The following is a 576,716-nucleotide window of genomic DNA, read 5'->3' as shown; positions in this document are numbered from 1 at the left end:
CCCCAAAAGACTTGGTCTTCATCATCCTCAGCCTGGGGCTGCTTCTGATCTACCTGCTTTCTTGGTTTCTTCCTCCCGGGCCCCAGCTTTGGCCTCTGTCGAAGGGTCCCAGGATGAGGGAGAGGGGCTGTCATTAGCACCCACTGCTATGAGCTCAGAATAAGGGGGTGCCCATGCTCGCGGTGTAACTTAAAGTTTGAGAAATGAACCCAGACCATCCTAGTGGTAACAGGACCAAAAATATGTTTGAACCCACCAGTAGCCCTTGGGGGGAGTAAGATGTGGCCGTCTGCTGCTTCCGTGCAGACTTAGAGTCTTGGAAGCCAGGTGGCCTACTCTACTCAGTCCCAAGAGAATAGACAACCAGGCAGCCAGTGGGCATCTCTGGGTTTTATTGCATCCTGGTGGCACAAACCATGAAGTCTAAGTTCTTGCATTGGCACTTTGAATCCCCACCACCGCCATCTCCCTTCCCCACCCCCCACAGCAGCTCTGCAGGAGAAACAGGTGGGTTTCCATAAAGACTGTAGCCAAACACCTCCGACAGGGCAGCCCCACTCTGTCCTCTGGGCTCACTTGAGTCGGGAGCCAACATCATGGCAGCGTGAGCAGTGAGCGGAGGGTAGAGACGCAAGGATCACGCCTGACACAGAGGAGAAGATGTTCAACACCTGGGGTGAGTTTAACGGTATTGGCCACCCCTCTGCCTCATAGGTAAAGGAGTGCTGGTGGCACGGTGGGTTAAGCATTGGGCTGCGAAGGGCAAGGATGATGGTTCAGGAGAAAGACAGGCTGTTTGCTCCCATAAGATTTACAGTCTCAGAAACTCCAAGGAGCAGATCTACTCTGTCCTGGAGGGTCACTATGCGCTGGACTGGACTCCAGGGCAGTGGGGTCAGTTTGGGTTTCTGTCACATGTCGGACTTTCATGAAGTGCCAGGCTGTGCTGGTTACATGTCCCAGGGCCCAGCAGAGTGTTCTGGAAAGGGCCAATGAGGAGAGGCTCATATGGTCTCTGTTGCCATTGTAGCATTGAAGCAGCTGTAAGTGAACAGGGCAGTGACCGGGCATGACCGTTTTCCAGGAAAACTCTATTTACAGAAACAGGTGGAAGCTGGCTTTGGCCCTCCAGCAATGTTTATGGGGCCCCTGCATTGATCCTGGCAACGTACAGAGCACTGAGCATGAGACCCAGGTTTGACTCCTGGCCAATGGACAGCATGAGAAGTCAACACCCATCTGTCTGTGGGGGAGTCTATGTTGCCCTGATGCCGAACAGGATTCAGCAGTCTGAGACAGACCAGGAAGAAAGTCCTGGTGATCGACTTCTCAAGGTCAGCCCAGGAAAACCCTGTAGACCACAAGGGTGCTCTTAGCTTGAAAGCCGCCAGCGACAACTGTCCCAGGCACAAGCACGCAGGAGCAGCCCGATCGTGTCTGTTCTATAGCTAAGGAAACTGGCTCAAAGAGGTGAAGTAATTTGTGTGAGGCCAAGCAGCTGGGGGTGAGCTCAATGCAGGCTCTTCTGAGCCCTCCACTTGAGACCAGGTTGACAACACTTGGCTTCATTGTTCTGTAAAGTCTTGTGGGGAGGGAGTCTCACCATCCCAGCTCCTAGGATCCCGGCTGCCTGCCCGGGCCTCCTCCCACCATCACAGGCTCCATGGTCCTCCCAAGAAGGAATTGACCACTGGGAATCAGCTTAGACAGGACCAGTGGGACTGTGAGAGCCTGGCCGGGGCATCAGTTCTCTGGCGCCCAGTTCAACTTTTGACTTTCCGGATTAGAGAAGTTGAAAGTTCTGCCCAGTACTTTTTTTTTTTTTTGGGTAAGGAACATTTTTTTGTTGTTAATTATTTACCCCAAACGGGTATTTCACCCCTGCCCTCTCTCTAAACTCCCTTTCTCCCCCTACTGGAAAAATCTTTCCTTTAGTGTCCCACCACACCCCACCCCCACCTTATCACTGTGTTAAAAGGGGGCAGTGGCTTCTCCCAAACAAAGCGGGGTACAGTGGGTTTAGGACAAGAACTGGGACCTTACAAAAGTTTTTTTCCAGGGAAAGCTGCTTCCGTTTGGCTCAGGCTAGCTACCCTTGCATCTGATGTATAATTCAGTGAGCCATTTCTTCCCACCCAGCCCCGGCTGGTATCCACTCGTAGTTATGGAACCTCTTACCCCAGACGCAGTCTGGGATAAAGACATAGAAGTCGAGCAAGCCAATTGTCAGAGAGGTTAAACATTAAGTTCGACTCCAAGTTTGTCCCAGAGGTGAGTCCTCCTTCCCAGACCTTAAAGTCCCCTAACCGTGAGGTGCTAATGATCAGGTTTACATCTGTGTAAATCCGGGCTGTGGGCACTAATGGGGCCTGGACTGAGTGGCGGTCCAGTCTACTGCCTGGGGCACCTCGAGTCCAGACCCCACAGAGCGGAAATCCAGCTGTTGCTTGAGCAAGATACACACACACACACATGCACACACATGTGCACGCGCGTGCACACACACACACAAAACAGAACCCCAGGTGTAGCACTTGCCACCCGGGTCGATGCAGCAGGGAAAGAGTTAAACAATCTGAGGCGCTCCTTCTCCCTTCAACTCCCCAGATACAGAGGCTTAGCCCCATCATGCATAATTAATAACACCAGCCACAACCTCCCTGCCTCCCCCCACCCCCACCCCACACCTCCAGCTTGGAATCAAAGTGCATATATTCACCCTGTCCCAGGCAAAGGTCAAGGGCAGAGCCTGGAGTCTGGGTGCTTGAGTGCCTTCTCTGTCCTAGGCCACTGTGACAAAGAACCAACCCAGGCTCCTGGTGGAAGAGAGGTGGAGCCAATGGCAGCACAGGGATGTTCCAGTGGGTTTCAAGTCAGTCTGAGTGGAGCTTCCTGAGTCTCCCTCTGTCTCTGTCTCTGAATCTCCCTGTCTCTCTCTCGGCATTCCAGTGCCATGCCATGGAGTTCCCAGTTAGCCCCATCTGTAGCCCCATCTGCAGCCACCTCTCTGGTTGACCTCCTGGGATGGCCTGGGTTGAGTGCTTTGCGATCCTCCGGGTGCTCAGAACGAGTACCCACTTAGTTCCAAACGGGTGAGCCTGGAGGGAGACTACAGTAGGGGAAAGACAAGGAAGGGCCTTGGGAATTTTGAAAGCCTCTCCAGGCGCAGGTCTCTTCAGAGCCCAGGCCCATCATTAACTGTGATTTGGGACATGCCCTTCATCAGCTTGGTCTCTCTGGCCTCAGGCTCCTTATCTGTAGAGTGAGAGGATGGGGGCTACTTGCTTACCATTTGCCCAGTAGGCTTCCAATGAGCCTCGAGGAGGGAAAACAGCGTGAGAGAATTGAGGCTCACAGCCCCGTCACTGATTTGAGGGCTTGCCGAGGACACGGGGGCAGCACGGGTTCGCAGGCATTCTTAAAAATGATAAGACCCACGCTGACTCACGGCGTTCCAATATGCACCCCAGCAGAGCTGTGCACCATGGGATTGTCAAAGACTGCTGGTGTGTTCTTATTTTTCACCAGCAGATTGCCAGCTCTTTCTTGCAAAGTACCGGGGGCGTGGGGGATGGGCGGCATATCTTAAAGATGCAACCTTCCAGTTAGTGGTGAGCAAGTCAGCGTGTGTACTAGCTGCCGTGACGGTTGGGAGCTGCCGGTTCGAAGCAGTGACTCATCGTAGGGAGTGTTCCTATGCTACCTCAGACCAACTCCCTGCCACAGCGAGGATCCCGACTCACAGGCATTCCTTCCCAACAACCCAGTCACAGGTGATGAGATGAACACAAGCAACAAGCTAAATAGTTCACCAGGTCCAAACTCCACCTTCTAGGGCACGCTCAATGCCTCCCCCAGGCCCACCCAGCACGTGTGGACCTCGGCATATCATGGGAAACACATGCTTTTGAACCCACTCATCTGATAAGTCAATGCTACCTGGGGTGTGGGAGGTGAGTGGGGCCTGGTGAGGGGGGGAGGGCGGGTGTGTGTGTAACAAACCACATGCCAAACAAAAGCCAGGACAGAGCTTCCTCCTCTGTGACATTATCTGTTATTCCAGTTCCTTCACTGCGCACCTGGTGACCCCGTGCCTGTCAGTCGGCGCCCAGGGAAATGTTGGCTGATGGGACGAGCGAATGAAGCCTCATGAATGTCGCCCGTTCAACACCCCGGTCCAGAACCCTCAGGCACAGCACCGTAAAGAACTGTCCCTGTCCTCCAGCGCGGGGTGGGGAACTTTTCTTCTGCTGAGGGACTTGTGGCTATTGGTAGCATCATTTGAGGGCCCTACAAAAGTAGCAACTTAAAAGTTAGTCCGCTGTTTGGTCGCACATGTGATGAACTCCCCCGCAACGGAACTGCGTCTCTTTGGGGAGACGTATAACGTTGACTGACATTTGATGGGTTTGAGGGCCTTGTAACGGTCCGTGGGCTGAGCATTCCTACGAAGTAGAGGTGCCCAAACATGTTGGACCCACTGGCCTTTTTTCCTGGAGCCTTTGTGTGGAGTCATGGTTAGGCATTGAGCTGCTATCTGCAAGGTCGCCAGTTTGAAACCACCAGCCATGCGAGGGCTTTTTACTCTTTGAAAGGGTTAAAACCTCAGAAGGTCCCCTGCAGTTCTCCCTCGTCCTGTACAGTCTTTATGAGTTGGCATCGACTCGATGGCAGTTAAGTTTGGTTTGGTTTTTGGCTCCCTTCTCAGGAAAAAAGAGAAAAGACTCAGCACCTCCTGGAAACAAAATACTTTTGTGCTATAGCCTGTCGCCAAGAGAGATGCAGGGATCTGTTTTACAGCCCCCTGGCTTGTTACAGGGTACCTCCCAGGGGCAGTGCCATCCCCTTTGGCAGACACTGTTCTCTGTAAAAAATATGAAGTGGATTCTGACTCGCACCCCTCCTGTAGGGCAGGTACCACTGCCCCCGTGGGTTTCCAAGACTAACCCTCTGGTTGCTTCCCTCAGTGCTCAGCCTCCAGGCTGTGCGAAGCCCAAGGCGCGTGGGGAGGCCAACCGCAATGCTTCAGTGGACACAGTCCCAGCTCAGCCTGACTGTCACCGCATCTCAGCCCAGACGCTGGACCTGCTCAGACAGAGGCAGCCTCGGGGACCCTGGGCCCTGCTGCTCTAGCCCCCCAGTCTATTCTACTTCTACTCTGCGACTTGAGTTCCTGAACATGACGGGACAGAGGCTGGCCAGGTCACCTCCTCCGTGCCTCGGTCCGCACGCTGACCGCAGGCTCTGTGAGCGTAGTCGTCTCGTGGCGGCTTCACAGCGCTGCGTTGGCCACCCTCACATTCGCTACTTTGTGATTGGCAGGAGGACTGGGGTGGGGTTGGGCTGGCCTCTCCTCTTCTCGAAGCTGTAAGCTCCCCGAGGGCAGCATCCTGGGCTGGTTTTATTCATAATGGTACCTTTACCTGGCCAAGACTAGGGTGGGGCCAGCCAGTGATCCAAGGCATTCGCGCTAAGGTCCTCACGCTCCGGCTTTGTCGGGGCGCAGGCTCAGCAGCGGAGACTGAGGGCCTTCTTCAAGGCAGCCCCAAGGTGCCCTCCAGGAACCTTCAGGGACCCTCGGTGGCTCAACAGTGCAGCTGAACTGGAAAGGTTGGTGTTTCAAACCCACCGAGCAGCCCCAAGAGAGTAAGACCTGGCCATTTGCTCCCCGAAAGAGAGCAGCCTGGGAACCTCTATCTCCTATGTCATGGGGGGTGGCCTTGAGTTAGAACAGACTGAATGGGCACCTGGGCAGCACAGCCTCTCTTCTTGTCTCATACTGTGGGGGGCTTTGAACCCTGAGAGCAGCAGAGTGCATGGCCCAGATACAATGCATGAGTGAAACGGTGAGGTAAAGATAGGCGTGCGATTTGAGATCTGATAGGTAGGGGTTGGAACCCTAGGTCACTGCTCATGGACTGTGGAAACGAGCAAGTTCCTTTCTCGGGGCCTGTGGGCAATGATATCTTTTCTCGAGGTATTGTGAATTGAATGCTCTTGTGTGTGGAGCACCCGGGCTGTGTGAGCCACTAGTAAGTGTCACTCCCTTCCCTTCTACCACTGAACCAGTGCAGTGCCGTCAAGGCCACTGTGACCCGTGGTGGCGTGGTTGAGTCACACTGAGCTCCACAGAGTTTTTGAGACCGGGACCTCTCAGAAGCAGGTGGCCAGGGCATCCTTCCAATGCACCTCCGGGTGGGTTTGATCTGCTCCCCTTCTGGGTAGTGGTTGGGTGCATCACCACTAGCCACAGGGAGTCCCTTCCAAGTCATCGAGATCCCAGATCGGGTTTCCGAGGCTGTCAATCTTCGCAGAAGCAGGGTGGTGGTTAGATCGTTTAGGTCAACTTGAAGATGCGTAAGAATTCAGGGGTGGAATCTAAACTGTCAATCAAGTCCCAGCCTGATGCTGTCGGTGCTTGGGGGTGTGGCCTTCTATAAGGAAGATCCTGAGACCCTCCCCCTTCTCCCTGCCAATTTGCCTTTCTGCCTGTTTGGACTCAGTCACTGGCCCTGAGAGCTGCCGGAGGCTTGCCATCTTCCCACCGATCTGGATCCACGTGACTCTGCTCACCAGCCTGTGATCTTCCTGCATGCTGCATCAGTGCCTGGGGCTGTGTGAGTCTGAAGAAGGACTTATGGGCTAGTGGACTTGAGTTGGACGAGGCTGGGCTGCTTTCTTGAGAGAGAGTTACTTCTCGATATAAAGCTCTTGCTTATACACATGTGTCACTGCATTTGTTCCTCTAGTCAAGTCCTAACCTAAGTAGGAGCCTCATGTTTCTCCCTCAGAATAGCTAGTGGGATTGAATTGCAGCTAGAAGTTCCCCTCATAACCTGCAATGTCACCAAGGTCCCTGTTGTGCCACGCAGGGACTCCTCAACCCAGACCAAGCTCACTGCCATCGAGTCAATTCTGACTCCTGGTGACCCTCCCAGGCAGTGTAGAACTGCCCTTGTGGGTTTGCCAGACTGTAACTCTTTACGGAGTAGAAAATGCCATCTTTCTCCCACAAAGTGTCTTGCGGTTTCAAACTGCTGACCTCTTGGTTAGTAGCTGTCCATCATGTAAACAGCTCTGCCACCAGGGCTCCTAAAGCTGGCCACCATTCAATACTAAAACAGAGCCACCCCACCGGAAGCCCTGCTAGTGCGATGCTGCAGGGCCAGGGGGAGTTCTGATTCCCAACGCTCTGATTTTGTTCCAGGAGGAAGCTTAGTTTCCTTTCTGAGCAGAGAAGCAGCGATGTGTTGTCGTTCTAATCACAGGAATTAGAACCCTCTGGGTTTGGGTTAAAATCCTAGCCCTCTACCAGTAACTCATCATGTGATCCCAAGGGCTTAACCAGAGAGCAGTTGCCTCCTTGGTCACATGGGCGTCCAGTACCTCAGTGCTCAGCAGGTGCCCTACCTCCATCCTCTGGGCCTCCTGGGTCACGGCTGGGTCCCCCACATCTGATGGCAGAAAAGAGGGATGCCTTGCATTGGAGGTTTTAAGGGTCTGGCCTGCAAGTAGGGGCCCCAGCGGGGCAGTGATTGAGCTTCTGACTACTAACCCATGCACCACTGTGTGGGGGAACGATGTGGCGGCCTGTCTCCATCATGATTCCAGCCTCGGAAAAACCCCAGGGCGGTTCTATAGTCCTTCTAGGTGCTTGTTGTGAGCTGGTGAGTCGGAACTGGCTAGATAACAATCACCCCCCCCACCCCTTTTTAAAAAAATGCGGCTTCGAAGGTGCCCTCGCCACTTCCTCCCACATTCCATTGGCAGGACTCAGTCACCTGGGTACACCTAACCGCAAAGCAATCTGGGAAATGTGGTCTGGCTTGGTGCCCAGGAGGAAAGGGACAAGGCATAGCCATCTCTCCCACTTCTCATCAGTTATAGGAGGTAAGCCTGAGGGACAACCAACTGGGCTATGGAGAGATTTCAATAAGACACTTTGTACCAAGTGCTTAGCATAGAAGGTGCCCTGGAATAAGTGCTGAATACATGTCAGCTATGAGGAGGATCAGCAGGAGCCCTGGTGGCGTAGTGAGTTGTGTTGGGCTGCTAACCACAAGGTCAGCAGTTCAAGCCCACCAGTTACTCCTCAGGAGAAAGGCAAGGCTTTCTGCTCCCATACAATTCTTGAGATCCAAAGGGGCAGTTCTATTCCATTCTATAAGGTTGCTATGAGTTGGAATCAACTCAGTGGTGCTGGGTCTGAGACAAGAAACTGTCTTCCCGGTGACAGAGTTAGCCATCTGTACTGTCAATGCGCTGGACTGACAGCTCTTTTATACCCATCTCTGTATCAATCGGTTTTTTACTCAACTGCTCCAAATCATAGGTACCCGCAAATCTCAACAATGGACTCCCACGGATGCATCTATTTCTAGCTCATGGCTCTCTCTGTGGGCAAGGCCAGCTCTGCTCCAGACTCTGATTGCAGGCAGTGGGTTAGATCTAAGTTTGCCCCCTGTGTCTTTTACCTTCCTCGGACCTCTTGCTACTTGGGCAGATTGTAGGCATTGCCTAGACCAGAAACCAAAGCAAGGCAAATGTGCAGACAGATGGAGGTCATGCCTATTCGGTGGTAGAGTTCTTGCTTCTCATGTAACTGTGACGCCCTGGTTTCATTGCTGGATTGTGCACCTCACGCGTAGCTGCCTCCTGCCCGTCGGTGGTGAGCTGTGCGTTGCTATGATGCTGAGCATGTTTCAGCAGAGCTTCCCAACTAAGACGGACTAGGGTGGTGTACTTCTGAACATCACCCGGTGAACACCCAGCCACAGAGATCACAACCAGCCACGGGGAAGTCATTGGGCCCCTTATTCACCCACGAGAGTGGAATGGCTAGTAGGACAGAGTAGCAAGGAGGGAGGGAGCCTTGGGAGTGATCATCTCATTGGTTCGACGTGAGAGATTCCATCACCCCACTGTGTCGCTCAGGAGCTGTGAGAATGAAGGAATGAATTGCTCTACACAAGTGGAAAAGTAGTGGGTTCCCTTTATAAGAACAGCTACGAAAAAAAAAAACTAAATCTAAAAGAAAAAAACCCAAAAAAACACCTACATTAGGGGAACTCAGAAACACATGTGCAGAGAGAGGGAGAGAGTTTTTTAAAGGGTATGGCCTCACTCGAGTGAGCGTATCACTACACATAGGGCAAGACTCAGCATTTTGTGCGACGAGACTCTTCCACACAAACTCCACTGAAGAAAAGGAAGCTGTTAACAAACACAGGGACAAAGGAACAACACAGGACCCAAAATGGTAGTGAGGGGGGAGTGGCAGGCCTGGTAGAGAATGATCAAGGGTAAGATTGTGTAGAGAAGAGGTATAGCTGTAACCTAGGTGGGGATGGAGCATGATAGTGTGGCAGGAGGAAAGTCAAGGGAAATAGAGAAAAGAGCTAGGAGACAAAGGGCATTTATAGAGGTCTAGACAAAGACATGTACATGCAAATATATATATATATGAGGATGGGGAAATAGATCTATGTGTCTATATTTATAGGTTTAGTATTAAGGTGGCAGAAGGACCTTGGGCCTCTACTCAAGCACTCCCTCGATGCATGAATACTTTCTTTTATTAAATTGGCACTCTATGATGCTCACCCTCCTGACACAACTGTTGAAGCCAAAGCGGGGAACAAGTAAATGTGGTGAAGAAAGCTGATGGTGCCTGGCTACAAAAAAGAGATAGTGTCTGGGGTCTTAAAGGCTTGAAGATAAACAAGCGGCCATCTAGCTCAGAAGCAACAAAGTCCACATGGAAGAACACACCAGCCTGTGTGATCACATGATTCCGAAGGGATCAGTTATCAGGCATCAAAGAGCAAAAAATCATATCATTGGTTGCACACCTCCATGATACAATCGCTGAAGACAAACGGGTGCATAAGCAAATGTGGTGAAGAAAGTTGATGGTGCCCGGCTATCAAAAGATATAGTGTCTGGGGTCTTAAAGGCTTGAAGATGAGCAAGCGGCCACCTAGCTCAGAAGCAACAAAGCCCACATGGAAGAGGCACACCAGCCTGTGCAATCACGAGGTGCCAAAGGGACCAGGTATAAGGCATCATGCAATATATATACCATAGTGAATGAAGGGGGAAGTGCAGCGTGGAGACCCAAAGCCCATTTGTCGGCCACTGGAGATCCCCTCACAGAGGGGTTTAGGAGAGGAGATGGGTCAGTCAGGGTGCGATGTAGTACCGATGAAGAGCACAGCTTCCCCCCAGATCCTGGATGCTTCCTCACCGCAACTACCATGATCCGAATTCTACCTTGCAGGACTGGATAGGACAGAGGTTGTACACTGGTGCATATGGGGGCTGGAGGCACAGGGAATCCAGGGCGGATGATACCTTCAGGACCAAGGGTGTGAGGGGCGATGCTGGGAGAGTGTAGGGTGAGTGGGTTGGAAAGGGGGAACCAATTACAAGGATCCACATGTGACCTCCTCCCTGGGAGATGGACGGCAGAGAAGGGGGGGAAGGGAGACTCCAGATAGGGCAAGATATGACAAAATAACAATCTATAAATTATCAAGGGCTCATGAGGGAGGGGAAGGGAGGGGGAAAAAAAGAGGACCTGATGCAAAGGGCTTAAGTGGAGAGCAAATGCTTTGAAAATGATTAGGGCAAAGAATGTACGGATGTGCTTTATACAATTGATGTATGTATATGTGTGGATTGTGATAAGAGTTGTATGAGCCCCTCATAAAATAAAAAAATAAAAAAAAGGAAACTGTTTTCCAAGGGAAGGAGGAAGACGCTGGATTTTCAGGAGTCCTGGTGGTGCCATGGTGACAGATGCGGCTGCTGATCAAAGGTTGGCGGCTCCAGTGGGAGCAATGAGCAGGTGATCTGCTGCCCTGAAACGATTGACAGCCTAGAAAATTCTAGGGGGCACTTCTTTTTCTGTCAGACTGGGTCACCACGTTGGAAACAACCAAACAAAGCCACAGCAGATTTGCCAGCATGAACCACTTGAAAGATGCCTTCTGGTATTTTTACAGCGACCTAGAACCCCGTGGAGCTCTTGCTTTCTGATGGGATCAGGGCGGAAGTTGGCAGTGAATCACAAAACGCCAGCCAAAATGACAAATCTTAATGCAAAAATGAAACAGAAATGCCGTGCCCCTTTCCCCTAAGCACATTAATATCTTTGAATCTAGGAAATGCTCATCTTCTGAGCCAATCTTCCAACATAGAGCCAAGGCTTGTTTTTGAGCATGGGCCGGGCGTGTGGCGTCCCAACTACCCCTGCCTACAAAGGACACGAATGCGTCATTGACCATGTTCCGTTGTGGTTGTGTGAAAGTGACACAAGATTTTCAAGACATTTGCCAAACAATCAGAAAGCTCGAGGCCCTGACGATTTGTGCGCTCTGCTCCAATCTGCTCTCGAGTCTCACTAGCACGTGGCTTCTTTCTGATCCGTTTTATCAAGGCATACTTTACACGGGATAAGCTTCATCTACTTAAAGAGCATGATACAGTGAGTTGAACAGTTACCCACGGTTTTTTAAAATACATATTTTACTTTTGCTGAGCATATACATAGCAAAACCTGTGCCAACTCAACAGTTTCCACGTATCCCATTTAGTGACGTTGATTACACCCTGGGGCTGTGCCACCTTCCTTCCCCTCTTTCCCCTCCCTCACTAACATAAATCCACTGCCCATTCAGGCTCCTATCTAATCTTTCTAGTGGTTGTTATCAGCTTGATCCCATTAGGGAGTTCTTAAAATAGAATCATGCTCTCAGCGGGCATTTTTTAAGTTTCTGATTTTTTTAAAAAATCATTTTATTTGGGGCTCGTACAACTCTTATCACAATCCATCCATCCATCCATCCATCCATCCATCCATCCATCCATCCATCCATCCATCCATCTATCCATCTATTGTGTCAAGCACATTGGTACATTTGTTGCCATCATCATTCTCAAAAAGTTTGCTTTCTACTTGAGCCCTTGGTATCAGCTCATATTCCCTCCTCCCTCCCCCACACTCCTTCCCTTATAAACCCTTGATAATTTATAAATTATCATTTTTTCATATCTTACACTGTCCGATGTCTCCCTCCACCCACTTTTCTGTTGTCCATCCACCAGGGAGGGGGGGTGTTATATGTAGATCATTGTGATTGGTTTCCCCTCCCCCCCCACCTTCTCCTTCCCTTCAGGTCTCACTATTCTCATTATTGGTCCTGAGGGGTTTATCTGTCCTGGTTTCCCTGTGTTTCCAGCTCTTATCTGTACCCGTGTACACGCTCTGGTCTAGCTGGATTTGTAAGGTAGAATTGGGATCATGATAGTGGAGAGGGAGGAGGCATTAAAGAGCTAGAAGAAAGTTGTATGTTTCATCGGTGCTACACTGCACCCTGACTGGCTCGTCTCCTCCCTGTGACCCTTCTGTAAGGGGATGTTCAGTTGCCTACAGATGGGCTTTGGGTACCCACTCCACATTCCCCTTCATTCACAATATGATTTTTTGCTCTTTGATGCCTGATACCTGATCCTATTGACATCTCGTGATCACACGGGCTGGTGTACTTCATCCATGTGGGTTTTGTTGCTTCTCAGCTAGATGGTCGCTTGTTTATCTTCAAGCCTTTAAGACCCCAGACACTATAATTTTTGGTAGCCAGGCACCATCAGCTTTCTTCACATTTGCTTATGCACCTGCTTTTGTCTTCACTGATCGTGTCGGGAAAGTGAGCATCATGGAATGCCAGTTTAATAGAACAAAGTGTTCTTGCATTAAGGCAGTACTTGAGTAGAGGCCCAATGTTCATCTGCTACCTTAATACTAAACCTATAAATATATGCACATAGATCTATTTCCCCCTTGTCATATATAAATAGATTTACATATGTACATGTCTGTATTTAGACCTCAATAAATGTGCTTTGCCTCCTGGTTCTTTTTTCTATTTCCTTTTACTTTCCTCTTGTCCCACTATCATGTTCAGACTTCATTTGGGTTTCAGTAATTCCTCTTGGTTACATTGGGGCTTTTTAATTTTTAAAAAACTACTTGTAAAGCAACTTGCCTTTGTTGTTGGAAAGCATTTGATTTCGTTTTCATAGAAACAACAATGATTCCTTTTCTTACTCCTAATTCATTGAGTTCCATACGCTGACATTAAATTAGGTCACTGCAAAGCAGTGGCATATGAAAATTTGGGCCCAAACATGGTAGAATTGTGGTAAGTATTCAATTTAGCCAGGGAGATGGAAGTGTGCAGACACGTTCAAATGCAGCAGTCTATCATCTTGGGCATTCCGAGGCCCTCAGATTTGCAAACCCAGCCAGTCGTGCTTTACAGTGAGAAGGAGGGCAGTTGATGGTAGTTGAGAGTAGTCAACAGGGGAAGGCTGATTAGGGAGTCTTGCCTGCGACTGGCATTTACCACCGTCCAGTTTGCACACTGCACAAGGTGCTGGCCCAGGGACGAGTTCAGAGGTAACATCATGTTTGAACTCCACACTCCAAGTCTTGTGCCCTGTTGCAGTCTTTTGACCCGGTCAAAAAGCAACCTGTTATTGTCGAGTTGCTTCTGACTCATGTGATCCTTAAGATTGGAGCAAACTGACCCATGAAGTGTCCAAGGCTGCACACCGTGGCAGGTGGCCACAGCTTTCTCTCAGGCAGGAGCCGGCGGATTCCAATAACCGAATTTGTGGTTAGCAGCTAAGTGCATCCCCAAGATTCCTACCCAGAGGGGTGATTTCTTTAATCAATTTACCCAAACAGGACATCTTTTTGGAACACGTGCCAGGGGCCCTGTAGAGGCTGGCAGGAGCCCCACTCTATACTATCTGTGAATTTGACCTTATTCACTGATCCCAGGACCTGGCTTGCAAATCAGATGAGATGTCACTCTGTCATTACCGCCATCACCCAGGAACTTCCCACCATCAGTCTGAGGCAACTCAACATCACTCAGTTGTCCTCACAATGACCTATTACAAATTCAAAGCAGTCACCTTTGGGTTGATGACTTCTGCTCGCCCAGGCCAGGACCCTGCTTGCCTGGGAGACTCTATAGGACTCTAACTTACTTCTGATAGGGGCTGAAAGCCCTGTAGCTGAATATTTCAGTCTCCCCAATTAAACGTGACGAATGCTGTCAGATTTGAAATGGGAGTTGGCAGATCCCACCAGGCTCAGCACCAGGTCAAAGCTTCCTCACCATAGCCCCTCTGTCTTGAGCCGATGACACCCTAACTTTTCGGCGGTTCATGCTTATTTTCAACTCCTGAGCCTGGCTCTTGCCCAGTTTTCTTGTCTGCCTCGTGGAAAGGAACAGGAGAAGGGCCAAAATGAATTTCATAATTGCCTGAGCTTCTTCAATTAAGTGATAAAAACCAAATTCATATTGCCTTAAGCAGAAAAGGGAGCTCTAATAGTTGGCTCAGGTACTAGCCATTGAAAACCCTATGGTGCCTAGTTCTTCTCTGACACCTATGGGCTTGCCAGGCATCTGAGGCCATTCCATGTCAACTGGTTGGTTTGTTGACTCAGGTAATTGGTAATCCAAGTGTGAACAGTTGGATCCAGGGCTGTGTTTCCCAAAGGTGGGCTACTGCCCCATGGGGCATTGGAATGATCTAGATGCCTACAATTTATCCTGGATTATGGGTTGCACAAAAGTTTTTAATTGCCAGGAGGCATTGAGTAATCTACAATTTTTTATTTTTTAACCTGAAATGGGTGCTGTAGGCCAAATAAGTTTGGAGGCCTGGGATCTAGGGGGTCGTGTGATGCCAATAGGACCCCACTCTCCGCCTGGCTGTGCCCAGGCTATTGGAGCCCAGAGGCACACCAAAGCTTGGTTAGGCTTTCCCTAGACTTGCAAGCTCTCTCTCTCTCTCTTTTTAGAAAATAAATCATTTTATGGAGGGGGGGGGGCCTCAGGGCTTTACAGCTCTTATAACAATCCATACATCAATTGTACGAAGCACATTTGTACATATGTTGACATCATCATTTTCACAACATTTTCTTTCGACTTGAGCCCTTGCAATCATCTCCTGTTTTTTACCTCCCTCCCTCCCTGTTCCACTCTTGTGAGCCCTTGATAAATTATAAATTATTATTTTCATATCTTACACCATCTGCTGTCTCTTTTCACCCAAGTTTGTGTTGTTCATCCTCCTCGGGGTAGTGGGGTGGTGCTGGTGGTTACACATCAGCCATTGTGATCGGTTCCCACTTTCTCCTCCTTCTCTCCCCATCATCCCCCCCTACCCTCATGGTATTGCTACTCCCATTACTGTCCCGGACTCTGTGTGCTAAGAGCTCTTATTTGTACCAGTGTACGTGCTCTGGTCTACCCAGATTTGTAAGGTAGAACTGGGGTCATGGTAGTAGGGTGGGGGTGGTGTGGGAGGAGGAAGCATTAAAGAAGTAGAAAAAAGTTGTGTGTTTCATTTGTTCTATACTGCACCCTGACTAACTTATTCCTTCCTTGTTACCCTTCTGTGAGGGGATGTCCAATTGTCTACAGATTGTCTACAGTGTCAGTCTCCACTCGGACTCTGCTCATTCACATCAATGTGATCGTTTGTTTTGGGACTTCTGATGCCCGGTACTTGATCCCGTTGACACCTGGGATCACATAGGCTGGTGTGATTCTTCCATGTGGGCTTTGTTGCCTTCCCTGCTAGATGGCTGCTTGCTGAACTTCAAACCTTTATACCCCCAGATATCCTATCTTCTAACAGTCAGGCACCATCAGCTTTCTTCACCACATTTGCTTCTGCACCGATTTTGTCTTCAGCAATCGTGTTGGGAAGGTGAGCATCACAGAGTGCCAGGTTATTAGAACAAATGTTCTTGTGTTGAGGGAAGACTTGAGTAGAGACCCAATGTCCACCTCAGGCAAGCGCTCTTGACCTGACAGCAAAATGACCCCTTGCGGTGGGCAGCTTGAACTCACCCTGCTTATACCCCTGTGGGAAATCCTGCCATCGTTTCCAAGGACACTGGAAAGTACACCGACTGAGAGAAGGACTCTGCTCATCCCCATCCCTGGGACAAGGGCAGGGTCAGCCTCATCTGAACCCATGGACTGGGAGAATTACAGGATCGGGGAAGTGTTGTCTCCAAAGGGATGCTATGGAGAAAAACAATGTCCACTGATGTTTTACTGTCCTTACCATGCACGTGTGCACACACATCGTACTGCACGGAGTGGTTTAAAACTTTTGAAACACACGCACGTGAATTTGGGTTCATAACTGTATTAACTCCAACCAATCATCCTGCTCCATGACTCGGCCCATCAGCAAAGCAGAAAAACAACAACAACAAAAGCTCAGCTCTGCCATTGAAAACATCGAGTTACTATCTTCTCTCAGAAATCAAAAGGCAAGTTACCTTCCCACTTACTAATCATCTCTTTTCTTACATGATGTCACCTCTTGTTTTCCTGCACTTTACAAGGGGAAGGCGCGTTTTTTATGCCGTGCAGAGATCTTGACAGCTAATGGGAGGCTTTGATTTTTAGAAGGAAGAGTGATTTTATGAGTGCCGGGGAGACTCCAATAGGCTGGGGACAGTACCTTGCGGTTCACGCCTCCCACCCCAGCACTGCATCCGAAGGATTGGACGGAAACTTTAAACATTTTGAGCAATACCTAGAATATGTATAATTTATAAGCCACACACCGTTGGCTGTCAAATAGGCGATTGATCTGACTCGGATCTTGTTAATTATCTTCCGCATACATTACGCCTTAACAGATCTTCCGTATACTGTGTATCCATATTAATAAGATTATAAAACACTATTGATAATTAGGAACAGAAAGAGACCAAGCCTTTGATTCCGGCTGTAACAAATGCCCCTACCTCTCTCCAGATTAGACAGCAGCCACTTTCCACTTAATAATACAGATCAGAGCATCCATGTCTTAAAGTGGGTTATCAGGAGGCAGCTGAGAGTTGCACCAGGATTCAAGGGGCTATTTGGGGGGTACGGGGGGTAACAACACCCAAGCGTGGGAGCTTCACTGATGTGCGGAGAAACGTGTGTCTCCTGTCTCCAGGAGAGCTAATGTGGTGGGAGGGGCTTCAGGGAGCTGTGCCTACTTTGATCAGCCAAATTCCTCATTTTCTTTGTCCAGACACATCAGATTGGTTTGGTTTTGCGGGATATTCACCAGGATGGGATTTTATCTTGATTTCTTCAATTGGATGAAAGGGGTTCCATTGGGAAGCCGGAGAAAGAGGTTGGGGTGGGGGGGGGACTGGGGGGCTCCTAGGAGGATTTCCAACCCTGTCCCATTTTGGACTGCTCTTGATTTTTCTCTTCTCCCTGCTTTGGAAGCGCCTTGTCTTTTATGTGTTTGTTGGGTTCACAAACTCATTAAGATCAAACAGGCAGATCTGTCGCTAACTGGGGGAAACAACAAAACAAACCCAAACAACCCCCCCCCAAGTCATTTCGCATATCAATAGAAAGCACTGCTGCATGGGTGCTCTTCCAGGGGGGTCTGCTCACCTGGCTGAGGAGGGAGTGGAGTGGGGGGTTGTCGTGGGGCAGAAGGGATCCCAAGACCCTCCTCCTGATGCATCCTAAGTGACTGAGCATATAGATGAGGGGATCCCAGAGTAGAGGTGATTTTTTTAAAAGCGAGCTCCCTGAGCATTCGCGCTTTCACTCAACTCCCCCAAGTGATTCTGAATGGAATCCAGTTTTGAGTCCATCTACTTTGGTGGTTTCTCATTCCCTGGGCAGCAAATGATAGAAAACTCTACCCAAATGGCTTCCATCAAAATGGGAATTCAATCATCTGGAGGCATCTGCCTCCGGAGGAGCCTGGAGGCCCTGCTCAGATCCTGTTTCCAGTTCTCACCTCCGGTTCTTCTAGTTTAGTCTCCTTCTCAGGGGAACCCCAGGTCAAGTTTGCAAGATGAACACCATGGGGCTCAACCTCGCACCCGCCTGCCCTACAGGGTGGAGGTGAAGGGGGAGTTGAGAAAGCATGTCTTCCATAGACAGCGTGGAAAGGACAAGGTTTCCTCTCTCAGAAAGCCCAGAAACTGGCAGTCTTAATGCCCGCCCATCTCTGAACTGGTCATCAAGGCTGGAGCAGGGGCTAGGCTTCCTGGCGCAAACTCCCTAAGCTGTGGGTAAAACGGCACATTGTACTCACAGGACTGAGCGTTGAAGAAGGAGGGATTCCCAAAAGTTGTCGATACTCTTCTCAGAAAGAAGGAAAAATCAATCCAGGGAAAGACAGCTTATGAGTCTGCAATCGACATCTTCCAAGCAACTCTGGCGTAACCCTGCCATAATGGCCCCTGGGTTTGGGTTTCTAGAAGCCTCTGCTTGGATACCTTCAGACTTAAAGTGTTTACTGCCTTCCCCCGAGCCCCTTTGGTCTTCAGACCATATGCCTGTGTTAGTCCGAGTAGACTTGAGAAGCAAATTCATTGTCACTCATATATGTATAAGTGAGAACTTTACATCAAAGGGCAGTTGTATATTGAGAAAATATCCCAGTCCCGTCCAGATCAATCCATAAGTCCGATATTAGCCCATATGTCTGATACTGGTCCATAAATTCCTCTTTAGACTCACACAGCACATGCAATGATGCAAAATGCAGGAAGATCACAGGCCAGTGGATGGAAACTCTTGTGGTTCCAGTGGCAGTGGAAGCATCTCAATGCTGGCAGGGGTCTCCAAGTGGCTCCTCCAGCTCCAGGGCTCTAGCGTAGCTCCATGTGTCTTGTCAACAGGAATGTCTCACAAGGCGCTCCTTAGTGCCTGCAAATGAGGTCATCAAGCTGTGACCTGATTGATAGGCTAAACTCCACCCCTTCCCTCTTAATAGTCTCGAATTGACCACAGATGGTGTAACTACCCTAATGTGGGAGCAGAAGCTGGGCGAGCTATGAGGACAGCTGATGAATCGTTTCAGGTGTCACTTGTAAAAATGATGATCTGGTACATACACACCCACCTCGTCCATAGCAAAAATTTAAAATATAAATGAGTCCATGGTGACGCCCACGAATCATTGAAGAAGTAAATCAAGACGAGGTCGTAAAGTGCTTCTCCACAGGTGAATGCCAAGAGAGATCAGCACTTTGGTAGCACTCATTGCTTCACGCAAGGCCCTCTGATGGATGCCACGAGTGGGCAAAGTACAAACGAGAAACCAGGGAATTTGTAGTTTTACCGACACGCATTCATGATTGTCGCTGCTAGCTGCTTGTTGAGTCGATTTGACGCATTCGACCCCGCGCGCGAGGCATCCCGCGCTGCCCAGAGCTGCCCCATCCCGGCCATCTTCGGAGGAATCCATAGGATGTTTGCTGGCTGCGTTTGGCCAGTCAGGGAGGAGGCCTTTCTTCCAAGCCTGCCTTAGCCTGAGGGCTCCGCTGCAACACACGCAGCGTCACAGTGACTTATGAGGTCCCACTGCACTGCGAGTGCTGAGTGCGTGGGGAGAGTAGCAGCTAGGAGGCGAACCCAGGGAGAATTCCCCCACTGAACCACCACAAAAAAACAGTACAGCGGAGTCACCAGGGGGACACCGCCTCTATCAAGCGATCAAAGTTGACATTCCCAGTAATGAGATCTATGGACATGGTGTACCTGCCGATCTGATGTACCGGGGGAATAAAAAAGGGCCAGCGTTGCTTTTGTGGTATTCATGCCCAAAAGGCACAACCCAGATCTAATCTTGAGGAACATCAGATCCATTGGAATGGAGGGGGCTTGCTGCAGACGAAATGGCCAGAATGTTTCCAAAGCATGAAGGATGTAAAAGGCAAACGGAAAATGGAGACCCGCCTCAGATCAAAGGAAGAAGAGACATGACAACTAAGCGCAACCTGAGTGTGTGCATTGCAGGCGGGGCCTGGGAACGTATGTCATTGGTATAATTGGTGACATTGGAGCCAGGCCTGTATTTTAGGTAACTCGTGGGCGGTCACGTTAATCTCTTGATTCTGATCATCTTATGGGGCTTGGGAAAGATGGCAACATGTGGGGGGAGAGCTGGGCGATGGATTCTTGGTGCGAATTGAGCAGCTTTTCTCCAAGTCTGAAGCGATTTTCCAATGAAAAGCTGCCGACAGGTAAGTAGAGTTCAGAGCAGACGTTTCTCTCGGTGCTGGGAGGGAGATCAAGGTAGACGGGGCTGCCCTCCACCTCCTGAGCAGGAGGAGCTCTGTCCACCTCTAAGCTTGCTAAGGTTATCGTCTGTGTGGGCAACCTGGTACAGGAGGTGAATTATTCATGGCCGCACCCTCCAGGAGCTAGTGGGGATGACTGGCGGGCATTCAAACAATCAGGGTGTAATTATGAGTGCTAACAGAGGTCAAAACAAAACACTTTAGTTCCCTTTCTTTGGCTCAGCTGGGAAGGCCACACCAGGAAGGCAAAAGAGTATGCCTGCCCCAGGCCTGCCGGCCAGAGCTGCCTGATATTTTACGTCTCGGCTCTACCTTCTCCAGCTAGTCTCTGAACGTGGTTGACGCCAGCATGATGGGACAAGAGACTTCTTTTATGCTGATGAGTCACCATGATGAGAAAAATGGGAGAACAGGGTAGGGGCTCACTTTTAGGTTTCAGGTATTGTCACCACCTGCTGACCTCTGATTCGACTCTCTAGGGGCTGAGCGGGGCAGGTGTCCTAGAACTAGGGCTCACCAACTGGGTAGGATGCTGGGAACAAAGGGATGAGTGAGAGTGGAGCTTATGGAGCTTCAAAACCTGGATTGTTTACCAAGATCAAGGCTGGAGAAATGAGGAGGGGGAACCCAGGAGAGGTGAGCGTGGGGAGAACACGTTTTGACAGGATGAGAAGGCTGGAAAAGCTTCCCTGATCATTCTCAGAAAGCTAGAGGACAAAGCTGAAATTGCAACAGCTTGTTGGAAGATGAGAGAGTGTGGTGGGTTGGGGGTAGGGGTGGAGTGCTTTATTTATTAGAATAAGACCTCAGTTCAGGAGACTTTAATTCATTGGTGTAGAAACAATGTGGAAACTTTGCCAATATCCTATACGATCTGCAAGGTCAGTTTCAAAGAGATTGTTCGTTTTGCTGGTCTCCATTAGATTGGCCCCTGACGTAAAATGCCCCAGAGCACAGTGGGGCTGAACAAATCGCTGCCCTGTTCCACTCCCTCCACAGGCTAATTGCAGATCCAATTGGTGTGCAGTCGTGGGTTTTCATTGACTGCTTTTTTGAGAAGATAAATCGCCAGGCCTTTCTTCCAGTTCATCTGAATCTAGAAACTCCGCCGAAACCGGATTAGCATCCCCGCAACACAGGAGTCCCACCCTGACAGACAGACAGAAACCGAGCAGGAGGTGCATTGACCAGGAATTGAGCACACAGCTCCCACGTGGAAAGTGAGCATGTGACCCTGGAACCACCATTGGACTCACTCACTGACAACATACAGCTCTTGACACGGGAGCACTGGGGCATCATCTTTCCCAGGGAGGGGACTTGCCAGTTCCCGTCCTTCTGCAAAGGGTCTGTGACTCCTTCCTCCCTCTGAAAGAAGAGTAAGAAAGGGTGGAAGGTGAATACGAAGATCAACCACTCAGCCCGTTGGCAGCTCTGATGGAAGCGTCTTGTAGTTTCCTCCATCGCCGCTCGCTCTCTACTTAAACGCACAGGACAGCACGGACACTCCCCCCCCCCCCCCCCGGCCAGGAAGGGTCTGCTGAGGATGTTGGCATGGACTGTGGGGACAATGGGACAGAAAATGACCACCTTAGAAAATCACATCTCTCTGGGAGGTCAGACTCTGAACTTCTCATGGTCTCTCAGAGCACAGTCAAGTGTTCAGGACCCAAGAGAGCTTTTCCTGTGTCGCCCCCCCCACCCCTCGCACCCCTCACCACTGAACGTGATCTCCCCGAGGTCACCAGGGACTTCCCTGCTAAATCCATTTTCTGCCCTTCTCTTGCTTGGCATGTGATGTCATAAGGCACTGTTGTGCCAGCTTCCTGCTTTTTAAAAATGTCCTTGCTTTGTGTATTTGTTAGAATCATTCCGTACAAATAGCCGAAAGCTGAGTTCAGATGAGCTCGACCAACAAAGAAGGCTCATTGGCTCAGGTATCAATCGAAAGACACCTATGGTAAATGGTCGTCAGGTACAGTCTGATCAGGGCTCTGGCTCAGCAATTTCCTTAGCGTTCTCCTCTCTACTGTATTGACTTTGCCCTCCATCTGGTTCCTCTAATGGTTATAAGATGGATGCCAATAGCAGACAGAGCACTTTAGGTCCTGTGGGGTGGGGTGAGGGGGAGGGTGGGTGGCAGCAGAATCTTGATCTTTGCTCTGATTGGACCATCCTTAACCAATCGCTGTAGCCAAGTTGGGGCCATGTGACTTTTGACTTAAGTCTGGGCTGTTCCAAACTGTTCATAGGACACAGGGTCTTAAAGAAAAGGAGGTCCAGAAAGGAGGGGGAATCCTGTCCAAACCATAAAGTGGCTTGCACGAGGGAAGAAGGACGTTAGGGACATGATCAGTTCTCTCCTTAGTTTCTCCTCATTGTTTTCTTCCTGTTTCTCTCTCCGTTCCTTTTCAGTCCTTCAGCTCCCCCCCTTCGCCTCATCTCCCAAACATTTAACCGAGGTTCACCCTCCCGTGATAAGTTCTTCAGTTCCTTGTACTTTCCGTATCACATGACTCACCGTGTTTAATAGCATTTGCGGACTGATAACGCTCTTCCTCCTTAGTCTAAGGTCCATGCGGGAGCAGTGCATGGGTGGACTGCTCACCCTGTCACGCATCAGGACGTCAGCGACGTAGTGGAGGCTTGGGATATCTTTGCTGAATAGCGACACAGCTGTCCGTGGTTCCCTCACTCAAGTTGAGGATACAGTCCCACTGTCAGCATGACGCTCAGGGCAGTCACAGGGCAGAGATGATGTACCAGAGCCCGCATTGCAATCACCGGTCTCTCTCAGAGCCTGGGCTCTTGCTGCCCAGCCCCGGGCGGGACAGGAGAACAAAAGGTCGAAAGTCTGAGAAGAGTGAGGTGTTCTTGTTTGTGGCTGCAGAGTCTTATCTGTTACCTGAAGGTCACCTACTCGTCCCTTCCAGCCTTTTCCTCACGACGCAGCGAGGCCTAACCCCCTACATATGAGGCTACAGAAAAGGCCAGAAGGACTCAGATGGGAAGAAAAGCCCAGTATTAAAAAGAGTAACAATAATAATCACGTGACCCAAGCATGGCTCTGCTACATTTCAGGGCAGCCCAAGAGGGAAGCACTCTTATTGTCCGCACTCGACATTTGAAGAAACTATGTTGGAATAAATAAATACCGTGTCTAGGGCCGGAAAGCTTATAAGCAGCAAAATAGGGAGTTAAAGGCTGACTGGATTTAAAGTTCATGGCATTAAACAAGAAGGGCTGGGGGGCGGGTATGTACCCCCGAGGTTGGAGGCGGCTTCCTCTACCACTCTTAAATTGTTAGGTGAAACCTGACAAAGCATTTTGATCAGTTCAGTTATCGTAACAGAACATTTTCCTTTGATCTGACTGATGTAATCTATTTCCCCCTGACCGACCCCCCCCTATTATCAGCAATAACCACGGGACAACATGTAGATTGCATGGGTTGTCAAGGGACGGGAGACGTGATGCCTGTCCAGGTTGCGAGTGGCTCAGCCCCCAACTTGCGAAGGCACAGGAGGAATCGATAGGTGTTCTTCCCAGAAACACCCAAGGGGAAACTCCTCACAGCTGAAACCGGGGGCTCAAACCCTGTTAGCATCCTCTTGCTGCCCCGTCTCTGATGCTGCCTTCTTTTCTTTCTTCTGATGTGGCTCCACTCCCAGGTGGGCGTCTTCACGTCGTGTCCTTGACAGATCCAGGACTGAACACCTCACCAGGGGACGGTCAGGCACAGATTCCTCTGGGTTCCACGTGCTCTTTTCGATGAGCGTGCTTGGAGGCAGAGGGGAGAGCACGGAACGTTTTTTCCTAGGAGAGCACCAGGCCTGTTACCAGAAGGAGGAGCGTGTAACAACTGGACTGGCTTACGTGGTGTGTGTCCAAAATGACATGCCATTCAACGAGAAGGGGATGGTGGAGGAAATATGTCCTGATGGCAGGTCCTCGTTTGCCCCCCTCTAAAGAGGCAATTGTAGAGTATTCCCACGTAGGGGTCTATGGCTGCTCAGGGAGACACCTAAGGGCCATGTGAACACCCAGAGTCCTGAGAAAAGTAAGGAATTAAGTAGGGAAGAAAGGGACCGAACCATCCAGATACGGGACATGGGAGAGGCAAGGGACTGGGTGTGTTTTGTATGGGAGGGCATGAAACAAAATTGATTCTCACGAGTGGCAAGATCAGAAGTGCAAGGCCAGTGGTCTGGGTGAGCCCTCTTATTTCTGGCGCTGGGAGAGACTCCGGGTCACTCTCCTCTTTTGGAGGGGGTTGGCCCGTTGGCGAAATGAAAGAAAAAGCCAAAAGATGACTAAAAATTCTTACCTGTTTCCAACCCATTCCGTCTTCTAAGGAACCACTTTCAGTCCCCATTGGCACACACAGTCTAGCTCCACCCTGCCGTCCGGTCAATGCCAACTCACAGTGACCTACTAGGACTGGGGAGAGCAGCCCCTGTGGGTTTCCAAGTCTGGAACTCTACGGGAGGAAAAAGTCTCCACTGATGGCATCTGAGTGCCCACCTCGTGGTTAGGAGCCCAACTTGCCCCCTGGATTCCTTGAAGACAGGCAGAAGGTCAACCAAGGACACCACCGCATATCAGAACAACCGCGAGGATAATGCAGGGCCAGGCGCTGCTGTACACACATAGGGTGACCAGGCAACAGAACCAATGAGATGGCCCCCGACAACAAGTGCCAGAAACACAGGCTGGCTGGGATTTTTCACCTGGAAAGCCTATCTCCAGGAATGTGAAAGAATGACCACCCTTGACAGCTCTAAGGTCACGAATTCCCATCGATACAGGAAAGGGTCTGTCTGCTCAAAGGCATTTGTGTGAAGAGAGTGGGACCCTTTTGACTGGAAAGAATTCCCACTGCCCTTTGGCTTGAACAGAGTCAATAAATGAAAATCTGACTGTATGCAGAGACAAATGCAGGGGAATTATGCATTGGGCCCACCCAGTTCTCTGGTTGCCATGCTCTGGTGACTTGTGTCACACCATGATACCGACATGATGCTGGAAGCTATACCATTAGTATTTCAAATACTAGCAGGTCATCCATGGTGGACAGATTTCACCAGAGCTTCCAGACTAAGATGGACTAGGGAGAAAGCTCTGGTAACCAACTGCCACAAATTAGCTCACCCGGGACCATGGTGTAATCCAGTGCTGAAAGCTGTCCCCTAGATTGCAAGGCAGCAACGGACACAAGCGTGCCAGTGAGAATGGGGATGGCACCTGACCAGGAAGCATCGGAGTCTGTTGCACACGGAGTCTCCATAGTCAGAGCCAATTTGATAGCCACCGCCAATCCATTTTCCAAAATAATTCTGTGTCTCTTTACAAAAGAATGTTCTTTCCCTGCAGTATCTCATTCTACAACAATGCCTGCTCAGCACATTTATGCCGTGAGACCATCTTATATAAATAGGGATGATCTCATCACTTTAAGGGACCACGCCTACTGTGGTGACGGAAGGGAATGTTAGGTGGTAAAGGAGTGGGAATGTTCACAGATCAGGAACAGCCCCCCTACCCTCCCAGCTGTTATTAACAAGGACTCTTTGTCCCCCCTCAGAGTGCTCTGCGCTCCAAGCAGTTCTCCGTGTGACCAGCGGAAGTCTCCCGGGACTCCTGGGAGGCGGCTCAGGGACAGGGATGCCATCGTGGACTTCACAAGAAGGGGGGAAACTCTGGCTCTGAGAGGCAGCATGACTCACCCAAGGTCACCAGCAAGTCAAGGGCAGGATGGGTTTAGGGTTCCTCCCTGCTCTGGGGAACCCTGCCCTATCTGTTGTGGTATTTAAAAGTCTAGGGGTGCCTCTCTACAGGAGGTGGGGCTCAGTCCCTCTCACTCCAAGTGTTTCAGTCTGGAGAATAGTAGGAGAAACACAGTAGTGCTCCAAAGGAGAAACCTCTCAAACAATTCCCATCTTACCTGGGTTGAGAGCCCTGGTGGTGTAGTGGTTACACATTGGGCTGTGATCCACATGGCTGGCAGTTTGAAACCACCAGCAGCTCCTCAGGAGAGAGCCTGGGCTTTCTGCTCCCGTCAACAGGTACAGTCTGTTGACCCAGGTACAGTCTTGGAGACCCAGGGATGTCGCTATGGATCAGCTTTGACTCAATGGCTGTGAGTTTGTTTCTGTTTGGTTGTAGCTAGGTTGAAAGTCCAGCTAATTTTAGCCAGCATCGAGACACATGACCATCATATCTCCCCACAAGTGGATGCCATGAGAAGGGACCATCACCTCTGTATGAAGCTCTGACTCACTGTCATTGAGTCAATTCTGACTCACAGAGACCCCATAGGACAGGGTAGAGCTGGCCTATTGGGTTTCTGACTCTTTATGGTAGTAGGCAGCCTCATCTTCCTCCCACGCACATAGTCTTTCCCAAACTCCACAAGCTCAGCTAGATCCACCAACCTGATATTCTACAAACCACATGACCACCATTCTTCAAAGTGGGTCGGAGGAGTGGCCCAGTGGTACATTATGCACCGTCTGTGTAGACGACTGACTGGGGTTTGGATCCCGGTCAACTCACCTCTAGACTGTTTGTCAGCAGAAGCTGGCACGTGGCTAAGCCAAACAACTCTGTGTGGTGCTTGCAGACCCAGACAGACCAGGAAGAAAGGCCTGCATCTCTCCTTCTGAAATCCGCACCTGAAAAGCCCTGTGGATCACAACAGTTCAAATTCCAGCAGGTCCTGATGATGCCCAGGATCGCGGGCTCATTCTGACTCGTTGGCAGCCACACAGCGGTGAATCCCAGGAATTCCACGCGGGTGTGAGAGCTGTGGAGAAGGGAAGACTCACACTGTCAGAGGTTGGAGAGGACTGAGGGGACAAGACAAAGGCAGGGGGTTCTGGAGCCGGACAGGGACATCAGTGGTAAGTAAGCCTGTGGTGATCTGCGTCTCGTCACTCTGAACATATCCTTGCACCAACGGGAACCTTGCATGGATACGTGGGAGGTTTAAAGGGGAGGCTGGAGGAAGGTGAATTCCATTCGATCGCTTTACCTCTTCTGTCAACCTAAAGTTCCTTCCAAAAGAAGTTGTTGTCTTCAATGTTTTTCTCTTGGAGCAGAGAGACAATGGAAAGACGCAGCACGTCCGCTTCTTGGGGGGCAGGGGGACAGGCTCCTGGCTGGGTTGTGCATTTGGTCTGTCTGGGCAGCTTGCGTGCCTTCTGGGGAATGGGCTGCATCACATTCCCCCAGTTCTGCAGGGAGCCCCCGGCCAATCTCGTTTTCCAGACTGAGGCGGCATAGATGTAGGGTCTGTTGCCAAAGGGACTTTCCGATGTAGGGAAACCCATGTGTCAATAATATAGATTTAATGCACTGTAGTCCACAAGCGAATGTATCAATATCGCAAACACGGAATGTTCAAAAGGAGGGGAAAGAGTTCATGGGTCTGGGTGTGTGTGGTATGTGTGGTGTGTGGGTTGTAGGTGATGTGTGTGTATGAGTGCGTGTATGTGTGGTGTAGGTGAGGTGTGTGTGGTGTGTGTGTTTATAGTATAGGTGATGTGTGTGTGGTGGAGGTGGTGTGTGTGTGGTGTGGTGTGTATGTATAAGTGTCTGCGATGTGTGTGCAGTATAGGTGATGTGTGTGTTGTGTGTGATGTAGTGTATATGAGTGTGTGGTGTGTATGTGTAGTGTAGTGTATATGTGTGAGTGTGTGGTATGTGTGTGGTGTGTGATGTGATGTGTATGAGTTTGTGGGTGAGAGTATGAGTGTTTGTGTGTGCGGTGTAGGTGATATGTGTGGTATGTGTGATGTAGTATATATGAGTGTGTGTGTGGTATAGTGTGTATGTGTGAGTGTGTGGTTGTGTGGTGTAGTGTGTGTATGTGGTGTGTGATGTGATGTGTGTGTATGACTTTGTATGTGTGAGTATGAGTGTTTGTGTGTGTGGTATAGGTCATGTGTGTGGTATGTATGCTGTGTGTGTGTGTGTGTGTGGTGTAGGTGATGTATGTGTGTGCTTGGACCATTGGTTGCTGACTGCAAGGGTGATGAGTTCAGACTTACCAGCTCCTCCTCAGGAGAAAGATAAGACTCCGCTCCCATGAAGATTTGCAGTCTCGGAAGCCTGTCCAGGGCTGCCCGGAGTCTGAATCTACTTGATGTCAGTAAGTTGGTAGTTTGATGACCGACTCCAGCACGGCTACCACCAGGTTCCTTTGTCCACCACCTGCGCACTGAGCGGCATATCAAGCAGCCATCACTGGGGAGATTATCTCTCTTCTTGAATCTCGGCAACTTGCTTTCATCAATAGGATGTGGCTGAAGTGGCAGCTCTTTCTAGCCTTTTAAGAGTCTGGTAACTTCTGCTTTCTCTCTTGAAGCCGGCTTTTGTGTGGGAAATCCATGTGCCCACCATGCTGTGAGGAAGCCCAGCTAGCCACGAGGAGGCTGCGTGAGCAAGAGAGTGCCAGCCCCGCTGCCCAGCCTTGAACCTTCCTGCCCAGCTCAGCTGCCCTTGGCATTGAGCTGAGCTTACGGCGAGGGAGCAGAGGGGTCACCCAACTGGCCCCATTCGACCCATAGAATCGTGGGAAAGAAGACATCGCTGCTGTCTTAAACCACGAAGCTTGGGGCTGATCTGTTACGTAGCAAGGGCTCACGGAAACACTCACGATGTCCGATTTCCCTGTGGTTCCACTTTTTATCATCGTCATCCAAAAGTCAACTCAAACAACTAAGCTACGCCTAATTTACACTGAATAGCTGAGAATGCTGCGGACAGATAGTAAGAAAAAAGGAATTGGATGTAAGATTGAAAAACTTTCCTGTGCTTATTCTCCACTGCTTTCCCATCTCTCTCTGAATAAAAGCCGTGCCATCAGCATGACTTGCTAAGACCCCATATCATCTGTCTTCTACCCCTTGCCTGACTAACCCTAACTCCTGCTATTTTCTTCAGACTCCTTGGACAGCAACTTGTGTTGGGATGTGCTCAAGAACTATGGCTTGCTCCGTCACTTCTTTTGAGCCCTTACTCACATGCTGCCTCGTCAATGTGGCCTTCCCTAAGTCTACTTTAAATTGCTGCCCTGCCCTTCCTCAGCCTCTCTATCTCCCAGCATGCTTTCTTTTTCTCCACAGCACTATTTACCATTGAACCTGCTGTGCCCTATTATCCAACTCCCCTCTGAAACTCAGCTCCAAAAAAAAAAGGAGAGAATTTTTGTTTGTAATGTGTACTGCTTACACATTCAGAACTTAAAAGCATGTTCAGCACAAAGTTGGCACTCATTAAATCTTTGTTGAATGTGTGAATTTTGGAAAGCCTAAGAGTTTCGAATCTGGGTGGCTTCAGGATGATGTGTGGCAGACAGCCTCACCTACTGGTAGGATGAGGCATTGCAGTTCAGCTCTATGAGACAATGAGAGTTGACATCTCAAGAGAGGAGTTAGAATGTTTAGTCTATAGGAAAAGGGGTTAGCATAGCATTTCCATAAATGGGTTAGGTGTAAATATGTGATTCCTCTACTGTGGTGAATATCAGAGGTATCCCCCAAAACACCGGATTTTATTTTGTATTTAAACTTTTTTACAAAACAACCGTATCACCTTCAAAGTACTCTCCATTACACTAAATACATTGGTCAAATCTGAGATTCCATTCTTGGAAACATTTCTCAAACTCATCTGTTTGGATGGCTGACAGCACCTTCCGCATTTTATTCTTCACCTCTTCCCTATTGTCAAATCGCTGTCCTTTCAGGTTCCTCTCCACTTGCAGAAACAAAAAGAAGTCACGCGGAGCGAGGTCAGGTGAGTCAGGTGCACGGGGCAAGAGAGGCATGCTGGTTTGTTTGTTTTTTGACCAAACCTGGAGCGCTGAGATGGCTGTGTGACCAGGTGCATTGTCGTGGTGGCAAAGCCAGTCCCGTCTGCCACAAGTCAGGCCTTTTTTGTTGCACACTGTTATGCAAACTTTTCAGAACCTCTAAATAGAAAGCTTGGTTAACAGTCTGACCTGGTGGAATGAACTCCAAATGCACTAGGAGTAGACATTTTCAGGAAGTTCACAGACAGGCATCCAGAATGAGGATTGTCATCAATTGACATTCCACCTTTTCTGAAATGGGAAAGCCACTCATGCACTTGCGTTTTTCCCTTAGTGCTGTCCTTATAAGCTGTGTTCAACATCACAACACTTTCTGCGGCATTTTTCCTTAGCAGGAAACAAAATTTCACAGCCACACACTGTTCTCTTAAACTGGCCACCACAGAAAATGAGGTTCAAGCAAAACTGCTTTTACAAAAAAATTCAGTGTGACCAGAGAGAACCTTCCTAGGTGATGCCACTGGGTGCACTAACTCAGAGTCAGTCGCTGGATGCTTGCCTAGTGGGAAAAATTCTTACCATGAAAGCTCCACTCCCATAAGAGCAATTCCTGCTTCTTTTGGGGTACCCCTCCTATATGTAACAGAACATTTCCCATCAGATTGTAAGTATTTCCGGCTGTGCAGGCTATGTTGCCTTCATTGTAACTACTGGGTTCTGCCAGTACAGTCTGAAAGCAATCAGACAATATGTAAATGAAGGGCAGCGGCTGCATTCCCATAAATCTTTAGGTATAGACAGTGAAATGTGAAGTTTAGGTATTGTGAAATATTATTCCTCTCTTGGTTTTGAGCAAAATGCACACCCATGCTTGGCTTGAGGGCCACATAAAAAGAGTTGTCTGGGCAGATTTGGTCCAGGGACTCTAAACTGTTCCTATTGACAATCTCCAAGTGAGCCAGTGTGTGAAAAAAGGAATTCAATTTCCAAGGAGAATAGACAGAAAATCATTCTACTCAAAAAGGATTATTCATATTATGAATCATGAATCCTCATATCGATTTCTGCATTCCAGGCACTTCAGTAGCCAATGTCCCTGGGTAAGAAAACAGTAAGCAATAGCTAAGTATGAAGAACCAACCTTAAGGCTAGGAATGCCAAATCCACTAGCCTCTTCCTGCTTCCTTCCTTGGAGACAGAAATGACACCATAGAGGAGAGAGCACAGGAGCCCTGGTGGCATAGCGGTTGCATGCTGGGCTGTGAGCCTCAAGGTCAGTAGTTCAAACCTCCAGGTGCTCTGAGCGAGAAAGACGGGGCTTTCTACTCCCATTAATAGTTATAGTATTGGACGTCCACAGGATTTCTATGAGTCGGCATCACCGCAGTGGCAGTGAGTTTGGTGTTTTTGGTTTTGGGGAGGGAGCACTGGCGCCATCTTTGGTAGGCCACCCAGGAGTCAGACTATGAAGATGCGAAGACCAATGCTAAGGAGCCAAAGGTTGTGGGTGTGAGTCCTTTCATGGGCTGATGACCATCCCCCGTCTTCAGCACTCTCACTCTCTCAGTCCTGGGATCCATCTAGTAAGCATCAATCTGTGTTCTGTCTCTATGGATATGCCTATTCTGATGTTTCACAATTAAGCACTCACACAATATAGGACCCTTTGTGTCACATATTCTCTAATACGTTATTATTTCACCTTTCCTTGTTTATTTTTCTCGAGTTATATTTGTTTAAACAAACAAACCTGAGTCATTGTCCTGTGGCAATTTCCACATGTGGATTTTGTTGGTGAATCATGAGTGTGTTGTCTAACAAGCTCTTTTGTCCCCTATCCTTTCTGTAACTTAGTAGTTAGAGCTACAAGCAAGATCAGATTCAGGCTAGATTTGGAGGGGCAAGACTTCTTTAAATAGTCCTAGTTACTGTGGACAGCAACACTTCACACAAGGTATGCTTATTTATTTATTGACTTACTTATAAGATTGATCAGTGGGCTGAAATGTCAGCCTGATCTGTTCACTATGAAGTGCCCACGATCTTTTTGTGGAATGAGCTTATCCGTCATTGCTAAACTTTGCCCAAACCCATTATTTTACTCATGACTGTAAAATGGTAATATTGGGATTCTATAATTTCTTTGCATTTATTAGCCGGCATTTTTTCTATTTAAAAAAAAACTTCCTTTTTTACATCAGCTAGTTGTTTGTTCTGAAGTATGTTGTTGGGAGGGGCCATCGGTCAAGTCCGTTCAGGCTCATAATGACCGTCTGTACAACAGAGAGAGACAACGCTTGGTCCAGCCTCATCCTCACAACCGTTGGTATGTTCGAGCCACTGTGGTCGCCACTGTGCCAATCCATCTTGTCGAGGGTCTTCCTCCTTTTCTCTGCTGTCCTTCTCCAGGGACTGGTCTCTCCTGATCACCTGTCCAAAGAATGTGAGAGGAAATTGTGCCATCCTTGCTTCTAAGGAGCATTCTGGCTGTACTTCTTCCAAGACAGGTTTGTTTGTTCTTTGGACAGTCCTCATTCCTTTCAATATTTTCCACCAGCATCACAACTCAGACGCATCAATTCTGGGCATCCTTACTCATTATCCAACTTTCACATCCATATGAGGTCACTGAAAATGTAGTTCATGGGCCTCCGCTCAAGTACTCCCTCAATCCAAGAATACTTTGTTCTATTAAACTGGCATTCCATGATGCTCACTTTGCGGACATGTGTGAAGACAAAGCAGGTGTATAAGCAAATGTGGTGAAGAAAGCTGATGGTGCCCGGCTATCAAAAGACATAGTGTCTGGGGTCTTACAGGCTTGAAGGTAAACAAGCGACCATCTAGCTCAGAATCAACAAAGTCCACATGGAAGAAGCACACCAGCCTGTGTGATCAAGAGGTGTTGAAGTGATCAGGTATCAGGCATCAAAGAACAAAAAAATCAAATCATTGTGAAGGAGGGGGAGTGCAGATTGGGAACCCAAGACTCATCTGTAGGCAACTGGACATCTCCTTATAGAAGGGTCACGGGCAGGAGATGAGCCAGTCAGGGTGCAGTGTAGCAACGATGAAACATACAACTTTCCTCTAGTTTCTAAACACTTCCTTCCCCCACCACTATTATGATCCCAATTCTACCTTGCAAATCCAGTCAGACCAGAGGATGTACACTGGTACAGATAGGAACTGGAAACACAGGGAATCCAGGACAGAAAATCCCTTTAGGACCAGTGCTGAGAGTGGCGATACCAAGAGGGTGGAGGAAGAGTGGTGTAGAAAGGGGGAACCGATACAAGGATCTACAGATAACCTCCTCCCTGGGGGATGGACAACAGAAAAGTGGGTGAAGGGGGACGTCGGACAGTGTAAGATATGACAAAATAATAATTTATAAATTATCAAGGGCTCATGAAGGAGGGGGAGCAGGGAAGGAGGGGAAAAAATAAAGAACTGATACCAAGGGCTCAAGTAGAAAGCAAATGTTTTGAGAATGATGATGGCAACAAATGTACAAATGTGCTTGACACAATGGATGTATGTCTGGATGTGGTAAGAGTTGTATGAGACCCCAATAAAATGATTACATAAAAAAGAAAAAGAAAATGTAGTTCATGGTAAAAAGGAAGGTAAACACTTGATCTTATCTTATTTACCTGTTTTCAGAGTAAGAGAAACCTCCAAAGTTACTTACTATATGTGAGCTTAAAAAATAGATATATATTATTATGCACTCACGTGTTTGAACCTATCTGTCATGTTTCAATTCAATGCAGTTTTTAGTGCTCCTATTGTTCTGGTGACCCCACATCTGACCACTCCTGGAATGGGGACCAACTTCCAGTTGGTCTTAGGTCCTTTTGAGACAATCATGGGAATTTTTGGAGCTTGTTTGCTTCCTGATCCGACAAATGTTTCACCGTCCTTTTGGACCTTTATGATCTTATCATCTGCAGAAATAGTGACATTGCTATTTGGGAACGGTTTCCTATAGATGTGCGGACATCATACAGAAATGCGTCCACAATGCCAAATGGACATATTTGTGTAATATACAGACAGATCCAGAGAACTTCTAGCCTTTTCCCCCTTTAATTCTGAAGGCTTCTAACCAGAAAAGCTTTAGAATCTTCCAGATTCAAATACGATTTATCTTATTCAGATAGGCAATCACAGGGTCCCGACGTGGATTTAGCACCCACCAACCTGCAAGCACCCTTAAGGGTTCAAGAGAGTCAAGTGACAGACAGTAGCCTTGACCACATTAGACCTGCAGGTTGCAGGCAAAGCCTTTTGAAGTCCCAGTTTCATCCATGAAGGTCATCTCAGGTCAGTCCACCTTCGTGTTTCACATCCAGTGAGACCTGTGACCCTGGAGTTCCAACAGGTGCCTTCCCTCTGGGACCTCCCTTGACTGTGGAGTCGAGAGGCCCGTCTCTCTTCTACAAGAGCGGAACCCTCTGCCCCTTCATGGAAAGAAGAAAGACCCACCATCATTCCCAACAATGGATCTACTTTCCTTCCCTGAACTCATGTCTCATTTCCAATGTTCAGTTTCAAGATTCTTGGAATCCTTATTCAAAATCAGATAGCCCCTTTACTGCTTTGTGTTCATCAAGATGGCCTGACTGCTGCCTTAGGGATGTGGCCCCCTGGATTCATGGGGCTTTTTGGTAGCCTTCAAGAGATGCTTGCTTGTTTCCAAGCGGAATTCAAGGCTGTGCCTTCTTGTGTCTCCAACTCCTTCATAGCCTTCAACGTGTCTTGTCAGCCAGTGGCTGACTCCACTGCTTTTCCATGCCCCGGAAAAAGGAGTTCTGGCAGGAGCTGCTCCTGTGGGATTCTCTTATAGAAAAGGCCCAGCTATCCTGTCAACAGATGCCAGTTATCCCCCTACTTACCCGACTTTGATAAGGACTAATTAAGTCCTGGGATGTCAACCAAAAGGTTGGTGGTTTGAATTCACCAGCCACTCAGTCGGAGAAAGATGGGACTGTCTGCCTCAGTAAGTATTGACGGCCTTGGAGACCCGATGGGGCATGTCTGCTCTGGCCTATAGGCTTGCTCTGCTTCCAGATCAACCGACAACAGTGGGTTTTGTTTCATTTCACCATTTCAGCAACTGTGTTTTCCAAACGCATTCTCACAAGTCCAGAGCTGACACTGTCTGGGAAAAGTGACCAGACTTTGTGAAATAGGCACATATCTGGGGAGATGGAAACCTGTCGGGGTGAATGCGGAGCAAGAAGCCAAGTTTTGGGAAAGCAGGGGGAAGAGCAAACCATTTGGAGAAAATATCAAAAACCATCAAACCAAGCACTTAATCCGAAACAGACTCCCAAGTACAAATAAAAATAAACAGTCTAGTGGGAGTCTGGTCTGGGACAGCTCCGGGTATCCCAAGGGACCATCATCTGTGAGCATAGGTGACCTAGGTGTGCTCTCCTAAGTAAAGTGACAATGACATCACTGAGTATAGATACTAATGGACCAAACTATTTCAGTTATTATCAGTCCATCTGCTTGTTCATCCAAGTAAGCATCCATCCACCCAGTACTCTTCCTTCCTTCCATCCATTCATTCATCCAGTAGGCATATACTGAGCAAAGTACTCCCTGAATGGACTATGATCAGATACCCACCTTCCTCTTTTACGGTTTTTTTGGGGGGGTGGGGTTGAGGTGGGTGGTGAGTTGGAGGAGGCCTGTACATATACAGGTAGCCTCACCAAAATGTGGTAATATACCTGGAATGGATTTTCCCAGAAGTCTGTGAGAGCCCCTTTCCCTATTCCCGCTCCACCTCCCACCTTGTGAACTAGAAATTAAAACACATTCATTAATCCCATTTTAAAATCCCAAACAGCTCCAAGCTTCAAGAGGTAATAAATATTTCATGCCCAATTGTGCTGCGTTCCTGGCTGTGTTTATTAAATGGAGTTTCTCATAATTCCAGTTATTCATTTTCATAGGTCAGGCCTTGGCTGTGATTGAAACAGGCCGCCGAGGAAACAGCCGTGGTTAAACATTGTAACAATATGGATTATTAATTTAATTGGCCGGCTATTACTTGTTTGGACTCTGAGCTAACACATTTAGTTCGGTCTCTGGTGGCCCATAAACCACAAAGGTCATGACTTTCACATTCACAAGAATGGGGAAAAGGAATCAAGGCTGAGATTATGAGGAAAAAAAACCAACAACAACAACAAAACCAACCACCCCCCTTGGAAGCCAGCATGAGGAAGACTGTGTGGAGAAGCAGGCAGGGCAAAAGGGATTCATTTGTCAGCTTCTCATTAGTACTGTTGCAGTTTGCTGGGCAACTGCCAGGGGCCCATACCAAGCTCAGATTGCTGAAAGGGCCCAAGTCTCAGATATGGTCCGAGAGCACCACATGGTGAATCACGCCTCCCCTCCCTTTGGGATGCCTGGGCCTCAGGGAAGTGTTGCTTGCCATGAACTCAATGAGAAGGAGGGGCTATCCATACAGTCCCTTCCTTCCTTAGCAACCCCCAGCTCCCAAGCGCCCCTGCAAGGACACAGTGACCTCCTTCCTTGCAGGAGCACAGATCACTAGGCTCTGATATACATCCACATGAGACTGACCTAGGGATGCCCAAACTGTCACTCAAGTGTCTGCAAATTTCCAGGTGTGCCTTACTTCTTCTGCCCAGGGGCCTGCTTTAATTGAGTCGGTCTAACTTGCAGATAGATTTGCCATCCTTCTGAGTTGACCTAGATAGGAAAGTTGGTTCCATCCTTGACTTCTAATATAAACTCCCGTGTGCTCTCGGCACATGTGCGAGTGAGGGAAATTGGGTGGATGATTTCAGGGGAGAGTGCAGGGCATTGGTAGCCCTGCAGTTCCAGCAGAGGGATGAGAAGGTTTTTGCTCATCAAAGGCCTTTGCATGCATCCCATGCTGAGATGGTTCTGTGCACTGCCCTACATTGGGAATGTTCCAGTTCTGTGCTATCTGGTTGACTTTCATCTCCACTCCTGACCTCCTCCCTCTAGACCAGAGGCTCTCTTAATTTGGGGTCCATGGACTTGCAAGGGGTCCTCTGGGATCTTAAATAGGAAGAAAATGACATTTTTTTTGGCTGCCTCCAACTAAAGTTTAGAATGTCTTTCTTGTGGGAGTGTAGGGAACACATAGTCTGGGCTGTGTCCGTGCTTCTGTCACCATGAGAAAGCCAGATATTTGCATATCACCTTATAATGATCTCACACCTTTGAGATGTCACTTATTCTTGGCTTTGATGCTGTGGTAGCTATCTGACTGTCCCTAGTCACATGACCCCATTCTTTCTCTGTGCCTGGGTGGCGTGAGGGATAGACCACACTTGACTGTGACCCGGAAGTTGGGAGGATGGGTCCACCTAGTGTTTCCTTGAAAGAAAGGCCTGTCTGGCTACTTCTACTAAAGTGGCCATCCATGAAGCCTATGGAGTAGAGTTCTGTTCAGACACCCAGGGATGCTATGAGTCGGAGCTGACTCCATGACAACTGATTGGTTAGGTAGATGGTCAGGAAACCTAGCTTGCCAACTCTGTGCCTAGAAGGTCAATCGACCAATGGTGAACGCATCATTCCCACACTTGGAATGGAATTCCACAAACTTAGAGGGTCCTGGTGAAACAGGGCTTTGAATCAGTTGGATATGGTTCCAACTAGCTGATGGCTTTGAATGTGTGTCAGTTGGTCCCCATCTTTGAGTGGAGGTCCCACTGTGTCCTACTTGGGTTCAGAATCTGATGCGTAAGAGATCTGATTGCTTAGCAATGCCTACACTGTCCATGTTCTGGACAGCCACAAGGGAACTATTTTGAAACCCTGAGTATAAAGCTAGGACGTTGGGAAGCTCTAAGTAGGTTGGCAACAATTCATCTTTGTGAACCAGGATTGTCAACACTTGGCGAATTAAAAAAAACAAAATTGATTGAATGCCTAAGACAGCTGTTCTCAACCTGGGGGTTGTGACCCCTTTGGGGGTTGAATGACTCTTTCACTGGGGTCACCTGATTCATAACAATAGCAAAATTACAGTTATGAATTAGCAATGAAAATAATTTTATGGTTGGAGGTTCACCACAACACGAGGAACTGTGTTAAAGAGTTGTGGCATTAGGAAAGTGTAGAACCACTGGCCTGACACCACATGTGTACTAGGGGGTACGTCCCCACCCCAAAAGACCCCAGCTCCAGTGGGCGAAGCTTTCATAGTACATTTTCCCACTAGGTGAGCATCAAGCAACTTGCTCTGAGTTAGTGCACCCAGTGGCATCACCTGGGAAGGTTCTCTATGGTCACATTGAATTTTTTTGTCAAAGCAGTTTTGTTCAAATCTCGTTTTTGTTGTTGTTGTTTTGTGATGGCCAATTTAAGAGAATAGTATGAGGTTGTGAAATTTTGTTTCCTGCTTGGGAAAAATGCCACAGAAACTGCTGTGATGTTGAACACAGCTTACAAGGACAGCACTGTGGGGATAAGTGGTTTTCTTGTTTCCAAAAAGGTGAACTGTCGATTGATGACAAACTTCATTCTATACATCTGCCAACTTTCCAGATGGATGAAAATGTTGACAAAAATTTGTGCATTCATGTTCGAAGGCCAACGATGGACCATGAGAGAGATGGGAAGTTATCTGGACTACCTTGGAGCTCGATTCAGCTAATTGTAACAGAAGATTTGGGAATGAGAAGGGTCTCTGAAAAGCTTGGGTTCTGGCTGACCAGGAAAAAGAGCATTGGAAATGTGTCAGGCTCTGAAAGAACAGCTCTGAAGAGACCCAGATTTTTTTCCCCAAGGTGACAAGACATGGTGCTATTCTTACGATCCGGAAAGCAAACATCAATCAAGTCAGTGGAAGATGCCATCATCATCTCACCCCAAAAAAGCTCATCACGTGGAATAAAAATCAAGATGATGCTCATTGTTTTGTTGATGCAAGGGAATAGTGCATTTGGAGTTTATTCCACCAGGTCAGACTGTTAATCGAGTTTTCTATTTAGAGGTTCTCCAAAGATTGCTTAACTGCTGACAAAAAAAGGCTAGGTTTGTGGCACACTGTGCACTGATTTGCCATCACAACAACGTACCTGCTTATGCAGCTATCTCAGTTTTTTGGGCAAAAAAACAGCATGCCTCTCTTGCCCCGTGCACCTGACTCACCTGACCTCACTCTGTGTGACTTCTTTTTGTTTCTGCCAATGGAGAGGGACATGAAAGGACAGCGATTTGATGATATAGAAGAGGTGAGGGAAAAAATGAGGAAGGTGCTGTCAGTCATCCAAACAGATGAGTTGGAAAAATGTTTCCAAGAATGGCATTGCAGAGTGGGCCAATGTATAAAGTATAATGGAGAGTACTTTGAAGGTGACAGGTTGTTTTGTAAAAACAATTAAATACATAGCTTTGGAAAAAAATCTTTTTTTTTGTATCCCTTGTACTGTCTTGTCCAAGCATGTGACATTGGCCAAGATCACGCTCAGAGCTGAGAAACAGCAGACTCCACATACATATGTCTTTAAATAATAGAACACGTCTCTAACTTGCCCTAAGAAAGGTCTAGTGATCAACTTTGGAAAATTAGCCACAAAAACGGCAGACCATTGAACAACATAGCGCTGAAGGGCACTACTTAATGGCTGCAAACATGGACCCAATCACACCAAGGATCACAAATATGACAACAGACAGGCAGCATTCGTCCTGTTACACGTAATGTCATTGTGAGTCAGAGCCGACCGAAGACCACAAACAGCAACAGCAACAAATTTTAAATGTGCTTATAGGGAGACACTTACATGACCCTATTACAGAGTCTATTTAAAATATGTCACCATCTAGATTCTAATAGAACTGGCTCCCTTTGTCAAGTTATAGATTTTCTTTTAGATATTTGAAAACGTCCACCTAAGTAGGGGTCTAGGTTTTCCCCAAATGGCCAGTGGTCCCACAAACTCGAGATTCTTCTGTCCTGCAGAATAATTCTGTTTCACGCAGTTCACCTTGACATCATCTTTTCACCAAGCAGACCAGATCTCTGGCTGTGCCAGGCTTCTGCTTCCGACCCCTACCCATTCCCCGCTCCTTGGGTCCTCAAATCCCTACAAGGATCAGTCCCCATGGGCTGCTGAAGGGAGCATTTCACAGTGAGATTGGGTAGTTTTGTTTCTCATGGTCAGAAGCATCATCTAGTAGTAGCAAAACTTCATCATCTTCGAGACATTGAGACCTGGTGTATTACTTTAGAGAAACAAATCCTCAGAAACTCATGTATAAGAGAGAGTTTTATATAAAGGTTAAGTGCACATCAAGAAAACATCCCAACTCAGTGCTGCCCAAGCCTACAAGTCCAACATTAACCCATTAACCCATATGTCCAACACCAATCCACAAAGTCGTCCTCCAGCTCACAAAAAACATACTATGATGCTAACTGCAGGAGGAAAGCCGAGTCAGTGAATATGTAAGCATCTCAGTGCTGGCAGGGGTCTCCACACGGCTGCTCCAGCACCCAAAGCTGCATCGGGGTAGGTCCATGTGGCTTCTCCTTGGGAATGTCTTACAGGAATTCAGCCTTGCCAGCTGAAGCAGGGAACTGCTAAGGCAGCTGCACCCTGGTGCGACCATCACAAAGCAAGAGACCCAAGAACTAGAAAGGCGAGGCTCACTGAGCCATTTATACCTCCACCCTTCAATTAACTCCACATGTGTTTATTGTCCAGGTTGGCACAATCAACTAACTAAATCACCCGGTGATGGAAGAATGGGCCTTGTGTTGGGCTGATAACTGCTGGATCAGCAAGTGGTTGGAAACCACCAGCCACAGCCTGGGAGAGAGATGAAGCTCTTTACTCCTGCAAGAGTTACAGTCTGGGAAACCCAGAGAGGCAGGTCTACCCTGTCCTCTATCTAGAGTCGCTAGGAGTACGAACGAAGGCAGGAAGGAAGGATTTGCGTAAATCACTAAGGGAAGCTTGGCATTGGTTGGTAGTGATATGTCTGTAAGCAGAGTCATCCCTAAGAATCCAAGGGCCTATGTTCATCCCCTCGGGGTGGGGGGAGGGGTGTGTGTGTGTGTGTGTTTATCAACCGGGTGAAAGTGAACACTGCCCATACCCACGAGGGGACAAAGGGCACAGCTGTGATAGACACGATTTCTTTTCATCTCAATAGAAATTCTACAAAGTTCTGAAAGGCATCTTATGCTGATTTGCCCGCCCCCATAGGTACTGTTGGTGGTGCCCTTCCTCCTGGGCTTCTCCAGACTGTTTTCCTCTGAGGGGAAGTAGCAGGTATTGGGCTTTGGTGGAGACAAGAAGTGGGGCAGGTAGAGGCCTCCAGGTCCAAAGAGGGTTGAAGTTGGGGTGGGGAAGGACAGGCAGAATGGAGGAGGGATGGGCTGTGTTGCTCATGGAAAAAGGAGATACAGCCTGAGTTGACCACAGATCCAAAGTCAAGAGCAAATCCCCTGCAGATGTGTGAGATGGTTTCTGCCTCGACTGAAAAAGATGGAGACCCTGCCTTCCTCTCTTTGGGACCCACAAGGCCATTCTGATAAATGCTAGGCTGTTGGTGTGTCTGGGAAAACCAAGCTGGGATGCAGTTTTTCTAAGATTGAGAGAAGGCGTGTTTCCCCCTAGGAATCGTTTTAGAGAGCGCTGAAATCAGTGCTGGTAACAGGAATCGAGTCCCTGCATTTGAAGAGACAGGGCTTCGACGCTGCCTCTTGTAACTAGGATCATCGTAGGGACACATGTGCCCTCCCAGCAATTATGGGTGCTACAAGAACACAAATGGGCAAAGAGTTATTATTGAGCTTCTACCATGCCAGCCTGTGAGGAAGACACAAACACAAATGAGCCATACCCTTTCCAGGCCCGGCAAGGCCCAGGTGAACCAACTAACTGGGCAATTCCAGCCCAATCTCTGCCACCAGGAGGTCTTTCTGTATCCGAGGGCCGCCATCTTCTGTGGCCTTGCTACCTGCTGTCCTCCAGGGCATCTAGTCTCTGGGCAGCCTGCTGGCATGGTCATGCCAGTCCCACCAGCAGTAGGCTTCACAAAGTCTCTGGGTTTGGACATCACCAGGTGTTTATTTGGTTTTCCCTCGTTCTTGGTTTTTAATTGGTTTCAGATGTGAGTACCCAATAGCGGGCCTGAATAAATAAAACAGATCATAAAATATGGCCAAGCAAAATGGGCGTGAGTAATCCCAGAGTGCGGGGAACTGCACTTCCAGAAAGGCTCATAAATAATGAGGTGGAAACAGTAGTCTATTTTCTCTTTAATGGAAAGCCAATTAAGAACCCTCTCTGGACTGGAGGGAAGCCGGCGGATTCCTTTGTTCTGTAATGAGGAGGTGGGGGTGGGTGATGGGGAGCCACAAAAACTTGCCAGAACAGGGTCAAGAAAACACTTTGGCCACTGGGTCTCTGGAAAGTGTAAGAGTAGCGAGTTTGAATCCTGGGCTGCCCATCCCAACCCAAGCTTTTCCAGCGCCTTCCCAGATTGATGGAGGATGACCTCTAAACTCAGGCTAACCAGGATCCCCCGTAATCTCATGAAATCCAGTGGTCATTCCTGTCCGTCCCTCAAGGTGGTCTGTAAGAAGCGTCCTGGCTTAAGACCATGGCTGCCAAGGCTTGCTGATATTGAGGGGCAGAGGGAGCACCTTCTCTCCATCAGTCACCCGTTCAGATCCCAAAATGCCTTTCTCCTCTCCTGGCCTCCATCACCCCTGCCCCTCCACATCTCACCTCTCCTTCTCACTCCAGTCATGTCTTCTCCGAGCTGCTTTCTCTTCAAGTGACTTTGGGGCAGACTTTTGTAGATCTCTTTTGATCCCCGGAGGTGGAGTGTCCCCCAGCTGGCCAGAGGAGAGCATGGAGAAATTGAGGGTCAGGTGACTCTTTCTAGGTCACCTAGAGGCTGTGTGGGAGCATCATGGCTGGGAGTCAGTGCTCTTTACTCGCCATCATCTCCAGGTGCCTGGTGCCCAGCTGCTGGCTCTTAGGGGGGAGGGCCAGTGTTGTGCTTGGTTTCACTCCTCATGGAAAGCACAGTCGTTACGGACACGACTTCGGCGTCAGACAGGCCTGGGTGGACTTCTGGACTCCATCTCTCACTAGCTGTTTGGCCGTAGTCACGTTTCTTAAATGCTCAGAGCCCAAATTTCTGTATTTGTAACACAGGGCTAATGAAGAAATTCATACCTGACTACATAAGGAAGGTCGCCTCTAGTAATTATTATTCCTAGAAGATTTTTGTGACCAGCCAGCCAGCCCTCTGGAACCGTCTGTGGATTCCCGAAGCAGCCACCGTGGGCTTAGGAACGTCACTGGTTAGTCTACAACCTCAGTGAGAGGGTGCTTTCTGCCCAGTGAAACACAAGGATCTGGGGAAGCAGCCCAGCCCGTCGACCATGGAGGGACAGAAGGGAAGCCTGGAGGTCAGGACCCTCGCTGCCTCCTCCAGGAGAGTTGAGGGTCCCCACTGATCACCACTATGGAGTCACTGGAGGATGAGGAGGTCCCCTGAGAGCCGCTCCGGCTCCTGCCTGTGATTCCAGGACAGAGCTGGTGGCAGGGGAAAGGAGAGAGCTACCCACTGAGCAAGCAGCTCTGTTGTGGAGCCAGGCACAGGGCACTGGGCGAAAGGTCATGGTTGGAGAAGTTCCTGGCTCCATTCCTCATGAATGGAGAAACTCTTCCTTCCTCCCCCCCTCCCCTCTACCCCCTAATGAATGGAGGCGCCACTGCCCGTCTTCTGTGAGGTCTCACGGGGTTCCGTCCACTCAGAAAGGTCCGCAGGAAGACCATGAGGTCCCTGGAGACATGCCCATTGATGCCACCTGAGACATGGGGCCGGTTTCCCTCACTTTTTTACAGATCCCAAGTTCAGCAGGGCGGGGAAGGAGGCACCCAGCATTTGTGAGATCCTAACAATGACCATGTACATTACTCCCCCACCCCCACTCCCCATGCCCGGAGGAAAGTCCTAACATCACCAACATAGACATGGAGAACCTGGGACTCAAAAGAACTTCTGTAGCTCACGTAAGCTCAAACTCCACATCAGTTGGAGCAACGGAGATGCTCCAACTGATGGCTGCGAGCAACGGAGCCCCGTTGTTAAAAACCCAAGCACGTCCCTCGAGGCTGGCACGGCAGACACACTAGCTGGCATTTATGGGCGAGGCCAAGTGGCTCTCACTTGTGACCCTACTCAAAATTTACCTTCTTTGGAGAGAGAGTTCCGTGGGTTTGGTCAACATTCTGACGACACCTTGGGCCTTTGAAAGGCAATCCCAAACTGAGAGCAGTGAGGAAGGAGCAGTCCCTGGAGACATACTGGTCCACTGTTACCAAGGAGAAGGGTCCTTGATGGTGCTGTGGTCTGGGTGTTGGGCTACTAACCACAGTGCTGGAGAGTCACACCCCCTAGCTGCTCCATGGGCATGGTAGTTGTTGACAACTTGAGACTATTAAGAGGGAAGGGGCGGAGTCTAGCTTGTCAACGGGGTCGCAGCTTGATGAGCAAATTTGGAGGTGCTCCGGAGAGAAATAGCTCATTGGAGGCGGGACACACACTCGCTGCTTGTCACCACTGTTGACAAGACACATGGAGCTATGCTAGAGCTCTGGAGCTGGAGAAGCCACGTGGAGAACCATGCCAGCGCTGAGGTGCTTCCACTGCCACTGGATCCCCAAGACTTCCCACCCACTGGCCTGTGATCTTCCTGCATTCAGCATCATTGTATGTGTTTTGTGAGTCTGAAGAGGACTTTATAGACTGGTATCACACATATGGGCTAACATCAGACTTATGGACTTGATCTGGACTGGGCCGTGATGTTTTCTTGATGTACAATTACTCTTTGATATGAAGTTCTCGCTTGGACACATCCTAATCTCCCTGGGTTTGTTTCTTTAGTCTACCTGGAGTACACAGTGGGATAAAGATGAGGCTGTCTTGTTCCCATACTGTGAGTTGGAATCAACTAGATGGCAGTGGATTTGTTGTTTGTTTTTAATGACGAGCAAGCAAAGGGGAAGCAATCTTAGCTGGGCAGTGCAACAGAGGCCCATTGGTCACAGCAGCCTGAGGGGCAGAACCAGAATCCCAACCTGGGGTGTGTGACCGACCCAAAGCTCCTGAGGGCTACGATCAATAGCCCCCACCAGCTGGGGCCGGCTGCAGGAGCCCACCCTTCTGTGTCCAGCCTGGCAGCTTCCTCTTCAGCAGAGCCCCGTGATGGTGGCAGTGCATGGGAAGGGTTCATGCCCCTGCAGGAGAGGAAACAGACACAAAGGGCAGTGGAAGGGGAAGCGAAAGAGATACAATGGCAATCTAAGAGTGAGAGAGTGCCATGCAGAAGTGGGGAGGGCCTGTGGCTTTCTCAATGTGGGAAAATGACAAAGGGCTGGGAAGTTTTGTGGGGAAAGGGGAACAAACGGGCCGAACGTGGGTAAAGATTAAAGACCGAGCAACCGTTGAGATTATTGTACAAAGAAGCAAAGGGACCACCTTGTCTGCTCCTCAGAAGGATTGGGGATGTCTGACCAAACACGAGAGAGAGATTGACACAGGACACTAGAGGTTTAAGAGCCACCACCACAAAAATACGGCAGGGGATCGTATCATTAAAAAGCTGTCAGTGGCAAGTTTGAACTTGAGCTTCCTGGTAGCTAAAGCAAAAAGGGAAACAGGATGGGTTATATAATGTTCTTTGTCTCCTAACAGGAAGTGAATCTGCAAGTCAGGAAACATAACATTTCTCGGAGTTATGTGAAGAAAACTAAACCAGTGGGGCACTGATTGGCCAATGAGAGATTCTCCCTCTTATATGACTGAGCAAAAGAAACATTGCGAAGAGTCTTGTGGGCCTCTTTGCCATAGGAACTCGTGTGGAAAGTCAAAAAGGTTACTCTGCAGTACTCCATTCACAACTGGAAAGTTCCCAAAGCCATGTTGGTCAAATGCCCCTTCCTCTCCGCTTTACACCGTTATCCCCTTGCGCAGTCGCAGATTCCTTGCTTGCGGCTCTGGCTCAGTGGGGGCTGACCCCTGCAGGGTGCATCATGTCTGGAAAGTCCACTAACCCCAAGAGTGGGTCCATAATTCACATATGTGGCCTATAAAACTGACCCCTACGTGTCTAATTTCCTTTTCTTCACAGCGTTTTAAGTTCTCGACCACTGGTAAAATGACTGATACTATCAAGAGAATTCTCTTATGCCCCACGGGGATGATTTATAATGTTCTCCAATAACATGATAATGAACCAGAGACATGTATAAACCATAGATATATGAGCGGACTTTGGACTCACTTAATTGTAGCCTTAATATAAGAAGAATCAGATCTTATGAGACAGGCTTACTTCACACTCTTCCTCAAGGAGAGGTCACGGAAGATGCAGGTGCTGTAGCAAACTGTGGTGAATTCCGGGGGTGCCGGACTATCAGAAAGAATGGCACCTGGTGCCTTAACACACTGTCACGAGTCACTTCAGACTCGTAGTGATGACCCCCTGTAGTTTCCAGAACTGTGATTGTTTCTGAGAGTAGAAAGCCCAGTCTTTCTCCTGAGGAGCAGCTGATGGTTTTGAACTGCTGACCAAAATGATCTCAGCCCAACACATAACCTCTGTCCCACCAGGGCTCCAGGGAGTCTTAAAGGCTTGTTTAAAAAAAAACCAAAAACAGGCATCTAGTGAGGCACCACCTAAGTCCACACTGAAGAAGCACACCAGCCTGTCTCAAAATAATAATATGTAATTATAATAAATATTATCAATAATAGTAGACTCCCAGGTTCTGGTGCCGGCTTTAAGCTGGCTTAGGCTGGTGGACAGCACTGGAGGGAGCGCAGTCAATATAAAGATGGGGGGCCAGGCCTGTCTCCCCTCCCATTTTGCCCGGGGGCAGTGGCCTGGCAGCATCTCCTTACCTCTATGGTCCCAGCTTTTCTGGGACAACCCCTGTGGTCCCTCAGGGCCCTGCCTTTCCTCCGTCCCTCCGGTCGGTGCATACTGATAGCTTCATAAGTGGCTTATCACGCCATTGGCTCCCTGCTCCGCCCCCCCCCCCCCCCCGGGTGTCTCTGCACTTCTATCTCCTGCAGAACCGCATCCTGCTTTGTAGCCTCTGGTGCTCGGGGCGAGTCTACCCAGAGGCACGTCAAGAAGCAAGGCTGGCAGTCTATGTCCAACAAAGCAGTCGTTGCAAACCCATCGATGAAATCAATAACATAAGGGGGAACCCCCTTCCTTTCTAAGACACATGGCGGACTCCGTAAGTGTCCAGGTTTCTATGTTCTGGCTAGATGCTGTCTCTTCCGCCCACCAAATGGTTGCCCAGCCTCAGGCCCAACATCGCTAGGAAGGGGGCTTGCTTTCAGTCCAATTCAGGCAGCCTGTTTCCATTGAAAGCAGACCACTCACTGCTGGGGAGAGCAGAAAGGTGCACTGTGGCCGAGGATCATGGGAAAAGTCCCTGGGCGGCATCATCGGCTTGTGCTGGAAGACTGACCGGAAAGCTAGTGGGTCGAACCCACCTTACGGCACCGCTGGTGCCTTGCTTCTGTAGACTGCAGTCAAGAAAGCCTTCTGGAGAAGTCCTGGTCTGTGACGCCGGGGGCCGTGACACAGTAGAAGGAACATGACAGCCATGGGTGTTCTTTGTTTGTTCTGGTTGACATCATAGGGTGTACCGACAGAAAACCTGAGACTCAGGTCCTCCAGGAACCCCCCTGAAAAACTTTTCTCGACTCGTCAGAGGACTTTAGGGTTGGTCCAATGCTTCTCCCTTCAAATCTGCTGTTCCCTTCCAAATCCCCGGATCACCAGTGGATTCTTTGGTCAGCTGTGGTTGTGGTTGGCAAACGCTGGCTCGTTTTCTCGGAGAGCATTCTTTGGCTGGAAAGTAGAGGGGCAGGGGGCGTGTGGGGGAAAGCCTCTGGACCTGGGAGGATGGCTGGTCTCTCCAGGGGAGATTGAGGTGAATTTGAATATATTAACCGTTCTTTGAAAAGTTGGAGGAAGGGGTGGGCCTGAAACCCACCGGGCTAGCTTCCTGGCTGGGTCACCTGTGTAGTCGCAGGGAACCTGGGCTTAGAAGGGCCCTACCCTTGGTTTAATGTTCTTCAATTGCCCTCTTGAAATCCGTCATCCTTTTTGAAAGGGGCCCCGCATTTTCATTTTGTACAAGGTCCCACAAATTATATAGCTGGTCCTGGGACATAATTTGCATGAATCTTATCCTGGGGTTGGGGTGCTCATTAGAACGACAATACAACACGACAAAACCAAAGTAGGGATCAGGCTTTAGAAGGAACAGCTGGGAAGGCTAGGTGCCCAGAAGTAACTCCGATCTTCTTAGTTTCACTGAAAAGGAACCTCATTTGAGAGGTTGGAGTATGGTGATGGTGAACATGGTCTTCAGACTTTGGCTTGGGGGTCATGGGGGCATGGGGTGCCCAGTGGACCCATCTTGGTGCCCTGTCTTCCCCCACCTCTGCTTTAACGAGAAGAACTCTGCTCTAGTCAGAGTTAGTAATTGAGCCTCAGGCTGATTTTCTTTCCCTTTTTTTTTTTTTAAAGGGTCCCGTGACTCACATAGTTTGAAAACCACTCGTTAGACAAACCACATCACACCGGGCTTTTTGTTGCAGGGCATTGTCTTATTTCAGAGGGCCCCAGGTGCCCTGCTGACCTGGGGTGTCTCCAAAGCCAGGTAATAATAGGCCGTCCTCGAATCTAAGGAGACTCTGCTGTATTTGCAGAGAGCTTTGAAATGTTCTGGGAAAAAGGGCTGATCAGATGTGCAAGGTATTATATACTCACAGAGAGAAAACCCTCCCAGCTCTTTATGGAATGGATTAAGCTAGTTTCTAAGGACTGCAGGTTGTGTGATCTTAATCCCACTCCTTAGTCCTGCACCTCCACCTTCCTCCTTTGTTTGGAGGATGGGCACCTTCCTGGGACTAGGGCAGGGACGCCTTCCGGGCAGGCCGTTCCCTCCCCAGCGTTCCCCAGTAGGAGAACGAAGGGACGCCCTCCTCGCCCCCACCCTGGCAGGCCTACCGCCTTCTGTGGGCACATTTCACATTCACGGGCTCTGATCCGATGGAGGGAAACCCGAACAGAATATGATAATTATGTCATTGTGCATGCAGCAATGCAGACTGGAGCAGCAGATGGGAAAAGGTGTGGATCACAACCCATGTGATATTTGACAGAATATTAGTCAAATATAGTTCACCCAGCTCTGTGTTTCTGTCAGTCCCTCTTAGCCGGCGTTCCAGTGACAAGAATGACATTAGTTCTTTGCAAAGGGGTAATACCAACCCCAGGGTTACCTCCTTTAGTGGATACCCAGCCCCAGCCCTGCATGACTGAAAGGCGAGTTTGCTAAGCAGGGCCCAACCAGAGACAAGGCGACCTGGGGTACACTGAAGACCATCACCCTCGTGCTGGATGTCCACTCTGTTGAGGAAGAGATGGAGTGGTACTTACATATCTGTTGTCAATTTGAGACTTACGAGTGAAGAGGTGGGGTTTACCTGTCAATCAGGTCACAGCTTGATGACCTCATTTGGAAGCGTTAAGGAGATAAACAGCTTGGAGGCAGGACACGGGCTCCGTTCCTGCCAGACATCCTCATTGACAAGCCACACAGAGACAGGTTGATGGCAGCCAGAGCATCAGAGCTGAAGAAGCCATGTGGAGACCCTGCCAGCTTAGAGATGTTTACACTGCCACTGGATCCACAAGACTTCCCACCCACTGGCCTGTGATCTTCCTGCATTTGGCATCATTGCATGTGTTTCATGAATCTGAAGAGGACTTTATAGATTGGTATCAGACATATGGGCTAATATCAGACTTATGGACTTGATCTGGATTGGGCCATGATGTTTTCTTAATGTACAATTAGTCTTTATATAAAGCTCTTTCTTATACACATATGCATGTTTAAGAATTTGTTTTTCTAGTCAACGGGTTGCCATGGGCACCAAATTCCCCAAGAGGCCATCTTCACTTGTGGGATCTCAACACTGGTACCTTGCCTCAGTGTTTGGACTGAGTGGTGAGAGATGCCCTTATGTGAAGATCATGTACAAACCTTGGCAGCAGGTGGAAGAGGTCCTGAGCTGCACTGTCCCTACGTGACATCTTATAAGTGGCTGACGAGCAGGTGTGAATGTGCTATTTTTCTATTCATTCTCAATTGGGTCCCCTATACCATGTACAAAGAGTCGTAGAAAATAACCACTTTTGTGACTGGCTGATCCCACCGACACTTGTAACTTGTAAGGTCACTCTGTGCCATGTCCCCAGGGGTTATGTCCATTCTTCAAAACTGAAGATTGTTCTAAGAGTTCACCTACCACCAAACCAATGTGTGCACCATTTAGGAATTGAATGGGGAGACTCGGCTTTCTGGCTCTAACCCTGGTAGACTCACCCTTAAACCATGAGCTGTCAACCACTACACATGCTCCCAGGCCACCTTCTCTTGTAGTCAGTGGATTCCAATTTACCCTGCAAAACCCATCTCTTTGGTCACGTCTTTCTGAGACCCTCCTGAACATCCCCAGAAATGGTCACTCTCTTCTTCTTTGAGCTCTGTATATATACTTCTCTGTGTACTTATCACATGAGGTAATAAATATCACTCTCTGCATTCTGTGATCTCCATGCTGGCAATCAGCAAGCCTTAAAGAAACATGGCTGAACTGAATCATGTTATTATTCATTGGACCAGGGACCAGCCTGGATGATGCTGTGAATAGTAAATGTATCACGCCTGGTCGCTGCCATGACTTGTGATACTAACATGGTCACATCTTGTTTGTTGCACAATAAATTCTCGTGGGATCCCTACCCACTGGAGCTTCTGTGTGAAGTCAGCCCTCTCGCCAGGATTTAAGCGATGCCAGAGACTCAAACTCTCTCCTCATACTGATTTCCTCCAGGTACCTGGTAGCCATTCATTTTATCCAGCACCCTCTCCAAACGTATTAAAGTGGTCCCACAGGGGATGGTCTTCACAAGGGAAGAGCGTAGAGCTGGGGGTCAAGGTCTTCTCTCTCAGGATGCTCTTTGGCTCTGTGTAAATTTGCTTCCTCCCTAGCAGCCTGCTGTGCATGTCAAGAGGTACGTGGGTGGGCAGCCTTTGGAGGACCATGGAAGGTCCAGGCCCCTCGTCCACTGGCAGTGGATGCCTACCGTATATACTCGTGTATAAGCTGAAATGTGCTGAAAAACTGGGGTTCGGCTTATACACAGGTCAGTGGTACCCCAGCGAGGTGTAACATCTCGCTGGGGCCCCCCTGAGGTAACGGGATGAGTGCCCGTTATCTCGCAGGTGATTGCCGTTTCTCCTCTGTTCATTCAAAGCCCCGCTGACACTGCAGGGCTTTGAATGTTTGTTTAGTTACATCTAACCAATCAGAGCCATCCTATAACGTGGACAGCTCCAATTCACAGAAGCACCTGTAGTGATTCACTTATACCAGCAGCTGAACTGGTAAGGATGTGTCCGTGGCTGCGCTCTGTCTCTCCCCTCTGGTCTCTGTGTTAATTCACATCCTGCATCCCCCTGCCCACACGGACTCCCCCCGCCCCCTCCTCTGGGCTAACATGTCGGGAGAGGCGGGAAGGCATTACCATGACAGTTTTTTTTTAAAAACTTGTTTTTTTATCCTATTATAAATGGATCCTCTTGAACCAAAACAAAAACGCCAGTCATATGAGGCTGGTTTCAAAATGAATGTTGTGTCAAGAGTAGAAGAGAGCAATAACAGTATTGCAAGTACAGAATTCTGTGTTGATGAAAAGCAAGTGAGGGAGTGGTGGAAAATGAAGGCTGACATGGAACAGATTCCAAAAGCTACAAAAGCTCGCCGTGGTTTAATGTCTTTTTATGGGGCTCTAGAGAGTGAATTGCATAAACAGGTTATGGAGTGTCGTCAAAATGGTTACTGCGTAACATGCATGGGAATCCACATACGTGCTCTACAAGTGGCTAAGGATGACAAATATAAAGCACCAAGCATTGAAAATTTGCTGCAGGATGGTGTACCAACTTCATGAATAGGTTTGGCCTACTATGTTTGAGACAAAGAACAAAGATTTCCCAGAAATTGCCACAAGACTTTGAAAGAAAAAATTATGTCATTCCAGTCATTTATTATAAAACAAAGAAGAATTTATAATTATGACCTGGCAGATATTGGGAATATGGATGAAACTGTCATGACTTTTGATCTTCCAAGCAACAGAACTGTGGCAAGTTTAGGAGAAAAAAAACCTTTTTCTCAAAACCACAGGAAATGAAAGAAAACACTTTACAGTTGTTCTATTGTGTTTGGCTAATGGAACTAAGCTGCGTCCTGTCATTATTTTTAAAAGAAAGGCCTTGTATAAAAAGATCAATTTCCCACCAAGAATTACTGTGCGTGCACATGTTAAAGGCTGGATGGATGAAGATGGAACAAAAAAAAAATGGCTGGAAGAAATTTGGAACAGACGACCAGGAGCAGCCTTAAAGAAAAAGCCATCGTTACTTGTTTGGGATATGTTCAGAGCCCACCTATCAGATGACATAAAAAAATTGGCAAAATCTAGTAAAGTTACTTTAGCCATTATTCCAGGTGGGCTTACATCTGTACTGCAGCCTCTGGATGTATCTTTGAATAAGCCTTTTAAAGACCGTGTGTGAAGGATATGTCATGAATGGATGTCATCGATCGGTCAAGTCTGACTAATAAAAGGAGGAAATCTCATGAAGCCTGACATAGAGTTAATAGCAAAGTGGGTTTGAGATGCATGGGAAGACATTCCAGAAGACATGGTGTGACATGCCTTCCAGAAATGTAGTATTAGTAATGCTATGGATGACAGTGAAGACTGCGCTTTGTATGAAAATGACAGCAGTGATGGTGATGACGGCGATCTCAGTGAGGACAGCGTCTATGATGACCTCACACCAGCTGAAGCTCTGCATTGGGATATGGATGATGATGAGGAATCCAGTTTTGATGGTTTTTAACTCTTTACATTTTAGCTTGGCTGCTGATTGAGCTCAGGAAATAGTACTCTTAAGGTATCATTGTTGATACCTTACTGTTTTTGTTGAACCTATTTTCCACTTACAGTGCTGGTTTACTAATGTTAAATGACTTGTCCTTTTATTTATGTTTTTATTTTAAATAAATATTTAAATACATTACCCCACTGATGTCTCCATTTTTAGTAACTTTATTTTCATTTGTTTTGATTATTGAAACTCACCAATGGCTTCTGCATTTTCCACCCTAGGCTTATACTCGAGTCAATCCGTTTTTCTGGTTTCCCAGGTAATAATTAGGTACCTCGGCTTATACTCGGGTCAGCTTATATTTGAGTATATACGGTATTTGGTTTACATCAGCTCCTCGGGCGACTCTTTACTGTACTGCAAGTCCTCCTCTAAAAGGAACCGCTGTGCTCATTTGTCAGAGGAGTGACTGGGGACCACTTTACGTCCTTTCACACCATTTATCCAAGATGAATGAGTCTATGCCCTCAAAGAGCTGTCACTCGGATTGGAGAAGGGTTGGGCGGGGGGGGGGTGTCTTGGAATCTGATACAATGGAGGCATTCCTTCTTTCCACTTTCCCCACTGCACCCACACTTTGAGACACCGGGGTCCTCTGTTCTTTGGAGCACTGGTGACAGGACAAGCGTCTGCCGCCTGCAGAATTTGTAGTTGAGGAGAGCTGGCCATGGCCACCATCTCAGCAGAGCAGATCTGGAGACTGACAGCGGGGTGGAGCTCTGGGCCTGGGATGGCCCCCCTAGCTCTTCGTGGCCCCAGTCCCTATGGTGCCTCACCCAGGAGAAGCCTTCTGATCGATGGCATCCCTCGTCTGGGCCTCACGATGGCTAATTCATTAATTACACTTGACCTCACAAAGAACTGGTTGGGCAGGTGCTCACGGTGCTGCTACCAGTAACAGAGATACACGTGGCGGACCCGGAAAGAATTAGGAGCTGGACTAAGAAGCCTGGGAGGACCTGCTAACAGGGAAGGGCAAATCCTCCATTCCCATGTGGGGGCTGTGCTTGAGAATGTTTGCATTTTAGTTCTCTATCGCTGTGTAAGAAACTACCCTCAAACTTCATGGCCTAAACCAAAACTCACTTCTCAGGAGTCATTCACTTGGGTTGGGCTCAGCTGGGTGGCTGTTCTGCCTCACCTTGGCATCTGCTGGCACATCCATGATGGATTCTCTACTCACACGGCCGGTGCCTGGGTGGGAAGGCATCTGTTTCCCAGACATTAGATGGCCTGTCTGGAAGTTTGAGGATACTGGGGAAATATTTCATGATAGCATGAATTCCTATACATAAAAGCCTGTGGTTTATAAGAGGGAGAGAGATAAGTTATTCTATCCAAACGTGGTAGACCCTCGCCTGGTAATGGTGAGTGTGGTGCTGCTGAGGAAGAAATGCTCCCCGAGGACGTCTAGATGGGGCCTGGGGCTTGATCCTCTTTCTTGGAGGCAAGTATGGCTGCCTTCAGAATGCCATCTCTGAGGTCTGCGCAGATGGAAGGGACAGGACCTGGTAGACGGATCTACTTGTCCTAAGCATCCGGGGACTCTCCCTGATCCTGCCTCCTTACTGGAAGCAGGACTTTGATTCTAATTCTTTTTCCATGTTTTAAAAACATAAAATTAACATTTTACTGCAGTTTGGGTGAAAGTGTTCAAACCCATTTCACTTTCAAGAATGGACCCATGTTTTGTTTGATGACATCACTTGCGATTCCCTCCTTGTAACTGCTCTTTCTACTTCCTCCTCGGGTTTTCCGTTCTTTCTTGCCCCTCTCCTGCCTTCTGGATTTGGGGCAAATATCGCCCTTTTGGTTTCATATGGTTGATTGTTCTGAGAAGCACATTCCTCATGTTTTTGACCATTTTATAGGCCTATTGTTTGGCTTTAAGGGGGTTGCCAGAAGTAGGTCCTATCAAGTTGGCTCCAACTCACCAAAACTGTAACAGCACCAAGCACTGCTCAGCCTGGCGATAACACCAAGCACTGCTCAGCCCGGCGACAGAGACTAAGCCTCAACTATGGTTGCAGCCATCCGGTCAATTCATGCCTTTAATCAATTTTGACTCAGCGTCTTTTTGCAAACCTCGAATTACAATCTTGAAGGACTCTACAGGCAAGCTACTGAATGATGAAGGACGCATCAGACGGCAATGGAAGGAATACATAGAATCACTCTACCAAAAAGAACTGGTCAACCTCCAGCCACTTCAAGAGCTAGCATATGATCAAGAACCAATGATACAAAGGAAGAAGTCCCAGCTGCATTGAAGGCACTGGTGAAAAACAAGGCTGTAGAGCGAGTGGTTCTCAACCTTCCTAATGCTACGACCCTTTAATACAGTTCCTGTGGTGACCCTAACCATAAAACTATTCTTGTTGCTACTTCATAACTGTAATTTTGCTACTGTTATGAATTGGACAACCCTGTGAAAGGGTCGTTAGACCCCCCGCCCAAAGGGGTCGCGACCCACAGGCTGAGAAGTACTGTTCTGGAAATCACTAGAACACCATTCAAGATGTTTTGACCAGCTGATGAAGCACTGGAAGCACTTACTAGTCTATTCCAAGACATTTGGAAGACAGCTAAATGGTTAACTGGCTGAAAGACATCCATATTTGTGCCCACTCCAAAGAAAGGGAACCCGACAATAGGAAATCATTGGACTGTCTCATCAATGTCACGTGCAAGTACACTTTTGCTAGTGCATTGAACTATGGCTGCAGCACAGCATTGACAGGGAACTGCCTGAAATTTAAGCTGAATTCTGAAGAGGAAGTGGCACGAAGATATTGTTGCTGACAGCATGAGTTTTATTGATTACTCAAAGGCATTCGACTTTGTGGATCACAACCAATTGTGGACAACAAGGGTGAAAAGCATGACTTTGAGAACACTTCATTGTGCTCATTCAGCACCTGTGCATGGACTGAAGCAAACAAAGGAACATCGCAGGGTTTACAATCAGGGAAGGTGCATGGCAGGTTGCGTCTTTTTACCATGCGTACTCAATCTGTATGCTGAGCACATCATCTGAGAGACTGGACCCTAGGAAGAACAGGGCGCCCGGATTGTAGGAAGGCTTCTTAAGAGGTTACTATGTGCAATGACGCAGCCTTGCTGGCTGAAAGCAGGGAGGACTCGAAGCACTCGCGGATGAAGATCAAAGGCTGCAGTCTTCAGGATGGATTACAACTTGACGTGAAGACAATCAAGCTCTTCACAACATCCGGATAAATGGAGAAAGGAATGAAGTTGTTCAGGATTTTATTTTGCTTGTATTCACAGGGAACATTCATGGAAGTACTGGGCAAATATGTTCCACAAGACGTCTCTAAAATGCTGAAGAGTAAGGATGTCACTTTGAAGACTATGGTGCATTTGCCAACGAAGGAATCAAAACGGACGCAGGTAAATTATAGCATTCGTGAATAATATTAAGAGTAGAGTGGATTGCCCAAAGAACAAATGAGTGTCTGGGAATAAGTACAGCCAAGATGTTCCTTAGAAGGAAGGGTGGCCACACTTCATCTCCCATATTTTGGACACGAGGACAGACCAGTCCTTGGAAAAGGGCATCGTGCTTGGTAAAGTAGAAGAGAAGGTCAGTGAAAGAGAGGGAGACCTTCGAAGAGAATGACTAACGAACGGGCCGCATCAATGGGCTTACACATAAGGACAATCATGAGGATGGCGCAGGACAGGGCACTTGTATGAGTCCCTGGGAGTCAGAACGGACTTGACACCTAATAGCAGCTTGCTCTGAAGGCTGTAGTCTTTGCTCATCAGTAAGTACTTCAAGTCCTCTTCACACTCAGCAAGCAAAGTTGTGTCACCTTCACATTATATCATACACTCCTACAGATGTGGATATATATGCAGCACACATACATATATAGACATATCCTGTGACTAACATGTATATGCTCAGGGGTGTACTCCCATGATTCTTGCTTGTCTGATTGTACTCGCTTGGGTTTTCTACTGTACCTATTGAACTTTCAAAGGATGGAAGGTAAAGATAACAAAGCAACGGGTAAGTCATATAGTAAAGGAGAATTCTGGGGTCTGAAAACAGATCCGGGAATAGGTAGTCTCCTGCAGTAGGCTGGGGTCTCGAGGGAGAAAGGTGGCTGAATTGGGTGATAGCCCACCCTCTGAAAGACCAGAGGAAACAAAGCCTTACCGACCCTGCAGGGGGATTCCACCAGAATAATAAAAACCCACCAGAAGGAAGAGGGACCCCTAAACCAGAGGAAACCATGTAACAGAAGATGAAAAGCAGACCCGGAGGAAATAAGGCGCTGCCATCCATTCCCACAATTCTGTAGATCCTGTGAAGAAGCCCTGGTGGCATAGTGGGTTATTCATTGCTACGGGAACCACAAGGTTGGCCATTGGAATCCATCAGTTGCTCCATGGGGGGGGGGGGGGTAAATGATGGTGTTGGCTTCCCTAAAAGTTAAAAGTCTTGGAAACCCAAAGGAATAATTCTATTCTGTCCTATGGAGTCACCAGGAGTTGGAATGGCAGTGTGTTTGTTTGTTTTTTGGGGGGTGTAGATTCTAGTGACAGTAACAAGCTCCCCTTGGATCAGGAGCTGTATTAGTTTCCATCAGCGGAATGGCTCTGTGACATTCCCGATCACCACCAACTACACAGATCTGGAGATCCAATGGTGTCAGAAAAGCTATGTTTCTTCTGGAGACTTCTGAGGGGAAGCTATTCTCTTGAATATTATTAAGCTTCTAAAGGCGATCTGCATCCCTTGGCTTGTGGTCTCTCCCAAGAAATACTCCAACCTCTTGCCTCCCTGGTCACATCTCCTACTACTGACTCTGGCCCTCCTGACTCCCTCTTTAAGGACCCTGATGGTTACATTTGGCTCCCCCAGGTAATCTGGGATAACCGCCTCATCTGAAAATCCTAAACACAATCAAAGCCTCTTTTACCACATATGGTCACGTAATAACAGGTTTGCATGAAGACTTTGGGGTGCTGGTGTGTGACAGTAGTATAAAAGTAGGATGGCTGTCGCAGCCTTGGGAAAGCCACCAAGGCCACCAGGGAAGGTTGGGAGCAATCTGGGGCCTTGGAAACCAGAGAAGATCAGGACTGAGATGCTATGAAACAGGGACGATGCCAGTTGGGGACTCAGAACAGATATGGTTGTCATCATTACCCACGCATTTCCATGTGTCAAGGACGCGGTGACAGTATGAAGCCCAGTTGAGTCAGAACCTCTTACCGAATCGACCTAGCTCTGTCTGGGCTGTTGGGATGAGGCCGTGAGCCTTGGACAGTCACACCTCCCTTGAGGGCTCAGCTAGTCATAGGACAAGCTGGGGCACTCTTACACAATGTTCGCTCCTTTTAAGAAACACAAAACTCTAATTCTTCCTGAACATTGTAATTTGGAAAACCGGAAGTCACTTTTCTATTTTCAAAGACGTGCTGCCTGGTGAAAATTCCTGAACCAAAGATTGTCTTTGAAAAAAATGTCATATCGATCCATCGATTAAAAAATATAGACAAAGGGTTCTGTGCTCCAGTATCATTGTGGTTGTGTGTTGACTTCCACAACACACAGCTAACTGTCAGGGACTCTTCCCAACTCCATCCTGGACAGAAATGAAAAGGTAAACAGAAACGGCTGCCAAGTTAGCACACTTCTGATGAATACTTGCTAGAAAATGAAGTTTACAATGATATCAGCATCCCTGATGGCTAGATGTCAGAGGCATAAGGGAGGAACACGACCACAAGAAATCTCATACGTCCCTATTAGTTTTATAGAGTTAGTCACTAGAGCAAACTGGTTCTTAAGAAGCTGAATCTTGGGCTCCATTCAACTAGAGAGCCTCACATCATCTTTCTGGGTCTAGTCATTTGCAGAGGGGAGGTGAGCCTGGAACAAGGTTCTTCATACGAATGTCACACCTTCCCAGCCTGTCCAGTTGTTTTTTTTTTTTAAGACCCGTGGAGTGGCGAGCACAGGGCCACGCAGAAAAGAAGGTTCCCAGTGGAGAAGTTCCCATGCCCACGCATCTCCCGTTCCATTTCCCCCAGGGCCCGCGTCGGCGCCAGGTCCCTGTGACAAACCTTCGTGGCTTCAGTGACGTCAGATGTCCCTCCTGGCTCTCCTCGCTGGCTGCCTCCCACCCTGAACCGAAGACTTTCTAGCGTCTCTTCTTCCCTTTGCGATGTCCTCGAATGGCACTTTCCTCTATGGTCGCTGCACAGCCACGTGGCCACTGAAGGAAGACAAGAGGTCAGTTCCTCAGTTGTACTCGCCACATTCCAAGTGCTCAGCTGCCACCCAGCTTTGTCCGGTGCAGGGAACGTTGATTGGGCACTGTGGTGGCAAGGATTAATGGGGGGATTGGTGCCCACCCTCTCCTCTGGCTTGTGCAGGGCACCCATACATCACCTCCCAACTCCCCAGGACCTGAGGTATCTATTTCACTGCGGCCATTTCTGGGAATCCTGCTTCACAAGGGGGGCATCCAACAGAACCCCCCAGCTCTGATAGCAGGAGTCAGGTCCCAGTGCCTGAAGACAGCCCCCCCATCCCTAGCCAAGCAAAGAGAAGCTATCATGGCAGGTAGGTGGGCGGTGCAGGTAGGGTAAACTCTCCTGCAGTGAGGTAAGTTCCTGATAGGCCAGGCCCGCTGCCCTGCCCACCGGTCTACCCAGTGTTCTCCATTGCTGCCCCTGGGGAGAGGCTCTATTCCCCGTGAACCTGGGGAAGGTTCGAAGTGAAAGGTTCTCCCTCCCACTCCTTCCCAGAGGCATCTTATTGGTCCGGGCCATCAGGGTCTTGGGTCTCCACGAGCTCTTAGGTAAGATAGGCCCCACCTCTTCTGCATGCAGATCCCTGACCCCTGTCTTTGAAGGGAGAGGGGAGGAGCTCAGAAGCACAAGTTAATTTTGAAAACATTTCTCTAGGTCCAGGTTGTGGTGATATGTAGAAAATTCTCCGGATGTGGGGAGAATCGGGCAGTCAGATTTCAGGTGATGTGCGAGGCTTTGGAGGGCCACACACCCCACCCACTCATTACCTGTGTCCCCTGGACCCTTCAGTGGGAGAAAGACCCTTCTCCTCTCAGGCTTCAGACAATTAGCAGGCGTTTGCATATGCTCTGTCCCTGCTGAGCTGGGCCTGTTCTTGAAGGGCAGTTTTGAGAATGGCCTGGAAGGACCTCGGTTAGGACTTGGACATGAAGCTTCTGCTAAGCCCACTAATCTTGCTGACTTCCACTGGTGGTAGTGGGGGTCGGCAGGGAGAGGTTCCAGCTATGTCCTCCTCAAACCCAGGCCCATTTCTGAGTAGGACCACACAGAACAGGGGCTGTATGGCAGACTCTCTACACTGAGCCCCAGACACCCCTTCGCCCGCCTGGCAGGCTCTGCCCCTTTCCCGAGGGCAGGGCTCATGAAAAAATGAGCTTATTTTCCTGAGTAGACACATTTCAGAGCTGACGCAGACCCTTCTAGAGCCCAGATTAAGGCGAACGATGTTAAGCTCTGCAGAAAGAAGAGGAACGAAGGACATTTTGAGCAGAAGAACATTTTGAGTGGTTTTTCCGGCCTTTCAAAGGAGCAGTATAAAATCACACCGTCAAAGGGGTGCCGTGGGGGGGGGGGCTGTGATCTGCAGGGTTGGCAGTTTGAAACCACCAGCAGCTCCAAGGGAGGACCAGGCTTTCTACTCCTATAAACAGGCACAGGCTTGGAAACCCACAGGGTCGCTGTGAGTCAGCACTGACTCGATGGCAGTTTGGAGATGGATAGAGATTTTTCTTTTCAAAACTTCACATCCCCGTTTCTCAGAAATGCGTGCTGCTCCGTCTGCTAAGGGGAAGGTGAGGAGCCTTTTGAAGCCAAGCTCTGCATTTTCTGATTCAGGGAGTGTTGTTCAGTTGTCGAAACCCTAATGCAGGCCTTTCGGAGGAGAAAGGAGACGTTACACGCTGGTTTTATTTCCTCATTTCTTCCTCAGGACCTCATAACCTCTCATGATGACAAGGGCTGGGCTTCATCAACTCCACTTCGGGACTTCAGATTGAGACTTGTAACTAACTTTTTGTGGAAGCTGAAAGAAGAGATGGTGGGGGGAGGGCTGGGAGGGGAGGGGAGGGGATGAGAGAGAGAGAGTGAGAGAGAGACAGAGACAGAGAGAGAGAGAGAGATTGCCAGTGTGTTCTGAGGTGGACAAACTTCAAGTCTTGTCATAGAAAAACAGGAAAGGTCTTGTCCAGAGAGTCTTAATTTTATTATTATTATTATTAATGTCATTGGGGGCTCTTCCAGATCTTTTAACAATCTATCACTCAATTGTATAAGCACACTTGTCCATCTCCTAACCTCATCATTTCCAAAACATTTTCTTTCAACTTGAACCCTTGGTATCAGCTCCTCTTTCCCCCCCTCCCATCCCTGTGAATCCTTGATCAATTATACATTATTGTTATTTCAGATTTTACACTTTCCATTGTCTCCCTTCACCCACCTCGGGGTGAGTCTGTGTGTGTGGGGTGATGGTGGTGTTATGTATCCAACCCCGTGGTCTTGTCTTTATTTTTCATTTAAACAGAAATGGACACTATGGCCAAGTGTCAGAAATAGCTACACATGGTGTTCCTCCGCCCAGGAGCCCCCAGAGCCCCCAGGAGCCCCTCCAGCCAGTGAGGAAATGGCAAATAGAATTCAACTCCAAATCTGCTGATGAGAAACCAGGTGCGGAGAGAGGAAGTCATTCACTGGGGAAGAGTTGGAGCATTTGCCCTGGCAGAGAAGCCCCGAGAAAATTGGCAGTGAAGGTAGGTGGGTGGGAGTGAGTGGGTAGGAGAATGGAAGAGCTGACCATGAGATGAGCCCGGGGATGGGACTGAGCTGGTTATGGTGGAGACGTGGTAAGGCAAGGCTAGTGACATCAGAGGCTCTGCCCCACACCAACTGCTCCAAATCTGGGGCCCCTCTGGAACTCTGGAGACGTAATGGGAATAGCTTCTCACATGCATGGCCATCACGGGAAAGAAGGTGGGCATATGCACAGCATGCACTTTCGAGAGCCTGCCAGTGTTCCAGAGTTGTTGCTGGGCACCACTGAGCGAATTCTGACCCATCACGAACACACGTGACAGAGTAGAACTGCCCCGTGGGATTTGGGGGCTATTATCTTTATGGGAGCAGATCACAGGACCATTCTTTCATAGAGCTGGTGGGTAGGTTTGACCCACCAACCTTTCGGGCCACCAAACTAACCCTCACAGCCATTGAGCTGATTCCGACTCATAGCAGTCCTGTAGGACAGGGTAGAAGTACCTCAGTGAGTTGCCGAATTTGTGACCTTATCTTTACAGGAGTAGAAAGGACTCTGGGCCACTAGGAGTACAAAATGTTGCCTTAGAGTCCCCATTCTCTGCCCGTGGCAGACATTATTAATCGATCACAGCACTTTTTTTTTGTCCACCATTGAGCCTGGATACAACCAACGAGTTATTTTCAACATGCATTCCTTGTAACTGTTACTAATCAATCCTCAGCTGGCCCTCCAGCAGAAATCTGTGTTTGCTCTTCCTGGTTTGTAACTATGCGGACTATCTTCAGTGGACACGCTTGCGCCTGGCATTATTGCCACCCCTGCTACCGTCTGCACCTCTGAGAAGTTGAGAACTGCGTTTCTGAGAAGTTGAGAACTGCGTTTCTCCGAGTTACGATCCCGTCTTCCTCCGCGTTAGAGTCTGCCGCTGAGAGGCAGTCCTCTCCGTGAATGGTGGGGGAGGCAGCGAAGCACAGCCAATCTCTGGCAGAAGCTACAGCCAGTGGAAAGGACAAAGGTCAGACCCCCGAGAATAGCATGTGCTGATGTGTCAAGAGGCTGAGGTTGCCAGGGCCTTTGCAGCTTTGGGGTGAGCCCCTGTAAGTCACCTGTCTCTAGCAGCTGCTCCCCTGACCTTTGACAGGTGGGCACCTCTTCCAACAATTGCGTAAGTCCTCAATTCCCTGAATTAGAGCCCTTCCTACTTGAAATACCTAGAGCAGCTTCTAGTTTCCTGCCCAACCTGTGATGGATGTAATAATGCTAACACATACCTGGGATCAGGGAATAGAAATTGGCTATAAGATGGAGAGGTTCCACCTTCCAAAATGGAAAAGGTGGCTTCTCGTTGAGTCGAGCCTTTCTGTTCTCTGTGTGACTTGTGATCCACCCACAGGGAGTGCAGAGAAAGAAACAATAGGAGGGAGATCCTATTGAATCAGAATAATGCTCATAGACTTTGGAGTCAGAAAGTTCTTTGTACATAGAGAAGATGACTCTTTATTTTATGGATGGAGAAACAGAGCCTCTGAGAAGGGAGTTAGGCAGACGGCCTGGCCTGTTGACCTGGTCCAGGTCCTGTCCCTTGGACTGGCTTGACTTGCTTTGAGCAATGGGTTGAATTGTGTCCCTAAAAAAGATGTGATGAAGTCCTAATCCTTGGTACCCGTACCTGGGACCTTGTTTGTAAATAGCATCTTAGTTAACAGGCGATCAGATTGGAGTCAGATGAGCCCTATCCCGGTACGAATCACGTCCTTATGAGCAGAAGGCCACACACAGAAATGGAGAGACACGCTGGGAGAAGGTGGCCATGTGAAGATAGAGGCAAAGAGCGGAGCGAGGTTGCCACAAGTCAAGGAACGCCTGGCACTCCCCAGAGATGGAAGAGATCAGGCAGGATCCCAGAGTCTTCCAAGAGAGCGTGGCCCTGACAACATTCCGAATTCAGACTTTGCATCTGCTTCGTTAAGGCAGCGCTAGACCCAGTAAAGACCCCTGGTCTCAAAGGAAGAGCTTCATGTCAGTTTGCAAGCAAGACACCACCAAGCTGAACTCCATGCATCGCGGTCAGATTAACCTTTGTGTGAGATGGCAAAACCTAGGTAAGAGAAGCCCAGGTGAGTCCAGCAGTGGGAAATGAGCAGCTTGGGCCAGGTGTCTCGGCAGACAGGAATATGGAAATCACACTCTCCCAAGCCTAGCCTACAATGGAAACCTCACCTTTCAGCCTAACAGCAACTCGTATGATGAAATCTTGTTTTTGTAGCCGCTACTTGGAAACCATGATAGGAAATGAACTTCAGCAGAGCCACTTTTGTAGCACCCTCCTCCCCATTCCAGTGGCCCCGGGGCCTGCTTCAGACTGGATGGTCACAAGGCACGGCCACAGAGACTGGCGGATTTAGCAGGGAAGGCTTTTCTTGGGGTGCTATTGTAGAGTGACAGCATTAGCCGAAGGGCAGGACAACTACACTCAGCAGAGATGCCTGCCCGAGGCAGCGGGCACCCAGGGATGCTGCCAGCCCTGGGTGCTGTAAGCACATGGTGGCCCCCTCGCCAGGCCGGTCCCCGCATGCCGCCCACCTCCTGGCACTGTCACCTCGGATATGGACGTGGTGGTTATAAAGGTGATGGACTCTGTTTTGAGATGCCAGCTCCAGACTCACTGACCCCTGGGGAGAAGCCAGATGCCCACGTCCTCTGAGACATCCCTTGACTCTGCCAGTGGACTCTGCTGCTGGGAAGTCCCAGGACCTGTGCCCACTGCAAGGCACCATCTGCGTGCTGGGCTTTCGGGGCTCATCTGCAAGCAAGAAAGCAACCACTGTCTTCACCCCAAGTGCCTGTGCATCCACTCTAGCAGCAGTGCTTGGACTTGGGCCTTTGCCTCCGATTAGAAGGTGCGGCCGAGTCTTTGCGATCTTTTCTCCACAGCGTGAAAGAATGGCAGTCCAGTGATTTTTTTCCAGAATGACAGTCCAGTTCTTGGACCTGAGATGCACAGACAGGTTTGTGTACCACTCCAGGCTCTCTACGCACATCAACAGTGACAGTCTCAGAAACCCACAGCGGGTAGGGGTCGCTAGGAGTCGGCATCGACTCGATGGCAGTGAGAGTGACCTTGTGGTGGGGTCACTTATCCTCCCAGCCTCTGGGAACGTGAACTGTGCTTGGACTGAAGTGAGCCTGGGTGGGCAGATGGCCATCGCTACAAGGCCCAGGTGCTTCAGCTTGTCCTTCCTGTCCCCAGGAAAGCCCCAAGGGGCTCCACGCACCAGGCACCTCCGGGGGGACTTGCCTACGTCTCTTCTGAACCTGCGGTAACTCAGTCAAATGAGTGTAAACGCGTCGTCACAAGCACCAGACGTCAGTCTCCGTCAGTGGCACGTTTCCTGGGCTTTGGACATTCCAAGTTCAAGTTCCAGTCATTAACTGATGTTTGCAGCCTTTTCTTCTAATGTTGAGGTCTGCTCCTTCAGGAGATGAAGATCCCGAAGGCTTTCCACTCCCTGACTTCACTCCGTTCACGTCACCATGGTCAGCTTCACGGTGAGAAGGCAGCTCCTCCTCCGTTGTGGGTCTAGTGCCTTCCGACCTGAGGGGCCCCTCCACTGCCCCCCTCTCTGACAACCTTTGCTTCCATTGATTCCATTCCATTCCATTCCCCCAATCATGTTTTCTGGGGCTGCTTCCTCCAAAGTGGTCAGTCAATTCCTTCTACTCCAGAGCCCGGAAGCTCTGCTGTTCACCCCAACCTGTTCACTTGGGGTGACCCTGCTGGCCTCGGAAATACCAGTGACATAACGTTCAGCATCACAGCAACACACGAGCGACCGTAGGATGACAGTTGGAACCAACTGGATGGACCGTAACAACACTAGGCATCATGCTAAGCAACTAACTCACGAGTTTCTTTCTTCTCTGCTTGGTGTGCAAGGCAGCTGTTATCCAGGGCCACACGACTAGGGTGAGGTTGGGATCAGAACAGAGGCAAAACCTATTGCTACCACACCAGATCCCTCCCCCAGACATGCTCTCTCTCCTCCACACATAACAAAGCAGAAAATGACCATCCGGTTCATTCGCTTTCTGGAGTCCAGATGTCCTGAAAGCCAGCTAAGTCTTGGAGCCACTGGGCCCACGTGACCACTAATGGCTCAGATGCTTGGGAAGGCAGGCAGTGGCAGCTGCTTAGATGGGTCTTTAAGTGGATAGAGAGAGAGAGGGAGACTTCTGCTAAGCACCTATTAAGGGATGGGGAGGCCCTGGGAGTTTTCCATATACCAGCCCTTAATCCCTCCAGGGGCCCATTTTACAGGTGTGAAAACTGAGGGTCTGAGAAGTGACACACCTGAAGTCCTTTGGCTGGACTGGGTAGATGGAGTCAGGTCTACCTGATTGCATATCAAGCTGTCTCTTGTTGCTCTTTAACAAGATGATGAAATCCGAGGGAGCTTCCCAAAGTTCATTGGGAAGTGGCATTAAAAGATAATGGAGTTTTTCCATAAATTTCTGGAAGCCCCCACCATCATGACCTTGTACCCCCAAAGGTAGGGACAGTACGTGTTTCCTTGAGGGAGCACGTGGCCTTAGCTTGTGTCAGGGTGCAGAGACTGGAAAATTGGGAGGAGTTGGGTTTCAGTAATTCCTCTCAGTTACATTGCCCTAGATCACGCCCTACCAGGCCTCTTACGCCCTCTTGGCCACCGATTTTGGATCACTTGTTATTCCCTTGTCCCTGTGTTGTTTAACACCATTTCCTTTCCCCTACCTCCCCATCTCCCATGTCCCCCCGGAACCCTCAGTTCTGTTGTTTTCTCCTCTGGATTTTTTATCCAGCCTATCTTATCTCGACAGACCTGCAGAGATAATAATGTGCACAAGAACAAGACAGAGAAGAACAAAGCAACAAAAGAAAAAAAAACAATGACAAAAAGAAAAGCCTGTGAATCGTTCAAGGTCTGTTTGTTGACCTTTAAGAGTGTTTTCTAGTTGAGTCTGATGGGGTGCCACTCCCTGGCCCCAAAGTCTATTTTTGGTCTTCCCTTGGGACTTCCTTGTTCTGCTCCCCTTGCTGTTCTGTTGTCCGCCCTTAGTGTTTTCCCTTGGTGTGGTGGGGTCAGATTGAGTGCAATTCCCACACTGTCTCTAGTATTGTCCCCTGAAGGGCTATGGATCAGTGAGGGTGGTCGTGTCTCATAATGGGGCTAGCCATATGGTCCTCTCAGTGCATTGGCTGCTGCTCTGAGCAGGGATATCGTCCTCAAGGCTTGTTAGGCCAGGATGGGCTTCTCTCTCTTCCTCCCCCTTCATTTGCTCCCTTGTGCTCTGATCAGACATGTCCCACTCCCCAAGCTGAAGCTTCAGTGCTGTCCTCTGAAGTAAATTCTTCTGGGGGAAGGGGCATAAAGCCTTCTTTCTAGTCATGTTTCCCCTTTCGGATAAAATCCAGCCTCCTCCCAGGGCCCCCAAGCTGACCTCAGCCAGCCTAGCCTGCACTCCATACCTATGCCTCTCAGTGGGTTCACCCGTTGCTCCCACTGCCGCCATCTCTCGGGTCCCTTCTACAACAACAGGCTCCTCCTCCGTTCGGGCCCTGTTCCTTAGCACCTAGAGAGGGACTCAGTGTGAGCAGGGTCCCCCACACCCCCCCAGTTTCAGCAGGAGCGTCCCCAGGCCCTCTGTGAAATGGCTGGGTTTTCCACCGTGGGCAGATTCTCCTGCGGGCCCCTTGCGCTGTGAGTCCCTGAAGCCGAGAACTAGCCTATCTCTCTGCCGCTGGGTCCCTGGGGTCTGACCTGTGGTAGGTGCTCCATGGCCACCCTTCAAACGAGCAGGTGAGTGAGGGCGTCTCAGACTCCTTCCTCCAGGAGCTGTTCCTCATGTAATGCCAAGGTGGCGCTGCGCTGGCCTTCCCCACCCACCGTGACGGAGGGGAAAGGCCCTGGGCAGAACCTGCATTGGCGTGGGCTGTGGCCTACGCTGTGGCCCCTCTCTTTGGGGTGAGCTGGGCGGCACCTCAGCGAGCCTTACTCCTCAGGGAGAACGTGGGTGGTTTCACCTGGGCATCCACTGGGTCCGTGGGTGTTCTCAGCACGTGGTCTGATTCCCAACCTGAAGTCTCCTGCCACCCAACCAAAATTCAACCTGCAGTTCCAACCGAAAGTTGGAGAGGAGAGGGGGGTCCCTGAGTGCGTAGAGTAGCTGGCACAATCAGCTGCTACCTGGAAGTCACTCAGAGGCGCTTGGGTCATCTGCTTCGGAATCGGCCACTAAAACCCCTGTGGATACAATTCTACTCGGACGCACGACGGGGTTACCATGAGTTGAACTTGACCGCTGGGCTGAGTGGAGGAGAGGAAAGCTGATGTGCTATTTTGCCCTGTGAGAGAGGCCGGCACGTGGGGCCTGGGCGGCAGGAAGCTGGCGTTCTATTTTTGGCTCTGCAGTTAGCTTGCTGTGTGTCCCTGGGCAGGTCACTTCCCCTCTCTGAGCCTCAGTTTCCTCATTTTGTAGACCCAGATGGGAGATTCCAAGGTTCCTCTCTTCAGTTGGACAGAGCCCATGATGCTAGCTTGGTCCTTGGCCGAGGGTGAAGAAATCAGACTGGGTTTCAGTTCATGACTTGGGCCCTTCTGCACTTCCCAGTGGGGACTGGGAACAGGCCCAGGCGTTCCTTGACGAAGTGAATCTGGGTTTCGGGGAGGTGGCCAGCGGCCTCACTGTCAGAAACCTCACCCAGGAAGAGGCCAGAGGCCAGGCGAGGACTATGCACAAGCAAGCTGAGCTGTGCCATGCCACGCCTGTGATTGAGGCCCCAGAATCTGATGTTTATTCAGAATGGGGCGCTTGCCTTTGGAGGCTCAAGTGTCATTAGCTGCTGGTTTTGATCAATGAGAACCAGTGAAAGCAACAAATAATAAAGTCCATTTGCTGGCAATTTCAGACGTTTGTGGCATTTCATTAGCATAATTGACCTACGCTGGAACTTGTTCACCTGAATTGAAAAATACATCACTGCCCCCTACCCAATACATCTGAGAAATTTTCTTTCGTTTTTTTTAATGAGGCTTTAACTAAAGCCCAATATCAAAACACCTTATAAGACTTTTATCTCGTTAAAGGCATTTGATGCTTATTAAAATATTATTGCTTTAAGGCTTATTTTGATTTTTGCCCCATTTTTTTGGCCCAAGAGTATGTGCAGAGCCTCACCACTCCGAGAATAACAAAGAAACCTTAAACATGAGAAAGAAAGGGAAAGAAAAAAGCACATGAAAGGTAATATGTCCCCCATTAGTCCCAGTATCATTTCCCCAGGATTACTGCTTTCCAAATATAGCATTAGTTTAAAAATAAAAGGCTGTTTCCAGTAATGGGACACTGGTCGCTTCTTGGGAGCATATGGGCCCTCGATGGGCTTTGCACAAACAGCTTCATTAGGGCTCGGGCTGCGGTGGGGGGGGGGGCGGGGGATGTCTGGCTTAAAACCATCTCAGCATGCCTCCTCACAGCCCCCCAGCAGGGCCACCTACCCTGACCCATGGCCCGGGGGGTAGCATGCCTCTTCACCCCAAGCTCAGAGCTCCTTTCTGTTCAACCCCGAGACGAAGGCATGTGGGATGCTGACTGGTAGTCCCTTGGGCGACACCCGGGAGGAAGGATGGCATTCTGGAACTCTGGATTTGGGCCTCCAGGGTGGGAGGGAGGAAGGCCACCTCTGTGGGAAAGGGGGCCTCTTAGGGTTACAGGGTCTTCAGTTGTGCTGAGGGGCCTAGAGGTAGTAAGCTCCAGGGGGGAAGATTTAAATCACCCAGGACGCCCATGAGTCAAGAGTAAGTGTGGAATATCGGACCCAGAAATGTGGAGCTGTGTGTGTGTGCGTGCGTGTGTGAAAGAGCAAGCTCATCTTGGTCACATGAAGGGCTCGAGGTAAAGGACTGGCAGTCATGTCCCCAGAAGGGCTCTCCCAAGTGCAGAGAGGACATCCACGGGCTGGCCTGTGCTGAGCACCCACCGGAAGCTGCCAGCCTGCTGAGGGCCCCTGAAGAGACTCATGTTGCACATTTGCTATTTTGGTTCAACAATGCAGGCCCTTCCGGTTTCGGGAGCTGGCCCGCCTGGCACGCACCGAGCGCCCAGCTTCGAGAGGCTTCTCAGGGCCAGAGAATGAGCTTCACTCCTGAGCCGAGGGAGAAGCGCTCTTAGTTTTAAATCCCCGGTGAAGTGCCAACCATATCTTCTTGTCAGCAGCAAGGGCAAGATCAAGGGGACGGGATGGAAGAGAATGGAGAGGTGGTAACAAGAGCTAAAATTGATGGCTCTCAAACTCGTGGTCTCTCAGAGGCAGGTGGCACTGCCCACTGGGCAGAAGGAACTGCCTCACTGAGCACTGCCTTTGCCCCAGGGGACTACCTCTTGCACGGAGTCCACTACAAGTTGCTTGGGGGTCGAGGGTGGTGTCTGGACGTCCATCTGGGAGGGTAGTCCTCTGACTGTCGGGCTTGGACTTCCTGGTCTGGCCTCAACCAGTTACTGCTCCTGAGGCTCAAAGGCTCCTTCAGGCCAAGCAATCTTCCTGCACCGGTGCGCTCCTGGCCCAGGGCAGGTACTCCAGTCACTTGTTTGGGGGAGACAACGAGGCCTCTTCTCCATGTGGCAAGTGGCCTCATGAAAAAGGCCAGCGATCTGGAGGTCTGCCCAGTCTGAGGGGAGGGTCTCAGTGCCAACACTGCATCCATGTGCGGGCCACTCAACACTGCGTCCAGGATCAGGGTGAAGGGTGCCCCACTGGCTCCTTCGTTAAACTCTCCACCCCCACCTCAACCATTCCTCTTTCTGGAGAAGGGAGCCTGTGGGTGGCAAGGCTGATGGACTTCTTTGAGTTTACCAAAGCTCGTCACTGGAGCAGCTGGACTTTGCCCCAGGCAGCCTGGCTCCAGTGCCTGGACCTTGGTCATCACGCCTCCCCATCTCCCTTCTCTCTCATTGGCTGTCATCCTGAGCGCCCATGGCCATTCAAAAGCCTGGTGGAGGTGAGACAATGTAGATGATCCCCATGGGAACACGGTTGGAGCCACTGTCTTTGTCTGGGGCTGGTCCCGCCCTGAGGCTCAACCGCAACAAGATGGGGATGAAACCCACAGGTGGTCAGTTGGTCCTGGGTCCGGGCTGACATCAGAGATATTGCAGGCTGGGTCCCAGACCACCGCAGCGAAGCAGATACAGAGGCCAAACGTGTGCGCCTTTCCCCCAGTGGTATCCCAGTGCAGCCGAAGGTGATGAGTGTGTTATACTGGTCGCGAAAACCTTTTCACATCCTGTGAACATTCCAAATGTGACCTATGAAAGGCACCAGGTGAGTGGAGTTACGGCGCCCCCATCCTTGCTCCAGGCAAGGGCGCCACATACCTGTGTGTGTCCAAGGGCTGAATCTGCCGATACTCTGGCGCTTCCACACCCCAAGGAGAAAGACAAGCCTACTTCCCTCAGGATCATGGCCCAGGAGTCCTGCTCACAGGGGCTGAGCAAGGACACAATGATGATGGGTCCTCTCAGGAGATTCGAAGGAGTAGGGTAGTTGGAGAGGAATTTACATCGCAAACTGGAGGAGCTGAGATTTACCCAAGGGGAGTCCTGGTGGCATCGTGGGGATGCACTGGGCTGCGATCCAGAAGGTCAGCAGTTCGAAACCACCAGCAGCTCCTCGAGAGAAAGTTGGGACTTTCGACTCCCGTTAAGAGTCACCCTCTTGGGAACCCACAGGGGCAGTTCTCCCTGGCCTGTGTTCGGTGTCTTTGTTTGGTTAGAGATGGCCTGCACAGCCTAACACCATGAGCTCCCTGTTGTTGGTGGGTGCTGCGGGGGTCGGGGCTCGGGAGGTGGTGGTTGTCTCGGACTCACAGTGACCTCATCACCAGAATAGGCCGGCTCCAGAGGGCTTCTGAAAGCTGTCGTCTCCACAGAGGCAGAGCGCCAGGCCTTGTGTTCTGCAGAGATGCTGCGTGGATTTGAACTCTGGAACCACAGCTGTGCACTGAGCAGGTTTTGCTAATAGGTCAATGATACATCGTTCACAGACTGTTGGGGAAGCGCAGTCATCACAAGAGGAAATGATTTTTCCCTCCAACTGGCCCAGCCACGGGCGAGGGAAACTGGGGCCAGAGTAGAGATGACTGTACTCAGGCTCTAAGCAGCAACAGGGGGATGGGGTGGCAGGGCGTGGCGCTTAGCAGAGCCCTTCAGGAAATAGGTGCTTCACAGGAGAAACCGGGTCCCGGGAGAGAGGGTGGGAGGGTGAGAGGACCCTGGATGTGGAAGTGTAGAATGCTGGCTAGGAACTGCCTGGCAACTCCCAGATCAAATTCACTTGATCAGTAGAGGCTGCAGGGCATGCTGGATGGAAGAGGGTTATGGGGATGAAAGTGAGGCAGGATCAATGATCAATGTCCACCAGGAATTTTACGGGTGTTCCTGGGGGGGTGGCCAATAACTGCAAGGCTGGTGGTTTCAGCTTTACCCCCAAATACCTGGGGATCTCTTCTGAAAGTCAATGTGGTACCCTCTTGGATGCTGCACTACCTGGGGTCGCCATGAGTCAGAATCCACTCCATGGCAGCTGGTGAATCTGGGACAGAGCAGCCCGCTGCCTTCCACACACCTGTCGTCTATCCCCGAGACATGGTGTGTTTAAAAGGGACAGTCAACGCCTCAGCTCTTCTGACCTACTGACCCCACCTGGGGGTGGAAGGGCTGGCTGCTTATTACCTCTCATGGACAATCTCCTGCTCATGCAGACTCACCTGGCGCTGATGTCAGCAGATGTCCCATCTGTTCCAGGGGACCCATCACCTTCACAGGCTCTGCTACCCGCCCCTGAGTCACAGCTGGTTCCGGGCAGAGGGGGCCACAGCACGTCCCAGGTCTATAGAAGAGCCACTGGCTGGCTGCATTTCAAATGCAGGATGAGCATGTGAGTGGTCACTGCCCCGAGATGCCTGATTTCTGCTGAATCAGAGCCTGTCCTGGCCCTGCTCAACCGTAATGAGCAGGACTCTCCCAGGAAACATTTTCCTATCAGACATGGGGGCTTCCCGGGTATGGGCAGAGGTTATGACTTTTGATCTAAGCATTGGCTTTGAAATATTCAAAACTCCCCTGGAACCAATTTTGAGTCTGTACTGTCCTTCAGTCTGAGAAAGAGAAGTAGCCGGCACAAAGGTGCTCTGGGCAGCTTCGTGGGCAGGAAGCAGTGGGATCCTATGGCTAATGTGGTTGGCGTGCAGGTAAGGGGGTGGCCACAAGCCCCTGGCAAAGTCTTAGCTGGGGGTAGAAAATCTTCACGTGTCCGTGGCCCTGTACACATGACACATGCTGCATTGTGCCCCTCCTAGAGAGAGATGTCTGACCTATCAGTGAGGAAGGCTTCAGGGGGGCTGAACTTGCCCAGCATCAAATACACCCTTCCTCCAGTCGAGAGCAACCTCCAGGCCACCCGGCTGCAGGCTCTGCGAGCATTTGGTTGCCTAGAACACATCAAACCGCCCAAGTCTCCCTTGTAAAAGTTTTACACGAAAATTGAAGACCAGCTGAGTTCTCCCTTTCCCTTCTTCTTCCTCCTCCTCCTCCTCCTCCTCTTCCTCCTCTAGTTCCAAACCAGAGCCAATATTCTTGATTCCCACACTCTGCCCTGGACTGGCCAGAGCGCTGTGCTGCAGTGAGCATACAGCGGCGGGAACCTCAGCCCCTGGATCATTAGACTTGCAGGCCACGGCTTGTGGGATCTGGTGATTTGGACATATTTTATTTAACCAGCTTAGTAAAAGGTAATATTCAGCAGCTGTGATCTATAGCAGAATTACAATTTTCAGGGTCAAGGAGGGATTTTGATATTAGGAGGTTGGGCAGAATTGCTATGAAATCTCATGAGCTGTCTTTAAAAATAAATGAGAAAATAGGTTATCCAAGAGTCATTGTAAGGGAAAAATCAATAGGCAGTGTCTATTCACTTGGGCTATCAAAATCCTTGAAATTTGAACAAAAGTTTCACGTTTAGTGTACTGTAGGTTTTGAAATATCAGTGCTGGAGGCTCGGTGGGTACAAATTCATTGCTCTGTGCATCCAAACGAGGAGATGTGAGCAGCTGCCCAGCTCCCTCTGTAGATGGGGGAGCGTTTCGGCAACAAAACTAGGGAGAAAGCGACTCTGGGAGCAAACCCTTCCATCCAGGGTAGGGACCTACCTGTCCACAATCGCTTGAGAGCACCTGCTGTGCTGGGCGCCTCCTACAACGCCGGCTGATGGTGACACCCATCACTGTCCTTCTTCTTGTCCAGGAAGAAGGTGGTTCCCAGTGTGACCCCTCTCCCACAACGCATGGGGCCCCTGCCTTCAAAGAGCAGCAAATAATCACTTTATGGGGAGCTTCTGGCTATAACATCCTGACCTAGCAGGCTCAGTGGAATGATGTAGAGCGCTACCCATTCATCTGATACCTTTGGTCATTCAATAGTAGTGGTTCAGCGCATGGCTGCTAACGGAAAGGTTGGTGGTTCCAAACCATCCAAAGGCTCCTCAGGAGAAAACCTGCCTCCACAAAGCTTACGGCCGTAACATCTTCTTGGGAAGCTCTACCTTGTCCTCTGGGTTGCTATGCATCGAAATGGGACCTAACAATAATCATCTACTGAAGACCTGGATGTGCCAAGCCCGGTGATGAATCCTTGCACAAAACAGAGAAATACTGGAAGGGTGGGCGGGGGGCTAGAAAGGGAGAACCAATCTTGGAGATCTATGTGTAACCTCCTCTCTGGGAGATGGGCAATGGGGAGGTGGGTGAGGGGAGGCTCTGGGCAGTGTAAGATAAGATAAAATAATTATTTATAAACTATCAAGGGACCAGGGGGAAGGGGGGAGCAGGGAGGGAGGGGGAGGAGAATAAAAAAGGAAACCGAGCTGATTCCAGGAACCCAAGTAGAAAGCGAATTTTGAGAATGATGAGTGCAACGAATGTATAAGGATGCTTTGCTCAATTGATGTATGTACAGATTGTGATAAGAGCTTTATGAGCCCCAATAAAAAGATTTATTAAAAAAACCAGAGAAATAAAACAGACCTGTGTTTGCCTTCGAACTTAAGCAATTTACTTATGAATGGTATGAAAAATTAAACACAGAAATACTTACCTGATTATGTATTGTAGGTGTCCTCAATACAGGCAGCCCACCAAGGACATCTATCTGGCTCGCCGGGTGTTTTTTGCCCCATTTGTTTTTTACTTCAAAATAAGGTATGTGCAGTGTGCATAGGAATTTGTTCATAAGTAAAAAAAAACTATAGTCCGGTCCTCCAACAGGTCTGAGGGACAGTGAACTAGCCCCCTGTTTAAAAAGTTTGAGGACCCCTGATGTATTGCGATAAGAAGACAGATAGGTTGACAAAGGTGGACCTTGCTGGGCTTGGTGAAGATCTCTTTGATGATGAGGCGAGACGGAGAGGCAGGAGTGAGCTAGGGAGCAGAGGCAGTGGGTGGAGGACTGTTTCAGGCAGAGGACTTTGGGGTGGGCAATGATTGGAGAATGAGAGAGAGAATTTGTGAAGAATTGAATCGTGGACCCGCAAAGATATACTGAGGTCTTAGGCAAGGGTCTCTAGAGAAGTCAAACCAGTGAAATATCAACATACCAGAGGGCTTCAGAAAGTTTATGGGAAAATGGAAGGAAAGAATAATGTAATTTTCGCATGAACTTTTTGAAGCCCCCACAGTGTGTGTATGTGTGTGTTGGCGGGTGGCGTGGGGGTGGGGGGAGAAAGAGAGTGAGCGAGTGAGAGAGCTTGATCTTAAGAAAATGGCTCATACATGCAGGTAGTTACGGAGGCCAGAAAATCCGAGATCCATGGGTCAGAAGACAGGTTCTTCCTGGTTAGCACAGCGGGGCTGAAGAATGTCCACGTTAGCAGGTAAGATGGCAGGCTGCTGGTTCATGGGGTTACCTAAGTTGCCAAGGCCCAGAATCAGCAGCTCCGATGACCAATTGCCAGCTCAAGTCCCAGGTCATGACAAGCTTGGTGCAATATCCAGAGCTAAGAAAAACAAAACAAAATGCTCTTTTAATTTATTTTCCTCATGAACTTATTTGGAAATGACTTTTAATCAGAGTAAGGGTGCGATAAGCGGAGAGGTGACTTAAGTCTGGGTGTGACCCAAGTCGTGCCCCCTTGTCAGCAGGACTTCAACTCAGTTCATTCTACTTCAACCTTCTGCTGAGAGTTTGCCTTCCCATCCCAGAGACACTGAGTCAGAACCTACATTTTAACAAGATTTCCAGGCGGCTTTAATTTTATAGATTCTAGGGGTGGGTAGAGGTGGGGAAAGCTCTTTTTAAAATATAGATTCTGATCTATTCTATCTGAGGTGGAATGGAAAATTCTCAGCAGAGGGTTGAACCAGAATGAACATATATGAGGTAGCTTTAAAAAGTTCATGGAAAAATGAAATAGAAAGAGAATGGAATTTCTCAACTAACTGTTTGAAGTCTCTTTGTAAAAGAGGTTAGGATATCCAATATGTACAATAAAGGATAATTTCAGAATTTTACAAAATAGGGGATCATTCCTTTGGATCACCAGTGGAGGACCACCACACAACACTGAGCATCATGGCGAAGTTGAGGCATAGCATGAACCATCAAAAGGTCCCAACTCTCTGACAACTGTAAATGTCACCTCATTTAGAAAACAAAAGCCAGTTAACATGAGGTCATCCTGGAGTAAGGTGAGTTCTAATCCAATTCTAGGTGTCCTTATGAACGAGAGGAACAGAGGAGACACACAGAAGGAAGATTGCATGTGAAGATGTATCCATAAGTCAAATAACTCCAAGAAATGCCTGGGGTTCCCAAGACCAGGAAAAACCCAAGGCAGGGGTCGTCTATTAGAGGCTTCCAGGAGAACACAGCTTGGCTGCCATGTGGCTCTGCACTTGTCAGCTTCAGAACGGTGAGACAATTAATTTTTGTTCTTAAAGCCGCCCTGTGTGTGGCATTAGGAAAGTGATACAGGGTTGGCATGGGACAGAGAGGAAGATGGCTAGGGGCAGGCTTGCTTGGTGAACCATGGGAAGGAGTTCTTGTTAGAAAAAGATGGTGTCACATGGAAGAGTTTAGAGCAAGAAAGTTCTATGATGTGATGCTCATTTTCCAACTCATCAATTGGCTATTGGCAGGAGAATAAGTTAGAGGAAGGCACAAGTACAAGTGGAGGGACCAGCCTGAAAGTTAGCACAGTGGCCTGAGTGAGAGATGATAACAGCTTGGGGTAGTTACATAATCTGGTGTCAACTTGAGACGATTAGGAGCGAAGGGGTGGAGTTTAGCGTGTCAATCGGGTCACAGATTGATGACCTCATTTGGAGGCAGGACACTCACTCACTCCCTGTGAGACAATCCTTTTGACAAGCCACATGGAGCTATGCTGATTGAGTCAGAACCCTGGAGCTGGAGGAGCCACGTGGAGACCCACACCAATGCTGAGATGAGCTTCTTCCTCCACCACCACTGGAGCCGCAAGATTTCCCACTCACTCGCCTGTGATCTTCCTGCATTTGGTGTCATTGCATGCATTTCATGAGTCTAAAGAGGACTTTAGTGAGAGATTGGTATTGGACATGTGGGCTAATAGCAGACTTATGGACTTGATTTTTCCTGGGCTGGGATGTTGTCTCAATATGCAATTATTCTTTGATATAAAGTTCATCTCTTATACATCTATGAGTATCTATAAATTTGTTTCTCTAGCCAACCTGGACTAACACACAGCTTGAATTGGGGTGGATGAGAAACATGGAGAGAAATGGACTAAGCTTCATTCGTGCTACTGGGAGAGCAGGGGGAGTCCCCATTACCTCTGCACTTTCCTTTGAATTGATCATGACTTGGAAACACCAGCCCCATTTTTATTCACTGGTAGGCCTTGGTTAAATCTCTGCTGAATCTATTAGTGGCCTTTCCTGGGAGTAGGCTCCTCAAGGCTCCTGCTGCAAGCTCTGGGCCAAAGGTAGGCACTCGGTTTTTGTGGTTCAATGTTGCTTTGCAGATCCCAGGCACCATGTCTGACATTAAGTGCTGAAAAATGAAAATCATCCCCCCAAATGAATTGTTTTATACGAGTGAATAAATGAGGATCTTGCTTCTGTTTACCCTGAGGTATACTTGAGGTATTTCTAAGCCCATACTCACGAGGAATCTCTTACAGAAACCAAAGCCCAAACCCCAACTACCAAGAGCCTGTCCCCTGGAGCAACACTTGTCCTCCGTGAAGGCACAGGCTGATCATGGATGGTTGTGCTTTATGTGTGGTTCTTAATGAAATGGTTACCTCGGTCCTTGGATGAGTGGTACTTCCCCCTATTTTACCGCCAAGAAAAGAGACTCAGAGACTCGTAGGTTGTCCATGCTCTCAGAGACAGGATGAATGAGCCACAGAACCCATAACCAGTGTGAGGATGCTCTGTGACCCATCTCCTGGGACCCACTTGTATTCAAGCATGATCCTTCCCAATGTCTTTATTAAAATGACAAAGCCTCTCTTCACAGTCACCCCCTCCATCCCCACTGTCCCAAAGTGGGGGGCAACAGAGTACAGTACTAGTGATTTAAAACCATCAGAAAGGGAATAGAAGTAGGATACACGGTTTAGATGTGAAAGATGGAAAACTGCACCCTTCGGAATTAGGTCTTTTATTGAAGTCATCAAATCACACAAACGAGGTGAGGAAGCACCAGTCAAGTGCGCTACTTGTACTAACGAATATGTGGAATCAAGGAAGCTCATGAAAATGAAGGCTGAAAATAAGTTCCTTTGTGGGACACAGCGAATAAATAGATTTTCACCAACAATAACTCTGTGATGACAACCAAGGGGGGAGGGGGACGGGAGATGCGTGAATCCTGGAGAAGAGGGCATTGGATCTGGGGAGGGAAGCTGGAGCTTAAAAGGAACGGCTGGAGGAGATGGACGCAGCAAGCAGCACGTTAATGACAATTAGTACCAGGCAGTCAGACACCATCGCCCCTCCTCTCGGTTTAACTGTTTCTCACTCCGGAGACGGGCTCCGAGCCCCGCTCCTGACGCCACAGCCTATGATCCAGATAATGTAATCGCACCACCATTGGGAACCATGAAATCGCAATTCCTCGGAGAGAGAGCGTGCTCGCTGTTACACAGAGAAGAGCGATTAATTAGTAGAGCTCAGTTTAACAGGACTATGTACTACACAGGTTCTAATCCCACCCAGGAGCGGCTCTGGGGTGTCATGAATCATCTGAAGAAGGCGGAGGCGGAGCTAGAAGACATACTCAAAGGGAAATGAAGCGAGGTGAATTCAACAACAACAAATCCTCCACAACTTTAAAACGGCAGGAAGACTCTTCACTGTCCAGGGAGAAGCTGACCACAAAACACACATTGCTGCTGGCGGCCCCTCGCTCAGGGGCAAGCTCCAGCAGAACAGGAGCAAACCGTGCTGGTCCCGCGCCGGGGTCACGAGGGAGGCCCCCGTCCATTGTCGGGGGTAGGAATTAAGTGGCATCACCTAAGTTGTCTTCTCTCCCGACGTCACACCATCGAGTATGCCATTTAATACGTTGACTGCATCGGAGGCAACTCAGTATAGATGGATGTGCAGGTCCCACACGTGTTCTCGCACAGTGGAGATGCGGCTGCAGTCTGTGAGCGCGGCTGCTGTGGACCCGTTCAATCCGTGGGCATCTGTGGCCTGCAGCGCCCGGCAGGCCGTGCAAGGCTGCTCGCGATCCCTCGTGATGGCAGCGCTGGAACCAATTCTGAAATGGCCACGCCAGCCACTGGGAAGTGTAAGTGGACTCAGTCTCTCCATCCCTCCAAGATGATGACACCGCTCAACCCACACCTGCCTGGCACCCACCCTCTGGTGTGCTGGCACCTTTAAAGTACCGGGGAACGAAGCAGATGGCTGCAGACGGTGACCAGGGGCCTTGGCCCACATCCCTCTGGGACTTGCGAAAATGACTGTCATTTCAGTGTGCTTGGATTCCAAATGAAGTCCTTCTGGTGCGTGTCCAGAACCGTGGGAGCGTCTACAACGATTCACAGGTGCTTTTGTGGTGTTGTGGGTTACCCATCCAGGTGTTCACCACAAGGTCAGTGGTTCAAAGTCACCAGGCTCTCCGAGGGGAGAACGATGAGGTTGTCTAGATGTACAGCCTCAGAAACCCAAAGGGGGCAGTTTTACTGTGAGCTGCAGGGTCGCTGGGAGCAGGGATGGACATGATGGCAGTGAGAGGTACTCTGTACCCATGAAGGCTTTAAAGACAGGGCTTTGGCTCCAGAAAGACTACTTGGGTGAGAGCAGGGGTTCATAGTTCTTGATGGGGGGTGGGGCTGAAGTTTCTCTGCTCTTTGCAGAAAGAAAGGTTGGTGGCTCCAGTCCACGGGGCTGGCACCTCCAGCTGGTTTCTAAACCCCGTTCCCGGGTTTTACACAAGGGCATCTTCACAAGTTGCCTGGGAGCATGGGAGGGGCATGCGTGCCGCACACTGCCTGGTTTCCAGATGGGCGAAGGGGCCATCAAGGGGGAACGGGCTGTAGAGACAGTTACTGGATTGAATGGTTTCGAGGGGGTGCCGTGGGGGAAGTCAGAGGGAAACGAGGAACTAGTACAATAAGTACAAGAGAGAGGAAAACGTTCTGAAAGGGATCGTGGTGATGATTGTACAGCTCTGCTTAATAGGACTGAATGATCGAATTGTGTGCTATGTGAATCATATGCCAATACAACTGTGAAAAAATAAAACAAGGGAGCAGGCTTGCATCCTCTCCTCCAAGCAGACTGGCTCCAGGATTTGTGGGATTCACTGCAGAAGGAAACCATGGAGTCCCTCGTTCGAAAGTTAAGAAACCTCCCTGCTCTGCCACACCCTCTCCTACCGGGCTTTTCATCGGCTAGGCAATGTCGTTCCAGACAAAGCCTGGGGAGATGGTTAAATTAGCAGCACGATCTCACCCCCATGCTCCTCATGTGCCGTGCTAGTTTCACACATGAAAATATCAGGATCGTTAACCTGCATGCAGAAGCACTGAGGCCACACAATTTTCATTTAGTGGCCCCTCTTTGGGGGGCTAGCCAGAAAGAGAAGCCAGACTCAGGAAGGCTGGGAGGAGCGATAGAAGCCCCACCCCCAGGCTTGGAATGGCCAATGGCTCACTCCCTCAGGCCCTGCTGGGTCCCCCTCCCACCTGCTGGTGGCTGGACCAGAAAGCTGTGGCTAGGGATGGGGCAGGTGAACCAGGCATGTCTTCTTTCCAAGGAGTCACTGCCCTAAGCAACGGGAGCTGGGACACCTCCAACAGGATTACAACCTGTGTGGGCTGCAGGCTTGTCCCCACTGAGTCACACAATGACTGCCACCCATCCTGAGATGCCATGGGGGTGCACTTGTTTGACCCTCCCTGTGCCCGTGCCAGGCCTTTGACAGGGCAGGGCGACAGCAGTTGCTGGGTGGGGTGGAGATGTGGAGACCTTCCAGGACTAGGGATCTCCGGGGTGGAGGAAGGACCCCATGCGCATCTGATATGCAATATAGGGAGGTATTGGGAGACGGAACTGCATATGAGCCAAGGCCCTAGGCCCCCAACATGTCCTCCACTGGACTTCATGCACCGCGTCACTCAGAAAACACACACTCCTGAGAAAAAGCCCAAGAATATCAAGCTGACAACCACACAGCACGCAACCCAAGGGTTGGGGCCTTCTGAGCAAGCATGGGCTCTTTGTGACCATACTGGTCCTAAGCCCAGGAAGTCAGCCTGCATCTCAGACTGTTGAGCAGTAGCTCAGCACCCTGAGACTTCTGGTCTTCTAGAAGATTCTACCCAACAGAAGCTGCCACCTCACCCTGAGGCCCAGGGCCTTCTCTTTGCCAGGAATGTTCCTGCTTCACCTCCATGGATGACTTAGAGCCGGGAGAAGGCTCTCTTCCTGAGAGATTTTCTAACTCCACTTCCCCCTTTGCTGACGATGAGTGAATCGGAGCTCTGAGCAGATAGGATTTGTCTGTGGGGACTTGTCAGTCCCAGGGCGGGGGGTCATCAAGCTGCTGGGCTGTGGGAAAGACAGATACCTCTTGGAGACTGCTAGTCAGGCTTTTGCCATGTGTCCTGACTGCATCACCATCCCTACCTCCACCAGGGCTGTAACTATTCCCCAGTTTGCCCAGTTGGAAGGCAACATGCTGAACTTTCTCAGCACCAGGGTGGGGCATCTGACTACGAATCCTCTCACAGCGTCTGCATGTGGTAGGTGGGATGGGGCCCCAGTGCTTGACGACAGGTTATGATTCCCAAATCAAGTTCAGAGCTCTGCTGAGGAGTGGGTGTGTCCCCGGCAATTCCTCACATGAGAAAAGATCTGACATCCAGGGTGGGGTGGTGGTGGTGGTGAAAACACCATCGTCAGCCCCAGCTGTGTACAGGCTGATGTTGAGAGGCTGCCAGCTCTGGGGTGACCCTTCTGGGCCTGAGCTGAAGGAAAGACCAGGCCTGGAGGTGCTGGATGGAGGGGTACGGTGAGGAGGATGACAAAGACAAAGCTTCTAGTACATGGATTCTCAACCTTCCTCATGCCGCGACCCTTTCATACAGTTCCTCATGTGGTGGTGACCCTCGGCCATAAAATTATTTTCGTTGCTACTTCATCACTGTCATTTTGCTACTGTTATGAATCATCATGTAAATATCAGATAGGTAGGATGTATTTTCATTGTTACAAATTGAACATCATGAAAGCATGGTGATTCATCACAAAAACAAAATGTAATTCTGTATTGTGAACTATTTTTCTTTTTTTTTTTTTTGGTGAACTATTTATTTCTAAGGACAAACAAGTGGCATCTTGTCTTGAAGCACGGTGTAGCATGGGTCTCAATCTTCACGCTGGGTACTTGTCTGTGGGTGTATCTGAATGTGGGCGGACCCGCCTGGAGACGGAGAGCAGAGTGGTGTCTTGGTTCCTAAGACCATCAGAAACATGTAGGCGACCCTGTGAAAGGTTCATTCAAGCCCCAAAGGGGTCACAACCCACACACAGGTTGAGAGCGGCTGCTCTAGAAGGTGATGGTGTGCAGTTCGCCTCTTTTGGCAGAGGGAAGACAAGAGGGGCAGGCCTGCAGCCCCACCCATTTGACCGTGAGCAGCTTTATCCTTTCTCTGAATGCCATTTCCCCACCAGAAACTGCAGCCCTTACATAATCTCCTGTCAAGGGGTGGAGTCTAGCCTGTCAATCAGGTCATCGCCAGTGAGGCTTCTGTGTAGGCATGGCCTTCCCCTGAGGATTCTGGGAACTCCTATCTTCCTTCCTGGATTCATCTTCCTGCTGACAAGACACATGGAGCTAAGCTAGAGCCCTAGAGCTGAGGGACCCACATGGGAGACCCACGCCAGTGCTGAAATGTTCCCACTGCTAGTGGATCCACAAGATTTTCACCCACTGGCCTGTGATCTTCCTGCATGCGGTGTCATTGCATGTGTTTCATGAGTCTGAAGAGGAATTTATAGATTGGTATTGGACATATGGGCTACCATCAGATTTATGGACTGGATCTGGACTGGGCTGGGCTGTTATCTCAATATACAATTGTTCTTTTATATACAGCTCTTTCTTACACACATATGAATGTCTATGAATTTGTATCTCTAATCAACCCAGACTAGCACAGAAACCAAGCGGGCTGACTAAATGGCCACCCCAACCCCCCGGCTCGTGGGCTCAGGGAATCAGAGCACCTCTGCCTGGCTGGCTTTTGCCCACCCTCGCTGACGACACTGAGGTGGCCAACGTGGAGCTCAAGGGACGTGACCCTGCTGCTCATTTCTAAACCCTTGGCTCTGAGGGTTCATCTCCCTCCCAGAGAGGCCTGGCTGGCCTGGCTGAGGCCAGGACACCCAGCTCCTCCAGTCCCAAGGCCCAGGCGCCAAGACATCAAAGTTTCTTCACAGTCCCAAATCAACCACTCACCCAAACCTGGATCCTGCTGCTATTTTCCCCTTTCCATGTGGGGATGGAGAGAGCAGGCGCAGGAAAGGGGAGCCTTTGAAAGCAGCGGGGGCCCAGTTCCTCCCCAGCTTGCCACTCATTGCTCAGCAATTCACCTTGCAGGCAGGCACACCTGCCCACACTCCCGCCGAGCACCTCTTAGCCACGTGGCAACTTTTTCCCCTTTCATGATATTTTGGGTTTCCGATTGCCTGCCAAGTTAAGCCTTTATCATTCACTAAGCAGGGGGGCGTGGGTCTGGGTGAAGAAAGGTTAAAAAAAAATCCTCTCAGGCAGTCTTGGTCTAAAGGGTTCCCCTCCCTGTCCTCAGCCGCTCCTAGGTGGGCGCTGGAGCTGGTGGGGTCACCCACCTGCAGGCACTTGTGCCTCCGCCATTAGGGCTCTTGTTAAATCCAAGGAGGTGTGGACAAGGAGCACTGCCTGTTTGGAGAGGGCGTTGCCCAGGCCTGCATGGTGACGGGGCACTGAGGTCAGCAGGCAGGTGGGAAGTGGCAGAGGCAGGACCCTCAGTGTGATTTGGAGACTCTATGGTGGCTGTGAGCAAGCCCATCTGTGTCAGGGGAAGCCAGCTTGGGCTGCCATCCGCAAGGAGTTCAAAACATCGGCCAATGATCTGGAGAAAGGCAGGGCTTTCTATTCCGGTAAAAAGCCAGTCTCAGAACCCCCCAGGGGCAGTTCTACCCTGTCATATAGGGCCACTATGAGTCAGTATCAACTCGACAGCAGTTACCTTGGAGTTGTTTTATTGGGGTGGGGTTGGGGGGTGAAACTACCCTTCCCAATCAGGGGGTCTCCCAGTGGCTTCTCTTCAGCTGAGCCCATCTCCAAACCTCTGGCCTTGACTCCAGTGTAGCTCAAGGCCAGAGCGCAATCCTTGGGAGAACCTGTTCAGGCTGTGTCCCAGTTACTCGGCTGCTACCCACCAGTAATGGAGACGCCTTGGGAGATGCAAGGCCTTCTCCCCTTCTCCCAAAGACCACGAGTCCCTCACTCTCACCAGGCAGGAAAGGGTCATGTGACCCACACAGTTGACCTAGACACTGCCCATAGTGTGGCATTTCCCTAGGGTTCCAGGCCGGAAGCCTAAGGAGCCAATGTTTAAAAGAAGGGCTTCGAAGCATCTATCAGCCTAGGAGGTGTCCCTGGGAAGGGGTGGTCTGCTGACCTCACACCTGGGCCTCCCTCAAAGGACCAGGGCATGGCCACTTTTTGGGTCTGGGAGACTTGCAAACGAGGGGAGGGGACAGCTCAGCCAGAGTCTTAAGGGAAAGGGGCTGACAGGGCTTCAGTCCCAGGCTGGCTTGCCTGGCATTGCCCCCCAGAGCCCTCCCAGCAGAGGCGGTGGATTGTATCCACATTCCGAACTCCCCTCCTTTCTGATGGGAATGTAACAGGACAGGGAAGCCCCGCCCTCAGGGCACTGAGTGCAAGGCCAGCACACAGTAGGACTTTGGGCTGTGCTGGCTGAGGGGGCCTCTGTAGCCAAAGCCATCTGCCTCCTTCTGGAGAGAAGCTGGAGCCGAGAGGAAACGCTGCTCTTAACGCTGTGGGGTCTCCACATGCAAAAAGGCCTCTCTCCAACCCGAGTTCTTTCCTTAGCAAAGTAAGTTAGAAACAACGAAGTTGAGCTATGCTAGAGAAGGGCCATGGCTCCCACTGGTCCTGTCCCCTCCAGAACACACCTGCGGGAGGTAGGGAGGGGGAGGAGGAGGGCTGCAGGAACGGTGCCTGGTCAGCCCCCAGGAAAAGTGCAGGCAGCTCTCCGTGGAGCTGCGTGTGCAGCGGATCGATATGGACTCTGGAGCCGCTGAGCTGTTATTCATGCCAAAGGGCCTTGTTTGAATGAAGGGAAGGAGGGGTGCAGCAGTTCACAGACTCAGTCACAGCTCTGCTTCTTGGCGCTTCTCACCTCTCTGTGACGCCTTTGTTATTTATGTAGCACGAGCAGCTCTATGAAGGAGGCGATTCAGATGGGATGTGCTTTACCTCCAGCGAAGCTGGGACCCCCGGGGGAGGGGGGGGGCGAGGAAACAGGGGTGTGACTTGGAAGGTGTTTCCGGAGAGATGTAATCCCTCCTCTTTGCTTCCCCTCTTTCTGATGGGTCTGGGACTTGCCTGTGCTCATTCCTCCTGGCCACTCCTGGGTAAGGGCCTTGCCAGCCACCTCCTGTCCCTTGCGGGGCATGCCTTCACCCTTCACCTGCCCTCCATCTGTCCCTCCACTCTTCACCCAGAACCCACTTGTCCTGCCATTTGGTTGTTCCCCACTTGCCTCTGGTAAGCTGGCTCTCGAGGGTTCCCTCTAGTTACTGATCTGGATCCTAAATGGTGGTGGGAAGCTTCTCTCAGAGCAACTGGTGTCTTCCTGGCCCAGGGGACGTGGCACTGGCTCCATTACCAATGTCAAGTTGCTGTATCCAGCTTTGACTCTTCCTCGGCCTGGATGCCTTCAGTTATCCTTCTCTGTCACCCTTTGTGGATGCAGTGCCATCGACTCTAAGCACTGGTGGGCGCCTTGTCTGAGAGTTACGTGGCCCACTGGGTCACAGAGGAGCAGAAGCAGAGACGTTTTATGGAGTCTAGTTTAGGGCTGTCATTTAGCATCGTGTCAGGTCTCTGGGAGCTGGACCGGGGACTCTGAGCACATCTTCGGCCAAACGATGAGAGCCACCCATGCCCAGGGTGGGAGGCTAGGATGTCACATGACTAGGGAGGGTTGAAATGAAGACTTGAGCCCGGGCAGAACCTGGTGTATCTGCCACCATCAGCATCACAAGTGAGGAGGTAGATGAGAGTGAAGAGAGAAGTTCAGTCTAGGCCTCACCTGGCTCATCACTGCTAGGCTGGCCCTTCCCAGGCCACCACTTCTGCAGGACCATCTGTCATCAGGGAGTGGGGGAGTGCCGACAGACTCCGCAATCAGCCTTTGTGGGTACCATATCTTCTCTACAAACCCAGTTATTGCTGCCTGAGAGGTCTGATCCTACTGAGAATGGAAGGTGGGAGTAGAAAGAGGCGGGGAGAAGGACAGTCCCCTTTCCCTGACAGGGCCCAGAATGCCTGGGTCCCCAAATGCCAACACACCAGGCCTCAGATCAGTCAGCCCACAGCCCACAGAAACAGGCTTGGTGACCACATATCCCCATCAGTTGTCACCTGGAGAATTCCATTGCCTTCTGGTCTAGGATGATTTGATAGGGTGGTTTCCTTACGGGCCCCTCAAGTGCATGGCTCATGGGAAACAGATCAACTTCCCAAGGGCAAGTCACAGAAAGAAAAGAGGACGGGCAGATGGTCAGTCCCAGCAAAATGCTGCTCCCAGTGCCTGTCACCAGTGCCATGAGCCCCGGTCACCCTGGCCCGCATCCTCATGATCCAGACACCTGGACCCACTCAAAGTCACTGCCATCGTGACTCTTCTGACTCACAGTGACCCTACAGGACAGGGTAGGACTGCCTTGTGGGTTTCTGAGATTTTAACTGTACGGGAGTAGAAACCTCATGTGTCTCCCTGGGAGAGGCTAGTGGTGTCCTGGTTAGCAGCCCAGTGAATAGCCACCGTATCACTAGAGCTCTCCTGGACCAACTAGGGCAGTGGTTCTCGACCTTCCTCATGCCGTGGCCCTTTCAGACAGCTCCTCATGTGGTGGTGCCCCCCAACCATAACATTATTTTCATTGCTATTTCATCACTGTCATTTTGCTTCTGTTGTGAATCGGGCAACCCCTGTGAAAGGGCCGTGCAACCCCCAAAGGGGTCATGACCTCCAGGTTGAGAACCATTGCACTTGAAGCTTCCGGTCAGTCACCTGCCCCACACTCTCTCTCTCTTTCTCTATCCAGGCCAGTCTTCCAACTGCAAAGTTAAGCAATGGGGCAGGCAAGGGGGTGGAGACTGGGGACTCACAGTGGTTCCTTTGAAGTTGGCCCCTGCTGCAATCAACCAGGCAACCCACCAATCTAAGCAACGGACCTACTGTCCTTGGCTGTGCCCTTTTCCTTCCAGAGAGGCTCCCTCCACGCCCGAGCACCGAGTGCTCCACTAGTCTAGCCATTCAAACCCAGGCAATGAGGACATCATGGCTTGGATGTGGGCAAAAGTAGTTAATTCCCAACGACGTTGGCAAACGGCCATAAATATGTATGCTGGGAAATTTCATTATTTAAAAATTCCACTCTAAAATTTCCAGCCAGCTCCATGAAGAATGCCTGCTGAACAGGTTGCAAATTAAGAACAATTATTTTTTTTCCTCTTCTGCATTTGAATGTAACTTATAGCTAAAGTCATTTAAAGGGGTTAACATCAACCTTAATTAAATATTAAAGCGTGCCTGTACCTGCTGCTATTGTTGCCCCTTCGAATAAGATATAACCTATTTTTGACAAGTTTTCATCTTTCTCTGCGGAAGACGCTACATGAAACCAAATCAGTGGCAAAGAGGAGAGTAATGAATAATCTATTTCATATTCCAACCGTACCCAGAGCTGAGAGTGGAAAAATATTCAGTCAGTGGATGGCGGGAGGCTGCTGGGGTACCACATGACACAGCCAATCTTTAAATAATAATAATAATAATAATAATAATAAGCGATAAACAAATCATTAGCCTTAACAGTTGTTTAATGCAATTTGTTAATGAACGTAATGGTGGGGACTAATAATGAAAGGAAATAAACCGTCTAAACAGGCGCCAAGTTGCTGGCAACGTGCAATTATTTCCTTGTCAAGTTTTTATGATTTAATGAGCTCCTCTGGGACTGACGGCTGTCAGTCAGTCGTGACTTTTTGACACCATTACAACTTCAAATACGGCAGCAGGCAGGCTGTTTTCCTCGGATTTGAAATACTGAAATGATCTGACAGTTTTAAAGAAAAGATGTGCAAAAAAAAAAAAAAAAGGAAGAAAAGAAAAGAGAGAGAAAGAGAGAGAGGGGAAAGACAGTGGCTTGTGGCTTTTCTTATTCTTGTTCCCCTCCCTCCTTCCATGGGGCAGATCTTCTCTGGATGCTGTTTCGTACTGAAAACCCAATCACTAGGGTCATTATCTGATGGGGTTTTGGAACAAGCAGGCTTTCTCCCCCCCTTCTTGATTTCTTTACTTAATGATAACCCTCAATGGGCTTCCCCGCATGGGACGGCCAGAGCCGCACAATTTTGTTCACCATTAATTTCAGCCTTTGAAGCTCAGGGCTCAGAAGCAGTAGCAAAGCAAACCCCCCACCAAGCTGGTTCCAAAATAAGTTTGCTTGCTTTTTAATGATTTCTTCCATCCAGCCTGCCTGAAACAGAATAGCAAATGGCCTCCCAGCCCAGGCCTGGTGGCTGCCGTCAACCCCGCCGTCATTGCAGGCCTTCGCCTTCGACGTGGGGCATTTAAAACTCTTTACAACTTAAGAGACTTTAATTGAATTGCTTTTGATTCTGGCGTCGGGTAGCATCGGCTTTATTTATTTTATCAGGGAGACTATTTAGGCGGGATGAATTTTAGATGATTAGAGCTTCCTCCTCCTCTTCCTCCTTTTTCTACCCCAACCCCAAATGCCATTTTTCACAAAGGTTCCCAATGAGAAAAGCAAGCATCCATTAGCCTCTGCCTCTGAAGCACCTGGAGCCTTCACACCTGGAATCTGGGGTGTTCCTCACTTCCCAGCGGGGTAAGGCAGGAGAAAGAGTACTTGGTTGTCCTTGGGGAGCCTCCATTTGTCTTCTCCCCCAGTTTCCAGGAAGATCAGGCCCTCCCAACTCACTTCCTCTCACAGCACTTGTTTTCCTGGTCTAGGAGGTGGGTTTGATGGAGCGACGGTGTAGTGCTTTTACATTGGGCTGCTAACCGCAAGGTCAATAGTTCCAAACCACCAGCCACTCTTTGGGAGAAAGATGAGGCTTTCTACTTGCATTCAAGAGTTACAGTCTTGGAAACCCAGCGGGGCAGCTCTATCCTGTCTTATGGGGTCACTATGAATTAGTATTGACTGGATAGCAGCGAGCTTTAGTTTTACTATCAGCTCATTTTCTTCCCACTCCCAAGGTGCTCTGGGGCAGAAAAGCCGAATTGAGGCAAAAATCACAGGCAGGAGGTGATTGAGAAATAGTAGAACTGGAGAGAAAACAAACAGAGACAAAAATAAAAGGGGAGCCCTGGATGCCCTTATACATATCCAGCATGAGTCCAAGTTTGAGTGGAAGGTTTCGGAGCTGGCGAGTCCAGGTTTGAAGGTCAGTCTTGCTTGCCGGGCGGCCTGGGGAAGATTCACTCAAGGTGGGCTCTCAGGACTTCGCTAAGATTAGCAGACGCCGCGCCAGCCCGGCTGATGCCCTGCTTCACACGACACGTTAGAGATCCCGAACGAGGACCAGGTTGTCCTGGTTGTTTGCTGGCTTTACAATGCTGTCTCCCGTGCGGGGCTAGACTGGGCAGAGCTCCGTTATCTGAATAAAAGGTCCTCGCAGGGATGGATCCCTTCAGCTGAGAGGAAGTGATCCTGGCCTTCCCATGCCTCCCCTCGGCCAACACCCACCCTACCCCGCACCCCGAAGTCAGGCCAAAGCTTTATTTACACAACACCCAATGATCATCTGCACACATGCAGGTCTGGCCGCTTTGGGTACATTCGATTTCTCTGGTGGCTTTTGCCATTTTGCATTTTCGATAACTCATTAGGTTCTTTTTTGAGTTGGTTGGGGGTGGGGGCCGGGGGAGGGCCCAGTGCCGTATCCTGGAGATGGTGCCTGGGCACATGTGGTTAGCATTGTTTCTGAAGAGGGCTGTTTCATCATCCAAAGCTTCCAGTTAGACTCAGAAGATATTACAGGCTCTGGGCCTGTCTCTAAGACACCTTTAAGAAAAACACTTTCTGCTTTTCGACAGGGGGAGCAGCACCCTCAGCTTGGGCCACCTGAAGTTTGATCACAACTGAACGGATTTCCACGCTGTTCTGGGGCCCCACAGACGAAGAGAAATGAGAGCCCCTCACAGTGCTTGGTCGCACGTTACTGCATTCAGGAAGGGTGTTTGCTAGCATTTGTTTGTTTGGAGAAAACACACATACAAAAACACACGCCAAAAAAACTCCCAACAATCCAAGCCACCCTTTTATTCTCAAAAGAAAAGAAAGAAAAAGAAACAAGAAACCCAGTCAGCAATCCCTTAATGTTTGAAAGCAGGTTAGTGAACATCTCCCATAAAGTTTATTTCTTGTGGACCGTCCTATAGGACTCCACTATATTCATAATCACAGTTGAAATTTCACACCGACAGAGTCATGCTCTTGCTCGTACTGAAATATTCATGTTCTCTTTACATATGGAATGGATGCAGAGCGAACCTGGTCAGACCTTTTGCATGTACGAGGGCTGCTTTTGGCAGTGCAAATATTAAAACCGAAAGGATACAGAGATGCTTACACGGGCCAGGGGAGACAAGGTCACAATTAAATACTAGGCCAGGGCTCCCTTTGCCAGAAAATTCTGGGGAGGATGGGAGTTTGAGATGGCATGGGAATCGTTCTTGCAGCCGGTAATCAAAGTTGTGAAAAGTGAGCATTCGACAGACTCAGCGAAAATATTCTTGGGTTTGGGGTCGGGGGGTGGGGGGAGAAAGGAAGTAATAGGTAAGACAGGGTAAGTACCAAGTCCGTTCTCTGCACAAATGGCATTCGGTACCCGCCCGGGAAAGGTGGCTCTATTCATCATGGCCCTGGGCGGGAGAAGCTCATGACTTCCAGAACCTGGTTCTCTCTGTACTTGGATCCTTGAACGTCACAGAAAGTGAAGAGTGGTGTGGAACAGCCAGTCCCCAACGGGACACCCCTATCAGAGCTCCACTGGCTCACTGAGTCCTCTCCCAAGGCATGATGGCCCCCCGACGCGTCCAGAGGGCGAGGCAGACTGTTGGGGGCCTGACCACACGGCAAACAAGCATGTGTCCACCCCTCCACTACAGAGCCAGTCTGAGGGCAGATGGGCCTAGGAGAAGCCCACCCTGTGCAGGCAGGAAGAGAACCTCTTTTTTTCCCACTCTTTGTGCTTTGGCTGTTCACACCGTGGGGAGGAAGGGAGAGGAGGGTCACAGGGCCTGTCAGCGCAAAAGAATGATTCATGTGACCATTTTGTCTTAATTACTCAGAACAAGTCGCTGCCGCTGCTGATCAGGGGGCAGCAGATACATCAGTGTCTTCTGAAAGAGAAGACGATCGCCATCAGGATGGTGATGACCACAATGATTCCCAGGATGACAACCAGGATGCGGTTCTGGATGATTCTAGGAGAGAGCACAAGGGAGGGAAGACATCACACAGATGAACGAGAGCGTCAGTCGAGACCCAAGCGGGGAAATCAGACAGTGGGGGAGCCGGTGGGAATGGGAGGCCAGCGTGCATGCTCGTGTGTGTGTGTGTGTGTGTGTGTGAGCACACGCGCATGGGGCACACAGGTGGCATTTTGGTTCTCCAACTGGAAATAATGTGAAGGAGTCCACAGAGCAGGCTACGCTGACTTCGCAGAAATGCTTCATGTAAAGCTAAGTGGACTACCAGGCAGTCTCGTAAGGGATCAAGGGTCCCAGGTGAGCTGGGGCCCTTTTTAATCCAAAACTTGAAACAGGGCTCTCTCCCTGCCTCTTTCTGTTTTGGTCTGTGTTTCCTGTTCCAGTTAGACACCAGGGAAAGCGAGTGGTGGTAAGGTACTTACCTATCTCCCCAAATAAATCAACTTAACCACCCACAGAAAATGAAGGACCAGTCAAAACGAGAGGAAGAAAGGGGCGAGATTAAGAAGCAAATGTCAGTCAGACTTGCCGCTTAGGCTGCGAACCCGTCACCTGTCACCGTTGGCTCACACGCACTTACGCCAGGAGGAAACATGATGTTTGCTTCGTGACAAAGAGACGGAAATGAGGACTAATGACAAGAACCTCGGGTGCTGCTTCCCTCTGGGGTCCCTAACTCCCCTGGGGTCTGGACTCCGCTGCAAGCTGCTCGGGCTCCGAGAAGTAGGGAGGGGAACCGCCATGGAGACAGGCCTCCAGGATCCCTGCAGAGAGCTTTTCCTGAAGTGGTGTCATCATGTGTTACCTCGCGCTAGGAAAAGAGGTCGAACATCACAATGCTTTGTTGAGATTTTCAAACGGCCTCACCCATGCTCACGGCTCTCACAGAAGGAGAAGTGAATGGAGAAGAGAAGCTGGTAGACGGGCTAGCTCAACATCCAGCTAAAACCCAATGCAACCAACCATGAGCCAAGCCCAGCCATGCCATCCATGCTCCGAACCCACCCAACCCAACCCAATCACCCTCCATCGACGAACCAAGAAGAAGTCTGCTGCCCTGCTGGAGACATCGGACACTGAGCAGGGGTCTTCCAAAGAGAGGGGGTGGGGGTGGGGCTTCCAGTTTAACAGACTCTACCCTCTGATTTTCTTTATTTTTTTGAATGTTTAAAAAATCCATTGTGCTAAAATGTGTACAAAACTTTCCACTTGAACTATTTTCACATGTACCATTTAACGGCATCGATTCCGTTGGCCAGGCTGTGCAACCACCCCATTATGTTTCCCCAATTTCATCAATCTCCGAGAAACTCCGTGCCCTTTCCGCAAGAAGTCGCTCCCCACCCCCCCAAACTCCCCTGCCCCTGGCAGCCAGTAGCAATCCCTGCTCTCTGTGCATCTGCCCATACTAGCTACTTCACGTCAGTGGGACCAAACAGTGTTTACCCTTTTGTGCCTGGCTGATCCCCTCAGCATGATGTGCCAAGCTTCGTCCCTGCTGCAGTGCGTCTCGGAACTTCTCTTCTCTTCATGGCTGAGTCATTTTGCATTGCATGTACCATGTCCAGTGGGCCATTCATCTGTGGATGGATTCACGGGTGGCTTCCACCTGGCGGCTGTCAAAGATCATCCGTGGGCACATATGTCCTGGAGTCCCTGCTTTAGCGTCTCGGGGCGTGTCTGGGAGTGAAACTGTGGCCACTTTGAAGCCTCCAAAGTAAAACTTCAGCACGTTCTCCAGCTTCCCTGCAAGTGCATTTCTTGGCAGGTCGGTGGCATCAGATGGCAGTTTTAGTCAAGTCCTTCCACATCCCCAGCTTCCTCCCCTCCCCAAACCTCCATGGACGGATAGATGCTGTCACATCAGACAAACCGACTCCCCTCGTGGCCCCCTAGGAGGACTGGCCCCCTCTCCTGACAGGTTACAAAACGATCGCATTTGCTGACCCGTCTTCCGCGAAACTGCACCGGGGCCTGTGTCCACTTCCCTCGCAGGAGATGAATGGTCTGCTGGCTCCTCATTTATCACGGGAGGCTCAGCTAAGATCTGTCTCGCTTATTTCTTCCCTTCCCCACTAGAAAGGCTGTGCCCCAGCATTAATTCTTCCGTGATGACAGCTCATTCCGACCTAACAGGCCGTATTTACTCCGAAGGTAGGGAGTTTCTCGGTCCCGCCCTCCCCCTCCCCCGCCCACCACAAAGAACGAACTCAAAATAGAGCCCCACGGGGAAGCTAATTATGAAGTCTGACCAGCAGCTTGACTTGGTGGCTCGATTGAAAACCCAAAAGGACTCATGGCCCCTTTGCTCCGGAAAGTGGGTCTTCCCCACGGGCCCTACGTACCCCGCAACCCAGGTCCCTGTCACAGCCAGTGTTTGCCACTGCCCTGCTCAGACGTGCAGACGAGAGACGTAGGGAATTGAAACCCAGCAGCAAAGCAGATGAAAAGCGTGAAGCTTCTTTAAAATCCAGCCTCAAGTAATAGACAGTCACGTGCCTTGAGTATGCTCCGTTGACAACCATTTTATTTGTGGGCGGAGGCCCCCAGGCATCTGTGAGGCTAATTCACAAAAGGACAAACGGTGGGGGTTACTTGTTCCATCTGAGGTCTGGTTAGCAAAACAAAAGGTCACGGATCCCATCTTCCTCCAATCTGGGCCTTCTCCCTTAGACTTCCCACCTTGCAGGCCGTAGAGGAGTGCGCTTCAGCGGCTGCCAGCCGCCCCAACTGCTCAGGTGTTTCGTTCACGCAGCACACCTGGGTCCCCAAATGGCCCTTCCTCACCGCTTGCTGCTCAGGGGTTTCTGACAGGCCCACCTCACCACTCCCTCCTTCGTAATGGGAATGGTGTCGGACAGCTGGGCACTCAAAAGAAAACTGTCCCGGAGACCCAAGGAAAGGAATGGATAGTCATTCCATGAACGACAGAAGAGCAGGAAATCTCGTGCAAGTTGCAGGGAGCCTGCGTAGAAAGCCTGGATCGACAAGGTCAAAGAGAGTAGCCTCAAAGTGGGAACTTGACCTGAGGAGTGTCTGCTCCCAGCATGACTGGTACGTATGCCCAACATGAGGAAAGGCGAGATGCCTGTGGTCGTGGACATGGATGTTGGCAAAGGGGCATGTGCTTTCAAACCACCAATCGATTTTGTGTGTCAGGGGAGAACTGTGCTGACTCTCTGGCAGGAGATCAATCACCAGGCCTTTCTTCCAAGGAGCTTTGGGGTGCATTGAACCTCACAGCCTTTCCATTCAAAATCTCACGGTACCATCGAGTCAATTCCAATTTACCCAAGAGGGCAGGGTAGAACTGCCCCTTCTGGTTTTCCAAGTCCGTCCATCTTTACGGGAGCAGAAAGCCTCATCTTTCTCCTACAGAGCAGTTTGTGGTTTTGAACTGCGGACCATGTGGCTAGAAGCCCACTGTGTACTGCACTACACCACCAGGGCTCCTTCCTACCTTTCCATTAGCAGTGTGCTAGTCACTGCCACCTGTCCGGCTGGCAGCTATTTGGGATGAAGGATATGGAGAGTCCCCCAAAATGGGTCAGAACTGTGAGGGGTTGTCAGTGAGCTTGATTCTGGTCAGACCACCACAGCTTTGACACCCCAGGTGTTGGGCAGATGCTGCCTCTCGAAGGATCAGGACTAAGCCTTTGGGAGGTGCAGACTCCATAACGGTACCTGACTACTAACCTGAAGGTTGGTGATTCAGACCCACCTAAAAGCGCCACAGAAGAAATGCCTGGCAATTTATCAGGCCCCATTAAGTAGGCTCTGAATCTCAGTGGCCTTATATACCACTGAACGGAGCCCTGTGCCGTCTGTCCCACCGTTGCAGTGCTGGGGCTCGTGGCTGTCCGTCCAGCTCCTTGAGGGCTTTCTTCCTTTTTGAGCTCAAGACCAGGAACGCTGCTGGCCTAGTGGCTACTTGTCGGGCTGCTAACCACAGGGTCAGCAGTTCAAAATCACCGGTTGCTCCCGGGGCTGGGGGGATGGGAAGGGAAGATGAGGCTTTCTACTCCTTTCAAGTGTTCATTTCGGAAACCCATGAGGGCAGTTCTACCCGTTCCCATGGAATAGCGGGCTGTGAGTTGGAATTGAATCGATGGCAGTGAGTTTACATTAAAAATCACAGCCCAGAGACCCTGAAGGGGTGGTTCCACTCTGTGACCTACACTGGGTGGCCATCTATCTGAAATGGCCTGTAAGCGAGGGGTTGTGTTGGGTTGGATGATCAGGAAAGTGAGCAGCTGGGGCCTCTGGGTTGCCAGTTTGGAGGGGGAACAAGGGCTGGCTTGGGTGGGCCCCATCTGGGAAGAAGTCAGGAGCGCCTGCTGGCAAATAGGCAGAAAGGGGGGTTCCTTGGTTGGGGAGACCCACACAGAACTTGGGAGGGAAACCGGGAGTCAATGTCCCCTTGACTATGGGCAAGTGTGGGCTCTCCCGGTTGGTTCAAGAAGTGGGGATGCAGCCAGCCGTCTCAATCTCCTTTTTGAAAATGCAAAGTGTGTTTACCCAGTAAATAATTTAAGAAAGCATATACACTTGAAAGGAGGCCTCCATCGAAACAGCCAGGCTAAATCGCCTCCAGGCAAAATCTCGGGCATTTGCATGCTGCATTCGATTAGGCGAGCGCACTGTGGCTTTAAAAGAATGCAGAGCCAAATTAAAAGGAATGTGGGCCCGAAACATCAAGGATTCTCCCAGTTTACATTATGAATCACAGTGCTGTTGATACAAGATGAATTAACCATTTACTTTGAGGCTGAACTCACAAAGTACTATTGAAAATACTGATGCCCGAGTGGAAGCCAGGGAGTGGCTAATCTTCCCATTGCTGGTCTCCTCCTCCTCTGGAAACCCGCTCCTGAGTGTAGTCCTTGCAGAGGAGCAGAGCAGAGCAGGCCGGGCCTCGGGAGGAGCGATCCCAGGGACAGCCTTCCCCAGTCCATCCAGGCACAGGCTGTAAGCACTAGGCCTTAGGTGCTGGGCGTGGCCGCGAAACTTGCTTTGGCCAATGAAATGTGAGCAGAGGGGCTGTTGGGTGGGGGTGGGGGTGTCACTTCCTGGTGGTGGCATGGATCTGCCAGCGCTCAAGTCTGCTCCCCTCTTCCTGGACAGCACCCAACATCGTGTTGCCAAGGGGCGCATAATAGGTTCAGTGCACAATGCTCTTGCCACCTGGGAGACCTGGGTCTGACACCTAGTCAGTGCACCTTGTGCGCAGTCACGTCTGGCCTCTCAGTGGAGGCTTGTGGGCCCCTAGGATGCAGAAAAGTTCCCAGAGTAAGATGGGTTTTCAAAGGGCCTGGGGACTCGTCTACGAAAACCTAACAGTGCACCAGAGTCTGATCTACTTGGGGAGGGCGTGGCCCAGGACGGGAGTGACCTTCACTCCACGGTGCACGCATGGGGTCTCCAAGGCTGACTCAGGGGCCAACATAGTCACAGCATGGTGGCGACTCCCTCAGAGGCGGGTTACCCAGCAAGGAAGGGGAACAAGGGGGCATTTGTCCTGGGTTACTCCCCTGTAGGGAGCTGTTTGTTCCCTCAGGGTTTTCACACAGGGGAGAAACTTCACTATGGAGTCGTAAGCGGCACAAGGAAGTCCGAGTTGACCCTGCTTATCTTGGCCAATCCGGCAGACATGCTTGCACGGCGACCGACAGGGAGGATGAAGGCCCCGGGAAGGGCCGGGAAGCAGGGCGAGATTGTCCCGAGGGCTGGTGAGAATGAGAGGCGGTACCTGGCCAGGTCGAATGCGGCTCTGGTTTAGTGTGGATAGGGCAGGATGGGGGCTGAGAGGATCTCTTTAAAAGAGGCTTTTACCGCTTGGTTTTGGAAGCTGGGATTCTCTTTGCCACACTGGAGTGTAACAGTTCTCACTTAAGGGCCAGGAACTGCTTCCAGGGGGACCTGCGTGCTGAGAGATGTCAGGTGGTACCCAACATGCTGCTTCGGCCCAAGGTCAGCCGACCAAGGTACCTTGCTTACTTCACCATCCTATGTGTCTGGTGCTCCCTGCGAAGGACCTCCTGCGGGGCAGCGACAAAGGTGGAACGACACCGTAGCTGCAGTGATGGCTTCAAATATGAAAACAATTGTAGGACGGTACAGGCCCGGGCAGTGTTTCATCGTCTGTTGGACACCGGGTCCCTAAGAAGTGGGCCCGACTCGACTGCACCCAACAAGCACCGCCACCTTGAGCCACGGGGGTGCGAGTTTGGTGTTCAGTGGTACCTCTCTCCACAGTGGTAGAACTGCAAAGCCTAGGTTAAGTTGGGCAGTGTATTCTGTGCCCCTGGGCACAGTGGTTGGATCCCGAGCAGGGATGTGACTTACTGGAGTTCAACAGACTGGCAGCACCTTTGCCTGGAGTGCTTGGCCGTTTGCACAGGGTGGGGTGTGGCTGTGAGGCTGGGATTGCCATTTGGTGGCCATGAGGGATGCTGCCCAATGGAAGGCTGCAGAGTTGAAAGAACGAAACGCACCTTCCATCCTGAAAAACGTGGAGGATCCCTAGGTTAAGCCACCCTTCCTACACGAGGAAACAGGCTCACTTTATTTTTCAAGTCGGTTGGAGTTTGTTCTTCTACTTGTGCTCCAAAGCCTTTTCAGCGGGATTCACTCTGGTTCCCAAACCAAGTCCCTGAGTTACATCTTTTCCCAGAAGAATTTCCTGACCGGGCCCCCTCCTCCGTCTCTATTTCCCTATGTATCTCCAATACCAACACATGGACTACATGGCTTGAATTTTCTGTTTCCATGTAGGATTTTCCAGTACAAAGGAGCTGCTGGGGTCCAAATCTCCTTTGTCTTCTGCATCCTTAGTACCAATTGCAGAGTCTGAAATGAACATCCCTCCAAAAAACAAAACCCCAACCCAAAAAATCCTTAACCAATGAGAAAACGAGCACATCCCCCTACACATGCTCACCTGAAGGCTCAGGTAGCACTCCTCCTGATGTCTAAGGGCTGATCATAGACCAGGAGAGTTTGAGGCTATTTCTGTATTAGCCAGTCTGCCATTAAGGATGCCGGCAGTGTCCGAACCCCTTTACCAGCCCGCATTCATTAACTGGAGGGTGCATGACACTCCACAGGTTCAGCGAGATGTCTCGTACATGCCTTCCTGGCTGGCCGACAGGTCGGAATAATGATACTCACCATTTGGGTGGACAAAACAGTCATAATTGGCAGGACAATTAGCAGCCTCGTGTGAACATAGGAGAAACTCCCAGGCAAAGGAGCTTCTGCCAGCTTCTCCTGGGCACTCCCCCCAAACATGGGTCAAAGCACAGACTCCCCAAGTTCTCAATCCAATTCACTGTCTGTCGTCTGCACTAAAGAAGACATGAAGGCAAGAGCAGGGGGGAAGTGGTGAATCGTCACTAGTCTTGAATGCTGACCACTTTGAAGTGGGATTTTCACAGCCTGGCAAAGGGCTACATCTGAGGCAGAGTTCTATGATTATCAGGCCATCTGATACAGAGTCCCCACAGGGTCTTCTGTGTCCTGCCTCTTTCCCGTGGAATCCCCGATCCCTCCCTGGGCAGGTAGGTGGGGCCGAGCTCACTGGTGAATTCCAGGGGATGGCAATGTGGCCCAGACAGGTCCCAACAATTGCAGCTCTTGGTCCCTGCATGCCGCCACGGTGAGGGAAAGCCTGCTCCCAGCTTCCCAGATACCACTTGTGTCACCACGGTGGACAGCTCTCAGCAGTTTCCCGATGGATGAGGAAGAAAGCCCCGAGGGTGTATCTCCAAACACCAGCTAGCCACTGCAAACCTTAGGGCTCACAACAAGCCACTCCCACCCAGTGCCTGAAGATGACTCGGGACAGGCCGATTCTACAGCAACCAACAACCACGATCCCCCAGACAACCATCTGTTCAGGAATAAGCACGTGACCCCCAACAGGCAGAATCACCTGGGATTCTTTTTTCCCCCTTGGAAAACCAAGAAAAAGCTCCAGTCTTCACTGAGATCAGCTGTGCTGGTGATGAGACGGAGAGCTGCTGCGGACCACTAGTGTTGCTGTGCAGGGCGGTCCTGCCTGAGGGAGGCCACGGAGGAGCACAGAGCCGCGGGGATGAAGAAAGAAGACACAGATTCCGGGTGGGTCTTGCTATGCGCCTAGAAGCTCACTGTCGCGTTTTAAACTGCCCAGTGATGAGAGCCCAAAGATCTCCTTCTCTCATTTTCAACTCTATTTGGTTCCTGGACCCAGGCCAGAAGGTGGGCTGGAAGGTGTTCTTCTCCTGGGCCCCATACAGACTGCTTGCTGTCTCCACCCCATCCCCAAACCTGCCTCTCACGTTGGCTGTGGATCTTTCTGCTCACGATGAAAACTAGCATTTGGAAGCGGAGCAGTTGCCCCAAACCAGGTTCCATAAGTACTCCCCCCACCCCCAAACACACACACTCTTTGTGCCTTCGAGACATGCCATTTGGAACAGGGAGAAAAATAGGTGTTACCTTGGGGCCAGCTGATCCACCATCAGCCATTAATAGTTACAACTGCTGACATAGGTTTGGGTGTAGAGCCGGGAGGGAGTGGGAGACTGGAGGGAGCGACGGTTTCTTAAGTGGGGCCAGGAGCCAATACCAGAGTCCTGGCGGCATCGCTCAGAATCTGATTGCCAAGTAGATTAGTGTTCCTCCATTCCCAAATTGCTACTTCATTTATCAATAACACCTCCCCTTATAAAAAACAACAACAAACCAAAAGCAAACAAAGAGAACCCCCCAAACTAAAGCAGTTGTTGTTCATCCCTGGTCACCCCATGTGTGTCTGAACTGTGCTGCACTGGGTTTTCTATAGCTGATTTCCTCAGGAAGCAGATCACCGGACCTTTCTTCCAAGGCGCCTCAGGGATAGACACCCTATGCCCTTCCAGGTAGCGCTACTGTTTCGACCACCCCAGGACTCCCTTGGTTTAACAGAGATCAGCTAACTTCCTGTAAAGGGTCCCCAGTAAATCTGTTAGGCTTTGTGGACGATCGAGTATCTGTCTATTTGTCCTTGTCGGGATGAAGCAGTAGTCATGGGTGAGATGTCACTGAACAGGAGTGGGGTTGCCTGTGTGCCAATAAAACTTTATGTATGAGGGGGCAGCAGGGAGGGAGGGGAAAAAAGAGGACTTGATGCAAAGGGCTTAAGTGGAGAGCAAATGCTTTGAAAATGATGAGGGCAAAGAATGTACAGACGTGCTTTATACAATTGATGTATGTATGGATTGTGATAAGAGTTGTATGAGTCCCTAATAAAATGTTTTAAAAAAAGAACTACAAAAAAAACTTTATGTATGGACACTGGACTTTGAAGCTTACTGTATATACTTGAGTATAAGCCAACCCGAATATCTGCCGAGGCACCTACATTTACCACAAAAACTGTATTTAACATGTGCTGAAACACTCGGCTTATATTCGAGTATAAATAGTATATGATTTTCACAGGTTGGCACATGTTTTTGAATTCCTCCCCTCATGCCTCCCCCTGCCAGCAACCACTTAAAAACATAAGAGCCATTCCCAGGCTACAGGCTGTACAAAAACGGGTGGTGTGGAGTTCCCTTTCTTGTCGAAAAGCCTTCAACGGTGGAGTGTGGGGGCCCTTGGGACAGGTCCAGGGAGCAACCCCTGGAAAGGCAGGCCCAGCTGGGTCCTGGTGAAAGCACGGAGCCCCTGCCCTCGGGGAGTCCCTGGGTCACGGTGAGCACCCTGTGACAGGAGGCTGACAAGCACGACCGCGGTGAGGGGACCTCCAGCCGGGTGACCATGTGCTGGGTGCCCACCCTCCTGGGTCAGCCTGGGTGACCAGGAGCAAGTCTCTGCAACATCTGGGCTTTCAGTCTCTGCCCAGATACAGCCCACCAAGGAGAAGAGGCTTGACTAAAGTCATGTCCCACTTTGAAGAGGAGCATGCGTGCAGCGGGCAGATCCTTCTGGCCAAGGGGAGGGGGAGTTTGGGAAAGGAGAGAGGTACCCATTATCTGAGGCTGGGGAGCCCTCTGGGAGGCTTGTGGAGGCTGGAGGGGCAGGGGCAGTGGGCAGCAGAGGCAGCAAGCTGCTGTCTCCCCAGGCCACTTGGCTGCTTTCTCCAGGCAGGTATCTGCTTTGGCCCTCCCCAACAGGCATCCCAGCCGGCCGAGCCTACTCTCCAACGTGGCCACATCAACTTCAAAGGGGACAAGAAGATGTCCTATTGGCTGGCTTGGGGATACCTTCCCAGCCTGGGAAGGCAGCCAACGAGTACCTGTCAGAGCCCACTGATAAGTCCAATGGGTTTTGATCAGTGATGTGTAGTCACGCTGCACTCGCCCTTGCCAAGAGTGTACATCAACTTCCAGCCCAGGCACCAGAGCCTCTGCCCTTCTCAAATATGGGCATGGTGAGGGCCAGGCGCCTGGGGAGAGGCTTGGCTGGCCACAGGCTTCCAGATAAGATCAAGGCAGCTCGCTTCAATCAAAGGGCTTGGAAGGGATTTGAAGAGAATGAAATAAAGGTGCTCTGGCGAAAGCAAGGTATACTTAATCCTGCATAGGTTTGCACACTGCCTGAGTTGGAATCAGGCTCTGTGACCCAGTCTCCGGGTTCTTTGTTTTACAGCTGACGCAGAACTACTCAAACGCCCAATCCACTCCCGCTTCAACGAAACACTCAGCCTCCCGCCGCTCAGAGCCTCTGTGGCCAGGGGGCTTCAGAAAGTTCAGAGTCAAATGCCACTCTCCTTCCATTCCGTTTTGGCCACTCAATGTTCTGAAGGCCCCCTCCTAAGGGCAACTCAAAAGCGCCTTCTGCTAATAGGAATCATTCCATGAAACCAAGGGACACACTCAAAGAATGACCGTGGTCTTCACCTCCGAGTGAGCCCACCCAAACCCCAAGTCTCTATATAAATGACTCAGGAGGTGGAGAGGGTTAAGAACAGTGGTCCCTACCCTCCACCCCGAGGCCGAGGCGAGGCAGCAAGAGCGACAAGGCAGGTGGTCAGGGCATCTCATCCTAGAGGCCCAGGCTGAGCCAGGGAAAGGCTGGGCCTGTCCCCAGGAGCCCGGCCTCTCCGTCGTCCAGAGTCATCTTTCTCTTCAGGTGTCATGCTGACCATCGATGGCAGTGATGTCTTCTTTCAACATGTCCTTAGTTGGTAAAGCCAGAAGCGAACAATCTTCCCGACATCATTCTATGTTTTTATAAAGGATCGATCCAAGAAAGCTGAAAGTTCACAAGTCACCGAGTCAGGACATCGCCCCCTCGCTCTTCTCTTTGAAGAATCCCTCCGCCGGGCCTTCTCCAGCACGGTGCCCACCATGAGGGTGGCAACATCAATGCCTACGATGCAGGCAGCGGTGGCAGGAAGAGCGCCACACCCACAGTAGCGGCTCGCCTTTCCTGCGCATGTCCCCCGGGCCAGAGAAGACTGTTCATTCCCATTTCAGGTCTCGGGAGGCCCAGTGCAGTTCTCCAGCCGCAGGCCTCGCACAGCAGTAAGAGAGCAGTTATTGAGATAGCCGGTGTGGGACGTTCAGTCCTAGGCAAGCCTCTGATGTCTTCCTCTTCATAGTCTTCTCCATGGACATCGTAATTGGGTGTTTATTTTTTGGTTGAAAGTACATTACACTAATTAGCCAAAGTAGACCTTCTCTTTACTTTGTGCCTAATGTAAATATGCAGGGAATTACAATAATTAGTATTCATTATTCCTCAGCACATTTGCACTCTGGCTGTGTCCTTTCTGCCTTGTGAGGGCCTTCCGTGCCCTCTTCCACGTAAATGCGCCGTCAGCCGGCTGCGTCACAGAGAGCTGGGTGCAGTGGGGGAAGGCAGTCGTTTGCAGGAGGCTGCTCACCAGTCGCCTGGTGTCCCGTGCCTTTGAGTGATTTCTGCACTATCACACAGGTGAGGGCGTGTGCGACAGAGAAACTTCAGCTCAAGGTTTCATTGAATGCGCCTGTTGGCAGTGAGCGCGTGCTAGAGTTGAAAATCAGCTGGGAAAAATCATCTGGAAATGAGGTTCCCAAACTTGGCTGTTCACTGGAATCCCCTGGGAATCTGATGAAACTACAAAGCCTTCCCCTAGAGCAGCGGTTCTCAACCTGGGAGTCAAACGACCCTTTCACATGGGTCACCCAATTCAAAACAGTAGCAAAATGACAGTTATGAAGTAGCAATGAAAATAATTTTTATGGTTGGGGGGTCACCACAACGGTAGGAAATGTACGAAAGGGTCACGGCATTAGGAAGGTTGAGAACCACTGCCCTAGAGATTCTGATTCTCATTAGGTTGTAATTCTGATTCTCATTAGGTTCACCCCACTCCCCCCAAAACACACACACACACACACACACACACACACACACACACACACACACACCCCACCACCTCCACCACCCCCGATCTCCAGGTGATTCTAAGATCAATGAAGTTTGACAACCTGGACTCTGGGGCCTGTGAACTTTTGAAACGGAAGAGCCCAGCCTGGCCCTCACAACAATTTGAGAGCCATACATGTATTTTTACAAACACATCAAATGACCATTATCTGAATTATATCTTTTAAAATTCTCAACTTGATTTCTGATACTGAAAGAGCCACGTATGCTTGCGAGCCTCAGTTTGCTACCCCCAGCTCTAGGTTTACTAGCAAATCATAAGAAAAGATTCAAGGTCCCTGGTTTTGAGTTTACTGTCTCCTTGCCCCTTTCCCCCTTCCCCCAAAGATATCGTTGAAAATTCAGACCCTCGGAAGCTGAGTGTGCGGCTTTGTTTGAGGTGAACATTGGGCTGCAGGAGAGAAGGTTAGGTCCTAATGCAGTATGACTGTTGTCCATCAAGGGGAGGAGGGAGACGGAGCGACACAAAGGGGAAACGGCCATGTGAAAATGGAGGCGCATCTCGCTGTTCCTTCACCACCCTTGAGTGGGGTTGCCCTACATCTTGCAAAGTCTTTTCATGAGATTTTCAGGATCAAGGGCTTCCAACGCAAGAAAAAAAGTCAGAGTCACCCCATTCCTCAACGGATTAAATGAAAACTGCTCAGAGGAACAGGGATTAGTTCAAGAAAAGTCCCTGGAGAAGAACCATGTTGAGTCTGTAAAGAGCAGCCCAGGTGGTGGCCTAGGCTCATCAGCATTCTGTCACACCAAACTTAAAGCTCATCACCATTTGATCAATGGAACCCGCCTTGGCAAACATCTGATAGATGGAACCTGTGTTCAAACATCTGGTTTCTTCCCTCGTTTTTATGTTTCCACATTTCTGACAACTAAGAAACATATGAGACCTTTGGAGCCCAGGTAGAGTAGTGGTTATGTGTTGGGCTGCTAACTGCAAGGTTAGCAGATTGAAACCACCAGCCCCTCCACAATGGTGGAGTTTTCTACTCCCAGAAAGAATTAGTCTCAGAAATTCACGGGGACAGTTCTATGTTGTTCTATAGGGTTAATATGAATCGGCATTGACTCGAGGGCAGTGAATTTGGTTTTTGGTTTGGGGTTGGCGAAAAGAAAATGAAGGAACTTCCAGGAACAACCAAAACTAAACCCCAAATCACTGCCCTCGAGTCGATGGTGACTCATAGCGACCCTATAAGACAGGGTAGAACTGCCTCTGTGAGTTTTCACGACTAGCTCTTTTGGGGAGTAGAAAATTCTGGAGTGAGCTTTAGGGACTTTCATTTGCTGAGGTGGCCTCACTAAAAGTGAAACGAAATCACTCAAAGCATCCATTGATAACCACAACATGGCATGTATAAACGACAAATCTAGGAAAATTGGAAGTTGTCAAAATGAAAATGGAACCCACAGAGATCGCTGTCCTGGGCGTTAGTGAGAGGACAGGGGCTGGTCAGGACATCAGACAATCATGAGCTACAATGCGAGCAATGACCGATTGAAGAAGGACAGTGTCTGTCTGGAAGAACAATGTCGTCAGTGACAAGGAAGCCAGGAGCTGGAATCAACTTGATGGCAACTAACGACGCTTACTTGCCAATCCCACTGTAAGAGTCCCTAAAACTCTTCCCTGTGTGGTTGCCACCCCACACCTAGAAGTAGGTGGTGCCTCCCTTTAGGCGCTGTGACCTCTCTGGCAGGTATGCCTGGCATCGTTCCTGATTAGTGCAGCTGGTTTGGTCCAGGCTGAGTCACTTGCTGCAGCCCAACCACCAGCTGCTATTTGTTCTGTTTCCCCAGCACATTCGCTTGAGCTAAGAAGCCTCTTCTGGAACGTGGCTGGTTGAGGGCACAGAAGCAAGATGGGGAAAGCCTTGGCTACACCACCACCTCCCTGCAAGATCTGACACTAGATGCTTATCTCCGAACAGTCATGGATTGACACCTGTGTTCAGCTGCGGTGTCAGGGGGAGCAAACACGCTGGCAGTGGCTTATCAGCTACCCTCGTCTCAGCAAGCTCGCCAGGGATTTGGTTACGTCGTCTAGATCCTAACATCAGAACTCCACTTCTCTCACTCAGCGGATTTGGTTCTGTGGCCAGCTGAATGGGAAGCATCTCAGCTCTCATCTCCACAGGGCTGGTCCTGGGATGCTGGTCCTGGGATGCTGGTCCTGGGATGCTGGCCCTGGGATGCTGGTCCTGGGATGCTGGTCCTGGGATGCTGGCCCTGGGATGCTGGTCCTGGGATGCTGGTCCTGGGATGCTGGCCCTGGGATGCTGGTCCTGGGATGCTGGCCCTGGGATGCTGGTCCTGGGATGCTGGTCCTGGGATGCTGGCCCTGGGATGCTGGCCCTGGGATGCTGGTCCTGGGATGCTGGCCCTGGGATGCTGGTCCTGGGATGCTGGTCCTGGGATGCTGGCCCTGGGATGCTGGTCCTGGGATGCTGGTCCTGGGATGCTGGTCTTGGGATGCTGGCCCTGGGATGCTGGCCCTGGGATGCTGGTCCTGGGATGCTGGTCCTGGGATGCTGGTCCTGGGATGCTGGTCCTGGGATGCTGGTCCTGGGATGCTGGCCCTGGGATGCTGGCCCTGGGATGCTGGCCCTGGGATGCTGGTCCTGGGATGCTGGTCCTGGGATGCTGGTCCTGGGATGCTGGCCCCTCAGATTCTTGCCCTGGGATGCTGGTCCTGGGATGCTGGTCCTGGGATGCTGGTCCTGGGATGCTGGTCCTGGGATACTGGTCCTGGGATGCTGGCCCCTCAGATTCTTGCCCTGTCCTTTCACTGTGTTGCTGGGTCTCATCGAATCTGGTCTCTCAGCCCTGCTCCCCCATTGTGTTCGATTGGCTTCTGGCTGCCTCCAATGGTTGCATAAGGTGCTAGATCGGAGGAGGAGAGATCTTCTCTGCTCTGGCTGTGTCTCCTAACAATGTCTTGCAGACAGACACTCCCCGCATGCAGCTCCATCAGACAACCGGCTCTGGCTCCCAGGATCACGGCTCCTTCCTCCCTCAGTGCCCCTCCAGCTCAGGATGGAGGGGCTTCTTGGGGTTACTAATCCCTGGGCTGCCTCGATTTACCCTGTTATCTGTGTGACCAATGGCCCACATGAAACCCTGTGTGTAAAGAGTGTCATTTCTGCTGTGTTGGTGGGGCAGTGACTGAAGCCCCAGCAAAGTCTGCAGCATCTGCGCTGACTTCTGCCATCTTCAGTTTTTACCTGGCAGGTTCTTATCTGCCCACTGCATGACTCACACCTGGGCAGGTGAGCCCAGGTTCAGAGCCTCCTGTGAAGGCTTGTTAAAGACATGCAGAAGGGCTGACTCACTAGTCTTTGGGAGGGAGAGGGGTGAGGTGGGGCATGATCAGAGAGCAGGGTGCTCCAGTCACCTGCTGGCATGAGAATTTGGATTCTTTTCTAGAACTCAGGAGGAATCCTACAGGCTGGGGGCTGGGGGTGTGGGCAGGGGCTGGGTGGACTGGGAGGAGGGCCTGTCCCTCTGGGAAGCCAAGTGGCTGCTCCTGATTGGCGTGGCATCAGAAGTGGGCTGTCGGTTCTGCTGGACTAGTTGCTCTTTCTCTGTTTGAAATCTCCCAAGTTTTAAACATTGGCAACTGAGCCCAAGTTGTCAGAAGCACTGAGTGGCCAGGGAAAGCGCATCTGTGGGGAAGACATGGTCTGCAGGCCTTCCGTCTGCGACCTCTGACTAGTCATTAAGGAACAAATTGGGGGTGGGGGTGGGGGTGAGTTCCTCCCTGCCTCCCCCTCCTGGAGATTCTAGGAGTGGCATCAACAGCCCAGCCCTCCTGAGCTGCGGCTCCACAAGTCACCAGTGCAGCCTCTGGTGAGCCTTCATGACCAGGGTCCATGCAGAGGCCATCCAACTTAGCCCATGACTGATTCTGACCACTGGCCGAAGGCCAGGGATCAGCCAAAAGAAGCCAAACCCAGCATGTTCTGCCTCGAAGACCTTTCCAGAAGGCTAGATCTTCCGGAACGTGCAGCCCTAGGAGGGACTGGGTCACATGGCTGTGGCTCCCCAGCCCCATCCTAACTGCCTACTGAGATCCCTGGGTGGTGAAAAAGGCTAACGTGCCAGTCTGCTAACCACAAGGTTTGAGGTTTGAGTCCAGTCTGCTAACCACAAGGTTGGAGGTTCGAGTCCACCAGAGGGGCCTTAGAAAGCCGGGGGTGTATTTCCAACAAGTCAGCCCCTGAAAGCCAATGGACCCCTGAAAGCCAATGAACTCAGATGGCCGTGGGGTTCGATGTGCACTGGGGTCAACTCCATAGCAACTGGTCCCAAGCTACAGGACTGCACCGAATGACCAGAATAGGTGGCTTGACTCCAGGTCTCTGCGGAGAACTTGCTTTAAACTCCCTCCCACACAGGGGCCCCAAACTCACTGTCCCCAATTCCATTCGGATTCTATCTGATTCCATAGGACAGAGCAGAACTGCCCCTGTGGGTTTCCGAGACTGTCACTTTATGGGGGTAGAAAGACTCGTCTTTCTCTCCCGGTGCAGCTAAGTGGTTTCTAACTGCTGGGCTTGTGGTTAGCAGCCCAGTGCATAACCCACCACGCCACCAAGTCCGACAGAGAGACTGGTGTTGGCTGGGCAGCCTCAGGGTCTAGGGCCACATCTCCTGGATGCCCTCGAGCCCCCGGGGAGCAGTTGAGAGCCACACCTGCAAGGGGCCTGCTCTCAACACAGACACCCTCTTCATTGTGCTTGGCACCAGGCCACCCACGGACCAGAGGGAGGCTGAGAGGCGTCGTTAAGGGTACACGCTTAAGCACGTTGCTTATTATGACACCGCCCTGCGTGGGTTCACGTTGGGCACTGCCATGGGAAAGCTCTCTCTCCTCCAGGTTGGGGGAGAGCTGTGGGTGCATCACGAGGAGATGGTCTCCTCTGACTTCAAGTGGGCTGCCAGAGAGCCCAGACGGGCACTGGGGACCCACGTCTGGCAAATGGATGAGGGGGCATCAACAAGTTGGTGGGAAAAACGGAGTGAAGGATCATGGGATTTCTCCAGGAGCTTGCGAAAGGCCCCTCTTACGTACCGCTGGTTCTCATTTTGCATGCTGACCTTCCTCCTGACCTTCATTCTACACAGATAAGACCTGCTGATGCACTTTGTGGAAAGCCAAAGACCAAAGTCACTGCCACCCAGTCATCCTCCTGCCCGGAGTCTGCAGCTTTGACAGGAGCAGAAAGCCCCGTCTTTCTCCTGTGGAGCAGCCGGTGGTTTGGGACTTCTGACCTTGCGGTTGGCAGCTCAACCCGTAACCACGAAGACACCAGGACTCCTATCCTTGCTGCACATTTACGTCAATTACTATACAGCTTTTTGAGACCAGGATGGGTCTAGACACGGACACTAAAGAGCTCAGAAAACAAAGATATGCTCTCTCCTCTGGGCTGGCTACAGCAAAGACTGGTTTCTGGTTTTTTCTGCTACCTCCAGCAATCAGGCACTGCGGCCCCTGGAAATGCAATGCTGGTATCTACCAGCCCTTTGCCTCGACCTTCTTTCATGGCCAGAGAAACCCCCTCATGGAAGACATGGGTCCTGGGCTTCTTCCTGCAGCCTGGACCGTGGGCCTGATTTGTCCGGAGGGGTCTGCACACACGGACATCTTTCGTGAGGAGTTGAAGTGGGACCCAGGCCACGGCCCTCCTTGAACAATCCAGAGCACAGTTCTCCCTGTATAGATGTGTGTTTTTCAGAGACTTTCAAGCCTGGGAAACAGTCATAGTCAGGGCCATTTCTGAGATGGTACGGAAAGAACCGGCTCGGAGACAGATAAAAATAATGAGAATCTTTCTGTCAGGAAAGATTTAGGAAATATCACTGGCATTATTAAAATTTAATTTTTTACTCGGCTTTTTGGTTCCCCCTTTCCAGTGATAATGAGCGGGCCTGCATACCTCTGCCTCGCAGTTCTTGTTTTGTGCAATGAATTCAGCCTTCCAGTCTGAAGACATTTCCGTTTTGACCGCTACAGGCTTATTTATTTATTTATTTATTTAACACCCCCTGCACTGGGCTTTGAGTCTTTCTATAAAAACCAGTTCATGAGATAATTTTCCACAAGGCCAGTGGAACGAATAAAAATCAATTCTTGCCCAACTGGTTCAGAGGGATCCTGGGAATAGCCAAGGCAGAACCAGAAAAAAGGAAGAGCGAGACAAGGATCAATGTATTCACTAATGGTTTACTTGATAGAGAACTATCAAATTTGCTGACAGGAGGCACCCGGCTGCCGGCGTTTTCTTCTCAGGCTGAACAGAACACCTTTTAAGGGTCCAGGGAGAGAGTTTCTCTTCCCAGCGGTGGAAGATGCTTGAGTGGAGAAATTCTTCCCGGGAGTTGCCTACACACTGGGTGACAAGAAGGCCGACTCTTGGCTTGGTAGACGGTGGCCTCGGTTGAAGTCTTGTATACAACCTTTCTTGGATGGCCTGAGAAACTGGTTTTGTGAATGGGTAGACTGGGCTATCCACACCTGCCCCTGTTAGGTATCACTGAAATGATTTTGATTCCCAGTGACCCCACTTGATGGAGTAAACTCACCCATAGAGTTTTCTTGGCTGTAAACTTTCTGGAAGCTGACTGCTAGATCTTTCTCATGCTGAGCCTTGGGGTAGCTTCGAACCGCCAGCCTTTCTGTTATCAGCTGAGCACTTGACTTCTGTGCCACCAGGGCACCATTAGAGATACAGAAGCCACAGAATTCATGGCCTAAGAATTCCACGGTGCACTTGGATACCTCCCTCCCCACGGCCATGACCACCCATCGGGCCCCATTTGATTGGCTTTTTGCCAATGGAAATGGGATGCCAGGGAAGCTTCTTCGTTCTATTGAAAGCGAGAAGGCAGTGGCATGAGGAACCAGTTCTCTGAAAATATCCGCCTTCACTGCCAATGGTGCTGCACTAGCTCGGGAGGCTAGGTGACAGGCTGAAAGCACGGGGACATGTTCTCCTCAGGGTGGAGATGGGAAAAGGAAAGCCAGCAACAGGCCAGCAGTGCTGGTGTCAGGTGTTGTTTCTCTACTTTCATCGTTCTCTAACCTCTGTGAACTCCTGTTTAGTATGACCTTTAAGAATTATGAGGGGAAAATAATCCTAAACTAAGAATTATTTTAGAATAACTAATAACTAAACAAATAACTAATCCCAAACTAAAAATTATTTTAGGTTAACTGGGGAACTATCATGGCTAATTTCTTTACATTAGCGAGAAAGTAAGAGGACATGCGTTTGTGGACAAACGATACATTTTGTCTTATTTTTTTGGTGTGCCTTGGACTATCTTAAGTACTTTACACAAGCTCTTTGATCTTCAAGACACATCTATAATAAGAGTATCACAGATCCCATTTTACAGAGGAGGAAAACTGAGGCTGGTGGAATCCCAGAAAGGGTAACTGAGGGTTACCCTTCGGATCTGGAAATGAACTCACCCCCAAGGCTCAGTTTTCGGCCCAATAATAGACAGGTCCAGAAGGGGAACTATTAAAATTTGGAAGGCACAAGCTCCTTAGGATAATTGAGCATTTGAGAAAGCAAAGGGCAGCTGCTGTCCAAGGACCACGCTCAGCAGAGTTAGCAAAGAAGCAGGGGTGGGAAAGGGAGGCGCAGACAGGGAGTGGCTTCAGTGGTCTCACGGTGAGGATGGCAATCAGTGGTGGGAAACAAAATGTTCACGGGCTGTGGAATGGGCAACTGATCTGCTCTGTGAACCTCCAACCCACACATGCCCCGAGAGCTAAACAAAGCAAAGGCAAGGAACACGTGCACTCTGATTCCAATACTGCCAACAGAACCGAAAGATCCAGATACTGCTCAAACAAAAATGGAAAAGCTGTACGCAGGTGAAGTCTTGGTGCTGGGGTTAGAGTGTCTTTTGAAAACGCTTCTATAATTGACTATTTTAAAAAAATTCTGTGGAAAATATACACTAATTTTCAAACCAGAACTCCTCTCCTAGCCTCCATGAAGACAGACATCTTTTCCTTGGGTAAACCCCCTAATCCACAGCCGTCCAGCCAAGTCCCACTCACGGACACCCTAGCTAGGGTTTTTGAGGCTGTCAATCATTATGGGAGCCCACCACCTCATCTTTCTCCTGAGGAGCAGCGGGTGGGTTTGAACTGCCAACCTGGAGGTTAGCAGCCCACCCATATCACCAGCAGAGTTGCTTGGATAAGACTGTAAAATGAGCTTTGTGGTGGTTTGCATGCTGGTGAAGCAAACACGCATCTGGACTGCATTTCTGATCTTCCAATGAGACGTGGAGACACCCCATCGCTGCCATCGGCTCAGTCTGACGAGGACCTTTTCCATGGGCGCCCTGGCTGCAAACCAGGAGAGGTCAAGAAGCAGAGCGCAACGCAGTGCGGTTCGAGGGGAGACGAGAGCAGCCATGATGTCGGTACAACAGCGGCGTCTGCTCCGATTTCAAGAATGACCCGACCATTTGCAAGGTGGCCCTGGACATGAACCCGGGCCTGCTCTCAGAGCCCCTAATCATCAGCTTAGCAGAGAAGTGCCACCCTGTTTGAGAAAACAAGGCCAAGTTCAGATTTCAAGCAGCGCCACCAAGGAAGCTATTTTTAAGGGTCTAATTGCATTTGCAGCATCTGGCAGTCTGCGCACTCCGTTTGTCTGACTTCGGCCTGATACATGTTCCACAAGACAAACAAACCAGAGAGATTAAATGTGCTACCTGGAGTCATGTCGAATATTCCTGCTATAGAAATATTGTAATATGCCCTAGAGATTATTCTGGGGGCCAAGCAAAACATGCTCCATGTATATGTGCTTCAGACTGGGGAATATTTAACGGCTGGGGCGAACAGGGATTTCCTTCCGTCATTAGACTGGTACACAGCCTCAGATGCTAACCTGCCCTGATAGGAAATGCCAACATTTCAACTTAAATCAAGGCCGGAGCCCAGAATATCGACACTTTGCCTTTCAGCAGAAGATCACAAACGGCACAAATCTGGGTTTCTTGTACTAATTGGGGAGGTTTTCTAATTTGCTTATGCTATCTGCCTCATGTTGAAGTAATCTTCCTCCGGTTACCTCCTAATGCTGTCTGAAATAATCCGCTTACTCCCGGTCTGTCTGCAGCACTTCATATCAAATATCCCCGGCGTCCTGAGCCCAGCTGCAGCAGCGGGCCTGTGCAGCCCAGCCAGCGTGCTGCACCACCACCGAGCAGCGTCGGCTTCTGGGCACGATCGCACGTTAGCCGAAATATGGGCAGTGCAGCGCTAATTAACAACCGAAAGCATAATCTAATGGCTGTTTTGAAAAAGGCTGAGACCGATCATTTGCGTCCTCAGACGGGCAGGCAGGGTGTTTGTTCACCAGCCAATGTCGTCACTATTGTCAACACTCATATCTTTAGATAAACACAAACAAACAAAACCCCCAAACTGACTCTCCTCCCCCCCCCACCCTCATGCAACCTGCCCGCCCCTCCATCCCTTCCACTGGTGCAAAGCTCATGTGGACATTAAATGGCACGGAGGCTGGATGGCTGTGGGTTTCAACTCAGTTTTTAACACATGGTTTTTGAAGAGTTTTCAGGGAAGAAGTGTTTTAATGCTTTTAAGGTTCACTGAGCAGAATCGTTAGCAGCCCTGGGGGTCCAAAGGTGAAGCAACCAGGGGCTATGAGTGAGGCTGTAGTTCGAGCCCATTAGTCGCTCCACTGCTTCCACATGCTTTTCAGACTTGGAAGCCCCATGAGCAGTTCTGTCGTGTCCGAACTCAGTAACTCACTGCCATCGAGCGGATTCCAACTCACAGTGACCCGACAGGCCAGAATAGAACTGCCTCTGTGGGTTTCTGAGACTGTAGTCTTTAGGGGAAATAGAAAGTCTAATTTTTCTCCCTCAGAGCAGGTGGTGGTCTTGAACTGCTGACATCTTGGTTAGTAGCCCGACGTGTAACTCATTACGCCACCAGGGCTCCTTCCCTCTGTCCTATAGGGCCACTATGAGTTAGCATCAACTCCAGGGCAATGAGGTGGTTTTTGTTTATGCTTGATCAAAATAGCCTCTGGTAACCCCCAATAACCAATGGTAAGGAAATGTGTGTGTGGGGGGGGTGGGGGGGTGGGGAATGTGTAAGGGCGTCAGGGTGTGGGGACCCTGGTACTGGGAGGAGGGCAAGACCTTAGACACAGGTGGGTGGCTCTTTTGCTGTGTGGTCTTAGGCAATGTACTTTCCCTGGCTGGGCAGCCCCTCCTTTATCTGCAGAGCTTTGAGTGTGAGATGCCCGAGGGCTGTCAGATTCCTAAGAAATCTTCTCCCACTAAGAGCCTACGCTTGTCAATTGAGAAGGCTCTTGTCCACGTTCTTCTAAATATGTCTGCTCTGGACCAGCAAAGCCAGTGCCGTTCTGTTCCTCTATCTCTGCATTGAAAACACATCCCTCACATTTTCAGAGGCTCCTGAAGGGAGGAGAGAGTAATTCTGCTTAATCCTACTTTATAGGAGTTTGCTCTTTTATTAGATAACAGGTCCAGAACAGCGATCATAAGATATACGCGCCCAAAGTTGGGGAAAGGGGGTGTGGGGGTGTGTGTGGGGTTGGGGGGCAAACAAGAAGAAGGAGAAGCCGAGGCTGCCTTCGAGTGCCGTGTGGAAATGTGGAAAACGAGCAGCGAGGTAGTCCTTTGCCAAACACTGTCATGAATTTTTTATTCGGCAGCTAACATTCTCACTAGTTTTCTTGGCAGCAATTGGGACCTTTAGCAAGAAAGGTGCAGGAGAAAACTACCTTGTTTAGAGATGTTTTCAACACTTTCTGGGATTTTTCAGAACTTTTGCCTGCAGCACTGTCTGCAACTCCAGTCTCCACTCACCAGAGGAGTGGGTGGTGGAGTTTAAACTTCTTTCGTTAAAAAGAAGAAGAAGAAAAAGGAAGAAAAAAAAAAAGAATCTCTATGCAGTAAGCGAACAAGCAGTGCTAGTCCCCTTTGGCCCTCCACCCAGTTTGTCTTTGTTTATTTGGGGGTAGTAGGTGTTGCTGATAGCCAAGTCCTCCCTGTTTAGACAAAAACCGAAACAAAACAGCAACAACTGAAAAAGAATATCAGAACGGACCTTCCGTGACAGGTCAGAGACTACCAAATGACATCCCTAGCTGACAGAGAGAGAGGGAAGTAAGATAAGCGGGTGCTCAGGACATTTTTCCTTCAGCAGGGCTTCCAGAAGTGGGGCCCACCTGTTGCTCTGGGGTCAGTGAATGGGCCAAGGGCTGTCCTGCATCGTGAACCGATGTAAGCACACACAGTTGCGGGCCCCTGTGGTCCCGGCCTTGTGGGTGGAAAGAACGGATGAAAACGCGTGGAGCTGGCCACTCCCCACATTTGAGAACCTCAAGGCGCAGAAAGCTCTTTGAAGAGGAGGCTTGGATAGCCAAGAAAATCCACAAGGAGGAGGCCTTTCTTGCCAGCTGCAGCCTAAAAGCTTTCTACCACACGTTATACTGGCAGCAAGAGTGCTCGAACCAGGGGACTTCCAGCTGTAGGTGACGAGAATGGCCAGTTCACTGCTCTCCAAACAAGTGTAAGATTGGGCCATGACTGGAACAACCGTCTCAGGGATCTGGGTAAGGGCTTCAAGGGGGAGGGCTCCAGCAACCTGAGAAGCGCTTGTTCACTGGAAGCTGGCAGTACTTCGGGTAAGAACATCTCCACCTCACCCCCTAGCTCAGTTGGCTAGAATGTAGTTTTATCAGGGTGGGGTTGACCGAGAAGGCTGATTTGATTTGGCCCAGAGAGCGAGAGTCATGCCTGGAGGTATCCGAAAAAGCAACCAACTTTGGTGAGGAAATGACTCGGGGAAACCCCAATGCTGCTAATCTGAGGTTGCAGTGCGGGCTGGGGTGTGCAACAGACCAACCGCCCATGTGACAGGAGATCCTGAAAATGAGAGTCCGAGAGGCGCCAGAGAAGTTGTCGACATACCCTCGGTCGACTGGGGGTATGTGCTGGGGGGATCTGAGAGCCCAGAGAACATTCAAAGGTGAAACTGACTTAGCACAGGGGAACTCTGAGTGGGCTCTTAGCCACAGAGCACTCGGCAAAGAATGAAGCCCTATGGATTCAAAGCTTGTGAGCCTAACTTCTGCCAAATCATTGACTACTACGCTCTCAGACATGGAGCCACTCCAAGGAACCACCCCAAACCCAAGCCACTGCCATCAGGTCAAGACAATCAAAAATAAGTAAAAACAAAACTAGGAATCACCAATAACAAAACTAAACTAAAAGGGCAAAACCAAACCCCCCCCAAAAGCAAATCAGAAAACATCTGAAGCCACGTGGTTATGTGTGCGAATCAAAACTGACTATGAGTGGGCTCAGACGTTGGCGTTACCAAAGGCTTGGGAAGTAGCAATTATAGATATGCCCAAAGAATAAAAGGCAGTGATGTTCAGGTTTTAAGTAAATTATGATGACGAAGACATGCCCCACAGGGAATCTAGACAGAGAAAGAGGAACTCGAAAATAGAACCCAAAGAATCGAAAATTGCACTACTGAACTGAAGAGGAAATAATCCAGAGGAACTTGGTGATATGGTCATTAGAAATTATCCAATCTGAAGAGAAAACAAGGTTAAAGAAAAATGAATAGTGCCTCAGGGACTTATGGGACATATTAATATGCGTGACTTCAAAACATTCATGAAAAATTGCAATTACAAGATCATACCATGTTTCCATAAACTCTTTGAAGCCCCTTTTATGTGCGTATTAAGATTATGAGAAGTATAAGGGAAACAGAGAGTGGCAGAAACTAAAGAAATAATGGCTGAAGGAGAAAAATTTTGAAAGCAACCAGAGAAAAATAACCTATTATACAAAAGAGAATAACAAAGACTTGACTTTTCATCAGACAAATGGAGGGAGAAGACAATGAAATGGCATGTTCAAAGTTCAGCAAAGGAAAAAGCATTTGGACCAACTAGTCCCTATCTGGACGTAGTATATTTAAAATTTTATAGTGAAATAAAATATTTTCTGATAAAGATCGAGAGAAATATATGGTGAGCAGATTTGCCTGACAAGAAATATAAAATGAAACCCATTACCCTAAAAGGATATAATTCTGGATGCACAAAAAGAAGACAGCAAAACCAAGCAACAAAAGAAAAGAAAACAACCAAGGATACAGAGAAGAAAAGCCTGTAAACAGTTCAAGGTCTGTCTGCTGACCTTCAGGAGTGTTTTCCTGTCGAGTCTGAAGGGGTGCCACACCCCGGCCCCAAAGTCTATTTTTCTTATTCCCCCAGGACTTCCTTGCTCTGCTCCCCTGGCTGTTCTGTTGCCCGCCCTTAGTGTTTTGCCTCGGTGTGGGAGAGTCAGACCGGGTGCAATTCCCACACTGTGTCTCCAGTGTTGTCCCCTGTAGGCCTATGTGTCAGTGAGGGAATAATTCTGGAGGATAACTCAAATCCATGGAAAGAAAAATAAAAGAATCCTAGGAATGGTAATGTGGATACATATAAGAGGCTTCACAAATATATATAAAGGGGCTTTAAAAAGTTCATGGACATTTTGAATGAAAACATAATGGAAATTTTCCATGAATTTGTGAAGCCCCCTAATAAATTCTTAATTAAAACAAAACAAAACACCCAAATCATAAAATTGCATAGATAATCATGATAATATTATATTATTGGGTTTATAACATTATTTAGACATATATGTGCATATAAAAACAGATTTAACATGACAGTTATTAATCCAAAAAGATAGTCACATTAAAAGTTAGTATATTAAACACTTAAAATAACCAGCAGAGACTGCCAAATTGGATGAGAAAAGCTCCAATTTTATTCTATATACAAAGGACATACCATATATACTCGAGTATAAGCCGAGTTTTTCAGCACATTTAAAATGAAGTTTTTGTTGTAAAATTAGGTGCCTCGGCTGATACTTGGGTCAGCTAATCCTTGAGTATATATGGTACCTTAAATTCAAAGGCATACATACGTAGAAAGTAAAAGGATAAAAAATATATATCATGCAAAAATGACCTTGAGAGCTAGAGTATCTATGTTAATATCACATGAAATAGATCTTTAAGAAAAGAAATATTTCTCTTTCAGACAAACATTTCATAAACAAAAGGGGCAAAAAAAGGCAAAACAGCAAAGGATATGGCAATTATAAACTTATATACACAACAAAAAATAGAATCTCCCCAAAATTGATGAAAAGATAAATAGAAAATTGAAAATATTTTCCTGGAGATGCCAATATTCCTTTCAGTATAGTTATAAAAGTATAAGAAAGATATAGGCAATTTCAACACTATTAACCAAGTTGATCTAATCAACATGTATAGGACATTATACTCCTCAACTTGATGGCACCCAGCAAAACTCCCACTCAATGAAGGATGCTCGAGTGGTACAAGTTGTTTGCTAACTGAAAGGTTGGTGGTTCAAACCTTCAAGTTGCTCCATGGGAGAAATATGTGACAGTATGCTCTGTAAAGATTAGAGTTTTTACAGGGAATCCAGGACGGATGATCCCTTCAGGACCAGTGCTGAGAGTGGCGATAATGGGAGGGTTGGGTGGAAAGGGGGAACCGATTATAAGGATCTACATATAGCCTCCTCCCTGTGGTACGGACAACAGAAAAGTGGGTGAAGGGAGATGTTTGACAGTGTAAGTAAGATGACAAAATAATAATTTATACATTATCAAGGGTTCATGAGGGAGGAGAAGTGGGGAGGCAGAGGGAAAAATGAGGAATTGATACCAACGGCTCAAGCAGAAAGCAAATGTTTGAGAATGATGATGGCAACAAATGTACAAATGGGCTTGACACAATGGATGGATGTGTGGAATGTGATAAGAGTTGTACGAGCCCCCAATAAAATGATTTAAAACAAAAAAAACTATTAGAGTTTTGGAAATCTTTTGAGGAAGTTCTCCACTGTGCTTACAGGATTGGGGTAGCTATGAATTGGAATGAATTTAATGGGAATAGGTATACTTTATGAAAACAGAATAGATATTTTTTTCAAGTTCATATGGAACCTTTTCCAGGATAGATATATGAGGGGGTACCCTCCCCCCAAACAGAATTGTGGAACTGGGCGGAGCAGAACTTTCATATCACTCATTTCCCCGCTAGGTGAGCATTGAGCAACCCCTTCTGAGTTAGTGCACCCAGTGGCATCACCTGGGAAGGTTCTCTGTGGTCAGAGTGAATTTTTTTTTGTAAAAGCAGTTTCACTCAAACCTTGTTTTTTTGTGTGTGATGGGTGATTTAAGAGGACAGCTTGCAGCTGTGAAATTTTGTTTCCTGCTCAGGAATAATGCTGCAGATTCTGTTGTGATGCTCAACACAGCTTACAAGGACAGTGCTATGGGAAAAACTCAAGTGTACAAGTTGTTTTCTTGTTTCAAAAAAGGTGAAATGTTGAAGACAACCCTTGTTCTGGAGGTCCATGAACTTCCCAAAGGGATGAAAATGTCCACTTGGAGTGCATTTGGACTTCATTCCACCAGGTCAGACTGTTAATCAAGCTTTCTATTTAGAGATTCTGAAAAGATTGCGTAATAGTGTGTGACAAAAAAGGCCTGATTTGTGCCAGACGGGACGAGTTTTGCCACTACGACAATGCACCTGATCACACAGCTATCTCAGTACGCCAGTTTTGGGCAAAACCCAGCATGCCTCTCTTGCCCCACACACCTGACTCACCTGACCTCGCTCCGTGCAACTTCTTTTTGTTTCCACAAATGAAGAGGGACATGAAAGGGCAGCAATTTGACGAAGTAGAAGAGTGAAGAAAAAAAAACAAGGGAGGTGCTCCCAGCCATCCAAACAGACGAGTTTGAGAAATGTTTCCAAGAATGGAATCACAGATTTGACAACTGCATTAAGTGTAATGGGGAGTGCTATGAAGATGAATGAGTTGTTTTGTAAAAAAAACATAAATACACAGCTTTGAGGAAAAAATTCTGTTTTTTGGGGGTACCCCTTCCCATGCTGAGCCATAAAAGAAGTCGCAATAAATTGATAAACAAAAGCACAAATAATCCAAGGTTTGTTTTACAACCACAAGAAAATTACATTTGAAATCATCATCAGAAGGCAATTGAGAATCCCCTTCATAGCAGAAAAAGTAAACAACACACTTCTGAAGAACCCATGAGGCAGGGAGATTACAATAGAAATTAGAATATATTTTGAAATGAATGAAAATAAAACTGTAATAGGCGTGGAATGAAGATAAAACTACTTAGAAGGAAACTTCTATTTTTTTAATGCCTAATTTGAATGAAAAAATCCCACTCTAAGCCTCCATCCTAAGGAACTGAACAAGAAGAAAAAGTAACCCTGAATTGATCAGGAAAAAAGGCAAGAAAGACTAGAGCAAAAGTCAATGGAACAGGAAACAGAAAACCAATGAAACCAAGGTGGCTCATTGAAATGCTCAGCTAATTGGTGAACTTTTACTAAGAACGACCGAGAGAGTAAAGGAAGAACATAAGAGTGTCTAGTGTAAAAGAGGGGAGATAATTACTGATTTAACAAAAATTATCAGAACGATAAGGGAATACTTTAGCTAGCTGCATGTCAACAAAGTAGATAAGTAAGGTGAGGTGGGGAAATTCCTGGAGATACACAAATTACCAAGGTTGACTCAAAGAAAACAGAACCTCTGAGTAGACCAATCACAAGTACCGTATGTACGCAGGTATAAGCCAACCCGAATATCAGGCGAGGCATCTAATTTCACCACAAAAACCGCATGAAAATATGCTGGAAAACTCAGCTTATAGACGAGTACATATGGTAAATAAGTTGTATTATTAATTGAAAGACTTATAGTAAAGAAAAGTCCTGAATAGACTTAATTAATTATATCGCATATTTAAGAAGCTGTAATGCCCATCTTACATAAACTCTTCTTGGAAAATAAAGGAGAGAATGTTTCCCAACATATTCTATGAGGCCAGTATTCCTCTGACACAAACATCACAGGAAATAGTGTTCATGAACATAACCACCCCAAGCACTTTACAAAATATAGTCAATCCAAACATAAGGGTGGATTTAAAGGAATAAATACCATGACCATGAGGGGTTTATCCTAAAAATGCAAGATTGGTTTTACGCCTAAACATCAATCAATGTAATATTCCCGATTAAGAGGTAGGTAATACACCTGATGACGACAGTGAAGGACAAAAGCACACGATCATCGCATTCGACACATAAAACGCTTCTGACAAAATCCAACATTTATTCATGGTAAATACTCTGAATAAACTTGGAATACAAGTGAAACTTCCCCAACCTGAGACAGACCTATGGAAAACACAGAGTTAACTTCAAACTTACTGGTATAAGACTTGACACTTTCCCCAAAAGTATGAGAGGGAGGCAAGGGGGCCTGCTCTGGCCATTCCTGCTTAATAGTGTAATGACACCGCATGTCTAGTCAGCGCAGTGAAGCATTAAGAAGAAATAAAGCGCATCCAGACTAGAAAGAAGTCAACTGACTTTATTAACAGATGCTATGATCCTGAATGTAGACAATCCTAAAGAATCTACATACATCACAGGATTCAAGACCAGTATTTTAAAAATCAACTCTATTTCTATTTACTTGGACCAAGCAGTCCAAATTCAAAATTTGTAAAAATTTAATTCACATGAGCATGAAAAAGAAAATGAAATTTAAGAATAGTTTTAACAAAAGAAGTTACAGACCAGCACACTGAAATCTATAAAATACTGCCACAATACATTAAAGCAGACTTAAATAGATAGATAACAATTACATGTTCATGAATTGAAAGCTTAAATATTTTTAAGTTAGCCATTCAGTGCAAATCATATAAAAATCCCAACAACTTTTTTTAAGGGGGGTGGACAGAAATTGAAAGACTAGAATGGGCAAAGCAGTTTCGAGAAACAAAGACAAAGTTGGAGGACTTAGACTCCCTGCTTTCAAAACATGCTGTAAAGCTAGAGTAAGAAAGACCAGATAGATAGAGGGAACAAAACAGAGATTCTAGGAGTAAACCTGGACATTTAGGGTCAATTAATTTTTGACAAAGGATCCAAGGAAATTCAATGGCGCTGGGAGAACTGAATACTCATATTAAAAAATTATCTTATGCCCGTCTATATCACACTACATATCCAAATGAAATCAAAATGGAACACAGATTTAAAAGTAAGAAGGAAAACAATCTTCTGGAAGGAAACAGAGAAGTAAATGTTGGTGACCTTGGGAGAGTCAAGGCTTTCTTAGATAAGACACCACCAGCAGGATTCATTATAAGAAATACATAAAATCAGTAAATTGGACCTCATGAAAATTAAAAGATGGCTCTTTTCAAAATTCACCACTCAGAAAATGGTGACATGAGCCACAGACCAGGGCAAAGTATTTTAAAATTCCTTATGTGAAAAAAGATTTGTATCCAGGAACATCGCACATCTCAAATCTCGAGAATGAGAAGACAAGCCAATCATAAAATGAAAAGCGATCTGAGTAGAAATTCCACGAGAGAATACACACAAATGACCGATAATGTCGCTGGTTGCTGCTCGTAAGCCAATTCTGATCAGATGTGTCATCGTAGAACTGTGTTTCAAAAAGCACCCGAAAAACAATCTCCCTCATTTGTCATTAGGAAAATGCAAATGAAGACTAGGAGGTAGTCCAGTATGTCCACTGAAAGGCTATAACAAATAAGATCAACCATACCTAGCGCATGACGTTTCTCACACGTTGCCGGAGGGAATGTGAAATGGTCCAGCCACTTTGGAAAACAGTTTGGCAGAGACTGAAGAAGTTAGTATGCGTCTCCTGTATGATCCAATACTTTTACGCCAATGTTTTCTACCCAAGAGCAATGAAAACACATGTCTGCATGTAAATCTTGTATGCAAATATTCACCAAGGCATGTTCGTCATCGTGGGGGGCGGGGAATAATCCAAGTATCCATCAACTGGTGAATGGATAAACAAAACGTGATCTACTCATAGAAGGATACAGCAGGAAAATGAACTACTGAGACATGCTGTAATACGGATAACTCTGGAAACACGAGGCGCGGCAAAATAGAAAAACGAAGAAGCCAGCCTCAACTGCAGTGCCAAACATGAGTTAAGATGGCCGTCCTAACGATCATCTTTGCTTTTGCTGTTGGGTGCCGAGGCACTGAGAAAAGAATGAAGCCCTGCCCACTCCTGTGCCACCCCCCAATGCTATTAAGTGTGAGTCCACTGTTGCCACCGCTGTGTCCATCCATCTGGTTGAAGCTTTCCTCTCTGTCGCTGCCCCTCGACTCTACTAAGCATGATGTCCTTCTCCAGGGACTGGGCTCTCATGACAACATGTGCAAAGTATGTGAGACAGCGTCTCACCATCCTTTCCTCTAAGGGGCCTGCTGCCTGTATTCATTCCAAGACAGACCTACTTTTTGTTTGTTTGCTTGCTTTGGCAGCCTGTAGTACTTTAAGTATCATGGCTAATCAATATCATTGGTTCTTCCAGAAATACCACTGGTTCCCACCGCTCATCAGGTCTACTGCCATTGGTGTTCAATAGAGCAAATCCGTTCTTGAGATTTCTGGAAATTTAGGTGTGAGGGACCCACAGCCGTATTTGGGCTCTCTATAAACTTGTTTTAATTTTTTTCAGCTTCACCTGCTTACATAGGCGATTCCTGGTCAGTTCCACAGTCAGGCCCTGGCCTGGTTTTCGCTGCTGAGATTGAGCTTCTCCGTCATGTCTTCCCACAGATGTAGTCAATTTGATCTCTGTATATTCCATCTGGGGAAATGCATACGGATAGTCACCATTTGTGCTGTTGAAAAAAGGTATTTGCTACAAGTCCTGGGTCTTGCAAAATTCCATCATACAATCTCCAGTTTCCTTTCCATCACCAAAATGACGGGTTCCAACTATGGTTCTTTCCTCTTTGTTTCCAACTGTCGCATTTCAATCTCCGATCACTAGCAATACATCCTGATCGGATGTTTGATCGATTTGTGACAGATGTTGGTAAAACGTGTTTTCTTCAACACTAGCTTTAGTGGTTGGCACACAAATTTGAGTAATAGTTGTACTGGTTGGATTTCCTTAAATGGGGACAGGTATAACCCTATCACAGACATCACTGTGCATCAAGATAAATCTTGAAATGTCCTTGGTGGCAACGAATACAACACCATCCCTCCTGATTGTATCACTGCCAGCATAGTAAACCACATGATTTTCTGATTCAAAATGACCAATACCAGTCCATCTCTGCTCACTAATGCTTAGGATATAAGTCTGTATGTGCTACATTTAACTTTTGATAACTTGCAAATTTCCTAGGTTCATACGCTGTATATTCCAAGGTCTGGTTATTGGGCTTTGTACAGCGGTTTCTCCCATTTTGGGTCCCAAAGGCTTTACTGAGTCTACTTTGAGAAGGCAGTTCCTCAATCATGTTTGCGAGCCTTGTGGCACGATCTCTGACAATGCCTGCTTGTGTTCATCAGGCCTTCGGTATCTGAAAGTGGCATGGGTTTAGCAGTGAACTCCTCAGACGTGACAGCCAATTCCCTTCTACAGTCTGTGCTCAGTCCGGAAGCTCTACAGAAACCTGTTCACTCTGGGTGACCCTGCTGGTATTTGCTGTACCAGTGACACAACTTCCGGAATCCCAGCAACACACAAGCCACCACCGCATGACAAACTGACGGACAGGCGGTAAGATGGCCTTTGTGACTCCCACCAAATCAATTTTCCCTGATGGGGTAAGAATGTGGAGAAAGATACAGACTATATAAGTCAGCGGTAACTGACTGTCAGGGATCCTGCTGGGTATAAAGCAAACGGTCTCAGAAGCATGACGTGGGATCTAACTAACAGCAAGAGCCAGGAGGGCAGCCAGGTCTCTGGGCTCTCAGATGCCTGTGCGTCGAACTCCTTGATGCAGGAGACGGTGGTGACACCACAGGCGCAGCAGAGGAGCAGCAGCAGCAGCACCAGGAGCCAGAGCATGAGGCAGAGTGGTGGAACAGAGCCCACAGAGTGTTTGGGGGCAGCAGGCTGGCTTACGAAGGGAAGCGCTCTGGGGTACTTCATTTGAGGAGATGGGTTTGTTAACCCACTGAGTTAGAACTGAGTGCCTTCAGGATGAGGCTTACATTGGGGTTGCTCTGAATCCGAGCCGACTTGATAACATCTAACAACAATACATAGGATCTTTCTGGAGTCGGTCAGCGATTACTTGAAGTTGGGTTTGGGAGCGGTTGAACACAACAACCCAAGCCCAACGCATCGCCACCGACTTGTTTCTGACTCATGTGGCTGTTGTTGGGTGCCATGCATTGGCTCTGACTCATAGCGACCCTTGGGGTCTGAGCTGGCAGTGAGCAGCCCAATGCCTACCCCCCAGCAGCTCCAGGGGTCCCTGGCTTGTAAATCACACCCCTAGCTGAACACGCTGCCATTGAGTCAATGCTGACTCACAGTGACACCTGCCTCCACCCCTGGGGGTTTCCAAGCTGTCACTGTTCACAGGAGTAGAAAGTCTGTCTCTGGTGGGGCTGCTGGTGGTTTCCAACTGCTGACCCTGCGGATCACAGCCTGATGCATGACCACCACCCCACCAGGGCTCCTCCCAGGCCACCGCCAAGTCACGGAGAATTTGCGCACCCCTCGGGGCCTCAGGTACCTCTTCTGCAGAATGGGGACGAGGACAGCACCTGTCTCACGGCTGAGTAGGACTGCCGGGGATGAGCGCACGGCGACTCCTCGCAGGGGCGCAGTCTGACCACCTGTGACACAGGGCCTTAGACACAAGCTCCAGCGCTGCCTGTGCCTTCGCCTCCACCGCTATGCTGTTGACATGCTTCCGGAAGTGGCTGCCTCAGAGAAGGCACTGGGGGGACGCCAACGCACCCCGTCTTCTCATTACAGCTCTCGCAAACCTCTCTCTGCCCAGCTCTCTACCCCACTGGCCTCTGCGGGAAAACATGGCTGACCCCGCGTCGATTCAGGAGTGGGGCGGCCTTGTCCTGTGTAAGTTCAGAGCAGCGAACAATGAAACGCTGCAAACCCACAGCCAACAGGGTCCAGAGGGCCTGTCTATACTGTGGGCTTGGCCAGGATGAGAAAACACAAGGCTTTTGGGTGTAACCTAAGTGTCCCTGCCAGCCCTCCAGGCTGGAATCGAGAGAGAGAGAGAGAGAGAGAGAGAGAGAGAGAGAGAGAGAGAGAGAGAGAGAGAGAGAGAGAGAGAATGAATTAAATAAATACATCGGTGGCCGGGTGTGTGAGCTGAAACCCAAGATACCCTTCCACAGGCCAGAAGCTTTCCAGTCTGACTACAGGGTGAGTTTGAGGCGAGGTGTCCGTTTTTCTCACACTCCACTGGCCTTGGGCCGGCTTGGCATGGGGGACAGGGTCACCATTTGTAGACAAGAACGAAGCCTTGTGTGAACAGCCCCGAGCACAGCCCTGGCCGGCTGTAAAAAGTGTCAAAGGCTATTTTTGGAGAGCATGTGGTTGACTGCGCCAAGCTGAAATATTGACTTATCGCCCAACTTAGCATTAAAACATTAGACGGTACAATTAAGACAGCCCTGGTTATCCACATGCCGCAAATGTATTTCTGCAATCGGAACAAAACTCGGTGATGGGGAAGAAGCGCCTGCCTCGCTGGGACCGGCCCCCCAGAAAAACGGGGGGGAGGACACTGGAATGTGAGCCCCGCTATCACACAGGCGGCTCCGTTTCCCCAAGGAGCAGACACCGGGTGTGTCGCTTTATGAGCGCATAATAGGTTTATTTTCATCCACACACCAGGAATGACTTTTCGGCGCCCGAGTAAAACTAGTGTCCGAACTCGGCTGGCAGATTTGCTGCAGATGTGGGCTCTGACACGTACACACTGGGAAATGGCTATTAATCACGAGTTAAGAGTTGATCCATATGAAGTGCAAGGCAGATCACCAATTAAGTTCAAGGTCTGAGTGGATTTAAAGAAAAAACAAAAGCAAGCAGGAGAAGAGAAATGGGCTAGGGCGCTTGTGTCCACACTTGTATTACAATGCACTGCTTTCCAAAATCTCCCTCGTCCTTTCCCCCCATTTTATCTCAAGGTGGGTCTGCCTTTTGTTTGACTCCTCTCGCCGACACAGATGACAAGTCCTTGGGGAAAGTGCAGCCCTTCCACTGTCCTGCTCCCTCGCTCGCTGGTCCAGGACAGGAATGTGCTTGCTTGGTGGCGTTCACTCAGGAGAGCCTGGACAACGTGGATGGCGGGGACCAGGAGACCGAGGGGAACATGCTGGAAGTGGCTCACCACCTAGCGTTGCCCTGCTGGCCTTTGTCACCACCTGCCTCAAGGGTTAAGGTGGCCACGGTAATTATGCCAAGGCCATGCATTACTCTGACAAGGTAATCCATCAAATTATTTCTCACAATTTCAATTCACCCCTCGAATTTTCCTTACCTCAAAGCCAGCTGGGTATTATATTACCGAAGCTGTTGAAAGGGTGGAACACTAGCCGTGGAGCCAAAGGCCACGGCAACTATGCGATGCATACATTTTATTGTTTGCTCAGTATTGAAATCTCATTAGGGTCCATAATTCATCTGAACCCCGTGAACACTTACATCTGTTGATCATGAGAACTTAGAAGGAATGTACACTTTGGCTCACTTGTTTTTAGAGGGGACAGGCTGTGTGTGTGTGTGTGTATGCACATACATGTGTTTAGCCCTTGAACAGCTGTGGTTGGAATATCCCTTACTCCAACCAATTTCCAACCTGCGTTTAAATCTCCCAGAGTTGTTTTCATTTGGCAGCTTTTAGACAAAGGCGCAGTTCTCTTCCAGTCTCTCTTAATCAATGTTGGAAAATTCCACTCGCTGAACATTGGCCTTCATGCAGCTCGCCTGTGTTAATTACGTCAGAATTATCCCAAAGATTACACGCCCTTCAGTCAACATATATATGGTTTTGTCTTCACTCAATTATGGCTTCAAATTCAAACTCCGGGGAGAAATATGACCGTGACAGTCTCTAGGTCCCAGGGATCCCCAGATGTGCACCCACATTTTCTGTGTATGTGTGGGTGGGTGGGTGGGGAGGTTGCGTATTTAGACATCTTCCCTACTACCTTTGATACTTTCTAGATGGCAGTCTTCTCAGTGACAGGGCTCTTCCATGTCCCATGGACATTGTGTTTGCAAGTGACAATCGCTGAATCAGAGTTGGAAGGGGAAAGGAGCCTTTTGGGGCCACCTGGCCGGGCTGGTATCCCCTTCCAAAGCAAAAACACCTCCGACAACAGCCCCAACCCGTGGCCCTTTAGGGATGCATCAGTTTGGGGAATGGACTATAGCAACAGCTGAGAAGCTCTTAGCAAACTCTCCCCAGCAGCTCCGGGCAGAAATGAAGAACCCTGTGGCCGACGTGCTGTCCGGAGGGAGTGTAGGTAGACCAGATACCATTACCTGGTCTGCATCTGGCTAGGGTACCAGCTCTTGCAGCTCGGCTGTAATTCTGGCTGATGGCAGTCACACCTTCTGATGAGAGTCTTGTCAACTACAAGCTGCTCCTTAGCATGCCTTAACTAATATGCTAGGACGGGGGAAAATCGGATACAGATGTCCTCACTCAGAAGGCCCTGGAAACACTAAAGTCCGATCTTCTCCTCAAGCAGAAAAGGGCAGGCACTGCCATAGAGGAAAACGCAGCCGCAGGTCCTTAACACGGGCTGGCCTGATCCAGGCTTCATCTCTATGTCCTGTTCCCAGGGGCTCGCCAAGTCAGTGCTAGGTTTCAGGTTTCCATCATCGGGGCTACTTTTACAGGCTCAGAGCTCAACTGGCTACAGCTGGAGAAGTGGCCCTGGACACACAGGTCAAGTGAACACGGGTGTGGGGCGGGGGAAGTCACCGGGCTCCTGTCCCAAGCACAAGTCTCTCTACCACAAGTCCAAAGGCAAGGCGCTTGGGTCTAGGGGTGCAGCAATGAGTAAAATCAGACCCATCTCCTGCCCTCATGGCAGTCCCAGACTAACAAAAGCATCCCTCACCAAGGCTCTTTTTAAAAACCGTGCTTCAGCATGGTGGTGCAGTGGGGTAAGCGAACTGGAGGGTGGACAGTTTGAACCGATCCAGCTACTTCCTGGGAGAAAGACAAGGATGTTTCCATAAAGATTTAAACCCCAGAAACCCTATGGAGGTGTCTACTCTGTCCTGAGTTGGAATGGACTGCTAGTTGCTAGGGAAAAACCCAATATGATCCTACGGGAGCCTGAAAGTGGGGGGTGGTGGGCTTGTGTCCATTGGGTCTCTGGGACATTGAAATGGAGTTAGAAGTGCAAGAGATTTATTGGGGCTACCAGTTGCTGGTGAGTTGATTCTGACTCCTGGTGACCCATGAGAACCATTCAGAAGATCGGTGCTCCATAGCTTTGTCGGTGGCTGGCCGTTGCGAATCAGATCATCACGCCTTTCTTCGGAGTGCCTCTGGGCAGATTCAAACTCCCACCCTTGAGGTTAGCAGCCAAGGAGGCTGACCACTTGACTCTCCTTCTTCTCAAGGCAATCAGAGGAAGCAGGACTGGGCCAGGAGAGTCTTCACCCTGCGGTGCAGATCTGGAAAGGTCTCAGTCCAGTTAGGAGCTCTGTGCAAAGGGACCCATTGGAAGAGTCCTCCATGGGGCAGGATGACGCAGACCTTGAAGGCAAAGGCACGGGGATCTGGAGCTGCCTGCCTGCTACTTGGCTTCACAGCTACCCACCTGTGGTGGCCATGGGACTGAGCTTCCCGAAGTGGTGATCATGCTGGGATCTGAGGGATGAACTAGGTTAAATCAGTAAGGTGAAGAAAACAGGGGGGAGTGAAGGAAGACACTCCCTGCCCCCCGGCATGTGCAAAGGTCCTTTAGTTGGAGTGGCCTGCGGGGATGGGGTGGGGGGGGGAGTTGGGAGTGGCAATGAGCTGAGGGAGCAGAGAGCCAAGAGGGGAGTTGGAGAGGGTGGGGACCATGGGAAGGATTTTGTTTTCTATTAGCCTGTGGGTTTGAGAAAGTTCCTAATTTCCCTGTTAGTTTTCTAATGTACAAAATTTCTGATGTACAAAACACGATTTGGGGTGATGCTGTGATTGAGTACTTGGTTGGTGACAGGAGAGTCTGACTCCATAAGGGCTTACAGCCTTGGAAACACTATAGAGCCGCTCAACTCTGTCCTTAGAGGGGTGCTATGAGTCAGAATGGTCTCCAGAGCAACGGCAATGGGTTTGTCCATCTATTAAACAGGAAGACCAGCACCTGCCTTGTCAGGTTGACTGGAAGACTGCATGAGAAAGTGAAAGTACCTCCACCTTCAGTCAGTACCTGGTATGTGGGCAATGCTTGCTAAGTGCTGAGTATTGCAAGTCCCCGGTGGCACAAAGGTAAAGCACTTGACTGTGCACCGAGAGGCTGACAGTTCAATGGGAGAGAGACTCAACCTGCCAAGGACAGCCCAGCCTGTCACCTGGGGTCGCTGTGTCGAAGTCGAGTTGACTGAACCCACGACGAACAAAACCTCACCTAGAAATGGCTTTCGAGGGAAGGCAAGAAGGAAAAGCCGGGTCTAAACTTCTGTCTTCCAAGGTTCCACAAGCTTTATGCTGAAACAATGCAAATTAGAAACGGCTTGCTTTCTTATCCACTGGGATCACGCAGCTGCCCCGATCCTCGATTCTGAAAACTCCAAGGATGCCAATCAGGGCATCACTAAAATATTTAGCATCGAGGATTCGGAAACTGGAAAAGCAATAAATGGCTAATAACAGAAACAAAAATTGTCTTGAGAAATCTGAGAAGCTGGGGTGTTGTTGGCCTTGGCAGCAGCGAGGAGTGGATGGGGTGGGACAGACCCGGCAGGCCGCTCTGCCATAGGACAGCACGGCTCTCCTGTCTCTAGTCTCTCCTGTCTCTGGGTCCTCCTTCACACACTCACGTGGACATCACAGCAAAGCATCAAAGGCGAACAACCACCCCCATCCAAGTGACAAGAAAGGCAAAGCCCATTGGACGGGGGAAGGAAATCAACAGGCCACGTGCCATGTTTTCTTTTCTTCTTTTACCTCCATGGAATTTCTTAAGTGGGTGAGGATCTACTGCCCGATGAGGGGGCATGCTCTAAAGTCATGTTCAGATCATCTAAACAGCCGAAAGCACGTCTGGCCCCTGTAAGAATGGCCTCGCGAGTATGGATGAGTTTGGAATAAGCTGACCCAGACCCACAGGGATGAAAAACAAGGAGAAAAAAAATCTCTCTCGTGTAGACAGATTTGCAATAGACTTGTCTCCTGGGCAGCAGCTAGAGAAACTGCCGGTCAGTTCACCACCACCCTAGTACGAACAGCATGCTTATCTCTGTGTCAGAATCCAGCCGCCTCTTAAAAGGAGCCAGCCACTGTTTGACGAACTGACACGCCGCCTCCTTTGGCTCTCAGCGCCCAGTAAATACATAAAGCTGTCATTTTCAGCTGTTCATCCCCTCGTTTGTTCCATCTGAGATGATCCTGACGACCCCTGACACCTTGGCGAGTGCAGAATGCCAAACAGAGCCGGCCACCGTTCTCGGAAATCTCAAAATGAGAGATGGCGAGTCTCATCCAAACAGAAAAATTCAAACAATAGAGAGAACCCGACCATCTCTTGTCTGCCTTGGTGTTTCCTTTTTCCCCTTTCCAAGCTGTGAGAAGGCGAACATGAGGTTTCCACAGCCACCCCCCCCCAAAAAAAAAACCCATCATCTTTGAGAATCTGAAAGTCTACAGCCAATCAACTGAGATGACGATTTCCCCCCTTTCCTTTTAGGAAAACGTCACAAGGCTCCTGAATTTTTCTTGCATATTTCTTTCCAGAGTCAACACTGATCAACTCTTAGGTCATCTGGCTAGGTCAAAACCAGATTGGATCACAGAGTTGAACCTAAGCAAATTGGACATGAAATTTCTTCCTGCAGGGGGGTAAAAACAGTCTGATGAGAAAGCTCCGTGTATCTCCCTGTGGAGGATGAAGACGGCCCCCCTCCACTTCTCTGTTGTTTGTTAGTACTGAGCTCTCACAAAAAAAGAGTCCTGAGGGGTTGCTACCTGACTGAAGTGTTCTGTGCTTCTGAACCGCACCTCTCAATGCAGTCAAACTGACAGTCATTTGCTGAAAAACCCTTCTCAGGGGTCTCATTGGCCATGGCTTTGCTGCGGATCCTTTTAGTAAAATAGGAGTTGAGCATGAATGACTCTTAAGTCTTGCGGCAGAATAATTAAATTCCCTTACAAGAAAATATTCCAAGACTATGTGAAACATGATGTGATGCAGTTGGGGTCGGCTCATTCGGGAGTAACTGGTTCATGTGGCCCACAACTGGGCATCCATGACCATGACTTGAAAGCCCCTGATGATGTACATGCTTCGGCAGTGCATGGCTGCGAAGCGCAAGGCAGGCAGTTTAAATCTACCCGGAGATGTCTCAGAAGGCAGGCCTGTGACCAACTTGCAAAAGGCCACCACCATGGCCAACCCTGGAGGGGGGCTTTAGTTTGAAACACATGGGATCCCAGGGGTCAGAACGGATTACACACCTGTATTTTCCTAAAATGGCCTCTTCTCAGGAGGCCAAGGAGTCCTGGGATGAAAGTGTTAACCCAAGGTTGGTGGTTCAAACCCATTAGCCACTCAGTAAGAGAACACTGGGGCGTGAGCTTTCGGGAGGGTTTTCGGCCTTGGTGTGATTCTGCTCGCCCTTACTCGCTATGGTCAGAATGGACTCACTGGCAGTGGGTTGAGTTTGGTTTGGGGTAGCGGGAGGGTGGCTGGAGGTAATAAGGGCTAATGGACTAAGGAGAAGAATTTCCACAGTGATGGAGGAGGAGCCTGCCTTTTCTGAAGCCATTCTACGGGTATTTACTTTAACATGAAAATGATGATCTCTGTTCAGTTAAAAGTGAGGTGGTGCTCATTCAGTCACTGGCAATTCCGATTTAAAAGGCCACTTTCCTGGAACAATTGAGCTCCACAGGGTATTGTGGGACCGGCTGTTGTCAAAACTTCCCATTTCCTCTGTGAATGCTAAATGACAATACAAGCAGAATCTAATGGAAAGTCAGCATTTTCCTAGGAAGGAGGCAGAGGGCAAAGGCCACCGTGTCCAGAAAGCGGAGGTCTGCGGAGGCTGGGCTGGGACACCAGCAGAGTGCCTGATTTTACTCCCTGCAGGTGAGCGTGGGCTCTGACTAATGAATGCCAGGCGTGGAGCTGAAATAAGAGAATCGCCAAGGGCTAGCGGGGTAGGGTCTTCTACAAGGCAGAGTTTACACTCAAAATAGAATCTTGTCTGTGACATCTGGCTTTTCAGATTCTTCCCCAGAGATGGACCCTTCCCACAGTGCTCTGTGACAAAGACTCAAAGGATAACCCATCCACTTGAAACATGGGCTGCCCTGTGGCTGTCTCCAACCTCCCACTTGAAGAGAAGGCGTTTCCTGGCCAGCAATCACTTCAGTACCTCCATTGTGGGTCATTGTCCTGCAGCTTTCTACGGAGGATGGCCTGAGCAATGCAGCCCCACCTTGGACCAGCCAAGCATCCAGCAGGTAGGACAGAGCTGCGGGTGTGGGAGATGTGTTGGCATGAGCCAGACCCAGGAACCTGCCTCCCTAGCTGCTGGCCATTCATGCACAGAAAAGAGGCACAGCAAGGGACCGTCAAAGACAGAAGAGAGACAGGTATGGGCCTAGACTTGAGTTGTATGTGATTAGAAAAACGAATGAAGTATGCGAGTGCCAGAGTCTTGAACTTCACCAATTAGGAATTAAGAGCTTTGAAAGACATGATAGTCTTAGATTCTCTTTCTAAGCACGGCTTAAGAACACGTGTTTTGTTGTTGTTTGTTTGGCTTTCTGCCCACGATGGTGGCGGTGGTGAGGTGCGTAGTGAACTCTCTACAACTGAAGGAAACACTGCCCCAGAACAGCACCATCCTCACAATTGCTGCTTTATTTGAGCTCCTGGTCGCAGCCACGGTCTCCAGGCCAGCTTGGTGATTAATGGTCTGGTGCCTCCTGATCATGGGTTCAAAGTTCAGGAGACAAAATCTTGCCGCCTTGCTGCTGGGAGCATTCTGGCTGTCCTTCTTCCCAGGCGGTCTGTCTGTCTGTTCTTTGGCAGTGCACAGTGCTTTCAGTGTCCTTCATCAACACCATCGTCCCAAGACATCCGCTCTTCGGTGGCCTTCCTTATTTACTGTTGGCTTTCATAAGCATATGAAGCGATTGGAAATATCATAACTTGGGTCCTCCTGTGCTTTCTGACATTTTGAAGAAGAACATGGCGTTAGGATCAATAGATCAGTAGACTCATGAACAACATGAGATATGCAGATGCCACACCCTTGGCTGCGTGAAAATGAAGAAGGCTTGAAGCACTTCCTGATGCAGAACAAAGACTTCAGCATGGATTATACCTCAACACCAAGACAACATAAATCTGCACAACTGGATCATTAAACAGAGGAAGGCTGGACGCTGTCCAGGGTTTCATTTTACTCGGCTCCACAATCAACGCAATGGAAGCTCTCAAAAAACTCACTGCCATCAAATTGATTCCAACTTATCGTGACCCATAGGACAGAGGAGAACTGCTCCTGTGGGTTGCCAAGCCTGGAACCCTTCCCAGGAGTAGAAAGCCGTATCTTTCTCCCTGGGAGCAGCTGATGGTTTTGAACAGAGGACCTTGCAGTTAGCAGCCCAACACGTAATCACCACACCCCCGGGGCCCATGGAAGCAGCAGTCAGGAGATTCTGCTGCACGAGCCCTCTTGGCAAACGAAGTCAGGACCACTCAAGATTTGGAAACGAGAGCATTTAAACGAAGTGAATTGCTCCACATGGGTCCCCAAAGCACCCGTTTTTGGTTGAGCATATTCTGGGGATTGAAGGGCTGGGAGGGGCACCACTGGATGACTGATGGATGGAACGGATGGCACACACCCGCTGGGAGACAGCCCGCTCCTAACCCACTTGCTTCCGGGACTCAGGCCAGGTCAAACTGCCAGCGGTCCAGGGTCGGGAGCCCATGTCTGCACTCTCTTGTACCCGCTCTGCTTCTGAGCTCCCAGAGGCTGCAGCGGATGTTAAAAATGAAAGTTGAAATCTTTCAGCTGTCATGAAGGAGTTCACAGGGCCCATAATCCCAGGACCCCACCCGATGCTCCAGCGGGTCCTGCTGAAAGTTTTCAAATTGTCCTCTGCACCAGCACAGGGCCTCATGTGTTGAACACACCGCTCTGTCTGCGATTACCCTCGGCTGCTGTAAAGCAATTTCACTCCCCGAGCGAGCGAGGGAGTGCGGGCTGCAGCAACAATGGTGTTATTGACTTGTTGCTCCGGCTCTATTTAGTTATTACCCTCGGGGCCACAATCAATAGACTTTGCACCAAGTCGGCCTCATAAATCCCAGGCTCTCACTGGAGGCTTGCCAGGAGCGGCAAGGAATCCTACGGCCGGGAAACACTTCCAGTGCGAAGGCGGAGAAAGCCGCACTGACAGCTGTATAAATTAATTAACAAGGAGCTGTTTATTCTTCTCAAAGATCAGATTGCACATTTATCATCATTGAAGAAGCCACAGAGAGACCATCACAAATTTATCTTGTGATATAAAAAGCACCACCCCCCTGCCACACACACACAACTTGGAGACACACACACACACACACACACACACACACGAGGGCGACCAGCGTTCGTTCTAGGGTAAGTAGTTTCCTTCTCGGTTGCATTTTCAATTACTCGACGGATCCGTTTGCCTGCTGAGCCCTCGCTGTGGCTAGTCTCTGAGGTCCAGCTTATGGGGGCGAAGGCCACCCCCTTGGCCATTCTTGCAGCTGTGGCTGGAATGGCCAACATGATAAAAACAAAATGCTGATCATTAACATGGCTGTGCTGTGTGTGTGTGTGTGTGTGTGTTTCTTTCCCTGCTGGTCGGGATTTGAATCCTGCTTGTAATGCAGCAATGGAGGGAAAATGCTAGAAAGACGAAAAGATTGGTGCCAGGAGATGCCTGGTGAGTGGGAATCATGGCCAAGGAATTCTAGGGCAGTTCCCTTCGGAAGTGAGCAAAGATCTGTAGCTGCAGTGGGGGAGGGCCCCAGGTTCCCAGAGCCTGAAGACACAGTGGACTAAGCTGGGCCAGCTCCGGGACAAGCGAACCTTCTTCCAGAGATGGAGAACAAATGGAAGGGCTCATCTGGGGCTGCAGAGGCACTTTCCAGAATCTTCTGTAACGAACCCTGGGAGAGCCGGCGCTCGAGACCTCCACGAGTCTGCCTTGCTTGCCCGGGTCTCGAAAGTCGTTCATCTTTGACTGCTGAGGTAGTCTTACCAGTGTTCGATCACTCTGTCGGTCTCGTTCTCTCACTGCCATCGAGTCTATCCCGTCTCAGAGTGACCCTATTGAACAGGGCAGAACTGCCCTGTGGGTTTCTGAGACTGTAACGCTTTACAGGAGTAGACAGTTTCATCTGTCTCCCCACAGGGCAGCTGGTGGATTTGAACCGCTAACATGGTGGTTAACAGCCCAATGTGTAACCCACGATGCCACCAGGGCTCCTTAGCTCTCTGTTGGAAAAGGTTTCAGTTTTCCTTCTCTGATAGGTTTCTGCCTTACACAGGTGTTGGCTTTGGGCAGTTTTACTGAACAAGACTTTTCTCTGGTTTCCACTCGGCCCTCTAGTACAGAGTCTGAAACTCAACAATGAAGACCACAAAGAAGTCTTTTCACGTCCTTGGTGATTTCAGTTTGTAAATTCAAGGGTGAAGGTACTAGACAGTGAGAAGGGCTGACGTCAGTCTCATTCAGCCCAGTGAGCGGTTGATGAGAATCTATTTGTATTACGTAGAAGGCACCATGACAGTCACTCACTGAATGGGACATAGCCTCACGGTTCCAGGTGTGGACAGCTGGTGTCGTGGCTCTGGCGATCCCACCACACACCATGAGCATGGTGGGCTTGGCCAACCTCTCAAAACACTCCCCCTTTGACTGCATTGGCCCTTGGGAGGGGCTCCTGTGTGCACACACGCGAGGCCTGTTATATTGTGCAGCTGCTCGTTGTATTGTCCCTATAACTTATTGCCTCTTAGAACTGGTTTCCAGGTAATAAGAGCTAATTGACTCAAGGGACTTTCATCCACTGCAATTATCTCCTAATACTGTCCATTAGGCCCGAGTTCTCCCCACTAATCAGGGTGAATGTGTCACCACGAAACATGCATTTATTGAAGAAACATGCAACTTAAAAGTCATGATCCCAAACTTATTTCTCAACAGGTTCATTGAAAGGTGTTCATCCTCTGATTCATTTCCTGCTCCCTGCTCCACTGAGCCTTACATGGGGAGACTGGTCAGCGATCACTGACTCTACTCCCCTCTCCTAAGATGTGAGAAGACCAACGCTCCAAGGTAGATGTGGTGGCTTGTGAGTCCCAGACAGTTAGTAACATTGTCAGGCCTGGGTCTTAGAATTCTTGCCAGCTCTTTCTGGGACTCCTGATATTTCAACTACAATAGAACGAAACAGATGCAGAAAGACTTTCTTCCTCCCTCTGTTCCTCTTCCTTGGCTAGCTTCACTCTCCCCAGCTCATGGACTCAGTATTCTAGTTTGGAGCCAAGGGTACCAGTAGCACAACCAACAAAAGAAAATACATGAATTGGATCTCATCAGCATTATCTTGTGCATCAAAAGACACTATTGAGAGTGTTAAGATAACTCATAAAAAAGGAAATATTGGCAAATCATAGTCAGTACAGCCCATGAGAGCTGGAAATTCGTGGGGCTGCCTTATTTGTGTGGGTCTTGCAGGTGTTCTACCTTGACTGGGTGCACTCCTTTCTATGAGGGGAAAACATTTCTCTGTTCCTCCCCTGACAGGTTTCTTCCGTATCGAGGTTCCAGCTTTCTTAGGCTTAACTGTATCTAATAAGGAACTTGTGCCTAGAATATGTAAAGATTCTTACAACTCAATCAAAAGAATAATAATCATATTTTGAAAAATGGTCAGAGGATCTAAACAGACATTTTTTCCCAAGGAGAACTACAAATGGCCAAGAAGCACATGAAGGGTGCTCTGCATCATTAGTCACCAGGGAAATAAAATCAAAGTCAACAGAAAGAACCAATGTTCACTTAATAGGATGTCTACAAGCAAAGTCTGATAATAACAAATGTTTGTAAGGACTGTGGGGTTATCAGAGGGTAAAGTGGTGTAGCCGCTCTCGAAACAGCCTGCCAACTCTTCCAAGAGCTATGCGTAGTTACCTTGGACCCAGCCCTTCCGTCTAGCCACAGACAGCCATGCCCCGTGCCCTCCCAAGGCACAGCCATGCAAAACCTTCAGAGCAGCATTATTCATCATGGCCAAAGAGGACACCACTCAAATGCCTCCTAACTGAACTCGAATGTCTACTAAATGCTTATTAGTAAAATGTGGTAGATCCCTTTAGCCATAAAAAAAGAATGGAGTACCAATACATTCTATATCATAGATGAACCTTGGTAAGGGAAAGAAGTCAGCCACAAAAGACCATGTAGTGTATGATTCTGTTTACATAAAATATCCAGAATAGAACTGAATTCCTCTTCCTATTCCCATTATTCCTATTCCCACTAGTGGCACTTCCTCAAAACCATGGGCCTAGCAATACCACATGGCCCAACATACACTCGATGAAATACTATGCAATGTTAAAGAATAGCAATGATTCTGTGAACCACCTCATGGCATGGATGAAATTGGAGGCATTGTGCTGAGTGAAATTAGCCACAAAAGGACAGATATCATATGAGACTACTATTAGGAAAAGACAAGAAAGTGCTTTTACACTAGGAAGGGAGGAGAAGTCACAGGCTGAGGGTACACAAGCCTTAGCTTGGCCGAAGGAGAAGGCAATATACAGTAAAAGGGAGGCTGGAAAAAAAAAGACAGAGGCAAAGGAAGACCCGGGATGGTTCACAAGCATTAGAGACGACAGAGGAAAACACTGCTAGCTGTACCTGGTCCTGGAAGGGTGGTGATCTGTAGTGGATGCACAGGTAGACAGGCAGGCTGAACAGGTATGGGAAGGGGAGGGGAGTCTACCCATGAATAGGTTTGACAGAGAATATTCGTATGTGTATCGGCCTTGGCAAATACAGTTATGAATGTGGTAGAACACACAGGACACAAGGTTATGGAAACCAAACACCATGAGAAAATGAGTCACTTTCCACGATTTGGGTCCTAGTCTTGGGGGGACTCCCAGGTCAACGGGCATAACATGGTTCACAAAGACAATATTCTATACCCTACTTTGGTGAGTTGGGACTAGTCTTAAAAGCTCGTGAGTAGCCATCTCAGGGGTAACTCTTGGTCTTTGGAGGAAAGAATAGTGATGAAAATCGAAAAATATATGGAAACAATTCATCTAAAGAACTAACAGACGAGCAACACAAGCATCCGTCTCTCCAACCCGGAGACCAGAAGGACAAGATGGTGCCTGGTCACCACTACCAGGCTCGCTGAAAAGGGTCACATTCGAAAGCCCTGGCTCGCACAGGAGGAAAAGGTGGAATAAAGTCAGAATGAGAAGAGACCAGGCTTACTGGTGGACCATCCACGACTACGGCTCTTAGTCGCCCCTCAGGGCTGGAACACAGGTCTCCCAATGTTAGAACCCTCAACCATGAAAGAGCAAAGGGGGGCAGCATTTACCCCAGGACAAAACTCAGGGTTAAACGAGGAGGGGGGTGGAAGCAGGCTGTGAATTCTTGACTGTAACATTGATGATCTGCTTAATAAACCTCCACCTAATTCACTATGGAAAGCTTTTTGTTCATTTATGTAACTTCCAGAGTAGGCAAATCTATCAAGAAAGCGGATTGATGGTTGTTTGTTTAGGGCTCGATGATTGGTGAAGCTGGGGTGATAGCCAGGAGGGTTTCAAACAACACCCCAAGAACAGATTTGATGTCTTAAAGACAGAAGACCCGAGGAGCTGTGGGAGGACATCAAGAGCATCCTACATGACGAAAGCAAACGGCCGTTAAAAGACAGGAAAGAAAGTCAAAGTGGATGTCAGGAGAGACTCTGAAATTCGCTCTTGATCATCGAGTAGCTAAGGCAAATGGAAGAAAGGATGAAATCAAAGACACAATTTCAGAAGGCAGCTCGAGAAGACAAAGTAAAATACTATAATGAACGGTTCAGAGGTAGAAAACCAAAAAAAGGAAAAACACACTCAGCACATATTAAACTGAAGGAACTCAAGAAAAAACTCAAGCCTTATGTTGCAATATTGATAGATTCTATGGACAAAATATTGAACGACGCAGGAAGCATCCAAAGCAGGTGGAAAGAATGCACAGCCACTGTACCAAAAACACCTACTTGACATTCACCCATCTCAAGAAGTAGCATGAGGGCCAGAACCAATGGCACTGAAGGAAGAAATCCAAGCTACCCTGAAGGCATTCAAACACAAGGCTCTAGGCCAGCGGTTCTTAACCTGCAGGTCGAGACCCCTTTGGGGGATCTAAGGACCCTTTCACAGGGTTGCCTGATTCATAACAGTGATGAAGTAGCAACAAAAATAATTTTATGGTTGGGGGGGGGTCACCACAACATGAGGAAACATATTACAGGGTTACAGCCTTAGGAAGGTTGAGAACCACTGCTTTAGGCATTGATGGAATACCAATGGAAATGTTTCAACAAGCTGATGAAGCACTGGGAGCACTCATTGGCCTATGGCAAGAAATCAGGAAGACAACTACTTGGCCAACTGACTGGGGGAGATCCATATTTGTATCCATTCCAAAGAAAGTGACTCAACAGAATGTGCAAATTATATCACTGATATTACTCGAAAATGAAAATTGGATGATAAACATCCACCAAAGATTGTAGCAGCACCTTGATGGGGAGCTACCTGAATCAGGTTCAGGCCCGATACAGAAGGGACGTGGAACAAGAGGTATCATTGCTGAGGTCAGATGGTTCTGGGCTGAAAGCAAGGAATACAGGAAAGCTGCATACGTGGGTTTCATTGACTATGTGTGAATCAAACAAACTAGGAATAGTCTTGGGAAGAATGGGAATTCTGGAACACTTCATTGTGCTCCTGTGGACCCCGTACCCGGATCAAGAGGAAGTTGTATAAAAACACCAAGGGGACACTGCGTGGTTTAAAATCTGAAAGGTGTGCAACAAGGTTGTAGCTCCTCACCATCCTCGGTCTGTGTGCTTATGTGAAGAAGAATGTGGTATCAGTGAAGGAGGAAGGCTTGGTAAGAACCTGCGATATGCAGACGACACACCTTGCTGGCAGAGAATGAAGCCTTGTAGCCTTTGTAGGAGAAAGATGAAGCTTGCTGGTTACAACCTCAGAAAACTACGGGGGGATTTCTGCTCTGCCCTGTAGGGTCACTATGAGTCAGGATTGACTGAATGGTAAGGGAGTTTTGAATTTGACCTGACTCCAGAACCTGGGCATACGTGAATCTCAGCTGCATGGCACACTGCTGGAGGCGAGGCCCGTGGGTATGTGAACAGCAGCCTCCGCTGCTCCCTGTAGGCTTCTGAGGTTGTAACCAGCAAGCTTCATCATTCTCTTACAAGGCAGCTGGGGGGCTCAAACTGCTGACCTCTTGGTTGGCAGCCCAACATGTAAGCCACCCAGAGTCAGGTCGGCTAGGGTTCACATCTAAGCACTCTCAGCTGTGTCATCTTGGACAGGTTACTTAACCTCCCTTGGTTTCTTCGTCTTCACATGGAGAGAATGAACCATGGTACCCGTCCTGGGGAGCAATTTACGAATCAAGGGAGATAACTTCGCTCTGATGTGTCACATTGACCCTGGCTTGTCTGAGGTGGCAGTTCTTACCACCAGGGCTTCTCTGCGGTGCACAACGGAGGAGTGGAGCGAGCCCACTTCTAGCCAAATGAAGCCAAGAGTCTGCCCCGGCCAGAGTGTGGGGAGGGGATCTGGCTTCCTGGGCAAGTGACTGGCTTCAACAGACTCCAGATCGTAGCCTTTGCTTGTTGGTTTGTGTTTATTTCCAGGTCACAGCAGCTCTTGGGTGCTGGGGGATCCCCAAAGCCTCTTCCACTCGGCATGCGCCAAAGAGGGCAGAAAGGTCTATAGAGCAAAGCTAGAGACTTCCTTAAGAAGTAGTCCTGTTCATCCAGCTTGTTTTTAAAACAAGTCACTTCGGAGTGAGGGAGGTGACATTCCCTCCGGCTGCTGTAGCAGGTGACACTTTGAACCTCATATTTAAACCTATTTGTTTTTGAAAATGAGTTGATGTGAGGTTAACAAGAAAATCCTGGCAGAAGTAGCTTCTTATTGGGATTGGACTATGGTATTAATTTTCTTTAAAAAAATAATAAAGCACACATTTGGAATTAGTTTCTTTTGTTTACAAGGTTGTATCTTTCGGCCAAATATTCATTTTCGGATCCAATCAGACAGCTCACTAGGCGAACATAATACTTTTGTATGCAGGGGCCTGCCTCTGCCATTTACTTACTGTGCGATCATAGGCTTGTCCCTTGACCTCTCTGGGTGCCAGTGCCCTGCGGGAGTCTAGAAACTGTCTATGGAACATGAGTGGAGTGGATCGGATCAAGGTTGCCAACTGACAGTCCATAGCCTGTTCAGTATTCAGACGGAAAACAAAACCAAAAAACCCTAGTCAACATTGACAAACAGGAGATTTGCCACCTACACTGTGGTACTCTGGAAAACTGGGAAGAGCTGAGCCTGCCAGTCTGCATGTCACACGGCCAAGTGGAATTCAGAATTCTGAGGGGCCTCATCATCGGCTCCCCACGGCTCCCCACTCAATGGCATCAAGTTGATTGGACTCCTAGTGTCGTAGCAACCCTCCAGGGTTACAGTTCTACGCGGAGCACAGGGTCTCATCTCTGTTCCACGGAGGGACTGGTGGTTGTGGACCCACTGCCCCACCAGGGCACTCCTCACTTCTGGATCTCCTCACTTCCTTGTGGTGCTTAACTAGTTCCCACGGACATCTGAGCATGCCACCCTGACCTGGATCTTCTCCCCTGGCTCTGTCCAAAAACTATGCGGTATCCCATCTGCCTCCTGCCATCCACCTTGACAAATACAGAGTGGAGTGATGGGTACCTGGACTGGCAAGAAAAGTCTTTGGGAATAATATTCCTGGTTCTCCAGCTGACACCAGGCCTGGCAGCAGAATCTAAGGGAGCCACCTGGCAGGGGTTCTGCTCCCCCAACTGTGCACCTTACCTAGAATCTCCAGCTCCGGGATGAAGGCGGGCCCAGGGCTGCATCCGGGGTGCTGTTGGCAAGTCTAGCTCATGAGAGACTTCATGACAGGAGAAGTCCATGGTCTCACCTAACATGCCAAATGGACTTGGACTCTAAGTCACCCCTCTTTAGGTGAACAGGAGCTAGACCCCACAACTTTCAGGATAGAGCCATCCCTGACACCAGAGGATCCCCATACCCCAAGTCCTCCCACACCCAGAGAGGGCTGACTTTCCAGTTCTGACCACTGAGGAGGAAGAGGGTCCTCAGATGGCCATGCTCTGCTGATGGGCCCGGCGAAGCCTGAGCTCTCGGTTCTCCTCGGCAAGGCTAGGTCAGTGAGCTGGATGAACACTAGTTTGTGCCGATGGTTAACTGCAAATATCAGCCACCCGACTTCACATAGAAAATATTTGCAGTCTGCATGTCATTTTCTTTTCCAGACCCTCCCAGTTTTTCTTTCAAGAAATGACTGCCAGACCTAAGAAGCCCACAATTACTTCCCAATGGGATTTTAAAAAAGTCTAATGTTAAAATAACTTCAAACAAAAAAATCATATTATTGTAAATGAGGGTGAGTGCAGAGTGGAGACCCAAAGCCCATCTGTAGGCAACTGGTCACCCCGTTACTGAAGGATTACAAGGTAGCAACGATGAAACATACACCTTTCCTCTATTTCTTAAATGCTTCCTCCCCCAACTATCATGATCCCAAGTCTACCTTACAAATCTGGCTAGACCAGAGGTACAGATAGCAACTGGTACAGACAGCAACTGGAAACACAGGGAATCCAGTACAGATGATCCCTTCAGACCAGTGGTGAGAGTGGCAACACCAGGAGGGTGGAAGGAAGGTGGGGTAAAAAAGAGGAACTGATTACAAGGATCTACATGTGACCACCTCTCTGGGGGATGGACAACAGAAAAGTGGGTGAAGGGAGATGTCGGACAGTGAAAGACATGACAAAATAATAATTATTATAAATTATCAAGGGTTCATGAGGGAGGAGGGAGTGGGGATGGAAGGGAAAACGAGGAGCTGATACCAAGGGCTCAAGTAGAAAGCAAATGTTTTGAGGATGATGATGGCAACAAAGGTACAAATGTGCCTGACACAATGGATGACTGGATGCTTTGTGATAAGAATTGTATGAGCCCTGAATAAAATGATTTAAAAAACAAACAAACAAAAAACAAAATAAGTTCAAACTCCACAGGAAAGGTGCAAGAATAATACAAGGGACACCTCTAGCCTCCACTAGAATGGCTGATCGTTGTGACTCTTCAGAAGCAGACCCTCCCTTCTCTCGCTCCACATACGTGGATATCCCGTTAGGCACCATCTGAAATGGGGATCACTTATACCCTTATATTTCCATTGCAGATTTGGCAATAGCCAGTGATTTAAGGGTGACTGGGATAATGAAGCGCTCATATTCAGACTCGGCCAGTGCTCTCCACACTGTCCTTTTGGACTTCTCCCGCCCCAAGCCCCAAGCAAACCCACTGCCATCGGATCCATTGCAACTCCTCATGACCCTACAGAGGGGCTCCTCGGAAATCTTCACGGAAGCAGCCAGCCTCATCTTTCTCCCACACAGTGGCTGGTGGGTTTGAACCACCTACCTTGGGGTTAGCAATTCAATGTTTAGCTGGTAGCACTACTGGGGCTCTTAAAATATTTGTCTCTTCTAACAACAAGCAAAAACAAAAAACAAACTCACTGCCACCGGGCTCATGTCGTCTCATAGCAACCCTACAGGACATGGTAGAACTGCCCCTGTGACTTTCCAAGACTGGAATGCTTCACCCCGAGTGACCGAGTGACCGTGTGACAGAGTGCCCTAAGCGGTAATCTTTATGGAAGCAGACTGCCAGGCCTTTACTGCACCGAGCTGCTGTGTGGGCCTGAACCGCTAATCTTTTGACTAGCAGCCACACTCATAGCCATTGTACCACTGGGGCTCCATCTTAATTCTTTTTTTTTTTTAAAAGGTCTCTTAAAATTAATGCCAACTGAGTCTCACACACACACACACACACACACACAGATGAGGTCTCTGGAGCCTCAGAGAACTAGAACTAATAGAGGTTGAGGGTGGAAACGTGTAACACACAATCCAAACCCCAAACCCACAGGCTGTTGTGTTAATTCTGAATCAGAGGGTCCCAACAGGATAGGGGGGACTATGCAGTGTCCAGGGCTGTGTGCCTCTCAGAAGCAGGCTCCCACATCTTCCTGCAGGCAGCGGATGGGCTTGAACCATATACCTTTTGGTTATTTGCTTAATGCTTTTACCCACCGTGTCAGGAGGGTCCTTACAACAGACATCACCCCCCAGATGTCATGGTAGACTGGGGGTGGCTCAATGGGGGTGGTCCCAAATGTTGCCTGGGGCTTCAGCATTTGCTCCAGGAATTGAATGTCTGCTAAAAGTTGCGAAGGCCGACTTGGGAAGTTACGACTCTTCTATTCTGTCCTGACCCTGTCCTGCTCTGGAGGCCAGGAGGCTCCTCTGAAGAGCTTTGTTGAACAGTAATTACAGTTCCAGAGTGACTGAGCCTCCTTCCCTGTAGCCTTGTGTCTCACAAAGCATCTCAAATCCTTCCTTTGTGGCACAACAATGGACCCTCAGACAAGTCAAGCAATTTGTGTTAATTATGTAAATCACTCCATTCTCTTTTCAGATATCTGCATAGAGCTGCAAGTCACTGTAGGTCAAATAGGATGCGGCCCAAGGGAAAGGGAAGGGATCTGGCTCTCCTGTTGCAGCACACGGTGGACACGGGAAAGAAGACCTGGGCACAGAAGTCGGAGGGGCAGACACATCTCGGTGCAAGAGGGAGTGAGGTGGGGTCGCTGCTTCATGCCCTCCCACTGCACGTGGCACAAAAGCCTGGTCCTTCTCTGGCGGATCGGGACCCAACAAATACCACATCCTCATGCTGCTCCTCCTAGTCACATGTCCCTTTTGAGGCTCACAGTAGAAAGAGACCCCAAGTCACTCAGATGAGGTGCCTGCTAACAAATCTGCACCTTGAAGTTCCCCAGGGCATTCTTGCTGGGCCTTGTACAGCATCTTGTTTAAAATAAGTTGCTTAGATGGCCTACTGACAGCCAATTTCTGAAATTGATTTTTGTCTCATCGTAAGTAAGAGACCTGGTAGAACACAGAGGGAAAGGAGGGAGGAAGAGGGAGAGTGAGGAAGGGAGAGAGAGAGGAGAGAAGGCAAGAAGGTAGGAAGTGAGGCTTCAGTTGAATACCTTCAAGCCCCTTCCACAATCAAGTGTTCTCACGGCTCCATCACCCTCCATGTTTGGTTAGGACGCGATGCCACCTGGTTTTCAGGAGTCATGCAAATACACGCGGGGGGTGTGGGGATGGGGGGGGTTTCTCTACTGTGTTCTCATCGGACCCCTTTGACTCTATACTCAGCCCTGAACGGGCACTTCCTGCTTTCAGGGAGTTCCGCCTGCCTCTAAAGGCTTGTTGTCCCAGGCAAACAGGAGAGCTGGAGTTGGACAGCCTTTTTATGTGCCTCAACGTTCCCATTCGGTCCCTCAATGGGCATTACACGTACACTTTCTATATATGTATATATATGACTAACATATCATCTTGATACCTGTCATTTTAGGTTCCTGAGTCAAACTCCATGTGGTTAAATTAAAAAAAAAAAAAGACCTGGGCAGGTAATTTACACAAGCAGAAACTGGCAAATACCGTCGTTTAGCATGTTCATCTCCAACTACAGAATAAAGAAACACAACAACGTGCCGCCATTCTCCCCTGCCCAGGTCAGCCGGGACGGGAAGCAATGAGAATTCCTAGAGAGGGCTGTTGGTGCAGTTCCGGTTGGAGGAAGGCACCTGGGCAGCTTTGGGGACTACAGTTTGGCCTCCTTTTCAGATGCTCGCCCACAGAGGTTGGTGCAAGCACACTCCGGTTCCAAGCTCTAGGCAGGTAAAAGGACAAAGCATGCTGGGGCTGAGATGCACTTATGGACGCGGGACAATTTATCTAGGCACTCCCCCCCACCCCCACCCCCACCGGATAGGTGCATGTGCTGAGGATCCTATGTGATCTTGAGTTCTTCCCAATTTCCCAATATTTATATAATATAGATTGTATAATCTAGATAGATAGCATAGTTAAGACAAAACATTAAAAGATAGAAAATTCAGGTTCATCTGGAAATAGAAATGCCATATGACCCAGCAATCCCTGCAGTCAGGACATACCCTGAAGAAACAAGAAAGAATACACCCGTAGACAAATGCACACCTCTGGTTATCACAGGAGCTCTGGGGGCTTAGTGGTTATGCACTGGACCGCGGACAGCAAGGTTAGCAGTTCAAAACCACGAGCTGCTTCTTGGTAGACAGATAGGACTTTCTACTCACAAAAAGAGTTACATTCTTAGAAACTCACAGGGGTAGTTCTACCCTGTCCTATAGGGTCGTTATGAGCTGGCATCTACTTGATGGCAGGGAACTTGGTTTGGTTATGGTCATTGCCGTACTGTAAGAGCAAAAGGATGGGAACAACCTCAGTGCCCATCAGTGGACGAATAAACAGGCTTTGGTGCATACATATGATGGGGCATTCCACATCCCTAAAGAATAACGAGGAAACTGTGAAACATCTCATGGCATGGATGGATGTGGAGGATATTGTGTGTCGACCAGGGCGGGAGGGGAAGGGGGAGGGGGCAGAGGGCAGACAGGTGTTTCCTTGGTGAGAAGGAGGAAAATGTCCAACAAGAGTGAGATTGAGGGAAAGAGTTGGGGAGGGGAGCACAGGGGAGCTATTAGGAGGGGCGATACCTAGTCCAAGTTGTTTACTATAGAAATGATTGGCTAGATAAAATCCCCACCTAATTCACAATAGAAACGTTTTTTGGAGAAAAAACATCCCAAGTTTTGGTTAAGGAAGATATAACTAAGAAGGTGAACTTCTATATTTCTCTCTCTTTTTTTAAGCAATCCAACTTCCTGCCCCTTTCTAAGTAGGCTTCCCTGTGGTGGACTGACCATGCCCCGAGACTCCTCTTTCCCCTCCGACCAGCCAGCACTGCCTACAGCTGGCTCCCATGACCCGCAGGGGAAGTCACTGATGGGTAGTAAGTAGCTGTGACTGACGGCACTCATGCAAGCCATACCCAAGAACGTTTGGCCCAGAAGAAGAACTGTTCCTTAACCACAGCTAAGCATTCCAGAGGGTGCCAGTTCCACGGAGAAAGAGTGGCCATCTGAATGTGGCAGGTGTGTGTCAGTCTACCAGGGACCTTTAATTGATGCCCAGGGATGCTGGGGACAGTGTTGTCGGCAGGCAAAACTGCACCTCACTGGCATGCTTCCTTCTTCTCTCCTCTCTCTCTCTTTTTTCCTGAAGTCCTACAGAGCCACGACACACACTGTCTTCCACACAAGATGTTGGGGGGGGTTAAGGCAAACAGATAAACCATTGTGATTGGGCAAGGGCTGTAAAGGCCAATGCATCATCCAGCACGTGTTCTTGGGGTCACAAGGCTGTCGGGGCTGAGACAGGCTGGTCAGAACTCGAACTCAGTGAGCTTGTAGCTTATTGGGGTAGACACACCTGAGAGCTATACAGAGCTAAGGTTTAGACACAAAATGGGTCCTAACAAAGAGAACTTCATTGAGTACAGTGCATGGACCGCCCACACCCAGAGCTATCAGGTTCCATAACTTATGCACCTAACTGCCAAGCAACTGTGACACTGCCTGCGGGAAGCCACACGTAGGGCAACGTGCTCTGAGCTCAACAGGGACAGAGGCAGGAAGGAAAGATGGAAGCGAGGGAGCAAGACAGAAGGCGGGATGCAATTCAACCTCATCACTCGGTGCAGGTGGGGCTGCGTAAGTGTAGGCTTAGAGACTTGTACCACGATCAGTGGTACATTTCCAATCGGCTGAGGGCACACACTCAGTCATTCACTTTCTGCTGACCAAAGTGGCACCAAGAATGATTGCCCAGACTGGAGCCAGGGGCCGGTCGGGCACAGAGGTCACAGGGTCTAAGGGACAGGGCCAAGCGTGTGCAAAAACTTCCTCCAGCTGTTTCGGCTTCCTTTGTGCTTTGCTCTGTTTGACATGCGGAACCAGCCTGCCCCTCCACCTTTGGGCTTGTGACAAGCTAGGTTCTCCAGATCCCATGGGTGCCACCGCAGAGGGAACTGGAATCCCTCCCTGGAGCAGCCGAGAGAAGAAAGCTAGCTCCTTGCTGGAGGAGGGAGGAGGGGGATGGCTGGGAGAACTGGCTTCAGGAAACAGAGGCGGTAGCACCGGGTCCATTCCAGGTAGACCTTAATGAGACGCTGGTCTATGGCAGGCTAATGATTGCACAGCCCTTGCATAATTACGATGACCTGCAGGCCTTTTTAAAGGCCAAATTAGCTGATTAAAATGAGTCCTGTTGGAGTTGTAACGGCCTAATGCAAATCTGCCGAAAGTCACTCGTGGACCGGAGGTTTAAAGACAGCTTTGGAAGATCCAGAGGGCACCGCGGTCCTAGATTGGGCCGCAGCCATTTCAGATTCACTAGGGCAAGTAGTTTTCAGAGCCCCTGGGAGGCCAGTGCCAGACAGAGTGCCCGCAGTCCTCCAAGCCACTTGAAACCGGGCCCATGGCATCTACAACGCACGGACTCCTGGGCAGAACCCAGCCGGCCCGTCCACCCAGCACTGAAGCTTTCCAATCCATTTTATTTGACAAAAGACTCAAATTAAAACCTGGTCCACAAAACGGGGATGTGCCCGGTCAAAGAGCAGACATTTAACTTCTTCGGGGAGGAAGGCAAGGAGAAAGCCGGCACTGTGCGGACAGCTGGACAGCAGCTCATTGTGTCCGCATTCACTGAGACCCCTGTGAGGAGCACCAGCGGCTTGTGATGTGCGGACCAATGTCCGAAGGCAGAAGGCTGTGTCCGTTTAACCAGCTTCACTCCCAGGTACACACACACACACACACACACACACACACACACGCATATACGCCCTGCCAGCAAGTCAGTCCTGACTCACAGGCACCTGATAGGACACAGGAGAACTGCCCCAGTGGGTTTCTAAGACTTTGCGGGGCCAGAAAGTCTCAGCTTTCCGAGGAGGAGCAGTTGGTGGTTTTGAACTGCCGACCTTGCAGCAGAAACACTGGTATATTGTGTAACATATATGAGCTGTATGTACCAGGAGGCTTCAAAGAGTTCATGGAAAGATCGAATGATCTGAAGTGATTGATCTTTCTGAAGTCCCCACAGATCCGTACACAGAGAGAAACTAAAGATCACTCAAACCAGCTCACCCAACTCATTGTCCTCGAGCAGATGCTGACTCAGTGACCCTGCAGCACAGGGCAGAAATGCCCTGTGAATTTCCGAGACTGTACCACTTAACAGGCGTAGAAAGACCCCCTCTTTTTCCCACAGTGTGAGCTGGTGGATTGGAACTGCTGACCTTGCAGTTAGCAGCCCAATGCGTAACCACTACACTACCAGGGCTCCAAAGAGCACTGGCCTAGTAATGAAATAGAGCAACAGCATCCACTGCTTTGAAACTCAATTGTGCGCCATCGAACTTGTTTTTCTAGCTTAGAGGATTAACACTGGATTCCAACCTGGAGGTGACCACATATTGCACTTAGAATAACGTCAGACTGTGTAAATATTTTCTTTTTTACAGAAAATGTAGTATTATTAGTGCGAGTAAGACATAACCATTATGTTGAAGGACAGAAAGCCTTTATTTGTTCCCTATACAATCATAACTCAATCAACCAAACAAGGCAACACCCCCGCCCCCCTGCCACTATAACGGGGGTTTTGTGTAAGCGCTTGACTGCCAGGAAAGCCTGGCGATCTAGTCTTGAGGGGTGATGCTAAAGCTGCTAGCCTTAAATTAAAACAAATCCTACTGGTCCATCTGTGCTCTCTGGGGCAGCTCTATTGAAGAGGGCCCTTTGCCCATTAGACCCAGAGATAAGCCCTGCAGAGTCTAAGGGTGCGCACCTCAGGACACATTGGCAAAAGCCCCGCAATTTTCTAGTTTTTCGCATTACAGAAGAGCAAAGATCTTGTCAGCGTGTTGTCAAAGAAGAGCAGAGTTCTCGAGACATGGCCTGCAGGAGTCTGAACACGAGTTGTTTGGAGAAAGCATTTTTTTCAGTTATTAACATTTATTGAGGCCTAGTTTATGGTTCAGGATATGGAGAAGCTTGGTAAATGTTACAGGTATATTTGAAAAAAATGTTTTTGATTTTTAGTTGAGTATTAAAAAACCCCAAACCAAACTCACTGCCATTGAGTTGGTTGTGACTCCTAGTAACCCCAGAAAGGCCAGACGAGACCTACCTTGGGGGGTTCCCAAGAATGTCAGTCTGTACGGGAGTAGAAAGCTTCATCTTTCTCCCGCAGAGTAGCCGGTGGTTCCGTACTACTGGCCTTGCAGTTAGCAGTCCATGCTTAACCGGCTGTGCCACCAGGGCTCTTTTTAGTTGAATACCAAGATCTACAAGTGGACGGAGGCCACTGGTAGGGGTCAATTGTGCTGTCCCACGAGGGTTGGGATTCGAACCCCTACACATACCTATACCATGCTTTTGGAAATAGGGAATGAGGCTACGTCAATGGAGGGTCTGTCCTAAACCTAATCACTCACTCTCCAGGTAATAAAAGAGCAGATTTGACACAGAAGAAAGGTGGTGTTTTTTTTCTTTCATATTAAAAATATAAAACCCCCCAAACATTTAACAGTCACCTATACATTGGATTCAATTATCACAAAAATAGCACAGAACCGACAGGGAAGAGCAACAAAACTCATGGCCATCCAATGTGTTCTGGCTCAGAGCAACACTACCGGACACAGTAGCACTGGCTATGGGGTAACTCTTTATGGGAATAGGAAGTCTCCTCCTTATCCCTTGGAGTGGCTGGTGGATTCAAACTGCTGACCTTGTGGTTAGCAGTTCAACATGGAACCCACTGCGCCATTTCGGCATTCTTTAATCCAATGCTCACCTAAGCAATATGGTGGATCAATGACTTTCTGGGTAGTTTTCCAACTCTGGTTTCTCTTAAAATAAAATCTCATTCCTGTCTTGGCCCTAAATGCAACGCACACAGATACTGAGCCACCCACAAAGGTAGGTACTGTGATCAATCTCAAAACCAGGGCTTTCAATTTTCCAAAGGTAGAGATAAAATGGCAGATTTGAGACTAGAGAAAATGATTAGGTAAGTTGAGGAGAGGCTGAGAACATGCTCACATCTCTGATGTCCGCCTTCTTAGCTTCTCTTGTTGATAACTCCAATATCTTCCCTCTTTATTCCCAGCTCCTCCCAAGCTGGCTCCCCTAGTCCCCCTGCGGCTCTTCACAGCCCAAGAAGGACATCCTGGTTTCCTGTGATTGACTTCAGCACCCCCCACTCCCCAAGGGCCAATCCAGAGGGCCAGACCTGGGTATTCTGATCCAGGCCAGCATGGAGTATTGGGAAGTGTGGCAGGCCAGGCCATTGGAAGCAATGAGAAGATAGGCTGCCCCCTGCCCCGCCCACACACCCGTGGGTGTGGAAAAGCATGCAGCTCCTTTGGATCTGCTTCTTGAGCCAATGAAACAACAATCCTCCACCCTTCGTGCAGATTTTACGGTTGGCTGGGAGGATTCCCCGAACTTGGAGGAAGCCTGAGATGGGATAGGTGAAAAGAAGGCTCTTTGAGAAGTGCGTTTGCAGTTCAGCTGCGTCCATTGACTGTTTCCAACAAAAATACTTTCTAACACTGCGCCACTGAGCGCCGCGGTTGCAGTGCCTGTGAGCAAACTCAATGCATGGGGGCGGGGAGGCAGGTCAGAAATGGATTTTATTAAGTTTATTAGCAGCTAAAAACACAATACTTCAACAGTGGGAGGAAAGTTCTCCACCCCCACAATTTGAGCGGAATGAACAATTTGGCTTTAACGACAGCTCGTGTGTGTAACCTGAAACCCAGTTTTCCATCTAAAGACCTTTGGGGGTCCATTTTTATACTACCTTGATCAAACCAGGAATTAGGGTTGGAGCGGGCTCCCTCCGGTCTTGGAGGGGACTGGGATTTCTCCAGTCGCACCTCTTCACATCAGCATTTCCTCTGGCTTATCTTTCCCGCCCACCTCAGTTTGCAACTTGGCTCCCAAAGGAGGGTGCCCAGCAATCAATCAATCACACGGCACAGCTGCCCTCTGTGAGCCCGCCGGGCTGGGCCAACAGAGTGGGCATCAGCTGAAGGCACGGGAGGCAGTATGGCGGAGACTTGTGGGATGGCTGATGGCCTTTATGCCAAACAGGGGAGGGCTTGCCAACTCGGCTCCCAACAAGATCAAGATGGAAAGAAGTGTACTTACTGTGTAGGGTTTCAAGAGAGATGGTATTTCTAATAAAAACTACCAGACATTTTGTGGAGCTGAACATCTTATGCCAACTAATTTAATCCTTTACAACCCTGCTTGGAGGTGGCCTATGAGGACACAAGGTCTCAGCAAAGTGACCTTCTCATGGCTGCAGAGTTGGGGGAGGCTGGGGTAGGGTCTGAACCCAGGGTCTTTGCCCTGAAGCCCTTGCTCTTAACCACCGTGTCACCCTGCCCCCTTGAAAACGCACAGCCATATGTTCTCCCAATCTTTTGCGGTTATTTCCTCGCTCGTACAATCCTAGTCACTAGAATTCTCCTCTACGTTTTCCATTGGACACACCATGAGGGCTTTCCCATACCATGAAATAGCTTCACCCTGCTGCTCACAAAGCGCAACATGGAATAAAAACTCGACAGCTGGGGTGGAAGCAGCCCAGTCGGCTTATAGGTGGGCATCGTTAGGTGGTCAGACCACAGATGATGCTGATTTTCTATTTGGACTGCTTGCAGTGTTACTGATTTCCAACAATAAACATGTTTGGTCTTCCTATTTAAAAGAAAAAAAAAGTCCCCAAATCCCAACCGACGGCCGCCGAGTCGGTTCTGACTTATGGCAACCCAGGTGTGTCGGAGCAGGGCTGTGTTCTGCAGGGTGCTCGGGGCTGGGGCAGGCCTTTCTTCTGAGGCTTTTCTACAGATGTCTCCAAAGATGACAGTGGCGGCGACGCAGACGCGCAGCGAGAGAGAGGCTGCTTTTCTTCAAAGAGGGCGCCGTTCCATCGGGGAAAAGTCCGCATTGTGTCTCCAGTTTCCTCTTTGCCAGTGCTCTCGCTGGGCTGACCCTGACCGGCCCCTCGGAGCACGTCATGCAGGAGTAGCTTCACGCTCACCCCAGGTTGTGACTCGACCGTCCTTCTGTTAGACGCTAGGAGCGAGGGTCATCCTCTTTGGCCAGCCCGTAGCCTCAACACCTAGCAGAGTGCTTCTACATAGCTGGCTCCCTCTCCATAAACTATTGATTACATGAATGAATGAATGGATGGGGGGGATGAATGGATGACTGTGCTCTCTCTCCCCAACTAGGCTACGGTGCCCAGAGAGTAGGGCGCATGTCCTAGACCCAGTTTCTGCCTGTCCCACAACACCCGCCTTGAGCATACAGTAGGTGCTCAACAAAGACTGGGCTGATTGATGGAGAGCACGGGAAGTGCGCCAGCTGAGAAGAGCCAGCCTCCTGGATCCCCCTACCTCCCCCCCCCCCCCCACGCCCCGCCACAGCGGCAGGCACGACTCCAGGGCTGGCTGGGGCTGGCCTGCCTCACTGTAAATGCTGCTGGGGACTGAATAGCCTATTTTGTTTGTGGAGAGAAGCAACTAGGTAGCCCTGGATCGCTATCTGCCAAAGCAGTCATGCCTTAACACACTGCTCCTCCCCACCTCTTTTGGAAAAAGATTGATAAGCATAATGATGATGTTTTAATGAGCTTAATTGCACATTCCTTATGTTCTTGCAGAGTTGCCAGCCAGCTACTTCCACATCCAGCAGTTTACTTGTAATAACTTTCCCCCTTTCTCTACGCCAGGGAGCATAATTATTCTCCTGGTAATCCTGTCGCTTGGCTGGCTCTCTCCCTCCCCTCCCTCCTTTTTCTCGATGTTTTTTTTCCTTTCCCCTTTTCTGGGAATGACTCTAAATGGGTATCTTTGAAAGGAGGGTGGCAGGCTGCTTTTGGTACAGTACTTACCAAGCACCCTTTCATCAAAGCAGCCCTGTGAGCACGCTCTGGCCCCGAGCCAATCAGATCATCTCGCTGTCTGTTCCGAAGAAAATCTGACCCTGGTATGCGAGTCAGGCCTGCACGCAGACAGGCTGACTGCGCTCCTAGGCCAACCTGTCTTAGCCGACTGAAAAAATGCTGAAGGGAAAATTACCTGTTTGGCTCCAGACTGAATTAACTTTTCTTCTTCTTTTTTTTTTTTAAATGCACATACACAAGCATGTTTATTATTTTTTTGTTGTTGTTCGAGAGCGTTTGCCTATCTAATATGTTCATTAATGTTATCTGGTCAGTACTTGAAATGGTTTGAAATATGTGCAAGTATAATAAGGCTACAGGGCCTGGGAGCAAAATAAGATGAATTTTCTAATTAAAGGACAGAAAACTATCTTGGGATTAACAAATGGTGGGTCTGTAATCTGTTTATGGGCGCTACGCGGGCAGGGCCATCGATCAGGTCCAGGGGCAGGCTCTGGTGGGTCCTAAGGGTCTGGAGGTTGACCGGCCCTCCCCCTCCATTGACCCACCCGCTGCCTTGCAGCCGATTACTGTTCATAGAGGAGGCAGTGGAACTGCCCCTGGGGGTAAATCTGTCTTTCCCAGGCTGTAAATCTGCACGGAAACAGACTGCCGCACCTTTCCCACGTGGAGCAGCTGGTAGAGTTGAACTGCCAGCTTTCGGGTTAGCAGCCTGACCAAGGCAGCACCAAGGCCCCTTGCCCTTCCACCGCTCTTCCTTATACCTCACTCCACGTGGACTGTAAGACTGAAGGTGGGCCGTGTGGCCCGCTGTGGCAGACGCTGGCTTGCCCTGGCCCAGCCCAGAACTATCCACTGCGGGCCCCTGCCTCGCCCCTCTTTCTGCCCTGGTTCTGCAGGCGAGTGAGTAAATTCACCTTCTGAGCAGAGGCTTGGAAACATTTCCTCTACTCTTTAATCCTGCCCCTCCAACCATCTCGTGAGCATAGATTTGACAATGTATAGTCAACTTCAGAAAAAGGTCACAATTGAGAAAGATGAGGGAGCTTCAAAAGGTTTGTGGAAAGATGGAATCAAAAGGGAATGGAATGTTCCCACACTTTCCGGAAGCCCTCTCCCTCGTAAATCCTGTTCTATAGTTCAAGGGCTAATGGTTAAGGGCTCAGCTGTTAACCAGAAGGTTAGGTGTTTTGAACCCCACAGTTCATATCTGAGGAAGAAATTACTAGCACATTTCCTCTTTCTCAGACGTATCCCATGGGGGAACCCCGGCCTCACCTTTGTGCCTGCTCAGGAGAAGCCCTGGGCTTGCTTTCTAGCTGGTGCACTTCATGCATAGCCACCATCTGTCTGGCAGGGGAGGTGTGGGTGTTGCTCGGAGGCCGAGCAGGTTTAGACCAGGGTGAGCTAAGAAGACAGGCTTGTGGATCTACTTCTGAAATTCAGTCAATTGGCAACTCGATGGACCACAATGATGTGAACCGTCACCAACTGCTGGGTTGCCGCAAGCCCAGCCTCCGTGGTGTTCTCTCGCACACGAGGGTTGCCACGTTTGGCCAACTTAATGGCAAACTGACTACAGCAAACTATTGTAAACAGTTGCTTTCCCTACTCTGAAAGCCCAGACAGTGGATCTGGCACGGAGTCCCTGGGTGGGGACTAACAGTGAAGTACACTCCTGCTAACTGGGAGGTTGGTGGCTCATACTCTCCCCGCCCTCCCGCCCCCCCCACCCTAGCCCCGCAACTCTGGGCACCTCAGAAGAAAGACCTGCTCCTCTGCTTATGATGATGGGTCATCGTCATGACATCCGTAAGGAGGGCAGTTCGTCGTGACTTAGAATCAACTTGATGGCAACATGTTTTGGTTTTTATTGGCCTTTGAACACATGGTGAGTGCTACCAGAGTACCAAGGCTGAGAAGACATGGCCTTCACCTTCAAGGAGGGCCTCAGTACATGTCAGATACTCTTCTCTCGGGGCTGACCTTCAGGATTCATTTGAAGCTTAAGAAAGAGCAGCTCCATATCACTAAAGTGTTAGCAGTGGGGGGGGTGACAAAATCAGTGTGTCATGTAGTTTTTCTTTGTTTTTCTTCTCAAATTCTCAGAATTATCCCACCATATCTACAGGAAACAACAGCAACAACAAAATGCTTTTAAGAAGAACGTTCTTGGGTGCACCAAAAAGGCACATTTTTTAATTCTAACAGAGAATCGACTTAGGGGCAATAGGCTAGGCAATCGCGAGTAGTGGCAGATGGGAGTCTGAATCTAAAGGGGGGAGATGTTAATGAGGAGGGCAACCTGAGACTCACAGCTGGCTTAGATTCAGTTCCTGGAGTGTTAGACCAAGTAATAATGAAATTATGACCGTGGTTTACATATAAGATTTCACATGGAGAAATAAACCATCTCCTCCCCCTTGGTCATCCCTCCACTCCCTTCCCCCCTTTTAAGGAATGTCTGCATTCTTGTTTTGGGCCCACCATTTCCCCTCATTTTTTTAGTCTACGTAGACATGTGATTCTCTACACAGAATGCCAGTCCCATTGACTCTGGTGGTCCATCTACACCTCTATGGATGAACAGGGGCTACAGCGAGTCCCAGGGAAGGAAGCCTGTGTGGGATGTGTACCCGCCTCCTGGTTTCCTGCCTGTGCAGGGCATGTTCTCCTTGTCCCTGTTTTGGATTTGACCCTAGGAAGGGTGCGCTGACATTCTCTGTGCTGGTTCTACTCTCTCTTATGTAAAGGGCTTCTTCCTGGGAGAGATTTCTTTCTCTTCCTCTTCTCCCTCCTCTCCCCTTCTCTCTTTTACAAGCTGCATGGAATCATGGATGTATGCTGAAATTGAGGCTTCCCCCCTTTCATATAAATATATTCACAGAGAATAATCTTATTCTGCTCCTGGCTACTTCAAGTCTGCGTGGAAGTCGACAGACGCTAAATCTGAAAAACTGTCTCTCGTCTCTCGGTGCCCTTGCATGGACTCTTTTCTGAGAGCAGGAGAAAACAGCTCATTTCCAACACCGAATTGTGTAATGGAATGGCCCACAGAAAACAAAGAAGGACGGACACTCTTTGCAAATAGTGCACGGCATGTTATAAAACCCTCCAATGACAGTATCGATAGGCTTGGTCTCACTTGCAAACAATTACCCTGGAAGGAAAATGCCGACTTTTTATGCAGGATAACGGCCTGCTGCTCTGGAGTAATTCTGAAACAAGCAAACACGGCAACAAACCATCTGATTCTCCTCCAGACTGGAGGAGAGTGATGGAGGACTAACGTGGTTCCCCCACCCCCAGGTGAGGGGATTAAGGGTTTTATCACCATCATGCTTTCTATTCAAAATGCTTGGCTATTTCTCGCATGTCTATAAATCTGGCAGAGGAATTCTGTTTGCAAAACTAAGTTGTTGACTATAACAGCCAATGACACAATGAGACTCTTTTTGGGGTTAGAAAGGCCATAGGATGCCATCTTTGTAAGGCAGTGTCTGTATCCTTTGAAAATCAGATTTACTTTTCACCTACGTAGAAATTTTATGTAAGATACTCAGAATTAACAGAGGCCCCCCAAATTTTTAGGCTACATGCCTTGTAAAATATGTTCTCAGAATCCACTCACGCTAGACCTCGGTCATCTCACAAAAAGCAATTGGGAAACGAGCAAACCTGTGTAAGTGAAGGGACAATGTAAAGTCGTACCCTGGCGCACATGAAATTAATTTTAAGAAGTGAATTTAGCAGAACACCAACCAGACGCGATAGAAGTTTGCCCTTCCATACAGTGATGCTACACTGGGATCGTGTGAGACTGAAAACAATCCGGTTGCTTACTTTTCTAAGTGGAGCAGATATTTTGTCTGAAAACTTAGTTTTCACATAGCAAGTACACGTGGGACTTCTAGTGCGGTGGTTGACAGAACAGAGGAGAACAGGTCTTCTTCCTGGGCCTATCCCTGCTTAGGGGGCAGCGTACCTTGGGCACTTTCAAAGATCTTTCACGTGGTACACAGGTCAGAAAATGTTAGCACCACAGACATTCAGCAGCTGCAGCTGGGGAGACGGAGCCTCCTGTGTAATTAGGAGATCAGTTCTGTCTCCCAGCAGCCAACAGTGTAATTAAAGAAGCCCAGATGAGGAAGGACTACCTGGAATCCCGGTAACAGCAGAGGAGGCGGCTCCAGGCCCCACCAGGCGAGACTCCGTCCCAGGAGCTCCGGACATGGGCTTCCAGGCAACTTTGAGAGCAGGGCTTTGGAAATGCGCACCCACGACTTACTCCTAACTTCCCATTGACCAGAATTGCGCTAGGCCTTGTGTTTGCAGCAGCCAGCTCGAGCACAGCATTGGGCAAGAATGGTGCAGGAGAGGGCACGGCCATGCTCTTTTGGCCTCGGGGTCACTAGGGGTTGGGACTGACTCATTGGTACCTATGGACAACGACCAGAAACCCCGCCGCCATCAAGCCGCTGAGGACTCATACTGGGACTGTAGCAGCACAGGGTAGCACCGTTCCCTGGGGTTTCTGAGACGACACCTTCCTGGCACGCACACACACTCATCTTTTTTTCTATGGACCAGCCAGCGGGCTTGGACTGCGACCTTGTGGTTAGCAGCCCCGTGCCTAACTCCCTATGGGGTCGTGACCACAGTGTGATGTGTAATCATTTCCAGGAGTTTGAGGCTTTTCCATTGGAGAGGAGAGATCAGCCATCCTCTCCAAATCCTGAGTTCAGAGAACCCTTTCGTTGTTAAAAACATGTATTGGAACATGTATAGCCATCCCATGGGTGTCTGACTGTACACGTCTAGGTAAGCAGTTGCCATGAGCAAACGCTGCCTGACTTCTTGCTAATCTACCACTGGACAAAGAAAGCACAGACAACGTCGGCGAGGGTTTCAATACCTCCAGGTGACTACACAGCCAGCAAGAGCGGTTACACATCAACTCCTTACCTTTGCAGGGACCCACACTGCCACGGAGCAGATTCTGCCTCAGAGAGACTCTCTAGGTGCAGAAAACCAAACCAAACCAAACTTACTGCCACCAGCCCCTACAGCAGCGGTTCTCAACCTGTGGGTCGTGACCCCTTTGGGGGTATTGAACAACCCTTTCACAGGGGTCACCTGATACCTACCAGTAGCAACATGATAGTGATGAAGTAGCAATGGAAATAATTTTATGGTTGGGGGGGTCACCACCACACGAGGAACTGGATTAAGGGTCGCAGCATTAGGAAGGTGGAGAACCGCCGTTCTACAAGGATGCGGTATGAAGTTCGCTCCGTCCTGTAGCTTGTTTTTTTGCACTGTTCTAAAAAGCACAATCTTTAGGATGACATTTGGGAGACCCAGGCCCTTGCTCCATTTATTTTCAATGCACACAGGACCACTTTTAGCCCTCTGAATGGTCCTATTTACAAAAGTGACTGTCTCAAACCAAACTCACGGCAATAGAGTTGATTTCAACTCAGTGATCCCCTCTAAGGTAAGGTAGATCTGCCTCTCTGGATTTCCAAGCCTAAAACTCATTATGGGAGAAGAAAGCCTCATCTTTCTCCGAAGGGGCCACTGATCGCTTTGAGCTGCTGACCTTGAAGTAAGCAGTCGACCACATAGCCATTCCACCATCAGAGCCCCTCAAAAGTGACTGTTGTGAGGTGCCGCCCATCGGGACCTTACGTTCAACCGAACGACACACCACGTGTCCTGCATCGCCCAAACAGTTGTTCTTATGTGTCTTCAGTGGCCTCCAAATAAGACCTCACGTTTTAGAAGACGTGGAAAATATTATCCCGAACACCGAAAAGGCTCTCGCATGATTCGGAGCAGGGGGCTGAACCGTTTGCTTGTTTTTCCAAGGGCTCCCCTGCCCTCCCTCCCAGGGCCTGTAGGCCAGTAAATTAAACAACTGCCCTTGAGTTCTTTCGTGGAGAGTGCTCTGTAAATCCACGGTCTGGTACGATAGTTCTGCCTCTACAAAGACATTTACAGCTTTCACCGGGATAACGAATGAGCACTTCTCTGCCCCTCTCACCACATATCACTCTCTCTCTTCGCCTCCTAAATCGTTCTTAATGTTCTCTCAAGCTGTATAACTTACTGCCACATATAAAACCATGGAATGCTAATGAAGCGGCCAAGGCTCTGCCCCAACATTTTGAATCATAGTCCTAAATGCAACAAGCGGGGTGAATGAGATCAAAGACACGCTCCCCAGAATTCAGCCCAGGCCAGTTCACCTAGAGATGGGCAATGCCTGGGAAGCAACTGGGCTAAAAGTTCTGAAAGCAAGCATCTGAGGTCCAAAGAGCCTATACGAGAAAGGACCAGCCCCACATGCCCAGCGGGCTGGAGAGGAGGCAGTGGCTGGAGACCTCAGAGGTCAGCAGGCCACAGGTCCTGGGATCCCTCTGCTGCCTTCCGCCGGCGCTTCTTAAGGTGCGAGCGACTCTGCTGGCTCTCCTTTTGCCATTCTAGGTGGCGCTTGGTGAGCACCAGAAACAGAGTCCAATCTGATACCAGTGCTTATGAGGAAAGGAGTCCAATGTGCTTGAGGGCTGGCTCACATAGAGCTGGCCTGGCCCGGAGTCTTACTTACTGGAGTGGCCAGCATGGCCCCAGCTAGTTGTCTGCTTCCACCTGGTGTTTGTAGGAATGCTCCTTAACGTGTTTGCGGTATGGCCATCCCCTGCCGGAAACGCCACAGTCCTGCAATGAGCTTTCTTCATAAACTAGGCGGAAATGCAATGTGCAATGGTTAGGTACAACCCCAAACCACACGCACGGCCACTGAGTCAGAGTGACCCTAAAGGCCAGGGTAGAACTGCCTTTGTGAGTTTCTGAGATGTAAAGCCCTATCTTGCCCCCTCTGCGTGACTGGTGCTTTCCAATGACTGCCCTTGTGGATTATGCAGCCCAATGCGTAACCACCATGCCACCAGGGCTCCACTGCAGGGGTAGGTTGGCATGAGGAAAGCAAAGCTAGGATTGACCAGTTTTACATAGAACATGCACACTTTGGTCCCTCCCCACCACGTCAACTTCCTGTCGGGTAACACCCGGCCAGTCTTGAACCCACTCTGACGTTACCTGCTTGCCTCCTGCAGCTCTGGCTCAGACAGCTGCTGTAGTAGCCAAAGCATACCTGGAAGGTCAGCTAACCAGTGGGGAGGTGATAACTGAGCATCTACTGTCTGCCACACGTTGCCGGGTGTGGGGGCGCCCAGAGTTTCCCGGGGGCGGCCTCTGCCCTCCAGAAGCTAGCTTTGTAACAGCTGGCATGGACACGTGTCTGCAGGCCTTGCTCAGGAAGTGATCAAAATCTTCAGTCCCTGCGCCACCCTCCAAAGACAAGCTTTCTATGCTACATACCAGCTTCAGCATGGACCCCGGGCTCGAGGCTTAAGGAACTCTCAGACCCACACTTACAGCCAGACACAGAGTGGAGGGGGCGGCACCACGCGAATCCTGGAGGCTAATGACAAAGAAAAGGACAAAACCCCGAGGTCATGTGCACGCCCTTTAAAAGTAGGGGGAGACCACCTGGGACACGTTACGTTCTATTAAAAAGCAAACAAACATATGTATGGATTGTGATAAGAGTTGTATGAGTCCCTAATAAAAGGTAAAAAAATAAAAGAGGAGAAAAAAAAGAAAATGATTAGGGCAAAGAATGTACAGATGTGCTTTATACAATTGATGTATGTATATGTATGGACTGTGATAAGAGTTGTATGAGCCCCTAATAAATTGTTTAAAAAAAAAAAAAGCAAACAAACAACCCAAGCGAGAGGTGTATCTATGGAGACTTTGGTTCTCTCCAAAGATAGCGTGGTGCTAACGGGCTCTGTGGAGGCGGAATGAGCAGTATTTGCTTTCCTTATTCTATTGCACAATATCTAATTACAGAGACCCTGATAAAATTATGCATTCCCAAGCACAAATTAAGGCTATTCTATGGGAGCCTTCATGTACATAGTTTATTTCTAAATTTCATTAAAAAAAAAACCCAAGGGTGACTTTGCAGAGTCTAGAGAATAAACATAAGCAGGCTCCCCCCCCCCCCCCCACCGCCAACTGGGGCTCCTGCCGAGCTGGGCCTCTGACAAGCCTTTGCCTGGGCTACCGAGCTCATTCTGAGTCGGTGCCCTAATGCTCTCTTCCACGGGACACATTTTTTAAAAAACATTTTATTAGGGGCTCATACAACTCTTATCACAATCCATACATATACATACATCAATTGTATAAAGCACATCCATACATTCCCTGCCCCAATCATTCTCAAAGCATTTGCTCTCCACTTAAGCCCTTTGCATCAGGTCCTCTTTTTTTGGGGACACACTTTTAAAAGCCTGGCTCTTTGCTTCCTCCCCATGCGAGAGGCTCCATCAACTGAATTGCCTGGGAAGCTGCGCTGCGTCATGGAAAGCATGCTCCTGAAGTTGAGAGGTCTGCTGCCACCTGTGTGTGTAGACTGTGACTATCTACTGTGTTTGAGTCCTATTTAAATTTTGAAGAAAATGCTGTGAATGTATGCACGGCCAAAGAGGCGCCGTTTCCACCAGTCCCGACAGGCACACATCGGCGAGCCTGGTGACATTCACGAGCTGGGCCACCTTTCTTGCCCTTCTTCACCACATCCTCTCACCAGCGTCTGAAGCCTATGAGCCCCTGAGCTTCCCAGCCAGTCTTGGGAGGTGTCCTTGACCATTTGACTTTACAGAGGTCATTCTTGAAAGAAGGCATCGTTTACTAATTAAAATGAGTCCCTCCTCTTCTCCTCCTTTTTCGTCACTTCAAGGAAGATTTCAGGGGACAGCTTTTGGTTTCGGGTTATTTTACTACATATTTAGCTATGTATACACGTGTGTATTGTTCCTGTTTTTAACGTAGTGTTCTATACGTGACAAGCTATCTTCTTTGAGAGTTATCTTTTGAACGACCAGGACAGTTGAAAGATGACTGTGTGCAGGTGGGGAGGGGTGTTTGCATTTATTTTAACTACTGTGTCACGCCCCCCTGGACTGCCGCTGCTCCTCAGGAAGCACAATGTTGTGTCCACACTTGTCCCAGGGAACATTCTGGCACAAGCCTGCTCATCAACACCTGCAAGGATTCTGCCTGAAGTCTTCAAGCTGGGGTACAGCTAGCCTTACGAGGCTGTTTCCAGACTCCCTGATTCCAATACACAACTTGCTGGCATTGGTCTCTGGAGCTGCCTGGGGTCCGGGCACCGAGTCAGTTCTATGACATTCCCTTTCCGTCTTCTCTTCTCCCATGGAGGGTATTGCTGAGGTCATGGGTTTAAAGAAGGTGCACTGTTTTTGTTGGGTGCCATCAAATCTATTTCCTACTGACAGTGACCCCAGGCGACAGAGGACGACAGCCCCCTAGGGCTTGGGTTGTTTATTTAAATTTTTAATCCTTTTGTTGGGAGCTCTTACAGATATCATAGTTCCACAGTTTAAGCACATCAAGCAGTATTGTACAATTGCTACCACGATCGGCTTCAAAACATTCTCTTTCTTCTTGAACTCCTTGATATCAGCTCCCCTTTACCTCCTGCCTTCCCTGCAACACCCCCAGGAACCCTTATTTTTTCCCCTATAATTTTTTTGCCATATCTTACAAAATCTCATACATCCATTCACACGCAATTCTGTTGTTCGATCCCATCGAGTGCGGTTATACAGTCATCAATGCAATCAGCTCCGTCTTTTTTCCGAGGCGCGACTGGTAGGTGGCAAACTGCTGACTTTGTGGTTAGCAGCCGAATGCTTACTCACTGTGCCACCCATGCCACACTGGCCGTCATCAAGTTGTCTCCGACTCACAGACCCTGCAGGACGGAGCAGAGCTGCACCCATGGATGTCTGAGACTGTACATCCTCAGGGAAGTAGAAAGCTTCATCTTTCTCCCTTGGTGGTTTCGAACTGCTGACCTTGTGGTTAGCAGACAATGTGTAGTCCGCTATACCACTAGGGTTCCGTAACCCATCCACAGTGCCCAACGATACACAGAGAGGACTAAGGCCATCCATAACTCCTCCTTGAATCGAGACCCACAAATCCACGCTAGAGCTGCGTGTCTCTCTGCCAAGGGTGAGACCGGGGTTCCCCCATGTCGGCACAGTCTGAATTCAGATCGAGGAAGAACTGGATGGTGCAGGTGATGACAACTTTTGATGACTGAAAACGGGATGATGTCCCCTGCTCCTCCTTTTCCATCTCCTAACCTCCTTCAAACCCCGCCTTTCTCCTGAGAGGAAGTCTGGGGGACAAAGTGGAGCGAGCGGTGTACGCAGTGCGGAGGACCGCAGCATGGCACCCCTCCCAGTGACAGACTCCCTGAGAGTCTGGAGGCTCACCCATCTCTCTCGGCCCGCCCTCCACACGTGCTCCCGCCCGCTAGAGAAGTAGAGTTCCGAAGTGACACGGTTGTCCTGGGGACATGTATTAACAGGTCTATTTAAATTGGAAACATGAAGTCAGTCTTGTTCTGTCAGAGAAGGGGTCTGCTCTGGCTGTGTGGTGGACAGTGAGGGCTGGTAGTCCCGGCGGGATGATCCGGGGGCATTTTTCATACAGTACACAAGCTCAGCCTGTGGCCCCAAGGTTTTGATAAATAAAGGCATCGATTCAAATGCTATTAAAAAAACGAAAGAAAACAAAGCGCTATTGGCAAGGAAGGTCAAATGGAACTAGTTCATAGCAGCTCCTTCTGAGTGCACAGAGGCCAACGCGGCATGCCGAGAGAGGAGCAGTGGTGCCATCTCTGAGTGTGGGTTTCTGTGCAGGTGTATTGTCAGCCAGGCTCTCAGAAGGAGCCATCAGGAACGCGTGGGCCAAACACCCCGCATCTCAGCTGTGGAGGAGAAGGGGGGGAGGTAACACCAGATGACGAGTCAGTGGTGGGAACAAAACAGGGTTGGCTTCACTAGCACGTTCCTGCTCTACACTAGGAATCCATTCTCCCGAGAAAAGAGGTGCCCTCTTATCAGTTCAGACCTCAAACAGATCCCGAGTCGGTCCAGTCCAGGACGCCAAAACACCCAAACTAAACTCACTGCCCTCGAGTCGATGCCGACTCAGAGCGACCCTATAGGACAGCATAAAACTGTCCCTGGGAGTTTTCAAGATGGTGACTCTTTCTAGTCTGTCTCCCAAGGGGCAGCTGGTGGTTTTGAACTGCTAATCCTACCTTGTGAGTAGGAGCCCAAAGAGTAACCACGCTACCACCAGGGTTCCATCCTATGACTAATTTGACATACATTATTTAGAATGTATGTCCCACAGATCCCATTAAAGTGGAATCTCTCTGAGCTTCGCCCTTTTCACTGTAAATGGAAACAGCTTCATGGAATTCTTACACAGATGAAATGAGAAGAGCAAGATAAAGACAGTCAGTACAGGAAACAGAGTAAGGACAAAACTCGAATGCTTAATATAGTTTAATCAGTGGACCTTAGACTTTGGGTACAGCAGAACACGATCCACTTGACTGGCATCATAGGAAATTCCAACAGAAAGAAATGAAAGGCATCGGTCATGATAGCAGCAGGCGCTGGGTTTTCTTTCTCCAGTGGGATTTTCTCCATTAGAAAATGGAAGGCCAGGTCACACCTGCTTGGCTAATTTTGGCCTGAGAGGTGTACTTAGGACCCTCAGCCTGTGCCTCACAGGTCAAGCTTATCGGTCTATGCTCATTAGTGTGAAAAACCCCTTTACTATCGTGCCGTCTGCCACTTCTCCCATCCTGGCTTTCTTCTAGAACAAGTGGGCTTGCGAGATACTTCACTCCCCGTTTTGGCAAACACACTTGTTCAGTGAGAGCAAGTTCCGCCCATGTGGGCAAGTGTGGGCTGCCGACCCCCGAGGGTTTATCGGAGAGGAAGGCTTCCTTCCACAGGTGTCAGGGCATGGAGAGCAGGCTCTGCTGGCTGTCCCCTTTCTATTTGCGTGCGCCCCACCATTTCCCCACTGTGGCTCTGCAGAGATACCAGCACGAACCTCAGAGAAGCGTGCTATATTCGTCCACTCTTGGCATGGACTGAGAAATATTCTTAGCTGGATGAGGGGCAACAGGGTTTCCAGAATGTGGATGGCATCCAGGTAGAATTCTAGGATATTGGGGTGGGGGGTGGGGAGATACAGTGTGTGCTTCCTAGAGAGTTATTGGGAGAGTTTTGGAATTCCATGCCATGATTAAAGTCCTCTTGAAATTGAAGCTGAGTCCCAGAGTTTTAAGGGGAGTTGGTTCCCGTGTGCTTTGGGGTTCGGAAGCCCATGTTTTTCATGTAGCTGATCGACAGCTGGCTACATGCTTAGCATTCAAATGGGGTAAGAAGGGCCTGGAGAGAGAAGGTCCAAATAAGATCTCGGTCGCTCAAGCGCAGGTTCCCACGCCAACTCTGTCACTTGCTACCTGAGGGCGTCAGGCAACTTTCTAAAACCCTAGTGGGCAGATTCCCTAGAAAGTGACTGCAGTAACTCAGCCCCTTCCAGCCTCGGGGCTCCTGTCAGCGCTCCTCCCAAGGTCCTGGGGAGGCCCTCGCCTTGCGTTTACGTGGTCAATTGTAAAGGTAATAAGAGTTATTAAAGACCACCCATTAGAACATCCTTCTACTCTCTGCTTCAATTCCCCACATGTTGACGGGGAACATATGGGAGGGGATCCAGTTGTGGGGGGTATTAACTTTGCATGTCATGAGCTATGCTTACCGGGTTCAAAGTGGTTTCTACATTCAGTTAAACGATTGCTAGCTGCCCCAGTCTGAGAAAGGCCAGCTCACCCCACTGTTGGGCACATGAAGGTTTAGCACAGCCGTCTTGTGATGTCAACACATCTTAGAGCACCCAGCACGTGAAGGACACGGCGGTAGAAAAGAAGCGCATGGAGCCAGGAGAGTGGAGGGAAGCTTCCGAATTGTACAGTGTGTGTGTGTGTGTGTGTGTGTGTGTGTGTGTGTGTGTGTGTATGACATCTTGCTTTGATAATCTTTAAAACTTACATGACATTACTAATATGCATGATGAGGCTAAAAAGAGCTTCAGAAGTCTCTCAGTAGTGAGTGACTGTGATGTGGTTCTTCCTCCCATGGTGCCTGCCCTCGGTTCAGCTGAGGAAAGGTCTGACAAGAGAGTTAGGAGGCAATGTTGGAAGTGTTACAGTCAGGCAGGGAATGTGGTCCAGGTACCATGTGTTCAATGTCAACCCTGGAAGAATCTGAGGCAAGCAACTTATAATCAAACCTGAATGTTTGCGCAATGAAATAATTTAAACTTTCATATTCTCTCGATAGTTTCTTTATCCAGTAGGGAGGGGTTGTGCACATCTTTGGAGAGACATTTAACTTTAATGGGACCTAATCACATGGGGGCAGATGAGATTAGCCTGCCCCTGCAAAGAGGTACAGTCTCAGAACCCCCCAGGAGCAGTTCTACTCTGTCCTACTGGGGCCCTATGAACCGGAATGAACTCAACTGCAGTGATTCTGGTTTTCGGTTTACCCATCTATCTCTGTATCCCCCTACCTATCATGAATGTGAGCAAGTCTTGGCAAGACAGTGTCGGCTGTGTGAGAAGGGGCTGAGAACAGAGGGAAGAAATCAATCCTGGCAATAAGCGAGGGGTCTGGAAAAGGGGATAGGAGGTAGAAGTGGGTTTCTTCGGTCACGTGCTATGGCAGTTACATAATCTGGTGTCAATTTGAGAGGACTACCAGTGAAGGGGTGGAGTCTGACCTGCCAATCAAGATATAATCAATGACGCCTCTGTGTGGGCATGGCCTTCTCCTGAGAATTCTTGGAAATCCTGGACGTTTCCTCCTTGGAGGTGGGAGACTCTCTCTCTGCTCATTCCCTTGGAGACGCTCTACTGACAAGACACATGGCACTACGCTGACAGACCCCGTGACCTGGGAACTGGAGAAGCCACGTGGAGACGCCTGTCAGCGCTGAGATGCTTGCAACTAGACTGGATCCAAAGACTTTGTACCCACTGGCTGTGCTCGTCCTGCATTTGGCGTCTTTCCATGTGTTTCATGAGTCTGAAGAGGACTTGGTAGATTGGTATTGGACACATGGGCTTGGACTGGACTGAGTTGGGATGATTTTTTAATGTCCAATTATCCTTTATATTAAGCTCTCTCTTGTACACATATGAGTTTCTATGGATTTGTTTCTCTCGTCTATCCGAACTAACACACGTGCCATATGTTTCCCTGCTTTGAGACGGAATTCTAGAAACTGCCACTTTTGGGGAGGTCCAAGCTGATGGAACAGGGGGCGGTTTCTCATGGTTCATATATTTGGAATATTAAAAAAATCTGAACCGAGGAAAAGCACACTCTCCCTCCATTAGCACATCAACTCTCTCGCCTCTCATGGGGCGGGTCACAGCGCAACCATCTGGATTTCTTCAAGGTGCTGCCGAACAAACTGGTCTTAAAATCCTCTCCAGAGTTTGCAGAGGGAGCCTGGTTGCATTTGTAAAATATTAGTGATTAAGCTTGTGCTAGGAAGGAGGGTGTTCACGATATCATGTTCCCTCTTTAAAAAATACCCGATTAAAACATTTGGACTCGAAGTACTTTGGATTTCATATCTTACGAGGATCTGCTCTCTTGACAATTAGCATTCGCATGCTCTGAAGCTTCGCTCAAAGTCCCAGGGCGGTGGGAAGTACAAGCAACTTGGGTTTCTGATCCGGAGTTGAGCTCCAGGCTTCAGGAAGCCCTAAACTTCTACAGGCACCGAGGGTCAGGTGTGAGAAAGCTTTCCCTGGCTCCTAAGTAGGTCTACCCCAGTTTGGGCCAGCTGAGGAGGAAGTGGAACCGCTGAGAAACATGAGCCGAGGATGCTGTTGTTACCAGTCAGTGGTGGAAGGAGAAGCCTCACAGCCAGACAGGCGAGCTCAGGGCTTTGCCAGAGTGTCCAGCCAGCCAGAGGGTGGGAGGCAATCCTTTTGTTCTGAGCACTGGCAAAACTACCCGAGGGACAAGGAAAGAGAGGAAAAGAGGTGTGAGTGAGTCTGCTCTGGCCAGCAGTGGCCACCTGCAGGCTGACGAGGTTCATCTTCTCTAAGGTAACGTGAAAGGCGAGCATCTACCGTGGGCCTGCTTGGTATTTCCTAGGAGTTCACAGACCATATTTTGATGGTGGGAGGACCGTTACATGAAACTGCTGGGTCCTAACGGTCGTCTGTGTGCCAGACAGACTCAAGGCTTGTCGGGTCCTAGACCTGGAGCACATACGTGGCATTATCTTTGTATAAACAATACAAACCAATCCATTTTCCAAATGTTTCACTCGCCCGGGAAGAGGTACGTGCACGAATAGGTCCCAGCTAAACCAACAACATTAGGAACCGCCTTTCCCTGATCAAATCAGGCTATATTAGGTTTAATAGACTTGCCTGACTTATAAATCTGCAAATAAACAGTGTTGGCTTTTTTTTCTTTCCATAACAGGCATTTTGATTTATCATCATCTGAAACCACATTTCCTGTTCATTTATAATAGTTTGTTTGTAACCTTCCCTTAACTAGAAGCAAGTAGTCCATCTGCAAAACACACCTATCGCCGTAAATGATTTTCTCAACACTAGAAGAACGACATTTTCTTCCTGTGAAAATGATCATAGAAGACTAATGCTGCTAGGGTCCCCGACCCCTTTTGTCCCCCACCATAGTTTTATAAGAAGGCCAAACGCTGTATTCTCTTGGACACTTGACATCTTGGAGGGAGATGCGGACGTAACATCATTTTCAGTTACTGATAGCATTCTTTGGGGGCATTCCTCCCTTCCACGTGGGAGACCCAGGTTCGAGTCCCAGTCAATGCTCCCCAGATGCGACCAGCACACATCTATGACAGCGAATAACTATCAGTAGAGAGTCCAGACTCAGACAGACTAGGAAGAACGTCCAAGCGATCTCACTCCAGAAGGAAGACAGTGGGAAGCCCATTGAGTAACGGGCAGATCTACAACCAATCATGGGGATGTGACCTGTTATGCGGGGTGCGGTGGGGGGGATGGGGTGGGGGGTGGGGGTGCGGTCAGGAGCTGGGAGCCAACTCCAGGCCGGTTAACGGAACAACAGCTTCTGCCTTATTCCAAGTCCTTCAGGGGCCACATCACAAACCCACTGGCTGGCATGACACGTACAGAGGGAGGAAAACAGTTCGGGAGTTTCTTCTGTGCTGAGACTACAGTCATGTCTCAAAGCCCTCAGCGCTGGGCTCGCCGGGCGGCGGCTGGCACCGAGCAACTCCGATCTTCGGATCTGACCTGGCTTGTGAAGCCTAGCAGGCTGGGGTTCCCTCTCAGCCTGTTGACTTAAAACATGTCACATCTAAAATAAGGGCTGCTTTCGCTGAAAAAGCAAGTCATTTGTAAGTGTACATTTATAAGGGCAAAAGTCAAGGCAACTGTGCAAACCACTTGTCAACTTATTTAGAGGAAATTGTGTAATCAACTTAACATACCAGTTAGCCTTTACCTGCGGGGTCAAGCTCAGAGTTCCTGTATGTCACCACACTTGCCTATTAATCACTCCACAGGAAATTCCACATTTTTCTTTAGATTAAACTATAGAAAGTGGAGTGAGAACAGACTCCTGGGAGGGCTCCCTATCTCTCTCTTTGTTTCCCCTGACTTGGCTGATGGTTCATGATTGAAATCATTTCCCACCCCGCTTTCTTTTTCTGACTTGCCTGCTACAGAATTTAAAATAGGTTCAAAATGATACGTTTCAGTGTGCATTGCTAACGGGATTTTTATCACACAAAGGTAAATCTAGGTATGTGGTGGCTGGGTGCCAACTTACGGCTGTGCATTCCAACTGGAGATCGAAATCATTGAAACTGTTGAACAAGCAACGGGTCTTTCGTTCCAGGAGGGGAAAATGGATATGCGCTATTCAATTCAAAACCGTTTCCTCTCCTTCTCCATGCTGTCAAAAGTCCAGGTATTTGATTTTTGAAGATATTCTAATTTTAGGTATGCAAAAATCACTTTCAAACACGCCTCAAAAATGTATCTGAAAACGCCTTGACTTTCCCTTCTTGAGATGTAAGTTGCATACCATGCAAACATCCTTTGCAAGTGTAGCATTGGATGGGTTTTTAGTATGTTGCTCAAGCTGTACAATTATCATAACAGTTCATTGTAGAACATTTGCATCAACGTAGAAAGGAACTCTTTACCCCTTAATAGTCATTCCTCAGTTCCCCCCACTGCCTAGGAGTTAATGCTGACTCTTGGGGACCTTATTTGAGAGGGTAGATCTGCCCCTGTGGGTTGGGGGACTGTCACTCTTTTGGGGAGTACAAAGCCTCGCCTTTCCCCAACAGAGAAGCTGATAGTTTCAAACGGCTGACCTTGTAGTTAGCAGCCCAGCAAACCAGTCATAGACTCTCTTTCTCTATAGAGGTGCCTATTTTGGACATTTCCTACGAGATGTGGTCCTTTGCGCCTGGTCTCTTCCCTGTCACTGTGTTTTCAAGGTTCACCGTTCTCTGCACGGCTGGCCGGGAGAGCTCACTGAATGTACTCGTGCATTCATGGGGGAACTTTGGGTTGTTTCCACTTTGGACGAGGACAGGTAGTACTGCTATCCATGTTCAAGTTGATGTGTGCGCGCACGCTGTCACGTCTCTGTCCACCCGCGCAGTGGGACACCAGCGCAGTCACTGCACATTTCGCACTTCAAGGAACTGCCCACAAGGCGGTTTTCTTCAGTGGTGGCACCATTTCCCACTCCCCCGGGCAGGTGTGTATGTGGGGAGGGTTCCAATTTCTTCAGATGCTCACCAGCAGTGGCTACTGCCTGTCCTAGATGTGAGCCATTCTTGTTGCTGTGAAGTGGGGTCTCACGTTCATCTCAGTCCTGTTTGAGGAAGATGCTCAGGGGATTTCTGCCTTTTTGTCCTGTCCTCTGGCCGGCACTGTGGGCACTAGTCTGTCTAGGGACATGGTATCAACCAGGATGGGAGGAGGGGTGAGAGACAGCCCAAGCGCACCAGGCCACTGCAGGAACCCTTGATTCCTGGCTTACTCAGCTCCTGCGTGCTTCCAGTTTTAAAGCTAGAAAACCACTAACACACCTCCAAGGGCATTTACAGCCTGACAGCATGAGCAGTTTTTCTGTGTTGGGCATTTTTTCACTGCCCTTTCATACAACTCACTATAGGCGAATGGAAATGTTAATTGCAACATGCAACCGACATTAAAAAAAGTGATGAGTTTTCCTTGAGAAGATCCATGTGTGGCTGCTGCTGTCTTTGAGTAGCGCCCATAGTTTCTGTTTCCACTTTTGGGGGGCCGGGGGCGGGAGGGGCGGGCAGCAACGACAGACAGAGAGCCCTCCTTTGTGGCCTTCCCACAGGGAGCTGGCGCACATCTGGATGGCAGGTCAATGGGCCACTGTTAGTCCCACAATTTGCAATCACACACACTGTGTGTCCACTAACAAGCCAGGGTGCGTGCCTTTTCAGTATTCCGTAGCACGCAGCACGCACAATTTACAAATAAAATAAAAATCTGCAGCCAAGACAATGGCACATTCTTCGTTGAATAGCTGAGTCAAAACAGTGTCTCTGTTTATAGACAAGCCATCACTTGTTATTTTGACGGTAAATGAAAAGAGATTCAGAAAGCATATTTCATCTGGTAAGTCTCTTAACATGGGAAAGCAGCCTATCAGTAGCCTTCAGGAATCCCCGGCCATATGTTTCTTTACGCTGGGCTCCAAGGAGACGCGGCCGAAGCAGCATCGTGGGTGCAGAGTGCAGCTGGCCGACTCCCCCCAGTCATGTCCACCCAACTGGGGAAAGTGGGGAACAGGGACAGCCACCAAGTTTGAGGTTTGGTTTTTGCTCTTTTGCATAATTTTTAGCTGGCAGATCCTAGGGAGTCGAGTTCAATCATCCAAGTGGCTGATTAGCAATTTTGGAAACAAGGCTTGATAGGGCCGGAGGGTCTGATGTTGAGCTTGTCTGGAGAAAGAAGGGCTGGGGACAGGCTGTCCACGTGGAGTGACGGAGTCAAATAAGACATGGTGGCAGGCGCGGGGACAAGCTACCAGGAGGGCAGCTGTATGGCATTCCACCTGTCCTGTCTGATTTTCAGCCAGGTGGCCGCTGACCCTGAGGGGCTGCATGCATCATTGGGAATTTGGGGCCCATCCAGAGAGAGCTAAGTCCTTGGAATGGGCTGAAGCCTCACGGTGGGATCAGTCGTCTGGGTCACTGCTTAATTCTTTAAGACGTGGAGACGATGACAAAAACCAGGAGGGCCCTTTGCCAAGGCCGTCCTCACTGCTTTCTGCTTACAGTGCCATCGCTTAACTCGCAGACTTCCCTGGAGGCTTCTTAACACAGGAACATCCCTGAAGTCAAGGTGAAGTGGTTCGCTCATCTTCTAAACCAAGCGTCGTCCTCAAACTACGGCCCACGGGCCACACGTGGCCTGCCAAGGACATTTATCCTGTCTGCCGGGTGTTTTTGGTCCCGTTTTGTTTTTTCACTTCAAAATAAGATATGTGCGGTGTGCATAGGAATTTGTTCATAGATTTTTAAAAAATTATAGTCCGGCCCTCCAACGGGTCTGAGGGACAGCTTGAGGAACCCTGTTCTGAACTCTTTCAACAACCTTGTAAGGAAAGAGCCACTATGGTCCAGGTGCCTCACTGCTTCCTCTGCTCCAGAGGAAGGGACTGTCACCATTTAATCAGACTGTTCTGGGAAGAAAAGATGGGTTTCACATTGAACTTTCCATGTTTTGATTTCTTGACACCCGCTGACTATTCTTTCAATATTTCAGGTTCCTGGCGATATTTTTTTTTCCTTTTTCTAAGTAACGAGGCATTGATTGAGTACCTAGTAGGTGCCAAGGACTGTGCTGGGTGCCGGGGTATCCAGAGAAGGAAGACACAACCACTGCCCTGCAGTGCATCACAGCCTTGGAGGGCAGCCCTGTCCGTGGAGAATCAGCTGCAAGGTGAGCAGACGAAGGATGGAGAGCGGAGAGCGAGTGCAGAGGAATGGAAGGGTACTCTGGTCTGCCTCAGCGTGTGGGAGAGCCTCGAAGGCAAGGCAACATTTAAGCTGGGCCTTGCAAGAGAAGTGGGCGCTAGCTAGATGAAGGGACACTTAGTCACAGAGAACATCAGGGGGCCTTGCCCCTGAACATCCATGTTACACAGACAGTGGAGGCCTCCCCTGGGAGGCAATGAATCGGGAATGGTGGCGAACAAAGCCGCCCGATAATTCATTCTCAGTGGCTTCACGTGCCCCAGGAGAACCAGGGTGTGGCTCAGGGAATGAAGAGCCCCTAATTGGCTTGCCCGATGGGACACTGTGAGCATTTGTGGACCTGCAGGAGGATCTACATAGTCACCGCCAAGCTTGTAGGGTGCAAGTCTCCATCTTCAGCTCCCACCCCTCTCCCCCCTGGAAGGCCAAACTTTGGGGGCATCACTCGTAGACTAAACAGGAAAGGCAGAAGGAATCGCAAGATGAAATAATAATAATAATAAAAAATCACCAATTGATATGATTTTTTCCCGCCCCATCTACAGAAATCTGTCTTGTAAGGAAAGACGGCCATGGACAGCTTTAATCTGCCGGATCACTGTAGGTCTCAGTGGTCTGGACCAGGAGCTTCACGGGGCGGAGTGCTCTCATTCCCTGTGGAAGTGCCCCTGTGCTCCCCCGATGGAGGCTGTGCTCCAAGATCACAGGGGAACTGTTCCACACCGTCCCTGCCATCCCCTGGACCGGCGGCCTCCTCACTCCCCATGTACCTCAAACAGTTCCTTCCTCTGCCTAAGGCCTTGAGATGTCAGCTCTCTTATTTTTCCTACAGTATTTTCTTTCGATTCTTGTTTTCATGTTTTCTTTTTAAAGAACAGTTTATCTTCTGATGGGACAAAAATGAATAATCACCCATCTGGAATCTCACCTCTTTAAAATATTTGTTAAGCAGTAAGCAGGTTTCTCCCTTGATCGTTATGGCAGCAAGGATTTCGGGGGGGGGGAGGGGCCAGGTGGTCATCTAGAACCACAGTACACTTGATAAATTACGCTCAGACTATTTGCACAAATACCTCCACTGACATCATCTCTCTACTCCTTTCTCGTTCAGACTCTGCACCTTTCTCAGCGAGAAAGGTCTTTCATACTGAGCCACTAGGTGCATTCCCTGACTTCCACCTGCTGTCCTGAATTAAGACCAGCAGTTCTTAACCTGTAGGTTGTGACCCCATTGGGGGGGGGGGGTCGAATGACCCTTTCACAGGGGTCTCCCAATTCATAACAGTAGCGAAATCACAGTTATTAAGTTGCAACAAAAATAATTTTATGGTTGGGGGGAGGGGTCACCACAACCTGAGGAACTGTATTAAAGGCTGCGGCATTAGGAAGGCTGAGAACCACTGGTTAAGGCTATGGCCACAGGAAGAGATGTGAGCCCTCTTCTCTAGAAGAACCCTTCTGAAAATTGGAGAGAGCTCACTGTGTAGTACCTCCCACTATCTCTTTCTTCTCAATGCACCTGTTGATACTGATATTTCCAATTTGGGAATGCAGAACAGACTACAGTTTCCTAGGGAAGGGGTCACATTTTGAGTAATGTCCTCACTAGTATTCAAATTTTGTCTTAAGCTTGCTGTGTGTCCCACTCAAGATAACGTTTCCTTCATTCATCCATTTATTTAACCATCTAGTCATATATCCATCCATCCATCCATCCATCCATCCATCCAATTTTACTCAGTGCTGTCAAGTTGATGCTGACTCATAATGACCCTACAGGACAGGGTACAATTGTCCCTGTGAATTTCTGAGACTTGAACTCTTGACAGGAGTAGAAACTCTTTCTCCTATGGAGTGGCTGGTGGTTTCGAACCACTGACCTCGGTTAGCAGCCCAACGCATAAACACTACATCACCAGGGATCTCTATCCATTCAATACCTATTGAAAATTCACCAGGTACTGAACACTATTTTCAAGTTGAGAGCAATGAACAAGATAAACAAGATTTCTGCCCTCAAATAGTTTACAATCTAGTTAGAGTCAGGCAATAAGCAAGTCAATAAACAAATAGAGACTGCAGTGAGGTGGCCGTGAAAAACCTCTTTTTGGAGAAGTGGCAAACTGAAACTGGAATGAAAGAAGGAGCTGCCCATGTGAAGCTCTAGCCTAGAGCAACATTCCAGAAAGACCTAAGAGCAAGGGCCAAGGCCTTGAGAGTGAACGTAGTATTTCGGAAATAGAGATGACTGCCGAGCAGGTGAGAGAAAGCGAGCCGGGATTCGAGAGGCAGGCAAGGTCAGATTATGTGCATAATATATGTACACAGGTCGAACCTCAAGCACCTTTCAATGTTCTTCTCTAATGCATATGCTGGTGTCCTGTTGTGAAAACTCCAAATCAAATTTGTTGGTCCCTACCTCTCTGTGGGCTATGCACACGTTGCATTTTTCTTGAATTTTAATCACAGAAGGTCTGGTTATATATCAATGAAGTGCCAAAGGGGATGCAGTGACCAGACTGACTAATTCCAACCAAGTTGCAGCAGGCTTCCTGAGAAGTAGAAGAACAGGGCCTTTTGATGAAAGCCAGTTCACATACACCCAAGAAGAAGCGCTGTGTGTTCTGAGCGTAGTTAGCCTCCCCCTTCAGTTTTTAACAGCTTTGGTTATGAAGCCCATATTGAGAAGTAAATGTTTATGACAATTTTTTGAAGGTGAGGTATAGAACTTGGCAAAGGGCTGATGACTAACTTGTGGATGGCGGGTGTGAGGGAAACCAGTTATGAACCCAGCTGTAAACAATGCAGCAACACAGTGTTCCAGCTATTGGCAGGCGCGGAGCTTGCCAATTTGTAATTAGTTGCAGATTTTCAATTACTTCGCAGCAAACAAAATCGTTTTATTTGCATTGTTTACTTGGTCTTTAATGTGAAAAGAACCCAATGGATTGTTCTTCAGATGGGTGGATGTGGAGGGTCTGAATAACCGAACCGGAGAGCGTGGCGAGCCAGCGAGGAGTCCTACAGCTCTGGCTTGGTTTGGAGTGGCGCAAGTGCACCGGCCTTGGCCCAGGTCCAGTCGGCTCTATCACACTATCTCCAAATGCCTCCTGTGTAATTGTCAAAAAGATCTCTGGCAACTGCATGTAACACCCTTGAGATTAGTAATGAACTACATAAATGTGTGTGTGTGAGAGAGAGAGAGAGAAAGAGAGAGAGAGAGAGAGAGAGAGAGAGAGAGAGAGAGAGAGAGAGAGAGAGAGAGAGAGAAAGAGAGAGAGAGAGAGATCAAGTTGGTTTTTTTGCTCATTGAAACTGGTAAGCCACGGTGGGCAACTTGAAACTCAACAGATGATTACAATCATGATGATTTAAAATGCTCAACTTGTTTCTCTGCTTCAGACTGCTACGCTCCATGACTCTAGGCCCATACTTTATTCTTTGGAGAAGAGAATTCCCATGGCTTCTCTCCATGACGCTAGTAGGCCCACACATTTTTCCTTTGGAGAAGAAAATTCCCATCAACCAATCACGTATTTGTTGAGGTCTTGCAGCAGTTAGTGCTGGCAAGGTCAGCAGTTCGAAACCACTAGTGGGTCCATGAGAGAGAGAAGATTTCTACTCTTGTAAACAGTTACAGTCTCAGGAACCCTGTCCTATAGGGTCGCTATATGAGTTGTCATTGACTCAATAGCAGTGAATGGATGACTAATCAGGAGTGATTTGTTCCCCAAGACTTTACCACAGACATTGATTAGTAATTAAGCACAAGTAAGCCTGTGCTTGCCTTGCTTATCGGGTCATCTGCTCTGAAAGGGCTGGGAGCAAGGACTGTGTGCCCGCAGGTGGGGAGGGGGGACGAGACACACATGTGCACCGTGCGTCGGAGACCCTGAGTGCTCAGATGTGGTTGGATCTGCTATGGTGTTGGCTAGGGGAGGGGAACAGGGCGCAGGGAGTTGAGGAACAGCCTGGGAAGGCCCGATAAGGAGCCTGAATCCTGCTCAGGTGGCGAGGACCAGCGAAAAGGACGGTGCCGGGCAGTCTTCCCATCTTCTGAGCAGCGGGGGAGTGGAGCAGGCAGGCTCAGGGACCGCATCTGCAAGTGTCCAGAGAGGGGATGAAGAGGGTGCAAGCAGGGCAGGGAGAATGCAAGAAACAGGACTTGGGCATTTCAGCTGTGGGCTCAAGGGAGGGACCTCAAGGACAATGGAACAGGTGGATTGAGAGAAGAGGTCCGAGCTAACTCAGGCTTATACAGATGTCAGCTAGATCCAAGTTAGACAACTTTTAACAGAGGTTAACTCTGAAGGGTCAGGATGACACACACACACACACACACACACACACACAGAGAGAAAGAAAATGTGTCTCATCGTAGAAAGGCAAACCTTGAAAATATTACGCTGTCAGCAGTCACAAAGGCCACATATAGGATGGTCTGTTTATATGAATATCCTAAAAACAAAGCTGTCGAGACAGAAAAGGAGGTGGCAGCTGTGGGTGTCTGCGAGGGTAGGATCAGCAGAAGACTTTAACCAACACCGTCTTCTCCTCGTTTAGGAGGCTAGTCGTCTGGATTCAGAGCGCTGGTTCTAGGGAAAGGAATGTTCTTTCTGTCGGCCCTGGAGGAAGCACCTAGCCTTTTTCAGTTTCTACCTCTGGACACTCAGAGATCTACCTGTGTCTTGGTACCTGCCTTACTGGATCTCTCCTCCCCGCTGGATTAGTTCATCTATTTTGCATTTTAGAAGAGAGTGACAAAATACAACCAACACTAATCCCAGTTTATTAACATAACAAAGTCAAGCCATTACAAAATGAGGTTATAACTACAGGTTATAACTTAGAGGTTAGGCTTAACAATATATATTTCTGGGGAACACAAGTCAGTGAGTAATCGCTGCCATTTGCCCCACCCCCCAAATTAATACCTTTGCCACACACAAAACATAGGCATCATATCACATTATCCACAAAGCCTTAAATCGACTCCAAATCTAAACTCTTATTTTCTGAATCATCTAAAGCAAGTATGGATGAGACTTTGGGCATATTTCATGCTCTAAATCCCTCGTTGCCTGTGACCCTGTGCCAGCTAGACTACAAGCTATCTGGTTTCAGAGTACAATGGCGGAAGCCACAGGGTAGACATTTCCATTATAAATGGGAGAAATTTCAGGGAAAGAAGAGGTAACAGCCACCAAGAAGCCCCAAACCCGGCGGAGGAAGTAACACTCGCTTTCCAGGCTTCAAAAGAACCCTCCGTTCTTTGAGACCACATGGGCAAAGGCCCTGCCCACCAGGGTCTCGGTACTGGTCACACCCTCCGGTACAGGCAGAAGGCTGTGGAAGCCTTCGATCCACCCTTTGAAACGGAGAAAGTCCTGCTTCTATGGCTCCTTCTAAAAAGTCTGGTGGATCTCCAAACCACTCGCCACTCCAGGGGTGGCTCTCTGCTTTTCTTGAAGGTCAGCAAATGTAGCTCCTGTGGCCAGTTCCTGGTGTCTGGAAGCCCCAGGGGGAGACAGCTTTCTTTCCTTGTGTCTTTTCACCCCGCAGCTGTCGAGGCTGACGGGGTTGCTGCCATGGTAGTTGGTTAGATCAACAGTTCTAGACTGACTCTATTTTTTAAAAGATTGTATCGCCCCATCCTTGGTGAAAAATCTAGGACGTGTGTCCTTATTTTACACAATAGAATTTTCCAAATCTTTTAAGTTGGATCGTTATTTTTGCATAGCTTGTTTTTAAGCTCGTCTCTTCCCTCTCATATTTTGCCATAAGAAATACCAAGAAATCACACAGCCCCCTTCAGCTCTTGCTTAGACATCTCATCAGTTAGATGGACCACTGCACTGCCCTCCCACAGGTGGAGAGCTTGGGATTTACAGAACAATGGGAGGTGGGGGGGGGCGTGTCTTATTAATTTCAAGGAGGCTAGTGGTGTCCTGGGGACTGCTATCTGCAAGGTCAGCAGTCTGAAATCACCAGCCACTCCAAGGGAGGAAGACAGGCTTTCTACTCCTGTAAAGAGTTACAGTCTCAGAAACTCACATGGGCTGTTCTACCCTGTCCTATAGGGTCGCTATGGCATCGACTTGATGGCAGTGTGTTTTTAATTCAATGCAAAATGGGGAATAATGACATGAATGTACGAAAGGTTAGTGGACCAGACAGAGGTAATGGTTACAGATTATTGTCATGTACTAAATGTCACTGAATTGGTCACTGTAAAATGGCTAATTTCATGCGATATGAATTTTACATAAAACAAAGAAACTAGGATGGCACTTTAAAGATTTTGCCACAAAATCCTCCCCTTAAACCCAAAGGATACCAACACAGGAAGAACCGTAGGGAAGGCAGGCGAGCGCCCCTTCATCGAGCAAATGGTCTGGTGTCCAGTAGACACACTCATCCCCTGCCCCACCACCGTCCTACCGGTCATTATGCACTTTTTTCCTTGGAAAACATGGGATTAGAGCCTTAGGAATGTTCACTTGGCAAGAAGTCTGTAATTCCTTGTGGGCCATCTGTCTGTCACTTTGCCATACCGTGGTGGCTTGCACAGGGCTGTGATCCTGGAAGTCATATCACTGAGCTTTCAAGGAGCAGCAGGTCCCTTGTGGTAGACAGGTTTCCGGGATATTTCCAGACAGATTAGGAAGGAAGGGATGGCTGTCTACTTCCACAAACGAGCCATTAGAAACCCTACGGATCATAGCCGAAAACTGCCGGACACCGTGCTGGGATAGAAGCCCCTCGGGTTGGAAGCGCCCCCCTCACATGCACAGTGGCTGCAACGATGTGCCCAAACCAACCAGGACTGTGACCACTGTGCGCCAGTAAAGTGCTCTCAGGCAGCATGGCCCCTGTGCGCAGCTAGTCAGACTCCCACCAGGCCTGCTGTGTTCCTCACGCCAGCCTCTGTGGGATTGTTCTAACTTCCGGTGCTGCTCCTAGACAAAAGGCCTGGATGAGCAGGCTGAAGGGTCGTCTTGACCACGCTGCCTGGGGGGTTATTTGGACAGGAGACTGCTTGCACATTGTAAGTGCTATGCTCACTGTCTGATCATGATGGCTGGCATTTATGTCTTGTGATTTAATGAATGGAAAGTACTTGACCCTCCCAAAGCATGCGTTCTAGGGGAAACGTCTATGAACTCCTGCCCGAATCCCCTTCTGACAAGTCTCCCCCTTTCCTCCCTAACTTGCAGTTATTGAACTTGGCCCTGCCACTCCAGGGCACGGACCCGTCCGTATCAGGGGGTCATAAGCTGACACATGGTCAGGCAACCTTCGGGTCTGTTGTACATGGTGTTGGCTGGAACAGGGTCTCTCCCTGGGGGCATCCACCTTTGCTATGTGCCACTCCGAGCTGGTGAGTAGTCAGTCTGTCACATGGGAGACACCAGAGAGGGCAGAGGAGGCTAGAGCACCCACAGGGAGGGGCATGGGGGTCAGGAAGCAGCAGGAAAACTTTCTGGCATTCATCTTGGTCATCAGCAGCCCTCGGGAATAAAGGGCTTCCTGGTGCTCACTGGCTCCCCAGGAAGATTGATGAACACTGCAGAGACCACACACCATGGGAAAAGACACAGTCCTGGCGCGCCCAAAGTGGAGTCCCCTTTTTCCAGGAGGGTCGGGAAGCAGGTGATGGAAAATATTTCCTGGAAGACGGGATGGAGCAGCGGGATGACTGGGGCCACGAAGAACATTGCGAAGAAACGACTGGGCTTGTCTGGGAATCTCTTCATTCTCAAGTTGAATCTGATCTGACAGATGTGATGAGTAATTAAACCCTTGTCCATTCATAGTCTGAATGCTTGTGCTGCGCGGAGAATGGGGCAGGGATAACGAGAGGCACAGCCCCTCCGGGACCATTCAGGAGTGCTCAAATTTGCATGGTCACATGAACCCCAAGGAAGTCGATTATGCTAGCCTGGCTAGGCAGCCAGGGGGCCAAGCTTTCCAATTTACATAAATCCGAGGGCTGGAAGGCAGAGAGGCTTAAGGTCTCTTCACCAGGAGGCCAGCTGTGGCTGCCTTTCCTGGAATCCAGCAGCGCATCTCTCAAGCGACTTGTCTTCTCACGAAGGTCCAAAGGTCAGTTAGTCTGTGATGTCATTTGCTCAAAAGCCTGGTCAGTCTGTACCCTTAAGGTTAAAGAAAAATAATAAAAAGAAGGCAGCAGGTGAATTTTTATGAGGAAAGCTGCTGAGCAGTCTTTCAGTGAATGGGATTCTTTTAATCACCTGGGGGAAAAGGTGGTATGGTGAGGAGTGCTTTTTATTAGGATTGCGCTGTCAACTAATTTCTAATTGTATGACAAGGTGCTTGAGTAACGAATTGCTCATGGCTTAAACAACAACAACAACGACAAAAAGACCCAGTTAATGCCTCTTAAGAAAGGGATTACTTTAAGTTTCAAATGAAGGCTACCAATTAATTCATCCATTTACATAAACATGTCTTGGATCCGCTACCTCCAAAGAGAAAGGATGAAATCCATCCCCTAATTGGAAAAAAAAGAAAAAAATTGTTCTAAACCTCGGGCTGGTAAACATATAGAAGTAAGGTACAGAAGCAATCGAAAGTCATTAATTAAAGATGGAAATGTCAGAAAAATGTCATCGTTCTCTCTACAATTATGAAAACAATCGGTGAAGTACTACATGCTAGTGAATAACCTTCTCCCTGAAATAGATGCCTTTCCACACTTGGCTACGCTACTTGATGCAGTATTCTGATTGAAGTCAAGGAAAACGGCTTGACGACTGTAACAGATTTGAAGTAAGACTTTCAGCAGGGTTTGCCCTGCTCCTCCACGCACACCACACCAAACTCACTGCCATCAAGTTGGGAGCCAACTCCTGATGACCCTACAGGACATGGTAGAACTGGCCCTGCCAGTTTCCAAGACTGGAACTCTTTACTGGGGTAAAAACCCCCATCTTTCTCCTGAGGAGCAGCTGGTGGTATTGAACTGCTGACCTTTTGGGTCAGAACCCAATGTGTAATCTCTATGCCACCAGGGCCTCTGTCCTCATACATTTAATGCCTTGCCATCTCCCAGGTTTGCCTGACATCAGCCAACCTCTCTCAGACAGTCAAACTTCTGCTTCTTCGGTTTGGAATGAGTCCTACACTTGATAAAAAACAGTCATTATAGATCCAGGATGGGACAAAGGAGGCAGATATTTACTGGTGAATAATTGAATTCCTTATTCCCTTTAATATGTATAATCAAATGGAAATTATACACAACCTAGGCTAATTGTATATAATTTCTTGGCATTGAGCATAAGTGATTCAGATGAATCAAGGGAAGAAATCAAAAAGGTTCTTCTTTATAGGAGAGTTTTCATTGTAAAACAGATCATACAGGAAATCCCGTTGTTTATAGGGTCTCCTTTGGCAATGTTGGTGACTGACAGCCAGTTGTTTTCTGTTGCGGCTCTGCTGCTATTGCTGCCGTTGGAGTGAAGTCTTCAAGATTCCCTGACCAGGTTCATGGACACAGTGTGGACCAACATCCCGAGGGAAAGTAGAAAGGGAAAGAGGGAAAAGTTCAGGAGGAAAGGTGGAGAGATGGGGGGGGGGGGAGACAATAGGGGAAAGAGTGAAGCGAGGAAGAAAGAAGACAAATAAGGAAGAGATAAAAAGAGGCAAAGGAAAGCTACACACAACACAAAGGTGAAACCCTCCCAAGAGACTGACCAGAGAAAACCCCTGGTGTCAGCAGGTTGCCAGCCAAAGGCACTCGTGGGTCAGCGAGCTGACTGAAGAAGCCCTTAAGCTTACCGGTTCCATCCCATTCCTCACTCTAAAGGGATTCACAGGTATCTGGCACATGGCGGCGTGGCGTGGTGGGTGATGTGTTGGGAGACTAACAGCGAGGTCAGCAATTCAACTCCACTAGTGTCTCCTCGGGAGAAAGATGGGGCTTTCTACTCCCATGGAGCGAGCTAGTCTCAGAGACTCAAAAGGGGAAGTTCTAGCCTGTCCTACAGGGCCCACCATGCGTCAGCCTCACCCCCGACAGTGAGGTTTTGAAGCCCTGGTGGTGTGGTAGTGGGTTACGTACCCCTGTAAGGACTGCCGGCCTTAGAAACCCAAACCCACAGCGGGAGTCCCACTGTGTCCGAGGATCACTATGAGCTGAAGTAGACTCAATGACACGGGTGCTAGGGGTTTGGTCCAAAGTACTGTTCAGACTGGCAGGTGCAAACCACAATGGGACTGTTAAGGGCAACCTCCTTTCTCCCCCAACCCCCGACGCTTTATGAACGTGGCCTGAAAGCAGGAATTGTCAATACTCTCCAGGACAAGTAGCAAAGGAAAGTCCATTGTCTAGCAAAGTCCCTCAGGATGCAGAGACGGTGGGCCATGGGAGAAAGAAAAGCTATGGCTTACTTGTGGCTTTCATCCTTCTGCTAGGTGAGCCCATTCTACCTCTAAAAGGCCCAAGATCGTATTTGTTCTCTTCCATTATCTGACGTGAATGCAACATACCAGCACGAAGTAGTAAACCAATAGAGAAGTCTGCAGGGCCGGCCCTAATCCCAACTACATGGACATCAGCACTCACCCCCCACCCCCGCCACCCCACCCCCTAAAGAATGCACTTCAGAGGACAGCACTGAAGCTACAGCTCAGGAAGATGGGTGTGCCTGATCGGAGCACACAGGAGCAACCGAAGAGGGAAGGAGAGAGTGCAACACGTCCTGGCCCACCAAGCACCGAAGATGATATTCCTGCTCAGAGCAGCCAATGCAGAGAAGACCATAGGGCCAGCCCCACCCCATGAGACATGACGTCCCTCACTGACCCATAGCGCTACGGGGGACAATACTGGAGATACTGTGGGAATTGTGCCTGATCTGACCCCACCACACCAAGGTGAAACACTAAGGGCATGCAACAAAACAAAGCAAAGGGGAGCAAAGCAATGAAGTGTCGGGGAAAGTAAAAAATAGACTTTGGGGCCAAGGTGTAGCAAGTATCCCATCAGACTTGACCAGAAAACACACCTAAAGATCAATAAACAGACCTGGGACTATTTATAGGTTTTTCTTTTTTTTTTTGCGGTTGTTTGTTTTGCTTTTGTGTTTATCATTGTCTCTGCATGTCTATCTACATAAGATAGGCAGGATAAACAATCTGGAGGAGAAAACAATGGGACCTATGGTTCCAGGGGGACATGGGAGATGGGGAAGTGGGGGAAAGGAAAGAGGGTGTCAACAAACCCAGGGACAAGGCAACACAAGTGATCTAAAATGGATGGCGAGGAGGGCATAGGATGCCTGGTGGGGCTTGATCAAGGACAATGTAGCCGAGAGGAATTACTGAAACCTGAATGAAGGCTGAACATGATAGTGGAACAAGAGGAAAGTAAAAGGAAATAGAGGAAAGAACTAGGAGTCAAAGGACATTTGTAGAGGTCTAAATACATGCATGTACATATGTAAGTATATATATGTATAATGATAGAGAATTTGATCTATGTACATATATTTATATGTTAAGTATTAAAGTAGCAGACAGACATTGGACCTCTACTCAAGTACTTCCTCAATGCATGCTGTGATGCTCACCTTCCCAATACAATCACTGAAGACAAAGCGGGTGCATAAGCAAATGTGGTGAAGAAAGCTGACGGTGCCCTGCTATCAAAGATGTAGCTTCTGGGGTTTTAAAGGCTTGAAGATAAACAAGCGACCATCTAGCTGAGGAGCAAAAAGCCCACATGAAAGAAGCACACCAGCCTGTGTGATCACGAGGTGTCAAAGGGATCAGGTATCAGGCATAAAAGAACAAAAAAATTGTATCATTGTGAGTGAGGGGGAGTGAGGAGTGGAGACCCAAAGTGCCTATCTGTAGGGAACTGGACATCCCCTTACAGAAGGGTTGCTAGTCAAGGTGCAGTATAGCACTGATGAAACATACAGCTTTTAAAAAAAAGAATATACAGCTTTCCTCTAGTTCTTTATCATCCCCCTCCACTATCATGACCCCAATTCTACCTTACAAATCTGGCTAGACCCGAACATGTACACAGGTACAGATAAGAGCTGGAAACACAAGGAATCCACGACAGATAAACCCCTCAGTATCAATTTTGAGAGTAGCCATACCAGGAGGATAAGGGGAAGGTGGGAGAGATAGGGGTAACCAATTATAATTATCTATCTATAACCCATTCCCAGGGGGATGGACAACAGAAAAATGGATGAAGGAAGACATTGATCAACAGAAAAATGGGTGAAGGGAGACATCGGTCAGTGTAAGAGACATGAAATAATGATAATAATTTATAAATTAACAAGGGTTTAAGAGGGAGGGAGAGTGGGGGAGGGGGGGATGAGAAGCTGATACCAAGGGCTCAAGTAGAAAGAAAATGTTCTGAAAATGATGATGGCAACAAATGTACAAATGATGGATGGATGGATTGTGATAAGAGTTGTACGAGCCCCCAATAAAATGATAGAAAAAGAGAATGATGATAGAAACATGTACAAATGTGTTTGACACAATGAATGTATATATGGATTGTAATGTGCTTGAAACAATGGAGATATATATATGCATATGGATAAGAGCTATAAGAGCCACCAATGAAATGATTTAAGAAAATTATTTGATGAGATGTGTAGACATGGTCAGCATTACTTTCAACCTATCTTGATGAGAAAATGCCATCTCTTATGTCTCCTGGGATCCCAGTCCAGGAGACACTCCGAGAGAGAAGTCCTGTGGCTGGGTTGCTGGGCAGGAGCACGTCCAGGCCTAGGCGTGCTTTGCGGAGTCCCAGCTCTACTCTGCGCAAAGAAGGTCGGTAGAGCTTCCCAGAATTACATACAGAGATGACCTTGGGTAGCACCCCTGCATCCCTGTGGGTGCACGAGCCCCCTCTTTTGAGTAGAGAGCTGATTGTAGGTGACACCTAGCTCAAGTCACTTTAAAATGCAGGACCAACTAGACTGTTTTAACTGATGCTTGTGCCCAGTGACAGAAACAGGGAGATGCTTTTTCTTCACTGCTGGGACTTGTGAGGGGCCCTGGTGATGTAGTGGTTACCCATTGGGCTGCAACAGCAAGGTCAGCAGTTTGACACCCCCAGGTGTACCATGGGAGAATGACGAGGCTTTCTACTCCCATACAGGTACAGACTCAGGACCCCCCGGGGGCAGTTCGGCCCTGCACTATAGGGTCACCATGAGTCAGAATGGACTCAATGGCCTTGAGTTTGGTTTGGGTTTTTCTAGGGGTGGGGGACTTGTTAGAGAGCAGTCTTCATACAGATCCCTTGGGAGAGCTACCAATTTACGTGATTTTCCTGGTTCCTCCTAAATACCTTTGTAGTTTGCAAGTACTCAATTCTACAGCAGGGAAGTCTTCCTCAGACTCTACACAGAGATATACAGTGCCTTAACCTCCCCAAGTCCTACTTTCTTTGGTTTTGCAAAGTGGAGACATACTTCTGACCTTTGGAGCCTGTAGTGCTCCTGAAGATTAGCACGTTGGGGGGGTGCACACAACAGGCCCCCATGAAGGGCCACGGTCATGATCACCATCACAGAAAAACGCAGCGTGAGAAGTTGTTTCAAGACAGGAAAACAGCTTTTATTTTCCTATTTTTCTCCCCAGGGGTTTAAACTATTCTGGCTGATTTGCATTCTTTGGGCCGCTTATCAACAGCTTATTGAAAGAGCGTTCGAACAGTTAATCATAGAGAAACTCGGGCTTCCTCTCTCCGACCTCGTCAAGCGGCATCTCTCTCATTAATGATTACCTGCCAGGGATTGTGTGGTGGCCACGCTCTATTCTCTCAGGTGGCTTCGGTGTGTTCTGGGGGGAAAGGTTGGTTGGAAACCTCTCTTCAAACTTTCAAGGAAACAAACCAAACAAAAGCCAAAGGGCAGCCTGATTGTTGGGCTCAGAGGTTACAAAAACCTGGTTTCCACATCAGCTGCACCTCTTAGGAAGACTAAGAAGTTGAGGAAATAGTTTCCTTACGTACAAAACAGATACAAATAATAATAATAATCATCATCGTCATAATAATATCCCTGCTGGCTATTCTGAGGAGCCCAGGTTGCAAAGCGGGTTGCACGTTGGGGTGCTAAGCACACAGTTGGCATCTGAACCCACCAGTTATTCTGCAGGAGCAAGACGAGGCTTTCTGCTCCCATGAAGATGGGTAGCCTGGAAACCCACTGGGCCAGTTCTACTCTGTGCATAGGGTCGCTTTGGGTCAGAAGTGGCTCAATGGCAGTGAGGTGTTTTTCAGATAGTTTTTATGAATGCTTTTTTTAAAAAAATTGGGATTTTATATATTTATATATATCACACACTTCCATAGTTCAATCACATCCGGTAGAATGATACACTTGATACCACAGTCAGTTTCCAAACATTTGTTTTCTAGCTGGGCCCCTTGACATCATCTCCCTATTATCCCCCAGCACCTCCCCCACTCGACCCCTTCTCCAGGATCCCTTCCTTTATCTGCTGCCTCTGCAGGCTCATCAGTCCTGGGTTTCATATCCCGAAAAACGGGGAAACATATGACACAGCTTCAAGAGGGTGACCTCCAATGACATGCCACCTCTGATAGACACCCTAGTAGGTACACACAAAATCAAACCAAAAGTAAAGCCAATCCAATCCACTAATGCATGGCCCGCAGGCCCAGGCTCAGATGCAGGGCATCAAGGGAGCCAACGTTGCCACGTGGAGAAGACGCGGCCTAAGGGGCGCCTAGTAGCCTAGTCTTTGGCCTCATTTTAGGAAACTGGTTTGTACTGGAAAATAGTTACTCATTGGAGACCTTTGTGGTGCCTGTGTTGAGAAAATGTGGCGGTGACACGCAGGGTTATCAGTCGCTTTATTTGCGGAGACAAAGGTCACTTCAGACTTGTGCTCGTGCACCTTTTCTGGGGTCACCCACAGTCCAAACCCTCCCAGTCCCTTTGTATGCTGTACACGACAAGCAGGGCAATTTTTGTTCCCGCCCCCGCCCCCACCCACCCCACAACAGAACCAATAGCCTGTGTTATTTATTCAGGAGGGATTTGAACACATGAAGTTAGTTCTAGCTCACTTAGCAGTGGTGGGTAAACGCAAACCCTCTCCTACTAGTTTCTTCCCTTGTTTCAAACATTCTCATTTTTTTTCTTCTTCTCTTACTATTAGCAGATCACATGTCTGAGTCTATTCCATCAGGAAAAATGCAAAGAAAGGGATGGAAATTTATGCCTTTAGACACGGACTGGATTCACGGAATCTGAGACGGTGGCAGAGATAAAATCCCTGTCTCTGGTAAGCAAGATGGCTGATGGCTTCAGGTTCACACCAACACTCCCCTTCACCTCCTACTCCACCCCCCCCCCCCAAGCAGGTTGTTGCATCTCAGGGGCACTATGCCCTGTGAGGCCGGCCACTGAGTGGCTCGTGGCATGCTGGGAATGTGGAATGGGCTCTACTGGAGCTCTGGATTCCAAGGGTGACCTGTCACAACCCGGGTTGTTAAAGACCAGACTTTAGCTGCCTTCTCAGAGCTGCGTTCTACTCCTCCTGGATCCTCAGGGAAGGCAGGGAGGAGATGCAACATCCAATGGGGAGGGAATGGGAGAAGGGAAGAACTGGGCAGAACACAGACTACCCTATCCCCCATTTTCATTACAAAATCCTACTCTGAAGATTGAAACCCTATTTGGATCACTACATCTGAGACCACTCTGAATATTTCTGCTCTAAGAACGGATCGCGTTTCTTGCCACCGATTGCTGGAGAGGGGATTCGGCCTCACGGGCACCCCGTGTGTTAGGGAGTAGAACTGCTCCACAGGGTTTTCTTACCTGTCAACTTGAGGTGCCGTTGGGTGGGTTTGAACCCCCAACCTTTAGGTTAGCGGTTAAGTGCAAACCGTTTGCATCCCCCCCCAGGGACCTATAATTCTTACTCTGACTCATGAAGTCACGTGATGCGTACGTGGAAATACAAGCTACCCGGAAAGCTTGGCCACTTCCTCAGGAGGACCGGACCGGCTAGCTCAGTGTTCCTCTCCTCGCTTCATGTTCTGTGAGATCAGGCAGCAAGGTCACTAATGACTGGCATTTGTTTCCTACCCTCTCTTCTTGGGAGCAACTTCAACTTCTTAGCAATAAACACACGTTCTGTTTCTGCTGGGCGCCCCTACGGTGTTTCAGTCTTTGTTCGAGAAAGTTTAATACAGCACAGGAAGAAGAGGCTACCACCACCTGATCCGAGCTTGTGTCAAAGGTCCTCTGAGTTTCACCGCTGCTGCTTCTCAGCCTGGCCGAGCCGAGGGGTCACTTGGTTTCACTTTCCAGCTATTGAGAACTGACAAGGAGTTCGATTTGCCTGCTGAGTTTGAAGCTCTTGCCAGATGCAAGTGACCAGGTGAGCCGGACCACATCCAAGTGGTCTACGGGCTCTCCAATGACACGGGTCCACTAGTCATGTGCTGGGACGTTGTGACAATGTCAGAGAGCTACCACGTTTTCACACACTCACTCTCAACGTTGACACTTCCAATATCCTGGGCCGACAACAAATAGCCTGTGAATTGGTATTAGGGAGGAAGAGGGCCCAGACCTGGGGATAAGACCAGAGACAAAGCAGTGCTCCCTGGTGAGACTGGAAATGAGCACCCAGCTTCCAGCTCTGTGCTTTCTTGCCCAGACCACTGCCTTTCCAGGATCTTCCATATGCTGCCACCTCCACCAAGCAAGACAGCTCAACACTTAGTTAGTGAAGACTCATTAAATGCTCCCTGACCATGGGAAGTCCTAAGTGACCTTGGGGGCCCCTGAAAATTTCTTAGAGAGTTCTGTGTGCACGGGTCCGTTCCTGAAGAGACACCTCATGATTTTCATCAGGTGTCCACGTGGGCATGGGGACTAAAAATAGTTACGAGGGAGGCAACTCCTGAACACTGCAACCCCCTAAGCCCCCCCGGAAAGTTCACAGCCTGCGGGAGCCCGTTGGTTTCACTAAGCTTCCCCAGAGCTGGTGACTGGGCCCAGCATTTCCAGGGTGCCTTTAAGCACTTGTTCTCGGGGAAGACCTGGACTAAAATTGCCTGCTACAGAGCCTTGGCTAGTGGGAGGTTAACTCCTTCTAATCGATAAACGAACTGAAAATAGCCAGTGGAAATAAAGACGGGCACTATGCTGTCGCCTTGTGGAACCGTCCCCCCCGATCTGTCTTAGAGGGCACCCAGCTTCATGAGGGAGATGAAAGGTTGGCACAGAGTTTAGAGTTTGGTTGGAGGAGAGGTGAAGAATCGGCCAGCAGCACTGGCTGCCACGTGTGCGCGCGCGTGCGCGCACATGTGTGTGTGTGTGTGTGTGTGTGTAAGAGAGAGTGAGAGGAGGGGGGAGAGAAGAGTCAGGGCGCAATATCACTGTCCCAGGAACATGTATGTGGAGCTTTTCTTCGACAAACATGGTGTGGTTCACCAATGTAGACAGGGCATATTTTTGTATCCCACACGGTCCCTGTGCTCGTAGCTCTTTGTTAGTTGCGGTCACTTAATTAAGAAAAGCTGGCATGGAGTTATCGCTGAACCGAATCGGTCATCTGGGAACCGAGCACGGATGACTGCCTCTGCCCAAACCCTTTCCCAAACCGACGCATTATTCCAGCCCTCACCTGCAGCAACGACTGATCGGAGGATGGGCAGGGCCGTTAGGGAATCCTGAGATCACAGAGCGCATGGCTCCAGGGGGGCCGCCTCTGGATTTGCTGAGGTGACCGAGGACTCCAGATAAGGGCGGGGGGCCTCTTGCTCACCCCTCCCAGAGTAGGTCCTGGGGCCTCTATTTCCTTCCACTAATCAGCGAACTGCTCCAACCTCTTTTGTCGGGACCGTGAACTTGGCCCAAACTGGTCTCTCCTCATGAGTTCCCACGCACCTAATAACTACCCCCCCAAAGCCCAAACCCACTGCCATTGGGTTGAACCAGTAACTACACTGCACTCGAAATACCCCTCCCTCAGCAGAAACTGAAACAAACGATGTCTAATTGTGCTCTTTTCCTCAGAGGCTGTCCCACACATTGGGACAATTAGCCCAGGAGACTGGCATGTCGAGCCAGGCTTCCCGTTCTCCCGGGAGTGTGGCCTGTGAGCCATGCTGTGGACATTCGGTAGAGCGGCCACCTGAACTTGGGGGGCTCCTGGACGTCCAGGCTGTTAGGTGCCTTACAAAGAGCCTGTCTCTGCCGGCTGTGAAAGCGAGACCCAGCAGAACCTGCAGGTCAGGTTGCTGGTTTGCAGAGCCCCGGCCCACACCTACCTAGAGTGGCGAGCAGAAGGCACCTCAGCAGGTGACCTGCTTCACGCCGCAGCTTCGTGTAGAAAATCTGATGCAGACGTTTGTTTCACTTTCATGGGGAGTTCAGAATCTGGGGAACTGTGTCACTCCTCTTGTGGGAAAGGACCCCTAGTTTTCCAGGAAGGCCAGGTCCTGTTTGTGGCCATGCGTGGAGGCGACCGTTTTCTCAACAGGTCCCCTCACCCTGGCGGGCCAATTGCTACCATGACTATGTTCTTACCTTATAAGTACTGTTATCTCCATTTACAAATCAGAAGAACCTGACTCATGGCATTAAAACCAAAGCTACTAAGGGGATGGAACCAGTCTGGCTTGAGTGCAGCAGGTGAGCATGATGCGATGCTCCTTCAAACCCCTCACCCGGAGCTGTCGACAGGTTGAGTCCATCTTGCTTTGACTCAACAGGGCAGAGTGGCACCCCTCCCCCCCCAATGGGGTTGCCAAGGCTGTAAATTTTTATGGAAGAAGCTCCTCCGCTTTCTCTCATGGGGTAGCTGGTGGGTTTGAACTTCTGGCCTTTCCGTTAATAAGCCAGTGCTTAATCCACTGTACTGCCAGGACTCCCTCCATTAGGAGCTCTTTCCTCTCAGTGTGCCTAAGAACACTGGTTCTGGAGAGCTGGTCTACCTCCTTGGAAGGGAATGTGCAGAGTCAGCCTGGGTTTATGTTCAGCCTGGATAGCTGGGGTGCGCTGCTCTTAACCCTCGTTTCACCTCCCATCACCTGGAGAAGGTTTTTAAAATATTGATGCTGGGTGTACACCCCTACAGATGCTAATTTAATTGGGCTGGGTTGGGGCCTGGGACTCTGTATTTTTTAAAAGGCCCCACCCCCAGGTGACTCTCCTGTGTAACCAGGACAGAATGTCACTGGGTGAGACTGATAGCCATGCCTCCAAGGTGCGTTGCTAAAAAATAACACTGCAATCTGGACGTGTTACATATCTTGTGTCCGTCTTGGAGAGTCACGAAAGACCATGACTTGGTAAGTAAGGGGTCACAGTCAACTTAGCTGAACAGGGCATCCGGGCTTTGCAGAACATTGATTAATAGAGCTGGGGACCGCTCTGCTCGCTTGTGGGTGACCAGTGATCCTGGTTGAGGAATGGGGTTCCTTTCCACCAGGCTGGAAACACACCTTTAACTGTGCAGAGAAAGCGTTTAATTGGTGCCCCAATCATAGTCTTCATTACGGACACAGAGGACTGCTAAGCTGTAACTCCCTGAACTAAGAACAGAGACTCCTATTCTTAGAATTGGAATGACCTTAAATGTCATCCAACCTATCCATTTCTCCTCAGTTTGCGCATGTGCGCGCGCACACACACGCAGAAACTCCTCCTCCAGCATCCTCACAGATGGTCTTCCCATCCCAGCTTGAACAGTTCCATGACAACGCATTTCATTGTTGGACTGGTCAGGTCCTCTTTATAGCACCCTCCCTGCAACTTCTACTTGTGCACAGCTCTGTTGTCCGGGATAATGGCATCAAGTCTCCTCTTCTTTCAAACGAGCATCTTTCAGCACATCATTGAACTCAGGCCTACCCAGGAGCCACGGGACTTGGATTAGCGATGGAGCTGTCTCGGACTTTATGATTACAGCAAGTAAACCCTCCCAGGCCTTGGCTTCAACTCGAGTGTGAAAAGCACATTAAAAACAATGAAAAACGTGTCTTGTATAATTTTAAGCATCAAAAATGCATGTTTTATGCCTTTCATATTAGCAGTTACAGTTTAAAGTATTATTATTATTCTGTCAGCTGGAAGGTACAGTCTCCCTGTGAAGGTCAGTGAGTGCATTGGTGGTGTTGGTCAGAGGCTGTGTGGATGATGCTCGAGTGCTCTGGATAGCGTCTATCAGCTCCCTGCCTCAGTGACTCAGTGAGGCATACACGAGGCAGGCAGGATCGTCTGGGTGGCCATGTGTGCATGCTTTTAGTCATCTGAGAGGTCCACATTAAGCCAATGGGGCTGGGATAGAACCTGTCATTCCCTATGTGGGTGACAATGAAGAAGAAAGATATCAGTCTTACGGGGACTCTGGTGAGTATGTGTAAGTCAAACCACTCGCATTGCCGACAAGTCAATCCTGACCCATCGGACTGTACAGGACAGAGCCGCACTTCTCCCCCAGGGTCTTCAGAGCTGTGGTCTACACAGAAGCAGACTGCCACCTTTCTCCCAGGGCGTGGCTGGCGGCTTTCAAAGGCCAACCTTTTCATTAACAGCCAAGTGCGTTAGTCACTGTGCCACCAGGGCCCTTGGTATTACGTACGTCACATTAAGTCTTTTGTAACTAAAAAGCATTTTTAATCAATAATTTCAAAACATCATTATGAACTTTTCCAAAGTCTACTTTATCCCCTCTAAAGAACTCCAGAGTCCCGACTACTTAACCTCGACTTGAATTTGGGTTCCAACTCGCTCATGAAGTCTGTGTGAGTAAGATGGTTGGGTTCATTGCTACCTGAGACTCCCTGTTTCCTAATGGGTAAAATGAGTTGATTAATTAAGGCAAGGAGAGATTTAAGGACTTTCCTGGCTATGGCTTTAGGAGTACCAAAGTGTGGCCCTCTAACCAAGGTTAAAAAAGCAGAAGTAAATTTTAAACTATTCAGTCATCCACTAAAGGCAATGCCATGGAAGAAACATCTATCTGTAAGCTGGGTTGACCAGTGCTCCCTTTAGAATGGAAAGACATTTCTTTCTAACTTAGTTCTGCCCAACCGTTTACAAAATAAGGTAAAATAATTTTTTAAAAACTTAATAGAGAGATTTTACCTAAGAATATATAACTAGAGACATTGATGATAGTTACCCAACTCTCAGAATACACTAAAAAATCCTGACTTGGAAACTTTACATGAGTGAATTGCATGTTCAGCTCAGTAAAGCTGTTAAAAAGATTCAACAGAAACATTGTCACAAAATTATAAGACACGAGGGAGGATCAATTGCATTTAGATCAAAGTGCAGAGAACATCTGTGAATGTATATGTAGCACTCCTATCTTCAGTTCTGCATTGGCAGATTCAAACAACTGCAGACAGAAAGTATTAGGGTGATTGGGGAGCGATGGAGAGGTCAAAAGAAACCTCAAAGCCTAAGAGGGTGTAGAAAGTTCTAGTTATATAACATGCACATTATTATTTTATAGTACAAGTAATCCAGAGATGATTTCAAGTACATGGGAGGATGTGTGTGGGTTATATGCAAATATACCTTACCTTGCATAGGAAGGAAATGGTTATCTGATTTTTGTATCCCCGGGGATGGAGACTGAGGCACCTCAGTAATAATATTTTTTGGTGGAGAATTGCTTTATAGGTTTATTTGTTTTAAACCCACTTTTGCATTTGGATCACTTTTTTTGAGAAGGAGCTAGAATTTAAGGAAGTAAAATTGAAGAACCAAAGTTCTGGCAGCACAAAAAATATATTTCTTTTTATTTTTCCACCTGGGACCGACTCAGCGGTGTGAAATGTCATTAAACAAAGAGAAGAAGAAGAATGATGCAGTTTGAATAAGAAAATGCATTTCATCATGGAACATAAAAGTCTTCCCTCCTCTACCGTGAATGCAGGTAATTTCAGGAGCAGTGGCTCCTAATTATTCACTGTGGAGAAGCTAAAAAATGGTTCGCATTGAAAACAGAGCCGGCCAGCTTGCTCTGTGAACACCCACATTCGCATTTCCCTAGAATCCCGGTTGATAACTGAGTTGGGAGAAGCGCGCATTTCTTCATTACAGGGCAGTGGGTGGTTCATTTAAATAACAATATGCTCCCTAAAAGTCGCAAAAGCATTATCTAGCAATTCCACTGTGCTGAAATGCATTATTAGTACTAAGAATACCAAACAGAGTAAATAAGTGACTGCCTTCCTTCCTCTCTCCCTCTTTCCCAGCATTATTCCCGATTACTTAGCATTATGAAAGGGTAGCATTATTATTCACGTCTTGGTCAACACCATTTGCTTGGATAACTCTTGAACTGGAAGAAATTTGAAAATAGAGTTATCTTCTTTTCTAGGTTGCCCCAAGCGGGTGGGGGTGGGTGGAGAAACCTTCCAAACCAGCGCTTATGTATCATCTATTTTTAACAGAAAATATTTGAAGGACTCAACTTCTGTTCACCGTGCATGTGTAAAAAATGGAGTGAAAGCCCTCATTAAAGGCAGCACACTTGCAAAGGTCCTTATTAAAAATGCAAATTTACATCAATAGTTTAAACTAGATTTCCTACTAAGTACATGCTAATATTTTCATTTTTAAGGTTTTTTTTTGAAACCAAGGTTTGGACTTTTCTCCTCCGTTTGTGTCACTCCCTGAAACACACCCCGTCAATCCACGGAGACAAAAGGGAGGATTTGGAATTGTTTACTCCCACGTCTCTAAGACAAGAAAGTGCCCCTCGGTGAGAGAGCTCACCAACACCTGGAACTTGACAATGGCCGGAGGAGCCTTAAGGAGCTGGTCACCCGATGGGCTTCGGTCATCAGGGTGGGCAGTTAGAAATCACCAACATCTTCTCAGAAGAAACACTGGGCTTTCTACTCCTGTAATCAGTGACAGTCTGGGAAACGCACAGAGGGGCCGAGATGAGTCAGCATTGACCCAGGGCAATGACATTGCCTCCTTGACTCAAACTCAATGGCAGTGAGTTTGGCTTTGGGTTTGAGAGGAGCCTTGGTGGTGGGTGGGTTATGCCATGGGCTGCTAACCTTTGTCAAAGGCAGCTGTTGAAACAACTAGCCGCTCCATGAGCAAAAGATGAGGCTTTCTGCTCCGGTAAAGATGAATGGTCTAGGAAACTCTCATGAGCAGGTCTACTCTGCCGAAGACTCACTGTGAGTCAGCATTGGCCCGAGGACAGAGAAGGAGGGAAAAGAAGCTCCTTCCAAACGGACTGGAGGTGAGTCTTTTGAAAGCCCTGGGGCACAGTGGGGTAGGCTTTGAGTTGTTAACCACCAGGCCAGTGGTTTGTACCCATCACTACCCCGAGGAGAAAGATGAGGCTGTCTGCTTCTATAAAACGCAAGGTCTCAGAAACCCACAGGGGCAGCGCTACTTTGTCCTCTGAGGTTCCTGTGAGACTCGACAGCAGTGAGTTTTATTGGGGGGTGGGGGTAGGGGCTTGATTAGAGTATACGTATTGCATTTGGCGCTAGGAATTCACTACGTACTCAAAGGAAGGTGGTTAGAAACCACCAGCCTCCACAGGAGACGTTCACGGACGTAGATTTCCGTATTACAGCTGTAGAGGGGCATTTCTGTTTTACAGGGTCACTGTGAATTGCCATTGGACTCCGTGGACTTTGCTTGGTTTATCACTGGTTAGCATCCTCGAGGATGGAGCAGCAGGCAATATGCCTGTCCAGTGTTGTCATCTTGAGGGGGACAATGCACACTTGGGTAGATGACTTTTCTTCAGCGAGCAGAATTGGGTGTGTGTCCACTGTGAAGTCTTGGATTTGGGTGTGGGAAGAGCGCAGGAGGGTAACACCGGGCGTGGACTCATATTCAATCATTCAAAGGCCCATGGAGCTGAAAGGAAATGTTAGATTATACCCCGAAATGCCCCAACAATACCAGGGGCTTCAAAATGTGCGTGGAAAGATGGGATGAAAAAATAATGGAATATTTCCCATGGAAATTTTGAAGTCCCTCATGTTTCCCATACAGATGATCTACTGCAACGTGGTCCCGTGCATTTCAAATGCCCTTTGCCCTTTCCTGCTCACAGTTGGAATTCCCCCTCCATGCTGTGAACCCCTGGGACACATCGGCACTCTCCCATGGTTCGTCACCGCCAACTGGGCTGCCATCCCTCTCACCCTGGACCAACCTTATGCTCCTGTTAGGGCTTTTCCTGGATAGGTTATGTCATGGTGGCAGACTCTGGGTTGATTCATGTCCCCAGTGTTGAGACTAGTGCTACCTACACACACAAAACACACACACCACCACCACCACCCCCCACCACCCCCCATCCCCGTCCCCGTGGGCTGGGAAAATTGTATGTCTTCCCAGCCTTGGCCTACTTGTCTCCAGTGCTGAGACTAGTGCTACCTACACACAACACACACACGCACGCACGCACGCATGTGCGCGGACTGGGAAAGTTGTGTGCCTTCCCAGCCTTGGCCTACTTATAAGGTAGTCAAGGACTCCAAACTTTCTTTCCTGGGGTGAACAGCTCTGCCTCCAACGAGCGGATACACGCTCCTCTTAAGATAATGTTCAACAGGTGATCTCAAGATGCATTCAAATGATTTAAGGAGAAGCTGCCAGAGTCCCCAGAAGCTTACTGTGCCCTTGAAGTAGGTCACCCTCAGGAGCAGTTGCTTTTCATCTACCCAGCAGGTGTGTGGCATCAAATAAATATCATAAAAGCCCTTCCAGCCAGGAACAAATATCTGGCTGGAAAAAGGAAGTACACAAGGTCGTTGGCAACTTCCAGGTGGGGAGGGCAACCTATCTTCTCTTGTCCTACCTGGACAGGGATGCTTTTGTTACCAAGAGAGCTTCCGCCTCCCATTCGTTCTCTCTCCCTCCCCCACCCAGCTGCCCTGCCTTCCCAAAGAAGAAGCTTTTCAAACAGACCAACCTTCATTTATGATGTTTTTACAGAAGAGGGACCTTAAAGTCTGGTATAACAAAACCAGCAATAACTTAATTTATAAATCTTTGTTATTTTATAAAAACTTAGAGGAATTTTTATTTTAAAATTAAAATTATTTTTCAGTTAAAAGAATCATTTTGAGTATGTTGATACATTTTTATGCTCCAAAATTCAAAAGTTCAAAATCTAACTCTGGGAAAAAGTTTTCCTTCCACTGTTTACTACCTGTTTGGTTATTTCACCCCATCCCAACCCCCAGCCACCCCAATGGCAACCAATTAATCAGTATTTTAAAAATCAATCTTAGTAACAATTAGGGTAGTTTGACTTAGTGGGATTATTGTCCTCAGGCTTCCCACACCCTTTTTAGTGCTCAGATTATTCATTAGTATTATCTTCCTTCCTTTGGAAAGAAGACTTAGGATATATTAGGATTTAATGATTTGTGATTTTTGTTTTTGAAAGATGTGGGTGAATTTAATAATACAGTATAATTTGTCCTGAAATATTCTTGAGCCTCCCCCTTTCACTATATGCCATATTATCAAGTACTATAGTATGTGTGTACACACACACACACACACACACATATATATCCCATATTACAAGAAAACATAAATATGCATTTGAAAATTACCAGTACAGCTTAAACAAGGAAACACTTGGATCCAAATGTAAATCAATTTTAGCTTTGGTTTTACGCACAATTACCTATAACTCCCAAAGCCAAAGATAATTCTAGGAGAATTATGAAGATAATGCATATCATATGAGATAGAAAAGGTTGGCTCATAATCATTTCAAGATTAATTGTTTAATTACTCCCGTCCCCTCTAACACACACACACACACACACACACACACACACACACACACACGCAGGCTAGCCACTAGAATGACAGTGGGTTTTGTGTTCTAAACTTCTAAACTTCCTGTCACTCCAGCATCAGCATCCTCACTGACCATACCTGAGCACCCACAGAACTCATGTTGACTTGCTTTCTTTTGTCAACATCAAGTTGACCTGTGAATGGAAAGAGCCCCCTCAGCCCAAGCAGTCCTCTCGGTAAAATCATGGGTTTGAGAAGGCTGCTCACATCTGGTCTTTTGGAAAAAGACCGAGCAAACAACTGAGCTCAGTCAAAGCTGTCCATCTCAGCAACATTGTGACACAGGGTAATGCTCTTCTCAGCGGGTTTCACAGAGACCCAAGCCGGTGGCTTTGTCAGTCGAATGTGTGGGTGACTCAAACAGGTGTCGATGGCTCTTATTTAGTCTTACTTTGAGCAAGAGAAAGGAAGCCCTGATGGCTATTGACCGCAAGGTCGTCAGTTTGAAACCACCATCCTCTCATTGAGAGAAAGGTGAAGTTTTCTCCTCATGTAGAGAGGTTCAGCCTCGGACACCCACAGGGGGAGTTCTACTCTGTCCTGTGGAGCCACACAATGACCGCGAGCTTGCTTGCGTTCTTTAGTGCAAAAGAGGATGGAAAGCCTTGCCAGTGATTTACAAGCTGCGGTTACAGCAGGGGAAGGGGACTGGGATGAATTCTTGCAAGTGTTGGTTCAGTGGTTTCAAAGTGAGGGCTCTATGTTGATGTTGGGGACTTCCGGCTTTTATTAAGCATTTACTAACTGCCAAGTCCGCTTGTGATGCTAGATGCTGTCTGCTCCAGTGGAGATGACACTTTGCAGGAGCGGACACACAATATGCCAAGAAGTATATATTTCAGGCTGTAATATGTGCTAGGAAGAAAAGTATGGCAGGGAAAGGTGTAGAGGGATGATGGGGTGATGTGGGAAGATATCCGACATGGCCCAGCCAACTCCAATCAGAGGTCAGGGGGTAAAGGCAATGCCCCCATTTCCACTCCCAAGGAAGAGTGACAAGCAGACGGCGGGCTCTGTGGCTACAGATAACGAGCTCAGATGTAATAACAACCGTGCGGCTGACGCAGAGCTGAGCAGCGCTTGATTCTGGTGAACAGGGATCATTCTGAGTAGGAACCAACTCCATGACACCCCACCCACCCCCACCTCTCTTATAAAGCTCAGTGATGCCCCAAGATTACGCTGCACTGCGAGTCCCGTCCCCTCACGGTTTCCCCAGGAGCAGCGGTTCCTTTCTCTCAGGGGCTGGGACTTCTCGCTGAAGAACACCTTTCTGGGAGATGCTGGCCTGGCTCTGGTGGGGGCCTTGGAGTGCCAGAGGATGAGCACCAGGAGGGGAAGTGCAAGGCACCAGGGGGAAGGGGCCGGGCAGCAAGAGGCAGGTGGGGGAGCTCCCAAGACCATCTTATTTGGCCACAGCAATCTCCTCGGAGGGCCACAAAGAAACGGGTTCAGTGGTCAAGGACCCTTCAACCATTGGTGGGCAAATGCCACTATCTTTTAATGCCATTTTCTCACAACTTGTTTGAAGACTTCTCATCTGTGAGCTGTTCAGGACGATGACGGTATTCCCCCCTCCCCCTCCCAACCTGTCCCGACCCGGTGATACGGAGAGAGGAGCTGGAGAAGGTGCTTCTCAAATGTCCCCTGAACAATCAGATTCTTTAGGTCAGGGTCCATTTTAAATGAAATGTATTAATCGAAGGATAGTCCGATGTGAGACACACTTTTCATGGTGATCACACATGGCTGCTTATGCCCCTTGGAGGCTTGTTGAAGGATGACAGTGGCTGGTGACAGTGTCAGTTAGACCAGGAGAGCTGTGCTCTCAAGGCTGGTAGGCGTGGGGCGCTGCAGCCCTGGCTGCGTGACGGTGGGCTAGTGACTGACCTCTGCGAAGCCCAGTCTCGCATCTGTAAAAGAAAGTAATCATGCCCCCTCATAGGTTGGCTTTGAGGGTAAAATGCAAGCTAAACCAAGTAATGATTACATAGCACCAAGCATGTTCTGTGGTTACGCATGGGGCAAGGTCAGCAGTTCAAAGCCACTAGGCACTCCGAGGGACAAAGATGGGACTTTCTACTCCCCAGAAAGAGTTACAGTCTTGGAAACGCACAGAGGCAGTTCTACCCTGTCCTAGACAGTCGCTATGAGTCAGCATCGACTTGATTGATGGCAGTGCCTTTGGCTTAGCATGTTCTGGGCACACAGTAAAGGCTCTTAAAAATAAATGTCAGTTAAGATGAGGACAATGGTCCAAGCAATAATGATGATTAAGCAACTAGATGCAAGGTCTGTCGTTCTGAAACTGAGAAACAAAGCTCTGGCATTCTTCCAAGGGAGGAAGAATGCATCAGACTATTGTAAGAAGGTCTGAGGGCTCTCTTCGCAGGGTAAACAGGGAGTGATCAGGGAGAGGCAGCTAGGAGGAAGGCAGGCAGGAGGGGTGGTCCATGGGGACCCCAGGCCCAGCCTCAAACCTTAGAGGCCCTGAAGGGATGGATAATGGGAACCATTTAAGCAGTCTCAAGTAGGCAAGAAAGCCCAGAAAGGGAGTTCCAACAGCTAGGCTCAACATCAGATCTCCTCAACTGGAGACAGCACCTGGCATCAGGAGCTGGGAAGTCAGCGGACTGTGCCCCTCACTTCTGTGGCTGGTTGTAGAGGTGTCCCCACTTTAGGAATGACTTCTGCTGTCACCTCAAATATATATTAAAAAACACGAGTACGTTCTGAGCCCATCTATATCCATTAAATCTGCATAGAGCACTCTGGAATGTTATGTACACCGAATCGCTTGGACCTTGGCCAGACCCCATTAGCTACAAAAGCACGCAGGTTCCCAGGTTTGCAGGGGGAAGCTGGCAAAGTGAGATACCAGAGGAAAACCAGGGCGGGGGAGTCTGTGATGACACCCGACTTCCATTAAGAGGGCCTGTGCTGCAGGGGAGCTCAAGGTCTTTGGGAGGGGACAGGGGCCCTGCAGGTGCTGGAGGCCTGGCACTGGGCTGCAGTGGGAAGGGTGGTGGTACAAACCCACCCACCACAGGCTCTGTGAGTGAAAGGCGAGGTGGTCTGCTCTCCTACATGCCCACCCACTTGGAAACCTTACACAGGGTGGCTATTGGCGGGAACTTACTGGAAGGCGGTGGGGTGGGGTTACCTTCCCACATCCCCTTGCTTCACCCCACCCCCCAACTGCTGTTCTGTTTCTTTTCTCCCTCTACGGAACACACCAGTTAGCAGGTACTCATACCTTTACCGATTCCTACTGTGCTTTCCATAGGTAAGAACAGCACGAAGAAGATAAACATGGATGGGGCTAGATTTGGTCGCTCTGGGATCACAAGCCTTTATGGAGATGACACTGTGTGTGGGGCTGGGGGGGGTGGTGGGGCAGGAAGGCCTTACCCTTCTGTCCTGGTCCAATGAAAGAATCCAGGTGAGCTTGCTGACTGGCCATCCCAATAGACGGTGGCATCAATGACTTGCTGGCTGGGAAGGAAGTCATAGAAGGAGAAGGAGTGGAGAACCAAGAGACTCAGGCAGGATGTGCGCCGAGGAGGGCGGAGCAGAGTGTATAATGGACAGACCATGGGAGCATGGGAACCAGGAGACCTAGGTATAATTCCAAATTTGTTCACATACTCAAAAATGGAAGGAGTCGCAGGGGCCAGAGATAGATCTACCTCAGACTTACTGTGAAGTTGGGAATAGGGATCAAGCAATGCTTTTAAACAACTCCCACAAGAGACCAGGATGGAGCCTCACTTGAAGAACTGATAGAGGATGAATGAGGAGAGAGGTAAATACTTGAGTAGAAAACCACACGCTGGATTGCAGGAGAGGCTGAGAGACTGCCCGCTCCGTGAGATTCCCTCAAGCTTTGGGAATCTCTCTGTCTATTGGGAGAGTACATCCGCTGATGGATGACCCAGAGAGAGAACAGTCTACGATCTGTGATCTCCATGGAGAAAATAAATGGCTCCAGCCTGTAGGGCTGGTCTCCTTCACGTCTCCCAGGGATCTGAGTGACTGGCAGGATCGCACACCAGGAGTGTGTGGGAAAGTCTTAGACTTGGACACCTTCGGTTCCAATCTTGGCTTTTCCATTCACTGCCCGTCTATGGCCGGGGAGTGACCGTGCTAGGCAGAGTGAGTGTCAGTGGGAGTCATTTACCAATAAAAATTTGCTAGATAAACATGAAGGGTGATCATTATTAGTAGTAGAAACACTTTTCACGATAACCTAAATACAACATGTTAAATGCACATTATTACCGAGGCGGGGGTGGGGGTGGGGGGGAGAGGGGGGAGCATGAAGTCTGACCTATGCTGACATGGCCCTCAAGATGGAACCAGAGAAGGAAGGTGTTTTTTTTTTCCTCGTAGAGAGCAAGCAAAGCCCTGATCGAGTCTTAAAAACAGTCAAAATTTGTGAACCTGAAAATGCTCTAAATTACTCCTTGGTAAGGGCTATTCTGCACAATCTGATGATTTGGGAGTTCATCAAATTAATGTCACCAGATATGCCTTCTAATTAGGACAAACTATTTGAAAAGTTTTAAAAATGAGGCTCTTCATTAACTCATTGATTTTGCTACCGATGGAGTGTCTGAATTTAAATGATACCCAAAAATATAACTAGGTGTGCTCAAAGAGAAGAACTGGTTGCGAGTCTTTAAATGGAATGCAGTAGTTTAAAATGCTATTACTATTCAGATTCTCAGAGAACATTAAAACTGCCCATTAAATGAAAATCTAATAATTGGCCCGACTGAATTGTGACATTTTGTAACCTGTTCAGAAATGCAGAAAATTGTGGAAGAAAAGTTCTTTTGAGGCAGAATTTGATTTGCAATGTAATATTATTCTGAAAGTCAAGGTCCTACACACACACACACACACACACACGAACAATAAAACAGACTAACAAAGCTCAGGAAGACTCTAGAAACTAGAGCTGAGCCATATGACTCAAAGCTCTCCAAGGAAAGTGGTGATGGAGGGGAGTGGATTAAAAATCAACAGGCAAGAGAGTCAGCCTAGAGCAAACCCCAAACTCAGAATTAGCCTCTCTGTGTGGGCTACTTAAAACTGTAACCAAGATACATCATTCCATGCATCTAGTTACACTACCTACACAATTTCAAAGACACAAACTGAACAAAATGTAACAGCATTACGTGTGTGGGGACAGGGTGGGAGTGGTTAATCTACATTCTCTTGGGCCGGTATTTACCAGGCACTTTCAATGCACGGATCTCAGAGGGATTCCTGGTTCCTAAGCAGCTGACCGGGTGGTGGGGCAATGAGACAGGCCTGATGAAAAGACAAGGCACATTTGGAACACCCAATGGTTGAAGACCCTCAGCCAGGTGGGGCAGTCCTACTGGCGGAAGCTATGTAATGAGAGTGCATCTGTCTCTGAGGATGCTGCCTGGAGCCCGGAGGCTGGGAAGGGAGGCGAAGGTCACCCTGCGGAGGGGGCGGAGGGGCAGCAGAAGCCTGCCCAAGGCACCACAAGGGCATATCTGGGCTAAGAGGGTCTAGAAAGAGAGTGGAGGGGCCCCTGGGAACTAGTCCAAAATCTCTATACTTAAACTCCCAGAGTGAAAAACTCCCCAAGAGAAAAAAATCCAGGCTTCGGCATTTTGTCCCAATGCTGAGGCGTATGCCAATGAATTAGCCATTGACCAAAGAGGAGGGACCAAAGAAAGGGGGCGGGGAAGGGGCGCAGAATGAAGGCAGAGACTCTTGTGGAATAAATTAAAAAGAAGGGCGAGTGAGTACTGAGGAAAAGAGGTTGCGGAGAAGGTTGATCACCAATAGGGTAGAAGTGAAAAAGGGACTGAACAGACCCAAGACCCCCACCCCCGCATCACCTGCCTCCCCAGGTGAGTCCTGAGAATGTGAGGCCCAGGAAGCCCAATGGTGAGAAGCCAGATGGCAGCCAATGGGAGCAGAAACGCCCAGACCCTTGATTCCTTCCTGTAAGCCAAGGATTGTCTTTGGCCTTACTATGAGCGGTGCTTCTTTCACGGGAGTCTTCAATGTCAAGGACAGATGCCCACAGTCAACGGCTACATGGGCTGCCTACAAAATGTAGCCTGGAGAGGGTGGGTCTATCTCTGCAGAGACACGAGTCACAGTTCCCAGCATGCCTGGCTCCCCAATGCTAGACTGCTGAATGAGGGCCCTGGTGGACGACTTTCTCCCCATGTCCATGTTTCCTCAGCCCTTAGCCAGGGTATCTGGTGACTCTCCTGCCCCAAACGACAGTGGGTTGCTTCCATTAGCATGTGGAATTCAGCCCTTTGGAAATCCCTCTCAGAAGAAGAGCGACCAGAACAAAGGACCCTGTCATTAGAGACACGCGCGTCTAGCACCGCTTTTTGGAAGGTAGTGATCTCTCTAGGGCCTGCCTGGAGCATCCCCTGAAAATATTCACATGGACGTTCACGAGCTTACATGCGCGAGCCCCTGCCCTCCAGCCCGCCCTGCAGGACGGCGAACTATCCCTGTGGGTCCTGGACGGCCAGGCTTCACCAGAACAGAAAGCTTCCCTGTTCTCCCACCGAACAGCTGGTGGTTTCCAACCGCTGACCTTGTGGTAAGCAGCCCAGTGCATAACCACGGCTCCACCAAGTCTCAGTGGTGGATATTGAACATTAGTAGACGTGGACACCCTATCTTTCCCAAAATGCAAATGCTTAAGGATTATTCTGGATTTCAATGAAATCACAGCCATTCACACACCTATAGCCACTACAGACTCAGTCTGTTATGTGTGTGCAATTACATGCATTAAACATCCGGCTTACATGGCAGAAGGATGGGACCATTTCTGAGAAGGAGAAGCAACAATTCTTTGTGTTTCACTTCTTGAACATTACCGGGATAAAACTATCTGTCAGAAAAAAAAGAAAAGATATCTTCTTTTTTTGGTGGGGGGAGAGGCAGGGGGTAAAGAGTGTTACAGCCTTTTACCTCAATCAACCTTACTGGAGCAGGGGTCACACTCTCGGTTTCACACTCAGAGGTGTGCAAGCTGACCGCAGCTGCTCATTCCACTTGCACGCCTTATGCTGAAAGCTGAAGGCGACGAAAAGGCAATTATGTGAACCAAATAGACTGCCCTCCTTTATAAATTAAGCTCAAATAAATAATCCCTGGCGATTCCAGCATCTTTGTGTTCCAATAAGTCCCCTACCAATCTAAGACAATACCAAGATCACATTTCATTCCAAGTAACAGTTGATCCAGACAGGTCTCTAAACCATCACGCGCCCACGCCAAGCCCGAGCATCTGCGATGGAACGTCTGCATGAGTGCAAAGAAGAAGGAAGATGATGGAGACTAAATCATTAACAGGTGCTCTAGGGTGAGCAGGTTTCATGGGAGTTTCAATGCGCTCTCTGTCCCTTTCTGAAAGGTCAGGATATTAAAAAGTAAAGTTGGAATTAAGATTTTGAGAATGTTTGGATTCTTTTAAAATTAGGACTCGTTCAAAAAACGTACCCGTCTTTGTCTATTTTTGCCCGAAGACAACCACTGCCCGCATATGAGGGTTGGAGGTACAGGGAATCCAGGGTGGATGATACCTTCAGGACCAAGGGTGTGAGGGACGATGCTGGGAGAGTGGAGGGTGAGTGGGTTGGAAAGGGGGAACTGATTACAAGGATCCACATGTGACCTCTTCCCTGGGAGAGGGACAGCAGAGAAGGGGGGAAGGGAGACTCCGGATAGGGCAAGATATGACAAAACAACGATGTATAAATTACCAAGGGCATATGAGGGAGGGGGGAAGGGGGAGGGAGGAGGGGAAAAAAAAGAGGACCTGATGCAAGGGGCTTAAGTGGAGAGCAAATGCCTTGAGAATGATTGGGGCAGGGAATGTATGGATGTGCTTTATACAATTGATGTATGTATATGTATGGATTGTGGTAAGAGTTGTATGAGTCCCTAATAAAATGTAAAAGAAGAAAAGAGAAAAAAATGAATAGGGCAAAGACTGTACAGATGTGCTTTATACAATTGATGTATGTATATATATGAACTGTGAAAAGAATTGTATGAGCCCCAATAAATTGTTAAAATTAAAAAAAAAAAAAGACAACCACTGCCCCCATGACAAAAGCGGAGGGAACACAGGGGGGGGGGGGTCGGTGGGGAGACTCCAGAGAGGGCGCCTCCTGCAGAGATGCCATGAAGGAAGCTTCTACCCCAGGGGAAGGAATGTGGTTGGGTCACTGCTCTGCCTCTGGGATGCATGAGCAGGTTTGGGTTCTGAAGTTGCACGACAGGGACAGATGAGGGTAGAACATTTTTGAAAGCATCCTGAAAGAGGGAGAGATCATGGGTTGGTAGCAAATATCCATTTTTAAAGAAAAGAATTGCATATATGTTCTAAGCAGTTATGACTCATGGTGGAAAAGGTCATATGGGGCCCAACAGAAGACGCTCGAGAGCAGCGGTTCTCAACCTTCCTCATGCTGCCAACCTTTCATACAGCTCCTCATGTGGCGGTGACCCCCAACCATAACATTATTTTTGTTGCTCCTTTATCGCTGTCATTTTGCTACTGTTATGAATTGTCATGTAAATATCTGATCTGCAGGATGTGTTTTCATTGTTACAAATTGAACATCATGAAAGCATCACAAAAACAATATGTCATTCTATATTGTGAACTATTTATTTCTAATTAAAAATAAATGAAAGTTTGTCTTGAAGCATGGTATAGCATGGGTCACAGTCTTCACGCTGGGTACTCGTATGTGGGCGTATCTGCTTGTGGGTGACCCGCCTGGAGACGGGTAGAGGAGCGGTGTCTGGTTTCCTAAGACCACGGGAAATATGTGTTTTCCGATGGTCTTAGGTGACCCCTATGAAAGGGTCCTTCGACCTCCAAAGGGGTCGCAACCCACAGGTTGAGAACTGCTGCTCTAGAGGAACTACAGGGGAATAGCCACCACCCCAATCCTTTCATGAAGACCATTCTGTGTGCCGGTAATGGCTTTGTTTCTCTCCTACTTCGTTAGAGAGCGTCTCCCTTTAGTTTGAGTGGCAAAATATTGAAAGTACAGAGACCAAAGTAGGCAAGACTGACTGAGAGCTAGCTCTCCACCAGCTGCAATGGGCATTGATGGCATAGGCACAACGGTTATTTAATGAGCACACACTGATTAACTTAACCCCGTGGAGCCCCGTCTTCTGCTACTGCTACTTTTGTGCTTGAAGCCCAACGAGATAAAGTAGCTGCAGAGTAATTAAAGGGGTCCGGTCCCTGTGTCCCTCTGGCTGCGGTGACTGGGTTGCCCTCTGCTGCCGAGGTTTTCTGAAAAGCTCTTGGAACAGCTTTGAAACAACTCAAAGGCATCTTCTCCGGAGGTGGTGACTTCACATTAAAAACCTTTGGAGGAATTAATCGGAATGGGCCTGTTAGCAGCACTTTCCCTAAAGATTCAGGTCAGAGAACAGTATAACTTAAACTAATTTTAAAATATTAGCTAAGAAAGATGTGGTGTTTTAAAGAAAAAAATGTATTATAGAAAGAAATGCTAGACTATACTTCCGATACCCTCCCTAACATGACAGCAGTGGATAGATATTTGAGGGACACAAACTAGAGCTTATTCTATAGCAGTGGTTTTGAAAGCTAAAGGAGAAAAAAAGGAAGGAGGGAAGGAAGGAAGGAAGGAAGGAAGGAAGGAAGGAAGGAAGGAAGGAAGGAAGGAAGGAAGGAAGGAAGGGGAGGAAGAGACTTTGTTCACATGACTGCAGACCCTCTCCACGGAAGATGGCCACATTAACCTCCCTTAGACGAAGCCCTGCCTGTCTGATCTCTTCCTACTGCTTGGCAATGTCTAAATGGGCAGATGAAATTTGAGGGTTCCCTGGAACATAAGTTTGAGAATGGCTACTTTAAAGCATCCTTGGAAGTTACTATGAATGGATCGGCTCATTCATCAAATGTGTATTCCTCTTAGCAGCTTGTGTTGACTACAATGGCTGGAAAGCTAGAACGACGGTCCCAAGATTCCCTTGGAACCGGGTTCTAGCTGTGGTCCATGTTCACTAGACAGATTCAGTCGGTATGGCGAGCAAACACTCTGAGGCGCTGGAATATAAGAAGACGAACGTGGTGTCGGGATGTGCAGGTGACAAAACCTTGCTCACCACTGAAAGGGAAGCCGCCTGGGAGAATGGGGCCAGACTGGGCAGCGTATTTACTCAGTTGTGGGATGGAACTGACTTGACAGCTACTATCAACAATGGCGACGTCATTTTAAAGTCCCTGTCATGGTTAAAAAAAAGTGGATTTCCCTCCCCCCAATTATCATGACCCCAATTCTACCTTGCGGACCTGGTTAGACCAGAGGATGCACAGCGGTGCAGTAGGGATCTGGAAACACAGGGAATCTAGGACGGATGACCCCCTCAGGACCAGCGGTGAGAGTGGCGACACCAGGAGGGAAGGGGGTGTAGAAAGGGAGAACCGATCTCGGGGATCTACGTGTAACCTCCTCTCTGGGGGATGGGCAACAGAAAGGTGGGTGAGGGGAGATGCCGGGCAGTGTAAGATAAGATAAAATAAGTTATAAACTATTAAAGGTTCGTGGGGGAGGGGGGAGCAGGGAGGGAGGGGGATGAAAAAAAGGAAAATGAGCTGATTCCAGGAACCCAAGTGGAAGGCGAATTTTGAGAATGACAAGGGCAACGAATGTATAAGGATGCTTTACTCAATTGATGTATGTATGGATTGTGATAAGAGTTGTATGAGCCCCAATAAAATGATTTATTAAATTAAAAAGAGTGGATCCTATTTTACACACACATACACACACTCACACACATACACAGTCAGCCTGCTATAATATAATAAGTATTATCTCAATATTAGATTACTGAGAGCATAACCAGTTTTCTTCATTGAGAACGAGTATTTGAAAGAACTCCCCCTTCCCAGTTATGTCCACAACCTTTATTTCATTTCCCATAAGTGGTTAGACAAAGGTCAGACCTCGACTTTAAATATTTAAACTGGTCAATGGCAGCCAAGTTGTCAGGAATTTCTCTAGTTTACTCTTAAATAGGGATCGCCTTAAAGGTAACCTCAAGTACATGGCACGGCTTCCTAATGAGTTATTAGTTATAAAACTCTGAAGTAATTCTGAATTTTAAATAAGGCCAGAGAATAGACTGGGATACAGCAAATTAAAAGAACTATAATTATGCAATACCGTGAAATGTATTAGTCCATCACACTATGCATATAGAAAAAATATATTAGCACACCTAATGTATTAACATAGTAACAAAAAGCTAAGCCTAGCCCTTCAAGACCTCACTGTTAATTGGAAAGGATTTTGTCAGAACATGTTGAATAACTTGCATTATCAATTTTGGCAAGCTATTTTCAGCTACCTAAATAGCGATTAGTTCCTACACGACACAGTGCATCTATCAAAATCTCAGATCTGAAAAATGTTATTAGTGAGGATGAGTGAAGTAGCAAGTGTTCAAATGCCACAACCAGAATTTGACTGTGCGGGTGTGATGCGGGCGATCTGTATGGCAAGTTTCCATTGCCTGTGTTTTCCTTATGGATTATCCACCCGTGAGACCTCATATATTGGGCGGTGGTAGAACACTCGATGCACATGTTAGCCATCGCCTTTCACATTTTTTGCAAGATTCTAAAGTTTATGCATTCTGATCACTTCAAGGACTCTTCCCCCAAAGTGCGATGATTTCATTTTGGGAGAAAAAATGCATTTCATATCAAGGGAAGATTAATCTCACAAGGAAAAGAAATACATCCAGTATCAGGCATTATTGGTGAAAAGTGTAAAATGTATGATTTTGCCTCAAATAGCTGACTCATATAACCAAGAAGTAGTACATTTTCCCATCATTTCTTTCTTGTTGTTGGCATTCAAGCCATTGATTAAAGTGGAGAAAAGAAAAAAAAAGCCCGATCACTGTTTTAAATGAAGAAAGAACTAGCTAAAAGGACGCTCAATTTGTTAAAACACCCAAGCTTCTAATATGGAATGCAGTTTACAACAGTTTTAAAAAGGCAGATGTGTGATACGGTAATGCCTCTAACTAGTCTCAATTTTAATAATGGATTTAGTTCCATTAAGAGTTCTCTGGGAGGTAAAAAGGTCTCCTATCTGTTTCCTTTTCCTCCATGGCCGTAGGCGTCGTGCTTACTGAAGGATATGCCAATATTTTATGGTCACCTAGCTTTGAACCTCTGCTGAGATGTAAGTCTTGCTTCATGAATAAGTCACTGGTCAGGAAGTCTGTTATTAGATCAGGAGGAAGATACTGCTGTCCAAGTGGGATTGCTGCCCCTGCCCATCCCACCCAAACACCCCTGGACTGGTAGTTTCCTGCTTCCTGGGTTCTTTTAGTTTTGAGTCTTGACTCAAGGGATGTCCCCTTTTCCTTTCCTCCCTAGTCTAGAAACTTCCTCCTGCACGATATTCACCATGATGTACAAGAGGATAAATTAAGTGTGTGAACGATGTTCTTCACTTGTTCCCCCTTTCTCCCCCCCCCCCCTTGTTTTTCATAGCTCACTAGCTGGCGGCAGGATATCCAAAGCTGAGTGATTTGTAATGTAATACTTCTAGAATCTCCAGAGTCACTTCAGAATTAGTTACAAATAAAAGTTGGCTCTCTGCATCTCTTAACCTTGGGAACATGAACCTTTAAGACTCGGAGATCAAATACCAGCATTCCCAGAGGACTGCTGTGCACATCTGCATTTCTGGATGCAAGACTTTTTTTTGTTCCTAATCAAGTATAATCTCACTTCATAACTTTTCCTTTTGGCTCAGTGCTACCTAGATTTCCAGGCAAGGGAAGAAATGAAGGCTGAGGATTTTGTGCTTAGAGGCTCGGAAATTTGGCAAATGCTACATTAAAATGCAACTATTTGATCTTGAACTTCAACATGGTGGAATTCAGTTTGAAATGCAGAGGAACCAAAGAGAGGCTTGATACATTCCAAGTCTGCACCTGTAGTTTGCTCTGGCCAGTATTTGTCCTAGCAATTCCGTGTTTGGGGCAACACAGAATGAAGAGCTCCCCCCAAAACACCCCTCTGGGGTCTTCCAGCCATTCTGAGCCATCACTAAATCCTGTCCACATCGACAAGTCGGGCCTCCAAGTGCTGCTATTTCTGGCTGATTCTGTTCTCTGTTTAAATGGTCTGATTGTTAGTATCTGGGCCCAAACCAACTTACCATGGAAAGTTAGTTCAAGGATTCCAGTCACCTCTAAGTTATCTTTAAAGCCAGCTACAAAGCTAGCTTGAGTTATTAACGGACAATATGAACAATGTCTTTTCCGGTTCACTAAACTCAAGGATATCATTCTTTATACAGCTACCATAATATTGACCTTTTAGGAGCTAGTCAATGAAACAGAATTTATTTTCAAATAATTTAATTTGGCATCCATTAACATTCTTTGGGACCTCACAGCCACAGACTATAAATGGTTCTAGCATTCAGAGAATTGTGCACACAAGTGACTTGTAAAATACAATTTCCCTGAGGCTTTAGCCAGGAGGGCATATTTTATGGTCCTGGATTTCTCACCAAGGTGGTGCTGATGAAATGTGGGTTTAATTTACAAATGCTTTCAGATAATATCCATACCTTTGATTTATTTGTATTTTTATCCACTTTACAATGCTAGCAATGGTGGGGGGGGGGCGGGACAGAAACAAACTATAATGATTAGGGAAAGAATATACTCCATCTAACATCAACTTATACAATAGCTATGGCTTGCCTATTAAACTCATTTACTGCTGTTGGTTGGAAGCCAACCTGCGTAAAGGCTAAAAGCATGGGCTTTGTTCAGAATCAGGCTGGAGTGAAAATTCTAGTGCTGCTACTTATTCGTGTCTTTGACTTGTGGCAAGTCTATTTTGCTTGCTGGTCTCAGCTTCGTCATCTGTCAAATGGGCTCTTGTGAAGATCAAGAGACATGACTTCTTACAAAGGGCCTAGCAAAGGGCCTGGCTTACAGACTGCTTAATACTCAGGTGTCATTTTCGCCGGGAAGTGTTCTTTCCTGTTCGGCAAACTCTTTGATAGGAAGAACAATTTCTGGTTCTTTTTAGTGCATCTTAGCCTTGTGAGGGGCAAAAAAATCCCAAACAAACAACCCCCCCCCCCTGGCCAAGATGTCAGAGGGCTAGCATGCAACATCCAGCCTCCTCATGAGTCACTTCGTGTTGTTAGTGTGGCTAGCTGCCAGAAAGTTGAATCTGTGGATGCAGAGGGCAACTGTCCCACAGGCTCTCTAAGGTGGTGGCTGCTTGCAAGCGGACTGCCAGACCTATCTCTGGGTGGGTTTAATCTGCCAACCCAGATCTCCACCATTTGTGCCAACCAGATATGCAAGGATGGGGCAGAGTTCTGCAGCTCTATGGGTGTCAGCTGGCCTGTAGATAAAATGGGGACAGTGATTTACCTCCTTGTGTTCTGATAGAGATAAAATACGACTAGAGCACATTTTATAAACTTGAAGGACTGTTTACATTTAAGCCATTATTATTATTGTTTATCTTTGCCTCCTGGAATGAGAGCTACTGCTCTCTGAGCATGCACCCTGGGCCCAGAGCTTGGAGCATCGTGTGTCCCTGAGTCCTTGCAGCCACTCCACCAGGTGGGCACCATCAGGAACCCCGATTTACAGACAAATACAACCTGAGCTTGTCCTCGAAGCCACGCAGCCGGTGTCAACATCCTACACGCTAAGCCACGGGGACCCACGGAGTCCTATGGCCTCAGGAGGAAGAGCCGAGCTTTTGTGAATCGGCCAACAGCAGGCCTACGTAGTCAGGGGGATCATGGTGACGGCAAATGCCAGGTGGCCAAAGAAAAAATGAGAGAAGGGGCAAGGCCCAAACAATCAGTCTCAAGAAAGGCTTTTCCATTTGCGCTCAGATTTGTACAACAAAAATAACGCCATGTGGAGGAAGCGACTGAGGAAAATAGAATTGGGGGTTGGGAAGAAACACAGCTGCACATCCGGCCATGAGTGAGACTTTCAAACTTGGCAGTCTGGGATGGTACAAGTGGGCTGACCATGGTGGAAGACCTTTGTGACGTGACACAGCCGTGCGCTCAAACACCTGAGCACCGTGACCCCCCTCAGGTACGGGAGGAACGAAAGGCCATGGTCCACCCTAGGCTCTGCTGTTCGGGGACGTGAGGGTGGATGCTGTCTAGCGAACCTGTGGAGCCCGAGACCCAGGACAATACTCAGCTTGTGCTCAGCAAGCAGGGCCGCGGGGCGTCGGAGCATGTGTTGCAGCATATGTGAAGAGAGCATGCAGACGTGTGAGGTGGGTGTGGAAACATCGGTTCAAACATGTGTTTAACCATGTGTGAGCACAAGGGTGTTAAGCCATGTGGTAAAGCAAGTGTTAGAGCAGATTCAATTACAAATGTTTCTCATTTGGGAGCTTAAATTATTTTCTGCCTAATCCAGCGTTGCTAAGCAATAGCTCTGTGTTGTCTTAACTTAACACAATACATTACTAAACTCAAAAGAAGAGTGTTTTTCTGTTTCCTTCTGTGTTGGTTTCGTCGAGGATTTAAACCTAATAGTTGTCAGTCAGCAGAGGGTCTTCTGGTGGGGTCAGCAAAGACTGGGGTCAAGCTTCCCAAGCAGGATGACGACAGGGAAGAGGGACAACCTGCGTTCAGGGGGCTAAGACCGAACACACAGGGGCCGCGGGGGCTTGGCACAGCCCACAGACCTCAAGGGTTGATCAGCCACCGTTCTGCAGTCACTGCAGGGTCCAGGGCACCTTGCCATGACTGGGATTCTCTTTCTCTCCTCAGTTTTCACCTGGATGGAGAACAGGGGCACTGACGGGTCTTACTGAGCAAAACTGTGAAAGAGACCGGAGGAGTCTCTAACAGCATTCTCCCAAGATTTCACTCGGGGACTCTCCATTGTGGGTGGAGGCTCCGATTCTGGAGCACATGAACCCTCTGTTTAAAATGTAAACTACTCAGTCCGAGTGTGGCTTTAAAAGTACCAGGCAAGATGGGAGATGAAAAAGGAGAATGTGTTAGTGACGCATTTCTACAGGCAGTCACAATGGTCCAGCACCCATGGACACATGGTCACACCGAAGAGGGGGAAACGGTTCTGGGCAGTTGTCTTTTTATTTTCAAAGCGATAAAGAGCACAAAGCAGGAAACTGATTTATGCTCAGGCGCTTCCTCCTTGGGAGAGATCAAGAACACGAAGTCCCTGAAAAACTAGCTTGCGAACTGTAGAACGGAAGCCTAAATTCCTGGGTCAGATTTTACCCAAACAAAACAAAACAAAAGCCAACAGAAAGTATTGTTTACAAACAACAATTTTTTTAAATACTCTCAAGAACAGAAAGAAAACAAACTCCAATCCTCACGCAGCACTACTTAGGATGGCTTTTTGCCTGGCCAGACATGAGTGCAGAAACGTGATTTGATTAGGCCTAAGGAATTAGTTTCATCATCCTGAATAAAGAAAAATTGAAATGGCCATTAAAATAGAAAGGCAGCCTTCCTAAGCACCTTGAATTCAAGACTGTGGACTCTTCCCCTCCCCATCGCTCCTTGTTTTGAACAAAAACTGGCGAGAGAGAAACAGACAATTAAAGTTGGTGTCTTCTGTCAGTCACCCTGTACCAGAGGTCACGGGGTTTCTGGACACATCTCTTTTCCTGTTCACTCATGTCCCTTAATGATTTGTTCGTGCGGGTCGGCACATACTCAAGAAAATACAATTCCTCAGCAGAAAAAGCACAGTTTCTGATTGCCGTGACCTGGCTCTGCCGAAACAAATTGCAGAGTGAGCCTTGACAAGAGGATGATGATGGCTTTTCCCCCCCCTCTTCCCTTCTTGGAGACTCAGCTTAAATTAAGAAAATAGAATTTGACCCAAGAGACAATGGGAGAAAGTTGTACACAGGCTTTCTTGGGGGTGGGGTGGAAGGCGGAGGGAGGAACTCGACTACACGCCTGGTCATTTTGCTTTTGAACAAAAACAAATTTATGCTGATGCATCGATTCATGCTAATCACTCTGCTTGTTTTCAAATGGAGACATGTCACTTCCAACAGTACCTGAAAGAAACAAACAGCCCCAGCCTGCTGGCCCCGCCCGCCCCATACACGCACAGAAAATGTGTTCCCTTCAACACCGTGGACCTACTGGCATCTGAGCCTGGTCTCGTGCTGGACGTCACCCGTGTTCGGGAAGAATGCCGATGCTACGAAAATGAGAAAGCCTCCTGGATGTTGCACTGGCTGGAGGGAAGCAAATTACTGTCCCCGAGGGTTGGGCTTTTGAGTTCTCGGAACCTGTGGCATATGTCAGTCGGGTCGCTTGTTCACCGGCCCCCGTCTTTATCAAAGATGCACATATACCCTGCAAACCGAACGGGAGAGGCGGGATCCCTGACGGTGACAGAGACCTGGACGGATACTTGTGAATGTTGTGAGTTTCTCTGGCTGTGCCTGTGGAAGGCATGCCCTCGTTTGTCCCTAGCTGGGGGCCTCCGCGAACAAGCCACACTGTGCGCTTGTTGAGGGAAGAGGCTGTCTTGGTACACACTGACCCCGGGGGTACTTTTCTGTGTAGAGTAACAAGGTCCCTAATACACCTTTTGCATGATGATTTGCATTTTCAATCATCGCCTTACTTTTGGGAGGGCAGCAGAAGTGATTAGAAACACAATTTTAGCCGCTTCTGCTTCCTGTTGGAAGTGACCATTATTAACCTCCGTGGATGGGTCACGTGTGGTGTGAAAGGGCTCTGGGAGGGGGTACAGTTTCCCAATTAAACTGCTGGGCTTGCGTACGGGGCTGCCAGCAGGCAGCGCTTTCCCAGTAGGCACACAGATCCGTGCTGGGCTTCAGCCGACCCAAGACTCCCTAGTGTCTGAGAAGGAGCCAGCCCTAAGGAGGCCCTGCTTGCGAGTGCTTGTGTCTGTATCCCACAGAGCCTCCCCAACGTCCAAATCGACTGGGCAGCTGCGTCTTGAAGTTGTCATTGCTTTTCCCTTTATTTGAACAGAACGACTTCAGCAATTACGGAAAAATCAAAACGAATACCGAGAAAGCAACAAAGGCTTTCATCTTTTTTACCTTAAGCAGAAGAGAAACAAGTCTTATGATAAAGCAAAAATAGGGGCAGCTCTTAGCCACAACCAACCTGCGGCTTGAGACCATGCTTGGGGTGGGCGCTACCACCCACTGGATCGTTGCCGCCCTCTACAGTGCTCCTCAGCCTCTCCCCGTCAGGAGCAAAGAGGAGTGAAGAAGATTAAGGACACAAGGAAATAATCCGTCCAAAGGGACCAATGGACTCCGTGGACCTCAGTTTCCACCATCCCGAGACCCGAAGAACTAGATGCCAGAAGGAATCACAACAGAGGCCCCTGCCAAGAGTGGGAGGAAAATGTGAAACAAAACTCAGAATTCTAAAACACAACAAAACCACACAAGAATCAGACTTACTGGTTGGACAGAGACTGGTGAAACCCTTGAGACTCTGGTGCTTAGCTACCTTCCGGTCTGGAAATGTACTCAGGCTCGTGGCTCAAATTTCAGTAATCCCAGGGAAGTCTGCAGCCTCAGAGCAATCAACCATTCGTGATCGGAAGAGGAGCACATGGGCCAGGCCAGAGCACATGGGCCAGGCCAGAGCGCAAGAAGCAGGCGGGGGTGGAGCAGAAGGGCCGATGGCAGCAAGAGGCAGGTTGGAAGTAGAACACCTGGTCCGACGTGGGGGGCTTGCAATCAGTGACGGGTAACAAAATGAGCATGAATTGTTGACTGGAAAACGGATTTGTTAAAAAAAAAAAAAAAAAAGGAAGAAAGAAAATGGATTTGTTTTATAATCTCCCCATTCACAATAGTCAAAATATAAACATTTAAAATAACTTTAAAAATCATCTCAAAGGTTGAAGAAAATGAAATGCACTTTATATAGCTAAATACTTACATGTTTTTCTCCCACTCAACAATTTCTCACTCACATTTGTAGAATTAATGTCATTAATGCCAAAAGTAGAAATATGGAACTATGAAACTGCTTTATGCATCGTCGCATGCTTCCTTTTGAAATTATAACACTAGATAGCATGCAGGTGCATTAATGTAGAGATAAAAGAAATATCTCCCTAAGATGGGACTTTTCACTTTTGGAAATTGATAGAGAGATGAACCTCAAAACATTTCATATGTCACATTTCCTTTATAATCCGACTGAAATATATATATTCAAATGATTTATTTTGGAACATCTTGCTTTCTGAAACTAACTTGGGTGGAATATATTGACTTAAAATATTTTTCTAAAGATTGACTTATCAAACTTTGTTGAAGGAGGTTGGCAGTAAACATTTTTTCCAAAATAACCAGACTAACTGTTGTCATCTATATGCAAGCTTCCAGACATTGGAAAGTTTTCTGCCAAATGTATTTCCCGGTCTTTGCTAAAGTGCAAGGCGTTAAGCCAGCAAGGTTTATGTAAATCAGAATGGTTGCTTACTTGTTTGCTAGTTTGCTAATTCACTGAAGTATTTCCAAGAGTTTGCAAGGGACTAGGAAACTAAAGCTGAGCAAGTCTCCTGCCCTTGGCCTAAAGGAGCTTAAAATCTGTCCGGGGTGGCAAAACTCAGGTAGCTGGTAAACAATGAGCTGGTGGGGAAGTGGGCAAGAGGAGTCAGTCCATAATAAAGCAGGGGCAGGATTTCAGTTGGGCATCGGGAATGCCTAGTTTGCAGCTGGGCAGAGACTGATGAGCCCGTGTGATCCCAACAGTGAGGCTGTGGAGGCAGGGCTCATGAACCAGAGGCATCCCCTGGGCCTACAACACCTGTTTGTCTTGGAGGCTGGTCAGTAATCAAGAATAGCAACCTTGACCTTAGAACCCACTCTTTGCATCTCCTCTGGAGAACTCAGATCCTTAATTGGAGACTTTCTTCCCCAATGATCACTTTCTGTTTGTTTCTACAAGTTCTTCACATTTTACATGGTGAAGGTATCTTGGGCATTAGGGCATGGGGTTCTCATCGAAGACAATTATTTAGAATTTTACATCATTTAACCTTTTCCCCCATATCATTAGAGGAATTCCACTGATGGAGGGTCTGTCATCTAAGAAAAGTTATAATATTTCAAAGAACAGGCATCATGTCACTTGTACGTGTTCTGGTAATGATTTGTGTTTTGATGCCATGTTTGAGCACTTAGGAGTTAGCTCATGGTTGGCAATCAAAGTGAGAGAAGTATTTCTATTCGTTAGTGGTCTTTCACTTGAGTGAGACAAACATGCATCAGATATTTACTGAATGGTCGCATGTACGGGCCACCAGGCTACCTGAAGTGGTGACACAGAGGGGCAAGCTGGTCCCTTTGCTCCAAGCACTCACTCAGTGTCTAGTAGGCAGAGGGACAGGGACTAACCAGGGTAACTCAGCAACGATTCCTTCTCAGAGGCTGGGAACAGACGGTTGGAGGGACAAGCGCTGGTTTTAGGTCACAAGTAGACGATTACTTTTTCTTTAAGTACTCGTGAACACTTTTGCAGAAATACTCTGAAAACGAATCCCATTTCACAGTGGTTGCAATCCTCAGTGTACACGTTTCAGTCTGGAAGCAGGTGTCATGAAAGAGGCATGGATTTCTAAGCGAGCATGGTGAGGGGGAGGGTACTAAAATGGCCTGGGGGGGGGGGGGCTGTTCCGAGACAAGCCGGTTTCCTGGAAGAGGGGACTTGAAAAACAAATGCTGTTGTTTCTCTTTATTTGCAGCAATTATGTTCCATCCTGAGTTGAAAGCAACTTGATAGCATTGTGTGTGTGTGTGTGTGTGTGTGTGTGTGTGTGAAAGTCCCTGTGAACACTGAATCAATGCATACTTAATAATTGCCCCCCGGGGACATACAAAGTTAGGTTCCCATGACCCTCTGGTCACAACATTTTCATCAACGGATCAATACAGAACCTTGTTTTGTATGTGTTTCAGTTTAACGACACCTTATTTAATAGCCATTGTGTTTTCGGTAACAGCGAACCCAGGCCAGGGTATTAAAGAGCTGCCTTTCTACCTGAGTGCACCACAGCCTTCCGGAGCTCAGAAACCCTAGTGAGCACTTGAGCACGACTCTTGGAGTCATTGGAAATAGTGACCTCGTCCACAAAGACCACCAACACGCAGAGACGTGGCATGAAGTTGACAGTGAGAAGGACACTGGCTTCCAGAGGGGAGGCTGAACGAAGGCAGATTGCCCCCCTTGTCTCAAATCAGGTGGGAACGTGCGTGGCAGGCAACTTCAATTTTCTGTCACTCTGCTCATGCCCATGAAAGGCGGATTTGGGGCTTGAGATACATTTTAGCAGGCAGGCAAATCAGCAAAGGCATAATCTACAAACATTTACTGTGAGGCTTATATGGAGACATGTGGATCCCTACCTTAGAATGAATCTTAGCAATTAATTGTCTGTTGTACTGCTTGCACTGAGTATCGACGATTTCCAAAGAGTGAGGCACTCCTTAGCTATAATGCATGCCCCAAGGTGGTGAGTTCATTACTGAAGTAGCGTAACTAGAAAGACCTACTCCAGGGGCTGTTCAGGTAACATTTAAAAGCCTAGAGCAAAGCTATGCTCCAAACGCCTGCTATTACAAATGCAGCAGCAGCTCTCTCTAGCCTATTTGTTAATTGCTATCCATTGGCATAACAGATCATTATTAATTAGTACCGTGGACATTAGAAAATATGTGGACTCGTTAGCAGTCACGTCATTAGCCCTCCCACAGCAAGCATGGAGAGGGTATGAGAATCTCCTGACCCCCAACTACCCACTCCACCTGGAATGGTCTTCCAGCTTGGGTTTCTGGCATGGTCGACTCACAGGAGGACTTGATCACATGACTGGCTAGAATAGCAGTTCTCTACCTGTGGGTCAAGACCCCTTTGGGGATCGAATGAGCCTTTCATAGGGGTCACCTAAGACCACCGGAAAAAGATATTTCCGATGGTCTTAGGAACCAAGACACAGCTCCTCTACCCATCTTCAGGTGGTTCTGCCCACATGCAGAGATGCCCACAGATGAGTACCGGGCATGACGACTGTTACCTGCGCTACACCATGCATCAAGACAAAATTTCACTTATTTTCATTAGAAATAAATAGTTCACAATATAGAATGACGTAGTTTTTGTGATGAATCACTATGCTTTCATTATGTTCAATATGTAACAAGGAAACTACATCCTGCCTATCAGATATTTACATGACGACTCATGACAGCAGCAAAAGGACAGTGAAGTAGCAATGAAAGTAATTGTATGGTTGGGGGTTACCACCACATTAGGACCTGTATGAAAGGGTCGCGGCCTGGGGACGGTGGAGAGCCACTGGGCTAGCAGGACGGCTGGTTCTTACATCCAGGATATGCTCTTATTTGCCTCAAGTGAAGTTTTCATGCAAGTGGGTGTCAGCGGACCTTCCCTAAGGACAGAGGACGGGGCTCTGTTGGGCTGACAGGACAAGTCCTCTGACTGTTGACTGCCTGCTTGCTAACCCACATTTGCATGCGGGATAAATCCAGGTTGCGAAACGCCCTGAGGTTGCTGATCTCTTACCTGAGAAGGAGGACCAGACCTCAACTCCTGTCAGCCTGTCTGTGGCTAACGGAGGCCACTGTCCACTATAAAGAAGCTAGTGATGTGAAAGACCAATTGAGCTCCAGTTAGCACCCGGCTCCACCAGCTTCCTCAGAGAGGTTCGACAATGTGCCCACCGTGCCAGCGTGAGTTGGTGTGGCCGAGTGGAGTTGAGCACCCAGCGCTCCGTGTTCTCATCTTCCTCGTCTACCCACGATTGTTGACATAGACGCTCTTTACGGATATCCGTGCAACTTAAACACAAATGTGCCTGCTCAGGTCCAACCTGGAGATGAGATTCCAGAGGAGACCTGGGGTGGGGGCCCAAATATTTGTTTCATAAGCAATCTGCAGAAATGACTAGTGAACAAATATATACACGCACAATTCTTAGGCGATACCATGATACTAGGAGACTAAGCCCCCAATCAAACCCACTGGCCACGGAATAGATTCCGACTCACAGTGACCCTGATTAGGTTTCTGAGACTTGAAGGTTTCACAGGATCAAACTGCCTCATCTTTCTCCAGGAGAGTTGCTGGTGTGTTCGTACTGCTGACCTTGCATTTAGAAGCCCAATGCCTAACCCTCAGTGCCACCAGGCCTCCCATGATCCTAGGAAGTACCACCTCTTGAAAATTTTCCCATGGCCCCAGACCTGGGCTAAATGCTTCATGTGCTTGATATTACTGAATTTTTATAAGAAATCATTACGCAAAGTACCGTATCATTTTCTAGATGAAGAAACTGATGCTAAGGGAAAAGTTAACTTATCCAAAGTGGCATGTGATCCGTGGCCAGGCAGCGAGTTCAACCCAATCCTGTCTTGACCATGATGCCCTGACATTTGCCAATTGACATGCAGTTGCTCAGAAGATGGTCTAAGGCAGAGGTCACATGCCTACAGGTGACAGCTAAATAACACAATGGGAAAAGTGGGTCCAACAGGAACTGGAAGACCATGTGCCCCACAAAAGCATGCTTCATTTGAGTAGTTGGCATTAAATTGTTAGTTTTTTTGTTTTGAATGCTTGACATTTAAATCATTAGGTTGTTGTTGTTATTTTGTATAGAACGCTTTCAGAATAACCATGCAGAGCAACTAGAACATGCAGACGTCGCTATGGGAAGCCCCTGCCACTCAGACTTTACCTAAAGGAAATGCAAACCTATAGCCACAAAGAGATGCACAGGTCCTGGGTTCACAGGAGCACTTTTTATGCTAGCCCATACTGGGAGCAAGCCACATCCCCGTCGGCTGGTGAATGTGACGCCTAGATGCACTGGAATATTACTGTGTGGATGAATTGAAACAGCTCTGTGCGAAGGGAAAACGAGTCACCCACAAGAGGATGTCGTGTTCAATTCCACGTGCGTCCAATTTCCCATGGGGCAAAGGTGGTTTATTGGAGTAGGGGTGGCAGCAGGGTGCTAAGAACAGCACTGCCACGGAGGGAGGGGATTGCTCTATCTCTTGATACACGAGTGGTAGGCATACAGCTGTACACAATTTCCAACATTCATCAAACCGCACACTTAAAAGAGGGTAGCTTCTACGCTATGTAAATAATACGTGAGTTTTCTGCTTTTTTAAAACTAGACTTAAAAAAAGAAGAAATGACAAAGGCACAGGCACTTCTGCCCTACAAACTTCCACTTTTCGATCTGGGTCAGCGCTGCCCCTGAGGAAATACAAAAGATGGCCAGGGAGCCATCCATCATCCTTGGGGGCGGGGAGTGGGGGTGGTGCTGGGCTCAGGGAACACTGTCAAGTTGGCGGTTCTCTTCTTCTCCCGGTAACTCCTCCTCCTTCCTCAGATACAAAATGCTCCCATGCTGCCCCCTGGCTGCCCAGTACCTCTTCCCAGATACCCTACCCAGGGCTCAGGCCTCTGAGCCAGCTTCCAGTCTCCCAGCCCTCCTCCGGCCTGGCCCTCAGTGCTCTGCACAAGGTAGGCACAAAGCTGACTGGCGTAAGCACATGGCCGACTGCTAATGACCAGTAACTGGCTGCATTACCAAGACACTGGCGGTCGACAAAGGCAACGCACAGAGTCTTAACCCAAGTTCAGTCACCATTTTTAAGCCAGGGCGAGAGGACTTTGCAGAAAGGGGGGCTATTTCTGGAACCTACCAGTCAGTGCCTGTGTTGGCTGCGCTCACAACACCCTCTGTGCGGATCCCAAAGGCTCGGGTACCGGCTGAGGCTGCCAGCTACACTCCAGCGCTCTGTCAGCCTTCAGTCCCGCTGATGAAGACAGCCACCCTCCTTTTAAAGCTCGCTGTTCAGCGTTTCCTTGTGCGGAGGGAAACATGAAAAGCCAGGGAACCCGATTAACAAGGTAGATGTGCGCCTAGAAAGAACTTCGGGGACTAGAGTTGACTTTCATGCTTAAGTTTTTTTTTTTTAAGTGATTGTCTTGACAAGACACATGGTTAATACATTTTCCCCCAAAGCAAAACTGGGTGAAAATTTTCAAGTCCTATTAATGCAAAAAAAAAAAAAAAGTTGCTGGAAAAAAGAGACAAAAGTAGCAGCCCGCCCCAGCCAGTGTTGTGAAGGGTAGCTCCAGCCCACCCGGGGTCTCCTATCTGTGGCTCCTTTGGGGGCTTGGTCCCCTCTCTCTCCAGGCCAGCCTGCTTTGGCCTGGAGTCTGACTATGTCACACGGGGCAGAGCTGGGCAAGTCTCCGCAGATTGGAAGGAGCTAAGCCTCACGCTCTGGGGAAGCAGTGCTACTGCGAGGCATCTGGGGCTCTGGCACTGGATGGCATTTTCTGCTAAAAAGTCACGTCTCTGTTGCTGGGGGCCCCTGGATCCGAGCAACTGCCCATGACAGAAGCTACCGTAACTGCTCCCTGGGGATTCATTCCTGTGCTGTGATCTTCATGGGAGCAGGTTGCCAGGTCTCTCCTCTGTGAGTCTCTGGGGGTTTAAACCACTGGCTCTCTGGCTAGCAGCTGAGCACTTAATCAGTGCACCATCAGGATGCCTTTTTTGCCAATCGGTGGAAGTGTATTCTACTTACATATACTCATACAATTTATAAGCATCTGTGCTTAGCCTACTCTTTAAAATCCTTTGAAAACCACCATGAACTGGTGAAAGTCAAGAGGAAATAAGAATTTGTGAGCTGATCAAAGGGCTACAGGGAAACCACGTGAGCATGTGGCCTTCAGTCGATCACATAGCAGAGGCTCCACAGAGAGCACTTGCGGTGAGACAGACAGAATAAGGCCACTCTTGATCACTCAGCCCAGCCCTGCAAACGTGTGTGGTCAGGTGGCCCACACTTTGTGCTCCAACGTCTGCAGATGGAGGCCCATCGCCACGAGCTGCCCATGGCTGCCTTGCCAGATACTCCCTTTCTGCCCAGTGGTGTCCCGGGGGTGGGGGAGCGCAGTATTTTCACTGTCCTCCTGATTGTCCATGAGGTGCTGTGTCTGCAGCTACTGCTGTTGCTCTGCATTGGCTCAGGGGTGCCCCAGAGCTGACCCATGGTGGCCCATGGGCCCTGCACTCCAACCAGGAGCACTATTATGCTTATCCATGGCTCCCGTGCTCTGTAAGTAGAGCACAGGTGCCCCTCAGAGCCCAAACCTCTGGATACTTGGGTCTAGTGTACACACACTGGAGTACTGAGATCCAGTCCCCCTGCCCTTCTGCAGGGAAGGCTGCTGCTAGCACCAGGGGAGGGAGTTCATGTTGTGTGTGTGTCCCTACAAGTCACTGCACTGTGTAACACCAGCCCCAGTGGCACCGCTGTCCCTGACTCTGCTCACATGGTGGCCTCTCTCCACCAGAGGAGTCCTAGTGGCTTCATGCATTACATGTTGGGTTGTTAACCACAAGGCCAGCAGTTCAAAACCATCACCCAATCGTTGGGTGAAAAATGAGGTTTTCTATTTCCATCACAAGTTTCAGCAACCCGCAGGGGCAGTTCTGCTTTGTCCCGTACGGCCACACTAGGGGTCGGAATTGACTCAATAGCTGTGAGGTTTTTGGTGCCCTCAACCTGGACTCCCTCTAACTCTGCCTGGAAATTCTACGCTACCATTCTCTGACACCCCGATTCTTCCAAGCTGACAACCATCTTTGAACTCTGGAAGCTGGGCGGGGAAATTCGTGATCCCCATTCATCTGAGTAAGATTTCTTCGGGACTCATCCATTCACTGATTTGAACGTGAGTCCCTTGAAGGCAGGCAGCATCCTCCAGCCCTAGTAAACTAGCAAAGTACCCGGCACATGTTTACAGAATGACTCTTTCCTTAATGACCTACCTTTCCAGGGTAGGGGCAAATTAATAGGACAAATCAGATCCTGCAGACGAATCACTGTTATTGCTACAGATCACATGTTTCCAGGAGAGAGAGGCAGAATGGGCAGGATACACTTGTGAGGATGTGTGGGCTACACAGGGGTTGCCAGGTGGCAGGAGGCTGTCAGGTGCAGCTACGACTTGTCTTCAAGATGTACCCGTAAACTCCATCAATGAATACATTCACCTTGGCTGACTTTCTCAGGCACTATCTGGAGTGAACCCCCCACTCCCATGCCCCATCACCCCCCCAAATTCCTACTTCACTATATTACTTAGAGGGACTCTTAAACCTCAAAGAAGATTCATCTAAAGCAACAGATGCATGGAGTTTCATTTTCCCTAAGGCGCCCATGCCTACTGTCGGTAAATCATCAATAATTAAATAGCAACAGTTAAAACAAGACCACCCAGCATGCAGGCCCAAGGGTTGAGCTACAGATTTATAGATCACCCACAGCTTCCAGTTTAAAATGGTGCCCGGCTGTTGGTTCCTGGTGCTGCGTCTGTCAATCGAAGCTCCTGGTAAACTGGGTGGAAACAGGGATGGAGAAAATTGACAACCCTGAAGTGTACAGAACCCGTTGCCAGTTTTTTCTACAAGAGAGCAGACTGGGACGAAAGATGTAAGCAGCTGTCCACCTGCTACAAGGCCAGTCCCCCATTAAAACCATGAGGTCTGTGGCAACCGGAAATCGTGGGGCCATCTCTCCTATGTGTGGATGCGGCACCCCACCAGGCATACGGACTGCTGTCCTCATCCCTCTTTCTCCCCACTCCCCACCTGCTTTCTTTTCAAAAATCCTGTAAGAAAGAAACCAGTGTTCAAGGGAACATCAATCACCCAAATTTGGAAAGCGATAGGGAACAAGTTGAGCTTCTAAAGCTGCCTGCCATCCACGTGCAGATCCAAGAAGAGGTTTTGAAAAGTAACCAAACAAAGACTTAAAAAAAACCCTTCTGCAGTTGGTTGCTGTCAAGTCCATTCTGATGTGTCTGATGCATGGGGGCCCCAAGTGTGTTGAACAGACATGCCAGGCCTGTCTTCTGCATTGCCTCGGAGTAGATCTGAACTGTCAAACTTTTGGCTAGCACTCGAGAGCTTGACCATTTACACTATCTAGGAACTGCATCAAAAATGAGGAAGATCCTAAGGAGATGGGCTGACACAGTCAAAAGCAACAAGAGCTACTGTTATTGCTGTGTGCTGTTGCTCATTCTGATTCACAGCAAGGGCGGCGAGGAAAGGCACTCGAGATAGAGGAACAGAAATGACACGTGTAAGATTCAGAGGAAGCACGGATTTCTGGGAATTTCTACACTGGAGAAACCCAATGTTTTGAAAACTGTTGGGCCTCTTCAACCAAACATTCAGAAAGAAGAGTCTTAACACACTACCATCCACATGAAGGGCAGACGCTATAAAGTAAGCAATGAGATTTTGAAAAAGACAAAACAGTAAGAGAAGAAAGAATGAGTGAAGTAAAGAAACAGATTTCGGGGAAATTAGCAATGTAACAGCAGAGTGAGAACTCACAGGGTTGGCAGGAAAGAGTATGGAATACAGACAGTGAAAACAATGATACTGGAGGTCAAGTTGAAATGAGAAGAAAAAGAAGAGATAAAGATGATGGACAGGACCACACAGGGATGGCATAAACTAGAGGTCTAATGTAAATATCACCGATGTTTCTGAGAAAGAAACAAGACATTTGTTATAGAAGTCATCCAAGACATGATTCATGAAAACTCTTCCTGAGGGGTGGAGGGAGGAGCGGAATTTGCAGATGGAAAGTTTTGTGATCCACGCACCATGAAGGAGAGTCTCAGATCTAGACATCATGGCAAGACCGTTGATGGCAACCAAGCAAGCCCACCTTACACTACCATCCCTAGCCACTGAACACTCTCCTGCCGAGGAGTTCATTCTGATCTGTAGTGCTCCTATGGCACAAAGGAGAATTGCCCCAGGGATGTCACATCTCTCTCCTGTGGAGAGGTTGGTGGGCGCCCATGGCCCTGACCTTGCAGTTACCAGCTGAGTGGATAACCACTGCGTGGCCCTTTACCACCACATGACCAGAACTCCTTCCTATCACTCCACTGACTGGGCTACTCTGCTACTAACTGACACTAGCTCAGCATCTAAGAGATTGCTTACCAAAGACACAGTTTGGATGACACCACTGAGGTGAGAAGTCTTGAGCAGGTAAATGTAGAGGGGCAGACGTTTACTAGTGGTAGCGGAGAATGTGTGGACAAGGGGGTGGGAGGTACTGCAGAAGGGACACTGAGTTCTGGGAACAGATAGTGGCGATAGTAGTCCAACACAGGGAAAGGAATTGATTGCACGGAATTGTATGCTTAAACATGATTAAAATGGCAAAGTTTTTGATACAAACATACACACACGCACACACACACAAGCAAGAATGCCTTCAAAAAATTATGTCAGTCCTATCTTCAGTTTGGTGACAACACAAAACTCTTTCGGATGCCAACCACTTTCTAGCTACCATTCCACCGTTGACTCAAGCTCAGTTCACATCTGACCGATTACTATGAATCAGCAAGATGTCGGTTATGCCCCCTGAGGGCAGGCCATGCCTCCGTTTTCTATCTTACACAGTCCCCAGCCTTTAACACCGTGTTCAGAAAGCAGCGAAAGTGCTCAAGAACTGTCTGGCGAAGGGACAACCGAATGGCAGAAGGGCCGGTGCACCCTGCTTGGTAGGTGTGTGCTCTGGTAGCGAAGGCTTCTCTGTGTTCATCCAGTGTCCGTGGCCTCTCCGAGGGCGCACATCCCAAGGATGCCTTTCTTCAGGATGGCGCCCAGTCTCCAGAGATACCACGCCTGTGGAAATCCCACCGGAGCCCAAACCTGGCATCATCTTTTTATTTCTCTTTTTCCATTTCAAAAGGAAAAGCTGTAGTTAATTCAAAATTTCCTAGGGGCACAGGAGAGGGGCACTTTTTATGTGTGTGAAAGAATCCCCCCCCCCAAAAAAAAAACCTGAGGACAGTCCCTCCTAGGAACCCCTGTGTGCTCCAATTGAAGCTCATCCAAATTGCGTCCCAGGGATCAGGAGCTTGCTCTCCAAATGTCACCCCATTCTACAATATTTATTCCCCACCTGTCTGATGGCTGGGATAGCTTGGGAATGCTCCAGCCAGAGAAAGCTGTTTTTTGGCCCTGACGTGGAAGAGCTAACAGCAGCTAATGTTCACCCAGAATCTGGTCCACGTCCAGTTGCCCCAGAGTTCAAAAATGCCTCTTCTCCTTAGCCTAGCAGGCTGAGAAAAAGTTCTGAGGGAGAGGGAGGACGGTAATATTTCATGCTGACACCGGTGTTTTGCCAAATCAAGTTATACCTTTGACTCTCTGTCTCTTAAATCTGACGTCTGGGTTTCCTGCTCCCAGGCATATTAACTAGAGCCTCCACTTTAAAAGGGAAGGCCGATACGTTAATGGTTCGGCAGTGAACCTGAGGAAAATCCAGAGGTAACACACAATTGACACCATCTTGAACATACATTAATAAAAAATTTAATTCAGGAAAGGGGAAAAAGAGATTGCCCACATCAAACTCCAAGGATGGTAGTTAAAAAGAAAGAAAAGGATGTTTTATTTTTAAAATTCCAGCAATGCGAAAACCGAACATTTGAAAAGATTACATAAAGCCTTATAAAATAAGGGACCTTTTATCACCGCCCGATCCATGAGCTTGAAAATACTTTATCTATGCAATGTCAAGGCATATAAAAACCCCAGTGAATAAATAAAATGGTCTTTTTTTCTTTATTCAGAAGCTTAAAAAATTATCCATATAAATAGCTTGGCCTTGAACAAACAGATTAAAAGACCGAAAGGCTATGGCTTCAGATCATGTACACAGAACAGGAAAATGAATGCTTCCTTTATTGGCTGGGCACATTTTCTACTAGATACATTTTCTATAAGCCCATCTGGGGAAAAATAATTATTTGGAATATATGAAAAAAAATTAAGTACTTTAAAAAGTGATATATCTACCACATGCATAATATGCCACAACAACATGATGCATGTTTTTGTATCCACTCATGTGTCATGTAGGACTATGGATAGTCGATCGCTGTATAATTTCGAAGGCTAGTCAGTATTATAGATATGTAATTTTAGTCACGTATGCAAACATTCTCACTATCTTCTTAAAACAGGATCACACCAGTTGAAAACGTTTTCCGTAATTCTTCATAGTTACAAACTGTTTTGGTATCTTCAAGCCTTTATTATTTGCTTGGAGAATATCTTAAACTGTCAGAAAAAAAATTCCTCCTCCCCAATAAGCTTCTATCTAAGGCACAGATCTAAGGTGAAATGAAGCTGAAGTTCTGATGTCCTGCTTCTGGGAACTGTTGCCTTGAAGCCTACATACAACAGGGAACGTCACACGCCACATGTTGGTTAACTATAAGGCAGTAACTGCCAGGCCTGGTCGTCTGCCACTCCCTCTGAGCCATCTAACCTGCCCACTCGGGCCCTAGACAGACCTTCTAATTTTCTACAGCCCTGACCTCTTCCTTTCCACTCAGCATGCGTTACTACACGCGTGCGCTTCCTAAAATGGGTGAGCCCACACTGCCGCATGGCAGTGAGTTCTTAATGTGGTGACCCTCCAGTGCCTACCATAGTCCCGTGAACAGGGTAGACATCAACTATCTGCTGTTGAAGATGCTGCGGATGTTTCCTATCTCTGCCGAGATACAGCTCCGCACAGTCTCCTCTCCGTGCCTAAGATGAGAGTACTGGTCCAAGTTTTGCCTCATCTTGGTGGAAGGACCTGGGGCAAGGTTCAGCTTTTGCAGGTCTCAGTGATTTTTAATATGAGATACATGCAGCACAATAGTGACACTGACGTAATAGAGTCCTTCAGATTACGGCACATCAAATAATGTATGTGGCTGTGTCTCATGAACCACAAAGCACTCTATGCACATGAACTGTGAGGAATTTTAGGCCTTATTTTGATCAACAGTTTGATTTCCCAGAGAAGGAATCCCTGCATTCTCAGTTTCTAATTGAGCTTTGTTGACAAATTCAAAACAGATTTTCATTGGGGGTTGGGGGTTGTGGTGGTAGGATAATACGTTTTAAATGAGCCAGCATATAAAAGAAAATGTATTTAGCTTGGACATGGCATAGGATTTGAGAATAGTTAGCCATGTACTTAAGCTGTGGTTGGTTGTTACACTCGTTTGAAAATTTTATCAGCAGTTAGTACAACAGTTCCTGGAAAATTCCCAGCAAAGTCCTTATCTGGACACAATGAAGTTCAGGTCTCTCCACAAGTTCAGAGACACTCGGAAGCCAGTTCCAGGACAGGGACCACACAGGGCTTGAGCTAGAGAATGCAGGTTCATGAACGCACTGGGGCAGCTTCGAGCACCTGTAGTTGCTTTGGGATTAAAACACGTGGGTGTTTGCCCCCTTCATCATGACCCACGAAGCCACGAGGAGACAAGGAGGACGCAGCACGTGGCTCTCGCCTACATGCTGTGACTGTACAGGACACCAGGGTTCGGTTCTGTGGGGTGGAGCGGTCCTTTCTGGCATTTTCTCACTGATAGCCACACTATCGAGTTCCAGAGTTTTTCATGCCTCACTGCTGAAGGAGTCACAGTCTTCCCGAAAAGGATGGTGGGGCTGTAAGATGTGTTTAGAAATGAGGTGCCGCCTGTCAGTTGAGCTTCTATCTTGCCCAAGAATGGCAGAGACGGTGGAAAACAAGCACGCCTCCAAGTAGCAAGGTGGCCAGCACATACCACTGAAAGAATATTTTAATTAGACACGTGGGTGTTGGATGTGCCCTTAAAAAAAGACAGTGTTTTTTCAAGAAAAGCAAAGAATTCTTTCTTAATACCTAGATGACAAATTCTCAGGATATACACAGTTGTTTCTTATTATGGCTTCCTTAGAAAACATTTCTGGGAAAGCACAATTCCCAAGCACTTACATTGTTTACAACATACAAAACTGCTTGTGTGGTATAAATAGGAGCCTGTCCTTAAAATGCTGCTGAAAAATAAATGGTAACCAATAAGAAGAACCATTGCGTGCCCCAAAGGTGACTTAAAAAAAAATCTTAGGTGATTTGGGGCTAGCACCAAAGAGCTCTGGTGGCCTGGTAGGTTAAGTACGGGGCTGCTAACTGCAGGGTCAGCGGTTTGAAACCACCAGCTGCTCTGCGGGAGAAAGACGGTGCTTCCCTGTTCTCACAGAGTTACAGCCTCGGAACTCCACTGGGGAAGTTCTACCCTGTCCTAGAAGGCGCTGTGGGTCGGCATCAACTTGATGGTAGTGAGTTTGTTGTGTGGTCATCAAATAAATGACTAGCTTCTCAGAAAACAAACAAACAAACAAGCCACATATTTCAGATGTCCTCACAACTGTTAGTCGCAGAAGGCTTTCTCGCCCTCCAAGATAAGACACCCTCTTGTCCTCATGCGTTGGTGATGTACATCTGAAACTCTTTCTTGGGTGTGCAGATACGCCTCGCCTTGTCTCCCTCCCTGACTGCACTTCCCAAAGATCCAGTTGTTTGACTTTGGATCCGAGTGGCGGTCGGCTCGACCACCTGCACCGTGCATGAGCGGTTACTGAGCCTGCTCTGTCCCGTCTCATAACACAACGAGCCTTTTAAAATCGAGAACGGATGTGTGAATACCCCAATTTACAATGCGAGTGGTCAGGACCTGCCCCACCCCCCCTCAAAAAATATATGGTGGTGATGATGGCCATGGCGGTGGCGGCGGCGGCCGCAGCGACCTCTGAGGAAGAAGGGGGAGGTTTGTGAAGGAAACAGCCCAGACATTCGATTTATAAAGTTCAGATATTGTTCAGTGCCTCTAGCATTCAATGAAACACATGGTCAAAGGCTTCCCGCGGTGTACAATGGTGCAGACAGTGGTGTAATGGTGCGGGGGCCTGGGATTGTGAAACGCTGTTTGGTGATGGTATATGCTAATAAATAGCCATTTATAAGGGGGGCCGCGGGCTCCATTACCTGTTTATAAGGGGGGCCCAGGGTCCCTTGCTTTGAGTTAACAGCTCAAGGCTGCATTCAAAGAAGGCATTGATGGTGAAGGTAAAGTGCACCCTTCACACTTTCACTGCATTAAAGAATGACGCGCATCCAGGGAGAAAAAGGAAAACCACGAGGGAAAGGCAATTCAGGAATTAGGTCAAATTGTACCTCCCAGTCCAGGAAAACATAAGATGCCTCCCTATTGTGATGAAAGAATGGACACAAATACTCTATTACGGCGAAGTTCCTTATTTTATCTTCCAGGAAGCATGCTTGCAGGGAGCCAAAGTGCACTGCAGAAACATCCGCAAGATTTAACTTGAAGATTCCCGCGTGAGCTTAGATAACCAACTTGGAGACTGGTCTGGGCTCTTCTTCCAAAAAGCGTCCATTGACCAGGCCTGCACCGTGGCTACCAAGGTCTGGGTTCACCTGAGGCACCTGGCCACAAGCAGCTCCTCATCAAGAGGAAGAGGGGCTTGGCCTGCAGAGGGGGTGGAGAGTCAGCTCCTGGGGTCACTGTGCCTAGGGTCCGCCTCAGTGGGGAGAAAGGCCATGTGTGGCCTGAACTAAAGCCCCCTGGCCTGACTCCATTCTGACTTCGTGAGCTCCTACCACCTAGGGTTTCTGGGGCTGTAAATCATTAGGGGAGCAGGCAGCCTCCTCAAAGGCAGAGTTATCAGGTGGGTCTGAACTGCCCACTTTGGGGTGAACAGCCCACTTGCCTCCTTGACCAGAACTACAGCTTACTTTTGACTTTATAAAGCACCATGAATTCTAGGATGTACATAATGTCTCCACTTTGATTGCAGTCAGGGCATTTTCAACCTGTCTTTGCATCTGTGTTGCAGCTCTGGTGGTGTCGTGGTTCCATGTTGGGCTGCGACCCGAAAGGGCAGCAGTTCAAAGCCACCGATCGCTCCTCAGGAGAAAGACGGGGCTTTCCACTCCTGTGAAGAGTTAGTGGGGCAAACTCCCAGGGGCAGTTCCTCGCTGCTCTGCGGGGTGGCTATGAGCCGGCGCAGGGAGTTTGCTCGGAGCTGGATGTCTCTGAGCACGAGCTGGTTGAAAGGCTGCCCTTTGAGTGACTCTTGGCTTTTATTTTCTTTTCACTCCAATTTCCTCCTCTCTTCCTTTCAGCTGTTTGCACAGTAAGGAGGGGTGGTGCATGAAGTCCTTCTTGGGATGAGGTAGGAGATGGATAAACGTTTAGGAAAACATGATGGCCCCCTTGCTACGGAAGGTAACATACACAACGCAAAGGGGGGGAGTTCACTGGCTGGTGAGAAGCACCAATCACTGGGGTTCAGGACAGGCCGGAGACTGCCGCAGCACCTGGCCTGAGACACAGAGCAAAGCCAGCAGTTCAACTGGGACATGCCGCAGGGAATGCCTGTCATCCTGGCTCACTTCGCATCTTATCCGCTTTCAGGTAAAAAGCCCTGGATTCTCCTGAGGGACGCACCCCCTGGTGCTGTGGGAATATGTCTTCCGGGTGTGCCGCATCAGACCCTGCTAGGAGGGGTATTTACCTAATCAGAACCAATCAGAACCAGTAGGCCTTCAGGCCAGGACTTCTGTTGGAAGTCCCGTGAGGGCAAAATCGCTGTATTCAGTGGCGGAAGAGAGTTGGCTAAAGTTTGGTGAAGTGCTGTCTCCGCAAGGAGAAACCTGAGGGATGGAAACAGCAAGACTTAGGCCCGATGCCTTGTGGGAGAAGTCACTTCTTCCTTTGGATTATCCAGCTGCATGAAGCACTAGAGTTCCTATTCCCGCGTGTAACCGTTTTGAACTGGATTTCTGTCCTTTGCGTCCTAGAGGAGACTGACGAACGCTGGAAGGAAAAGAAAGACAAGCCTTCCAGGTGGAGGCGACAGGAAAAGGAAAGGCGCAGAGATGGCGCAGAGTGCAAGCTGGTTTTGGGTGATGGGCAGTGACATTTGCTACAGACGCTGTGTCCGTGAAGGAAGACGTAGCTAGGAAAGGCTAGAAAATTCACTAGGAGGTCTTGGAGATTAGACTCAAGAGGATGGGGGACCACGGAGGTGTGTAAGCAGGGAAGAAACAGCCTAGCTCTGTCACTGGGAAGGGAAGGTGCCCAAGAATGCTTAGAAGAACAAAAGGAGGAGAGAAGCACAGAGACGAACCAAGAAGTCGCTTTTCTGAGAGAAAGGGGACGAACTGATGGATTACAACAGGGTCTGCTAGCTATGCAACAGAGGGATACTCCTCAACTCTGCGTCAGGGCAACAGTTCGACTCGGAAGTACTTACATGGTATTTCCTCCTCTTTGTTTTTCCTTTTCTTGTTTGGTGTCTATCTAAATAAGATCGGCAGGAGAAGCAATGCCAAGGAGACAGCAATGGACTGAAGGTTTGGGAGGGGGAGGGGCATAGGGGAAGAGGAGGCTTGGGGAGGGGAGCAAGGATCCAATAATGACAGGGACAGAGGAATAGCAAGGGATATAAAATCGACAGGGAAAGGGGTGTAGCATTCTGGATTGTGTTTGATCAATTGAAATGCATCCAAGAGGAATCACTGAGAGGTAAACGATAGGTAAACATATAGTGGGGCAGGAGAAAAAGAAAATGAGGAAAGAACTAGAAAGTAATAATCATATCTATATATAAGTATCAATGTAGATATGTAAATATATAAATATAGGTATATTAGTCAATATATATATGTATGTGTGTATAAACAAGGAATCAGATAGACTTTGGGCCTCTACTTAAATCTTACCTCAGTACAAGAATGGGTTGTTCTAATATTGTGGCAATGTTTACCTTCCGGACAGGAGCTCCAAAGACAAATGGGTGCATAAGCAAATGTGGTGAAGAACACTGATGGTGCCCGGCTATCAAAAGATACAGCATCTGGGGTCTTAAAGGCTTGTTGTTAAACAAGCGGTCATCTAGCAGGGAAGCAACGAAGTCCACAAGGAAGAAGCACACCAGCCTGTGTGATCATGAGGTATCGATGGGGATAGGTATCAGAAGTTCAAAAACAAGCAATCAAATTGACTTGAAGAAGCGTCGACAAAGTGGAGACCCAAAACCCACCTGTAAGATAATTGGACAGTCCTTCACAGAAGGGCCACACAGGAGGGAAGATATATTCCAGATGCAGTATAGCACTGATGAACCATATAACTATATTCTAGTTCTTTAATATTTCCTCCCCTTACTATTACGGTTCCAGTTTTACCTCATTCAGTTTGTTAGACCTGCAAATATTAATTTGTATAATGAAGATCATTTGAAGCATGAAATCCAAGATAGGTAAACCTGTCAGGAATAGTAATGGGAGCAATGATTCCCCGGGGGGTTGGGAAGAGAGGGTGGGGGAGGAACCGATAGCAAAGATCCCCCACAAGAGGGGATGAATAATAGAAATGTAGGGGGAACAGATACAGAGAATGGTATAAGCTATGGCAAAATGATAATAATAATATTTATAATATGAGATTAACGGTTCCTGGGGGGAGGGGAGGGATAAAGAGGAGCTGATATCAAAGAGTTCGAGAAGAAAGAATGTGTTTTGAAAATGATGGTCTTAGTAATTGTACAATTATGCTTTATCTAACTGAATTGTGGATTGTTATAATATCTGTAAGAGCTCCCAGTAAAATGGTTTAAAAAAGAAAAAGAAGTCTTTTTTCCTACAGGATCCTGGTGAGAGGAACGATGTGTGAATTTGGAGGCTTCCTGACTCTGAAGATGCATAGATGTTAGATGGAAGCACTACTGAGTAAGGGGCACTGGAGGAGGGCGGGGGTGAATCATTTTAAAGGTGGGAACATAAGAAGTGGATGAGGACGTTTTCTTATGATCAATTCTTAATCACACATATAAAACATGACTAAGGAAATCTCAGAGGAGAAAGAGAATCCATCCATCTATCCATCCATCTATCTATCTATCTATCTATCTATCTATCTATCTATCTATCTATCTATTCTTTTCTTCCCACCAATTTAGAATCAATCAACCAAAATCACCATTACTGATCATTTCTGTTTTGGTTTTTGCTCCCAGGCTTTTTGCAGTTGGGATGCTCAGGATGAGGACATGACCGCTCAACCTGTCTTCGAGCTCGACCAATCCCAGCCTGCTGGGTGGGCTCTCCCTGTGTCTGCTCAGCTAACCCTCAGACAGAGGTATGAGGTCTCTGTTTCCACAGATGAGGAAACTGATCCCAGAGATGCTAGACTCTTACCAATCGTTAATTGCTAGAAATCGACGGAGAAAATGCAGTCCAGGGCCTACCCGTGGCCCGCTAGGGCGTGGCTCTGGGTGCATTTGCAGGGATTTGAAGAACAGAGGCTAATCCTCCAGGTGACAGAGAAATAACTATGGAAAAAAGATGTCCTAACAATGAATGTGGTCAGACACTGAAGTTAAGGGAAATTATAGATCCCCCTGAGAAGGACATCATGTATATTGCTGGGTTTTTGTTTTTGGTTTGTTGGTTTGGTTTGGTTTTGTAACAGTCTTTTGTTAATAAATGACACATTTAAGTATAGTATAAGGTTTTGAAAATTCTGACTTTGCCAGACCAGTAAAATGTGGGGGAGAGAGTGCTGGGTTCATGGGAACTGGCATATGATTGCTAATGTTTAGTATTTCCAAGTATTTATTTTCTTAACTACAACGACAATGGGCTATTTTAGGGAAATTACTTACCACCACAATTATTTCAGAGAAAAACAAAAAATGGATCCACAACGCAGAGGCCCTAACAATTAGTATAATGAAAAGCTCACCCATTTGTCCTTAGTCTTCTTCTTCAATCATTCCAAAAAACTCACTGCCATTGAGTAGATTACAGCTCACAGTGACCCTATTGGACAGAGTAGAACTGCCCTTGTGGGTTTCAGAGGTTGTCAATCTTTACAGGAGAAGAAAGCCTCATCTTTTCCCTATGAAGCAGCTGGTGGGTTTGAATCACTGATCTTGCTTTTAAGCAGCTCAAGGTTCCCTCCATTCCATCATTAAAACAAACAAACAAACTCCAACTCCTTGAGTCTATGCTGATTTACAGTGAGCCTATATGACAGAACTACTCCTGTGGGTATCTGAGACTGATAACTCTTTATGGGAGTAGAAAGCCCCATCTTTCTCCCACGGAGTGGCTGGTGGTTTCAAACTGCTGACCCAGAGCTTAGCAGCTCAATGCAAAGGTCACTACATCACCAGAGCTCGTTCATTAGCTAGTAAAAATGGGCTCTGACCCAAAGACTAGCACCTGGGAACTCTGCTGTACCGTATTCAAAAGAATAAGCTCAATTCAGATCCTAATTCTTCTTTCTATTACCTAATTCCACAGAGTTTTGTGACCTGCAGGAAATGAGTCACCTACTGATGTTTTCAGCCTCTCGGGTTTTCTTAGGAAGCTGACACTGACAAGGACCCATTTAACAGCATGAATCTGAAGAAACAAACCTTACCCCATAAATCCTATCACCAGAGTCTACCTGGGACATATAGGTCCCACATAATTTTATAAAAATTCCTATTACTCCCCCCCCCCAAACATTTTCCTCCTCGATTTCCCATTACCGAAAACATGTGGTATCCACATATCATTCAAAGCAGAAAGGATTCATTGTCCTAACCACAGCAACTGTCATCTGTAGCTCTGGGGGAATTGATGCTTCCTCCTTCACAGGAGTTGTTAAAGAGGAAATGAGATAGTGTGCGATGCCTATGGTCTCGAGCAACGTGTCCCAGGACACTGCCACCCCTAGGGGGTGCCAGAATGGTCTTGGGGGAGGGGCTGCAAAAGCAGATACCTGCACTTTATCCTGGATTATGGGCTATCGTACAAATGTTTTTCATTGCCAGGATGGGGTGCTGAGCATGTAATTTTTTCCCCCTGAAAATGGGACCATAGCCCAAGTACACTTGGGAATCTATGGTCTAGGGTTTAATCTGCGCAGCTGGTATAGCTGTCTTTGACACATAGCTTTAGATGCTGAATTCACATGCCTGATGCAAGACCGGGACTCTATTTAAAGGCACAGGATGTCATTAAAGAGCTACACATGCATGGAATGCAAAGCTTTCCTTTGTTACCACCCATAGCAGCCTTGACGGAGGAAGAGGACAAAGGCAACGCTTCAAGTACACAGTGATAAATGGACTCGCATAAAAGGGACCAAGAATTAAACATTCTACTCTGCAGAGAGCGGGACTCCAGCTCAGATCTCAAATCCGTTATTCCCACCGTCTGCAGCACCTTCTGCCCGCTGTCGCTGAGAGCGGACCCCCTGCTGAAAAGGTGAGGTGTGCCTCCAGCTTGTGGATGTGTTCCTCAGGCTTCGGGTCAGGGGCCGGGCTCAGGCAGATAGAGCACCACTAGCCACGCAGGCGCAGTGAGGGATGAGGCCCACGGAAAGGCACAGCAGCGGAAAACTCAGATGTCGGGAGACGAGCTCCTTCCCCGTGCACAGAAACACAGAGCAAGCCCTCAAGGACATGTTCCTCACAACTAGGAAGAGCTCTCTGCCGTGGAATTTCTCAGACATTGTAATAAGAACAATTAGGATGTAACAAAACGATTCGTGCACAACATGAAAAATGTACATATTTTAAAAAGAAATTGAAGAAAACATTCACTCGCGGGGTATTTCTTTGAGAATAGTCCTGCTTATTAAAATGTATATATATTTCTGGATCCTTCGGCCTCATGTTGTTCTTTGTAGTATGCTTACCCTAAAGAGAGAATTTTAGCACAGTGGTTAAATCCAAGGGCTGCTAGTTGAAAGGTCATCAGTTCGAACACACCAGCTGCTCCTTGGAAAAAAGATGTAGCAGTCTTTTTCCATAGAGATTACAGAGCCTCAGAAATCCTTTGGGGGCAGTCCTTTGGGGAAAGTTCTGCCCTGTCCTTTAGGGTGCCCAGGAGTTGGGATGGACTCACTGGCAATGGATATGGTTTTGTTTGGTACCTTTAGGAATCAATTTGTATACTTAAGTTTTCCAGATGTTTTACCCATCATTCAAAAAAGCAACTAGACCATCTTTACACTTTAATGCATGATAGCAACGACAGGCAGCAACGACAGGTCCCAACTGACTCAGAAGTAGCTCCAACCAAAATATACAGATTAAATAGTATTATAGGGCTAAGAATAGCACTCACAGGATCAACTGCATTTAATATCTTTGGCTTCTTTTACATTGTATGTCAATTACAAAAGATCTCTCAGTAGTTCATGCTAAAGAAAGTACTAGCACGGGTGTGTACTAGACTAAACCCAGGTCACTTATTTAAATGAAACACCTTTAAAAAATTCTGGAAATGAGGCAAATTGTAGGATGGAGAAAGAAGGAGTTATTTAATATAGAGATCTCACAGGGAAAAATCTTTCAAATGCTATATATATAATTTCTTCTTATAATTGTTTGCCAATAGTAGTTTAAAAAACTCAAACTCACTGTCATCCAGTCGATCTGACTCATGGTGACCGTGTAGGACTGAGTAGAACTTTGAGTGTCTGAGGCCGTAAACCTGTATGGGAGCAGACAGCCTTGTCTTTCTCCGGAGCAGCGACTGATAGGTTCAAAACACCCATGGTGGAGTTAGCAGCCCGATAGGTATGTGAACCACTAATCCACCAGAGTGTCACCAACACATGGTATTGCTTTAGGTGCCGAGTCGGTTCCGACTCATAGCGACCTTCCAGCACGAAACACGGCCAGTCCTGTTCTTAGGTTTGAACCCGTTGTTGCAGGCAAGGTATTAGTACAGCTTGTAGAAGGTCTTCCGCTTTCTCGCTGCCCCTCGACTTCATCAAGCATGATGTCCTCTCCAGGGACTGGGCTCTCCTGACCACATGCCCATGAGATGGAGTCTCACCTACGTACTTCCAGGAAGTGTTGTGGCTGCCCTTCTTCCAAGACAGATTTGTTTGCTTGTTGCCAGTCTGTGGTGCTTTCAGTATCCTTTGCCAGCAAATGCATGGATTATTCGTTGGTTTTACTTATTAAAGGTCCAACTTTCACATGCATAGGAGGCAATTGAAAATACCATGGCTGGGGCCCGCCACCTTAGTCCTCAAAGTAGTAGCCTTGCTTTCCAACACTTGTAAGTAACATTTTCTTCCAGTTGATGCTAATGGGGGCTCTCAAGGTATGTATAATTTTGCGATGCTCCAGAGAAATCATTCAGATACTTTAAGAAGCAAAGAAACAGTGTGAGACATGAACAAATCATAATAATTTATAAATTACCAAGGGTTCGTGAGGGAGGGCAGAAAAATGAGGAGTTGATACCAAGGGCTCAAGTAGAAAGAAATATTTTGAGAATGATGATAGCAACAAATGTACAAATGTGCTTGACACAAAGGATGGATATATGGATTGTTCTAAGAGTTGTATGAGCCCCCAATAAAAAGATTAAAATAAGAAAAGAAACACATATTCTTTTCCTGATAAATTATTAACTTTATAGAGGTAAAGAGAAATAGTATCATGGTTTCATTTTTCTCCTAAGAATCTTGAAACAACAACAGCTGTCTTTTCAAAACATCCCAGTCAAATGCACAAGAAACCATGCACAGAGACGTGTACACATATCAGCCTCCATGTGACACTTTCAGACAACCAACATAATAATCAAATTTTGTGAGTCAATGAAAAATCCATTTCTTTGGTTCCAGCCACCACATGAATGTCATTTGTTTCATGACCATTTTCATTATTGTCTGAATACGACTTTATTTAAAACTCTGTCTGTGAGGCTAGAAAATGAACAGTTTATCCCGAGGTAGCTTTCCATCTTTTGTCAGGACAGAAGAGAAATTACTTTCCAGAAAATCAGCTCTATTGATATTCTGATGTCAGGTTTTACGATTACAATTTTGAAGGGACCACTTTTTCCCTTTATTTTGTTTCCTTGGGTAATATCGTGCAGCTATAGGAAGAATATGTTTTGGCGGGTGGGCTGTATGTGTGATAAAACTGTTCCCGCCCCCCTCAGCTATGTCTCAGCATTTTCTACATCCTCCAGCTACTTTCAAAGCTGGTTGGTATGATGATGTCATCAACCATCCTCGTTTCCTTCCATTACAAAAGCATGCCCGTTTGTTTTCCTGCTGCCCTTTACAGTGACCAATAAGGCTTAGTTGGAGTGGCAGAATGTTCTCTAGCTTCCTTGAAAAGGAGATCCTCTTGGGCATTCCCAGAGAACCTTATACACACACATGCTCTCTGTCCTGGACAGGTGCGCTCTGAAGGTAAGGATCACAGGTGAGGGCTGACTCAAGGAGCACCGGGAAGGACAGACAGACATTAGATAGGGAGGGAGGAAATGAGTACATAGACGGGAGGGAGGGATGGGTGCAAGGAAGGATGGAGGGGCGAGTGAGGAGAGCGTTTACCTCATTTGATGTTAATACAAAGATTAAAGAACACGATGGTGAGTGATGTTGGGTGACTGCTGGGTTTTATGTGGGGTGAAACTGACTGACGGCTAGGAGTTTGGTTTGATTTGGGATATGAGAGCCAACTTAAGCTTTAACGATTCCTCACCATTCTCTCCCCATCTGCTCTCGCTCAGGCTTCTAGCTGACCGTGCGGACTTTGTCGAACGGAAGCTGGGGTCCACTTGTCTCCACAACTGACTAACCACTGGAAGTCAGAGCGCCACTTCTGTTCATCTTACAAGTGGCAAGCTCCCAGTTTTTCTTTCTTTTTGTTAATTACAGACCACTAGTAACTGGAATATTTCAGAAAAGTCGACTCTTTATCTAATGACCACACGGTCGCCCCTGTGACAATAAGCGGGTATGGCGCATGCAGGTAACCCACACTGCACAAAAAATTGCTGACATCTTTAGGCGTTTGTGGAGATGACGATGGGCACAGGGTGGGCTGCCCTAGTCTTTCTTACGTCACATGCGCAGGACACAGGCATACAGCTTGAGCACGGAACAGCGTGAGAGAACGTGGCCTGGCTTTCTGTACTCAGGCCTCACTTGCTGGGAGAGAGTGTCAATGTGAGGGGCAGAGCAGGCCACGAGCAAGCACCCTGGAGTAGTCCATCGAAGACTTGGGTCAGCAAACCCGGGATCCATTGCTCGGGAGACTGCTTCTCCAGGGCACAACCAGAAATAGGAAGAATGAGCAGCGAGGTTGGGAAGTAACACGTGTTGGTCATTCTTCCTGGGTCCCAAATAAACTGTGTCTCATATTGGCTGGTAAGTGGAAAGGAAAACAAAGCCCCCATTTGCACTGGGTTCCTACAGGTCCATTTGGGTCACAGCAATGATCCAAAGCACCTACCTGAATATCTTGGCTGACACCAAGGGTCCCCGATGTGCTTGGTCAAAAGCCATGTTACTCAGATGCACAGGGAGACTTAAGAATTTACTTAGCACAGCCTCGGCCAGGTGTGGCCCAATGAGGGAATAGTTTTAAAATTTCTGTTCCTACACTCGACACATCCCCAAAGGAGAAGAGTCGGTAATTGACCGAGCTTGCCTACAAAGCACCCAAGTCCATGTCACCAGAGTAATTTTCTTCCAAAGGGCCGAGCAACAGCTGCGAGAGCGCCTTTTCCTGACGGAAAGCCGAGCTGGAGGTTGCGGAAGTTGTTTGTGCTTCACCCTCTCTAAATGACTTGCAAATTTATTCAAACAGAATACGAGGAGATGCTTTATTTGTTGAAATAACTGTCTGCAGTGTCCTGCACCAAAGGGTGAGGTACCTCAAGCAGAAACATGGATTGAAACACATTGGTTTAGAAACCCATAAATCCTGATTTGGATCTGCCAACCTGAAAGTCACGGAGAGCCCAAATAAACTAGTTTTCCTAAATGCTACATCTGATTAAGCCATACCATTAAATGACAGCTGAACTTTAACATTAATATGATATTATTTAAATAACCACATGATTTTTTTTTGCACTAAAAATGATGAATGATTTCTGGACAGCTTAAATGACATAAAGCGGGAGGACTCTTTAATAAGATTTGACAAAATGGAGGCGTTTGCAGAATATTCGTTACAGCCCACGTTGCAGGGGCCCTCCCAGGGACCCGATAGAGGTTTCTTTCCTTCCTTTAATTTTTCCTTTTTTATTGTCTCTGCACTGAGTGTTCATTTTCACCGTCATGCCCCTTCTCTGTGGATCTGGGCTTAGCTGGCACCATTCATGTGTTCCTCTTCATCAGAGAACTCGGTGGTGTGTGGTTCTGAGTTGGCCTGGTATTTCCAGGAGATCTGGGGGCAGTGGGGAGTTAGGTCAGTCTTGGATGGGGGCAGCATCCTGGGACTTTAGCTATGAGGCAGCTCAGGCTGACAGAGAGCCTGAGAGCCTGGCGGACAGAATGAGTGTATGTGTGATTGGTTCTTAGGCAATAAAGAGTTCCCGCCACACACCCCATGTTTAGCAAACCGTGGTCTGTAGATGCATGCTCAGAGGAAAAGGCATTTATTTTTCAATAATTGCCTGCATTTGATCACCTGGAGAGGTTTCCTTTTCAAAAACGTCAACGGAGCCGTTCTAGAGGCCATTCCCCACCCTTCCTCACTTTGCTCCAATTTGGAAGCCATGCTCGACAGCCTTTGGATTTGATAGATTCTGAATACGTAAAATGGTTCGAGGTTGAATATAACATAAATTAGAAAACGGCTTCAGTTTTCCAAACCGTAAACAAAAACTTGCAAACTACAGATTCGTCACTGCAGGCATTCTCTTATTCAGTCATACCCTTCTGAATATTTCCCATAATCAAGGGTTGGTTGGTTACACACGGAAAACACGAATATTTCCCTGCCAGCCCGTGTTAATTTCACATGATGAAACAGCCACATGTTAAAAATCAGCCCAAAGGATGCGTGACACAGAAACAGTTCCGCAAACCCCACCTCTTCCAAAACCAAACAAGAACAAGGCAAGGCTAACAGCAAGCACACTCTTGACAACATCAGGGTCCCACCAGCTCCCCAGAAGGAAGCCAGGAGGAGAGGAAACAAACCTAGCCTGCTCCCGCCATGGGGCCTTCCTCGGGCTATGAAGAAACAACTGCATGTCTACCCCTAATTTCTCCCATAGCTGGAGGTAACCCCCTAGCTCAAACCAGCGCTCTAATCGGATTTACTCAGTTTGTGTCCCTGTCCAAACGAGAGTTCAAATCAGTGCTCTATCATTTCAAAAGGGTCTGGACGCGGGGCTACTAAATGTAGACGCTCGCATGCCTGTAAAACACCCACCTAGATTAAAAAACAAACAAACAAACAAACAAACAAAAAACAAACGCAGCTTTAAAAAAGGGAGAAGCAAGAGGAAGATAGATCCCTACCTTGTTCTTACCTTCGCAACATCCCTGTCAGAATCCTGGAGCTCTTTCCCAAGTTAGCATCTGTTTCCCGGAGCTACAGGGAGAAAAGTGGCGTCAGGAGCAAACAAACACAAAAACTCACGCCAGCCCAATTTCTCTTTCAATATAGAAAACTCAAATGCTGAAGACAGATATATCCTGTCATGTACGCAAATACTGAGCCCTTAGAAAATTATGTGCCATTGATACCAAACAAAACCGAGCAAAGCCAAAATCACTGCCCTCTAGTCGATTCTGACACATAGCAACCCGGTAAGACAGAGAACTGTTCTATAAAACTGCCTCTCTGGGTTTCTAAGACTGAACATCTTTCCAAGAGTAGAAAGCCTCTTTCTCTCTCTCGGAGTGACTGGTGGCTTCAAATTGATGGATGTGAGATTAACAGCCACCAGAGCTCCTACTGTCACAGATAACCCCAGGGTATTTGAACTGGATACTTGAACTGGATATAAAAGCAGGCTGGCCAAGTTTAATATGTCTGGTAGCTAATCCCAGATTTATCAGTGTGTAAAGTTCTAAGACTATAAACAGAAATGGAATGAACAGAAGATCTCAATCTCTTCATAGCTTTTGCTCTAAAGGACTTGACACACATACAAAATCTCCTCCAATAATCTTTGAAGCTATGGAGCTAAATGAAATATCTACCTGGGGACATTCCAGGGCAGGGAATTGAAAAGACTTCTTTTTCTTCTATCCATACTCTTTCTTTTTCTCTCACCAGATTCTACACTCCTCTTCTCCTGCCAACTCGAGTACATATTTGCACCATGTGTTTATTACTAATTATTCATATGTACCTGGAGCCATGTTGGCTAACTGAAAGGTTGGTGGCTGGACCTCACCAGGTGTTCTCTGGGAGAAAGATGTGGTAGTCTCTTTCTAAAGAGTTACAGTCTTGGGCAGGTTGACTCTGTTCTGTGGAGTGGCAATGAGTTGGAGTCACCATGAAGACAAGGGTCTGGTTTGGAGGTGATCATGGCCCACCGTCACTACCAGTTGCTGTGGAGTGGATTCTGACTCATGATGAGTTGGGTACAACTGTACAGAACAGAATTGTGCTGCAGAGGGATAGCAATGGCTATTCAGGTAGATCACCAGCAGGTGCTTGTTGGCTTCCAAGGGATCATACCATCAACATTGATGTTAGCAGTCAATGAGTTAACTGTTCACACCACCCAGAGTCTATATCCTGAAGACCCTTTATGTTACATCTCATCATTTACTGAAGTCTTGAAGAGCGTATCACTTCAACTTACTCTTTCACGTGCTCGCTGTATCTTTTCTCTGTCATGACTGAGGTTTTCCAGCATCTCCTGGCCGATTTGTTCTGAGGAAAATCAAGTGTGAATAAGGAAAGGTAACTTAGGATGCAGCATGAATGCAAAAGGTGTATACATTAAACATCAGACACATTTTAATTCACGCATTTAGAAATATAAGATGCTATTACTTTTCCTGATACGCTGTCAGCATGGTAAGGGTGTGAGTCACAATTTGGCTGACAGGCAATGACCATCATAGCAATAACAATTTAGAATAAGAGGCAATATGATTTGCACAAGACTACCAGCAGCAATCAAAGTGAGCCCATGTCCAATGGTCCTTCCATCATTTATCATCATGGACTTGCTTGGTCTTGCTTGGTGTTTGACAGATTATAAATAATGCAAATGGCGCTCGCATCTCTATTTTCGTTATGGCACAGTTTTGCATAAAAAGTCCATCTTCACTTCAACATTTTAATGTACCTCCCTCCCCGCCCCTGCTTCTGCCTTCCTGCTGCGTAAGGGGGTCCTCATACGCTCAAAGCCTATAGCTTCCTGGTGGGACTGTTTCTAGACTGCTGTTCTCTTAAAGTCTGGTGCGTGGCTGGCATGTTATCAGCAACTGTGCCTACTGCAGCCAGGGAGAGGGCAGTCCTGAACAAGCAGCTGGGAGTAGCTCAAGCTGGAGCCAGTCTTCACCTGAGCAGCTCTAAACACGTGCGTTCTTGCTGTTGGTCGCTGTCAGGTGGACTCTGCCGACACCTCTGGGTGGGTTTGATCCACCAACCTTTTTGAAGAGTAATCGGGTACTGAGGAGTCCTGGTGGTGTGGATGGTGGCAGAGGGCCCTCTCGTATTGACTCTGACATTTATTATTAGCACCACACAATGCACCCTTTAGGTAAAATTGAGGAAGTTACACGATTCCCATTGGAGGCATCACAAAAGTGGGAGATGTCTGCAGAGCAGGAAACTATTGGAGTGTAACTTCCCCGCCCCCCTTTTTGTTGTTTTTGCATAGCTACTGTGTTTCCCTTCACCACACAAGTACGCACTACTGTTACACACTGTATTTCTGTATTTCCTTAATCGACACACCGCAACGTAGCAAGTCCAATTCACAACGACGTTAATATCGGAAAGCCATCATTAGTATAATTATGTCAGCAAAAATAGTGTTTCTATGATTTCTCTCACCATGATTGACAGTACTATCATTTTAATGTTGAAGGCACATCTGTCTGAAAAGAACGGGAAGCAGGTTGTACCTGTCACCAGCATAATGTTCCTGGTAAGTATTTGTGAAAGGAATGAAGCAATGAAAACATATAGCGAGGGAAAATGGAGCGTATGAAAGGCTTGTTGACCTATGACTGTTATCAAAGCACATTGGAATGTGGGCCACACACCCAACATTCTACTGGTTCACCGAGAAAGGTGGGGGGAGGGGGGCATCTCTACTCTAAAATGTTCCATAGTCTGATGTTGAAGGAAGGGATGGGACCACAGGGGTAGAGCTTGGACCATCCTAGAGTCATAAATCGCCCCTTGAGTCTTCTTGCCTCCCAGGAAATACCCTGCCTCCCAAGGACGAACCCTATATGGTAAGAGAAGAAAGATTGGCAAGGAGTTACATATCCTGGTCTTAAAATCAAAATGCCATGCATTTCTTGGACACGGAATTCTTATTTCAATTCCAGCTTGCTGCCTTTCTATTTTAATACCCCAATAAAGAAAATTCCAGCGCAAATATATTAAAATGAAAAAAAATAATGCAAAGAAAGCTATGGGTGGTGTTTTCGTTTCCCCTTCTCCCAATCAAACTAAAAGACGATGGCAAATTAGAAGTAACTGGGGAAAAATATAGGGTACAACGTGTACTTGGTCATGGTAGACCATTAGGGACAATTCCTTAAAACTTAGTAACCTTAATAGGTTAGTTTTTCTTGAATAATTCCCCTTAAGATGCCAGTAAGCAGCAATGCACTACTGATGAAAGAACTCATGCTAAAACAATGGCCAAGAGGCCGGGTTTAGGATTTCAGTTCTTTAAAACTTGCCTAGTGCTTTCAGAAAGAGAAGAGCCATATTGCCTCTACTGAAATAGTCTGACAACTTAAACATTTTATAAATGCTGCGCTTGCTGACTATTAGGGTCTTCAGGAGACGATGAGACAATGGAATGATCAACGGCGTGTGCTGGAGTTGGTGGCGTGTGCTGGAATTCTTCCTGTCAGCGGGTGCGTGATGAACGCACTCTGGAAGGCAGCGGTCCTTCCTGCTCTATGTCTTGCTTCCCACAGGGTCCCTGGCAATCATCTGGAGAGTACAACACTCCAACATAGACAATGAGCTTTCCTTTTCACAGTGACCCAGCGTTAATCATGTCTTTGGTTGATAGTCTTTTATAGAAGGGCAAACACTTGCAAAAGGGACTTGGATTTTCCCTAAAACTTCTTCTCCCTTTCGATAATTTTTGGGGGTGCACAGAATAAGCATTCAGCACCTCCTGTCCCACAGGGCACGTGAAAGAATGGAAAAATTACAAGTCACTTTTTTGAAGGCGTGTCCCAGCCTTACAAAAGACAGACTTAGTATCACTGGCAGCATCATTTTGCTCCATCTTCACAAGAAAATAAAGCCACCTGACCAAAGCCCATCATTAAGAGCAAAGGAATGAATTTCTCTTTTTTTAAAAAAATGAAATTACATTTTGGAGATATGCGGATTAGAGTATTTTCTCTAAGAAGGAAGAAGCTTGCATCTCGTTAGAAGGTAAAGTTGGCTGACAGACCGGGGGCCTCCATCTAGTTCAACAGAAAAATGTTGCGTTCAATACATTCAGAACACTACATCAAAATTCTAGCCACGATGCCACGCCCAGTGCAGTCCACTTATGGACTCATCAGATGAGTCCTCCGTCCCAATTTCACTTGCTTTTTATAAACTTTGTGAAGGATACAGATTTGATAGTCAGCTTACAGGACTAACAGGCAAGGCTATCTTATCTCTTGGTATTCAAAACGTTCTACAGCATTCACCAGCACCCAGCTACTGTGTGTACGCGAGGATTTGTGTGGAGTACCGGAATCAATAGCAATGATGCCAAAGAGCTCTTCTGGGAGCACGTGGTTTCATATGAGTGTGTGTAGCACATCCATCAGACAGGGAAGTCTTATTTCTTAACAATCTGGGATACTGAATTTTGAACCTGGACTGGGATCTTCTGACCCATGAATAAAGATAAGAATATGGTGCTTCACAGAACATCTAGCTTCCAGGACAGAACTGGCACTCATTGAGGATCTGGTTGGGCATCCTTTAGCACTTAGCACACTTTCTTGGATCCTGGCTCTGATATCATGCTTTAGTACTGATGACCCCACCCACCGATTGCCAATGGGTAGGTTTCAACTTCAATTGACCCTAAACAAGGTCCTGAGACTGCCAATCATTATGGGAGGCAGAGAGTCTCATCTTTCTCCTCTAGTGCGGCTGTTGGATTTGAACGGCTGACCTGGAGATTAGTAGCCCAGCACCATCAGGGCTCTGCAGTACTGTTATACTAATGTCTAAAGAGTCTTTGAAATGCCTAACACCTAGAAAAGCAGGGCTCTGGAGAAGACATTACTTTCTCCATCTGTAAGTGGACAATTCAAGACATGTGAGGAACTTCTACTTCCAGTTAGTAATTAGGGGGATGCAAAAGAACACTGCTACGGAAAAAGGGAGACGCTGGCAAAGTAATTATGATGCTTTTGTGTGGAAGTGCAGTGGATGCAAAAAGCTCTTATGAATTCTTGAGGGAAACGAGCTTGTGGCTGAGCGAAGACGGGAAGCCTGAGCACTGAGGGTGACCGAATGGTCTGTGTTTAAGTCGACAACAAGCAGACTCTTCACGAGGAGAACTCCGTTAAACTTACAGGCAGGGTGGGCTTGACCAACAGAACAAAACAGAAGCCAGATGAGCTCTGAAAGCAAACACAAACTTCTTGGCCTGGAACTTCCGCCAATCTCTTATATTTTTTTCAAGAAAGTAGCAGTGGAGGAGGGGCTACTAAAGGGAGAATCCCATCTTCCCACACATTCTTGGGCTGTTCATGGCCATGACTGTCAGAGCTTAATTCAAAGATGAACAAGCTGCAGCTCAACCCACTTGTGGGTCAACCCAGAGCTAACATGGTAGCAGTGAGGCCCGTGGAGCCGGGCCAATCACAGGTGAAGTCAATCTAATGAGTGGCTCGGCTCAGCACCAGCTCACGTCCATTTTTGGTGGAATTATCAGTCCTTTATCTTAAACATCCTAAAGCGTAGAAACAGCTTCCAGAAGAACACAATTAAAATGTGATATTTCATATTCTGCTGATCCTTTGTAACTTGCTATCTAGAATATTATAATAATGGCAAAGACATGCACAGAAGGCAGGAAAACCATCCCCACGGGCCATGAAAACACAGTCTATGGAAACACGCTAGAGTCATCTGTGTGAGCTAGCAGATAAAAGCTTTCAAACAACTATCAACACTGCTAAAATGTACAGAACTAGGTGAAGACAATGAGTAGAGAGGGTCTTTCATGAAACAGCAGGATTTGTAGAATGAAAAGCACAGCATCTGAAATCAATTCACTGGATGGACCAGAGAGCAGACCTTCACAAACAAAGGATCCTCGGCTTGAAGACAGGCTAATGAAAATTTGTCACACTAAAGGAGAGGGGAAAGTTAAACAACAAAACTGAACGACATGCCAAAAGACAGCATCCATTATCTGTGAGACAATATGTGCTTTTACATACATGTAATTATTCACAGGAAGAAAGAGAGGTTTCTAGAGGAAAAGACTGGGATGGAAGAAAAACATCTGTTAAAGTCATGGTCAAAAAATTCCCGAATGTATTAAAATAAAATATCAAACCAGCAACCAAAGGAGCTTTGCGTGCTTTAAACAAGATAAAAAGTAAAGACAACCACACTTTTTTTTGAGTTATTTGTAACATTTTATTAAAGCTGGTATTTAAGATTTGTTCATTGGCAGAATTTGTTCTAATAATGTGAGGTTTGATTTTCCTAAATTAAATCTAGCCCTAAAATTTTTATCTAACAATTCTATTAAAATATAAATGTATATTTATATTAAACACTTTTTAGCGGTACAATAATCAAATTTATGAAAACTAAAGGTAAGTCCACCAAACTTAAAAGTAGCCAAAAGAGAAAAAGTCACACAGGTAAATGATAATAAGAATGAAGACTGAAGTCTCAACAGAAAGAATAATTATCATCCTAGGATTCCATATCTGGTGAAAAAGTGAAGCCCATCCTGGCCCACCAAGCCTTCAGGATGATATTTCTGCTCAGAGCAGTCAATGCACAGAGAGGACAGTAGGGCAGGCCCCACCATGAGACACGACGTCCCTCACTGACCCATAGCACTACAAGGGACAACACTGGAGACATACTGCAGGAATTGTGCCTACTCGGACCTCACCACACCAAGGAGAAACACTAAGGGCATGCGACAGAACAGCAAGGGGAGTAGAGCAATGAAGTCCCCAGGGAACAGCAAAAATGGACTGTGGGGCCAGGGCGAGGTGGTCCATCAGATTTGACTGGAAAACACTTGTAAAGGAAAACAAAAAGACAAACTATTTGTAGGCTTTTCTTTTTGTTGTTGTTGTTGTTATTGTTGTTGGAGCTATTGTTTTATTTTTCTACTGTCACTTTGTTTTGCTCAGTCTTGTGTTTGTGCATATTATTATCTCTGCATATCTATCTAGATAAGATAGGCAGGATAAACAAGTGGGAGGAGAAAACAATGGGGCGACTGTTCTTGGGGGACATGGGAGAGGGGGAGGCGGGGGAAAGGAAGTGGATGTTAACAAACCCAGGGACAAGGGAACAACAACTGACTGAAAATCGATGGTGAGGAAGGTGTAGGAGGTGTGGTGGGGCTTGATCGAGGGCAGTGTAACCAAGAGGAACTTTGGAAACCCAAATGAAGGCTGAACAAGACAGCGAGACAAGAAGAAAGTAAAAGGAACTAGAGGAAAGAGCTGGGAGGCAAAGGGATTTATAGAGGTCTAAATAAAGGCAGGTACACATGTAAATATATTTATATATGAGGATGGGAAAATAGATCTATGTGAATATATTTATACTATATTTAGTATTAAGGTAGCAGATGGACATTGGGCCTCCACGCAAGTACTCCCTCATTGCAAGACTCCTTTGTTCTATTAAATTGGCATTATATGATGCTCACCTTCCTGACACAATCACTGAAGAAAATGTGGGTGTATAAGCAAATGTGGTGAAGAAAGCTGATGGTGCCTGGCTATCAAAAGATATAGCATCTGGGGTCTTAAAGGCTTGAAGATAAACAAGTGACCATTTAGCTCATAAGAAACAAAGCCCCCATGGAAGAAGCACACCAGCTTGCGTGATCATGAGGTGCCAAAGGGGTCAGTTATCAGGCATCAAAGAACAAAAAAATTATATCATTGTGTGCTCACCTCCCTGATAGGCTCACTGAAGACAAACGTGTGCATAACCAAATGTGGCAAAGCTGATGGTGCCCGGCTATCAAAAGATACAGCATCTGGGGCCTTCAAGACTTGATGGTAAACAAGCGGCCATCTAGCTCAGAAGTAACAACGCCCACATGTAAGAAGCACGCCGGCCTGTGTGATCATGAGGTGTCTATAGGATCAGGTATCAGGCATCAAAGCACAAAAAACTCAAATCATTGTGAATGAGGGGGAATGCAGAGTGGGGACACAAAGACCATCTGTAGGCAACCGGACATCCCCTTACAGAAGGGCTGTGGGGAGGAGATGAGCCAGGCAGGGTGCAGTGCAGCAACGATGAAACATACAACTTTCCTCTAGTTCTTAAATGCTTCCCCTCCCCACCCCCCACTATCATGATCCCAGTTCTACCTTACAAATCTGGCTAGACCAGTGGATGTATACCAGTACAGATAGGAAATGGAAACACAGGGAATCCAGGACAGATGATCCCTTCAGAACTAGTGGTGAGTGGCAATACTGGGAGGGTGGAGGGAAGGTGGGGTAGAAATGGGGTACCAATTGTAAAGATCTACATATAACCTCCTTCCTGGGGAATGAACAACAATAAAGTGGGTGAAGGGAGATGTCAGGCAATGTAAGATATGATCAAATAATAATAACTTATAAATGATCAAAGGTTCATGAGTGAGGGGTCAGCGGGAGGGAGAGGAAAAATGAGGAGCAGATATCAAGGGCTCAAGTGGAAAGCAAATGTTTTGAGAATGATGATGGCAACAAATGTACAAAAGTACTTGACACAATGGATGGATATACAAATTGCAATAAGAGTTGTATGAGCCCACAAATGGTTTAAATTAAAAAAAAAATAATTTAAAAAGAAAGTATGAAAAAAAAAGAAAACAAACAAACAAAAAAGAAAGTATGGGGGAAAATGGTAAATGAGAGTTAAGAAAATTAGTAGCCAATCAATCTGAGTTACAGAGGGTTAAATTCTTCAGGTTGAAAGGAAATGATAGTAGGTAGAAACCTGGATCTGTTAATGATCGTTACCTTGAGTGGATGGAAGATAAGAGTCCACAAGAAGGAGAAGAGAAACTAAGGAACAAGTGAAGGATAAACTATTAGAGGGGGTTGATTCGTAGTTGGCCCTGTTGAACATAACATTGATGATCTGAAATGTAAACGGAGGCGTAATGCCGTAGATGGCATGTGGAGTCTTCTTAGTTGCTGTATTCAGAGCATAACTACAAAGGGCTGTATAACCGTGTGGCAGCAGATTGCCAGGCTTATCTTTGCAGGCACCTCTGGGCAGATTCAAGCTGCCAACTTCTTGTCTGTGACTCTAGCGTGTAACCACTGAGTAACCCACGGATCCCAGATGAGAAGTGGCATGCCATCTATTCAATGTAGATCATGGTAAATTAAGGATAAGGATTTTAAACCCCAGAGTTTCTTTGTCTAATATAGTATCCATTAGCTATGTGGGGCTATTTAAATGGAAATTAATTAAAGTTAAATACAATTAAGAAGTCGGTTCCTCAGTAGCACTGGTCACGTTTCAAGTGATTAAGAGCCACAGATGGGTAGTGGCTCCTTATTGATACTGCAGATATAGAACCATTTCTGCAACGATTTCCAAAGTTCCCCTCATCTTTAAGAGTCATCCATTTAGGACTGGCGAACCTATAGAGATAGGGGATACTGGGAGGAAATGGGGAGCTAATAATAATGAAGACAAAACATGAAGAACATGTTCTAAAACTGATGGCGGTGATGACTGTAAAACTGTTGAATTGTAAAATTTGTGAATTAAATGTCAATAATATTGTTAAACTTGAAAGAAAAAAAACAGAAACAAAAGCTCAGTTATCTATAAGAAATAAGCATGTCTCTTCTTCAGGCCTCAGTTTCCATAAGTGCAAAACGAGGGCCAGGGACTGAATGAGGCTGAGGACTGCTTGGGTTCGACAGCCTCGGAATTCAGTGACTGTACAAGGTGATACGTCTTTGTAGGGCATCAAGTAGATCAGAACTCAGAGGCTAAGCCAGGTCCATGGAGGTGTACCTATCCCTTGGCTCACTGGCTACTGCTGAAATCAAACAGCCCAACAGACAGACCGACAAAACTATAAAACCCAACAAGACAAAACTTACAATGCTTCTAGACAGGCCATTTACTCGTCAGTTTACCCCAGTGCCCAACACTCGACAGCTTCCTACCGCTGCCTGCTTGGCTCTTGACATTTGCATTTATAGTGTACAACAAAAAGTTTACCCCCCAAATTGAACAATAAATAGAATATTTACAAGCACTTTGGTAGTAGAACAGAAACCTGTAGATCCATATATGCTGAAGGTAAACGAGTGTGTGGGACCTCGTCCCCCCACCCCCCACCCCACAAAGCAATTATAGTTCTACATGACCTCCTCAACAGCTCAGAGTGCACACTATTCTGCTTTAAGATGATCAAATCGACCATTAAGCAATTAAAAAATCATCAGGCTACTTTCATCAAAGCCATAGTAGCTGAACCCCCCTTAGTTACCTGGTTTGCTGCAGATAATTAACAAACACTATTCCCAGAGCCTCAGACACCAGTCATTGAGGCTGTGCTACCAATAACGATGCCCTGCAATGAGCAGGTACTATGTAAATTGAGGTTGTTAAACAAAGGCACCGTGTTAATTACAGCTCCACTCAAAAATGAGAATGAGTCTGGTCAAGTCTATGAAGCAAGACCAGAGCAGCAGGAACGACACCCCTGCTGCACTGTCCAGGAGAGAATCCCAAAGCCAGGAGACATAGCAGAAAACCCGAAAGGGCAACAATTGCCAAAACACATTCTAATTATTCACCTACCTAAGATGCATCTAAAAGACGGAGGACACATCCCCCAGGTGCTCTGGATCAATGTATTACGCACTCCAAACACCAAACAGAGAAGAAACGGAGCTGTGAATTATGGAGACCCCTGACCAGACAATTAGAAAAGCTTTCTAGAAAGCACTGTCTATACGTAAACAGTACAGACTGCCATAAACTCTGCCCACACTGGTTTCTAGAGAGGCTTCTAGCCCAGTGACACTGTGGAGTGGATGTGGGACACAAACCACAGGGTTGCAGGTTCAACCACTACCTGCTCCCAGGGAGAAAGCCGAGACAGTCTGCTCCCTTGATCTTTAAACTGTGAACCTTTAAGAGCCTCGGTTGCATCATAGTGGGTTACTTGTTGAGCTGCTAACGTCAAGGTCAGAAGCCACAAGCAGCTCCAGGGAAGGACGAAGCTTTCCACTTGCAAAGAGTTACATCTCAGAAACGCTCAGGGGCAGATGGACTCTATCCCATAGGGTCACTTTGAGTCAGAATTGACTGGCTGGCAGTGAGCTGAGCTGATGAATTGGAATAGACTCTTGATGGCAGTGGGTTTGGCTTATACTCTTCAGAAACTTTGAACACATTTCTGCCCCTGCATGTATCACATTCTAATTACCTGCTCACTCAGAAGTCACTCCGAGGTAGACTTTGGGAGTTAGATGACCAGCGGTCATATTTGGCTGTTAGGAAACACGGTCATAAACATTTTTGAACTAGATGGCAATACCATTTTTTATAAATATAGACAATTTCATAGAAGAAGCAGAATGATTCGCTACATTTGAAATCCAGGCTATCTGGCAATGCTAAGTCACCAAACCTGGCATGCTCAGGTAGGATCTCTCTTTAGAAGGGCCAGGTCCCATCCAGTTTGCCACCTCCCCATCTGGCCTGCTTCACTCAATATATCCCCTGCTTGGCTGCGGTAGCACGAGTCTGCGATTCTTGGCTATAGATATATATTCTTCCTTGCCTATTCAGTTGAAAATTACTTTAGAGATGAGGCCATTTCTTATTCCTCTTAGGATAGGGAGCATGTTACGTAGCAGTGCCAGTGCTCTGGAAACTTTAATGCATGGGGACCACTGAATTTGACAATACTGTCAAGTCTCTTTAAAATTTATAATAAGAGAATCACAGACTCCTAGAACAAAGACAGACGTTAAAAGCCATTGTACAGAAAAGTAAACTGGGCCAGGGATGGAGATCCCCCAGGTCATGTCGCTAATTACTGACAGAGCTTCCAGCACAGCCTCAAGCCTCCCGACTCCCCAGGTCATGATCCGTCCGGCAAAGAAACACAATTTACAGGCCTGTCCGTAGCGCATCATAATGCAGGTGACCCGCATCCTAACATATTCTAGTTCACGTTTGACACATCAGTGCCCACCAAAGGCCTTTGAAACAAGCAGGTAAGAGTAGGACACGTATTCCCTGAATACCATCATTTCCACAAAAAATGGCCACCACTCGGCAGACAGATTCAGGGCTAAATTAGATAAACATTTTAAAAAGTACTAGCAGGATTGTGCCTCTAAGACAATCCTTTTTACAGTATAGGTTTTTTTTTTTTAATGAGGTGCTGATTTTCCTATCCTGATAAACTGCGACATGTCTGTCCTACTGTCTCCTGGCTCCACTCTGTTCACAATGGCAAGTGGATTTGTTGTTCTCAGGGAGAAAGGCCCTGTACTACACTTGAACTGCTGTCGATCACTGCTGCTGCAGGTGTTCAGGGGGTGAGAGTCGAATTACCAAGCGTGCTCATGAGCGTGCCCTCTCAGAGTGAGAAGAATTATTGGACTTGAGGAGGAGGCACAGGAGGAGACCACTGGACTCGCTGTGCTGGGATGGAAACAGGGGCAAATGAGCTCTTAGAAACGCAACAGTCACAAGTGGATACAAGACAAGACTAGAATTTCTGGCCTCTGAACTCCCTTTCTGTTCCCTTTTGGTCTTAAATCTGTTCTTAGTTTGAATGGAAGGGAACAAACGGATGATGATGGCTTGAAGCTTTGACGATGGGATAGCGCCTTCCCTGTGGATTCTGGGATGATTCTAGACACCTGTCAACATACCACGGGTATTTAAAAAGTGTGTGGAAGTCATTCCATCCTCATTCCGATTCACTCTCCCACAGCCTTTTTAAGTTCCTTCTAAGAAGTTTTCTGTTTTGATGTTAATGAGGTGATACTGGAGTGGGGTGGGCTCTAAACCTAGTTGCTCCGCATTGTTTTATAAACAGCAGAAGAGACCCAGACACATGCGCAGGAGAAAGAGGGGCACCAAGAATTCCAGGGAATGCTGACAAATACAGGAAGGACCCTTGGTGAGAGCTTAGGGCCTGACTCAGCCTTCTGGTCTCCAAAACGGTGGGGGAAGGAAACAAAGTTTTGTTCTTCCAAGTCACCTACTGTTTTTTTTTTTAATAGCAGCACTGGGAAACTAAGTCAACATTCAGTCTGAAAATATGAATTCCAGATCTCATTTAGAAAACATGCCACAGAGCTATTTTTAATATTTTGTTTTTTGAGGTAAGTCTCGTCACCAAATTAACCATTTAGAAGTGAACAATTCAGTGGCCTGGAGGACATTCACAGTGTTGTGTAACTATCATTTCTTTCAAACCTGTTTCTTCCCCACAAAGGAGACTGCATCCCACGGGAGGTGGGGGGGGGGTCACTCCCCAGGCCTCTCCCCTCCAGCAACACTGGCTTGCTTCCTGGTTCTTCTCAGCCCTCCCTGCTCTGGGCATGTCATACAAATAGAACTTGTGAACAGACCACATTTTGTTATTCCCTTCATCTAGAGATAGACATTTGGGTTGTCCCCGCAGTACGCTGGCTGTTGTGAACAGTGTTGCTAACAGCATTCGCGCACATGTGTGTGGGTATGTTTCAAGGCTTTGGGGCATATCCCTAGGAGTAGAATGGCAGAATCATGATTTTACAGGTTTCTTTTTGAGAAACCATTAAATTGTTTTCCACAATGGCAGTACCATTTTATATTCCCACAAGCAATGCACGAAGGTTCCAATTTCTCCACATTCTTGCCAACACTTTTTTTCAATCTTTCTTTTTAAAATAATTATTCAGTGCCTGTGGACTGGCATCTTATTTGGGGTATTATTGACATTTACCTAGTGACTAACGATCTTTTCCTGTGCTGTTTGGTCATTTGCATGTCTTCCTTAGAGAAGTGTCTCGCTGAGTCCTTTACCTATTTTTGTTGTTAGTGTGTTAGTCTGTGTACTTTAGAGAAACAAACCCACAGAAACTCATGTATAATAGTTTTATATAAAGGTAAGTGCACATCAAGAAAACTTCCCATCCCAGTGCTGCCCAAGCCCACAAGTCCAACATTAACCCATATGTCCAACACCAATCCACAAAGTCCTCCATCTCACAAAACACACACCATGACACCAACTATGGGAGGAAAGCTGTTTTCGTGCATGTTAGTGACTCCACAGGTCTGTCTGAATAGGACAGGCTGGATGAACTATCTGGATGAAAAACAACGGGACCGACAGTTCCGGGGGGACTTGGGGTGGGGGGTAGGGGGGGTAAGGAAGTGGTGTTAACAAACCCAGGGACAAGGGAAAAACATGGGACCCCAAAGGGTAGAGAAGGGGGAGTGGCAGGCCTGATGGGAAATGATCAAGGGTAAGGTTGCTTAGAGAAGAGGTATACTCTAGCCCAGGTGGCGATGAAGCATGGTAGTAGGGCAGGAGGAAGGTCAAGGGAGATGGAGGAAAGAGCTAGGAGTCAAAGGGCATTCATGGAGGTCTAGACAAAGACATGTACATGCAAATATATATAGGAGGTTGGGGAAATAGATCTTTGTGTCGATATTTATAGGTCAAGTATTAAGGTGGCGGAAGGACCTTGGGCCTCTACTCAAACACTCCCTCTATGCATGAATACCTTCTTTTATTAAATTGGAACTCTATGATGCTCACTCTCCCGACACAACGGCTGGAGCCAAAGTGGGTGAACAAGTAAATGTGGTGAAGAAAGCTGATGGTGCCCGGCTATCAAAAGAGATAGTGACTGGGGTCTTAAAGGCTTGAAGATAAACAAGCGGCCATCTAGCTCAGAAGCAACAAAGTCCACATGGAAGAACACACCAGCCTGTGTGATCGAGTGGTCCCAAAGGGATCAGTTACCAGGCATCAAAGAACAAAAAATCATATCATAGACTACACACCTCCATGATAGAATCGCTGAAGACAAATGGGTGCACAAGCAAATGTGGTGAAGAAAGCTGATGGTGCCCGGCTATCAAAAGAGATAGTGTCTGGGGTCTTAAAGGCTTGAAGGTGAACAAGCGGCCATCTCGCTCAGAAACAAATAAGCCCACATGGAAGAAGCGCACCGGCCAGTGCGATCACGAGGTGCCCAAGGGACCAGATATAAGGCATCATGCAAAAAAAAAAAAAGATATAAGTGTGTGTATGTATGTGTATATATGTGTATATGTATATATGTATGTGTATATATATATTATATTAAATGAAGGGGGAAGTGCAGAGTGGAGACCCAAGGCCCAAGTGTCGGCCAATGGAGATCCCCTCATAGAGGGGCTTAGGAGAGGAGATGGGTTAATTAGGGTGTGAGGTAGTATCGATGAAGAACACAGCTTTCCCCCAGATCCTGGATGCTTCCTCCCCCCAACTACCATGATCCGAATTCTACCTTGCAGGGCTGGATAGGACAGAGGCTGTACACTGGTACATATGAGGGTTGGAGGTACAGGGAATCCAGGGTGGATGATACCTTCAGGACCAAGGGCGTGAGGGACGATGCTGGGAGAGTGGAGGGTGAGTGGGTTGGAAAGGGGGAACTGATTACAAGGAGCCACATGTGACCTCTTCCCTGGGAGAGGGACAGCAGAGAAGGGGGGAAGGGAGACCCCGAATAGGGCAAGATATGACAAAATAACGAGGTATAAATTACCAAGGGCATATGAGGGAGGGGGGAAAGGGGAGGGAGGGGGGAAAAAAAAGAGGACCTGATGCAAGGGGCTTAAGTGGAGAGCAAATGCCTTGAGAATGATTGGGGCAGGGAATGTATGGATGTGCTTTATACAATTGATGTATGTATATGTATGGATTGTGGTAAGAGCTGTTGGAGTCCCTAATAAAATGTAAAAGAAGAAAAGAGAAAAAAATGATTAGGGCAAAGACTGTACAGATGTGCTTTATACAATTGATGTATGTATATGTATGCACTGTGAAAAGAATTGTATCAGCCCCAATAAATTGTTAAAAAAAATTATGTTAAAAGAAATATACTATCTATATGGATGTGCTTTATACAATTGATGTATGTATATGTATGGATTGTAATAAGAGTTGTATGAGTCCCTAATAAAATGTAAAAAAAGAAAAAAAAAAAAGAAATCATGATATTGCTATTTTATAATTATGAGTTTGAAGAAAACTTTAATAAACTGGTTTAAATATTCATATCAGAAAGAAACTTAATACAAAAGGGTATCATTAACTTTCTCATTGTCAAAAAAATAAGAAAACATTGTAAATTATATTAAATTTTTATTGGATTATTTGTGATAAATGAATGAGAAAAATAATACAATTCTGTGGGAAAATATAACCAAGATTTAACAAACGGTGTACAGAATAAAAGCCATAAAGTTAAAAAAAAAAAAAGAATTGTATGAGCCCCCAATAAAATGATTTTTTTTAAAAAGAAAAAAAAAATAAAATAAAAACATTGAATTAATATCAAAAAAAAAAAAAAAAGAAAGCTGAATTAGTGAATGTGTAAGCATCTCAGTGCTGGCAGGCGTCTCCACACGGATGCTCTAGCACCCAGGGCTGCATTGGGGCAGGTCCATGCGGCTTCTCCTTGGGGATGTCTTGAAGAAAGTGAGCCTTGCCAGCTAAAGCAGGGAACTGACTAAGGCAGCTGCACCCTGGTCGACCATGACAAAACAAGAGACCCGAGAACTAGAAAGGCAAGGCTCACTGAGCCATTTATCTCTCTGCTCTTCAATTAACCCCACATGTGTTTATTGGCCAGGTTGGCACAATAAACTTTAACTAACTCTGTTAGTTATAAACAATCATTTGATATTCTGCACAGTAGATGCTAGTTGAATGTATGAATTGTCGATATTTTCTCCCATCCTGTAGGTTGTATTTTCACTTTCTTGGTAGAAAGCTTCGAGGTGCAAATGTTTGAAATTTTGATGAAGTCCAATTTATTTCATTTTATCATCTTTGGTTGTTGTGATTTTGATGACAGACCTAAAAATAAATTTCCAAAACTGAGGGGAGGGATAAAGGAAGTGCTGGTGGCTTATAGGCTACACGTTGGGCTAATAATCACAAGGGCGCCAATTCCAAGCCAATAATCACTCCATGGGAGAAAGATGAGGCTTTCTAATACAATAAAGATTCATAGTCTTAGAAACCCACAAGTGCAGTTTTTCTCTGTCCTCTAGAGCAGCAGTTCTCAACCTGTGAGTCTAGACCCCTTTCACAGAGGTTGCTGGATTCATAACAGTAGCAAAATGACAGTTACAAAGTAGCAACAAAATAAATAGTATGTTTGGGGGGTCACCACAACACAAGGAACTTATGAAAGGATGGCGGCACGATCCTGCGAGTTTGTATTTCAGTTCTTATATTTAAGTTGTGATAGTTAAAGTTTACTGTGCCAACCTGGTTGATAAACATATGTGAGGTTAATTGAAGGGCAGAAAGATCAATAGCTCAGTGATCCTTGCCTTTCTAGTTCTCAGGTCTCCTGCTTTGTGATGGTCGACCAGGGTGCAGCTGCCTTAGCCAGCTGCCTGCTTCAGCTGACAAGGCTCACTTCCTGCAAGACATCCCCAAGGAGAAGCCACATGGACCTACCCCAATGCAGCCCTGGGTGCTGGAGCACCCGTGTGGAGACCCCTGCCAGCACTGAGATACACATTCACCGACTCAGCTTTCCTCTTGCAGGAGGCATCAATGGGTGTGTTTTGTGAGATGGAGGAGGACTTTGTGGATTGGTGTTGGACATATGGGTTAATGGGTTAATGTTGGACTTGTGGGCTTGGGAAGTACTGGGTTGGGATGTTTTCTTGATGTGCACTTACTTACCTTTTATGTAAAACTCTCCCTTATACACGTGTTTCGTGGATTTGTTTATCTAATGTACCTACACTAATGTATGTATTATTTTATGTATTTTGGTTTAGTCTGTTGTATGCATATATTGCATGAGGTTGAGGGTTACAGAGTTACTTTTAAGTTATACAAAAATTCTAAGATTCATCTGGATGAAGTTTTCATCATATACTTCATTATAAAACTAATTTATACTCCAACTGAAAGTTTAGACAAATGTTTACATTGTTCAAAAGTTGAAATACTAAGTCTTGTATAGAGTGTTTTTGTATGCTAGCCCTCCTGGAGCAGCCAGAACACACACACCAAGGGGAAAAGCAGTAGAGGGAGTGGGGGTGATGTGAACAAATGAAGGGACCAAGTCTGAAGAAATCACAGGCAACGGCCATCAGACAGACAACAGGCCCAGCACATTTCGGCTGCCAAATTGGAACATTATGAAACACACCATTTTAACCTACGGAATGATCAACACTCTATCTGCATTTACCTTTGCTGCAAACATGCTCATGAATGTGGTGGAGCATACAGGGCGCAAAGTTATGAAAACTTCTCAGACAGAACCAAGTACCTTGAGAGAAGGAGCTGAGCCTTGGGGGCTTAGGACTGTCATCTGGGGGACACCGGGGTCAACTGGCAGACCACACTTCATAAAGACAGTGTTCCACACCCCACTTTGAGTCCAGTCTTAAAAGCTCATGAACAGACACGTAAGGTGTAAAACTGGTCTCCCTCAGTCTGAGGAAAGAAGAGTGATGGCAATCTGAGAGACACACGGACCATTAATCCAGTGCACTTACAGAACATGCAAGCATCAGTCTCTGCAACATCGAGACCCAAAGAGTTCCATTGGATCTAGCTACCATTCTTTTTAACCGCTCTGAAAAGAATCACTGTGGAAGGACCCGGATAAAGTGGGAGAAGAATGTGGGCTAGAACTCAAATTATAAAAGAAAGACAGAGCCCTTGTGAACCCTCAAGACCTTAGCCCTTCACCACCCTTGAGATCTAGAACTGAGCTTACCCGTGCGTTAGGATAATGCACCATTGAAGATCAAATGGACAGTACTTACCCAAGGAAAGAGAGTGAGGAATGGAGGAGGAATGAAAACAAGGCACCCTGGGAGGAAGTGGGGTCTGAGGGGATTGAAGCAGATGGGTTGCAACCAACTGCATACAAATAACTGAATGCAAAACTGATGACCTATCCATAAACCTTCACCTCGCTCGAAATAAGAAGCTAAAAACAAAAACAAACAAACAAAAAACCAAGGAAGAAAGGAAAGTCAGGCAGGAAATAAGAGGGTAGAATTAATAATTAATAAAATGAAAAAACTTGTGTTCAATGTGGTTTAGAAATTAGAAAAAAAAGATGAAAGTTTCCAAATAGAAATTTAGAGGTATAAAATAAATCTGCTTTCTCTCATTTCCAACAAAGTGTCACTTCTACTATTTATTCACAATTTGTTCTGAGAGCAAGGTTAAAAAATATTTGCCATGTCCACCGCCACTCCTTAATACCAAACACCTGGCAGGCATTCCGTCGCAGTCTCAGTCTCCCTGAACATGGCCTCCCAACAAACCCTCTTCTCAGCTTCTCCAGGCAACCACCTCCCGTGGTGGAGAGCGGGCCGAGAGGATAAGACCTGCTCACTCTCCTGGATTCACAGAAGTGGGGCCTTCCTTCAGTAGACAAGAGAGCACAGAGGATCGCTTTCCCATTCCCGGCCATCTCTCTCCTTCCACAGGCTGAATGAGATGGCTGAAATGGAGAGGGTGTCGGGAGGTGTCTCTGGAACAGGTCCTCTTCCAGCAGTGTGCCCCGGGGTCATCTGTGATGCTGTTTGCACAGCAGTGTAGACCTCATTCTAGGCTGATGAAATGAGAATCCCTCGAAGCAGGCTCTGGACCCACTGAGGGGACTTTGAAAATGGAATTTAAAAAAAGAAAAGAGATAACAGGCCTTTCCCATGAATGTTTTGGAAGACCCTTCATATATTCTTTGTAAATCCCAAAGTCACTCTAATGCCTTCTGGAGATCTACAAGTGCTGGCCCCGTCCCTCACACAGATCTTCAACCCTAGGCCCTTGCTGTTCCCAAGGCGGACTTACAGCATTCTGAAACAAGGAGTGTTTGGGTAAAGCTGATGCCAAGCATAGGATTCATCGCAGTTCTTCGTTTGTCTTATTCAAAGTCCACAACCACACCTCCTTCCCCTTCACACACACAAACATTTTTCAAAATTAAAAAGAAGAATTTTGGGGAGTACATTTTGTACTATTGAACAATGCTAGCTATGCAGCCTCAGCGTATTTTGTTCTTTGGCCTGCATCCTAGGAAGCTCTGGGTAAGCTCACCCCTTGATTGTGAAAGCATTCCTCTAGGGGTTCTTTACCCAGTTCTCCCCATCCTACCTCCACAGGTCTCCTTTATTTCTCGGCTTCCATTTTTTTATGGTCCACGGTGATTGCCATTTTCCCTCCGAGATCTACCTGATTGTTTTGTTACATGCCACCTCAAATCCTTTTCTGTGGAAGTGGATGTGGCATGGATCTATCAAGCAATGAGAGCTGGAACAATCTGCGGAGGATCCTAACATGTAGGGGGGAAACTGATACTGTATCACATATCAGACAAGAGGAGGGACATCAGTAGCTCTACTCCTGAAGCTCAAAACAGGGGACTTCATTCTAAAGTGATGTGACCTTCCTATTATTTCTAAGCTTGAGATGTTTAGGGGGTAAAAGAGATCCAAACGGAACTTAGCAATGATCATATTTTTAAGGGGGGAAAAAGGAACTAAAGGTTTCCTCACAATCCTGCTAGCCTCCTGAGGACGTTGAAGGCTAAATAAATATGGATCTTGATAATCTAGCGCATCACCTGGCACTCACTGCTGGTCAATGCCAGGGGAGGGGCAGCAGAGAATTATTCATTCTTGTAAACGGTGCTGTCAGTTGACTCAGAAGGAGAAGATATACCCAAATATATACAAGCAGCCACACTTGGAGATGCCTTTTAGGAGAGCGCCTGAGCAATGTCCTTTACCATTGTTTGCCTTGATGAGCAAGCGCTATGACATTGGGAGTTTTCTAAAGACAACAGAAAACAAAGCCACCATTGTCTGCAACCACAAGAGTTTATTAGAACTTCATGGGCAAGCACTGGATGTTGAACTTATTAGCATAACTCTAAGGAGAACTTTTACTGGTGACTCAACAAGCTCTTCCGTATTTCTCACAAACTGCACACCCACGCAGATCAAGCTACACAGGCAACCGAGGCAGAACAGAAGCCAGCACATAAAAACCCTGGCAGAGTGCGCCTATGCATGTCCAATAGCACTTCCGGAGGGGAATTTCCGTCTCGTTCACCCTCTTTCAATAGATAATATGACTTATGATCACATTCGTATCATAAAGGCAAAGGCAGGCTCTGCACGTCATGGGTTGCGCTGGTAGTCCTTGTGTAAATGGAGAACAGACGTCTGAACCTGTGGGGTTTGCTCTGGGGTGATTTGTAGCTGTTCCTGGGAGCAGTGGGGTTCCCTGGGGTTGATCTGCACCCAGAAGGGTCCTTCTGGAGAGGGGCTGAGATCCCATAGTGGGTGCTGGCCCCCATGAAGCAGGACGGTGAAACTACAAGCTGACATTCCCCCGGGGTGCCCCTCCGGATCTCACAGGGATTGCAAGACAGAAAGTTCCTGACCTCATCCACTTGGGAGAACTTTCGGGCCCTGGGTGCACAGACTCGGACAGCTCCTAGGCTGGGGTGGGATACCCCAGCTAGAGAGTTGTTTCTGGGGTGAACAGGGGCGGGAGTTGGGTCTTCCTGCTGTGGAGAAAGCAGTTTGTATGGCAGGAAAGGGTCCTGCTGAGAGTGAGCTACTTTAGAAACCATGCAGGGAGGTTGGGGTGAGTGTGCTGCTGGGTCCTGTGTTTCTGTGTCCACCAGCATCCAGACCAAGACTTGACGGTAAGTCCAAGGGCAAAAAAGGGGTAGAAAGGGAAACTGAGGTCTTCAGTGTTTCAAGCAGTGGTTGTCAACCTTCCTAATGTCAGGACCCCTCAACCATACAATTATTTTTGCTACTGCTTCATAACAGTAATTTTGCTACTGTTATGAATTGTCATATAAATATCTGATCTGCAGAATGTATTCTCATGGATACAAACTGAACATTATGAAAGCATCAGAAAAAACAATATGTAACTATATATTGTGAACAATTTATTTCTAATGACAAATAAATGAGATTTTGTCTTGAAGCATGGTGTAGCATGGCTAACAGTCTTCACGCTGGGTACTCGTATATGGGAGAATCTGCATGTGGGCGGACCTGCCTGGAGACAGATAGAAGAGCGGTGCTGGGTTCCTAAGACCATCGGAAATATGTGAAAGGGTGGTTTGACGCCCAAAGGGGTCGTGACCCACAGGTAGAGAACCACTGGTTTAAAAGAAAATCGGGCCAGGGCTGGGGAACAACATGGCTGGGGGTTGGTTGGGCAACATGCAAAACTGTGTATGTGTAGCATGCACTATTTGCATAAAAATACAGTGGCAGGGAACCACTAACCTCAAGCCTTGTAGCAAGTTTCCATGTAAATGTCTTTACAAGTTGAGGTAGAGAGGGAAAAGGAAAACAGGCCTAAATTCGGGGACATGAAAAAGAGGGGAAGACTTAGTTCATTCAATTTATTTCCAACAAAAGTTTATTGCTTTCACGCTTTGTGTGTAGAACTCAACCACGGAGCTTTCCGTCCAGGAAGGCTTTTCTTTGGGCTACTATTTATTGAGTATTTCACTGTAAGCCAGTTGCCTGGCTGAGTCCTTGACAGACACTGTATTTCAGCCTTGCCATGAAGTAGATGACCATTAGCTCCATTTGGAAGACAAAGAACCTGCAGGCTCAAGAGGTTGACTGATTTGTCTGAGTCTGGCCAGTTTGCAAAACCCACTTTTAATTGATTCCCAAAGCCCTTGGCATAACCCACTGGCCCACGCAGTTGTTTCCACCAGTGTCCCATACCCCAGGCAGTCTGTCTTGGAATGATTTGGAACAACCATTTGGACAAAGACATCACAAAACAGGAAGGTAGACATTTTATCATGTGCAGAGAATGTCATGAATCAAATACAAGGACCAGAGTGAAGGGGAAATGAAAGGCGGGGGGGCAGGGCTGGACAACAAGTTTGCCTTCTTCCTAAAAGAAAGAGTAACAAGATGAGTCTTCTAACATCTGGGAACATCGCACATGAATCGCGGTGCACTTTCTAGAGTCAGGTGGTCTATTTCCCTCTTTCTTTGATCTTCCTACCCTTTCCAGGAGAGTTGGTGCATTGTGTTTTCTGACACCCTGTGGGTGCCCCTCCCACTGACAATGTAAAGAGCACTCATTGCTCAGTACTGAGTCTTTTTTTTATTTTATATTTTTTCACTTCCCGCACACCCGCACTGCCCTGTGAATTTCTTCACAGTCACAGTGGGCTTGGCTACACGGCAGTTCAGATATGGTTCTAAGCGCTGGCTCAGCCAGAATCCCAAATCACATTTACTTTGATTCACAGAGTTGCCTTATTTATTTTGTTTACCTGAAGCAAAGAAATATCCCATCAACCCAGAATCCTCAACAATCTTTTTCTTTTGTAAAACTGTGGTTTGGGCAAGAGTTTACCGAGCAAACCAGGCTTTCCATGCCACAGTCTGCACACGTTTTTCCCTAACATTGGCTGTGACTCCCTAAGTGTAACAGTGCTCTTCCCACAAGCTCCCTGGGTTCCCGATGTCCTGTCGTCCCTCTTTCCTGTACGCAGAACTGACAAGTGTGACTGTTCACCCGGCAGGCCTGTCTCCCGGGAGTGGGATCTGCTTCAGGACTGAAGGCCTGTGGTCTTGGAAGTTCCATCGGTCGCCGTCAGTCTGTGTTTGTTTTAATGAGTTGTTTGAATTGTAGTCTACATTTTCTCTCTTTCTGTGCTTCCAATTAGAAGTGAATTTCCGTCCCATTCGGCCCACCTTCAATTGTCTGAAAATATTACTTTTGATCAAATTTGTCTCATAAAGGCAGACGACATGGTCAGGAAGTCATGGATGGAGCTGGTAGCCAGTCCTCTGGGTAAATGGAGAGTGGCAAAGGGCACCATCTAGCGCCTCTGTTCTCAGGGTAGTGGAGGCTACGTACGGTTAGCACTGTCACTCATCACGTGGATTGATGTTTCGTGGAGTCTATGGTTTCTTGACTCTTCTTTCCTCTGAATGGGAGAGACCAATCAGGTTGCATCTAGATTGCCACTGGCTACTCCCTGGTTGCTACATACTCTCGTAGGATGTGGAATATTGTCTTGGTGATCTGTGGTATGCCAACTGACTGAGCTCTCCCTTGGGACTGTGGTCCTGAACCCTTAAGTCCAGTGACTCATTCCCTTGAGGTATTTAATCATGGTTCAGAAGTTTTCAAAATTGTGTACCCGGTGTTCTGGGTTTAATAAACAAAACCTCAAATCCACTGCCATCAAATCAACTCTGACTCATCTCGACCCCGTATAGAGTTTCTGAGGCTTGTAAATCTTCATGGGAGCAGGCAGCTTCATCCTTCTCCCACGGATGGCTGGTGCCTCTGAACCGCCAACCTTGTGGTTAGTAGTCCAACGTTTACTCGCCAGGGAGGATATATTTGGAATACATACACTTCCCTATGTTGAAATTTCCTCTGCCAAATCTACATAAAGTTGCAAATACAGTCCCATTTACCTACTTCTGCTTGCTTGTTCACTCTGCACGTCTGCTTATATATCCAGTGGTAGATCATTGTTATTTTCTGATACCGCAAAGTGGCGTATGTAATAATATTTAGCTTGGTGGTTTATAATGCTTGTCTATCTCCCTGTGTCTTCTTTTGCTTGAGTATTATTGTGTTGGTATATCCCCCTTTTGTATATTGCCTTTCCCTTCACCCAAACTAAGACGTGTCTATGATCAAGACAGTGATGCTGTCCTCCTCCCTTTCCCCTTCCTGGTATCCATCACAGAACATTTCTTCCTGTGTGTCCACCTTCTCTTGACTTTTACAGAGAGTGGTCTTAGACATTATGTGCCTTTTTGTGATTGACTCACTCAGCATAACATTCTTCCTGAATCTTCAACACTCTCCTCTGTTCCACTGTAAACATTCTGACATGAATTGTGGGCAAGCTTTATGTGATAAGAGATCAGTCAGAGAACAGGCTCCTCTCCTATTTTTAGTGGTGACCAGTGTACTGGGGAAGTTTCAGGAAATATACCAAACAGAAAACTTCCTTGGATTAAACAGGAAAAGAGAAAGTGAAATTTCCCAACTTTGAAATTTCAACTGCTTCTTGCTTGCGGCACTCTTCTTAAAGGGGGTAGGTAACCTATTATCCAATGCCCACTTGTATTCTTCCAGAGAAACCAACCACTTTTACTACTTCTAGTATTATTTCAATGCAGATACCTTTTATTTCATAGATGCCTGGTATTTTAATAGCAGATACCTGCTTTATCAGATAGGGCATGGATTCGGCAAGTATTAGAGTGGTTAGCCCATTAAGAAAGCGATGCCAATATATTTCCTACTCAATTTAGACACAGACTGCAGGGAAGAAGAGGACCTCATCCCAACCACAGCTGAACACGACTTTTCAGCTGGCCTTGAGCACTGATTCAGCAGCAGAGAAGCCCTTAAAATTATGTTCAGTATGAAGAGGAGAAACAATAACCTCTTTAACGGAAAGAAGTCATACGTAAATAAAGACTGGGAAAAGGTTTATTTAACCTAGCTAGGGCAATGAGTCATGCAAACGCTCAGGAAAAATATGAATCATAGTTACAACGTCAAGTGGAGCACACGAACACATGAAAACACCCTTAAGTACTTATTGTAAGCCCAACCTCAAAGGATCCCTGGTGGCACGGTGGCTAAAGCACTCGGCTGCTAACCAAGGGGTTGGCAGCTCTTCCGCAGGGGAGCAAGAGGCGGCAGCCTGCTTCCGTAACGATGACTGCTGGGCCAACGAGTGGAGCAGTTCTCCACTGCCATTGAGGGTCCCTCTGAGTTACCATCTTTAGCTTGGGTGCTCAACACCGGGAGGGCGTGGTGAATGTGAAGGTAGATGGCTTCCTGCGGTGGTCACCTTCGGATTTCCAGCGGATACTTGAAGGGGATCATCAGAAAGGCGAAGAAACTCTTCCAGCATCGGCCTCTTCCCCACCGTGTCCTGGGTTTTGACACCCTTGTCGCGTGTCATCCTGTTCCTGGGGATCCCGCTTGGACAGAGGAGCATTGCTCCACAAGGTTCCCAAAGCTGTGCATGACCTTTTGGAAGCTAAGTGCCAGACCTGTCTCCCTGGGTGCCTCTGGGTCGTCTTGAACTAGTGACCTTGAGGCTGATAACTTGAGCCCTGGACATTCTGCACCGCCCAAGGACTCCATGGTTTGTTGTTGCTATGTGCCACTGAGTCGACCCTGATCAGAGGGGCCTGTATAAGACAGCGTACAACTGTCCCCAAAGGGTTTCCTGGGTTATTATCTCTACGGGGATGTGATAGCATGCAACCAGCAACACTTCACATGATCAGTATTGGTTCCACTTTGGGGACTGAACCACCTTGAGGACATAGATGATGCCAAAACAGAGGGAACACTTCTTCTTCTTCTTCTTTTTAACCCCACACAAACAGAAAGCACAGGAAGCCGGCGAACAGCTCAGCAACCCGGAGACTAGCTATGCAGAGCGCTCTTTGAATACGAATTAGCAGTGGGTAATGGCAGCAGATTTATGAGGTCTCTTGCCGGGTCTTTCCCTCCTGTGAATGCTGTATAATTCATCGCGCGCGCCCTGACCCCAGTGCGCTCCTGTTCTGACAAATCATACTTGATTAAGACAAATCTTTATTAGTTAGCTAGTCAACTTCCCCATTTATCACTGGCAAATCCCATTCTCCTCTTCAGGTGCTGGAAAAGTGAGAAACCAAACCAAACCCATGCACAGAAACCTCCTAAATATACACGAATATCCAAATAAAAATAACTGTTCTATACAGTAAAACCCAAAGCTCCCAGATCTTCACTGATGATTAAACAAACCAGTTAAAAGGGATACATCCCGTCCAGAGACAAACACAACCCCGTTGCACATTTCATCCAGGATGTGGGTATTGTTAATTAGGTAAACTATTAAAGGATTAAAAAAATAAGATCATCTACTGACCTCCTGTTTGAAAGTGAAATGCCATATTAAAAAATAAACAACTGGACGACACACTGGAGGCTCACAAAACCGAGGAATGAAAAAGGACTGCGGAGCCGAGAGAATATTCACAGCTCCTACCCGAAGAGTAACAAGGATACACGTTCAAAATGTGAGACAGTGCAAGGCACAATGAATTCAAAATTATTCTTGATTCTTCAGTACCATAGGAAAACGCATCTCTTTGTGAGCCATCTTCAATATTTTCGTGAACTTCAATGCTGTTTTACCCTAACACTGATGGAATGTATTATACTGGTTGATATTCATTTCAGAGTCTGCAGCATGGAGCCTGATACTAGAATATTTTTCAGAAACCTGGCGGTGAAGCCATCAGGAACAAAGAAGCGTGCATGTCTTCAGACTGCCATTGAGGATAATAAATAGCATCTTCTGCCAAGTTTTAAAAAATTCTCTAGTTTCATGGAGTTAGACTTTGGCATACACTGTTAACTTTCTTCCCTTAGCGAGGTATAAGAAAGAGAGTAAAATGGGATGAGAATATGGTTTGAGCTGATTTTCATTTTTCAGATTTGTATATTAAGTCCTGATCCCAGTGGAATGTTTCCTCATCTTTTTCATAAGAAGGGACCAAATCAGTCTAGATGTGTACATGATACATATTTTCTATGGATTATCCCAATGTTTCTTTTGAAAACAAGGTACCTCAATAAAACAAAACAAAACAAATCAAAAAGAAATCAAAGCAGGTAGGAAGTGTAATATATAGGAAACAACTTAAAACAAAACATTTATGTGTGAAATCTTATATACATTGCATTGATGATCAGCAATTCTACATGTAAATTACTGGGGTAACCCACTTTCATCCAACAACTTTAAAGAAATGCCAGTTAACACTACAGAGTATGCGTGTCATATTTTTCCTTATTGATGTTCTTAAGTGTTAAATGAAAAGTAACATTCAAAAACATTTTGCATGTTGGGGCTGTCTTATATTTGCCAAAATCCCCCATTTAGAAATGTGGATACATCTTGAGAAATGAGGTCAGAGCTTGGTATGAGAGACTTCAAAAGAACACCTCGCGCAGTGGGAAATGGTGTGTGGATGGTTTCCTAAGCAGGCCGACTCTGCTGATATCTGTGGATTCAGAAGGGATCTCACCTAAACAATCCCTCCTCACTCCACAGGTCTTTCATCATGATCTCAAAGCACAGAACAAATTTTCTGAAAGCGCAAATTGCCACGGTCCTCTTGGAAAAATCTCTTTCATTTGAAAGCGGACTGGAGTGGTAAGCAATTGCCAGTCTGGGAGCAAAAGCAAAGTTTTGCAGTCACTTTCATTCATCCCATGGAGTCTCCATTCATATCCCCCCTCGCCACCCCCCTGGAAATCCTGGTAAGAACGAACTGTCCGAGAGAGGAAACTTGCTTGCGGAGGAGATAAAGTCTGCTTCAGAGGGAGGACGAGAGTTCAATTGCATAAACACTGTGGAGAGCCTTTAAGGGGCAGACGCTGCGAACATAAAAAAAAAGAAGATTACGTGGTTCCAACATCTAGCAGCTCTGGTGGAGTGGGATCCACTGATGTGAAAACTCAACAATCCGAGCAAAGGAGAAGGCGCCCTGCAAGTGCTACATGGAGGAACGCACCGCATGGGTTTGATCAGCTAACAGGAAACATGCTCCTCTCCACAAATGTGCTCATTTAGCCTTAGAGAGCTCCCAGAATCCCCACTGCTTGTCTTCCACCTAGGCTTCCCGACTCCACAGTCTCCTCACCTGTCGCACAATGGGGTGAATATCTTCTTGGCTAATTTAAGGTCCGCCCATTGCAACCTATTAGCCAATACTCTTCTGCACATCTTCGGCATCTTGTCAAATGCAAGAAGACAGAGATAAGGACCTACCGGAGGACAGACCTCTAATTTTTTTCCCATGATAACTTCAGGACGGCTGTGATGCTGATGTGAAGCTAACTGCAAACAGGAAGTATTCACAATAGACTACGTAGCTGAATCGTTTTAAAGAAGAGTCTTATTTCTAGTAAAATACGAAGGTGAAAACTTTGGAAGCATCTGGTCCAGATACTTCTATTTACAAATAGGTTTCTCTTATCCAGCGGCATCTTAATCATCGTGGCTGGATGATAAGTCCTTCCTGACCTTCCATTCCTCTCTCCCCCAGCAATATACTGGCACTGGGAAGCCAAAAGAGTGATCTCTTCCTGGTAATATTTTCAATATAATGCTCTTGAGATATAATAGATGCTTCCCGAATGGGTACAAAAAACAAATGGTGGGAAATTTAAAAGAGAAAAAGTTGGAATGAAAATGAAGTCAAAGGGCTAGAACATGAAAAGCCAGAAAGGCTCACAAGGGGAAAGGGGACAAAGAAACGTCTTTAACGAGGTGGCGCTGATCAATAGAATGGACAAGAATCGGGAGGATTTCTAAATTTTTTAAATTCTAATCAGGGGTTGGATTGAAACGTGACTTTTCTAAATGGCCTACTGGGCAGAGCGTCGACTCGAGTCCAGACTCCTGACTCGTTTCATGACCTATGTAACACATAATCCACAAACAGGAAGTTCCAGACCCTGTCATTAGCGTGGCCTCCTCCTTATCAGAATCAATGACTGGCCCTGGGCCCTGGCTCCCTTAAACTCGCCTCAATGCTCCCTGCCATTGTGGGGAAAGGCTAGAAGGTACGTTCCCACCAGGAAGAGTCTCATCCAATCCTCCCTCATCTAACCCAGTCTAGATGGATGTTTGCTCCCTACAACGCCGCGCCAGAAATAAACAAAAAAATATATATGCCCATTTACACCCTATAATGAGTAGCTGAGTTTAGGGAGAGGAAATGTGCCTTTGTCTTCCAGTTGACTTATTTATAATCGCATTTAATTCTCAGAGAAGAATTCAGACAATTTGTACTCGGCTACTGAAAATGGGTTACTCTTTCATTGGACAAATATGTGCAAGCGCTCAGGAGGAACCAAGCAGAAGAATACCAAACCAAACAGGACAGACAGCACGCGTCGATGGTGTGCTCTGAGGTAATCAATAGTTCCGTGCAAGTAAACGGTAAGAACATGTCAGATGACAAAGTCTACTCGATCGAAGAGCGTGAGGTCGCTTCCTCAGCTGCCCGCTGTCACGCAATAGAGTTCAACGGGCGCTTTCACCTGTCCAACACGTTCTTAGAAAGCACAGTTCGTCCTTTCTGCGACAACCTTGTGCCACAGCCGAATCTGTTCGTCGCCGGGCTTTCCTTCTACCATTGTGTTGATGGCTGGCCCATCGGCACAGTCTGATGTTGTAAGGCAGACCAAACCGCTCAGGAGAGAAGCCCAATTCTGCCGCAAATTTTCAGAACGTGTTAAAATTGATGTCAATGTCTCAGTAATTTCACAGTTTAAAAAACAGTTAGAAATGTAATGACTACACTACACTTGATTAAAGCATTTACAGCTCTAATCAAAAACTGACAGCAAGATCAAAGATGTTAACTTAAATCTCTCTTCTAATTATGTTTAAAATGCCACACCTCAGGCCTGTCTCTCCTCTTCTTTTTCAAACCAAATTCTGCTTAAGAAAGATCTAACACTTCTTAACAGTTCATTATCCAATAAAACTATTCAAAGCTTAAAAGCAATCTACACAATTAGGCAGGACCTCAGGGAGTCCACCGGTAGTCCTTATTACAGGACTTCATATTAAAACACCTTAATTATATTTGTCAAATGGATTTCATTAAAACCCATCGTCACTTTAATTTTCATATTTTGACAGTGCTGGCGTGGGCATCATTACCACCTGCCAGGCTCGGAGCTACAACAAAATCATCAAATTCCTTCAAATCCTACGCCGCTTCTTTTGTACCTGATAGAGTGTTTTCCCTAAGTAGGGTGGGGCGGGGGCGGGGGGGTGGGGTGGGGAGATCGATCGCAATTAGGAGAATTAAAATGCCTCTCCTTAAATTCTACTTGGAAGAGATATGTCTCTTGCAGGTGCAAGCAAAGCACACTACCTCCGTGCCGGGTTCCCAGGTGCACTTTGCAGAGAGAGGATGCACATCCTATGCGGTGCATCTGAATAGCAAAGGCGAGACATCAAACAGAATGCACTATGATTCAATCACATCACAACCATCAGGACTTGAAAGCCAGAACATTTTTTTTCTTTCTTTCTTTTTTTTTTTACCTCCTATTCATTATGCTGCCATACTTCATAAAACATACGGTGTTTCTCGCCATTCACTTGAGATTCAATTGTATTTTCATTTGCCACTGCGACTTAAGACTATTGAAATAGCAAATGGGAGGTGTGTGGGGGGAGACACACATGCCTTTCTTTTCAGCTATGCCAGTGTTCAATGTCAACAGTGATGCAATATTGCTGGCACTTTCCTAGTGCAGCCAAGCAAGGCGACTCCGGGAGAATGGAGGTGTGCACATGAAGGGACCACGCCTCTCTGCCCATGTCCCCTTGGTTTTGCAAGTCCTGGGTAGCACATGCAAGCGAACGAACGAATCGCTCCGAGAACCTCCTTTTGAATTGTGGCATGCGGAATTCCATTCCTCAAACGTCTAGGCTTGAGCAGGAATAGCAAGAAAGATACTTTTTTTTTTTTTAACCTAACAGACTCCTAAGATATAAGAAAGGAGAGAGGCTTCTGGCCTCTGTCGAACACACTTCAGGGCTTTGTACAGCAGTCTCTGGGGCAATCATCACCCTGCTTTATGAATACTTTACATCATGGTAAATGGAGTTGGATGATTTTGAGCAGAGCTGGAATGTAAAGGTTTACTTTGGAAAGCAAGACATTCAAAAAATTATAAATGATCATGGACTTAGAGATCCCCAAAGTTGATATAATTGGAACAGAAAACGTGCTCAGAGGATTATGCGCAGGGGAGATGCATTTAAATACAATTCCAGTGTCACATGCTTGGCTTGGAAGCCTTTCATGATCAGCTTGGCTGGCGGTATCTCTCCCTCCTCTGAGCTCAGAGAAGTTCATCTCTCAGTTGGGGCACAGTGAGGGCACACCCCAAGGCCCTGTGTGCTGTTCTTCGCTCCACGCCCGGGGCCTGGTAGAGTGCCTAGTACGGTGCATCCTGCGCTAGCAGACACTGCGGCGTGTCTCTTCCTGAAAGAGCCCTGGTGGCACAGCAGGGAAAGTGCTCGGCTGTTGACCAAAAAGTTGGCAGTTCAGACCTGCCCGCTGCTCCTCAAGACAAAGATGTGGCAATCTGCTTGCATAAGCATTTCAGCCTGGGAAACCCTCTGAGGTCAGTGGGAGTCGTCAGAATGGACTTGTCAGCTGTGGGTTTGGTTCTTTGGTTTATTCAAGAATGACTGAGCCTCTCCTACAAGACTCTTAGCCACTTCCCGATGGTAAGGAGACACCTCTTATTCATGTCTCCCTACAGGCTCATAACTGGTAGTCATTTGGCATTGATATCTATATCATATCTGCCTACATCTGTGTCCGTCTGCACATATATGCGTATTTATGATAGCATGTGTGCCAAACTATTGAATTGTTAAATAAGTTTAAACTCCTTTAGAATGAGCACACCAAATTACATACACACATGTATGAATGCATGTCCACGAATAACTATGCCTTGCAAATATTATCTTGCATTAGGATCTAGGGCTAGAAATCCTTCCCATTTCTTTGCCCACCCCCTTGGTGCCTTAGTGCCCTCTCCCTGAGATGGCAGGTGAGCCCTGGAGTGATGGAGGGAAGAGAGCAGCAGAACCCTGGTACTTTGCAGTAGGGATCAGAGCTCTTTTCCAAGGAGCTCCTGGGCTGCTAGGACGTGCGGCCCGTTGTGGTCAGCCGAGGCTTTATTTGAACACACGGAAGTTTCCTATTCGGGAGAAAGTAATGAAACCATCTACTGCTGCAGAAATGTTTCTGGGGGCTCCTTCCACAACGAGACCAGGCGCACCCAGCTTCTGGAATATCTGAAGAGGCGGTGGAGTGGGTGCGGACGGCGTGGGCTGCGATCACATCACAAAGGCAGTAGCTTGAAACCACATGGGAGAAAGGTGCAGCTTTCAAGTCCTGTAAAGAGTTACGACCTCGGAGCCTCACGGGGCAGTTCTAGCCTGTCCTACAGAGAGGGTTGCCATGAGGCGGTATTGCTTTGATAGCAGTGAGTGAGTGAGCGATTTCATAGAAACCGAGGCCTCCAGAAACCCCGTGGACACAGCCGTTTATGACGACTCCATTTGTAACACTTTAAATACACGCCTACATGCCTTGTGCGGAGAGGCTGGTTTGGGTTCTTGGCGCGATGGCTCCCTGGTTCTCACCCTTCACAGAGGCTAACTCGGATCCTGTCTTTTTGTTGCCCGTTTGTGTTCAAAGCGGTGCAGGAGCAGGGGCTGGCCTCCAGACTGAAACCACTGCATGGTTTACACAATGGCTGACATAGGGCCAAATGTGGTTTGCAGAAGGAAGTGTTTGGGCAGCAATGTGAAGTACAAGTGGAAGTCTGATTAATCTCGTGCTGCCCCTGAGAAGGGATCACTAGGATGTGGGGAGGAGACTGGGGGAGGGGGGGGGCGGCAAGGATACTAGAGGTAACGGATCAGGACGATCACTCACTGAAGACGTTCTCGGAGAATGGAGGCATCCCGTTGGCGCCATGGGTAAGGCAGTGGGTTGCTAACCCAAAGGATGACAGGCTGACCAGCTGCTCTGCTGGAGAACGATGGGGCAGTCTGCTGCCCTCAAGATGGACAGCCTCAGAACCCTACAGAGAGCAGTTCTACTTGGCCCCACAGAGCAGCTAGGAGTCAGAATCTACTCAGAGGCACTGGGGTTGTTTACTGTTCAGGCCTGAGAGCCTTCAGTATTGAGGCTGGACCCTGCCCAGTCAGTACTGGGAATTTCTGCCCGGACCTCTGCGCACACAATCACAAGTGCCACTTCCAGGCCTTGCTAAGGCCATCTCTTCTCCTGAGTCAGGACAGTCGCGCGGGTAGCCGCCCCTGTGCTCTCCAAATCCCCTAGTTTTTGAGCTTCGGCGACCTTGCAGGGTCCTCAACCTCCCAGGAGCAGGAAAGGCCAGGAATGCAGTTACCTTGATTGTTCGATCATCAGTAGCCAGCTTGGTGTGTTGGCGAGATGGGGTACAGTAGGGAGGTAACAGGGGCAGCTGGGAACAGGGGAGCATGGGAGCCTGCAGGGGGACTGCGAGGATTGTTGCTAAGGTTTCCCAACTGCAGGATCAGAGAGAGGGCCTGCAGGGCCCGCCTGACAGCTCTACAAGCTGACCCAGATAGTGCTTTTTCCAACGGGAGACCACGGGAACTTCCACTGTGCCCCCCCCCCCCAAACCCTCTTTCGAATGCCTACCTTGAGAAAATGCCATCTCTTTTGCTGTTAACAGTCACAAGACAACAAAGCAATATTTACTATTCTTTTGAAGGCACACATAAACAGCCAATCGGAATAAGTCTGATTATGTACTTCTTTCTTTCATTTTTTTTGGCCAGACACCGAAAGCTTGTATCCTTCTTCATGTTGAGGAATGTGCATGTGCAGCTGGCAGTGGTCAGCATGGCTCTGCAGCCCAGGTGCGGAATGACTGCAAGGCCCGTCTCTGGATGGAGCCCTGTAGTTTGTATTCAGATGATCCTTAGGGCAACTACTGTCTAATACACACAAGGAGACTTGCAGTAAAAAATAACAATTGCCTAACTCAATAGTTGCTAAATGAGGGACTGATGTTAAAATCCTTGAACTTTTCTTCCCCACTGATGGGGCGCAACACCGGAGCCACAAACACACGAGACGGCCGTATCACTTCAGTTACTAACAGAGGCGAGCAAATCCCTTACAAAGTGGAACAACCTGACCCACTTAAATAAATATTTATCTACACAGGCGAGTGGGTCTTGTTTTTTTCCTTTCCCCTGGAATGCTGAGCTACTCCCAACCCTCCTCGGGGCTCTGCAAGGCCTGATTCCCACAGGAGCTGGTCCACTTGTTCTCCATTAGAGGTGCTCTGGGCTGGGGCCGGCCACGGGCAAAATAAGATTTCAGTCAGATTCAAAGACTGACTGCTACCATTCCTGGTAAATTGCAGTTTCTGCTTATTTCTTTAAAACCCCACGCTTCACGCCTAACACGCGGGATTTTCTACTTTAGGGGGCGACGGTATTTTAAGGGCATTGATAGGTATTACTACCTTCTAACAGGGCCTCTTTTGCTTTTTAAAACATTTGCAATAAAAATAATGCAATTTTACTATGTTGTTTTAAAATAAGCATTTAAAGCTAAAAAGTAATTGTTTGGTAATAAAAAGATATTCTCCTATATGTTTAACTTTTTAGGTGAAGAAATATAATTGTCTTTTTTTCCAACTCAAAATAACTCTTGGATCATTATTCTTCAAAGTCCTCAACAATGGGAAACAATGAGTAGGCTTAATTTCTAGGTGAAGAAAAGGTATACAAAGGAATTACATGATACTTGGTTGACTGGACCATTTTTCAGTCTTCAAAGCAGAGAGCTTGTATAAAGCCATATTGGCAATGTGCAGAGTTACCAGAGCCTTGCTAAATTTTAGCCTAACAGCTGCACTTCAATGAGGATTTTATATATACATCTGTCTTCTAAGAATAAAAACAATTTCTCAGACTAAGCTGACCTCTGTTCTTTACAAACTCTCCCATGCATGGTTTCAGAAAGTTCCTGAAAAAAGATGGTATTGGAAAAGAGTAGAATTTGTCCATGGATTTTTGGAAGTCCTCTTTGTGTAAGGTTCTAGTCCCATAAAGAGTCACAACCTCGAAAGCCCACTGGGCCAGTCCTATACCCTGTCCTATAGAGTTGCTATGAGTCGGAATCGACTAAATGGCAATTTGTCTTTTACTGGCTGTATATATATTCTCAATGCCAATACATGTCTTATCCAGTATCCCATTAGACACTCATAGGTCGACAGAGCTGTCTTCAGGTCTTTAGAGTCTAAACAGTTGGACATTAGCACTTTGAGAGTGTTGTGGGGCTCTGGAGTCAAAAATCATCCTGGAATGTCTGTTCGTTACATTTCAATGAATGAGCTGTTCTTTGCACATGAATTATCATTCCATTTGATAATGACTTAATGGGGAAGCACACAGAGAGGATGAGGTAAACACAAGAAAGACCTATCCTACGTTAGAAGACCTACCCATTTTGAAATTTGCAAAACATCACTGTTATAAAAGAACTACCCAATTAGTAATTGTCTAAGCGATTCACCCCAAGAATAAACATCAGAAAATCAAAGTCGCCTACAAGTCTAAAAAGCTCACTAGTTAAATAATATTCTGCTTTTTAAAATCATGTCAACTTTGATTAAGTAGTTTTAATTGTCAATGAAATTTGGTAATAAAAAGGGAAAGCCTTAATTGAAATGCTTGTAAAATCCTCTTACGTGGAGAGTTTGTGTGAGTTGGTTAATTAAGAGACTTTCACAGTTTTCATATTGATTGCTTTTGTGTTTCTGAACTTTCTGCCTGTCGCTCACGTGCGGAGTGAAAGAGGAAATCCTGGATGTAACAAGATGTAGGATCCCTTGGCCCAAGCTTCCACTTTGATAAGTTGAATGGGGTCCCTCCCCCTTTGGAGTACTTCTATGTTCTCCCACGTTGTAGAAAGAAATAGGCTTTTTAAATGCTGCTGCTTTCACCTTAATGTCCTAATTTCAAGGAATGTTTTGCGGGGCTAAGATCTGCTTTCTCCCTAGTCCTGTTTTTATTTATTTTAATAAGTGGATTAAAAGCAGAAATAATTATGTAATCATAATTAATACATAAAATTATATATATATATAATAAATATATATATATATCCTCGAGTTGCTAGGACTAAGTCAAAGGAAACAGGACTATCACTGCTAGAGATCTCAGGAGAGACTAAGAAAGGAAGAGGTTTCTGACTGCCTTTGGGTGGTTGAATCAAGATGGTACTGTGATCTTGCGAAGGAGAAAGGTTTAAGCTCTGGGAAACTCACATTGCTTAACAATAAAGTTAAGCATTCCAGAGCAAGAGAATTCCTTATATTATCACTATAAAGTATCTCATGCACTTTTGTGTAACCATTTTCATTTCAGAAGAGTGAAAATAGAATTGGCCTTTCCGATTCTTGACAATTAGTCTTTCTCTCCTCCCTCTCAACTGCCAGGGTACCATTCTGAGATAGGTTGTGCTTAGGATGCCGTGCTAGAATAAAACAGGGAAGGATCGAGGGCTTTGTCTTAAGACAAACTTGAGATTTTTTCTAGGTTGCTGGTTTAGGGATTTTTCCCCTGAACCCAGACAAGGCCCTCCTTTCTTCTTTTGAACATTTCGGCATATTTGTCCAGCATTATTTTTTCATTCTCTTTTATCCCCGGGGCTCTCAATGTTTAAATAGCTCCCTCCCATGTAAAGCTTTGCACCGATATCGATCAGCCTGGCCTGGAAGTTACTATGAGGCATTTTCAATAATCAGCCCTGCTGTTCTGAGAGTTTCTGGAATATCACCCTCAGGTAAACAGCACAACACACTGAGAACGCTGCCAGCCACTAGCCCTTCTTGACAATCTCAAGGGTTCTCTAATGCTTCTCTAAACAAAGAACTTCATTCTGATTTTCATAATGGAGGCTATAGGCTAATTCAAACAAATCCCATCTTTGATTCACTTCGGTAGGGGCGATAATGGGGGCCCCCACCCTACCCCATGCTTGCATATCTGATTCGTTCCAAAGCCAACTCTATCAAGCAAGTCATTTTTGCAGGGCCAAAAGCAACCGGGTGTTAAGGTAACTAACTCTCTAATATGGACAGTTTAGTCCGCAATGCTCAGGTTTCTGGGCATTCAACTTGATCTCTTAGGTCAATCACATAATAATCTACCTTTACGAAATGGGCAGCCCAGAAATAAAGATGCAATGACTTATTTAGAAGTTGGCTTCGCTTTTTAATTTCCTCTCTCCGTAAGAGTGACCATGCTGCGGGGGTGGGGCGGGGGGCAGCGGCTGGGGGGTGAGAATTTTAGAGAACCTTCCTAATGGTGATCTCGGACGACACCCAGCAGGAGAACTTAGAAGTGCCAGAGCGATGGGTACTATAATGTAAAGAACCGGATAAAGAGTGGTAGGTAGTCAAGCAGTGACGCCATGATGTTCACAGTCTTCAGTGAGTAAAGAACGAACCTCGAATAAACATAAAAACATTCCCAAATAGATGGCATCCATAGATTCGTGGGAGGCCTCAGATTGTTTTGCTCTTAGGAAAACCACAGGAGCAATGAGCCCAGCAAGCCTTTTGGGTCGATATTTAAGTTAAATGAAACATATTTGTCTGGTGAAGGCTACTCCGAGATGCAGTGAGTTTATAGACGAAGGAGAAATGTGGATGGTGTCCTCTGGTTCAGGACCAAGCCCACAGTCCCTGCCAGTCAAGGAGCCTTTGCTGTTGGTGGCTTGGCTTCTTTTGTTGTGGTTGTTTGTTTTCACCTTTATTTTGGAGAAGCACTGGTGGCTGGCATTTAATTGATACCTGCGGCAACTTGCAGTCGTACGTCAAAGCGCAGCTTCTCTGCCCTCTGTGGGATTTAGAATCGATTTAGAAAGACAAGCAGCTCCCCAGCCTTCTGCCTTCACCTGGGCCAAAACAGATGGCTTTCTGCTCAAGCTCTCACCAGAACGCAAGGTGCTGGGCAGCAGCAATGATGTCATTTTTGTCACTCCCTCAACTTGACCGGCGCCGTGCCTGGCTCATTTAGAAACAAGGACCGTCTAACCCTAGCACTTCACCTTGAGGTTAACAGGCAGTGATGAGGCTCGGGCCATGCTGGCAAATGTCTTTGTGAGAACCATGGCACCGGCCTCTGCTCCAGTGCTCTGCCTGGTTTCCAGAGCAAGAAACTGAGCGAAGCTCGCCTCTTCATTGGGGGGAATTCACTGTCCAGAGAAACAAGTACTCGGGAGCCCCTGCGACGGTGTCACACTGACTTCAAGGCAGGCCAACAGTGTACGGTTGATCTAAACGCTCTCTTGGAATGGCACGGGCATATAGAAATAGCCAAAGGAAGTTTACCATACAGAGAAGAATGTGGACGGGGGAGAGTCAAAGCAGATCATTACGTAGCAGGATTGGAAGCAGCTTGTCTAACGGAGAGGTGGAGTGATTAAGACAAACAGCTGGCAGAGTCTCAGACAGATCAAGGCCTGTTTGTCAACGGAGACAATGTGGACCAGGTGCCTAGGTTTTAGGGGTGTGTGTGTGTGTGTGTGTGTGTGTGTGTGTGTGTGTGTAAGAAATGGCGCGGTACTGAAAAACTTTGGAGAAAAAAACATCTGCACTGTCAAGTGACTAAAAGCTGGAGGCATGATCCGGAGCGAGAACTCAACAGCACAGCAGAGCGCGGTAGCCAATGCCACGTGAGAGCGTGTCTTGAGGGCAGCACACACTGCTGCTGGAAACACCAACCAGAAAATGGACAATCAAGCTCTCAAAAGAGACGAGTCACCCAGAGGATCTCTGTAGGACCAATCAAGTTTCTTAGCCTTGAACCCATGTGGTCTTGCCACGGGCAAGGAGCGCGTAACGCTACTCCACAAAGTCAATTCCAAATGCAGGAGGCACTGGAGCAAATTTCTTAAGAAACTTCTTAGGGCTGAGCAGAAAATATAGACAGAATGTGGAAAGCTGAGGACGCAACATTTCCCTTTAAAATAGCTAATCTTGCATTAAAGGCTTTGGTGTCACCGTGGTGACGTGCTGGGCTGCTCACTGAATGCCAGCCGTGTAAAACCACCGGCTGCTCTGTAGAAGAAGGATGGGCAGCCTCCGTCCATGAACACCGACAGCCTGGAAATCCTATAGGTCAGTCCCACTCTGTCCTACACGGTCCTGAAATAATGGCAACAGCGTTTCTTCTCTTTTTAATCTTTCGTACTGCATTTTTGGCAAATAATATGCCCACTTACACATATAACAGCTGAGAAAGACAAATTGGTATATATATATATATATATATATATATATATATATATATATTTATTTATATGTTCTGGTATAACACACTCATGCATCTATCTCCCAGGTCTCCTGACATATCTAGAATTGAATCTGGACCTCATTCAACCCCTCTCAGGAGTCTCAAAATGCATTTGGCCACATTTGTATAATAAAAGTATAGCTTGGTCAAGAAGTCATGGATGAAGCCTGGTAGTACCTGGGTAAATGGGAAATAAGCAATGGAAACTTCATGTTTACTCAGGGCAGTTCCTGGCTAGGCCTGAGAGCGGTAGAGCTTCTGGTATGGATCTGCCATGGTCAAAGTGCCCAGGCCCTGTAATGCCGATCGCAGGGCAGTGCAGGTGGGGGTAGACACTCTTCTGGACCTGTGGGGCCTGGGGTGGCCAGTCTGACCCATCCCATTCCAGAGAGAGGGGTCTTCTCTCTGTCCTCCTGGCTTTCACACCCGTCCTTTGGCGTCCAAGTGGGAAGGAGAGTCAAAGGGCCTGAGTGGTGGGCAGACACCTCCCTGGGCTGTGGCTGGCTGCCCCAGCAAGGCTGTTTCAGGTCAGAAGCAGTGATTTCTTCCTGCCGGGAGAAAGCAGTGCGTCCAGCAGGGATGGGATCGTGCCAGGAGAGAGGCTGGTAAGGGTTCCCTGCTGCAACCCAGGCTTCAGCTCCCATAGGCACCGAGACAAGGACTTAACACTCAGCCACTGAACAGAAAACAAAAACTAATCAGCAGCATTTAAAGATGATTGGTAGAAATCCTCCCACCTCCCTCAGGCCAGATTCGGGATGGGAAAAGTGCCGCCCTCAGACACAGAGCATAAGAAAGTAGATTACTGCAGACACAGCTGGACACAATATCTTTCTGGACAGTTTTCTTATTTTCCCTTTTGCTCCATTTTTCATTTATTCTGGCTTAATCTTCTGCTTTCTTTTGAAGTTTTCTTTGTTTTATTTTGTTATGCCATTGGGTTTTGTTTTGGTATGGTTTTCTCTATAAGAAATCTCAGCTAGGTAACCTATAGAGACAACAACTAAATTAATCGTTCCTCAGGGTGATGGCAGGGGAGGGTGGGGGTGGGCAGCCACGGGGACCTAGCAACAAGTGAGCACAAGAATGAAGAACAGGTTCTGAAATTGACTGTAGCGATGGTTGCAGACTCTTTTTAATATATTGAAACTACTGAATCGTACGTGTGAATTATATGCCAATAAAACTATTATAACAAAGAAATAACAAAACAACCGGTAACACGCTATGTAAGACCGTCTTCCTCCAAAAACGCTGTGCATCCTTATAATGGAAAGGACAGCCAGCCCCATCCCTTGAACAAGGGCTCTGGATGCCTGAGGAGGCGGCCTGGTGGGAGAGGAGGCTGCCAGGGAGAGCGCAGACGCTTTCTAAGATGTGGCCGGGAAACCAGGGGGTCAGTTTTTCTCTGTCCTGTATGGCCTCTGTGAGTCAGAATCAACGCAAAGACAGTGAGTTTGGGATTTTGTTTCTTGGATTGTGTGTGTGTGTGTGTTGTGTGTACACCCAAAGAGCCTCAAGCACTTTTAGTCCCTGATTTTTGGTTAACTATGATTTGCTTTTGCTTTTCTTAGCTTTTCCATTTTTGCTTGTTGGGTTGCTCCGTGTTGTTTTCTGGTCACTTTATGTTTGTTGTTGTTGCTGGAAGCCATCGAGTCGGTTCCAACCCATAGCGACTTTATGCACGGCAGAAGGAAACCCTTTCTGGCCCTGGAGCAGCCTCACAATGGCGCACCACTTTATAATGCTACTCAAATAAACGAACCAAACTGCTCTTCATGCAACTTGAGGCCGACAAGAATTAGAGAGCAAGGCAGCCTGGATGAAACCTGGAAAGAAGCTTAGGTCTTTACTACTAAACCTTGGTTAAAGAGTCTCTGTCTCTCTCATGTAAACATCCCCGTCTCCTCTGCCTGTGGCTTAAGCCTTTATGAGCTGGGGACCCTCTTGTCCTTGTCACCCCTGTTTTCCTCGAATCTCTCCCCTGAATTCCTTTTGAGCTCTTCGGGGGTCCTGTTGTGTTGTCTCCACCCTTGTGTTTCACCTGGTCGTGCTTCCATGTTACACGATCAATTGTACTTTTTTAGCAGGTCCTAATACCCAGTCATTTGTGAACAGATGGAAATCACAGCACTGCACCTTTTCCTCTGTGCTCCAGCAGGAGAACAGCTCTCGCCTGTGGGCAGGGAGAATCCTCAGAGGTACTCAGAGGCTGTGGCAAGGCTGAACGCAGGGGATTTAGGTGCAGCATCTAGCTTATAGGGTTGCTACTGATGTTGGGCGCCACGGACCCCGCGTCCCACAGAACGCTGCCATGCACCATCGCCCAGCAGCTCCTGTGTTGGAGCCTGTGGCTGCTGTCCTGTCTCGATCTACCTCACTGAGGGTCTTGTTCTTCTCGCTTAGGGCTGACTCTCGATTTGCCAAGCTAGATGTTCTTCCCTCTTCATACCATGTCCAAAGTATGTCAGAAGTCTCACTATCCTCGCTTCTAAGAAGCATTCTGGCTATTCTAACAAGACCGATTTGTTGTTCTTCTGACAGTCCATGGTATACTGGCTATTCTTCACCACCACCACCACTACCACCTCCACCACCTCCACCAGGCTCAGAGGCATCCGTTCTCCTTCGGTCTTCCTGCTTTGATCACCTTTTGCATGCATATGATGTGACTGAAAACACATGTGCATTTTAGTCCTTAAAGCGATATTCTGGATTTTGAACATTGTAACCAAGTCTGTGGGAGTAGATTGTACACTGCACAATGCCGGTTGATTTCCCGCCTACCACTTTCCTAAGTACGGATTGTAGGTCCAAGTAAAAGGAAATCCTTGACTTCAATCTTTTCCTTGTTTTATCATGATGTTGGTCCAGTTGCAAGAGTTTTTGTCTTCTTGATGTTGAAGTGTAATCCATACGGACGGCTGGCCTCTTTGCTCTTCATCAGTAAGGGCTTTAAGTTCCCAGAACTTTCAGGAAGGAGGTAGTGCTGCCTGCATATCACACATCACTAGTAAGCGCTCCTCCAAGCTTGATGTTCCAATCTTCTTCATCTCGTCTAGCTTCTCCGGTTATTTTGCTTACACCCAAAAGACATCAACCCCCCTGCCATCGAGCCAATGCTGACACACAGCAACCTCTGTAGGGTTTCTGAGGCTGGAAAGCGTTATGGGAGCAGACAGACGTCACCTTCTGGTGGACTTGAATCACTGGCATTGCAGCTGGCAGTCCACAGCTTAGCTGCAAACATCAGCGGGCCTCCTTATTTTCCCCACAGACTCCTTCAGTAGTTCAACTCAAGACTTGAATTTTTGCTCCAGTTTTTCATCTTGAGAATGGACCAGTGTGCTCTTTCCTCCAGGTTTTGCATACTTGACTTAATCCTTGACTTTGTGTTTTCGCAAGCTGCCCTTTGAAGTCTTCTGTTTGGCGCCTTACATCATCATTTTTACTGTTTGCCTTAGTTAACTCTACATTCAAGAGCAAGTTTCAGAGTCTCCTCTGACCTGCACTTTGATCATTTTATTCTCTGCCTTTTTAAAGACATAACCCATTAACACCTTCCCACTGGGTCCATTCTGACTCATAGCAACCCTGCGGGTTTCTGAGGCTGTTACTCTTCACAGGAGGAGACAGCCTGCTTTTCCTCCCATGGAATAGCTGGTGGGCTTGAACCACCAACCAGCAGATTAGCGGCCCCAGTGCCTAGCCCGCATCATCAAGGCTCTTGTACGACAGAAGGTATGCTCAGTCAATGCTGGTCAAGCTTCTTCTCCAGGTTGTGCTTACACGTGCTCCATTATGTCCCTGGACGGTGCCATGGGGGGGGGGGTGTCCAGCCAGATTGCAGCAGGTATGCAGAACTGATACCTAATTTTGCGTTGAGTTGCGTGAACAGGCTGTGGAAATGACACTTGGCATCAGGGTTCTCTCTAAGGCGGGCAGCTCTTTGAACACTCATCTGTGCCACGGCAGATTCTAAGCGCCTGTCATAATGTTCATTCCATTCATAGGTATAAAAAATTAGACATAACTATGTTTGCAATATTTATCATTTCATAAAACTCAGTTATATTGTTATCATAAACAAATATAGAATATGAAGAGAAAAAAGTGCCAAACTAGAGGGTGACTCACTGTCGTTCATTTCAGCTTGCATTTGCCCCAAATTCCCATGAGATATTATGATTGAATTATGCATTTCCCAAAAGTGTTCAAAGAGCTAAAATTACTGTCAGAACAACTGCTCTAAGTTCAGCAGAAGCAGGAAGGGTTTTTTCAAATATGATCAGAATATGTTCACAGAAAAGAAGTCGCCTAACTTGTTCTAATATGTCAAGGACAATGATCATTTTCTAGTTGGTCTACCTCTGAAGGAATGGCTCCTACTCCTACAATGGAAAAAGAGTTACGGATAAATCACATGGCCGATGATGCTTGGATAAAAGTCAGTCAAGGAGCAATATGGAAATATCTTAACATCAAAGTTTGATTGTTTTCTTGATAGTATTATTTAATATTTTTCATTAATATTTTGAAACCTTTTCTGGTAACAATCTATTTTTGTGTGTACCTCTTTTATTGTTCTTAAGTATTAACTGTATGAAATAATAAATTACTCTTTGAGATATCTTTTTTATACTTCAAGTGGCCAGTATGGCGGTGAACCAGTTGTGAAATGATTGAGTCCCGACACTGGATGAAGCAAAGGTGAAACACAGCTCCACTGCTAACCTCAAGGTTGGTGGTGCAAGTCTACCCAGGGGCACTTGGAAGAAAGGTCTGGCTACTGTTTACTTGTGAAAAATCAGCTATAGAAAATGTTGTACAATACAGTTCTACTCTGATGCGCATGGGTTGCCATCAGTCAGGGTTGACTAGGCAACGGAAGGTGGGTAATTTCTCTATGACCCACTACAGTGGCCCCTAGAACAAACAGGCCTGAAGTGTGTAGGCCCACTCCTACAAGGATTCTCACCCCTCCCCCTTTTTCTGTTGCTATTGCAGTGAGAAGGAGTCCTGGTGGCAGTTGGGCTGCGGTTGCAATGTCAGCAGTTCGAAACCACCAGCCACACTCTACAGGAGAAAGGCAGGTCTTTCTACTTCCATTAACAGTGACAGTTTTGGAAGCCCACAGGGGCAGTTCCCCCCGCCCTATAGGGTCGCTGTGAGTTGGCATCGACTTGATGACCGTGAGTGAACGTGATGGTTGCAGTGAGCTCAAGCGTTGTGAGTATCTGCTAAAAATAACACACGATGCTGATCACGCCCCCACCCCCACCCCACCCAACCCCCACGCAAGCAGTTCCTCTCTCCAGTAACTGCTTGGCTGGAGAGGGTTGATGGCACTCCGCATTGAGGAGATACACAAAGCACTTGAGCTCACCACAGCAGCAACATGAAAAAAAAATGCCGAGTGTGGTGAACAGACCAGATGGTGCCCAGCTATCAGAAAGAATAGTGTCTGCGGTCTCAAAGGCTTGTCTTCAAACAAGTAGCAATCTAAGCGAGGTGAAAGCAGCTCGCCAGCCTGTGTGATACAAGAAGTAAAATCCAAATAGTGAAATCCAAGTCCAGAGGAGGGCTTACCATTTGAAAGCCCAGTTTGCAGAAGGCTGTGCGTGATGATGGAAGTCCCAAACCCATCTGCAGGCTCCCCACAAGCACTGGCCTCCAGGGAGCCCCTTCCCCATGGGTGAGGGATGTGGACGACCTTGCTCTCAGAGAGCAGGGGAAAGTGCATTGTGGCAGATGTAGTTAGGCTAAAATGAAACACCTTATCATTTGATTTTCCGTTTGACTCGCTTTAAAGTTGTTTCAGCTTTTAATCTTTTCTGCTTTCTCTTTGATTGAGGTTTCCTTCTGTTTTGTTTTGTCACTGTGGATTGTTTTTTGTTTGTATGAAAGTATGATTTTCCGTATAGGAAATCTAGGATAGATAAATCTATCGAGACAGTAACTGCATTGATAATTACCTAGGGGCATGGCAGGAAAGGTTGCTGGGAAATAGGGAGCTAACAACAAGTCTGAGACGAAAATGTTCTCAAATTTATTGTGATGATGACTGCATAATTCTTCTTATGATGAACCAACAACCAAATGGTATAACAGCCGAATTATAGGCCAATAAAACTATTAAACACAAACACATAAGCCTGACTCTATAATCAGAAATCAACCCAGGTCTAACACACCTCCCAGCATGTAGTAGTTCCCTCGGGAGTAGGAGGTCCCTAACATTTCCATCACAGGGCAGACAGGTGACCCTATCCAGGCTCGGGATTTCCTTTCTGAAGCTGAAGAATTTCAGCGTGAAGATTTTCTTTTGTTCTGTGACTCCCCAGGATGCCCTGCTGTGCTGTGCAGATCAGGAAGTGGGAGTGGTGGGCAGAATATATTATGCATATGCATGTGTTTATAAAACAACAAATATCTTTAGAAGGGAATTCCTCCATAATCAAATCTGTCAGAAGAAAGACTTGCTTGGAACCGTCTTCCAATTGATCTTTTGATCAATTGGGAACTAAGTGGGCATTTCAAGAATAAAAACCAACGCCTTCAGGCACAATTAATGGATTTCTTTAATACACTATCATCCTTCTCACCTCATAAACTGCGTTTTAGGGGGAAAAATAATGGGAGAAAACTATCTTGGTTTTTAAAAAATCCACTGGCTGTGTGAGTATACACTGTATTTACTACACAGAAAGACATTTAGACTGCATATTGCATGCTCAGGAGCAAGTGTACCAAAGACCAGTAGGCATCCAAGCCCTCCACCCAGAGAGCTATCCGGTGGAAAAGCAGCAGCAGAATCACTGGCTACAGTCACCTGGAACTCAGGTAGCTCAGTCAATGCCATGAACACTGAGCTGTGAGTTATACAGTACTAAACTGTTGCAGATGACTCTTCTTTCCAAACAGCATTAAATCACCACCGTCCCTACATTCCTGTTTACACTCTGCTCCGTCATGAGCGTGCAGGAGCCTGAGGATAAAGGCTCCCTCCTCACCGAAGCCCGACTGGAGAGAAGGCTAAGAGTTCGCTCTTGTTCTTCAAAGAGTCTGTTTCTTCTCAATGCCAACATGGGGAAAACACAGACAAGCTTCCAGTTAAAAACCAGCTTTCCCCCGAAGAGCCTGATGGCAGTGAAACAGGGAACAGGAAGAATGGGAGTGTGTGAGAAAGAGTGTGGGAAGAAAAATCTCTTTTTTCTCTGAGAATCCAAAGCTAGTTCCCTTGGGGGCCTGGAACCTAGCAGGAGGGGGTTAGGAGAACCGTCTGGCACCCTCCTCCTGAGGAGGAATGTGAACTGTGGGTTCAAACACCACCCACGCATAGGGTTAGACAGCTGTCTCCAGGCAGGCTGTCTGCCACTATGATGGCAGCCAGGGGGCAAGTCCCAGGATCCTGACTGTGGCCGTGACATCATCTGTGACCCCAGAAGTCATCCAGCTGGCAACAATCAGCAAGGCAGGTGTCTATCCAACAAAGACTGTGTATGAACTGAGTTCATTAGCGATACCAACCCAATATGTGAGAGCTGATGGGAAGAGAATATTTTCCATTATATATATATATATATATATATATTTAAAATAAATATTTTTTATAAGAAAAATATTTTTTTCTTTTTCTAAGTCTTTATGTAGTAAGCACAGTATGGGTATGAGAGTCAGGTGTGTCAGATAAAGGCAATGGAACTGGGTAAATCACAATGAAAACCTCAGTCTAAAAAAAAGAAAAACTCTACATATAGGCATTGCAGTTCTAATAATGTTGATCTTTGGTTGGCAGGATTAGAGTCTGTCTGCATTTTTATAATTGAGGGGGGAAATGTTTTACATAAGAATATGCTGCCTGGAACAGAATTTGGATCAAGCACTTGGGATCAAAGAGCCATGTGCGAGTGGGAGCTGCAGAGTAAATGGGTATTCCTATAGCCATGGTGGGGAAAACAGCCAACCCCAACCCAAACTGACCCCAACCCTACGGATGAAAAGCTGATGGGGCAGTTGGTTGAATTACATTTAAAAGATAAAAACAAGCAAAAATGTGGCCCTTTATGATAAAGACGTCATTTAGGATGCTTTGATGACTCAATTTAAAATTTTAAAATGATGAACTGAATCTACCTCAACATATAAAAATGAATATTATGCACCTTTGTGCCCCAACGGTCCGATTTCTTTCTTGTTGAGCGGTAGCTCTGTGTTTGACTGATAGGATTCAACTACTTAAAATAATCTCACCTTGCAATACAACTCTTATGCTCTCCCTGCAATGCCGAAAGATCACGATTAGGAGCTACAGCATTTCTTTGCAGGATTCTTGTCAAAGGTAACACGCGACGAACGTGGATGTCCACCCGTAGGGGATGGACATTATGACGGAGATACGTTACGGAATGTCAGGCAGTTGCAAAACAAGAATGACGTTGCCCCATGGACCCTGAGGCTGAAAGGACACCTGGGAGTGGAAAGCCAGGCCCGGGGCAGTGCGTCCAGTTGTTGCTTTGTTACAAGAAGAGGGAATGCTATGGCCCGGGTATTTGAAAAGGAGCGTGGGTTCCTCTTCCCCAAGAAATACACAGGACTCAAGCGCTCCCCTTATCCTGGTGTCGGCTTCCATGTTACCCCCGAGCCGCGTGCTCTGCCCACCACAGCTGACATAGGATGGTTGGCACCTGCTGTTCTGTTTCTGGCGTCGCTTTTCTTGGTAGCATATGTGGGACTGCCATGCACGACCTTATGTTTTTATTGATCTGCCTGAGCCCCAGTTTAGAACGTCGGTTCCATGAGAATACGGGCCTTGCCGGTTTGTCCACCACTCTCCCTCCAGCTCAACTTTACTCATAAACACACGCGTGTTAAGCTTTTGTTGGCCACGCACACCCCCCGGGTGTTGCTTTCATAAGCGCTCTATGCCCATTTTAAAAACATGCTGCAGACTTCAATCTGAACACATGGAAACACCACTGGGGCAGGTATTGCCATCCTGAATGAGCAGAAACACAGACACGCTGTTTGGACCGGTCGCTCTGTTTACCAGGGGCTTCCAAACTCAATCCGTGATTTCTTGACGCTGGCTTGTACCTTTATCATACAATTACGATCAAAAGTAACATTTTCAGGCTATTTTTTATATACGCAAGCAGGAGATTAAAGGAAACGAAGAGAACAAAAGAAAAGATTGAGGCTGAAATTCACTTAAGATGTCACCAGGCGTGTGGCATGTGCTCTGCGAGCACTGTGCTGGAACTGCTCTATGGAATTTCATCATTTCCGTAGACACAGAGCATGTCGTATGTGCAGGTGTGTCGCTTAGATGAATGTGGCAAATGCCTGGCATACCCACCTACAGTCCTTGAGTCCATTTGCGCGCATAACAGGCTGCCAAGGCTGTAAATCTTAATCAAAGCTGATAGCCTCGTCTTTCTCCCCGGAAGTGGCTGGTGAGTTAGAACCTTTGAATTAGCAGCCACACACTTACTGGACAGCGCCACCAAGGCGTTTAAAGAATTGCTATAGGAATAAATCAATAAGAATATATATGTATATGTGGACATATGCAAGGGGGCTTCAAAATATTCATGGACTTCATTCCAATATCTTATAATTTTTCATGAGCTTTCAGAAGTCCCCTCGATATTCATAGATCCCTAGCTGATCAAACTGGCTTGAGTTCTGCTGCTGGTTGAGAGTTTGGTGGTTTGGAACTGCCCAGCGCCCCAGTGGAAATCAGCCTGGCTTCCTATTTCTGTAAAGGTTCCAGCTGGGAAAATCCTATGGACTTGAGTTCTACTCTTAACACGTGGGGTTGCTATGAGCCAGCATCAACTCAACTGGAGCAGCGTTGGCTTGCTCGTTGTTGTTTTTTACATATATAGCTATACAAATGCATATATACGTAAATATACACTATGTATGCACAAGATATCTTCGGAGGAAAAAATACTAAAGCATTGGTGCTAGGTGCCATTGCGTCCGCTCCTCGTCACAGCGGTACTGTAATAGGAGCAGGAAAGGCTGCCGGGCGCTCCAACCGACCTCCTTATGATAAACAGCTCTTCTGCCTGAGCCCACTGCTGCAGTCAGTGAGTCAGTCCCTCTTGTCAAGGGTCTTTCTGTTTTTCACTGACCCTCGACTGTACCAAGCATGATGTACAGGGACTGACCTTTCCTGACAACATGTCTAAAGTACGTGAGACAAAATCTCACCATTTTTGCTTATCAGGAGCATTCTGGCTGTACTTCTTCCGAGACAGAAAGCACACAAACTGATTATTAATAGCTATTCTGGGGAAGTGGGAGAGGGAGAGGTGGGAGAGCTATCGCTTTACTCTTTATAGTCTCTATCGTGTTTCAAAATTTGTGATCAGGTTTAATTAAGTCATGATTAAAAGATAAGGAAACACCGATCATATAAAGCACCAAGGTTTGCAGAACTTACATAAACCAAAACAGCAAACCCATTACCATAGAGCTGATTCTAACTCAGGCACACTGTAAAACTGAGTAGTTTCTCTCAAGCATTTCTAATACTATAAATCTTTACAGGAGCAGAAAGCCTCTGGTGGATTTGAACTGCCTACCATTAGGTCAGCAATCCAACACTGAACCCACTACAAAGCCAGGGATCCTTCAAAGCCTACACCGCTGCTTTTAAAAAACATGTCTAGAGATTACATTTAGGTATTTCTACATTTTCAAGTGACTTGATCAACTGAAGATATTCTAATCAGTTAAGAGTTCAATCTTATTCTCAAATCCCAGAGGACAGGGAATCACCTTCATGGTTTGGTAAAAATTAAAAGTCCCAAGGCTTATTCTCCCAGGATTTGGAATAAGAATTTGGGGCAGGAATTTGTATTTTAAAAATCTACCCAAGGTGTCTAATAGCTCACCACTTGTGAAGCCAGCCTGCGGAGCTGGGCGAGGGAAGGTTGAGTCAACACACACTTAATGAGGACCCATTCTCTGCCAGGCATTTGTGGCCTGTAAACATTAGATAAGTTAAATTAATTGGCAATTAGTAGATGAGTATTTGAGCTCAGTGTAATTGCAAAGACTCTGCAAATGGTAAAATGCTATTATTGTCTTGGTAGAACAACAAAAATGTGGGAAGTGGTCCGATGCAGGCTTGATGATTGTACTTACATGGGTATTATTACATTTAATAGTTATTACATTAAGCCTTCCTCTGCTTATATGGAGGAGAGCGAACGCCCACTGTATTTGAAAACAGAGCAGAGATCCAGCTGGACTGGACATGCGGCTGGAAAGCCTTGGCTCTAGCTCCCTTCAGTAGGACTCTGTTCTCTCATGGGGAGGCTGACAAGGGCGGCTGGCTTTCAGGTCCTTTCCAGCTTGATCACCCTGCTTTCCTAATACAAACTGGCACACCCAGACTTTTCCTTTGCCGCACACAGGATACTTTTATACCCACACGCCCACGTGCAAGCCCACAATTAGAAGCACAGACGCAAAAGGTTATTAACCCACCCAAATCCAACATAAGCACTTAGCCGTTTATTTTAGGATATTCACCAGAATGGGCAATTTCACAGACCCACGTGAAAAAGGAACTTGGGAGCAACTGGATGAAACGGGTGCCGAGAACTGCTGACTGGGATTTGAAGACAATGGAAGGAAGGTGATCCCCAGTGGTGTGGCTCAGCTTCGTCTCAGTGCCTGGAGATTGTATCTGGGATCTTTATTTTTCCGTGCCACATTGGTACTTTACTTACAAGAATGTATCCTTAAAACGGTTGTTTTAAACACGCACACACACAAAACTGACCGCGTATAAAAACCAGATATTGCCCCCCTCCCTGCCACACCAACACCCCAGGAATATTAAAGTCTTTAGATTAAAACTAGTCACCCGCAAATACATCGCCACCCATGAAGATTTCAAAATAACATCTTGAGAAAAGGGACACAATGGCCCATTTCATACACTCCCCCACCCCACATTCCATCCTGGAGAAATCAGGGGGGGGGGGGCTCAAACGGCCCTGCTGCCAGAATAATCCATATTCCATTTAGTGTAGCTGATGGCGGAGAGGGAAGAAATGAGAGAAATGGGCGTCTCAAGAGCGGGACAAAGGCAAAGATCATAAGGTGAGTGACGGCTAATTAGCAACATATTATGGAGATGGTAAATGCACCCATCTTTCAACTCTCGGCCCCTAGGTTCATTCCATGGATGGAAGTGAAAATGTGTTTGTCAGTCCCATGCTGGTCTCTTCTTTGGAAAGCTGATGGACAACTGGGAGCCCAGGCTGGCGCTTTGCGCAAATAGGTCCGCTGCCGCACCAGGTCCCACTGCTGGGCAGCGGAGTTGTCCTCTGACCAGCAGCAGTCCTCGCCTCACTAACTTACCTGTTTATCATCAGTTTTTAAAATCTGAAGACAATCTGTTCTTACAGCCGGAGCAATCCCGCCCCCATCCCCCAACAGTGCCCAGGTTGTTAATCAGAGTCTGGGAGCCCTCAATCCGTGCCTTTCCGAGCCCCGCCCAGAGCAAGGAAGGTTTCGTCCAAGTCTGACGAATCCTACAGGACAGGATTATAAAACGCCTCCAGGCTCCAGCCTTTTGGGAAGCGGGACTCAATTTGTAGCCCCGATGGCTCAGTGGGAAGTCCGGTTGGGAAGAACAGCCTCTTTGCCACACAGTAGCCAACCCTGCTGCTGCTTAAGGCAGAGACTGCATCTAAAGAGCGTTCCCAGCCAGCAGGCTGAGTCTAATGGCTGAGGGACGAATGGTCCACAGGAAAGACAAGATTGAGAGAGTTCTTTTAATGCTGTCTAGAAGAAAGAAAAATGCATCTACGCGTTCCAGCCCCACAGTCCCCCTCCTGCCCCCCACCGACCTTTCCCGACTACTCTAATAAAACGGGAACATGGTGTTTTTAGACTTCTCTTAAAAGCTTCTAGCCTGTCTCTTTCCTGCTGGATTTACAATGCTAAAAAAGCACAATCCCAGAAACCCATTTCTGTTAACTTGTTGCCCCCAAACAGAGGGGCCTTGTACAGCAATTGGAAAACAAATGGTTCAAGAGCATTAAGATCTACATATCTCTCATACTGGCACATGGAAAGTCATCAATCAAACATAATCCTGCACAGACGAGGTGTAAAAGTGCTAAAAAAGGCCCCATTAAAATCCAAGCCTTTTCAGGTGCACCACCCAATCCCGAGAATTAAATACAAGCCCGAAAGGGCCCGGGTTTATACACACAATACCATTAGGGACGATTTATCATGTCTTTAAAAGTGATATACGGTACATTGTGAAATCGCTTATTAACTCCAGAAATAACAAACCCTAAATGCGCTTGAGTAGCCGTAATTGGGAGTTTTGCAAACTTAGGTTCGAGCCCATTTTTATTGCCGCAGCTCAAGCTTTCCGATCCGCCTCCTAACTTGTACTTCTTGTTTTTTTAATTCATATTTTGAAACTAACATTAGACAGCTGTTTTGACCACACGCACACAAGAAAGTTGGGACATGCTTGGAAGAGACTTAGGACCGCAAATACTTCAAGAACCCGAACCAACCGACTCAGTGTGAAAATTGAAAACAAAGGAATGTAAACTTTAGCTTTCAAATCTAAGGAAACAAACTGCTAGGCTAGTCAGCCCGTACTTCCTGATGTCCCCTTAACCCGTTACAGAGAAATATGTAGGTGACTGTTGATATTTCATTTTCCCTGATCTCTTAAAAAGATTTGTTAGATGCTGTTCGACAAATACAACATTTCACATATAAAAATACCACTCTTGGTCTGTAGTGAATCTACCAAAGGCAAAGCTGAAAACCGCCGACGTCAAAGGCAGAGGGAGCCAGGGGCTTCACACTAGCTTATTTGGGTTTGTTCCATGGCTGAGAAGTAGCCACCCATTCCGGCCCCACCTGGAGAAGTACCGAATCAGAACCGTCAGTTTAACAAAAGTCGCCACCTGAGTCTCACCCATAGACGCGGATTCAGTCTATCTAGGGTGGGAATGCCAGTTTTCAGTAGGAAGGAGGAAAACGATGGGAATCAACAGGTTTGAAGCTGTGGAGAAAACTCAAAAACAAGGGCAGGCACTTGGGGTCCTGCATGAGCCTCAGGCCACTGAATGTGGAAGCCTCACAAAAGCACTCTGTGGTCCCTTTCAGGAGCATATGCTTGGCTTCCCGGTTGGCTTTCAGGATGAACTTGTGGAAAGCAGTTGACAGAGCTGTGTGATAGGCTTTTTTGTGCCAACGTGGCAGCCGTAAGAAGACGTGGATGGAGTTCAGCCTGTCGATCAGGTTGCAGCTTGATGACCTGTTTTTGGAGGTGTGGCCAAGATAATGGTTCTTCGAAGCCGGCCCCTTTCTCTTTCTCCACGGGTGGTCAGTGTGTTTCGCAGCTCCAGTAGGCTGCCCTACCTCAGTCTACAGGTATGCTGTGCTACCTGTGGGCCCAGCCAGGCCATGGACTGTGGTGGACCAAGTCGCTGTGCCTTGTCATTCTACCTGCCATGTCTACCCCGCCTTGCGGCTGCTGCTTGCGGCCTGACTCCGCTCATCGTGCCACTGCTCCAGAAGCCACTTTGCAAGAAGCCACTACACCTGCAACTGCTTTGCTATGCTGCTCTACCGGCCTCTGCCACGAATCAACATCTTATGTTCTTACTGTCTGCCTCCTTGGCTTGGGCTAGCAGCAGCCAGTGTGGCTTGGAAGGGCCTTCAGTCTATTAACTGTCCTACGAAAGTGAGTTGAACTGAGCTCTCTATTCTGCTGTGTGGACTAATTTGCTGTGTATTCCTTTGTGCTATGTAAACCCATCTTTATAGAAATATATATACAGATATATAAATATATATAAAATCATAAGTGTCCTGGTTATGTTTCTCTAGAGAACCCCAACACTATAACACTAGCTGTATGCTCAGATTTTTCAGAGAGCAACTAGGTGGTAATCTAGCAGCTGCAGGATGACCTTTATTAAAAACAAAACAAAAACTCAGCTCCTCTGTGTTTCTTAGCAGGCTGAGACTATGTCACAATAAAAACTGCCATAAGAAAATACCTGGTCTCTTGACTCCCATACATGGGACATACATACCTTCTTTCATTCTGAAACAAACAACAAACCACTGAGCATCACTATGGGCAGGAACTGTGCATGGATGCGACACTGCCTATGTGTGCCTCGTTGTTCAGAAGCACATAGCCTAGAAAATAGAGACAAATAGGCAACAACCAAAGCGCAACGCAGTCACCAGCAACTCAGGAGTGGTCCATTCCACGAGGGAGAGTGTGGGTGAGGAAAGGTGTCGCAGAGTGGGCAATGAAGGAGATACGTCGAAGGGTTACAGACCGTACACGGAACAGCCAAGGCAGATGCACATATGAAAAACAATGTTTGTAAATACAGCCCAGAATGCCAGGGGCCGTCAGATTAGCTTGAACTCACTGCAGCTGGCGTGCAGCAGAAGGAAGCTCTGCCCAGTGGTCCACCATCCTCACACTGGTTATGCTGCAGCCTTCGCTTGCAGTCACTGCATTAGGCCTTCCTCTTTTACACTGGCCCTCAACTTTACCAAGCGTGGTGCCCTTCTTCAAGGCCTGATGTCCCCTGATAACATGTGCAAAGCACGCGAGACCACCCTTTAAGGCGCATCCTGGCTGTACTTCTTCCACGACGGATTTGTTTGTTCTTCTGTCAGACCAAGGGATGTTCAAAACTCCTGGCCGACACCATGATCCAAACACATCCATTCTTCTCTACTCATCCTTATTCGCTGCTCGGCCTTTGCATGCACTATGGGGCCAGCGAAAAGGCTGTGGCTTGGGTCAGGCGCACCTTGAACCTCAGTAAGACATTATGGCTCTTCAGCACTTTGCAGCAGATCTACCCAGTGCACTGCACCTCGGAACCTAACAGGATGGGAGATATTGATGCTCAATGAGATGACATACATCAATCTAGGAGGTAATATAATCTAGGAGGTAATACAATATGGCCAAGTGATTCCCAGCTTAGGAGAACGTGGGTTCAAATGCTGACTTGCTTCTTCGTTTACAATCTTGAGAAAGCTGTTTAATTGTCAGCTTTCTCAATTGAAAACCAGGGCCGTCAATGCCTGTCTCATCAGGATGTTGTAGGGGATAATGAGAAACTAATCTACAAAGATCCATGAAGTGTACCTGGAACCAATATTCCCCCAACCTTGTTCTGTGAGCTGCTACTTTGGTCTGTTGGATTTGAGGCTCTGTGGCCAAACTCTTGAATGCATTTGGGAAATTCTCAGGTAGACAAAGTTACCAAGAGTATTATGATAAGTCTAATAAAAAATTGCGTAAAAGGAACAATATGCGCTGTAAATAGTACAGCCACTTTCTTACCAAGCCTGAAAACACAGTGTGCTTTTACCTAGCGCAAAGATGAACACACCATTGCCAGGATAACTTCAGTGGAGAGTTTTTAACGTCCTGGGAAAATGTCCAGCCTGTTGCCGAGCAGTTTCCAAAATAAAAACTACAACCCAGGGGGCCAATCCTGCCCCCGCCACCTGGATGTCCACAGTATCTGTGCGGCAGTCCTTCCATGGGTCTGTTCCCAAGTGGACTTCCTTCCCTTTCCCCCCTCACTTCTACCTCTCCCCGACCCCCAACCTCCACCCAATCCCAGCACTCACTAGTTGGCAGACAAGCCACTCGCATTGTCAAGAGAAAAGGTAAAGAGATCCTTGTACATTTTATCCAAAGGCTTATTCATAAGGAAGGAAGTTAATTAAAGTTCCATCCAGCGGACATTCTTCCCCCAGCTGTGTCGAGTCATGAGCAGAAGGATGATTACGTGCATCTGGGCGAAACATGGAAGAGAAGAGCCCTGCGAGAGTTAGGTATGGTTGGAAAGTAGGAAACAAACGTGCTCTCCGTAGTCCGTGGCAACAACACTAAGGAAGCAACAGGCCAGGCCTGGGGCGTGGGGGTCTTCCAGGTGGGGGCAGTGAGTGGCAGCAAGAAGGGCTGTGGGAGAGGCCATGTGGCCCCTCCAATCAGGCTGCGGGATGCCAGAGTTCAAGGGTCACGTTGCCTCCATCCCTGCGACCCCGTGTGGTTCAGCTGGATGTGCTCACAGGTGCTCAGGTTACAGGAACTGTCATCATTACCATGACAGTCCAGCTTCCACAACTTTAGTCCCGTCAGCCCCCTTCCCCTACTTCTCCCCAGAGAACTCCTTTACTTCAGATGCAATGGATTGACCCAGACCAGGCCTACATTGATCCTTTCAATCACGGGAGCCAATAGGGGAAAAGCATCTAGTTTAGTTTGACTAGACTATATCGACAAGACAACTTTCTGAGACCAGTGCATGGTATTTTATCAGCTCTTTCTCTTTCTTTAAAAATAAAAAAAAGAAAGAAAAGGTAACAGCTTTATTGACATATAATTCACGAACCATACAATGGTTTAAATATAGTAAAAGAGAGTGTGCACCCTTTACTTTTAGTGTCCCTGAGACTCTGGTCCTTCGACACTCTTCAAGGCTAGAAGTGACCCCACGCACCCCTGTGACTCCACTTTCAGCCAGGACATGAACAGTAAAGCCAGAGCGGTGGGTGTTTGTCAGACTAATCACAGGGCAGCAATTGCCCCAGGATAAAAGTCCGAAGGCAGGAAGGGAAAGGAAACAAGGGCAAACGAAATAGCAAGCACAAGGCGGCCGTGGGCAGAGTGCCGTTACACTGTGCGAACGGCAATCAACGTCACAAACAAAACGCGCATGAATTGAATGGAAAACCGATTTGCTCTGTAACTTTGCACTCGAATCACAATTTAATCACCCCCCCCTTCAAACCACTTAAAAAACGAAAACATATTTACTAATAAGCCAAGCACTATTCAGGAGGCTGTATATGTACCTCTCTTTAGTAAAACTCAGAGGTGTTTTCTTGGCTCAGCGTCTCAATGGGCAGAGCGAACAAAACTTTCATAATTTCCACGGTATCTCCTCTAAACCCTTCCACCCTCACACGCTGAACGACCTCCCAAGGACCCATCATGCCTTCCCACTTTCCTGATGTTCACCTTGGATTCCTAAATAGCATTCTGAATGTACACCAGGCCTTCGACTTACTGCCCTCCTTGTCCCTCCCTGTCCGCGTGTTCTGACTTTACAATGGTTGAACGCCCAGTTCAAATACCCGGCTGCTTCTTAAAATCTCCATCCCCCTCTCCTCAAGCTAAACACGCTCTGTCTCGTCTAACAGCTGTTGGTCGCCACCTTTTGACGCGATAGCCTTCTGTGGATTGTCGCGTCTTAGTGCTTGGACTGTTTCCTGAATGCAGGCTTCTCAACCCCCGCACGCAGCAAGCCTTCCACACAGCTGTCACGTGGTGGTGACCCCTCAACCATACAATTATTGTCATTGCTACTTCACAACTGTCATTTTGCTACTGTGATGAATCAGACGACCCCCGTGAAAGGGTCGTTCGACCCCCAAGGGGTCGCAACCCACAGGTTGAGAACTGCTGCAGTAGAATGCCTTTTAGTGTGTAGCTAGTCCTAATGATGATAGCAAGTGGGCGAGTATCTATTGGGAGTTCTCAGTGAGCCAGGACAGTGTCGAACATATTTTTAGGGGTGACCCCATTTAAATTTTGCAACGACCCTATTGAGTAAGTACTATTATTATAGTCACTTTACTGATGAGAAACTGAGGCTCAGATTTAATTTGCTCAAGATGGGTGGAGGGAAGGTAGAGTAGTAGAAAGGGGGAACCGATTACAAGGATCTACACATAATCCCCTTCTTGGGGGACGGACAACAGAAAAGTGGGTAAAGGGAGACATTGGACAGTGTAAGACATGACAAAATAATAATAATTTATAAATTATCAAGAGTTTATCAGGGAGGGGGTGTGGGGAGGGAAAACTGAGTAGCTGATACCAAGGGCTCAAGTAGAAAGAAAATGTTTTCAGAATGATGATGACAACAAATGTACAAATGTGCTTGCCACATGGGTGTGTGTATGGATTATGATGAGTTGTATGAGCCCCCAATAAAATTATTTAAAGAGAAAAGTTAAGTCTTTTGTTATATTCATCCCCAGATATCTTCTGATCTGTAATTTTAAATGGTAACTTTTAAATTTTTTGCTGTTCTATAAAGAAGCAATTAATGTTTATACAATGTATTTTTGAATCTAGTGATTCTATCTGTCTACTCACCCATCCATCCGTCCTGGGGTAAAGGACATGTATATCATAACAAACTTGTTTCAGTCTTAAGAATACAATTGACTGGCATTTAACACATAACATATACCATGCTCCGCAACCATCACTACCAGCTACTGAAAATAACAAATGAAAACACTGCAAAATAATAACAATTTCTACTAATCCAAACAGAAACCCAGTAGCCCTTAGCAAAAGTTTCATATTTTCTTTGCCTCTCAACCCGTTAGCAACAGATGAAACTTTTGTCCCTAATGTTTCCTGATCTAGATATTTCATATAAAAGGGTGAAAAGTATTAATCCTTCCTAGACAATTACCTTTATTCTTTCAATAGGGACACTTGAAACTTTACCATTCATTTGCAACAAGGTTCTACAGATGATACCTTTACTCCTTTCTGAAAACGGCAGGGTCCTTCTACCTTAAATAGCAAGATACAATAATACATTTTTATTCATGCCCTCTATTAGACATTGTCATGTTATTTTAAGTCAACATTATAGGTGAAATCTTAATAGTTGTTTAGATTTGCATTTAGCTGGCACAGCTTTGTTTACCTTTCTCACATCTTAAGTCTTTTTTTCTGGAGTTTTTCTCCTTTCTGGTAAATTCCTCTACTTCTTTTTATCTAAAAACATTATTTTGTCTTTGTTACTGAAAACGATTATTCTACTGTCCCCGTCCTTCAATTCTCGGTGCTAAAGCGATCATTTGTGGATGGGTGACATATCTTGTCTTTGGCCTGTCTTACTGTCCTTGGCTTTGGTGCTCTGCAGCTTCATTTCAATGCGCCTGGCTGTGAAAGTCTTTGTATTTGCCTTGCTTGGTATCTGTTTGGTAGCTGTGGATGCATGTCTTTTATCAGAGTTGGAAAGTTCTCAACTATTATCTTTGCAAATACTGCTCCTCTTCTCTTTCTTCTAATTTGTCCTTCTGGGTTTATGATTTGATGCGTTTTAGGTCTTCCCAATTGATCCTACATGTCTCAACTTCTCTCACACATTCTCCATTTAATGTTTTCTCTGTGCTGAATTGTGTGATTTCTTGAGCTATATTTTCCAGTTCACTAATTGTCTCATCAGCCTTGTTCAATCTGTTTGAAAGCCACCCACACTGTTTTAATTTCAAAAAGTTCTATCTGGTTCTTTGTCCAAAATTTCCTGGTCATTTTAATAGTCGCAGACTATGTGATCATTTTACAGTTCCATTGTTATTTTCTATAAATATTTTAGATATTGCCATTTTGTATCTTACATTGGTAATTCTAATATCTGAAAATCTTGAAGAGTCCAAATGTATTTTTTACTATTTGAGATGACTCTGTTTCAATAATTTATGTGTATGCTTAGTAAATTTTTTATTACAAGTTTATACGAAGTTGAAATTTATCTGTTTGGAATTCATTAAACCTCATTTAGAATAACTTTCCTCCATACTCAAGTCCTCCCTCAATGCAAGAACACTTTGTTCTAATTAGCTGGCATCCTGTGATGCTCACTTTCCCGACACGATTGATTGAAGACAAATGGGTGCATAAGCAAATGTGGTGAAGAAAGCTGATGGTGCCTAGCTATCAAAAGATATATAGCATCTGGAGTCTTAAAGGCTTGAAGATAAACAAGCGGCCATCTAGCTGGGAAGCAGCAAAGCTCACATTGAAAAAGCACACCAGCCTGTGTCGACAGGAGCAGGTATCACAAGACCCAAAACAAACGATCCTATTCAGGCGAATGAAGCGGGGGCGAAGTGGAGACCCCAAAGTCTCTCTGTAGACAACTGGACATCCCCTCACAGAAGGGTCATAAGGAAGGGACCAGTCAGTCAAGATGCAGTATAGCATCTTAAATCTTTAATGTCCCCCACCCCATTATCATGACCCTAGTTCTGCCTTATAAGTCTGGTTAGAACCGAACATGTTCACTGGTAAAGATAAGAGCTCTCAACACACTAAATCCAGAACAGATAACCCCCTCAGGAACAATAGCAGGAGTAGTGATACCAAGATGGTAGGGGGAAGGTGGGGGCAGAAAGGGGGAACTGATCACAATGATTGACATATAAACCCCTCACCCCTGCACACATACACCCAGGGGGACGAACAACAGAAACGTGGGTGAAGGGAGACAGGGGGTGGTATAAGATATGAAAATAATAATAATTTATACTTTATCAAGTGTTCATGAGGGTGGGAGGGGGCAGGGGGAGGGGGACAAATGAGTAGCATGAGGGTGGGAGGGGCGGGGGAGGGGGACAAAAGAGTAGCTGATAACAAAGGCTCAAGTAGAAAGAAATGTTTTGAAAAGGCTGATGGCAACATATGTAAAATGTGCTTGCCACAATGGATGGATGAATTGTTATAAGAGCTGTAAGACAGCCCCCAATAAAATGATTAAAAACAAAACAAAACATTCCTCAAAGGATCCCTGGTGACACTGTGGGTTGGGCAAGGGCAATGGTTTAAAGCCACCAGTTACTCTACAAGAGAAAGACAAGGCTGTCAGGTCCCCTATGATTTATTGTCTTGGGAAATGTGTATAGGGTCCCTATGAGTTGAAATCAGTTGATGACAGTGGGTTTGGTTCCTCAAAAATCTTTGCTGTTGTTGATTATTGGAAATTAGCAGGCATGACATGCCTCAGGGCAATTTTCACTCCCTTCAAGAGCTTCAAGGACAGCTAGCTCACATGTGCCGCCGTGCGCATGTTCAAGTGTGCGGGCATTGCCAGGGCTTAGCTTCACAAATGTAGCACGGGTGCTTCCAGAGAGTCCTGGGATGTCTTTGCTTCCTTGTTCACTTATAAGCACTGCTCTCCACGTCTGATTCCAGCTCATGGCTTTCTGTCTACACTCTTAGGGAGTCCCTTTATTTTCTTGGAAATCTTTCAATGTGTCAGATAATATACTTTAATTTATTGAACAGAATCTCTTTATCTTACTTGATTTATCTAACATGTATATAGGAGGCTTCAAGTACTAGTGTAAAAATTCTGTTTTCTTAAAAAAACCAAAAACAAACAAAAAACCATTTTCTTTCACTTTGGTTCTTTTCCATGAACGTTTTGAAGCTTCCTCATATTATGAGTTGAAAAACCTCTTCCATCTCAACTAATGTAGCTTTGTTTTTCTTTTTTTGGTCAGTACTGAAACCTTAAGAGTTGAGCATTAAATGAAATCACTACCATTCATTTTATTGTTTTTCCCAAAGGTCTGCACTGCATGTTCATTTACAGAGTAATAGACTGTGAGAGTGGAAGGCGGTCAAAGGGTTTGGTAGCTGTGTTTCTCAATGCATGACTGGCGCCTGCACACAATGGTTCTTTGTCTGTAGTATTGTCCTAAATGCTAAGCCATTGACCATCTGTGGCCTCTCTCTAGCTGTTAAAGGTGAGTAATTGAGATAGTGAAAAATAACCACTTTTCTCCAATAACCTCCTAGAAGATGAAACTTTGATGTTCGGTCCTTTCCTTTTACAGGTGAGGAAAAGATAAGAGGGCAAACCTTGGCAGGGCTCAGAAGAGGCTAACTGTGACCGTGGGCTCCCTCACGGTCTCCAGGCTCATGCTTACCACATGCTGCCTCACTCCTGGTCACTAGCCTTGGACATGGTCTTCCCAGTCCTCTTCCAGGGACTTTGCATTTGGGGCTTTTTCTGCCTAGAACGGCTATTCCTAAGTCCCCACCTTTTCCCACCGCCTTTGTTTACTTAACACTCATCTTTCAGATCACACATTGAGCAGCACCTATTGAGGCGAGCTTCCCCGATGCCCTCGCGGGATCCACATTTTCAGTTAAACCCGTTCGTTGCTCTCTGAACTTCCAGCAACCTACTCAAAATCCCTGCATTTCAATGGCTACTTCTACCTCTACGTTGTAAAGTGTCCATGAGGAGCAGACGCGTCTACTCTGTTCACCACTGATTCACCTGCACCTAATGAGGGCTCAAAAATGCTTGATAAATAAAGACAGCCTAAAAAGTCACTGATGTGTGACTAAGATGAATAAAGGGGGCGTGGTTCTCCAGTGGGAGTTACAGTGAAGGCTGTCTTTGATAATAATATCCATCAGGTCCTAGTCCTGAATACCAACAAAATACTTTAAAAAAACCACTTATATGACCTTTCTGCTCCTGGATGCTCTCCAAAGGGCAGTCTCTCCATCCATAAACTCTCAGAAAAACCTCTCCCCCACTAAACTACTGTGACAGTTGAGTTTGCAAACAATTTTGTAAAAAATTTAAGATGCTCAATAATGTCACATTTAATGCTATCTCCCAGAAAGCCGATATCATGGAGAGCTATATGGTTCTACTGGAAATCTTTAACCAATTGCCAATATCAAATCTGGAAAACTATGGATTTCTAAGCTTCTCGGTTAATCTGTTCAACCGTATCTGCGGGCTTCATATTTGAGAAAGTGCATCGCATTATCTGTATACACCACCTGTTCCCTTGGATTGATCCACCGTGGTGATTCAATTTGAAAGTTGCTTACTCATGCCAGGTCAGCACTTGAGAGAAGAAAAGTCCTCTCCTGTTTTTGGACTCCATTTTCATGTGCAGAAATGGGTGTTGCTTTTTGCTCACCGAGACCCCCTTCCGGCTGCCATGGGTCTCCCAGGAGTTACACCGGTTGAGTTTCCTCAAACTACAGCTTTGTTCCCAACATCTGACACCAGTCTCTTGGGGTTAGCCTGACTTTATAAAGTGACGAGGCCCATAAAGTCTCCATAAAATCCTTCAAGATGCCAAACTTGCCAAGGGCTACCTGTCCATGGAAAACCATAGAAGCCCTTTTGGGTGGCCCTTAGAAAGGGGGGGGGGGAGGAAATGAAAGAAAAGGGGAAAATTCCTTCCAAGAATGTTGAGAATGCTGGCTGAAAGGTCATTTCTGCTGAGACTCATTTGGTCAGCCTGGCATGAGGAGGCCATGGGTGGTCTTTGTTTTTCTCAGAAACTTACAGTCAACCACAAAGTAGTGAACCAAATATAACTGCTGCCATCTCCACGTTTGCTTGTTTGTTTCCTTAAGTGTAGCAAGCTTTCACTCGACTCTTAAAAACGGAAACCTCCATCGCCTTAGGTGTCAGCCCTGTGAGTACAGTGTGGGCGGAGCAGGAAGAGGAAGGGGAGGAAGACACGACTTCATTTTGTGATGAAGCCGGTGCTGGTGTACCTGAAGCTCTTAAAAAGGCCTAGAGGAAATTTGCTCCACAAAATTTGCTCGACAAGCTTGGCACCGGTACAAAATATCACCCAGGGCTCCTCGTCATACTGCCTAGCCTCCCCGCCCCCCGCATCCCTGAACAACAGACTGGGGGTTCACTGAGCCCATCCCCGGAGTGAAAGCCACCTGAGAGCACCCTGTGAGAGTCCCCGCTTCTAATGCCCCGTGCTGGCGACACAAAGCTGGCACAGTAACACAGACCCGGGGCCGTGCTCCGGAGAGAACTGAATGAAGGGAAGAAGGATGGAGGGAAAAGGAACCACCGTCACCACCAAAAACATGGCTACCAGGATGCTGTGCGGTTCCCAGGCACAGCAAGATGAGCCTAATTGCGGCTGACGCATGACAGACTCGCGTGCACAGTCTCGCCCAGGCGCCGGCTGCAGCTGCTGACAGAGGGTAAATGGTGCATGGCAGAAGGGCTTGCCCTGGCCTGGCATGCCAACCTGAGGAGCACGGAGCCTGTCAGGAGAGAGCACGAGGGGCTAACGAAGGGCAGCCCTTGTTTTTAAAATTCTTCTCACTTAGTTTGGGATCAGACTCTACACCATGAAGCCTTCGCAAGCTTTTAGTGCTCAGTTAAGGATATGTGACACTTGGTTAAAAATTAATGCATTCTAATCAATTTAAAGTTAGACAGTGAAGAGGCTGCCAAAGAGGGGAGACGAAAAGAGGGAAAGGCAGAAAGAGAGGAGAACAAAGGGAGGGAGGAGCCCTGCAGACACTGAAATTGGTGTGTGTGTGTGTGTGTGTGTGTGTGTGGTGTGCGTGGGGGGGGTTGGCATAAGAAACCAGGTGGAGGAAGCACTGCCGTGTTGGTGAGCATCGCTGTAGAAAACAGGGCAAAGGAAAGGAAAATGTGTTCTTATCTTCCAACAGTAGCAGAAGCCTCCAAGAAACTAAGTTCTGAGAAGGCACGAGCAAAAGGGCATTTTCAACATCTGTAGAGAAAATCCAATGGTCATTAAAAACACAAACCAACAATTGGATCCCCTCCCCGAACAACCACAAGCCCATACCACATCCCGTTAGTAAAATATTTTCTTCAGTTCCTCATAAAGGAAAGTCTCCCAAAATAATGGAATGTGTGTTGAGTATGTGTTTTCATGGAAAGAAACCATAATATGAATATGCCCTGTTGCATACACATTATAACTAAGGGACAATTATCATCAATTTCAAATACAAGCAAAACATGTAAAACTGACAGAAGTTAAGAGTCTGCTTCCTACCTTGTGGCCACATTTATAAAATATTCAAGTTTAATATAAAATATCTGGCACCCCCGCTCACCCACACACATACAACAATTGTGGCTTGATTGAGCAACCAAACATAGGGAAATAAGTATAAAGGGGTTTCACAAATTTCATGAACAATGGAATGAAAGAGTAACAGGGAAAGAGTAACAGTCTCGGAGACTCACAGGGCCAATTCTACCCTGGTCTGTCAGGGGAGCTTATGAGTCCCACCAGGTTGATGGCAATGGGTTTGTATTTGGGGTTTTATTGTCAGGAAAAGAAAGCACTCGGCTGTCAATCTTACATACGAGGGTTTTATTTGTTTTGTTCTTTTAGACTCACTGACATCAAGCCAATTCTGACTCACAGCCACCCTGTGGGACAGAGTAGAACTGCTCTGTCAGTTCCCCAAACTCTGAACCGTCTATGGAGTGGAAGGCCTCGTCTTTCTCCTGCAGAGAGGCTGGCGGTTTCGAACAGCTGCAGCCCAACCCAGAACTCACGACACCACATGGTTCAGGTACCTGCAAATCGCACAGACAAAACCCATGCTTTATAGAATATTCCACAGGTAACCCTGTTTACCAAAGTAGAACAGCAGTGGAAGAGAGGAGGAAATCACCAACCCTTAAATATTAAAATAAAATTTGCTTTTGGAAGGCTACTGTTCAACTTAGGTATCAGTTTCCAACCAAAGCCAAGTTTACATTTGTAGAATTCTTTTGGGAGGACGACAGAGGTGATAGATAAAGAGAATCCGAAAGCAGACACATTTGTGGTCACACGGGAATCCTGATACCTCATTTTTCCAACTCATGATAAAAAAAATTTCTTGTTTTTGTTTTTACAGGAGTTAGGATCTATAGATTTGCACCCAAGGCAAAAATAGTTCTTTAAGAGAAAATCATTTTTGTGAGATTGAAAAATAATCACAACAGGAAAAAAGTTTGGTGGGTTTTTTTTTTGCTATCTCGACTTGCCTTTTATATACTCCAGATATCAAATTAATATCTGAACATTAAAAATACACTCTTGCCTAATGGCATCAGCTCAATTACCTCAGAGACACTTGAAGGCTTTCCACAAAATCTCCTATGCTCTGCCTCCAAAAAGCATCCGGAAAGGTCACACACAAGTAGATTTTATAAAAATGACTAGAACACAAATTACCAGGGGAGCTTTTAGGGAATTTACATAATGTAAGCGTGGCCAGCCAATCAGAAAGCCTAATGCTTTCACAAGCGACTTGCTTAGTCGCACGACCAGGAAAACAATGAGGAGCCATGGCAATGAGAAGAACAGACAAAAACGCTCAGCAAAGACATAGTTTACTCTGTTCTACCTCCGGCTGACAGCCTGATTCTGTCATTCCTAGAACCACTGGGCTTCAGCCAAAGCCAAGTAATAGGACTCCACTCATGTTTCTTGGGGAAGATTCATATTTGTCAATGTCACCATGCTGGGACAGCTCTGGTTACAAATGGTTGGGATTAAAAGTGCTCTTGGTTTCTGTATCGTTAGCCTGTAGGATTCTGCGCGGTAGTTTGGAGCCAGCCATATTTGGAAAGTCGCCCAAACCACCTGGCAACAACTGACAGACATTTTCCTTTCGTTCAGAGAATGGCACCCATGCAGCCTAAATTCATCTGAAAATCCTAAATATGGAGGGCTAGGGACCTTAAATAGGCATGTCGTCAAAGAGTCCTGAGCGGACAAATGATCATGGAAAACAACAATGGAAATGCAAATGCAATGCGTCCATTTGGTCAAAAGCATTGTGTGTGTCAGGCTGTCGTGTTAGGGCGGATTATCTAAGAGACGTGAGGGTAAGGACAGAATTAGACCAGATCACCTCCGAATCCTATCCGACGGGAGGAGTGTCTGACCTTACGTTACGTGGCTAAGTGCTTTGGGTGGAGTGTTAATTCCGAAAAGAAAATGTGTTTAATTCAAGAGGCTCAATAGAGGAATGGCTCTGGGGGCTTGTTCCTGGAGCAAAGGCGCCTTGGTGGCACAGTGGGGTAAGTGTTGGGCTGTGAAACAGCAGAGTTGGTGTGGTTCAACTCCACCAGCTGTGCCCCCCTCCCGCCCCATGAGTGATGAAGCGACTGCTCTGATCAAGTTTGACAGTCTCACAAACCTCAAGGAGCGGTTCGGCATAGGATCTGACTCTGGGGCAGAGGGTACAGTTTGCGGGATTCTTTTCTAGAGCACCAACAGCCAATCACTGGCCCTTTGAAGCCAATATTGAGTCTGCAAATGTTTTCTACAGGGTGGGACACTGCGCTGTTCTAAGCAGACAATCTGTTTCATCCTTTATGATCTGAGACGATTGTACTTCTCTATCTGTGTTAGGCAGGGCTCTCTAGAGAAATAAAACCAGGACACTTATTAGATAGATAGATAGATAGATAGATAGATAGATAGATAGATAGATAGATAGATAGATAGATAGATAGATAGATAGGCTTATACAGCGAGAAGGAAGATAACAGCTAATTAGTCCACACAGCAGTACAGAGGGCTCAGTTCAACTCACTTCCATGGAACAGTTAATATACTGGATGTCCTTTGAAATCAAGTGGGATGCTGGGTCCATTGTTAAGGAAGCAGACAGCAGAGTCCTCCCTAGAGCAAGGCATGCAGAGTCTGCCCAAAGGCGGCAAACAGCAAGGTGGGTAAGCAATAGTCAGTAGCCCGGGAGCTTAGCAGAGCAGGCCTTGATTGGATCTGGAAAACTCAAGTATGGCAACAGGATCCACCAGTTTCAAGTTCAAGCAATGTATGTTCTAGCAGCATGGTGAAGCAGGTCTTGATGGAGCCTCAAGCTACACTGTCCATGGGTTGGCTTGACCCACAGGTAGTGTAGCACACAGGTTGTGGCAGAGAACTAGCAAAAACAGCAGCAAAGTCGAACTGCCCTCTGAGTTTCCAAGACTGTAAATATTAACGAATATAACAAGCTTCATCATTCCCCCACAGAGCAACTAGTAAGGTCAAACTGCTGACCTTATGAGTAATACAGCAGGTCGCCAGAGAGGGCATACTCAAAAAAAATGAGCAAACTCACCGCCATAGAACTGATGCCGACCCAGAGCAACCCTATAGAACAGTGGTTCTAAACCTTCCTCATGCTGTGACCCTTTAATACAGTTCCTCATGGTGTGGTGCTCCCCCAACCATAAAATTATTTTCGTTGCTACTTCATCACTGTCATTTTGTTACTGTGATGAATCAGGCGACCCCTGTGAAAGGGTCGTTCGACCCCCAAAGGGGTTGCGACCCCCAGGTTGAGAACCGCTGTTGTAGAACAAGGTAGAACTGTCAGACTGTAACTCTTAGGGGAGTAGAGAGCCCTGTCTTTCTTCCTTGGAGCTGCTGGGGATTCCAAACTGGTGACCATGAGGATTACAGTCCAGCTCGCGACCACTACACCACCAGGGCTCCAAGTGATTGTTACTCTGTTGATGCCAACTCATGGTGACCCTATAGTACAGGGTAGAACTGCCCCTGTGGGTTTCTGAGACTGGAATTCTTTATAGGAGTAGAAAGTCTCGCCTTTCTCCTGAGGAACAACTGGTGGTTTTGAACTGCTGACCTGGGGTTAGCAACCCAACGTGTAATCCACTGTGCTACCAGGGCATAGAAACACAAGAGTCTCCTGATAGCAATGCCCACCCCCAAATGCTAATCAGAATGATAAAGGAGAAGAAATGCATCCTGACCACTGAACAGCAGTCTCCAGCAAGATAGAAGGAGCTCAAAAAAAGAAGGGGTGCTTGCAGATTTCATTTTCCTGCCTGGAAGTAGTCAGGCACAGTGCATCAGAATGCTGCACCTTAGGAAACAAACAACCATTATTTTAAATGCAGAGATTCCAGTGGGTAGAAGGGTTTGCAAATATTAAAATCTCCGTGGTGAGCTTTGACCTCAGAATAACAAGAAAATAACAGGTGTTTATTTTTTCCACACATAAAAATGACACCTATTGCAAGGCCAGTATATAAAAGGTCTAGTTCTCCCTTTGTGCAATAAATAATTACACCACAGATTTGCCAGTGTGTCTGCATGTGGTTTAAGTAGGGTTTCAATGACCTAAGTATAGTAAAGAACTAATATCTACAAACTTAAAATACCGTGGTCCAAGTGCCCTGCAGTCCTTGTGTATCTTTTTTTCCTTGGCAAATCATTTACATTCTTCCTCAAGAACCCCATAAGCCTTCTTCTATTTATATACATCACACTTTACTGATCATATCTACAGGACCAGGTGTGCTTGCTTAATAAATTAAATATGTGTGGTTGCTTTAACAATTGCATGTGCTCACACACACATACTTACACACATGTGCGTGTGTATGTATACATTGAGATTTCAAGTCGAGCTGCCATGGAGTTGATAACCACTCATGTCGACCTCGTGTGTCTCTGAGGAGAACTGCACTCCAGGGGTTCTCAATGGTGGTGATCTTTTGGAAGTCAACTGGTCAACTGACAGGCTTTCCATCAGAAGTACCCTGAGTGGATTCAAACTGCCACACTTTTGGTTAATATCCACATGATTAACAGGTGAAGAGCAAGGGAGCAAGAGAAGGAAAGAGAGAGAGAGAGAGAGAGAGAGAGAGAGAGAGAGAGAGAGAGAGAGAGAGAGAGAGAGAGAGAGAATGTGCAAGATAATGTTTTGTAGGTTAAGCAATAGGGTGTTTACTCCAAGGCACAAGGTTGACAGTTGAAACTAACCATCAGCTCCATTGGAGAAAGATTAGGCTGCTCACACAAAGATTCACAGTCTCGATAGTGTCCAGCTATCAAAAGATACAACATTTGGAGTCTTAAAGTTTTGAAGACAAACACGTCCACGTGGATGAAGCACACCAACCTATATGACCATGAGGTATCAATGGAATCAGGTATCAGGCATCAAAGACCCAGATCAAAAAGTCATATCAATGTGAATGAGGGGTGGATATCCAAAGCCTATCTGTAGACAATTGAACATCCCTTATAGAAAGGTCACCAGGAAGACAGGAGCCACTCAGGGTGCAGCATAGGACCAATGAAACTTACAACTTTCCTCTAGTTCTTGAATGCCCCCCCCCACTATCATGACCCCAATTCTACCTTATAAATCGGCTAGACCAGAGCATGTACATGGGTACAGGGAATCCAGGACAGACAACCCCCCGAGGAACCAATAATGAGAGCAGTGATTCTAGGAGGGAAGGGCCGGGTGGGCGGAGAAAGGGGGAACTGATCACAATGATATACCTATAACCCCCTTCCTAGAGGACAACAGAAAAGTGGGTGGAGGGAGATATCAGTCAGTGTAAGTCATGAAAAGGTAATAATAATTTATAAATTATCAAGGGTTCATGTGGGAAGGAGGGTGGTGGAGGAAAGGGAAACATGAGGAGCTGATACCAAGGGCTCAAGTAGAAAGAGAATGTTTTGGAAAATGACGATGGCACAATAATCCTTGACACAATCAATGGATGTATGGAATGTGATAAGAGCTGTAAGAGGCCCCAATAAAATGACTAAAGTGCTCGCTTCAGCAGCACATATACTAAGATTGGAACGATACAGAGAAGATTAGCATGGCCCCTGCGCAAGGATGACACGCAAATTCGTGAAGCGTTCCATATTTTTAAAAAAATGACCCAAAAAAAAGATTCATGGTCTCATAAACGCAATAGAGCAATTCTATTTGGTATTATAGGGTCATCATGATTTGGAATTGACTCAATGGCAGTAGGCACACACACACACATGGTAGGGGTTCCAAAAAGGTCATGGAAACAATATATGTAAAGCGGTTGGCATATGTTTGGTGTTTAATAAAGTGTAGATGTTATGTTATGATGACAGAGTTTCCTTAAGAGGATCTAATTTTATTTCAAAACTTATTTTTCTTAAACAGGTAACCAATCCCTGCATATAGGGAAAAAGATGAACAGGAAAGCCTGGTTCTTCTCCTCTCTTCTCGTACTCGCCAGTCACTAAGAAGACGAATTTTGATGCTGGCAGCCCATTCAAGAGAGGAGTGTGAGGACCAAAGAGGTGGGTCTCTTACTGCCACAGCCACTGTTCCTTGTTGGGAGCACCACTGGATTCGAACCCAAGCAATCTGACCCCCACCCTCATGTCCTATAAGACGGGCCTTGAAAAAGTCTGTGGGAAAATGGAATGAAAAGATGAATGGATATTTTTCCATGGAAAAATGCACAGCAGAGCGAAACACTTCACGGCCCTGTGCCGTTCTTGCAGCAATGATTCCCATGCCTGAGCCCACTGTAGCCACCCTGTCGATCCATTGCCTTGAGGGTCTTCCTCTTCTGCAGTGCCCCTCCACTTCACCAAGCCACTACTTAACCCAGACAGGTCTCTCCTGACAACCTGTCCTAAGTTTACCTACTGAGCACGTGGATGATCCTGTTAGCGAGAGCCTCCATCCCAATGCACTGAAAAGAAACCGCCCTAAGGACCTGGGCTCATGAGGTCTTTGTGTTGACGTTGCTGTGTGCAACCCACTCAGCTGGCGAGACGGCAGCCTTCACGAGAGAAAATTGCCAGCCCTTTCTTTCACAGAACAGAGTTGTCTGGATGGGCCTGAACTGGCTACCTTTCCGGTAACAGCCAAGTGCTTAACTAATAATCACATCAGGGCTGTTCTGTGTATACAGAGTATGTGTGTCTCCGTATGAACTGAATTGATTCAATGCAGCTGCCTGTCTACATGTGTGTATCTACATACATGTAAGAATTGAGTTCAAACTGCAAAAATTATCTTACTCTGTTTCTTGGGTATCTATTCAGTGATCTCACCTCAATAAACTCTTCTTCTTTTTTACAGTAAATGGACATACCGTAATGCAGTAAGTTGTTATTAAAAACCAAACCTACTGCCATTGAGTGGATTCGGACCCATGGAGAGCCTGTGTGTGGTATCGGAGGTTGTGCATCTTCACGGGGCCGGGTAGCTTCAGCTTTCTCCCTTGGGGTAGCTGGTGGGTTTGACTGGCCAACCTTGCTGCTAGCAGTACAGCACTGTCAGGGCTCCTTAAGTTGTTATTAAAAACCAAACTCAACCCACAGCCATCAAATAGAGTCTAATTCATCACGACCCTGTGTAGGGGTTCTGAGACTTTGCGAATCTTTATGGGAGCAGACAGCCTCGTTTTTCTCCAGAGGAACAGCTGATGGGTTTGAACCATCTACTTTGCAGCTAGTATAATACAACACTTACTTGATAGCACCTCCAAAGCTGACAATACAGTGACCGAACAAATACGTCCTCCAAGTCTGGGGGAGAGAGGGGAGTATGATGGGGGGACAGTGGGGGAATCTTAGGTGGCTGAAATGAAGTCTGTTCCTTCGGCCACATACTGAACAGGGTTGAAGATGTCATAATGCCCCCTTAGACAGTCTATGGAAGCTGTGAATATCTTATATAAGGGGAAGGGGCTTTGGAACTTTGTAGGATATATTTTGGGACCCAAAGTATCTAGAAGTCCGTTTGAAGTAAAACACCATTGTGTTCCTGTGGGGGTAGGGGATGAGTGGGGCAATGTGATGGGGAAATTCCTGACAATTAAGCAAAGCTTGAACATTGCTGAAATGGCTAAACACAAAGGGAGAGGAAATAATGACATTCTATCCTCAGAACAAAGCAGTGAACATGATTGAAAAGCTTACAAAGAACAAATAAATTAAACACCATGCCCTCAGGACCAAAAGACTTTGGTGGGGCAAGTGTTACTCAAAGCCTCTCGGATGTGGAGAAACAGGCTCTCAATCCCATTACGTGGTCAACAGGTTCCAAGTCAATCAGTGTCCAGATTCATTTGAGTTGGGCCGGTTATGCTTATGCCTGCAATTAAGTGACATGAGGTCCAAACCAGTTTAAACAAGCCCCCCACCCTTACCCCTCTGGTCAACAGTGTTACCCAGCGAACATGAAGATACAACTCCGGCACAAATAGATGCACTAGCCTGAGGAGAACCCATTGCATGAGTCTCCACTGCTTAATTTATGTATTACAAAAAAAATACTCTTCACTGTAAGACCTGCTGGCCCCCCAGTAACTGTTCAATTGACATAAACAACATTTCAATCCCCAAATAGGGTTTTTATTAAAAAGACACATACAGCACATTTGCCTAGTGGGCTATTGGGAAAATTATTATGAAGGAGTTCTATTAGGCCAAATGATTTTGGGGGTGGGTGGGTTAATTGATCTTTGATGTATTCTCATAAAAGTATTGATCTAAATCTCAGTCTATCAGGAGCAATCAACCAAATGAATTCTTACACAACACCAATATCGAGGTGCACTAGCTTGGACTCTGCTGTCTACCTGTTTAAATTTCTGGCCATGATGTCCCAGTATATATTGTTCTTCTAGCTAAGCATATGCTAGGAGCTATTTCCCAAAGGCTGCCTGAGAGTAAAGACTTATCTAGAGGCCCACCAGAACGTCTTCAGAACCCATTGGCCCTAATCTGTCTTTACTGGGAACAATCTATTAATTTCATATTTAACTGAGGCATTTCAGAATCTGTTATCAAAAGTTAATAAAAGCTGTTTTAAGACTTAAAAGGTATTAGAATTGAAGATGAATGTTTCAGAATTATGGATCCATCTGCTACAAAGCTTTACACATGGCATCTTCCTTAATTTTCTGGGCTATTATTTTTTTTTAAGCTTCAGCTGAATCTGGCCAAACTTGGCCCCTCAGTCGCTCCCTTTCAGCACTGTCTAGGGAATAGCATTTGTAGACTTTCTTAAGTAAAATATTGAGGGGGGATTTTTTTCTCCCCAATTTGCTCAATCAAGTCCTGGGTACTGGGGAATGTTGAGGTCAAAGGGTAACTAAGACCTCGATCCTTCTTAATTAAGAAGATATGTTACATTTTATGATTTAACTGTCAGTTTTCACCGTCTGTTGCTCACGTACGTCAACGTTTAAAATGCTCACAATAAAAAGTGCTTCACTTGTATTTAGTGCCACTGCCACACGAGGAACAAATTACTTCACTCCCCAGGGTTTCCCATTCAGAGTGGCCCAGATTCCACACAGAGCTCTCTTACGCACTGGTGGGATGCATTGTCTTGATCTACATGGGAACAGCGCCAGGCCTCCTACTGACACTAGTTAGACTCATTTCTGCTCTCATCAAAAATCTCAACCTAATTTTCTGATGTGATTTATTCACTCAAATCCCCAAGTCCTTGGGAAATACCCCTAACAGGGATACTTCTTGGTGCCTTCATGGTACTGTGAGGTAGACAGCAAACTGCTAACCTCAAGGTTGACAGTTCAAACCCACCAGCTTCTCAGTAGGAGGGAGAATGAGCTATCTGCTCCTGTAAAGACTTAGAGTTGGGAAGCCCCTCTGCAGGATTGCTGAGTCTGACTATGAGCCAGCATCAAGGTGATGGCAGTGGTTTTAAAGTCCGTGCCTCTAGTCAACCCTGACTCATATCCAGCCTACAGGGCAGGACAGAACTGCCCCTTAGGGTTTCCAAGGTGGGCGAATCTCTACAGGAGCAGCAAGCCTCAGCTTTTCCCTCCTAAGCAGCTGGTGGGTTTGAACTGCTGACTCTGCAGTTAGCAGCCTAGCATATAAACCACTACACCAGCAAGGCTCCATGACAGTGACTTAGTAGGGGATATATTCCTGGGTTAATTGTGATAGCTTACAGCACACGCTTTACTAACAATTCTTGATGCAGGAAACTCCTGTTTCATGATGGAATATATAGAGAATTTTTAAAAAATCATGATTGTACTCTGTTTCCCTTGAGAGTTGGCATGGTAATGCAGTTTCCATTTAACAATATGCATAGCATTTTTTCAACTGGCACCAGGTACACTTTTCACGATGTGCCACCGTTCGCATTATTTCCATTCTGGTTGATCCATTTCTGTCCATCTAGTTTCCCAAAAATATGTGGGGAGTCTGTATTGCTCATGAGCTTCAAGGTCAAATCACATGCTCATAGATGTGATTGCTGGCCCCAATCACAGTTATGAAAATAAATGGGACAGACCTATCTGATAGGACGACATATGAAACAACTAACTACACTGACCAAATACCAGAGAAAAGCCAAATCAGAAGAGGAAGACTTGTTCAAGCACGGAGCCCTTGGTGGCCCAAGCATCGCCCTAGGGAAGTAGATGTCTAACTGGAAAGGAAGGTAGCAAATAACTTTTTAGTCAGCATTTTAGCCCAGAACCTTCTACATGTTAGCACATTGTTTATGCATAGTAGATCTACAGCCTGGTGTTTAAGGGAACTCAATACTTACTGTTACTGGGTATGATTGACTCGCATTGCTCTGGTCAATACTTTCCTTTAGGAAAGCAGCTTGGACTTCCTTTCTCTAGATCTGTAGGAGCACAGCCCCCTTCCCTCAGAATGCCTCTTCCTTAGGTCCGTATATCTACAACCTACTCAGTGCTCAAAACCCACCCAACTCCTCCCTTCCTGGCGGTTCCCCTAATCCTAGCCACTGGCGAGGAAGGTTTCCTTCCGTAAAGCCCCGCACTCGGGGATTCCAGTCGTTTTACCTGCCAGGCCACCATTCACTGAAATGCATTTCCTTCGTCAGACGGCAACTGCCTGGAGGGCAAGCAAGGAGCTGTACTTTATTCATATCCAATGGGAAAGTGCACCCCATGGATGGAATATCTGTACATCCGGCGCCATGTTCTAGCTAGCCAACTGTAGACAACGGTCACAATCGGCGGCAAACATGAGCTGTACACGTTTATAAGAATCCATGCTTGGCTCACTCAGGGTGTCTGAGCATTCGCCAGTGGCAGGCACTGTTCCAGGAACTGGAGCCACAGCAGAGAACACACCAGACCTGACCACGTGGACCTCACATTCCAAAAGACAATAACCAAATATAGGTCAGAAGAGATGCCGGGGGAGGGGAGTGAAAAGGAGGCAGGGGGTCAGGAAAGAGCTTTGAGAAACCTGTACCTGTAGGAAGCAACAGTGAGCTGTGTGAGTCTCTGAGGAGCTTCTGGAAAGACCAAGTAGCAAGTCTAGGGAAGCTGAGGTGAAAACATGCTTGAGCTTAAGGGTGGCCAGAAGTGAGTGGCCAGCTAGGGCGAGGCCTTGTGGACCATGGTATAAAGCTTGGAGTGTGGAAGGAAGCCCCTGGACAACCGATCAGGGGTTGACTTAATCTCTTATGTTTTAAAAGAATTATCCTGCCCCTTGGTCTTTTGTCCGCTCTTCCCCTCCTCTCCCTGTCCTGGCTCCCCTGTTGCCTTTCCCCTTGTACTCCTTCCCCTCCCCCTCTCCCCTGCTCTCTCCACACAGACCACCAAGCAGAGCTGAGACCCGCCTCTGTGAATGGATTTTTATCTGCAACATTCAGAATGCTTAGTATAGGGACTGAGAACTCAGCTGTTTGAATCAGACTCCCTGTGAGACATTCCTGTTGACAGGCCACATGGAGCTATGCTGATGGCAGCCAGTGCTGAGATGCTTCCACCACCACTGGATCCACAAGACTTTCCACCCACCAGCCTGTGATCTTCCTGTACTTAGTGTCATTGCATGTGTTGCATGAGTCTGAAGAGGAATTTATAGACTGGTATTGGACATATGGACTAATATTGGAATTAAGGACTTGAACTGGACTAGGCTGGGGTGATTTTTTGACATATAATTAATCTTTGATATAAAACTCTCTGATATTAAAAAAAAAAGAATTACTCTGACTATTGGTAAGTGGAGACTTCCAAATATGAGTGCTGGGGACAGGAGCCAGTGGCTTGGGTCAGAGAGGGAACTTGATGGAGGAGCGGTACAGTCAGAGTCGGGATGCTCTTCGAAGGAGCAGTCTCTCGACCTCGCAGATGAACTGGATGTGGCGAAGAGATAAAGGAAGAAATCCACACAATAGCTCCAGGGCTGGGGTCTGAGCATCTAAATGGGAGGTGGGCCATGAACTGAGCTGGAGGACCTTGGTAGATAAGCGTGATTCATGGTGGGGCCGGCGAGGGTTTTATTAGGGGCAGGAAAGCTGACCATTAGTGTCCTGTCCGAAATGACGGGGAACCAGCAGGCTGGAAGTCGCATGCGGGAGGTAAGGAAGGGAAGACGTATAGGGAATACCCCGATCTGCTTACACAATGCATGCTTTGGAGCACAGGAGGCGAAAATTCACCTATTAAATTAGTCTCAAACTAAAAACAAAGTTACCTTAATCTGTTTTCTGCATCTCAACAGCGACCCCAATCTCTGGGGCATAAACAAGCATGCCAACTTAAAAAGAAGAATAAAGTCTATCCTAACATGATTTTTTTCAGCAAAACAGTCATGTGAGGTACATGAATGTTTAAGTTAGCCGTCACCTCTGTCACTGAATGCTAGATATTATGTCTATGATTTCCTCTGGAGATTCCAAAATGCGGTCCAGTGTTCCCATGTCTGACTGAAAGAGACACTTCTCTGTGTGGCCCTCCTCTGCTTCTGTGCGCCCAACCCCTATGGAATCATTTAAACAATCAACGTGTTTTATATTGTCCAACCAGCTTTTAGCTGTTGATACAGTGTGAAGCCAGCCCCCAATAGGTACCCACTCAATACATGTCACGCACACACATGATGAAAGGAAGATTCTGGGAGGCAGAGGATCTATGACCTGTTACTGATAATATTAGCTCACCTTGCCTGGATCTACAATCCACACACACTCCACCCCCCGCCGAAGATTATTTTCAAGTGAGACTGTTGGCACACTACAAAGGACAGGGAGGAGAAGAAGAAAGAAGAAAGGAGAGTAGAAATTGGCCAACCCCAAAGACAGAATGGCAGAAAGCAAATAAAACCTGAAGAGACACAATTTCAGGTCATATGAGGTTTGTATGGCTGCAATCACCTCCCCGCTGGTCTCCTTGCCTTCAGTTCTCCGTGCTGGTTCACCCTCTGGTTCAGTGCTCGGCTGAGCCCTTTGAGCAGCTGTGCATTAGTTTCGTAGGGAGGCCATAATAAATTACCATACATGTAGTGCCTAAAACAGCCCACATGTGTTTACTTACGGTTCTAGAGGCCCTAAGTCGGAAAGCGGTCGCACTGGGCTAAGAGGAAGGTGCCAACAGGGCTGTGGTCCTTCAGGAGGCTCCAGGGGAGAAGCCATTTCCTTGCCTACTCCCTTTCTAAGGCGGCCCACACTCCTTGGCTTGGGCCCCTGCCTTCCTCCATCTTCAAAGTCAGCAGCAGCGCAGCAGCATCAAATCCCTCACTCTCCTCGACTTCTCTTTCTGTGGTCGCACGTTCTGCTCCCTGTTCATGAGGATCTTTGTGGCTACAGGGGACCCACCCAGAGACTTTCACTCTCAACATCCTCCCCGTCATCACTTCTACAGCGTTCTCTTTGCCATGGGTTTTGGGGGGCTAGAACATGGGTTTGTTAGGGGCAGCAGGGCGATAGTATTGAATCGAGCACACATGTTTTTACATGTAGAGAATCCTGGAAATGTTCTGTAACCGTGGTGGTTAATAAACCAGGCCTCTGTCACCTGGCAGGCCTGGATGTGAAACCTGTTCCACTACATCCAGCTGACAAAGAGTCTGAGTTTCTCTAAGCCCCAGTGTCCGATTCTATAGCGTCTACAGCAGCCCACGGCATAGGTCACACATTCAGCGTATGGAACACATTTCAGAAGAGTTCACTGAGTCGCCGTTTATGTGCCAGGCCCTGCGCTGGGATGGCCTTGTTATTCTGAGCACAAAGTACATGTTGTCCAGGACCATTCACAGAAGTCATCATCCCCAGACTTCATGAGCTGTCCTCTCATTTGGCATTCATCCTGCACGGCTTTGCCTTCTTATTGAAGCTCTCACACACCAACTCAAACCCACCAGTCTCACTGCCATCAAGTCGACTATGACTTCATATTGGGCTGCTAACTGAAAGGCCAGCAGTTCGAACCCACCAGCCAGTTACTCCTCTCACAAATGAAGGGGGCTTCAAAAAGTCCAAGGAACGATGGAATGAGAGGATAATGAACTGTCCCCACAAGCTTTTCTAAGGACCCCTGCATACGTTGCCCAGTGCTTGTGGCCTTGTTTTAAAACAAACAAAAACAAGTCGGTTCTATTTGCCTGCACCTACCCATACTCCCAGAGGACATGCTCTAGCCCTCTGCGTGTTCAGGCCCCTCAGACCTCCTCCCCTTCTCGAGGCTGCTTCCTGCCACAGGATCTCTCACGTGCATGGCGACCCCAGAGCTACTCCGCGGACAACTTCTCCGTCTGGCCTTGGCGGCATTCAACCCGGGCTTTCCACACGGGCTCTGGCCGCCTGTGCCTCTCATCTATGCTTCCTGGGGAGTTTCTGGAAAGGTGGCTCCTGGTCTGGCTTAAGAACACAACAACTAAGAGCGAAGTCGGCCTGTGGTGTGAGTTCGTCGGATGACCAAACCGGTGCTCTGTGAATCCCTCTTCTGAGAAACAAAATCACTTCTCCAAAGTCACGTCTGGTCAAGCCAGAGAAGCCCGCATCACACATGACCATCCATCCACATGGCGTCTTTTACCAAGGGGGTCTACAGTCTAGAGAAAATCAATCGCATGTCTGGGTTATTTAAAAGAAAAGGATCTTTTCCACCTGACACCTAATGGTGGCAGCAATAATATAAAATCAGCTTTTAAAAATTGTTCCCCATTGTTCTCCATTATTTGGGTCTTTGATGTATCCTACATTATGAGCTATCAAAGCAAGCAACGCAGCCAAGGGAGGGAACACAGCTAATGAAGGAGACATTAAAAGGTTATGTTCCCACCCTCAACCCCCTCCCGTCCCCCCCATTACTTTTGTCTTCTTTGCAAATGGTTTTAAAGGTCATTTTAAAAATAGCCTGCAAGGCTACAAAGGCTTCTAAATATTTAAATAACGCAATGCAGTTTATTTTTACATAGTGTTCTAGATGCACATCACAAAAGGCTTCACAGCAATGCCAGTCGCAGGCTAAGGAGAATAGAAAGGTACATTTGGAGACTGAGCAGGGGGAAAGCAATGGTTCAGAGGGGGAAGAAGAAGCCTCCCAATAGCGGCACACACACTGCTTGCATAGGCCCCAAAAGGGCCACCTCCCACTTCAGACCATTAGTCTAGAGGCCAAAGAGAGGGAAGGGTTAAATGGAGACTGTGTCAGGTCAAGGCATCAGGATAGGCCAGGCGTGGGTGGAACACTGACAGGGGACGGTCTTGCACCTTGAGGCACCAGTCTGATTACGCTACTCAGAAGAAAGGAACGAGAAGACGTTGCCGTTTTTGAGTGTGTGCCTTCCCCAGGCCCTGTGCTCAGGGCTCTAGAGTCCACTCAGCCCTCACAGGCCACGCTTTACTGCCGAGGGCTGCACAGGTGAAGAAACACAGGCCCAGGAGGCTTCTAGAAGGAGTTCCCCAAAGGTAAGACGACGTGCTAAAGTCAAGATTCTTGCCCCAAAGGTGGGAAAGCAACCCAAGCGTCCATTGAGAGGTAAATGGGTCGACAAAATGTGGACAATGGAACGTGTCCATAAACATAAACATGTTTTTATATAAATCTACTGCCATCAACTCCATTCTGATTTGTAGCAGAATCACCCTGCTTCCTAGCCTGAGACTGTCCATCTATATGGGAGCAGATAACACCATCTTTCTCCTTCCGGCAGAGCTGCTGTCTAGTTCCTGCTGCTGACTCGTATTCAACAGCCCTTCTACACACCCCACTGTGCCGCCAGACACACACACACACACACACACACACACACAAAACCAATATTCTGCTTTACTCTTTAGAACACCCTCTGATTCACTAAGTACATGTTTCTCCTATCAGCCTTGAATAATAAACAATCTTAAGATTAGGTTATCTATGTATAATTTTTTTTTGCTCCTACCAACTCATCTCTCTTGTTAACTATCACTAAACATGGCTAGCAACCAGGACAGCCTTGATAAAGATCAGGGTGAAAACATCTGGATGGAGTGGTAAGCTACATTCAGTGCTTGAGTTCATATTCAGAGCACAAAAATACTGTGTCTTGAAAGCTAGAAGTCTGCACTTAAATAGCACCCTAACATTAAGGTTTGGCCCTTCAATCCCTCTACACATTAAATCTATAAAAAGGAAGAAAACCATAAATCATCATCTTTAAGGAAGTACACGGTACAATTCTCATGGAACAAATTCGGGCTGTCTGAACGTCAAAATATTCTCTCTTCTGACTTAATACTTCTGTGTAGTAGCATTCGGTGATGAAGAACACAGACGCTGGTGTCCGACTGTTGTTTTCTCTCCCCGTCTATCTTGGGCGAATGACTGAACTCTTAGAGGTCTCTTGATAACGCAGCCACTTCATGGGCTGTGGTGAGACCTATACACAGGCAGAGCACGGAGAGCAGCCTTGACTTAGCACGTCGTGAGCTGTTATTCTCACTAGGAGGCTGTAGAGATGCTGGGCGGCCATTCCCTGCTGCTCTCTCTCCATGTTTATGTTTATTCTTTCCTCCATGGTCACTTATTAAAAGGAAAGAGATTACAGTTTTATGAAGACAAATTGGTCCTCGCACGTAGTAAACCAAAACAATACGATGCGTTAGGAGCCAAGAGCGTCAACATTTGAAGCTCCCCTTTCTAAACTGAAAATAAGGGGGAAAGAAAAGAACAGGAGAGTCAAAGTTTGAGATCCACAGGGAAAGTGGCTTTAGAAGCCTGGCCCATGTTTCGGACTGAACTCAAATTCCTCCATCCCTCCTGGGAGTGGAGGTGTCAGGAGAGGTAAGAAAGCCGGACAGGTCCCGGCATACCGCAGCAATGTGCTTTAAACAAGCTTTGGACACCGTGATGACGTGCCTGGGAGGGAGTTCATGCTGCCGGGGAAGAGAACGTGTAGGGCGCACATTATAATGCATTCAAGGCGGACACAATGGCCGTCTATGTGCGGAACATGGACTTGCAAAGCGAATAAAACTACCTTTCATGCATGACTACTCCCCACTACTTGCTACCTGCAGCTCTAAGGAAGAGCCAGCCTTTAAATCGTTGGGACTGAAATCCAGCCTCATCCTTCTTATGTTCTCGATTTGTAAGAGGGTATTATCATTCATTTCAAAGGGAAATTTACGGAGCCTCCCAATTGACTAGAGGAACCGAATTTTCAAACACGTTCCAACATAATGTCCTCAGTCTTTCCCTGAATGACTTCAAACATTCAACAAGTAGTGCTTCCTGGGAGCAGACCATCCTGAAGTGTCCCCCTGAGCTGGTTCCCATTTACAGGCTGCAGTACTGCTTTGCTTTAAGCAAGCTGTCATTCTCCACCCTAGTTTTTTATTTTAAGTGGGGAGGAGGGGGGTGATCATAATGATAGGTCTGAAATTACAATTATTTTAGAGGTGCTGGGAAAACAAACTCTATTTATTGCTTTTTGCCTCAGGCCACTCCTATTTCCATATATATATTTCTGTCACTCGTCTACCTTTTTATTTTCATAAACCTACGTCCCAGGCAAAGACACTGCGCACACAGCCGCCACTTAGTTCAGGTTAGAAGGCAGGACACTAGCACCTTTGAAAGGCCCTGAGGTTTTCTGTACATGTGTCCCCATCCAGAGCCACTCCAGACTTCTTTGATGACATCACAGTAGCTGTGCTTTGAATTCCCTTTCAATGGCAAAGACATGGTGGCTGTTCAGTCTTATTTTACTAAAACCAGCACGGCTCAAGTTAGGGTGAAAAACAACAAGAACAGGCACAAAAACAACAACAACAACAACAAAAAACCCTTCTCCAGACTAACACAATACATAAAGAATGTAAGGGGAAAAATCATTTTAAAAAAGGGATGTAGGAAAGCATCAGACCCACGTGAAATGGTTGAGGAGTTTAGACGGAGGGAGGTAAAGGAGGCAGATCTAATGGGCATTTCCTTTTCTAACATGAGGGAGAAATCATCTTTTTAAAAACTCCTAAGGCCTTTTTCTTTTCTTCCTTCCTTCCTTCCTTCCTTCCTTCCTTCCTTCCTTCCTTCTTTCCTCCCTCCCTTCCTTTCTTGTAATTCATTTTCATAAATCGAGTTAGCCACTTGAGAATATGACCCGCTTGGTGGCATCATACACGTTTACTGATGAATCCACTCAAATCATAAGGAGTGCCCAAACTAAGCATCCTGCCATCTGGTGAGTTGGTTCTGACTCACAGGGACCCCACAGGACAGGGTAGAACAGCCCCTGGGAGCTTCTGAGCCTCACTGTTGCAGGCAGAGAGAGAGAGTCTCCTCTTTGCAACCGGTGGTTTGAACTGCTGACCTTGAGGTTGGCAGCACAACATGCAATCACTACGCCACCTAGGAATACGTGTAGGACATGTGTTCACTTCCTTTCACTCTAGAAGGTGTGTAAACGAATAGTCGTGCATCTCCCACATCGTCTTGCAAGGGCATCTTTTGACACCTGATTCTGAGGAATTCTGTCCCAGGTAGCTGCTTCCCTTGCTCTCCTTCATCCAAACATAGCTATCGATCTTTCTTCCCTCCCTCCCTCCCTCCCTCTCATCCCTCTTCCTTTCCTTTCCCCCTCTCCTCATGAACAGTCAGAGGTCGGTCCTCTCCCTTCGCCCCAGTCGTGTGTATTCTCACAGCCAGTCTCCATCCTGGATGCTGTCCAGCCTCCTTTCCCCTGCGTTACAAGATCTCGAGAGGCAGAGAGCATCTAGCTCACTGCTCCAAGGTTTCCACAGAGACCACCGCAGTGCTCTGTACACGGCAGATATGCAATGTGTTAAATAGGTCTTTGGAAAATAGCTTCCATTCGAAACAACTGTAGAGCCAAAGGACCTTGAGCCTGCATTTGAAAACACTACAGAGAGAAAAACAATGATGTCTCATGATCGAACGGTAGCATTCTTGCAACAATAGATATTTAAGCCTGTCCTCGTGAAGCCTATTCTGACTCATCAAGACCTTATGGGAAAGAGTAAACCTGCCCCATAGAAGGAAGCCTGGTGGCAGAGAGCATTATGACCACTTGGTTAACTGCAAAGTCAGCAGTTCAAAACCAACAGCTGTTCCATGGGAGGAAGATGAGGCTTTCTGCTTTAACAGCCTTGAAAGCCCACAGAGGTAGTTCTACTCTGTCCTATAAAGACACTATGAGCCAGAACCGATTCAATGGCAATGAATGTAACTTGGAATCTTTATAAAATCAAACTGCCACATCTTCTTCTCATGGATAAGCTGGCGGGTTCGAACCACCCACCCTTCAGTTAGTAAGCAAGCACTTAACCACTGTACCATCAGGACTAAAGGGATATGCATTCCATAGACGGCGCCAGGAGCCACGGACACCTGAAATGCCACTCTGCTTCTCCGTCTAATGCCAACACCATGTCAGAGGCTACAGATGAGAAAGTGAACTCACGTATTACTAGAACTCACATATTGCTAAGTTTAAGGCTGTGGAACTTCTGAGTTCAAATTTCAAGGTCCATGAAAGAATAAAACATGTTCACGGCTAAAAAAACAAACCCTGGTCATTTTTAGACAACTAAATCACCAGTGGTTCTCCTAGAATTCAGTGCCATAATCATAGGTGTGCAGAAGGGAGAAGTGGGAAGCGAGCAATTGGGAATCTGTTTACGTTGGTCTGTTTTACCATGGCTACGCAAGTAACTGTTTTGACTTCCGAGTTTGTTAACCGCGGTCGTTTCTAAGGAGATTGGTTAGAAGAGGAGCAGTATAGAGGGAAGAAAAGGGTTAAAACATAAATAAAAAGGGAAGACACAGAGCGAGCAGGAAGCTGATATCAAAAAAATACTGGTGACCCAATTACTTGTTTTTGAGATACCATATATACTCGTGCAAAAGCTGAGTTTTCAGCACATTTTAAATGCAGTTTTGTGGTAAATTAGGTGCCTTGGCTGATATTAGGGTCGGCTTGTACTCGAATATATATGGTAAGTAATAACTATCACAAAATGGCCCTTCATTTTACCCAGCCGAAAAACCAATAAGATAGCAAACGGGCCTGATTCTTTCCCATCGATAATGCTCACTGATTCACACTTCACTTGTCATTTGAAAACTTGTTTCCCATTTTAATTTTATGGGCATCATTCTCTGTTCTAACAAACAACCCAAGGAGGTTGTTTCTCAATTTAACGTTCCTTGCGTTTATGCCGATCACACAGAAGGTCCAAAATAAGCCGCAATTTAGGAGAAAAGAGCTTCGTTAAATGCTTTTTTGGCTGCAAAACAGAACGTTGCCACAAAAATCTGTTTTGCATCATCTCAACGCCTGAAACAAGAACACATAATTTAGAAAAAGGAAAAAGGAAAAGAAAGAAAAAGAAAAAAATCCCGTGCCAGTCACTTAGCCATTAAGAACAGAGTCGTGTGAGAAATAGCTTCCCGGTGCTATCCCGGTACATTTCTGGGTGTTTTCAGCAAGCGGCGCAATTACGTGGTTTGGGAGGGCAGTGTTTATCCACATTACCATTTATACACTGTACACACACCAAGGACCTGGCTCCAACTGTCTGATGAGCACACACGTTTGCGGCCACATCCTTGACCTCGGCCTCTGAGGAAACCCAGGTGGTTTTATCAGGAGTGGCTGCAACCCTTAGGCGAGTGAATCTTGGAACTCAGCTTCTGCCTGCCCCTCAAACCCAGCCCTTCCCCTGCGTGAGCACAACCTGACAGTCGTGGGGCTCCGTTTAGGTGCAGTCTGTCAGTCGGCTAATTCTTTCCACTGTCAGGATGGAGAGGGGTGAGGAAGGGTGTGGCACGCCCCAAACCCAACCCAACAAATTTTTGTTACTTCTTTTTACAGCTTTCTGCCGAGATGTGACCCCTCTGTCTTTCCCTGTGGCTCCTGAAGAAGCCTGGCAGTAATTCCTGGGAAGCAGAAGTAAGGGGATTGGGCATATAAGGGGTTCAAGTTTATCACATCGCGGCATATGCTGGGGCGCCTATAAATGCGAACTTGATCACACAGAAAGTTCTTTCATGAAAATGGCATTCCTTTCTGTTAGGAAGGTTCAGATGTCAGAACGGGTGCAATGAGAAGTAACGCGTTGTACCGGCTACCTTGCCCAGGCCGAGGACAGAATCCTGTTTAAAATTTCACATAACTGCATCCATTCAGCTGGCACCCTGCTCCAGGGCGCACCCATCGCAGCAGGCTGGTGGCCAAAGTCCTGCGAGGTGATTCAGAACCGTGGCATGCCTTGGCTATTCACGCAACATGTCTAGCGCTGTCTGCAACACTATTTACACGTGTTAAGAGATGTGAATCGGCATCTTGTTGCATACATTTTCTTCTGTGTGGCCCTTTCTTCAAACTGGGCTGGCTCGCAGTAGTATCATATATACTCTATATGCTGATCCACAGGTAATGAAGGACCTGCTTCATGGCCTCTTTGCTATTAAAATGACTTGTGGGGGCAGACGCTTTATTCCATGAGGAGATTCTGGAATCATTTTGGACCAATTTTCACAATGCTTTCTAAAACCAGGTCGAATATCATTATGAGTATATCGTGATTGTTTTGTTAAAAAACACAGTAAAACATTATGGAGTTAAACATGCTATTTTGATAAATGACCTCTCTGTACATACACGCGCGCGCGCACACACACAAGGGGCCTTCAGAGTCCATAGAAAAATGAAATTAAAAAGATAAAAATAAAAAAACAGGAACTTTCTCCACATAAGTACCATCAAGGCCATGGTACTCTTGTAAAGCAATGATATTAGTCCTGTAGCCCATCCCTAACGATGGGAATTTAACCATGGCAATGGAGTCTTTTTTACATTATTAACCGAAGAAAATCTGGTGCCCTTTAAGGATTTTTCTACATTAGGAAGCAAAAAGAAGCCAGAAGGAGCCAAATGAGGACTGTAAGATGGGTGCCTAATGATTCCCCATCAAAACTCTTGCGAAATTGCCCTTGTTTGACGAGAGGAAAGAGCAGGGGCATGTTTCCCTGAGCATTTTCCTGCTAAAGTTTTGGTTAACTGTCTCAAAACAGTCTCATAGTAAGTAGATGTTACTGTTGTTTACTCCTCTGGAAAGACAGTAAGCAAAATGTCTTAAGCATCCCCTAAAAGCTGCAATGACTTTTGCTCTTGACAACATTTTGTCAGATTTTGTTTTGACGGGACCTCTTCCACCTTCGGTAGCCATTGGTTTGATTGCACTTTGTGTCCAGGACCACTCTGGTAAAGCCACGTTTCGTCTCCTGCTACAGCTCTTGGAAGGAACGTTTCACGATGTTCATCCACTGGGTACATTTCCACTGAAAGCTTTGCTCTTCTCTGTAGCTTATCAGGATCCATCAGTTTTGGCACGCATTAAACAGAGAGTTTGCTCCACTTTAAGTTTTCAGTCAGAATTGTGTGTAAGCTGAACTAATCAAGAGGCCTTCTGGTATTGGCTATTGTTTCTGCTGTTAATTGCCGGCCCTCTTTTATTCACTGTGCTTCCTTGTACAATGATGTGGATAGTCTGCAGCTGCTTACTTCACCTTCAACATGGAATCATCCTTTCTTAAAGTGAGCTGGTCATTTCTGACCAGTTTATGCATTGTCATCATAAACTTTTCATAAAGTCTCAATGATTTCACCATACTTCCACTCAAGCTTCCCCATAAATTTGGTGTTTGCACTTGCTTCTATTTTAGCTGAATTCACGTTGCTCTGATAGGGGCTCTTTCAAAACTGACATCTTCTATTTTTTAGTGTCTTAATCTAGAGCTGGTTCAGGTGAGCTTAACAAGTAAGCACAAGTTCATGTGGTGCAATTTTGTTTCAAAATCCATGCACGGTCTTTTCCTCTGAGCATTTGAAGACCTAGTATATATACATGTAGTCATAAATATCACACACATGTATATGCATATTTATAAATGTAGAAGGAATATGCATATATCATCCAAACCCCCTTAATAGGAGAAGGTTATTGAACCTCCCTGAGCCTGTTTCTTCCTCTGTTGAATGGGGGACCAGTTCAACTATACTCACAGGGGTGGTACAGAGACAAACCGGGATAGTTGCAAAGTGCCTACAACAGCACATGGCACATGAAAGACATCCAATACCTAACCTGAGGTGCCCAGGTTGTTGTCAGTCGCTACAAGCAGGCAGAAAACACACACACACAAGCCACAGGTAGAGGAAGTCATTGTTCCTGATGGATGCCACATATCTACACTCGATAGTTATTCCCAGACTTTACGGGCCAGGGATTTGCAGTGGTCCTTTGGCATCCTTCCAGAAGCAAACCCAAGACGTATCATTTGGGGATACAAAAGTCCCCAAAGTCACCTTAGCAAGTTTCGTCCTTGCATAGTGCTCACCCTCTGAAAGGTTTCTCAGTTGTGCCCTGAGAAGTGACTTGGCTTCCTCTGTCCTAAGGAGGCGGACCAGGAGAAATGATGCTTCATAAACTCTAACACTAATTTTTGCTACGCATCCTTGATGCCAACATTTCAGCATCTCGAATGTTAAGTCTTCTTTCCCCAACCCCGCCGGCCGCCCCCTCCAGCCGACTGGTAGCAAACCTGCTCACAACAGTAAAACAATACAAAAGAGCGCAGGGGAATTAGAAAGGAAGAGGATATACGAGGGGACTTCAAAATACTTGTTGGGGGTAGAAAATGGAAGAAAGAGATCATGTACACCCCATGAAAGCCGGAACCTGGGGGAAGGAGAAACTTCAAGGAGGAAAGAGCCCGTTTTGGCACTCATCCAGAGTGGTCAGGAAAAGTGTTAGGAGCGCACCCTGTCCAAGGTGGAAGGCCCCCGAGTGGCGGAAGAACAAAGTGGCCTGTCCCTTGGTGTTCCGGCTCTCACCAGTTTCACTTTATTCCCCTCCCTCTTGAGTCTGAGTGGACTCTCCTAAATGCTCCCCAAATCCTGAAGACTTGTCCACAAAAAGGTTTCCGCAGACTTTAGTATCCGTGTCCCTATACCAGTTGGGTTTAAAGGCCGATGCTGTAGGTTTTGAAGAGAGGAAGAGGAAACTGGCCACCCTCTACGTGACTGCCAGGTGATGAAGCGACTTTGGGTATTTGGTGAGGCAGGGGGTGCTTTGGGGCTGGCGATGCACTAAACAGCATAGCTCGCCTGTCACTTTAAGAACCGAAACAGGAAAACCTGTACCATTTTTGTTCATTCTTTTCAACTCATTCTAAGTTGCCCCCTGGGAGTTAGCCCTCCACCAAAAGTCTCTTTCAGTACACAACTCGCTCTCTCTATTAAGCGTCCCCTCCCCACTCCGCGGCAACACTGCCTCCTTTGTACTTCTCTGGTGAACTGACCAGCCCTACAGTACAATGGCCACAATTACGAAATTACGCTGCCTGTCACCGCCTTTTGTATCACACCTCGAACAGGCGCCATTACGATGATAGGCAAATTGTAATAATCCATTCACAGCATCCACGGCCTTAATAATGGATTTTTTTTATTTTACATAATCTGTGTGTGAATACCAGAAGGCGTCTGAATAGTTGTAAATACGCAGGGCTGAGCGACGGCACTGCCAGGAACGCAGCTCCGACAAAGGCGGTTAGGACAACAGACCTGAATGTAGGCGCATTCCTGCTAGCGTGGGCGCACACGGAAGAGCCCCCAAAAGGAGACATGGCGACCTCTGGATTCGAGGCTTTTCTACGAGCAAGCTCTGGGACGGGCAAGAGGGAAGAGGAGACAGTCTCAGATGGAAGTTGTCATTTTAGGATTAAGGCGATGAATAGCATCTAGGTGAGTTAAGAGGCATGAAACCTCGGCTGTGAACACTGGTACCCGGAGCCAAAATGATCGTGAGAAGCAGAAAGCCTCGTTTGAGCCAAGAAAGCCCTTGATCACTGCTAATCCTTTCTTATATCCTTTCCCTCCTTCACTTCTGTAAGACACACCTGCAGCACCCACTGAAGTGCTGCGCCCACCGGAGTGAAGTCCTATCGCAAAAGTACCGCCCTCCTCCAATAGCATGGTCGGTGGGAGACTTGAGTCTTTGATAGGGGAAGGTCGAGAGGCCTTCCTCCCTGGTGGGTGTGACAGATCAGATACTATTTCCTGGGTCCTTCACAGTCTGCTCCCTGAGGGTGGTCTCTAGGTGGCTGGCCTCACAGAGGGTCCCGTTTAGAACATGACAGCGTCTACACTTTTGGATTGATGCATTTTAATTTTGGTGCTGTCCATGAGTGGCAAAACCACTGTGGACTGCCTGAAGAATAAATATATCTGTCTTGGAAGAAGACTACGGGATGCTTCTTAGAAGCCAGGATGGTTAGACTTCAGTTCGTGTGTACTTCGGACACACAGTCAGGAGGGTCAAGGTCTACTTTGAAAGATACTTTATGGCCAGCATGGTCACACACTGTGTGAACTCACACGGGACTTAAATTTGTTTATATTAAACAGCAAGCTGTAGACCGCCATCAAAGAAGACATAAAAGTTTATGATTTCCAAACAGTGTTGCTTTTAAGTCTTCCATTTTCAAAATCTCTTGGAATTCTCAAAATCTCTGCTCAGCCACCTGGAGTCCCACCTTCCTCTTCTCCCCTCCCAGTTCTCTAAGTCCACTATTGGCGCCAATCAAGACCCACTTCTTGTCCTGTTCACCAGCCTCCGTCAGTATTCTGCTGCCTCCTCCATGGTCCTGCCTCCCGCCGTTAACCATGTCAACTTTTGCTCATCACTACGCCGGAATCGCGCGGCTTTTGTTCTCCTGTCATCTCTACTCTGCCGGTTTCAACAGGCAATGGCTCGCACTGTGTGTTCCTGGATGGCGCCCTTGGCCAGCCAGGCAGTCCTGGGGAGAACTGTGAAGCCATGCTATTGAACCCACCACAAATTCCTGCTCCCTGACCTCAGCAGGCCTCCTGTGGTGGTTCCGTGATTTCTGACCCAGTCATGCTAAATCTCCTTGACATTTCCTACAAGTGCAAGGAAGCTTTTCCACCTTTTCCTAAACCATAAGGAGTCCTGATGGTGCTGTTGGGTAAGGGTTGGATTGCTAACTGCAAGGTTGGCAGTTCAAGTCCACCAGCCACTCTTAGGGAGATGAAACTGTATGTTCCCCTAACGACTGGCAGTCTTGGACATCTCATATAGGATCACTATGAGTCGGAATCAACTTGATGACGATGGTGGGTTCTAAACCATCATCTAGTCTTTCCCTTCAGGTGATCTCGCGGTTCCCTCTGTGAAATCCTGGGACTCTGCTCTAGAATACAGGTTTCTGAATTTATTTGGCCTACCTCCCCCTTTTAAGAAAAAGAATTACTCCATGGCCCTTGGAAATTAAACACTTTTGTACCTTAGGCCACAGTCCAGGATAAAGCATAGGTATCTGCTTTTGCAACACCACCCTGGATTGTGCCAGCACCTCCAAGGGTGCAGCATCGCCTCCTTTGGGAAAGACTGCAGTAGAACTTCTATGTAATTACTCAAAATTCTCATAATCTAATCTCCTTGCACCCCCCTTTCTGAGGAAGTAGATCATTCTTTCTACAGTTACATCTTTAACCTGTGCCACTGATTCCATCTCTTTGCATGTCTTGTAGGCTCTGAAATGATCAATGATTCTCCATAATGGCAGCAATACTATGTCTTTACTAGTTCCAATCTGCAGGTCCTCATTCGTGCGTGTTGCTCTTTAGCTTGAACTGAGAACAATGACTTTGATCCTGAACTCTTTCTCTTCTTTTCTAGTCACAGAAGTCTAGGGTCATCTTGTGCCCACTAGTCGAGCACCCCTACTTCTCAACACCACTGCTGGAGAGCTGTTGAACCCTCTCTGGCTCTTCCGGAGAATTATTCTGACCTAGTTCTCTTTCTTGAACTCTCTCCTCCTTGGGCTTCTATGATGCTACTCTGGACGGAGTCATCTGCTAATCCTCTTTAGCTGCTGTCTTGGACCTTTTTTTTTCTCCCACATAAGCTGACTTTACTCTGAGTTTGAAGGTTCTTTTCTATAAATATTCTCTTGGCATCATGTTTATCCCTTATTTATTGCATTAAATGAACTCTGCTTACAAGAAATATGGTGGTGTTTCAGGATAGCTTTAGTGGACCGTGGACTGACATTTTTATTTAGGATATTTTGCTTTATATACTTAGATAGCATCCACGGTAAGACGCAACATTTAACTATATATGAGGGGTTGCCCTCCTCCCACAACAGACATGCACTGAGCAGAGCGGAGCTTTCTTCGTACACATTCTTCCCACTAGGGGAGGATACAGCAACTCACGCTGAGTTAGTCCACCAAGTGGTGTCGCCTGGGAAGTTTCCCTTTGGTCACAGTGAATTTTTTGGTAAAAGCAATTTCGCTCAAACCTTATTTTTTGATGGGTGATTTAAGAGAACAGCTTGCAGCTGTGAAACTTTTGTTTCCTGCTTGGGAAAATGCCGCAGAAACGGTTGTGATATTGAACACAGCTTACAAGGACAGCGCTATGGGAAAAACTCAAGTGTATGAGCGATTTTCTCATTTCCCAAAAAGTGAAATGTTGATTGATGACAAACCTCATTCTGGAAGTCTGTCAAGTTCCTGAACAGATGAGATGTCTACTTGTAATGCATTTGGAGTTCATTCCACCAGGTCAGACTGTTAATCAAGCTTTCTACTTAGAGGCTCCGAAAAGATTGTGTAACAGCGTGTAACAAAAAAGGCCTGATTTGTGACAGACGGGGCTGGTTTTGCCATCACAACAATGCATATGCTCACACAGCCATCTCAGTGTGCCAGTTTAGGGCAAAAACAGCACTCTTCTCTTGCCCCATGCACTTACTCACCTGACCTCACTCTGGGCGACTTCTTTTTGATTCCACAAATGAAGAGGAACATGAAAGGACAGCGATTTGATGATGTAGAAGAGGTGAAGATAAAATGAGGGACGTGCTGTCAGCCATCCAAACAGATGAGTTTGAAAACTGTTTCCAAAAATGGAATTGCAGATGTGGCAAATGCATTAAGTGTAATGGAGAGTACTTTGGAGGTGATGAGGTGGTTTTGTAATACAATTTAAATACATAGCTTTGAAAACAATCCGTTTTTTGGGGGGGCAGGTACCCCCTCTTGCATATATAGTACATAGGAAAAGGCTGCCAATTAAAGTACAATCAAATGGTTTCTCACTTAAAACTGTTAGTTCATGCCCATTTGTAAGAACAGTTTACACCCGCAGAGCTCTGGACTTGTGGCTTCCATGTGCATCACCTTAAGGAAAGCAATATACATAAGATAAAAGGGTGACGGCTTCTCTAAAATATTTTGCGCCCACTCCTGTGAAGCACTTCTTAACCCACAGTCACCAACGTCTTCTCAGCGCGTCCTAAGTGCACCACGCCTCTTTCTCGGGATTCTCCCTCCACCCCCGACACTCACTCTGCAAATCCCCATGTGAGTGCTCTTGGTTGTACCGAAAGGTAAGACTTCCTAATAAGTAGAGGGGCAGCAAAAAACAGGAAGGCCTGCAAGGGGATGGACTGACAGACACAGAGGCTGCAACAATGGGCTCAAGCACAAAAACAACTGTTTAGTGTTCTGCTCTGTTGTACATAAGACAGCTATGGGCCGGAACCGGGAACTGACTTGATGGCACCTACCACCACCACCACCACCACCACCATTACCAACAACATACCTTTTACTTCAATAGCTACCTTGGAACCACCTTGGGGCTTTCTGACCCTTACTCCTGTAGCCAAAGTGCTTCCTTAAAGCAATCGCTTGCATCTGTCCTTTTATGTTCATTCCTGATTTTAGACCCCGACTTCAGTCCTTGCCTGATTCTTCTCTGAGCCGCTACACATTTCCTGGGGTTTCTTTTTTCTCTCAGCTTACAAGAGACCATTGGTCAGATTTCTCACCTACAGTATCATAGCATTAGCTATTTACTTGATTCAAGAGGACCAACTACAGGGTACTTTGCAATGTTTGCATTTGATTTTCTCAGCAACTTTATGAGGAAATTTGGGCATTGGAAACCCACTTGAAAGAATAATTGTAAATAAAGATGGAGTTAATGCTTTTCCGAATTTCAAACTTCCCATGGGCTTGGTGGTCTGGTAATTTCAAACTTCCCATGGGCTTGGTGGTCTGATGGTCTGATCCCTGTACCATGCCCACTCACAATTCTTGACAAAAGACTGCTCAGTTGATGTGATGACCTGTATCTGATTCCATGTCTAACTTTAAAACACCAAATTGATTAAATTATAATTCAAAATTAGCTATCCATCAGTCCACATCCCCTACCCCCCAATTCTCTCCCCATACTACTGTCAGGATAATATTCCTTGAATATGGGTTTTATCCTAGCAGCCTACTGTGGAACGATTTCTAATTCTAACTGCCTACCTACCTCTTCCTTTCCAAGACTTAGCTCTTGGGCGGTACTCACTGTTCCACAAGTTCTCCTCTGCCATTCCTTTCTTCCCTCCTCGGAACCTCACTTGCCTTACACTGGAACTAAACAGCACATTTCGATATTCCCAATCAAGTTTTGACCCAGGGTACAAGGATCCCTGGTGCTGCAGCAGTTAAGCATCTGGTTCAACTTTGGTTCGTAATTCTGTCCACAAAAGCAATGGCGTGTTTGGTAATCTCTTGCATGTATAAGGCTTGGCCCAAACATTGTCTTCTTCTCAACACGGAGCTTAGTTTCTCCAGCTCCTGCAGCCTGTTTCACTTACAACTGTTTACCAAAAAGTGCTAGGTCTACTGCTGGTAGTTCCCAAATCCCAATTTTACTTTACTATTCATGCAATTATTTGATGTAATTAGTATCAGGGAAACACTGGTGGGAGCATCAGACTTAAGGTGTTCCCATAGGACAAGGCTTTGCAATTTTAAACATGCACTTTGAAGTCTGCTCAGAGAAAAATATTAACTGGATAAAATTACATGGAGGTGCACAGATGAGGCAAAACTTACATATTCACAAGTGACAGAAATCAGGAAAATACTAACGGATAGCATTTTCCACAGGTCGCCTCCTCTCAGCAGTTATCTCTCTGCTTTCAGTTTCCAGTCAGAATACAAAAACTTCACGTTGGGAGCTAACTCATATCTTCCTGTAGCGCCCTTGGAGGTGGATTATATAATCAATCTAGGAATCAAGACCTGCATTTCTCGTTATAAAGAAAAAGATTAGAAAATATTAGTGTGCATTACCCATAGTTAGAAAGGGTAAATAGTGCCTTATTAAGTATTCATTTCAATAGAAATAATAGGAATGACAATGCAAAATGCACTTCTTCCAATAGGTCATGGTCAAGAAACTCTGAGAGGCGTTGTTCTGACACGGGCAGCCTAGTCCCCTGTGCACATTATGCACTCGGGTTTACGAAGAAGATGTACTTACTGAGCTAGGTGAAAGAAAATATCTCCATCCTAGTTTTCTTTGAATTATGAAGGCAACAATGCATTTTTATACAGTCTACCATTAGAGGTGATAGGGGCTGTGCCTTAACCAACACCCCCTCCCCAACCCCACACCCTGTGATACCGACTCTTGAGAGGTCCGAATTCACTCTAAGGAAATATTTTAAATGGAATTTCAACTTCTACTTCGAAATATATACATATATATTTAATATTCAGCTCAGAATCTATGGAATATGTGTCACATGCAGAATGGATCATGCCAACTATGTAGGGAAGAACCATCAATAAGTTGAAATGGGCATTTCGGCCCTTTTAGAAGAGGCAGGATGGTTGGGGCGTGAGACAAACATGAGCAGGAACCTCAAGGCGATCCTGAGAGGTTTAAATTCTCCTGCCCAGCATGTGGGTCATTGTACAAGGCTCTCATCAAGAAGAACTGTCCAAACTAATGCAATAATCGTACATGTAATCAATTTCATGGCATTAGTTTATTAATACTTTTGTAAACAATAGGAATTCTATCAAGCACAATGGCTCCAGTACTGCTTAGGAAATGCACAAGGCAAGGAAACAATCTCCTGAAGGTTCTTTCATAAGCAACCACGGAAGAAAGAAGAATGCCATCTCTCAGCTCTAGATTAAACATTAATTTCATAAAGTAAAAGCTAATTCAGTTTGGTAATTACTTAATAAATTACTAGTTTAAATGAGGGTGGCATTCATTCAGCTGGGCTGTGAAACAGAGCCAATATGCGTGCCTGGAGGGCGCAGAGGGATGAAGATGAACGAAACACGCTTGAAACTACATGACGGGCATGGACAAACATTGACTGGAGGAAGCAGCAAAGTGCCGTGTCTCCGGCCACTGTCCGACTCCACACTCGTAGAAATGATCCAGACATTAGATCTGTACTTGTGTAAAATCAGAAATGGGAAAATGCGCTATGGAAATACAACCCAACTTCTCCTGGCGTCAGTGACAGGGGAGAGGCATCCTTAGATACCAGAAAGCAAAACGAGTTTAGGTTGTGGAATCTCAAGAGAGATTCTATCCATTCAATTGTTCGCTCACCAGCTATTTATTTAGTGTCTACTATGCGTGTCCCCTCAGGACTTCTGATGGCACAGTGCAACAGGCATGGGGCTGCTAGCCACAAAGCTGGTGGTTCAAACCCACCAGCCACTTCACAGGGGAAAGTTGGGGCTGTCTGCTCCCAAAGGGTTAGTCTTGGAAATCCCAGATAAGGTCTCTGGAAGGTGTCACTGATGCAGGGGCGGGGGTGGGTTTGGGCTTCATCTGCCCTGGCAGCACAGTGGTGCCGAGCCTGGGCACTAAACCAAAGACCAATGGCTTGAACCCACGAGCCGCTCCATGGCAAAAAGGTGTGGCAGTCCGCTACCATAAAAATGACAGCCTTGGGAACCCTAAGAGGCAGTTTTACTCTGTCCTACGGGGTCGCTGAGAGTTGGAATCTTCGGCTTGATGGCAACAGGTTTGGGATTATTAGCACCAAAGAGAGAGATCACGGTGAACAAACCATTCAAGGTCCCCATGGCCCTGGAAATGACGTTAGTGAAACAAAGTACCAATACAATCTGGAATCTCGGGCTGCCTCTGCTACTGCCTGACGATGTAAACATGGACAAGTCATGGACTCAGGGCTGTCATCCATCAAAACGAAATGGTTTTCAATCACTTTATTCAGAACATGCGAAAAGTCAGAGATCAATATTGGGAACCGCCATTCAAACAAATGAGTGAAAGAGTTTAGTACCAGTCAAGTCAATTTTACCTGAAATTTTCCCTTGAACATCTGGGAATTCACATAAATGGACCAGGGCATGAAATCCTCCCTGGATTCAATGCATTCCTCTCTGCTGAAATCAATCACTTAGTGTGCTTGATACAATAAGCATTCAAATTAGATTTTAAGCTAATTGTATAGACTGAGAAAGAAAGAAGACCAGAAAGGGTAAATGACTTGCCCTATGTCATACAGCTTATGACAGAAATCCGAGATCTGAAGCCAGGTCTATTTTGATTTCACAACTCGGTATTATTTGACTGCTGACCATCAAGACCTCCCTGCCATGGAGTTGATTCTGACCCACAGCAGCCCCGTAGGACAAGGCAGAGTCACCACAGTGGGTTTCTGAGACTGACTTTTTTACGGGAGTAGAAAGCCTCAGCTTCTGTAGAGGGGCTGGTGGGCTTGAACTGCTGACCTTGCTGTATTGGTTAGATGGAAGCACAGCGAGCTGGATGAATGAATAAGACTAACATCACTGTACAATAGGGACTCCTGAATTCTGGTTTACAGATTGGTGCTGGTCAAACTTTTAAAAATAAGGGAATAATGTAAGTGATGCCTAAAATTAGGCGTGCCAGTGGTTCAGTGGTGATGCGCTTGGTGCTGAGAGGTTGGTACTTTGAACCCATCAGGCCCTCCTCAGGGTAGAGATGTGGCGCTCTGCTCCCATAAAGCTTCCAGAGAGTTCTCCTCTGTCCTATCCAGTTATTGGGGGAAGGAACAGACTCAGGGCAATGGACCTGCCTGTTTGTCTGGTATCTCCCTTTTCTTCTATTTGACCCTTCTGCTGAGAAATAAAAGAAGCAAACACTTGCGATCTATAAAAACAAGCCTCTGCACAGATTTATATGTGGGAATATCACCGCAACACCTGTTGCCACAAATGCGTTTACTGAGGTCTTGTTGCATATCAGTATCGCCAGTATCTTCCTTTTACTGGCAATGCAGCGAAGGCACGGAGGGATGGATTATTTTCCCCAAAGTCACAGAAGCTACGAAGAGGTTTCAAAAAGTTTGTGGAAAAATGAAATTGAAAGATGATGGAACCTTTCCGTGACCTTTGGGAAGCCCCACCTACTAAAGTTGTAGAGTCAAAATGGTCCTCTTCTTGTCTAACTCTGGGGCACACGTTCCTCCACTCCCTATCTTATGCACTGGCTGCTCTCACCGTGCGATCTGACGTTCTACTCTCAGTGTCCTGAGATATAGCCCCAAGTTCAGTGTTGTCTTCTAGACAAGTCAAGGTTCCTTAGGATGGATTTCAGGATACAGGACATTACTAGTCCTTTGTTTGGAATTTAAACACGGAAAGAATCGCAATGATGGGAAGATATTTTAAATGTCACTTAGGGAAGAACCAAATGACCTAGAATTTCTACCTACCGGTTAAAGACCTTCTTGAATAAGTCATTTACTTAGTGTCTCAACTTCAATTTCCTCAAATGTGAATTAAATATAAGGTTCATATGCCAGGGTGATTGATGAAGATTATGAAGAATAGCATAGGGTTGCGCCCAGCACTTAGAAGATGTTTAAGAAACATGTTTTCACTGCTAGCTTTCTCACCTGTCAAGAGAAGACAGTATGTCACAGGGTTGTTTCAGGACTGAATGAAGTCATTAACGTGGTGCCTGGCAGAGAGTACCTGGTCAATAAAGGGGTTATTTTAGTGTTACTACTAGACTACTAGCACTTGGGGAAACTAACTTAAGTTAGTTAACTTTCTTCCCTCAATTCTTTCAGCATGAAGCTAAGAAGGAAGAATATGGGAAAAAAATCTGAGACAGGTGATTATTCCAGATGAGAAACTATGTGCTGGCTTCCACTGTTTGCTCCACAAATGGTGGGAACACAAATATGAACCATGTCAATGGCATAGTTGCCTCCGCAGAGCAACGGCCTACACAGAGGTGGGGGTGTCAGGTGTGGTGGACTGGGCTCTGAATCAAGGCAGCCCTGTGCATAACAGAATGAAACACCACCTGATTCTGCGACATCCAGGCAATTACTCTTATATGCAGCCCATTGTAGCCACGGGGCCAATCCATCTTGCCAAAGGTCTTCTCTTTCACCACCCCTCTACTTTACCAGATACGTTGTCCTTCTCCAGAGACTGGGCTCTCCTGACAACATGAGACCAAGTCTCACCATCCTTGCATCTACGGTGTATTCTGGTTGTACTTCTTCCAAGACAATTCTTCGTCAGTCTTCCTTATTCATTGCTCATCTTTCACATTTGAATGAGACGAGTGAAAATACCCGGGCTTGGGTCAGATGCACCTTAGTATTCAAAGTAACACCTTGCTTTTCAACACTTTAAAGAGGTCTTGTGCAGCAGATTTCCCCATGCAGTATGTTGTTTGAGCTCGATACTGCTGCTTCCATGAGCACTGATGGTGGATCTAAGCAAGATGAAATCCCTCATGACTTCACGCTTCTCTCTGAGATAGTTATACAGACAGCATTTCACCCAGAAGTCTGCCTCTTCTTTAATACTCTGCTTTTCTTCACTCAAGAAGCTGCACTTTAATTATGTTGCAAGATATGAGTCACAGCCACTGAACTTTTACTATGAAGTGTCTATTTTCTATTCAAATTTCCAACTGGCAATTAGGATGGTCCTATGCCCAAAGGGTTACAAATTCCAGGCTTCAGCTTTATCATTCCTTTGCTATTTGATGGCCAAGATGAGGATTTTTTTCTCCATCCTTTTATCTGCCCCACTCCACCTCCACCCCCACCCCCACCCCAGGAAACCCTGCCTTTCTTTGCCACAGAGGGGAAATGCAAGGAAACAGGAAAGCTCCTTGACCTTAAGTATGTGACCTTTGGGCGGCTGCTGGTGTCTGAACTTAAAAAAAAATAAAACCAAAATGTATACTGCCCATTTAGAGCCTGTGGTATTCCCAGATGTATGCCCTGACTTCATTTTTCACCAATGATCATTTTATATTTTAACACGGTCCTGTTCAAGGCAACATTTCACTTTATATTTGAAAAACGCCAAGCAAAAGCCATCTAATTGTATGCGATCCCTCACAGTGGGCTTTGAAAGAAGACATCTGTTTAATTGTGTTAATGAGGGTCTGAGTGGGCACCAAAATGAAGGGGATGAGTAGTTTGTAAATGGTTTGTCTGGACACTTCACATAGAGAAGTTGTCTCCCTAAAGAGAAACAGGCTCTGCAGATAGGCATGGGAAATTTCCAAAGTATACATTCTCCCAGATTCCACTAGCTCCACACTTGGAACCAATAACCTCAGTGTGCACCGGGACCACCTGAAGTGACTTCTTAATCATGACCCCGGGGCCATGCTTCCAGCGATGCTGACGCGGTACATGACAGTGGGGGCACCGGAAGCTGGTCTTCTAGCAAACACACAACTGGTTCTGATGCAGGTTGCTACCTACTTTCAGTGGCATGTTCTCAGCGACATTATTCCCGGCCTTCCCAAGATTTCCCTGGCTGCCCTCTGGTCTTGGGCCAGTCGAGTCTCATTTTACACTCACTTGCCTGCAGCAGGCGGGAGAAACCCGCCCTGGGATTGGCAATCTGGAGGAGGGCGGAACATTAACTTTTATCTTCGAAGCATTTACCCAGATGTTCCAACTTGACTTTGCGTTTTGTTTTCTACATTAGAACGCAACTGAGACCATCGAACACGTTACAGTTAACATCTTATAATGAAAAGCGGAAAGGGTTGGACTTCAGATGACTCTTGGTTGGACAGGTCACGTAATCTTGCTGGACTTCAGAATTCTTATTTGGAACACGGACACAATGTTGACCTACCATCTAAGGCACTGGCTCAGATCGAATGACAGGTAGGGGTGGGCCATAGGAGGTACTCGAAAAGTGGCTGCTCCCCTTCTCAACACATCTATTCTCAGTGTTTCTAGCAGGCAGCTATTTAGCCGATTTGCACTCCTTCCCCTGAATGGGCCTGCCTTGTGATCGAGAAGCGCAAAGAAGAGGAGATGGTCGAGGAAGGAGTAGAGGAGCCGGAGGAAAAGCATGCGGCCTCGATCGTCCTCACATTGGATCAGCAATACAAGTGCATACGAGCTGGCCATCTAAATAAATCTCCAGGGAGAACGTTAATTTGCCATGGGTCATTCTGAGCGGTTGGATAAATACTGTAGAATTAAGATCGGGGGGGGGGGTGTCTTGCTGAAACTCTCCAACCCTCCAAAGAAGAACCACTTAGCATCATGTAACACACAATTCCCTTGACTCCACACCTGGAGCTCAGCTCTGCAGCGTTATTAATTTGAAGAGAAGCCATCATCAGTTGTTGGCCTGAGTAATTTCTCCTGGGACCTGTAGTATGGTGCTTGTGCTTGAGACCACACACTATCTCCACCCCCTCACTGCACCCCGACCCTCACCCTGGGTCCAAAATATTCTACCATGTAAGAGAGCTTCAAAGAGTTCATGGAACATTTTCACTATCTTTGAATTCCTTTCTTTTTCCATGAACTTTTGGAAGCCAAGTCCCCTCCTCCCCTCAAAAAAGCACATTTCTCTAGATCCCTCAGCATCAGCTGCTCTGAAATAACTATGACTTTTGGATACACCATAAAGTCTCTATGATACTAACTGCCAAATACTGAAAATCCCACCATGTCCTTTGGCCAGGATGTAGTAAAATAAATAAAAACCAATCTCATTTTGCCTAGAGAGATATGTGCCCTAATTCAGCACCAATTCTTAGTACTTCGCTTCAATTAAACGATCCCACTTTCCCCAGAGAAGGCGCCCTGAAGGCACCATGGGTTAAGCATTGGGCTGCTAACATGAAAGTCAGTGGTTCAAACCCACCAGGTGCTTCACAGGAGAAAGATGAGGCAGTCGGCTTCTCTAGAGACTTACAGCCTCGGAAAGTTCAGGAGTCGTTCTGTTCCGTCCGATAGCGTCAGATTCAATTCCACGTCAGTGGAATAGGTTTTGTTTTTCTCCAACGAGGCCTGGAAGTATACGTTCATTAACAGAAGAGCATGTTCTGCCATAAAGTTGGGACTAATGGGGTTACAAATCATTAGTGACTGTTCACACCCCACTGGATCTGGACAGGTCACTGGCCGAACACTTACTGAGTCCTATACTTATTGTGCGCCCCAAACCACATCATAGAGGTGTTCTACAAGTAACAGACTACAAATCATTATCCACTCGGCAGATTCTCAATCCCCAGCTTAAGTTTCAAGAAAAATCATCTTTCCCTTATCATAGTACGCTCTTTGAAACCATGGTTCGCTATCAAAAAAAGTGAATACATACAATATACTAAAGAAAAGATTCGTGTTAGCCTACTGCTCTCAACTTAAAATCATTTAGTTAATTTTAATATGATGATTTGATACACCAGATTTATTTTCTGCACAGAACTGCGATGGTATAAATGTGAACAGTGACAACTTATTACAACTTTCTTTGTCAGGCAACACAAAGCCCCTCTTCATTTACATGAATTCACAAAATGCTAAAGCAATACTGCTAAAAACTGGATGTTACCATGATAGCCTCTGATGAGGAAAAAAACCTATAGCATATCATGAGCTACAAAACGGCATCCTATAAAAATATGCAGTACGGTAGGGCTTTTTATTAGTTTCAAGGAAGGTTTTCTTTCGTCATAAACCTAGATGTTCTTTCAAGTTGGCAGGAAGGAGAAATTAGCCTTGGCAGGAGCATCGAGGAAGACCTCCTCTTATACATGTACCCGGCGGATAAACCGATTTTCTGCAAACTTTTTCCTGCATAGTCACACAAGAAGAAGCAGCAGGGTGCGCGCCGTGGCTCTGCTGAGCAGGGGCATGCGAGGCCTTGCAGGCTGGAAATCCAAGCAGGAACCACACTTTCAAGCCATGTGAATACTCTGGGAACTTGTGCCACGGTTTATTTGCAAATATTGTGGTTTACATTTTTAGTAACTTTTCTCCACTAGTTGTCCAAATGCCTCCTTTTCTTTTCAATGTTGTTGCTGCCTGCTTTTGAGTCGATTCCAAAAAAATCACTGTTGTTACTATTAATGAAGAAAACAGTGATTTACTCAAAATGCATATGGGGAGTGGGGGCTTAGTCCTACGGCACTCCGTTTTGAGAATCTGCAGAGCCACAGATCAAAGAACACCATGTAAGCTGGCATGCATCCGTTTCTCAACTATTTGACAAAAAGTATCTTTACTCCTCAAAATAAATTATTTTCCGACAAGCAAAGGGAGGAAACATTGAGGTGGAAATGTATCCTGGTTGTAAATGTTATTTTGTCTCTTATTCCATATACATTTTTGACTCAACAGAAATAGGACTGTAGATTTTCATGTATCAGCTAGTCTCAATCATAATGCTAGTAGAAGATTAAGATGCTGCAAGTAATCATAACAGCCAACTGTCTTTATTTAGATGACTGAACAATTTCATACCTTCTCTTAGAAAAGACACAATGTTCACTTTGACCTCGCTAGTTTCTTACACAGTTAGGAAATTATATAGTTAAGAGTCCCAGGTAAAAAACATGCATGCACATGTTTATTTAAACTATTCCTGACATGTTAAAGACATTTTAAAGAAAGTATCCTATTGAATTAAATAAATTTCCAATAATTATCCACCAGATAAAAAGAGTAAGACAACTATGCTTAAGTTACACATGCTATTTCTTCAAGAAATAGTTTTTTTCTTAATATATGTGGGAAATAATAAATAAAAACACAAATATCCACCTTGAAAGAATAACAGAGCTTTTACAAACCAATAAACTTAATATTACTAGAAAAGATACAAAATGGTTAGCTAGGTACATCAGAATGTGCGCCTTTGGGGCCCTGTGAGTTACGCTATCATTTACAGAGCAGGCAGCCACCTCTCTCCCTTTCCCCTTACGCCCACCGCCCACCGTCCACCACAAGGCACACTTCTGTGGGTAGTGGCTCAACGGCGCAGCCTACGGGTGGAAAAGTATCATTGCAGCATAAACACAGGGCAACCCACAGTCCTCCAGGTGGTACATACGACTTCTAAAACAGGATACGGTTTAAAAATCATAATAATCAGAAGCACGCGTTAAGAAATTCATACACCATGACTGTCACTGCTATTCTGAAACTCTGGAAAATAAATCAAGAGTAAATATAAATAAAATGCATCTAGGAAAACGCGGGGCCTTTTCAGTAAACATGACGTATGACAATGTTCCCGTTGCTTTTACAGGGTCTCCGAATAGTTTGAAAGTGTTCGATTGTACAGCTCTTCCTGATGTGATTGAACTAGTGAATTCTATGATGTGTGAATTATATGCCAATAAAACTGTTGGGGAGAAAAAAAGAAAACCGTCTATTTCTTTGGCAGACCCAAACCAAAAGAAGCCTAGTGTTTGGTGGCTGCGTTAATATTTTCAGTTGGTGTTTTTGGCAAGGTTAAGATGTGACACTGTGGTCTGTAGTCCATTGAAGACCAGGTTTCCTGAAAAGACACACTCATTACAGACACTCTGAATTAGAAATCAGACTTCTTCTTTCAGTTTATTGGCATCCAGCTAGTGAAGCCAACACCCCCTGTCTTAGGGACGAGTGAGGGGCAGGCTAAACAAAACCTGCCCCACCACCGCAGGCGTGAACTTGATAGAAACAGTGCCTGCCACCGGACACCCTCAGTCAACACTCCCCACGGGGCTCCAGGCAAGTAGAGCGGTTTCACGTCAAGGCAGCTCAGAACATCGTCTTCCATAACCTTCCTTAAATTAATGTACAATGAGGTAAATATACATGCATGTATTTGAAATTGTAAACTATCCTATCTTGGGGGGGGGGTAGGGGTTACTAGACAAAAGGAAAGTCATTGACAAAAGCCCATAGCTACTAATAAAGTCTGAGCATCGCCCCCCCCCCAAATAATCAATGAAACCATTCTTTGGACATGCTACAAAAGCCAGAATTCCATGGTATATAATAAACTCTCTTCTTCTTCCTTTCTTTCTTTTTTTAAAGCCAGGCACTCTCATTTAAGGAATACACCCAACTTTTCTCCCTCTGTGCAGGGCTGGCTACTGATTTTAATGGAGAAAAGAAATGGTGTTTATAATTTGCACTCAATGTTTGTCTCTATTTTATATGTGTGTATGTGCACATACATGTATACGTACATACGCACCCAGAGGTTTTTTTTAAGTGACCCTGTAAATTTACTCAAGCTTTTTAAACATGGAAGAGGTGCAATAGCTCAGACAGCCTCTGTTACAAAGCGGGTACAATCAGAAAAACTGTTTCCATGGCACTACAACTTAACCATTTTAACTTCACAATGTTTTTTCCTTACTTTCTTTCTTTTTTAAAGCATTTCAATCACACAGCAGAGGTCTGATCAATCTGACACTAACTATAGAAAAGTAAATTCCGAGTGAAGACGTGTACAATGTGCTGAAAAATTACTCTTGCTTGGTTCACGGCAGCTTCATCTTTTCTTTCACATTGCTTTTAGAATAAAGAAGTCAACAAAGTGCTAAACAAAAACTAAAACAAAAGCCACTGAAATGTTTCTTTTTGCAGTTGCTTTCAAATGGTATAATTCCTAGAGCTCTTTTCATTCCGTTGAAGTTGTGGTTGCACTTATTTTTCTCTCCCAAGGTCAGGTTTGTCAATTAAAAGACAAAACCAAAAAAAGGGCAAACTATTTTCAGAGTGAAATTGGGATTTCTCTACTCACTGGGATGTGATGAGCACAGAGGTTTTACAGGCATCAACATTTTAGCTGATAATATTTTCATCATTGTAGGTTTTTGAAAAACAAACTGATGATGTCTGATGGCTGTGTTACAATCATGGTGTAAGAGTACGGATAGTTTATGAAGCTAAAATGGTACATTTGCAAATTGAAATGATATATTGCATTTCGCTAAGAAAGTGAATCTTACTTTTCAGAAAAGCAAAGTCAAACTGCTCACAGATATTCTCATGCAAAACAGTCAGCCCTTGTCCAAGGGATTTATTCCCCTTCGAAGCAGACACATGGACACCCTTCCAACAGTGCCATAAAACTGAGCTAAGGTAAACCGCCTGCTAGCCTCTATCTACTTCAGTAATTTCCAAACTCAGTTGTGTAAAAATATATCAGTGCTAATTAGACGTTAATAAATTAAGGCCATTAGAGACAGTCTTTCATTGTTGGCCTTCAACGGTCGCCAATGACACTATTTTCTGTTTGTATTTCTTCAAGCGTGTTAATGTATCTTTGTTTAGGCTCACAAGTCGAATGGTCAATGTAAACACAGTCAATGAAACATCAGGCCTGGAAAACAAGCCTGCTCAGAGAACCTACAGAAAGACCATTGGTCTCCTGCCAAGTATGCAATAAGACCAGAGCACTGAAAGGCTACTTAAAAAGAAAAAAATGATATGATGAATGAATGACTCTTTTTTCAAAATTCTCAAAATTCTTTGTTTTGCATACAAAGTCCATCAAGGATGAAGGTGATCTGCAAGTTGAACTTCGTCCTATGTGGGTTAGGGTCTTTGTTTGTGGTCTTAACTGGGGATTGTACCTTAGCTACCGCAGTTCAAGCGTAAAAACACTTTGTCTGTAAGACTATATACTGTTGCCAGTGACCCTCTAAATCCTTGAACCAACTGTGTCTTCTGGTGTCACAGAAGATAATGCCAATTTATTGCAATGTGTGGCTTTTTTAACTGATTAAAATTAAGCCGTAAACACGTGACAATGGAATTAGCACATTTAGAGAGTCTGTTTCCCCACATCCCATTTTGCGCTAGTGCGGCTGATTCCGGCAACTCTACGCGGGTGCAATTTTAATGACTTTGCTGGGTTTTGATGTTCTTATGTAAAAGGCACTGCTTGGTGTTTGTGGAGAAGGTAGATATGGGGGCGGAGGATTGTGATTGGGAACAGGGGGACATCGTTGCTGTTTTCCGATAGGATCGGTGTCATTTTCCTCTCAGTGATAAGACACCTCCACTGACAGTGCACGATTAGGGAAAATTTTATTATAAAATTCACTTTTATCGAATGAGGATAGAGTGATAAACAGCTCAGCCGCAGGGAACGAAAAGGAACAGGGCGCCCCCCTCCTCTCCGTCTCCTTTTAAATTCCACCTTTTCCCTTTTCTCTTTGTCTCCCTTCAAAAGATGAGAGTGTCTTCGTTATTATTAATGGTACAAAAGGACCCCCAACATGCGATTGCTATGATAAAACTATCTGAGTCAAGGGACACTCAGATGTTGGTATAGGAGAAAATCTATTTTATAGAGTTATAAACATGTGAGCTTGCACGCGGGCACACAGAGACACATTAAAAGATAAAATCGCTTTCTAAAACCTTTCATTTCTGGAAGGTACCTAGAATACCCCCAAAAAACCAAAGTGAAGTAACGGTGACTAACTTATCCTAAATATATTCACATTTCGTGTTTCAGGAAATAACATGTTTGCCAAACAGAATTGCAAACTACACGGAATCAGCCAAAGATCATGGTCCTGTAACTCGGGAAGAGCCACTGGGGCTCCAAGGGGACCATGACAAAACATGGACACCCTTGACTCTGGAGTCTCGGAGCTTAATGATAATACGTGAAGCACTCGCTCCCTGTCATAAACCATGTCTGCTTACTCTTGAAAAACCAGCTCGGCTCAGCAACGTTTTGTGTGGCAACTACTTGAACTGCTTGAAAGGTCATTTGAGAAGCAGATAAATAAACATTTGACACAAGTTATTTATTTTATTTTTATTTCCTTTAGAAAAGATCATCAAATGTCTCAGAGCATATTCCTACCTTTATGAAATAAAAATAAATAAAGTACTGGTTTTTTGGGGGGGTCAAGAGTATCTAGTGGCACTCTGAGTGTCTAGTGGTAAATTCTGGTATATCAAAAAGAGGCTTGATGATAGTTGTTTGTTTGTTTAATGTTGTTGATAAAAACAACTCAGACGAGCATCCTTTCTTGATGAAAATGATTTTTGAGGGGGAAATAAAAGACAATGATTGCTTGTGGCTTTTAGCACTCCTCCATATTTTCCTTAACTTCTTCCTTTAAAGATACATATATCTTTAAATGTGTGTGTATACATATATTGCTAAGCATATATACTAGATGCAGATTCCAATTATGCTCTGTTTTGGTGTGAAGGTCTATTTATTATTTGAGTAGAATTTTCATTTATCAATGATCAGAGAAACATGTCAAAATCCCTCATTTCTACTTGAGTTAAGCTTCAAACATGAAAAAGATACAAAAACAAAAACCAGGTGTCCAAATCTTGCAGATCAGCTGCAGAGGTTCACCATTTCAGACTGCATAATTCAGGTAGCATTGCCTCCTTCGGAGCAGCAGAAGAGAAGCTGTCGGGTGGGGTGCTCCCCCTATAAGGCAGCGGAACGTGGAGGTTTAAACACTGACCAAAGCACTATGGACAGTGTAGCCACTTCCACCGGTGTCCGTGCATTAGATACTGGTGAAACAGACACGGTGCCTGAACTCAGGATGAGCCAATGTGATTGTACTGCAATCCAGTTGTCACTGTGCATTTTATAGCTTGACAACATCGACTAAAGTAAACTTATAATAAGAGCCCAGTCACTGACTTAAAAACTTTACTGCCAATTGCATATTAACAAGTATGTCACCGCGACACAGCAGACTAGATTGAGTCTTCTTTTCTAAATGATCACTTTACCGAATACATCATATACTTTATATATATTTTTTCCCACGAGAACTGCATGGATATACGAGTGTTGGGAACTTCAACCGAGAGGAAGACGGAAAAAGACACGTTCTTGGTAAAGCCCACAGTTACCGCCTTGAAAGTGGCCTGACACGGCTACAATTATTGTCATGCTACAGGTGGGTGGGACACTTCATGGAATAAGCCCCTTCTTTGTAGTAAAGGAACGGAGCTGCCGACTTCTTACAGCCATTCGATAAAATGGCCCTCAGGGAGCTTACAGCCTTCTTGAGAAGACTAGCAAGAAACGAGAGTAAATGGACAACATAATCCGTGGCTGCAATCAATGCCAGGAGGGAAGGCCCGGACGCCATGGGAGAAGGCTGCTTTCCATTGAGCGATCGGGAGGAGCCTGTGCTGAAACCATGAGGACACATTTAGCCACGTTCCTTACACAGAACCGAGACACACGCTCGCCGTATAAATGCATCGGCGAATGCGTACGTTTAAAAAGCCCTATCTAGAAAGGTGCACCGCAGCTTTCTCTCACGGGGAATCAGTTGTTGTGAAAGGCATGATCACTCTTAAAATAAATCCAGGACTAAAATGGTGTCTTAAAACTGAGAATCCTCCGTTTCCGACTTCTGGATACGATAAAGTGCACCTGACGGTGAGTGTGGCTGGCCCCAGTCCTGCTCGTAATGCTGAAGGAGCTGAAGGTGGCACCCTGAACAGACCAGTCATTGATGCAGTCACCTGCTCGGGCCGACTGGCTTTGATGCTCTCCCCAGTCCTGCGACAGGAGCGCGGGTGGCGCTGAGGTTAAGCGCTCGGCTGCTCGCAGAGAGGTCCACAGTCAAATCCCCGGCCTGTTTCCGTGTAGGAAGCTTCTGGGGCACCCTACTCTGTCCTCTAGGGTGGCTAGGAGTTGGACTTGACTCCAGGGACAATGAGTCTGGCTTTTGGTTTAATGTCCTGAAAGCTGCGCTCGTTCGCACACACGTGTGTCAAGCACACGCCTGTTTGTCAGCGTGCCCTCTCTGACTCATCAGCCCTGTTTGGAAGGGAAGACCGTTTAGGTCAGAAAGCGATCACTGCTCCCGACATTTGTGTCTCTTTCTCACAGGACCCCCGTCCACCCCCCCCTTTAATGATATTCTTCAGCGAGGGGAACATGGAAGCATCCAGGATGGCCTGCGTGGAGTTGTGTGGGCAGAATTAACATTTTATTGAAGGGAGCGCCCTGCCTGATTGGTCGGTGGGAAAATGGATGGCGTGAAGGGGAGAAGGCTGATAAAGAGATAATCCACTGCGAGTAGGCAGCGAGAGGGGGCTGTAGCACTGGGGGAGGCAGGGAGGTGTAGGCTCGGAGAAGAGGACGGGCCCTTTCTGCTGCTGCATTTGAAGTGAGGAGGAGACCTGCAGTAAGCAACCCTCAGATGTGAAGAACAAAAGGCCAGGTTTTCCCTCTGCACCCTTGCTCTGCCTCGCTCTCAGTGCTGCCTGGATGCGGAGGTCTCAAACTGAAGCCCCACAGAATCACCCTTAGACAGCCTCTATTGATTAGTCAGGTTTAGCTTCCAGATAGAGAAGACCGGGCACGTGTGACTGTGTGTGAAACAATGAAACGGAGCCCGGCCGCCCGCCTGTGTGCTAGTCTATGTTCTTTACCATCAGCAGACAGACGGCAGCGAAGCGAATGCATATGATATTTTCACCCAAAATACTGATGTCACTTAAAACACAAAACAGAAAGAAAAAAAGCTCATGGTCAATAGGCATTAATATTGCTTAGGTCAATTTAAACATCCACCCCCCCTCCCCCCATGCCTCTAAATGAATCATTTGGAGAGGAGGGCTGGGCCTCAGCTGATGGTGTATCTGAGCCTTTGCCAGTTAGGGGAGCACTTAAGCGCCCATTGGCACAGCAAGATTCAAAGCCCTGGTAGGCTTCAAAGAAACACGCCCCCCCACCCCCTTCTTCTAGAACTCTTTGCTTTCTAGTAACGCTGCAACCACAATGTTCTCTCTCTTAATGCCACCATAAAAAATCAAAACACTTTAAAACAAATTGATGTCCTCTTTAATACAGGCAGCACATCATCACAGGGCCCTCGCACCCTGCATGGTGACAACCGGAGAGATGCGTGCCACGCAGCCCTCGCTTTGTTGCCTGCTTCAGTGCTGAAAGGACAAGTGAGAGAGGGTGTGTGTCTCTCAATTGCGATATGGCCACCTTTGATTGACATGACCTAATCAGCTTATCTCCACACTAATAAAGTTGGAGCCTGTGGAGCTGGTATATGGCCGGCACCGAGTGAACTTTTACTCGCCAAAGCCTCATGGGCCGGCGGTGAGGCTCGGCTTCCCTCGGCTGGCTCAGACACAGCCTTAACGGGCAATGTTCACTTTCGGAAACCTCCGTAGGTTTCACTCATGATGGCAAGACAGCCAATTTAGCTGAATGAATCGCCTAAAATAACCATTATGCTCCAAGTCTGTACATATTTAAGAACTCGGGATAACAAAGCTATATTTTCCACGCTCTGTGCTCCTAAGTAAAAAAAAGTAGCCACTTCTGAAATATTGGGGTTTACGCTTCTTTGAAGTTACTATTGTTTATGAGGATGGTTTGCTCTTATTGTTTTTAAAGGAAGGGATGGCATCTGAGAACACAAACCTAGCCCTTTAATAATGCCTGGATTTCCTGTTCCGTGGGATGGAGCCACAGTGCGGTGCACTATGCTTTCTCAGAGGCCACCATTCTGGTACCTTGTGACGCCAAATGCTCATCCTGGGCACCCAGAAAAAATGCAAGGCCAGAAAGCACACCTGAACTGAAGTTTGGAGGCATATTATATGAATATAAAGTAGCTCCCTCGGGGCTGTCGACTAAGCGTTGGATTGCTAAGTACAAGGTCTGCAGTTCAACACCACTAGCCACTCTGCAGGACAAAGATGAGGCTATGTGTTCCTATGAAGATTTATGGCCTCGGAAACCCTACACAGGGTTACTAGGAGTCGGAATTGGCCAAATGGCAGTGGGGTATGTGTATATATAAGGGGACTAGTGGAGAGGGGGTTAAGTGTTGGTCTGCTAGCTCTGGGAAGCTTGAACCCACTAGATGCTCCATGGGAGAAAGTGGAGGCAGTCTGCTTCCAGAAAGCTCCACAGCCTGTCCTACAGGGTCGCTATGAGTTGGACTTAACAGTGGGTTTGGAATTTGGAATGTGTATGTATCTACTAATGTATATCTACTAAATGTGTACATATCTACTGATGTGTACCTACTGATGTATATCTACTGAATGCATATGTATCTACTGATGCATATGTGTACCTACTGATGGACAGTTACAAGTATATGAAGGTTTCTTGATGTTTGCTTGAAGAAGGTGATTTCAACCAAAAGTTGCAACAAATTCAACAACAACTTGGCCTTTGTGCTCTGCAGTTTGCAATTGCTATGCTAAGGCAAAACTCAAGAGTTGACACAGACACAAATAAAGAGCATAAAACGCCATCTCTTCTGCAATGACATGACGAGTTCTAGACTAAAAGTCCGGGCTGAGAACGTAAATACATAGTGATCGCACCTTTCAGGGGCAGCGATCTACAGAGAGAGAACAAGTTTAAGGAATAAGCTCAAGCAGTGGAGGCACTTATTGAAATAACAATTTTACGTACACACACACACACACACACACACCGCTACCATTTATAAATGGCCATTAAAAGCATTCAGTAAAACTGCTTTCAAACTGCCATAGCCCTGAAGTATGTAATCACCTGTCTAAAATGAGGCAGTTTTAAACACTTCCCACAACGAAGTTTTCAACAGAATTAAAGGAAATCCTGAGCAACATTTCTTATTCAGGGCACAGTCTTGGTGCTGAAATTGCTTGACACAAAATCCACTCCAGCTTTATCTCGCAATAGCATCTTCACTCCTGAATGTTGGAAGATAATTTTGTTATAAAATTTAATTTACACAGCTTATTTTCCACTAATCTCCTGACGGAGGAAACACGAAACACGTGAAGATACACACTCCACGCTAAGGTCCAAACGCTTTTGCTTGGGTGGGGGTAGAGTGGGGTTGACACCCCAAACAACAAATGTTATTAACATGAAATCCTGGCATACTTTAATTGCGAAAATGCTGCATCCTAGAAGAGGAAGTGAAGCAAGCTATTAGGAAGCCATACAAAAATAAGACTCTTCTAGGAATGCAGTTCCCCTGGGGGACTCCTTTCTTGCCTGAGATACGAAAGGAATGCTCAACGTAAAAACACACGGGGCTAGGCAAAGGAGGTAGTTCATTCCAAACTATTGATATCATCAGTGATGGTTGGCATTATTTCCCGTTTTAAAATAAGAACGAAGACCCCTGATGGTAAACAGGAAGTAGGGTCAGCGTTCTGAGTCCAATGAGAAAGTCACTCTGGCTCATTCCAGCTCTAATCGTGTTCTCTCTTCCTCTTAAATATACAGATGTCGCACTTACTCTGCAACGGTCAACTCATGGCTGAAGGTCTATTTCTACAGGTCATCTGTCTTCTCTCATTTATTTGTGCCTTGGAAAGTATTCATCTTTTGAACAAAGAAACTTTTTTCTCCTCTTGATATCTAGAACTCCATAGCAACTAACACACTTGACAAACTAGGGTGAGACTCCAACCAATTCTGGGACTTAAAATTCAATTGGGAGCACAGCCTCGTGTTATAAAATTCTTCATCAAAATAGCTACATAGGGAGGATAAAAAGATGAATGATTAGTAAAGGATTGCAGGATTCCTGGTGTACATGTTGAATGAAGGACCACCCTCCCTGGACCAGATTAAAATGGTTTACTCTTTTTAAAGTTATATTATAGCAAGGCCAAAGTGACACTGAATCATTTTTGAGGTTTTCAGAGTTGAAATATCAGAGTCATGTATGTACAGAAGTATTGTTCTGACATTTGAATTTCAGCAGCAGGCAATTCTGAGACAGCCCAAGTTATGCAAAACTCGACATTTCCATGTTAATAAACAGAACAAGAACGGTGTGAAAAGCCACTTCACTGCCCACACTGAAAACTTAAGACACTTAATAAGCCTTTAGAAGCACAGGCCTCTACAATTTAAACTCCCAGAAGAAGCGCCTGCCCGAAAGCTGTTTGTGTGCATTCCCACACAAAGCATCTGCTGAACACTCGCCCACACTCATCTCTCTAGCTGGCAAAGCAAACCTGTGTTACCGAAAGTCATTTTCAGACCGCTTGTTTCCAATTACCTTTCTTCTCATTTGCTCGTATGTACATGTCAGAATATTGCTGCCACGAGCTTTCGTTATTTTACATTGTTTCTGAAAGGTCAATACCTTCCCGAGAACACCGTGGAGTCTACCTCACTTCAACAGCCTTCAACGCTGCCCGTTACAATTTTACACAAGAAACAAAACGGAGCCGCTAACTACCACGTCCAATGATTGCCTCCTTAAATGCCCAAACTAAAATGTCTGGACGTGATGATCTCTGGGTAGAAGCAGTCAGGTTGTGTTTTTTGTTTGGTTTTTAAGGCTGAAATAAGTAGGGTAATAATGAAGAACAAAATGTGTCCCTCTTGCAAGCTGCAAATTAACAAGCAGATATTGACTTTTCTTTGAGGTCAATAACAGCTCTTATTGATCTAAAAAGTTAATACCTACTAAGGTCAATATAAGATCTCAGGGGTCAACAAATCTGGATTCGAACGTCCACTTCCTTTCACATACAAATACTGCTGAACTGGATACAACTGTGCACGGAAAAATCAGGAAGTTCTCCTTATGATGCTAGCAGGATGCAAAAACTAAAATAAGCCAAGGCAGTTTGGAAAATGCGTAATTTTTGAGCCTGCTACAATAGAACTTTCAAAGACACAGACCTTTGCACACAAATCCTAATGATTTACGATGTGGGCAGTTAAATCAGGAGAAACAAAGAGAATCGAAAGTTCTATTTACAGGGTTTTCCCTTTCCGTGGTGCTGACATGTGGGACAGCTATGTATTTATGCATCGAGTGTGTATGTGTGCATGTGTTTTTGATAAGCTGCGATCTGAAATAATTTTTCAAGACTGCATTTAAAGTTTTTTTTTTCAGTTTGTAACGTTTTAGGAAATTCACAAAAGTAGAAAATATTACCTGTAGTTCCAACCATTTCTATCATTATCTTATAATCTGTAGTGTTTTTCTAGACTGGAAAATGAGTGTTCACTCCTATTCAGCTAGTAACCCCAAATTGACCAACACAACCTGATAACATCATAGAGACGGGATATATGGGTGGGCCACGCGAGCGTCAGAACCATGTCCCCACGTGTCTAATATTTTCTGAAGTTGGAAAAATTGCATGATTTATCAGCTTGATCCTTTCTACAGCAAAATGTGGTTCATATGATTTATTTTTAGGATTACTAGAAGCAGCGAGTGAGGAAGAGAGAGGAAAAAGCGCGCCCACTAATGCCCACCCCAGGACGAGATGTCTCAGAACAGGCACAGTTTCTGCAGCCCGCCCCTGGTCTGTCAGTGCGTCACATTGTGGTAGCTTGTGTGTTGCTGGGACGCTGGAAACTGGAGAAGAACATTATGGTCGATCAGATGCAGGGCCGCGAGAAAGAGGAAGGCCCTCAGAGAGAGGGATGGGCACGGTGACGGCAACAATGGGCTGAAACACTGGCGCAACTGTGGGGATGGCACAGGACCCGGCAGGGTTTTCTTCTGTTGTGCACAAGATCGCTCTGGGACGGAACCAGACTCAATGGCACCCAACAACGACAGAGTCCGGAGTCAGGAACGACTTGATGAAAACTAATAACCACCACCACCTACCAATTAGGGGAAAGGTGAAATTACCTATGATGGGAAACGACAGTTAGAAGGACGGGGCCTGCACTGCGGCAGATAGCGATATGAGGACTACTCACTATAAATGGAGACGACTGTGGCTGCAGGGTGCTTTCTGTTTGAGCAGTAGCAGGCCTTAGAGAAGAATTATGACAACGGCACAGGTTCCTCATCTGTCCCGCACTCGGTTCCATCTATTATTCAGACCTCATGTAAGTAGGATTGTATTTGTCACAATGAATCAACCAGTATCGGCACAGGGTTGCTGTTGTTCTCAGGAGTTCCCATCTAGTCAGTCCCAACCCGCAGTGACCCTGTGCGCACAGAACGGAACACTCCGCAGCCCTGCTCCATCTGCTCCCTGGTTCCTGTGCTTGAGCCCACTGCCGAATCCATCTCACCGAGTGCCTTCCGCTTCTTCCCTGCCCATCACAAGTGTGAATGTCCTTCGCCAGGGACTGGTCTCGCCTGACAATATGGCCAAAGTATTGAAGACATCAGTATTCATGAAACTTCATACTCCATACAGATTTCCTGAGTTTTTATCGGATGTCCTTTTTCTGCTCCAGCATCCCATCCAGGATCCCACAGTACACTTAGTCATCGCATTGCCTTAGGTAGCTCTTGGCTGTGACAGTTTGTAGTGTACTTTTAACACATACCTTGGAAATGGTATATATAAAATTTGCTGACTTGTATCTATTGTGAATGCTTAGATGGGAAAAACATGCAGCAGGTTTATTCTTGTCATAAATCTAATGAATATACATGTGAGAAGTGAAGAGAGAGAAATGCCTGGTAGAAAAAATTTTTTAAATGTGCTTAGGGGGCATTGAGTTTATGTCAATGGTGGTAGAATAATTTGGGAAAGGGTAACAATAATGGTTGTACAACACAAAGAGTGTAAGCAATGGCACTAAATGAGACAAGCAGAAGTGGTGGAATTGGAGAATGTTTTGTTGTATACATTCTTGCTGAGATTAGAAAAAATCTACATGAATAACAATGAACAAAGGAAGAAGAAAATGTTCTAGAATTGAATATGGTGACAATTATACAATTCTTTTTGCTATGATTGAGTTACTGAGTTGTGTGACATGTGGATGAAGTGCTAATAAAACTGTTAAAAAAGAGGGAAAGAAAATATACACTCCGGGACAAGTGAAAGTCATGGGAAACACATGAACTTGTAATGGGTCAACATGGCTCCAGTTTTCAGATAACATTTGGATAGATGTACAAAGGACGTTCCTTTGCACTGTGTAATATTGCATGTTCTGCTATTTCCCCCATAGATGTCTGTGCATTGATAAGTAATACATCCTTATGAAGACATATTAAAAAATAAAACAAACTATATTGACCACTTAATATGTCTACAGATGAACTAGAAATATAAGAGAGTATTTCTTTGTTAGAAATTCTGGAAGATTACAACCTTTATGTTTGCCAACTATCTATTTCTCCATTTCTCCCCATTACATGGCAAAGAGCTATGGTTCATATTAGTGCCTCACTAGACACTGAAGTATGGAGTCACCGGTAACACCACTGGCTAAGCACTCGGCTGTTAACCAAAAATACTGGCAGCTCCAACCCACTAGGGGTAACTGTCAGAACTTGCTTCAGAAAGGTCAGAGCCATGACCTCCAATGGTGTATAACTCTATGCTAGCCCACACAGGCTTGCCATGCGCTAGAATCAACTTGATGGTACCTGGTTTGGTTGCATTTTAGACACTGGGCAAGTGGCAAGGAGTCAGAAAGTATACCAGAGGTGGATAGAGGCTCCATCAGTATTTGTTCTCTTACAGAGGGTGATGCTGCGATTGGGCAGTAGCCATCTGGGTGAGGCTAGATTTCCTAGCCCTGTTGCAGATCGGGGGTGGTATTCCACCCAAACTCGCCACCAGTGCATGAATGCAGAGCTGGTGTGTGTCCTATCTGCCTAGGGAATTCTAAAGCAATGTGTCTTCTCCATTCTCTTGCCTCGGTGCTGGAACAATGTAGGGCATTCCAGAGTCTCAGCGTAGGGCAGAGGTACGAGGGGGTGGAAAGCTGGTTACTGAATTACTGTACGCAAGGCTGCCTGCTGACTAAGAACACCCTCAGTGGGCTGTTGCAAGAGTGAGGAACAAATTTCCTTTCATGAGTCCTGGAGCTCTGTGGGCTTCCTTATTAGAGCAGTTAGTGGTGCCACACAAATTAGGACACAGGGAAGCTAACCTCTCTGGATACCCATGAAAGGCTTATTCGATCTGTGCGCTCAGCAACTAGTCCAAGAAGCTGCAAGATCTGAAGGAGAATGAGGGACCATGAGAGGAAAGCTTATGAGCAACCAAGATACAGAGGGCCCAGCCTTTCCTGCTGAAATGAAGAGGCCTTGAAGTAATGAGGATCACAACCCATGGCAAAGAAAACCACAGTCCTCACAACCAGACCAATAGGTAACAGGGAAGACTGAAGCTGTCAAAGAGTTTTATCTTGCTTGTATCTACAACCAATGCTCATGGAAGCAGCATTCAAGAAATCAAATAGTGAACTGGATTGGATGAATCTACTGCACAAGATCTCTCTACAGCAGTGGTTCTCAACCTTCCTAATGCTATGACCCATTACCCCAGTTCCTCATGTTGTGGTGACCCCCAACCATAAAATTATTTTTGTTGCTACTTCATAACCATAATTTTGCTACTGCTATGAATTGGGCGACCCCTCTAAAAGGGTCGTTCGACCCCAAAAGGGGTTGTGACCCGCAGGTTGAGAACCGCTGCTCTAGAGCGTTACAGAGCAAGGATGCCGCTTTGAGAATTGACCCAAGCCTGGTATTTTCAATCTCCTCATAAGCATGTAAAAGTCAGACAATGATTAAGGAAGACTGGAGAAGATTCTGAATTATAGTGCTGGAGAAGACTATTGAAAGTACCATGTACAAACAAATCTGTCTTAGAACAACTACAACCAGAATGCTCCTTAGAAGAGAAGATGGTGAGACTCCATCTCAAGCACTTGTCATGCTATCAGGAGAATCCGACTCCCTGGAAAAGGCCACCGACCTGCCATGCATGCAGATCGCAGCCCAACACGTAGGCTGGACTGACACAGTAGCTTCAACCACGGACTCAAGCACAACACCACTTGAGGATGGCACGTGAGCAGTCAGTGTTTCCGTCTGCTGTCAGCAGGCTCCCCACGAGTCCGAAACGAACTCAGCAGCACCTAACAACACGAAAGACTTAATACATAATTTATCTTGTGGCACTCTGCCAACCACCCTGCATATAAAAGACCCTCAGGATTTTTATAGATTTGGACGCTCGGTCTAGGAAAGGTGAAGAAGGCCTTTGCCCAATGGCTCCGAGTCATGAAGTGGGAGAATTAAGATGGGAACCAGGTCTGTCTTAGTTGCAAAAGTTCCATGCACCTTGCTTCATCGCTAGTGAAAGCCGCGGGATCTGCCTTGTGGTTGGATTAAAAAAATTACTCCCGTGCACTTTATATGCATAACTTTCTTTTTTGCCTCTTGTAATCCTCAAAGAAGCGCACAAGCGTCCGCCGGTTCTTCCTACCTTTTTTGTGCCAGACCTTGGCGCCGATTTACAAGGGGGCAGGGGTGTGAGACAATTCATTTGTTTGAATTTGTTAGCATTTCCCAGATCAAGACGAGGTGATACAAAAATCGCCGAAGAGAAAGATACACTGCGCACGTTTGTAACCTGCTGGTAATCTGACAGTGTTTAATTTGAGCCAAGTCCAGCAATTTATAGAGGGCAGGCAGGAGCTGGTGCTCCACAAGGTGTGCAGGGAACAAAGGCAGGAACAGAAAGACTTGCTTGTTCTCACAACAGTGCCAACTTAAAGAACTAGATGGGGTGTGCATTCTACAGGAAGCCCAAGTAGGAAGAAAAATGAAACCCTGCACCTTGCCCACAGCAATAAAAATGAGGGGATTCATTGCCGCAAGAAAGGTCGCAGCTGGCAGAGAGACAATAAGGTACCTGGTCCGTCTCCAGGCTTACCTTCAGAGTTGTAAGGCTGAAGGAAAGGTAACAATCTCTCTTTTTAATATTAACAAAGTCACTCCAGTCAATTTCTTGAACTCACCTCCATAAGAAATTTGTATGACTTTGTAAAAGTCTGCAGATACCACATGAACCCGAGTGAGAGAGAATGATACGCCTGGTTAGTTGTTTACAGGACAGCCCTGGATCATTCACAAGGGCCCCGGTGGCATACTGAGTTACTCAGTGAGTCACTCACTGTAACGTCAGTGGTTCGAATATACCAGTCGGCCTGTGGGGAGAAAGATGAGGTTGCCTGCTGCTGTACAGGCTTAAAGTTTCAGAAATCCCAAAGGGGCACTTCTACTCTGTCCTACATGGTCATTGTGAGTCAGAATCAACATGGCGGCAGTGGTTGGGAACTGTCAACAGCTCAGGAAAGAGCACTGAACATGATGTTGTAGTTAAGTCCCATTGAGTCATTTCTGACGCATAATGACCCAATGCTCAATGGAACCAAGCGCTGCCTGGTCCTGCTACCCTCACAATCAATTGTTGCTATGTTTGAGTCTGTGGTTGAGCTAACGTCTCAATTCATCCCCTGGAGGGTCCGCCTCTGTCTTGCTGACTCTCTACAAGGCATGATATCCTTCTCCAGGCACTGATCTCTCCTGATAATATGTCCAAAGTACACTGCAGGTAAGTTACTAATATGCTGATCCAGGAAAGGAAAACAAAACAGTCCTGATTCCTTCATGAAACCAAACAGAACGTGATAGCCACGCTGGCTGGTGAATGGAAGGGCACTCGGGGATGCAGTCTGAAGATCAGCTTACGCAATCTGAACGAATAATTTCACTTCAGGAAAGTCAATTTATTGATTGATACCAGGAGGTAACAGGTGTAGAAATAGTTTAGAGATTTTTAAATAGATTATACAGTGGCACTGCTATGATTATCATTATCATTACTATTACCATATTACAAACCCAAACCAAACTCACTGCCATTGAGTTGATGGTGACTTTGCAGCCTATAAGACAGGGCAGAGCTGCCCCTGTGAATTTCTGAGATTGCAACTCTTTACGGGAGTAGAAAGCTCTTTCTTTCCCCCGTGGAGTGGCTGGTGGATTCGAACTTCAGACCCTGTGGTTAGCAGCCCAATATACAACCATTACTCCACCAGAGCTGCTTCTCACCTCATAACACAAGGCTAAAAATTAGCACGATGAATGGTTTCAAGCCTCAAGGAGCTCCACAATATATCAATGTTCAAAATCACACGTGAGTATAACCCTTAAAATAGTTAAGTACTTTGAGAAGAAAATCAAGTCATGAGTCTGAAATAATAAAAACGAGGAGAGGAATGTCTAAGTGAAAGTTGTCACTGCAACACACCCAAGAACAAGCTAGCAAAGTGCCCTTCTCCCAAAGCCTGACCCCCTTTATGGCTCCTTCCTTTGCCTCGCTTCCCCTTTCCAGCTCTCTCCGCGGAGCCTTGCCGACTTCCTCTGGAAACATTACCTGTATGATGGGAATGTTCAGCGATTTCATTTGCCCTCAACTGATGTCTTGCTCCCGCTTATTAAAGAAATGTTATCTTCCACACGCCTTTGATGCCCTTGTGAGGCCGTGGTTTGAACCCTAAAGCCACTTTAGGGGAGAAAGATGGAACAATCTACTTCCAAAAAGATGCGCTGCTGTGGGAACTGTGTTGGGTGCAGCCGTGGGAACTCAGTTGGGCTACAGAAGTCAGACTCAAGCTGCTGCCGATTTGGGGAGGGGTGTTAGGCCAACCCAGGCGGTGGTATCCTGCACCTCTCGCCCATGCGGCTCTTCCCAGGTACACACGAGACAGAAGTAAAACTGAAATATGTCAAAGGCTATTATTCAGATAATGGCAACTTCATTTTTTTGGTAAAAATGAATTTGTGGTTCTCAAGTAAATTTTAAATTGTTTTGAGGGACAGGATTGGCTCTTCCATCTCCAAAGTTTGCCGACCCCTGGGCCCATCTACTCATTACTAAGTGACATAAAAACTATTTATCATCCAGATTGTCTGAGTATCTTCCCTACTTAACACCCATGCACAAACCTTGCTGACAACAGTAATTTATGGTGGCAGTTACTATGTGGAGATCACCTTTGGCCAAGAGCATGTTTAATGAATGAAGCCCAATTCTAATTTCTTGGGATCCAATAAACATTTGTTGGTGAAGGTGAAGGTTCTACTGTGCTAGATTTAAGTGTACCCCCTGTAAATGTCTTTGAAAGCGAATATCCTGATCTTTATTTTTCCAAAACCCCAATTTCAAAGTTTATTTCATGTGGACCAAAATGGCAACCCTGCACTGTGGGCCAGGGTTGATTTTGATGAGATTAGTAAAGGGGAGGGGGCATCCAAATGGCAGGGTGGGTGCATCTGAATCGTCTTCACAAGGAGGGAGGAGGGTTAAGGAGGATCAGTCCAGAACTGATTCCTCGGCGATGGAGGTCAGACATGCCTCCTCTCTCCAACCCTTTCACCAATTCTGACCCTGGCCCTCCCTCCCGTGGTGCTCTGGCCTTCTCTGGTGGGTTTGATAATATATTGTAATGGCCACACGGAACTCACAGACCATACTTACAGCTAGGGGGTTTATTAAGAAAGTAAGAGTTTACACTTCAGGTTCAGGAATGACTTGGGATAGAGTTCTTAGGTTAGGGAAGCTTCTTGCCCATGCCAAAAGGTCCTTCTGGTCTCTTGGACCAACCTGGAGTATGTCCTGATATTGGCAAGCATTACAAAACTACTCAGCGCAACCAGTAAGTGCCTGGAGGTATCCCACTCTGTAAGTAAGCCTTGGCTAACAGTGATCGGATCTCCTGCTTCATGGGTCAGGTTGAGAAGCTTAGCTCCACAAAGTGCCTAAGGGCACCCCATTCTGCCAAGAACCCTCCAGCCCAAAGGTCCTCGGCTTTATTATTCCATTGGTTGGCACACTCACTGTGACACCATGCTCAACATACCAGCTTGCCCTGGTCTCCTGATTCTGTAGCTATTTCTCACCATCTTGAGCCACTTCCAATGCTATATCTCTCCATCTCCTGGGTCTAAGAAGTTCTCACCTCCAGGACCTGAAGTCCAAAGGAAGCACTCTACTCCCATTTCTTCTTCTGGGGACAGCAAGGCACCCAATTGCTGGCTCTGGGATGACTGATTTTAAGCCCAGAGGAATAGCAAAATTGACCAATCCCCTCATTAGGGTTCCAAACACCATATTTGCATAGGACAATGCCATCCCGGGTATCCAACAAGCAAGCGGCCTACCTCTCTTGGTGGGCCACAAGGAGCCCTGGTGGTGTAGTGTTTCCGTGCTGAGCTGCTAAGTGCCAAGTCAGCAGGTCTGAACCACCAGCCACTCCTTGAGATAATGACACGGCTTCCTACTCCTGTAAAGAGTTAGGGTAGCCGGGCTCTGTGGCACAATGGATGGCGCATTGGACTCCTACCTCTTCCCAACAAGTGATTTAAAGAGTTAGAGTCTCAGAAACCCCCAAGGGCAGTTCCACCTATAGGCAGAATCAACTGAACGGCAGTGAGTTTGGTTCTTGGTTTTCATTTGATCTTTTGGTGAGAATCACCATACCACGGAGAGAAAGACCAGATAAATGTGGTATGTTGCACCAAAGAGGATGTTGGTATGATTACCCAACATGATGCTTTATTTTTCTTCGCAAATGGCCAGTCTTCAAAAAAGCTTTTTTTCCTTATCTGTCAGTCAGTTGGTTTCTTCCTCTGTCTAAATAAATAGATATTTATTTAACTACGACTTAGAGTTTATATCTCAAGAAGCAAAGGGGCAACACAGCACCATACATGAATGATGGCCTACCATGGCAGTCCCTTTGATAATGACTTTACTTGAAAAAACATACTCTTCAATAAAAAGAAATTATTTTTTAATGTTCACTTTGTTCTCTTATGGCAACGTTGAAAAACACTGTAGCCCAACAGGAAATACAGACGAAAAGCTTCAAATGTGGAGCACACATACAAAAAAGCCGTTTTTCAAGCTTATGCCCGTCAAGTTTTCCACTTGATATAAGTCGTACACAAAGTCTTAGTCCAATGGGAGCCCATGCTGTGCAAATTCTGTAGCGCCCACCTCAGAAAATTCTGTTAAATACATAAACACTGATGAAAAGAAAACTTCTGGGCAAGGGAAGTCAGACTCAAAGGGAAAAATAAACCTGATTAAAAAAAAGAATCCTAAGGAGAGTTATATGAGTGCCACAAGGTCATGAGCTTAATGTCTCTCACTGTACTATTTGAAAGCAAATGGGCATTTCAGCGATCGGCTTTGGTCGTCGCTCATTTTCTCAACTCACAGAGATACAACCGGTGAGAGCGGCTTCCCAGGTATCGTACACACCAACTGGAAAAGCGATTGGCCTTATGGGGTAAGACACTTTTACAAAGAAGTATAATACTTTTTAATGGATTAAAAATGAAGCCTATGAATTCACTTGGACCACCTAAGGAGAAGGTTCTCCAAAGAGGGTTTAAATGACATCCTTTTTCTTACCCACTATGGAGCTCACTAATATCTCATAGACCCTCACAAAGTAAATTGAAGAGCATTTTGAAAATATTCTGTAAGAACGTTGCCCCAAGGACAACCTCCTCTGTTCTTTTCATTGGGCCGCCCTCGCTCCTAGAGAAGTGAGACTTGAATAGGTTGGAATTACAAAGTGATAACTATACTCAATATGACTATTTTGCAAGTTGGAAAACTTAAAAACATTCAATGGATATAGTCGTGTAATTCTCAGCATTGAAAAAAAAACCCCATGTCTATTTAAAAGACACATCCTTGAGACTCTGAAAATAGACCTACAAATTCTACCATCAAAGATAATGAATAGAAGCTTTTTCAGGAGAAAACTTTTTCTGCCTAAAGGCTCAATAATTTAATAAGATTTTCTCTCTCTCTAAAATAGGTAGGATTCGATAATATTGGAAATTAGCATTAACCCAATAGTCTCATCCTATTTTCTGTCCCCATGTTAGAAAAAACGTTGGTGGTACTACATATAAAAATTTGGTGCTATAGGAAAATCCTGCTCCCAGGTTACAAAGGGGCACTTCGGTAGCACTATGGGATGTTATCCACAAGACTGGTGGTTCAAAAGCCATCAGCCGCACCTCAGGAGAAAGACGGAGCATTCTGTTAAGATTTAGTCTCGGAAGCCCTAGGTAGGATCGCAATGAGGCAGAATTCACTCAAAACCAGTGAGTCTGCTTGGGGATGTGGTGGACAGAATATGAAGCGCTTGTTTGTCATTATTGCTGTAATCATCCGAACATGGCCTCTCTGGCCTCCAACCTGCAAATCGGTGTTTATAAACACAGCATTCTCTGCTCAGAGAACCAAGACTGTGACAGCTCCCTTGCTTGTATCCTTGTAGCCCTTGGCACTCATTAGGGCTCAGTGTTATAAACTAAGAATTATTCCTTAGAGCATGAAATCAGATGGTCAGTCTGGAAGCTGTTTCTAGCTTTGTGGCGTGTCAGCAAATCACACGATCTCTCTGTACTATTCTCTTACGCATACAATGCAAAGAAAAAAAGCTGAATGACTGCAGAGAGCAGTCGTGAGGACTAACAGGGGGTTTGGACGTAGGGCACTGGGCAGAAGTGGCTGGTCCATGTCAAGTGGTCAATAAACACTGTAGTATGTCCAAGCAAAAGGCCATGGGGGGTAAGGGAACTGGCAGGTCTCTGAGTGAGGGAAGAGATCTGCAGATCTTCCTCATGATAGCGGAGTGGATGGCTGGCAGACAGATGGAACCCCACTGCACAGAGATCAATAACCAAGTGGGAGCTGGGGTGAGGTGGCCTGAGGTGACAACTGACAACACAAGGCATAGAGAGTAGGAACCAGGTTAGAAAACGGTGCCGATTAGTAGTCAAAGACCTAAGGCTACTGATGGTAGGCACACTCTCTCATGGTCCGAGAGGGACTCCAAGGTCTCCTGGGTCCACAGGTGCACAGTCAGAGGTGTCTAAACTGCTTACAGCACCTTTTTCACACACTGAAAGCAGCAAACCCCACGCTTCCTGCCCTTTCCCAGTCTTCTGTCTTTCATTAACCACACAGCCTCCATTAATTTTGTTCCTATTTGTACTGTAATTCTGGGACATTTGCCTCGGGGTGGGGGTGGGGGTGGAATATAACATAATTTCAGATAGACTGGACGATAACCCCGAGTTTTAAGTATTTTGCCCCTAAACTCAAAATTGCTATGCCCACAGCTAAAAGTCATACCTGTTAGAAGGAACTGCAAAAAAAGAAGAGCCACTTTTAATTTGGAGATTCCAGAAGAAGAACTTAGAAGACATGCTATAGCAGATCAAGCCAGCGGCTCATGCACACAGCACAGTGCTTGGTCTTTGATGACTGCTCGCAATGAAATTCTGTTAAAGAGTCTAATTGTCCTCCTGCTGCGTCGGTCTAAGATTCAAACGTACCAGCTTCAGCTCTTTAGCTGGATGTCATGTACTCACCCCTTTGCCCCTTCTCTATTCAATGCAACTGTGCGATCCACACACAGCTTTACCAGTGTTTCCAAAGAAGCAGCCGCCATGGAAGAAACATGACCGGTAGTGACTAGCTGGGGGTAAATAGCACTTAAAAACAATCACGTGCTTTTTCTAAAACCAAACGCATTCTGGATGCCACTCTATTGAGTAGGTTTTCCCAAAGTGGCAAAAACCACCTTTGATTGGACAAAATAGTTCGTAGAAATTTCAAAAGTGACTCCAGAATTTTAGAAGGTGAGTTTTATTATTTACGTGGAAGACATGAGCGATCAATTAAAAGCATATGAACAGCTATCAAGTTAATAACTAGAAAGGTATGTCAGAATTTTTAAGTATATCAGAATAATTCTGAAAGACAACCTCTTTTACTGGTGGTAGCTTATGAAAATGAGTTCTATAGCCTTCCTTTTAAACTTTCAAAATACTTGAATACGAGGAAGTTTCCAAAGGTTGGTGGAAAAAAAGGAATGAAAAGATATAATGAAAAATTTGTCCACAAAATCTGTGCTGCCCCCTCGCGTACATAACCTTATGGGATAGAATCTGGTGTTCGGTTTCCATTTTGCAGAAGTATGAAATATGTAGAGAAGTCCAGAGATTCCTCTGAGGCACACACATGATTGAAGCAAGGAACAGGTAAAAGTGGTTGCCTCTAGAGGTGATTTTACAACTATTTTTAATATAACTGCACGATGGACGTATATGATATGTGAACCAATGTCAATAAAACAATATTTAAAAAGGAATGGTTGTCTCATTCACCCCACCCCCGTTTTTCTCTAATTCACGAAAACAGGCAGTAGCTCTAGATTTTGTGATAACTGGAAGTTCTAAAACACATCAGAGAGCTCAAAATAAAGTTGCCAATTTTGTTATTTTTCTAGGGAACGGCAACAACAAATTAATTGCTACTTATAATTTCTATCGTATTGTAAAACGATCTTTTCTTTTAATTTCCCCAAATAGGGAAAAGATCATCTTAGAAAGAGGGAAGTCCTTTAACCTCATAAAATTCGCTTTCTGAGAAAGTCCCGGCATCCAGCATTTTCCCCCCTTTTGCTGTGCACTGGTGAGAAGCTGTGTGGTCTGGGGCTGGTCCTCGAGGCAGTAATTGGAAATCTTCTTCCTCCTTGGGCTGCTTCCTAAGCTACACTTGCTCTTCCACATCTTTTCCTCCTCTTTATGTTGCAGGCACTAAGAAGAAGAAAGCAGTAGCCACTAAAACTTTTCCCTCTTCAGAGTCTATTCCTCTACCGCTACTGTAAAAACACCTTGTGAGTCACGATGCCCCATCGGAACCCAGAGCGACCATCTGCCTGGGTTTGGGGCAGCACGGAAGCAGGACATGCAGAGGGAGCACGGTGCCCACTAGAAGGAAGGGCTCCCGTATCGTTTTCCAGGCAGGAAAGGGCAGGGGAAATGCTTTGGGACTTCTTTCCCATTTCTTACTCCTCGTCCAAACTCATCCAAGGAAATCCATGAGCGCAATGACTTCTGTCTAAACCAGTGGTTCTCAACCTTCCTCATGCCATGGCCCTTTCATACAGTTCCTCATGTTGTGACTCCCCAAACATAAACAAAAATTTCGTTGCTACTTCATAACTGTAATTTTGCTACTGTGATGAATTGGGGGACCCCTGTGAAAGGTTGTTCGACCCCCAAAGGGGTCATAACCCACAGGTTGAGAACTGCTGATCTAAATGGAGGCTGTCCCACACATCTTTGCTTCCATCACCACCCACCTCCATGCCTCCTCCTACACTATGATAAGAAGTTCCTATATCTTAAAAACAGCTAACCTTCTAATTGTTTAAGATGGAATGAGCTAAGAGTCATCAAATTGAACTAAAAAGTCCATGGGGATTCTGGTTTGTTTATAGGCTATACTTTTTTCGGTTTTGTTTTTAAGCTTGTTTTGGTGACTTAGGTGAAGGTTTACAGAGCAGTTCATCATTTCATATTCAACAATTTCTGGAATCTCCCAATGGCTTGTCCTGTAGCCACCATTTTCGGCCCTAGCTCCTTCTTGTTGGATATCATCTTCCTTTTTACCCAAGTTCACACCTGTCCACCTATTACTTCTCCTCCCACTTCCATCAGAGTCTGTTTCTTTTAGTGTGAAAGCCTTTTCTTCATATTTTAAGTACCAGCGGCCTCATCTGATGAGCGTCATTGGTGGCACTCATTTCACTCCGCAGGATGTCCTCCAGGCTCGTCCATGGCATGAGGCCTTTCACAGAGTCGCGCTTCCTTAACGCCGAGTTCTGCTTATATCGGTTCCTCTGAAATTGGTAGTTTTTCATGTTGTCTGTGTTGGTAATTTGTTGTGGACATTATGGTCACTTCCTCCAAATAAAATCAAACCCCTCCCCACAAATCGCATCACCGTCCGCAAGTCACAGTCTCTGAGGAGGATGCTCCACAGGCTGTGCAGTGACAGGAAGGCGGTTGATCATCCAACCCCATCAGTCCCATCAAACCTCGTGATGATGTCCCAGCCAGGAGGTCTCCAAAGGAAACCCGCGACGTGGAGAGAAGCTCATGCAAAGCAGGCTGGCAGACGGTCTTGTTGCAGAGGAGCAGGGTCACGAGAAGCCCCAAGGACTCATTCCCAGGGGAGCATCAGAGGACCACAGCGGTTCATCTTTGTTCCTGTCTGACATATGCATTTCAACAACGACCCGAAAATTGCTATGACTTAGAGATCGACACCGGAATATCATCAAATGACCACACCCTCATATTAAAACGTATACCTGCGTAGTGTTTTTTAAGGTATATTAGTCGAGTACATATCATCATGGCTTTGTTTTGTTTTAATTTAAGAATATTATGCGGGATCTTATCAATGTTATCAATGGGATCTGAAACAGAAGTCCAGAGAGGTTGTATGATGGTTGCAGAGCTGGGACTCAGCTTCCCAAACTTATTGGGCTACCGTCTCCTTTGTAGAAAAAAAAATGGACTCAGTACCCAGCTGGCATGGAAATGTTTTATACTCCAGCCCATCGCCCCAGGTATCGCATAGGCACCAGCTGCTGCAGGCCCATCCGATTGCTCCTGTAGCCCTCTGTGGGAAGACCCACCCTGAGAAACACTCAGTTAGATGCTCAACCAGGTCCTTCGACTACATGTTTAAGGGGGTTTTCCACGGAACACATTCTTAAAGCTAAGCCCAAGAACAAAAGGGGGACCTGAAAGCAAGGCCTGGCTTTCATTCTAATCCAGGAAGAAAGCCAATCTCTCAAGAACTCTCAAAGAAGAGCTGCCTATCATATAAACATAGTAAACAATGGGGCGGAGGCAGGGAGATGTGGGTGAAAATTCATTGGTTTTCTTACCATTATTAATACATGTGCTATTTTTGTTCTCCCCAGTCACTTTTCTAGAGTTCTTCACGGAAGTCTGACACGATAGGGATTCCCGGGAACCCAGGGAAAGAAATCATAGTGGCCAATCATAAATGAATCAAAGCCAGTCCTCACTGTTTCCATTACCCCTGGTCTCTCAAGAGAAATACTGCAGTGACACTGAATCTTGAAAAGTGACGAGACTAATGTAAACCACGTGCTTTTGTGGTTTACGTACCGGGTCACATATACAGTATTCCATAATTCCCAACAGCATCAAAGGGGTTACATACAATCTATGCTTTGCAACACCAAGCAAAAACAACAGGTAGATGAAAGAAAGCTGTGCCCACTGCGGAGTTGGCGCACGTTTATTAACCATGTAAGATCACGGCAGCTAGTGCACGGAACGCGTGTCGCGAAGGGCTTGTCTATTTTAAGGAGGCGAGCCTCTGAAAGCCAAATCAGCACTCAGCAACAGCCAGTGCCCATGCATTAACTGATACCGCTAAGATTTGAACATTACGATATGATAACATCGTAATAATATTACGTAATTATTATAATATAACAAGATCTATTTTGAACGTAATGGTCACAGTATAAACATCAGTTTAAACAGTATAAACACAGTATAAACATCAGTATAAACAGCTTGCTTTGACTCTTCTTTCTCTCAAAACAGAAGACCGTAAAGCCCAGACTCACCAGGAATCATTTCCAAGGGCAGGGCGAGCGAGCACGGCAAACCAGGCGTGGTTACCGTATTTGCCTCTGCCCCTCCTCTTGGAGCTGGATGAAAACGTTAATTTTTACATATGTGAATAAATGGTGAAAGAGCGAGCGGCTGGCGGTGGGCACCATATGCTGGCGGGTGGGTAAACTGACACCATGTAACTGCATATTAAGACAAATGTAGAATTTACACAAAGTATTCCACCGCTTTTCAGATGTATACTTTTAAACCTCAGGAACTGTTTTCAGTAGATGTCATGCCTTTTAACTTGAAAAAAGATAAGCGCAAATAAGCTCCCAATTGTCTCCCCAATATGTAAACCACATCTCGGGCTGCTGTCTCTGCTTCTCCTTTGAAGTTTCCCTGAAATGTCATGTGTGGTGAAGACTGCTGTGCGTAAGCAAGACAATTTGCTCACTCTCAGAATCCTTACCGGTTTCCACTGCTAGTTGGTATCCAGCCTCTAGTCTCTGAGATGACCTTTCCAGCCTCTCTGTGTTATCGAGCAGATGTGCCCTCTGCAAAAGAAAAAGGGGGAGAAAATTCAGACGGCTGGCTACAATGTGCTTCCCGCCCCCCCCCCCCTTAAAAAATAATGCTTTCGTATGTCCTAACATTTAAGGGGAGGGGGTGGTGGAAGGAGCACATCCCATAATGGATAATTTTTAGCAAGTCTTCCACTGTAAAAACCACTACAATGGGCAGATTTGCAATCGATTCAGCATGGGCCATCCATTTTTGTTTTCTTTTGTTTTAGAAGGCAGACTCCTGCTGTGTGGCCCCAGGGATCTTACACCGGAGCACTGGCACGCTTATGGAGACCCAGTCACCTGGCACCCTCCAGTCTATGCAGAGGCAGGCGTGTATGTGCAGCGCCACAATCCCTATTTGTATTGGTTTTTTACAAAAACTAAAATCCAATCATTTACTAAAACAAACAAACCCATTTGGTCTTTTGCCTCCTACAGAAAATCCATTTTAACAGGAACTGGATTTTTAAGAGGCTGTGCCTCAATTTTGGATGGACAGCCAGATACTACCTAGAACAACACAGGCAACCAGGACAGAAAGTTAAGTGCAGCAGTGCTGGTACCAAGGCAGCTCGGGGCTGCCGCTGCCACCACCAGCAACCATGAGACACGTGCTTCGCCACGCACATGATGTACGCTACATGGCACTCGGTTTGACATGAACTTGGAACAGGTAGCGCTTTTTGTTTATGAACTAAAGCTGTAATGATTGCATACAGCTATTTTACCTCATACCTGATGGTGCAATAAGAGGACTTGCTCCTGATTCTGAGGCTCTTAACTTGCCTCTTGAGAGTTCGACTCTTTATTTTGGTAAACTACAATAAATAGGCACGGGTTCAACCAGGCCGCCCAATTTCCATAAGGCAATCATGAATGTGAATGGAAAAGAATATTGCCCATACACGTAAAAGGCTGTATCTATGTGTGTGTTTCCTTATAAACACTTAGAAATGCATGTCTCTGTGTATCTGAATATTTGTGTTTGTATGTGCACACACCGCACCCTCACCTTCCCAAGTCAGTTTTGGTCTCAGGTCGAAAAGAAAGAAAAAGCACAACCACAACGCCAACAACTTTGTGTTGTTGACAGATGTCACTTAAAATCGAAGAAATGCCTTCTAATAATAATACAAAAAGGAGGTGCCACACATAGTATCCGAGTGGCTGTCGAGCGAAACGATCTACCTTGCTCTAATGAGCCCCCACGGATCTTGGAGACGCGAGCTGTATTGACATGCACACTTAAGCTAATGCACCTAGACCAGTACCTCCAAGCACTAGCAGCCAGGGATGCTGACAGAATATCTCGCTTCCATCTTCAAAGCAAGGAAGTGATTAGTATGTTATCATTACCATTCAAAACGTGATTTCCTTATTCCCTCCCGGCATAGGTGACACATCTGAGATGCGGCCAGACGTTGGAGGCAGCTAAAGCCACATCAAAGCTTTCCTTGGGAAAAAAAATATTGGGGGGGGGGAGGGGGTGCGCAGAGGTTGCAGGGGAGGGAGTCATTAAAACAATGCATTTAGAACAGAGAGATAGGGACCTGATGTGAAGGTCAGAAAGCTTGCAAAACAGCCTATAATAATGACTAGAGTTATCTAATATACAGTGGAGAAGTTAATAGAAAAATTGCCTGTCTTCTACCTCCACACCTGCAAAGTAAAACAAAAACAACTAAATAAATAAAAGGGAGTCAGGAATGGAAGGCTTCTAATATCAAGAAAAATAAAATCACTGCAGGCTCTGGTTGAGGATCAAAAAAAAAAGTGGGGTTTCTATGTGTTTGGGATTGATGACTGTTTTTCACATAAAATTAAACACTTTCCACAGTTTCTCAAAATTAGCGTTCTTGCTCCTAATTCTCTCTGCAGGCAATGGCTCTGCAGGTAGGGAGCCCTCTTCCCTTCCAGAACGATGATTTTTCTACCTAACAAAGGGCTTCAACTTCACATGGAGGAGTCCCGATAAAGGTATCAGATCAGAAAACCAGGCGTCTATCTGAATTTTAATCCAGAATAAGGGTACAAAAGAGTGTGGGCTCATCTTCCTATTGAGAAGAAGTCCTCGTGTTAAACGGAAAACATTTAGCTACTGGAGATCAAAACATAATACTCATCAAAGATCGGTACAGGAAATGGACACTCTAATAAGATGAAAACGTATAATGTAGGAAATAAAGCATTAAATGTAGAATGAGGGGGGTTGGGGTAGTAAGGGGTATCCCATGAAAGACAGCCGAATCAGATTACGCAATGTGTGGCTAGGCTGGTGTTCTAAATTTTTCAAAGAACTTTTACGAAAAGATGCACATTCCTCAAAAACGGCAGTGGGGCTCCTCCAGGCCAGCTCCATTTCATCCGAGGGACTCTGCCCGCAAGCGGCCTCTCCTGTTTACCAGGCGCTTTCCAGCAGGCCTTCATTTTGTGTTTTGGAATCTCTTGACTTAAGTCCAACTAAAATCAAGTTCTTGCAGCAGCGGCGCTATGGACATTGTTCCGGGTCGTGCGGCCCTGGTCGCACGAGAATGAAAGGGACTCCGCTCCGGGAGCAGCAGGCGCTTTCAACTTGCCCACCCCCCTCCATCCCAAACTCACTCCCTCACCCTCACCCTCCGCAGCCCTTTTCAAAGCAGGTAAAGTGCCGCTGTGCAGGGGGCGGGGGGGGGGGGCGCTGCAGACAGAGCTCCACGTGCGTGGGGGGCTGGCGCACCCAGCGAGCAGAGGTGGAGGGTTCCCACGGCGGGCGGGCGCGCTGCGCACAGCCAGCACCGGTCCCAAGCAAGGACCGCCGGGCCACAGGCAAACACCCCTCTTCGTAGCTTAGGTACTGGCCAGCCGAAATCTGGGGAACTCTCCCGATAGGAGTGCGCTTTGAATCCTGGCTGAGAAGCAAACACTGCTGAGCAAACCCTAAACCAATGTCGGGGCCCCACCACGCTCCACCCTACAGTAGAAATGATCAACCCCTAACAGGGCTGTTACCAGAGGGGAAAAAAAGAGAAGAAAGTCTCCCCTTTGTCATGCAAGGGAATGCTTCCGATCATAGGCCCATCCCAGGCATTCCAGGACCCCAACTGAAGACTCTACAGGCGCAACAAAAGAGCCAGGCCCAGGAACAGTACGGGAACACGTGTTAAAGGGACCGCGGCCGGCCGGATCCGGGCAGCGGTCAGAAAGGGCGCTTGGAGCCCACGCCATTCAGCTTCGCAAAACAAAATCTTTGCTCGCAAATGCTGACGGGAAGAAGGCGCGCGATTTTATCTATCCTATTCACGGCTTTAATTGAAGGGGAGAGTGTCCTGTGCATGGCACACACAGGGAGGGTTCCAGGTTATTGTGAGGGTCCAACCCTTACTGAAAATCCAGTCCTTGGGCCGGGGCAGACGCAAACACACGAGCAAAGTCTCGAAATATGATGTTGATGTCTCATCTATCACCCACCGAAGCTGCAGGGGGCTTGCTTTCGTGTAGCACACGCTCCCAGGAAAGGCACACCCAAAGCACAGAACGGTGAGGTTTCTGTTTATCCCCCGCACCCCTCCTTCACCTTACAGGTCCTTATTACTTTTACTCCGGGTGGGCTCGCCCCAGAACACCTCGAGTGAGGGCAGCTGTTGAGCAGCTTAAGCTGGGGGCTTCTAAACCGGCACGCCCATCGCCCGGAGAACGATGGCATTCTCACACCTGTACAAGGAAAAGAATCGAGGGCATCCCCGTCAGTGGACTCACAACACGCACACCTAAAGCGGAGTGCCCAGATGACTGTACGCAGTTAGGCGGTGCTCTTCAAATTACACTAGAGTCCATTTATTTCATGACCTGACCCAAAAGAGACCCCGACTTCTAAATATATATAATAATGGCTCTATCGTTGATAGGGATACCAAAGGATATTTGATTTTTGGCCTAATGAAAATAAATAAGAGAATCGGCCAGCATCCCTCATGGACGATGAGATAAAAATGTGTAAACGCTGCCACAAATGTTTGCTGGGTTACAACAAGTCTGGAGCTGCGTTATGAAGCAGTCTAGCAAATTCATGAAAAGGAGAATTCACTCGGGTGCTGTTTCCGACAAGTGGGGAAGTGTTTCACAATGAGGAGCACTTCGGCTATTCTTAGGGATCTGTGTACACAGACTAGTAGGGCATTTATAACACGCGTGTGCTTCCTGGGAAGGATAATGGGCTTTGGGGTGAGGAAGGAGTTGATTTAAAAACCGCTTTCGGTAAAGCGTATCAGAATATCTCAAGAACCATTACCATAGTCCCGTATGTCCCTTTTTGAGAAACGGATACAAATAAAATAAATCTGAACTTGGAGTCCCCCCCAACCACCACACCCTGGAATCCCCGTAAGGAGGGCTCCTTTCTTTTTCCGTTTTCTTCCGCCTTTAAGGCGTGACGCCACTAGACAACAATGGTGTCTGGGACAATAAACGTGATGAGGATGTAGCTGTTTTAACCGACGGTCAGTGGAGAATATGGATAAACAATATAATCAATAAGCTGGCTAGGCACAGAGTTCCCTTGAAAAATGGACTCAAAGACCTACTTCAGATTTAGGAAAATCCATCTTACCAAGGGGCAATGCAGAATTTAAAGAAAAAAATAAAAGCTAGGAAGTACTCACCTCTTCACGTAATTTTATCAACTGCAACATGAATGCAAAAAAAAAAGATAAAAAGGAGAGAAATGGCAGGAAAGAAAGATCAGTTGTGTGACAGGAAACAGAATTAACATTGACAATTTATCTGTTTACATGTTTAGCATTTAAAAATCACAGACAAACACATTAAAAGAACCTAAACATAGACTACATGCAGAGTTTTTTGAACGACTAAAGATCACTTTCTCACACTGTCACATTAAACAAAGAGAATAGTGTGAAATTCTCTTTTAAAGTACATCTAAGACACCATCATGAAATAAAGGGGAACGACTTCATAGAAGTCTATATTATAAAGAAAGAAAACAAGTTTACTGTTCCTTTCTTCTAAGACGGTACCACTGAAGAGGTTTTGTACATACAAGTTTTTGAGATGTTTCCCTATTTTTGAGTCATGACAGCCGATTTCATATTTTACCTATAAACGACAATGACTAATAGTTCAGGCTTTGATCCCAATGAGTATTTAAAGCAGCCACCTATTTTGTTTAGAATGTCATACATCTGCCTACCCTAGTAATAGAATTGTATTTGAAGGTAACATTATTTTATTTCTGAATAAGTTATGCCAAGTGAGATAGCATCTATCTGAGACAAAGAGATCAGAAATATATCTCATGAGCCATAGATATGTATGTACATATTCAGAGTTAATTTTTCAGCTTTCTTCTTCGTCGTCATCAGGGGCCACTACTCCCACCACATAAACTGGCTTTATTTCCCCTTTGGAACGGCTTCTTCCTTTTCCTGTTTGTTTGAGCATTTATAAATTGGGCCATCTCAGGGCCCCAAGTTCTCCCACTCCATTTGCATTACAGACCATTTTCACGAAAGCCTAATAAAAAGCCAGTCTTCGCCAGGTGGTAAATTTGCCTATAAACATTTTCCCATTTGTCTTAAAGAAAACAGATTAAAACCAAGTTGCTTTACTTGTTAGAAATGATAAGAATGCTATACCTCTACATCTGGCTCACGGTGAGTGTGTGTGTGTGTGTGTGTGTAAATTTGAAAGTATTCTAAAGCACAAAGACCAGTGTAGACTTGATACGACTCCCACCGTTTCTGCAATGAGCAGAAACTGAAACCTAGAAACTGTAAGAGACCAAGAAGCCACAGGCGAGGTCTGAAATCTGCGGTCGGTCCTCAGAAAGTCCAGGTCTACAGCTGATCATTTCTAAACATCCAAATATCTGTAACATCTGTTATAACTCTTGACTTCTGCAGGCCGATAAATTAAACGATTGCTTTGGGAGAAGCGTGCATGAGCTGCTCACTCTAAGTCTTTGTAAAAGTATCATGCTTACTATAGCCCGATTTCTCGACGCTTAATGCAGTTTTTGTTTCCAATCCCAGGGAGCCGGCATGTGCTCCAGCTTCTTCTGTTACTTCATTTCTTCTATGAACAGTGGCTCCAGGACAAAAGAACGAGACTTCAAAACTGTTCAGAAACCTTTATTGAAGCGGCAGAATATTCTATACTGTCTCCCGCACATTTAACCGGAACTTTTAATATCAGCCTTTCAAAATAAAAAGTTGTCATTCTTTCTAGTGGACATATTGCGCTACAGCGTGTAGAGGTAAAACACTTCACGTGAAAAGTCACTGTTCTTTCCTAGGAGGAAAAATGTAAACCAAACTGCGGCCTATCACATATTGGAATCTTTCTCCTTGGCTATCTGAACATCATTGGGGGGGAAGGGGGGCGGAGGCCCAGATGAATTCTTCTTAGAAAGAGATTTTCGGAGCATTGATCCTACTGCTGTCTCTTCTTGCTGGGACACCATTCTTCAGTCGACTGTGAAACTTAAAGGGCCAAAGTTTAAAACTACTCCTCTGCAATAGAGACCATTTGGGGCATGCCCCCCTGCCATAATCAATGAGTGTTTAAAAATGCCCCCCATTTGTTTTTTCAATAGGTGCCAAACAAAAAAAATGTTCTATCTTGTTTGTGCTGCATGGCTGCCTTCAAGGCCTACACCGGATTTGTAGCTAAGCTAGGTCATGGGAGGGTTTTTAATCTCTGTGAGTGCGTGTTTGTGTGGGTGCAAGTTAGGCGGAGAGTTATTCATTCAAGTAAACAAAAGATGGCAAGGCTGAGGCTTAGACTGAGAGTCGAAATTGCGTTATTTTATTAAGTTACTAGCTCCGTCGTAGGCGAGGCACGAATGCGTGCAATGCCACCATGTTGAATGACGATCAACAACAAATTTTTGGAAACAGATTGGTTTGATTTTTAATTTGGGGGGTGGTGGTGGCGGCAACGGCGGTTTTTCCCCTCCCATTTGCGGAGTTTGATACAGAGGTAATCTGTTCTTTTGTGGGCTGCAGAATCTGGTTTACGCTGGTTTGAACCAGTGGAATCTCTGGTGGCTAAGCCTTCTGCTGTGTCTAAAATCAAAACCGCGCTGCAGAGCATGCGAGGGTTCATGTGTGCGCGCGCGCGCCTCTGCGTGCAAGGCGCGTCATGTGACACACACACACACACACACACAAAACACTACCGAATTATTTATTTATTTATTTTCCTCAAAAGCTGATAACGGCGGCTGCCGTCTCTGTCCGCATACAGATAACGAATAAATGCTGAACTCTATTAAACGCCCTTTACACATTATCGCGGGTCGAACACACAATTTTCTGAACTTAGGATGACAGTCTATTTATTTTGCTCTAAACCCTCAGCACGGAACGGGCAGATTTGTGCCTGGTAATGATCCGCTCAGCCGGGGCTGTATGAAATGATACCAGCCTGCTTAGATCTCGGGGAATTAAATTGACCGACTTCACCCCCTGGTCTGGAGCTGAAGTTGGACACACTTATGCCCAGCAAGCCAAATCGGAACTTTAAGAGAACCTTGTATTAAAAAACAAAATTAGTAATCATTGTCTGTTAAATATTGCTTCGCCACCAACATTTTAGCACGTTTGGAAATACCTTGTTCTTCGTGGGCTGTTTGTATCTTCTGTTTAGGGTGTACTCAATCAAAGTCACCAATCAATCTAGTTTTCATAGGAGCGTGGAGACGCTATTACGTTTCCAGAAGGAGCGCTTGGAACCCAGTGTTTGTGCCCCGTTCGCATCCTCCCCTACCCCCACCCGCCAGGAGCTCTGTGATCTAATTCTCTTAACTTGTGCTTCTTTTTCTGAAACTGGTTCCCATGCGTGAGTCCACTCTAGGTATAGCTTCACTACATTCAAGAACTGAACGCCTTGAAAGAAATAAAATGTTTCTATTTATGGCAAATATGATTTAAAAAAAACAAACAATTCAATGGTAATTCTTAGGACAGCAGCTCTTGCAAAACCGACGCACTGAACAATGAGGGCTGCACAGAACAGGCTACTGTGTCCCTTCGCTGCAGATCGGGATAAAGGACATTGACTGCATGCAACGGAAATGAACCAGGAATAGACTATACACGGCAATGACTCTGAAATTAGACATTATGTATCGTGTGAAGAACATTTAAAAACATTTTTTGAATTCTTCATGTCTTAAATTTTCACTTATCTAATCAGAGACATTTTTATATAAGTTAATAATGTATGCTAGAGTTAATGGGCAGATTATAATCCTATTAATCGCCAAAGTTCAGATGCACTAAAAACTGTACTATAAGTAGGAATATGAAGTAATAATTATTGTATTCACATTTGCTGAATATCCATAAAGAATGCACTCCAGAGGAGGCATAGTACATAAAAATAACTGTCAACACTTAGTTTATTTTACCTATGTTTAACCACTGCTATGAACTTCTTCATTTATTATTTTCCTTTTCTGATCTATAATGCTTTTAACTGGGAAGTATAGCCCACTTCTGATCAAAGGAATATTGCTATTTTTGTAACTTTCCTCCACATTTCCCCTATATATTAAAATTTGATCATAAATGTCCTATGAGTAAGAAGGTCTATGAATGCATTTATAAGAAATGCACTTGAAAATAAACTTAATGATAGGGAGTAAACATTTTCTCATATAAATTATGACTTGTCCTGCCCTAAAAAGTAAAAAGCCCATATTCCCTATTGAACTGCAAGAATTAATAGGAAGAGCCAAGTTAAGACCTTTTTCTTTCTATAGGGAAAGAACTTCTGTTTGGATTCTATAGTCTGAATGCCTACTCACACAGATTAGAGGGTGATTCTAAGTGACCACACCTGGGGAGCCATGTGTTCTATTTCAAAGGATTTTAATTCCTGTATTAGGATACAGAGCCTAAAAACTGTAATGCCTACATCACGATATGGAAATTGTGGTACACTCAGTAGCAAAATCTCCAAAACCCTAAGTGTGGTCTCTTTGAACGTTCAAGCCTAATTCACATTTTAGACGAGAAAGTTCACCTAAATCATAATCTAACAGTTACATATTCTCATGACTATAATTTATCATACTCTATTTATTGAAGTGACAGCTCCTTACAACTACACTTCAGGTTCTCTGAGCACTTTCAGAATTTGTAAGTTTGATTTATACAAGTCCAGGGGAAATCCCTGCATAATCACTTTATAGTGACAGGAATATAATTTGAAATATTCAGAAAATATGAACTCAATCTATTTTTGTGGAATATTTTTCTTTAGGCATAAAAGTCACACTTATATGTATGTGAGGCAAATGTTTCAGGCACGAAAAATGTCCATTAAGAGAAGTGAACATGTAAAAAAAAAAGGAATCGCTGTCACTTAACTACAACATCCATTACAATAAAGGAGACTGAGACACCTCCTTCCTACTCCCTCTGCAGTAAGCGGTAGTTTCGGATGAGGAAAAGAGCTACAGGTTTTAAAAGTGTTGGCATGGGAACTATATATTTTTTTAAGAATAAGATAAGGATAGGAAATGAAATAGTGATTCAATCGAGAGGTCTGAGCAATCTATATCTCCCTTAAAAAGAAAGAAAATATTTTCCCCCTCTCGTCCTCACATTATTTAATCTATGATGAGTCAAACCTCTTTATCACATCGTCCTTGTATGTTTGATGTGCTCCCTATTTCTCTTCCCCTTAGCTATTCTCACATTTCAATCAGCCAGGCTGAAATCCCAAGTCGAATCTTACACACGTGTTTACATGTCTAAACTCAAGCTGATAGTATCCATACAGAAGGCGAGGATCTTTGCAAAGGCGAACACATCAGCCACTCAACATGTCTTCCCAGTTTTTCTTTTTTTTTGGGGGGGGGGGACTTAACTTATCATGTTATCCTTATATCATTATAGCAATAATACTTTATTAGCAAATAAAGAAATATTCTATTTTGATGGTAGGCACAATTAGCCTGGGTGTTTTCTTCCCCCACATGTACTGATGTAGACTGTTTTACTACCTTATTAAGATGTTTGGTTTTACTCACTCAATGGATGAGTTATGTTCATTTTCACTTAGGTGTCTTTGCTAGCCTGTCAAAGGAACATAATAAATACATTCGGGTCTTGCTTCTGAAGTGTACTATCATTTATTTTCTTTTAAAATTTCAAAGAAAGTCAGTTTCTTAGATTGTCCTCACTTTTTTTTTTTAACAGATCTATATTGAGGTTCTTGAAACTTTTTTTTCAAGTCACATATACCATCCACACAGCTAAAGAGGTTTGCAGTTTTAAATGAGAGACTTTAAGAAGCCTCTGCCTGAGTGGTCCAATGAGAACTTACAGTCTAACTAGGTTCTTTTTTTTTTAATAAAGAAGAAATAACATCGGATGGTTTGGCTTGCGTAGCTACACCTGCAGAAGGACTTTCCCAGTCACCACGATCAGTAGTGTTTATTTAATAGAAGCAGGTACACCGGTGCTGCTTACAATGTGCATTTCTCGTGAATATATATTTTTTCTCGCAGGGCCACAGTAGGAGCCCGAGCCACCCTGCTGCATTGGGCAGGCTTACTTTCATTTGTTTTGTTGCAAGTGTTGATTTAATTATACTGCATTAGTATCAAAGCCGCATTATGTACTTTTTTTATTCCTTTTACATGTGTTTGAGGTGAAGACCTTGGCTTGGTCTGCAAACAGTGTGTTTCAAGTTCTTCCGTAAGTACTAAATAATAAAGAAGAGAGAAGAAAAGATTTTTTTAAAGGTAGCAGACAGTGATCACAAGGTAAAGGGTTAAATGTAAGATCTGCAAGGACCATTTTGAAGTTGATTAACACTCCAGCTTTGCATTAAGCAGTATCGCTTCCACATGAGTTGCTCCTCATACTGTTAAGGTGCAGCTTGAGAGCCCGGTGCCCCACTGCCCCTCACCCTCCAGCCACCCGGGCCTTCCTGATTAGCATTCTACCTGATGCTCCGAGGAATTCCCATCATCCCCCAGGAGCTCATTCCGTACTTCGTCACTGTAGGCGATCCGTGACCTTTTCTATAAAACAAAACAGAGAGAGAGCAAGCTGAACGTTAGAAAGTAAAGGCTGCGAAGCTTTATTGGAATCAAGGCCGATCATCTCAAACCTCGAGAGCCCCCTAATGGAAACCTACTGGCTAAAATTTGCAAACCAAAGTTGCAGAAACTTCCAGGGAACTTAAAAACGTGAATGTAAATCAGAAGGCTTCAAAAAACGACAATAATGAGAGAAAACGCTGCGTTGGGTGAGGACTCGATTAATATTAATAAATGGATCAGAACTTGTAGATTACCCCATACAGAGCCATTCAACTTAAGCCACTAAGCTGAAAGAATACATCTACATAGCTATCTCTCTGCCAAACTAGCCAGATTGTAATTACCACAGGAGAAGATGAGTCTTCAATATTGCATTGGGAAATGGGAGTTTACAATTTATGCCTTAAAAAAATCCCCCTCTCTCTAGAATATCTCCAACTATTCTGTCTGGAATAAACAGCACATTTATATTTCCTTCATGATGGTGATTTTATTAACTAGAAAAAGAAAGAATGTAAAAGCCCATCCTTTCCTCAGCATTTAATTTCCATGTCTCCAAGTCCTCTATAAATACTGGCCTACAGAAAAGTCCTGGGGGGCAGAGAGAGAGAGAGAGAGAGATATTTTCCACTCCAAGCAAATAAAGGTAGGCCACGAGTCTACATTTTATATTCCCAGTAAATAAAAGCAAGTGAGCTGAGTCAACATTTCACAGACTGAAATTTTGTTTGATATCAAATCTACCCATACTTATAAAGCCAGAGGGACGCATCTGCAAGCAGCCTATGAATTATCCAAGCGAGCACACGTCTGAAAGGCTCTCAAAATTAGTTGGGAAGCTAGATCCACTTCAGCATTACTGTCTCAGGCCAGAATGCACGTTTGTGAGTTATTTTGTTGCCTTCTCTGTTTTTGAAGTTACTAGGGATGAATTGTCAGTGTATACACACACACATGCGCGCGCACATACACATACATGTATATGTTTAATGGTATATAGGGAAATAAGGATCTCTTTCTCACTGGCGGTCTTCAGTCTAGAGTTCTCTATTGTGAAGTCGCCATCTGAATCAGTGTTGTCATTTGAAAGGGACCACTGATAGTCTCTGGATTTTTTAACTAGTGAATGAGTAACACTGCTTTGCCATCCAGTAAATACACCTTAACCATGAAACCGCATTAGGATTTAGAGGAGTCCCCTTGACACAGTGAGCTACACTGTAAACGGCAAGGTTGGCGATTGTGAGGCGACTGGTATAGTGGTTACACATTGAGCTGTCAACTGGAAGGCTGGCAGTTTGAAACCACCAGCGATTCCTCAGGACAAAGAAAAGGCTTGTACTCCAGGAGTCTCAGAAAGCTACAGGGGCCCTGACCTATAGGGTGGGCAGTTCTACCTTGAACCTATAGGGTCTCGACGAGTTGGCATTGACTCAATGGCCAGGAATGGAGGGCAATGGCCATGAGGTTGGCTGTTCCCGTGAAGATGTACAGGTGCGGAAACCCTCTGGAATACTCTGCTCCATCCTGTAGGCTTTCAATGACTCAGAATTGATTTGAAGTCAGTAGATTTATTTGTGTTTAAAAGGACTTTCAATGAGGCTAGCCAATAGACAACAGGACATCTGCATCTGAGCCACAAAAAACAAGCCATCATTTTCACTGACCACGTCCTACTTCTGGCAAGCAGGTATGGACCAAAGAAGGAAATTATTCAATGTCATGGGACAGTTGGTACTGTGGGGCCTCTGTGTTGGGACCCAAGTTGAAAGAGGGTGAATGGAGCATGAAGTAGAAATAACTACCTTGGAACAACCCCTGATTTCATAGACAGAAACCTCTGAGCCCCATAAACTCTAAATGGAGCCGTGCTGGGAGAGAGATTCGAAGTGGACAGGAGGGCAGGGGGGTGCGGGCTAGTGAGGCGCAACTCAGTGGTCTTTCTACCACATAAAATTACCTCCCCCTTTCTTACCCTTGATACCCCGAGGAAAGCTGTCTACAAATTGAAAGAATATTTCAGGCTGAAGAAGATAGTGGCACCCCCTCCTGGACCTACCAGTGCCGCAGCCTCATCCCCACCTCCTTCTTTGTCACACATGTGTGTCCCATGCCTGTGACAATGCAATTAGTGGTGGCTGCTGGGAGAAATAAAGAGAGCCACCACCACGGCAGAGAAGGCGTGGTGATGGGAAGTCGTTGGCCCGAGGTCATAAAAGATGCCTCCATCACATCTTGGGTAAATTCAAGAGTGGCCCAAGCCATTCATATGTGAGCATGCGGGACATCTTACCAGCCGCAAACAGTGTGTCTAGAACTGCCCAGCTCTGACTGTGGTCACGGCTGGTAATGTTCATTAATCAGTTCTTCCGACTCCACTCTGAATTGCAGTGAGAAGAGCTGCCTGAAAGGAGTGCACTCACTCCTGGCCTCACTACAGTGTGGAGGGCCAGCCAAGCCTTGCTGCCGCCTCTTTGGAGCTCCCCACTACAGCAGTTTCAAACTAGCTGAGCAAAAGTCGTTGAAAGCATTAAAGGAAAGGAGCACCTTTACACAGACTGTGGTATCAGAGCTGCCTCGTTAAATATTCATTTCATCACTATGGGGGACTAAAACACTCCACAGTGTGCGAGAATATCACATGGAGATGGTTTTTGTTTCTCCCTTTTTTCACTCAAATTACCAACAAATTAGCATCGATTGTTCAATTACATCATATTCTTATGTGGATCTCTTGTAAGTCAAGAGGAGTAGGAAAGTGCAAGTGTGTAATCTCTGACTATTGAATCTTCATTTGGGTAGAAGCCTTTGCCTTTGAAAACGAGCAATTAAAAAGTGTACACGCTCTGGAACAGAGGAAAACTAGACACGGTGTCCTTGGTAGAAGCGAGGTCCCTCCAAGTGTCATTCTTTACCATCAGGAAGGTGTAAAACCTGGTCCTTTGGGTGGCTTTCTGGATGTAATTAAGCCAGTGATACGCTAAGTGTACAAAGTGCTGTCTGACAGAGCTGATTTCTCTTAAGGAATGAAAAAGACAACTCATTTCAAATACCAGCAATCGTTCCTTATGAAAATGACACACCCAGCATTGAAAATCGAATCCTTTATCACTGAGATCCATTGGGGGGAGGACTGGGGGGAAGGCGCCTCTGTTTTATTAAGGATTGTACACAGATGCTCCATCTTGGTATTTCCTCACAATTTTCTCAGGCTTGAAAATGTAAGTAAGCTGATTGCAAATCAACCATCATTTAGCCTGCAAGGTTATCACCCCACTAATTGAAAACCAGACAAGGCAAATTCCTTTGGCTGACCCACTACTTATTTTATGGGTGGTTTTCTTCCAAAACATCCATAAATTCCTGTGCCTTTCGTGAAGTGCCTTCAAACACCTGATTCTCCATGACAAAGTAATGACATGATACTGTAATTTTGGAGGTTCCAAAGTTCATGACACCAAGCCGCCTCTGTTGTCACTTGATAACCCTCCTGAAAATGCCTTCACTTTATGATCAATTGTATTTAGCCAAATTGTACTTTCGCCAAATGCAAGCCTTGAGAATTTCAGCTGGAAATGTCACACACTCAGCTACGGTTTGAAGGAACCCAATTCATAATGCATTTTATAAATAGTTAATGACTTCTATACATAAGCTAACCAGGCAAATCAAGAAATTGTCAACATTTTTAGTCTTAGTTGTCAGTTACTACTGTCTACTGGTGCCTTCTCTGTGGCTTCTGGAGACGACGGAAGCTCTCTGCAGCCTATAATCTACTGCAGTTTCGGGTCTGCCCCATAAGGATGGCAAAGCTTTACTGGCAATCCTTGCCCCCTCCCCAGTGTTAAAGTGAAAGCATTCCTCACTTTTCACTGTGTGTCTGTGTAAAGCTTATTCCTTTAGAAAAACACGTTCAGGTGCACCAAACACAGTTGCACAGGGAATCTACAGACCAGTGAAGTAGAGAAAATGCAAGCACCAGACAGATCCACAACTGCTTTCTATCTCCAAGAAGCTAGACACAAAGAGTTTGCACGGCTGCTTTACACTGGTGACAAAAGTGAGAGTCTTAAAGGTGAGAATTTCAGGTTCAAGGCTATTTTCACTCCCATAGATGAACAGGACTGTTGCTTCCTGACTGGCTGATTTTCTTAAGGCCAAGTTCAAACAGATACACTTGCTCAGTTTTGTTGGGAAATTTGGCTGGAAACAATCTATCTACTTGACCGGAATCTTCACATTTCCCAACTGAACTGAATGTGTTCTTGGACAGGCCCTGTGAAGGGAGAAGCCAAACGAATTAACTTAGCTTAAACTAATTAAGAACTGTGATCTGTGGGATCGCCTCCTGGAGGATTCTACATGGGAAATTGGGGTGCACATAACCACAATGAGAATTCGACAGCCAGCCACTCGTATAAGCCTAACAATGAAGTTGGTTTATTACTAAAGCGTATATGAGAATTTAATTTCCATGGCGTGCACATGGCAAAGCGATTGCTTAAATTGCCTCACCTGGGAATTTAATACAATGTTATCATCAGACCAGCCACATTGTAAATAGATTTATAATGCTTTCCATGTGCGGAGCTCTGTTGCATATGAATTAAGTAATGATCTGGTATTACAATAAAATCAGCTCGTTCCCACACCTGGCAGACAGGATATTTCACTAAATTAATACTCAAACAGCTACATCACAAGGCACGGGCGAGGAAGCCATCTGTAAGGCATTGCACGTGAGTTTTACACGGGCGGGCGGCAGAGACACCACGACTGTGTAGGGTGTCGCTGCTCAGCACAATCTGTTTTGAGCATCTGTATCTAAGAGTTAAGACTTTCACATTCCCGTTCCATTTTGGCCTGATTGTCTCCAGTCCGCACTTTAATTACTAGTCGGCAATCCACAACATTTCACAAACACTAAGAAAGCCCTTTATTCTAATCTATGTGCTGCAGACAGCCAAATAATTGATACAAAGTGTGCTATGGTTTTTCTAAGTAATGAAAGAACAGCTTGTCCTAAGTCCTAATCAAATTGGTCTACAGAAGAAATGGTTAATGGATTTCTCCATAGGTCTAAAACAAATTAGCCCGTCTGGCGGGACTTTTCCATGGTTTCTACCAAGAGACTCAGCCTCCAAACATTTCATAATGCTCAAAGTTACCAGGTGATACATCTATTTAAAAATAATTTAGGTTTCATAGCCAAAGAATTTAACTGCTCCCGTTATAATGAACATTTTGGGATATCTACTGAAGAGTGTGAACCTTTATTTATTAGCAGCTCCTACGCTTGCTGGCATTCACTCCTTACCTCGTTTCATTTGGTTCTAATTAAAGAATAGCATGCTTCTGTAATGCACAGGTGGCATGTTCTGAAATGCATCTACCTCTGGCACAAGGCATGCCATTTGAATTTGGAGCCTCATTTCCAGTCCGCCATGGTCAACTGCAGCTTTTCACCACCCTCCACGCTTGCTCTGGAACTGAAAATGTCTCATCCATCTAGGGCAAGGGGGTGGTTACATTTTGGAAGGGAAACTACAGAATTCTTGAATTCTTATGTGCCTGTGTTATCTGTACCGTGTTAATTTCTAGCAAAGTGTGATGAAGTTTAAAATAAATCCTACTGCACGGACTACGTAAAGGCAAAATGTAATGTTAGGTAAACACCCGCTCTGTGGGGAACTGTTAAAAGGGAAACACACAGGGAAAAGCCCACAGAAAACGTTTGGTGTATGATTTGCAGTTTCGCTGTAAAGCTGGCGTGGTTGATATTTATTTCATGGGGTTGGTGCAAGGGGGGCTTATGTGCTGTCCGCAAATAAGGTCTTTGTATAACACCATGGACATGATAACCCTGCAAAGGATGCTCGACTAAACGTTACCTCGCGATCCTGGGAAGTACGCAATAAAATCACCAAGCATGCTGCTACACAGGCAAATGAGGCCACCCTGGGACATGCAGGCTTATGTGTTGGGCTGCTAACCACAAGGTCAGCAGTTTGATCCCAGCAGTTGCTCCTTGGGTAAAAGATGAGACTTTCTACACCTGTAAAGATTTACAGCCCTGGAAACCCAAGGGGGACTTCTACCCAAGGATTGTGATGAGTCAATATCCACTCAGTGGCAGTGAGCTTTGTTTCTCCATTTTCTTCCAAGAAAATGATTTGCCAATATATACCAAAAATTGTTTTACAAAGTTTGTCTGGTGTAAACTAGTAATTCTATTACATTGTTTTGCCCAACTCCTTGTTATCTGATGCTAAAAGTTTTGGAAAATGTTCTACGGCAAACACTGACTGCATTCTATGTACCGTATGTACTCGTGTAGAAGCCAAGTTTTCCAGCACATTTTTAATGCAGCTTTTGTGGTAAAACTAGGTGCCTCCACTGTAATTCGGGTTGGCTTATACTCAAGTATATACGGTATGTTATTGGAGAAAGTAAGAGCCTCGCTGTTTCTTCTAAGTAATCAATCCACTAAACATGACTTACACTTGCTCCTGGGATGAACTAAAGGTCAGGCGCATTCACTGGAAAGTGCACATGTGACTAATATGATAGCATTAATAAAGGGAGAAATCTTTGTCATGAGCTTATGAGCAATGGGCCGCATGCAAGCCACCTAAGGGGCTACACAGACCTGTCCTGCCAGGCTACAACAGGCAGAAAAAGCAATTCAGCACAAGAACTACAAAATAGGTCATTTTGTGTTTTGGCATGCAATACGAGGAACAAGTGTTTAGAATTTTCAAACTGCCTTCTTTTTTTATTATAATCACTCTCATTTATAATGATTACTGATATTTTCAAAAACATTTTACATAGCTGGATTGAATATTTATGCCTTGGCTCTAAATAAAAATATAAATAATGCCATAGTACCTTTTAATTACTTTAAAACTTTTAGCTATAATAGGCATAAAATGAAGTCACGTGTGTGTATCTACCAGGTGGATTCACACAAACTCAGAGGCAATCCACGTGGAGCAGCAACTCTAGCTACGGGTAGAATACTGTGCCAAGCTGTTGGAGATTTGGGTCCATCCTAGAAACACTGACATCATTCAATGGTTTGCAAAACAGAGAAGCCAGAAATCACGAATCTGCACTTTTTCATTTCCTCCCATAGAATTTTTAAGCTAGAGCTGCATACTGGTTAAAGCTGGTTTGGTTCTGATCTACATGGTGAAACTAGAGCAGATTCTAATTTTTAACATTTGGAAGAAGTAGAACCGTAGTAACCAGAACAGGAAAAATCATGGGTGGAAGCCCTGAAATGGTAGACTCAAAAGAGCAGCATGAGCCCTGCCAGGATTCTGATGGGAAGGAACAGATTACTGCCAGGACCTTGGAGAGTGACACATATTCAAAATAGCATGGTTGGCCACCACCATCGATTAGGGCACCGTTTTTTCTGATGCTGCCAGTCAAGAGATTTGGTTGTTGGGCAATGTACATGCTGTCCGTATTCTGTAAGAGGGAGATTGGGTTTATAGCATAGCATAGACCATAATTGTTCCCATTTGAGCAATCATTCCAGTACACCCACATTTTACAAATCCAGGTGTATTCATTTGGCTTCATTGGCATCAGCCATGACTGGATCTAAAAGAACAAATTTGGAGCCCTGTCCTAAGCATGAAATCGAAGTCTGGCATTAATGTGTTAAAATGCAACAAGAGTCAGTACCGAGGCCCCACTGGCTTGCACATGCTCACATTTATGGCTTTCACAATGCTATTTCACACAGCGGAGCAGGATGGTCTGAAATCGTGTTAGCTTGTCAGTCAATAATTAAATGGTTTCATTCCAAAAATTAGCTCATGAGAGAATGTCCAAACGCTGTTGACAACATCTGGGACAGCGTTCAGTACGCGTATGCAGAAGGGAAAATCTAATTCTTCAGAGTCTTGTTGAGTATGAAATAAAATAAGTCCACTGACTCGACTTGAAAGACAAATGTCCAAATGTTTATGAGTTGGCTTGTTCATGACATGTAATTGCCCTATGACACACTCCCACTGGAAAATGATGCTCCGACAAGCAAGTGCTCTGCAACAGAGGCCTCCTTTCTCTTTTCAAAAGAACCACTGAAATAATGCACGCGCAGTTTTACATGTCTATAGTGCTCCGTTTTCCAGTGTAACCTTCCTAGCACTGGAAGGAAGAGGTGAGAATTCCATTAAATCTCTCCAAAGCCATGACTTCAACTGATCCAGATGTCCAAGAGCAGTGATCTTGAGTGGCCCTGAGGATTCTGTAGAACAGACACTGAAGTCTCTTACAAAAACCAAAGTGTATAGCTGGGACATTGACCGGAAATGGCCTCTAGATCACTGTTTCTCACAGTGGGTGGTACCGCCACCTGGAGGGATGGGCATTAGAACAATTCAGGGGGGGCTATAACAGCAGATACTATACATTTTCCTGGATTATAGGCTATAATACAAAAGTTTTTAGTTGCTGGGGGGGGAGGTACTGAGTGATTTTTTTGTTTTTGTTTTCTGAAAAGGGGCTGTGGCAGTTACATAATAGCCTGTCAACTTATGAAGAGGTCAATCAGGTCGCTGCTTGTCAATCAGGTCGCAGATTGATGGCCTCATTAGGAGGTGCTATGGATATAAATAGTTCACTGGAGACTAGACAGACACTCTCTGCCTTTCTCTCTGTGAGACATTCCTGCTGACAAGCCACATGGGAACATACCAATGATGGAGCCAGAGCCTGGGAGCTGGAGGAGCCACATGGAGACCCCTTGCCAGTGCTGAGATGCTTCTACTGCCACTGGATCCACAAGACTTTCTACCTACTGGTATGTGATCTTCCTGCATTCAGCATCATTATATGGCTGTATGAGTCTAAAGAGGAAGTTATGGACTAATATGAACATATAGGGTAATATAAGACTTATGGACTTGATCTGAACTGGGCTGGGATGTTTTCTTAATGTACAATTGCTCTTTGATATAAAGTTCTCTCTTACAGGTATATGAGTGTCTATGAATTTGTTTCTCTAGTCTACCCAGACTAACACAGGGGCGGTAGAACTAGTAAGTTTCGAGACCTATGATCTAGACCATCTTTCAGATTTAGAGATGAAGGATTCTGAGAAAGGAGAGATCCATCCAAAGAGCTTTGGTGGCAGGAAGGGTTATGTGTTTGGCTGTGCTCTGAAAGGATGCCAGTTTAAATTAGCCCAGTAGTACCCCGGGGAGAAAGAAAGACCTGGGATCACTCCCATAAAGATTACAGCCAGAAAGATCCCCTGTGTCTATGCTACTGTGCCTCATGGGATCCCTATGAGTCAATATCAGCTGAATGACACCTTAAAAAAGCAACAACCCAAGGCCACATGACTAGGAAAGACCAAGGCAGGCATGCTTCCCAAGGCCAGTACTCTTTCCGTCAGCATGGACAGGCTGGGGTCATTTTACTGCTTGTTCTCCAACACCAAGGCTGGCTGCACCATCTAGTTCTGGGAGGTGGAGTAGTCTATAGATTTTTGTCACTGGTCACACTCCTCTAAAAGAGGAACTTTTACATATACACTGCTGTCCACATCTGGAATTTTGAAAACAATAAATCTGTAAGTCCAAGGTTACGTGTTTGCTTAAGGTCAAGTGTTTTATTTGATAGACTAAAACCTCTGCTCTCAGAGGGTGTCACAACCACACCTAAGATGGTGATGTAAGACGTGTTTTAAGATTAACTTTCAAAGGCTACATCACAAAGCAACAAAAATCTATTCAAATGTCTCAGAGAGAAGCCACATCCATTGTTAAGAATCGTTTGTTCATCCATATGATCTAATGACTGCTATCCAGTTACTCTTAATATTATAGATTGAAATTAATCGTGTCATTGACAAACATCTTTATAATTTTTAGTTTGGGTATTTACCCTTAGACTTCTGTTGGGCCTGAGTTTTTACTACAGAATATGCTAGATTCTGGTGAGATTACAGTGTTCATAATTCGCATGTGTACAATGTATCTTTTACTGTTGATGGCTGGATATAGCTAGTACCACTGTGATGTTCAGGCCATATAGAAAAATCCCTTATGTTCCAATTTTCCCTGAAAATATTTGAATAGTATTTCTACACTAGAGTGACTCAAAACGTAAAATGGAGAGAAGTATATATAAATCCTCACGCCTGATTCACAAGATAATATGTTCTTTTTGGATGATTCCCAACTTTTAGTTAAAAATGAAGGAGCTTCAAAGAAAGCTTTCTGCCTGAGGATGGCATGGAAAAGCAACAGTGCCGCACACACACACACACACACACACACACACACACACACACCTGTCATGTCCAAGGCAGAGTCTTCTCAAGAACCCCAACAGCTTCATAAAGTCTTCATCAGAGGGTTGAGCTTGGTGTCATTGTGACCAATGAGGGGCACTCCGGACTGTGTGGTAATGAGAGATTCAAACACCCAGTGTTTCAGAGGCTTTGAGGTTGCCACTTACTCTACTGTGGAAGAGGTAGATGCAGCCATAAATGCAAGGTCAAGGAAGGTGGATGGAAGAGTTGTGGAATCAAAGAGGGCAGTCTTGCGAGAAGATGCTCAAAGGCCAGGTGCCCATTTACTGGTGAAAAAGATCTTTGGTGGTGGAATCAAAGAAGACACTGAAGAACCACACCTATGCAATTATCTTGAGCAATGTTGGAAACAGAAATGATTGATGACTTCATTTTGAGCAATGTGGGAAAACTGAAGTGATTGAAATCATGACTGATCGAGGCAGTGGCAAGAAGAGGGGCTTTGCTTCGTAATGTTTTATGACCATGGCTGTAGATGAGATTGTCACTCAGAAATGCCATACTAAGAGTGGCCACAACTGTGAAGAAAGGGAAGCCCTGTTGCAGGCAGTGGTGGTGGGAGTGACACCTTCAGTGGACATGGGGGCTTTGGTGGCAGACTTGGCTGTGGTGGAGATGGAGGCAGCGGGCACAGTTACAATGGATTTGATAATGTTGGAAAAAGTATTGGAGGGGTCAGAAGCTACAATGTTTGGTATACCAATCAATCTTCAAATTTTGGACTGATGAAGGAAACTTTGGAGGCAGCAGCTCTGACCCTTAAGGCGGTGGAAGTCAAACCACAAAATCAAGGTGGCTGTGGCGGGTCAAGCAGCAGCAGTAGGTATAGTATTGGCCAAGATTTTAATGACTCCCAGGAAGCAATGCTTAGCAAGAGAGGAGAGCCAGAGAAGTGGCAAGGAAGCTACAGGTTACAACAGATTTGTGAACTCAGCCAACAAGCACATGGCGGCAGGACCTAGCGGTTGCAAAGAAAGAATGCTTTATACAATGCTTGTGTGTGGGCGAAAGAACTCTGCATATTTGTGACTAATTGAGTAACAGGTTATTTTAACCTCTGTTCTATGGAAAGAGTAAAGCATTCCAACAGGGGGCTTTCATGTAGTGGTTTAGGGTTTTGGGGGGGCACCCATGCTGTTGACAGTTAAATATAATAGTCTGATCATGATACTTAAAAAATGTCTTAAAATAAACTTCATGGGTAAATTCCATTAATATTTCATTACATTTTCATAAAATATTAAAAATATAACAAGTTAAGAATGGATTACAACCTTTGAACCCATTTTGAATTTATTCTAAATTTTTAATATTTTCTGCTTTTATTCAGATTGAGCCCTTTCTCTGTTTTATATGGTCATTGTTTCTGGGTCTTTTTAATGGTTTTTAAAACATTTTGTCCTTGTTTTGTGTGTTTATATGTGTAGAGAAACTGGGTAGGTGGATTTCGGAAGACAGTAACTGGATGAATGATTGCCGGGGGCATGGAAGGGGAGTTGGGGGAGATGGGGAGCCAAAATCAATGGGCACAAAAAAAGAGAAAAAGGTTTCATAGTTGATTGTGAGGATGACTGCACAGCCCTTCTAGATATGATTCAAATTACTGAATTATAGGTTAATTATAGCTCAATAAAAATATTTATTCATGAAAAAGAATGGGTTCAATATAAGCATTTTTAAGTGTATCCCAAACCAAATGAAATCCATATTCTGACCAACAGTAACCTTACGTAGGGTTTCTAGACTGTAAACACCTCGTCCATTCGTCTGTGAAGCCACTGATAGATTTGAACCTTCACCTGTGGTTAGCAATTTAACACTTAGCCCACAGCACCACCAGGGTCACAGTCTTATGAATTTTAAAGCTATTTCACCCTATTCTAGTCTCCCCAGCTCATACCCATCCTCACCTTATCCTTCTGGCCCTGCCCAAGCCTGTGAAAAAGAACATCACACACTCGCTCACAAACTCCATTCATTCGAGCCCTAGTCAGTGCACACACTGTGACCCACTGGTGTCTTCCCTACCAGGTAACCAGCCACTTGCTGTCACCAATTACTTCATAGTTGCCAACGACAATGGCCCCTTTCAAAAAATAAGCATCTCATTTCACAGTAGTTGTTGATGTACAGGGAAAAGTAAGGTAATAAAGAACTGCCACATTCCCCACACCCAGTTCCCATTGTTAATACTGTATACTAGTATGAGACTCAAAACACGACCTCACTGCCATCGAGTCAATGCCAACCGTACAGAAGAGGGTAGCGCTGCCCCGGTGCACTGTTAGGGGAACTGTAACTTGTAATGGGAGCAGAGAAGGAGAAAGGCTGTGGTTTCTGACTGTGGTTTCAAACTGCAAACCTGGCTGATCACAGCCCAACGCATAACCATGACGCCACCAGGTACACTTGCTACAATTCACGAACAAGTATTGGTATATTAGTATTAATTAAAGACTACGTTCAAGGGGAGTTGGTGGCTCAGTGATGACAGTGCTTGGCTGCTAACTGGATAACAATTTGAACCCACATGCTGTCCCGGGGCAGAAAGATGTGATACTCTGCCTCTCTAGAGAGAAAAGTCTTAGAGGCCATGAGCAGTTCTATGCTGTTCTATAGGGTCAGTGTAAGTCCGAATCAACTTGATGGGATTTAGTGATCTTGACAGTTTGGGGAAGTACTGTCAGGTATTTTGAAGAATGTCTCTCAATTGATATTTTTCTGTTGTTTTTCTAGAAATTAGGCTGGGGTTCTGGGTTCATATTAGGGCTCATACTATCAGCATGACTTATCACAATTGAGGTTGACTTTGATAACCTGGCTAAGACAAGTTTGTCAAGTGTCTCTGCTAGAAAGTTTCTCTCTTTGTTTTTCCCTTTTCATACAAATGTGAATATATTCCACCTGAATGTAGAGACCATCTCAAAAATAGATTTGACACTCTGAACACGAATGGCTGAAGACCAGAAAAGTTGTGGGTGACATCAAGAATATCATACATTGAAGAAAGCAAAAGGTCACTAATAATTAAGGAGGCCAAAATGGATGTCAAAAGACGCTCTGAAACTTCCTCTAGGTATAGAAAAGTTAAAGTAGATAGAAGAAATGATGAAGTACAAGAGCTGAACAAAAGTGGATCAAGAATAAAAGCAAAATCTTATAATGAAATGTAAAAAGACCTGGAATTAGAAAACTAAAAGGGTAGAACTTACTTTGTATTTCTCAATCTGAAAGAAATGGAGAGGTAAGTCAAACCTCGAGTGGCAACATTAGAGAATTCTACGTGCAAGGTGCTGACCTATGCCGGAAGCATCAAAAGAAGGCTGGAGGATACACACAGTTACTGTAGCAAAAAGAAATGGTCGGCATTCCATAATTTTAGCAAGTAGATATGATCAAGAGCTGATGGTATTAAAGAAAGAAGTCCATGGTCCAAAGGACATTTATAGAGATCTAAACACAGGCAGGTACATATGTAAATATATTTATATATGATGATGGGAAAATAGATCTATGTGCACATATTTATAGGTTTAGTATTAAGGTAGCAGATGGACATTGGGCCTCTACTCAAGTACTCCCTCAATGCAAGAACTCTTTGTTCTCTTAATCTGGCATTCTGTGATGCTCACCTTTCCAACACGATCGCTGAAGAGAAAATGGGTGCATGGGAAAATGTGGTGAAGAAAGTAGATGGTGGCTGGATTCCAAAAGATACAGCATCTGGGTTGAAGATAAGCAAGCGGCCATCTAGCTCAGATGCAACAAAACCCACATGGAAGAAGTATACCAGTCTGTGTGGTCACCAGGTGTCAATAGGATCAGGTATCAGGCATCATCAGAACAAAAAGTCCTATCATTGTGAAGGAGGGGGAGTGGAGACCCAAAGCCCATCTGTAGGCAACTGTACATCCCCTAACAGAAGGGTCGCAGGGAGGAAACAAGTCAGTCAGGGTACAGCATAGCACCAAGGACACATACAACTTTCCTCTAGTTCTTAAATGCTTCCTCCCTTCAACCCCCACCCCCACTATCATGATCCCAATTCTATCTTACAAATCTGGCGAGACCAAAGGATGTACACTGGTACAGATAAGAGCTGGAAACACAAGGAATCCAGGACAGATAAACCCATCAGGACCAATAATGAGGTTAGAGATACCAGGAGGGGAAGGGGAAGGTGGGGAACAAACAGGGAACCTATCGCAAGGATCTACATAGAACCCCCTTCCTGAAGGACAGACAACAGAAAAGTGGGTGAAAGGAGACATCGGACAGTGTAAGAAATGGAAAAATAATAATTTATAAAGTATTGAGGGTTTGTGAGGGAGGGATGGGGGAGGGGAAAATGAGGAACTAATACCAAGGGCTCAAGTAGAAAGAAAAATGTTTTGAGAACGATGAAGGCAGCAAATGTACAAATGTGCTTGACACAATGGATGGATGGATGGATTGTGATAAGAGTTGTAAGAGCCCCCAATAAAATGATTTCTATATAAAAAAAGAACAGAACAGCAATTAAAATGTTCACAAGGGGAAAATAAAAGAAAATAGAGGAAAAAACTAGGAGGCAAAGGACATTTATAAATACAGGCAAGTGCATATGTAAATATATATAACAATAGGGAAATCAATCTCTGTACTCATATTTCTATGTGTAGTATTAAAGTAGCAGATGGACATTGAGCCTCAACTCAAGTACTCCCTCAATGCAAGAACATTTTGTTCTAATAATCTGGCATTCTGTGATGCTCACCTTCCCGACATGATCACTGAAGACAAAATGGGTACATAAGCAAATGAGGTGAAGAAAGTTGATGGTACCCGGCTATCAAAAGATACAGCATTTGGGGTCTTAAAGGTTTGAATGTAAACAAGCAGCCATCTAGCTCAGAAGCAACAAAGCCCACATGGAAGAAGCACACCAGCCTGTGTGATCATGAGGTGTTGATGGGATCAGGTATCAGGGATCTAAGACCCAGAACAAAATCAAACCAATGTGAAGGGGGTGGGGTGGGGGCAGAGTGGAGACACAAAGCCCATCTGCAGACAATTTGACATCCCCTTACAGAAGGGTCATGAAGAAAAGAGCCAGTCAGGGTGCAGTATAGCACCAATGAAACATACCACTTTCCTCTGGTTCTTTAATGCTTCCTCCCTTCTCCCCTACTATCATGACCTCAATCCTACCTTACAAATCTGACTAGACAAGAACATGTACACTACTAGAGATAAGAGTCCTCAACACAGGGAATCTGGGACAGATAAACCCCTCAGGACCAATAATGAAGACAGTAGTACTAGGAGGGGGGGGACTGGTGGGGGGAAGAAGGGGGAATGGATCTCGAGGATCGACATATGACTCCCTCGCAGGGGGACGAACAACAGCAAAGTGGATGAAGGGAAACAGTAGATGACTTAAGATATGAAAATAATAATTTATAATTTATCAAGTGTTCATGAGGAGGGGGGATGGGAAAAAATAAGGAGCTGATATCAAGGGTTCAAATAGAGGAAGAATGTTCTGAAAATGATGATGTGAACATATGTACAAATGTGCTTGACACAATGGATGAATGTACGGATTGTGATAAGAGTTGTATGAGTCACCAATAAAAGGATTTAATAAAAAATGAAATGTTCTACCAAGAGATGTAACCTAGAAGCACTCACTATGCCAATAAATTTGGAGGCAAGCTACCTGCCCAACTGACTGGAAGAAATGTACATTTGTGCCCATTCCACACAGAAAGATGACTTAATAGAATGTAAGAGTTCTCCAACAATGTCCTTTAATATCACACAGAAGTGAAATGTTGATCATCTAAAAACTGTTGTCGCAGAATATCAGCAAGGGAACTGCCAGAACATCAAGCTCGTTCAGAAGAGGGCAGGAGAGAAGAGTCCCTGGAAGGGACATCATGCTTGGTTGAGCCCAAGGTCGGTGACGAAGAAGACCTTCCAGGAGATGAACTGACAGAGAAGCTGCAACAAAGGGCTCAAACGGAGCAACAACTGGGAGGACAGGACGGGCGGGCGGACAGCTGCTCTACTGCGCGCCTGGGTCACCACGAGGCAGAATCAGCGTGACAGCACCTAACAACGTCTCATCTGCCCTCCATGTGCTCCCGGACATGGTTCCCATTTTCTCCTAAGCAGTTAAGCATCTTCTTCCCTTGCGTTCTTCCGAGCCTGTAGGTCTCTCTCTCAGTGTCCTTCATCAGAATGCCTCCCTTTGTCTGTCCAGAAAAGGCTCTCTCCTCATTCTTCGGATCCATTTCAACTATGCTCATTTTTCTAATTATCACAGAGAGGTTGGCAAAACCTAGACCTTTAGCACAGGTCTAAGACATGCCATGTGCGTAATTTACTCACAAATACGAACATTGACCATTGACCTGCTGGGTAGTTTAGACCTCCTAAAGGCGTCTCAGACCTAACACAGACAGACACACAAGTGAAATGGGTGGTAGTAACCCGCACATAGTCGCTCTCTATGAGAACCTACTTATTATCTGAACTCTCTTCCTCACCCACAAACCCAACCAACTACCGAAACCTAATGCTTGCCTTAAACGCTTCTTTCTCAGACGATCCACTATGGGAGTGTGTAGCCAGATGTTCAAAGGCTACCTTATACTCTACGCCCAGTTTTGTCCCGCACTGTCGTTACTATTTATCTCCTTTTTCTTTGTATAGATAAATTACATTCTGGGGGCATTTTGAGGCAGAGGTAAGCCAATAAGTACAGAGTCTCATGGCTTCCTCTTTGGGAGGAAAGGTGACCCCTTTGTCCCATCAAATCATAACAGAATCTAAATGTCCCACTTATTTCAGAGTAGGTGTGTTACACTAGAAAAGCCATGGGACAAAACCAATATACTAAAGGAAACATGCTAAGCACCAAGTCGACACGGCATTTCTCTGTAAGTTCAAGCACAAGCTCATTTCATATCAGCTTTTGATTGTTCTCCTAAGTTAGTCACTCCCATTTATTTTTACGGTGAAGAACACTGCCCGTGTATCTCTTCTTTGTCTCTGCTGCCTGGACCTGAGGCCTAAAAGGCACCTCTGTTATCTGCAAGATGAAGCTCTGCCACAAGCTTAGCATTCACTTGCTTTTATCTTTGAGACCCCAAATTGTACCGTTAGGCAACAGAGGGCACTTAGCTAGATTGAACTGTCACACAAATAGATTTCTGTCAGCCATTCAATTTGTGTTGGGGAGCATGCCAACAAAAACAAAACTTGGCAACTGAAGACAACAAACCGATCCTCTATTGACAGGCACAAATTGCCGTATTTCAAGTGAATAAGAATTACTGTGCATTGCACATTGTGAATGCTGGTGCTAAAGAGAATCATCTTCCAACTAATGCTATCCGTTCTTCTGGACACAAAGCAAACACACAGGCTTCCGAGTCTAGTAAACACATAAGAACAAATACTCAGAAGCAGAAATTAAATGTAATAGAGATAAGACTTCTTAATGAAATTCCAAAGAACACACTGCATTCGGCACATCTGCTGCACAAGAACTCTCTAAAGTGTTGAAAATCAAGGCTGTTGCTTTGAGAGGACTGAGGTGCGCCTGACCCAAGCCAAGGTGTTCTCAATCACCTCATATGAATGTAAAAGCTGAACAGTGACTAAGAAAGACTCAAGAAAAATCAATGCATTTAAACGATGGTGCTGGCGAAGAATACTGGGAGAACCACGAGCTGCCAAAAGAACAAATGGATTTGCCTTGGAAGAAGTACAGCCAGAATGCCCAATGGAGGCGAGAAGGGTGAGACTTCACTTACATACTTCAGAGATATTATCAGGAGAGATCGGTGCCCACCTAAGGACATCATGCTTGGCAAAGCAGAAGGGAAGCAAAAAAGAGGAGGGCCACTGACCAAATGGATTTACACAGTGGTTAGAACAATGGGCTCAAACATAAGCATAATTGTGTGCGTGGTGCAAGACTGGGAGGTGCTCCCTTCTGCTGCACATACAGTCTTCATGAGTGGGAACGATTAGATGGCAGCTGACAACAACAACAAAATTGCCTATCAATCACTAGTGGTTTTGTATTATTCACAAGTGCTCAAAGGGGGGAAATGGCCCAAATGATCCATCAGTAATGAATTGATAATCGGGGCACATGCAGACAATGGAATCGAGCCATAAAGAGAACTGAAGGCTTGATACCTGCTACAACATGGATGAACCTTGAAAACATTGTGCCATGTGAAAAAAGTCTACCACCAAAGTCAGATCTTATATGATCTCACTGATCTGAAACATCTAGGAAGAAAAGTTTATAAAAGCCGAAGCTTATTAATGCATGGGATGGGTACGAGTGAGAGGGAAAAGATCTTATTGTGTGAGGGGCATTAAACTTCTTTCAAGCTAGTGGGAAATTTTAGAAATGGATATTGGTACTGGTTGAACAATAAGATAAGCATAATTAAGGTCACTGAACTACATCCATGGAGAATGTTGAAAAGGCAAATAGTTTGTTACATATTTATTGACTACAATAAAATAGACTATTAAAAAATAGAGAGGAAAAAAACTATACAGAGAGCAATTGCCAATTAAAACAAATATACAAAGGAAGATGTATGTAAACACATGATATAAATAATATTAGGAAAGTAAGAAGGATGAAATAAAAATATTCAAAATAGGCATTGCTTAGTTACAGCAGCTTGAGCAATTTCTCTTCCTTAGACTTCTCTTACATTTTCACATTTCCATGATGATTATATATCACATTTATTATAACACTGTGAAGAGTTTCAAAGTTTTCTATGATGCTTACACATTCATTTTATGATAACTAAGTAAGATTAATTTTTTTCCCGTAATTTTACTGGGGGCTCTTACATTTCTTATCACAATCCATACGTTCATCCAATGTGTCCAGCACATTTGTACATATGTTACCATCATCATTTTCAAAGCATTCTCTTCCCACTTGAGCCCCAGATATCAGCTCCCCATTTCTTTCTACTACCTCCTTTGCACACCCTCCCTCATGAACCCTTGATAAGTTATAGATTATTATTTTCAAATATTACATCATCCTCTGTCACCCCTCACCCACTTTTCTGTTATTTGTCCCTCTGGGAGGGGGTTAGAGATTGATCCTTGTGATCGGTTCCCCTTTTATCCCCCAATCCTCCGGGTATCTCTCCTTTCATTGTTGGCCCTGAGGTGTTTATCTATCCTGAATTCCCTGTGTTGCGGGCTCTTATCTGTAGCAGTGTACATGTTCTGGTCTAATCTGATTTGTAAGGCAGAATTGAGGTCATGATAATGGGGGGAATGAAGAACCAAAGAACTAGAGGAAAGTTGTGTGTTTCATTGGTGCTACACTGCACCCTGACTGGCTCATCTCTTCCCTTTGACCCCTGTATGAGGGGATGTCCAATTGTCTCCAGATAGGCTTTGGGTCTCCACTCCACGCTCCCCCTCATTCATATGGATATAATTTTTTATTCTGGGTCTTTGATACCTGATCCCATTGACACCTCATGATCATACAGGCTGGTGGGCTTCTTCCATGTGGGCTTTGTTGCTTCTCAGATAGATGGCCGCTGTTTATCTTCAAGCCTTTAAAACAGACACTAACTTTTTTTTTTTAATTTTAACAATTTATTAGGGGCTCATACAATTCCTATCACAGTTCATACATATACATACATCAATTGTATAAAGCACATCTGTACAGTCTTTGCCCTAATCATTTTTTTCTCCTCTTTTCTTTTTTTACATTTTATTAGGGACTCATACAACTCTTATCACCATCCATACATATACATACATCAATTGTATAAAGCACATCCATACATTCCCTGCCCCAATCATTCTCAAGGCATTTGCTCTCCACTTAAGCCCCTTGCATCAGGTCCTCTTTTTTTTCCCCCTCCCTCCCCTTTCCCCCCTCCCTCATGTGCCCTTGGTAATTTATACCTCGTTATTTTGTCATATCTTGCCCTATCCGGAGTCTCCCTTCCCACCTTCTCTGCTGTCCCTCTCCCAGGGAAGAGGTCACATGTGGATCCTTGTAATCAGTTCCCCCCTTCCAACCCACTCACCCTCCACTCTCCCAGCATCGTCCCTCACACCCTTGGTCCTGAAGGTATCATCCACCCTGGATTCCCTGTGCCTCCAGCCCTCATATGTACCAGTGTACAGCCTCTGTCCTATCCAGGCCTGCAAGGTAGAATTCGGATCATGGTAGTTGGGGGGAGGAAGCATCCAGGATCTGGGGGAAAGCTGTGTTCTTCATCTGTACTACCTCGCACCCTAATTAACCCATCTCCTCTCCTAAATGCCTCTATGAGGGGATCTCCATTGGTCAACACTTGGGCCTTGGGTCTCCACTCTGCACTTCCCCCTTCATTTAATATGGTATATATATACATATACACATATATACACATACATACACACACTTATATCGTTGGTTTTTTTTGCATGATGCCTTATACCTGGTCCCTTGGGCACCTCGTGATCGCACTGGCCGGTGTGCTTCTTCCATGTGGGCTTATTTGCTTCTGAGCTAGATGGCCGCTTGTTCACCTTCAAGCCTTTAAGACCCCAGACACTATCTCTTTTGATAGCCGGGCACCATCAGCTTTCTTCACCACATTTGCTTATGCACCCATTTGTCTTCAGCGATCCTATCATGGAGGTGTGCAGTCAATGACATGATTTTTTGTTCTTTGATGCCTGGTAACTGATCCCTTTGGGACCACTCGATCACACAGGCTGGTGTGTTCTTCCATGTGGACTTTGTTGCTTCTGAGCTAGATGGCCGCTTGTTTATCTTCAAGCCTTTAAGACCCCAGTCACTATCTCTTTTGATAGCCGGGCACCATCAGCTTTCTTCACCACATTTACTTGTTCACCCACTTTGGCTCCAGCTGTTGTCAGACACTATCTTTTGATAGCCAGGCACCATCAGCTTTCTTCACCAAATTTGCTTATGCACCCAAGATTAAATTTTTTTATAAACGCCATGCATAAAAAGTTATATATGATCATTCCATAATGCAGCTAGTGTTTCTGACCACAACACAGTCAATTTGAGCAGAGAGAGCATCAATGGCCTTTGGCTCCCCCTCTTCAACAAACACACAGAACAAAAGTAAACTTTTCAAGAACTAACCTTACTATAGTTAGGCAATACTGATCCCTATTTCAAGACCACTGGGGAAAACAATCAGAATTGATCTGGTCAAAGTTGGTGTTAATCTCAGACATGAAGCATGGTGATAAATCCCATCAAGGAAAATATGGCCATGCCATTTTCATACCTTGAAGGAAATATCAAGTTGGCATCAGAATCCCCACAGTTTAGGCTCCGCCCCTATGATATTTGTTTGAGTTGAACCCCCTCCTTCCCTAGAGGTCACATCCTCATGGATGCTGTGCTCCTTCAGTGAAATCCACTCTTGAGTTTGTGGAATCATACGATTCCGCATAAGTAAGCACATGGGGCCCTGCAGTCCACAGACGCCATAGGACACTGAACAGAAAGGAGGCAAACTGGTCAAGGTCGAAATGTGCAACTGAAATCATGCCATTTTATCAAGCGGACATTGAATGAATTCAATTATTCAAATGCAAATATTTACATTTTGAAAATGAGTTTTCAATGAAAATTATGTAGTAAGAATTTAGTACCTTGCAAAATTCTCTTAATATGTCATATGGCAAAACCAACCTATTTTATGTTGTAGCAATGGGTGCTGATGTCAAAAGATATGAGACTACTATGCATACTTTTACAAAATAGAATATTCTCCAGAGAATGACAAGAAAGGACCTCATGAACTATAATTAAAGTGGACAAGACAAATGAAAAGTGAAATACAATGTTGCCTCTACTTTTGGTGAGAGGTATCGGGTAAAAGTGATTTTTAAAGATTATTTTACCTTTAAAAACAGTTTTTTAAATTGCATTCCTTTAAATACAATGTGTGCAACTACTTGAAAACCATTCCGAATACACACACACACACACAAGAAGGGGCTTCAAAACGTTTATGGAAACATTCCATTACCTTTTAATTCCATTTTTCTACAAATATTCTCAAACTCCTATGTGTATGTGTACACACACACACACACAAACTCATTTGTACATCAAAAAGTATTGTGAAAAATTACAAAATTGATTATTAGAAATACCAGAATATGAAGGTGCTATTTTTCAACATATCCTCCATCTAGGTCTATACAATCCTGAAGACAGCGTTTTTGTCTCTCTAAGCCTTCCCCTAAGAATTCTGCACTCTTCAGTTTACACTGAGCCAAGCAGTCATTTAGCATCCTCAATGGACTGAAAGTGTGTTCTTTTTAAAATAGTCTTTGCATTTGGGATGAGGTGAGACTTCCTCATGGAATTCTCATAGAATTCCTCAGCACAACTTTCCTGGCCTTTTTCTCACCAATGCAGTGTTCCATCTTATTCAAACGTCTTCATATCGAGGCCACATGATCACTCTGTACTTTACAGCGAATCTGAAGATTGCATCTTTGGAATCTAAAAAGACAGTCACCGTAACCTACAGAGTTGACCTCCCTGCTTTGAATGGACCGGTCCGCAGATCCTCTCGGAGCCACTATTTGGATCGGACCTTCTTCTGAAGGCACCTAGTGGGACCAAGACAAGTACAGTATTGAGGGAACTTGACTGCAGCCACTCACCGATAGCAGGGACAGGTTTTAAATGTTTTATTTGGATCCACCCATGCCGGTGTGAACTGGGTTCCTAGAGCAATCCCTTTTGGTTTACTGTGTGTGTGTGTGTGTGTGTGTGCGTGCTTCCAAAAGATCCTGGGAAAATTCTATTGTCTTTTAATTCCATTTCCATGAACTTTATGAGGCCCCCCTAGTGTTCACTTAGAAACACACGCACATGCGCGCACACACACACACACACACACACACTCACTCACTCACTCACTCACTCACAAAAACAGACAGACATCATGTATAAATGAGAAAGCAAATGCTAACTAGACGTAAAGCTACACAAGTACATGGATGCTCTTCGTTACACTGTGGAAACTTCCAAAAGTTTGAAATTATTTACTAACCCTCTAAACTCTCTGCCTTCAAGTCAATGTCAACTCCTAGCGACCCTACAGGACAGGGTAGAACTGCCCCTGTGGGTTTCCTAGATGGGAACTCTTTATGGGATTAGAAATCCCCTTTCTCCCTTGGAGCACTTGGTGGTTTTAAACTGCTGACCTTGCATATTACAGCCCAACATGTAACCATTATGTCTGCCGGGTTCCCTTGAAATTATTACAAATAAAATTTTAAAATATTTTATTAATCATTTTATTGGGAGCTCTTACAGATATCATAATAATCCATAATTCGTTAAATCAAACATAACTGTACAATTGCTGCCACCATCAGTTTCAAAACATTCTCTTTCTTCTTGAACTCTTTGATATCAGCTCCCATTTATGCCCTCCCTCCCCACCCTACCCCCAGGAATCCTTGGTATATTATATATTATTATTATTATTATTATTTTCCCTATCTTACAATGTATGTGTTCACCTACAATTCTGTTATTCATTTCCCAACTAAAATTTTTATACTTTACTAAATGTCAAATAAATCCCCAACTAGAACATAGCTATGGTTAAACAAAAAAAACAATTTAAAAATACTAGTTTATACCCTACATTTTCCTTCCTCGTTTTTAGCATAAATTCAGGATGCTTTATATACAGAGTTTTGAATTATCAATATAATTTTATTTTGTAGTTCAGCTTTTAGTATTAACTCCAAATTATCTGCTATCAGAGAAGTTCAAAGATATCAGCACAATATAACAAAATATCATCTACCATTAAAACACTTTGGTATAGAGTGTAATTGTTTTTCTTCATTTTACACTAAATTAAAGTTTGATAGGCAACAATTCCAAATTAGGTTACTCAATGGAATACATATATCTACATATATTCACACCCACGAATATATACAATAATGAACACAAGGGAACAAGCACAAATCTATACAAAGATCAGTGGAGCGGTTTAGCACTAGTCACAGATTTTTTTAAAACCATGTTCCTTAGTTATTTTTGAGTGTTCTTTAAGAGAACACAGTTCTCAGGTAGTTAGACATGTGGCCTCTAAACTCGGACTTGGTTTGGCAACTGAGGTAGTACTGATTTGTCTAATTTTGATTGTGATGGCACTGGACAGGGACTGGATGTAATCCACTCTCCGAGAAGAACACAGCCGATTCGGGCGCTCTATAAATATGCAGGAATAATGGAACCTTAGGGTAGAAGGGACCTTGAGAGGCCCTCCCTCCAGCACATGTTGCTCCCTTCCATCACCTCACACTGAGCACATCCTACGAAGACCTCAGGAAGGCCGCCCCCGTGACTTTCACTAATAAAGTTTGCCACAGTCATCGGTCCCTGTTCAGGAATTCTTTGCTTAAAACTTAATTCCAAAGTACTATAGTCACATGTACAGTGAAAATCAACAACAGCTGCAGACCTTACTTAGCATAATAGCTCTTTATGGACTCGGAGACACTAAACGACTCCATGACTTTCCATCCGTGGAAAATGATCCCAGGACCTTTCTTCATCAACCTAATTCCCCAACGCTTTAATCATCTGGGAGGCATACTCCAGAATTTTCTGTGAATTATCTTTCGACAGGGTAGCCTCAATTGGACTCAGAGGTGGACACTGGTCCAGTGTAAAATGAACCAAAGTGCGTTCCGTTGTACTCCTGCTCTGCAAACTCAAAAGCACCTGTGTCCTAGTCTATCTTATTTCTCCTTTGACTACATTTTTACATCACTCATGCACATTAGGTTCACTAGCACTTTGGGACTCAAAGATCCTGAGCTTTATTATCAGCACAGGATTTAGAGCAGTTTGAATTAAACGAACTGGGGTTCGGATGGCAGCCTTGCTATTTATTTACTGTAAGTATGTAGAAGATGCCTAATCTTTCTGAGTCTCGGGCTACATGCTATTCCGCAAAAACATATACTTTGTTGCAGCGATTACATAGGACTTGCCATACAAATGCTACTTCAAAGGTCAAGAAGTTCCCTCTGACTCACCTTCCCCCCACCCCACCCCACCCTTTTTCTTCTGGGAAAGGGTGACGCACAAGGAGAACAAATATGCAGTTTCTATTTTTGGTGAAAGCAAAATTGATATTATTTGTAGATACCCCCCCAAATGTTATGTGTGCAGAGCTTATCAAACCACTTGGCCCACGCTGACAAAACCGCACAGCGGATGATAGCAGTATTCGGCAATTTAACAAAACAACCGACTTGTCGTTTCCAGCTCACAGTGCCCCTATACATGGTTTCGGAGGCTGTAAATCTTACTGAAACACCTTACCATGTGTGTTAGTCTGGCTCCATTAGAGAAACAAATCCACAGAAACTCATACATACAAGAGAGAGTTTTATAAAAAAGGGTAAGTGCGCATCAAGAAAACATCCCAACCCAGTGCTGCCCAAGCCCACAAGTCCAACATTAACCCATGTGTCCAACACCAATCCACAAAGTCCTCCTCCATCTCACAAAACACGCACTATGACACCGACTGCAGGAGGAAAGCCGACTCAGTGAGTGTGTAAGCATGCCAGCGCTGGCAGGGGTTTCCACACGGGTGCTCCAGCACCCAGGGCTGCATCAGGGTAGGTCCATGTGGCTTCTCCTGGGAGAGGTCTTGCAGGAAGTCAGCCTTGCCAGCTAAAGTAGGGAACTGGCTAAGGCAGCTGCACCCTGTTCTTACCATCACAAAGCAAGAGACCTGAGAACTCGAAAGGGGAGGACCAATGAGCCATTTATCTCTCCACCCTTCAATTAACCCCACACCTGTTTATCGGCCAGGTTGGCACAATCAACTTTAACTATCTCACCAGGAGTGACACCATGGCTCTGAGCTCAAAAGCACTGGCCAAAATGTATTTCTTCAAGGCGAGAGACACACCCTGAAACACAAAATCTATGTGTTCTGCCTGGACCAACAGATGCACGGACAGGTGCAAGCAGCTACTGACAGAAGGGCTCCTACACAGAGTATGATCAGCGAAGCAGAAGCCGGGCCCCATGGAGGCTAACAGGACTTGTGCTTCCCACAGGGTATAGAAAGTCACAAGAGACCGTGGCTTTGACCTTAACAAGCAAACCAAGGTGGAGAAGCTACCAAAAGAAAAATAATTATTGTTTTTAAAATCCATCATTCAGTTGACAACACAAAGATACCTAAATAAAGGACATTCCAGAAAAACATACGAGCTTTCCATTAAAAAGAAAGAAAGACTCACAGCTCTTCTCATCCCTGGTATCCACAAAAGGTTAGGAAGAAACCAGTCAACCTTCTAAAGATGGCATTGGGCTGGCATAGCAGGTTAGAATTTCAAGAAGCCAGAAAGAGACCGACTTTACCAGCCTCTGATTTTTCCATGAGTGTTAGGGGTAAGGCAGGAAAGCTGAGAGATGCCATGCTGAAATGTACAAGATCTCCCTCAATTCTAAGGCTGCTGGCCCTCTGAGGATGGAAGGTCAGAAGAACTAAAAGAAACCCATGTTAGGCACTCTGAAGTCTCGGTTATTGTAGGCGAGGGGTGAATAGGAAGAACTGAGGGAAATCTATCTGAAGCCCACATGGAAGAAGCACACCAGCATGTCCCGACACAATCGCTGAAGACAAAGCAGGTGCATAACCAAATGTGATAAAGAAAGCTGATGGTGCCCGGTTAGCAAAAGAGATAGAGTCTGGGGTCTTAAAAGTTTGAAGATAAACAAGCGGCCATCTAACAAGAAAAAAACAAAACCTAATTGAAAGAAGCCCACCAGCCTGTGTGATCACAAGGTGTCAAAAGGATCAGGTATCAGGTATCAAAGACCAAAAAAATCATAGCATTGTGAATGAGGGCGAGTGTGGAGTGGGGACCAGGGTCCATCTGTCGGCAACTGGACATCCCCTTACAGAAGGATCAGGGTGAAGTATAGCACAGATGAAACATACAACTTTCCTCTAGTTCTTGAATGCTTCCTCCCCCTACTATCATGATCCCAATTCTACATTACAAATCTGGCTAGACCAGAGGATGTACCTGGTACAGATAGGAACTGGAAACACAGAGAATCCAGGACAGATGATCCCCTCAGGACCAGTGGTGAGAGTGGCGATACCCAGAGGGTGGAGGGAAGGTAGGGGAGGAAGGGGGAACAGATTACAAAGATCTACATATAACCTCCTCCCTGGGGAACAGACAGTGGAGAAGTGGCTGAATGGAGATGTCAGACGGTGTAAGACATGACAAAATAATAATAATTTATAAATTATCAAGGGATCATGGGGGAGGGGGTGATGAGGGAGGGGAAAATGAGGAGCGAATACTAGGGGCTCAAGTAGAAAGCAAGTGTTTTGAGAATGATGAGGGAGCCAAATGTACAAAAGTGCTCGACACGATGAATGTATGTATGGATTGTGATAAGAGTTGTTCAAGTCCCCCCACCCCCCAAAAAATGATTTAATTAAAAAGAAAAAAATTAGAGTGGGAAATGAGCCAAGGGAATCTACACCAAGTATAAGAAAACTACCCTTCTAAGGCTGGGTCTATGCAATGGGACAGAGAAAAATCCCGAAGGAACAGGGGGACAGGGGCAGGTCTGGAGAGTAAAGCACCTAAACCACCTGCTAACAGTGGAGTGACCGTCAAGAGCGCGCTCCCTTGTGGAAAAGCTGATGGCGCAACACTTCACCTGAAGCAGAGAGAGGAAACAACAAGACAGAAAGCTCAGGGATGAATGCACCGGAATCTAAGAATTTAGAACACCACAAAGATGTCACCTTCCAAAGGTGGCAAAAAGACCTCAGGGAAAACAAAAGGAAACAGACAATACCACACATCTCTAAGAGAAAGAAAGCGGTACACGAAGCACCACTCTTTGATATTTCACACTATGACTCTAAAGGCAGATGTCCCAAAAGACGGGTCGTTTAAAACATATATGCATTAGTGTTTTTGAATGGGAAAATAGAATAAGCATGGTGTCTGACTAAGTAAAATCAAAAGACAAATCATGAATTTTAGAAACCTGCAAATCTTATTCTCAATAAAAACGAATCTTCAAGAAACATAAAGAACTTCTGTAAGTTAATAGGAAAAAAGACCGCATCCTCCTTGTCCTCTCCCACTTAAAAAGCGACAAAGGATAAAAACAGTTCCTGGAAATGTCAGTGACAGTCTATCTCACTGATAAGAGGAGTTAATAAACACTACAGTGATCGATCCCTTTATTACTAGCCTATTGATCGACCTCCTGAAATTTGATCATTTGTTTGCAAAGTGAAGCTTTAGAGAAATCAAAACTCCCATAGATTGTTGGAGGAGAAGTGTGAATGGGTAAATGTCCCATGGAGGGAAATGGTGAAAAGATGCTCATTATGACAAATGCATATACTGTGCACTTGGTAGAAAGACTTCCCCTTCTTGGTATCTTTGGAAAAACAACATAGTCCAAAATTATTCGTTGTAGCACCACATGCAAGAGCAAAAGCTCATCCGCACAGGATTTACTAAATGTAAGAGGAAGGCCAAAAGCTTGGCTATTGGGGTTCCAGTCCTACACGAACAGGTTTCTGCTGAACAAAATCTATGTGAAAAATGTTGGCATCACTGGATGGCTGCAGGCAAGTCCTCTAAAATTCTTGCCTCAGTTTCCTTCGGATACCTTCTAAAACAAAGGTCCAATCCAAGCAGTGGCTTCCAAAGGGATCTTCTGGGCCAATTCATATCAGGGCAGAGAGTCAGCTCAGAGCTCACAGGGTACATACGTTGTTGCTGTTTGGTGCCATCTAGCCAGTTCCACCTCATATCCTACAAACAATAGAGCAAAACACTGTCCATGCCAGTACCATCTTCACAATTGTAATGTCTGCGCCTGCCTATTGATGCCTGTGCCAGTCCATCGTGTTGAGGGTTTTCCTCCTTTGCATGGGCTTCTTCTGTATCAAGTGGGATGCCTTTTGATGGGAACTGATCTTTTCTGACAACATATCTCAAGTTCAAAGAATTGAAGAAAAAGATCCCAGCCTTGAGTTCCCACATTGAAAGATTGTGATGGCAGCATAGTGACCAATGCAGGAAGCATCAAAGGATAATGGAAGGAACACACAGTCACTGCACCAGAAAGAACTGGTTTTCATTCAGCTGTCTCAAATAGTGGCGGAAGTGTTCTTGATTGTTTTGGGGGAATCCCAAGGGGGTCATCTTGATACATTTTCTCTAAGGATACTTAACGATTTCGGGGCTTACTATGATTTTTTTTGGGGGGGGGTAGTGGAAAACTACACTGTTGAGGTAATTTGCACCAGGGAATGTTCTTTGTTCATGACAATGCACCTGCTCATTCTTCAATGGTAGCTAAAACTTTCCTGCTGGGATTTCATTGGGAAACTTTACCCCAGCACCTAGAGCCCAGAACTTGTCTCTTCACACATCTTTTTGCAAGGGCAAAGAACAATGAAAAGTAATACACGTGTTTGAAAGAATGCCACAATCACCATGCTGCCATGGTGTAAGTCAATCATACAGGCTTCTTTGGGCAAGGGTCAGGGAGCTGAAAACCGTGCCTTCGGAAGTGCATAGGTCTAGATGGAGGGTATGTCGAGAAACTAGAGCTCCATATTTTGATAGGTTTACTTAATAACTGTTTCCATGGTTTTGTAACAATGTATTTTGGGCTTGACTTGTCAACATGGCTCTTTAAAAAAATGAATTAAAATATATTTTTAAAAGGAATTCAGTTCTTCATATATTAATATGGAATGTTATTCAAAATCAACTGAGAAGTGAAAAAAGCAAGATATAGAATAGTTAAGGAATGTACCTACTGCTTTGGGCATGGTATGTCTTTGTTGTTATGTAAAGGTGAGAGAGAAGATGAATAGATATCTGCTTTTGCTTGAAAATACATAAAGAAAATCTGGAAAAAAACTAAAAGGAGTTACCTGGTGATTAAGGACTTGGGAGTAAGGATGGAATGGGGAAAAGAGGTAAAAAGGAGAGTTTTCCCTATGTTCCTTTATAAGCATCACCACCACCACCACCATCACCGCCATCATCTGAAAGGTAAAAAGTTTCCAAAACTACAAAAAGGAACTTGAGGCTGTATTTTCAGCAGCATTTTTCAACAGTTGTGGGGCAGTTTAAATGATGGGGAAATTTCATGCAGGAAATTAAGACAAATTCCATAACAATGATATATATTTTGGCCACGAAGCAGCTTCCCTGGGGACAAAGGAGGACTCTCCATGCTTGCCTCACAGGATAAAGTGGATTGAGCAGAAGGCTAAACACACGCACTTGACCCCCACGAGAAAGCGGAAGTGGACCCAGGAATCTTTTCCAGTCCCAATTTCCACAGATTTATAACCACATTTATGGGTATGGATAAAATAACAAATTGTGACTAAAGGCCCACAGGGTAACAATAGAAATACACCATTCTGCATAGATAATACACAAAAATTCCCAAATCAAGCAATTCGTGACACAAAATGGCTTCTCTCAGACACCCACTGCGAGAGTGAAACATGACTACAAAGGCTGTCTTGTTAAAATCTCTCCCAGAGCCAGCATCTGTTAGAAGACCCACATCTAAAGAAAAAGCGCCCACGTGGCACAGCGGCCAAGTGCTCGACTGCGAACTGCAAGATCAGCCATTGGGACCCATCAGCTGCTCTGGGGAGAAAGCTGGGCAGTTGCTTTCACAAACATCACAGCCCACGAGACCCTACCGGGAGGTTCCACTCTGCTATCGCAGGTCACCGTGAGTCAGAATAGACTTGATGGCAATGGGTATAGAGAGCAAGAAATTCATTAGGTATCAAATTTAATGTTAGATCTAATTGGAAAGTTAAGACATTATCAATGAGGGATTCCCTGACTTTTTAGGAAGAAAACACTAAAAACAAACCTCACTGCCATCAAGTCCATGCCAACTCACAGCGACCCTCTAGGACAGGCAGGGTGGAGCTGCCCCTGGGGGGTTCTGAGACTATAACTCTTTACAGGAGTAGAAAGCCTCATCCTTCTTCCAAGGAGGGGATGATGGCAAAAAGAAATCTTGTTGGCTTTCTTTCAAGAAAGAGAGAAAAATCTAGACAATTTACAGTTGACCCTTGAACTGTGGGAGAGGGGTGGGAGGTGTTTCATTATATATTATTTATTTTCAATGTTCTGAGTTTGTCACATGAGGGCCAGAGCATCCTCTCAGACTCAACACATTTTCAAGGATAATGTCATGTCATCATGTCACCAAGGGTCAAGTGGCATGGGTGTTCTTCGCCCTCTCCTGCTGTTCCTCATGCTCCTCTGTCCAGGTCCTAGAGTCGACAAAACCTCAACTCAAATCTTCACATCTTCTTTGTCTTCAGCATCAGCCAGGTGACACATTTACCTCCACCCCACCAACTGAGACCCCACGTAGAACTTGTGACTCCCAGAAACCTTACTATTAGCCTGCTGTTGAAGTCTTACCAGATCACAGCTGATTAGCACATACTTTGTTATGTGGATCATATACTGTTCCCAAGAGAATATAGGGCAATAAAAGTGCGAGAGATTTATGCCTGCTGGTGTCGCTGCAAAGGAGTCCTGGTGGTGTAGTGGTTACTTGCTAAGCTGCTAATCAGGAAGTCAGCAGTTCAAAACCACCAGCTTCTCTGAGAGAGAGAGAGAGAGAGAGAGAAAGAGAGAGGTGGGACTTTCTACTCCCACAAAGAGTTATAATCTCGGACAGCCCCAGGGGCAGTGCTATCCTGACCTACAGGGTCACCATGAATCAGAGTGGAATCAATGACACTGGATTCATTCTTGACACGGAGGGCACCCATCCCTACAGACCGCAATGAAGCAAACCAGCGTTTCCTTGTAAGGTCATGCCCTTTCTCTGCTTCTTGGGATCACCTCCAGAATCGCCACTGGCACTTTTGCAGGGGCCCCATGGTGTTATTCAGGGTTGGCTGTATTTCACCAAACCAAAAATACACGAGAACCATTGCAATACACACATTTACAGGAGATAATCTGCTACGGTAGAGATGGTCTGTGTTACAAGGCATCCACATGTAAGTAGAAACAAGTAGAAACATGACCCACGTGTTTGAACCCGCATTGCTCATGGGTCTACTGTAAATAAAAACCATTTTCCAAGCATTCAGAAAATCTCTTTCTCATCTTCAGGATGCCAAAAGGGAGAAACAATTAAGAAAAAATTAAACTGGTTATGTTAAACAATAAACGTAGATTTTTTTCTAAACTACTTTAGAAAGGGGGGGAGCATATATAGTGATATAGGCATGTATACTTTCTTGACAAGGTCAAAATCTCCTGAATCAGGAATAAACTGAGGACATGTGACTTCAGTGACAAGAGCCAATGCTAACACAGATGAGATAATTCTGCAGGTGGTGAGGAGAGATGAATACAAATCCAGCCTCACTTCCAGAACAGCAATTAAATATGCATCACCTGATGATGGTAGGCCAGAGGTCATGTTCACATGGGAAAGAACACCTTTAAAAATCAAGTGCACAAGTAATCCCCCCTCAATGCAAGAACACTTTGTTCTATTAAACTGCCATTCTATGATGCTCACCTTGCCGACGCAATCGCTGAAGACAAAGTGGGTGCATAAGCAAATGTGGTGAAGAAAGCTGATGGTGCCTGGCTATCAAAAGATAGCATCTAGGATCTTAAAAGCTTGAAGGTAAACAAGCGACCATCTAGCTCAGAAACAACAAAGCCCACATGGCAGAAGCACACCAGCTTATATGATCACGAGGTATCGATAGGATCAGGTATCAGGCATCAAAGAACAAAATATCATATCATTGTGAATGAGGGGGAATGTGGAGTGCAGACCCAAAGCCCATCTGTAGGCAAGTGGACATCCCCTTACAGAAGGGTCGCAGGGCGGAGACGAGCCAGTCAGGGTGCAGTGTAGCATTGAAGAAACATCCAACTTTCCTCTAGTTCTTTAATGCTTCCTCCCGCCCCAATATCATGATCCCAATTCTACCTTACAAATCCAGGATAGATCAGAGGATGTTCACTGGTACAGATAAGAACTGAAATCCAGGAAAGATAAACCCCTCAGGACCAATAATGAGACTATCGATACCAGGAAGGTAAGGGGGAGGTAGGGGAGAAAGGGGGAACTGATCAGAAAGATCTACACATAACTACCTCCCTGGGGGATGGACAACAGAAAAGTGGGTGAAGGGAGATGTGGGACAGTGTAAGACATGACATAATAATAATAATTTATAAATTATCAAGGGCTTGTGGGGGTGGGAAGGGAGGGGAAATGAGGGCTCAAGTAGATATCAAGAGCTCAAGTAGAAAGATAATGTTTTGAGAATGATGATGGCAAGAAATGTACAAACGTGCATGACACAATAGATGCACATATGGATTGTGATAAGAGTTGTTTGAGCCCCCAATAAAATTATTTTTTTTAATTAATTAATTAATCAAAAATCAAGTGCAGGTATCAATCAAGTGCACCTTCTCTATCAGGAAGTCTAGCTATTTGATTCCATTTGCTTCACCCAACGTCTTGTAGGGTGGCTGAATGGGGGGAAGGGGAGTGGTCACAGGTAGAACTGCAAATAATAGTGCTTGATTTATCTGGGGCAAATTATAAAATTTATACTAGATGTTAGTTGTTGTTGTTGTTTTTAAAGTAAGAACTCTGAGGAACATACCACATATGTATTTTGCTCCTGAACTTCAATGCTGGGAAACACATTCTGTTTATTTCTAAAATAGCCGCTATGATGATTAGACTGTAGACAGGCAAGTAAATATCTTCTATAAAGGTTCACACATGCAAAGTCCACTCAACAATAGGCTAAACTCTGGCACTAACTCTGCACTGTTATATAAAGCACTGTTTTAGAAACTAAAATCCAAAAAAAACAATCCCGCTGCCACGGAGTTGAGTCAATGCTGACTCAGAGTGACCCTATAGGATAGGGTAGAACTGCCCTCGCGGGTTTCCAATATTATCACGCTTTAGGAGAACAGAAAGCCCCACCTTTTTCTTGCAGATTGGCCAGTGGTTTCTAACTGCTATGCCACCTGGGCTCTTACTCAAGAAAATGAAGTATGCATAATTTCCAACCAAAAAAAGCAATCATATTATCCCACTTAAAAGATAAGCACGGCACTTGGATGTAAAAGTAGATCTCTGGGGAGGAAAATCAGCCATCAAAACCACACCAGAAACTTGTAACTTCTATTTCATAATTAAATTACATAGGTCTCTAGATGGGAGGATAATTATACTCATGGCATAAGGCTTTCTCTTTAAAGTGTCCAGAGAGAGACAGGATGAAGTGCTCAATTACAGGTGCATTGTGGGAATGAATGAAGTGGAGTGCTGGAGGTAGAATCCGTGAGGCCCCGTGATAACTGGATTGTGGGGCAAAGCAAAGCAACACGTATGGGATGTCTCCTAGGCTCTCCATGTAGGTAAATGGAGGGACAGCGCCATAATCACGACAACGCTCTGCAATCCCAGCATAATAAATGCAAGAAGGGGAGAGGTTTTAGAGCCAAAATCGTAAGTTTAATGAGTTCAGACTGAAACATTTCCTATTTGAATGGCTATGGGCCTGGGCCATGAATAGCAGACAGCTGACAAATGGTATGGAGTGTACAGTAAGATGAATTCCTGGACTCGAGATAAGATTTCGAAGTCATCGATGTATAGGCACCAGTGCGGGCCAGGGGCACACAAAACTCCCTAGACACAAAACAGCGATAGCAAGTCTAAGGACAGAGACTTGAGCAGCACTCACATTTAAAAGGGAGGCATTAAAAGAGAATCCAATAAAGAAGGCAGATCAGAGAGCCAGCGAGGAGCCATGGGGCTCATATCAAGGAAGCTAGTTTCCAGAAGATGAGCTGAATCAAGTGCTACACAGAAGACTAGGAGAATGGGTGACCGAGAGGGCTCTCAGACACAGGGTCATGCGTGACGACAGCAGAGAAATTTTAGAGGTCTGATGTCTGTCAAAGATGGAAGTAATGCAATATGTGAAACCTGTGACTGTAAAAAAATATCTAAAATATGCCGTATCTGCCTTTCTCTAAATAGTTGAATAATTTTATAGTATAGAGCCTAAGGTCTTCCCCAAATCTTGGCTAGTTCTTTATTTACTTTAAGCTTTTGCTGACATCTAGCAGATGAGTGATTGATTGCAAAGTTCCCCCAGCCCCTCCAATTCTCCTTGGCTGAACTCTACTGACTAACATTCCAACCCTGAGGTGATAATAGAAAAATTCAGGTAGAGACACTTAGGAAGGAAGACATTTATTAAAGTGACAGGCTCCCTGAATATAGAACCTAACACTGGAAGCAACACTTATTTTTTTTAAAGATTATTCATCTGAATATGGTAACACTTGGAAGCTACCTGAAAAGGTGGGGAGGGGGAGGTGGTCAAAACATTCAATGCAAACAGGGTCACTCAATCTTTATTTGGCCCGAGTCCCATAAGAATAAAATGAAAAATAACCAATTGCTATTTTCTCTACAAGTCTGATACTTACATGTTTCTGGCTAGTTGAAATATCCTTGTCGATTACAATCACGTTACTTTTTTTTAAGTAGCTAGAGCATATTCTATTATGTTTTTCTAGCAAAGAAGGCTTTATGAAAATGCCCAGGAAATCTTTTTTAAGAGGTAGTAGCGACCGGACATTGTTTCTCTTTAGGGCGAAGAAGTTAATTTACTATACACTTAGAACTGGTGGGGAAATCAAGTAAGAGGGAAAATATCAATTTTCAAAGAAATTAAAGCACTTTCATAGTCTTACAGGATAAAACATCGATACCCATTAACATTTTATAAACCATACAGTACTAGTATGAGGAGGGACTTCAAAAAGTTAGTGGGAAAAAAGCTATTATCTTTTCATTCCATTTTCCCACCAACTTTCGAAGCCCCTTAATACTTCCAGTTCTTTTAAGACTAATCCAGCCTCGAGCCTTCATAGATGAAGGAAACACAAATTTGGGTCTAATAAAACAGAGCAAATTCTTTGGTCAGTAACAAGCTAGCTAGGCTACTAACAAAGAACTGTTTCAGTTAAGCATTTAGGTTTACTCTGTGTGCCATGGCAGAGTATTGACTGGCACTTATTCACAGGTAGCTCGAAATGGTTAAGCCAAGGACGACGAGTGGAGAAGTTGGCAGTTCAAACTCATTCAGATGTGACTCAGAAGCAAGAACTGGGGCTCTGCTTCTGAAAGGTCACCTCATTGAAAACCCCATGGCACAGCTCTGTTCTGCACGCACAGGGTCGCCACAAGTCAGCCGCGACTCACAGGAAAACAACCAGGGGCCAGTGGAGAAAGGAGATGCCAATGGACATCAGATATTCTGGCGCAAATGGAAGTTATGTAAGAATCCTCTGGCTTCTTACACTTTTTCGTGCCATTGAACATTTTGTAGATAGGGCTACTGGCTGAAAATGAAAGCATGACTTCTTGTTTTAAGAACCGCATATCTGTAGTAGAGACGTAAAATGATGTTATTTATTCCCACCTTACAGATGTAAAAAAATGAGGTAGGGCAGTCGACTAATCCAGTAAATTGTTCAAGCTTACACAGTGACTAAGTGGCAGAGCAAGAACTTGAAAGCAGACAAAATTTTTAATTGTTATATAACTCGAATCCCATTTATGCAAATATTTCCCTTGGTTACCACCCTCAAAACCCCAGAATACTGAAGAAATGGGCAATTGCATTTTTTTCATTTTATTTCATTAGTCTTACTGACAGCTGCGAAACAATTTTAAGTGGCTGTGAGCACATAAGGGAGTTCTTGGTGGCGTGGTACTGCTAAATTCAAGATCCTCAGCTCAATTTTACCAGCCGGTTCCTCATGGAAAACAATGAGGCTTTTTCCGTCAATATGTGAAAACCCCTTCCAGGGTCCCTATGAGTCCCAATCAATTGGATGGTAGTGGTTCGGTTTGGTTTGGGTTTGGGGACCACACATACATAAACCCTTTGTCCAAAGAGTAGCCTAATGTCTTTAGTTGGCATTCTTTGTTTAGCACACAGTCAGGCTTCAGTGGACCAAAAAACTGCATTACCCTGTCCATGGCATCAGCCCACAGTCTGAGAGTCACAGTCATTTGCATTATCTACCCAAGTAAAATTAATTCAACACTGAGTTTGTTGAATAAAGCAATCACACACAAAAAAAGGAAGGAAAAACAATCGCTTTGTTTCTTTCATGCTCTTTATATATAAGTACTTCAACAACTATGATTGGAAGTGATCAAGTCAATCTTTAATGGGTTTTGCTGGGTCTTAGCTCTTGCTACTCAACTTATACTAGGCTCTCAAGGTCAACAGTAGCCATCAAGGTGGGCAACCTACAGGACCCACTTGTATGTCTTCATTCAACTCAACGTTACAATAGTAGTCGGGTTGGCTAAGACGCACTCTTCCTTGACCCAGTCTCTACTGTAAACATCATCTGGTTTTACTGTTATTGCAGCAGATTTTGCATTTTCATTATAATTTATTTCTAAATTCTAGAATTCTTTGAGCTTAGGTAAAAACCCTATTTTATCTCTCCTTTCTCTCCCTATTTTTGTCTATGTCTATGGTTTTAAGTACCAGCTCTATCCTGATGTCATCAAAATTAATTGAAGTAGATTTCTCCTCTGAATTTAGGCTTGACTATCCAACTGATGATTTAATTTCTCTAATGAGATGTCTCATAGGGATCTCAAATTTAAAGCACTCCAAAGTGAGTTGTTGATTCAATGATCAAAGAAAAGCCAGAAACTGTCCAACATCTAGTTTTTCCTAACTCGATGAGTAGGGACTTTAGTTACAAAACCTAGTGATTCAAGCAAGAAACTGGGACAGTTGTTCTTTATTCCTTCTTCAGAAATATTCAGAGAATGAACCAATGGAAATGTGCTAAGAGGGAATGAGAGACAGAGACGGGGAGGGGAAGGTGACTTGCACATGTAGGAAGTGAGGGGAAGCATTAATGGTTACAGAATCTGAGTAGCAACATATGTGTGACCATCACACTCTCCTTTCAACTTTTTAAAGTATTTCAAAAAGTTCAAAATAAGAAATTAGGGGGAAATTTTATTTAAAGTCTCATAAAAGAAAAAGACAAAAAGCCTTTGCTGAATTATTCCCTTCAGAGAAATGGACCATCAGCAGGTGGTCCCTCTTTTGGGGTTAATGTTTCCAAAGTAAAAGCACTGCACACGGCAGCAAAGCCACTCAGGGCGCTTTTTCACTGCTTCGAGAAAGGCACTTTCCATCTGCTGGTGCACTTCATATGCCTGCGAACATTCCTTGGTCCTTAGAAAGCACTTGACTCCGTTTTGAAAAGGAAAAAAAAAAAATCTCTGGCCCAAAGCATCTGAAGTCTATTTCAAATCTTATTATAGCCTAAGAATATTAATCTGAAATAAACTATAGAAAATGGCTCCTGTCTTAAATGTTAAAAGAAGCAGGTAACATGAAATTCAGAGCTCTGAACATTTATCTTAGAAAAGAAGAAAACCAAACTCACTGCTATGGAGCCAATTCTAACACAGAGTGACCTGATTGGATGGGGTAGACTTGTCCCTTTTGGGTTTTTGAGACCTTAAGTATTTGGTGGGCAGTGAACGGCTCCTCTTTCTCCCATGAAGGGGCTGTCGGGTCTGAACTGCAGACACGGTGCAAAGCCCACTGTGCCACTGGGCTCATTCAGGGTTGCTCTGAATTGGAATCGACTCAATGGCGGTGAGACTTTTGTTTTGTTTGCTTGTTTGTTTTCAGAAAAGAAGAAAGATATACGTAATAACTAGATCAACGGCTTAAGTTCTCACACAAAAAGCTAGAAAAATAGCAAATTAAACACAAAGTTAGTGAAAGGAAGAAAATAACAATAGCTAGAGCAGTAATCATTGAAACAGGAAGCATAAAACAATCAATTAAAAAAACAAAAAAAACCCCAATCAATTAAGTCAAATAATAAAATCAGCTAAACCAAAAACATTTTTAAAAGATTAATAATACTGAGAAACTTTTAGCTACACCAAGAAAAAAGATAAAGAATTGCCAAAAATCAGGAATGAAAGAGACATCACCACGGATCCTACAGAAACTAAAAGGATTATAATGGAATATTATGAATTTAGACCTACAAATTAGAGAAAATTGATTAAATGAACAAATTGTTTAAAAGATACATATTATAAAAAAGAAATAGAATAGACCCATAACAAGAAAACACAATAAGACAGTAAAATGGTAATTTCACACACAAAAGCCAAAACCCATAAGATTTACTTATTATATAAAGTATTAGGAAAAAAATACACCCCTGCTAGACAAAATCTTTTAGAAAACACTTCTTCATCCATTCTATGACAAGTACAGTACTCTGAAGCCAAAGAATTGAATTACAATATAAACAAAACTGTAGAAAAATAAACAGCTCTGGTAAATCTAAATGTAAAATTCCTTAACACAGCATTTACAGACCAAATCTAGTAACGTGTAAAAAGAATTAAACACTGTGACTAAGTGAGATTTGTCCTAGAAAGTCTAGACTGGTTGAAAATCTAAATATATTATTATAATACAGCACACAAATATAATTAGGGACGAAGACAACCTGATTGTATCAACTGACACTGAAATAGCATTTGACAGAAAGCAAACACCCATTTATAAAAAAAGACAGACATAAGGTAGGAATACAGAAAACAGAAAGCACACAACCCTCCAGCTCACATCTCAACATCGGTGCATGTGAAAGTTGCACATTGAACGAGGAAGACTGAAGAACGGGTGCATTTGCATTCCGGTACTGGCGAAGATGACTGAAAGGAACACGGACTGCCAAAAGAACACACAAAATGATCTTGGAATTGCTACAGTGTGAGAGCTCCTTGGAAGATAAGTGAGAATGGTGAGACTGCTTCTCTTGTACTTTGGACATGTCATCAGGAGAGACCTGACCATGGAGAAGGGCACCATGAACGCTTGGTAAAGTAAGAGGGCAGTTTAAAAAAAGGAAGAGCACCCATCAGTGAGATGGGCTGACACAGTGGCGGCAACCGTGGGCTCAAACACAACAGCAGGTGTAACTGTGGCGAGGTCGGGTTTCGCGAGGCAGGGTCGCTATGAGTCAGGGCTGACTAGATGGCATCTCACAGCAGCATCAGGCTAATGGCGAAAATCTGAATGCTTCCGCCACGAAGGTGCAAACAGCAGGAGGAATGCCATTCTTACTACTTCTGCTCAACAATGTGCTGGAATGCTAAGGAATCTAGCAAAGATTGTACTTGAACTATTAAGGGAATTTAGTAATGTTTCAGGATACAAGAGCAATACACAGAAATCAATTGCATTTGTATGTAGTAACAAGAAATGACCAAAAATAAAGAAAAACATCAGATCGACATCAGAAAGAGAAAATATTTATAAATTTAATGAATGAATTATAAAACTTATACACTGAAAACTATATAATACTGAGTGATATTAAAGATCAACTCAAGGCCATAATAATAGAATCAATTCCAACTCATAGTGATCCTATAAGATAGAGTAGAACTGCCCCATAGGGTTTCTCAAGGCTGTAAATATTTATGAAAGCAGACTGCCACATCTTCCTGCCATATAGTAGCTAGTGAGTTTGAACTGCTGACCTTATGGTAAGTGGCCAAGTTCTTAATCAGTGTGCTACCAAGGCTGCTTGAAATTAAAAATAATCTAAAGCCATGGATTAGAAGAGTCAATGTCATTAAGACATCAAGATGTTTGGAATCTTTATTAGCCAGAAAGTGGAGTGGGAGCTGGAGGTTATATGAGGGGCTTCAAAATGTCCAGGGCAAAATGCAGTGAAAAGAGAATGGATTTTTCCATGAACTCTTTGAAGTCCTTTTGTAGAACTTCTTTGATGATGGTGAGTGTTGACGGAGTTGCCTCTTGGAGCATCATGTCCAGTGCAGTCCTGACTGAAGACTGGAATCATCTAGGGAGCTTTAAAAACTCCCTGGATTCTGGCGGCACACAGAGCAAGTAAATAAAACCTCTAGGCATCTGAAGTCTTTTAAACTGCTCAGGTGGCTCCGATGTGCAGCCAGTCTGCGAATTGTTACTCTGATAGAAGAGGTAAAGGTTTATGTACCTTAGCCCACCCAACTGCTGGAATGTAGCTCGACACTGAGCATCGAGAGCTGTGCTGTCCCACATAGTGGGCAGCAGTCAGGTGTAATTACTGAGCGCCTGAACTAGGGCTAGTCAAAGCTGAGACATGTTCTGCATGTAAAATACACTGTCTCAAAGCCGGTGTGAGGAAAAAGAATGTCAGATTATCTTATTGATCCTTTTAATCATTACATATTGTAGTGAAAATGGAGTTTAAGTCTATTGGGTTAAAGAAAACATATCCTAAAATTAATTTCACCTATTGCGGCTTTTCTTCTTCTCCTCCTCCTTCTTCTTTTTTTTTTTTTTTTGTTTGAATGTACCCATTGCAAAATTTAAAGTTCCACACGTGGCTGCCACTGCATTTCTATTGCACAGGGCTGATCTTCAGTCTACAAACAAGCATAAAATCTCTGAGAATCTCCTGGTGTTACCGATAAGGAAACTGAGGTCCACGGAGAGAAAGTGACGCCCTACGAAACACAGCAAGAAATAACGCAGTCATGTCCCCGGGTTCTTGCTGTCTGAGGCTGTTTCCATCACACTTCCTCAAGAGTAGTTAGTACGCTTAACCTCCCCTCCCAAACTGGAACGTCTACCTCAACCAACCAGTAATGAAAGATGTACCTCCGATTGAGCATTTTTGCCCCTCCCCCGCTAGGCTGTCATATGTAAGCTTCCTGGCTACCGCTTTCCCTGCATGTTGAGCAAGGCACTACTACTGGTGTCAAAAAACAAAGCAAGAAAAAATATTTTTAACAAACACCAAATCTAGTGTCCCACTTTGGACTAGGAAGGGTATATGCCAAAGGAGACTTGAAAAAAATACCACAAAAATAAAAGGAAGAGATATTGGTGAAGGAGGGAAGGGTGGGGTGTTGATGGGGTGTCCCAAACACAATGAAAACAATACTTGTGTCCCTATTTTAAGTGCCTTCCTCGTGCTACATGCATAGCAGCTAGAGGCAAGCTGGAAAGCTGCCAGGCTCTGGCTGCCAGCAAAAATTTTGTCACCTCCTTTGAACATCTGAAGTATGTTTACCCAATAGATTTCATTAAATTACACTTCCATTAGGAAGCATGCAATGTTGATACTCATCTCAAAGATCAAAGGGATCGCTAAGAGGCATGTCATCCTGCTCCCCAGCTGATTGCTATTTCTAGGCCAATCAAGGAAAGAAGCCAGAACAATACTTAGTTTAGAAAAAATGGTAGCATCTCCCCAAGGAGCACAGACTAAGAATCTGCAGCCCCATTATCAAAATGAGCATATCATTAATGACAATGCACAGACAGCGAGTTATTTTAATACAACTCCTACACAACAAACAAGCTGGACTGGGGTCATTAGCTGAATTTGTTCAATAGCATTTCTGAGGGCTGAGAAACTCACTCCGCCGCAAAAAAATATAAAGTTTCAAAGCTACAAGAGTTCCATTTACCAAGACAGGGAAACCATCGAGTTCTTTAAAAATTCATTTCATGGTGATATTAAATAATCCAACAGGTGCATCGAACAGGAGATGGCTAATTTAATCACCGGCTGATTGCAAGACGTTTTTTCCTCCTATACATAGTTTTTTTCGGTATGATGGTTTAGGGAAACCAACACCAAAGGGGGGAAAAAGACATTTTACAAGAGACAAAACCATTTTCACCTTACAATCCCATGACTCAAGATGAAAACGTTTAATCGCCATGAACCAAACCAAAAATCAGACCCATTGCCTTCTGGCTGATGCCGATTTATAGAGCTCCCCACGCCCCTAGAATGGAGCAGAAGCAGCCCGTGGGGTGTGTAGGCTGTGATGGTTACAGAAGCTGGTGGGCCGATCTTTCTCCACAGTAGCGGCTCGTGGGTTCCATCCGCTGGCCCTACCAGTTTGCAGGCCAAGGTGTAACCCCACACGCGAGTGCTTCCCCACGGTACCATGAGGAGCCTTCTCCAGGAACAAGGGCTCCTTATTTCAAAGGAAAGTTGTGAAGAAAAAAAGATTTGGCCCTTGAAAATTAAACAGCAAACAAACACCTCTCTGCCCCAGTGATTCTGACTCAAAGCGACCCTACAGGCCAGAGCAGAACTGTCCCTGTGGGTTTCCCAGACGGTAACTCTCTTTGGGACTAGTAAGCCGCATTGCTCTCCTGCAGAGCAGCTGGGGGCGTTTGCTGGCCTACAGGTTTGCAGGGGAACGTGTAACTCAGTATCCAAGCGCAGTTGCTTCGTGGCACGTTGGGAAATTAAAACCAGTCATCTGAACTTGAAGTCAGCTTCACTATGTATTTGAAGTAGCCCTTCCTTCTCCACCACGGTCGCGAAGAAGTAGTTCAACAGCAGCCGGGCTTTCTAAGCATGATGTCAGGGAGTGCGGACAATTCTAGTCATTTTCCTAGTGAGGAATTTGCCCAGTGAGAGAGAACGGCAGCGTTAAGGCCAAGGTTCCCTGCACCTAACTTTCTCCTAGCTCCGGGGGTAAAAGTAGTGGATTCACTACCGGCGCCCACAACCTCCAGTGTCCATTGCAGCTGCTCCCGCTTATCCAGATTTGACACATCCCATCAACTCCAACTCTCTATCTTCTGCGATTAATCATCTAACAATTCCATTTCCTACGCTTACAAGCATCCAGCTGGGAACTGAGTTTTACTCTAGGAGAGGCAAAAAGAGGATTTGGGTCTCTAACAAATTACTTCTAATTAGCCAGAACCTTTTTTCAGTCATCCCAATGTACAGATGCCTACAGCTAATCAAAGAACTTATTGTTTGCATTCTTAATGATGTTTTACTATTTCATTCGAACTTCCCCAAAGAGTCGTTCTGGAAGTGCACTGCACTAACATTACTTAAACATACATTCTGTTTGGCAGTAAACAAATGATGACTGGGGGTGGGGGGTGGGGGCAAAGTAGTTGCTAGGGGAAAGAACTTCCAGAATGATTTGAAAGAATGCCACTCAAAATTCAATAAAGCCAAGATTCAAGGACTACACCTTCAAACTGGTTTAACAAAAATATCTCCCAATTATTTCAGAAAATGAATAGAGCTGAGTCATGAAAGTTTTAACGCTAGACAGAAACAGAGGGATCATCTGGTCCAGGAGATCTCCCCGCTTCTTCATAGTGCCTTTACCAGACCTTATGGAGGAGAAACTCTAGGTCTGGCCCCGAGCTCTGTGGCATTTTAACAAGCCCTCTGAAGAATGATGGTAGCCATGAAGGTTTAAGAACCACCAGCTGCTCAAGGAGCCCCGCAAGCAAAGTGGCTTAGGTGTTGAGCCACTAACCACAGGTCAGTAGTTTAAACCATCAGTCACTCCTTGGGAGAAAGGTGAGGCTCTCTGCTCCCTTAGAGAGTTACAGCCTCAGACACCCAAAGGGGCAGGTCTAACCTACTCTATCGGGACACTGTGAGTCAGAATCGACTTGATGGCGGTTGGTTTGGTTTGGGGGTTGTTCTAGTCTGACCACTTCCTTGCTCAAATGAAGAACGTGAGAGCTATGAAAGAGAAAAATTAAATAACAGGATGATGTTGAGAAACTTATTACTGTCTTTTCCCCTTTTTATTTAAAAATCTCTGTTGATATGTAAAACAAGTATAACTTCTGTGGATGAACATCAGACAGCTTTGGGTTGGTCTACAATGACTTGGGTTCCCAACAGATTACTTCCCTTCCAAAGTAATCTTACAGTTTGAGCTCTTGGGACCTAAACTACATCCCTAGAATATTGGTGGTAAGGTTACAGATTATAATTATAAGGGTCTGTGAACCATAAAATTCACAAACATGGAAACAAGAAGTGAGGGGCAGATGAGTGAGAGGAAGCCAGTGCCCCGACCTGAATTTTCCAAAGTAAGATTTGCAGGAAGTATACTTTTATAGAAGACAACACGGTGCACTGGGTAGAACAGTGTATACAGAATTAGAGAACCTTGGCTTCGAATTCCTGCTCTGTCACTGACCAGCTCAATGATCTCTCTGATGGACAATATGCCTCCCTGTTTCTATAATGGCCTTAAAGAGCCTACCTTTGCAGACCCCAGTCTGTTGAATTACGGGGCTTGCAGCTAGCTAGATCCCTGTGACGCTGGAAGCTATGCCCCCAGTATTTGAAACACAAGCAGGATCACTCATGGTGGACAAGTTTCAGTGGAACTTCCAGACGTGTAAAAAAAGTACTAGGTGTTTACAAAATATTGGGGGTAAAGTGTGTGTGTGTGGCCTGGGGGGCAAACCTCATTTGTATTAAAATACAATATTTCTGAAAATTAGCCAGTGTTTCAACAGAACATTGTCCACGCCATCGCTCTTGGACATGTCAGCAGGAGGGATCCATCACTAGAGCAGGACATCACGTTTGGTAGAGCAGAGGGTCAAAGAGGGTGAGACAGAGCCACAGTGAGATAGATGGATTAGCGCAAGGACTTGAATCGGCCAGTGACGGAGACTGATGCAGGACCAAGAAGCACTTTGCAGTGAGGTACGTGAGGCCGCCACGGAGTCACAGAAAACTCAATGGCCGCTAACAATAACTTTGTAGAGCCCTTGCAAACATAAAATGCAAACTGTCCTTATTTCACCTTTGAGGACACCAAGGGCACTCAGTAAACATAAGCTTCCTTCTTCCCATTCAATTTACAGCGGCTGCAGATAGGCTGGGCTTCCCAGTTGTCTCCATTTGTGGTCTGAGGGGCTCCCTGGCTCCACTCTTGAAGTGTGTGGCTTAGCCTTCACATGAACACACTCCCCTCCCCCCAGCCATGCCGCTTCTCTCCACTTTCTCTGCCATGCACTGGTTTTTCCGCCAGGGAAGACCCAGGAGTCTAATGCTTCCGAAGAAGGCATGGCGATCACACCCTTCGCCACTACAAGCCTGCACAGGCTAATTAAGATATCAAGAGTCTCCTTCCTTTTTACTTTTGCTTTGGGCTGCAATTTCGTGAATGCAGTTCTCTCAGACCGATTTAAAACTAATGAATACATAGAAATGAATCTCTCTCATGCACTGAAGATTGTTGATGAAACATCAGTGGAATGCAATGTTTCTTCAAGAAACGTTTTGAGTTGGTTTCTTTTGTGGTGGAGACAGGGACGCATCGATCACTTTATAGAACCTAGGAGCATTGCTTGGGACCTGCCCCAGGTCTCTCAGACCAGTCTTCCTAAGGGATGTTCTTGGCTCCGTTTTTTGTTCTTTTGTTCCAATGCCACAAATAATCCCATGGAACCCCCTGGTTTTCTTAAGGCCCCTGGGTGATACAAACAGATGGTACTGGGCTACTTACTAGCTCATGGGCTGACGCTTGAACTCACCAAGCAGCACCACAGAAGAAATGCCTGGTGATCTGCTTCCAGAAAGATTTCAATCAACTGAAACCCCGAGTGGGTCAACGTATAGGAACAGTCAGTGGATTCACAGTCTCGGAGGGACAGGGCAGGGGAGGCTAGGGAGAAAACGGGGAGCTAACAACCATGAGCACAGGAAAGAGGAAAATGTTGAAAACTTCTTTTGAACATGACAGCTACTGAACTGTATGCAACGTGAATTCTCACTACCGAGTCGGTTCTGACTCACGGGGACCCTATAAGACGGGGTAGAACGGTCCCTGTGGGCTGAGTGGATGGTAACTCTCTCTGGGAGTGGGAAGCTTTAGCGTTCTCAGAGAGGCTGGTTATTTCGAAGTGCTGACCTTGTAGCTAGCAGCCCAACGTCCAACCACTATGCCACCAGGGCGAGCCCTCCTCCGATATGTGAATTATAGGCTAATTAAACTGTTAAAGAAAAACTATAGTAGAGCTGAGAAAACAGTGCATTCTCTGCAGCACAGTGGGTTACCACGAGGCAGTCGCCCCATGACAACGTGTTTGGTTTCTCTTCTTCTGGCTTCTGAACTACTGCTAATCTGTTCTTGCTCTTTCACATTGGTAAGGAGGAGTCATAAAGCCGACCTCTGACTGTTACCATCAGCTGAAGTTCTAACTCCTGCCTTTGCCGTCATTCTCCACTAGAAGGGCAGCTGGTGAGCATGGGGAGATTAAAATCACAAACGCCGTCATTTGCCGAAGGCGACGATGACAGTGAAAACTCAATCCGTCTGGGTTAGGCCTCCATTGGATTCCTTCAGCACACTGCCATGACTACGGGCCTTGCTCACAGAAAGAGGGCATTAGAAAGTGAAGTAATGGCAGGTGCGGTTAGGTTAAATTTTAATACCATCATTTGTTTTCTCTCTTGACCCATTTAAAATTTGTCCTAGTTTTTATTATTTTCTGCTTTCTTTGGGATTGAGAGGTTTTCCTGTTTTTGTTATTGTTGTTGGGTTTGTTTTTATTGGTTTGTTTGTTGTTTTTGCATGATTTTCTTTATAAAAATCCTGGACAGACAAATCTATAGAGACAATAACTAGTTAAATAGTTTCTTAGGGTTATGGCAGGAGAGGTTGGTGGGGGTGGGGGTGGGGCTAAGCAGGGACTGCAAGCTAATAAAAATGAAGAAAATATTCTAAAATTAATAATGGTGATGATTGCACAATTAAAAAATATATATTCAAAGCACTGAATTGTTTGGCAGGTGAATAACACGTCAATAAAACTTTGCAAATTAACAGAAAAGAATTCCAGCTGCCAGTCTGTGAATGGGAAGGCCCTTCTGTGGGCAGCAGTGAGAAAGTGGTGATGCAGTTTCTAAACAAAGGAAACACTTAGAAAATGTCTACATGACTTCAGGAAGATGGGAGAGGGGGGCCCACAAGATATTTAAAAATAAACTTAGCTCCTCAGTTGATAAAACTAGCTTCATTGTGGTTATTTTGTTCTGTGTCTTAAATGTATTTGACTGATTTCACTGCTTGGGTAGGGAACCCAATTAATGAAATACAATTAATCCATTTTAGAAACAATCTCTTCAACTAGTGTCATGGTCCATGCTGGTTGACAGGGCATAGCAAACAACTATGCTTTACTTGATTTTATGGTGTTTAAAAAAATTTTACAACTATGTTTTAATAGGCATCTTTCTCAGACTTAGCTCTGCATTAACACAGTCCAACACGATTCTCTTCATTTACCATGGAGATTAGCTAACTGGACAACTATTTCAAATTTTTTTAGAATGCCATATTTGATAGCCCTAGGCATGTACTCATTCACAAGTATTTGCAATTTCCACGTTCCCACACTGCACGATAAATCACACAGAAGCAAAAGTCATAGTTCCTGCTCTAGAGTAGCATGTGACATTGGAACAACAGGACTAACTGTGCCTGGAAACAATGCAAACTAGAGGAGATCACAAAGGTGAGGGCCTAGTATTCCGGACATTGGGAGAAAAGAGGTGGAAACCTCCAGAAACAGGCTGAAGTGCGGTTGAATGTGTGTGGTCAGGCATTATCCTCATATGCGTCCGGTTCAGTTGTCATGGCATAACCTGTCACCCAGTAAAGCGAATTAATTACCAGTCAAACGGTTCTTCCAATCTTTCCTTATGCCCCGATCTCTCTGTCTTCCTAGGCAATTTGCACAGGCAGGCAAGCTAAGGACAAGATTCTTATGGATGAATCACTATACAGGGAGTTGCATAAGCTTAACTCAGAGGCCAGGGGGGAGGGAGCACTACAACTGATTGTGAAGCTGTACATACAACTCTCTTTAAGAGCGACTTAACTATGGAAGTGGATGACATGTGAATATTATATCAAGAAAACTACAAAAAAGAAAGAAACCACATCTGATGAATGGTTACCATAGATAAAGGAGAAAGAGTTTTTGCTTAGGGGACATTGAGTTTACGTTAATGGTGGTGGAATTTGGAAAAGGTTATCAATAATGGTTGTACAATGTGAAGCGTCTGATCAATGGCACTGAATGATACATGTGGAAGTTGTTGACTTGGAGAATTTTGTGTGTGTATATATTTGCCATGATTTTAAAAATTACTTGAATAACAATGAGTACAAGGAGGAAGGAAATGTGCTACAATGTGGTAATGATTGTACAACTCTTGGTGATACGATTGAACTATTGGATTGTCTGATATGTAGATGAAGTACCAATAAAATGTTTTTTAAAAAAAAGATTCTGAGATGACAGGACTTCTTAAGTAGTTAAACTACTAGGTCAAAGCATCTTCTTCCTTCCAGGTAAATACATCATGAAGAATATAGGTAGTAGGGAAGATGGAATCCAGTCATAAAAAGTATTTAGAGTCATGGTTTTTGAAAATTACAGGGAGGGCCAGGAGGCTACAAGCAGGAGGAAAGGAGAACTATCCAGATGGTGCAGCCTGTACAGAGCAAATGTCATTGGGTGCCGTCAACTGTTAGATGCCTTTAAGTCAGTTCCAACTCGGCATGACCCCAAGCACAAGAGAATGAAACAAAACAACTACCGTAGGCGTGACCTAGTGAATCAACGATATTCAATAACAGCATATTGATTTAATTGCAGGAAGAAAGCGAGAACAATTTAGAATCATTAAATGATGGGCGGGGAGAATTAAGAGTGAAGTGAAAGCTAGAATGGGCCCTTTGGATTTGATCTAGCTGTCGGTGGTAAAACTTGACAGCACTGTGGGGAAGCATCATTGCAGGGAAGCAGCCCAGCCCACCCCTTTTTTTAAGTTTGTTCATTTTACACGAGTGCTTCTCAATGGTGGTAGTTACATAATTTCACGTCGACTTGATAAACAGAATGTAGATGCTGTTGGGAGATTGAAGGGGCAAAATGGACTCCTTTAGTAGCATTTTGAATTTTGAACGAGTGCTTTGTGCCTGCAGCTGGGAAAATCTGGAGCCCTGAAGAAACTCCTCTGTAGGACTGAAGGTTAAAGGAGCCTGCGGGCAGCCTGAAGTGCTTGCTAGGTCACCACTTGGATCCACTTGTTGAGTGGAAGTGGGAGAAAAGTAGCAACAGAGAGATGGGTTGAGTCTGGCCACTGACTCCTGTGGACCCAGTTCACAGGGACTAGAGGAGAAGACGAGAGCAGGGGGGCTGGCCTGAAGTTCGTGACCTAGCCCAAGGGGACTGGGTTGTTGAGAATTTGTGATGGGGCCATGGTCGAAAGGCAAGGTGGCCAATGGGTACACTTGTGAGGCTAAGTGAAGAGGGCCACACTGAGTGGACCAGAACCCAATCAGATGAAGATATGATTTTTGAGCCTGTGAACTGGTGTATATGCTGCTGACTTTATGGACAGCCTGTCCTGATTTGACTTTGCTTCTGAATGTGGACTCACAAGGTCACACCTACCAGGAGGATCCTGGAAACTTCCCTTGAGGTGGGACTTTCTCTCTGCTTGACATTCCTGTCGACAAGTGACAAGCAGCCACGCTGATGGCACCTAGAGCCTTGAAGATGCATCCACGGCTATTGGATCCACAGGACTTTCCACCCACCGGCCCGTGATCTTCCTGCATTTGGCACCATTGCAAATGCTGTGTGAGTTTAAGAGGAATGTAGGACTTATGGACTTGATCTGTACTGAATTGGATGTTTTCTGATATAAAGCTCTTTCCTATACATACATGAGTGTCCCTGGATTTGTTTCTCTAGACAACCTGGACTAACATATCAATCAAGGTCTAGAGGTTTTATAAATTACATATGCCTATAGTCCCTTTTATTTGCAATCCCTCTTCCCTTTGAAAAAGCAATAGTACCCCTAACTAGAATATCACTATTTTAGAATAATTCTTCATGACACACTGATTATATCCATCTGTAATACAAAGAGATTAAATATGATAAAATTGTATCTTGGCTGCAGACTGAAGAATGTGGTTGTGGGAATTCAGAAATGATAGGGTCTGATTTGAGGACTGAATATGGAGTGAAAAAATAAGAAGACATGTATATATGCAAATATATATATGAGGATGGGGAAACAGATCTATGTGCCAATATCTATAGGTTTAGTATTAAGGTGGCGGAAGGACATTGGGCCTCTACTCAAGTATTCCCTCAATGTAAGAATACTTTCTTCTATTAAATTGACATTCTATGATGCTCACCCTCCTGAAACAACTGCTGAAGACAAAGTGGGTGAATAAGTGAATGTGGTGAAGAAAGCTGATGGTGCCCGACTATCAAAAGAGATAGCATCTGGGGTCTTAAAGGCTTTAAGATAAAGAAGGAGCCATCTAGCTCAGAAGCAACAAAGCCCACATGGAAGAACACACCAGCCTGTGTGATCACGTGGATCCGAAGGGACCAGTTATCAGGAATCAAAGAACAAAAAATCACATCATTGGGTGCACACCTCCATGATACGATCACTGAGGACAAACAGGTGCATAAGCAAATGTGGCGAAGAAAGCTGATGGTGCCCGGCAATCAAAAGAGATAGTGTCTGGGGTCCTAAAGGCTTGAAGGTAAACAAGCAGCCATCTAGCTCAGAAGCAACAAAGCCCACATGGCAGATGCACACCAGCCTGTGTGATCACGAGGTGTCGAAGGGATAAGGAATAAGGCATCATCAAAAAAAAAAAAAAAACTTACCATAGTGAATAAAGGGGGAAGTGCAGAGTGGAGACCCAAAGCCCATTTGTGGGCCACTGGAGATACCCTCACAGAGGGGTCTAGGGGAGGAGATGAGTCCGTCAGGGTGTGATGTAGCACCAAAGAAGAATACAGCTTTCCTCCAGTTCCTAAATGCTTCCTCAACCCCGCCCCTGCCCCCCACTGTCATGATCCGAATTCTTCCTTGCAAGTCTGGATAGAGCAGAGGTTGTACACTGGTGCAGATAGGAGCTGGAGGCACAGGGAATCCAGGGTGGATGATAACTTCAGGACCAGGGGTGTGAGTGGCGGTACTGGGAGGATAGAGGGAGAGTGGGTTGAAAAGAGGGAACCTATTACAAGGAACTATATGTGACCTCCTCCCTGGGGGATGGACAACAGAAAAAGGGGAGAAGGGAGACGTCGGACAGGGCAAGATATGACAAAATAATAATTATAAATTATCAAGGGCTCATGAGGGAAGGGGCAGCAGAGATAGAGGAGGGGAGAGATGGAGGGGGAGCAGAGACGGAGGGGGGGAGGACTTGATGCAAAGGGCTTAAGTGGAGAGCAAATGCTTTGAAAATTATGAGGGCAATGAATGTACAGATCTGCTTTACACAATTGATGTATGTTTGGATTGTGATAATAGCTGTATGAGCCCCTAATAAAGCGTTTTTTAAAAAAAGAAAAGACCTACATGTAAGTACAGAAACTATTGCATCTAAATCTTTAATCTAGTATGCTACATATTTTACAAGGAGTATCACAGATTACCCTTTGAACCTATGATACTATTTTTGATACTGTGATTGTGAACAATGGCTATAATATCTTGGATTGAAAAGTGCCCAAGACTTAGATTTCTGCTAAGTTTTGAAGAACATTAACTAGGGGAGTACTGTCTGGGGGACAAGACAAGGGAAGAAGATGCTATCAAGGGCACTCCATATCCAAAAAGGCTAATCCACTGCCATCAAGACGCCGACTCACAGCCACGCGACAGCACTGAGTAGACTGGCTCTGTAGGGTTTCCCAGGCCGCAAATCTGCAGGGAGCAGACAATCTTCTTCTCCCTCAGAATGGCTCTCACGCCCCACCTTGGAGTCAATGCCAACACACAGCCACTCTAGGACCAGGTCCTGGTGAGTTTCCCAGATTGCAATGCTGCACGGGAGCAGAGGGCCCCAATGACCTTGTGGTTAGCAGCCCTGTGTCTACCTCCCAGAACCAACGGGACTCCTAGACTCCAAGCCTTATGCTAACAGCACACACGATCAGGAAATTTCTTTCACATTTTCCATTTTCCAAAGACTTCTGTGGTGCGTATCCTCTGGGTCTCGCAACAGTCCCGTGAAGCCCCCGGAGGGAGCAGCACTGCTGGCCTTGTGCAGATGAGCAAGGGCAGTGGACAAAGCCTCCCAGGTGGTTGGTGGTCACAGGATTTACATCCAGTTCTAGCAGTTCAGGGGTCTGTACGAGGCCACCCCACTGCCGCTCCACGGGGGCCTCTACAGACCCACAAGCTACCTGGCACCTGTAACCGTGTGATCCTAGCAGGGCCCATCAGTGTGTCAAAGTGTTCTAAGGCGAGTTTAAGCAAACATGTGTGGGAGGCGAGGAGGGGCACTTTCAGGCTCTCTTCACAACACCCAATGCACTGTGCACTCGCACAGAAGATTCCAGAGGCAGGACACGGGCTCGGGAAAAACAAGAGCGAATTAGCAAAGTATCTACATGTGCGCCGGCGGCGGCGATCGTTGGAGCAGGCACACCACAGAGAAAGCCCCCCTTGAAAACCTTGGAGCCCCGGCAACAGCCACAGTTACCGGCCGGGCAATCATGAAAACTTTGAAAGAAAGTGAAAAGGCCGTGCCGCACGGACCTCAAAACACGAACCTCTTCTTTCTACACAGAGAGGTTCCGGCGTGGGGCTGGCATCTGCATTTGTTACAATGACAACGCTTTCTGTCTATCAGCATGTGTACAAATAGTATCTACAGATGCCATCTGCATATTGACGCCACCGGAGCTTAGGCACAGGACCTGTCAGCGGATTTTAACACCCATTCCACACGTCAGCTTTCATCAGACATAAGCACAGCATGTTTAATTTATTAGTGTGCTCTTAATATAAAAAGTTGACAATCATCTGTCACTATAACTATTGATAAGGTAAATAAGGACCAGAGGGAAATGTCAGGAAGTTATTGCCATGTTTGCTAAAAATACTGCCTCAAATTGCAGTTATCAGCGCTTCTCTGACAATGAACAGAGCCCATTTTCCTGCACACAGCTATTTCCAAACAGATGTACTCAACGGAGCATTTCGGACACTTCATTGCCGAAGCATCTTAATTCCCAGGTAGGAGGCACGTTGCAGGAATTGGGACAGAGTGATCGCATGGTGCGGCACGTGACAGTGTTCATTTTGTTCCATGTGGAATGATACAGAAATGGTGCTCAAAGAACACTTCGTGTCAAACACAACTTTCTGATGGAAAACGTACGCCTGTGTACCCATCTCTGCTTCTCGGGCCCAAACATCTCTTCTGAGGAAGTCAGCTTTTTAAAATCACTAATTTGGGGTCTCGTGATTCAAAGTAATTTAGTTGGCACTTATTAAAAACCTACTTGATGCGGATGGTAGTTCTTAAAGACTTCAGGAAATACGAAATGAGCGTGCCCTTTTACCTTGAAGTTCTTATCATTCATTAGAATAAAACCTAAATCCATGGAAACCAATCCATCATTTTAGCTCTACCAGCAAACAAGTGTGCACGCCAAGACAGGTGACATATGTCAGGGGCCGGAGCACAAGGGACATAAAGGATACCTACCATGACAGGCACGATCATTAGAAACGATTTCACAGGGGCTAGGGATTATAGAAATGGAAGATGAATCACTATGAGACCAATAGAATCCGCTGAGCCCAAAGAGCCAAAGTACACAAAAGCCAAACCAAACTCACTGCCATCGAATCAATGCCAACCTTTGCGACACTATAGGACAGGGTAGAATGGCCCCTGTGGGTTTCCGAGACTGTGACTCTGTAGGAACAGAAACCCCGTCCTTCTTCCATAAAGCAGCTGGTGGTTTTGAACTGCCCCCCTTGCAGGTTAACAGCCCAGTGTGTAACTACCATGCCACCAGGCATCCTTGCTCCAAAGCACACCAGACTGCGCTGAATTGCAGAAGGCCTTAAAGGCATGTGAAAACTCTCACCAGTCTCAAATTGCTAAGCATCACACTTTGCAATGCCATTAAAAACAGGGTTCCCGGACTCTACAATGCAGACAGGGAGTTCTCTGCACCTGACAGTTGAGTTACTGACACACAATGACTTGCCCAATGGCACTCAGATGCTGCCTGTCACAAGCTGACATCCAAAGCCAGAGCCCTTAACCCTTAATCTAGTGCCCACTCAACTGCATCACTCACTGCCTCTCTTGATTTACTGAATTTGAAATATATGTGGGTTGTAGAGAGCCAAGGGGTGCCCTAGTGGCTCACTGGTTAAGCAGTCCGAAGCCACAGAGGAGGGTCGGCAGTTTGCAGTCTGCGGACAGAGACATGGTAGTCTGCTTCCTTGGGAACCCTGTGGGGAAGGCCTGGGCTGTCCTCCAAGGTGGCTGTGGTTAAGAACCACTGGACAGCAATCGGATGAATATTAAGCCAAGTTTTCTTTAAATGCTGGGTGTGGGAACTGGCAGAGACTTCAGGGACTCTTGGAAGACAAAAGCTATAGATCCACATGCTTTGGTGGTTTGCGAGAGTGACCTAGCTTTTCAGCGTCACATGACTGAAGTGTCCACTGGCTGTAAGGACTCAACTGTACACACTCACTACCTCCTTCTGCAATCCCCCCCAGGGGTCATTCTAGATGGGTTCTCACTCGGGAACATTTTGCAAAGACAGGAAACCTTGTTTAGCGGTCACCACTTGGAGTGGACAGTGGGGTAAGAGGCTATGAGTATCTAGCTGATAGGAGCCAGATATGTCGTTAAATATCCTAAAAAGCATGGGGCGGCCCTCCTGCCTGAAACAAAAACTTATCCTGCCCCAAATTCCTTGCTGTGACTGAGAACCCCTGAACCAGACCAAAAGAGAAAGACTGTACATAACCACCCAAACGCACTGCCATCGAGTCTGGACCAACTCACAGTGACCCTAGAAGGCAGTTTAACTGCTTGTTGGCGCTTCTGAGACTTCAAATTTTTATAGGAGTAGACAGCCTCGTCTTTCTCCCACAGAGTAGCTTGTAGGTTTGAACTGCTGACCTTGTGGTTAGCAATTTAATGCATAACCCACTACTACTCCAGCAGAGCTCCTTTCCATAAACAATAGTGTTCAGTGAAAAGTGAAACCTCATTCTATCCACATGCACACAATCCATATTTCCAGCCACACACAAAAAAAGCACCATGCCTTTATCCAAGTCTGAATATTGAGGGTGGAAGCAGGCCTCAGTTCCCAGAGTGCATGACACGGCAAACAGAGACATAATTAAGGACAGTGCCTTTGCCACGTCGGCCCTTCTGACTATTTGCATGCGGCAGAAAAGATCTGCAGAGCAGATCTTTGTGGACTTTGGTTTCCCCTTCTTCTTCCCTCCTTTCTTCTTTAGGTGAAATTCTGTAGGCAAATTTGCATCTGATGACAACTTCCATCTGCACTTTGAGACTGCCGGAGTACTTACCTCGTTCTCCCCAAAGACAGGAGCCGTCTCTCCGTAGAGCAGCAGTCGGCAGATCACGGAAAGCGTCCCAACAAACTGGCACCTGAGGCAGTTGCTGCTGGCAGCCTCGCCCTCCTGGTAGAAGCCTGGTATTTTCCCTCCCTTTCCCGTAGACTTTTCTTTTCCATCACTCCTACTTCCTTTCCTTTTTCTTTTCCCTGCTGTCTGTGCCTCTTGTCACTTGCCAGTGACAGTTGTTTAGCCCCAGTCGTGACAGAACTAAAAAGATGAGAAGGCCTTGATTTCGTGGCAGGGTTTCAAGGATGCATTCTGGGAGCGAAGAATGAGAGCCATGGGCGTCCTTGTAATTTTCACTTCCAAGGCATTCTCCTTATGCAAGAAGAGTTTGCAGCCCGGATATTCAAAGAGACCCAACGTTGAAAAACATTAGCAAGAGCCCTAAAAAACAGTGGCTCATCATCTACTGCAACGCAGGTACAATGTTAAAGAACACCGCAAAGATTTTTGATTTTGTTCAATAATTTGCCCTCCGAAGTGACAAATTGCCCTTAGTGCAAAGGAACTACGTAGTTTCAAAGGGTTTGGCCTTGGATGTTGCTCCAGCACAGCGCCTGGTGAACACCGCTGTGAGTCCCAGTGCCGTCTCTGGCTACTTCCCACTTGAGTTTGAAAAGCAGAACCCCCCCCCCCCCCGTTGACAGTCGGTGAATAGGGAAGGGACACAGAAGTCCTCTGGAACAGAAAACACGCTGACAAAAACCTCACCCCAAATCTTCATCTTCAGACACACGCAAATATGATTTAGAATCCACCTTGGGGTAGAGCAATTCACTTGAACGGTAACATTGGCGAATTGTACGACACAGGGGTCTTGACACAGCACACGTCCGTGGGGGCACTCTGACTCCAGAATCTACAGCAATGTCTCCATGAAGCCAAAGTCTTCAATAAAAAGAACTCCGCTTAATTGTGTTTCAACCCGAAAAAATAACAATAATTGGGTCTTACGAAACAGATTTTTAACAGAGCAACAGTTAAAAAAGACACAACACAGTCTCATGAGCTCATGGAAGGCCTTTTTTGTTGTTGTTTTTTAACTGAAGTTCGTAAACCCTTTCCAAGGTATCCATAATTGAAAGTGCCATGTATCACTTGATAAGGTGCCCTGGTGGCAATGTGGGTTAACGTGGGACTGCTACCGTCAAGGCCAGTAGTTCAAACCCCACCAGCTGCCCTGAGGGAAAAAGATGCATTGTCTGCTCCCGTAAAGAGATACAGGCTCTGGAGCCCAATGGGGTAGTTCTACTTTGTCTGATAGGGTTGCTAGGAGCTGGAATAGACTTTACAGAAGTTGGATTTGGTTATGGATGTTCCTAAGATCAAAATAGGACAGTTTAATTTAATTTAAGAATAGTTCATTTAAATTGCGATTTTACTATTTAGCTTAAGAATTTAACTTTAAGATTTACCCTTTAATTTAAATTAAGGACTGATGTAACAAGTATTTTCTAACATGGATACCAAAAGGAGGATCCCTGGTGGTGTAGTGATTATGAGTGAGGCTGTTCAGCGCAAGGACAGCAGTTCAAAACCCCCAGCCGCTCACTATGCAGGAGAAAGATGGGGTGTTCTACTTCCATGAAGCATTACAGTTTTAGAAACTCACATGGGGGCCTCTCCTATAGGGTCTCTATGAGTCAGGCTCAACTTCCAGGCAGTGAGTTTGATTTTTGAAAGTTGAATACTAGAGGAAGATAAAATTTCTCCCTAGACAAGAAATCCTCTAGTAATTCTCCCACTGTGTTCTCAGTTATCACACCTACACACACACACACACACACACACACACACATACACACACACACACATACACACACACACATACACACACACACGCGCGCACACACACACACACACACACTAATGCACAGCTACCATCCATTTGAAACCAAGTCGAGGTTACCTCTTCCTGTTCTAAATTTACTTTGCTTACTGCCAGGAAAATCCACAGACACAAGGTAGGCAAGGGCCAGTGGTGCTTGGATAAACTCTTAAATGATGTCAACATTATTGAAAACAATGGCACTGAAGACTTGAAAGAAATCATCAAAATAAAATTAAATGACATCGCAACTCTTCTGGAAGACAGGGCTTCACATCCGCTTCATTCAAGTTCAGCAAAGGGAGGTGAATTTAGACATGACATGGGCACTAATATCGGTGGGAAGAAAAAAAGAGACCGGTCATATTTCTCAGATTGTTATTTGGTTTAGGTACTTCTGACTATTTCTCTTTTTTGGGGGGGGGGGCTTCTGACTATTTCTGAGAAGTGTCAGTTATTAGGAATTATGGAAGACTAAGTCAGGAAATGAAAAGTGAATGATTCCATCTGCACTTGGCGGCATAAATAGAACCCTGGCTGGGCACACACAGTGGCTGTAACAAATGACACCAGTAAAACATCATGTAATTCTTCTACTTTTCATTCTAGCTCCACCCTCTCAAAGGTCAAGGAGAAACTTTATTTGCTGTGACCACAGATAAATTTCTGAGAAGTCTTTCATGAAAGAAAAATGTGCTGCAATAGAAAAAGCAATCTGACACGGAGGGTCAGGTCTGCGAATAAGATTGAAGATTTCATATTTCAGTCCTTTGTGTACGCTCCAGCACCCAGGCCATCGAAGCTCAGAGGAAAAGGAGGCTATAGTTTTAAAGGTACTTAGGGTGTTTTCTGAACTTGAGATACTTTTTAACCTCTAAACTGGCTAACTGTAGGATGGTGGCTTGTTCACTGGAAACCAGTGTTGCTCTCCAGGTAGTCACACTGCCGAGAAGTCACCATTTGGTCGGCCGTGGATGGGAAGATCCAAAGAAACAGATAGTGCGGAAGCAGGATGCCACTGGGCTGACATTCCTGTCTCGTCAGCCGGCTTTTCTGACTGTGTGAACATTTACTCTTGGCAGCGGGCTTGATGACCCACCAAGGTTTGCATACCAAAAACAAAACTCACTGTCATCGAGTCAATTCCAAATCGTGACCCGATAGGACAGGGGAGGACAGCCCCTGTGGGTTTCCGAGACTGTAAATGTTTACTGGAGTAGAAAGCCTCATCTTCCTCCGTGGAGCAGCTGGTGGCTTTGAACAGCTGACCATGTGTTTAGCAGGCCCCAAGTGCAAACCACTACACCACTGGGACTCCATGGATTCCCCCACAGTCTCAGCAAAATATGGAACCAACCTTTTCTCACCACTGCCTAACAATCTTTACATGATATTTCTGAAGTGTAAATAGAGCTTTCAAATAGCAGCCCGGGATTAGACAGGATTTGAAATGGATAGCTCTGAACCACATTCTTTCAAAAAAAAAAAAAAAGTAGAAGAGAGAGTGTGTAAAACTTTATTGAGAATAAAGGGAATGGAAGTCTACAGGATTCATGCCGGGCAGATCGCAGGCTTCTCCTGCTTTAATGTCAAACGTGTCCATAAACAAACCTGAATCTTGCTTACGCTGAAATTGATTTGTAGACTAGATTTAGATTAAAAGATCAATAAGAAAACTGTGAGGCAAAAAAGTTTGCAACTGGATATCCCAAGATGCAACATTCCACCACCAAGTCAAAGGTGTGTGTCGGCTGAGAGTCTCAGAGGAGCCTGAGCAAGGACGCCCTGTTTAAAGCACAGGCTATGGTTTGGAGAAACACATTTCGTTTCTCTAATCAGACACTTCAGACCGAGACCAATATCATGCAGTGTGACTCTCCAAAGCATGACAACAGACACATCCTCTCCATTTATAAGAATGGCATGATGGGTGAAATCCTTCCTTCCCCACAATCATCTCTCTCTTTTTTTTAACTCTCCTTTTCACAGACAGTTTCCTCGTGTAAGATGGGGATGCCACCTTGTCTCAAATAAGATTTTAGAGACCCAGACTCAGAATAGAAGCATTTGAACATTTCCTTATAGACTCTTGGATGGGACTTCACCCATAGCCGTTTTTGTGGAATATCAAAGAGCTGAGAAGCCTCAGGAACTACAGTAAATGAATAGTTCTGGAAGATTCTTGATATGACTGACACTAAGTATTTCAAGGCCTGGCTAGCCAAGGCCTTTCACCTGAAATATGATGAACCTTTTTTTTCCATACCCTCCCCAAATGGAGAAAACCTCTGCTGGGCAGAGGTTTCGTAGCACACATTTTTCCCTGGTAGGCAAGCATCAGGCAACTCGCTCAGGGTTAGTGCACCCAGTGGTGTCACCTGAGAAGGTTCTCTCTGGTCAGAGTGAAATTTTTCATGAAAGCAGTTGTACACGAACCTCTTTTTATGTGATGACCGATTTAAGAGAACAGCGTGCCACTGAGAAATGTTGTTTCCTGCTCAGAAAAAATGCCACAGAACTGTTGTGCTGGGGAAAACTCGTGTACAGTGGTTTTCTCGTTTCAAAAGAGGTGAAATGTCAATTGATGACAAACCTCGTTCTGGATGTCCATCAACTTCCAGAACAGACAAAAATGTAGACAAATTGCGTGCATTTGTGCTGAAAGACCAACAACAACGAACCAGTGAAGAGATGGGGAAATTACCTGGACTATCTTGGAGCTGGTTCAGCAAATTTTAACAGAAGATTTGGGAATAAGAAGGGTACCTGCGAAATTTGTGCCTCGGGTTCTGACAGGGGAAAAAGAACATCAAATGGAAACATGCTGAGTCAGACTTTTTCCTAAGGTTATTACTGGTGACATGGTGACCTTGAAAACAAAAATCAATCAAACCAGTGGAAGACATCACCACTACCCCCAAAATAAGCTCGTCAAGTGAAAGCAAAGATCAAGATGATGCTCATTTGTTTTTTGAGGGGGGTAGTGCATTTGGAGTCCATTCCACCAGGTCAGACTGTTAATCAAGCTTTCTATTTAGAGGGCTGAAAAGATTGTGTAAACCCTGTGACAAAAAGGCCTGATTGGTGGCAGATGGGGGACGGGTTTTGCCACCACGACAACGCACCTGCTCACACAGCCATCTTATGCACCATTTGGGGCAAAAAATAGCATGCCTCTACTGACCTGTGCACCTGACTCACCTGACCTCACTCTGTGCAACTTCTTTTTGTTACTGTGCACGCAGAGGAACATGAAAGGACAGCCATTGGACAACATCGAAGAGATGAAGAAAAACACGAGGGAGGTGCTGGCGGCCATCCCAAGAGATGAGTCTGAAAAACGTTTCCAAGAATGGAATCGCAGATTTGACGAATGTATTAAGTGTCATGGAGAGTACTTTAGAGGTGATAAGGTTGTTTCGTTCGCAGATTTGACGAATGTATTAAGTGTCATGGAGAGTACTTTAGAGGTGATAAGGTTGTTTCGTTCGCAGATTTGACGAATGTATTAAGTGTCATGGAGAGTACTTTAGAGGTGATAAGGTTGTTTCGTTAAAAAAAATTTAAATACATAACTTTGGGAGGTGGAGTCCAGGGTTTTTAGGCACCCCCTTGTATATCATCCCATTCTATATTTCAATCACGGCAGTTAGAGTTGTACAACTGCTGCCACAATCCGTCTCTAAAGAAGCAGCCCAAAGTGAAATCTGACCGACACATTTATTAAGGCGATATCCTTAAATATGATTTTTTTTTCATTTGGGGGTACTACAGAAAAACTACAACACAACGTGAAGTGAAAGAACCTAACACAGACTAAAAACACCAGCGAGAAGTGATCAGACTATCCAGCGAGGGTCACAAGGACTTGAAATCAACAGAGAAGTCTTCTGGCAAAATCTTCTCTGGGCCCTTTTTCATCTTGGACAGGAAATGACATTTTAACAGAAAGGTTGATGACAGCAAAAGTCTCCAACTACGTCTATACAGTTTAAAATTCTTCACTCCAGAGATGAGACCTGGCTGAGTCTTCATTACCACACTCTAACCAACACTCGGAGCGGCTACAGGTGACGCACCTGCTGTTTTCCCGTCCCTTCTGCACCTCACCGAGATGGGCGTGGCGAAACACAGCAAGAGCAGCACACAAAGCAACTGAGGAGTTTCGGGAAAGGACGCGGCCGCAGGACTCGAACCAGGAGGTGCTGTGGCCAGCTAGCATCCAAATGTTTTTGTAGAGCTGGTGGCATGGTGGGTTACAAGGTCGGCAGCTCGAGCCCGTCAGCATGCTGCAGAAGAAAGGAGAGGCTGCCTGTGCTTGTAAAGATTTACAGCCTTGAACCTGAAAGTGGGGGAGGGGCGACCAATCACAATAATCAACATATAACCCCCTCCCAGGGGGTCGAACAGAAGAAAAATAGAGGGAGTCAGCGGTTAGTGTAAGACATGAAAAAAATAAAATTTATAAATTAACATAGATTCATGAGGGAGGGAGGGGGTGGGATAAACTGATACCAAGGGCTCGAGTAGAAAGAACATATTTTGAAAACGATAATGGCAACATATGTGCAAATGTGCTTGACACAATGGATGGATGCAATGGATTGTGATAAGAACTGCAAGAGCCCCCAGTACAATGATTTTAAAGAAAGAAACCCCGAAGAGGAAGGTCCGCGCTCAGAGAAAGGTTGCCTGGGTCAGTCGGTCGGGGTAGTACACAGAGCCCGGTGCATTACAAGCTGCCTAGAACATCAGCTTCAGGAGGGCAATGGACACGTGCCAATCAGGTGGGTAACCAGACGCCACCTCGAGGTCTTTGGTGGCAACACCGCTACCATTGATTAGGAGAATGATGGCCAAGGAGTTGAATAAAAGGCACTTACTTCACTTACAAACCAATCCGTCCCTTTTCTTTCCAAGGACGGAGGACCCAGTCGTGAGCAAGTAAGGTGACGCAAAGGCAGTAAGGGGAGCGCTCGGAGTCGGAATGGGCCTGATGGCCCGCGCTTTCCTTGGCTTTGAGTGGTCTTTTAGCTGCGACAGTCCTTTCCCAGGAATATGAAACGGGAGCTCCAGGAACCTTAATAAGAGGGTCGTGGACTGTATATTTTCCACAAGATCATACTATTTTTGACCAGGGGACAGTTTAGAAGCAGCTAGTAAAAAGTTTAGTGTTTGCTAGCAAACAATTTAACATGAAAACAGAGCTGGCTTTTTTGGCGATGGCAATTAGCTTCTTAGTGTTCCAAACACCAAATAACGTTTTCCCATTAATTTTTAAACTAATGTGCCTCTAACTTAAAATAAACTGTACATCAAAAGAATGGAAAATAAACAGCCAGGAACACAATTTGACGAATTGGATTTATTTAGTTTATTTATCTAAACAGGGACCATTGGATCTCTTTAATAGGCTGACAGTTGCACTGGGCTGGTTAATAAAACATTCAACACAGTATCTTCAGCCAATATAGAAATGCAAATCCCACCAGGAATATTTTATTCATGAGGCAGTAATTTCTGTTACTACCATAGTTGCTTTATCAAAAAAAAAAAAAGGGGGGCCCATTGCAAACAAACAGCGCCACCTAGTGACAGCACTGAAACACGATTGGCCACAGGTTTGTAATTAATCTTTCAAAAAATCTTACCAGTTTTTCTTTCCCTTTTATTTCCTAGGTAGGATCAAAGTGGCGAGGCAAAACAGAGGGACAAGTGACAACAAAAAAGCCAGCCAAAATGCCCAGAGCATTTTGCTAAGCCATTTAAGAAGAGGGGCGTTCTGGTAAGCCATCACAAGCGGAGAAGACTCTATGAAAACTGAAACCACGTGCTCTTCTCCCGTAAAATGGCACCGGGCCTGAACCCCAAACACCAGTGGGGCTGGCGGGTGGGAGGGTGGACCTATCAATTAAATTACAAAACCATGGTGCCGACGCTGATCTAATGCATGTGTGTGTCTACGTGTGGATGAGAACAGTTTGGGGAACCGCCTTCAGAGACTAGCTGCACGCAGGAAACCACACGCGCGCCTGCAAACACGTCCATTAGTAATACTTTCACTCTGGAGACCACAGCGCTACCCAAAAAACTCAGGGGAATGCTCTCCAGTTTCGGGTTGAGAAATATTGAGATGTGTTGAGAATGTAAAATCTGTCCAGTGATAGACCAGTGATTGAGAACCAGGCAGACATGCTCAACTCTCCAATATGGATCTCACTTCCAGGGGGAAGCGCACCATAGAAGAAATCTCACTTGTGTCTAATTCTCATGCATAAAACCCCCAGAGCAGCAAATGACAGCGTCTTTCTCATAGCATTGGTGGAGAGTCTATGTAAGTCATGCATATAAAGTGCCAGGCCGGGCCTACCTATGTTTTCTATTACTTGAACCACATTCGAACACAGAGAAGCGATGCAGAGACAATAACACAGAACAGCAGAATGATTTGATGAGCTACATTATAGAACAGTCCCCGGCATAGTCGGGGGTTCTATGATAACTGTCTGGTACCTTTGGATTTTGGGGAGGGAGAAAAAAAAATCCAGATGAAATAATCCCATACAAATATGTTCAGGACAACACAATAAACCATGGAGGGAATAAATGGAAATGGATTTGGATTCAGCCAAAGAAAAATGAATGTTATTCAGGGAAACACTCCCATTTCCAGCTATAGAATTAAGAATTTATAGGCATATCGCCAAGGGGATGATTGACAATGATTATGGGGTTTTTGTTTCCCTGCCTTTAGTTTGCTTGTGTTTGTTTGTTTGTCTCTTGTTGTCTACGAGTTGGTTTGTTGCTGTTGTTGGGAAGTTGGTCTTATGGGTTGTGAATTTGTCATCATATGACCACCAAAATAAACCGGAGTCATGCAGATGCATTATGGTCCCCCAATAAACTCTAGCCCCAATCCAAGAAGTTAGTTTTGATCACATGGCCCTGCTTGATACTCACCTTCATGATTATGATCTGAAGATCAGGGTGCAACAGCAAAACGTGGGGAACAAAGCAGATGGTGCCCGGCTATCAATCTGAATAATATCTGGGGTCTAAAAGGCTTGTATTCAAACAAGCAGCCATATAAGCAAGGAGTCAACTAAGCCCACATGGAAGAAGCACAGCAGCTTGTGGGATCCAAAGACAATGATAACAAAATTCAAATATGACAAAAGGAAAAGTATCAGACCCTAAATTGTGAACACCCAACTTGCAGAAGGTGATGGAGGACAATAGGAGCCCAAAACCCATCTGCTGAGAATCTAGCCTGAATAAGTAACTGCCAGATCCCCCACAAGATTCTTCTAAGTGCAAGTATTTCTTGCTTGTTCCATGAAAAAATTTTTTCCCTGGCCTTTTAAATATTCATGGTGGTCTTTTTTTAATTACACACTATTTATATGTTTATATCTGTATTATTATTATTTTATCCTTACCACTCATTTTTTCCCTGTTTCTGTTGGGTTTGCCAGTTTGCAAAGCACAGAAGGCGTAAAGGCAGAGCTAAGAACTGATGCAAGGCTTCATAGGGGAGACGGTGTGAGGGGTGGAAGACAGGGACGGTGAGGAGGTTGGGGAGCAAACAGTGCATGTGGGAGGGGAGAGGGAGTACTCTCTAGAACTGATGGTGATTACACACTTATTTTAAAACTGATTGAAACATGGGGGTTGTGAGAAAAGGTTCTAAAATGGGTTGTGGTAATGACTGTACAACTCTTCTTGATATGATGGAACTACTGCATTATGTGATATGGGGATTAAGTGCCCATAAAACTGTTAAAAAGAAGAAGACTTTCTAGGCATGGAAAACACCCAGATGATAATCTTGTGTTAAGACAGAAAAAGACAAGAAAAGGGGAACAAAGTGGATGGATGGAGAAGGATCACTATTATGTAAAATAAAACCGTACATTATGCAAGAAAGAGGGAAAGGGAAAACCGGAAGGGATAGGCCAAATGTAGAATGAGGTGTCGGCGGTTGTGCACTTTCAGAATGGTCTGTAACGCGCAGGGATTGTTTCCACCCAGAATTAAACAACGAAGGTAACGGGTCATTCTTAATGTCAGGCCGTTTACTAAGTGCTTATAGTGACCATGCATCCATTTCTGGGGTGCCCCTGGCCAGCCTGCCTTTCTCCCTTCTGTTTGGAAGGCACTACCCATATATCCTCGAGTATAAGCGGACCCGAATGTCAGCCGAGGCACCTAATTTTACCACAAATGCTGCATTAAAAATGTGCTGGAAAACTCGGCTTATACTCGAGGATATACGGTATGTCCCCGCAACCAGGAAACAATGAGAGCATTTCTGTTGAGCCGAGCCAAGCCTCTCAGACCCACTTTCCTCATTCTTGATGGCTTCCAGAGAGACAGAAGTAAAACACCCCAGGAAGGCACAGAAGTCCAGAAAAGATCAAATGTAAACAGAAGCATTAAGCTCTTGACTTTTCACAGAAACTCAAAAAGGAGAAGGTGTGTGTCTCTCACTTCACTTCTCCGGGCCACCGCAGCCCGTTACAGAAGGAGACTGGGGACTGGGAGACTCAGAGCCTCAAGGTGCCCATTCACCTAGTGAAAGAGGGAGTACAGGCGGCAGCAGCAAACACGCCCAGCTCTTTAACCCTGACCGAAGGGACCAACTCAGGTGGTGTGCAGGGAGCTGGGTTTCCAGCCTCACTGCTGAGACTGTCACTAGACGTGCCCGTCTCTGATGTAGACGCGCAGTTCCAGGTGCTATCAATCACATCACATAGCCTGAGCCAAAGGAGAGCGAGGTGAACTCCAGATGGGGGCTAAACCGCTCTGTCTGACTGTCCTTACACGGGAATCCTCTATCCCAAATCCTTTGCTCTGTGTGTCTGCAACTTAGGAAGTTCACCATGGTTACTGAGAAAGACAATAAAAAAGGAAAGAAAGAAATGTGCAGTGACATAATTCCACCACAAGATGGTGCTACTCACCATAGTACAATATCAGCCGGATGGTAAAAAGGATTCCACACACCAGGGACCTGTAACTTGGTAATCTCCTTATTCCTTTCTTTGGCTTTCTTACCCAGTCTTAGTCAAAACACTTTATAAAAGTTTAGAGGGTTTGTTGCTGGTTGGTATTCTCTAGAAGCAAACCATAATCTTAAACTTGAAAAACAAAACCATCATTAATTACATGCCGCCGCTCTTTCAGACAGTCCCTCATGTTGTGGTGACCCCCAAGCTTAACATTATTTCCCTTCCTACTTCATAACTGCAATTTTGCTACTGTTATGAATCGTAATGTAAATATCTGATATGCAGGATGTCTTTTCATTGTTACAAATTTAACATTTTAAATATAAAGCATAGTGATTAATTACAAAACAATATGTAATTACATCTTGTGATATATTTATGTGTTTTCCGATGGTCTTAGGTGATACCTGTGAGAGGATCATTCGACCCCCAAAGGGGTCATGACTCACAGGTTGCGAACCGCTGTCCTAGAGCACTGGCATTCTGACAGGCCCCCACATCACCTCCCTGACATCCCACCGATACTGAAGGAGGAAACGACACCCACCCCTACCGTTCCCACTCAGGGAAAAGCCGCCGCCCCACCCTGACTGTGGCTCTCCAGGGGCTTAGCACTGCTGGAAAACAAACCTTAGTCAAAGGACTAAGGTTCCTCTGCCTACATGACTGTGTATACCAAACAAAATGAATTTCAAAGTGTCTGTACCACTAGCGGGCGACTGCAGACAGGTTCTCTCAGCAATTCACTGGTCTTAAGCCTTGTCAGGGTGTCTTCTTCATTAAAAAAAAAAAAAGCCCAGTCTAAACAGTGGCTCCTGAGATGACGTGCTGGACCAGTGACACTCAAGACACAGAGGTCAGCTCAGAGGTATGGCAGCTGACTTTGGGGGTAACTTTGCTAGGTTTTCTTGAAGGACACAGAGTAATCCCTGGCTTACGAGGAAGAACATTTAAGAACATGGAAAACCACACTTGTGAGGGAAAGGCCAGGAAAGGTGGGCCAAGGCATTTTTTCCATCACCATGATGCACCCTGCCTATTCTTCCAGGCTGGCAGGAGCCGCCTGACAAGCCTTTCCTTCGGAAACCATTCTCCATCCAAACTACACTCCTGATCTGTCCCTTCAGATGTCTTTTTGTTCCCCAAATTAAATATATATAAATGGGACCACCTATTGTTTGGATTAAGTATAAATCGAAGCACTGAATTATTTAGGGAAGGATTAGAGAGCTAGAAACATTGCCTTCAGAAACATAAAGACCTCGGGTCAGCATATGTTGAGAAATAAAAGCTTCACATTTTGATACTTTTGTTTGAAGCAGGTTCCTTTGATTCTGTAGCAATACTTCTTTATGATGAGCATGCGCGTGTGTGGTCATTTCAAGTGCCTTGGGGGCTTGCAATCACTGGAGAATTGACGCATTCAAATTGTGGGATTAATGAAGAACACTGGCTATCCTACGGACAACCGGACACAAACCCCAAACCAAACTCGCTGCCATCGAGTCGATGCTGACTCAGAGTGAGCCTCCTGTGGGAGCTTGCGACGGGAACTGTTCACAGGAGTAGAAAGCCCCATCTTTCTCCCAAGGAGCGGCTGGCGGTAGAGACATGCTGACCATGCGGATCGCAGCCCCACACAGAACCACTACACCATCGGGGTTCCACAGGAACAAACATACGAGTCTTAGAAGAGATGCAACCAGAAGGCTCCTTAGAAGGGAGGATGCGAGCCTTAATGTCAGTTTCTTGTTTCTTGGACACATCATGAGGGAAAGAGCATCACTAGGAAAGGCCAGCGTGTTTGGGCCAGAGGGGGATCCGCAGAAACAAGAGCAACCCTCAATGCGGGGATCAACACAAGTGCTGTGCACGAGTCTACAATCAGAGGCACTGGTGTGTGGGGAGCGAGCATTCTGAAAGCAGGCCCTTAACTCCCTTTTAACGTCTTCACATCAGTCTAGATTCTCTGGTGGATTTTTATTTTTTTATTTTGTCACATCACTGATTGAAGCTGAACAACACGAGATGTTGCCGCTTCACCCATAAGTGGTGTTTTTTAATCTGCCCCTTTTGACGGCTCAGTGGGTCACTGGCAAAAGGCCCAATGAGTGCTTATAAAAGGGGGCCCTGGTGAATTTTTAAAGCTGCCTTTTCTCACAGCAATTCCTCTATCTTGATGCTGACCTAACCATGTAAAGCAAACAAACCCACTCCGAGCGGCCCTACAGGACCATGGTAGAACTGCTCCAGGGGCGTTTCGAGACTATAAACCTTTCAGGAGCATTCAGTCTCACTTTCCTCCCTCAGAGACCCTGCTGGGTTCAAACTGCTGACCATGGGATCAACAGCCCGATGCACAGCCCATTCCATCATGGGGCTCCTACCTAACCATATACATTGCCTACAGAAAGGCATTCTTTTCCTCTGAGCTCTGGTGGGTGCAGGAAGTCACACTGCATCCCAGGGGGTCTTGATTACACAGATGCAAGAAGCAATTGCTCAGACCTAAAGGAGCTTTAAAAACAAACACACAAATAGTTCACTGGGGTTTCTTCCAGCTCTTGTAACAATCCGCACATCAACTGTATCAAGCACATTTGTACAGATGTTGCCATCATTATTTCCTAGACATTTATTTTCTACTGCGCTCTTTGTGTCAGGTCCTCTTCCTCCCTGCCACCCTCGTGAACCCTTGATAAATTATACATTCTTATTATTTTCATATCTCACACTGACCGCTGTCTCTCTTGCCCCATGGTTTCTGTTGTCCTTCCCCCTGGGGTGGTGGGTGCAGTTATGTGTCTCACAATAAGTTCCCCCTTCCTCCCCTCCACTCCTGGTCTTCCCCCTGCCCTCCAAAGGCTATTTATACATAGCGTATTGATAAACCTTCACAATGAGCCTCTAGGAAGGGCATGGTTGAGAAAATCAGTTTTAGAGCAGATTACCAGAAAACCCTGCCCTGCCCTGCCCATGGGCCTGTGACCTCCGTGCACTGAACTGCAGAGCATGAAGAAAATGTGCAACTATGTACCCTAACCACTCAAGTTATTCGTCACACGTGCCACCTCGTCCCTGCAAGTCCCCACTCTTAGATATACCCTGCTTTGGGCTCCCCTGGTTGTTTCTCACCCAATTATGATTTCATATCTTTTAGTTCCTGCTCCAACTATCCAAGAAAAATTCTTGCATCCGCATTGTTTGGCGGCGTGACCATCGCTCAGTGAACTTGGATGTCTTCAAAGCTCAGACTGTCTCCACCCATTCTCTGCTTATTAGTCCATTACTGCAGCTGGAGAGCAGCCGCCTGGGGTCTGTTGCTCTGTGGAGACCTCAATAATAGACTCAGGCGTGGACATGGCACACGGGCAGGCCACACACCCTACCGTCACCTGTAGATCGCCATAAGTTGGAACCAGCAACTCTCCACACGTGCATGATAAACTATATACTCTGTGTCTCGTTCAGTTTGTTTAGTTGCTTATTGCCTTCCCTCCTGGAATTTAAGTTCCGTAGGAGCAAGAGCATTATCTGCCTTGTTCACAGCTCTATCCCAGCACCCAGACCGGCACCCAACAGGGAAGACCACTCGAGATAGAATGCTGAACAAACTCCTCGTGCCACGGAGCCCCTGCGCCCCCTCCTGAGTGAACCGAGGACAATAAACCCCACCTGTTTGCCCATTCTGGACACAGCAAGATGGAGTAATGTCCGTACCAGTCCTCTGAACACCGCAAATCGCTAACAATAGGAACTGGTGGTGCCGAGGAAAGATGTTTCCTGACACAGTGGGGCTTTGGTTTCCAAAAAGCTCATGTGAAATGCCATCATCTTTTCATTCCACTTTTCTCACAATTTCTGAAGCCCTCTGGCGCGTGAAAACACATCGATTTTTAACTGCGTCCCAGGGGACAAATATATTAGGTCAGAATTGCTCGTTCCATCTCTCTTCTGGATAAAATCTACACTCTGGAGATAAATACTTGTCTAAGCACACCATCCAAAAGTAAGTAAAGAACTCTACCCAAGATTAGACTCTTCAGGAAATAAAAATAAAACCAAACAAAGACTGAAGACTGCACGCAATACGTAACTTCTAAATACGTAACTTCTAGTACACTACAGAAGTAATTTAATTTCTGAAAGCATTTTAAGAAGAACATACTCAAACTAGTCTAATTTCCTAGGACCCAAGAGAAAAGTCTCTGGAAAAGAGTTTCTAAATTGAAGTAAGCAAACTAAACTAATCTTGATAAATCTTTATGTGTGAGGAACCGAGGCCATATCACACAGGCCAGTCATCTGTATTTCTAAACCTTCACACAGAAAATTCAAGGAAAACAACAAACTAATACCTTAACCCCGCTGCCCCGGACTCGATCCTGAATTATAGCGACCCCGTAGAACAGAGTAGAACTGGAAAACACTCCATTTTACTGGCGCAGAATTTAGGCAGTCCAGTGTATTTTCTGAATGTTGGCCCCTATGGAGGCTAGTGTTCCTCGTCGTTGCTCTTTGTGGTAGAACCAAGTGTAACATGTCAATTGTGTGCAAGTTGCTGAAAGCACCCACCTTGACGTCTCAGGAAATGACCCCAGAAGATATAAATAAGTATGCAGAACTGAAAATCAACCGACTTCCACCCCCCGGGAGAAATGTCCGCTCTCAGTCCTGTGCTGCTGACCTCATAATAAAGAAACAGGCAGCCCGTTTTCTACGAGCTGGCATCGACTCGAGGGCAGTGAGAGAAAGAGCAAGAATCGTCCACAATGTGCAGCCTCCCCAAGCAAAATATGGACTAAAGAAGGGGAAATCATAGATCCTGATTCCAACCCAGTAGCCGGTCCCTGGGAGGAAGATGAGACTTCAGCTCCCATAAAGACGTCCAGCCTCAGAAGTATGCAGAGACAGTTCTCCATCCTACACAGCCGTCCTGGTTCGGAATCACATCAATGGCAGGAACTGGGACTGTTGTGAGCTCTCCTTATGGACTTGTACCCCAGGTTTCCTACCACAGACGAATGGCACGCCTGCCATTCCTGACCTCCGGGTCCCTCGCACACACAGAGCTCGGTGCTTTCCCTGGCTCTGTCGGCTTTCCCTGCCTCTGTCGGCTTCCCTGCCTCTGTCGGCTTTCCCTGCCTCTGTCGGCTTTCCCTGCCTCTGTCGGCTTTCCCTGCCACTGCCGGCTTTCCCTGCCTCTGCTGGCTTTCCCTGCCTCTGCCGGCTTTCCCTGCCCCTGCCGGCTTTCCCTGCCTCTGTCGGCTTTCCCTGGCTCTGTCGGCTTTCCCTGCTTCTGCCGGCTTTCCCTGCTTCTGCCGGCTTTCCCTGCCTCTGTCGGCTTTCCCTGCCTCTGTCGGCTTTCCCTGGCTCTGTCGTTTCTGTTCCCGTCACTTCTAATTGCTTCACAACATGACACTTTTCAGTGTAGACCATCATCCTGCTGTACACGGGTCCGGTGGAAAGCTGCAGCAGTGGGAAGAGAAAGCTAGACACACTCTTGTGGGGGAATCCATATACTTGATCGCGTGTATGAATCATGGTTTTCAACTGGCTTGTGTGTGGTGGAGGGGTGCGTAGTTAGCATCTAATGATGCCTATAACCCTAGCTTCGGGTGGAGGGAGGGGGGATGCACGGAAGCACATAGACCCCAAATGCTAGTGCATTTTCCAGAGGGTCAGGAGCCCCTCGAGTCCACCCATGAGCGGTCGGCCCCTTGACGCCTGCAAGTTTTGTAGGCCAGGGGTTGCGTCTCAAAATCCTCCATCGATGTGAAAGACCACCAACCAGCCAGACTGTGCGACTGGGATTTATTTGTGAGCCTTGACTCCAACATGCCTGAAATTCCCTCGTGAGCCAGTTCTATCCTCGAGCTGGAGAGCTCTAGTTTTTAAGCAGTGACAGCTGCTGCTTGTCTCGTGAACACAGCCCTCAAGACTCGGCATTTAATGCTGATTGAAGAAACAATCAAAAGCATAAATGAAAAGTCAGTTTAAAAGCCAGTCAGAGTAAGACAAAGAATGAAATTTGACTCACAAAATCTGTTTCAAGTTTTCCCATTTCTTGCTTATAGCTTCTCATTCTGTTGCTGTACATTCCGCGACTTTGGGGTGGGATCTCCCGGACTTCCAAATCCATCTGCTCCAGCTGGAGAGGGTGACAGGGAGACATGATTGAAAGCACATGCTTACTCCTTACCAGACCAGACATGCAGAGTGGACCTGATCTCATTCTACGCTTCATTTGAGCAGCCACGCCGAGGGAGCTAAGTGGTCACGGCCAAAGAGCTCTAGATGACTTTGGCCGTTGATTTTTAATTAGTTCAACAGTGAATGGTCACAAGGAGAATGACAATTTTCCGGGAATGTCTTGTGAAGCACATGTATGATATGTAACCCCCTGAGAAGCTCCATGGAGAAGAACATGGCATCAGGATCGGAGGAAGCCTTGATAAAACCTGCGTCACGCAAAAGACACAGTGTGGCTTTGCCACAGTAAAGAGAGGCCGAAGCTCTTATTGGCCAAGCTCACAGACTGCAGCCTTCAGCAGGGATTCCACCCAGTGCAAACACACCGGAAATCTTCCTGACTGCACCAATAAGCAGTATCATGATAAAAGAGGAAAACAGCACAATTAGTAAGGCTTTCGGTTGACTTGGGATACGCAATCAAAGCCCATGAAAACAGCTGATGAGAAATCAAACTGCATACTGCCAGGAGCAAATCGGCCACAAAAAACCTCTTTAAACTCTTTAATAGGCAAAGATGTCACTTTGGTAACTAAGATGTGCCTGCCCCAGGCCATGCTTGTGTGAAAGCTGGACAATGAACAATGAAGATGGAAGAATTGATGCGTCTGTATTCTGGTCTGGGTACAGATCACTGAGTACACGATGAGCTGCCAAGAACCAACAACCCTGTCTAAGAGGAAGTACAGCTCCTTAGAAACAAGGTAGCAAACCTCATCTTGCTTACGTTAGACATGATAGCTGATGACGGCCAACAGGCCTGAAGGGTGTAGGGTTAGCCAAGAGAGAGGTAGACTCTTGCGATGGTGAAGGTTATCTGTCAACTTGTTCTCGGCTGTCTGGTGGTTATGTAACAATGAGATTTGGAATGATGTACTGGTATAATTAGCCTCTATTTTGTGGTATGATACAATCCCTCATATTGTGTGGTTGGATATGATCATCCAAGCAGCTGTAAGGGCAGTTTCCGTGAGGCTTTGGCCTGCTTCCTCGGGAATTGGGTTTAGTAGCCTTGACTCAAACCAGGCAACTATGGTCAGGATGGCATGGGACTGGGGCGTGGTTTGTCCTATGGTACCTAGTGTTGGGTCTGACTCCATGGCCCCTATCTGTGTCACAACTGCATCCTTGGGGTAATCGATTACTCTGGTCTGGGCTTCTGAGCAGAACCACTCAAACCAGAGGAAGGTAAAACAACCAAACCACTGTTCCCCAGGAAATGTCAGTCCAGCTTGGGTGAGTTAGTGAAATCTTTCTGGAACATTCTTCTCTGATTAGGAATATCATATAGATATGAGCAACGTGTGATCTCATCCCCCTAGCCTACCATCTTATCCTTTATTACCATGTCGACATACAGTCTTGGAAACCCACAGGGGGTGGCTATGAGTCAGCATTGACTTGATGGCAGTGAGTTTGGTTTGATATGGAGTCAAATGGATACCAAGCTATCATGCTCAATTACACAAAGCTCACTGAAGCCCCAGCAGGGCACTTCTTAACAACCTGTAATCAAATAACACTGATGCAATTATACTACATAATCGGTCACTGGGAGGCGACAAAGAATTAGCATACTGATTCCTAGCAACAGCTATGGAGTGAGCTTCCTGTGTTTGCAAAGTAAGCTCTACTACTTGTTGGTCATGTAATCTTGGACAGGTTTATCTTCTTCGTTTTGCCTCATTTTCCTTGTATTACTAAAAGTAGTGTCTCTTCCCGGGATGGCTGTAAAGATTGAATGTGATCATTCCTACAAGGTGCTTAGAACAGTTTCTCTTTCTTGGTAAGCACTAAGCTAATGTTCATTAGCGGTAACATTATTCACTACTGGCGACACTGGTAGGTCAAGCACCGGCTGCTACCCACGAGGCTGTCGGCTCAAACCCACCAGCCACTCCATGGGTGAACAAGGAGGCTGTCTACTCCTGGAAAGACTCATAGCCTCAGGAATCCAAAGGGCACTTCTAGTTTGTCCGCAGCACCACTGAAAGTGGGAATCGACTGAATGACAGTGATTAGGTTTTCCGGCAGTGATGGCAACAGATGATGATGTTTAAAAACAAACAACAAAAGCAACAACTGTCCAAGGACAAGCCTGAAAACCCCACACACAAAAATATCGCCATACATTTTACATGTTAGAGCATTCTAAAACGTTTTCATCATGAACATTATAAGCTAATCATCAGTAAAAGCTTGACTTACCCACTGGTAGAGCCTAAGTAACAATGATAAGAGGCATATAGACCAGACAACAGTCTTCAATGGAGAGGCATCAATTTCTATGTTTAAAAAGCCCTAACAATCAGCCAGTTACTTAGCAGAGCAATTGCTTTAAGCATTTCTCTGACATCATCAGCAAGTCCTTAGTTCTACCCAAGGGGAACAGGGTCGTTGAGAGAAATCATTGCAAAAGTGCATGCAGTGGAAAAACCATGAGAATGAATTTGTCTTTAAGGGATTGTACTAGGAAGCTTACAACTACATCAAAAGTTGGCAAGAGAACAGATAGGAACTGGAAACACAGGGACTCCAGGACAGAGGAACCCCTCAGGACCAGTGGTGAGAGTAGCGACATCGGGAGGGAAGGGGGAAGGGGAGGGAGAAAGGGGGAACAGATGACAAGGTCTACACACAACCTCCTCCCTGGGGGCCGGACAGCAGAGAAGTGGGTGAGGGAGATGTCAGATGGTATAAAATATGACAAGAAAATAATAATTTATAAATTATCAAGGGTTCAGGGGGAGCAGGGAGGGAGGGGGAAAATGAGGAGCTGATACCAAGGGCTCAAGTAGAAAGCAGGTGTTTTGAGACTGATGAAGGCAACATATGTACGAATGTGCTGGACACAATTGATATATGTAGGATTGTGAAAAGAGTTGTATGAGCCCCTAATAAAATGATTTTTTTTAAAGTAGGCAAGAGAGACAAAAACAAGCAAGCTGCTCTAACAACAGGGCAGCAGCAGGGCTGATAGCCACATGTCCTACGTTGTGATGCCACTTACCTAATCACGAGAAAATGGAATTATATGATCATTATAGATGCACGGTGTCCCTGAGATCAACACAAACCAGTTTGTTCAGTAAAATAATAACTAATCATAACAGTCAAAAAATTATCCCAGATTTCATCAAAAGGAAAGTAAACTAAATGAATAACATTCTCTGTAGAATTGCCGTGTGCCCCAGGGGGATGATTGATAATGTTCTCTAGCATAAAATGATGATGACGTCTCTAAAGGGCCAGCAATTCAAAAGCACCAGCAGCCCTGACCAAAAAAAAAACAAACATACACAAACGAAACAAAACAATGGGGAGGAGGGTTCTACTCCCATAAATAGTTAGTCTTGGAAACTCACAGGCCAGGTTTACCCTGTCCTATTAGGGTTACTATGAGTCAGCATCCACTCAGTGGCAGTGAGTTTGATGTGAAAGGACTGGGGCTTACACTGAATTCTAGCCCCAATCTAAGAACATTTAGTTCTTAAGACAAGACCCTGCTTGATGCTTGCCCTCATGGAGAGATCACTGAAGATATGGCTGCTGTAGCAAAGAGTGGTGAAGAAACTAGATGGTGCTCAGCTATCAGAAAGAATAGCATCTGGTGCCTTGAAGACTTGACTTTAAACAAGCAGCCATCTAAGTGAGGTGTCAGCTAAGACTACATGGAAGAAGCATGCTACCCTGTGTGATCCAGGGGCTGTAAATTAAAAAACTCAAATCCAAAGGAGAGAGAGTATCAGAGTTTAAGTTGTGAACACCTGGCTACCAGAAGGCTCTGAATGACAGTGGAAGCCCAAAATGCATGTGCAGGGTCCCCACGCAGATTGGGCTTCTGATGAATCCCCTCTGACCACATTCCAGGAGTGTGCGTAGCCTTGCTGTCAGAGACCACTGTATAGTTGATTATGTGGTTAGGTTAAATTGTAATGCCGTCATTTTCATTTGATCTCCCTTTTGATCATTTTAAAGTTGTTTAAGTTTATAACATTCTCTGCTGTCTTTCCTGTTGAGGTTTTTAAATGTTTTAGGCAAAACAGGGGAAATAGGAAGGAAACTTGGGGGTGGGGAGAGGAGCGCTAACAACAATGAGTACTAGAAAGAAGAAGATATCCTGAAATTGACTGAAGAAAATACGATGATGATTGCACAAATTTCCTGAATATGATTGAAAAATTAAATTGTATGACACGTGAACTATGTGCCAATAAAACTTATTTAAAACGTAGAGAAGTTATATTGACATCATCTTTTAAAAAAAGGGACAGCATATGATCTCTGCATTAGAATAATCAATGATTTGAGAAACAAAAGGGCAGTGTTTCCCCAGGGACAGAGGATTGGGAAAGACTGGGAGGCAGAGGAATAAGCTGGCATATTGAGGGGGTTGAAATCGATGTGTTGGAACAAAACGTGCACAAGCTGTAGAATGTACAACACATGAACTGCTCTGTATATCAGCTAAATCACAACAAAAAGTAAAAAAAATAAAAACATGGCATCTGGTCATATAATGTAATGATGTCATCAGAAATTGGCAAATTCGTGTTCTGATCTGTAAACAAACAGAAACATATCTTGGGCAGAAGTTTTCATATCATAATAACTGAAGATGATGAAGGAGATGACTGCAGCGTCCCTGCCTTGTATTTCTTGCTACTACAAGCAGCAAGTTTGAAACAACCAAACTTGGTGAGCAGAAAACCAGTGCGTCGAAATCATTCAGTCAAACAGACTGTCTCTGGCAGAAGGCCAGCAAATAAACCCAAACCCGGACACAGACTCTGGAAGCTCGGATCTGCCGCCAGGAGCCCAAGAACAAAAGAAGTTAATCCGAGGTCCAGAGGTAAGCCTGCCAACCTGAAGAGCCACTCGGGGATGCAAAAGGTCAGTCTTTTTATAGGAAGGCCAAGAAGCAGGATAGAAGCGAAGGACAGGGCCAGCGAACTTGAAAAGAAAGGGAACTTTCAAAAGGGGTGAACACGAGAAGCGGCGAAGAGGAGAAGCCCAGGCCACCCCTGTGACCGTGGCCGGCAGGGAGGAGAACAGATGTTCCAGCAGCTGCACGCCAGCGGTGGAGAAGGGGCCAGATCGGTGATGTAGCGCCATGCCTGCACCCCTGATGCCACAGCAGAAAGTCTGCTGTGTGGTGGGGAACAACTGCCAGGGACCCCTGAAGCAAGCCATCACCACTGAGTTGATTCCAACTGACAGGAACCCTGCAAAGCCAAAGAAGAACTGCCCCACAGGTTTCCAGAGTCAGACGCTTTACGCAAGGAGCCCTGGCGGTGCACACTGGTTACCCACTGGGCGGCCAACTACAAGGTCAGCAGTTTGAAACTACTAGCCCCTTCGCGGGTGAAAGATAAGACTTTCTACTCCTGCAAAGAGTTACTGTCTAGGACACTCACAATTGTTCCTGTGTTTGAGCCCATTGGTGCAGCCGCTGTGTCAATCCATCTTACCAAAGTCTTCCTCTTGCCCCTGCCTGATATTTGACCAGGCATGATGTCCTTCTCCAGGGACTGGTCTCTCCTGACGTAGCCAATGTACTTTGGACTTGCTTGGCAATACGTGGCGCAGTGCCTTATACCACTACTTACGGGGTGTGGACCATCAAGTTCCCCTTTGCAAGCCTCAGAACGCCTTCTACACAGTGAGGTCCTGGCACCCTCTTTATGTACCCGGGCCACTTTGTAGGGCACTGTGTGTTCAGGGAGCAGCCTCCAGGGGTGCATGAAGTCTCCCTCTGGGACAAGAAGTAGGCTTGCTCCCAGGTTGCCATACAGAGGTGAGGCCCCCAGGCTCTGCGTCCCTCTCCTGTTAGCGTACTGCAGACACATCTCCCCTGTGAGATGAGACTGACACAGCCATGTGGGCAGGCAGCACACAGCTTTCGCTGTGAGTAATAAAACTGTTCATCGCTGACCCAGGAGTCTCCTGTCAGCTTGCCACCAAACTATGTCAAACGACCTTACTGTCTTGCAACAGGATCACATCTCAGATTCTTCACAGCCTTAGCAACTAGGACTTGTCTCACAGGCCTTTTGGGGAAAAAAATGATATTAGAAAGCAGACAAGATGCCTGGCTCCATGTGTGGTACCCAGAGAGCGTTACTCATCATTAGTGGTTTGTAGCTATGGTGAACAGTGCTAAAAAAGAAATAAAAATTAGAAGTGGCCAGTTAATGATTTAAAAAGTTAAAAAAAAATCCTGAGAAGCTGTTGTTTTCTTCAATGTAAGAACCGATGGAGCGAAAACAGCCCTGGCTGCGTGCAAAGACACATGACCAAGCCTGTACATACCAATTCTTTTGCTTCTTCAAGCTGCTTCTCCACGTTGGCAACCATCTGTTTCTTCTCATCTGGAACAACAATATCAAGGACATTGCTAAGAATGTGGTTAAATGGAATATTTAAAACCTTTCCCACCAAACACCTGGAAGGAATGATGCAGCGGGCCTGGGGGCTCAGGACCAGAGTCTCTTGGGGGACATCAAAGTCAGCTGTGGGAGCACAGGCCACAAAGCCGAAGTCTACACCCCACTTAGGTGACTAGCAATTGGGGTTTTAACAGCTTGTGGGTGATCACCTGAGGATAACTATTTGTATCTGGCCCCCTGCCCCCGTGACACACAAAAAGAATGGAGAAAATCAAAGATGCAGGAAAATAATTAGCCCAAAGGCCCAGATGGACCCTGAGACCAGACTCCAAGTACCACGACCAAGACTCCCCAGTGCGCTACAAGGACTCGTCATAGCGGGGCCTGGAGAGAGTACAAGAAAACGGCGAACACGGTTCAAAAGCATAAAAAGACCACACTTACTTACTGGTCTCTAGAGATTGTGGGGCCAAGAAAGCCTATTACCTTTCATTCCTCTGCAGCCTGGAGCGGAGCTCACCCCGGGGACCAACTCTCAGCCGAATTAGAGTCAAGTTCGGTGAGCAGTAACACCAGCGAGGTCTGCACTCTGGAACAATCGGCCCCAGCAGATCAAAAGGGCAGCAGTTGTCCAGGGATCAGACTCAAAAGGCCTGATGGGCCTGGCCGGAGGACAGCGGAAATGGAAACTCCCAGAGGAGAGTGCTGTGCCGCTGGGAGGATGGCGGCCACCACCATGCAAAACAGCGTGGAGGAGTGGTTGAGCGGAAGGCCAAGCTGTCTGTCTGTCAACTCGCAACCAGATCACAACTGAACTAAAATAAATAAAACCGTCCCCTATTAATCTTGTAAGTGTTTCCCTTCCTTGTCAATCAGATTGGAGAATTATCCAATCAGGCAAATTCTGATCGGATCATTCTCTGGTGAGTTAGGAACCTCTTTGAGCTCCTGGTTCTGGGCTATCTGGCAAGGTATGATTCTCCTCAGGAGAAGCTGAATTATTAAGAGATGTCACAACAATTCAAAGAGAATCCCAGTGTTTTCTTCTCTAAAAGAGACTATGTGAAAGCAGTGGTGGCCTGTGGAAGTTATATCTCTAGTTTTCTTACATTGGGGATGAATCGGTCTAAGCACACTCAGCCTCACTGTCATCAAGTCAACCCTGACCCCTAGCAACCCTGTGGGTCTCCGAGACTGTAACTATTGGGGGTAGCAGGAAGCCTCGTCTTTCTCCAGAGGAGCTGCTGGTGGTTTTGAACTGCCGACCCCAACCCAATGCCTAACCACTACACGACCAGGGCTCTAAAGCCACATACAAAAATGTTTCTTAAAACCAAGTTTTCACAATGATTTTATAATGCCCAGTGGATGATGATCCTGGTCAGAAAGAATTTTTATTTTTAGATTTGGTATCTATTCCTAAAATGGAAGGGGGTGGGTTTATTGCATTATCTTTAACTCTAAACAGATCCAAGTGAAATTACCTTTAAAGTGGGAAGGGCTAAGTATATGTGTGGGTTGTTTATTCACACTTGATCACAATTACGTTACAACATCTAGCAATGACGCTCCTTTCTAGGAGAAACACATCCTACTAACTATCTTCATTAAGTTTCCCTGACACTCAATTCCAAATCAACCAGTCCACCTGTTCACAGACCCAACCTAGTTGGTCCGCTAATCAAACTCATTGATTAATGGTAGTTTTTCTGCCTAGCACCCTTCTCTCCTCAGGCAACAGTCCCCAGTTTGGGGGAAAATATCCCTCTCATTGAGCAAACAGATGAATGGAAGTTGTTATCTCTTTAGATGGCCATGCCTATCTGGTCAGCAGCTGGTACGAGATGGCCATCTCATCCTAGCTAAGCCAATCCTAGTAGCTCAATCTTTCTGGTCACGTGGTTCTGGAAGTTGGGGTGGACACATAATCCCATGTTCTGGAGCTAGGGGAAACGTTTTTCCTCTCTCCTTATATTTAGAAGAACATGAACCTAGAGCAATGGTTCTCGCGGCCCCCCTGTGGGTTGTGACCCCTTTGGAGGTTGAAGGACCCTTTCACAGGGGTCACCCAATTCATAACAGTAGCAAAATGACAGTGATGAAGTAGCAACGAAAATAATTTTAAGGTTGCGGGTCACCACAAACGAGGGAGTGTATGTATTAAGGGGTCGCAGCATGAGGAAGGTTGAGAACCACTTGTCTAGAAGCTGTTGCCTTTCAATGCTCAAACCCCAAGGAGAAAGGTCATCTGCACGGGCTGAGAATGGCCTGGGCAATTAGAAAGGACCGAGCTGAGAGATACAGATTGAATGTTTCACATCGTAGATAACTCAGAAACCAATTCTGTTTGTCTCTGTCATGACCTGGTTTCTTGGAAGAGTACATTTCTTTTTCTTTACTTGGTTTCTAAAGTTTCTGTCCTATTGATCCTCATGAACACTGACGAATATGCAAGTCTAAAAAATCCTGAAGTTTGAAATGGGTATAACAACTACCACCTCACTGTCCCCGAGTAGCTGCCCAGCTCGTGGAAGGTTGATCCGCACTGAATGTCGAATCGTCAGTACAAACTCTCTTCCACTCAGCTAATACTCAGGCTTTGCTTTCTCCCTTTGGTTCCCCCAAACTAGGAGCGGTGGAGGGAAGAGTAGCTGTTCAAAAGGACTACTGTGTGCCCTCAAGATATTTTTCCCTGGAAAAAAGACAGAAACTAGGTTCATTTTCTACTCTTGAAAAGAATGGGACATTCTTAAATCTATATATGGCCTGATTAGAAAATTAATAAATGACCCCAAACTTATTTGCTTCTGGCAATTTTCAACCCTTCAAACATCTCCACATAGGTGTTGGAAAGTATCGCTTGGAATTTTTGTGATAGAGTAGAATCTCCTCTTAGATCAAGAATGAGACTGTATATTTTTCTTATCAGAAAGAACTTGTTTTCTTTAAGGCACTGAAAGTGCTTAACATCACGCTATGACCCCTGTACCCATATGAACCACTGTTTGTCATTAATCAAGGAGCTTTGTGTGCTCTTGGTCTCTCGTTAACAGGAACAGCCTCTCCTTGGCAAAAACTAGTAAGTACTCCTTGGGCCTACTTAGTTCTTACTTGACCTTAGGGCATCTGACACCCTGAGCTGACCATCCTGTAACTTTCTCCTCTCCTGGGAAGTAGTTGCCCAATGGAAAATGGAAGTGCTGTTACCAGATAGGGTGGAAAATGCTGGGCAGTCAGAAGCAATTGGGTGTCTACTGTACTCCTGTATCACAACCTCATATATTTCTATCTATCCAACCTCTACTCTGAATTCCTGCAGCTCTCTGTTCCACTAGATGGCCCAGTGGGAATAAGAAACTCGCTCCTGTATTTTTCTCTTCTTCCTCATATCCAACTCCATGAGGGAAGGGGCTACTCTTGGCATACCTTTGCCCCACTTCCATATTCAGTACAGAGAACTATATTTGGTACGTGTTGGATAAGTACTTAATGAATGAATGAGGCTCAACATTCAGCAACGTAATTGCTACTCACGGGGCAATTGAAGGAAAAAAGGGTAAAAATGTCCCAATAAGGATGGGAGAAATGTGTTCACTTGAAATGGCAAGTTTCCTTTAATATATATAAAACATATATATAAATACATGTGTGTATATATATATTTATAAAAAACCTTTTATAAAAGGTTTCAAAAGAAAAAAAAACTAAGTTCAAACTCACTGCCATTGAGTTGCCGGCGCCACTTGAACAGGATAACAGGAACAGGGTAGAACTGCCCCTGTGGGTTTCCGAGACCGTGACTCTTTGTGGGGAGAAAGCCTGGTCTTTCTCCCGTGGAGCAGCTTTCTCCTTGTGGTCAGCAGTTCAACGCACAAACACTACGCTACCAGGGCTCAGCCGTTTAGGAAAGAAGCTGTTAAAAGTGGATAGTGTGGAAGGTGTAATCTAAGTATATTGTTTTCTTGTAAAATTCACCTCATGGTAGCACTGTCATAAATTAATACAAAACTGAGTCCATCTCTGGCCCTCCGAAGTGTATATTCTTGATAACAGAAGAATTTAAAGAGTAACAATTTGGGGGCAGAGTGTGAGGCGAAAAGTAAGGGTGGAATTGCATGACCTTACTATCTACCACGCTTTCTGGTGGTCCTTGCGTGTAATTCCCAAGAAAGCATCTCTTGGCCGATCCCCACGGCATCCTCTTCACCAATGGCACCTTCTTGGGGTTTAGAACTCGGTGACTAACAGCCATGTGTGTAACTATCGCCCCGAGGAGGGGCTCGCATTATCCTGTTTTCTCTGTGGCACTCACACTTGGAAAGAGTCACTCTTTTCCCCACAGAGAGACAGCTAACTCGTGGCAGAGGGCTGATGTCCAAACTGAGCTCTTTACCATTTATGTTCCCTATCAATCAACTTCCCCGCTTTCTCCCCCCATAGACGCCTGATAAATACCGAGAGACCTAAGTCTTTGCATAGTGCATTTGTCCAGAGCCTACTCAACATGAACAGAAGTGCTTCAGAATGATTGACACAGATGTATTTGCATAGTCTGATGTTCAGGTTGTCTTCTCAATATTTCCTGAAGTGTTCAGTCAATCTTGAAGACTCCCATTATTGGACAAGGTGTCAGGCACCCCTGAATCTAGTTCCTGGTATTGTCATTGCACAGTGGAAGGGTTTTTAAATAAAATTACCAGCAGAAACCATATCCTGGGAACTAGAATTAAACCTGCTAATAGGGGAACTTTTGATGTTAGAAAGTGTCATGGTAGCATTACTGATTCTACATGAAGTAGAATGCTCAGCTTCATCATGAAGGCCACAAAAAACTCCCTACCATCAAGTTGAATGTGACTTGTAGAGACCATCCAAGAAAAGGCAGATCTGCTGTGTGGGTTTCTGAGACTGTAACTCTTTACAGGAGTAGAAAGCCTCATCTTTCTCCTAAGGAGCAGCTAGTGGTTTTGAACTGCTGACCTTGCAATTAGCAGCCCAACTTTTAACCAAATATATTAACAGGGCTCCTCCCAGAAAAATCCATGAGGACACATTAAGTAGGGCTGGAAACATCATTATGAACTAATATCTAGTTTACCAGAGATTTTTTTTTAAGTTGGCATGTGTTCATATATATAGATATGTGCAGACACACAGGTTAGTATACACACTTCATTACCTTGTACTGTCAGAGAAGAGCACCTAGACACAGTAACACCCCAGTAATGTACAAGCACACCTAGTGTCCAGATCTTGGTTTCTAATACCATTCGCTCCCCACCAAAAAAGGGCACAGGGCTCTTTGGAGAGATGGGCCGCTGGGGCGCTGCGGCAGATGATATACAAATGGAGACTGGGGAAAGCTTTACAGTGGAGAAAGGTGGCAAATACTACCATGTCAGCCAGGTGGTCCAAGTTATTGTCAACAAAGAGAAGTCGTGTGGAGCCAAGCCCACAGAAGTGGACAGCCTGTTCCCTTTTCACGGCCTGGCCTTGGCCTGTAAGCTCAGCTGAAACCTGTTCACCTTGGATACTCTGCTGGTATCTGAGATTCCAATGACATCCTTGTTTCCAGCATCACAGCAACACACAAGCCACCACAGTCTGACAACTGACAGGCGGGCAGTGTCACACAGTGTACAGACCATCGATGTGAAGAAATGGGATTTTACCTCTGTGTGGTCCTCAACCAAAACCATATCCCCAGCCTACTCATGAGGCAAAAAACATGTGACCAGTCCCCATGGAGGGACATGCTGCAGTCTCCCTGGCCCAGTCCTCCTCAAGATGGTCAGAGTGACCCAAACCCAGGGACGTCTGAGGGACTGTCACAGCCTAGAGGAGATGACCAAATGGAATGTGGTGTCTTAGGACTCTGAGTTAGAAAGGGGACATTAGACAAAAACAAAGGAGATCTGGATGAGGCGTGGGTTTTGAGTTAATAATAATAAACCACTGTGGATTCATCACTGTAAGAGATCCATTGTGTTAATGTGAGAACACTGGGCATGAGTACGTGAAGGGTTTGAATCTTCCTAATTTTTCAGGAAATTTAAAGCCATTCTAAGCTAGTTTACTAAAAATATCAATGACTAAACTTCCGGGTCCCTCTTGGTGTATGTGTATGTATGAACATGTACATGTGAAATACAGATATGTGGATAAATCAAAGTATTGCAACAAAATCTTAACTAAACAAAAATATCAGAATGTGAGGCCGTTGCTCAACATAGCCTCTATCTAGGTCTATCGACCTCTGAAGGCACTGCTGCCCCCTCCCTAGTGTTTCCCCCAAGAATGCTGTCCTCTTCCATTTACACTACAGCAAAACAAAGGTTTTGGCATCCCCGCTGGACTACAATTTTGTTGTTTTGAAATATTCTTTGAGTTTGGGGAACAAACAGACGTCTCACAGGGCAAGGTCAGGACTTGAGGGTACCTGGGATGAAAATTTCCCAGTGAAATTCTCACAGAAGCGCATTTCCTGCCCTGCAGGAATGAGCAGGTACATTATCACTGAGGTAGCTAGTTTATGGTGTCAACCTGGCTGACAAACACATGGGGGTTAATTGAAGTGTGAAGGGATAAATGGCTCGGTGAGCCTCGTCTTTCTAGTTCTCGAGTCTCTTGCTTTCTGATGGTCAGACCAGGGTGTAGCTGCCTAACAAATGATGTACCTTGCAGTGAGTTTCTGAATCAGGTACAGAACCACCCCTTTAACTCCTAACTCTCTAGAGCAAAGGAAATACAACGCAAGACCCATACGTCATTTTTCTAATTATCGCCATTGAAAAACATAAAAACAAGTGAAATCACTTTTAATAGAATGTACTTAATTTGAGGATTTAACCCGATACACCCAAAATATTATCATCTCACTAGGGAGCACAAGGCATGTTTCAAGCACCCAACGGCTACTTGAGACCAGGCTCCCGAGGCACATGTATTTCAAGCAAACCACTGGCCATGGGGCAGATTTGACTACACCCAGTATGTATAGGGAAGAGAGAAGCCAAGAACATTAAAGGCTCCTTCCCATGTGGCCGTGTCTAGATAGTGTCCTAGACCCTCCAGGGCTGGGGGCAGACAATCAGCTGTACTGGATCACTTCCTTCAAGAAAGGCCTCTGCCTTGTCCCACTACTTCCACTTTTGTTCCCTTAACACTCTTCTCCGTCTTCTGGATTGAAAGCCCAATTCCAATATAGTATCGAAGCTCACCTCCCTGAAAATGCAGGTGGGCATCAAGAGAGATTCACAGCAAAGAGGCAGGACAGGAGCTCACCGTGCTCCCTTCAGTAAAAGATCTGAGCAGCAGCCAGGTCCTGGATAACACCGGAAGCTATTTTCAACAGTGATGCCACCAGTAGCTAATTGATCCTGCACTTTCTCTGTGCAAGGAATGTGCCATGCTTTACACGATTGATTTCATTTGAATCGTATAAAAGAGTAAGGTTGTGACTAGGAGCTCCTTTGTCCTGCCCATCCCATTATACAGACGGAAGTGACAAGGCTTAGAATGGGAGACCAAGCAAGCTGCCCAAGGACTGACTGCACATGGAGTAGATGGCAGACCTGGGGTTCTACACAAACCTGAAGGCATGCTATACCTTCTTGATACATTTCCAACACTACCTTCTTGATACACTACCTTCTGGATACATTTCCAACTCCAGCTACAAAGTGATCCACTTCTCTCGCTCTGTACAGTGTAGCGAACAACTAACCACAGAAGCACCTTTAAGATCCTTTCGGGAGTTTGCCAGGGGAGTTTGCCAGAGGCAGTGCACCTGCGTCCGTCCGTCCGTCCGTGTGGAAAGATCCCTCCCGCATCCCGGAGATCTCACTCCCATCTTAGCAATAAAATATTAGCTAAGGTTTCTGCTCATTCATTTTTTCAGACGCCATCAAACGGCAGCCATCCTATCAATTTTCAGATACAATGTAACAAAAGTATAAATTACCTAAAAAGAGACTTCTCGTCCACTGTGTAAGTCTAAACTAAGCAAACAGTTTAAAAGCAGTCTGTTTTAATGTTTGAAACATATGCTACAGTATTCAAATTTCTTTCTAACATAAAGCTTGAAAAAGGTCAATCTTTTCTATTTTCCTTGGAATTAACACTTGACTATATTATACATGGCAAATAGGCAGTGTCATTAATTTCAATCAATCCTAACTACCATTCTACTTCAAATCCTTTAAAGTTCAAGAATTGCTTTGTTTACAAATTTGCTCCAATATTTAACCGTAAATCAGGCATATGACAGCTCATCTCTAATGGGTCCATTTCAGTTGAGCAGCACATCCAAACAATGGGTGCCCTGGTGGCACAGTGGGTTATACCATAGTTGCCAACCACAAGGTCAGCACCACCACCAAACAGCACCCCAGGAGAAAGATAAGGCTTTCTGTTCTCATGAAGATTTACAGCCCAAGAAGGGGTCAGTATGAGTCACAATTGACTCCAAGGCAGTGAATTGAGAGTATTACCACACTAAGGATGTCAGGAGCCTGGTTATAATGATATTGCAGGTAAATAAAATTACAGGTATTCTCTCGCCTTTTGAAAGTTCTTTTTGCCACTTAATTTTACAAAAGACCTACAGCAGTACATTTTTCCATAAGTGGAAGAGAGAAACTGGACGCATTTTGGTTTTACAGAAAATCAAAGTGGAAAGCAATACTAGCACTTGTTTTGCAGTGAGCTGCTAAAAAGATAACAGATGATGAATGGAAGTTGCTACGCTTCCGGGGGGGTGGGGGGGTGGGGGGTGCGGCGGCTACTGCAAGCATCAAGCCATCATAGCTTTGCGCTGTGTCCGAGAATAAGCTGTGCTGGTGCTCTTTTAGGTTACATGCGACCTGGTTGATTTGGTGCCTGTCTTGCTGGGTGTCGGGAATGTTTTGTTCTTTTCCCCAGATGAATGAAGCATCATTGCATCTTCACTTGCCACCACTTTGGCTTATGAAAGGTTTCGCCGGAATACTTGACTTTTCAGTGGTAAGAAACACGTGTACTTTGAGTGAAACATATACTTTTCATCATGGCCCCACATGTGAATATCTGCCAGTCTGGGCACATATGAAATGCAGAACTACATGATGTCTAAATCTTTTTCCTTTTTAATTACCAATTAGAAACAAATCGTAAAGAAAACACATAAAAACAAAAAATGACTCACTGCCATCAAGTTAATTCTGACTCCTGGTAACCCTCCTGGACCCAGCAGAACTGCCTCTATGAGTTTCTGAGACTGTGAATTGTTATTAGAGCAGAGAGACTCATCTTTCTCCCGTGGAGCACCTGGTGGGTGTAACTGTTGACCTTATGGTCAGCAGAATCATTCTTAAAAAGAAAATGGCTGTAGTTCTAAGAATCATAATGATCCATTTGTTCAATTCAGCAAGCATTGTCCCAGTGTTAGCTTTCAATCCTAAAATGTCAGCTGCGGTGGGCCTTATATCTATAGCGCAGATAGAGAGAGGCACGGCTATATTTGTAAAGTACTTAATTTCAGGTTTCTCTGTATTTTGCCAGATTGTTACCGAGTTACTTTATTGTGCCAACCTGGCCAATAAACACATGTGGGGTTAATTGAAGGGCAGAGAGATAAATGGCTCGGTGAGTCTCGCCTTTCGAGTTCTCGGGTCTCTTGCTTTCTGGTGGTCGGATCGGGGTGCAGCTGCCTTAGCCAGTTCCCTGCTTCAGCTGGCAAGGCTGACTTCCTGCAAGACCTCCCCAAAGAGAAGCCACATGGACCTACCCCGATGCAGCCCTGGGTGCTGGAGCAGCCGTGTGGAGACCCCTGCCAGCGCTGAGATGCTTACACGCTCACTAATTTGGCTTTCCTCCTGCAGTCGGCATCATAGTGTGTGTTTTGTGAGATGGAGGAGGACTTTGTGGATTGGTGCTGGACATATGGGTTAATGTTGGACTTAAGGGCTTGGGCAGCACTGGTTTGAGATGTTTTCTTGATGCACACTTACTCTTTATATAAAACTCTCCCTTACACATGAGTTTCTGTGGATTTGTTTCTCTTATGTACCCAGACTAACACGGTTCCCGTGAAACATTAAGACAAGAATAAACCCAACTATAACAAAACCTGCTTCTTGGAAACCATCTGTACAGTTTTGTAAATTACAAATGAGGGAAACTTCAACTGAAATCACAAGTCCTGCACTTCGGAGGCTCCGGCACGCAAGTCAAAAGGAACTATCCTCCAACACCGGCAACAACAGAGCTCAAGATGGTCCCGGGCAGTGGAGAAGAGCGGCGAGGTGATGGATCATGACGGGAGGAGGTCATCAGCTACTTTGTGCACAAACACCTCTGAGGCAGCAGAGCGCGGTGCTAGGTGCTGCCTTGCTTCTGTCCGCTTGTTCCCTGACCTGGACTCATAAACCTCCTTAAGACATCATCCACCTCCTCCAGAACTAAACGGGCCTTCAGGAGATGAGTGGGGTGTAAATTCAGAGATTCTCGCTTCAAGTAATATCCCTATTAACAGAAAATAGGTGAGGGGGAAAAAAAACAAGAGATAAAGGAAGAAATTATAAACACTTGACCTGTAGGAGAGGGAGAGGTGGGGCGAGGAATGACAACTCAGCTTGGGAATGGCTGCTGGGAGCCAAGGGCTTGACTAAAAAAGTGGGAAACTGAAGTTTCCCACTGGGTCACAGATCAAGGTGGTTATGTGTCATCAAGTAGAGTCCAACTCACAGCGACCCTAAGTGACAGATCAATCTGTCCCACGGAATTTCCTAGACTGCCATCTTACAGAAGTAGCTCACTAAGTTTTATCCCACAAGGAGAGATGCCCAATGGGTCTGAACCACTGACTTTTTGGTTGGCAGCTAAGGACTTAAATATGGCATCCCTTTCACAGATCCATGAGATCCCCCTTTTCAACACTTTAGGCCCCAAGACTAGGGTGAGCTCAAATCTAATAAGAGTCTGGTGGTGGTTGGTTTTTATTACAAAAGGAAGCCAAAAATGTAACAATCTCATCTGCAACTAACTTAACAATTCTTTACTTAGAGAAAAATGAAACAAACCCTAAAGCACTATCCTACGATCAAAAATCACAGAGTACAGTCATCTAGTTATGCATTTCCTGCAACCCTAGTAAGTAAATGCCACGGAAGTCAGGGGTCCCACCACCACACAGTTGAAATGTGTCAAAAATTAAAAAAACAAAACACTCTTCCAGGTGGGAGGTGTAAATTGCTAAAGGTGACAAAAAATTAACCTGTACTAAGTTTTACATATAAACTGGGTTATTGACGTCTTAAGAAGCCTAAGAAGAAACTTGGGTGGGGTATGGAAAAGACATACTAGTCATCATAATAGGGGGTACCCCAAAAGAAAGGGTTTCACGAATGTTAAACCAGTTCATCTTCACAACAATTCAATGTGGTTGGGTTGTTCTCCCTGCGCGACCAAGAAGGAAACTTGAGGGAGAAACTCACCTTAAATCACAAGCCTAGGTGGCAGCCTTGGGCCGCAGGCAGCCGACGCTCTCCAGCAGTTGCCTGGAATACCAACAACTGCTAGGCAGACTGCAGACCACTGATCTAGCTACTTTCATTCATTTTCTGGACGCTCACCGCCACCAAGGAAACATCGACGCCCCACCCCAAAACGGTCCCAGGATTATGCAAATGGCAAGGCCGCTGGTCGAGGTTTGCGAACAGGTAGCGGAGATGCTGAGTGCTCGGGGCACTGCCCGCCGCGACCCACCCCGGACTCTCCCGCAGCCCTCAACAGGTCGAGCCCCAGCCCTCCCCGGAGCCCCGCCAGCAGCTCCTCGCTCGCGCCTCGCGCCTGACCCCCGGAGACACCCTTCCCCAGAGCGCGTTCCACGGGCCCCAGCCGCCCCGCTCTCGAGCCCCGTCCGCCCGGCCGGGGCAGGGTTCTCACCAGGAGGGAGCCGGGGGACCCTGGCGATCTTGCCGGTGATCTCCGCAGTAAGCACCGCGAAGTCCTGCTCGTAGCCTTCGAAATCAGACGACATGATGACTCTGGAGTGCCGGGCCCGCACCGAGGCCCAGACGGGGGCAGGCGCCTGGCTGGGTGAGGAAGGGAGGCGCGAGACCCCGGGGATGCCCTCAAAAGTAGCTGAAGCCCGGAGACAGCTCCCCGGCGGGCCGCTTCCTGGTTGTTCTCCGGGAAATCGGTCCTCCGGAAACGCCGCTAGGGACGCGTTTTCGTTTCCGCTCTGGCGTCCGCATGTAGAGATTCACGAAGGAAAGAACGCTCCGCTTAGTCTTTTTTCCTTAACGCCTCTGAAAAGATACGTGTTTGGGGGCCATCAGGAAAGCATTTCACCTCGTTCTGGGATGCGGGTCCGGCGCCCCAAGCCACAGGTCACAGGAGCTTGTTTCCCGACGGAAGTGTGAAAGCGCGAACCTCCCGGAAGTGGCTGCAAGGTTGCGCGCCGGGACTCAGCCAGGGAGTCCCTTCGAGGGCGCTGGCCCAAGGACGAGCCGGATATAGCGGATCCCCGGTCTCAGCCGCTGGCGACGGCGACTTGCTTTTCTGCGTGCCCGGGATTGAGGGACCTCGGACGGAGTCACTCGGAGCGGAGAAAACTGTTCCGGGTGAGCCCAGGACACCCCGGAAATGCGATGGCTGCGAAGCGGGCACCGGGGACGGAACGGAGGTGGGAGTCTAGGCAGGGCATGTAACCGCGAGCTGGGCGGTCGTCGCCCCATGCAACCGAGGTCACAAGTCTCCGGAAAGTTGAGGTCCACCTCGCCGGGACGGAAGTTCCTTTCCTGAGAGAGCCTTCGTCCTAAACGCTCCGCTCCAGGACACGGGCGGGAAACGGAGGCTTCCGAAAGAGACATCTGTTGGATGGGACTCTCCACCGCCCCGTCTGTGCCCACGATCTTTCTTCGAGTCCCGCCTGCCCAGTCAGAAATAACCCTTTCGCAAATCTCTGCGCTCCTCGCTCCCTTCTCGCCTGCCCGCTCCCGCCCTTCTGGCAGCTCTTCGCTCATTCACTTTTAGAATCAGACTCGCTCGAGTCTGACTCGCTTTCACACACCTCCTGCGCCCCCATCCCCTTTCCCTTAGGCGCCAAGGACTCGTCATCCTGCTAATAACAAGCAAATGGCATGGGTCACAGACTGATTGATGTCTGGTTTATGCGTGGACTTAACCCCAACCCCTGTAAGCGGCGGTTTAGAGTACTGGGTTCTGCTGCTTCCTTACTTGCTACCTCCATGTGATCACTTCGCGCCTGCTCTGTAAAGAAGGGAGCTAGATTCCATCCTCCTGACCACTTTTCCTTCCCAGCTTGAAAACCCAGTCTCATCCGGAGCCGTTCTCTGCACATGGGAATAAAGTTGGGAAGCCAACCATATTAAGCTCATGTAAATTACCTACATCAATGTACACTTCAGATTTGGTTAACTAGCAAATAGCTCTCTTTTGACTTCATACCAAAACGGTGTGCTTGGGAGTAGGCTTTTGTACATACAGATAATCACTGGCACGAACATGGCCTAAAGACTTTCTGCTGAACTTTACCATTTTGTCTTCTTCAGGTTGAGTTCCCAAGCCAGCCCCTGGTTCCTCCTAGTTAAGATAACGAGCTCCGAGCGCTTCACGGTGAAAATGGCTAAACGGACCTGCACATCCTGTACCTGGAAGGCATGACAGTGAAGAAAGACCCGTGTACTTGTGGCCCACGGAAATGTACGCCCAGAACGAGGAAATCCCTCATTCTTTGAGAAGAGGAAGGAATCCTTCCGCCCCACAATGGGTACATTCTGCTCAGTTATCAAGTTTGAAAATCTCCAAGAATTAAGGAGACTGTGTCACTGGGGGCCCATCATCGCCCTTGGTGTGATCGCCATATGTTCCACAATGGCCATGATTGACTCGGTCTTGTGGTACTGGCCCTTACATACGACTGGAGGAAGCGTGAATTTCATCATGCTGATAAATTGGACAATCATGATTCTTTATAATTACTTCAACGCTATGTTCGTGGGACCTGGCTTTGTCCCTTGGGGATGGACACCGGTAAGACAAAAATTCTTTTTAAGATGATGAACTCTAGTGATGATCATGTGTTTATTTGTTGGTTTATGGAATACCCGATAATATCAAACAACCTGGACTAAGAAGAATACTACACTGGTGGCGGAGCAGTTACCCATTTGGGCTGCTAACTGCAAGGTCAGCAGTTCAAAACTACCAGCTGCTCCAAGGGAGAAAGAAGAGGCTTCCTACTCCCGTAAAGGGTTACAGTCTGGGAAACCCACAGGGGCAGTTCTACCCTGCCCTATAGGGTCGCTATGAGTCAGAAGCGACTTGATGGCTGTGGGTTTGCTCTTTTTCCTTACTTAGCTACTATGTCAGCCAATTTTTTGCATTTACAACCATAGTTTTAAAAAATTTAATAATACTGAGGAACGCCAAAGTATAGGGTGAGCGTAACGCTGGCTGTGGTATTGAAGGCTGAGTGTCATCCTGGCTGGGCTGTGACTTTCAATGGTTTAGCTGTTAGGTACGGATGAGGTTTGCCATTGACATAATGATGCGATTCTGCAGTTCTGTAATGATAGATCTTAGCGGTCATGCTCCATTCCTTGACCTAGTAACTAAAGTACAGGAGGATGTGGTCATCCTCTGTAGATCATGCTAGTGTTCACACAGCTGCCTGGTCTTTGGAGTGCAACAGGACGACAAGTGAGGAGTAGGTGTGCTTTGATCACTGACCATTTAAGCTCAGATAATTTATTTTATAACCCTTCAAAAATATTCATCTAAGTACTCATTTCCCCACACAATATGGTTGAATTTTTTTTTTTTAATCAAAGGAGTGCAGTCCCTGGTCATATGAGCTAGACAAGTGCTGACCGGTTTACTCCCATCTTGTAACGCCACAGCCTTGTAACTCTAGAAGAATTTTCTTCTTGTAAAATGTTACCATTCCTCAGAATGGAAAACCACACGTTAGAAACGCTGGCCTAAATCATTATACAAGTTTTAAATCATTGCAGTGAAATCAGAAACTTGAGAAATAGACCATCAAAAGGTTTTTGGCTTCTTGAAAACTGTTCCTGGAAATTGAGAGTGTGATGAAGATTTCCCAGGTTTTGATCGGACTGAATTATTGAGCTGGTTCTAGGTGAATTATGTCATTGCTACCATGTGAACGCTTGTGAACCAGGGTCTAGATTCTATCGAACTCCCCAACTGACGTTTTTTTTAAAAACTACCAAATGTCCTGCCATCGAGTCGATGCTGACTCAGCAATCCTATAGGTCAGGGTCGAAGTGTCCTGTGGGTTTCCATGGCTGTAACTCTTCACGGGAGGAGAAAACTCCCAACATTCTCACAAGGAGCCGCTGGTGGTTTCCAACTTCTGACCTTGCAGTTAGTCGAACTCGTAACCACTACGCCACCAGGACTTCTCTAAATCTCCGGTACATTGAAGTCTGAGAAACATGACAATGCAGAAAGAAAGTGTTCGGGAAATAATAATGTGCTTGATGCAATTGATGTATGGATTGTTATAAGAGTTGTAAGAGCCCCCAATAAAATTATTTATTAAACATTTTTAAAAAGAAAGAAACACTGGAAAATACTCTGTGCAGATGAGTAAGACATCATTCATACTGACAGCTAATAATAATCTAGGAAAGCAACCAAGGTGCTTATGCAAATGGCTAGCCTGTAAGGTAGAATGTGATTGATGCTCTTGACGTGAGAAGGAGGTGATCGCTTTCGCTGGGCACCTAAGGGAGGCATAGCAATCTCCATGGGAGGTAGGGAAGAGAGAGCTCAGGGAGCTGCGCTGGCGGGGCAGCAGTAATGCAGCTGGCACGAAGACTTCAAGTGCACGAGAAATTGTGACACCAAAGAGGTACTGGAGGCTTTTGAGCAGAGCACTGACATCATCCGAGCATGTTACAGGCATATTCTTTGGGCGATAAATGGTTTGGGTTACAAACCAAACCACGTGAAACTAGTTCGGGAGGTGGTGGGGGGAGGTCAGATGCTCAAAGGCATCCTCCCTGAGGATGATCAGTTGCCAGACTGCAGTGGGCCCTGGATGCCTGCAGTCATCTATTTGGTTCCTGTAGGTAGGGTTTGCACCCTACTGATAATGGATCCTGTGGAGATCCAGAGAACAGGTCAAAGTTAAGCTGCCATCCTAAATCTAGGATCCGCCCATCTTGTCACATGTATATCCCCAAACCCTCCTCTTCCTATTGCGTGAATGTCCCTAGATCACCCCTCATTACTGTATTACCTATAGCACAGCCCCTTCCTGTGATGTATGTCCACACCTGTAATTAGGGGGCTTGCATGTCCCCAGAAAAGATAAAAAGCCTGGGCTAGCATTAAACTCTCTCCCTCCACGTGGACCATCAAGCAGGCCTGATGTGAGCATGCTACTGTGAATTGTGTCTGACTCCATTTATTTCAATACTTCTATCTCTCATGTTCTTTATAACTTTACTATGATCTTTACTTATTATCACTGTACAATTGTGCCTACTGAACCCATAATGATGTGTTAGGGGCTGGCTTCCCCTGACAGGAAGGGATTCAAGTGGCCTGGGAGAAAGGGGTGATCATGGGCAAGTTAAAGAGGGGGAAGATTTGGGGGGTGGGGGGGATGTCAGCTGTTTCTCAGATCCAGACTTGAAATCCTGCCAGGTTGTCCACTACCTTTGACTGAACCCTTCCTATCCTGCTCAGCTTTGGGGCTGGGAGAAGCAGTGAGCCCCAGCAGGCTGGGAAAATGCTGATTTGTAAGATCTGACGCGTGGCTCTTTCTGCCCAGATATCTGATGTGCTTTTCCTTTGTATTTTGCTGCCAAGGAACATTCTCAGGATACCATTTATCTCCAGTATTGTAAAGTCTGCCGAGCATACAAGGCGCCCAGGTCGCACCACTGCCGAAAATGTAACAGGTACGCATCTGCCAGGGGTTTTCAGAGGAATGTTTTGCCTCTGGCTCTGAAGAGTAGGATTAAAAAGTTACATCTTCCCCCCTAAAAAAGTCACATTGTCAGTTTTCCACCCCCATCTACAGGGATTAATTATGTTTATTAGCTGCCATCCCAACAACAGAATCACTCAGTTTCAAACATAAAAGAGAACTGTTTTCCCCGCGATTTCTCTGACAAGCATGCATACTTATTGAAACTATTGGAAGAAGCCAAGCGCCTATTACCACGAGTGCCCGTCTTTATGTGAAGAATCCTAATGGGAGCTAATGGATGCACAATTTAGAAATTCGTGTGAAATAATACAGACCCTTTATCACTGAACAGCTGTAGCACTGATTATAAAGTGATTTATGATGTTAATCATTAGATATAGGGGAACCACTGGAGGTGTCCCCCCCCAAATAAAGATAGACAAATAATTTTGTTTTTTTTAAAAAGAAAAGAAAAAGTTTGGGTGAGGCCAAAACAATATCTTCCAGCAACAATAAGGAAAGGAAACATGGCCCCACATGTGACTTTCAGGAGTTAATTTGCCAAGCCCAGCAAGGCCATGCCTGAAGGTGACTGAGAGAGCAGGTAGAAAGGAAGGAAGTTAGAAGCATCTTCCTGCTTGGACCCCTCACCTGGAGTGAAGATCTGTAAGTGATGTTGCTGCAATTCTATTGAGCTCCAACTCAGTCACTGGGTCACAGAGCTCACAAAACCAGGCGCCACGCTCGGGTCTTTATGGATGCTCCCTAAACAGACATGCCCGTAGCAGAAGCTGCTTCCAGGCCTGCCCTTTCTGGGACTGCTCAGACTGTAAAGGAGCCACTGTTGATAATTTTAGTGATTGTCCTGCCCCTGAGACTTGTGGACAGTCTGATTTACCTTAGCGTGATTCTTTGAAGACTGTCGGAGCCAGCCGACGAGTCAAACAGTCCTGAAAGGGGGAATGAGGATTAAGGGAAAAAGAGAGACAGAAAGTATTGGGAGGGCAACAGTCTGATGGACTGACGACCCAAGTTTATTCTACACACTCCTTATATCCATGCAGAAACAACCCGGGGTTAATTATCTCCTTGTTAAGCAAACATATTTGATACACATAGCAACTCTATCTTCTGCCAAGCCAGACATCCTTGAGAAAATTAAACAACCTGTTTTTCCCAGACCTTTCTTGTCCTTGACAGTCTGTTCAAAATGTAGTCACAGAAGAAATCAGCAAACAACTGACACATAGGTCATGAGACTTCTCAGGTGTTTCAAGGCTGAGTCTTAATGGCCTTCAACATCTCCCCCTTTTTTATTTGCTAAAGACATTTTTACTTAAAACATCGGCAGATGACTGTGCCTGTTTTTAGGTTGTCAAGTTCTGAAATTGCCCTTACCTCTTATTAGTCACAGTTCTTCAGGCGATTATGACCTGTTTTAGGTTGGGAGACTTGGACTTGATTTTATCCATTTTTGACTATCCAGCCTCCACCTTACACCCCTGTTTGGGGAGGGGGCAAAGTGCGCAGGTGCACTTTATGAAGCTTTGTTTTTAAGGCCAATAATCTAACCATAACCTTGCGCAGTATCATAGGGAGTATGCATAAGTTTAACAATACACACACTTCTGCTGTGACCATGAACATAAGCATGTGAGGTAGGCCTTCGAGATTTCCCAATGAAGAGAAAGCATCGTGAAAATGCTGGAGCCAATTCTCAGCAACCTTAACGGCATTAAAATCAAGAGACTTAGCATTTTTTATGGCTAATATTTCTTGATGGAGTTGTAATAAATCTAAAGACTCATTAGCATTGTGCCAAATACCTTGAAGATGACTCTTCACTGTAATCCAGCGATGCTGACTGCTGTTGTGCTGTTTAGGAGTAACACAGATCCATGCATGTACACTAGCCCTGGCCTTAAGCCCCGGCACCTCGTCTCCTAAATACATGACCATGTCATAAAGAGCATTTACTTTTTGTTCTAACTTCCTGTCTATATCTTCTTGAGTACCCAACACATTAGTCACATTTTTGGATAATTCATTTACAAAGTGGGCAGTTTGTATGTTTTGTGAATGTACAATTGCTGCAGTAGTAGCAGTAGCAACTAAACTTAATATTGCTAAAATACTTGCTATGAGCAAACCTACAAAATGCTTTGGTCTGGTTAATGCTTTCTCAATCTCTTCTAATGCCTGGAACCCTCTTTCTGAATACCAAGGCCCCGTAATAATCACTGGCAACATAACAAAAGAAGGTTGATACAAAATGGCAATGGCATTACCTTCAGGGGTTCAGGTAATACAATTAGACAGATTACATAACATGTTAAACTTAGAATCATCGTGATCTATAGTAATATTCCCTGCCAACAGTACATAAGGCGCTGGTACGCAGGCAGTAACGTTTCCCCGAGGCCTGGAGGAAGGGCCCATAAGCTTCACGTCCCCCAAAGCAGCCCCTGTTTTCCACCATTGAGTTTGTGGAAAACCTGCAGACAGCCCTTTTCCCCATTCGGCAGTATTTTTTTGAGTATTGTCCAGTTGCCAGACCAATCGATGATATATCTCTCTTTTGTGATGTTATACCGGATGGGCTTGTCCGCGAGACACGATCTTCACAGTATGGTTTTATTATTTTTTCGAGTCTCTAGTCCACAAGGAGAAAAAGACTACGGAGTGGGTGAGATTACGTTTCCTTCCCTTTGTACAGGAGGGTAACGCACACGGTTTGTACACTGCTTCTTGTTGTTTGGTACACCCATATGCATCCCTCACGGTGGATATTTTTACTCTTATGTACACATAGGGGAAGTCCCACTCCGTGTCTTGAATAGATATAATTCCAGATGGTTTGTGGCTGCAAATGTCTTGTGGCTGGTTGTCCTAAAAGACGTGAGTCATTAACCCACACCGTGATTTCTGGACCTTCCCAGACAGCAAGGTGTAGGAGTGGTGGATCAGGAACGTAAGCCCAGTACTGCTCACTGTATGCCGCTGGTTTCGCCCCCAGGATCACTTATCCACATGGTCTGCAAACTTCACCAACCATCCAGGCAGCCACCGCGCTCCATCAGCATCCTGCGGAAAAACACAAGCATGCCCTTTTCCCCATATTAATACCGGGCCGGGGCCATGCTGTGAGGCAAAACAAGCCAATGATATCTCTTCATAGGCTCTTTGAAGTTGGTGGAAGGAACACTAAAGGCAAATCTGTTACAATCATTTGGATCCAAGGGATGGTGTAAAAACAATCTTTTAAGTCTAAGATGATCTTATGTGTATTGGCTGGAATAGCAGAGGGGGAAGGGAGCCCAGGCTGCAGGGCTCCCATAAATTCCATAGTATCATTAACCCTCCTTTACTGTTTTTCCTTGCAAAGCAGCTGCTTTCGCAAGCCCCTGAATAAAGGAAGGTCCAGTGTCCGAGCATAGTCTGATATAATTGGACAGGTTGCCCTTTTTTCTAAAAAGTCTCAGGGCTGCCTGGCAGGCAGTATTTGCATTTTCAAAGGGCAATTGTTTCCATTCTGTGGGGGCAAGCACCCAATGGAAAGTGTATCTAGTAAAGGTTGAATGAAAGGAGTGGTTGGGCCATATTGGGCACAGGAAACCTTGCGTTCTTTTAGCTGTTTAAAAGGAATTGGAGTGTGATCTCTAACCAGATGACCCTGAGCATCCTGTCACTCAATCACAGGGAACAGCACACTGAACTCCCCTACATCCCCTCCTTGTTCTGCTGCAGCATGTACGGCAGCACTGAGCATGGATCCTCTCCTGGGGCCCTAGTCACAGCCGGTGCTACAACCGGCAAGTCGTCTAGAAAAGGATTCTTTTCGCTGACTGCACTCTGGGGCCTCTGAAATACCTTGGCACCCATAAGTTTTGGCACCCATTCCTGGGACTTTGTCGGAGAGTGCTTTTCTATTAACTTGACACGCATCTCCCTCACTTTTGCTGCTAAGGATGCATAAGCTTCCTTGCTGCCTACCACCTTTGTTTCATCCTGGCAGGACTTCTGAGTCTCTTGCACCGGGTTATGATTCTCGGGTTGAAACGCTTTGGAGACGGCAAACATTCCCAAGACCTCATCATGATAATGTGCCGCCATATCCTCTAACTGCTTCGCATCTCCAGGATCAAGGGGTTCCCCGTCCTCCCTTTCAAAGCCCTCAAGGTTACTTTTCAGCGGCCTCAGCAGTGGAGGGGGAGGAGGCAGAGGCGCGGAAGGAACTTTACTTTTACTTTTGTTTGAGCATGCAGATGAATTATTCTCACCCTGGAGTCCCTCATGCCTAGAGTCCAGGCTATCCCTAACTAAATTCCACAGAGTAAACGTGTCTATGGGAACCTTACTAGATCCATTAACAGTATAGTGGTCTTTTAACCGTTGCCCTACTTTTTGCCAAGTTTCAATATATACAGTCCCGTCCTCAGGAAACCAAGGACATACCTTAACCACAAAATCTAAAAACTTCTCTAATCTTTGGTAGCTTACTTTTGCTCCTCTAGTTTTTAACATATTTTGAAGCATATTTACAAAAATCTTTTTGCTATTTCCTTGTCCCATTTTTCTTCCAATAGCTACTCACTGCACACCTATCTCTTCGTGTATACCTTTGTAATCCAAGGTGTCCTTCACTTTGTCCCCTGTGTTCAGAGTCCCTGTTTGGGTGCCACCTTGTCGGAGCCAGCTGACAAGTCAAACAGTCCTGAAAGGGGGAGTGAGGATTAAGGGAGAAAAAGACAGAAAGTATTGGGAGGGCAACAGTCTGATGGACTGAAGCCCCCGAGTTTATTCTACACACTCCTTATATCCATGCAGAAACAACCTGGGGTTAATTATCTCATTGTTAAGCAAGCACATTTGATACACATAGCAACTCTATCCTCTGCCAAGCCAGACATCTGTGAGAAAATTAAACAACCTGTTTTTTCCCAGACCTTGCATACTTTCTTGTCCTTGACAGTCTGTTCGAAACGTAAAGTCACAGAAAAACTCAACCAACACTAACACATAGGTCATGAGACTTCTCAGCCAATTCCAGGCTGAGTCTTAATGGCCTTCAACAGAAGACCAAGGTTAAGTCACACAGTCAGGCTTTCCCGCATCACGATTTATATCCATTGCTCCTGCCAGATGTGTGATGAAGATGGACCACCACTGTCCTTGGATCAACAACTGCTGCGGCTACCAAAACCACGCCTCGTTCACACTCTTTCTCCTCTTAGCCCCGCTGGGCTGCCTTCATGCCGCATTCATCTTCCTGATGACCATGTACACACAGCTTTACAACCGGGTGAGTGAAGAGGCTCTTTATCAGTTACCCAGGCCAGATGGAGGGAAGTTACCAAGATCATTGATGAAGCCCCTTTAGAAATGTGCTCTCGATGATTTAGAAAGCGGGGGAAGGATCTCCTTTACCTCTGTCTGGGTTGCTTCATAAGAAACATTAAGACATAGTCACGACGGGGAGGAAAGGGGCTTTTGTTCTGGACCCTGACCCTCAGGAGCAGGGGTGGGCGAACCGGGGCTCTCCAGCCACGTGCAGCTCTTTGGGTGTGTACTTGTTTGTGGCTCTGAAGTAAAGTTGACAATGAAACTATTGTAGTTTATTTTGTTTCCCTTATTTGTAAAAATATATTGATGGCTCTCGAATAATTTTTAAGTTGTAAAGGATGGGATTGGCTCTTAAGTCTCAAAAGTTTGCCATCCTCTTCATCACAGTGCGGTTTTCCTCTGACACACAGGGCTTGTGGGGAGTCAGGATCTCCCCCTTGTATGCCATAGTTAAATTAATGGGTTATTTTAGTACTGTGTCTGTGTAGATAGAGATGTAGGTGGTTATTATCTACATAATAAAGCGTATTAGATGTCAAATTCACGTATCATAAGAATAGAGGGGAGAATTTGAAGATGACAGGGAGGGTGCCACCAATGCGTTCTCTTTCCATCGGAGCCCTGCGGCCGGCCTTTTCCCACTCCAGTGCCCAGGCTGCCACGGTCGGGGTGTGACTGTGGAGCAGGGGCTTCCCCTCAAGTATACACAACAGATCAGGGTGACTTAAGGTGGTCGGGAGCTAAAGTTCCCAGGTCACAAATTCATGTCCGTAAAGAAGCCTCGTAGACAAATACGGGACACGGGCACAGCAGGCTTGTGACAAGCTAGCCCACAGGTACCCGTCACATCTGACGCCTTCAGCCTGATTTTGGTGTTGCCATTCTTGGCGAAGCACACTGGGAGAACCAGGGCTTGGGGGTTGAAGTCATCATGTCTTAAAGGCCACTCCAACTCAGGATTTTCCAACCTTGTCCTGACCGGACAGCACATCTCAGTCCACAGCTGGCCTTCCTTTGCCACTTCTTCCCCTCTGGCTGTGGGGCGGAGGGAAGAGATGCCTGAAGGCGACTTGTTGCTGTGGGAAAGGTTGGGTGTCCGAGGAGCATTTGAGAATCACTGTGACCGATATGTGGATTGCCTGGACTGGCTTGGGCCAGGCCAAGTGGGTGTGCCCTTTGGGGCGCGGGCTGTTGTAATGCTCCAGAGAAGAGCCCGCCCGTTCACCACAAGCAGCTGTGTTGTCGTTGTGTAGCTCTCCTTCGGGTGGAACACGGTGAAGATCGACATGAGCGCAGCCCGCAGGGACCCCCTCCCCATCATTCCTTTTGGATTGGCTGCGTTCGCTGCCACCTTGTTTGCCTTGGGCTTAGCCATCGGGACAACTATCGCCGTGGGGATGCTCTTCTGTATCCAGGTGAGTGTTTCCATGTCCTCTCACTAAGAGCTGCCCGTAAGAGCTTCGTGGGGGGCGGGGGGACGAGACTCCACTTGAGGCTTGAGTGTGAAAGGAAACCCCGTTTGCTTGTTCCCGCGACACAACTGACTCCTCTCTGCACTCTTCTGAGGATTGAAGTCCTTTGTCTGGAATGTCTAGAGAATGGGACCCTCGATTCCTGGCTGACGCCTGGAGTTCTGTGGTGCTTGTGTCATTGGGAGCACTCCCCAGGCCTTGACAGCTTCTCCCCGCAGGGCCTGGCAGAGCCCAGTGATTGTTGGTTTCCCTGTCCCGCATTCGAGTAATTCATTCTCAGAAAGATTAGGTGGCCCACCTAAGGTGACACCTTCACCAGGTAGTCATTTGACACGGTGCTTCTCCCAGTGGGTGATCCCAGCCCCTGCAAACCGAGCTGGACTGAGCCAGGAGGGCTGCGGAAGCAGATGCCCACACTTGATCCTAGAGCACAAAAGTGTTTCCGTGCCAGAGGACACCCAGCCATTTTTGGGGTCTGAAAAGGGAACAGTCGGCCAAATCCGAATTAGTATTTGAGTCCCTAAGTGCCAGCCCCAATTTGTGCTCCCTTCCTCTCCCTAAACACCCCCATGGGTGCTAGAATCACTCTGTGCTTTCCTGAGGCTACAATGACAGGAATGAAGTGGTCCTTGTCCTCAGAGAACTCACAGTGATTAGTACCTGGAGTTAACAAAAACCAGATAGCTTAATCCACTGTCTTGAAGCCAAATTCTCTGATGGTCACCTAATAGGACAGGGGTCAACTACCCCATGGGGTTTCCAAGGTAACACTAATCTTTTTTTGGGGGGGAGGGGTGTGGAAGATTGTAACTCTTTTTTTAATCATTTTATTAGAGGTACATACAACTCTTATCACAATCCATACATATATCAATTGTGTAACGCACATTTGTATATTCATTGCCCACGTCATTCTCAAAATATTTGCTCTCCACTTAAGCCCCTGGCATCAGCTCCTCATTTTCCCCCCTCCTTCTCCCCTCCCCCATGAACCTTTGATAATTTATAAATTATTATTATCTTGTTATATCTTATACTGCCCAATATCTCCCTTCACCCACTTTTCTGTTGTTGGTTCCCCAGGGAAGGGGTTATATATAGATCCTTGTAATCAGTTCCCCTCTTGACCCCACCCTCCCTCCACACTCCTGGCATCGCCACCCTCACCACTGATCCTGCACCAGTACATCTCCTGGTCTAGCCAGATTTGTAAAGTAGAATTGGGATCATGATGGGGGGGGGGGTGAGGGGGGAAGGAAGTATTCAGGAACTAGAGGAAAGTTGTATGTTTCATCAATGCTACACTGCACCCTGACTGGCTCGTGTCCTCACCGTGACCCTTCCATAAGGGGATGTCCAATTGCCTACAGATGGGCTCTGGGTCTCCACTCCACACTCCCCATCCTTCACAAGGATATGATTTTTTATTCTGATGATGCCTGATACCTGATCCCTTCGACACCTTGTGATCACACAGGCTGGCGTGCTTCTTCCATGTGGGCTTTGTTGCTTCTGAGCTAGATGGCTGCTTATTTACCTTCAAGCCTTTAAGACCCCAGACACTATATCTTTTGATAGCCGGGCACCATCAGCTTTCTTCACCACATTTGCGTATGCACCCATATGTCTTCAGCGATCATATTGGGGAGGTGAGCACACAATGATATGATTTTTTGTTCTTGGATGCCTGATAACTGATCCCTTCGACACCTTGTGATCAAGCAAGGGCAGCACTAATCTTAATGGAGTGGCACTGACTCTGGGGGAAAGATGAGGCTGTCTGCCTCTGTAAAGTGTTATGGCCTCAGAACCCTCTTTAGGAGCTCAGTGAGTTAGAACTGACTCAGTGTTGGTGGGTTTGGTTTTGGTAACATCTTTATGGAAGCAGATTGCCACAGCTTTCTCTGAAGGAGATGCTGGTGGGTTCAAACTGCCCCCCTTTGGACCATCAGGCTGCTCCTGTATTCTGGAGATGCTTATAAAGTGCTATGAGAACCCAAGGGGGAGGACAGAACTGTGAAGGGATGTCTTGCTAAAACATGTTTAGGCTGTTTCTCCTACTCTAGTAACGTGTCATTCAGGAAGGTCTTTGGAATGCCTGCAATGAGAAGGTGGAACTCCTAACTAGGAATGCTGGGCTTTAGGGCCCTGAAGCTTCACCCAACCCTTTGTGAACTCTTTGGTTTTAGGCTCAACATATTTGTATTTGGCTGGATAGTTTCTCTTGGCCCAGGGACAATGTCTCTCAAGTCTTTCCCCTCCCGGCTCTCACCTTGTGCTTGTAATTAAGAATTATATTAGGGGAAAATATCATATTAGAAATAAGCTACAATCCTGTGGGATAAGAGCTTGCATACAAGGAATTACTTGTGCAGTCAAGTAATCAAAAGCAAATGTGTTTAACTTTTTAAGGCAAACAGGAAATTCCTTCATATATCACTGCTACTTCTCATAAACCAAGAGTAAATTAAAAATAGAAGAGATTTTAACAGCAAGACACACAGGTGTAGTAATTAGATTATATCCTTGTTTTATTACTGCTCTCACAACCTGGTCCAGCAGCATGGATTCTGATTAAAATAATATATTCGGCATGGGTGATGGATGGTGTAATTCCTGTTCTGGAGGGACTCCAGAGTGTGGTGGTAAAGAATAAAGTGGTAGGGAAGGGATGTGCAGGGGGCGGGGGCTGTCTTGGGATCCTAACATCACTCCAGACAAGCTGTGGTACGTAGCCGCCTCAGGTGGCTCTTCATTGTGGAAGGGAGCCACAGAAGCTATCGCCCAGGGCTGGTATGAAGATGATTACCTTAACTGGAAGGAACCCACATAATTCAATGTTGCTTTCATTTTGTTTCCAGATGAAAATAATTCTCAGAAACAAAACTTCTATTGAATCATGGATTGAAGAGAAGGTAAATTTTTAGAATTTGTTCCTCATTATTAATCAAGTACCACATAATCAATAGACCGAATTAGCTAGCATCAAGGGACTCCTCGAGTTGACGGCTTGCTGCATTTCGCCTCATTTGGGCTGTAATCTCCCTGCTGCTGGAAGATGCTTCTCACTTAGCCTGAGGGGCTGGAGGGGCCTAAGCCCTGCCCCACCCCTTCCCAAAGCCTGGAGGAGAAGGTGGCACGTTTGAAAGGAACTTCCATGCCACCAAACATCTATCAAGTCTTTCTTAGTATTTGAGATGCCAGGTACCGCCTATAGGATTTAGCCTGTCAGCAGGCCTCATAGCCTCCACATTATTCCATGTGTGTTAGGCCCAATTGTCTAAAGAAACAAATCATGTGACACTCATATGTATAAGAAAGAGCTTTTTATCAAAAAGTAAAGATATGCCATGAAGGCATCCCAGCCCGGTCCACCTCAAGTCCCTAGGTGCGATGCTAGTTCCTAGGTCCTCTTCAGACTCACGCAGTTCATGCCGCTGACGCAGAAGGGTCAGCACTGGGAAGCAGGAAGATCACAAGCTGGTGTGGGTGCAGAGTCCCATGCACCCCAGGCCGGTGGGGCGTGGCAGGGCACCGGCAGCTCTCAGGAGGCCCACAGGGACCATGGAGGCAGTCAGAGAGGCCAAGAAGCAGTTCCCAGTGTATACGAAGGCCACACCCCCAAGGAGGCATCATCAGGCCTGATTGACAGATTGGATTCCACCCCTACACTTTCATGAAAACGCAAGCTGCCGTAGGATCCAGCTGCTGCACCAAGTCATAGCAAATTGCCCAGAGTCCGTGCTTTGTATGCTTCTAGATGCTGCACTTGGGTGCCCTGCCTCGGGGGCTCATCCTCATTCTGCCTGCCTTCTTATCCCGCAAGTCTTCATGTACGTGCCATTTCCTCTCCAGGATCCCTCCTGACCTTCCCTAGATACAGTCAGTGTTTCGGTCCCCTTTCTCCCATAGCAACCACAGACCGCATAGGTCTCATATCACATATCACATATCTCATATCATACAGGATTGGTAGAATCCCCCAACCTTACAGTGCTCATCTCGGGCTAAGACCTTGTTAGGGTCACTTTTGTAAACTGCTCTCACCCTTACCTGGTTTTCATGTAAATCGTCTAGCTCTCTGTTCCCTGAGACCCTTACTCCATTTGGAAGTCTCCAGAGCTTTTTGTTTCATGAGCAGGGAAAAGAGCAACCTTTCCTATGTGGGCGTGGATAAGTTGTTTCCCACGCACAGCAGTCTTACCCAGTGCTTTAGAGGCTGTCAGTCTGTCCAGGAGCAGACTGCCTCTCTTCCTCAGAATGGCTGGTGGGTTTGAAACACCAGCCTTATCATTAGCAATCAGCGCTTACCCAGCCACACCACCTGGCCTTCTGATGGCTGTGGATGGAGTTACGTATTTTAAAAGACATATACATGTTAGCCACTTGACAGTTCTCTCTATGAATAGTTAATATTACTTGATAAATAATTGCAGGAAACTTTTTCCAGAAATATTGTTCCCTGATAACAAAATGTTTCAGTAGCCTAAAATATTGGCATTAAATTAACACCATCACCCCCTATGAACAAGACTTTATGAAATGCTGATTGATATTTTGTTTAAATTGGCATTCTGGTCCTAAGCTTAAATTTAAAAATGCGATTGCATGTATTGAAATTATTAGCCCCCTGAAGATTTAGACAAATTCTCATAGGTTTGTAGATATTTTGGAGGAATAAATAACATATCTTTGTACCACTAGGTGTCAGTGGAACTTAAGCAATTTGAAACCAGTTTATTTCTTTCAGTGAAACTAAGGAAGAATTTTGATGCCTAGAATATAATTTTTATGCCACCTGAACATTTATTTATGTATATGCATAGTATGTATATATAAATGAGCACATATACAAGTGTGATGATTATTTTAATTTAATTAAAAGCAGATCTGAACATGCCTGCTAGACTTTTATAAAAACCTTCCCATCAAACAAAGCCTCTCCTGCTGCTGTGCTTGCCCCCCCCCCACCCTCCGCTGTTCCCACAAGTCACCAGGCACTGCCAAGCCAGGTCCCTGCATATGCAGTACCCCAAGAAGCAGCAAACCCTTAAATCAGCCTGTTCTCATCATCCCTTCTTTGAGCCTAGAGTCCTTTTACGCTGCCTAGCAACCAGGCGCATGAAGGCTTTGTATCTGTGAAGCAAAGGCTGTCGTGTGAATAAGAGTGTTTGGCTGTAGATTCCTAATTGGGCCCTGCCCGATATTTCTGGGCAGCCTCGTCCACAGTGGGCATTCTTCCCATGTCACAGTACGGGTGACGTGGTGGCCAGGAGGGCGTATTTCTGTACCGATACAAATCTGAGGAAGAAAGCTTATCACCGACGTGATGGAAGCCATCCGAGACTGAGACATTAAAGCACCGGCCCTCTCCTTCTCTGTTCCCTACAGGCCAAAGACCGAATTCAGTATTACCAGCTCAATGAAGTCTTTGTGTTTCCTTATGATTTGGGAAGTAGGTGGAGGAACTTTAAACAGGTCTTCACGTGGTCAGGGGCCCCTGAAGGCGATGGGCTGGAGTGGCCACTGCGAGAAGGTTGTCACCAGTACAGCTTGACAGTGAGTATCGGGTTTTTCACTAGACCAGTGTCCTCAACCTTCCACATGCCGCTGCCCTTTCATACAGTTCCTCATGTTGTGGTGACCCCCAACCATAACATTATTTTCATTGCTACTTCATCACTGTCACTTCGCTACTGTGATGAATCGGGTGACCCCTGTGAAAGGGTCGTTCGATCCCTAAAGGGGTCCCGACCTACAGGTCAAGAACCACTGCACTAGACCTTCCGTTTTGCCTCCCCTGCTGCCCTATGCTTCCTAGCATGTGCAGGTGACGTTTTGTACTAAGGTGAGTGATGAAGAGATGTTCAAGAGGGAAGCCTAACTCTAATGAGCCACAGGCGTGAGGGTGGCACAGGACCAGGCCGTGTTCTGCTCTGAGGCTCATCTCATAGCTGGGCTGTGGGTCAGAACCAGCACTGACGGCAAACAACCCCAATTGAATGACCTACACCAGGGGCCGGCACCCTGTCAGGGTGGAAGCGCCAGTCCTGTCCCTCATAACAACTTTAAAACAAATTACTCGAGAACCAGAAATAATATTTACAAACAACTGAAATCGCCGTCATCCAAATAACATCCTTTAAACGCGTTAGTTTAACGTCGTTAAAGAGCCACACAGGGCCCACGAGCCGCAGTGTGCAGACCCCTGACCTAAGGGTTCCTCTGGGCACATCTCTCCCTTTACTCAGCTCCCCTCTCTGAGCGAAACTCTTGATTCCTTGACTCTGTTTTTTAACACAATGGCCTCCCACTCTGTTCCGTTTTGCTTTCCAAAAGGCATTGCCCTTTCCAACCAGCTGAGTCTGGCCCCGCTCAGGGTGTGAACCCCTCGTGTGTCCCTGCCACTTGGCTGTTTCCTCTACCTCGTCACCTGACCTCTGATTGCATCACTTGCCTGTCATTCTTGTAGCATGTCTTTCCTGACAAGATTCTCCAGGGGCCCTGAGCTTTCCTTCCTTCCCCTCCTGTGTCTCATTCCATGCTGCTGTGAATCACTGCATCGCTGACCCACTGACAGGAGTGACGTGTAGCCTTCGTTCAGACTCATGTTTTCCGTGCTTGTGGTTGGTCTGCCCTGCCTAAGGAATCGCTCCGAATCCCAGCGTCTTCCCCACAAGGGCCGAGCCTATCTCCCTGGCCCCAACCCACAGGGGCTGTACTCTGAAAAGACCCAGGGGACACTGGAGAGTGGCTGCTGAGAGAGTGCCCCTCGGCCTCTGCTTCTGAGGCCTGAGCCCTTGCTGTGCTAAGAGGCATGTGTCCTGCAAGTTACTGGTGGTTTGAAAACTGGGAAGTTGAAAGTTTGTCTGGTCCTTTAATAGTAGGTGAGGAGAAGATATTTTTTCCCCCAACCCTGAAATGCTTCACTTAATTTTCTCTATCTTCCAACAGATAGAACAGTTGAAACAAAAAGCCGATAAGCGAGTCAGAAGTGTAAGTAACTCTCTTACAACAATACCAATTTATCTTCTTCTTAGACGCTCAACCCCAGTGTAGGATTTTTATTGCCTTTAGATAGACACGATTGGGTGACTCTTATTAACGAAGGCCGTCATAGGTGTTTATGGAAATGGGCTGCAATGGGCTTCCCTTTGGCCTTTGTTTCAATAGCTTGGACCGGAGGTTCTGCAGGAATTTCCTCAGTAAGAATGCAATCAGCAGTACTGTTGCCAAAACGGAAATCACTGTCCAGACCAGTGGCCCCGTAGCCACATGTGTGGCTCGTGAAATATGAATTCTTTACAAATGGAATAGAATGGCAGCACGGGCCACGTTGTCTGGTGGTCCCCACGCAGATGCGCAGCCCGGCCACCTCTGTAACCTCATTCTTAGCCATGTGCTTGGAATGAAGGGTGAAAGGCCTGGAGAACAGGAAGTGTCCCGGCCTCTTGGGAGGGACCTGGGGGTTGGGGGGATTGGAAAGGAAGATGACTCAGCACTGGATGCTTTAGGCCTCCCTTTCCAACTGTGCCCAGCAATTTGGAACGCAGCTCTTTGTGCTTGAACGCTCCCATTGTTCTTCTGGCCCCTGGCGGCAGGTGCGCTACAAAGTCATAGAAGACTACAGTGGGGCCTGCTGTCCTTTGAACAAAGGGATCAAGACCTTCTTTACAAGTCCCTGCACGGAAGAGCCTCGGCTCCGCCTGCAGAAGGGAGAGTTCCTCATAGCCACCAGAGGCTTAAGGTAAGTGGCCCCGTGATGGGCAGGCATTCTTCAATGACAAGATTGACTTGTTGCCTGAAGAAGTTCACTGCCGATCTTTTCAATGTTTCAGGTACTGGTTGTACGGAGACAAAGTCCCTGAGGATTCCTTCGTAGAAGGTATGGAATTAGATGTTGACAGGGCAAGATTGCTAACAAGGGTTCTGAATTCCACCTCACTAACGGGTGGGGAGCCACGTGGTGAGCACAGTAGGGGCCTTCCCAGGAGGACAAGTGACTTAGAGACCAGAAAGCACTCCTTGTCTTTCTCCATCGATGTATGTGTCAGGCCCTGGTGACAGTCGCTGGCGTCTGAGCCCAGACTTCATTTGTGTGTAAGTGCAGTCCTGTGGCATGGAAGCCCCCAACAGCCCTCTGAGGTGGCCACTGTTCTTTCCACTGGGCTGACGGGTGAGGCATCCGACGCAGAGGCCCAAAGCCAGCCCCTCCAAACAGGTAGAGCCAGGACATCAGCCAAGCAGCTTGACCCCCAAGCCTGTGTACTCACCGCTACCCCATCACTCCCCTCATTGGAATGTTCTTCGTGGGTTAGTATGAAGTCTAATGGCTTGAAACTTGGCCTTTGAATTTTTTTCTTTTTTAATTTGTAGAATTCTTCCTTTCTGAAAGTACAGATTAACCTGGGGCACTCTTTACAAACCACCCTAGGTTCATCTTGAGCTGACCTCAAATGGGAGTGAGGGGGCCTGCTTCTAAAAGTGTCGTGGTAGAAAAAGCCTCAAAGGGACTTTGACCAGAGCAAGAGGACTAGCGGAAGCTCGGTGGACCACCAACACCCCCACCCCACCCCCTTTCTCTAGGTTGCACATGAGTGCGTACTCCGGCGAAATCCCTGAGTGGAAACTTAGAGACTGGCCTCGATCACAGTAGCCCCTTTCCCATCTGTTCCCCATGAGCCCTCTCTTAACCTGCTATGCGCACTCAGAAGCCATATTTCTTTTCCCCTGCACCTCCCCCCCCCCGCCGGTGCTCAGCAGAGAAAGAAAAGTGAAAGAGGGAAAAAAAGTGGAATCCTAGTCATGTGTGGAGCATCTGCCTGTGCTACCGGTGTCCCGTTTCCTCCCCAGGTGCGTCGAGACTCAGGGGATGGTTCCCCAGGAAGTGTGTGGAGAAGTGTCCCTGCGACACTGAGGCCGATGGGCCTCCAGAGGGCGAGAAGAAAACCAGATAGCCCCTGCTCAAGTGCAGGCCGCCTCCGGGGCCTCTGTTACTTGAAAATGGTACATAGCCCGACCGCAGTATGCAACGAGCCGGCTCTGCTGACAGTGCCCTTCTCCTCCAAGGGGCCCCAGTGCCACGACTCCAATGTTCCGATTGCCATGTGGAAATGGAGAAGCCATTCCGCACCTGCCTTTGAATTCCTGCTGCCCCTCCCGCCCCATCAAGGGGAGAACACTTGGCCCAAGTAAGCTGACGGCATTTTCTCTCCCGTGGGGCGGGGGGAGGGCGTGTTTCTTGGATGCACTGCACACTCTGGACCTCCGCTGCAGACCGTGCCCGCGTCCAGGAGAGTCTGCATGCGATGCTTTCCCTCCGTGGTGTCTCCCTCCGTGGTGTCTCCTAAGTGGTATTCTAGATGCTAGAGAACCTAAGTTGTCAGACTCACTGTCAGCTCCAGTTTTATTAGTGTCTTTTAATAATGCCTACTTTGTCTGGTCAATTAAAAGATCAGTGGCCATTCTGTATAAATCATCGTTTTTTTGTTGGTGTTTTTTTTTTCTCATAAAGCTGTCTTAGCTTTCTTTTTTGCTGGTGAAACAGGCTTTGTCTTGGTTCTTTCTAGAGAAGCTGCTGTTCCACAGCCCCTGGCTGGACAGTGGCCCTGGAGCCCTGAACTTTAAGGTGCACGTGTTAATCTCAGTACGCAAACCCCTGGATCATCGGTTGGACCTGCAGCCGCTCAGAGAGGGAGGGAGGCTGCCTGCTCGGGGGAAGATGTCAGCCTGGGACACCCTCTGGTGCAGCTCTGCTGTGTCACATGGGCTTTCTGTGAGTGGGAAATGACAGCAAGGGGGATCAGTGGTGTACTGAGGTCGCAGCTGCTTAAGACCTTTCATCTGGTGGCTCAGTTTGCTCGTGTCAAGTTGACTATATCCAAAACCAAAGCAAATGATAAGATCCAAACTGGTGCACTTGGATACTTAAGAAAGATTGCCTGACCACAGCAGAGTGCATCCACTCCTCTGGATTCGGTAACCTGTTCCAGTATCCCTTCTGCCTAAGGCAGGGGCCCTGGCATCTCGGGGCTAGATGTGCAGTAGTTATGAACAAGGAAAGGGCACTGAGAAATTGAACAGTGAAGGAAGCAGAACTCTGCTCCAGTCGTGGGGTGGAAGAAGGGTGTGGGAGGACCAGTGAATAGGTTCAGGTGCAGGAATGTAAAGAGGGGGGGGGGTCTTATGTAGGTGATACTGAAGCAAATAGGGGAGCAGGTCACGTGCGTGTAGGCAGAGGGGACAAGAACAATGAAACACCGCTACAATATGTGCAGCATGGTGGAAGAGGTGGGAAAGCAAGTTGGAATGAGTAAGAGGAAAAGAGCAAAGAAGATAGCCGGCGTTCAGTCCCAAAGTGTTTACTTGTGTCATCACGCTGGCTTACACATCAGACTCTCTGGGGAATGAGCCCCAGGTGCAGGCTGGTCCCCAGACCAATCATTCAGAACCTCTGCGGGTGGGGTCCTGGCAGCTCATTGTTTTTTGTAAACTTCCAGCTAACTCCAGTGCACAACCACGTTGAGATCCCCTAGTTTACTCGATTGTTCAATAGCCCTGTGTCCGTCCTCCTCCTCCTCACAGAAGTAATCACGACAGTGTAAGTCTTTGCCTTAGTTTATTTTAGAGACATCTCTTAGGTTAAAGACAAGTGGAAGCAGCCCATGTGAATTGGGGGTAGGGTACAGCAAGGACTGAAGTTCAGAGGATAAACAACACCGGGCCAGCTGTTTCCTTCGCAGAAGATGGTGCCAGTTGTGCCCGCACCCTGCTTGCCCAGAGGTGTCCGTTCCCGGTTCCACAAGTTTGGATTCCTTGCTTGCTTCATTGACTGAACACAGTGCCCTTTGGCTTGCATTTCAACTCTGTCCCCATCGCATCCAGCTCCGCAGCAAACCGTAAGGAACCGAGGGAGTCGCCAGCTAACGCTGTAGGTAACATGGAAAGAACTCTGTTTTTGAAGTGTGAGCATTCTTTGCTGACAGCAAGGTGAAGGCCTAAAGCTCAGGAAGATAAGCGATGCTCAGCGTGCCACAGATGTTCCCTCTGCAGACTTCACACAGACATCCACAGAAAACATTTTCCTAGACAAGCGTTAAGATTCGCGATGTTTGTGGTTTTGTCGAGGAGCAAGAAAACCCCTGAATGATGAACAGCTTTTAAAGGTCTCATAATTTGAACATTGGGAGGCCTATATGTTGGGGCCTTCAGCAAGTTTGACTATAAAATACAAGGGAGTGATTGCAAAGGGTCACTGGCCCTTGAATTCATGGTCACTTAGAAACTGAATTGGAGATGGTGAAGATAGGCCATGGAATATAAAAAGGGATGCCCACGGGTGGGGTGTGTGTGTGGCATCTCATAGCACCACCCTAAGACAGGATAGAACTCCCTGTGTGTGTGTTTCTGAGACTAAATCTTTATGAGAGCAGAAAGTCTCATCTTTCTCCCATGGAGTGACTGGTGGTTTCGAACTGCTGACCTTACAGTTAACAGCTCAGCATGTAACTAAACCACCAGAGTTGGATTCAACTCAATGGCAGTGAATTAAAAGGGGTATGTTGATTCAAACAAAAGCTACTGCCATTGAATCCATTCCAACTCAGTGTGATCCTATGTGACAGAGTAGAACTCCTTACAGTTTCGGAGACTACATCTTTTTGAAAGCAGATTTTATTTTCTCTCACAGAGCAGATAAGGGCTTTGAACTGCCAACTTCATGGTTATCACCCCAATGCTTAGCCCACGGTGCCACCAGGGCTCCTATGTTGATAGAAGTAACCCAATACTAGCCAAATGCAAAGGAGGAGGGACAGGATTTATATATGTCACTCAGGCTTAGTTTCCATATCATAGGACTCTCAACATTAAAAAGTGGAAACATCAGCTATGATTTTAGAATATATTAAATCAGACAGGAGAAAGGACCAACACCTGGAATGTTTTGATCCATGTCTCCCACCAGGCAGCAAGCAAGCAAGCAAGCACGTGAACGACCCCCCAAGCCCCTTCCAAACACTACCTTGATCTATTCCTTGATTGACTGATACAGGTTATCGATCTGCAGCAAGAAGTATTTGGAAAGGTCTGAGCGCTTGGCTTTCAGTGTTGGTGTCAAGAGTCCATTTTCAATGGAGAATGGCTCTGGATGAAGATAGATCGTTTTGACCTGGAAGAGAAGATGAACATACACATACATGATTAGTGTTGATTTGGATTTCCCTGCAGCATGCTTATGAAGAACCCTGAGTGAAGAGTATTTAACACTATACACATGGAGCTGAACAATCAGGATAGCGATGGGCACAGGGACAGAAGGCCCAAAGAGAGGGGGCGGGTAGGGTGAAAAGTGACGGGTCCAACAGATCATGAAGAGCACAGAGAAATATAAAGAACAATGAAATGGAGGAATGTCACGGCCATTGTCCCATCGCTCAATGGTTCAAAACCTAAAATTTCTTGAGACGCACAGACTTAGACGCCCTGACAAAGGATGATGTTAAACAAAACTTTTCATTTGCCTTGACAGACCAAGACAACGTCAGTACATACTTGTTCAAAGGATTTGAGGCCGCTCTCTTTGCCAAGTTTCTGCAAGTCTTCCAGAATGGCTTCCTGCACTGCCTGAGGGATAAACGAAGGGGAGAGTGCCTGAATGAACAGCCAATGGGACCCAACCCAACTCAACCCAAAATGCCCAGAAAAGTGTCACATTAAAAGCCGGCGAAAAGCCAACTCAACATGTTGTAGGGGAACTCTTTCTAGAAAGCATTATGTATTTTAGATTTGATGTCCACTTATACCTGTGCAGGGGTAGAGGCCAACCTGCCAGGTCAGGTGTGGCCTTTTTACAGGAGACCCTGTGGACTCCTTTCTCTGCCCCTTCCTCTTACTGCTTGCTGGGACTTTGTGATTGCCTCCAGCTGCGGTGCCAGGTGGGCCGCCCCACCCTGAGAGCTGTCAATCCTGTCTGTGTTTCCACTGACCTTGGAGCCCTAAAACTCCGTATCCACCGGCCTGTGGTTAGCCCGCTTCCTGCTAGCATCGAACCTATGGACTGGAGGTGGACTGGACCGGATGCCTTCTCGATATGAAATTACGTCTTGACACGAAGTACTTTCTTACATATATGAGTGTCCCTGGTCTGGTTTCTCCAGCTGACCCAGTTTTACACATAACTCAAATTAAGTTGGTTTTGTTTTTTCACCTATATCCTATTTGACCGCGTATTGGAACCAGTGAATCCATACGAGTTGCAGCCACCTGACCCGGACGAAGGAAGGACCTAGTCCAGCAGAAAGAGCCTTGGGGGCCCAGGAGTGCCCCCCTGGATGCACCCTCCCCTCCCCTACAATGGGCCAGGTGGGAGAGTACATCAAGCTCTCCTTTGCAAGACTTACTTGGTTTTTGCACAGTTCTTCGAAGGAGCCCTGAATTCCCAATTTGGCTGTAAATGAAGGAAGTGCATCTGCGTCTGGAACCACGATGCCTACTAAGGATGACTGGAAAGGAAGCAGAAGGTCCAAGGACACATGAGAGCTAACTTAGGGATGGCTTACGGGGTGGAGACAGCAGGAGGAGCCCTCTGTGAAAGAGGGCCCCAGGGCTTCAAATCTGGTACTAGTGTCCTAGTCCCATGCCTCCTACTTAAAAACCCTTGGGAACGTTCTCCATCTCCACACTGATCACCCCATGACAAACATGCTTTATCAGACTGTGTTCCCAAAGAGCTGATGCTCAACACCAAGCATATAGCAGCTCTGGCCTGCCTATTCCACACCTGCCTCCCCCCACCCCCCAAAAAAAGTGAAATTTAAGTTCATTCTACAAAATGCCATATAATGTTTCCCATGTAATATGATCTGCAGAGTTTATAATATAAACATCATGATAGGTACGAGTGGAGGTCCACTGATGAGGAGGGGAACCTTCAATGAACTGGATTGCCACATGGCCAGAAGTGGGCTGAAGCACACCGTCCAGGGTGATGGTGGCTCAGGCCTGGATAACAGGGTTGCCATGGAGGGGACCAGAAACCACTCTGTTAGCGAGGAAGCTCAATAGGGTTCTGTAGAATGAATGACCACCTTGGGTTATTATTCTGCCCACTTCTTTGCAGGCTGTGATCGCTTGGAGGGGGTGATTTGGGAGTCTGCATTTATAGTGCCCAACAACAGGTTTGGAACGCCACTTCGCCTCTTGCATTTTGGCAAGTTCAGCTCTGCTCCTCCTAAACCCACTATCAACAAGCTGCTGTGGCAACAGTTAAAAGTCCATCGTACCCGTAAGCTGTCCCCATGGACAAAAATCTGTGCCACTGCTCTGCTCCTGATGTAGATATTTTCTATCTTCTCGGGAGCGATGTATTCTCCTTGGGCCAGCTTAAAAATGTTCTTTTTCCGATCGATGATCTTCAGAGTCCCATTCTGCGTGATACAAACAGAAGCGTCAAGTGTTTTTAAGACCTGGGGGCGGCGGGTGGTGGGGTGTGTCAGTGTTGGAGGGGGTGAAGTCAAGTCTTCGTTCTTTGGATTTGATTTCTCTAGAGAGTTGACTTCTCTGAGACTTTCTCAAATTTGGGGACCCACTGGGGACCCACATGGTTGCCTCATCCAAGCTAGAAATTCGACAGCTCTCAATCCCCAGAAACTTCCTTTACAGTGACTCCATTTGCAGGTCTCTCGGGAAAGAAAGACTGGCTATCTTTTGTGGAGACCTTGGAATTAGTTAGACCTGCTTTCCTCCGCTCCCTTGGTCCATGTATTCCTCTTGTTTAGATCAGGGGGTAGGTAAAAAGAGGTTGGCTGTTTTAGCCCATCAGGCAAGCTGTGCTTGTTAGGACAGAAGCCAGTGTGGCGCGGGCTCCTTGACCAGTCAGCAGAGGTCTCTTGCAGCTTCATTTCTTTAAGCGAATTAGCCTGAGAAGCCCCTAGGAGGCTGCTAGGGATTTGGAGAGTAGAATTAGGATAGGTGGCAAATGCAATCCACATGGTCACCAGCTAAGCAGGATAATGAGAGCCATCAACAAGGCTGACTCAAGACCAAAGCTCTCAAGAAGCTGAAAACAGCCCAAATGCCCATGAGTTGAAGAGTGGGTATAGGAATTCTGGAATGTACACACAATGGAGTACAATGCATCCCTAAAACACAATGATGAAACGGTGACACACCTCATGACATGGATGGAGCTGGAAACCGTTATGCTGAGTGAAATTCTCATGTATGCACTCACTCACTCACTCATTCACTCATTCACTCACTGCCAAAGAATAAATTCCGACTCATAGCAACCCTATAAAACACAACTGCCCTTGTGAGTTTCCAAACTGTAATTGTTTCTAGGAGTAGAAAGGCCCGTCTTCCTCCCAAAGAGTGACTGGTGCTTTCGATCTGCTGACGTTGCAAATCACAGCCCAGCATGTAACCACTTCTCCATCGGGGCTCTTTGAACAAAGGACTCTCAAAGAGCAAATATCCCATGAGTTCACTCCTACTATAAGGATGAACACCAAGATGGACACAGGCTTCTGCTCTCAGGTCATGTAATCTTCTACCCCAGTCTCCCAAGCAATGAGGAAGAGAGCCTGCCTGTCCCCCATGAGCCATAGATCACCCCTCCTACATGTACATCTTGCAAATCACTCCAGCAGAGGAGATCTTACATCAGCTTGGGTCAGCTCATCAAGATGAGGGGAGAGGAAGAAGGCCATTCAACTACCATACAACCTTATGCTAAGGTCACCCCAAATCAATAGTCACCTCTCCAGTAGTGATAAGCGAACCTTACTGAAAACCCGAGTTCAACTTGGGGAAGGGCGTATGTATAGCTAGGTGTGGTAGTTACATAATCTGTTGTCAATTTAAGAGGATTAAGAGTGAAGGGGTGGAGTTTAGTCTGTCAATCATCTCAAAGCTTGATGACCTCATTTGGAGGCATAAAGGAGATAAATAGCTCGCTGGACGCGAAACACAAGCTCACTCCCTCAGAGATATTGCATCTGACAAGACACGTGGAGCTATGCTAGTTCTCTGAGCTGGAGAAGCCATATGAAGTCCCCTGCCAGTGCTGAGATGCTTACAATGCCACTGAATCCACAAGACTTCCCACCCGCTTGTCTGTGATCTTCCTGCATTCGGTGTCATTGCATGTGTTTCCTGAGTCTGAACAGGACTTTATAGATTGGCATCAGACATATGGGTTAATATCGGACTTGATCTGGACTGGCCTGGGATGTTTCCTTAATGTACAAGTACTCTTTATATAAAGCTCTTTCTTATATGCAATATGTCTCCGTGGATTTGTTTCTCTAGTCTATTCAGACTAACCTCCTCAGGAAAGGTGATTGCATGTCTGTTGGTGGGTACTGGGAGAAGTACTCCTGTCAGGAAATACTTAACAATACTTATATAGAACCCAAGGGGGAGAACATGCCCTGTACTCTGTTCCTAATTGGACATTTAAAAAAGTAGTTTTGTTGGCATACAACTCACATACCATACAATTCAATAGTTCAAACACATCAAGAAGAGTTGTACAATGCGTGGACACTTTGTATCTTGTTTCTAACCAGCCCTTGGTGACCCAGGCCACGTGTCATAGACTACTGGGACTTTAGACTCTGTTCTTTGGAGCGCTGCAACATCCTTCCGAGGCCACTGCAGAAGGGTTCCATGCGGAAGCTCCACTAAGTGAACTGGGCTTTCCTCCAACTCACCTGTAGAAGATTTAAGGAACTGAGAACCTTCCGCGGACTTAATGCTGAAACGCCCTAGTGAGCAGCAGATGACTGTCTGCCCAAAGTGCTGGAGTTGGCAGTCATGAGACATTGGTTCTGCGCTCTTGCTTTGAGGCCACCCAATAAACGGTGACCTGAGACTACCATATACGCGTGAGTTCAATGCCCTCCTGGCTTTCTTATGACATGTGTTCATCTGCTGGGCACGATTCTGCCTTTGTGAATGAGTGCTATTGAAAGTTTTGTCTTCATCTTTGTCTACGTAAAGATTCTGCAAGAACACAACGAATTGTTTTGAAATACCCATTTATCTGAATGCTATACATGTTTTGTTATGATCTGCACAGTCATCTGCCTTTGTATCGTCAATTAAATACAAGTAAACATTAAAAAAAAGTTCTGTCCTATCGCCAACCCTCATCTGTCATGTCCAGTCACTTGAGTTTAATCTGTACAAGTCAACAATTCACGTATTGTGGTCTGAAGTCAGTCTATACTTGTATAATTTCCTTTTGCCAACAATGCTTTAAATTCCATACCATTGGCAAGTTGATGATATTATCAACAGAGTTATCTTATGGCCCAGGGGATGATTTATAACATTCCCTACCATAAAATGAGAATGATGTCTCCAAAGTGAACCAGAGACACATATAAACCATGCATATATGAGTGGATTTGGGGCTCCCACTTAATTCTTGTACCAATCTAAGAACGATTCCTCCTTATAACATGGCCCTGCTTGATGCATGGCTTCATGAAGATTTGGGAACTATAGCAAAGTGTGGTGAAGAAACCAGATGATGTCCAGCAATCAGGAAAAATAACATTCGACTTCTTAAAGGCTTATCTTAAAGCAGGCAGCTATCTAAGTGAGGCATCAACTAAGTCCACATGGAAGAAGCACATCAGCCTGTGTGATCCAAGGATTGTAAATAATAAAATCCAAATCTAAAGGAGGACATGATATCAGAGGTGGAATTGTGAACACCTGGTTTATAGAAGGCGATGAATGACAGTGGAAGCCCCAAATCCATGTGCAGGGTCCCCACATGCATTAGGCCTGTGATGAATCCCCTCTGACCATAGTCCAGGGGTGTGAGGAACCTTGCTGTCAGAGAACACTGTAAAGTTGATTATGGCCGATGTAACTAGGTTAAAGTATAATATCAGTTGATCTCCCTTTTGGCCCATTTTAAAGCTTTTTCGGTTGTTGAAAATGTCTGCTTTCTTTTTGCTAGAGCATTTCCAATGCTGTGTCTAAATAGGGTTGTGGGTGGTTTGGATTGCTGGCTTCCTGCTTGTTCTGTATGATTTCCTGTCTGTGGAATCCAGGATAGGTAGATCTGTAGAGACAGGACATAACTGATGCATTGATCATTGGATTGGCAATTGCCTGGGGCCATGGCAAAGGAGGACAGGGAGTCGTGGAAAGCTAACAACAGTGAGGATGAGAGTAAAATGTCCTGACATTTATTGCACAAATCTTAATGTGATTGTGTAATATGTAAAGCATCTTCCAATAAAACTTTTTTGGTTGTTGTTCAAAAGACCTGAGCTCTGAACTTGAGCCTAACAGAGATTACCTGAAGGTGCTTTATAAGGTTCATGTGACTAGAGGTGAGGGCTGCCTATCGCCTACACTATAGGCCTGTTGAAGCAGGAAACGTACTAAATGCCATTAGACCCAAATCTATGAAGTAGATCACTTAAAGCTACGCTCCTGAACATTTTTCAAATGAAAAACAAAGCAAACCCTCCTTGAATTCACTTAAATTTGGGAATGTTGTGCAAGAACGGAGCCTTAAGGGCTCATTTATATTCCTATCCCCTAGTATGTAGTGGCAGGAATCCTGGTGCCTTAGTGGTTAAGTGTTGAGCTGATAAAAGCAAGGTCAGCAGTTTGAAACTACCCGCTACTCCATGAGAGAAAGATGAGGCTTTCTACCCTCACAAAGAGTCACAGTCGCAGAAACCCACTGGGGCAGTTCTACCCTGTCTATATGATAGGGTGGCTATGACATGACCCCCCTTGGAAATCCCTTTTTATGTGAGTTGCCATCAACTTGATGGCGATAAGGTTTCTCTGTTTCTAGCATGTAGTGGACAAAGAAAACTTTTCAGAAGGGAAACCCGTGAAAAAAATCCCCTCAGGGGTCCCAAGATTCCACGACTACCACGAAACAATTCTCCCCTCATAGAAAAAAGAGGTGGGACTGCTGCTAGCAGTTTATCAGCAAACAAGGCTGGAGCAGTCTCCCTCTGTCTTCCACTGAGGGTGCTGTGAGGCAAGCACCTCACAAGTCACACGGACTTGTTTGGCTCCATCTCTGTAGACGGAGTGAGGAAAAGCATGGTGGGCTTAAGGAGTTTTGGAATCGCAGCATCTACCTCAAGAAACAAAGGCCAGAATGCTACACCCCTCACCCCGTACATTCCCTCGAACCAAACATGAGACACTCACTGCTGTTGAGTTGATCCCAACGCACAACTACCTTAGGGTTTCTATGGCCATCAACCTTCTACAGAAGCAGAGTGCCACATCATTCTCCCACGGAATAGTTGATGGATTCGAAGCGTCCACCTTGGGGTTAGCAACTGAGCGCTTTAACCACTGTGCCACCAGGGCTCCTCTCCCTAGTACAGTCACCAGGTTTGACTGGGCTCTGACCATATCCATTGCATTGTCAAGGGTACCAGGCCAGCTCTGAGCTCCAGGCAGTGTCAGATTACCCACTAAGCAAGGGAAGCAGAGGCAAAGTTATACTTACTTATGAATCTGTAGTGAACCATGTCCTGGGTTTCTACCACATCCTAGATTCTGCCTCCTGGTATGGCAGACTGTGTCTCTCCCAACCCCACAGTACCTTCCGACAGTATCCAGGGCTCTTCTCAATGTTTCAATCCTCCACAGGGACAGAGTACCCAATAAGGAAGAAAACCACAGGCTCGCTTGTGCTTAACGCAATCATGGGTTTTTACCACATTCCTGCAACTGTTCACTACCGATTAGTCAGTAAGCATAAGTAAGCCCATGCTTACCTTGCTTATTTATACAGGGCCATCTGCCCCTGGCTCTGGGACGTTCTGGCCTAATGTGAATCCCACCTTGAGCTTGGCTCTAGAGACAGTGTCAGCAACATTGACAACTGCTGGGATCATTCCTTTTTGGGAATAAGTTATGAAGAAAAACCTTCAGGGGATCTGTGTCTCGCAGTCTTCTACAGCACTGTGGCCAAAGATAACCAAAGAACTCTGGCCTAGAGACGTTTATCACACATGAGCTCAGGATTAAATTACCAGTCCACAGAGGCGTTACGGTAAAAAGTACATCTAATTCCCAGCCCCAGTTCTTCAACACCATATACTTCTCGCTATAGCTTGAGAAAGCCAAACCAGACGTGACTCAGGCCTAGGTCCCTTAGCTGATTAGCCTATCCACTCTTCTGCCCTTATTTCTATAGGCAGAGGATTCTCCCAGTTGAACGGCTTAGAGTTCCACAAGTTAAGTACCCACCGGGAGCCAACGGCCAATGTCTCCTGTGTGAAGCCAGCCATCCTTGTCCAGGACTTCTTCCGTCTTCTCGGGGTCTCTCAGGTATCCTTTGAACACGTTGGTGCCTCGGATACAGATCTGTGTACCAGACAGTGCAAAGTGGTGACTACAGCGAAGATCACTGCTCCCAGAGGGTGCTCTCCAAGGCACCGGCTCTCCCTGAAGCCATGGGTTGGGCTTTACTCCCTGAAGCCATGGGTGTGAGGAGCATCCGATTTTAGTCCCCATGTGAGTGGAGAAGAAAGTAAGGCTTAGATTGGTTTCGCTTCCTTTCTCAAGATCTCAAGGGAGTCAAGCCCAAGTCTTCCCCCCAATTGTGTGCTCTTTCTGTTACCGACATTCCCTCCGTGCTTGTCTGGACACGACAGTGGAGAATGGCCTACCCACCTCTCCTTCATTGTTTGCTGAAAAGTAGTTCATTTCAACGACGTCTTCCAGCTTCACAAGATTGCAAGCGAGGGGAATTCCAACATGGCCTAGAACACACCACAATGAACCAACGGGGGAGGTAATAAAATAGTGATACTCCCAAGCATATTTCTGAGACTTTGATGGACTGACGCCAAGCAGATAAGACTGAAAAGTCACCTGACACCAATATTAAGATTGTCAAGGTAGATAAGCCTGGAACAAAAATGTGAATTTGGTCTTTGACATATTAATCCAGAGCTTTAGGGTTGTTTAGATTCATACTTTTACATTCAGGTAGAACCTTCTTCTAACCACTGCACCTCCTGCCCCTGACGTGATACCTACCTGATGTATAGTCCCTAGGTGCTGTGAATGTACAGCCACCGGTGCATTCGGTCTGACCATAAGCTTCAAACACCTGGGGAAACCAAAAAGGGGTTTTGAGGTATGCTCAAGATGAAGCATGCCTTCTGGCTAAGACACAAGAAAAGCAAGGTTTCTTCGGGTGGGAATGTTGGAAGGCACTTCGGATCCCAATACCTTGAACTCACATCAAGGTGGTAAGTCTTTACAACTGGGCAGCTCTTCAAAATCCAAAAGCGTCCAAAGAGACCACACAGCGGGAATTTACATAGGAAGGTAGCACTTGAAAGTCAGTGGGGAAATGTGAATTATTCATTAAGGGTGTGAACCCGAGTGGGCAATGGAGAAATTTAAGGAAAGAAAGTGGTTATGGATCCTCCTGTTTTGCAGGGGGAAATCTGGGTCCCTGGCATAGAGCTGGGAGCGGCAGCAGAGCTCATCTAAGACCATATTGGAAACATTTTTCAGCATGGTGACCCACCTGGCTTCTGTTTCAGCTACTTAACTCTGTTGTTTTAGCAGGAAAGTGGTCACGAACAGGTCTGGGTGTATTCCAGTAGAATTCTATTTATTAAAACAGGTGGCAGGCCAGGATTTGACCTGGGCCAAAGTTTGCCAACAGCTCTTATAGAAGATTTGTTTCGGCTGGATAGAGACGGTTGGCAGCAAACAAGCTCATAGGTTATTGTAGTAGTGGGCGTGGCCTATGAGAGAGATGAAAGCTTAGAGAAGACAGTCCTGGGATAAGGGGTGTCAAGAGAACCTCCAAGTCTCCTGAGTGAAGGGGTGAGGGAAGGGAAAGTGCTTCCAAGATCCAAGACGATCACATTTTGAACTGTGGGAGGCTCTGGACAGACTCCTCTTTGGTTTGGTCATAGAATGGGAATATTTTCGGTAAAAGCAAGCCTGATTCTGTTTTGGTCACACTGGGTGGGTATACATGGTAGCCCTGGTGGCATAGCACTGGGCTGCGAATTATAAGGTCAGCAGTTAGAAGCCACCAGCTGCTCTGCAGGAGAATACTGAGGCTTTCGACTCCCCTAAAGATTTACAGTATCACTAGTACCCGGGGGTCGTGCTACCCTGTCCTATAGGGTCCCTAGGGGTTGGAACTGACATGATGGCATTGAGCTTGGTGTTGTTTGGTTTTGTTTGTTTGCTATAGATGATCTAATAACAAACTAATTAGTCACTTAGAAAAACATGAGTGGGTAGACTCTATGACCAAATCCCAAATTCCGGATAAAGCAGGGACTCATCTGGGAAAGAAAGAAAGAGAGAAAAAGTAAAACCACAAGCATACCAGAAAAATTGGGCAAAATACATGGGTGAAATATTGGTAGTTAGGAAGTCCCGTATAGCAATTAAGAAGCCATAAATAGAAAGAATAAATCAACTAGACTACACAGAGATTTGAAGCTTTTTGTTATTGTTGTTGTTAATTAAATGATCCTTTTATTGGGGACTCTCACAGCTCTAGATTTGAAGCTGTTATATAACAATAAGACCAAAAGGTGGGACTATCAAGGAAAGATATTTCTAACATGAAAAAGAATATTGTTGACCAGACTTCAACCCGGTGCTCCAAGACATGAATACAACATACTGACATGAATCAGGGAACCAATAGAGACGTCTGAGGGGATGGCCCCAATCCCAACTATGTGGACAGTCCCCTATCCATCCAGAAGAATTACAAGTCTTAGGGAGGAGACAGGCTAGTCAGGGTGCAGTATAGCACTGATGAAACATACAGCTTTCCTCTAGTTCTTTAATGATCCCCCCCCCAACTATCATGATCTCAATTCTACCTTACAAATATGGCTAGACCAGAGCATGTACATGGGCACAGACAAGAGCTGGAAACACAGGGAAACCAGGACAGATAAACCCCACAGGACCTAGACTGAGAGTAGCCATACTTGGAGGGTAAGGCAAAGGTAGGGTGAGAAAGGGGGAGCCGGTTACAATGATCTATCTATAAGCCCCTCCCAGGGAGATAGACAACAGAAAAGTGGGTAAAGGGAGACATCAGCCAGTGTAAGACATGAAAAAAAATGATAAATTATCAAGGGTTCATGAGGGAGGGAGGGTTGGGGAGGGAAGGGAAAGTGAGAAGCTGATACCAAGGGCTCAAGTAGAGAGAAAATGTTTTGAAAATGGTGATGGCCATAAATGTACAAAAGTGGGCAGTGGGAAGGAGGGTCTCCATTCCTGCTCCAGATGTCTGGCCACCCTGGGCCGGAGGACGCAAGTTGTGCGGGCGGGGCGCAGCGGCTGGCCTGGAGCAGATATGTTTGATGACTTCTCAGAAGGCAGAGAATGCGTCAACCGTTGGGCCATGTCCACCCCCCTGTGGAGGCGGGACGGGACAGGCCACTACCTGTGCAAGGCCTGTGGCCTCTACCACAAGATGAACGGCATCAACCGGCCCCTCATTAAGCCCCAGCGCCGCCTGTTGGCCTCCCGCCACGTGGGCCTCTCCTGTGCCAACTGCCAGACCACCACCACCACCCTGTGGCACAGCAACGCTGAGGGCGAACCCGTGTGCAATGCCTGCAGCCTCTACCTGAAGTGCCACAGGGTCCCCAGACCTCTTGCGATGGGGAAAGAAGGAATCCAGACCAGAAAACGGAAGCCCAAGAACCTTAATAAAACGTAGACAGCAGCAGGTCCTTCTGCCAGTGAGAGCCTTCCCTCCACGAGCAGTACCTCCGACAACTCCAACAATGCAACCCCCAGCAGCAGCGAGGAGATGCGCCCCAACAAGACGGAGCCTGGGCTATTATCTCACTATGGGCACACCAGCCCCAGGTTCCAGATGTTCTCGGTCAGTACAATGTCTGGCATCCACCCAGTGCTCTCGGCTCTGAAGATCTCCCCACAAGGTTACGCCTCTTCTGTTAGCCAGTTGCCGCAGGCCAGCTCCAAGCAGGACTCCTGGAACAGCCTGGTCTTGGCTGACAGTCACGGGGACATCATTACTCCTAATCCCACCTCCTTCCCTGCTCAAATTCCTGCACAGACTTGGGACTTGGAGGACAGCAGAGGGGGAGGCTCCGGGCTCCCCGCAGCCCCGCCCCGCTGGCTGGCAATGACTCCAGAAGCATAGTTGGGAAGAAACTTGAAGTCTATGATTTGGTGAGGGGCAGCGTTCCATTTATCAGATGCCTCCGCAAGGAGGGGACCTGGAAAGAGCCTGGACTCTGACACGGCAGAGCCACTGTCCTTCACCAAGAGCACACGAAGTCGCCTCTGCTTAGTCAGAGACTTTTCTTTCTCCTGCTCCGCCCCCCACTGTGGCCTCAGCGCTCTGCTGGAGGAGAGACCGGAACCGCCCCACAGGGTCTCCCAGGCTGGTATCTCCAGGAGTGGGTCACCAGGTCTTTTCTTCCTCAGCGCCACGAGTGGATTCCAACTCCCATCCCTCTACCTATCGACTGAGTGCCACCGGGGCTCCTGGTGGTCTAAGGCAGTGGCTTTACCATCCTGCTCTGGATTCCGGAGAGCTGAGGGGCAGCAAGGGGGACAGAGCCCTGGGAACCCTTCCCTGGCCCGAACAGGAGCATCTGTTCTCCATGTGTCTTGGATGCTCCAGACCACCGTGCAGGCAGTCCCTGCCCTTGCCCTACTCTCCCCTTGAGGCTTAGCATGTCCTCGCATCCCCAGGACCAGATCCGACTCCAAACATCCCGGGAGTGAGGTCAATGTTACTGATGTTTCAGGGAGGGAGACGGGGTCTTCACCCCCACCACATGGTATAACTTCATCGAAATTGCACCCTAGCGACCAGGCCTCCCCAAAAATCCTTCCCCTGCTCACGGCCTCCTCCTCTTGCTCCGTCATTCCACTCCCACGGCCTCTTAAAATGCAATCCCTTCCTACTGCCCTGAGCGAGTGAGCTCGGCTGCCAGGGGGTGCCCGTCTCTCCCGCCCGTTCTGTCGTTAGCCTAACAGCCACCACCCCAACACCTCCGTTTGCCCCGTCCCACACAGAGGGGTTCCGGGAAGAACAAGATGTTCTGCTGCTAGCACCATTTGACAGACACTCATGTTCCGTGAACCTGCCACTTGCCCTCTGCAGATGGACGTACTTCTCGGTCAGACAGAAAACACAGAGTACCTGGACCCTGCCTCTATGTCCCCGTGGAAGGGAGCCTTTTGCCAAGAGGGTGAAACACCTGAGAGATTTCACAATGAAAATGAAAAACAAGCCAGAACTCGCAAAGGAAGGACGATGACTCTGTCGATCCGGGCCTTGAAGGAGCCTCCTGCTCTGCGCTGTCCTGGAGTTTGGTCTGTTTCTCTCCTTGAGGCTCTGTTAATGCCATTGATTCCCGGGACGCATGAAGAATCCCTCCTTGTCCTTGTTATCAACAGACCTCGCTGACTGTGGCATTGCCAAGCCCCACCCCGAAGCCCCTTGTTCCCCACCCAAAAACCCTACTGGCTGTAGCAGAGGAGAGCTTTGAGATGTGAATCTGTTGTAATCATCATTTACATTATTTTCCTCCATGAAGGCCACCCTACTATAGCTGCCCTGATCCACAAACCTGTGAACCTGGTCTTAAGGTGGAATGGCTGTAAAATCAGTATTTAACTAATAAATTTATCTGTACTCCTTCCCCCTCCACCAAAAAAATGTACAAAAGTGCTTGACACAATGGACAGGTGGGTGGATTGTGATAAAAGTTGTATGAGCCCCCAATAAAATTATTTATTAAAAAATGGAAAGGAATATTGTTAGTATAGGGAGAACTTTTAGAAAGCCATCTGATAGAACTGAGTTATCCTTTTGCCCATTATTCTATAAGGCAAATATGAACAAGTAATTCATGAAAGAAGTCCAAGTGCCAACAATCACACCACCCCCAAAGCAAACCAACCCAACCCTTTGCCCTCGAGGCCATTCTTCCTCATGACAACACTAGGAGGCAGACTAGAACTGCTCCCTAGAATTTCCAAGGCTGTAAATTTCTATGGGAGCTGGAAGTCTCATCTTTCTTCCAAAGAGCATCTGGTAAACTCGACCCACCAACCTTTCAGTTAGCAGCCCATCTCAGAACCCACTCTGCCATCAGAACTTCAGTAAGTGCCAATAAGCAAGAGTCAGGGGTCAATGCTAATAAACAAAACTCCTATAAAAATTTAAGTGTTTGCAATTGATGTATGTATGGATTGTGATAAGAGTTGTATGAGCCCCCAATAAAATGATTTTTTAAAAGAAAAGAAAGCAAATGTCTAAAAAGAATGAAGGCAACATATGTATGAACGTGCCTGATGTAATCGATGTATGGATTGTAACAAGAGTTGTAAGAGTCCCCAATAAAATGATCTTTTAATTTAAAAAAATTTAAGTGTTTGATTGGCAAGACTTAAATAACTAACAAAATTCACCACAGAGGCCTTTTCTCACAAGAATGGTTGTTTGTTTTTTTAAAAAGCAAGTGGCAGGGGCTGTTTTTGGAAATAAGCTTCACAATATGCATTAACTTGTAAATAAAACAAAAAAGCAAACCCGTCTACTTTGACCCAGAGGTTCTTGCTTGCGGGGATCGATCCTGAGGTGGCAACTGCATAATTGTTAAACATATACAAGTAAGTTAGTGTTCAGCGAGAAAATAGGAAGTGACTCAAGCATCCTCCCAGATGGGTTATTTGGTTGTTTTGGCGTAACAACCTGCGACTGTCCTTAGCTGCCCAGTTGAGTCACTTCTGTGTGTGCCAAGCAGAATGGATGGCTCCATAGGGTTTTTGGAACCTTCTGGTTAGTAATCAAATGCTTAACCATTTGGCCCATCCTTTTGAAAACTAGCTGCTCTGAACCAGGAAACATTCACTAAATGATTAGGGAATCATTCGAATAATTTAGATCGTTCAGTTGTCAAGGGGCGATGTTGACAGGGCACTGTGTGCTCAGAGTTTTAGAATACAGATCCCATCAGGGCCAACGTCTCTATACAAATGCAGGAAGAGCTAAGGAGCGGGTGTTTATTCCTGATTCTGAGCATCTGGGTGACTTTCTGTTTGATATTTTCTGTCGGGTTCTGATTTTTATTTAAATAGCCCGCTTTGCTTGCACCAAAGAGAAATGAGCAACATTCACAGGAGGTGGTGGGTTTGGCTTACCTGGCATCCCAAGGCTGCTCGTAGGAAGGTCAAGACAGGCGAGGAGATAGGGGCAGCTGCGGTGATCATTACTTGGACCTTCCCGCCCAGACCTGTCTGTCCAGTAGAGACAAAAGACTCACTCAAACCCATCTCTGAACATGGCAGCCAAGCCTAGCATTGCTCTAAGAATTAGCTTAATTTATGGGGCATCTAGGAAAGAGACTGTCACTCTAAAGGAGCACTTAAAATAATAGCTCTATGGCCATCACCATATCTGGGGCCAGAACCTGCATTATTTGGTAAAAATAAACAAACAAAACACAAATTCCTCCGATGATTTATATTCCTGGGTGCCTCAAATTCTTTATAATCACCACGGGAAATCTTTTGAAACCAACCAGTTAAGTGAATTAAAAAAAAGAGTGCTGGAACCTAAGGAAAATAGACAAAGTTTTCCCGTAAGTGGCACCACTGTCTGAGTGGTAGCTTAAAAGCTCGAGTAGACACAGAAAGTCTAAAAGAATCTCCAGGCAGAGAGAGACTCAGTCAGCAGAGGAAAAGCAAGGTGTGACTAGGCAGTGAGTTACCTGGACATTTTGCGCTTCCCTTTCCAGGACCCACCCAACCTACCTGAATCTTTTTAAAGATAAGTTTGTCCCATAGGCTGTCCTTTCTGATGATGCCCCTTTTCACTTCACTGAACTTGTGGGCAATTGCCAGGTCCAACAGGAACTTCTTCAATGGTGTCTTGGCTTCATTTTGTACCTGCAGAATGACAGCATCTCTTGGTTTGAGAACCGATTGGAAATACTCTGTAGGGTCACCTAGTTCATGAGAGAGAGAGAGAGAGAGAGAGAGAGAGAGAGAAATGTTGTCTTCTTCCTAAGGAAGTAGGGCCCAGCAAGTGATGGTCACACTCACTGAGAAGGAGGCTTTGTACATAGTACACAGACCATCAACCCCCTTCGGGATCCTGGTCTTTGGCAGCTGAGCTTTGCCAATAGCTCTGACAGCTGAGAAAAGTTTAGCCTCAAAAGGTCATTGCCTTCTACAAAGCCATCTGGTGGTACTTGATGGCAAATCGCAAAGACAGAAAGGGCACTAGGGAAGAGAACTTCTCCACAAGGGCAGACCTGGAAGCTTAGAATGCTGCACCCACTCCCCCACTCCGTGAATATGTGCCCCTGCTGTACTGGCAGTTGTGTTTGATTCTGATCATCAAGGGAAAATTGAACTTGATTTATATAATAAAGGTAAAGAAGGAAAAAAAATTAAAAATTAACCCCCACAGCTCAAAAAGTAGCCAGCGCTACGCCAACTAAGTCCACATGGAAAAAGCACATGTATGACCCTGTATACATGTATGTATGATCTGTATGATCTGTATGTACGATCCAAGCATTGGAAATAATAAAATCCAAATATGAAGGAGGGAATGAGATCAGAGCTTCAATTGTGGACACCTGGCCTGCAGAAGGATATGGATGATGGTGGAAGCCCAGAATCCATTTGCAGGGTCCACACAGGGTTAAGCCTCGAGTCCATCCCCTTGACCATAAACCAGGGAGGGACATGAATAGCCTTGGTATTATGCAGAATGCATGGGAAAGTGGATTATTGCAGATGTGGTTAAGTTAAAATTTAACACCTTATCATTTGATCGGCCTTTTGACCCATTTTGAATTTGTTCAAGTTTTAATATTTTCGACTTTTTTTATTGGGATTTTTCTGTTTTACTTTATTATTGTGGGAGTTTGGGGGTATGGTTTTTCTGTATAAGAAATCCAGGATAGGTAAATCTATAGGGACAGTAACTGGATTAATGGTTTCTTGGGGCTTTGGCAAGGGAAGTTCAGGTAAAAATCGTTCTGAAATTGATTGTGGTGATGATCAGATAACTCTTTAGTCTGATTGAACTATTAGATTGTATGCTATGTGAATTATATGCCAATAAAATTATGGTGGTGTTGATTTTTAAAGCACACCGAAGGTTTGGGGTCTGGTAGATTAAAGATGGGTTAACCAATCTGACTTTTTAACCAAGTAAAGCTTTCCCCTCCCAGGGTGATGTTCATATGAGCATTGCATATACTGAACTTGGAAAACCTCCACCTTTGTCCGTAGCTAACGTGCCTCTGCAAGACTCCAGATTCACTGCCCTCAAGTCGATTCCGACCCAGAGAGACCCTACGGAACCAAATAGAACTGCTCCTGTGGGCTTCTGCGAGGGCAAATCTTTATGGGAGTAGAAAACCTCATCTTCGTCCCACGGCATGGTTGGTGGTTTCTAATTGCTGACCTTGTCGTTAGCAGCCCACTGCACAACCCACTATACCAGGCATCTATAAAGTACCTCTGGCCTAACACAATTTTGTACCTTGATCATCTCTTCCCTCTAGGCTTCATTCTCTCACTGTTTTCCTATTTCACATACCTCACCTGGATTCCTTAATTCTGGCCACTTCCTGACACAAATCCAGCAACCACACTTCCCCAAGCACAGCTCAAAGAAAGCCCCTTACTTCCCAAATGCAATCCCAAACGCTATCTTTGCCCCTCCACGGTGCCAAGCTACTGTGAGGCAGATTCAAAGAAACTCAAGTTCTTATCTCATTCTAAAACTAAAGAAAGCCTTTCAAGCCACCTTCCATGTTGATGATTCGATTAAGAAGCCTTCTGTCAGATGGGACTCAGCCTCACCTCCTGAAGCTACTGCTTTCTTGGTGCTGGGCACCCACTCATGACCTCAGCATGATCCCTTTGCCAAAATCCCACCATCTCACACCAGCAGCTACATTCAAATGCTGCCTGGGCCTTGTGTCCCTCCTGGACCCTCTCTCGCCCATAGAGACTTGTCTGCTTTTGTTGTTAACCTTCTTAGGGGGCCCCTCTCCCTGGAAAGTGCAGCCCAAGAGTCGGCGGTAGAAACCCACGTAAAGAAAGGCTTCCAGTTTCAAAGTAAGTCCCAGAAGTGAACGTTCCCTCCTCACGATTACTGTACAATAAAATAACCGTCTCTCAGAAGTAGCAAAATGTCAACAACACACACGAAAACTACAACTGGATAATTCTCTATCATGGGATTTATTTTAGAAGCCAGGCCTTTCAATGTCCACCAGTCTGTGTTCTAGAACAGGGGTCAGCAAAGTTTTGAGATGAAAGAGCCAAGCCTATCCCTCATAGCAATTTTAGAATTCTGCTTGAGCTAGCCAGCCCTCACTAAAGCCCCCGACCACCCCCTGGGGTGATCAACCTACAGTGAAGTAGGTTAGAGGGAAGAATGAACACACCTATGCCTTGAGGTGGCTAAGGCCCTCAACTCTGCTATTATAATGCCTGAGTTCGAGTCCTAGCCTCAAGCCACGCCAACATTGGGACAAGAAACACTTAAAATGAACGTGACACATTGGGTGTGCTGTAACTCAAGGAACCGGCCAGAGACTATGGGGTCATGTCAAAAGGGACAGATGGCCCATTCAATGGAGCTCTCTCCTATCAAATAGGGACCACCTGGACAGCAAGAAAAAGAACAGAAATGGATCAGCTGCAGAAATTTGAGATTTATGAGACGGTTGTGTTACAAATCAAACCACTTCATCTCATTGGCTGTGCTTTAAGATCGCTGGGATACAAATTCATCAGGGCTGGAGACAAATAGAGGGGAACAATCAACAAATTGTCGTCTGAAAGCATCTCGGCCAATAAATGCAAGACGAATGATGGAACTGGGAGAAAATCACCATCTTGTCCCACCTAATGGAAAACAGAACCGCGAGGACCCAGGGCTAAGAAACACTGAGGAGTGGTCATTTCTTTCAAAGAATGGCCCTGCAGTGTGTGCGTGGTGCCTGGCACCTCAGCAGCAGGCTCAATAACCAGTGAGTGTTATGAAATCAGGGCAGCAACTTCCCGTAAGGCCCCTGAATACTGAGGGCCTCCTGTAGGCCCGGAATTGAGTGATTTCCTCAGAGGAGGTCCGAGTTCATTTCTCCAGAGGAAAGAGGTTTTCATTTGTGATGGTTTCATAGCTATGTGAGTATTTGTGAATGGGACATTAAGTAGACGCCTGTAGGAGTCGGGGTAGAGCGGAGCAAACTTTTTTAGCAGCACAAATGCCCTGAGAACCTTTGGGCAAAGTTCCTCACCCCAACAAACCCGATAGGAGCAAGGTGAATACCTTATCACAGATCCGATTAAGGACGCGAGGCACTGAGGGGAAGATGGTGGGCTTCAGAGTCTTCATGTCATCAGGTAGCAACCGGATGTCTCCCTGGAAGAACCCCACTTTGGCTCCACAGCAGAACACAATAGACTGAAAACAAGCCCAAAGGTGGGGATTAGAGTCAAAGGGCTGCCTTCAGGGGAAGCCTGTCTTGGCCAGGCTTGAGGGAATCTGCTCCAGTCCTCAGGTACTCCTCCCTGCCCGGCACAAACAGCTGCCCCAGATAACAGGACTCAGACAGTGGGTCCCTGAAGGAGGATGGTAACTCATTTCTATCGTGACAAAAAATCAGCCTGACTGTGAGACTGTGCACTCACCGAGAAATGCCCCCCGAAGTTCCCGGGGCCATGCAAGCCAGGACTGACTTACCAGTACACTATATGCAGAAGCAGGGACAAGGATTAGCCCAGTTAAGCATGTGCAGACAATCAAGAAAAAGTTCAGCTGCATGTGTGGGGATGTCACCGCAGGGCCTGTGCCCCTTTCTTATTAGAGCAAGGATCTAAACAGAGGAATAGCAAGCCAGGACCTCCCTTTTTACATAGCTGCCAGGGACACGGACGGGATGCTTACCTGCACCACCCTCTCGAACATATGAGCCAAGGGAAGGTAGGATATGCTCACGTCTTCAGAGGTGGGGACAAAGGACTCCTGCACAAGAATGAAGAGACCGCATCACCTGGATTAATGTCAATGTTCTCTTCCTAAGGGACTAAAGCCTCAAGCCATTGTAGGTCTGCCATGTACAGTTGTGCAGGTAAGTATGCTGTACAACTCTAATAAGGTGCCTTGAACTGCAGGAAATGTGGACATTTTCAATGACCCTAAAAAGGCCAACGCTTAAAAAATGCACAATTGTCCTTCCACCCTCCACCCCAACCAAGACCATACTGCCTCTGTCCACACTGCAGGTTGTTTGCCTGCTGGATTTAGATCTGCTTTCTCTAACTTAAAGGACAGAATGTTTCAGAGAGATTCACATTTTCTTTCCACTAACCTCTAAGTGATAAAGGAAAGAGGCAGAATTGGCAGCAAGATTCTGATGCGTCAGCATGGCTCCTTTGGGGTCACCTGTAAGAAACAGGAGGTGGAGAGGACAATCCTCACACAGCTGGTAGATAGATCTGGGCCTTGAATCCATAAGCTAGATTCAATTCATTCTGTTATAGAGCCCAGAAACCACTTCTGCAGCAATGTGTTTTTTTGTGAATGGTATGTGGTGGACTTTCCATGATTGATAGCCCTCAGGGATTCTACTGCTGAAAGCACTGTTGGCCTGCGACTCCCACCCCAGTTACAGGTCGATCCCAGACAGCAACCCAGTCACAAAGAAAAATCCAAGTAAACCCCTTGTGTTATTTTCACTGGGGGGGGAGGGGTATTCCCATCCAGTAATCTTACCTACCTATAGACTTGCTTTTCTTATAGACTGAACGTAATGGAACGAATAGAACTGTAAGCCACCAATGGGTTACATTAAAATTAATTATATGTGCTAATAAATGGGTAACTGTAAGGTAAGGGCGATGGTGATTCGTTGAGATGGAGCTACCCGATCTCTAAGTTCTCTTGATTAAATAAAACCATCCTATGAGAGAGAAAAGGGTTGGAGAAGAAAATAGATTTTCAGAGGCCATTCCTGAGATGCCCGGAGCCCAGTGGTTATCATGCCTCCCAGTGTATTCAGTGAAGCTTCCTTACTTACATGTATGGCTTTCTATTTGGGCATCCCTATGCCAAAGCCTGAGAAGATAAGCCGTTAAGGACAGGGCTCCTGAGGAGATGTGTTTACCAGTGTACCAGTGATCAGGAACACTAAATAATCACTGGCCAATGACCTCTGGAATAGCTGTATGGACACTGACCTGTTGTTCCACTGGTGAAGCAGATGATACTCAGGTCCTCCGGCCTAGGAGGCTGGCAGGAGAAGGAAAAGACTTAGTCTCCCATGACCTTGAGAGCTGACTACGGCAGGACTCAAGTTCAAGCAGAGAACACTTACCACGGGCTTTCTGAAGTTCTCTTTGCCTAGAGTCTGCATGAACAGAAAGTGAAGAAAGAAACACATGAGCTAAAATAGATGATGTAAAGCAGACGCACACATACACCCCTTTTCCTTGGGGACACTTTGGGTATGAAGTTGGGATCTGCCTTCATCGGGGTGAGAGTCCTGGTTCCAGAACCCACACCCTTAATTCCTACTAAATTCTACTCTCTCCCACCAAACCAAATTCACTGCCGTCAAGTGAATGCCAACTCATAGCAACCCTATAGGACAGGGTAAAACAGTCCCTGTGTGTTTCTAAGACAAACTCTTTACAGGAATAGAAAGTCCTGCCTTTCTCCCATGGAGTGGCCAGTGGTTTTGAAATGCTCACCTGGCAGTTAGCAGCCCAAAGTGATAGTTGTATAAATTATCTACTTATCCACCTATGCATGCCAGCCTCACACATCCTTTTATGTCCTGGTGTGAGTCTCCGAGGGCCTTGAAGAAACTGCTCTCCATGCCTCAACGCGGGCATCTGATTTACTCTTCTCATGCCACCCTTGGGAACCTCAGCCCAGAACCCCAGCCTGCGGTGGGGGAGGGGAGGGGGAAGGCTTGCAAATCATCTGTGGTGTCAGACCCGTACCTCCGCTTCAGACATGGATAAGACCTCCACTCCACTCTTCTCCCCTCTTTGCTTGAGCTCATCCTTAAAGGGGTCCATGAGGATGACTATCTTCAGGCCTGGGGTGAGGCCCTTCTCCACGTTCCCTAACAAGACTGACGCCTTTTGGGGAGTGTCACAGACCACTGTGCCAATAGTCGCTGGAAGCAGAAGGAGAGCCGAGGTCACCTCTTACCCTCACCACCTGCTAAATACCGGACTGCTTGGCAAGGAAGAAGAGCTTTTTTTTATTGCCCCCTCCCTTTTTTAATATCAGGATAATGGGTCACCAAAGGGGATGGTTTTAATATCAGGATAACAGGGTCACCAAAGTCTGCGGCTCAAGATTCCGAATGCACCACCTGACGCCGTCCATGGATAACAGACAGACTTCCTTGAAACCATGGTGCACAGTTCTCTTTCATGCTGGCGACACATTTTAGAGGCTCTATGAGAGTCATTTAGACAATATGTAAAGATCACTTAGCTGTGGTCTGGTTAGCAGGTTTTATTTCTGCAGGGGGAGTAGGGAAATGGGATTCTAGAAGACAAGCCTTTTCTGATTCTCATTCAAAAAGTATCAGCATTTGCCTTGACATTTACTTGTACCAAGAGAAAACTTCTGATTGCACTTGTTGCTCAAATGGATCTACTACACCTTCTCTTTTGACGATTGTCTTACTAGCTGATATTGTGTATTTATGACAACAGGAAAAAATCTACTTTGGCCCTTTTGTCCATTGGCAATATACACCCAGCAGCTAAAAACCACCAGGACGGAAGGTGAGAGTAACACTGTGATTGTGGAGAAGATGCACCAATTTGGTTGTTGTGATCCTCAGTGGGTTGGCAGGTATATAACGATGCGAAGATATACTTGGGCAGTTATAGATTGATGTAACTTGTCAGTTATGTAACGCCGTGGTCATTTGCCATTTTATGATGTGATGTGGTTCACCTCCATTTTCCCATACTGCCAAATTTTCATAATGCCCTGCTCTTTGGAAACTAACTATATTTGAAAGTGAAGCTTGGGTATAATTCTATGAAAGAAAGTAATAGCTCAGATATGTGAAAGAGCTATTTCTTGTCCACTGAAATTGCACTTGTTTTATCTAGTCACATTAATTAAAATGTCCTTTAGACATATATATATATATATATATATATATATATATATATATATATATGCTGGTTAATTATTCTGGCTTAGATTCCCTGCGTAGGAAATTCCATATGCAGCTTCACAGTGACTCCTTCAATGATGTGCTCTAGCTTATACCCAGCATGGCCAAAGTTAAGTAGTATTGCCTCTCAGACATCCTGTTACACTTTGCCCCCTTGAAGCATTTTATTGAAACTTCTGTCTGTGCAGGTCTCCATCTTTGGGCTTCCAGTAACTTCTCTATAAGAGAGGGCACACTCATTATTAAGCAAGAGAACCCAGTGGAGGAGAGTGATAGGGAACACAGAGTGGGGAGTTGATGAATGGTTTGAACTACTGAATGCAAAGTTGATTATCTGAAACATAATGTCCTCCACCGCATCTTAATTCACAGTACAAAGTTCACTTATTAAAAAATAAACAGCCAAGTTGTAATGTAATTGCAAAGTTTACCCTTGTTGATGATGTACACGAGGGCATCTTCTCCCAAGGTGTCATACAGGGGAACAGCCACCATGGAGTACGTATAACAAGCAAACTCGGAGATGGTCCACTGTATCGAGAGAAGATCAAATAAGGGCTGAAGGGCACTTTGAAAAAGAAGAGTATTCATCCAGTCGTCCAGGCAGGAAAAGCCATAGGATTGACTGTAGGCACAGTCACAGACGCTTTTAGAAGTGATATAGAGTTCAATAAGTGAGGTACACTAGGCATGGAGGGCTACCGTACAAAGGTGGAGTGCGATAAGAGGTCCAGGAAGCACCGGGTGTTTTCAGAACACAGAGAGCACCTTCAAGGATGGGGTCATTGCTATCTGGGACTGCTTTCAGGAGGAGATGGAGCAGCTTTGAAGGACTGATGGGATTTGGTTATGGAGATGAGATTGAAAAGACAATACACCAGGAATCAGGAAGAGTGACAGGAACTATCACTGAAAAGATGGGTCAGAATCTGCTCCTGTTGAGTCATACGGGTCAGTTGAAGTTTGGGATAAAGTTTCTGAACTAGAGTCAAATATGATTCTTCTTGTGGAGACTCTTAACAGCAAAGACTCAAAACTCACTCACTGCCATCCAGATGGTTCTGACTCATAGCAACCATTTAGGACAGGGTTTTCAAGATTGTAACTCCTTATGGGTGTAGAGAGCCTCATCTTTCTCTCCTACAGAGTGACTGATGATTTTGAACTGCTGACCTTACGGTTAGCTGCTCAACTCATTACCACTGGAAAGAGCAGCCACTGACTTCAATTTGGGGCATTAAGCAACCTGACTGTAGTGGATATATTTCTTTCAACTACTCTGAACCATACAGACTTTCCTTGAGGATAGTGGATAATGACTAGGAGATAAGTTTAATTCTAATTAGTTTAATGTCTTGAATATGCTTCTAATTCATTGTGTAATGGACCATTAGTGATGGGTTGGGCATGACATAAGTATAAACACCTAGGCTAGAAGACTGACATTCAATCAAGAATTAAGAAGGCTCTGATCTAGCATCCTTTCAAGCTTAAGACACCAGTGATATGGGATTTTTAAGAAACTGTGGTAAGTCATCAATGAGTGTCAGCATGCTAGATTGTGAATGGGCTTACAAGCACTTTAGACTTAGCTCTGAGTAACTTCACTGCGCTCAATTGAAATTATTACCTCTGGCCGATTCTGAGCAAAGATGCCAATGAAATTATCTGGTGTTGCCGTGTGTCCTCTATGCAAGAGAAAGGAACCCAGGTACTCTGCTCGATCAGACACCTATAGAAGAGGGGGGGGAAAAAGAGTCTGAAACCCAAAAGATATCACGTAAGCCCAGGATAGCACATTAACAAGTGAATCTCTCCGAAACTAATGACGACTTACCTGTTTATAGGACAGCCATTTGTAGGGCTGGTTTGGTTTTCTGTATCCCAAGCAGGGCCCATTGTCTGCAAACATGACATTAAACTGTAAATAAACTAATAAGTTATAATTGTAAACCCTTTGAATCTGCAAAAGTTGAAGATTAGAAGAGGCAATATATGAAGGATAACGCGAATAAAAATCTCAGCTGTATGTTCAATATAAGACTCTATTATGTGTCTGAGGAGTTAAAGTGTAAGTATTCAGTTCTCAACAACAGAGAAAAGCTATTAAAATACATGAGGAAACTTAGGGAATGCTACAAAATCGAGGTGTGGTACAGTCCTGGAATATGTGACCTGCTATGATAATGTTGACATTCAGAGGAAAATTTCAACATTGACTGACTCATTTAACATGACCAAGGAAAACCCCAGAAGTAAACAAGACACCCTGTATTAATGAACCAACATTGAATAACCTTGTTTTATACTTCTGTATAATAAAATGTGTGTTCATAAAAATGTAGAACCGTTAAAATGTATGTGCTATTGATGATCTCTCAAACACCATTATAAACACTGGCATCTCCTTTCCTAGTTGTCCAGAATTGGAGGAAGATGTGTGAATATACAGATGAAACAACCTTTGCTGGCTTAAATCAAAGGGGAGTGGGAGTACTCCTTCAATATGGAGTAATCCTCATCAAGAAAACAAAAATCCTTACAACTGGACCAATAAGCATCATGATAGATGGAGAAAATACGGAAATTATCAAGTATTTCATTGAGCAATCAATGTCCATGGAAGCAACAGTGAAGAAATCAAACAATGTATTGCATTGCGCACACCCGCTACTAAGATCTCTTTAAAGGATTGAAAAGCAAAGATATTATTTTGAGGACATCTTTGAGTGAGCCAAACTCAAGCCATGCGTTTTCCAATCGTTCATATGGAAGGGAAAGTAGGGCAGTGAATAGGATGTGATGCCTTTGAATTACGGTGTAGGGGAAGAATACTGAATATTTTATGGAAGAACAAACAAATCGGTCTAGGAAGAAATATGGCCAGAATGTTCCTTAGAGGATGATGAGCCTTCATAAGGACATGTTGTCAGTAGGGAACAGACCTTAGAGAAGAGATCGTTCTTGGTAAAGTAGAGAGACAGCAAAAAAAAACCAACAAGGTGGATGGACACCGTGGCTGAAAAATTGGGCTCAAACACAGCAACAATTATGAGGATGGCATAGGACCAGGTCGTATCTTGTTCAGTTGGAAAAGAGCTTCCCAAAGTTCATTGAAAATGGAAGTGAACTTGACCTGATCCCACCACACCAAGACAAAGCACTGGGGAGTGCAGCAGAACAGCAAGGGAATGGAGTGGCAAGGTTCCCAGGGAATGCTGAAAGTGGACTTTGGGGCCAGGGCAGGTGCCCCAACAGACTGTACTGGAAAACACTCCTAAAGGCCATCAAATGATCCTTGAACTAAAAAAAAAAAATGGAAGTGAAAAATTTCCATGATGGAACACTCTTGCACACTTGCCTTCATCTTTGAGAGAACATCGCCTCATCCCTGTAGAATGTTCCTGACTAGCTGCCGCTGCAATTGTGCCTGTAAAGACCATTTCATTGTTTTATCAAGTCAGCTGGTCCTGGATGATGGGAAATTCAGTGGATTTCATGAGCATGTGCCCATCGCCACGGTTTGTTTATTTGCTGTGATGTGAATCCCTTGATCCAAGCAATGGTGTACGGAATACCACAACGGTGGATAAGGTATTCATTCTGTGAGTCCACGGATGGTAGTTTTGGCAGAAGCCTTTAGTTGGCAAATCCAGTAATATGCCTTTAATGGAATATACCTCAGCAGTAGATCAACCCTATGTCATATTTCAGTCTGCAGGGACCGTGACTGACTTTATCTTTCATAAGACACCACACTGGCCCATTACACTGATGTCATTTTGTTGACTGAACCTAGTTAGAAAGAAGTGTCAATAACTCTAGAAAGTGGGAAATGAGCCCCACTCCCAGTACCAAATGTCTTAGAATGGTGCTCTAGAAAATCAAAACCAAGGAAGTGCATTTTGAAATATAGAAATCTATATCTATTTTTTTTAATCTCCAGGAAATGAGAACTAGTTGCAGAGGTTGGCAAATCCCAACTTTGTGGGTCAGGCTGGAAGCTTCTCTTGATTCCCACAGTTGCAAGGGCTGATGAATCCAAGATCTGGAGATCAGATACCAGATTGCTAGGTCACAGGAAGGAGAGGCTGACCAAGCCCAAGATTTGGAGGTCAGGTGATGGTGCTGAGTCAAGATAATTTATAATTCTTTATCATTCTTTGGCTGATCCCATCATGGAGGATTATTGTATCATTTCTATAATTGCCGAATTATTTCATTGAATAAGTTGATACCTTAAATACATTGACTATGTCAAATTGATCATCCTATCAACTTTATTGTTAAAAGTCATGTTCTGCCAAGATTCTCCTTTGGTGAGCAAACACATGAGACACAATGATCTTCACTTGTTTGGCGTCATGGAATGTTTTCTCTTGCTTGTGAAAGTTTATTTACGGTCACAAATCACCTGTTTATGCACTTTGTCCATTTCCTGGACAGTGTCTGCTGTGATACAGAGGCTCATAACAAGCTATAAGACTGAAGGAAAACACACACACATTTGCTGTCAGTATTTTTCTAATTTGTGTCTTAAATTTAGCAACCAAAAATTAAACTTCTGAACATCTAAATGACCGAGTCTTATTTAAGATTAAATTAAGTGTAGGGACAGCCATTTATTAAAGTTCAGTAGGTAGCTCAGCTCTCAGGGCCGGAAGTCATGATACCAGGCTAAGGCACAATCCTAACTGAGGGAGAAACTGCCACACCTCAGTTGAATGAGGCTGAATTATATATAGAAATGTAGAAAGGATGGAAATTTTCCATAGAGGGTCTAGCCACAACTGCAGAGTGGAGCTTGGGTCTTGGGTCTTGCCAAAGGGAAGTCTTCTGAGAGAGGGTTGCTAGGGACTCAGGGGGCACGTGGGAAGCTCACCTATGAAATGGCTGAGGAAAAGCAAGGACAGGACTGGAGAGAGCATTTTCTGACTAAAGAGAGAAAACACGAATAAAGAGACAGTCTACAGCAGTGGTTCTCAACCTGTGGGCCGCGACCCCTTTGGGGGTCCAACGGCCCTTTCACAGGGGTCACCCGATTCATGACAGTAGCAAAATGACAGTGATGAAGTAGCAACAAAAGTCATTTTATGGTTGGGAAGTCACCACAACATGAGGAAGTGTATGAAGGGGCTGCGTCATGAGGAAGATGGAGAACCCCTGGTCTACAGGAAGGATAAGAGCTTCATCTTACTGAAACAATTGCATAAAGGCTCTAGAAGTCAAGTGTGTCAGGCTGTTACACCCAAGCACGCTCTCTTGGAGGGACAGGGCCATTGTTCCCGCCCCACGCTTGTCCACTCATAACGATCACTGGAGATAGCTACCTTTCACTGACTGCTGGTTGTAAGCTAAGGCATCGTGGTGGTTTTGTGGTTAATCACTTAGCTACTAACCAAAAGGTCCTTGGTTGAAGCCTACTCTATGGGAGAAAGATGTGGCAGTCTGCTTCCATAAAGATTACAACGTGGAAAATCCTAGGCGGCAGATCTGTTCTTTCCTGCAGGGTCTCTCAGCGTCAGAATGGAGCTCATAGCAACAGGTGTGGTTTAAGTTTGGCACTGGAAGCTCGGCACATCAACCCCCCGCGGGTTGTCCCAGCTGTTGTTAGCTTTGTGATACCAAGGCTTATGAAGGCTTGGGACAGCAAACGCTTCCTCAAGGTCACCGAGAAAGATGTGGAGCTGGGGAATGTGGAAGAAACTATGTTGCATTCTCTTCTCATTTCCCTCTTGATGAAGAGGCCAGCAGAGGCCAGTGGCCAGGGAAATAATTGGCCCAAAGGGGCTCCAACAGTGGCCTCATTAAACTCTGTGCCCTAATCAGCTTGATCCTATTAGCTGAACTTTTGAACAGCCTAGCCTTTGATTAACTTGTTCAACTCAGACCTCGCTCTTATAAGGTGTCAACCCCACCTATCCATCCCTTCTCAGAAAAATTTCCGCTCATAAACTAAGTAGAGTTCAAAAGCTGGCATGCAGAGTCCTGGGGAAGGGAAGCTTTATGTCAAATACAGATTCTTGGTTCGTATCACCTAGAATTCTGACTCAGTGAAGCTAAGATAGAGTGAGGGAATCACTGTTTTAAATAATATCCCCAAGAGATTCTCAATGTATGATCCACAGACCACCTGTCAGGTAGAAGAAGTCCAAAAGATAATTTCAGGATGATGCATTATTCAATTCCAGTGGAAACCTGAAGTGTCTGTTTTTCTTTGGCCAGTAAACAGGCCAGCTGTCTCATGCTTGTTCACAAGAGAAATGTTTTGTTTTAATTTAAAACTACTAACTCATTTTCTTTATAAATTATTTTCTGCGCCATGTATCACATGCTACATAACTCCTCTCTAGTTATAAAAGCAGTACATGCTTAATGGAGAAATGTTAGAATAAGAAACAAAACAAAGCAAACAGGAAATTCTGCCATCTTTAGTTGCCAGATAAATAGGGAAACTAATGGCTGTTTTTTAAAAAGGTGTTTACTGTTGGCATGGATCTCAACAAAGGCTGATTTCAAGCAGAAATGCCGACAACAAGCCCCTCTGGAGCCTCTATCTACAAGTGTTTTGTTTTTTTTAATAAGAAATCATCCATTGTCTGATGGAGCGACTATTTTTGTAAAACTCTTCGGAGCTGGCCTCATTAGAACAATCTAGTGAAATCGGGAGTCCTCGTGGTGTAGTGGGTATGAGGTGGGCTCCGGTCTGAAAGGTTAACAATTGGAAACCTGGAGAAAAATGGAGTTCTCGACCCCCACCCAAAGTTATTGTCTGAGAAACCCTGTCCAATAGCCTCACTGTGAGTCGGCAGCGATTGGATAGCAGTGTGTTTGTTTTTAGCTTGTTTTGTAGTTTTGAGTCAAATCAGGCAGACTTACATGGAAATATCACCTCCAACATTTTCTAGCTCTTTGACCTTGAGGGGCATGTTACTGAATCTCAGAGTCTTCATTTCTTTATCTTTGAAAATGACGGTGACCATCACGATTCCCCAGATCTGAGGAAAAGTAGGTAATACATGTGCCGTGGAAATGCTGGTTCAACACACTCGGCAGCTAAGGTCGGTGGTTTGAGTTTACCCAGAGGGGTCTTGGAAGAAACATTTTAGAATGTACACCATGTTCCCAGGTTCTGGACACTGTACCAATTAGTTTAGATTATTCTTTAATATATCATTTATTCTGATTCAATATTGTTCCCTTGGATGTTGTAGTCAATTTTTTTATGGTAACCAGCATGGTATCATCAATTTTGGTATTGTTTCTTTTATGATACAGAATGCACCTTGTAAGGCATACTAACTCTTCTTGAAGTAGCAATTAATACATTAATTTTACTTTCTGCTTCTGTTCATGCTTGCTTGAACCCTGGACAGGTGATAAATGAGTTTTTCGGCCTTAAAATACGAACTGAAATTTGGACTCAGGACTGAGATCAAAGAATTGCTTGTAGATTCTAGCAGTCCAGTTATAACCGAATAAAGACTCTTCTAAATTACCAAGACATTGCAGCGACTGTCGTTTATTTGAATCCCCCACAATTGCATAGTTAACCTTTGCCTGGAGGTGGTGACCATCACGAATCCACAGGCAGGACGAAGAGAGCAGGACAAAGTCACATTGGCAAGTCTGGGTCTGGACCCAATGTCCTCTGAAAGGAAAGACGGTGGGAGGAGGGGTGTGAAGCAGCTGAGTGTTGCAGGAGTGCTTGTGCCAAATGCTGAGCCCAGTGATACAAGACCGAAGTATCGCAGCCTGGGTCTCCTCCAAAGGCACGTGTCAAAGTCCCTGCGGTGATGTTTGTAAGGAAGCATCTGTGGTCGTAAGAACAGCCGCCGGGGCCTGTGCTAGGGTTTAGGGGTTGAAGATAAAACAAGAAAGCACCCAAGTCTCGCAGCTCAGTCTTATTCTGACTCACTGAAAGAGGATGCCTGCGCTGATCATCTTGGCTCCGAATTCTGCTTACGTAATGACGCAAATCACGTTTATAAAAAGCCTGCTCCAGACCAATATTCTACACTAGTGAGTTCATCAAAATATAATTCTACACATATTGTCAAGTCTTTCGTAACAACTTGTCTGGGAAATTCGCCTAGTGTAAAGAAAGGAAGCGATTCAGAGAAGCGAAGTGGTTTGCACAAAGCGCCCCTCTGGAAGTGGAAGAATCGGGAACCAAACTGTCCCTCTGGTATTTCCAGCACTGGATCCCAGCACTGGGCTAAGACCTCTTCTACTTTGTAGGTTGCAGTTCCCCTCAGACCACCACCTCTAAACACCTGGGTTTCAGGCATGAATCGAAAGAGAAGAGATGGGGGCAAGACCCCCACTCTGGTCTTTTTACACACAAGGCCATGGCTTACCAGACACAACGAGTCCTCTCTGGAAAATTTCATACATAGTCCTGGCGTCTGAGAAGTAGTACTGCATCAGTTCATTGCCCTTCTGAAGTACACTTTTCCGGGCTCCTCCCTGAGACAGAAGACCAAGTTAAGGCCCAGCCTGAGTCTCTCACAATACTTTCCAAACTCTTTATGAATTGCACAGAAAGAGACAAGAATGCTGACATTCACTGGCATTCCCTTTGAGACCACAGGGATAGCTCCTTCACTGTTTGATTCTTCCATGTCTCTCATCTCAAAAGGGTAGTAGGTTTGGAAAATGTACAAGTACAAAAAGACTTAAGCAAATCGGGTCAATGGTCTCACCAGCACCCACAGATGATCACGGTTTGGCTTTGCTGTAGCCCCCCACCCTCTGCTATGTATCATTTGTAGTTTTAAACATCTTTCGAGTGCCTACCAGGTGGCTGGCACTGTGCAAGTGCTGCAGATGTAATTAGACAAAGGCATTGCTTTTGAGTCTCTTACAAACTAGTGTTTGGGGATGTGGCTGAAAAAGAAAGAATATGAAAATACAGCCTGTGAAAAAGCTAAGCACACATTTTGGCAAACAAATGAAGTAACAAATTCTGTGTAAAGAAGAAAGCCTATGGAGATCAAGTAAGACCTCAATAGAGACTGGTGGGTAAGTAGTCACTTTCCAAAAAAGACGAGGCATAGAGGGGGAGGGAAGGGAGAACAGGTCGAGGGTGAAGGGACAGCAGAACAAAGGCATGGCAGCAAGATAATGATGTGCAGAGTCTGGTGGGTGGCTAGAGAGAGTGGAGAAAGAGGCTGGAGCTGGGAATCTCCCCAGGATTGTCAACTGCATCTCCAGGGTCCAGCCTGGGGGGTGGGTGGAGGAAGGACAACAGTGAACCAAACATATGCGTGAAAGTGAGTTAGAGAAATAGGCATCCATGAAAGAAGTATTTATAAATGGAAATTATGAAGATAAAACTATAAATGTAGGGGTAAGACATGAAGGTATACAAAGGACCCTAATAATCTAGGAGCCCTGGTGGTGTCGTGGTGACACATTGGGCTGTGATCCTCATGGTCGGAAGTTTGAAACCACCAGCATCTCTGTGGGAAAGACTGGCTTTTCCATTCCCGTCAATAGTTACAGTCTAGGAAACTCACCAGGGTTACTGTGAGTCAGTATTGACTCAATGGCAGTGACGTTGGGGGTTTCTTTGGGGGCAATCTGGAGCAGGGTTGGTGAATGCTTGAGATGGACGAGCCAATCCTGTCCTCACTCGAGAGCCATATATACATTTTTACAAACAAAGGAACTTTCCCTGGTCTGCATCATATCCTTTGAAATTTTTAAATTTGACTTTAGAGCCGCGTGTACATACCAGAAGAGCTGCAGTTTTCTGACCCCTGGTCTAGAACAACATAAAAGGAGGTTTCCATGAGATGGCACATTTAGTCATCCTGTTATTGTGGTTTGTAAAGGTGCTCTGGTAGCGTAGTGGTTACGTGTTGGGCTGCTAATCAAAAGTCTGGCAGTTCGAAACCACCAGCTGTTCCTCAGGAGAAAGACGAGACTTCCTCCTCTCATAAGGAGTTACAGTCATGGAAACCCACATGGGCAATCTTAGATCGTCCTCTAGGATCCTATGAGTTGCAATGGACTTGCAATGAGTCTGACTTGGTTATTGTTGATGTTAGGTTTCATTGAGTCAGGTCCAATTAATAGAATGTGTCATCCTCCTTCCTATCTGGGAAGGGTTCCGCTTCCGGCAGTATGGCAGACGATGTCTAGCTGTTGTTCGGAAGATTTTCAGTGGCTAACCTTTTAGAAGTGGTTTGCCTCTGTCCTACTCGGTCTTAGACGGGAAGCTCCATAGAGACCTGTCCACTGTGGGTTACCTGGCTGGTATTTGAAATACCAGTGGCATAGCTTCCAGTTGCCTCTCTGACGTACAGTGACTGGAACATTCCCTAGGCTGTCGTCTTCAGAAAAATGCCACACCTTTCTTCTTCAGTGCCATCGGTGTGTCACACCACGGACCTCTCCACTGGCAGCTGAGGGGTTAACCACTACACCCATGGTTCAAACCCATCAGTGACTAGGTGGGAGAAAGACGTGGCCGTGAACGCCATTAAGGTTCAACATAGGCAACCCTATGGGGTGGGAGTTCTACTCTGTCCTGTGGGGCCACTAGGAACTAGATTCCATACAGGCCTTTTGCATTGAGTCAAGTTGTCAAAAATACAGCACGGCAGCGACAGAGTACAGGGTCTTGCTGTCTGTCAGTTTGGATGCAGGGGGTAAGAAGAAAGGACGAACAGAGATGATTCGATCTAAAGACAGACAACTGGATGAAAGAGATGCATTTGACTGACAGGGAGCAGGAATGGGCACACCTGTCGTTGAATGAGGAGAAGATACAAGAAGAGATGTACTGAGAGCGAGGCACTTCAGGGTCATGGCCATGGGCAGGCCCATGCTCGGAGTCCCAAGGACTGGAACTAGGTGGCCAGGTAGACTCTGGAAAGTCCAGAGAGGTGTGGCACAGCCTTTGACCCCTTTCCAAATCCTAGGGAAATCCAAATCCTATCTCTTTTTTTCCAGCGGAGAGCCTGGCGCAGAGACGGGCAGGCTATAGCCTGCAGGCCAAACCCAGCCTGTCACCTTCTTTGATAAATAAAGTTTGTTTGGAACACAGTCTCAATTATTTGTTTACATCGTGTCTGGGGCTTTCATGTGACCATGGCAGAGCAAAGTGGTTGCAACGGAGACGGCATGACCTGGAATCTATACATATTTACTTTATCAGACATTTCCGTTGCTTTAAAGGATGCAAGCAATGTTGAGAATGAACCCCTGGCACGAGGGAAGGAAAGAGCATAAGGGAAGAGAGAAGGCCGGCTGAGAATTAGGAAGCAGCGGAGTCTCACAAAAGGCGTCAGCGGTCAGTTGAGGGGAAGGCTAAAGGAAAAGTCACTGTATTTAGAAGGAAGGTTATGGGTGACTGAGAGGAGGGTGGCGGACACTGTAGTAGTGCAAGCTCCCGGCTCAGGGAGCTAAGTCAACCAGGGGACTCACGCTGGAAGAAGTCCCGTGGTCAATGAGGGGTTGAGAGAAATCGAGGCCTGCGTAAATAGGGTCAACGAGACAGGAAGATACCAACGAAGAAACGGAGATGAGGCAAGGGAGCATGGAAGTAACTTGAAAAAGATTCCTCATCAGGGGAAAAGGAGACAGTAAACAGCTAGAGAAGGGACAGGAATACTTTTGTTCTGAAGGGGATTGAGGATGGCTAGATGAAGGTATTCACGAGGAGAAGGAGAGTCTGGGGCTGTGAACCACAAGGTCAGCAGTTTGAAGCCAGCAGGGTCTCCACTCCCATGAAAAATTGTAGTGTTGGACGCGCACAGTTCTCCTCGGTCCACAGGGTTGCTATGAATTGGCGTTGGAACTTTCAGCTGGCCCAGTGAGATAGGAAGTGGGGCTATTAGCTGGCTGATGGGGGTGGAGGTGGAGGAGTGTTGAGGAGGAAAGTTGAACTTATGCCAGTCTTAAGGATGAACAAGAACTCAAAACTGGAATTTAAATGGAGGGAGTGACTTCTTCACCATTCTCAGACACTGGGCATCTCAGTGACAATGTGATGATGCTGACTCAACCAGTTAGTGAGGGGCTAGCAAACCTCTTCTGTAAAGGACGCAGGTAGTACATCTTTTAGGCCGATTGGGAGACACATCGATCACATTTTATTTAACACCTCTCTCTATGTCAAAATGTAGAAACCATCGGTAGCTTTCAAACACAAATAAGCAAACCCCCAAATCTTGCTGCTGTTGAGTAGATTCTGATTCACAGCAGTGCTGTGTGTTTGGGGGTAGACCTGCTCCACAGGATTTTCTTGGCTGTAACGTACATGAAAGGGAGTCCTCGTGGTCTAGGGGGTTATGTGCTAGGCTGCCATTCGCCAGGTCAGCAGCTTGTATGTGCTCCGATGGAAAACAATGAGGCTTTCTACCACCATAAAGATTTAGTCTCGGACCCACATGGGAAGTTCCAGTCTATATTTATGTCTTAGGGTACAAAAGAGAGCCCCAATCTCAAATATAATTTTAGAACATTTTAAGTCTTTAAAGAGATAAAGATAACACAGTGGCACAGATACATCATCTGGATGAGGTAGGCCATGAACAGGAGGTCAACATGGCGTCTGAGATTCATCGTAGGTTAAATAAGGCGTGTAACAAAGGGAATGGCCACAAATTCATGACTGGTGGCAGATCAATACATTACTGTCATAGGTGGGGCCACAGGCAAGGAATGGTATACATACGTTGTTAAGATAGAAAGGCATACAAGGTTGGTCCGGGGCCTACCAACCAGGGCAGTCACGGAGAGAGTACTAGAGCATGACTCATGACCACATCCCTTGTACTGTCCCCGGTACGGTGATCTCCATTAACGACACAACCAGGCAGGCCCCTAAGAGACTGCCCCTCCCTGGGCTGGTGGAAGAGGAGTGGAGGTCTTCCACTTTCCAAGGCATTCTGCCTGAGGCCAAAATGACCTGCAGCTTTGGTTAAGGAACAAGAAAGAATTCAAGGGAGGCTCCATCTAGGTGGGGACTCTGGCAAATGGATTTTGGGCTGTGACTGTCCTCCACAGCTGCTGCCAACCAGGGTGCTCAGAAGTTAAGTTCGAATGCCCTTAGAGGGCCACTTTGAGTCCCAGTGAACTCATGGCAGTGAGCTTGGATTTGAGAGTTTTGAATCCTTATGAAAGGAGATCAGACCTCTTCAGGGCCACTGGGGGCAGAGTGTGTGTGTATGTGTGTGTTTGTGTGTTATAGTGTCACTAGGAGTTGATGGCAGTGAGTTAAGTGTGTATTCTACTAAGGTTAATCTGCTCAGAAAAATTAAAAAACAACAACTGGTATATTACCTCAATTCCTACGGACTGCTTGTTTAGGTTAATTAGAGGAAAGACTGGCTGAGGCCGATTGATCAGCCACCAGAAGACAGCCGCTCCAAAGGTCAGGAAGCATATTAGGACCGGGGTCGGAAGTGGGGAAAACAAAAAGTTGAAGATAAAAAGCATCTTTGTGAACCACGGCAGCAGGAAATTCAGACCTTTAAAAAAAAAAAAGGAAAATTTAGAGAAATATATTTTGACTCTGTATACTCAGTAGCGATATGTTTATAAATATACACACACACACACACACACACCTCCTCATCCTAATAGACAGGGTTAGCACTCTCTAGTAGCAGAATGTCCCCTTTGCTCACTTACCAATATAGGCAAATCATAGACCATGTCTTCTTCCCCTGTTATTTGACTGCCGTGACACAAAGAGGTTAAGATCAAAGAAAACAAGCGGACCATCTCCTAGACCATTGTCAGAAGGGATTTCCCCTTTCCTTTGGCCCTTGAACCTTAGGAGAAGGTCTTGATTGACTCAATAAAAGCTGGCAGTTGAGGAGTTTTCTCCAGAGAACAATCTCAGCCTCGGGTCCTTGGAAGATCAAGGTGGACTCTTCCAGCTGTATTTCCCTGGTATAAAGCACCCAGAAGTAGAGACTTTGCAAACATGCCTTCCAGATAGGTGACTCCATCTCGATGTTACTGTTAGGTGTGTTCTGCTTGACTGTGATGCATAGCAACTCTGTGTATCACAAAACGCAGCACCGCCCAGTCCTGCACCGTCCTTACAATTGTTTTCTTTGAGCCCAGTGTTGCAGCCCCTGTGTCCATGCAGCCCCTTGAAGGTCTTCTTTTTTTTTTTTTTGGCTGACTCTTTACTTTAACAAGCAGGATTGTTTTGCTTTGTTTTCCAGGGAATGGGCCATCTGATAACATGTGCTAAGTACATGAGACCAAGTCTCACCAGCATTGTCTTCAAGGAGCGTTCTGATTTGGCTCGGAAGAAGAATGGCCAGAGAGCTTCTTGGAGACAAGGCTGGCGAGACTTTATCTTACATACTTTGGACGCATGTTGACAGGAGAGGCGACTCCTGGAGAAAGACCTCATGTGTGGTAAAGTTGAGGGGCAGCACAAAAGAGGATGACCTTCAGCAAGATGGATTGACATGGTGGCTGCAGCCATCGGCTAAAGCTTAGGAACATCTGTGGGCAGGATCAGGCAGTGTTTCCTTCTGCTGTGCATAAGATCACTATGGGTTGGAACTGACTTGTAGACACCTACGAATAACTGTATGTACTTTTTCCGAGTCCAAACCAAAGAAAAACAGACACAAAACAAACTCACTGCCATTGAGTTGATTCTGACTCACAGTGACCCTCTATGACAGGGTAGGCGTGCCCATGTGGATTTCAGTGATTTTGACTCTTTACTGGAGTAGAAAGTCTTATCTTTCTCCTGGAAAGCGACTGGTGGTTTCAACCTGCTGACCTTGTGGTTAAGCAGCCCAGTGTGTAACCACTATGCACCCACCAGGGATCTTTCTTCCAAGACGTATTTTTTCATTCTTTCGGCAGTCCACAGTATTGTCGATATTCTTCGCCAACTCATATGGATTAAAAATCAAATGATGGCCAGCCTTGTCTGACTGACTCCTTGCTTCTTTATAGAGCACCAGGAGGAGCCCAGAGACTAACAGCTTTCCAACTTGCCATGCCCAGAGTCCTCTCCTCCAGGGGACATGGAACCATGTCGAGTGGAGGTAAACCCTAACCAAGTACACAGAATGGGCATGCTAAAAGGTGAGCATTGAAGATCGAGGCCAGGGTAAGATCTCAAAGAACTGAAAGCCCTCAAAGCTACTACCCAGCCCCCTACCCCCCAGATTTTCTTATCGTTTCCAGCCAAGTTCAGCTTCAACCCACTCTAAACCATTTGGCTTGATAAAGGAGAGGGTTACAAAAGAGAAGAGGACTCTCCAGGCGAGAGAACAACACTGACTACAGCAAAGGGCTGAGAAAAGCGGGCACCGAGAGGCTGGCACCGAGAGCGGGCACCGAGAGCGGGCACCGAGAGGATGGCACCAAGAGTGGGCACCGAGAGCGGACACCAGGCAGTGTTGCACAGTCTCAGTCAGAAGGGACTCGACAGCACCTAATAGCAACAGCACCCTCTGGGCAGGCCCTCGAAGCCCTCTAGACTAACTCTTGCTTCGACACTTTCAGATTGCTTAAGAATGGCCATGGTGAGGTAGTGGTTAGGCAGTGGGTCACCGTAAGGTCAATGGTTGGAAACCACCAGCCATTTCTGGGGAGACAACTAGGGTTTTCTACTCCTCTAAATAATTAGTCTGGGAAACCTAGAGGGACAGTTCTGCCCAGTCCTATGGGGTCGCTATGAGTCAGCACCAACTTGATGGCAGTGAGTCTTAAGACTGTCAGTTCATGACCACAGCCAATGCATGAGCCATGCCGGCACAAGGCGAGCTGTGCTCCTTGGATGAAGTTTGAAGCTATTTGCTGTCATAATACTTTGCCACCTCAGAAACACTACAAAGGGTCATTAAGCCTCAGAATCCACTCGATCGGCAATGGATTAGCTGGTGGGTTTGCCTCTGTGCCAGGCCCTCAGCTAGGTTATTTCCAGGGGTCACCTCACTGAACGCAAGCAATGCCATCAAATCATGTGTCGCAGAGGAGAGAGTAGAAGTTCCAAGGCCTAAAGCGACCTGACCAAGTGCACATACCGTTGCCCCTCTTTGCTTCCCTCCTGAAAGCTGGAAAGCGGTTCTTTACATAGAACTTGGCATGGTGGCAAAGGTTAGTTCTTTATCAATAGAAGAGACAGCAGTGGAAGGAAGTGGATGGAGAAAGGTGGACATTTCCCTCTACCCTACAAAGGTTGAATTGCCTGCTGGGTTGCACAGGAACCCTGGAGCGCCCCTAGAAAGGTTGGGCCAGGGAAAGGGGTGGAGCTCTCCAGAAAGGCAGCCCACAGCAGAACACTGCCCGGAAAGTCAGCCAATGGCGGAAGGACCACCACGAGTGGGATCGAAAACCTGATTATTTCCCCAAGGGCACGGCCCTCAGATTTAGCGGGAAGCATTTGGTGTTTCACACCAAAGCACCTTCTTCAAAATCTCATTAACTCTGTTCATACCTTTTTATCTCTGGCTGATCCGAAGGGCGTCCCTTGACGGCATACTTTCTTGTGAGCGGACCAAGAGCCAAGAGAGATGAGGCTTGAAAGCTGGAGCCTTCTCCAGGAACCAAACCCACTTGTTTGTTGTTTGCTAAATTCTAGGCACAGAATTCAAAAGTGTCTGGCCCCACACAGGTTACAGCAAGCCAGGTTCAGATGGTCAATCCTCAATGCTCTCTGCAATGCCCGACAGAGCAACTCAGAGAGATTGGGATCGCCCCACTCAAAATTCAAAGACAGCAAGCCCAAGAAACGGGGTGATCAAATCAAGATGGGGATCTCCTCCGAGGTCAGGGCAGCAGTCAGGACCCGTTATTTGGGGCCTTCTCCATGAAAAGGAACCCTTCACCTCAGTCCCACGACGTGGTTTTTTAAAGGCGGGATTGGTGGGCAGGTTCAGACACAACAGCAAGAACTTCTGAGACAGCTTTCCACATGGTCTGCCCATGAATGGATTTTGGAATCGTGACTTCCTATTTGGGGGAAGAGACTCCCAGAGACTGACACGAGAGACTGATTCCTTGCTTTCTTCCACGTTGTATTTAGGATCAGACAAAAAAGGACAAGACAAGGCAAAAACGAAAGTAAGGTGCCACAGGTAGGAGATGAGGTCAGACCCAGGGTTGCTGGTGACTGCCTGGCAGGATCAGAGAGATTTGGAAGCTAGCCTTGCCTTGACTTGTGGAATGGCCTGGGAAGAGGCGATGAATCTCCAAGAGCCAGCAGGAATGCTTCTCAGGCCAGCCACGCTAGCTAGCCCAGGCAGGGGAGGGAATCTGCCCTTGGAAAGTGAAGCATTTGAGGGAGCAGGGAGCAGTGGCAATGGGGAAGCGAGGCTTGCTTGGGATTCACCCATCATGACCTACCCTCCTGGTGGGATCCTGCCACCAGTCTGAGTTGCTCCTCTCTGCCTGCCCGCCCCCCTCACACTGTACCAGAGATTCCTCCTGCCACACCCCTCACCTGGCCTTTGTTCCTTTTTACTGCTAAACCAGCAAATCATTTCAACGAGGACTTTGGCCCAGATGGCCAACTCATAATGGTGGGGGGCTTTGTAAATAACATCTTTGAAACGGGGTCTGAAGGTGAAATGTGAGTGTCAGCTAAGTTGGGATACAGGAGGCAGTGAGGAGGAGAGGGGATAGAGCCAATTCGTTGGCAGATAAGACCAGGGGAGGAGGTTACCAAAAAACTCACGCCCATCATCAAGTCGATTCCAACTCACAATGACCCTGTAGGGCAGGGGGGAACTGCCTTTTGAGTCTCCGAGACTGTAAATAATCTCAGAAGTGGTGAACCTTGTATTTCTCTAGAGGACTGGTGGTTTAGAAAGGCCGACTTTGCTGTTTGTAGTCTGATGCAGATAACCCACGCTGCTGGTGGGAGACCCACACCAAATTCACGGCCATTGAGTTAAATCTGACTCCGAATGACTTTACAGAACAGGGTAGAACTGCCCCTGTGAGTTTTCAAGCCCCGAACACTTCACTAGAGTAGAAAACCCTTGTCTTGCCCCCACAGAATGGCTGGTGCTTTTGAACGGCTAACCTTGTGGTTAGCAGCCCAATATGCAGGCATGAGACAGCCAGGAGGGATAGATCCATATCTAATCTCATGGAGGTACCTGTTGTCAGCCATGGTTGATTGCTACCATGGGGGGGATATGGACAGAGTGACGCTACATGTTTTCTCACCTTGGAAAGACAACCTGGAAGAAGGACCTATCACACACCTCCTCAATGTTCACTAGTAGCTCCATTAAGGATCTGGTCGGAGCCATCTTCCAGTTGAATCTGGGCCATGGCCGGGCCACTTCTTGACAATTCCTTTGAGAAGAGCTCCAGGCATCTTGCCCACGCTGGATTGGGGTTGACCATTTTGGTTCAAACGAGGGAGATCTTTATGAAAGCCAAGGTCCCCTATCCCTTCTTGCCCACAGTAGTAAAATAAACAAGAAAAACGCAAACCCGTTGCTGTCCAGTTAATTCCGCGTCCTGGTGACCCCAGGTGTGCAGAACCGCTTCCTAGAGTCTTGAAGGCTTTTAGGAACCCTTTAGGAGCCAATTGTCAGTGGATGTGAACAACCCATCTTGGTTGCCTGTGCTCCAGGACATAACTTCTTTCTTTGTTGACAGCGATCTTATTAAGCAGAAGACACTGAAAGTGGATTCAATTTGCCAATGGAAATGGCTCCCTCGCTTGCTTGTTATCACAGACCAGTCATCCCACTCACGTTGGAGGTGCACTGGCATTCAGAGGACCTGCCAGCATGCATTTTAATTGAGGTAAAATCACATGACATAGACCTAGTGTCAGAGTGGAAAATTAAAGTGAGTGGCATCTAGCACATTCCACGTTGGGCAACCCTTACCACTATCTAGTTCCAAAATGTTTTCGTCACCCAAAAAGGAGAACATGAACTCATCACCACACGGCCCTTCCTCATCCTTTCCTCCCATCAGCCCCTGGTCCCTGGTTTCTCTCACTGTCAGTGCACTGACTCTGAGCACTTCATATCAATAGAATCATAGCGTACATGACCTTCCGGATCTGGTTTCTTGCCTTCGTATAAGGTTTGTGAGATTCATTATGGTGGCAGCATGGACCTCATTCCTCCTTATGGCTGAAGTGTATTCCATTGTGTGGCTAGACTTTATTTTCTTTATTCATTCATCAGCATACGGGTTGTTCCCATCTTCGGCTAATTATAAACAGTGCTGCTATTAACACATGCACATCTCTGTCTCAACACCTAATTCTAGTTAGCTTGGGTTTCTATGTAGGAGTGGACCTCCTGGATAAGACAATATAATTCCATGCCTAACTTTCTGAGGGGTCATCAAACGGTTTTCTCCCTTTTATATTCCCACTAGCAGTGGATGGGGGTTCTGATTGCTGTGCACCCTTAGCAATACACATGCTCTTTTATTTTATTGAGACAAATTATATCCTAGTGGGTAGGAAGTGGTATCTCCTTGTGGTTTTGAGTGTGTCTCTCTAATGGTGAATGACGTGGGACACCCTTTTGTGTGCTGACTGGCTATGTGTGTATCTTCTTTGGAGAATTCTCTATTCAAGTTCTTTGCCCATTAAAAAAAATTTTTTAATGGGTGCTTTGTCTTTTTGTTGTTGCGTTGTAAGCGTTTCCTATGCATGCTAGATACTAGACCCTTACTGGATAGATGATTTGTAAGTATTTTTTTCACCATTCTGTAGGATATAGTTTCATTTTCTTGATAACATGCTCTGGTGCAGAGCACACATGCAGTTTTACTCTTACTGTACTAGTGCTAGAGTTTGGGCCATTTTCTGTAACTTTCCCCTGGGTTAAATGAAAGAAACTAAAAACTATGGCCAGAGAGCTTCCTAGAGGCAAGAATGGCGAGACCTCATCGTGCTTGCTTTGTCAGGAGAGACCAGTCCTGGAGGAGGCCGTCATCATCACGCTAGCTAATGTAGAGGGGCAGCGAAAGCCAGGAAGGCCCTCAACCGGATAGACTGACACCGTGGCTGCAACAAGGGGCTTGGGTATAGGCACAATTGGGAGGATGACTCAGGACTGGGCAATGTTTCCTTGTGTCGTGTGTAGGCTTGCTATGGGCAGGAGCCAACTCGATGGCACCTAACAGCAACAACAACGTCCTAAGAGAAGGCAAGGCCCTCAGGTCACACCATTACAGGTCCAGGAAGCTCTGGTGATTGCTTTCACCTTTGGGATCTGTTAGCACCTGCAGTGGGTTGTCAACCTGTTAAGGGCCAAAAGCCACCCCCACTGCTGTCCCGCCACCTGGGTCACTCAAGTTGCAATTCTGATCTCCCAGCAAAGAGTTGCCGTGAAGTTACTTCCTCTTCTCTTGAAGCCTCTTCGGGTTGGGGAAGGCGGGGCCTGGGGGGGGGGGGAATTGTGGTGAAGAAGAGAGGAACGCGAGTTCTGGCATCCTGGGCCGGGGGTTCCCTTTCCAGATCGTCTGACAAGCTTCAGCGCTAGCTACAACACAGGCGGTTGGCCCCAGGTGGGACTCCTCCTCTGCTTTCCTACCTCTGTCTCCGTGTGCAGCTTGGCCTTTCTTCCTCAGCCCCTTCCCTTATCTCCACCCAGGAACATGCCTTTCTCTGTGGTCAGGATAGCTAAGGCTGGAGCCGGTCCTCTTTTGGTTCCCCGAGGAGAACCAAAGCTAGCTGGGGGACACCCTCTGTCCTCATACTGCCTTGAGCACCCCCCGGACCAGTCCTAATGTCCAGGTTGTTTCCACCCTCATATTTAGCTTTGAATTCTGCCCCTTTGTGGATTTGGGCAGCTATTCTTCATGAGTGTTCTTTTCTTTGGGCAAAGTCCCCCAATGGTCCCTTCTACTTGAACATGAAGGATCTCCAGTGGCATAGTGATTAAGCACTTGGCTGCTAAACAAAAGGTTGGCGGTTTGAAGCAACCAATCGCTGCAGGAAAGACACATGGCAGTCGGCTTCTGTCAAGATTCAGACCCTTAGACCCCTTACAGAGCAGTGCTCCTCTATTCTGTAAGGTTGAATCCAGTCAAAGGCAATGAGTACTCTTAATATTCTAGCTTTCAGTCAACTGTTGACAGCTGACCATCTTTCAGGCTGTCTCCACAGCCTACAGATCACTTTTCTTTGGAGAGTCTCCATCCACCAAAAGACGAGCTCTTCCCTTCATGGAGTCTGTCCTTTAAACCATCCATTCCCACCCCAGAGCTTCGGGAGTCACTGTTTCCTGTCTCTGAAACACTCTTCCCTAGATCTTCAATGGTTGTGACTCATTAACAAGTTGGCTTCCAACATCAATGGCACTTCCTCAGAGGCTCTCTCTCTCTCTCTCTCTCTCTCTCTCTCTCTCTCTCTCTCTCTCACACACACACACACACACACACACACAACTCTACTATGGGACTCTTAAAAGTTTGTGGAAAGGAGACTCTGCCAGGCCCCATTCTCTTTTGTCTTGGGCGCCGACATGCCAACCAGACTGAGGAAGACCCGGAAACTTTGGGGCCATGTGAACCACATGCCCGGCCCCATCAGCAAGCACCAGAAGCACCCAGGCAGCCAGGGGAATGCTGGTAGCATTCTCCTCACAGGATCAACTTGGAAAACACCATCCGGGGACTTTGGAAATGTCGGTAAGAGGCATTCCCACTTGAAGAGGCACCAGAGCTGCTTCTTCTGCCCAATGGTCAACCTCAAGACATGGGGACCTGGCTCAGTGAGCTGGCCAGGGTAAAAGCTGCCCCAAATAAGATGGGAGCTGCTCCCACCATTGAGGTGGTGTGGCCGGGCTACTACAAAGTTCTGGGGAAGGGAAAACTTCCCGAGCAACTTGTCACCGTGAAGGCCAAATTCTTCAGCAGAGGAGTTGAGGAGAGAAAGGGTGTTGGGGCGGGGTGGGGGCGGAAGCTGTGTCCTGCTGGCTTGAAACTACGTGGAGGTTTAGTTAAAGGTAAAGCATGGCTTTTCCCTTGGACCGTTCCTTAGAGATGTAGTTCAGAATAATCTGTTTTAAACACTCTCGGTGAACCCATTTTCCCCTTCAGTAAAAGCTCCCCCACCCCCACATTCCAAGATCTTGCATCTTTGAAAGTCACTGAGGTCAATCTGACATGGCCACTCTCAGATCATTGTTTTGGTAAGATACTGGGCAAAGGGTGGCAGGTGGTGCAAAGGGCTTGTTTCTAACACATCAAGAGCCCCTTGGATGGATCAGGTATCAAAGAACAAAAAATCATATCATTGCGAATGAGGGGGAGTGCAGAGTGGGGACTCAAAGCCCATCTGTAAGCCACTGGACATCCCCTTATAGAAGTGTCGAAGGGAAGAGATGAGCCAGTCAGGGTGCAGTATAGCAACGATGAAACATACAACTTTCCTCCAGTTCTTTAATACTACCTTCCCCTCCTTCACCCCCCACACACTATCATGATCCCAATTTTACCTTACAAATCTGGCTAAACCAGAGGATGTACACTGGTACAGATAGGAACTGAGATCACAGGGAATTCAGGACGGATGATCCCTTCAGGACCAGTGGTGAGAGTGGCAATACCAGGAGGGTGGAGGGAAGGTGGGGTAGAAAGGGGGAACCAATTACAAGGATCAACATATAACCTCCTCCCTGGGAAATGGACAACAGAAAAGTGGGTGAAGGGAGATGTCGGATAGTGTAAGACATGACAAAATTATAATAATTTATAAATTATCAAGGGTTCATGGCGGAGGGGGTGGTGGGAAGGGAGAAGGAGGAGAAAAAACGAGAAGCTGATACCAAGGGCTCAAGTAGAAAGCAAATGTTTTGAGAATGATGATGGCAACAAATGTACAAATGTGCTTGGCATTTGATGTGCTTGATGGATATATGGATTGTGATAAGTATTGTACGAGCCCCTAATAAAATGATTTTTTTTAAAGAGCTCCTTGAATGAATCTATTCCTCTGGCCTCGAGGAGTCTGGGCAAGATGGATCTTCCTGCGTGAGACCAGAAATGATGTGAGTGAGCAGGAAAGTGCAGCTCGGACATAAACAGCTCTGTTACCATGGGCTTCTGGGATTCCAAGGAGAAAGAGGCAAAATTCTCTTTGCCGTGAGGCCCAAAGAAGCGATGATTTCTAGGCAGCCATTGGGTGCAGATTGTAATAATGAACTTCATTTTAAACAGCTGCCCTCTAGAAAGTGACACAACCTCATTTGGATTTAATTGGTTTTCTCTTGCATGCAGGGGCTCATCCTTTGGTGATGGGAACCTCATTAAAAAGGGAAGGAAAGTCTCCTGGTTCTGACATTCAATTAGCGAACACGGTCTTCCATGCTAGGAATCGCTTGCTGTCTCCTGGAGACGATGTCACAGGCCTGTCCAACTCATAATGGCTCTAAAGAGGATTATGTGTTGCTTTTGTTGTTGTAAGCTGCCGTCCATTGACTCGGAGGACAACAGAGCAAACGTTGCCTAAGGCTGCAACCCTGTCACAGTGGTTGGTGCGTCCAAGTCCTTTGTTGGGTCCGTTTGTATTTCGAGGGTCTTCCAAACTAGCAGGCACATCTTCCAGCACTATACCAGGCAGTACTCTGCTGCGACTTATAGGGTTTTCATTGGCCAGTTTTTGGAAGCAGATTGCCCGGTCCTACTTCTTACTCTCTTATTCTGAAAGACCTGTTGAAATCTAATGACCATGGGCTAGCCTCCTGGTATTTGACCTACCCACTGGTGACATAGCTTTCTGCATCTTAGCAACACACAAGCCCCCACGGTCCCACAAAGTGATAGGTAGGTAGGTGGTGGATATGTGATTTAAACCGAAATCAGACTCACTGTCATTGAGTTGATGCTAACTCACAGGGACTCTTTAGGACAGGGTAAAACTGCCCCTCTGGGTTTCTGAGACTGCAGCTCTTTATAGGAGTAGAAAGCCCTGTCTTCCTCCCAAAGAACAGTTGGTGGTTTTGAACTGCTGACCTTGAGGTTAGCAGCCCGGCATGTAACCACTACACCCTCAGGACTCCTGGATATGTGATTGAGGAGGTCATTCATAAAAGTTTTACTTTCCAGGCTGGTTTTCACCTTGTTAATCCAGACTTCATTGTCATTTCCCCTAAACACCTGCCACCCTCAGTTCCAGGGGCCTCGGGCTCCCTCTGCCACCTGATAGCCCACATTTCTAGACACACTCCACAGAAATGAAAACAAAGTGGTAACAGGCTGCAATAAAGCGATCCACCTGACAAGTGAATCTGGAAGGAGCCGATAGGTGACCTAGCCTGTAATGTCATGGGCTAGATATGGAGTCTCTTGCAAGATCCTTTGCCCAATTTCCTCCAAGTCTTGGGGCCAAGGGGGGCTCAGCTTTTCCAAGCCAGCATCCCTTTTGGTACATGCGGTTTTCTTTTGCTAAGTCAAAGAAAGGACACGTGATATGAGACCACAATCCCCTTACATAAGACGCAGAGAAAAGCGTGATATGAGAAAGCATGGATTTCCCAAGGTGCAGTGCCTCTCAGCTAGCCAAGCCTTATAAATGAGTGACCGATCACAACGGCTGAGATCCAGGTGGATCCCAGCTAACCTTTTCTGATCAGATTTCCCATCTCAAAAACAATTCAGCTCGGAGGGGAATTCTTACAATTTCTCTAAGACATATAGAGGCAATTAGACATTATAAGTAAATTTGGTACAGTAAATAGTTACTGAAACCAGTGCCCAGAAAGTCAACAACTTTGCTATCATTCATACAAATAGCTAGTTAAGAAAATAACAGAAGATATCACTTGCAATTATATAGAGAAAAATAAATGTGTAACACACGAAACAGTTTAGATTCACAGGCCATCGTCCAAACAAAACAAAATCCAAACCAAATTCTAACTCATAGCAACCCTGTAGGACAGGGTAGAACTGCCCCAGGTGGCTTTCTGAGACTGTGAAAGCCTCCTCTTTCTCCCATGGGATGGCTGGTGGTTTCCAACAGTTGGCTTTGCGGTTAGCAGGGCAACTTGTAAGCATGATACTCTACAGGCCTCCTTATATGGGCCATAGGAAAATTCGATAAATAGATGCACCTTGAAACAAACAGGGAGTCTGATTCCCCTCAATATATGAAGGGACTTCCGAACATTTATGGAAGAATAGACTTAAAAGAAAATGGAATTTTCCACAAATGTTTTGAAGCCCACCCCATATTGATACATTTAATGTAACCAAATCAAAGACCAATAGGATTTTCTTGAGAACTGAACAGCTCTTTCTATGGTTCACCCAGAAAACTATCCCCCAATTCTCTGACATTCAGTTGATTTTGACTCATAACAACCTTAAAGGACCCTACAGGACCAAGCAGAGCTGCTCTGGGGTATTTCTAAGACTGCAGATCTTTATGGGAGTAGAAAGCCTCATCTTTCTTCCTCAGAGCAGTCCTAAACTGTTGACCTTGCAGTTAGCAGCCCAGAGCATAACCCATTATGGCACCAGGGTTCCTAGAAAAATACAGTGTACAGAAAGAATCAGCAAAATGTTCAATAAAAGATACCAGGAATTGGGTGGAGAGTAGAGTGGTACACGCTATCAATCTGAGTACTTCACATAGAGTTATAGCAGATTTCTTTGAACATGAATAGAGAAATGACCTTAACATAAGATTCTAAAATAAATCCAGTGGCTGCCTTGATCTCTGTGACAGTCTGGGTATTTTAGAGAAACAAATCCACAGAAGCTCATGTATAAGAGAGAGTTTTATGTAAAGGTTAAGTGCATATCAAGAAAAAATCCTAACCCAGTGCTGCCCAAGCTCACAAGCCCAACATTAATCCATTAACCTATATGTCCAACACCAATCCACAAAGTCCTCCTCCATCTCACAAAACAGATGCAATGATGCCGACTGCAGGAGGAAAGCCAAGTCAGTGAATAGGTAAACATCTCAGCACTGGCAGGGGTCTCCATACGGGTGCTCCAGCACCCAGGGCTGCATTGGGGTAGGTCCATGTGGCTTCTCCTCAGGGGTGTCTTGCAGGAAGTGAGCCTTGCCAGCTAAAGCAGGGAACTGGCTAAGGCAGCTGCACCCTGGTCTGACCATCACAAAGCAAGAGACCCGAGAACTAGAAAGGGGAGGCTCACTGAGCCATTTATCTCTCTGCCCTTCAATTGACCCCACATGTGTTTATCGACCAGGTTGGCACAATAAACTACCTCAAGCTCTATTAAATTGCATCTCAAATCAGGGAAGACAGAAGAATTTCGTCGACCATAAAGGTGCTGAGACTCACAGGGGCAGTTGTACCTTGTCCTAGAGGGCAGAACTGGCTAGCCATTCAGAGAAAATAGCATACTTACTGTGTTATTGTCTTGCCCATTATACAAAGATACATTGGAAATGGACCTAAGGTTTGCATTCAGGGAAAATGCAGCTCTAGGAGTATTTTGGGGGGAAATGTATGAGATCATTTTTATCATTATTCATAATGTTGCCATAGGAATTCTCAAGACAGACAAAAATTCGAGAAGATATAAACAAACATATTGGCAGTCTATGTGAAAATTAAAAAAAAGAGTTTTCCCTTCAGGAAAAATACCAAAAACAAAGTAAAAAAATAAACTGTGAAATATCAAAACACCTAGTGAGGCCCAGAGCTAATTTCTTTAATAAGAAATCCTCATGAGCCAATTAAAAGCAAACAACAACCCAGGAAAACAAATGGAAGCAAGTACGGTCCAAATGATCGCAGAAAAATAAATTACTTCAAATTAGAGGAAGACATCAGACTTGGTTCACAGCTTTAAAAAAAAGTGCCCAGTTTTTCTGTGATGCACCTTCCCAACACAATCGCTGAAGTTAAAATGGATGCAGAAGCAAATGTGGTGAAGAAAGACGGTGGTGCCTGACTATTAGAAGATATAACATCTGGGGTCTTAAAGACTTGAAATGAAACAAGCAGCCATCTAGCTGAGAAGCAACAAAATCCACATGGAAGAAGCTCACCAGACTGGGTGATCAAGAGGTATCCACTGGATCAGTTATCAGGCATCAGAAGACCCAAAACAAACAATCATATCAATGTGAATGAGGGGGTGGAGGCTCGGAGTGGAGACCCAAAGCCCACCAAAGCCCATCTGTAGACAATTCATCATCCCTTCACAGAAGAGTCACAGGGAAGGGACAAGCTAGTCAGGGTGAAATACAGCACAGATGAAACACACAATATTCCTCTAGTAATTTAATGCTTCCACCCCCCGTACTATCATTACCCTAGTTCTACTTTACAAATCTGGTTAGACTGACTAGAGCATGGACACTTGTACAGATAAGAGCTCTTGACACATGGAATCCAGAACAGATAACCCCCTCTGGAACAATAATGGAAGTAATGATACCACGAAGGTAGGGGGAAGGTGGAGGGAGAAGGAGGGAAAGGGGGAACTGATAACAATGATCGATAATAACACCTTCCCCGCCACCAGCCCCAGGGGGACAAACAACAGAAATGTGGGTGAAGGGAGACAGCAGACGGTGTACAATATGAAAATAGTAATAATTTATAGTTTACCAAGGACTCATGAGGGTGGGAGGCTGGGGGAGGGAGGTTGGGAAAAAAGAGGAGCTGTATACCGAGAGCTCAAGTAGAAAGAAAATGTTTTGAAAATGATGATGGCAACATATGTGCAAATGTGCTTTATACAATTGATGTGTGGATTGTCATAAGAGCTGTAAGAGCCCCTAATAGAATGATTTATTAAAAATAAAGGAAATGCCTTTCCCCTGCTCATTAGATTAGTCATGGCCAGCTTTGCACTGTCTGTTGTAGAAATATAGATGTATTACCACCTCCTTAGAGGTGTTTCCATTGCCCTCGTTCACAATTTAAAATGTAAGCCCTTTGACCTGGATTCTCCCAGCAGCCTATTCTAGAGAAACGCATACAGTCAATGGAGTGCACTGCAAAAGACAGTAGACTACTGGTTAAAAGCGTGGACCCTTAGGTCAGACTCTTACATTCATTGCTTTTGAGTGGATTCTGACTCATGATGACCTGTTGTGTTTTTGGAGTAGAACTAACTGTGCTCCTTAGAGTTCTCAAGGCTGTGACTCAGGGAAGAAGATTGTCAGGACTGTCTTTGGAGGAACCTTGGGGGGATTTGAACCGCCAACCTTTCAGCTGGTAGTCAAGTGTTTAATCATTTGTGCCACCCAAGGATGCCTTGAGTCAGGCTCATAGGACTCAAACCTTGCTTGGCCATCTGCTCTGTAAACTGAGGCATCTGTAAAGATCTGTGAGATGTTGTCTCACGTGTGAAATGAGATCTCCCTCACCAGGTTGTCACCACAAGCAAAGGAGATTAAAGTGCTGAGAACATGACTTGGCCTGGATGTTCAGGTGTTGTCGGTGATGGCAACTGCAGGACTCTTTACACTGCAAGAGATCAAGAAAGCTTCCTTTGATAAGAGAGAAACTAAGTTACAGAACTTCTAGTAGATGGAATTCTCAGTAGGTCATAAAAAGTAAGAGATCTGTGAGTGCTGATAGGACAAGAGCTCTAGGACGAATTGCTACATATAACAAAAGACCATGTGTAGATGGCATGTACAGTATGTTTCCAGTTGTGTTCAGTTATAGACCCATGGGTGTTTCAGAAATGGCAACCCTCGGGCAAAGGCACAGGGAAGAGAATTACTTAAAAATGGACTTCACTCAAAATCCTGTCTATGCAATCCTTTCGTCAAAAGCCATGTAAAGGCTCATAGGATGTGAAGCACTGCTGTACGTGCTGGGAATACAGTGGTACAACCGCTGCCCCATGAGGATATGGTCTAATGGGAAGCTTGACAGCAAGCTTGGGTGGTGTCAACAGTGTTGATATGGTTGACTGCTAACCCAAAGGTTGGGGGTTCAAGTCCACTCTGAGGTACCTTAAAAGAAAGGCCTAGGATCTGTTTCTGAAGAAAAATGAGACATTGAAGACCCTCTGGAGCACAGTTCTACTCTCACACACATGGAGTTGCAATGACTTGGGTTTTCAGCACAGGGATGCATTGCTTAACATCCTTTCCGAGATGTCAGATCACATATACATTCGCGGACCCATTAGCTGTTTTGTTTATTTATTTTTAGAGAGAAAGCTGCTCTCCTTTTTGAATTTATTTTTTTATTTCCCTCTAATAGTTTTAATGGAATGGATGGAATACCAATGGACATATTTCAACGTGTTGATAAAGCACTGGAAACACACACTCATTTATGCCAACTAATTTGGAAGACAGCTACATAGCCAGTTGACTGGAAGACATCCACATGTATGACCATTCTAAAGAAAGGTGAACCAAAAGAATGGAGAAATTATTTAACAGTGTAATTATTATCACATGCAAAAGAACAGTGTCTGAGGCCTTAATGGCTTTTAACTGGGGTCTTAAAACACTTGTCTTAAAACAAGCAGCCATCTAAGTCCACTCAGAAGAAGCACACTAGCCGGTGTGATCCAAGGATTGTAAAGAACAAAATCCATGATCAGAGGAGGGAATTGTATTAGAGCTTAAATTCTGAGCACCCAATTTGCAAAAGGCTGTGGATGACAGTGAAAGCCCCAAATCCATTTGCAGAGCCCCCACTCTGATTAAACCTCTATTGAAGTCCCACCATTTGTTCTCCCTTTTGACCCATTTTTGAATTTGTTCCAGTTTTTAATATTTTATGTTTTCTTTTCAACTGAGGTTTTTCTCTATTTTATTTTGTCATTGTTGTTAGTTTTTTTGGTTAGTATCTTGATTTTGATTTGTATGTTTCTTTGGCATATGAAATCCAGAATAGGTACAGCTATTGAGTTAGTAACTGGATTAATAATTACGTAGGAGCATGCCTTTCTATTCCAGTAAAGAGAGTTTTGGAAACTCACAAGGGAAGTTCTGCCAGGTCCTACAGGGTCACTTTGAGTCAGCATTAACTCAATGGCAGTGAGTTTGATTTTTCTGGTTTGAGAGACATGGCATAGGAGGTTGTGCTAAAACAATGAATACAAGAAAGAAGAAAATGTTCTACAAAAAAGTCATATCATTGTGAATGAGGGGAAGTGCGGAGCAGAGACCCAAAGCCCACCTGTAGGCAACTGGACATCCCCTTAGGAGGAGTCGTGGAGAGGAGACGAGCCAGTCAGGATGCAGTGTAGCAATGATGAAACATACAACTTCCCTCTAGTTCCTAAATGCTTCCCCCCACCACCACCACTATCATGATCCCAATTCTACACTATAAATCTGGCTAGACCAGAGCATGTACACTGGTACAGATAGGAAATGGAAACACAGGGAATCCAGGGTGGATAATCCCTTCAGGACCAGTGGTGAGAGTGGCCAATACCAGGGGGGTGGAAAGAGGGAACTGATTACAAGGATCTACATATAACCTCTTCCTTGGGGGACGGACAACAGAAAGAAAAGTGGGTGAAGGAAGATGTCGGACAGTGTAAGATATAACAAAATAATAATTTATAAATTATCAAGGGCTCATGAGGGAGGGGGGAGGGAGGGGAAAATGAGGAGCTGATGCCAGGAGCTTAAGTGGAGAGCTAATGTTTTGAGAATGATGAGGGCAATGAATGTACAAATATGCTTCACACAATTGATGTATGTATGGACTGTGATAAAAATTGTATGAGCCCCAAATAAAATGATTTTAAAAACCCAAAAACAACAACAACAAAAGAAAATGTTCTAACGTGATTTGGGGGGTGATTGCACAACTATTTTTAATATAATTAAGCTACTGAATTATATGATATGTGAGTTATGTGCCAAGAAAGATAACAAATGAATAAAAAGTTCAACCCATTATCGTTTGTTTTCACCCATTCTTTACTTGTTCTAGTTTCTATTATCTTCTGCTTTCTCTTGGATTGAGGTTTTCCTGTGTTTCATTTTGTTGTCATCTTGGTTTTGGGGGAGTATGATTTTCTTCATATGAAATCCAAGATACTTAAATCTATAGAGACACTAACTAGATTAATAGTTCCTTAGGACTATGGCAGGGGAAGTTGGGGGAGAATGGGAAGCTAGTAATAATGGGTACAAGAATGAAGAAAATGTTCTAAAATTGACTGTAGTAATGATTGTACCACACGCTAATATATTAAAACCACTGAACTGTATGGTACATGAATTATATGCCCAGAAGTTTTTTTAATCCTAAAAATGATTTTTAAAATATTTAATCCTCTAAAATATGACATGAAAGTAAAATATTGCTGGAGCAACCGAAAAGTGATTTCAACAGTACCCTGACAAAACTCTCAGAGATTCAAGCCAGACTCAGAAGACAATGAGGGACAAAGAATATCATTATATGAGGGGCGGGGGAGGTCAGATGCTCACAGGCATCCTCCAAGAGGGCCATCAGTTGCCAGATGGCAGGAGGCCCCACTCCCTGCTGTTAAAGACAATGGACGCCTGCAGACATCTATCTGGTTCCAGTAGGTAGGATTTACACCCTACTGATAATGGTTCCTATGGAGATCTAGGGAATAGGTCAGAGTTAAGCCGCCATCTTAAACCTAGGATCTGCCCATCTTGTCACATGTATACCCCCCAATCTCTCCTCTTTCTATTGTGTCTATGTCCCTAGATCACCCCCTCTCATTACTGTATCACCTGTTGCACAGCCCCTTCTGTGACGTATGTCCTCACCTGTAATTAGGGGGGTGCATGTCCCCAGAGAAGATAAAAAGCCTGGGCTAGCATTAAACTCTCTCCCTCCACGTGGGCCATCAGGTGGGGCTGAGGTGTGCATGCTACCATGAATCGTGTCTGACTCCATTTATTTCAATACTTCACTTTGATCTCTCATGCTCTCTATAACTTTACTATGATCTTTACTTATTATCGCTGTACAATTGCGCCTACCGGACCTGTAATGATGTGGTAGGGGCTGGCTTCCCCTGACAATTATAGACAGCAGATGGATCTTGGCTGAAAGCAGAGAATCTCAGAAAGATGTTCACTTGTGTTTAATTGACCATGACATGGTAGCGTCAACTATGTGGATCATAATAGATTATGAGTAATGTTTCAAAGAATGGAAATTCAAGAACATGTTTAATTGTGCACACGTAGAAACTATGTCGACCAAGGCCACCGTCCAAAGGAAACAAAGAGATACTGAACTGTTTAAAATCAAAAAAAGTGTACGTTACTGCTATATACTTATCTGTATGCTAAGCAAACGATCCAAAAAGCTGGGCTATAAGTAGAAGGATGTAACATCAGGATTGAAGGAAAGGTTGTTAACCACCTGTGTTATGCAGAGGACACATCCTTGCTTGCTGCAAGCAAAGAGGACTTGAAGCACTTATTGATGAAGGTCAAAGATTATCCCAATATGGGTTATAACTCAATGAAAGGAAGACAAAAAAGTCTCACAATTAGAGGAATGAAGAAAAATATGAAGTCTAGACTTTCATTTGACTTAGATGCACCATAAGTGCTCATGGAAGCAGCACTCAAGACGTCAAGCAATGCATTGCCTTGGGCAAATCTTCTACCAAAGACCTCTTTTAAATATTAGAGAGCACAGGTGTCCTTTTGAAATTAAGGTGTGCCTGACCCACGCCGTGATATTTTCAGTAGTCTCATGAGCATGTGAAAGTTGATGGATGAATAAGGAACACTAAAGACTTGATGCATTCAAAGTAGGGTGGTAATGAAGAATGAGACTGCACCCTGGACTGACAGAGGAGCAAACAAGTCTGTCTTTGAACGAGGGGCAGCCAGAATGAAGGGCTTTGTTTCCTGTACTTTGGACATGTCATCAGCAGAGACCAGGCTCTAGAGAAGGACATCATGCTTGGTAAAGTAGGTGGTCCCTGAAAAAGAGGAAGGCCCTCAATGAGAAGCAGAGACACTGGCTGCAACTGTGGGTTCAAATATAACATGTGTGGGATGGTGTGGGCCTGGGAATATACTTCGCCGTTGCTCACAGGGCTACCACGAATCCGACCTGACGCAAAGGCACCTGACAGCAGCAATGGTTTTAAAGCCTCAAGCCCCAAGAAGGAATGAGCACTGGGGCTCCATGCTACACCCCAGTCCCCACAGCATCTTCTTCTCCTTTTCCAGGGTCATTCATCCCATCCACATCCCACAGGCTTTCTTCCCTCCCCAGGGCACTGCCTGTCACACCGCTTCCTGTCCTGTGGGCAGCACGGGGTGACGTCTGCTCTGGGGCACGTGAGGGCTCCTGGGCCTCAGGGGTATGCAGCTGCACATAATTAGATAGTGGTTCCACTAACAGGGTGGCTGCTGCCTGGACACCCCAGCTACAGAGGCTGCCCCTGCTCTGCCCTGCCCTGCCTGGCCCAGCTCTCTGTCCTAGGGCTTTTCTCAGCAGACACTGCTAAAGTCTTAACATAGTAAGAGTTGTAAGGATTTAAGTACAGAGGGTGTGGGCACTGCCTGTACATAATAAGACATTTGTGCCAGACCCAAATGGCATCGTGTCCTCTTTCACAGCAAGTTAAGCTCGGCAGACTGTATACAGACATGTACTTTGGACTTTAGGTTGCGCACACCTGTTCTATGGAGTGCTACCTATGTGTGTCTATATCATAGGGAACGAGGTCTGGGTGGTGAGTTTTACCCTGGGAATTTAGTGTAAGCCTCCCAGAGAAAGTATCACTTAGTCTGTGTTTAATCTGAGAAACATGCATTTTCAAACTTATTTTTTTAAAAGACTACAATAATGCAAAGACCTCTGTATCTTCATACCCAGTCGGTGCATTCAGAAAGTCTCATGACTTTGGTTGCTGGTGTTTCCCATGAGCCCTGAGAATATACCTCCGTGTCAGCTCACCACCAGCCAAACCACACACAGTACTCCGCCAGCCCCCCACCCTCTCCTGGTGCGAAGTGTGAAAGGCTCGGCCAGGCTGCACGCTCGCTCAGCAGCTCAGGGTGGGGAGACCTTTTTCATTCATCCTCTGGCAGTTTAAAAAAAACAACCCCAAAAAAACCAGATGGAAGGTGAAGTCTGAGTCACAGGACCCACAGGGCAAGAAAACATTTCAACTTTCACCTTTCACTGAAGGAAGTAGAGAACACAGACTGGACCTCTGCTCATACCCTCCCTCAATACAAGAACACTTTGTTCTAACTAATCAGCAGTCCGAGATGTTTGTTCACCCTCTGCACACAATCGCTGAAGACAAAATGGGTGCACAAGCAAAGGTGGTGAAGCTGGGGTCTTAAAGGCTTGAAGTTACACAAGCCGCATTCAGCAGTGAAACAACAAGTCCACATAGAAGAAGCCCATTGCCAGTGAGATCATGAGGAGTCATAGAGACCAGGTAATAGGCATGAGCAGACACATAACAAACCAAAGCATATTGTTGAGAACGAGGGGGTCTGGAGCAGAGATGCAAAGCCCATCTGTGGACAGTGGAACAATCTCCCCACAGACGGCCCACAGGGAAGAGACGAGTCAACCAGGGCACAGTAAAGCATCAATGAAACACACAATATTCCTCTGATTCCTTGAGGCTTCCTTACCCCCCACTACCATGACCCCGGTGCTGCTTCTCAATTCAGACTAGACTGGAGCATGTCCACAGGTACAGATAAGAGACGGAGCTCACACGACAGAATCCAGGAACAGGAGTGGGAATAGTGATACCAGGAGGGTAGGGGGAAGGGGGGCAGAGGAAGGAAGAAAGGGGGAACAAATCGCAATGATCGACACATAACCATACACCCCTCTACAGGGGGAAGAACAGCAGAAAACGTGGGGGAAGGGAGACAGCAGTTGGTGTGAGAGAAGAAAATAACAACAATGTGCAATCTATCAGGGGTTATGAGGGTGGGGAGTAGGGGGAAAAAGAGCTGATACCAAAGGCTTAATAGAAAGTAAATGTCTAGAAAAGAATGATGGCAACATATGTACAAACATACCTGATTCAATTGATGTGTGGATTGTGATAAGAGTTGTATGAGCCCCCAATAAAATGATTTATAAAAAGAGGCACCCCAAACTAGATTATTATATTATACGAAAGTTTTATAATATTCATGAAAAATATTGAATGAAACCTGACCAAAAATAACAATAAAACTCTCATTTAAGATTTTAAAATAGAGAACAGAGGCTGGCATAGGAACTGGAAACACAGAGAACCCAGGGCTGATGATCCCTCAGGACCAGTGGTGAGAGTGGCGACACCGGGAGGCTGGAGGGAGGGTGAGGTGGAAAGGGGAACCGATTATAAGGATCTACATATAACCTCCTCCCTGGGGGACAGACAACAGAAGGATGGGTGAAGGGAGACATCGGACAGTGCAAGATATGACAAAATAATGATTTATAAATTATCGAGGGTTCATGAGGGAGTGGGGAGTGGAGAGGGAAGGGGAAAAATGAGGAGCTCATGCCAGGGGCTTAAGTGGAGAGCAAATGTTTTGAGAATGATGAGGGCAATGAATGTGCAAATGTGCTTGACACAATTGATATATGTATAGATTGTGATAAGTGATGTATGAACTAATAAAATGATTAAAAAGAACCTGACCTACAGGCAGCAGATCGCCTCCCAGCCTCTCACCTGAGCCCAGGTGCTTAGGTCATCAACTCACTGTAATCTTCTCCACCAAGCAGGGCAGGGCTCTCCTTAGGTGGGGGCAGGCCATCCTGTGTGTTTGACTCTCAGTCTCCAGAGGGATGTCCCTGGGCAGCCAGGCCTTCTTATCTCCTCCGCAGCGACTTGAGGTCCAGCAGGAATAGGGCAAGACCACTGCACATCCCATGAAGACCGGGGTGGTTACGTGAGTAGCCATGTCACCACGTGGGCACTCAGTTTGAGTGCTTCATTGGTAGGAAAAGGTAAGTGAGAGTAAGTCCCACCTCCTGTTCCTCCCAGTCCATGGCTAGGAACTTGTCCCACAACAGCTCCAACTCTCCAGGCAGCAGGTGGAGAGAAGGCTGAGGTCCAGGCACCCTGGCCCCAAAGTAAGCTTGGATAACTGGTTGGGGCTTGGGAGACAGAAACACGGGCATCTTTGCTGTGGGCTGAGTGGTCCAGGAAAATATTCCAGCACTAGCTCAGGAGGGTTGTCCCAAGTGAAAGAGGGTCCATCCTTTCCTCCGCAGCAATTAGGGCTCCCTGGGCCACCATGGGCTGGGAGCACCACAGGCAGAGCCAGTTGTTGCCCTTGGGTGTTCTGGCACCTGATGTGGTCCTGAGATGGAGTTGGAGTCAGGTACGCTTGAGAGCGCAGAATGGCTTTTCTAGGCTCCCTAGGGTTTTCTAGGCTGTTGTCCTTATAGAAGCAGGTCACCCGGGTTTTTTTATTTTAATGAAATCATTTTACTGGGGGCTCATACAACTCTCATCACAATCCATCCATCCATCCATTGCATCAAGCACATTGTACATTTGTTGCCATCATCATTCTCAAGACATTTGCTTTCTACTTGAGCCCTTGATATCAGCTCATTTCCCCCCTCCCTTTCCGCTTCCCCCTCCCTCATGAAGCCTTGATAATTTATAAATTATTATTATTTTGTCATATCTTACACTGTCTGATGTCTCCCTTTACCCACTTTTTTTGTTGTCCATACCCCAGGGAAGAGGTTATATGTAGATCCTTGTAATTGGTTCCCCCTTTCTACCCCACCTTCCCACCACCCTCCCAGTATCACCTCTCTCACCACGGGTCCTGAAGGGATCATCCATCCTGGATTCCCTGTGTTTCCAGTTCCTATCTGTACCAGTGTACATCCTCTGGTCTAGCCACATTTGTAAGGTAGAATTAGGATCATGATACTGGGGGAGGAAGAAACATTTAGGAACTAGAGGAAAGTTGTATGTTTCATCATTGCTACCCTGCACCTTGACTTACTTGTCTCTTCCCAGTGACCCTTCTGTAAGGGGGTGTCCAGTTGCCTGCAGATGGGCTTTGGGTCTCCGCTCTGCACTCACCCTCATTCGCAATGATATGATTTTTTGTTCTTTGATGCCCGATACCTGATCCCTTTGACACCTCGTGATCACACAGGCTGGTGTGTTTCTTCCATGTGGCCCTTGTTGCTTATGAGCTAGATGGCTGCTTGTTTATCTTCACAACTTTAAGACCCCAAACACTGTATCTTGTAATAGCCGGGCACCATCAGCTTTCTTCACCACATTTGCTTATGCACCCATTTGTCTTCAGTGATCGTGTCAGGAAGGTGGTCACCAGGTCTTTTGTCCCAAAGAGCCCCCGGGGGAGTTCAAACTGGTGGCTGTCGAGCAAGCCGTCAGTGCTGGCCCATGGCATCACTGTCAGGTTAGAGGCGCTCACTGTTTTCTGTTGTAACAGAGTTCACTCAATGTTGGTGAGTAACCTTTCCCTTTTGCTCGCCCTTGGCTCGGGTTCTGAGAAAGGCAACAGGAGCTCGAGTCTGTGGAAGGCTGTAGACACCTTTCTCACCATGAACCGGCAATCTCCTGGGTGGAGGAGGACAAAGCCAGCTCAGTCCTCCTCAGCCAGGGACTTGGTATCTTCATAAAGACACCTGGACCTGACAAGGGTAGTCCATGTTGGTTGGTGACGGACACCCAAAACGAAAAACCAAACTTGCTGCCATGGAGTCGCTTCTGATTCCTAAGGACCCTACAAGGACAGGGCAGTACTTCCCCTTTTAAACTTCCAAGACTTTAAATCTTTACAGAAGCAGACAGCCTCAGCTTTCTTCCACAGGGAAGCTGGTGGGTTCAAACCACTGACCTCGTGGTTAGCAGCACAGGACTGAAAAATCCCAGTGGAGCTCAGATCGGTGTAGTCAACCTTGAACCATCCCGGCCCTTCCAACAAACCATCGTCCTGTAGCCCTGCCCTTTGGAAAACCTCATCTCAGTGAATACTCCTGACAGGCGCCCCAAGCTTGTTGCTGACAAAGTGAATTCCGAGAGAACTCGGGTTAGGAGGGCACGATCAGAAGTCCACTGCATTTGATAAAAGGACCTGTGAAAAGATAGGCTGGACAAAGTTCTAGGTCCCCATGCCAGGATAAAGAGCAGAGTGATGAAAGAGGTTGTGAAAGAGTATTACCTTGGATCTTGGAAAAATCAGCCCTCATGCTACCTGCTTCTGACCAACGGTCAGGAGTCCCATCAGCATATTCACAGTGCAAACCAGCAGTTTTATTGCCAATAGTCTCATACCATAGGGGCAAATTTCATGGCTATTGACTTTCTAGTTCTGTCTGGTGCCTTCACTTAGCAATCATGTTGTCCTGAGATAGTGACAATATATCCGCCCCCCCCCCGGGCATCGATGACACACAGGAAGGAGCAGGGCCAGTCTATGGGCAAAGGATATGAATTATAGGTCTGTCAAGGACATTGGGGGTGCGGACTGTTTGACACCTTGTCAAAGTTGAGAAATTCCCGGAGGTACCACTGAAGAGAGACCTGGAGACATAAGTGCTGAAAACCAGGCAGAGCCCTGCCCTACCCGGGTGGGTTCACAAGACTTTGGGACCAGCTCACAGGCAACTGGCCTGGTATGAAGGTTTTCTTGTGAGGCAGCTCAGAGAGGAGATTATCATGAGCGCCACATGGTAATCACCCATCAGGATCTGTACAAGGGTCTTGATAGGTCCTTGCTTACGTTTCTCATTGAAAGAGCACAGTTCTTCTCAGTTCACCTTCCCGCCCCGAGCCACTCATAAGCACACACATCTTAGATCAGGATGGCTCAGGAAGGTCAACTATCAGTTTCCCAAAGATGGTCGATGCCAAGGGCTGGCCCCAGACAACGCCCTTAGGCTATGTGTCCTTCCAAACTCCCCATTCTTCCTGGATGTCTGCCAATGATAGCCTCTGAGTCTCATAAGTGTCAGACATTGTGCTTGGGCGAAGAGCGAGCGCGAGTTAATTTCTGCTCTCTGGATGCTCAGTGTGGTCAGAGGGGCGTGGGCTTCGGTGCACGGATAGCGAAGCAGGCTGAGAAGATTGATGGCTGTGTGAGCTCACGTTGACAGGCAAAATGTGCCTGAGACTCGGCATCTGCTGGCTGAGCACAAGGGACAGATAGGAACAGAACCTACTGTATTGGGAAACTCTTGGTTTGGGGATTTCCCTGCCTGGAGATGGGGCAGGAGTCGGGGTGGGTGGTGGTTCAAAAGACATGTCTTCCAGATTCGGATTCTTTGCCCTTTGAACTAATTATGCTCATCTGAAAAAGAGGTGGTGAAGTTCAGAGTCCAGCTCCCATCTCGCCATAGAGGGCCTAGCTCCTTTCTTGCTACATGTTGGTGTTATCTCATCTTGAAGACAAGACACCTCCTTCTTAGCAGCAGGAAAGAAAAAAACATCTGTAAGACCCTAAGCACAGCGCTGCTCAGAGAACACGTCCCATGAAAGCTAAGGGTTATGTCCCCAGGTTTAGGAAGAGGTCCTTCTGGGACGTTGTCAGTCCAGTGGCTGCTCAGGTCCGCCTGCCAGGACATCTCTTTACGGCTGGCCTCTCCCAGGCCATCTGGAGGAAGGCTCACTCATCAGACTATCGGCAACATGGTTATAGCATCAGACTAGTTTGACAGTTTGCTTTGTGACCTCAGGAAAGTTGCTCAACTGCTCTGAGCCGACTTGCCTAACTGTAAGATGGTGAAACCATCACCCTAACAAGGTGATGTCGGTTCCATTCTCTCAGCTCGGGCTTCGCGGCTTTCTTCTTCCCTTCCTCCATCTGTAATTCTCTCTCTTTCCCAGTACCTCCTGCAATCCCCGTGCTGCATGTTTAGTACTGAGATCCTCAAAGCATACGGATTTTGTGTGAGTATGTAGGTACCTTTACCCTCATGAAGCTGCCATGGAGACAGAGAGAGGAGACTGTTTTGCATCAGGACCTAGTGAAGGGCTCACGGAAACATTTGGTCTGGACAATACTTTTTTAAAAAGAGACATGGAAGGCATATAGCTGGGGTTTGTCAGCTCTGCACTTTGCCAGAGTCCCTGTGTCACCCATGTCTTATGACATGCCGTCGGCTTTATTCATCGGTCCTAATTAAGTGTCCTATAAGCATTTGCATTTGTGACTTCTGTTATTTAGGGCTTTGCTTCTTCTATTGTGCTCAGCAGTGGCTACAAGGTTTTATAACCATCCCTCTTGCAAGACATGTTCCGCTCAATACTTGCCGATTGGAGGGGGGTAACCTGGGGCTAGTTCTATGCGAGGTCAGAGAGGAAGGGATAAAGTGAAACCAGATTCAAGTGACTATTTCTATCAAACCTCTCTCTCTTTTTCGTATTCTGCTTCTGTCCCAGAACACCAATGACCTATGAGTCAGGGCTGCAGATGTGAGCTTACCTCAGACCAACAAAAAGGTCTGATAGCCACAAAAGTTACCTAGCCCCAATCTTAGGTCCTTTCCCGACGCCTACTCCCTGTAGGTCCTTGAAGTTCATCTTGGACTACCCAGTAGCCTTACTCCTAAAAATAAGTCCAATTTTCACTCAGTGGCTATTCCATCCATCACTCATCCACCATCCCCCCTACTATGAGGAGGAGTTGAAGTTCAACATGAAAGTTGAGACAAAGCCCAGCACCCCCCTCCAGGGGAGCTATGCTAGATAATTGAGCCTTTGATCACCCGCCTCCCCAAAAAGAGCTTCTATTTGGAGTCACTCCCCTGTGTCTCCAGCTCCAGAATGTCAGACGGAGGAAAGGCAAAGCTTGTCTCACATGCCCTCTGTTTCCTGTCCTCCCAATACAGAGCCCTTCCAAAAGGTCCCTCCGAGTCCACGCAGGGCAAGGGCTGGTGTCCACGTGGGGCACAGTAAGCTGTCGATTCCGAGATGCTTCACTGGACGTGGGGAACTGGGGTCCCTCCCAGGCATCAACAAGACCTCTTGCCAATAGCACCCTCCAGGTGGTCCCCTTACCCTGGGTACGGGCAGCATCTCTCAGTGCTTCCAGCGAGTGGGGCTTCCTGGCTCCAAGGTTCTGCTGGCTGTGTCCCTGGCCCTCTTCCTTCACCCCTGGCTCGGCCAGGGACAGGGCAGCTTCAGTAAGGCCCTGTGGGCAGGTGACCCTAGCCCCAGCCCCGGGGATCCTCTCTGTGCCTGCTTGGCGCTTCTCCTGTCAGTCCATGGCTGGCCCTTTTAACGTGCTCTGGGGCTCCACTTCCTGGTTTTCTTTCACAACTGAAAGTGGAAGCGATCTGACCAGGAGGAGACGGCCAAACGCCCCTGGCTCCTGTTCAAAGCCTTCAACCTCAGCGACTAGTGGGGTAGGGGTGGGGCTGAAAGGAAAACCAGTTTGCCTGAGTACAGCTCCCCCTTGCCTCCCCTAAACCACAACAAAAGCCAGGGCTAAAATGAGTGGAGGTGTCCTCTCCGGCCACTGATATCAGCGCAGCAGAGGCCAGCACGCTTCCTGCGGAGTTCTCAGGACCAGAAAGTACAGCCCGAGGTGAGTCGGCCCTCAGGGTAGATCCAAGGAGGAGGGCAGACTCAGAAGTGAGTGGAGCTGGCACTGCAACTGTGTCCCCACCTCCACCCGCCACCCTCTGCTCCCTCACTCCAGCCCTCACCCACCTTTCAACCCTCCATGCTGTTCTGATCAGATGACAAAACAAACAAACGGATGGAGAACAGCAGGAATAGTCAGTCCTTAAATAAACTGGACATTGTTTCTTTTCCTCTGCCAGGTCAATTTACCTGTGGCATGTGAGGCAAGGCTTGCAATCTTCCTTCTGACTTTCTGGAGGTAGAGACCCAGAGGATTGGTTCACAGTTCAAAATAGTCCGTAGAAAAATGTCTTGTGCCACCATTAAGTTCTGACAGGACCAGGGGCAACTGCTTTATTTGAGTCAACTAAGACCGTGGCCAGAGAAAGGCATGGGAGCATCCATTCTCAAATATGGAAGCACAAACATCCAGTTCTCCTGACCTTTGCCCTTCACGCACGGACACCACCCTGCCCCCAAGCTATCCCAGGACTAAGTAGGCTTTACCTGGACGTTGGTCTCCTCCAGAAGAGTCATCGGTTCAGCATGAATCCAGCTCTTTATTTTATAATCGTTTTATTAGGGGCGCATACAACTCTTATCATAATCCATACATACATCAATTGCATAAAGCACATTTGTACATTCATTGCCCTCATCATTCTCACAACATTTGCTTTCCACCTAAGCCCCTGCTATCAGCTCCTCGTTTTTTCCCCTCCCTTTCCCCTCCCTCGTGAACCCTTGATAATTTATAGATTATTATTTTGTCATATCTTGCCCTGTCTGATGTCTCCCTTCAGCCACTTTTCTGTTATCTGTCCCCCCAGGGAGGAGGTTATATGTAGAGCCTTGTAATTGATTCCCCCTTTACAACCCACCCTCCCAGAATTGCCACTGGTCCTGAAGGGATAATTCGCCCTGGATTCCCTGTGTTTCCAGTTCCTATCTGCACCAGTGTACATCCTCTGGTCTAGCCATATTTGTAAGGTATAATTGAGATCATGATAGTGGGGTAGGGGTAGAAGCATTTAGGAACTAGAGGAAAGTTGTATGTTTCATCGTTGCTACACTGCACCCTGACTGGCTCGTCTCCTCCCTGAGATTCTTCTGTAAGGGGATGTCCAGTGACCTACAAATGGGTTTTGGGTCTCCACTCCGCACTACCCCCTCCCCTTCACAATGATATGATTTTTTTGTTCTGATGATGCCTGATTCCTGATCCCTTCAACACCTCGTGAGCGCACAGGTTGGTGTGCTGTTTCCATGTGAATTTTGTTGCTTCTGAGCTAAATGGGCACTTGTTTACCTTCAAGCCTTTAAGACCCCAGACACTATATCTTTTGATAGCCGGGCACTATCAGCTTTCCTTGCAAATCCAGCTTTTTTTATTAGAGGAAGATTGGAGTTTGCCCTCTCTACAGAGGGCCATGCAGTGATGAGGTCCTCATGACCCTAATGTAAAAAGCAGTGGTGAACGGAGCCAGCATTTCCGAGAACTCAAGAGTTGGGCTTTAGTCAATCCTCTTGGCCCATGAGAGAAAGACAAATGATGGTGATGTGGAGGACAGCCACCCTGGCATTTTCTCATGTCTTATCTCAATGCTTTGGCTTTTGCTTTGTTTCAGGAGTACAGCTCCCCAAGAGACAACTTCCTCTGGAGGACAGTAGAGGACAGTGTCCAGTCCTAGTTGCTCTCTTATAGCTAGGTCCTCACAGGGTGCTACCTCCTTTTACCAACCAGAGGAATCTCACAGGGCCAGGAAACCAGCATGCTGGATGGCTCAGCTTGCTTCCTCCCGGATGGAATGCTCACATTTAGTAGGAACAGGCCACTTAAAAATTCTGTTGGTGTTTTAACAAGCTGGCATTTTGTGATGCTCAGCCTCCTGGCATGATCGCTGAAGACAAAATGGGAGTACAAGCAAATGTTAAGAAGAAAGCTGATGGTTCTCGGCTATCAAAAGATATAGTGCCTGGGGTCTTAGAGGCTTGAAGTTAAACAAGCGGCCATCTAGCAGAGAAGCAACAAGTCCACATGGAAGAAGCACACCAGCCTGTGCAATCATGAGGTGTTGGTGAGATCAGGTACCAGGTATCAGAAGACCCCAAACAAACAAACTAAAGACGTTGCTGAGAATGAGAGGGGGTTGAAGCAGAAACCCAACACCCATCTGTAGACAGTGGGACATCCCCTCACAGAAAGGCCACAAGGAAGGGATGAGTCAACCAGGGCATAGTATAGCACGGATGAAACATGCAATATTCCTCTGGTTCTTGATACTTCCTCACCCCCCACTATCATGACCCCAGTCCTGCCTTTAACTTTGAGGTAGACCGGAGCATGTACACTGGTACAGATAAGAGCTCATGGAATCCAGGTCAGATAAACCCCTCAGGAACAGAAGTGGGAGTAGTGATACCAGGAGTGGGAGGGGGAAGGTGGGGAGAGGAGGGGAAGAAGGAGGAATGGATCATAATGATCAACACATAAACACACACACACACACACACACACACACACCGGGATGGACAACAGAAACTATAGGGGGAAAGAGACAGTGGTCAGTGTTAAGATATGAAAATTATCATTTATAATTTATCAAGGGACCCCAAGGGTGGGAGGGAGGGCAGGAAGGAGGGGAAAAAAGAGGAGCTAATAACAAGGGCTCAAATAGAAAGCAAATGTTTATAAAATAGAGATGGCAACATATGTACAAATATGCTTGATACAATTGGTGTATGGTTTGTTGTAAGAGCCCCCAATAAAAAGGATCCTTAAAAAATAAAATAAAAATATGATAAATGAAAAAAAACTTCCATTGGTGCTGCAATCCTATCCAACCCGATCAATGTATGTGTGAGTGACACTTCCAAGAGTTGAAAGGAAGACAGAGGTTTTGGCAACACACAAGAGAAGGAGAAGGGTTGGAGTCAGATTGATCAGGACTGAAATCCTACCCATACCCCCTCCTCCTGATATAGCTCAAGCTACTTAATAACTCAGAGTCACATTGTTCATCTCTAAAAGGGAACGATACCACAGACCTTACAGGAGATGAAGAACCAAGGAAACCACACATGTCACATACTTAGCTCAGTCCCCAGCACCTAACAGAAAAAGTGCAAAGGAGTCTGTTCCCTTCTCCCTCCCAAATGGGTGTCTGCTGTATGCGGCTGAGGCACGTCCCCTCTCACCATACTGAGAGGGGTGTTCTTGATGGACAGAGAAGGAGACCTCTCCCTGTAGCTTTGTCTTTATCCCCTACAGACATTGAAGCCCGCGATTTTATCAGAAATTTGTGGAACTGACAGCTTTCTCTTCCATTCTAATTCCTGCAAATATTTGAATAGCTCAGGTGTCTTCGCCCCTTTTTTAACGATGTATTACTTTTTGCCTTCTACACAAGTAAGCTGAGATTGTTATTCAGCCTAATGTAATTCCACTACATGAAGAAATCTTTGGCTGAGAGCAGACATATGTCCCGTCTTTGTGCTCCCAAGTACCCCCTGTCCTAGTGATCTCACAGATGCATCAAATACAGAGGAGCATACCTGGAGCAATGCTCTCACCTCCTGGGTCCAGGAAATGTACCCCTCACAGGTGGCTGACCTGGATCTGCAGCACATTCAGGCCCTCCTGCCTTCTTCACAACTCGGAGTCAGAGCCACGCCCGCACCAGAGAGCACTGTCCTGTGAGTGGCCAACCAGCTCCTTAGAAACCTTTCAACCTGTCGCAATAGAAGCTCAAAGGTAGAAGCTGCCTGTTTAAACACTTGTGGTAACCTCTAACACCAATAAGTGCATAATTTGGCAAAAGGTTAAAGCATTACGATTGTTGTGCAATGGGCTCAAGAGGAAGATGGAAAACACACACAATTCTCCAGCTCAGAAAGCCAACATTTAACAAGAGAAAACTCTTATAAAGTCCATACATACTTCAGGGAAGAACTGGATAAGAATTTGAGCCCGCTTTTTTCCCCCCCACAGAAGTTTTGAGATTGTTGGAGGAAGGTCTGGATAGTGAGAATAAAGGTCTACATAACTCAACAAAATGGTTCTTGAGTGAGAAAAAAATGAGAAGCTACTCTAGTTGGCTAAAGATATAGCCTAAAATCTCTAAGGAAGCAGAGCTCTGCATTTGAAGACCAGCCTTCATCCGGGTACAAGACCAACATAAAGAAATAGCAGCTGGATTCCTTCATGCTACCAAATCGAGCTGAAAGGGAAATTATAAAAACAACACCAATTACAGTAGCCACCCAAAAGATGAAATAAGAATAAATATAACCAGGAAAAACATATCTGCATAAAGGAAATTATAAAACACTGCTACAAGAAACCAAGAGACCTACATAAATGGAAGAACACAGTATGCTGATGGGTAGGAAGATTGGCCATTGTGAAAATG

General features: G+C 46.3%; 3 protein-coding genes, 2 non-coding genes and 1 pseudogene across 13 annotated transcripts; 3 read left to right on the top strand and 3 right to left on the bottom strand.

Annotated features, from left to right (window-relative positions):
• Window positions 1–91,087: 91,087 nt before the first annotated feature.
• Window positions 91,088–484,398, bottom strand: VTI1A (vesicle transport through interaction with t-SNAREs 1A). Of its 5 annotated transcripts, none has more exons than XM_075534597.1 (9): window positions 483,782–484,397; window positions 471,780–471,838; window positions 465,256–465,366; window positions 391,403–391,480; window positions 385,083–385,103; window positions 380,349–380,433; window positions 249,915–249,985; window positions 248,617–248,689; window positions 91,088–92,268 (listed from the first exon to the last, which is right to left on the bottom strand). In XM_075534597.1, exons 1-8 carry the CDS (start codon window positions 483,873–483,875, stop codon window positions 248,624–248,626), a joined length of 585 nt encoding a protein of 194 aa, XP_075390712.1. In that variant the 5' UTR covers window positions 483,876–484,397; the 3' UTR covers window positions 91,088–92,268; window positions 248,617–248,623. The 5 variants fall into 5 exon arrangements, with proteins under 5 accessions (XP_075390712.1, XP_075390710.1, XP_075390715.1 ...); XM_075534595.1 differs by having other exon boundaries at window positions 248,628–248,689; window positions 483,782–484,395; XM_075534600.1 differs by lacking the exon at window positions 385,083–385,103 and having other exon boundaries at window positions 483,782–484,385.
• Window positions 320,000–320,106, top strand: LOC142429981 (U6 spliceosomal RNA). Its single transcript, XR_012780475.1, has one exon. It is a non-coding gene; the product is annotated as a U6 spliceosomal RNA (small nuclear RNA).
• On the bottom strand, window positions 461,207–461,342 carry LOC142430086 (small nucleolar RNA SNORA21). The gene has a single exon (XR_012780561.1). It is a non-coding gene; the product is annotated as a small nucleolar RNA SNORA21 (small nucleolar RNA).
• Window positions 484,265–510,105, top strand: ZDHHC6 (zDHHC palmitoyltransferase 6). Of its 5 annotated transcripts, XR_012780428.1 has the most exons (12): window positions 484,265–484,461; window positions 485,413–485,893; window positions 488,708–488,799; window positions 493,953–494,112; window positions 495,407–495,568; window positions 498,487–498,540; window positions 501,017–501,184; window positions 502,580–502,621; window positions 503,227–503,372; window positions 503,464–503,510; window positions 504,479–504,816; window positions 508,155–510,105. XR_012780428.1 is itself a non-coding variant. In XM_075534591.1 (11 exons), the coding sequence occupies exons 2-11, from the start codon at window positions 485,627–485,629 to the stop codon at window positions 504,580–504,582; spliced, it is 1,242 nt and encodes a 413-aa protein (XP_075390706.1). In that variant the 5' UTR covers window positions 484,265–484,461; window positions 485,413–485,626; the 3' UTR covers window positions 504,583–505,139. The 5 variants fall into 5 exon arrangements, 4 of the variants coding, with proteins under 4 accessions (XP_075390706.1, XP_075390707.1, XP_075390708.1 ...); XM_075534591.1 differs by lacking the exon at window positions 508,155–510,105 and having other exon boundaries at window positions 504,479–505,139; XM_075534592.1 differs by lacking the exon at window positions 508,155–510,105 and having other exon boundaries at window positions 484,265–484,523; window positions 504,479–505,139.
• Window positions 506,238–572,012, bottom strand: ACSL5 (acyl-CoA synthetase long chain family member 5). The gene is made up of 22 exons (XM_075534590.1): window positions 571,738–572,012; window positions 544,159–544,346; window positions 539,223–539,331; window positions 532,700–532,764; window positions 532,493–532,594; window positions 531,294–531,393; window positions 529,658–529,836; window positions 529,027–529,059; window positions 528,890–528,941; window positions 528,022–528,095; window positions 527,598–527,675; window positions 526,980–527,114; window positions 523,433–523,567; window positions 522,821–522,916; window positions 516,674–516,746; window positions 516,305–516,393; window positions 515,879–515,995; window positions 509,908–510,051; window positions 509,026–509,127; window positions 508,178–508,249; window positions 507,648–507,794; window positions 506,238–506,553 (listed from the first exon to the last, which is right to left on the bottom strand). The coding sequence occupies exons 2-21, from the start codon at window positions 544,312–544,314 to the stop codon at window positions 507,654–507,656; spliced, it is 2,052 nt and encodes a 683-aa protein (XP_075390705.1). The 5' UTR covers window positions 544,315–544,346; window positions 571,738–572,012; the 3' UTR covers window positions 506,238–506,553; window positions 507,648–507,653.
• On the top strand, window positions 518,985–519,803 carry LOC142429559 (transcription factor GATA-4 pseudogene; annotated as a pseudogene).
• Window positions 572,013–576,716: the final 4,704 nt, after the last annotated feature.

The sequence above is a fragment of the Tenrec ecaudatus genome, chromosome 16 (genome assembly GCF_050624435.1).
Source record: "Tenrec ecaudatus isolate mTenEca1 chromosome 16, mTenEca1.hap1, whole genome shotgun sequence".
NCBI classification, from domain to species: domain Eukaryota; kingdom Metazoa; phylum Chordata; class Mammalia; order Afrosoricida; family Tenrecidae; genus Tenrec; species Tenrec ecaudatus.
The sequence above is the reverse complement of the archived record's forward strand: the minus strand, read 5'-3'. Positions and strand labels throughout refer to the sequence as shown.

What these genes read in the sequence shown, in the direction of transcription:
- ZDHHC6 (XM_075534591.1), top strand. Translation starts at nt 485,627, where the DNA reads ATGGGTACATTCTGCTCAGTTATCAAGTTTGAAAATCTCCAAGAATTA. An exon ending in GGATGCTCTTCTGTATCCAG is followed by an intron (nt 495,569 to 498,486) that starts GTGAGTGTTTCC and finishes TTTTGTTTCCAG; the next exon opens with ATGAAAATAATTCTCAGAAA. An exon ending in AATCATGGATTGAAGAGAAG is followed by an intron (nt 498,541 to 501,016) that starts GTAAATTTTTAG and finishes TGTTCCCTACAG; the next exon opens with GCCAAAGACCGAATTCAGTA.
- ACSL5 (XM_075534590.1), bottom strand. Translation starts at nt 544,314, where the DNA reads ATGCTTTTTATCTTCAACTTTTTGTTTTCCCCACTTCCGACCCCGGTC. An exon ending in TTGCTCAGAATCGGCCAGAG is followed by an intron (nt 531,394 to 532,492) that starts GTAATAATTTCA and finishes CTCTCGATACAG; the next exon opens with TGGACCATCTCCGAGTTTGC. An exon ending in TGTTCGAGAGGGTGGTGCAG is followed by an intron (nt 527,115 to 527,597) that starts GTAAGCATCCCG and finishes GCTTGTTTTCAG; the next exon opens with TCTATTGTGTTCTGCTGTGG.
- VTI1A (XM_075534595.1), bottom strand. Translation starts at nt 483,875, where the DNA reads ATGTCGTCTGATTTCGAAGGCTACGAGCAGGACTTCGCGGTGCTTACT. An exon ending in TGATAAAATTACGTGAAGAG is followed by an intron (nt 380,434 to 385,082) that starts GTGAGTACTTCC and finishes TTTCTTTTGCAG; the next exon opens with AGGGCACATCTGCTCGATAA. An exon ending in CTGACAGGGATGTTGCGAAG is followed by an intron (nt 92,269 to 248,627) that starts GTAAGAACAAGG and finishes GCTCTCTCCTAG; the next exon opens with AATCATCCAGAACCGCATCC.